Source organism: Cygnus atratus, chromosome 2 (genome assembly GCF_013377495.2).
Source record: "Cygnus atratus isolate AKBS03 ecotype Queensland, Australia chromosome 2, CAtr_DNAZoo_HiC_assembly, whole genome shotgun sequence".
Taxonomy (NCBI): Eukaryota; Metazoa; Chordata; class Aves; order Anseriformes; family Anatidae; genus Cygnus; species Cygnus atratus.
In genome coordinates this window covers 31963865-32480000 of record NC_066363.1, presented here as the reverse complement: position 1 = coordinate 32480000, position 516136 = coordinate 31963865, and the positions used below count along the sequence as shown (strand labels likewise).

The window sequence follows — 516136 nt, the reverse complement described above, 5'->3', positions numbered from 1 at the left end:
TCTTCTGGACCACAAAAGTTTGAAAGAAAAGGATGTTGAAAATATTTAATACACCTATGCTCTCATGTATGCAGAAATAATAATAATCATCAAATCATAGAGTCATAAATTATAAGATTAGGCACTGGGGTACTGTTAGAATGGCATGTAATGAATCCATGGAAGTTAATGGAGGGCAGTCAGAGACAAACGTAAATATTGCCCTTGTTTTTTCTCACCAGCTGAGTGCCACTGTCAGTCAACAGAAGGTACCTGACCAAGTGTTCCAAGTATTGCATTTAGGCATGTCCCTAACTTTCTAGCAGGACTGATGATTATTTTTCAAAAGAAGTTTAAAAAAATCAATGCCATTTCCCACCTGAGATATTTTCAGCTTCATGAGGGATTTTTTATTGACTACAACTTAACCTGACTTCTGGAGTGTTCTGGAACAGGAAGCTGTGGAAACAAACAGCATCGCTAGGTTCAAAGAAGGATTAAACAAATCATGGACAATATATCAATAAACAGAAATCTAGGGAGTGGCATACCTCTCAGATCTCTAATTCAACAGCTGTGGGTGCTGAAGAAATACAAGGCATTTGCCAGATGGATGCCAGACTCACAGTCCCGTTGTCTTTGACATACAGTGTGAGCCGGATGGACCTCTACTCTTACCTAACAGGGTTTTACTTATGCTGTTATTATTTAACACTCCAAAATGATGACAAATTATGAATTTCATACTTAACTCTTATTTATTCCTCTAATTTCCTTTGTGAAAGGCATTTCTTTTTGATAGGCCAAACGTTAAGCAAACCTATTGAGTTAGAATTGTCGACCACTGCTCTGTCTGAGGACCTATGACAGGAGGAAAAGATCAAATTTTCTGTGCTTCTCTTATTCAGCTGAAGAAATACTTCCTTACACAATCTACTTTGCATTTAGATCTAGGTACAACACACTCCTGGCCTGCTACACACTTCAGTTTTTCTTCTTCTTTATCAGCAAACAGATAAGGGGAAGAGGAGGAGAAAGACAGAGTGAAACTGTAGCTTTGCCTCTTCTCTTTCTTTGCCAGTCAGCCAGAGGAAAACTGAACTATTTTGGGAACCATAATCTGGACCCATCATGGTACCTAGGACAGGTGTCTCTGAAAAGCAGCTTGTTTGGACTTGAAAATAAGACAGTGTTGTTCATATTCCTATTTTTTTTTCCCAAATTAAAACCACTGTTTCGCTGCATGGTTCTGATCATTTGAAGATGAAGTGATGGTTCTGGGAATCTTGAGAAAGTACCAAACTGGTGCCGCCCTTCCCATTCTGTGCTGCTGAGAGTAAAGTCCCAGCAATATAAAAAGCTGCTCCTAAGAAACACTGATATAGGGAAGGAAATATCAATGTGTAACCAACTGAGACTCGTTAACTTCTTTTTTAGTATCAATGAAAGCTGTATGTATCTATTTAGGACTGCAACCAGTTAAGTCAGGGGAAAATGTTATGCTGTGAACACAGCCTAATCCTGTGAGACATTATAATGCTAATAAACTATCCATGGACTAATTTGCTGTGAAGGATGATTTTATTAATCGAGTGAGAATTGCTGGAGAATTAGTAGAGATCTAACCAAAATACCAGTATTTTACAGCATTTGTCTTCTCTAGTTTATTTGTCATTATCCTTCACCAGCTCATCTGTGACAATCAAGTTGCATGCCACTTTCTCACCGTAACAGTGTAAATTTACCAGATGTTTGACTATAGTCCTTAGGCTTGTGCTTGCAGACAGCAGGTCTTCATGGAAGTCACCAGGGCTGAGAAGATTTAATTGCTGAGATGAGATTGGTGTATGGAATTTAGCCAGACTAGAAACATTTATAACACCTTATGCTATCAACGACACTACCTCTCTACCTCTGTGCTCTCTTAGACTAGGAGTCTGCTCACTATTAGGTATTTACATTGTTAATGTGAGACTTATATCTTTTGCCATACACCAATAATGGAGAGTATGGTCATACCAGTGCTTTAACTTGTCCTCTTGGCATTATTCTCTGCTTCTATTTTATTTTTTTTAAGGCTTTCAAAGGGCAATAATCCTAAATACCTCGCATGGAAATGATAAACTGCTTGTTGTGACTTTTCTTTGAACAAGTTCTCCTGCAGAGTATCATATTTAAGTAAATTGCCATCAAGTACAGCAAGCAACACAATCGTTCACATTCAAACAGAACCTTTTGATCATATTCTACAATGCAATCAAGAATCACATGAGAATTCAAGTACGCACCGACCTCATTCAATGCTAACAAGGTGAGAGAGAAAGGAGGATTAATTGTGGATGTCAACTAATTGGCTGATGCCTTAGAATGTAGAAACAAACACTAGTTATACGTGATACTGTATATAATTGTAAAAGGCTCAAGTTCATAGTGTTCTGCAAATGTATGGTTACTCACAACTGAAAGATTATTAACATCATGTCATGTGTCGTGTCATCTGTCTGTCCCACCCCCGACACTCCCACTCCCATTTTTCTCAAATCAGAGAAATATTTGGAGCTTTTTATCCGCAAGGCACATTAAGGTCACCAATTGGGAATAGCTAACTGATAGGTTACTTGGAGAAACTTATAGACTCTGCTGAACCTCAGCCAATAATTTAGCTGATGGATTTAAAGAGGGCAACAGATGTGGAGGTGGATCCTCTCAAAGAATGCATAGCGATGACAGAGCACTATCTCTGGCTTATTTAAATTACAAGTGGAACAAATATAACACGGAGGTGAGAATTAATGTTGCCTGAAAATATCCCTTGGCTAAAAAGAAAAAAAAAATTAGAGACAATATTCATCCAGAATTCATGCAAAAACACACCCTGCAGCTGTAACCTTGACCACTGTTAGTGCCACTCATACACAAATAGCTTTGTACACTCCTCCATGAAGTCCCATCTTCTTCAGGTACTTTCTTTGAACTTTCTTGTCAGGTAATTCTCTACCCTTTTCCAAGCTCAATCTCCAATTTGCCTTTTTCAAGGCTGGTTGCTGAAAAATAACTGAATAATGTTGTTTTTCTTAAAGCATATGTGTTAATAACAGTTGCATGTAATAGACAAGGTAAACACTTTTTGACTACATGGTTTGATTTTCCCTACTTTGTACTTACCATCTCCAGTTGAGCAGGCTATAGATGAGATCCTGCACTAACAGGAGTCACTAGTAGGACTCCCATTGACTCCAAGAGCTGGCAGACTTTTACTCTGAATTTGGGCAGCATGAAGCTTTGACTAATATTTTAGTGTGAGGAAGTATTACTGATGTGCTCTATTTTCCCTTATTTTCCTTACTCTTGGATATTTTTTGTGCCAGTTTGGGAACACTGTGCTTTGAGCTTCATCCTTCAGGGGATAGGAAGATAGTTTCTACCATCCTGAATCCTAAATGAAAATGAAGAGAACAGAAGGATATATTTCATAAAGTATGTTTCCTTTCAATGGGTATTGAAATACAATTGTAAAGGAAAGTGCCCATCTAAGAATCCTGAGCTGAAATACCTCATCCCCTTAAACCTGCTGGAATATCCACTTGCTATGATCCAAAGAGTTTACTGAAAGAGAAATCCACCACTTCTTTCCTCACTAGTTCTTTGCTTGTTAGTGTACTTGCTCTGTTTAAGATTCCTCACAATGGAATATGCCTGGAGGGATAAGTAATCACCGCCTGAAAACACCACAAACTTCATTTGCCACTTCCTTCTCTTTTTGAGAGAAGGAGGAACTGAGGTGGAGTGACCCTCCCCCTGCTAGCCTGGCTCTTGTTTTCCATCCCTAAATGAGATTGGCCACACTGAGTCTGGGCATAAAGGGGACAACTTCACAAAAGTGGTTCCAGGACTCCCTTCTAGCAATGCATAATTAGCTCTAGCTGTGAGGATAACAATGTCTCTGCTTTTGCAGAACCCGTATATAATCATTTTTTAGGATGACTATACGTACATTCTTTTAACCATTTAGGAGTGAGAAGCATGGTGTGGAAAGGTTTTCCAGTTTTGCAGTACTTTGAACCACTCTGACTGTGACTGTGGATCTCTAGCTCATTTGGGATTCATCTCAGCTTTACTTTATTATGTTTGATATGGGCACTTTTGGGCAGGGGAGGAATGCAGTATTCAGGCTGCAGTCAGAGAGGCGGTCCTGGCTGTGGCTGAGCGAGGCCACAGATTACCTCTTTCTGTTCATCTTTGTCTACTTCTCCCAGTCCTTACTATATTCCCATTTGCTTCTCCATCTTCTCTCACTATACTTGGAGGAGATCTAGTAGGACTGGTATTAAAAAAAAAATAACAGAGCAAAAGTATCCAAGCGACACAATAGTTTATTTAAAGCTACATCAGTGAGGCTATATACATAGTTGAGCTGGTGTACTTCAGGGAGCAATAACCTCTGGGGAAGGTGAGGAAGAACAGCTGGGCATAGGTTCAGGAACAGCTGTAGTAGAACACTTGACTACAGCTTCATTTCCAGTCTCCAGTTCAATAGGCTATAGAAGGCATATTGCACCTACACACTGGTACTGGGTTTGTTCCTGATTACATCAGGGGAGCAGGAGCCAATCTGTGAATGATGCTGGCTTCATGTTGAACCCTGTTCTCAAAAGCTAGGGAAATCAAACTGCTTTCTTGGAAATCAACACAAATAAGACTTTAACTGAGTTTTAAAAGAGATTTTTCATAAATAAAAATTTGTGAACCAAAAGAATGACATGTTTCACATCATATATAAATACATATATATATGTGACAGTTGAAGGAAAAGAGAACATAATTGTTGTGCATCTTATTGGGTGGCAAAGAAGGAGAAAAAGATTTTGATAATTCTTTTACCTAACAGAATTTTAAATGTTGTTGTCCCTGATATATGCTTGACTCCCACCTCTTTACATTTACATTAGATTTTGAGATTGGATACATTTAAAATTTTATCCATATTTCCTTCATTGTGCCTAGAAATTTTTACCAATTTTTATTTAGATATTTTGTTCCTTCTCTCCAACTGCAAGATCATTTTCTTATTATCTACAACAACTTTTTAGAACTTGCATAAGTAAGATCTTTATCCCTACCTTTCTGTTTTGATGGAAAAGTTTATTTATTTCTTCTGAACTGAATATCAGATCAGTTATGAGTAGTCTAACAGTCCTGCTCCTGCTGCTGGATAACGTCTCAAATCATTTGTGTTTTTGCTGCCAGCTTTTCCTTATGAGGAAATTGAATCAGAAAAGCAATTAGGTATCAAAAGATGTAGAAATACTTAGGAATATTTATAATACACCTGAACTAAGTATGTGCCTAGTACATTTAGAGTACTTTAAATTGTAAAAAGCATTCATCTGCAGGTAAGAACTTTAAAGATTTAATCTGGCTTTAAAGAGTTAGCCATGAGATATCTACATAAAGGCAATAAAAAATATGTGGAGGAGTAAAAAGCCGAACAAAGCTGAATGAAAACCTTGAGACACACCCTCTGTAGAGCCAAGATGGTGTAACTTTGACCCCACTATGCAAAAGTGTGTTGAATGCAAACTCTTGCATGCAGATTCTCTTTAGATGCCGAACTAGCATCCTTTGTATTGGTGTAACACTGGCATTGGTGTGTTTTCACTGCCTATAGAGGACAAAAAATAAAAATAATAAATATATATATACGTGTATATATATATAGGTATGCTAGGGCCAGGGTGCATTTTAAGACAGTAAAGGAGACTGCTGAAAAGACTAGAAAAGTCTGGTACCTCTCTTTCTCCAGCTTGCCTGGGAAAGGGTTCAGCAACCCAGCATGCCAAATATTAGACTTCCGTCTTACTTACTTTTTCAAGCATTCTAGGTTCACTGATGTTTCCCCGAAGAGTAGGACTAGCTAGGGTAAAGCCTTGGATTCTCTGCAGAGCCAGTGTTTTGTTTTTTGGACCTATAAAAAAAGAACTTCAAGAAATTAATGAGGTTTCTTGATTTTTCTTGCTTTCCTTTGGCTTGGTTTCACTTAGTTTTGGGAATGTTTTTCCTGAAGAGTTGTATTTGCATTACTGTGGCTTAAATGCTGCCACATTTTGATTATTTACCCTATTCTGAACCTCTGTGAGCATCTCAGATATCAAAGAAACCTGCCCAAATATACTTAATTTAGAACATATAGAAGAATCACTCGTTTAATAAAATAAAAGATGGCTTAAGCGTGAAAGAGTCTATTCATTCTACTGGGTGTTTGAATTCCTTGGCCCTAACACTAATAATTTAGGGTGTCTACCATGCACTGAAGATGCTTTTCCTCCACTCCTCACATGGAAGGAATATATAATAGCTTAGCTGTGGTGAGTGGATAAAGACCACAAATGCTTTCTCTCTGCAGTCCCTTTCTCCCTGAATCCTCTGTCCCAGCCTCAGAGAAAGGTAAAGGCATAGAAAGAGTGACCAAAACCCTCTTCAGATCTAAGAGATGGCATCAGACAAAAGAAATCAGTAACACTTTGCTGAGCAGAGCTCCAGAACTCATATGAGATGGAGTACATAGAGCGACAAGGAACAGAGGTCTTTACTTCCCTGCGCTGCAAAAAGAGGAGAGGAATAAAGATGTTTGCCTCAACAATAAGTAGTGGAGCATGAACCTTTCATAACATAAACAGATGGAGCAGAAAGTGAGAGAGATCAAAACCTCCTCTGAGTAAGGCAGTGCCCATAGGATGGAAAGAATGTCGGGCTGACAGCTATCAGACCTCATAAATTCCCTGTTCATTAGCTATTGAACCTTGGCATCCTCTCACACACCCTTTAGCCTTAATCCTCCCTGCCCTACCCTGGGTTGCTGCAAGTCCTCTTCATGTCCCATTTATCCTGCTCCCTCTTTTATATTTGCTGCAAGCCCTCCTTTAAACTCTTGACTTGCTGAGGAGCAGTTACATGCATCATTTATTTTCCTTTCATCCTCCAAATTTTTGCTGTGTTTAGATGATTTTACCATTGTAACCAATGCCTTCTTTTGTTCAGACTTCTCCCAGTCTTCAAATAGATTCAAACAGACCCTGAATAGGTAGCAACTGTAAGCAGCTTGTACTAACTATCCCTCTGAGATGCACAGGACCCATGGATGCCAAAGACAACAGCTTGTTACCTCGTCACTTTGCACAGGGGCAAGGCATAACCTCCTAACTCAATCCATACTGAGACCTAGTTTTCCTGGAATACCATTTTTTATTTCCCTCAGGAAACTGCAGGACCAAAGAACTACATGAGATAAATTGTGAATGGCCTCAATCATTTTCAGGGCAGTCAGTGTGACTTTCTCCTCTAGAGAGAGAAATTGACTTCTAGAGAAGAAATGGACTCTATCTCAAAACTCTTTGGGTTCACACTAGATTTCACAGTGATTAGAGATGGATGAAAATCTCTAAGAAAAACAGAAATAATTTCACAAATCTGAAGCACTGCTATAATATCCGTAGTCAATGTTCTGCATTGTTTTCTTCGTGGTATAGGAAATTTCTTGGAGAGAGAGGAAAAAGCCAAGCAGGCACTGAAAATTTCACTTGAAATATTTATCTTCTAAATCTGGGGTATCACTGGTTGTCAGCTGTGATATTATACATAAATCCACTGCAGATGAAACTGAGAAAAGTCTTTTCAATATCATTTTCAGCTAAAGGGGTGACAGAAAACATTATGAATGCAATAAACAGAAAGAGAGGGAAATGCAAGCTTATACAGCAAGGCAGATTTACATTTTCCCCAGGTCTTTGCCAGCTAACAAAAGTACATCTCTGACTCTAGGGTCCACTTTTATTGGAGGTTGCTGCAGCAACCTCGCTCGTGCATCCGGCTAAATTTGGAGGTTGCAATAACCTTTTCCCCCTTGATATTAGAGATGCTAGAAACATTCTGGAGACTCTCTTTAAGCAAAGGAATCCCTCAAATGAAACAGGTGTTGAAGATGAATCATTTTACTTGACAGTTTATATCCCTAAAGCCCTGACTGGAAAATTTGGATCCAAGTGATGAGTAATAAACTTTTGTATTATTTTTATCATATTATTTTATTGATCAGTCTGTAGTATTTTTAGTTTGTAAATCTTAATGTTTTCCTACCAAATGAGTATGCTAAGAGGAAACCTCTCATGTTTATTTATTTATTTTAATGGGAATATTGATTAAAACTCTGTTCCTTTTTCTCTGTAAAGTTCTTATCTCTTCACTCTATCTCTGCCCCTTCTCAAGTGCCCTTCTACTCCTCTCACTACTGTAAATACATACCCAGAGTAGAATGTTGCAATTTCCTTTAATGTTAAAGTCACACTCCTACTATTTATCAAAAGTTTATCATTTTCAAAGCAGGCCAGGTATGGAAGGATCATGGTCTCAGCCTGTACAGGATCCATTAGTGGAAAGCAACCACACTTCTGAACAACTAAATGTCCAGTATGTGAGGAGTCCAGGTACTGAGCTGGGAATACAGGCACAGCCAAGTTGAATGCTGATGATGAAGTCAAATAGGAGCATCATCACTACTGCTGATCACCCCCCATCCCAGCATCACATAACTGCTGTGAGGGAGTATAGCCTGAAGCACACATGCATGGCCCAGCAGCTGAGCTCTAGCTGTGTTCCATCACAGGCAGCCGTGTGATGAAGCAGCTGCCAGGATCTGACACCTAAATGTGAGCTAGGCATACGTGCGTTTAAGAGGGTCAAAAACTTCTCACAGGATTTCTTTCCACAGTCCTGCTGAAGAAGCCAACGCTTTTCTAGCTAGCCAAGGGGTGTGACCTTCTATGAGATCCCACCCAAAACTGCTTTCATTTGGCCTGTGTCATGAGTCTGGCGACTCTGTTGTGCAGCAGAGCAGCAAAGGCTTTGATCCACTGCTTGCATGGGAAAGAATTTGAATGCATTGAACTCTTTGTAGAAATGAAGTTTTCTTGGACCAGCCTGAAGGTTTGCTGGGCATAGCTTCTTCCCATGGGGTTTTCTCTGATGTGAACCAGAACCATCCCAGCCCCAGCTCTAATAACCTAGTATATTTCACTTCCTTCTGCACTTTGACTTTTAACACAATCACCTTCTTAGGCCCTAAAGCTGCATCTGTATTCCTGCTCACTAACCCATGGAACAGTTTCACTACATGAAGTAACCTTGAGGAAGAGCAGATCATATTCTTGCCCCCTGAGGTATTTCTAATCTGAAAAAAAAACTTTCAATACCAGTTTTGAAGCTCTTCTACCGATGTGGCTTTGTAGGGTGCTAAGACCATCTCACAGACACCTTAAATACTGCTATAAGAATTCATGGCATGCTACTGTTGCATTGCTAGCTACAGTGTGTCCCAGCAAAAAACACTGCTTTTCATATGAGAAAACACAGAAGAAATATGTAAAACAGATTTGTGTAATTGGGAGAGATATAGAATGGAAACTACAAACTTCAACAGAAACACTTCTATGTGTTTCTAGGTGTCTTATATAACAAATAAAACACATGAAATGGGCTCAAGACATTGTGGCTGACTTTGAAACTTCAATTTTTTAATTTAGCTTTAATCTTTTTAAGAAAAACTCTGCGTACTTTCAGTTAGTTCTTTCTTTCCTTTGAAGGGGTTCAGGGAACCTCCAGGGATTCTTCTAAAAGTACAGAAAGCATCAGAATGGCTAAATTAAGGCAACTTCTACTACAGAGAAGTGAAAGCACTAGGAAGAAAGATTATTTCAGCTTCTGCAATAAGTAAGGGTCTTTCTGGTGAGATATGAGATAAAGTTTTTCTAAAGCTCTTTAACTTGTATTTGGAACTAAATTTTGATTGGAGAAGAAATCTAAGAATTAATTAACTTTTTTTTTTTTCTTGTACAAAAAAGAGTCCAAAAATTTGAGACGTCTGTGTCAAAGTTTAACTTCACAATAACAATATTTCAGTATTTTTAGAGGGGCTGGGGAAGGTTGGAGGCAGATGGGGAAAGAAGTGGTTTTGGCTCTTAGGTTTTCATGTGATTCAGATGAAAAAGAACCTGGACCACTTCACCGTATAATATAAAACCTAGTTCTTCCTTTTACCACGTGGCACACATCCCAAGCTGCTTAGAAGGTGAGTGAAGGGAGTACAGATAGTGTAGGGAGGTCAGGAAAGGCATCTAAGGGGATGGAACTTGTCAAATGAACAAATTGTGTGTATTTTCCTTTATGCAGTACGTGCATAGGCTAAAAAAAATAAAATAATAAAAAAAAATCTTCCAGCATGCTTTGTTTCTCATATTTGGCTTCAAAGCCAGATTCAATTGTTGGCCAAAGAAAGTACATAAATTCTGGGGCCTGTTCAATGGGAGTTAGTGATCCTTTTCAAATTCATAACTCCAATAGAAAACCTTCACTCATGGAATGCTCTCCATTTGGTGAAAAACATTCTTTCCAGCTTTACTGCAGAAAAAAAAAATAAAAAAAATCAAAGCAAAATCAAAGAGAGACAGCTAAGCCATGTTGTACTAGCATATGTAGATAAAACCATAGCAGAAGTGGAACTAACAGCAGCTCCATAGCTAAGGGGTAACACACTAACTAAGGTTATCTTGATTTGAGTCATTGCTTGGCTAGCAGGTCCTCATGGATTTGCATAAGTAAATTTAAAATATTCTGTTATATTTATTTTGGAAAGTCATGTTGAAGAGAATGAATTTCTCTAAAAGAAGTGCATTTTGGGAACTATTGTTTTCATCAGATAAGGTTTTTCTTGGCTAAACCAATGTAACACAATAAGCATAGCCACAATGACTACCACTGCCTAACCTGGTTAACACCATTGCCGCTGTATTTATTTAATTATTATTCTTACTTCAAGGAATTTTAATTAATGTTAGCAGTGAGAAAAATCACTACCCATTGCCAGGGTCAACAGTCATTTATGAGGACTTGGTCAGCTTCTGTGAGTTAGTGTTTGGCACACATTTAAGAGTGTTTTCCCCCTGTAGTTATCATCACATTTTGACATTTCTATAGAAATTTTCTTCTAAAAAATCCCATTCTCTTTGGATATCATTTACATCAGAAAGAACTCAAACTGAAAGCTTTAAAGAGGTGTGGGAAATGAAGGCTAGTCAACTATGTCATGAAGATGGACCAAAAGTTAGCTATAGGAAACAGTATGAAGAATTCACAAGTCTCTCCAGCCAGCTCACACATGTTCAAGGAACATAAATCCCTTTGTGATTTTGGAATGTTTCACTTCATAGAATAAATGGATTACAGACTGGATTAAGAAATGAAATGCTGAAGTGTGAAGTCACGGCCTCTGTGCTGATGCTTGTTTGCTGAAAAGTTCACAGGGGCTATAAGCTTGCCATTCTTCACACCTGCCTGCCTCTGAACAGCATCACGTATAGTTGGTGGCATGCTAGCCCATCAGGAGAATTTGAGTGAAGAAATGTCTTCATCTTCTAGTTGCACCACATCCACCCACCAGCTGAGGACTGCTGTGTCTAGCTGCACATCTCAAGAGTGTGGTTGGACTCTCCCAAGGCTGATGCATGCAGTTACTGAAGACTGACTTCAAGAAGGCCAGGATTTGCCCTGGAGGAAAATCATCATCAGGCTTTAAGTTCAGTGAAGCTAAAATACAGCTAAGAATCAGCACCCCTATTGTTTCTATTCCATGATGGTACATATGTTCATAGCTGTGGTATGTGCAGAGCTGGGGATAGACATATATGGAGCATTATAGCGCCCTAGGCTTCTGTAATTTGACATTTGGATGGGTAGCTAACCTAAATACAGACATGGCAGTTAGGCAGATATCCATCTAAGCTATCTTAAAATACAATTGTGCTTTGTTAAATGACTTCATAAAAGTGGCATCTTCTGACTCAACAAACTCATTCTCTGTGGGTACTTGGTGGCTTAGCTGCTTGCTTTAAGTACTGAAGTTCATTTTTGTCAATCACGCTCTTGACTGTCCTGTACTCAGAAAGAAATGATTCTGTAGAAGTAGCATTCTGGGAAGATCTCTGCAGTTCAGTAATCCCCAGGTTAATTCATAAATGATCAGAATCTTATCCACATATTCCATTACCTCAGAGGGTTGATTATTTGTGTGAAAACCAAACTGTTATTTCTTCCATATGGATCATATGTAGGAGAAAAAACAATCAAGAACAAAACATATTGTAATAAATTTCTCACACAAGTAAATTACTCATGCTCTTGCCCTCTTCAATGATATTTTTCCTTTAGGAAAAAATGATAACAACCTAGTCTTTGGATAAAACACTTCTAGAGCTGTATTCTCCTCTGCTCTGAGCACCATTGTCATTTTAAACAATGCTCAAAGGAGCAGACAATACTGCTCCATAATTCATAGGTGTGTTTGCCACAAGCAACAGTGGTAAATATCTTCTGAGTAAAGCTGTGCAATGAGCAATCACTGAGACTCTGCATAACAGCATAAGCTGTTTCAATAATCAGAAAGGACAAATACAATAATATATCTTCTTTTTAAAGCAGAGAACATTTTCCAGAACATCTCTGTGAGTTACCGCTCTAATATCCCCGAACTCTCCTCTGACCTCATGGTACGCTTTGCATTCCCATTTTTATTTTACATTTGCAAAACAATTGCAAAGTGATCTGAGTTGAGAAGTAACATTTGACCAAATGGAAAATGGCTAAAGTCTGCTCTTCAGATTTGCTGCAATAAATTGTTGAAGCCGTTCGAAATACATTTTGGAGCAAAATGATGCACAGAAATATAAGCAAGAAACAAACAAACAACAACAACAACAATAAAAAACCACACACAAATCTGGCTTATATCGGAATATTTTATCATGGAGGGCACACTCTCCATTAGATCAGATGAAGAAAGCAGACAAATAACTCAGCCAATAATGATGCTAATAGTGTAACTGCATATATAATGCAAGCAATAGGATGACAGAAATGGAGCAAGAGTTCACTGTTCAGTCAAGTCTGTTAATTTCTCAAGGAGACACCCTTCACATGCTACCAACGCCTCTCCTACATGCATTAAAAACCCTTGTTTATTACAGACAGAGATATAACAGCAGATCAAACACCTTTGGAAATAAATCAGGCACATTAATATGTCAGTGATAGCTGTGTCAAGTACTGGGATTTTGCTGCAGTAATAAAACCCTATGGGACAGAGAGGCATCCTCAAAGAAAGGACATTCAAACTCTGAATCCTCTGGAGGTCTTAGCCACAGCTGACTGTAATAACTAGAGAATTATTTCTATTTCAGTAGGTTTTGGTCAGGCTGCTGATGTACTGCATACATGAACATTAATTCTAACTAAAACATGGTTCCTTTAAAACTTATTTTCAAGCAAGTTATCCTATGGAAAGTAAAAGGTCTGATTGGGTAGGAACCTCCTAAACTGCATCCAGGAGCTAAGGGTGTTGTGTTGTTCATGGTGAAAGCACTCCAGAACTGCACGAATGCAGAGATGATGGGTTGTTGTGCTGTACCAGCACTGCAAAAGGCAGCAGTGTCTGACTGTACTCCTTTTTCAGATGCTTTCATTTTGCTCTGTTTGCTTGGCTGCCCTTATGTGTGTGTTGCCACACACCATTCTGAAGATCAGTTTGCATAGTTGTTTTCTTCCTGTTGCCTGTTATTGATCATGTTGTTGTTATTATTATTATTATTATTATTATTATTATTATTATTATTGAGGCAGGATTCTTTCTTTCTTAACATTAATGGAGTAAACAGAGCTCTTTAAAAGTCTATCTCTCTATCCAAACTTGGAACAAACTGTGAGTTGAGAGAGAATAATTAGTATCTTCTGCGACTATAGAAATGGTAGCAATGGACAAAGCTGCCCTGATAGAAACAGAGATTTTGTAGTCAGGCTATATTTATATATATTTATATACATATATATATATTTCACTGTCTAAGCAAATGTTTGATTATCTCTTCTTTTCTGGTGCATATTGAAGTAGAATAAAAGTAAGGAAAAATAACTTCTGCTCCTGGGCTGTTTAAGTTGATAGATAATTTTTCCACCAGCAGATAATTTGTAGGTAAAATATGAACAGATCTCTTCAACTTACATCCACATAGTCTGCTTATTGATTTAAGCCCTACCTTTCATTAGCTGTTGGTGCCAGGGTTCTGGAGAAAAAAATGTAACTTTCCCTTCATGGTTCTTCTAGAGGCAGGATGATGGATTAGTAACAAACCATTCCACCTCTACTCCTATAGATATTCTGGGTTGTTGGAGGAATAACTTTGGAGCAGCTAATGCAGTCATCCACAGTGGAAAAAGAAACATAGTCATAAACCCCCAAAACCAGAGCCAATCTTCTAGTCTCAATGGGTGGTAGCAGGAGGTGGCTGTAAAAGGAAGTCAAATGCTTTAGTTTATTGCAAGAAGTCCTTTTAACTTCATGCTGAACTGGGATGGAGACATATACCCAACTGAAATTGCAGGGCTCTACATTTAGGACAATGTCTTATGAAAAGAAACCAAATCCCAAACCTGTTGAAGTTAATGGCAACATTTCTTCTGACTTCAATGGAAACAGGAGGTAGCCCATGATCATTACAGAGTTGCTAAGAAGCTAAATTTATTTAAACCCAGATATGACAATCTCCTGTTTGTGATAGCTTCTCATAGAAGAGATTCTGGTAAAAATATGAGCTGACTTTGGTATTTCCATTCTAGAAAATGTATTAGACAGTTAGTCTACATAGCTCAAAATGTGCTTAAGTCATTAAAAAAACAGGATACCACAACCAGTTTATGAAGCACAGACTCTTAATGAAGCCACTCTTGAAGGAACTCAGACTGATTTTTCTACAAAGAGTACTGGTTGCTAGAAAGCCAAGACGTGAATCTAGAGAGGTTTTTGTTGCAAAATGTATAATATTTAAGAAAATGAATGCAATAGTTTGCTATTTTCACACAACTACATTGCTGCTAGCTTTGAAAGATGCATGTAAACAATGGGAAAATATTCACAACTTTAATTTAGGGATTTTTGTTAAGATTAAAAGCTGCAAAAATTCAACACTCAGTATTGCTGAAAGGATGGACAACCTAGTCTCTCTTTCTGGACAGGCAGTAGAGACATAGCATGTGAGGTAGCTTGCCCTAGAGCTCTCATTTCAAATTTGACACATAAGGATCCTAGTGGCAAATGACCCTAAGTGGTGACATGATAAAGAGTCCTTAAAAGGGGATCTAGATAGATTGGAGCACTGGGCAATCAGCAATGGCATGAAGTTCAACATAGAAAAATGCCAAGTTCTGCACCTGGAATGGAGTAATGCCAGACACAGGCTGGGAGAGGAGTGGTTGGAGAGCAGCTCAGCAGAGGGGCCTGGGAGTGCTGGGGAAGCAGGCTTGGCATGAGCCAGCCGCGTGCCCTGGCAGCCAAGAGGGCAAACCGCATTGTGTGGTACATTAAGCACAGCATAGCCAGCTGGTCCAAAGAGGTGATTCTCCCACTATATTTAGTGTTGCTGTGGCCTCACCTTGAATGTTGTGTGGATTTTTGGGCTTCATTATATCAAAAGGATGTTAAGGTACTTGAAAGCGTCCAGAGGAGGACAACAAAACCAGTAAAAGGGCTGGAAGGCCTGTCCCATGAGGAGAGGCTGAGGACACTTTCGTTGTCTAGTCTGGAGGAAGGAAGGCTGAGAGGCATCATCGTTGCTCTCCACAACTTCCTGAGGAGGGGAGGCAGAGACAGAGGTGCCAGTCTCTTCTCCATGGAACACAATGATAGAACACAAGGGAACCGCACAAAGTTGCACCAGGGGAGCTCCAGACTGGACAACAGGAAAAATTTCTTTACCGTGAGGGTAAAGTGGCTCTTGTGCTACTTCTTCCTGAAAGGATGTCACTAGGACTTCTGTGCAACCCATAGAAGCAGCTCATTTCTGGGTTTCAGGTTTTTTTTTTTTTTGGTAAGCTTTAAAATTTCTCATACACTTCCCCAGCCAAAGTATAGATTAAAGTAATTTCAGTACTGCAATTTGAGGGATGCCATAACATTAAATTACACCCACTTAAATAATTACATCTCTTTAGCTACAAATGATAAAATAAACGTATCATGTTTAGTGTGTGTACTTTGCATGCAGTCATATAGCAGTTTACATGCAGAGCTTTTCCCAAAGCAACAGAGGGGAAAAAAAAAAAAAGAAAGAAAAAAAAAAACCTTCTGGAAATCTTTACCATTACACTAACATATTTGATTGTGGGAAACAATAATTCAAATGAGGCAAAGGTTATGGTAGAAAAATAAATGGAATCAAATGGGAATAAAAGCTATAGCTAGAAGGACAAGTTTCAATCAGTGTTACTTTATTCTCATTCTTAACCTCAGTTAATTGTTAAGAGGAACATGACTTAAATTATATCTTCTGTTGGCTTTACAAACTTCTCTTTTCATACTTGCCCTCCCAGGGCACATGCAACTAGTGCAACTTTATTTTTAGTATCTTGATTCAAATGGGCTATAACACACAGAAAATGTGTGAGATAAGAGGGAAGATGATGCAGCAGGGCAGAAGTAACAGAATAATTCTGCAGATAAAAGAGGCTAATGCAACAACAGGCAGTGAAGACTTTTCCTCACATTTTATTATTTAGCCCAGGGAAAGCAGAGAATATCTCTAGGCTTTTAAGATCTAGCCAAAATGTCAATGGGAATCCCAACTGTTATTATTTTAATCCACGGCACAGGACTGTTCCTGTCTCTCTTACCTCAGAAGCCAGGGCTCATCTGTCCAGCCTGCTGTAGTTCATGTTTTGTGAGTTCAAGCCTGCCCTGTAGGTGGTTATGCACATCTTCATAAATAACTCTCCTGCTCCTCTCTGGCTTCTCTGAACTTGGCTGCCTTATGAAATGTATTGAAAAATATTTTTGAAAAGAAAATAGACCACTGGAAGAGTGGTAATCATTAGGTCCTTGGGGTCCTTGCATATAGCAATGTTAGAAATGCAATACAGTTGAAACGCAACTCTGAATTTGGATCTGAATTCCAATCAGACAAAAATCTAGTGGGTTACATACATATTAATGTGCGGTTCTTATTAGTGGTAAACCTTGGTGCTGAAACTTAGAAGGAAAACTTGAGTCTGTTTCCTTAAAACTGCCTTTGGGCCTTCCAGTCCAGAGTGACACACTGTTTCAGGACCCACAGCCCCAGGCCACTGATCCAAATCCACATTCTCCACTGGGCCCAACCTGTCAGATTTTCTCCTAGCATGCCTCCGGGATCAGACCACGTCCAAAAACAGCTGGAGAGATGTGCTTCTGCTTTTTCTCCTATGTTTATAACCATCAGGCTTTGGGAAAGACAGGCTTTTGGTCCTTAGCTGGAGTGGGATGATAACTCAGAGCAGCCAGGAGGGATCTGAAAGTGAGGGCACTGTGAGGGCACCACCTTATATGTTAGCTAAATATATGCTTCTTAAATATTCATTGGGAGAGAGAGTAGGCATGTATAGCTCGGTGGTCAGACACTGCCTTGGGAGATTGGGGTGCAGTCTCACAGCACGAAGAGCATGGCTATGAACAGCAGCTGTGAAGCTGACAGCACCATTAGACATAGTCAGCAGCTGACAGGGTACTGGGGGATATATTTCATCCTGGGAATAACCACACAGCCATGTTTCCAAAACTAAGCGAAACAATAACAACAACAAAAAAAGGTTGAATATTTCCCTTTGTCCCCCTTCCCTAAAGTTTTCCTCTCATGGGATTGAAAAAGAAAATATAAAGCAATTTGCCCTGAAGAAAAATGAAAGCAGGATTTGAAAAACTGGCATTTCCCATCTCCTGAATTCTGCCCAGCTCTGCTCCATGTCCCAGTGATTAGGGCTGTCAGTGGGAATGGGAGCGACCAGGCAGGGGAAGAACAGACATATCTCCCAAATCAGACAAGACTAGGGATGAGAATGTCTAAAATTGCCAGATGCACATCTACCCAGAAAAATGTTAGAATGCTCAAACCATGGGCATACAAGGGAAAGTGCATTTCACAGAGGCCTTCTCTGTTTCATGGAATACCTAGAAATGAGGTAATTATTAATCTTTTATGACTGGTGAACTAAGGAGCAGGGGAGCGTTCATCACAAAATTTATGAAGCTCAGCACCAGGAGATACTGATCCCTAATTTTAACAATGGCCTGACTCTGATTCTGCAGGTAGCATTCCTCAATAATCATACTGGTTACATTTTTAGGATTGTGACTTCAGCCAGTCTAATGCCATAATGACTATCGTAGAAAAGTATTTTGGATTTGTGTGGTTCTGTAGGCATAAACAGACTTCACACTTGTTTGTTCCTGGTATAATACAGAAAAAGATATAGTAGGTTGAGATACTACAGGCATGAACACAACTAAAAGAAGAAGCCCAAGAAATAAACAACAATACCAAGTAAGAAAACATAATACACTTGTCTCAAATCTCATAGCAAGTTTCTAGGGCTGTCAGTCTAGCATCCTTCATATGCACATTAAATTTTGTCTAAAAGCCTGCAAAGCAAACAGATGTGCTATTGGAGCACGCCTGCCAGCATCCCAGCCACCTCATCTCACTAACCTGCTGGATTGTGTGACTTCCACGTGCAGTAACTCACAGCCTGCTGCCAGGGAGCTTGGCAATAGCACACCACTATGTATATGATTACTACTGAATGGAGAAGAAATGGCAGATCTAATGTGATCAATGTTTCTGTTCCTGTCTGTCACTTTTGTTTGACTTAGTGCACCTCCGTGCACCTCCTTTAGTAAACATTGTGCCATTTGTGAATTAGATCATGGAATTACGTAGAATATGGTGTAGTCTCTCTCTGGAGTATATTTTCATGTCAGAGTTTAGACATAGCTCCTACAGTCCTTAAAATTCCTTTCCTAGGAATATGTGCATAACACAAGGAGGTGATGGGTGTTACACAGAATAATTCTTCCTATATTGTGACCTTGCGTCTTCATTCTTTTTGAACTAAAGACAGGAGCTCAGCAGACACTGTCTGCTGTGATCTCACTTTTAAACTTCCATCCAAGTTGCTCAGATACCACTTGGTGTTGATATCATGGTTCACGATCCATTTTCAGGTGCAACTGAAGTTTTCTCATCCTTCCCAATGACCCTGATATTCACAGCATTTGACCACAGGCTTAGACCTTCTATAGACTCTCACGGGGTTGTCGGCAACAGCTTCTGATTCTGCAAGGGGATGAAGGATATCCCAGACCTTTTGAATCATGTCCTGGTGCTCTTTGCTGTGAAGGCCCCACTCAGCCAGCTGGTGCTCACACAGTTCTCACTCCTTATGCATGATACACACACATACTTGTTTCCAGCCTTTTGGTTGCCTCTAATCAGGAGCATGTATTTTGAGCATAGCACCTCAGACTTTCTAAAAGAGTCTTACAGGAAGACATAAAGTTACAGCCTAGCAAGGGTAATCCCATGACCAGTGTCACACTGCTTCTTACATGCATTAAAAGATGGTTAGATAACTGCACGTAGGAGGCTCAAGCAAAATACATCTTAAAAAGTCCCTAATGCTACTCAAAGGAAGTCTAAGTAGACAGAAAATAGAAGCAGTTTTGAGAAATCACCTGTTTAGCAAGAAGCATGTTTTTCCAAAATTCCCAACTCTACTTGCAGTGAGTTAGGGCTTTGCTTTTCATTCATTTAGGAAGGTTTGGTGTGCATGCAGCCTGTGCCTATTCTGGTTATCCATCTATTGAACCTCTAAGGTTACTGTGGGGCATAAGGTCTGTGGCAACATGTCTTTGTTTGGTAATAAGAACCACGATCTTATGTTTATAGACAGTGATAGGCTTGAGATAACTTCCTTTCAAATCCCCTGAAGCCTGATTTGAAGTTGTTCGGTTGTTATTCCTTGCACAAGTGTGGTATTTACTGATATTTTTGTGTTCCTTGCCATCTGCCTTACAACAGCCAACACATCTAGCAGGATAAAAGAAAGGTCTAGTTCTTGTGCCTGGATTTTTACACAACCCAAACAATTCTCTCTGTTTTGTAAAGGTCATTGAATAACAAAGAGCAAGTAAGAAAAAAAAATACCAAAAAACAAGGAAACTACAGGATATGATTCATAAAAATCCCACATCTCCTCTATATGCTCATACTGTCTTCTGTGAAAAAATAAATAAATGTTTTTGTTCTTTAGCAATGTTCCAGTAAGTAATACACATGCCAGAGAACAAGCAAGCTCAAACAATGAGCTAAAATTAGAAGAGGCAGATTCAGCATCTAAAGTCACAAGCACACACACACTTACTTTATGGTGTGAAGGCATCTGGAAGAAATATAGTCACATGGACTGCCTGGGTGCTGGCATTAGGACTGTAGCTCAGGAGGCTCTTCTATCAGCTACATTTTTTTTTTTCGTAGATGCTCAAAAAACTCTTTTAATCCTATCTATGAAAAGAGGCAAAAACTTGCTTGCTTTTGTGGCTGTTGTGAAGATGAAACTCTAAGTGTTTATAAGGGTCTTGGGTTTTCATGATGAGTACCACTGCAATAGAAAGACCTCTATAATTCACTCAGTTTTACAAGGTACTAAAAAAAAAAAAAAAAAAAAAGTAATACAGTAGTTCAGGATATTCTGCTGTTCAGAATAAGTCTAATTCCTGTTGAAAAGGAAGAGAAGGAGACCTGGTGTGTAGTAGTACTGACCATTCCTCAGCACTTCAATACTAATCTCAATAATTTTTTCTTTTCCTGCATAATTTTCTCCTAACTGGAAAAATAAAAAGGCCCATGCAGAAAAATACTTGTTAGCCACCATCAATCCTCTCTAGATCCTCTCAGCTCAATCAATAAAACACTTTCCAATGAGAGACATGATCAGTCACACCAAGAAGCAGAAAGATCTGCATGAGAGCCCAAGGAAACATGGCTTGTGGCTAGTACCACTGCTTCCATGTTGGGCCATCAATTAGCAATCAGAGACAGTGTTATATGGACCTACACTGGAGGAAAGGAGAGCAACCATGAGTACGTGATTGTCCAGGTGTGGTTATCATTACAAAGAGGGCTCAGGAGGAGCTGACACCACTCCAGATTTACATCCATATTGCAGATACTGACTTTAATGAAAGCAACATTGTAAGTCAATGAAGATGGAGTGGTTTTTCAGGATCTGATATTCCTGGAAATTCCAAAGATTTCATGGCAAAGCAACACTACACTCTGATGTTATTACTCGTGAAATATTGTGCTGGACATTTTAAAGGATAATTGGAGTCCACATAATTTAACGATTTCTGTTTTTTTTTTCTCTCTTTTTTTTTTCCTTTTTTTTTTCCTGTTTATAAATGGTGTCACAGCTGTTCTTAGGCTACATACTCAACTTTCAGTACAAACCCAAACACCCACTGCAGGCAGTAGCTCAGAGGGAGATGGAACCAGTTCCTACTGGCTGAGGCTTTAGACACAGATTTGTTCCATGTCAGTTCTAGTGACAGCCAATATACTTTAGCATTTTGTTTAACATCATACATATTTATGCAAAATGGTTATGAAGGAAGGATGAGCGATAGCTAAGACTGAGACAAATCCATTACAGAATACATTTGAGTTTTGTTTCCTAAGAATCAGTTGTGATGTTTCCTGCCACACCTGGTAGCTAGAACAGGGAATCATCTAATTTAGCTCTGCTCATAGACTAAATTAACTATAACAAGACTAGATTAACTCTAGATGTTCCAGAAAGATGCTCAAAACTATATTAACTGTAACACTGAGAAAAATGATAGATTTTTGCTGGTTGTGTTACCCTACACATACGTTGGAGAGTTAGATTGGGTCTCTTTGTATTCATCAAAGCTAAGATCAGGTACTGTGAATATGGAAAGTGAACCTGTAGTGAGTTGAAGGAACATAAATTTGTAATGTATATTTTAATCTTGATTGATTTATTGGTGGATTTGTGTTTTCGTAACTTTAGCACAGGCTAGTATTTAATTAGAAGACAGTCAAAAGCCAACATATTCAAATGATATAATGACATTAATGATGTAATATGATGTTGACTATAATTTAAACATATCACAAACGAGGAAATTTGGGATCTTACCAGCAGTGCTCTATTTAGCTATTACTAACCTATGAAAATGTTAATGTGGCAGTCATAATGGGCATTTTTCAGTGATACGTGGATAGAGAAGCCCAGCTTGAAGCAGCATACAAGCTAAGAGCTGTAAATAAGCTAAAGTTTGCACAAAATCTTGGATCCATACCTTTACTTAATTTCTGTTAAAGTACAGAACTTCACTTTGGGTTTTCACTGGACCTGCTCCCATTTATAGGCAAACCTAGGGAAGGAAATAACAGAAATCCCCAAACTCTTTCATTTCCAAGAGCCCAGGAGAGGTGTATGAATTAAGTGTTGTACGCGGTGCACTGTGGTAGCAAAAAGAAAAATAAGAGCCTTCTCTGATTAAAAATAATAATAATAAAATTATCTCAATAGCATTCTGAATCCACAGTTTTGACATCATCTTCCTCTCATTTGGATGGGAAAAGGCAGAAATAAAGAAGAAAAGCAATGGCTCAACACATATCCATCCAGCTTTTATAGATACTATTTAGCCTTTCTGACAAGGAGCCATCCAACTCATGCTACTCCTTTCAGAGCTGCCAGTGGAAAGAAAGATTTTTCCCAGGGAGGAGGATCTCCAGGGGAAGCAGTGAAAAAGCACGGGAGAAGGAATGTGGAAGAATTCACTCCCACCCACCTACAAGAGATTCCTAGAAGTATCGTTAGTCTGAAGGTTTCCAAAAACCCACTACACTTCTCAAAGGCAGGGTCATATCTGTGGCAGGTTGATTTTAAAGCAGAAATAGTGTCTATCTGAAACCTCTCACAAGGTTGGAATGTTAGAAGTAGTCCCGGGAGAGGTGGTTTAATGTACAAAATGCAGGTGAGGCAGCCAGAAAGACATGATGAATGCAATTTATCACAGGGCTCTGCAATTTATCACAATGGTATCGCAGGAAGCAAGCAAAGCAGAGAAGCAGATAGATAGACTGGACAGATTAAGCTCCTTTGGGCATGGAACTTCTTTGAAATATGCCAAGGAAATTGCATGCTACAAGTCCCAATTTTCAAACAGTATTTTATTGATTGGAATAGAGAGATGGCTTTCTGGGACTGGAGTCCTTTTCCCCAGAAAGGAAAAAGATGCATTATTCTGAAGAACGAACATAAGCTAAAATCACAGGATTGTGCTTTGCTTCATTTTGGCTTTAATCCACCTCTGAATATGTGAATATCCACTCTGGATATGTGCCAGGAGGTAGGGATTTGCATGTGCAAATCCAGTGCCTGTACTTCCAGCTACCCTTCTGCCTGCTCGATTTTCAAATTTAAGTGCATGAAGCTCCACGTACAGGAGCAATTTCAGAGGCCTAAACCAGTGAGCTACTTTTGATGTTGTGCATGTGATCAAAGCATGCTCACAGCAGGCACAGCCCTTCCTTACTCCCTGCTTTCGTGGAGTACCTTTCTAAAACCAGTTCTGTTGTATCCATATAACTCCAAGTTTTACAGCAGTGGAGCTGGCGCGATACCATGGTCCAGAGCATTGCTGCAGCATGCTGCGTATTCCCCACCTCCCACAAAGTAGGGGCCTTATGGCTTTCAAAACAGCGCATGTACTATTTAAATTGCTGAACTGGGAGGAGAATTATGTGTTCTGCAACGCCTCAGGACAATGAGCCAAAAGAACTACAGAATATGAGCTTGGTGTTAAAGCCATAGCTCTGCAACGCTCTGTTTTGTGTGGGTTTTAGCCTGCTATGTAACATTATTTTTATATTAACATTTGTGGTTCCTTTTTTATGCACTCCAGCTTCACTATGCTCCGCCCTTTATATTTTAACAGTCAGATTCCTATGATCCAACCAGGGTGGCATGTTCAAAGCTCCACTTCTTTTCAGAGCTGATTAAAAAAAAAAAAAAAAAAGGCTCAGAGTGTCAAACAAGCTTACTTCAAATAGCTTTTATTCACACTAGGACAAGACTATAGCCAAAGAATTTTACAAAACACAAAACAAAAGAAATTTTTACAACTTAGTTGAAGACTATTTCACGCCAATCCAATGCTCATATATCTATAACCAATGAAGTTTTGGAGCACAATATTACTTAACGTTACTCATTGGATACTTTCAGATACAAAAACGTATCAGAAATAATAATAATAATCCACAGGTTCCTCTTACTTTTACAGAAATATTACTATTGACCTTTAAAAATTTTGCCCTTTGGACTGGTCCCACTGGTACTTTATCTCTTAGAGTCTGATCTGCCTGGAAAGACAAATTACAGATAAACTTCTAGTGCTCTGAGCAAAAGGACTGTTTTTTATCATAGAAATAGATAGCAACATCAATTTTCAAAGAAAAAAAATAGACATTTCAGCTGTGCATCCCTAGATGGAAAAGTCAGTGTTGTAAAAACCCACAGCAGTAATTTTGCTTTGAAAGCTTTAGTTAGGAGTTCACCAGGTATTGCTTTATGCTTTCCTACTGCATCTTAACTTAGAATATTAAGCCAATCACAAAATATAAAATAGCAGTAAATTAAGCAGCAAGAGACATGAGTATGAACTTGTTCCCATAACACATGACGCATACACCCTTCTGAAGCCTGCAGAACTCAATAGATAAATATCCACTGGTGCCAACGCTCTTTCAGACAGACTTTTCTAGAGGCAGAACTGGCACTTCATATCAGAAATAGGGATGTGTAGCAGAGTTCAGATTTGTATCTGAACTTTTTTTGCAGTTTGGGTGTGGACTTAGTGCAAAGTGAAGGCTTCTTCACTAACTACCTCCCAGACCTTATCCACAGCCTGTTACAGAAGGGTTTGCAGTGGTCTTTGAATAAGGGCATCCTATGGCTCTGCTGTTGCAAATGTGCCTCTAGCCATTCAGGCATACCGTCAGGAAGGGGATGATGTGTAGAGATTTTAACACAGAATCACTCTCACTGTGCAGTACCAATGCCATTAGTTTCATACCTCACTTGCCTCTAGACCATCCACACAGGAGCATGTATTCCTTATAAACTGCAGCCCAAATCACAGTGAACTAATTAACATCTGAACAGGAGTATCTTTGATTATGCAGAATAATCTATACTTTGCGATAAACTCTCCTAATATACTGAAGCACAGAGCACAGCACTAGAGCAGGATGAAGGATTGTGTATGAGAGTTATAATTAATAGCTGCTGGAATGTCCTCCTTGGTCTTTGCTCTCTGTGGTGTGTTATTTGCTAGAGACTAAAACCGAGCTAGTAACAAGATGTCATGGGACAAAAAACCTTTTGGATCAAGTGAAAATATTACATTGTTAAAATCAAAATGGGTCCCTTTTGAGGTTAGAGAGGAATGCAAGTTTCACAATTTCTTTTTTTTTAACAATCAGCAGACAGCCAGCTAAATCGTACTCATAAAATACCACTCCAGTTTGGATCTGTCACAAAAATGAAACATTTAATTGCTGCTAGAAGTGACAAAGATAAGCTATTCTCATTCCCACACCAAGGGCAGGGGCATCTGTCAGAAAAGGCAGCTTCTTTTTTCTGGCTTTCTATGTGCTACAAGGGCAAATTCAATTACAGGCAAAAAACGAAGCAAGTGACATGACAAAATAGAAGCTTAAATCATAATTAAAAATCCAAACTGCTCAAAATTCAGGACAAAAAATAGGTAGCAGAAGCGCGACTTTAGAGAAATGACTTCCCAGCAGGTTCCCTTCCCCCCACACAAACAACCCGCACCCCCACACCCTGCCCTGCCACATGCATATTCTGTTTTACTTCCATATGGAGTCTGTAAAAAAAAAAAAAAAAAAAAAAAGCATAATGGTTCAGAAAGCTCCACTGTGACCCTTCAAAATACAACAACCATGCACTGTTACACTCCTGGAAAGGCTGCTATAGAAAAAAGCCCTCCCCTCTATCATTCCTGCCATGAAGTGTCTGCGAGGGGCTGAATGCTTCTTGGGCAAATACGTGGCACAGACTTCAAGGCAGCACTCCTGGCTGTTGCTGTTTAGGACAAAATCTGTGTAATGAGGTTCATGTCTGTAAACATATGGGCATGTCTGTGAGACGGGGCATTTCCCAAAGAGCAAGTGCTTGCTGGGCACCTCCTGTCCCTGCAAGTTAATAGAAGTTAGTTGCCTCACAGCCACCAGCGCCTTTGGAAAAGTTCCCTCTAATTCTTTGTCCCAGACACATTGCCCCAGAAGTGTCCTGCTGTCTGTCTACACAAATTAGTCAGTCTCTACATTCTTGTTCTCTACAGCGTTGGCTGCAGCATAACCCTTCTAATATTTCATCTCTGGTTATGACTCTCAGCTTTTTAGGGAGGCTGCACTTAGATAAGACATTAAATCAAACATCACATACTCGAGAGAGGGATTCATTTTGCCACCTTCTTTCAGCTGGCAGTTTGTTGTTGACTTTTTTGCAAAGTAAAGAAACAGTCAACTTTGTTTACATGACAGCTGTTTTTATTTTCTTTTTATTTTATGGTGTTTATTTAAGATAGCTTAATGATTTTATTTTCCTTGAATTCACTTGCCTCAAATTAGTTACTTAATTTTCACTGAATGTAAAATTAAGGAGGTACGTAACTTAAAAAGGGACTCATTCTGTCATCTTTACACTGGCAAAATTCCCATGAACTTTGTTTGGTTGCTAGACATTTTGCCTGAAGAAGGATAATATAATCAAGCATTTCATTGCTGCAGATTGTATTAAAGCCAAACTAGTACATACAGAACTCCTACACAGAGAGTCCAGAAATGAAGTGCAAGACAGGATTTAGCAGTTTCAAGATTTGCTGTTCCTATCATTGTTCCCTCTCCAGTCCAGGTAAAAGCGTTAAGCTAAATAAGATTTATTTTTTTCTTGATATCCTGGGCCATATAATTTTTTAGTTTTCAAGCTCTACTATGAACTTAACGACCTAAGAATGCACAAAAAGACCAATATGCCATTGAGCTCAATATGCAGCCTCTAACGCTAGGGAAGAATATTGACTGGAGCAAGCATGTCAGGGGTACTTCCCACTGTGGCATCTCCTATTCAGCTGATCACTGGCTTAGGGAAATCTTGATCCAGAAGTGGAGTGCAATCCCTGCAAGGCAAGGGTTTGCTGCTAACAGCCTGGCATGGTGGTGCTGTGGGACCTGCAGGCCCCATGCCACCAGCACCAGCCAGAGGGCCACCCTGGCTCTGAAGGCTCCCTGCCACCTCCTCAGCTTCACTGTCTCTGTGAACACAGGCATCATCATTTACTCCCATATTATTTACCCATTTCAGATCATTTTTTAGAAGTAATCTAAGCTCAGATGTTGATATTTTGGCAGCTGGCTAGAAATATCTGGAACTTAATTTTCAGAAGTGTCAATCTCCTTCACCTAAGCAGAGGTCCATAGGAGACATGAGTCTATGACGTTTCTTCAAAAAGAGCTCCTAAGCCTCTGGATTTGAACATTAGAAGCAGAAAAACATGCAGTTCATGCACCTTTCTGAAATTCTTGGAATCTGTTGTTGGATCCAGCTAAAACCGGGCATTTTTAAGAGTGTCCATGTGAATGTTTCCCTGGAAGTGTGACTGAAATTGCTGGGAGATATTTTAACTGCAATCCATAGGGAGCTATTGATGGTAATAAAAAATCCTGTGAGAAGAAAACAGCAGCAAGTGAAACTGCCCTCTCGGAAAGCCCAGGTCTGCTTGGAAGGAAGTGTTGATATTCACCATAAGCCTCAATCATTTCCCAGAGGGCTGTACGGTGCCTTGTAATGACATAATCAAAAAGTAATGGTGTTCTGGACTTAAAAAAAAAAAAAGAAAGCACACACACACACAAAAAAAAAACAACAGGTCCTGATCCATCTCCCACCGAAATCAAAGAGGATTTTGCAATTGGCTTCAGTGAGAGCAGAGTTCTGGACACAATCTGTGTGTAGTTTATTTGCACATTTGCTTATCCAAATGATCCTGACTTTAACCAATAGCATGTCTAGTTGTCTGTCTGGGAGTATGCCTGTATAAATGCATAAGTGTGAGTTTATAATGTGGTTTAATTCAAATTATTCTGGAATTTTAAAAGCATTTCCAGCTACAAAGGACAGCTTTAGCTGATTTCCACCCCAGAATATAGATTTTAATTGGCAAAGTTTGTAAATCACTTTTCAAGCTGCAATTCATATTCCATTTCATGCAAGCTAAGGACACAGATTTTACATTTGTGGGATTAATTCTAAAATGATCTTACTGTGCACTCAATTAAAATTTTGCAGCTATTATTTCAAAATGTGAAAAGCTTTACAAATTACCCAACTGATCAGCTATGGTCCTTGGTTTCCTTGAAGGGATACTTCTTTGAAGACCACAAGTAAATTGCAGTAAATGGCAAGTAAGATTGCCATCACAAGTCTGCTAAAAATAAAGGGTGAACTTCTGATTGCTTTAGTCATGTGAACAGTCCCTTCAGAACAGCTCAAAGTCAGGCAAGGTGGCTTGCACCAGGAGTTAATTTAGCCGGCTGGGACCCTTTGCATTACTAAAATGAGCATGGTTTTGGCTTGTAAATGGCAGGTAGAATTTTATTTTACTTTCTGAGGGGCATGCGTCCATTTTAGAGTAAACCTTTTGGAATAAAAGTTTACTTTGCATTATAGGAAATGACATTCCTTTTTTAGATTTCCCTTTTCAAAGCATGCCTCAGATTTCTAACTTGTAGCAGAGAGCTTTTGTGTAAGTAATAAAAGTCTTTAAAATTAAAATGCTAATCGTAAACAAACCCAAATGCATGAAAGATATAGTCTGACTGCATAACAAAAGAGAATTATATAATTCTATTTGAGTGAAATCTTTCATCTTTGATTTACAGGTTTGAGTCTGCCTATAACTGAAACCATATTGTTCCCTATCTTTCATATCATGGCCTTCACCAAAATCTTGTTTTAATTAAGGTTTCTTTCAGATTTCAGAATAAAAAGCATGACAGTCTTCACTTATGGCTTTAATACATACTTTCAGTTTGGAAAATGTATAAAAATGAACATCATTTGATTTTAAAAGCCAACCGAGCTACCAAATACTGGCTGCAGGCAGAATACTTCAAGGTATCTCCCAGGGTTCATTAGGTGAGAAAGTTGTAAACAAAATAAAAGTTGCTGTAGCACAATTTTGTTCATTTGAAGTCATCTTACATACATGCCCTATCTCTTTCTCTGATGGTAAGGCAACACGTGTAATAGTTTAAGCGTTCATTATCAGCTAAAGGCACAGTTCTATGTCACGTTCACCAACACAGAATCAAACAGCTAATGTCACATTGCAGGGAAAGCTTGCTGCATTTGGGGGATCTAAAATAAAGCCTAAACCCTTGGAAACTTCTCAAGCAACATCAGCTCTCTCGGTGCAGGACTACATAAAAGAATCAGTCTGTATTCACACGACAACCTGTAAAAACGTTCCCCACGCAACCTCCACGGAAACACCTGAGCTCCAAATGAGCTGCACGCAGCCGCTGCCGATTGCTGCTCTCAGAGTCAGGACACAGAAACATTTTGGAACAAACTAAAAACACATTTGGAAAGCCATCCATTTTTCAGAGACTACTTGATCTCTGCTGCACATCTGGTGAGAGCTACTGTCAACTACGGCGGGTACAGCACTTTTTTAAAGACAGAAGGTCGCTCATTTTAGGGAATCGTGAATGTGATTTTATGATAGAAAAGGTTACATAAAATGGGGAGATATGTCCGGGAAAAGGGAAAAGAAAAAAAAAGCACCACCAAGCACAGTACTTTGGGGGATTTATAGTACAATAAGAAGTACTTTCCCTTTAGCTAAAATCCCTCATCTTAGTTTACACACCTTTTACTCGTTCTGCAAGAACTCATTACAAGGGGTTAAAAACAGCACGTAAAATAAAAGGTTTTTTTTCTTCATTACACAAAGCAAAGAAAACAAATTCTATTAACAGTTTAACACAGTATGAAAAAAATTACCCAGTAAAAAGTGTCAGAAAGTGATTCATGGAGTTTACCAAGTATTTTGCTGGCTGTTGCAACTCTTGTATCTATAATCTATCATGTAGAATTTTGTAATACTCTATTTCACAATTCATGTTGGTGAGTGGGTCAAACAGCATATAAAAAGCATGCTCTAGGCTCTTTCTCCCAAGCCTGTTTTACTGTAACTCTAGAATTGTAGCGGTTACATTTAAGGAATCTTTAGGGCCCTTTCAAGTTCATCCAAAGAACAAGTGAAGCTGCTATTCAGAGTTTTGTGCCCAGTGTTTATGTTCCATCTGATCCGTGCCACCCAAGCAGCAGACAAGACATGTCTGAGGGTGCTTTGGGGGGATACACAATGATGTCACCCACAGGAAATATCAGGGAGGACTTGGCACTTCACAAGGCTGGCTCTTCTTCCATGGGCTCGCCAGCAGCTCTGTAAAAATAAACAGGCAATCAGAACACGGCACAAGAGTACACAATGACATTGTAGATTTTCATGCATAATCAAAGCTGATTTTTCAGCTCTCTCTGATGTTTATTTGTGTTATTCAGTTATCCATAAATAGAGTTTCTTTCCTAGGAAGTATAAACAAATGTCAAGTGGAAAAACATTTTAGATCCAAGCAATCACTTAAAATGTTCCTGTTTATATTAAAATATGTCAGAATATTTTATAACTTTTTGTCCAGAAATGTACATGCTTTGTGTCAACAGAATCAAATAATTTTGTGAAAAAAATAGCTGTGATACTTTTATTTTGCAAGCATCTGCAACTAAAAATACACGCATTTGTTTTTCTAAGTGGGCCCATACCATTAAAACAAAATGGTTCACTAGTAGCCAAGTAGTTAGCAACATTTCTTGTGGAGTTCCTCAGTCCTCTGACTTTTGATTCTGTGCTTTAATAAATTCCTTGCCTGGCTGCCTGCCTGCCTGCCTGCCACTTCTGAGACCAAATCCTAAACCTTATTAACAGATCGCTGTCATAGACAGATATCCATTAATAATATCTCATCAAATCATAAGTGTTTCTTTTATTTGAAAGCCTCTGGGAAACATTCAGCTTAGGCAAGATGAGCTCTAAAACATCCAGTAAGTATCAAATGGGGACATACACCAAGCCGTTGGGAAGTGATATAATTCCTAGTACGTAACAAGCTACTGCAACCGAGGATTATGCTGGTAATTATAAAATGGGGAGCTTTTGAGACCACGGTGAGACCTCACCATTGAAGGGTGTAAGAATTTTGACATACACCATTTGTCACCTCAATCTGGCAGGATACAGTATAGAAATGAGTCTAAGACCTCCTTAAAACTAATCACTTCAAGCAATTCTGAAATGAGGGGAGGGCGAAAAGTAAACACAAATTAATAAATAAAACAGGCATTTAACAGTTAAATCTGATAAGCCGGTATAATGATTAGCTTCAGTAAAAAATACTTCAGAAAGTACAAGCTCATGAGATCCCATGGGGGGGAGTGGAGAGGGAAGTAATTAATGGGGGCTTGCATGGGCTTTGGTAGTTTATTTAGCAAGGAAGCCAGAGAATTTTAAATTAGTCTGGACTTTATTAAAAGTCTTTCCCAATGAAAAAATCAGAAGTGTCTCTTTAAATGGTTTTATACAGGTTATTCCTTTATGATTTGGAATGATTACAGCTAGTATATTGAAAAATAAGTTGGATGAATGCTACGTGAAAAAGATGTTTTTCAGACTAATCACTTTCCAAAGGGTTAGTAACCAGAAAAGATTGTTAATCTATAAATCTCTAGTCTTTTGTTCCTCTCTATACAGCGGAGACATTTTCATGTGTACAATAACCACTGCAGCTCCCTTGTTTCTGAGTGGGGATGTGAAGCAGGATTTCAAGGAAGGCTGCAGCAGGGGCCACTTTGGACAGAGCAAAGCTGGGTGGAAGCACTGTCCTGCCTATGCACAGATGCAGCAGGGCATCACTTCTCCTCAACAGGCAGTAGAAGCCCAGAGAGCTTACCAAAATATGTTTATTGAGACATCTTTAAAAAAAAATCATTGCTGTCTTTTTATTTTTCCTTGCATTGTTCTGGCTTGTGGCAGAGGCGGCACACTGGCAACAGAGGTGGGATGGAGCTCAGCCTGCTGCTCAGGTCCTCAGGTATAGTAAAGGAACATACTCCATGTACAGACCATGCTTGTTGTATATCGCTCCTGTGCTGACTATATGTTCCTACTTTCTACAGCCACTCTTGGAGGACCTGCTTCTCTGGCATAAAGTAAAAGTGCAGTAGGCCCTCTTAAACACTCGGGGACTTATGGGGCTGTCTGAGAAGAGAGCAGTTTGAAAGCAGGTAACAGTTAAGCTTTTAGGCTGTGCTGTGAATAAATGACTGGGAAGAAGTAGTTTTCAATAGATTTCAATTGGAGATTGGCAGAGTAGGAAGGAATGGAGCTCTGGAAAACTTCTGGAAGTGGAAATGGGAGTTTGGGTTATTTATAAAGAGATAGGGAAGAAGTACATGCAAGTCTGCTCACATGTATTTGGCCTATAGGACTGACATTCTCATGAACGTAGCACAACTCGGAGATGATCGCGTTCGTGGTTTGAGTCCTGGGCAATTTCTCCCTGATGAGGGCACTTTTGAGCACCAGGACTAACCTTGAGTGCTGTGTCCTAGTATATTCTAACACACTCCAACAACATCCCAATATTCTGCAACAGCCAGAGCCTAGGCACCAGTAGAAATTTGTATATGCGAGCACAAGATGCTAAGCCCTTTTTGGAAATGGAGAGGAGGTTCAGGTGCCTTGGCAAATCCAACTGCTGTCTCTCAGTGTGAGTATTTTCAGCCTTCTCCAGTCTGCTTTGAAGATTCGTGCATGTGCTTTAACTTCAAATTATTTGTGCAAGAGAAGTCACTGGATCTATCCAACAGCTTATCATTAAAAACATGCATCTTTATGGGATAACAGCTTAGGCCAGAGCTTTTTGAGAGAGCAAGTAAAGTATTAGAGCCCTTTGCACAGAACAAAAAACACTGTAATCATATAACTCTGAGAGGTGAATCAATATATACCCATTCAGCTGAAATCAAAAGTTTTCCAAAAAATAAAATAAAAAATCAAGGGGGCAGAGTCTGACAGGCCAAATTTATGTTACCTCAATTATGTCATTGTTAGTTATATCAGTTCAGTCTGTCTTCCTGTAGCTGACAAGAAGTTGGCATAAAAACACAAAACAGGCAAAAAATCAACCCATATTGTATGCTCTGACTAATTCCTCAGAAATGTAACTGTGAGCTTGGGTCTGATCTGGGCTGATCTGTGGGATTGGCAGATCCCAAATGGCACAGATTGGGACTGTAATGAATGTAGAATCACAACTGTGATTTTTCATAAAGCTTCATGGTGGCTCACTGAAATTGCAAGTGCCTAGGAGCAGAGCCCTCTTGCATTCGGTCTAATTACTTGGGTATGCCATAAAGGGTGCTCACCTATGCCCCTCTCTATATGCAGTTCACACTCTTGTAGAGTGAAATAGTCTCTTCGTAGTTACTGCTAAAACAAATGATTATATTAAAACAATTGGAGGAGATGAGAGAATCCTGCCATATGGATAAAGTCTGGCTAAACTTGTGACATTTTACGTACTGCTCTGTGGCAGTTGTAAGTAAATGGCAACCATATTATTTAATGTGAATGCTATTTAAAATAGCTCGTATCTGCACTTTTTTTTTTAAGTCAATATTTAAAAACAGATAAATCCTGTAAACCATCCAAAAAAAGCAAACATTTATCTTACCTTATTTTATAAATTAGAATTACAGGGATTCCTCATAGCTACATCATCACACACATAAAAATAAAAATTCAAGGTATGCTTCCAAGTCGCAAAAATCGCTGAACAGAAGATAGATTTTCTGGTGGGGTATGGCTGTTTTATGCCGTAATCTGTTCCTAATTTAACTCAGCTGTCTCAAGGAAGAGCATTGTAATTGAAAAGTGATCCTCTGGTAGCAAAGAGCTGGGGAAAAAGAGGTACATTTCTAAACCATGAAGATGATTTGGAGAGTGCCTAAAGACATCATATTAGAGATCCTGGGTAAGTGTATATCCTAGTAAAAATTGACTCTGTATGAATCAAAGAAAAGGAACTAAAAGAAAAAAAACTTCACAGTTTAAGAGCACAATAAGGTAAATACACATAAGCTCTCAAAAGAGGAAGTCATGACTAAATAAGGCAAACAAAGTAGAAACACTGGCAAGTTCAATATAAACCCACAATGAGGCCAAAAGGAGAATCTGAAGAGCAACATGTTAAAGGCATAAAAACTAATAATAAAAGGATCTTTCAAAATACATCAGAAGAAATGATCAAAGCATAAAACGAGCATCAAGGAAGGTAAACCACAAGAGCAAAATGAACTATTTATATCTCTGTTCACTAGAGAAGCATCAGGCAGATCTTATTATTTGCAGATGAACTGTCTTAAACTGAATCAGCACTAGAACAAGCTGATATATTAAACATTGCCAAATTGCTAAGAGCAAACGGTATTTGTCCACTGAGTTCTAAGGGAATGTAATCATGATGTTTCTATATAAATAATTATTGAGCATATTCCACTGCTTAATTCAGCATCCATGCCGGAGGTAGAGAGGGTAAGAAATGCAATCCCCATTTTGGAAACTACAGGACATACAGTAAGTTTGTATTGGGGAAATTGATAGCACCTATAATAAATTACAGAATTAATAGGCATTTAGATAATAGTAATTTGGCTATGAGTTAAGACTTAACTCTTGCAGAGAAGTCAAGCCTCCCGAATTTATTAGAAGTTTCTGAAGGAACTGAAGGAAGAGGGATCAAGTGATACCTCTGCAAAGAAAGTCTTCCAAAAATTTTATCCAAGTGCTTTGAGGAACTTAGGTTATGAGAGATGGTCCTGCCATGGATTAACAATCCATCAAACATAGGAAATGGATAATAATACTGGTGAATGTTCATCATGGAAGGATATTCCACAGCATCTCAAGAAGACGTGGCAGAGTACCAGTACATTTAGGTGATAACATTTGTTGATGATGCAAAATTACAGATACTAGACAGACCTCAAGCCCATAGCACCATTTCTGAGTGGAAAAGAAGGTAAACAGATACAAAGTAATACACAAAGCGGGGGGGGGGGGGGGGGGGGACAGATTTAATTTTTTATATACTATGATGGCAATTAGAGAGCTTGGAGTTAACGAGAGTAGAAAAGAACAACAAACAACAAAAATGCCCATCATTAATCTTCCTTATAAATATATAGTATGCCCAACACCTGGTGTCCCGGATGCAGTCCTTACTCCATCAAAAAATAAAAGTTGAAATAGAAAAGACATAGATAGGGGCAAGAAGAATGATTAGAAGAAATTATTTTCATACCAGAAGGAATAAAATGTCCTGAGACAGCTAAGTGTGGACGAGAAAGTAAGGAAAAAAATCTTTGATTTCTCATAACTACAGAATGTTCAGTGAATTTACCAGTTAATAAGTTTAGAGCAAAGAAAAAGAAGTGCAATGCCTGATGAAGCTGTGGGATTCACTACCTGAACACCAAAACTGCAAGATGGTTGAAAAACACCTTTGAAAAATTTATATCTGGAAGGTATCCTGGGTAGGTATCCTGGAAGCTTTTACACAGGATGGGTCAGATACAGCCATCAAGACCTACAGACTAAGCAGAGCAAGGCTGTCTTTCAACATCTCTGTTCCCAGTTCTCTTCCTTAGGCACCCTCCATCGGGGGATGAGAGGAAGGTGGGCAAGATAAGGCTGCAGATCCTCTGGCCCCTGAGCCTGGCTGTGATTTCAGATCCTGTGGGGTATGGCCAGGTAGATGTAGGTTCTTCAGCCCAGCTGAAGTGGATACCCAAACAGCAATACGCTAAGCAAAGCTCTGTGAGCTGATGCACAAACACAGAATGTGGCCCTAGGTGGCAGCTAGCTGTACCCCACAATTCAACCAGTCTCACTGCTATAAAATATATTGCAGCATGACTCAAAATGCAACTGATAGCTCAGTAACACTGAGAGAAATATCTAAAAATGACACTGTTTTCATTTCCATTTGAGTAAAACCTATACTTGGCTGAATGAGGGCCATAAAGTCAAATCCTGATAAATGTCATTCTCAAGATTTACTGTTTGCTGTAAAAGTAGTAAGTGCCAGAGATCTCCCTCCACACCCTTTTATTTTTCCATTTTAAGAAGAAATGTACAGAAGCTCCAGTGTATCATGGACAGCATTGTATTGAATATTTTCATAGCAAGATTTCTGAAACAGATGTCTGGCCAAAGCAAAATTCTAATCAGTTAAATCTGTATCTCACTTAGGGAATAAGCAGTTATCAACACACAAAAGTTATGGTAGTTAGAAATGCTTTCTAGGGCATGCTGGTTCCTTTAATTGCATCAGCATTTAAATCTTTGTTAGCATCATGCATGTTTTCTTTCCTATCCACAAAGGCTTTTTTCTATATCTGTTCTCTTCTGAAGTCTGTAATCAAGTTTCAATTGAATCTTAAAATGCAGAGTTGTGCTTTGGTAAAATTAAACACAAAAAGCGTAGCAGCTTTCACGGTTTTCTTCATTTAGCCTGTCAGAGAAAATCAAATAAAAAAAAATAATCTGCACTGTCACTTGAAGAAAAGAAAGAAAGAGAGACGAAAGAAAGGGAAAAACTTAAGAGGGGCCTTAGCCAGGAGCATTTTATCGTTTATTCATCAGTGGTAAATGAGTCAGATATGACTTGGCCAGGAAAAGAGCTGCTTTACCCAAAATCTGAGTTTAAAATGAGTCATCTCACTTCAAACACCAATATATCCTCCAACATAACTGGCAAGAGTTTCCCACAAAGAGTTTTGCTGCCACTCTTCATCTGCAGGCCCAACCATCCAAAACTGAAGTCAACAGGATGTCTGTCATTGATTCAATGAAACAGGACCAGAATTAGCATCCTGGCTAGCCATGGTGGCTATTAAGAGAAAGTTAATTGGCTCCTGGCATAATGAAGGAACCTTTCAGGCTGCCCTGTTAGCCATGGCACTTTCTGCTCTGAACTTGCCCTGCCAGCCACAACTAACTTTTCCCCAAAAATACTCAATGCAAAGGCTTTCGATAGATCTTCAGAAGGTGACTGCCACCTACAATAGGGAAGAGGGGTCCACTTAAGAGCCCCAAGGACTCCTCATGTCCCTGCAGACCTGCCAGTTGTCATAGAAGGAGGCTGGAGAAGGAGCATCATATACTTGGTCCTTAATTATAACAAATGGAACAAATGTGAAAAAGTAAAGTTGTGACATCACTACGTTACTCCAGCTTGTGTTGGTATGCATCTATGAACTGAACAGTATGCTTTTGTTAAATGAATGAAGTTATTCTGGCATGGAACTGTAGTGTGCAATGTCAAATCAATCCCTGGATTTATAATCCTGTGCTAGAGTTTCATTCATGCTCAAAGTGCAGCCAGGTCCCCTCAGGTCTCCCTGAGGCTCTGTGGCCTGCGCCTTTGAAATCAGACTGTCAGGGTGACCCTTTTTGATCCCATATTCCTCTTTACATTCAGCAGGAAGAAAGCCAAGAGAGTGATATCCTGAAGCCTCACAAAACCTAGGTGTCACTTTTGGCTCAGTGAGATAATGCTTATGTTGTGCTGTTGCTCTCTGGCTTTGGGTGACTTTGGGTAACTTAGAGTTACAAATGTGGAAACAGAATCAGGGATACATGCATGTAAGATTTATTTGTGCCGCTGAAAAACTTCTGCAGCACCAAAGACATTTCAAACGAAGCCATTTTTTCCACAGAACAATTCATCACGATGGGCTTCACCCCCATAAGAGCCCAGGACTGATGAAGTGTAATGAATCTGGCAGCCACATGAATTCCACTTGTGTACATTTCAGCACATCCGTTTTTTTTCCATTTCTCTCAGCTCTGCTCTGAAATGCTGTTTTCAGAGTGGGTGGAAACTGTCACAGGTTATCAGTGGGTAGGTAATAAATACAATAATTAAGTACAGCATTAGTCAAAGGGTTATTTTGTTCAAGTCATGTAAGATCAGTGGTTGCTCTTGATGGCTGTAGTTTTAAGTGACTAGAGGCTCATAACAAATACAGTTCTTGGTTATTCTGAGCAATATAAAAATATACAAAATTAACCAGACCCTTTTTCACACAATTTAAAACTTTACTTTGTTTGACTGTTTTTGTTCCAACACTTTAATTAAAATTCCATGTCTTTCAGAGCTGTGCATACATACATGAATAGGATCCCCAGTTTTCTGTCCCTGGCTAACAGAAGTGTCTCGTGACTGTCACAAATCTATATGAAAAACTTTGCATTATTCCTTAGCCTAGCACTGATTAATACACTCACAGATCTAAAATATGTCTCGCATTCATCACTGGATCCTTCCCTAAGATTTATGGATTTTTTTGTAATAATATTAGACCAAAAATAGCCATAGCATACGAAAATGTAATTAAAATCAGAAAGGTAATTATGTAAACACTGCAAACTTTACTAGCTAGCTCTGCCCCGTGTGTCCCTTTGAGCCCCATATGCTAACTTATTGACAGATGAATGCTCTCATGGTTGAGAGAGACGTTCACTTCCAAATGCAGCCATAGCTTTTAGCTGTCTCCACACTATCCCCCTGGATGCTTTCAGCTGCCTATCGGACCAGTTTTGAATAAAAGAGCCCGTGAAGGAGTCAAGAATCAAATCAAACAAATCACTGTCACGGCGTAGGACCATGGATCCTTTTGGCCCCACTCCCACCACCCTTCTGCCTACCCACAGCTCCCTCCTTTCTCTCCTGCTGTTATGCAGCTCCAATCCACAGCATGAAGGGAGCTGATGAGTCTCCTTATAAGGGATTTTTCTCCTTTCCTCCTCCCTTCCTTGTTTTCTCGTGATGGAAACTGAACACTTCCCCGCACTTTGGGTCTTCCTCTGTTGGAGAAGGACAGAAGTTTGTCCTTCAGATGAGTAAATAGGAAACTTCGAGAACTTCTGCAGTGGCTCTTCTGATTCTTCTGATTCCTGGTGTCACTTTGAACAAGTACTGTTTTGTAGACCACATAGTCTTCAGTGGCCTTTTTTTTTTTTTTTTCATCTTTAATTGGCAGAAAACCAACAGCAGTTACTGTATCATTTTCTCAGGCTGTGAAAATGAAAGCAATGTTCATTAACCTAAAAAAGCAGCTGACAAGCTGGAAAAAACATCATTCTCCTTCTTAGCTGGTACCTTCAGCACAGTAGGCAGAAGATGTTGGCCCTGATCCTGGTCAGGATTGCTTTAAGTTTTATACTGGCCCTGTTCCATCGCTTCCAGGGAAGTAACGTTTAATGCCTATCTAATATCATTTAATAATGATTCAAGTCCACCCTTATTAAATTTATCTGACCATGTGTTAGATGCTTTCCTAGAAAGTTAAAGCTAAAACAGTTTTGAATTGCTTCCAATAAAAAGAATACAGTTGATTACACTTGAATATGTCTATTATCTTCATACAGGTAATGCCAATTGTGCACTTTTTCTATAGTAGAGAGCTTTAGACACAAGGAGAAAATCAGGTTGTTTTACTACTCATGAACCTTAGTAAAGAATTACACACATCAAAAATATGTTAGCATAGAATACCTCTGTTTCCAGCAGCCAAGTAGGGAGAACTTAAATTCAGGGATGACAAATTCCAGGTAGCTCAATTAGCAGACAATTTTGAAACAAGTCTTAGTCTATCTGTCTTCTGCATCTCGTGTGACTGGAAAGTAAAGGCCTTGCTCTCTGCAATAACTGCATATGCTTACCTGCTGCCTTCCTGAGGAAAGCACTGTTCAACATCCACTGAAAGGGAGGCCATAGCAGATACTGTTTCTGTCTCCTCCCTCTCTCGTTTCTGAGACTCAGCCAGAGCACAATCCACTGGCACAGAATATGGCTCCACTGACTTCCAGTACTTGCCTAAGGAAAACATAACATCGTAATTTATGGGAATTTTAGCTAGCACGGTGGTACAAGCATAGTAATCACTTAGTTCAACACCGGGTGATTATAATTTAAAATCACTGCAGTGTAAGCAGCACAATTGAAATTTCAAACTGCAGCAAAGTATATTTCTGAACCTACAAATGCCAAGTTGGAAAGCGCTTTCATTCCAAGGGCTGTGTCACACCCTTCCCCAGAAGGTAATAAACTGGTGGAGTAACATGCAGCCTAATGAACTCATACTGTCAGACAGGCTATTGGCTTTATCTTCACAAGGTAAAGGGAGTTCAGGGCAGGGTTAATACCTAGAAGCTCTGGTGTTGCAGACAGCTGATGCATACACAATAAATAGGACTAGAAAAATGAACATTGTTTTACAACATGCTCACACAGCACTGTCTCAAAATGGAAAAAAGTCAGAAATGCCAGCTTGGACTGAAGGGATGTTGCCAGAACAATCAGGTTTGTTAGTCCTGGATGTTCTTTCTCCTCCAACCTCAGGGCGTATACTAGAACAATAATTTCTTTAAAACTTTCATATATGAACTGGCCGTTGCTGGAAAGCTGCCAGGTATCATAAGGAATAGAGCTTTCTAGTTTGCAGTGTAAAAACACAGCAGTGGGTTTAAAACACGAGCATCCTCATCTTTCAGCCTGCTACAGAAGAGACAGTAAGGAGCTTCTTGAGTCACACCAAGAACAGTGGCAGGTGACTTATGGGCAACATAAAAAATGTCCCACTACTGCAGAGCTGTTAAGAAAAGGAGGATGATTAGTGGTGACCCAGTGAAAAGTAAGAATTTACATATGTATTTCTTACAACCCAGTAATCCACCAAGCACTCACTAATTGCCAGGTGGATGACACCTGGAAATGAGGAGCTTTGGGAAGGCTGGGAGCTCTGGACCAGTGCTTATGCAGTGTTTAGCAAGAGGCTTCCAGCAGCTGCTGCAGAGGTTGGGTCAGGGTACTTATCTGGGAATTAGACGGAGGGTTTCAACAGCTGTGAAAGAGAGGGGATCAAGTAGGGGACTTTTCCAAGGGCTAAAAGGAGAATTTTGGCAGCTGGGCAGCAGGCTGAGGAGAGGTGCTTATCCGGAGGGTAGCTGGAGGCTTTGACAGCTGGGAGGCCAGGCCAGTGGTGGTGCTGTCTGTGCTGCACAAAGGCTGCTGAAAACTCCCTCACTGGTAACATGGCTCTCAGCACTGTTTCAGACTTTTTCAAAGATGAACTTTTCCCTCCAGTGAGAAAGCAGCTGTCAATAAAGCCTGAAAATGTCTTTATTCAAAAATATCATTGCAAGATGAAAGCCCAAGTCAATCTGCAAGAACAACCAGTGAGCATGGCCAGAGTGTTTCTTTGAACTCTAATAGTGTGCACGTTTGAGTAGTTAGCAGAATTTTTAAATAACAGGGACCTTCTGGGGATAAAATGTAAAGTGTATTAAGTATCCTACAAAGTTGAGATTAAGTGTTAGAAGGTTGGCTTTGCTCCAAAAGCATGAAAGACACAGCTAAAAAGTTATGTACATAGCAGTAGGCTCAGTGATTGGAGCCTGGCAAATTTTATAAAAACAAGACAAAAATATTCTCTATTATTACTGTGCTCAGAGACCATATTCTCTATTCATTAAAAAATACACTAAAAACAAACAAAAATTTATACGGGCATTCCACAGTGTTCTCACAGATCATATGTGCAAAAGTCAGTCTTTGCAATATACACCCAATTCAAACCCTATAATTTATGAGCTAAATGTTCACAGAGTGGGTGGGGTTTTTGTTGCAGAAACAGATGTGCAAGAAAATCAAATCTGTTGGCATGGGAATAATACCCCCTCTTGCCTATAAAAGAAATGAACCCATGTTCACTGCTGGAGTTTTCAAGGGCTCTTATTCATAAAATAAAATATTAGTACCCAGCTACCACTGTGCTGCTCTCCTGCAGCAACAATAAAACAGCATCAGTGAGTATTGCTACATCACATTCGTTCATTCACACACAGGCTCACACACCAGCTGCCCCCTGAATCCGGGCTTTCTTGTAACGCTAAAACTCAGGGCCAATTCAAGCATATTAGCAGGCTCTCTGTGCCCATTTAACTGCCCTTCGCTCCCAAGCGATCAGTGATTTTTCTTGTTTCCCTGCACTATGAATTGTGTTACAGAAGCATTTCAGCGATAGCGAGGGGTAGCAAAGTCTGGTGAGGAAGCAGGTGGCAGCACCTATGCTGCAGTGGAGGATTTTGGAGAAGGGGAGTACATGGCAGGCTGTTTGTGGTTTGTGGGAGGAAATTTTAAAGCAGTTCCAATTAGGAATAGCATCCAGGTAGTAGCAGGTACCTTGTGCAGGGCTTTCTGATGCTGGTGAAAAAGCACTGGTAGATTTTTCTTTAAAATCAGAAAGCTTATGCACACCTGTGGTAAGCAGAACAGATTTGCAAGTTTTCCTTAACAAAGAACAACAAATATATAGTGTGCATAAAGAACACAGTGCTTGAATATGTTTTCAACCGAAAGATTTGCAGGCAAAGTCTCGTGGAATGGAGAGGCAATCGCAGCTGCAAAGGAGCTTTGTTAGGAACCCTAGATATGCTGTGGATTGACAATTAGATGAGCTTAAAGGAGACACATCTACCTCAAACTGCTTACATCTTTGAAAATGCTGTTTCCACTGTGCTATGCTGGGATGTGGATTTCTACCAGTCCTGTTACATTCATTGATAACATTGTGAAGTACAGGGAAAAGAAGGGAGCATGCTGCTGTTTTCATTCATACAAAACTTGAACAGCAGTCACTGTTTGAAAGAAGTAACAGTCAAACCAAATCAGTCTTCTAGATATGCTTTGGCTTTCAGCATGAATATGTGCTTAAGTCCCCCTCAAAGATTTGTGGGAGCACTGTTTATAACCAGGAAATAATAAAAGTGAATGATTCTGTCCTGGTTACAGGCATTTGTAATTGCCTTTCACCAATAGCTTTGGACATGCTGTACCACGGCTTGCTTGAAAAAAATTGTTTTGGGGGTTGTATTAAAGCTAATGAACAGGATTGTTTAGAAATACCATATTACATGGGTGTGGAAACTACTACTTCCAAATGTATTACATTTCCAAAAGAGCTTTAGATCACTGTCACAAACAAAACATTTATACAAATTCCATCCCACTTACAAAAAAAAATTGTTTCCTCTCATTGTCTAGGTATTGTATCTTCAAAATTTTTTTTTGAAACAAACACAAAGGAGGGACTTTTTTTTGGTCTAAAATATTGCTAATATTCTTTATCAAAATTGGATCACAGAAATAGGCCCAAGACACATGCAATCATCTAGAAAAAGCAGGCTTTCTCAACACCTTTGTAGGTGCTCCTCCACCTCCACCACTTTCAGCCTGCATAACTCTGTAACATTCAACATGTACTTGCTTCTCTGAATTCCATCTAATTATGTGTCCTGCATAAAACCTACTAAACTTCCTCAGTATTCCTTTCCGTCATCCACACACATTCCTTTCTAATACTTGGCCTCTCTCCAGACAAAATGATGCACACATAACTTTTTAGGTAATAGCTGGGAAACAAACAAACAACAACATCAAAATGACCAAAAATCAAACAGACAAAAATATTATGTACAAATAACTCCAAATCCTGAGCAGCCTGGTATAGGTTACAGAAGTTCATTGGACTGCCATGGCTGTACTGGGTCTGCTCAAACAAAAGTTTGCTCTGAACAAGCAAAATTAAGCCACTCTGCAGAGCTCTGGACTGTGTTTTGAGACACACAACATATCCTTGTTCCTAAGTCTCTTCCTTCTCTCTAAATGGCCATCACTGATGCATAAGCATTGCCGGTAAAACACTATGCCTTTCTAGATCCAGTATTATTTATTTTTTCATCTCCACTTTTTGTCTGTTTCAGATTCATTTTTCATTAAGTACCTGCATTACATTTAAACATGTATTGCATTTAACACATACATTAAATTCCAAACAGATTTAGATGTTCTTTCCTGCTGTCTTTAAGATCTCTGGTGCCCTGTGTGTAGCTTTCAGTCCTTATCATCATTTGTAAATCAATACTATCTTGCACAGGATTTAAATTTCCTTACATTGCTGACTCCTACCGGCTAATTAACAGAGAACTTTAAGAAAGATTCTACCTCACAAGCTACCCTAGGACATACCACTCAGCAAAACTAACATACTGAAATTTATCATACACAGCTAATTTACTTAGAGCATGTACATATTTGGGTAACTACTGGATATGAAGGATAAATTATACACCTACAATAAATTTTCATCATCTCTTTACTAACGTCAGATTTAAAAGTACTGCATTATCAGTGGATAATGCATGATGGAAAAGCTGCTTTTATTTTACAGAGATGACTCCCAATTATTTGTGATTAACCTAACATAGTAAAAACATTTGTTATCCATTTGTTTTTGTTAAGGAGCCAGCAAACAGTAGAAGTCAGGAAGCTCCTGCTGCCTTGGTAAAATGGCACAGAGCAGAAGATTAGAGAAATGAAGGAAGGTCTGCTTAGATGTATTAAGGCAACTGATGGCAAAATGAAAAATTTTCTGTGAGGGCAGAGCAAAAGCCCCAAAGCATCTGGTTAATAAAGGATTGGAAGCAAGGCGCACAAATGAAGCAAAGTATTGCTTGCACTAGAAATAGGATAAAATCACAACATACTTGTCACCATTGTTCCAGGGATCAGTGCCCAGTTTGAGCTTTTACATTTTATTTCAAATTCTTCTACACCTTAAAGTGAGTATCTTGTAAAGGACTACACAGACTGAAAAAAATATTTTTTAGAATTCTGATTTACTTGTGTGTTCCTGTCCCTCACTGACAAACACCTATTTCATTTAACTAATCTGGAATGGAGAGATTTGGGAATATTCAAGCATCAGAATGCTCTAAATAATTAAAGTGGCTTAATTCTTCAGAGATAAATACATAGCACAAACAAAGAGATGACAAAGAAACAAAAGTGTGTGTATATATATATATACATATGTATATACACATACTGACACAGCATGTGGATTTATACATAAAAAGCTTGCCTGCTGCTTTCTGTGACACGCAGTTTAATTTCTATGACATTAATTAATAATAAACAAATACCCCAAACCCAACAACCCAAACTGAGAAACATACTTTGAATTTCAGTGGTCTTTTTTAAAGAAGCTATTGCATTCTTATTGGGAATTTGGTGCACAATATCTTCTGGGAGAGGCTCCAGCTGCAAGAATAGAATAGAATAATATAAATTTTCAATAAGACACAGGGAAGTAAAACAAACTGAAACAATCTAATCCTCAGGAAAAGCTCAGCCCAGGAACTGCTAACATTTTGCTGGTTAGAGTTCTAAAAGTATAGCCATGATTTTGTTTTCTGTTTTTCAGCCATGTAATTGAATTCCAAGGGGCTTTTCTATTGGCTGCAAGACTAATCTATCGAGTCTCTGAAGCAGGTGCATGTCTGTGTATTATTCATTAAAAAAATGCTAGTTATTTGTGTAATTTTTGTTAGGTTCCTCACAAACCAAATTCCACTGTGTCTGTATATGCAGCTGGGTACTCCAAATAAAACCTTACTGAAGCCACACTGGAACTGAAGTGTACACTCTATTATCTTCATTTTTCTAGTGTTACTGAATCTAACCATCTTACACATTTTAAGATTTATAGAAGAAAAACATAAAACAGCTGTTTTTACTAGCTTTGCATTAATTTCAAATAAAGTAGTATATAAAAATGGTTAAACAGACCAGCAGTAAGAGTTCTCTAAGTAAGTTTTTTTTAGAACCAACTGCATTTTAATTAGCCAGTTTTAATTGTGTATTCTTTGCGTGGGGCTGCATCATAATAAAGTAGCAGAAGGATGTGTTGAGATACTACACATAATTATTTATTCCCTGCAATGAATATGAGCCATCCTTCACCACTTCCCATGGAGGAAAATTAGGTACCTAAATATTTTAAAAAGTGTGTTGTGGTTTAGCCTGGCTGGCAGCTAAACACCACACAGCCCTTCGCTCACCCTCCCCCCTCCCTCTCTGGGATGGGGGAGAGAAACGGGAAAGTGAAGCCCGTGAGCTGAGATAAAGACAGTTTATTAAGACAGGAAAATAATAATAACAATAATAATAATAATAGTGATAATAGTATTAATAATAATAATGTGTATGAAACAAGTGATGCACAATGCAATTGCTCACCACCTGCTGACCGATGCCCAGCCTATCCCCGAGCAGCCGGCCCCCCCACCCTGGCTAGCCACCCCTATATATTGTTTAGCATGACGTCAGATGGTATGGAATACCCCTTTGGCCAGTTTGGGTCAGCTGTCCTGGGTCTGTCCCCTCCCAGCTCTTGCTGCACCCCCCAGCCTGCCCGCTGGCAGGACAGAGCGAGAAGCTGAAAAGTCCTTGTCTTAGCGTAAGCACTGCTCTGCAACAATTAAAACATCAGCATGTTATCAGCGCTCTTCTCATCCTAATCCAAAACACAGCACCCTACCAGCTACTAGGAGGAAAATTAACTCTGTCCTACCTGAAACCAGGACAAAGTGTCCCTAGACACTTTTGTTATATCCACCTTTTTAACACTAATTTTCCGTAACAATTGCTCACTCATTTTAAATCCCCATTTATGATCTGGAGATAACAGTATTTTTCCATTTTACTCTGATACTTCAGTACATGGCGACATACTGTACTTTTCTTCTGTTCATAGGACGTGGATTAGTCCTAATTTGGATTTCAGATTTGCAAAAGATAAACATATGATAGTATTTACTATTATTATCATAATAAATTACTATTATTATCATCAGAAATTACTATACCCTATCAATTCATGAGGATGACAACCAACTGAAAAACAACTGTATTTTGAAATTCATCTACTTGTGTTTTTTGTCCATATATTTTTTCCTAGAAAAAGGGTAAAGCATAGTTTGGGCTAAATGCCCCATCTTGTACTAAATCTTCAAACAACTAAGTTTTCCTTGAACTGTGCTTAGAGACCAGCCAACTTTACCACTTCTCCACACAGGCTGCTGGTGGTGGAGGTGTGCTTTCTGCAGAGTCAGTAGTGCCAACCATGTCAAGGTGAACAAGAGTAATATCAACATCAGTCTCTCTTCTCAAAAGCTAAGGAAGTTCAACCATCATTGATAGGAGACATCTGTACTGCAGACAAAACTCCTTTATTAAGCATGCCTGGGCCTACTTTAAACTAGGTCAAGTGAAGCCCACCCAAGCAGCTTCCCCTGTGAAGTAAATACTTCAGTAGCCATCACAGATTGTCCTCGGGGTTGCTACCACTGCATTGCTACCCACCAACTAGATAAAAACAGCTTTGATCCAAGCACACAAAGTAAGAAGCAACTGCAGTGTAGATATCCCCTTAGTGGTGCTATTTTAAGCAAGCTCAGCTACAAATCCCAGAACTTCTTGGATCCTACCAGTATGATCAGCAGTGGATGCCTGTCAGTGATAAAGACATAGCAAATATCACCAGACTTCTGGTGTCTCAGTACTAAAATGAATAGGCCTGTTCACGTCATTATTTCCTTAGAATACCATATGGGATTGCAGCTGGAAGATTTACTTGTGGCTAGAAACAATAGCACTATGTTTTGTTTTCAAATAGCATAAATCACTCCATTCTGCACAGTGAGCAAGTATGCAGAGAAGTGCTGGTAGAACCTGACTTGGTCCCAGCTCTACTCAGTTACTGAGAAGGCCAGACTGCAAAGGAAGATTGTTGCTATCTAATAGGTATCATGGATTAGAACCAAGAGAGCAATTACAATGAAAATCAGATTTACAGAAACATTTACACTTCACGATCTCCATAGATTACTCTATTTGATTACTTGCAGGTTCCTGAGGTAAAACTGTGCATTTATGAAAATGGCCACCAACAGCTCAAGCTTCACAGATCTTAGAATAAAGACTGTTTTCTTAATAATTCATACCTTGAGTTATGTAGGTAAGTAGCACTTGCTTTTATCACTTGCTAGCTTCTTTTTAAAGCAATCTATCATTTGGCCCAGAAAAGGAAAAAGTCCTGAAGTTCTGTTTGGTTGTACTGGGTGTAGGAACACAGAAGAGGAATTAGAGAGTAGCTTAAGGTTCTATTTTGACAATTTCCTAATTCCTAAGGTCTTGATGATCAATTCACTCCCTAGAAAGGAAATAATAGTTCCAGGCTGTAAAAGTATAAACAATGCTGGAGTACAAGGTACGAAATGGCCAAAATGAAAGATTTCAAAGCTGTATCTTGCTTTTCTCTTTGAGCACCTTGAGATTCTTTCTGCAGATCTCTTGTACTAAATAGCAAGCTAGGCGCAAACAATGTAGACATAGCTAGAAGATATTTCCTATTAAAAGGAAATTTTTTTTTGCCTTCTTCTCAGATTCTTTCAGGATCCAAAAAAATTGTCTTGATTTTTCTTAATATATAAATTACACCTCTTTTCATCAGTACAGAAGTAAATTGTTTAACATGTAGAACGCATTCGAATATCTAGACATATCAGACCAATATTTAGAAATGGCAAATCTGTCTTCAGAAATCAGAATACACTGATCAATCACTAAAGAGAAGATGAAAAAGGGTCAAATGTTCAACAATTATTATTCCAATCATTATCCTATCTATTAGCTCTACTAACAGATCTGTAGGTGATGTGAGTATAATAGTTTTGTTTGATCATTTGCTTAACTCCTTTTTCCACAACACTTTCATGTCATATTCAAAACTCAACTTCTGCTTCACAGCTATTCTGCCTCCTAACCTTAAGGATAACCAGACACGACTTGGATCCTCTTCCATATCAGGGAAACATCAGGTTCCAGAAGTAAGTTTATTATATCATATATCCTGTTCAGTCCAAATGCAGTACTGTTACAAAAACACTGTAGAAATAAAGCCAGTGGCTAATGGCAGCTATTTCTATACACTTTGAAATGAGACTGTCTGCATTTGAAAGTCCAATTTCTGTTGGCAGCTATTCACTGGTTGGATAGAACTGTACAGACATAGCAGTGACCCTGGAAAATATCAACAGTTAGACCCAACAGTGAACAAAAGCAATTACTCTACACCTGGCATATATGGCACCATTGCCTTCCCTCCTACACTTATTGGCATTCAGATCATGAAGTCTATTAAACCTGGAGGCTAGCAGAATGGAAGCTGAAAAGAGCACTGGAAATACATTGCTAGGAAAGAAATCTTTCACAGAAGAACAGCTCAAGTCAGTGCAGAAATAACCAAACCACTGGAGAGACAGTTTGGACCAGAAACAAAGAGTCATATTTTCAAAGCTTTTACATGGCTGAATCGGGCTTTTGTGCCCAAAGCAGCAGATGAAAGCAGAAACTGTATTTGCTAATCATTTTCAAAGTAGGAAAAACAATGTAAATGGGCAAAAATCACTTGGGTCATCAAAGGCTGCCAGAGTCATATCAACAGATATCTGAAGATGGAAATAAAGATCGAAATTGCATTCACCCAGGAGGTGATCTGAAATGATCTTTGGGAATGTGGGGAGAATCTGAAACTACAGCAGTCTGTACTGAGTGGGAATATCTAGCTGTATCTGCATAGTCTTAGCCCTGTCATGTTTTAAAGCACCAAGATTAGCTTCAGGGAAGATTGTTGCAGTGTGGTGAGGAGCATGGAGAGTCCTGACAGGCATGGAGGAAGAGGAGAAGGCAGGTGAGATTCACAGGGATGCTTAGGCTGCGGAGGGAAGTGCTACAACCTCCCTCTCCCAGGTTTACTGTGTGAGAAGCATACCAGCACAAAGATTGGGCTTTGTTGTTCTGAGTCTTGCCATGATTACAGAGGACTAAGCTCAAAGATCTCACAGGCCCTCTGGTCCTCTATGTTCTTATATTAGCGATCTTCTCAAAGTTTCTGCACTTTCTGATTTTATATATAAACACTTTAGGCAGGTATTTTTGTGATCCACAGTTACAGTGTTGTACGTAAATGACAGTTTTCCCTAGGAAATAGGTTCAAAAGCCTGAAGGGTTATTAGCAACTACCTGTTCCTGAAAACCAGTGCATGCCTTGCCTTGGAAATATGTAAATTTGAACTAGGAATATTTTGCTCCCTCGGCCAAACAGCTTCCTGAGTAGTACTGCTCTTTTTGTGGACTTTGATGCCACCATACTGACCTCTGGCATGTACCTCGCTCCACTTTCCTTTCCCATCTAATTTTCTATTTTTGGGCCAATTTCTGGGCTCCATGCTTATGCAAGCAGCAGTTGACAGGTGGCTTAGACTCAGTGTTAATTATTTTCTAGTATTAGAATCAGATTAAGAACAAGGATGTGACCAAGTTTACCATGCAATTTTAAACTGATCTCAGGCCATATTCACTTACATGAATATTTCCATTTTGGAGAGAGAAATGCTTACCTGTTCTGGCAAATAACCCCTTTTTAACGCAGTCCAGGCCCTCTTGGCAATGCTTGTTGCCTAGCTGGCAAGCAGCCCCAGATTCACACTGAATTCCACAAAGGGGAAAATGCCAACTTTTCATCATCAGCGGGAAAGCTGTAGAGTACAAGCTTTCCACTTCAATTACCATCCCCTCCTAAATGCCAGCTCAACAGATTGCAAGAAAGAAGCACATACTTCACACTCTGCAAGAAAATTGTCCAGTATAAGATTTTAAGCATGCTTGGGAGCCCACCAATCACAATGTTTTTGTCAATTCTGCTTCAGACTGAAATTCAAGCCAGAAGAATATTTACTAGAAGATGTTAAATTTAGTCACCTAAAAATGTTGTTGCACTTGGGGCCAAATTCAGCCTTGGCCGCCGCAGTCAATGAGAGCAGACATGCATCCCCTGCGTGCCTTTGTTGCAGGGTCCCGCTGGGCAGAGCACACTGTGGACTGCACTTTACCATTTCCTCTGTGCAAAGGAGAACATGACCCCATCTGTGACCAATTATCACTTGTTATAGACAACAGAAAAAACTGCTGTACCCTGTAGAGCTTAAGAGACTCTGACCAAACCTGTAGACAGATCAGAGGGCCCAGGATGTTAGACTGACTTCTGTGTCCCACGGAAATGCCCCGCCTGGCTTCTTGACATGGGATGGGATGAAGGAAGAACTAAATCCTTAGGTTTTGATCTGAAGAGTTTTGTGCTTGGCGGAATCCTTCCTTATTCTCTCTGGCTGCCAAAGAACCCCCAAAATTAATGTAGTTATGTTGGAAATAAGCTGCAGGATTCAGGATACTGAACTCAAGGAGAGCTTATCCTGGAGGGCTTTTCAAATCCCAGTAGTGCCTCTTCAAAAGTAATGTAGAGGAAAGAAAACATAACCTATCTCTGCACGTTTACAGCAGCCTTACCTCCTGTCATGAAAAGGGATAGATCTGGGGGAAAATCTGAATATTGAACCCCATTTTCACACATTTCTTGGAATAAAATACAAATAAATGTAATTGATTTCTTACTTGATATGTATTTATATATGCTTTAAAGATAAGTACTTGAAATTATATAACCTATCTGTGAAAAACTGCAGAACTGTTTAAAGATTGTCTTAATAAGTGAGAGAACTGAATTTTAAGCACAAGACCATAACTCAGAATAAGTTTAGGCTTAAAAGAAATGTCTCTTTTCTAAATATCTGAATCTAGCATTTCCTTTGTTTTGACAGATGCTCATTTAATGGAGAAGTTTTAAAATCATGTTCAGAAATCTCAGGAACATTTTAAAGCAACTTATGCTTACCCTGCCTTTTACCTTCCAGAAGGATTTCCATGTTTTTATTCTGGATTTCAAGGGAATCCAGCTGCTTAATCTCTTCCCACCTCTTGGGAAGATTTCCTTCCAAGAAGATAACCTACATTGCTCCTAATTAGCTCTGCAAATGGTCAAATAGATTTTTCTCAATGCGACATGGCAATTTTCTGCTTGTACACAGATATAAGGACAACAAACCTGAGATCTCCAAATCTTTATTTAAAAAAAATATATAAAATTTCTAATTAATAAATTTGTCTTTATAAAATTTATCTTTGCATTTATCTCTATATTTTCTATTTTATTTTTCTCATTATTTAAGGGGGTAATGAGCTGCCCAAACACAACCAAACCAAATGGACCCATTTCAGACATTATGGGGTGTTCTGCCTGATCTCATGTGGCCACACAGAACAAGTGTGGGTCTCCTCTACATTCTATGTTACTTCTACCAGTCCTGTGCAAATGTCCTAGGTACCCCTACAGCATCTAAAAAGGGACTGGGTGCCTATGTTTAGGGAACAGTATTGGGGTTTAGTAATAAACAATTACCAATATAAGTACTTCCAATCAGTAAAAAAGACAATTATAATCCTACATGGCTTTCTGTTCAATTTTGAAATTGCTGTTCAAAAGTACTTCTGCAAAGAAGTTCAGAAGTATTCCCCACACATAGATGGGGCTGATAGCTCATTTAAATTCTGAGCTCTTCCAAGAAAAAGAGACCTTTTAATAGTTTTTTGGTTAGTCTTCAAAATCAACAACTGCATGCAGGAATTTCCTGTGCCATGCTCAAATTATTTAAAGAAGATTAACTTGATAGTGTATTCTTTTCCTAGTGACTCCACTTGCATTTGTTAAGAGATGAGTAAAAAGTTATCTTGCTAAACAGATCTCTGTCCTACAGGCTACATACAACTAAGAGCAAAGTATGTCTATTTTGGGTGTCAAACTGTTTTCCTTCTTAATACAAATTAAGAAAAGAAGGCTTTCCTTTAAGTTTGATGTTACCTCTACATATCAGACCAGCTCTCATGAAAGCTAGAAGTTGCTGCTAGTTTAACAATTCTTTTTTTTTTCCTTTTGGTATGTTATTCTGCTGGTAATAGAACATATGAAGCCATGGATTCTTGTATTGACAAGTCCTGGCCAAAAACAACAAAAGCAAAAAAAAAAAAGTTTTCAAAAACTCTGCAAAATGTTTATGAATTCTAATCCTCAGCACATGAATAAATACATTTGACAAACTGCAGAGTACCTTCCAAAGGCCTTTCCCAACCTTTTTAATTTGAGTTCAATTATATATGTAGTGTTTAAAAACTGAAGTTCATCTTGCCAACATTTTAAAACTAGAATACACCATTATTTGTAAAAGTGAAGGGCAGATAATAAGTTATAATTATCCTATTAATCACCTGTAAAGAATTGCATTCAAGAAAGAATGCATCCTCAAATTACAATAACTGATTATTAGAAGAAAACCATTTTTTTTTCCTGCCCTCGGCAGGAATACGCTTGTAGTTTGCTATGCAAGTTCATGAATACTATGCTGAAATCAAGCAGTGTATATACTATAGGCCATGTGGTGTAGATTGCCATAAATCTATAGACGTCAACAGACGTGCTGACTTCTAACTGCTAACTCGGTATCAGACTTCCTCATTAGTGTCTGCTCCTCGGCAACACCTTTACTTATTCTTTTAAGCAAACATCAGTTTCTTATGGTAGTACTGGTAATGACATCGTCTCTGGAGTATTTTTGTCTTCTTAGCAGCCACAGCGTATTTTCTCTTTGAAATTCTACTGCACCAGACCATTTAATGCATGCCCCTAAGGATACAGCTGTGAGTAAGAGCACATGAGAATAATGCTTATTGCATGAGATGTTTCAAGTTATTAATGATCATGTTCTTTTATAAGTGGATTATAAATGGCTGTGTGGTTACGTTTGTCTTCAATCTGTTACTACATTTTTGTCTCTCTTGAAATTTGCTTTGCTAAATTTTGCAAACAGATAGATTCATAACTTATCTAATTTCACAGTCCCTGTTTATTCTAAAAGAAAACGGAAGAAAGTTTTTATTCCAATCCACTTATCCCATTCCTTTTTCTCACAGTCAGTATTAGATAATGGCTGGTCAGTAACAGCAGAAATGGTAGTTGGGTGTGATATAGTGTTAAAACAAAACAAGGCATTTTTCATAAATGGGTAGCACCACCAAATGGTCATAACTGGATAGAGGGACCCAGGCATCTGCACAGAGGAAGATACATCATATCATCAGCATTGTATTATTAGCATTAGTCCCATAAAGGTGCAAATTTCAGAGAGTGGGATTAGAAGAGCTATGAAAAGCCACTGACACCATAAGATACTACCACAGGGAAAGTCATGACAGAGAATATGAATGAGTGCCCTGGAAGTTACTCATTGGGAAGGCAACACTGCATTCACTAAGACTGCCAAATGCTTCAAGCTAGGTTTTCAGATTTCAGCACCTAAATAAAAGGACTAGCACTGAGCTGAGCATCCGTTTCAATAGTACACGTCACAAGACTGGAAAATGCTTCTTATGGGTCTTGTCAAGGGTAACAGTAGATAAAGCCCAGATGAAAGATTATTTTTTTTTGTGTGGACATGTCTACTTCTGTATATTTCTGAGAATACTGTTGAGAAAGCTATCACTAGATACATTATATGTATAATGTAAAAAACAATAAGCATATTTTTTTTCTTGGTGGGTCATAAAGATAAAAAGCAAAGGTTAAAAAGAACATTTAGAAAAGCCTTCTATCCAATTTCCATCAGAAGATACATTACTTCACATTATTCTCACAGATATGAAGACTTAACTGGAAGGGAATGAGCAGACTAGCTTGCAATTTAGCACTAATACACTTGATTGGTGAAATTATTTAGCTATTACCATTTCCCCTGGGGAGAAATGGTAACACACTGAACTTAATAACAAGATCTCACAAAATTCACAGTTTATGGTAAAAACTTCAGTCCTTTCATAAATGACTTTGTCTGCACCTTCAGCAAGCTTATCTTCCTTCTCACTGTATTTCTAGGAGAAAAGATATTTTCCATACAACAGAACCAATTTTTACAAAGATGAGTGATTATCTTGTGCTTGTTTACATAAATAGTATGTACTCATGTCTAGTTAGTCTGTCAGTCCACTCTCAAAACTTTTTTCATAATATATACAGTGTTTGATACAGACAAATTGGACATTCCATTTAAACTGCATACAGACCAACATGAATCTTCATTTCTAACTTGAATTTTTTTTTAAAGTCTTGGACACTTTTTATTAATGTTTTTCAATTTCAAGAACCTCTGATTTATTTTTTTTTCTTCTACTCACCAGTAGAAGCAGTGTCAGAATACTGAAAAAAAAAAAAAAAGTCTTTGCAATATCCAATCGTTAAGATTATCAGATGCCTTGCAAAAGCCTTTTTTTTTTTTTTCCATGATAATTGGCTGGAAGGTCTGATCCTGATAAATGATATGCTCATCAATGACTACCAGTTAGTCAAGCCTGTTATTTAGTACATCACCAAATGCAAATTTTGAAGTATTAAATCTCGCTCAGAACTGGGAATAATTTAGGAAAACACTAAAGGATTTATATAATAATATTGTTTAGAGATATTTATCCAAACCAAAGCATGCTTTTAGCTCATCTGAGATGTGTTCAACTTGCATGGTTTTTAATACCCAAAGAAAAAAGGTCTGCTGCCTTTGTTACTAAAAGAAAATCAAAGATAGGAGTTTCAGCAAACTTGGATCATTCTCTCCACCTATTATGATTTATGTTTTACCTCATTTCCTAAAAGGGCGTTTATGCAGGCTTCAGATGCATCACAGATGGCAGTAAGGTCATGTCCTCCCTCCAGTGCCAGCACAACACGGCCATCCGCTAGCTTCAGCAATTGCTTGGTTAGGTGACCAAAACCTATTATTCAAATACAGTAATGCAAATAATTAAAGCAGAACAGATATTACTGGCATATTTCACATCTGTTGTGTAGGAATGTAGAAAGCTCAAAGATATTGCACAGGGTGCATGGGATATATTTAGTCCAGTATCCTGTTTCTGACTATGGCTCACACCAGATGCTTTGGAGTTAGGTATATGGAATTTTGTATGAGGCAGATGTGAGATAATGTCCTTCATGCTGATCCTTAATAGCTGGAGATTAGTTGAAACATGAGGTTGTCTCTCCCTTTGTAACATCATTAACCACTGTCACTCCGGATTCTCGTCTCATTTGCACATCAATGTAACAAATAACCATTTTATTTAGATATAGATAACGCGACCCTGGTCAGTCATGGCATTGATATGACAAATAACGTTTGTAGTTAAGCTATTATATATAGTTAAAAATAATTGTATTTTTCAAATGAGATAATGAAATTTTTGTTTACAGCTTGCTTCTTTGTATTTGGTCTTTGAGTCTAATATACAGCCGTGGAGTGAAAAATAGTGGAAACATGTCACGTCTTAGCTCCATTTTGTAAGTGTTTTTAGAAACAACACTAAGAACTGGATCGCTTTTTTGATTCAAAGTTTTGGTATAAGATGAAACTGTCCAGCATTTCAGTATGTCTCTACCAGTGTTGCTCACTACTGCCCCACAACATTCTAAGCAATTCTGCATCACAGTCAGAAATGATGGTACTCCATTTTCAATGGTGATCTATAACTACAAAAATATTGCCACAGAGTTTTCATCTGTGATTCAAGTAAAAATAATTTATTTGACTTTTAATGACAAAACAAATTACATGAACAAAGGTTAATTTGGAGAGAAGAGAAATTTCAAGTTTTGTGTTGGTTTCCCAGAACAGCTGTTGTTTGTTTTTGTTACTCACTCCTTTAAGTGAGAAATGATAAGTAAAGCCTTGAAACTACTGAAGTTAAATACCCATCACATGTTCTTAACTGTTCTACTTGGCCTGGTTTAGTTGCTCTACTGATGGCCATCACTACTAATTCCAGTGCATTTCATAGTCTTAAATAAAGCACTTTGAAAATACCTGCTAAAGTCTGTGGTTCTTTAAAGACAGGAAAATCACCACCCTTTTTTTCATGTTCTAGTGAAGAAGGTCACCAAATATTCAAAAAAACAAAAATTACAAGCATATTTTCCAAAGAAATTTTCCAGGACAAACTTAAGGCTTGATCTGGCAAAAAAGTAAATGCACAATTAGTTCAATTTACATCTTAGGACTCTGTTAAGCCTGAAGACAACTGTTTTTAGAACAGGAACTTTAATGATACCAGATTTAGTTTAGTTATTCTGTCAAAAAGAGAAAGAGAAGGAAAAAGAAAAAAAAAGAAAAAGAAGAAAAAGAAAAAGAAAAAGAAAAAGAAAAAGAAAAAGAAAAAGAAAAAGAAAAAGAAAAAGAAAAAGAAAAAGAAAAAGAAAAAGAAAAAGAAAAAGAAAAAGAAGAAAAAGAAGAAGAAGAAGAAAAAGAAAAAGAAGAAAAAGAAGAAGAAGAAGAAAAAAAGAAGAAAAAAAGAAAAAGAAGAAAGAAAAAGAAAAAAAGGAAAAAGAAAAATAAGAAAAAGAAAAAGAAAAAGAAAAAGAAAAAGAAAAAGAAAAAGAAAAAGAAAAAGAAAAAGAAAAAGAAAAAGAAAAAGAAAAAGAAAAAGAAAAAGAAAAAGAAAAAGAAAAAGAAAAAGAAAAAAGAAAAAGAAAAAGGAAAAGAAAAAGAAGAAGACAAAGACAAAGACAAAGACAAAGAAAAAGAAAAAGAAAAAGAAAAAGAAAAAGAAAAAGAAAAAGAAAAAAAAAAGAAAAAGAAAAAGAAAAAGAAAAAGAAAAAGAAAAAGAAAAAGAAAAAGAAGAAAAAGAAAAAGAGAAAGAAAAAGAAAAAGAAAAAGAGAAAGAGAAAGAAAAAGAGAAAGAAAAAGAAAAAAAAGAAAAAGAAGAAGAAAAAGAGAAAGAAAAAGAAAAAGAAAAACACAAAAACAAACAAAAAAGGAAAGAGAAGAATAAAAAGAAAAAGAGAAAGATCTACTTGTCACTTAATCTATAGACGATCACAGAACACTTAGGGTGAAATATTGTTTCCTTAAACCACTCCACAATCTTCTGTACCGTCTAAGAACTGCGGTTTTGATTCTACCAAAGTAACTACACCATGGTTCAAATTACATACAGGGTTGAAAAACAAATAAAATCTTAAACTCTCATTTAAGCTCAACCTTTCTTCATGAAAAAAAACAAAGCCTCTCTACAAAAGACTGAATTTAGACAGGATAATAAAAGTGAAGGAAGGAGTGGAATGAGGATAACCTTTGATCTTTAGCCAATTTCTACTTTCTTTTACCTACAGGATTTATTTCTGTCTGCATGTTACACATGTGATCTTCAGATTCATAACAAGAGAGTGCCAGCAGCATAAAGTGAGTCGTACATATAGCATTTAAAGGAAATGAAGAATGAACAGGCACAGACTCCCCACATCTACAAACTCTACAACCCACTCCTGGGCTCTGTGAGAAATCCAACAGCACTTTTAAGCACTGTCATCCTGACATCACAGAGCTTCTGTGAAAAAGGGAAGGATCTTCCCTATTTTCCCTGCACATTTTGAAAATATTATGTGACTAAATGCTGCTGCAGCCACACCATAATTTTTTGGATTATGTGTGGCAATAAATGTAAAGACCGTCTCAGTGGCTTTTTCTTCTTTTAAACAACCATACAAAATATATCTCATAGCCATTGTAATGTTAATTTGTCTGCTTGCTTTCCTAATAATTCTCCTAATATCAATGTTATAATAACCATTACTGGCTGAGTGGGGATATATGCAATGAGCCACACAGAAAGTATCTTTCCCAACACAAATCACAGTAACAAAACAAAACAAAACCAACCAAACAAAAGAATGTTGCCAAACCAAATCAACATGATGGGGTCTTTTCTTCAGTATAAATACCCAAGACAGTAAAGGTGTCTTGCTAGGAAGGGAGGAAATAACTTTAGCCAACAGTACCAATGTTGCCTGAGACTGAATGAGTTATGGAAATTCTTAACAAAGAAACTTGGATTCTGTGTCACTGCAGCAACCTAGGAAAGATATTAGCTTCCTCAAGGAAATCCCCTGGAGCACAGAAGTAACAAAATGGAAAGAAAGGAATCCCAGTCAAGTAATGGTTTTAAGATGGACTATAGTTCATGCCAAATAATTAAGGAAAACAAGAAGAAAATAGTAACAAGCACCATGAAAAGAAGTAGTCATCTCCCCTGATAAAAGGAGATTAAGCACATATTTGATGCCCCACTGAACAACTCTAAGGCAAAAAAGCAGTCAGATAAACATGCAGCATCCCGGATCTCCCAATTCACATGGATTTCTAGTAATCAGCGGAAATTCTTGGCCCTTCTACTCTGCCTGCTGACAAAGATGCCAGCTGTAATGCGGGCTTTAAAAGATCATTTCAGTTTGGATTTGCCATATTCTAAAACTGTATGGGTTTGCTCTGGTGCATAAGAATTACAGATTAGTGGCATTTTATAAAAACTTAAGAAGGTTCAGATATAAAGTAGAAAGTCATGTTAAAACACCAGCGCTTGATTTTCAGACCAGCCTGAAATGGGCATCCCTTCTTTGAGGATTCAATTTGTCCACACGGCTGCCTTTGGGCCATTTACAATCTGAGTACTGGCTCAATGACAGACACGTACCACTCAAGGTTTGAAATAGCCTTAGGAGCATCTACAATTATTTGTGTCCATGAGCATGGGTACAAATGTCACATTATTTAAAGAATATATATAGTATTTCCGATCATTTCAGTCAATAAGTGAGAAAATATTATACGTACGGGGTATTTTTCAAATCTTCTTGTAAATGTGCTCAGTGATACTGTACTTCAGAGAAGTAGCACTTTTTTTTTTTTACAGTTATGCTCTTGCGGTGCACCAGGAAATTGTGAGCATGGTTTTGTGCCAACATTTATTTTCAGGTATGTTTTTTATAATTTAAATATTAAAAGTGCCTGTTTCCTTTGCATATATTTATTCATCCAGGGCAGAATTTGCAAAAGCACTTAATATTGACTTGCTATGATCCTTGTAAATACAGTGAAAAACCTCTGATTTACACAAGAAACAGCAATAAAACACTATTCTGTTCTATATGTTCTATAATGTTCTATAATGTTCTATATGAACTATTTCTGAAAATCTCACTCACCAGTTGGTTTGCTTTTTGCTGACAAAAAAGTAGCATGTATGAACAACTGTACACCTAAGCAAAAAATGAAGAGCAGATTAAAACTGAGATCATTATAAGACACTATCTAAATATGAAGAGGAGAAGATGCTGCAAGATCCTCTTGGAACAATGCAGTTGTGTGTATTATATACAGAAGTCAGAAAAAAGTCAGAAAAAATATTTTAAAATATCTGGATACTTTACAGTACTAACAAATTTACTAATGTGCCAAATTTACGATAACCTTTGAGAAATAATGCTATTAATGTTTTTCTTTCTGAGTTCTTATTTACCAACTTGATACAATTTTCCAAGAGCCAGATTTGCTTCTATGCCCCCTGAATCCATGTAATTGTGGCAGCAGCCAACACTCTAATCATGGTTACAAACTGCATCAATCATCTAAGTACCATATTGCATTCAAATAATGCATTAACAGACATATACTCATAAACTTTGAGTGGCATAACTAAATTATTTTACTGCAGATTGCAAATCATGAATTTTACTTTCTAGTGGACAACTTGAACGTCTGTTATTGGGCATTGTTATGCATTAGAGAATTACACAGTATATGAGCTGTTATCTACTGACCTTTGAAGTGAAAATATAAACTTTTAAAACAAAAACATAACAAGTATTCTTCAATTATGCCCTTTCCCCTCCTCCAATGTTATTATTGGAGGAAATACAATACTCAGACTCATGTTAGAACATGTTCTATTGTGGGAAGGCAGAAAGGGAGAAAATTAATTCTGTATTATGCTAATGAAGAAGCTGCCAGGTTGTTATTGGAGGACACAGTGTGCTGCTCACTTGAATTACCATTTAATCAAGTAAGTCAGCTTTTAGTGGACTGATGTCCCAGTTTAGCACTGAGTTCTGTTTTTTTTTTTTTGGTTGCATTTTTACTTATTTATTTATTTCCTTTTGTAACTGACAGCCTCCCCACGTGCTCCCTCTAGTTTTGCCAAACAGCAAGGAATGTTTGGTGACACTTCTGCTTCATTTGACCAAAGTGGCTGGGGCACCTATATTCTACCTGGACTTACTGAAAACCAAGAAAATATGCTAAAACCTATAAAAAGAGAACCAGGAAGTATTTTAATTTTCTTTTTTTTGCTTTTGGGTTATGCTTACCCTGACAACCTGAAACAGAAAGTGGTAAAGAGCAGGTAAAACACTTTTGACCCAGGCCAGTCCCCTTCAATCGCAAAACCTTAGTGTGTAGTACAGCTAGATGAGGTAAAGCTAACAAAACAGAGTTTGTACATACAGCCTCATATTCTAGAAGAAACATTTGAGAAGCAAGACAACTTGTGGATGTGATCCTTTCCCCGTCCATTTCTTAGTAGACAGGGAGGGGCCCATATAGGAGGGGTCCGGCCCAGGTGACATTGCAGCACTCCTCATTTGCAGAAACAATCATATATGCAATTCAGTTTGCCCACCACTGAATGTGCAAACACCTACCTAATGGGGTCTAAACCTGCCTCGGAAGAAGACAGACCCCTTCCCTCTCCCTCGCTGCACGTAAGGAGAGCAGATGTCTCCCGCACGGTCGTTCTGGGTGACAGCAGCCTGAGCTGAGCAGAGCCGTAGCACTGGCCCTTGCTCAGGGGAGGCAGCTCCTGCAAAAACGAGGACACGTCAACAACCAAAAGGCTGGCAAGGCTCTGGGGTTATGGAGAAAGCCTCAGCAAGTCTCCTGCTGCAGCAGGGCCCCAACAGCTCTTTCAGCTTCAGCGTCTTAAAAGCTACAATCTGACCCCAAATTACAGGCAGAGTTCTGGTGAGCTCCTTTGGCTATTCAGAGCAGCCTTGAGAGGAATACACCCAAAATACAAAAACTCCACAGTCTCTATCCTGGACCTCCAAGCATGTATTTAACTGTTATTTACCATTTAATCATGTCATTACTCTCTAATTTACTTGAGAATGTGTTTTCCTCTCATTAAAACTATTGCGATGATTGCTGCCAAAAGTCTACCCACCAGTGTTCTGCACTCCATCCCTGTGGTTCCTTCGTGACTATTTGATTAATTTTCATTGATATTCTTCCAACAATAGCATCTAAAATTAACTGGATCAGTTTTTACATAACTTCCTGAGTCATCAGGCTACGTGTCCTAAATAAATACATCCATACAGGAGTCAAATGATAATTTACCCTTCCAGCACTGGCAGGAGCTAGAACATTTTGCAAAACTTGTCTTCTGTGATAAGAAAAGACATTTTATTCTCAGGTCTTAATTCTGCACCTTTTATTCAATCAAAACTTCATTTGGATTAAGTCAGAGGCTTGATTCAGTTGGCAGGATGTGGCCCTGAGCGAGGGGAAAAGGGAGATTTTAAAGCCAAATATATTCTTATGAAAAACATTTTCCAAATGGCTGAAATTATGAATGTTAGTGCTAAGATACCTGAATTTAAATGGTAAAGACCTGGCCTCCAGGCATTAGCTGCTGATTTCTTGCTTTTAATTCCAGAGAAGGAAGCTCAGTAACACTTTAAATTACATGTCTTAAGAAGGCATTTAATTTAGATTAAATTAGACAGTAATTGTACGTTAAATAAATACCAATGGTCCCAGAAACACATTTTTTATGGATTAACAATTTATGTAATAGATGTTTTTATTGCATGCCTGTTAGTTCTACAGTAATATGTTTTTCATAATTAGCTGTTCTTGAGCTGCTACACTGAACATAACTTATTAAATCTCTATTATATACTTACTCAAGGATGCATAGAATGTCTCTTCAAAAGCCAAATAATGCAAATTTGTCCCATTACAGGGTAGGGCTATCTTGCCAATGCTGAGTACGATGGTCTGGGCATGCAGGTATCCAAGTGGGTCACATAGTCCATTGCATTTGTTCAGTCATCCAGGAAGAAGGCATTTGTATACCTCCACCGTACATACAACAGCAGCACTACCCATCTGACAAAATGTTCTTCAGAGAAAACACATGGAGGAAGAAGCTTCCCCTGAACTCTTCTCCCAGCTTATTTATACCAAAAAAAAAAAAAAAAGACAGGATTTCTTTTGTGTTTTGTATTATCAAATAACAGGGATTCAGAATCCTCCAGGAAAGGTCACAGTAGTGTACAAAATAATGACTATGTTTTTAAAGCTATTGTAGTGCTGTCATGTGGATTCAGAGGGAAAAAATTCAACCACAAATTTCAACTGCCAGAGTTGAAAGCAGGAGATTTTGGATATTCCCATAACTGGTTGGATGTTTTTAGGCCTGTTCTTACTAGGTATTTGCTCCATGACTTCCTTTCTTCTTGGTTTCCTCATATTCTCTTCATCTCTGTCCTGTCTCACACCTGGCCCAAGTAATAACTTCTCCCCTCTCCTGCCATCCTCCCCCTTTTTCATTTTGCTTCCCACATAGCAAATCCCCTACTCAGTAAAGCTGGACAGGAAGCAAGATTATCCATCCCACTGAGTTTTTCAGTGTTTTTTTCCCGGAACACGTAGCTGTTCTGCATAAGAAAGCTGAAGCCAAGAGGGAAAATGCAGAACTGTAGACAACAAGGTAGCGTGTCAGAAACTCAGATTCACATCTCTGAATCAGGCTGTTGCTGCATCTGAAGGGTGGAGGTTCCCTTCTTTGTGGGCTTTGGGGGTTTTTATTTTACTTTATTTTTTCTGAAAAGACCTTAAAAATCTCTCAAAAGGGATTCTGTGTGTATAGTCTAATCAGACTGATAATTATCATCTTAAAATCTGGCCCACATACTGTCAAATCTGCCAAGCCGATTGTAAGTGGTAGCATTGATGCCATTATAGCTTCCTCCAAATCTGGTCAAGTTGCTTGACTTAAACTGATATACAATATATGCATCTGATGTTACAACTTACAGATGATTATATCTCCAAATCTGAGTTCAGACTCAGCAAGAAGTTGGCTCAAAAAAAAGACATCTGATAAAAATAAATAAATAATTACAAGTATGAGAAATCTGTTTCATTCACAATGGAATGAAAATCAGATACTACTATTGACTGCTATTAAATCAGTAAGCTTGATTAAGTTTGGAGAAGGTTATTATAATGCTACTGACTATAACTTGAAATATTTTTAAAATACATAGGGCAAAGCTTCTTCTCTTACAAATTAGTATAGCTGAAATATGGGCACAGAGTTATGGCCAAAAACAATCTGATGGGAAGATCTAGATTTATATTTTTTTAACTGGTGAAAAGTCAAGTCAGTTAATTTTGAATTGACCCAAGAGACTAACACAAAGGATCTGATTTAAAGCTCATCACTCAGAAGCTGAGAACTGACTGCCATTTTCTGAAGATGGTCTACAAAATTCTGCCAAGAAAAGCAGCATGGATTAAACGGTCTTTCCAACATACACAGTTTCTCTGAGTCTAAAAATTAAGGCTCTCACTTTATTTGCAGTCGTTTACTGACCCTGCCACATCAGCACAGCACATTAAATTAAGGCTAAGTTGCTTAGCCAGTGTTAATCAGCATATGCCATAATCTAAGGACTTGGCCTCCAGATGTGGATCATTCATCATTGCAAGATGAGGGACATAGATACAATAAGCGTATCAGGGATGGGTTCTTGTACATGGAAAGACTTGAGGTAAATACTAGACTTCCTGACCAATTTGGCATCACGTCTCCTGGTGAACTCAATATTACTATCAGAGGTCTAACGCCCCTCAGGATTTGGATCACATTGTTTAATAAACATCATTTTATAATATCAGGAGGAAATAAGGCAGTGCATTTCTAAGGGATTATTGTACATCTCGAGTAGTTACTTTCCCTCTGGCCTTGTGCCTGTTAACCCCACCTGACACATGCTATAATCACTAAGAAATGCACTGCCTGTCACCACTTATTGAAAAGGTAATGTGTAAAACTCACTAAAGGAAATGGTATTAAAACTAGGTTTGTGGTCTGACTCCTTACAGTCTTCTGATTAATTGCAATTTCCAAATAAAATACATTGAGCAACTTTCTATTGTGCTGTTCTATTACAAAAACATGTAAGAATAAAGGATGTGATTTCAACCCATACAACAGCCCCTTTGTCTGTTTTCACGCTAATAAAAGGACACAAAGATGCCTTGAAATGGCAGGTAAAACCCCACAGACTAAAAGAAAATGTAGCTAACATCGGAATGACATAGGTGGCTCCACACAGCCTCCTTTCCGAATGGAGAAGTCATGTCAGAGCCTTGTCACACATGTTATTAGACAGCAGACTTCGCAAGAGCCATAAGCCATAAACTGCTGGGAAAAAAAAAAAAAAAAGGTGGCACAGAATTATACGGGCCTCAAGTGGAGGCAGAACTGATGTCACTCTATTCTGATGCACAGGAGGTGAAAATATGCAGAAAATATTTGTATTTGCTGTTTCCCAGAATGAAATATGTGATTCATCCTCATCACAGATATGTAAAATTTTTAAAGTATTAGAGCAAAGATGTTCCTTTTTTTTTTTTATTTTTTTCCCCATTTTGTAAGCATTAGGGCCAGATTCAGTTGCTGGATGAACAAGAGGGATTCGTGTACAATTAAAACTGTGTTCTGGTACAATGTTGATTGGAATAGGATTGGCCTCAGTTTCCTCAGAACATGTTCCCACTGCATACACATGCGAGACTAAAACCTTTCTTTAGAATATCCCATCAATGTCCTTCCAGTCTTCTGAAATATGCTTCTCAGAAAAAGCCCTTCTGTGAGCTTCTGCAGCCAAACACTAAACTACAGATTACTGCTTGAGAACCAACCAGAAACTCTCATGGACTTCTTCACACAATGGTTTTCTACCTTTTCTTCAGTAAACTTCAAGCACGGGGTGAAAACTACTTTCAGGCAGCTGAGCAGTCAGGGAATACTACTTTCTGGGTTTGTGCAGAGTGAAGAGCAGAGTCACTAAGGAATTACCTGATTCTGTAGGATCTGTAGATAAGCAAATGGCCACTATTTCTCCTGTTACCATAGCATGACAGCAGTATCAAGGGAAGCTGGCAGACATAATCTTCATTGAATAACAGACACATCAAGACAAACAATGACATTTCTGTGCTATATTCTGACATAAACCCAGCCAGCTAATGTCAAGGTAATTTGAGGACTCCAGATGTTGTTGCAGCTGCATTACTAAAGTCATCTTAGTCATTCTTCTTAAAAGAGGGAAGTTCAAAACAGGGCAAAAATCATTCACTCAGTGTTAAGAGACTTTCTTGAGCAACATCGGCAATTTCTTCTTCAAGAGAAAACAGTATACTGGCTTTTCTAAATGGAGATGCTGAAAATCTGCAAGAATAGCTACTGTTTCTCCTTGCAGAGTTTTAACTACTACAAGTAAAATAACCTGCTGTCAGAGCCCCAAACTCCCTAGCGGCACCCGAAACTTAGCAAACAACATATACCAAACATCAGGATTGCATTTATTCTTCCTTCTGACAAAGTTGAAGAATCACAGCAGCTGAAAGCTTGGGAAAAATTATACAAACATCATAGCAAAGCCACTTACAAACCTCTGACAACAAAGGTGTTTAATTGCCTCTCTACAGATAAATAAAGAAGCTCTACAAGGAAAAATATCAAATTGAGAAGTGCTCCACTCACCAGAGTGTGCAGTCATCACTCCAGCAGAAAAGGATGCACTTTTTAGTAATTCTCAGCTTTGGCCAAACTGCTGATTCCATTTCATAAAAGAATTGGTAATGAATCAAATTTCAATCATCTTCCCACTGTTACCTAATTTTTATAGCTGGATACTACGTTAGATTGAATTAGTTAATTCGTAGTAATTATATAATAGAAAGAAAGATGAAAGAAAACAAAATATGAGACATGGGAGAGTTGGGAAAATAATAATATTGTTAGTTGGGTCAATGAAAATGACTGTTATCAAATAAGATAAGTACATTTTTGTGACTAAAAGAAAATATAGGCATAGAAAGGAAATTACTGGTTGTCTGAATGGATGAACAAGAACAAAAATTAATATGAATATGCAATTGAACAGTGTCAAGGAATTAGATTTTCTAATAACCATCAGTAATGGTCAGAAATTAAACAGAACAAAGAAAGTTTATGCCCTTATTTCTGCAGATAACACACAGCATTTCTGAATTCTTCTCCAGGGATATACTTTCACACCTTTGTACACAGAGGAAGATGAGACAGTCCTACAGTTATATTAACATGGAAATGATTCAGATTTTGTCTGCAGTGAACTCTGGATTGCTCAGTGACCAGCTGCCAACTTAGCCAAGGTCTAAACTGAATTGAAAATAAATTGTATTCCATGTGACAGCTTTATATGTGTAGGCAAAAGTGGTACTGATAACACCCTGAGCAAATAAGCTGAAGACATTTAAATCAGCAGGTATTTGATAACAAGATAGTCTGCCTGGGAATTATCACATCATTTGCCCTTTATTGAGACATACTGTCACATGGTCTCAGAGAAAAAAAAAAACTGAAGTAATCTCATGGCTACAATGAATTTATACTTCTTGAATTGTGAGCAAAATTTGACCAAGGGTAAAATTTCTCTTCTTCTAATCACAGTAAAATAAGTTTAGAAATTGTGAATAAAATCCACATTAAAGTTCAAACATATACTTGGAGATCCACATTTTATCAGTCAGAACAGATTTCATTATGAATACACAAGCATTTGGTATCACCTGGACTCAAAGAGTCAATAGCAGTTGTTTTTTCTTATCTTTAAACTACTTTCATGTCTTTCCAGACTATGTCTTATTCCAGTGGGTCATCATAAGTAAACTACCTTTTTATACATACAAATTTTTAGAGGCAGGGGAAAGGGGAAAGCTTTTGCCCCCTTCTATACGATGTTTGACTGTCTCAAGATGATAAGTGCCAGCATACACCTAGCCCAGCTTGGAACAGCTCAAAGACAGCCTGGAAGGCTTTTTAATGATTATCACAAACAAAAAGCTTTTGTTTCCTTTCCCACATACCCATTGTGAACATCCAATGTGAAAGTTACATATTTATTATAACACTTACTAGGACTTGTTCTCAGCTCCAAATAGAAAACCTGGCTGGGGACAAGTACTTGCCAGTAGGCAAAGGAAGAACACATTTCCAAATTGAAGATGACTTCTACTGGTGGTAGCTACTAAGAAAACACACTTCTTTAGTACTAAAATCTACACAATTCCACATTCCTGGATGTTGCCTCCTTATTCAGGAGGTATGAAGCCCATAGTTCCTGAATGTGCAACTAGAAGGGCTCATACAGGTGTAAGTGGTGGCAGGCAGAGGAGGATGTAAAAAAAACAAAACAAAACTACAACAACAACAACAACAACAAAGAACAGAGTTTTTTGTTGTTGGTTTTTTTTTTTTTTTTCATTCTATCCTGTTTTGGTTGTCCAAGAAGCAGGCAGGAACAGTCCTTGTGACCCCTTAACACCAGGATATTTTTACTTCTTGTACATGCTACAGTGGACCTTCCTGTATCCTTACTGTGTCTAGAAATGCTCTGGAGAAATTTGTTTCAAGGTGACTATTATCTGTTCTATGGCACCCTATACAGTGCATATAATTTAATATTTGGATCCAAGCTCTGTCTGAATTTCTGTCTGTGGCTTTTTGCAGGCAGTTGCATTGTGTAAATGGTAAATAATTATCTTTGACTTGATAGCCGATTTTACATATTGGATTATCAGAAAAATAAACATTTTAAAAGATTAACTTTTTTAAAAGATTCAGATTACATTTTATTTAATCTGAAATAAAGACAAAAGAATCAAGAAATCTAAAGCTCCCCAGTGCCATTTTTGCATCAACTACTTTTAAGAATAGTGCTCATGTTCTTTAAAGTTGTTTTTCATTATAGAAAAGAGGCTAACGGAAAAAAAAATCATATACACAAAAAAAGTAGAGGAACATTTATTTCCTCTGCTTTTTAGATTTAGGCAGAAACTTTGAAATTAGTTAGCATTTGTTGCTGTGTTATGGTTACTTTCTGAATCTGTCACCCTCTATACTGATAAAAGCAAAGGTCCAGAATAGTAGATGTTCACTTAATTAATAACTCTATCTTAAAGCATATGCAAAAGGAGTCTATTGTGCAAGCAATCATAAATCTCACTTGGCCTAACTTAGACCAATTGACCTTATAACCCAAATAATGTTCCTTTGTGCATGGTTTTTATATGCAATTTCTAGATTTACTGTTTCAAAGAAAAAGTGTGTAAACATTTTCAGCTGAGCCTAAATTGAGCAACTTATTCATCCTACAGCTGGCTGAAAGTTTGAGCCAAACTGGTAAACTTATTCTGGAAAGAGCCTCTATTGATGCTTCCTTCAGTGGATCCAGATTCAAATTTTTCATCTGTGCATTTTCACATGCCACTGATATCTTAATTAGGAATGAAATGAGGAAAAGAGAAAAGACATATATTAGCAGTTCATTGGACAGGAGAGAACATAATAGGAAAAGGTAATGACACTTTGACAGCCTGAGAGTATTCCATAGCTAGTCATCAGAGGACTGTTGCAAATAAAAAATTCTGAGAACTTCTTGAAGAAAAAGGCACAAGAAAAAAACATAGGCAACATAAATGTAGCTTCTATTTTCTCCTTCTGTAATTATCCAAACTCTTGATATTTCCTTTTTCTATAAACAAAATTTCAGGTCATATTCTAATAAGTTCAATGCACAGAGCACACTTATTGCTTCTATAACTATGTTCTTGGTGACATCTATACCAAAACAGTGAAAAAGCTTTTTGCTTGATTAAAAATTGTAAAGCCTTTATTGTAGAATTTACCAAAAATGAAAATGTTATCTATATTATCAACAGTGCACATTAAAAATATCAAAGTAGCTGGCTCCAAAATGAATTCTGGCAACTTCTGAAGCGCATATGTGGGAGTTACAACGTTAGCACATAGTAAATATCCAAAGATCTGCAATTAACTCGAAGATACTCTTCAAATCTCTCTTAGGCTGGGAGACTTTTTTGGCCACCCACTTTTGAAGAGCACTGGTACTCTGAGTCAGCTTCCAGAGGCTCCACTGGCTGTCTAAGGAATCTGTGCTTTTAATTAAGACAGCAAGGTTAGGTGCTAAAGTTAGGACAGTACACTAAGACCTTTCAAAAGGACCCAGAATGTCTCAAACTCACTGGAAGTGGGTTTGAGTCCCTGTCCTTGTATGATATAAAAGTATGGCCAGTCTTTTATGCATTATAAGAACTGAAGTATTCATAGTTCTGAAGTATTCATTACATAAGAAACTATAATAATAAATAAATTGATCAAATAGTACAGCCCTGCTTCATCTTCATAAAACTGTTTGGACATATATATTAGCATTTGCCAAATGTTACGTTTAGTTTAGAGGCTGTCTGCACACTGCTTACTTTGACTTCCTACCCATAATTATGCATTTCTTATGGATAATTCTCAAAAAATTTATCCTAGAGTGTCTGCTATCTTAATGTGAAATTGAACCTTTATATACAACAGAATGATATTTTTTGAACCTTTATATATAACAGTTAAGATAAAGTGACAAGTAGTAAATAACCAGTTCTCTTGATCACATAAATATCCAGGAATCTTTGCGAAGAAATGCCACTATTCAGACTTCAATGAGAACATAAATCAGAGCCTGTGACTATTTCTAAATTGGAAATAAAAAGGAACAGGAGCAGGGATGGAATGAATGAGTTTTAAAAGAAAAATAAATGTTTACTAAAAAGAACAGCATTTGCATTCCTATTTACCTGGGCCACTTGCTTCTTTTGCAACCTGATAAAACAAATGAGTCAATCAAAACAACTTAGTAGAAGAACAGCAAATGGCCATTGTAAAAGTAAATGCCAGAGGAAAAGGGACGCCACAAAGGCCCCAGTCTGGCAATTTTTTTGCAGGCAGATTTAACTGGTGTACTCTGGCCAGACACTTTTGGAGTCAGACATGCCATTTCACTTAAGGACAGAAAACAGCAAAATCAGGTCCAATGGCAGTAAAATAAAATGGAATTATAACTTGACCTTTTAGAAAGTTCATAATTTGAACAGAGAAAATTTTTGCACATTTTTTTCATGAGAATCTGCCCGCTCTTCAACCATCTTTATGAGCTAAACCAAGAATATTCTTTCCTGCACAGACATACTGCTTTGTTTTCATTGATTTATTCTGACTGTTGCAAAGCCTTCCAGAAAACAGTGGATAAGCTGAGAATTTATGCAGTCCATATTCACTATCAGACAAATCATTGTAAAGCTTCATTTTCCCCTTGCATCTGACAAAACTGCAGGACAGCCAAATACAGGTGTTCAGATATATTCAGACAAAACTCTTTTTTCTTTCTCTCTTTTTAATATAATATTTTGTCATTTACTCTGTTGAAAACATTACGGTTGGTAAAGTAAGATCAAGCAATAATTCTAATTTTTTAAAGGCTTTAAAGCAATTTTTTGAGAAATATGGGAGTTTAGACAGCACATTTATTTAGTTTTAATTTTTGTGCTGTCATACATCAGGACTGAAGTCCTGATTTAGAACACATGCAGCTTGCCTTTGAAGTTTTGGCTGTATTTTTAACAATGGTGAAAAAGATATAAAGAAATTAAACAGCACCAAAAAAAATCATAAAACCAGGCTTTTGTGCTCTTGATTTATATATTGTTTTTTATGTTTGTTTTAAAAAAGCTTTATCTGCAATAATCTTTCATATGAAGCTTTGCTCTCACATACCTTTATTCATCCAACCTTTTTCTTCTACATTGACCTTTCTTTTCTCCTTCCTATCCTCCTAACTCTCTGAAGAATGTTTTCTAATTTTGATCCCTTTCACTAGAAAAATGAGTTTATTGGAATTTTTCTGAAAACTGAAGGGGTAGAAAATACACAGTGATACACTAAGCTGAGATTTTTGAATGAAAGCAATAAATATTCCAAACAAACATGGCTCCCCCATGAAGCAGTTTTATTCTTCTAGTGCTTGCTGGTCTCCCCCTTCTGTGTTGAGAATGTGCAGTGGTATACATGGTTCTTTTGGTCAAGTTACACAACACTGGCATTTTCCAAGGCAATTCATGAAAGCTGATAGTTGTCGTTGTTCATTCGTTGTCCGATGTGTTGTAATGAATACAACTCAATGCCATATTTATTTGTCCTGTGGCCAGCTTTTTGCTGTTATTTTCTGCCTTTCAACTCAAAGACTAAATTTCTGAAGAAACAGCAAAAACACCACAATGGACTTTATACATTTTCTCCTCAGGTTCTTCCACTCACTGGAACATTTTAGTACGCATTAGTGTCATCTAAAGGTACTGGCATCATGTGCTGCTGAGACCAATTTTAATTGCACGCTACCTTTGAAACATATTGAAAGTAATTTCTAGACAGGCCAAGGCCTGAAAGTGTCCAGATGTTTGAAGCAGAACGTAAAAAGCATAATTCTTAATTGTCAGCCAAATACATACATGTGCACAATACCAGTGTGTGTGTGTGTAGGATATGTGCAGGGTGTTTATGATAGCTGGGGGGGCTGGAGAGGCAGGGGCTGACAAGGGAGCTGGACTTTGTCTGACATATTGCAGGAAGGTTAACAGCTGCATATCCAAGATTTATTGGAGACCTCCTCATGGAGGTGCCATGGTATCTCTTCCTTTACCTTCACCATCCCATACCCACATGCTTCGTATCTACAACCCTTCTAAAATACTACTTATTAAGAGTGAAACAATGATTGAGTTGCATGTGAGAAGTCTGTTTTATATAAGATCTTGTTCATGGACTCATGCAAAATCACAGAATCATTAGGATGTCCTACAAGCAGAACTGACACCCTGGATTTATGTCAAAATAGTTTTTTTCCAGTGAAGTGTACTGGTAAACTTATGGTAAAGACATGTCTGAATGTCTTAGTTCCACAATACCTCTCTTAAAACACACTATTAAAAGTGTAAAATTTTGCCTGAAAATAGAGGGCTCTGCTGTTTATCTTATTTTAATTGAATTTCACTATCAATTTTAGTAACTCAGTTTGTGTTAATAGAATGCTTGATTATGAATTCATTTAATTTAATTTTTAATCCATGACCTTCATAGATTTTGAAGAACATACTGCTGGTAAAGACCTTTGACTTCAACATTCACCAGGATCCTTGTCTCCTGCCTTTAGCCAAGGAAAAATTAGCTGTCTTGCCTCTGCTAGTCTACTAGGCTAACTACTGCTCAGTGGGGAGAGGGGAATCTTCCCAGGAAGATCTGTTGCACCAGCTTTTAGAAAGGTTGAATAGCGTTTCAGAATTAAATACTTCTCTGTATTGACAGTCATAGACAAACCTAGACTTAGTAAGATGTATAGTATTCAGAAAGCTAAACTTAGTTTTCATTTATGGTTCTGAAAGACTCATTACATCAAGGCAAGTAAAACTTATTTTCATGTACGAAAGGTATTGTGAACAGTGTGCTGAATGAGAAGCTCCTCAGATAAATATGAAGTTAGAAACAAATGCTTTTAAATTAAGTAGACAATTCCTCTGTTAATACCTAATTAAAAATTACTCGTACAGGAGATTTTGTAGAATCATAAAATCATAGAATATCCCAAGTTGGAAGGGACCCACAAGGATCATAGAGTCCAACTCCTGGGTCCCCAAAGGACCACCCAAAAACCAGACCATGTGTCTGAGAGTGTTGTCCAAATGCTTCTTGAACTCCACCAGGCTCAGTGCCATAGTCACTTCCCTGGGGAGCCTGCTCCAGCGCCCAACCACCTTCTCAGTGAAGAACCTCTTCCTGATATCCAGCCTGAACCGACCCTGTCACAGCTTCAAACTGTTTATGGCTTCAACCTTACATTGTAGTTTACAAAATTCTGCATTCAAAGATAAATTTCTTTAATTTGAATAAGTTATAATATTAACATAGTAAAGCATTATTAGTGTATTATGTAATCACTAGAAAATTATTTAATAAAATATGCTATACATAATAGTGCATTATAAACATATTTATAATAATCATTCATGGTTCATGAGTATTTTTATACAGAAATTATGGAAATGATGTAGAAATTCTGGTTGTTCTACTTGTAACATGGAAGAAGTCACATTAGCATGTCATAGTAATAATCATTTTAGTTTGCAAGGCTATTCTTCTATGAATACCTTTTAGAATACTTCCAGATTCATAAACTTTGAAAATGATTACATGCAGACAGAGGACTTCTATTCCAAATGTGTTCCATTATTCCCAGTAATAATTCCTCAGACTACAGTTCTCCTTCTGACTCAAAGTATTTGTTATCCTATCAACCCACTTTGCACCTTGCTTTCTTTGGCTAAGACACACATCATCAGCTCTTTTAAATTCTGCTCTGTACTTACCTCCCTCTCTCCTAATGTGTTTTTATTCCACTGTCCTTTTCTCCTTTTCCCTTGAGTATACTGGCACTTCTCTGCTAAGAACATGATAAAAACTTGGTAAATGGTATGTGTTTGCCAGGGTGGCTTTTAGATATCCCAGAAAAAAAAAAAAAAAAAAAAGAGGAATTTGGCCATTTGTCCAAGTCATTTAGAAGTAACACCACCTGGTCAAAAGAATGGCTCCAGCTAGGAAGTCTGACAGCCAGCCTTGCCATCCTCACATCTGGAATTTCCCAGGCTGAAACACAGGAAAATGTCCTCCTCATATCATCATGAATGAATTTGCTGCTCTCAAGACTTTTCTTTCAGATTCAGGATTGATTTATCTTTAAACAGTGCCACCATAAATAGCTATAGTGCTTCGAAAAGGAGACATTTGAAAAAGAGGAATGCTTTAGAGGCAGAAATTGAAGTAAATGAAAATTAAAATTCTACAGATATGCTCCAGAATGAAATCTGCACATATCAGCCTCACAAAGGTAGCAAGCGGTACAATTCATTGATCTGAAACTAACATGGAAGGTGCAGTTCAGTAACATAATGACAAAATAGTAATAAAATGAAGATTGCAGAATATTCCTTAGTAGTTAAGCAGGCCTTTCCTATGAAGCTTTTTGACTGTAAAAGACAAAGGGACAGTATTAGCCAATGGACTAAATTAGGTAGTTGCATCAAGATGACAAGAGGGATGGCCAGATTTGGAACGAAAAAAAAAACAACAGCTTACTCAAGATGTAATTTTTGATATCTATTGTACAGTCTCAATAAACTCTAGTAGTCAGTAGTCAGCCAAACAAAGAGCCTGCTGTTAAAAATATTGGTCTTAGGTGTGAGAAGTTCTGATGCTCTGTGTACATCACGCTGTATGGCTGCATGGGTAAAGCAATCATACTATAGGTGTCCTTGGTATAAGATACTTAGTTTCATTGAAATCAGTTATAAAATTTTCATGGACTATAATGAAAGAAACTTATAATTTTATACCAAAATTGAAAATTAGTGATATTTTCTTACTTTTCCTTTCTTTCTTTTTTTTTTTTTTTTTTTAATCATAAAAGATAGTTTGCAATCAGGAAACTCTCTATTAAATATTTACTCTGAATAGAAAATATTCATTTTATGTTCTAAAATTTCTCTCATGTTTCCCTTCCCTTCCCTTTTCCTTCCCTTCCCTTCCCTTCCCTTCCCTTTTCCTTCCCTTCCCTTCCTTTTTCCTTCCCTTCCCTTCCCTTCCCTTCCCTTCCCTTTCCTTCCCTTCCCTTCCCTTCCCTTCCCTTCCCTTCCCTTCCCTTCCCTTCCCTTCCCTTCCCTTCCCTTCCCTTCCCTTCCCTTCCCTTCCCTTCCCTTCCCTTCCCTTCCCTTCCCTTCCCTTCCCTTCCCTTCCCTTCCCTTCCCTTCCCTTCCCTTCCCTTCCCTTCCCTTCCCTTCCCTTCCCTTCCCTTCCCTTCCCTTCCCTTCCCTTCCCTTCCCTTCCCTTCCCTTCCCTTCCCTTCCCTTCCCTTCCCTTCCCTTCCCTCTCCCTCTCCCTCTCCCTCTCCCTCTCCCTCTCCCTCTCCCTCTCCCTCTCCTTTTTTTTTTTTTCCCCTCCATTTCCCAACTTTACTATGTCTGTGATAAAATACTGAATTTGATCAGGCAGATCTAATTTCCCGTTCTTTTTTAAAAGCACTGCATAAAAACTTATCTTCATTAAGTGCCACTGGGAGTCCAGCACCACATAACTAATCAGAGAATTCAGTAGCTTCATGTCCATGTGTTGCCTCAAGTTCAAAGGGGACAAAGACATCCTGTTTGGCATTTTGTTTCGCTCAAGTAATTAAAATGACACAGACCTCCTTAAGCGTTTTTTTAAAGTAATCTTCTATATACACCATCAATAACCTAAGCCATTATAAAAAAAGTAGTGCCAATACTGATAATTTTCAAATTTGTAATATTATTTGGAAAAAAAAAAAAAACAAAAAAAACAGTGATGCTCAGTGAAGTTGAAGGACTGGAACTCATGGTGGATGAAACCATTTTAGATCTAATACTTTTTTCCATATCCCTTCAAGATCTTGGCTTAGCAATTTTGTTCAACTTTTGTGACCTCTATGTTTTCCCTGAAAAGGTATGCTGGGAAATTCCCAGAAGTGAGCACTGTGTGTGGGAATGTATACACCCAAAAAGGGTCAAACGAAAAAATTATACAGGTCAGTACATATGTACTGTCTTCTTTTATTCTCTACAAAGCTACAGCTGATGCAGTTGACACCACTAGAAAAATAAAGTTTTTTTCACAAGGTCATATAAACATCACAATTTCTTGGATAACTCCTTTGATGTAGCATATCTGCTAATTAAATTACAAGTTTTGGAATAACATCTTATCACTTGATCAATAGATTTTATTTACTCTTTTTCCCAGGGCTTGATGAAGGATTAAGAAGGTTATTTATTTGAGTGTTTGTTTGAATGAAAATTACTTATAACTTGTTCATGTTAGCTTCTGAAGTTTCAATAATACTACATTTGGCTTTATCAGTTCTACTTTTGTGCTAAGATGCCTTGAAAGAGTAGGGATAGAGATGCTACTGTTCTAAAGCTGTTTACAGCTGATTCCTGCTAAATTTATTTAGTATACAGAGCAGTCATGTTTAAACACGATTTCAAGGCAAAGCTGTTCCTCCAGTCTAGAAAGTATAAAAGTGATTCCTTACTTGGAGTGAACCATAAGTTTCAACTGAAAACAAAGGAGACTACATTCTACTATTCAGAAATAAAATAGATAAAAATAATAATTGGATTTTATTTGCTAAAAGTCAGTATCTTTTCTTTTGGAAAAAAAATCTGCAAGAAACAGAAGATACTAATGCTCATTTTTTCCAAGGTTTTTGTACAAAAGATCCAATTTTTGACAAAAAAAAATAGCTATGCTTTTGGGTTTCATTAAAAAAAAAAAAAAAAAAAAAAAAAACAGAAAGGAATTAATATGAGAATTTTCTATTTAAAATTTATTCATAAAATATTATTTATTTTTTCTTTTTTTTAAATTGAGCATTTATTTTGGCAGCATAAAAATATTCTGGGAAAAAAAAATGTATTCTTCACAAACCTTGAGCATTGCTTAATAAGAAGAAAAAGATGCAGAAGAACATACACAATATGCTTAAACTACAATGACAAATTAAAACTTAAATTATGAGGCAATACATGCAAGTGCTCACCTTTTCTTACAGCCCAGTAACTGAATTAATCTCTGATATACGTAATCACATAAGGAAAATAAGTTTGAACTTAGGACTTTTAAAATGCAGGAATTTTACTGAAGGATACATTCATTACTATGGGCCACAGTTTGGGTGGTTTTGTTGTTGTGTTTCTTTTTGTTTTGTGTTGTTTTTGAGAGATTGTTAATCCATTTTAAGTAGGTAAAAAGCAGATTTAGAGACTAGCTCTCACAACCAAATTACACCTAAATGGATGCATTGTCAGATACTGAAAAAAACAAACAAACAAAAAAAAAAAACCTGTGGTCACAATATAATTAGAGAACCAGTCTTTTTTTTTACAAAACAGAATCTAAAGAAGAGGTAAAAAGGCTGTGGATCAAACGAAACAGAAATATTTAATTCATGCTAACAATTACTACCATAAACAGAAAACAGGAAGTAACTGATTTTTGGTTAAATAACAATATTTGTTGTTCTGGATACATACGTATTTTTAGTTTCCCCTTACAAACTTACAAAAGTGGGCCAGAGATCTGTCCCTTGATCCAATTTACTGTGTGTGAATCATAATCAATGATAGGGAAAAAAAGGATTCTGAAGTAAATAAATTACTACTAAATATATTTGAAATGGACTTATAGCAGAAATATTTCTTTTTCGTTCCAAGTTAATTCTACAAAACTTCAGGAAGTACCTAAATGATTTAAATAACAGATTTGTCATTTGCATATGCATTTGAAGATTTTTTAACTTGTACTTTTGTACCCTATTAATACTTACAATGCAAGGTCTGTAAACATTAACTATTTTAGTAACTCTTAATCAGGTTGGTGGAGTGGTCGAAATTAGCGCTTTTTTTAATGTACCAATGTTGGCAACTAGCAGCATTTTGTTATAGATTTCATTGTACTAAGTGTTTGCATTAAAGCCATTAGAATCAGGAGATTGCAATGGAATCTCAGTGTTCACTTGATAAAGAAACCGCTGACAGGAAAAGCTTAAAAATATGAAGGAACTGTATCCTAAGAGGTCCACAACAAAACTAACTCTGAATTGTATTTTAACAATTTGCATCACTGGTATTCTACTTGTTAGGATACAAGCATCCTCTGAGGTGCTGCATAATAAATAACTTTATGAAACTACTGCCATGAACTGATATTTCAAGTTTAATCACATGGTCAAGCATTCATATCCCTTTATCCACAACTAATTATCTTTTTATTATTATTTTTTTATATATGATTTCTTTTCTTCAAGCCTTTTCTTCAAGTACTTTGACATTCATTTTTTATATTTCATTTTATGGGTTTGCTTGATTAAAAACAACAACACAACAGCAACTAAGACAATTGCCTGTAATCAAAGCTTAAATACCAAGAAAATATTTTCAGATCAGTGAAGAATTGCTGGTGCTGATATCAGTCAGGCCCGAGTGTACTTGATACTGTGATACTGTGAAAAAGATGAGTTTGCAGACCAAAAAAACAGATGGCCCCTTATCACCCCATGGGGCTAAACACACAAGAGCAAACTTCAGAGACGCCTTACCTTTACCCTGTCCATCCCTATCAGGAGAGACTGTTATATTAAGGGTTATTGCCTCTCTAGCCCTCCCTGTGATTAGCTTTTGAAGTCCATGGCCAAGAGGCCAGTGTGAGAATATCACCCTAGATAAGAGGTGTTTGCTCTGTGAAATATTCAGGACAGGAATCCATGGACCTCATGATAGTTCAGCAGGGAACCACAAACTCAAGCTAATATCTTTTAATCCCCTGTTGGTTTGAGAACTACCCACCATAAAAAGCATAACTGGCTGTTTATTTGTGCAGGCAAGAGATAACATCTTAAAGTTACAGTCTGCCTTAAGTAGTAGGGATGTGAAGCCCAAAGAAGTGAACCATCCAAGCTCATAATCAAAATTGTGTGTGCTCCCTTCTTCTCTGCCTAATGAGATGTAAACATTTTGGCTGGTGTCTCTTTTGAAAGATATTAATCAAATATATTGGTTAGAAATCACAAAGGATAGTCCGGTCTGCAAATTACATGTCTTCTTTTATGGCATTCTGAAGCTGTGAACAATATGTTAAAAATTTTCCCATGGCGCAACCAAGTAAATACTTGTGGTGCATTTCTATTTATTACAGAGAATAGTTAAATTCTAAGACATAAATCATGCTCTCCTACTAAAGCTTTACAAATTCCCAAAGACAAGCCTAATTCCCAATGCAACGATGCTATAAAAGATCAGACACTTTGTTATGGAGAAATCCACAATTGGAGATGTCTTTCAACAATTTTCTCTCAGGACCCAATCCTGTGAAAAGCACATGCAAGTTGCTGAACACTGTGTCAAGCTCCATTAGTTTCAAAATGGCCCTAAAATCTTATATTTAATTTGCTGTATTTAAATTGTAACTTAACAAGTTTAATACAACCTAAGCAAAATAAATAAATAAATAAATAAAAATAATAACAACAACAACAACAATTCATTTTTCCTTTTCTTTCTTCTATTAAATTACAACCTTTCCTTTTTAATAAGGAAAAAGATTTCATAAGTTTAAATTTCAAAACTGAGAAAAGGTGACACCAATTTTACCTGTTTAAACCTCCTCATATCAGTGATTGCCACTAGCCAGTGTCACTACTGTAACATGAAAGAAAAAAATAGCAATAGGTAGGTGAAGAGATAAGGGAAGATGACTGAAAGGGAAAAATAATTCCTAATGGTTGTGTAGATGCTCTTTTTTTCCATTGTAATCTATCCTCCACCCTGTCCCCAGTAACTGCCCTGAATCAAGGAACTGGCACCTGATGCATTCTGCAGATGGATCGGCACTGTATATCTGGAATATTGTATACAGGTGTTTTTACACTTGCGCTAGTTAGTTAACTAGCCAGCAGACACATATTCTATTTGTGGGGCAGGAGTGGGAAAGGAAAATGGAAATCTCTCCTGGCTGATTTACAGAAAGAAAGGCTAAGTGAAAGAGCAGGGCAAATCAGCACTTATTAATATTTCTAATTCCTCTCAGTTCCTGCTTAGGCAGTCCCTTCTGGAAGGCACACTAGTTAACAGACAATGACTGAAAACACTGAGCAATAATAAAATAAGTGCTTAAACTTGTGAATCCTACAGATTGCTTTGAATACCTGTTCAGTTAGAGATGAGTGCCCCAAAGTCTGAAGATGATTTCTCTGGCTGCAGCAAATGAGGTCACATGTTCACTGATCCAATTTTGTTTCTTTTGGTTGAAATTCACACTCCAGTGTGTTTACTTGATGGCATGTGAGGACAGATTCCTCAATCCAATGTTAAAATTGTCCATTCAGCATTTTCATATTTTTTTCTGCATTTTTTCAAGCATTAATACCTTCATCAAATGGAAATCTACCAAGTAAAAAGCCTTACCCTCTTATGTCTTCACCTTTCCCTTTATTATTGTATGTCCCAGAGAGAAGACTAATTTTATACAGTGAATTCTCATCTCTGCTCAATTTCTACGGAACCTATTTTTTTTCCTCCTCACAGAGCAGGATTCCTGGAATTTTCTAAATTTCGTATTTATCAATGTAAATGTAGTATAAACTTCAATAACGTACCTAATCCTGGAGTTACCAGCAAAGTATTCAGTGAAATTGGAAGTGCAAGGTTAAACTTTTTTTTTTTTTTTAAACAAACGAAAGAGTAAATGCAACATAAACTGACTCATGATCATGAGTCTGACTGACTCATGATGCTGGGCAACATAGTGGCCATGCCCAAGCCATATGAAAATGCTATGCCAAAAAATGTTATGGGGTAGGAGGAAAAAAAAGTCAAAATGATATGCTTCTCCCCTAAAAATCCAATGAAAATACTCATGACAGGGTATGTCACCAATGAACTTGCCATATATTTTGATGCCATTGTATTGTAGCAAGTAATCATTCAATTAGCATTCAAGAAAACACCCTAGAAAAAAAATCCATATTTGCTTTCCAAAGTGAGCAACTGGAAAGCTAGCTTGATGCTATGTCTTCCTGCTGTCAGTCACTGGGTATCCTGTAGTTTCCAAGAGGCAAAAGAAGCAAAAGAAAAATTTCTTATAGGAATTAAGAGAATCTACCATGAAAAACTTTATGAATGATCATTGCTCTACCTCCACCTCCAAAGCTTTTAGCTAAAAGAGTCAACAACTCAAAATCTATCTTGCTGGATAACTCTTATCATCTCCAGCACTGCAAATTATGTTAACCAAAATCAAATCTCCAAACCCAGAAAAATTCAGATGAGAAGACAGCTGTGGCAACTGAGTTAATTTAACATCTTTCTGCCACCAAAAGGTATCTTACTGTATCTCTCCCTTCCTCAACTGTCTCTGTCTCCCTTCCACAGTGGCACACACTGGTCCTTCCATAAGATGATTAAACTTGATAGCCTGACAGAAATCCATTCACTTGTTTGGTTTATTAAGTTTTCTGATGGATTGATGAGTTAATTTTTCATGTATTTACAGAGAGATATGACAAGAACCAGAGCCTATACAAGGCAAGTAATAGACAATGTCTACTGGATCTGCACTCTGAAGTAGTTAGTGACAGACTTTCCAAAACCATAGATTCTTATGGTGATGGTTGAGTCAAAAAGACTTCTCTTGTGAAGAGAAGAAATTGGACATGGCAGCATGAAAACCTGCAATGCTATTTTTAGAGACCTGAACTGTGTTTAAACAGCTACCAAATCAAAACTACTATTCTGTTTAGTCAGCTGTCAATTTGCATGGACTATTTTTTTTTCTCCCAACCTTCCTTTAACAACACATATATTATATTAGCCTAGTTATACCAGTCAGGATTCTTTTTCAGAGAATCAAGTGTCAGGAAAGCCTTTCATAGTAGAGGTTTGAAAATCAGAAGAGTGTGCAGTCCCTCCCCAAAGACTTTACAGTTACCCTATCCTAAACAACTCATGGTCAATTCAAGGTACTGTGCAGTAGACAGTTATAAAATTATTTGGGGATGGATTTAGAAATTAAATGCTCCCAAGATATATATATATATATATATATATATATATATATATACCCTGCAGTACTTGAAATACTCTGATTAGCCACATAGAATATTTTAGAAATAGTGAGTCTGACCCACAGGAAAACTTTGTTCTGAAACATAGCTGAAGTACTAACCTTAGACCCAGATCATTTCTACACTTGAATTCAGTGATATGCAGTTCTAGCATTTTCCTTTGGTTTGTTTCTAACGTATACACTATACATCAAATGTAGCAGGAAACTGAAAAGATTCCACATTCCAATGTACAGTGCAATTGTGAAGACTCAAGAAAACATTGGTCATTGAAGATAAATTTCATGAAGTGACTTTTATTCATGCTTAAGGGCAAAGCAGAAACCAACAGGATAGACACCCGTATTTAATCTGGTTGCTCTTACTTATACTCTGAGAAGCACCAGTTCATGCCATGAGAAGAAATTCCTCGAAATAAGACTTGTAGTCTGCATGTAAGTCAGCAACCCTTTTTACACATTAATTTCTACTACTTAAGGTGACATATTTCCTTTTGATGTTTAGAGCATTAATTATTTCCTCTGCTGTCATTAATTGGACAGATTGTGTTATGTTAACAGTGAAGTCCTCTAAGCCCTACCTGCCGAGGGCTCACAAGGAGTTAAATCATTCATAGCTTTAGCACTGTTTTCATTGGTCCCACTTGAACAGAGTGTATCACAGCATACTATGGCTTTTGATAAATTAAAGGAGTTATTGCAATTTGCTTAAATAAAATATTTTAAAAAAGTTGCAAATCAGCTTAGTTAATTATATTCTGGACACTGGATCAACTTTGCATCGTGAATTTGGCGTAATAGTAGACAGGTATGATTTACTTTTTAAATGCCTGCAGTGGTATCTTTTCCTACTGCTAATTGCTGATCTTATTTTACACTGTGGTGTCAAATAGCATCTTTGGAATAAGAGAGTAAAACAACAGGAAAACTCCAGTAAATCATTACAGCCCTTAACAAATGTAGAGCTTCAGGAAGATAAGTACCCTGAAAAAATCTTAAGTATTGGCTGACATTTCTCTGCTTAGTTTATTTTCTTATGGAATGGTTGCCATTTATTGAGCAATTGTGTACAGTATTTACTTGAACAGCAAAATTTTATCAGCGACTTTAATGCAGGCGTTATTCTAAGGGTTGCTCTATAAAACAAAGAGAAAGTACTTCACCTCAGGATAATGTTACAGGGAGAACCTCTACAGTCAGCAGGGCTAAATTTAAAAGCAGTGCTCTTTCAGGATCTAACAACTTCCAAATTTATGATCAGACACAGCAGCTCTTTTTCAGTCCAGTACACTTCACAGAATTCAAATGGCATGTTAATACAGTACATTTTAGCAGAGGCTGTAAAAATTAACTATAAAATAAAACGCATAATATATCAGATGTTCCACCTAAGCATCAGAAGGACAAGATGGAAGAGTAGATTCTTTAAGCAATTCCTTACTATTCTAAATATAAAATCTCTTTATTACCTTTATTTCTTTGCCCATTATTTTTCTTATATTTTATTGTCAATACAATTTTTACTGCACCAGAACATAAAGTGGATTTTATGCAGCTACATTTTTACAATATGTAATATATTGTGTTGATATTTTATCTGTTACTTTATTAAAAAATAATACTATTCTAATAATAAAAAGGAAATATTAGGTTAGTTAGGAACTAAGGCTTGTTTTCCTCTTAGCTGATCATAATCTACAGTAAAATTAAAGCACCTTTATAGTCCTGGATCTAAACAAAGGGATTCCAAAGACATCAATAGTTACTCTGGATACGAGAGCTGTGGATGAGAGAGCTCCTGCTGCTGCACCTTCACTGCACTGCTTGGGGAATCAGTGTAACCACGCAACATGGAGGCAGCTGTGGTGCCAAAGGTGGACATGACAATAACAAACTTTTTTCCCCTATGATTTCGGTTAAGAGTCCTAAGTCAGGGTAACAAAGTAAAATCTGACATAAGCTGCTTGAATATCCCTGATGATGTGAGCCAGGCCCTATCAGAAGTAAGAGAAGTTCCTGAGCAGGAATTATCACTCTGCTTTGACACCTATTACTGTGCAAGACCTTGGGCCAGGAGGACCAGCCATGTGCCTTGCTTTCTTTGCTTTGCTTGTGCAGTCATAATAGCCCTAAGGACATGGGCAAGGTGGAGTTCGTTAGTGGAGATAATATCTTTATCAGGAAAAAAAAAAAAAGTATATTTGGAAAAAGAAACTTGTTTTCAGACAGTCTACCTTGGGGGGAAGATCTTCAGGACAAAGGGGTTTTTCATTCAGAAATATTCATACTGTTTCCATCTGTGCTAGGTAGTCTAATAAAAGGTATTGTCTATAATGCTTGCCTTTTCTTACTGAGGTATTAGGACGATAGCTGGCACTACAGGCCCAAGAGCTTCCTGGCAGCAGAAAGTTCCCACATTATGCCACCAGTCATCTCAAATCTTTGAAGTCCATTTTGTTCTTAACACATTATAAAGTCCATTACTACATTTATGCACATAGACTGAGTATATGTTTCAAGTTGTGTATGTATAAATATGTACATATTATGTACAAATAGGTACAAAAGGTGTACAAGCACCTTTTGAAATGACAGTGTTTTGTTGAGCAAAATTATTGGAATAAAGGATAAAAAGAGACAATCTAATGTGCCTGCAAGATCCTCAAAGATGGGGTTGAAACAGAGGTTTTATCTTATTCTCAGTTCTGCCTTGCACCAAAATCTTGTCTGGGTAAAAGTTGATTAAATATTCATTTGTTTAGTGAATACCTTTTTCCTCAAAAAATCAACAAACAAGAAGGAATTAAAAAGGCAGCTGGAGAAAAAGATTTACTTGGGAAAAGTGATTTGAAAAGCATGGAAAGAGAAGAAAGATTCAACTCTCCCCCCCGCCCCTTCCAATCTTTTTTAAACACTTTTTTTTTTTCCCCAGTGGAAAAAGACCTTTAGTGATTTAGTTGCTTAATGGGACTGGAGATAAATTAGGCAAGTGAGATATATTCTAGCTCTGCTATTATCATTTATCTCAGTTGGCTTTTTTCCATACTACTCTCTACTAGACAAGCTAAGGGTCATATCACTGCAAGAAATCTTGACTTGCACATCAGACCCATTCATTAAAATCATCTGTAAAAATATGTAGGACTATTTTTTTGCTGATGTTTTTATTTAGTAGTCAGAAATGGCAACAGCTTAGTAAATCAGATTGTACATCGATACAGGGAAAAATTAAAATAGTGGTTGAAAACTTTTTATAATTTACACATCTCAAAATGAATAGATTTAGTAGATCAGTTTTTTTCTTTTTTCAGTTGCCTGCTATATTGTTATTCCAAGGCTTCAGTTGGTCTAATCTGTTATCTTCATCCAATGGCTTTTACTTTGTTACTTGGAAATGCTGATTGGTTAATACTTTTTTTTTTTTTTTTTTTTAAATCTGTTACTGTACTCTGAAGGGAAATATAACTTCTTATCAATAACATTGTGTCTCTCTAACTATCTTTAATAGTGTAAGGGTATTAACTAAGGAACTAACTTCTCTCCTTTGATATCAATCTCTTCCTAATTTGTATCTGTAAAGTTTATGTTGGGTCATCACAAGTCAGAAAATCCAATGTATTAATTGTACAAATAAAAACTAGTTTAAGGCTAAAGATTTTATAAAGAAAGAATATTTACAGATGAAACTTTACATCTACTTCTTTTGGCATAATTTATAATTCTTACAAAACAATTATTCTAAAAATCATGAATATCTATTTGTAGACTTTAATATGAGTGTTTCTCTTTGGACTTTAAATGATTTATTTTTTATAGACTGTTCATTTTTCAACATACCACATATAGTATGTTATGTTCTAAAAAGGTATGGTGGAATGTGGAGAATTTTGTTTGGGGGAAATAATAAATTCCTTTGGCTCTATACAAAAGGCTTTATTCATCCCTCAGGTGCATGATTATTATCTAGGTCTATCTTGGCGTTTCCCTTAATTTAAACAAGAGCCACCTACTGTAAATCATTTCTTTTTCTCACACACGTGTAACTTATGGATGTGCAGCCTCTTATATTAAAAAATGTAGTATGATTTCAGTGTCTAAAAGCTGTGAAGAGTTCATTAATTCATTCATGAATGAAAATTAGCTTTGATTCCAATATCAAACATTTTTTCTTTGTTGTTGGGTGAAATTCAGTTTATTCTGAGAGGAAAATGTGAATCTTATTGCAATTGATATGAAAGTTGTTGAAGCTGCTATGCCAGAATATCCTGTGTGCAGACCTGTGTGCTGGAGTATCATGCTGGAGCATCATGGATGCTTAAGAGACATTTAGCATATATTTTCAGCAGTTATATCCAGATAATTATCCATGCTTCTCTAAAAAATAACTCCTTTGTATCACTTGGAAGCTTATCTGCTTACCACTTGTGGTCATGAAATGGTGCCTCTGACCAGAAACCATACTTCAGAAAAATAAATAAATAAATGATGAGTAAACCTTTTTCAAAGAGCTTTTTCACACACATTTTACTAAAACTTATAACGCACTGATAAGTCATACTCAAACATGCATACAGGCCACTACAACCCTTTCTTCTCTAATGCAGGCACTGCATTAAGCTTAAAAACTGCAAAATCTCAATACATCTTACGTGCAGTCACAGGGATGTTCCCTTTCCAACCCAGTTGTAAGCTAACACCTGTGTGAGTATGTACAGGAGGCCCTTGCACTGCCTTCTGCATACTCAATTTCCACAGCATGCCACTATAAAGAGTCAGTCTAGCTCTTCACCTATTCTTTTGTGTTTGATATTCAGGAGAACCTGTACATTGTTTAGTTTAAATGAAAAAAAAAAGTGTCTCTTCCTTGCTCCTCCTAAGGTAAATACCAACTCCAGTGAACTCACCTGTAACAAAAGGCAGAGGGACTGATGGACAAATTCCCTCTGAGCTGAGGTCCATTTGTGCAGCATGTTAAATGCCTTTAAACCTCATTGACTTCTCCAGGCTTTTCCCAAAGAATTTGTGATTAGCAAGGGGGATCAATATTTAATAACTAATCAAATGTTAATATGGTATTTCTTGAGATATACTGAAAAAAATGTACATACTGAAGAAAATTATTCACAGCACTGAATTAGGAAACCATTTTGCATTGCCTCATGGAAGCTGATTTATATATAGCAACGTTACACTGCACATTACCGTACAGAGCATTATTACATTACTCACCCATGCTTAATGTCTCAGGTTTGGGATCATTTTGGCAACAGTATTCAGTAAGAACTAGTGACTTTGGAGTGCTAGATATGAGACATGTCAGATAGACCTGTCTTTCAGAAAGTACTAAAACCCTGCCTTGAACACACTTTTTGGAGGACTGAAATGGACATCCAAACATTGAGACCCAACAGAGTAGTCTTTTAGAAAATGTTGGCCTTCGTGAACACTGATGTAATTCAGGATTAATGCCATCAAGCTGAAAAGATTACAATAACAAAACAGCAATATGAGATTGGATTTAGGCCGCCAATGCTTAAAATCTCCAATATATATTTAAAGAGAAATAACTTACTCCATCATTTGGAAAATGGGGCCTATTGAAAAGCATGAAACCTCTAAAATGTTATTTGAATGCCAGAAAAGTAATACTTTAAAAAGCGGAGACAAAAATGCCAAAAGGAACAGAAAGGAGTGAGCCAGAAATGCAAACGTTCATTTCCACTCAGTCCCTGCCCTCCATTACACATCTGTAATCTCACAAAATAGAACTATGGACGTAACATGGACTTTGGATAAGGTTCCCAAACAGAAGAAGTACTGATACAGAAATGTGCACCTTGTGACTGTACCTACATTTTGCTGTGACTTTATACCCGCCCAGTGGAGAGTCGTGGCCTTCCACGGCATCAAATCCCGCTGATACCAAGACAATCTCTGGATCAAACTCATTGGCAGCTGGCATGATCACAGTCCTGTAAAGTGAAAAAGAAAAAAACAAACAAACAATTGGTTAAAAATTAAAAGAACTACAAATTGCCACAGTCTCAAAAATCCACAACACAACAAGGGTTTTGTACATCAAAAACATATTTTCTTTTAATTAAGCCAATCTTCATCGTGGCAATCCAAAACCAAATGAAGTCTGAAGCAAAAATATAAAAATATTATTTTTTTCTTTAGTCATTCTTTTTTCCTTTTCTATGATTGGGGGGGGGGGGGGGGGGGGCGGGGTAAGGCAGGTACATGTGAAAGCCGCTAACATTACACACACATCTGTGCCTGTTTTATACTGCTGCCTATAAAAAGCTGCCTCTTCCAGGGAAGTGACTAATGGTTTACAGAGAGCACTCAAAGCCTGAGTGGAAACCCGGACTGCTCCAGTTAGTGCGAACTTGGTGTAAATTTGAACTATAAATTTCTTTTGGGAAAATGTTTGCTTTCCAAACTTTTTTTTTCTTTCTTAACATTTTTAAATGTTTGTCGAGGTGGGGGGTGACTCTAGCAAAGGAAAAACATGAAATTCCCTTAATCAAATCCAGACTATGTTGTCAAGCCTTTCCAAGGTCAAGCATAACAGGAATGTGACAACCACAAACCAGTGACAGCAACCCCTGCTGGTGTCAGGAAGATAATTCAGCCCCTCACAGTCACAAAGATTCCACTTTTTTAACCCCTTCTTTGACAAACTTCAGTAGGGATTCACTTTGGTTTAGTCGAAGGAGAGGATAAAACCTTATGTTCTGTATTCACGGATGCCCTCTTTCAGGCTGACTATCTGAAGGGAAGGCATAAGGACAGCTTTTGCACAGTGTGAGATGCTGAGCCTGTAATGTCTGTGTTAATTCAGGGGGATATCACTAGCATTAAAAGAAAAATATACTAATAAATTCTCTAATTGAAATGCATTAAACCAAGGAAAACACAATCAGTCTACACAGCTCAAAATCTGCAGGTCAATTTTGCATATGCATCGTACTATGTGTTTATTTAGCATAATATTTATTTCTTTAATCAATTTAGGCCAAAAGTATCAAGTTTTTGTTGAAAAGTAAGGTTTTCTGTGAAAAAAGCATGTTGATAACAAATTATTAGCAATTTTTTGTTTTTGTTTTCAGTGTTTCTTTGGTCTATATTTTAAGAACTTTATTTTGTCCTGATTTCCTCAAAGTTATTTTTAATATTAGGAAGGTGGTTGTTTTACTCGTTAGAGAAAAGAAGAATTCAGATTAAGTGAAAATTTCTTACAGGTCATACATCATTTCAATGTATATCATTTTATGTTGGAAAATAAATGATAGACACAATTTCATATTTTTGATAATTTAAGTGAGATTGGACCAAGAATGTCTACAGACAAAATAGCATAATTTGTAACATATTCCCTTTTTAACATGTCATCAGTAGGCCTGTACTGAAGTGTGGATTCCAATAGCAAGCATTGTGCTTCGGGAAGGATCTAACCCAATCTGAGAGAACAACAGGAAAGAAAAAAAAATTAAAAATGTGACCTAAGTGGAATAATAATACAATTATTTGACTCACAGAACAGAGAGTAACTGTGATAAAAGTCCACAAATATGTAAGTGACTGTTGCAAGAGGAAAGAACCTGCTCTGCATTTATAGCATGGATCGGACATGAAGTAATTGCAGCAGGAAAGCTGTATTTCAAGCACTGGAAAAAGCTTTTCAACGGTAAAAATAGATAATTGTTTAAATAAACTGTTCAAGAAAATTGAAAAGTCTTGATCTCTTTAAAGTTTTTAATAACAGGTAAAATAAATATCCATCATGCTTGCTGCAGGCTCAGGCTGATATGGCCTTGAGGCAGGAGGTCAGATTACATCTCTTCTAGGTCTTTTTTTCTATATTTCTATGATGTATAACTATATAACACACACAGTACACAGATGAATAATTACATTAGACACTACACTGACTGAACATTTCTGCAGGTTAACCTCCCCATAGTTAGGGAACAATATCAGGAAAAAGATCTCCTATGCAATCACGTCTTATCTTTCTTATGTACATACCTTCTGATACTCTAATTATACGTTCATTGTCTGAAGCAACACATACTTCCCAAACTCCCCCAAGTCTGCAACACATGTGGCAAGAATCCTGATTACTGATGAGGACTGTGGCTGATATGCAATCTTGATCTGTCCCCATAGCACCATGTATCTTATGCACTGAAAGAAGGAGGGATCCTGTGAAGAACCCTCCCTATCTGCAGCCACTTGAGCTTTTGCCCTCCTCCTCTCCATTCAAATTTCCTCAAATTTAAGTCAGGCTCTGTTTTTTTCTTCTTAATGTCAAAAAATGTGGCAGCACCATAAGTGCAGCATAGACAATGCTCAGGGGTGTCAGAGAATGAAGCGTGTTCAGAACTAACAGCATCTTTAGAAACTTAAGTTGCACTAGGAAAGCTTACCAAGCTCAAGCAGAATGAGATTTCTGAGAGATGATTAATTTGGAATATTGGGAAAATCTACAACATATCTACCACATTTTAAGGCTTTGCTCCAAAGCACAAATATGTCAGCACATTTTTTAATAACTTGGGCAAAACAAAGCATTTGACCCTTGATCTCATTTTTAGAAGCAGCAAAAATACTTTAGCCACAGCTTCTTCATTTTTTTTTTCAAATACATATATCTGACAAGGAAATGGTCAGCCACACTGCTAATATTAGCAAAATTATTAAATACTGAAAGCCAGGTCTTTCACACAATGCATCAGGTGCAATGATATCTTTAACAGTAGCAAACAGTAAATAGTAGCATATGTATAAATCCATACAGAAGGGCTATACAGGGATCTCAACTAAAGGGAGGAGAAGGTTGTAAGGCTAACAACAAGAGGTGGCATTCAGAATTCATTGTTCTATTACTGTTTACCTTAACTTATGCAACTACAATAAGACCTAAGAGGATTTTTTCTTCTGAAAAAAAGGAAAGAAAATCTTTTAAAAATGTACACAGAAGTGTCTGCTAAATTTCACCAGAAAAATGACACCCTACTTTTGATATAATACTATCTCACAAATTATGACAAAAATTTACAGCTGCTATTTTGCATATAACATACTAAAAGAGCTAATCTCTGTGCCCACAAGACCCATGTCCTTGCTTGTCTCTCTTTTATCCTCCAAATAGTGAGGGACATGGAATGTCAAAGCCCATCCAGCTTATACTGCTCTTCCTGATTTAATTAAAAAAAAAAAAAAAGATACTCTAAGCACTTTCTTTAAAAATACAATATGGAAAAAATGGTTACTAGAGTAGCAGGCTTGACTCTTCAACTAAAACATCTCAGGATATTTGTGGTCCTTCACACAGCTACCAAGCCTGCTATTTGGCCTTTGAAAAAGCAGCTCTAAGTCTCTCAATTGCAGAGAGGACCATATAAACATCTAGTCTTTAAATCTCTACTGCAGTCTTCCTCTACATAAGCAAACAGGCATTTAAGATTGCTCATCTTTTATCTACTATGAGATCTCTGCCTAGAGAAGAGCAGCTTAATGTCTCTGGAAAACATCACAACATTTTGTTTTGTACTTCATGTAGACCTCTCTAACCTTTGTCAAGGACTCCTTTGTGGCACAAAACACACATGTAAATTCATTCACAAATGCAACAGATCTTTTTCTATCTTACAAAGTGCTATGAGAAATCAGTAGTACAGATAAATCTTTAAATATGGGCTAAATGTCACCAGGACAGAAATAAAAGCCTTTGGCATTTGCCACCTTTCAAGCTTCAGCCTCGTCATTACTCCTGAATATCTGTCCATAGAAAACAATTCTGAGGTAGGCAGCTGTAAAGAAAGCCTACTCAAAGCACTAGACTCATCCCTTTTCTTCACCTAAAAGCAACACAAGGCTCATGTCTCCCTCATACATAGGCTTCTCCTACTTCAGGAGATTAAGAATGGTTACTAACTCCTAACACTTCTATGCCTCCTGGGAGCAGAGTAGCATCAGACCCTGTACCTTGCTCCTTTTCCATCTCATCTACACTCGAGGGTTTTGCAAGGTGTGCAAAAGAGATATCATCCATCAACTGCCTCCTCAGGAGCTCAATAACCACAGAACTTCCCTTCGGAATTGCTTAAGAACAGAATCCTCTGAATCAGATCATAACAGAAAATATGTTTAAAAAGAATAATAAAATCTGGCATACAACTAGCATTGGTCATACACTAATAGATATTCATGCTAACCTTCCCAAATTCCTCAGACCAACCCTATGCTCAGAAGTCAGACTGCAGCTGGCGGGATTTGTTACGGTGTGAAGGGTCAAAACTCTGCTCATCAGAAATTGTTTGCAAGGGTAGATAGCCAGCCTGCACTCAGACCTAGGTAAGAACAGTTATTATCTTACCCACAGCAGGGGTAAGAAATATGATTTGGCTTCTGGCCATAGGTCACCAGACAGGTACAGACTGGGGACTGGCAGGCTGTCAGCTTCCTGCTTGAAACCAATTAGGCTGCAGGCGTTATCAGCAAGCAGAAGCTAAAGCTAGGATCCTTCTCCAGTGAGGTGAGAGTAGCTTTTGTCAGAAAATAAGTGAATTTTATTCTTCCACTACGACTCACCCTCTCCTCTACTCCTTTCTCCAAAGGAAATAAAGCACATAAAAGGGATATTTATTTTCTGTGATCCTGACTCATATAGAAGCATAAATATTTCGTATACCATATTCACCTAATGATGACAGCAGAGTTACAGGGGCACCTTGCCTAGCTGACTGTTTCTTTATTTTCTGTCACATTTTCATTAATAAACATGTCAGATCCTGAAAGCTTGAGCAGCTGGATCACAGGAGTTATTTATCTATGCTAAACTTTGCAGTTACAATGCAACTGTGTGCTCCAGCCCAAGGTATTACAGGTCCTCCTTTAAGCCTGATGCTCTTGGGAACAGAGCATGTATCTGGGAAGCTGAAAAGATTCCTTTCTATCCCACTAAGGAGATTTCCCCGGAGAATTAATATGTTCCATTTGGGTATACTGCTGTCTGCAGAGAAGCCAAGGGATGGCTTCCAGTTGGGTGTAGTCCTAGAGAAAACATCAAGCATGTGATCCTCCCCTCCCCACCATTCTGAACATCAGATGCAAGACATTAAAGAGATTCTACCAAGGGACTTTGTTTACTTGATCTTGTTCCTTTTATTCTTCCATTCTATTTTTGTACATTTACAGCACATGGTTAAGATGCTCCCAAACATTTGTTCTCCCAGAAGAGACTGTGGAGAAGTACCCAACCCAAAAATGACTTTGCAAGTACCATCATACAGAGCTGGAAATCTCCAAAGAAAATTAAGCTAATGCAAATAGCTACAATTCTTTTGCTGTGTTGGTAATTTAAAAAGGAAATGAGCAGGAAAACCAGCCCAGGACAGTAATTTATGTAACTGAGAAAGAAAATCCACAGTGGTCTAAAACTGCAGATTGGAATAGCTTAGTAACATAAATTATTTGCTCTTCCCCTAAAATCCTCCACTGTTTTCATCCAGTGATCTCAAAGTACTTTCTGAACATTAATAAATAGAAAGGCCCAAATATTCAGCTGGTATAAATCAGTATAGCTGTTTCTGATTGTGCAGTGCTCTAACACAAGCATTTCTTGTACCCACTTTACAGATGAATCAGCTAAAACTAAGAGCTGGTAGAAGAAGAATAAATTACTTAGCAGACCTTGGAAAAACCTAGAAAGAAAATGCAAAACACTCTAAGTTAACTACTTTAACTACTAGAAAACACTATAGAAGCACTCTTGTTTATCCAGTTATAACAGACCTATACTTTGCAAGAAATATATATCTATATTTATATCTCTATATATAGATATATACAATGCAATATTACTATTAGAGTGGGCGTTTTGCCACCAAATAGATACCCAGTCTTATCTGAAATAAATAAATAAATAAATAGGTTTAGTGGAGTTTCTCAGTTTTGTGTCCTGCAAATAAACTATTGCTCCAATCACTGTGTTGTCCTACCTTAAAACTGTACAAGTATGCTGTTGAATGCACCTTGATATGACTAGGTCAGAAAGAATTTAAAAGATTACCCTGATAGGTATGTGAAACTTATGGTATCTACTATTTTTATGTGTTGTTTGCACATATGTTTTAATGTAGCACAATATCAAGTAATGTCTATACTCACAGAAATCTACACAGTATTTCTGTACAACTACTGGAGATTGTTTTTCTTCATCTGTAATATTAATTGAGTTTGTACTCCTGTGTCTCCCTAAAATTTTGGCTTACCTTCTTAACATTTCTTTATACCAGTCCTAATGTCAGCCCAAGTTCACCAAGACCAAACCTGAGAACTTGCCCCAAAAATTCCTTTCTGACTGTCATCTGATAATTAGTTTTGTCCTAGACTCCAGGGTATGCCTAACTCCTGCAGACTTTATCTGTATTAGTTCCTAAGCTATATCTTTTATATGTTTTTTATCTTTATAGGCTTTCTTTTTACATCTCTTCTTTTACCCTTATAGGCTTTTTTTTTATACATCTTTTTTAATATTTTATTTCTTCTCTACTTTTTATAAGCACCGTCAATATACTCATCGTAACTATTATTTTAGTTACCTTATTTGATCTCTGGAGATGTAAAATATCTTTATTTCTTAATTCTTTAATTCAGTATTAACTTTTTATTAAGAGTAGGTTTATTCTTCAAGGGGCAAAAGGTAATCACGTCTTGACTACTATAAGTCATGATCATTTCAGGGGGATTTATCCATGATGCTAAATTAAGCACATGCCAAAGTGTTTAAAAGGTTTAGGTCTTGAGGCAATGCCCCATGTTAGTAATTTCAAGTGATACAATTGTAGGAGTATCTAAGTGACACTGTATGAAAAATCTATTCAGTATTCAGTACAGAAAAATTTTTGAAGCACCATGAACTTTATTTTTGGCTATTGAAGACATTTTCGGAGTCTAAGACTCCTATTTGTTGGTTCTTTTTAAAAAAAAAATATTTTGGCATCCCGCATGCAAGTCTTCTAAATTCTATCACAACTGGAATTGCAAAATTTTAAACACTCAAAAAGCATAAGAAATAGTCTACAATATTTACTGATACTTCCATTTTTTTATTATTACTTAGAAAGGTGGTTTCAATTTAATTATAAGGACTCTTCTACATTTAATCTCCAGTACACCTCAGTCAAAGTCTTTGAACTAATACAAATAGAACACAAATAAGGAAAAGTCAACAAACATGAAAAGCATGAGAAACATTACTTTATGGCTTGGGAAATTCACTTAAAAATTAATAGCATTATCAAATAAAATTATCTAACTTCTAGAGACACGGGCAAATGCAGATACATACAAACATTGCACAATTACGTCCACATTCAGAACTGAATAAAATCCAAACTTTAATGGTATTATGTGAAAGGAGTGGCTAAAAATAGAGGTAAGTTTACTCAAAGGCTGTGGGTCTAAGTCCCCCTCAAATTGTTAAATATTTAAAGGAAGAGGCTTCCTTGGAAGGATCAAATTCTTCCAGCTGTCTAGTATGCAAATATAAAATATTATATGGACATATAGGCTAAAACAGCACATGCAGGATATCTCCTAAGTGTGACTAAGTGACTGAGAAGTCAGTGACTAACTGACTAAGAAAATCTGCATTTTCTATTAAATGTTCCTCTGTCTATTTAGCATCTTATTTGTGGAAGCTTTTGCAGTGTGAAAGAAAAACTTGCTATCTTTTCGCTTTTTATTTCTTTTCCAGATCTCAAACAAACCTAGTTGGTACCATGCCATCTTGTGCAACATAAATGAAACTTATGTACCAAGTTCCAGCTGGTGGCTAAAGGACTGATGTGGCTTCCGGGAGCTATACAACAAGATGACATATGAGAAGGAGGAAATAGAAGTTTATTTCAAAAAGATGAAGCTTCAAATTATAGCACAGAATGACTTAAAATAGTATCACCAATACTGAGAAAGAAAAATGCAGTAAGTATTGGATCCCACCATTTTAATTCAATCTTTTTCCTGTCAAAGCCATTCTAACAGGTAAGGGAAATGATGATAACACATGTATATCCACTACCAAATTTTACCCTCAAGCAATATTTAAGAGTGTTTAGCGTTCATGACATAACATGTTCCTATCAGAAAAATCAATTTGGTGTCCTTTAGTTGTTATTAGTTTATTCTATGGGGAAAAAAAAAATCTTCGGAAGTTTTTCTGCCATAAAGATATTAGTCACATTTGAGGGTATTTTAAGATTTCTGTTTTAAAATTCAGATGGCTGGATGGCTGCAATGCATAGCCTAGAAACATTTCTATCAAGTCTGAGTACAGTACAGTACAGTACATGCCCTTTGCTATAAAAAAATAATTTTGCCCTTCTGCTAAGTCATTTCTTTCAACAGTATCTTATTACATAAGTCATTGGACTTACTTAAAACTTTAACATAATAATACTAGAACAGTTCACTGTTCCCAGTACATCTGATTACATAGCAAAATGATTGTTACTAAGAAGACAAAAATCTTAAAATAACTGAAATAGCTAAATACAGATGTAAAATTCTGCCACAATGCGTAGGATTGATAGAGTTAACAAAATGATTGATAACATGATGTCCTCTCTGAAGAATTAAGTATGCCTACAAAAAGGAAATTACTTTGAGCATATCTTTTAGAGTAGTTGACACCTTTAAAATTCCTTAGCCACTAAGAACAGTATAAGAGAAAGGATAGTGTAGGACCTATTTTGCCTACACTCCAGAAGAATGGTGAAATTGGGGAAAAGGGAAAGGATGGTGTTCTGAATAAATTAAAAAGAGAAGTGAGCCTTTGTGCATCTGAGAAGAGGGCTCTGGAGTATTCAGTTTGTCTCTAGGTCTAAAATCTACCCTCCTCATTTAACAAAAACATTCAGAAAAGCTTCCCAGTTTGGGCATATGGTATATGGTCTGGCAATCAGCACAAATAAAGAAATTCTACCGAAAATTTACTATACTACTGATCATACTAATGCTCAGTTTGCAGTGTTAACAATGCACTTATGCTATTACTGCAGTGATTGGTAGAGACATTTAAAAGACTTCAATTCCTGGAAAAGTGGGGAGATGTGGGGAGGAACAGAGGGTAAATCTTATACAAAATGCCTGGGGAGATGTAATGGAGGGGTGATATTTTTTTCATGGGAGCAATAGGCTGAGTGGATAGAAGATACAGAAATCCCTTGGAAAAAATACTTTTACCACAAAATTTTCTAAATTTCTGGGAACTGCAGTTTGCCCAGAAAGGGATTTTTTTTTCTTTCTTTTTTAAATGAAAAGAAAATGAGCATTTTCTAGAAATCATATTATTCATCAAGGTCACAGCCATTTGCAAAAGCATATTTTTTGCATGCTGGATTCATCAACATGGTTGTGAATACAAAGCACATGAAGGGTTTTTTTTTTTTTTTCTCAGAGGTCTCTACATATTCTCTCTTGCAAATGCTTTCTCTCCTTGTCTTGTATTTCTTTCCATATAGTCACTACTACTTTTAAAGGTATTTTCTGTGTGTGTGGTTTTCTGTCGTATCATTAAATAGAAATTTTACATTTCTGGATAGTCACTATTCTTTTATTATATATTATATTGTCACTATTGAATTAATGATATTCAGAAAATACCTCATATGGTTAATCTGTTTTTTTAGCTCTTCAGAGGTATTCTTTCAGACATATACAGACATATGTCACTTCCTCTTGGTTTTTCCTGATGAAAAACAGACACTCGTAGAAAAGAAACATATGGACATTTTCTTACACCCAAACCAAATTAGGAAGCATCTCTGGTCTAAAGCAGAAAGATAGTGATGTTACAGGCAGCAACAGCATCAAACACTTCTGTATTGGTAAATACATGCCTATTTGTCTCATGCTTGCAAGAACTTTGTCATTGGAACTGAGACCATGTTAGTCCATCCCCTTATTCTAGTCTGCATTTAAACAGACCAGCTGGACTTCATTCTGACAGCCAAAAACACAGCATCCCTTATACACCAAGATTTTATATAATACAGAATCAAGTCTTCTCACTTTACCTAAGATGAAGGCCAGTTAATGGAACCCATACTGATACAATTTTAACAGGGGAAATATTTACAGGTAATATGAGGTAACCCAGAAGAGCACTTTTCTATCCCTCCCCCTCCCCCCCCCCCCCCAACTCCCTCCCCCCCCAACGCACACTGCAAAATTCTCAGAGAAGAAGAAAGAAGGTATTTGTGGGAGTAGGGATGTGCTCCCACTAAAGCAGTAATCTCTGTGTACCACACAGTGTTAGAAACTATAACTTTTTCTTATGCAGTTTCAGCTACTGTTTGGTTAGAAATGTGATCTGCAGTTGGCTTTGGGTAGTTGGGAGGGATACTGACCCTCTTACATTACCCTATCCCTCTCTTCTCATAGTAACTTTTGCTCAACAAAATAATGGAAATGTGACAGACTCCAAAGACAGAGAAAATTAGATGTCAGTGCTTACATATTAACTGAATTGTATGTGATTAGAAAGACTCAACTGACAAAGAAAAGTACCAGTCCATGTTCACGGAGTAACATCAGATGGGATGATATTATAAAACATAAAATACTCTCCTGCATGAAAATTACACCAGCAATGTGAAGTGGAGAGTGAAGTCAAAGAAAGGAGGTAACTAAGGCTTAGGGAAATATAAAGCCCAATACGACATTTTGAGAATAGGAATTTTGTTTCTGATTTCAGTAGAATGATAAAAAAATAGTTATTTATACTGAAAATAAAAAGGAAGGTTTTTGACATGGGAAAGAACTTTAAATATTAAGGAATCAATGACATAAACAGGAAGTTTAATAAAATATGAAAGTAGCAAAGGAAAGTAGCAAATTTCTGAAACAGAAATTGAGATAGTCAAGCAATACAGTGCCAGATTCAGAGAAACTTACAAAAAAAAAAAAAAGACCAATAAATTTTGAGCAAAATAAAAAGTTTTTCTGAAGCATACCTGGAAGGGGGAAAAATAAATAAATAAACAAAGGCACTGAAAAATGAACGTTGAAGAACACCACAGAATTCAGGAATACCTCAGGAATACCCTAACTCCTGTGTAAATGTTTCACAGCTTTCTTTTTTTTTTTTTTTTTTTTTTTTTGAGCAAGGAAGGAATAGTGAATAGCAAAGCACTTGAAATCTCAACTCGAGAAACAAAACATGGAAGTACTGATATACTACAATGTGATTTAATATTTTACTTCAGCTTCCATTGACTGCTAGGAGCCAACACTTCTCCTATTAGATTTTATCTGATGTCTGCAAAAGAAATGTAGTAGGCCTTGTGGTCCTAGATCAATCATACCTCTTTCAGTGGTGCACATGGAAGAAGCCTTTTATTTGTGCAAGGCAATTTACAGCAGAACGGCAATTCAACTCATCCTGAGAGTCATATTGCTACAATGCTAATCCATTTGCCAATACAATCACTTACACCAACCCTTCATGTTGCCAGGACCCCTGAGGAAGGTCAGAGGAAAAATCAAGATGAAGTTTGGGATTTGGGAAGAGCATCTAAAAATTATATTTTGATGTATCTGAATTTGCTTTTCCCCCATGAACTTATGTCTCTGGATTTCTGCTACAAAACTGAACTGCTCACACCTCTTTTAATCGTTTTTGGATCCTATTTGCAGTGATAAATTGGATAGTCTCCTCAACAGCATGAAACAAAAAAGACTTTTTATACCATATGTTACAGTACTAAAACAGAAAGCTGTTTCCCATTACTGGCTGGTCCATCCTCATGTAGTCAGTTGCCTCGGAAACTGAGATTGATTGTAATTTCAAGAAAATGTAAGAATGAACTGAATCACATAGTTCCCTTTTTCAATGTCTGTCTCAATTTACAATGTTGAAACTAGCAACAAAAACATCCCTAAGCATGGTTTCCACTTCTAGAGTTATTTTTGTTGCACTTATCTCTCAGAGTGACAGTCAAAATAATATAACTGAGATTGGATACATCACAAAATAACAGTGAAGTTTCAGAAAATATCGTAACAAATGTAAGTCAAAAGTACATTCAAATATACTTCATTAAAAAATGATAAAAAGAAGAAGAAGAAGAAGAAGAAGAAGAAGAAGGAGAAGAAGAAAAAAGAGTACTTCTTCCAGATTTAATATCTGGATCACACAGTATCTAGCTATCATATAATTTAAATTTTACATTGTGTCCAAAAACTTGAACTTTTCTCAAAGCCAAAATATATTTGATAAAACACTCATTTTCCAAGTATTCCACAGCCCCCTTAGAAGTTCATAATCCTTTATCTCTGAAGAATTGAACTTTAATTAGCTTTAATGTGCTTACTGCAAAAAAGAAGGGAGTTACCACTCACTTATGAAATCCTTTTGTCATTTTAAATTCCTTATATAAAATTACCAAAAGAGCTTGTAAACTGTGCAAATGACTAGTTCAAAAGCAGCATTTTTCCTGCTGTTATCTTTGGATTACCAACAGTCCCAAAAACTCTGCAAAGACCTTTTTTCTGCTTGAGTTCTTCACTTGCAGTTGCCAACCTTTATTTAAAAACAAGGAATTTTACACCAGCTGAGAAATTTGGCACTCACTTCCCATCTACTCTTTGTTAAAATTACTCTTCCAACATAAAATTGCCAAACCTGTCACAGGGAGTTGTGCAATTACAGTGAATAGGAGGAAGTTTTTATCATTGCTAATACATGGGAGGTGATCCAACAGATTTTTAAGTTGTGGCCCCTTCAAGAAAGGTTAGAAGACTCCTGGCACATAAACAAAAAGAAATTGTCAGCCCTTCAGCATGAACTGCTAAGGAAAAAATTACTTATTAAAATTTGTAATCTTTGTATAGTCTTTCTGTAAGATAGCTCAGTCTTTGGAAGAAAAGAGAAGAAAAAAAGGAAAAGGAAAAGGAAAAGGAAAAGGAAAAGGAAAAGGAAAAGGAAAAGGAAAAGGAAAAGGAAAAGGAAAAGGAAAAGGAAAAGGAAAAGGAAAAGGAAAAGGAAAAGGAAAAGGAAAGGAAAGGAAAGGAAAGGAAAGGAAAGGAAAGGAAAGGAAAGGAAAGGAAAGGAAAGGAAAGGAAAGGAAAGGAAAGGAAAAGGAAAGGAAAAGGAAAGGAAAAGGAAAGGAAAAGGAAAGGAAAAGGAAAGGAAAAGGAAAGGAAAAGGAAAGGAAAGGAAAGGAAAGGAAAGGAAAGGAAAGGAAAGGAAAGGAAAGGAAAGGAAAGGAAAGGAAAGGAAAGGAAAGGAAAGGAAAGGAAAGGAAAGGAAAGGAAAGGAAAGGAAAGGAAAGGAAAGGAAAGGAAAGGAAAGGGAAGGAAAGGGAAGGAAAGGGAAGGAAAGGGAAGGAAAGGGAAGGAAAGGGAAGGAAAGGGAAGGAAAGGGAAGGAAAGGGAAGGAAAGGGAAGGAAAGGGAAGGAAAGGGAAGGAAAGGGAAGGAAAGGGAAGGAAAGGGAAGGAAAGGGAAGGAAAGGGAAGGAAAGGAAAGGAAAGGAAAGGAAAGGAAAGGAAAGGAAAGGAAAGGAAAGGAAAGGAAAGGAAAGGAAAGGAAAGGAAAGGAAAGGAAAGGAAAGGAAAGGAAAGGAAAGGAAAGGAAAGGGAAGGGAAGGGAAGGGAAGGGAAGGGAAGGGAAGGAAAGAAGGGAAGGGAAGGGAAGGGAAGGGAAGGGAAGGGAAGGGAAGGGAAGGGAAGGGAAGGGAAGGGAAGGGAAGGGAAGGGAAGGGAAGGGAAGGGAAGGGAAGGGAAGGGAAGGGAAGGGAAGGGAAGGGAAGGGAAGGGAAGGGAAGGGAAGGGAAGGGAAGGGAAGGGAAGGGAAGGGAAGGGAAGGGAAGGGAAGGGAAGGGAAGGGAAGGGAAGGGAAGGGAAGGGAAGGGAAGGGAAGGGAAGGGAAGGGAAGGGAAGGGAAGGAAAGGAAAGGAAAGGAAAGGAAAGGAAAGGAAAGGAAAGGAAAGGAAGGAAAGGAAAGGAAAGGAAAGGAAGGGAAGGGAAGGGAAGGGAAGGGAAGGGAAGGGAAGGGAAGGGAAGGGAAGGGAAGGGAAGGGAAGGGAAGGGAAGGGAAGGGAAGGGAAGGGAAGGGAAGGGAAGGGAAGGGAAGGGAAGGGAAGGGAAGGGAAGGGAAGGGAAGGGAAGGGAAGGGAAGGGAAGGGAAGGGAAGGGAAGGGAAGGGAAGGGAAGGGAAGGGAAGGGAAGGGAAGGGAAGGGAAGGGAAGGGAAGGGAAGGGAAGGGAAGGAAAGGAAAGGAAAGGAAAGGAAAGGAAAGGAAAGGAAAGGAAAGGAAAGGAAAGGAAAGGAAAGGAAAGGAAAGGAAAGGAAAGGAAAGGAAAGGAAAGGAAAGGAAAGGAAAGGAAAGGAAAGGAAAGGAAAGGAAAGGAAAGGAAAGGAAAGGAAAGGAAAGGAAAGGAAAGGAAAGGAAAGGAAAGGAAAGGAAAGGACCCTAAGTTACTGTAATATTGAGTATAGCTAGAAAAATTCTGTGTATGTAGTCATCTAAGTTGACTTTGATTTTGCAGTCTTAATTTCAACACTTTGTCTTTTGTGAACGCATAACAATTTAATCAAATATCTAGAATTTGATGTTTTTCTTCTCATTTATTGGGCAATTGACTTCTTTCTTATTGTTAATCCAGCTCTATAAACTTGGCAGATTTTGCCAGTGATTTGCAATGAATTTTCTTATCTAGTGCTAAATAAATCATGTTTTTGATATTACTTACACAGTGTTGCTTTAAAAAGACATCATAGCACAATAGCACAAATATTTTAAATTTGATGCCATAGCCTTAAAAAAGATAATATTTTTAATTTTATTTTTTCTACTAAAAATCTTGAAATTTAAATTGTAAATCTTGAAATTTAACTCCATTCTCAAGCAGCAGTTGGTGCCCTGAAACCAAGAATTCTGGCAAACTGTCTATCCAAGTGGAAACACAGAGTCAGGAAGGAAATAGTTATCTCTGAAGAGACTTGACTGTGGAATGAGGACTGGTAAAGTCTTACTTGCTATGACAAAAAGAAAGCCAGCTTTCCCACCACCTCATTGCACTGCTTTCTTCACCAAGAAAGCAATGATAGAAATGAGGAGTATCAAAGAGCAAAGAGTACTGAAAAATAAGCTGATCCTGCCAAGGCTGATATTTTCATATTCCCTCTGGCTCTACTCCATTCTCTTTAAATTCCACTGAATCACCAAAGGAGAACTTTGACCTGATCATGGGAAAAAAAATAAAAAATAAATTAAATTAAGAAAAAACAGTGACTAAAACAACAAATGAGAAGTACTCTGCAGCTTACAATCTAAGAAGCATTCCTTTTAGCAAGATTGCTAACTACTGGTAAATAGAGCTCATGTACGTTTTGAAGATATTAGGAAACTACTGCAGTTCTAGAATACTAAGTATTTCTAGAATTCATGCATGAACCATACAGACAAAAAAACATTTAAATTTGAAAAGGGTATATGTTGTTTCATCAGCTACACGGTATACATGCATCTTCCAGTTTGGCTCCATTTCTAATTGCAAGTGAAGCCAAATCCTGATATGCAGTTGCTAGAGAGTTGTGCTCTCTCTAACAGTTCCAAAATTCTCCTTCAATAAGTTGAAACAGTCCATTAGAATTTATTTTAAGTTTTCATGTAAATGTAAATAATGATTTATTGTTAAGGGAACAAAGAATAGTTATCAGACCAGAGTAATAGGAGAAAAAATGGTATTCTTGGACAAATGTATAAAAATATAATGTCCGTTTATGTTGTTACCTATGCATTCTATTTTAGGCTCTGTACAGCACTTAAAGGAAGTATATACTAACAAAGTTTAGACCTCAGGGTGGGAGGGGGTGAGAGTTGAAGTTTGGCTTGTATAAACATGTAAATGTTCTGATGTTTATTTCAATCTTATCTATGCAGGTCACCAATACTATCAGAATATCCTATTATAGAATCTCTGTTTCTAATTCTAAAGTTTTGCCTGAACATTTTTTTAAATCCAGTTGAAGATTTGGTTTATTCTGAAGTTAGACTGAGGGTATAAGTTTCTTCTTTTATTTTATCCAGACTAGTTCCACCATGTCTTGTGTAAATCATTATAGTCTTGTCTCTCTCACTTCATTGGGTTTTTGGCTTCCATCTGTTTTCTCTCATCTTTTCCTCTTCTCTTTCTCATCTACATTCTCTTTCTACTCTGTTTTCTCTCATCTGCTTGCTCATTACTATTAGACGAGCCCTCTGTTTTCCCCTTTACTTCCCAATTATCTCACAGAGATGGAGAATGAATGAGACCTGAGAGCTTCATTCTCAGAGATACTGAACAATTTCATCAAACTAAAACTTCTTTTATTTATTTATTTTTAAAGAAAGTCTTGGATGTCTTCACTAACCTCAGCAAATTACTTTTCTGAATGTTGTGTTTTTATTCCTGGAAGCATTAATTTTAATTAACTAATGGAGACAGTTCATAGAAATGTGCTTTTCTTAGAAATGTGTAATTCCCTAGGGTCCTATCTGTACACAGGTAAGCACAATATCACAGTATGTACTTTACGCTGAAGGGAGGCTGTAAATTTTGTTTCACATTGTTATATCTGTTGAAGAACATTCATGAATGTATTCATTTTAATGTTAATATAATTTAATAATGCTGCTGTGGTACAAACAAAAATATGATTATTTAAAAAAAAATAAAAAGACATTCATTTAAAATGTTTTAGAGTCATGGCCCAAATATCTATATTATTCTATTCCTGAAAATGGCTTTACATGGCAGGTTTAATGCTCTGCACATTTACGCCACCGTGGATGTCATAACTCCCTGTTGTGAAGCCATAATCCAGCCACTGATGATTAGGGGTAATCATTAATCCATAAACTGGATTCAGTCACAAACTTCCTGCGCGAGTCACTTGAAACTACCTTTCTTTCTTAATAAAGAACAGTTCTTCACAAATGTTCAAAAATTTTACAATAAAGTACTGAACTTGCAGAACTGTGGGTATAGACACACTCATTCTTAGGGCCTTCACAAGATTCTCATGTTTGTGCACTTTGCCTTGTCATCTCTTCAGTGCTTCCTCTGTGATAGACATCCAGAGCTGCAATGCCAAAGGGACTTAGACAAGATCATCACCTCAGCATCTGGTCCATCATTTAAATGTGCACAGGTGCGTAATTAACAGAACTACCTATACATTTCTATGTCTCAGGCTTGGGAACACTGGTTGGACACTTAACTGAACTATCAACTTCGGTGAAGTCCAGCTGTGTTGTGTCCCTTTTCCTTGGGACAGTTCCCATTTGCAGGAAAAGGCACTTCCTCTAGATAAACACTCCTGAAGTAGAAAAGCCCTACTTATCTTGTGAGATTTACCATTTATACAGCAAAGAGTTGAATCAGTTGAGGCTTTCTTTCCTAACTCTGTCCTTCTGCTTGTGCTGTCCAAGGGGATATTTTCAAGATTTGGAGAACTGGAGGGCCAAATAGTAGGTCCTTGCTCTTCCCAGTGTCAGTGAAGGTGGAAAATCATTGCAAACTCGTGCCCTTTTTTCGTGGAGAAAACTGGAAATTCCAGAGACTTCTACAAATTTGCAGAGGATACAAACCGGATTAAGAGAGGCATTGATTACAAAGTCCCTACCTCTTCTCTCTGATTGTGAAAACTATCCAAGTTTTGAAACAGTCTGGAGAAAGGATCATCCTTCTGCTTACAACAGTGCATTCTCCACTTCATGGTGAAAGGGCAAGTGACAGACGAAATTGGCTGACTTGGATTTTAACAAATAAAATTAGCAGTGTTGTTCCATGTCATTCCACACTCCATGACATATTGTACTCTAATTTTTAAAGCTCAGGTGCTAATGTGCAGCACTGTCAGAGTAAGGGTTGCTACCGAAAGTGGTAATCAGTCCTTTTTGCTTTCAGAGAGGCTCTATTCTGAAGGCTGGCATCTATGCCACAGCCAAGACAGTAATTACAATAGAATGCTGGAGTCATGAACCTGAGTGATTTGCAGTTGCTCTACTTATAAATAGATATTCAGGACAGCATTTTTGGAAGGCAGCCACCAGAGTGTACTCTATTACAGAATAAATCTCACTGAAAAGATGCTCCCTGTCAAACTGGAGATACTTTTAGAAAAGATCAATTACAGAAACCATCACATTTATGTGACTATTTTTACCTCTATCAGTGACACAAACTTATTTCATACACACTGTAATATCCCAGATGAGTTCCCCTAAGAGTTCACACAGATCACAATACCATTGGCTCTTAAATCTAGTGGAGAGGTCTCATTTTTTATAGTACAACAAAGTACAATTAAGGCATGATCTTCCTCCGACAGGTCTCAAATGATCACTTTCAGCTCTATAGGGAATGTATTGAAATTTAGCTATTTAAAAGATCTCTAGCCAATGCTTCAGCTGCTCCGAACTCTCATAAATATTATCAGCTCTAAATTTCTGGAAAGGGTCACTGCTGAGAGGTAGTCCCTTCAGGAGTATATGGTACAACTTGACTAAAGTACAACCTCATCCCAGATTATTATTCTCATGTTTTTAGTCTAAATGCAGCCAACAGTGTTGGCTGTGGAAGGTGCAGTACAAGGATATAACAAAATATGTGCAACCAAAGTGGCAAACCTCCCACTTACTTCATCAATAAACTGAAGCGGATACCTTACCTAGGGATGTGACTACGCTGCACACTGCAGCATGAAGCAAAGATGTCTGTGTTAACTTTAAAATGAGTCAGCTGGCATACAGAAAAGCTTTTGCCACAGAGGCACTCAGTTTTGTACAGACTACTTTATATTGCTAAGAAAAGGTAATTTATCTGAGCACAGTGTGTTAGTCCATTTAAAACTTCTCGCAGTCTGAAGGATCAGCTTGGAGATAAACTACTTACAATGTGTTTGTTTACACTTTGACATAGTGCTGTATAAACAAAACCAATTAGCACTGGTATTTCATGATAATTATATCTTCAGGCATTTCACAGGTAGCTTGAAACTGGATGGAGTACATCTACAATTTCTTTGCAGGTACAGAAGAATAGGCATACTCCAAAAGACTGTTTTAGGACAATATCTCTAATCAGATTGGAACAAAATCCAATTAATTGATTTTTTTTCCAGAAGAATGTGAATAATCATTACCTAGAATAGAGATGAGTTTATCCAGAAATGGAATACAAATGCAAATGCAGACTTACACTGTAGGATTCTAAATGTGCACTAAGAATCTAAACACTCATTATATTTCATGGAAACAGAGGATTCAGTTCAATTACCTATGCAAAGCTATCCAGCAGCTTTTGGGATTCAGGGGGATCCCGCTTGGGCACGTGCTGGCATGGTGAAAAGGCACAGATCTTACAGAGGTCCTGTGCCATTGTTGTCAGCCACACCAGTAAACATCAGCTCCTCCAGCAGTTCTCACATGGCACTGGACACATTTGTTCTGAGAACCGAATCAGAGTCCTAGTGGGTGCAGGCATTGAAGACTAGGAAGTCGTTCAAATAACCAGTGTATATCCCTGTTTAAGGGTGATTGACACAGATCTCTCAAGTCAGTTGACTGTATCACCTGGAGCACCACAACAAGAACCTGAACCCCTTACTCACGTGGAGACCCCTACACTGCAGGCACATGGCTGGATGTCTGAACTTGGCCCTGAATTCCTCTCTGTTTATATACTTGCTTTGAATCATAACCTAATGTGAAGTAAGAAGCCAAAAATCACAACTGCATCAATATTATTGAGTACATCAAGCTAAAAACTCCAGCAGAGAAACCATTCTAAGAAACCTTCCACTGATGCTATTCTCCAGCCAGTCTTAAGGAACTGGCCAGAAAAGGTCTCCTGGGTAGACAGCAGAGGAACTCAACCTTCTTTTTCCAAATATAAGGTCATCTCTTGTCATGTTCAAAGTAGAAAGGACACATGGAAGTGAATCACATCTGTATAATCAAAGTTTTCAACTAAGATCTCAAAACGTAAGACTGCTTCCCACATTTTCCTTTAGGGTACCAGTACAAATTGTTTCTACACAGCAGGCAGAACCTTCTGTTTCCTCTCAATAGCTTGTATGCTGCTGATTTTTCAGTGCAAAAATCATAGTCTAATTTGGGCAGCTAATAATGTTATAATAAATTATAACAAAATTATCTGAATTTTAGAAAGAATAATAGCATTCATAAGCAGCATGGGCAAGACAGGATTTAGCACTTTGTTAATCCACAATCTTTGCATAACCTAACGTACCACAAATAGTATGGAACTCTAGTTACACAATAGCTTCCATTAAATATAAATTAGTTGTTTTTTTAACTGTAAACAAAGTGAATTATTAGTCACTTTTTAAAGATGACTAAGATACCATTAACTGCAAATTCAATGTAATGCTTCATGTTAGACTTACAATAGAATTTCACTCCTATTAAAAATGCTTTAAGCACAATAATAAATAGAATGAAATGGGAATTGTTTTAAATTTTTAAAGAAACATTGAATTTTTGTGCATTTTCCTGTGTTTTATTACAACACTATCAATCAGTGCAGTTATTTTGGAATATTGTACATATGAATTAAATTAAAGCACCAGAGCTATTAAGAGAAAAAATGCAACTAAAAGCACCTTTTTTTTTTTTTTTTTTTTTTTTTTTTTTTGTAATCCTACATCTGACCTTGCTAACAAGCAGGTGCAAGACTTCACACTACAACCAAGAACAATAAAGAAGTATGATATCCTCATTTTTCTTCTAATTGTTACTTTCTCTAAATCATGTTAACTCCCATTTTTTTTACGTGATATTCACAATGATTCCCTTTTATTCTTTTCAAGTTTATTGTGGCCACAGAAATAAAAGTGCAATCCTTTGATCTCCCACATCACACACAACTAATCTATGAGAATATAGCAGATGCCATGATATGAGAAATGTATCCCAGCTGAATTCCTCAGTCAAAAGAATTATGTACCTATGGCATCCTCTATGAATGTTCTCTGCAGTGAATTATTCTTACTGTTGTTACTGAGTACAGCAATGAAATGTCGCAGCCAAAAAGCCACATGTATTTACCATAGTTAATATTCTTATTAAAATTTCCATTGTTCTTTACCAGTATAGCAGACTGCCTGCCTGAAAGTAATCTATAATTACATATATAGGTAAAGCATCAATTAAATCTTCTTAGTGGCATTTATCTTCCAGTTGCTTTCTTGTTATCAGGTAGTGAAAAAAACATGCAGCGTTCAACAAAACACAGCACTATCAAAATGTCTGTCATGGTCACTGCATTTAAAAGTGACTTATTGAACAAAAGTGGTTCAGTTTACCTCTTCCTTACACTTTCTAAAATGATGTACAGAAAGAATAATGAAAAGTAGGATTAAAATCTAGCTTCAAAAATTTTAACAGACAGATTCACAAAAGGATGATAGCTAATGAAATCATTTATTTATTTATTTATTTATTTTGAATGATTCATTTTAAAGATGCAAGAATTACGAATTTCACAGAATTATCAAAAGCACTGAGGCCCAGCATTTAGTCTTGGCTCAGGCATTGATTTGCTGTGTGGTCTCTACAGTGACTTGAAAATACACAGCACAACACCATTACATCAGATAATGGCCACTTTATGAATTTTGTGTTAGGCTTTCCTTTTTAAAATTGCAGATTTACAAGCAATTGTAACTAAGCTCTAAGGTGGAAATTATGAAACTCTATAGCCCTCATCTCCCACATAAAAAAGACACTTTTAATAATAATTGTTGTACCAACTTAAAAACATTGTTGGAAACCTTGGAAATAAGTGACTTAAGCATCCAGGGAATTTTTTCTTGCAATAAAATGCTTCCTCAGTCACTATCCCCTGCTTGACTTACACCACCCACCTAAGCTTAAACAACGTTTGTAGACAGATGTGCAAAGGTCAGATTAAATCACCAGTAGATTTTATAATCCTGTTACTTCTGTTGAAGACATCATTAGGCATATGTGCAAGGTATGAATTAAATCACTAATAGATTATATAATCCCACTTTTCCTAATTTCCACAAAATGTGGTGAATGTAGCTGAAGGTACAGTCAGACACAGGTCATGGACACTTACACCCTCCCCTGCCTTCTCACTGTCACATCATTGCAGCTCACGGTTATGCTACTTCTGTTCAGAAAAATAACCTTTTTGTTTTTTAATTTATCAAAACATCAAATGTTCTGTACAGTTTTGTTAGGAGATTCTGACTGTATCTTACCTAAGGAAATCTTTCTTCAGAGTACAGTGTTTACTGCAATAAGAAGTAAAAGTTTCATTCACAGCAGTAGTAGTTCAAACCACCTCTTAAGAACCATGGTATCAAAAGGGAAGATTTTGTCATTATATAAAGTTATAAAAAAAAAAAAGAGAGCAAACAAAATCTACTGTTTAATAAAGAACAGAACATCTGCAAATCTGGAAATACTGCTTATAGAAGCTCTCACACTCTCATGCAGTGACACCTACACTATTATTTTCTCACAAAACAACCTTTTGTATTAGAAGGGAAATCATTGTTTTCTGATAATTGTAATGAATTATGATTATTTCCAAAGATATTTTCTCCTGGCTTTGTGCTAATAAAATATGCAAGATATAACTATCTCCCTGTGATGCTGGCCATGAGTTTAACAGGTTAAAATTTCACAAAATGTTGATAAAAGTATTAAAACCTGCTGCTTTTCTTTAAAGCGTATAACCAATTTGCCATTCTACTAACATAAAACATGTTAAAATGACAGGGTATATGAAAGGGAAGAAAAACAAGAAGCCTTCAGGCTTCTTAAATAGGAGTCCTTTGTGTTAAAAAATCTTCAGCTATACAGACATAAAATTTGCATTATAGCATATATATTATTTATAAAATAATACAAGGTGGAACTATATCAAATTATAGAAGCCTTCTTTGTGAAACTGTTGCCTTAAGGAAAGAGCTCAATATTCTGCAGAATGTATCTTTGTGACATTTCTAATTTTTGTGAAGGAATCCAAGACATTTTCAAGCTATTAAGAAAAGCAGAAATATTAGCTCCATAAAAACAACAACAACAAAGGAAATAACAAATAAATAAATAAATAAATAAATGTAATGCTCACATAGTAGATAGCAACAGAATTGATTTTTCAGTCTTTTCTAAACTTCCTCCCAAGTTCATGGAAATAAAGTTTGTGTATCTTGATCTGAACTTCACAGTTTGAGCCTCACCAGCAAGTAATATTCATCAATATTTCTTTTATTATGTGCTAGTGTTGGTAATATGGAATCTGGCCCAAATTGGCCTATGTTATACACTTTCATTAGTCTCAGGAGGCCCAATCCTGCAAACATTAATGCACATGTGTAACTTTACTGAGGTTAGTAGCCTGACTGACTTAGGAACGTAGAGTTAACGTAAACATATTCAGCCACGCATCTAAGCATTTGCAGCAACTGTCCCAGGTTTTCCAACAGCAGTCTTCCCAGGGACTTCAGTGGCCTCAGATACTGACTCCTGAAACCTGATAGATGTCCCTCCCACTATAGAGTGTCCAGATCTGAAAACTCATTCATGCACATGAGTTCGTTCAGCTTCTTTTTTTTCCAGCAGCACCACCAGCTGGAGCAGCTAAAGAGATTAGGACCAAACTCTGAAAGTAATTATCCTGAAGAGAATAACTCGCAACTAACATTGCTAAAATACCTCAACTGTTGCTTGCTGTTACAGTATTTCACAGGAGCCCTTCTGTTTTTGCAGAGCACATTACAAGTTACTCTCAAGATATCAGGCTGGCTGCAAGGAGTCAGTTCTGTAGGGTGTCAGGTCTGCAAACACACCATAGGGGTTTCCTCACTTATTCCCACTTCAAAGAAGAATTAAGAACAATTTCTCTTTATTACAGACTTTAACTAGATTTCTTTCCCCTGTGATGATTAATTAGGCGTTTGTTACAATTTGCCTTCTTTCCACCTCTAAGAATAAATGTCCCCTTCTGCTAATCAGACACAAACAAAATGTTTTGAAAAGTAATCGCTTGCTAAAAAAAAATGGAAATTGGGCTTCTGTGTTGTGAGGAATGTACACACATAGCACAGTGAAATTTAACACGGGTAAATGATCTGACTACCTCAAAGTGAAGTTTTTGCCTTCCTACAGTGGCCTTTCACCCTGCCCTTTCCTCCAATCTGAGGAGAGCTGATGTTGATGGAACATATAATGGCTCCTTTCCTGTGTAGTAAAGTCAGCAATAAAGCTCAGTAATTAAGGTGACCGGGGAGGCCCAGCCCAGCAGGCTAGTGGTGTGGCGAACACTTTCAGAACTTCAAACAATATCAAAGTCACTGAAAAACGGGCCTAGTTCAGGACTGGTTTGAATTAAGCCTCACTTCCACACGCACTTTTCAAATCCAAGCTCAAACAAGAAAGCCAAGGCCTTCTGGATTTCATTAGAGCCAATTATCTTATCTGTTTCATCTCAGGCCTGACCCTAAGGCTGGCAAACAGCTATTCAGTGCGTTTGTGTGGTTGTTTGAGAAAGCCTCTAGCCAGCCAATGGCCTGAGGAACTGCTAATTAAAACACAGTTGCCCCCTGCCTCTAGTGATTAAATATTTTCAAGCTTTTGTAAATAATTTTTCCATTCTTTGCCCCAAGCCTCAGAGGTCCAATAGATGCAGTAATTTACTTAGTTTGTCAAAGAATGCTGCTGGAAATAAAACTATAATAGAAACTTAGGAAACTCTTATATCTTGCTTAACTCCTGCAAGTGACATTCTACAAGCTTGCAAAACATGTATACTGTTTCTTATGTAATTAAGCTTTAATAACCTTATTGTGTTTGAAGTGATGCAGTGTACAGCAGGCCCTACATTTTGTTGATAAGCATCATGTTTCCTCAGATGTCAACAAGATATGCATGCTCATGGGCTTAATGAGATCACGGACACTGCAGAAGTGATACTGAGCAGTATGTGTGTTCCTGAGATGGATGAACAGGAGTGGATCATACTTTCCAGAGCCTGTTTCGAGAAGAACTGAATCCTACCAGTAGCATATCCGTATGTTTCAGTGGAACAAGAACAGTTCCAGAATACAGGTCTATATTACAGTTTCCCAAATAAAATCAGGACATTCATATAACAGACAAAGAAAGGCATGTCTTCCATCTGGGCTAGAGGTCTTGATCCCTCCATCTCCCCCCTTTCTAGACCTGCAAAGACACTCCTTCTCTGCATCACATCTGGGGACCTGGAGGGAGGCCTACTTCCAGCCTTGGTCCCAGTAACTCCACTCCCTTGTATGATCGCATCTGTCACATGCAGCCACTGCCACCAGTACTGGGGGTGTGTACTTCTCATGCAACATGATGGGGAGAGAAACACCCTATCTCCTCCCCCCATTCTAGTAGCTAGAGTGGGCATTACATACAAAAAACACCCCAAATTAACCTTTTAACTGTTTAAATCTTACAATTATCCTTAATAATAATAAATATATTTGTATTAGTACATTACATTGAAGCCACTGTTATGAACAACAACCCCATTGTATTAGACTGCAAAGAAAAAGCAAAAAGATGACTCCTGTCTATACATTTTGGGGAACTATAGGCAAAAGCTAGAAAAAGTGGACAGATTTTCTTAGAAGTCATCTTAGCAGTAGAGGAATTCAATTACTGTCTAGTTTTGTGGGAGGCAATATAGCAAAATAGAACACTAATAAAAGATTTCAAGGAGGCTTCATAATTGTTTATGAGTACCCTACAAGCATTATCACCAAAAAAGCAGAAAACCTGTACATTGTATAACAATCTGAAATATGAACCTCATAGCATTCTGAGAAGGACATTAAATAAGAAAAAAAAATGGCATCAGCTTAAAAATCACTAGCTGCTGAGAATGGTAGCATATTCTTTATTTCACACACATGCTACAGAAAGAATTTGCAAAATTTAGACATTGCTGGGTTGCGACTTCCAACAGAGAAGGTCAAAGTTAACAAGAATTTATCTGGGTGACAGTCAGAAAGATGGTTTTACCTGTAGAGAGTGGCAGTATTGCTACTCCTGACTTGGGAGTAAAACTTTGGCAAGTTTGAGCTTGAACTAAAGACAGACTTCCTCAATTAATTTATCATGGTTACTTTAAATTTTCAAGATGCATATAAGAGACATACTCAATACAGGGACAAAGACCTGAAGTAACTGGCTGACAAAGAATAACTGAATTTGCATATTGGACGTACTCTCCTCTAGACAGACGCAAAGAAGTAGGAGAAGGCACCAAGACCAAAAGCATAATAGCAGGGAACAAATGAAGAAAGCTGAAGGAAGGAAATGTTTACTCCTCAAAAGCACATGTTGAAAAAGTGACTCAAAATGTTGGGTAAAGGCCAGGGTCTACCAAGCATGGGAGCCAGAGAAGGATGAATTTTCAAGACAAAGATCACCAAGGTTAATAAAAGTGGATAATACTCGGGCTAGGGAAGATAAGGATGAAATATAGACTTTGAGCTTCGGGCTAGGAGGAGTTTATGCCAAGAATGGTTTCAGAGGAAAGGAAGGCTGAGATTGTGTTCTGAAGAAGGTCTAGAACTGAACTGTATGACAGGCTGTGATCTGGACACTCAGCAGTCTTGAGGACAGAGAAGGAGAAAGGAGAGAGGGTGATAGAGAGTTTAACAGTGGTTTTTCTTTTAGTGAAATATGATTGTATCACTTGCGACAATAGCCTACTATGAGGGGAATGAGAGGTTAAATAGATGAATAAGGGAAGATAAGTTTTTGTCTGAGGTAGATCAGAAGATGAAAAAGAATGAGGCCCCTGGTGCCAAGTAAAAGAGTTAGAGAAGAAAAGATGAGTAGCAACTTTGTGATCAGAGGCAGAGGACAGAGCTATGGGAGGGGAAGGGGAGTTGTGGCTGCTGTGAAGAATTTGATGAGTGGTTGAATGAATGACTCCAAGAAAGAAATGTGAAAGAAAAAGGGTGGGAGGAATTTTTAAAGAATGTACTATTAATATATGTCTAATCACTAAAACACTATTGCTTGAATAGTCTGGTAAGATAAATGTTTACTGAATCAGTCCTTACTTCAGGGAAGCAAAACAGAAGAGAACTTATTTCTAATGCATTGAAGTCATTAAACTTGCTTTGCAGAAGCATAAAAGGCAATATTAATTTTTTTTTTCTCAGTGATTTTTTTCACAGGGGCCAATGACTGAACTTGACACAGAGCAAGTCAAAATTAACTAGAACACTGATCCACTGCATGTTTTTACTTTTGGGGCAGCTTCTTAGCAGTGGTCTACTTGATGGTACAGTGTGTGCAAATTAAATCACTCCCTTCTTGATCAGAAGGAAATCACAGAGACTTTGAGCTGTTACAAAGTTGACATTTCTCTTTTTTTTTTTTTGACTTTGTTTGTTACAGTTTCTTACAAGAATTGTATTGAAAAATACAGGAAACCTGTTTAAACAATTTTTCTTTGTAGAAGAAACTGAGGTAAATGAACAGATAGAAAATTGTCATTTTTGGATCCAAGGGAAACGTGTTCCATAGAGAGTTCATCATATATTGAATGAAGTAGATGTTAATAAAGCATGGGGATTGAGAAATCCCTGTCACACAGGAATTGAAGCACTTGCAGAGATTTAACAATAGTTTCTTAATCTGTAAACTTCTTGATTGGTAATAGGGAGGCAATTAGTCTCCACTCTCCTGTCAGCCTAATAATTCATGATTGGAAGTGTAACTTTTCATGAAATGTACCCTTTTACTACAACAGAATATTTTTGTAGGTGTAAATCCCTGATATTTTCAGAGGGAGACCTTTTTTAGAGTAAGGATAAAAATAAATTCCAAATAGCCTGACAGCAAAGGCATTAACTTCAGATGCAAGTCCCTGATTTGTAAGAACGAGGAAAGAAAAATTTTTTTCTATCATTCAGAGATGAGATTTTTCACCAAAGTTTTTTTTTGTTGTTGTTGTCATTTTTGTTTGTTTGTTTCTTTCTAGAGTAATGTCCTCACCATGAGGCTAGAGATTAACATTGTCACGAAAGGGTTTGAAACACACTTAGTTGTTTTCTTGGAAGCTTTCAAATAGTTTTGGTTTTGTTTCAGTGTAGAAGAAAATCACATGTCAAAACCACGGACAGTTGCTACTTACTGGAACTGCTGTCTTTAGTCAGCTCTACTTAGTAATGCACACCCAGCACAAGAGGGAAAAAGCAGCAAAGACCAGTGAATTTACTGATGGGGAGAAAAGAAACAAACAAGCTGCATCTTTCCTTCAGCACTCCACCTTATATAATCTGACATGCATGTACACTGTAACATGACATAGGAGAAATGCTAAGCAGCTTACCAACAGTCCAGGCGTAGCTATTTTCAGTCTGTTTATAATGTGCTGTAAATTGCTTGGTTTCATTTTTCATTAATTTTTGGTACACTTGCAATTTTGGTAACTATTTTGACACCTGATATCAATATGTGTCTAGAAAGATTGTGGTAGGCAAACATATGAATCAGGTAATGAAATACTTTAAAAGCTTGGTTTGTTTCAAGCCATGGCAATTAATGACAGTGCTTGTATATAATCGGAAAGGTTTGGTTGCTTAATTACGTTAAATGTAGTCAAAGTATCTAGGATCATATCTTGCCACGTTTACTCCATGAACAGCCTTTGCTTTTTTAATGGTGACTCTTGCAAGAAGTTACTATTGAGTATAAGTAACAACATTACATTTTAGCCGTGAATTATGCTGATGTGCAGAACTGAGAGGTGCATTAACTAATGCAGTTAATGATTGATTCAATTTTAAATTCTGACCCTAGTAGAAGTAAAATTGAGTATATGTGATCACAGAACATAGACTTCCCTTTTCATGAAAAAATACACAAATATGCCAAACATGGTAAATTACTCTATGACTGAGCTGTTTTCTTATATTGCCTGTAAGAAACAATTCATATCTAGGAGCCTGAAGTTTGATAGATTCCCTCACACTGAGTAACAATCCATTCTTCAAGAAGCTGCATTGATTTAATGGGATTACTGGTGGCCCAAGCAGTACTGCTAACACCACATAATCATGAGTCATAGACCTCCCTGAACTTTTTCATTAGATATCTTTTTTTTTGAGACATACATGTTTTCTTAGTTTCAAACATTTCTTATGCAAGACTAAGAGCTGACTTTAAAAAGTAATAAAATACTCAGAGTTGGGGCTCCAACAACATCCAGTAACATGAAACCTCATAAGATCTTGCAGCACTGAGCAGAGTGCTACTCAGCATAATTCAGGATTTCAAAATCTGGGTCTTGCCAGATTTTTCTATTTTTCTTTGGAATTACTGGAGCTTTATTTACTAGAATATGTTTTCTATGAAAAAGAGTTGTTCCTTTTATTCAATTACTTTCCAGCAAAGTGTAGCACAGGTACAAAAATCATTAAAATGACAAACAAACAAACAAAAAAAACACCTCCAAGGAGTTATTGATGCAAAAACATGAGAACATCTATAAGCACAGACGTGCCCCAGAGGTATCCACACAAACTTATACAGAGACACAGGTGCGTGAGCACACACACAACCTCACAATACCTCTTTGCAATCCGGCTTATGTTTGAAAGGAGGAAAATAAAATCTTCAGTTTCTTTTTCGTCTTGAAGTATTAAAAGAAGAATAGTGGAGGTCTCATTAGCTAAGCTGGCTAAAGAAGGCATGAATAAGAACTGTGTAGCTGAAAGGCCTCTGTTTCTGCTGTTCTTGAAACAACACTCCTGTCTGATTCTGGATAATGGGCTTTTAATAAAAATATCCACCAAAGGAAAACAATTAAACAATACATAAAGCACCAGGGTGCAATCTAGTGGTTCTGTTACAGTCTGGAGCTGTTCCAGCAGAGAACATGTGGATATTTTTTACAGGCTACAGTGTAGTTCTCAAAAGTTATTATAAAGCAACAAAATTTAAATTGGGGCTGGACATCTACACAATTGCTCAGTGTTGCTGTAGGACTTTTAATTTAGACCTGAAATTTATCTCCATTTAAATACCACAGATATTTTGACTGTTAACACAAAAATATCTTCTGTAATCGTGCTGCTTTTTAATTTCTTCCAGGATGTTTCTGGTGGTATTTCTCACCTTTCCATCAAAGTATTTGACAATGTGGCAATTCTTTATCCATACACTTCTGTTCTTTCATCTTTCTGGCTTGAAAAAAAATTGAAAAATATTTCTACTGGAGAAGAGCTCAGGTACTTTTCGGTACTTTTAAACTACAGGCCATGTACAGCTTGGGGTTTTAATCAAATGGTTTTTAACCTGAACCACATAAACCTGACACATGCCATATTTTATTATCCTTTCTCCTCCACCCCCTACTCTGCCATGTCAATAAAAGAAACTCTGCATCTGTAGAAAAGTAAGCCGACACTAATTAATTTCTGTAATGAAAGGTTTCATTTCTGTAGTTCCAGTGAATGAAAGGAGCATCATACGTAGTTTTAAACATCCTGGTACAGTAAAGGTGAAAATTTAGGGTAGTTTGGTGAGAAGAAGTTAGATTTTCCAAATAAAAATAAACGAGTAGAAAGAACAAGAGGTTGCAGGATATAAACAGTGTTGCCAGGTCTAGTTTTATGGTGAACTCTGAAGTATAACAAAATGTTGAAAAGCTGTTTATGCCAGTGTTTCAAATGCTTTTAACTCTGCTTCTCAGTTTCCCAAGGACTCTCTCCTTATCCCCACAATACTCATCTGAATGCTGAGAATATTTGTCAAGAAACAAGGCAAAAGCATGATAACTTACTATTATTACAAAAATAAATATATATATATATATCACACAAAGCCACAAATTCTCAGGACTATTAAGCATTTACATACGAATATTATACTCCAGGCAGATTTAAAAAAAATAATATTCCAAGCAAACTTCTACCTTCTTCAAACTTCTTCAAAAGGAACTGCTCAGGCACTTTTAAGTCATCTCTTTTTTTTGGCTGTTTGGTGTACCTTTCTTTGAATACTGCTGAGACATTTTCTATGGCAGAAGGGAAAAGAAAGATCTCTTGTTGAAATGCTCATCTTATAACAATGCTCAGAAGCAGTGGACAAAATCAGAAATGAGCAACTGATTGCAACTCTGACTTACAACTCTGCAGAATGCTGTGGATGACTGCAAACTATACGCATATGTACAGAAACCATCACATAGATTTTCTAGAGCTTCCATAACTGTGTTCTGTTTAGTTATATTTTTCTGCATTATGCTCACGACCATGCAGAAGGATTGTGGGTAATTAGCACTCTTCAAAATGTCCATCTGCATTTGGGTAAATCATTACTGGACTCTTGTACATATGACTCAGAGATTCTGACTTCCTCTTTATGAAGTGAAGTGCTGAACGCATTGCTGTCAGCAAATAGACAAGAAATAACAATCACTGGGGCAATCCAGTGATTACAAATTAATTACCAGTTATTAAAAAGTTAAATATTGGGAAATATATATATTTTTTCCATTAGTAAAGATAAACATGGAATTTTGCTAGTCTCAGGCCATTAACAATGGAGTTCAACGTAACAATGGATAACAGAATAGATTAAGGTTCTGAAGATCTTAGTTCTTTCTGTCTGCTTTTATTGACTCATGAAGCAGAGCAGCTAATTTGGCTTTTTCATTTCTCCTCCCATATTTTTGCCCTTTTATCTCATTGCACTGCAAGTTCTTGAATGAGAATCTGACCTTAATGCAGTTTTTAGACCTAGCCTACTATAATATAAACTCAGCAGCAGCCTCTGGACATTGTAGTCATAAAAATAATAGCATTAAGCTATGAATATCTAGAATTACTGTTTAGTAGAACTTTCTTCTCAAAAACTATTTTTTGTGGAAATCATTTAACATTATAACAATATAGCACTGTTCTGTGACTCACTGTAAATAAAGCTAGGTACAGCTAAGAAAACTTGATTTTTGTCTCCTACATTCTTTTGTTCTGTTTATCAGTAACCAGGGTTTCTATTCAGTCAAAGAGAGATACTGTATTGCAGAAGAGTGATGTCAAATAAAGCCATAATAGTATTCAAAATAGTATAAATTGGTGGTTCGCCCTCATGTGGTGCATTAAGCTCTTTTCTAGAAGAGTTTCAGAGATGAGCAATTAAAATCATTAGGCAATTAGATGATTTTCTAAATAAAGAGAGATTGAAAAGACCAGAAATACTGACTTTTAAGAGAAGAAAAATAACAAGGGATATGACACAGGGAATGCAAATGCATTTAAAATAATAAATATGCACAAGCAAGAGTGTGCACTTCATCTACAAATGTAGCACACAAACATATGGACTTCTAATGAAATTGGAATATTAGAGATCTGAGCTAAAAAACTGAATTTTTGTTTTTCAGGCACACATACATAAGACCAGGAAGCTCAATACCAACAGATTAAATGAATACAGAATCTTAACAGATACACAAAACTGATTAAGGTAGTTGTTGCCAATGCTTTAGCAAACAAAAAATTATGAAAGTAAATTTAAGGTAAAATTAAAGCAATGCATACAAATGGATACTATCTATGTGTAACTACATGAAACAGCATAGGTAAAGCATATCAATATTTTCTTTAAGTTTTCTCTTTAGGATATATGTGTGAATTTGTAACTTAAAAACTCAAAACAAACCAACCAAATAAACAAAGACAGTACCTACACCAAAATAGAGCTAGCAAGGAGAATATATTTGAAAAAGAACAAAATTGTACTTTAAAAATTTTTCATTTGAAATGTCAAAATGGAATGTCATCAGATCAGGAAATATAAAACTAAGACCAAAAAAGAGTCAGTATACATCAATGCAATCTCTCAAAAAACTTAATTATGCACTGTAAGACGATAAGACTACAATGAATATTTCTAAATGTTTTTGATAAGAGATTGGACTAAGTGAGTTTTAAACATTTATTTTCTTCCAAAACAAACACTGTAAAAGATTGAAGATTATCTGTATATCTTTATTTTCTTTCATTTTTACACTTTTACATTTTTTCATACCTGTTTTCAAGTATGACTTTAATTTTGAATTCTCTTTTTTTTAAATGATTCTTTTGAGGTAATTATAAATTTTGTGCTGTATTTAAAATTAAATCATAGATATAGAAGTTAATCCCTAACTCGGCCTTAATGTCACCCATGTCTTTTGAATTTGCTCACCTTATTAAATTAAAATCATACACATGGCTGCTAAAAATCAAACTCAAAGATAATATTATCATGAGCTACTTCTAATGATTCCAAGAAACACACATACACACATTTCATTTTATGTATGCTTTTATGGCCAGGTTCACTGACATGCTGTGGGTGTTTTATGCTACTCTGGAGTAGAGAGCAAAGCAGCCAGAGCATACTGGCTGGTTAAGCTAAATTTACAGCTCCTTTGTTGAACAAAAGCAGTGCAAAGCAGTCGGAAGGCACACCCCAGTTTCCTTCTGTCTCTTGCTTCTCCCTCACTCTTCTTAACCCTCACATTTGTTTCCATTTCCTCCTGCGTCTGCTATATTTTGCTCTACAGAAACACATCTCTCATGTCCTCTGTAAGCTAAGTACATATATGTACATGTGCACATGTACAACACAGACCTGCTACCTCCTTTACTGAGCACATCTGGTATAATGCATAGCTTATGAAAGTAATTATTTGAACATTAGTAGTTGACCATCGCTCTTGTTTTTTCTATAGCTGTTGGCAGAAGACAGTGGATCACATTCTCATAAACTTGAGTGTAGAATCATCTTCTTAGAAAATAGCCACCATCTTCTATTGTTTTCAAAGAGATTAAATCAATTTTTAAATAGGTGGAAGTAAATGATGAAATATAGCTCGCTAGAGATGAAGGCCTTAAGAATAATGGAAAAGAGCTGTGGGGTTTTTTTTTGATATCAGGGGAAAAGAAGTTGTGGCTGCCTTCAGGAAAAGGGCATTCTTTCAAGGAATTTTGTAGATAAAACAGTTTCTTAACTATGACAAAAACAAGCAAAACTTTTCTGGCAAAATTAAGGGGTATATTGATTTGATTTTTGCACCTCTTTTTCATTCTGCAGAAACTTCTAACTCCTACATTTTCTACTACCTCCTTGTAGTTAACATGATCAAATATATTTTCCTACTAGAAATAGAAAATAAATGGCAGGAAAAAGATTTTTTTTATACACAAGAGTTGTCTTCATCTTCAAACTGGTTCCAGCCATTTAAATTCGATTTGGCACTACAAGGAGTTAGTTTAAAAAATACAGTAAAGACTCTTCATGTAGCACAGAAAGCAAAATGGCAGACACAAACAAGCACCATAATTTCTTTAGCTTCCCACTAGCATCCCACTGGAACCACTCACTCAGCATGATGTTGAAGTGATTACTCTGTGTTATGCATCTAACTCATCTACAACTGTTCTGCATTTTTACACAGGGAAGTTGCTTTTTCCAGAAAAGATAGAAATATTTTCTAGGACAATTTGGAGGAAGAGAGTGAGGTGAAATCTCATTCAGTCACAACTGGATTTGCTTAAAATAGATCTATGCAGCTGAAAATCACAAATATTCAGATAGCTGCATCTATATATAGATGTGTGTATGTGTATGTAAATGCTCATACAGTTCTACATATATTCTGCCCTAGGAACTATATAAATGATATCAACTACATCATCATATATAATACCTGATTATATGCAAAACTCTAGAAGCAAACAAAAGGACTTGGTCTCTATTTCTGTGGACATTATCATTCAGAAGGATCTCTGCTGTGAAATTTGACAGTCAATCAAGCAGTAATGAGTTACCTAGTGTCAGGGTTGCTGACACTTCAAATATGTGCTTAGTGCAATTCTAGGAAGAAACTAGGGCTCCGCCAGTGAGAAAATAAAGGTTATGCGTACCCCCTTGGAGACTGTTAGATGATTTTAATGCAAATTTCTCAGCTCCTAAGGACTCAGAGAATTAGGCTGTCGAAGCTGCCAAAAGCAGGAAGCCTCAGCTGTTCTCCAACTCAGTTCCATCTGTCTGCAAACTTACTGACACCTTGGTTATGTTGGAGAGGAATTTCACCAACACGCGCTCTTGCCTTCGCTAGGGACTGAATCCTACATGTCCTCTCTCCCTGCTAGGGAGTAGGTATGAAGAGCAAATCTCTCCATTTTGTCCCTTCATATTTTTCTTCTCAAAACTGAGGATATCCAACATTTTCCCTGTCACTTGTTTAGGAACAGTTTCATAACTCTGTCTCTAAAATCAGTTTGAGAAAATATCAAGCTCGTTTTCCTATCTACAAAACTCACTGTATATTTTCATAAAAACTGACCTGTTGCAGGTCACAACTCCTAAGCAACAGCCGACTTGATGACTTTTTAACCAAGTCTTCTATTAATTTTCTTCAAGTTTCTACCTTCCTTTCTACCTATGGCAAAAGGACTGAACCGTGGATCTCTCGTTCCTGGCCAGTGTCTCACAATTCTGTCCTGGCCAAACTGAGAATGCAGGTTACATCATCTATGACATTTTGGATCATAGCAGGGTTAGATTCTGGTTTGAAGATTAAGCGCCTCATCATTAGGAGTGGTAAACCTATCTACCATTCAGACCAGATCCACAAAAAATGGTTTATCCTACACAATTTATAGATCTTTGTGTCCACCCTTCAGAGTTCCATGCACTTTGCTTCACTGAGGCCCACGCAAAACTTCCCTAACAGGCATACTACACAACAGTAAGCATTAAATTTGGCACAAAGACTGTGCCTGGGCAAAAAGGAGCTTACGATGTAGGGAAACATTTTCTGGTTTTCCAGCTCTTTTGGAGAAAAGGAAAACAACAGTATCTATTGTAATGAGTCAACAGCATTCTATTTCTAAAAAACAAAGAAACAAAAAAAAGTAGCAGTTGACTATTTAAGATAATGACCCTTGCCCACATTAATCGCAACATGAACTGGATGCATTTAAAATTATTTAAATTTAAAATTATTTAAAATTATTAACATTTAAAATGCATTAAGTTTTGAACCATCAGCAATTCTTTTAAGAGAGAGCCTAATCATTACCTTGAATTTATCTGCTTTAAAGAAAAAGCATAATTAAGCACTTATTTTAGTGGTATATCTGCAAATGATTAGTCGTCGTGTAGTAGCTTACATGAATTTTATTTTCCTGAATAGTGCACATGCAAAACAGCAGACTGAAATTCCCTTTAACTCTGAGGCAAAGTAATATGTACAACAGTGGTATTAGTTGCTCCAAAATGTTTATGAATGTGCTTTAACTACAATGGCAAAGAACATTTTTGAAAAGGTATTCTTAAGCCCAGGTACTTGCTGTCAGGATAGAAGGGGTGCCAATTGTGGTTGTAGTCTCACTTATTTGAGTCTTCTGTTCAACGAGTTGAGAGCACCATTCTCCACAGTACTAAGATGTCCACATTACCTATATCATTATTGGGATAGGTCAGATACAAACCAGGAGTTTTGGGCTGATCATACCAAACATTAGTATCAGATACCAATACCGGTGATTTGAACCATCCAGTTCATAAAATCTCAACAAAGAATACGACAGATCTTGGTAAGAGCCCAAGGGAATACTGAAGTATAGAAGATTTGAAGCATGTCACTGATTATTTGTTTAGACTCTTTTTACGTACAGACAAATGTTGTAAATAAAATTCAACCCTTTTTCACAATAACAGTGTAACACTGTGAATGTGTTGGGCCACTCTGTGTGCAGGTCCAGGGCTTGGACTTTCAATTCAGGTGTGTTATTTATCAGATCCTTGGCATATTATTTAATTGACTAAACAGGAGTGCTTCAGAAAAAAAGCAAAAATGAGTTTATACTTTTTGTGATGTATTTTGAATAGAATATAGGTCAAAAGCTATAGAAGGCAAATGCACTGCTTCTTGGAGGTGATCAAATAGATGTGCTGTCTCATTGCCTTTCCTTCACATCATCTTTCACTAAATGAAACCTCATTTCAGACGTAGTATTTGCCCACTCTTGAGAGGCCAGTGTTCACTAAACCCTTCCACTGGACTGCTCAACAATGAGGTGAAACAATGCATGTAAGACGGGACTACTGGAAGACTAAAAGTATGTTTCAAACTGGCTCTATCTCCTCTGGTTCCATGAAAATAAGACTAAAGATTATGATGCATCACCTATGAAAGAATAAAACTTAATTAAAATGAGCTATTGAAAATGAAGAGAAATACAGCATGCAGCATTTCCTGTCATTCTTACTGAGAAATTTCAGAATTGTTTACTTTTTAGTAACTAGCATTTTACTGAAATTCACAGAAAATTGCAATTGGTCAAATCTGTGAGAACCACCATGGTAAGAATTTCAAGCTAATGAGGAGTGCTGGGATTGGACCATACTTAATATTACTTTGTATGTGCTATACTTACATGTAACTGCAATTGATGTGAACAGTATTTCTCTTGTGCCAGATATCAATGATTACATTTAAATTTTGTATGTAGAGGAGTTAGCAAGCTGAAAGTCATTTTACTGTCATGATACGATAATGATAAAATGAGCGACTGATTAAATCATTAGATATTTTTTTCTATTCTGAGTGGGTGACCACAAAAATTGAATTACCCATTTATTAAGCCTACTAAGCTTTCAAATACCAGGATACCAGTATTAAATTAGTTTCACCATGGGTCATTTCTCCTGTCTTTCAAAATTACATTAGTTTTTATTTATGTGTTTGTATTCTACCACTGGTTTTCATAACTTTAAAAGAAAAAGATACCAACCTGAATGCTGTGAGATATTCAACATCACCCATAGGAGGATCCAAGCCACCTGTCCAAGCAATATTTATATTATAACCTTCACCTGGGCCACTTCCAACCTGAAAAATAGGAAGAAAATGGGAAGAAATAAAAAGGAGGAAAAGAGAGAAGGAAAAGAGAGAGGGAAAGGGGGAAAACATCTGAAGTGTTCTTTAGAAACAAACATCAAACAACGTGTCAGATCAGCACAGCCTTGTTTGACAAGGACTGCTCTGGGTTATGCACTTGTTTTCCACTGGTCCCCTGCTCCCAGTGGACAATTTGGTAATCTGGTGTAATTTAAAGAACCAGAGAAGGACAAGAAAATTAGGGGTAATCATGCAACGCAATTACCTGAAAGATACAAATAAAAATGGGGCTCTAAAGAAATAAACCTAACCTCATTTGGGGCTCCACTGCCAGGGAAGAAGTTGCCTTCATCATAGCGATGGAGGGAAACATACAGGATGCTGGGGTCAGCATAAAAAGCCTGCTGTGTACCGTTGCCATGGTGAACATCCTAAAGGAGAAAGAAAACAGATGACAAATGTAATAATGTCCAACTCAGTGTAGAGAGCTCAGTTCTGCTCTCTTTTACCCCCTCTCTCTCTCTGTTTCTCTCCCTCTCCATTGCCCTCCTTTTGTCTTTCCCTTTCCCCCTCCCTTCACCACCCCATACTTCCTGAACTTTCAGGCAAATTACTCTTTAATGCACTCATTTTTTAAACTGGCTTCTAAAAATCAGGAAACCATAGCGAGCGTGCCCTGGAGACTCCAGATGAGCAGTCATTGAGAAATCCCAGTCCTTTTGTACAATTAGATATTTATACACCAGCTCTTTGTACTCCTTGCCTCAGTGATGGAATCTAGCATCCTGTTTTATGGAGGAATTTTATGACTTATTAACTGCCAACAGTTCATAACCCCTCAGGCTTAATTAACTAGCCTCATTGGCCTCTGAAGAAAGACTAATGTTTAAACTACAAACTAGTATTTTGCAGAAGGATCTATGGTTTACAGAGCTTTTTCACAATTCTTGACAGAACACTAAACATAAGTGTATTCATTGATTTGCCAAGTTCCACTATTGAGGTCAAAGGCTCTGTGACCAGCTGAGTAAATTGGCTTTCTTGAAACATTCAGTTCAGTTAGCAGTCCCTCAGCAGTTAGATCCACATCAAAAGAGATGCCAGATGCGGAAAGGACTTCATACTTCATTTTTGCAAAATCATGACGGCAACAGTTGAAGACAGAGGAATATGATCTCATTAGCTATTAAATCATCTGGCAGATAGGATGGTGCCTTCCACAATCAAGGAGTGACCTTGGCCAGTCTCCATATTTCAAACATTATATAACACCAGTGAAAAGAAATTCTGTCATTAAATAAAATATTGGAAAAGAAATGCTGGCAGTATATCTGTATAATAAAGGCTGATAATATGGGCTTTTCATATTTTTTAATTTCGTTTTCACAGTTCTACTATTGTAATATGTAGTTAGGCACACATGAAATTTTACAAGTAAAAATGGAAAATCCACTTGCCTTTTTGTAAAGGAAAATTGAGCCTTTATTGTAAGTTTTTCCACTGGGATTTGTAAGAAGCTGAAAAGTTATAGATATTGTTGATTCTCCTCAATTAGCTGACCCCTTTAAAATTTCTGACTTAAAGACAGAATTCAAAAGGACAAAGTACACTAAATGGTGACATTATCACCCAGACTATTTATTTTACAAACACTATGAGGTTTGAACTGAATTTAGTATCAGAGAAAACAATGGTCACATTTTCTTCAAAATGCCTATACTCCAGGAAGATTCAAGTTAGGTCTGTGCTGCCAACAGCACAGCAAGTACAGCCCACTGCACGTGTTCTTTGCCAGCTGATGTAGCCCATGATTCTCTCTGCTATTTTTCACAACTCTCTGTATTGACCAAGTCTCATTTGTACTGCATTGTGCTTGACTTGGACCCCTCTGGGACTTATACGGGGTAATATTATAACAGTTACTTTTTTTTTTTTTTCCTCAGTTGGAAGTCCTTGAAGCAACACAAGGATTAAGTCACAGCCAAACTGTGTAATGGCAAGGTTAAATGTAACACGTTGGGGGTGCAAGGTAGCACACACTGGTGTGAGGGTGTTGGAGGTTTGAAGGCAGCCAGCATAGTATTATTAGGTTTTGACTGGCAAATGAAGTCAAAGCTGGCATGCAGCCTAATCCCAGAACAACATCCAGTTTTCTTCTGGGACAGAATTAATTGATTTACTTCAAAACAGACCCAGATCTTGCTAGCATATTTGCAGGTATGGATAACCTTGGAACCAGGAACGCAACAAGAATCTGAGGAACAATGTTGGCCATATAGATACATCTGTAAGCACCATGCTTAAAAAATGTAAGAGTACTTCACTTTGTGATTTTAAATAGTCTTTATTTTCCTAGCATATTTGGGGTTACAGATATATTCTTGCTATAACAGTTTTCAAACGACAAGAAAACAAATTAGTTTAGTGGAGGACTTGTTGGTGTTAGGTCAGAGGTTGGACTAGGTGATTTTGGAGGTCTCTTCCAAACTAAATGATTCTGTGATTCCATGAAATGACAAGAGAACTCTTTTTTTTTCTTAATTATTTGCATCTCAAAGCTAGTTTTCTTGTCTACACTTTAATTCCACCAAAGATTACTCTGTTTTGAAGAGCATTAACTTCTCTGTTTAGACAAAGGAATGTGCTGTTTAAGACTGTGGATGTTACCATGTGGGAAATGTGTTTAGATTCTGCCCTTAATACATCAAATGTATTCAGGATACATAAGTCCATTCAAAAACTGAGATTTATTCAAAGGTAGAATGAGGAAAGAAAAGCTGACAGAGAGATCTTTTATTTTTGTGTAGAAAAAAAAGAAGGAAAGATTAAAAATTAAAAAGTTAAGAATTTATATGAACACATAACAGCTACAAAGACTACACTTCATTTGTAATTAGAATACAGTTTAATGTGTGGGATTGAACATTACATTTAACATTAACATAGTAGTAACATGTATAGCTGCCAACCAGCATGGGGTCCTGCTGTGCTAGTAACTATCAAAATATAATCTCAAAGGTTAATTCGAAGTCTAACATCTATAATTCCATTATTTATTTCAGACGCTCAAAAATCTGTTGGTGGACATAGAGACATAAATACTAATTTATTCATTCATTTAGTCTGGATTGAGAATTATCCATAGTTTGCCTATATATAAGAAATTTTCCATATGACTTTTTGTGCATCATTGCACTGACCACGGAGCAGGCTAGGGACTGGACTGCAATTGCTCCAGGAATGAAGTAATCTTTATCAGCCATATACTTCTCTCTTTTCACCAGTGGAGTTATTCTGGCCAACGGAACAGAATCAGAAAGAGGCTGAGCATTCCCTATCTACTTTCCTGGGTAAGCATAGGCAGTCTCACAGGTTATCATTTCCACAGGTAATGATTTGCACATTTAACCTTGCCTTGCAAAATCAGTGTTGAATTCCTGAGTACTTATTGGTTGTATAGGTGAAATGGAAGTGATTTCTATTCTTGACTAGGTGAATGTAACACTTGTAGTAAAAAAGACTTAGAAACATTCACAAAAAACTGAATATTTTTTTCTTATTCAAAAACAAGAATAAACATAGAGTTCACTTTTGGCTAGCATTTACAGCAGTAAAACTCAATGAAGTGTAAGATTCAAGTCAGCAAATGGCTACAAAAACAGTGGAAGTGATTTTTTTTTCACAAGTACTGGTTTCTTGCAGTTTTTAATTATGACCCTAAGTGATAGTAGAACACTGAGAAATGTTTGTAAAAAACAACCTAAGAATATCTGTCCTGCCCATATACTTATTCTACCACTCATTTTTCCCCTGCCATTCCTTCTCCCACACTCGCCCTTTCTCTGCTTCTCTTCAACAACCAGTACGCATGTTTAACTGAACAAAAGTGCTAGATGGTAAGGCCATGACTTCACAATAAGATTTAATTATGAGTGCAGATATGAACAAGATTTAGACTATTAAGCTCTGCACTTCAAAAACCCTTTAACATATTTTGTCTTTAAATCTTTTATCACCTGCAAAAATTAATTAAGTGCAGATGTAACGGGTTAGGTTTTGATGCCAGGGTTCATTTCCTGTCTATGCTTTGTCAGACACCCTATTACACCTCCTCATGAACTGTAAGAAAACAAAAATGGTGCTCATAAATCAGCATTCAACTTTCCTTGGGCTGTACATTGGGCTGATCCTTTAAGTGCAAGGCAGAGCTCCAATTCATTATTCATGAAAATAATATAGACAACATGCCAAATGTCATCTGCATTTAAATAATCCATTTGTTAAAACTATTAAGCATTGTGTAAGAATGCCTTCTATTAGAATACAAGACTAGTCCAATGAAGTGGATTTTTAATCATGTAGCTTTCCTTCAGGGAACCATCAAAAGCTGGCATACATGAATTGAAAACTTCTTAGAGGGAATGACCTGTTGATTTGTTTAATAATATTGAAGTTACACAACAAGTCGAATCACTGCTAGCTGGGGGAAGTGGCCAATTTGGTTACCAAAGCAACAACATTCTTTAAAGCACATCTGACTATTTAAAGTTTGTATTCTGTAGGGAAAGGTAAACTTGGGTTCTGTAGGGTTATTTTAACGGTGGAAGTATCAATTCATTTAAGGACCATAAAAGTTGCCCTGATCTGTGCCTTCTTCTCATTAAATTGCAGTTAACACCATTAAAGTGAAACATAGATGTTTATGGCTTCAGTACTGCCATCCTGGCTTTAATGAGTTCCCAAAATCAGAGGAAATGCACACCTTTATTACTTGTAGGTATTAAAAGCAGGAAGGTCTGACATATAAATACAAATTCATTATCTTTTATCTAGATGCACTGAAAGTGTGATGCTTGCCAAGAATACATACCAGATCTACAATCAGTATCTTCCCTATATTCAGCTTGTCTCTCAAGTATTTGGCAGTAATTGCAATCGAATTAAAAAAGCAGAATCCCCTGTGGAATAGGGAAGAACAGAAATAAGAAAGCAAATCAGTCAGGAAAACAGCTATAAATAATGTTCAGAGCATTTAAAAAAAATGCTATATGATCTCTGAGGCCATAAATCTGCTTCTGGGAGTACCTAGAAAGCCTTTTCAGTCATCTGCTAACAATTACAGTTCTTCAGAGACATGCACAACACAGGTGATTGCCAGTAACCTTAGTGCTCCAAGATGGGCAATATTCCCTGGTACTTACATGGCTGTTGATTCTTCAGCATGATGGCCTGGGGGCCTTACAACAGCAAAACCATTCTGTAAGAACAAGATAGGTTTTCAATTATCAGCTTAAAAAAATACTTGACTCAGTGCAAAACAGAGCAGCAGGCAGAGTGGATTGAAATATATTTGAGACTCTTAAGCACTTTTTCTGTCCAATCACCCTTTCATAGTATTGCCAGAAATAATATATTTGAGAACAGTGGTATATAAGCTTATATAAATATGCACATGCACATACATACACACGCACACACACAACACAACCTAAACAGGAGGAAAAGACAGGATGAGAAAGCTGTTGTTGTCAACTCTGAAGTCAAGAATTCAGATTTAAACGGGAGCAGAGAGGACCAACCCATTCTTGATCTAAGTTCATGTAACCTTACATTGTTTGAGATTGAGAAAATTCAAACTAAAAGCAGCTTGAGGTATAAATTTTAAACAATTACTCAGTGTTGACCCTACTTTCTGTATGAACTAAATGATAAATTCAGACACACACACATACAAATCCTAACAGTAGAAAAAGAATGGCAATGAATATCCCATATTTCTGCAGACTATGAATTAAGCTTGGGAACCTGCCAGTCTCACAAGCTTAATACATTCCCTAAAGTCAATTTCTAACACACGTTCTGAAATTGTATAGAAATGTTTATAAAAGACAGCATAAGGATCAGTGATGATCAAGGAATTTTTTGCCACTGGAGATAAAAAAAAAAATGAAGTCTTCCCACTTCATGGTGGGGTAAGGTAAGGGGCAAATGTAGAAATACATTTTCTGTTCAGAAAGTTAGATTATATATTCAGGAAGCAGTGCATCATAAGGTGTGTATTATCAAATTTCTCTTTAAAAAGCCAGATTCAGAAGTAACAACATTACTTCATCAAATTTACTCTTTATTTCAACTACTCAAGACTGTTAATCTCTTCTATTCAGCTAATTCTTCTATTCATGTCAAGTTCATGACAAATACCACATACATCAAAATAAGAAGTTATAATCTGTGCTGATTTTATCAGCCAAACTTCTATTTTGAAGCAATCTCACACAAATGCCATGTGTATGTGCAGGGCTACTAGACTGAGCACCATATTTTCAGAGGGGAAGAAACAGAAACAAGGATGGAATATCTCTATGTTTCAATAATTAATAATTACAATAGACCAGTTAGATATACTTAAGCTAGTTAAATGTCAATGTTTCAGTCTTTACTCATATGAAATGAACATGATAATGGCTAATCTTTTATTCACACAGGTGTTACTGTGTGCACTTGCACAATTATCTGCCTATGTTGTTTCACTGGCATTACTTTATAAACAATTACTACTAGGCTATCTTATAACATCTGATGCTGAACATAATCCAAGCAGCCAGTTGCAAATTTTTGTGCAGCCTGTCAAAACTTCTATCAGGCTACAGTAAACTTAAACTACAATGCAAATGGAGTACGTCTCTAAAGAGTGGTTTCTCTGGCCACCACTGAAAGAATGTTGAAGGGCATGGACATCATGACTTATTTTGTATTAAATGTCCACACTTCAGGAAAATAAAAGCCAAAGAAACTAAAGAAAGAACAAAAATATATGTTAAAATTTAGGCAAGCATTCCTTAAGGTGAAATATAAATTGTTTATAGATCAAACACAGCATCAGTAAAAAAGGCATTGTGGCTTGCACTAGTCTTCAGAATCAAACCAGCTTTACACTCAGTTAAAACGCTGATCCTTCTGAGTTGCTTTTTACATAAAATATGACTTAGAGAAGAATTCTGTAAAGAATTCTCTTCTAGCATTTATGAAAAATAAAGTATGTGTATGCTGAGGAATGTACAGATGAGTAAGTGAAAGAACACTGAAAGTGAAAGAAGAGGGCATTACTGGAAAGAGCTCTATGCTACCTGTACTTTGTTCTCTCTATATTTGTAAGAATTTGGAAAAAAAATACAAGCAAGGAGTACAGCTGCCCCTCAGCTCACAGATCATTATTGTCTAACTTTATCAGCAATCCCAAAAGATCAATATAATTAAGATTGTTATACCTGGGAGAATTTCATGGGGGAAAATACAGACACACAAAAAAATTGACACTGCTCTTTTTGACATGACATTTACACTTTAGGCTTCTCTCTTCTATTTCCTTATTTTGACAACACTGTTTGGAAGTATTGTTTAATTATAGCTGGCTTATTTTCTGCTATCAGAGCTTAAGTAAGCTATTCTGGTTCTCCATGAACATGCATTTACTTACATGCACAATATTTACTTTAGTGTTGTGACCATTTATTATGTTTTTGTTGTTGTTTTTGTTGTTGTTGTTTTAATATTGCAATAAGTTCAGTATTCACATGAGAATTTTTTTTTTAGATACATTATATTGATAAAGCATATAATGTAATCAAATTCTACCAAACACTGAAAACTAGTTACCATACAGTATTAACAGCAACTTTCATGCAATTGATAAAACACTTTGTTTCTTCTGCTTTCAAGATTTGCACGAACACACCATGTATTCGCACAAGAGAACATGAATTCATTTAGTAAGGCAATATTTAAATACCAGACAGTGAGCTCAGAACAGTAGACAGAAAGGCAAAAATCTGCTTTAAAGATAGAAAGACTAACACAGAGGAATATGTTGAAAATGAAGCCAACACACATAAATTCAAAGCATTTTTGTACAGAACCTTATTTATACTAGGATACAGACACCTTTATATGTAGACAGAACATTAAACTGACTGACAGACATGAACATTATTAAAAGGATTCATGTCTGTGTCATTATATGCTTACTTCTAGTAAAATTTGAGGATAAAGAGTAAAGCCTGAATAGTCATATTCTAAAATCTGTACATATTTGAACAACGAACAAAGGGAAACCTGCCGAAACTCAGTTTACAAATTGTAAAAATAAATAAATAAATAAACAAATAATTACAATTATACATACATTTGATCTTAAATAAAAACTAAGAAAAAATGTTAGACTTTTTCCACAGTCTTTCCTGATTCCAGAGAGATAGACTCTTGGCTTCCAACAAGGAAAGGTGTACATCCCCATACTGTGGCCTCATTTTATTTAGTGATACAATTGATTATTTCTGTAGCATGCTGGGTCAGAACATTGGGCCGCATCATGCTTGGGCACCTACTATACCTCTGTGTGAACCTTTCCAAGACAAGCATTCAAAACAACACAATAACACAGTTGGTTGCTCTAGGGTTTGGGACTGACCATCTACAGCAGAGTTCCTCTGGTGTTTCTGTGACAAAAGGAGATAAAACTAAAGCTAGGAACTTTTTCCCTAGAGCAACACGTGGTGACTATGGCAAGGTGTCAATCACTCTTCCCCTCTTCCCCTGTCTGGACAATGGGAGCTTGCTCTGCCCAGATCCCAAGTGGACCAAAAGCAACCCAGCCAATCAGGCATTCCAGGCATGCTGAGAGCTGGGCTGAAACTACTCTAGACCAGATGATCTCCACAGGTCCTTTCGAACTTCAACCACTCTGTGATTCTGTGATTCTACTTAGAAGTTCATAACTACATACCTTTGAAAAGAAACTGTCCGGAAAATAGGTGGGTGTAATCCCTAGTGATGAGCAAAGTTCCTGGCAGGACACTGTCCCTTGCGCTAGCTGATTGCAGCTACACATGTTGCCAAGGACAGCTTTCTCAGGAACCTCTGTTTATTTCATATGGAGACCAGGTACCAAAGTCAGAACCACACTAGAAGCTCTACATCATCCAAAATCAGATGTTTAAGTCTCTTACTTTCTACATGTCTAAATCCCTTAACAAATACAGCCCATAGGTCTTAAAATCAGCTGTGCTCCTACGTGGCATTCATAGACACTCATTTTTAATGGAAGGTTTTATTTTTGCTTCACCATGCACAAGCATTAGAATCAGGAGTGAATGAAACTAATACTTCATTTCTTTGTTGAATCTGCTTTAGTTATTATACAGAAATGTATCCATTCCTCCTGTCAGAATTGATATTCTTCTTTATGTTTATATATATATATATATATATATGAAATGGTGTCATTATAAAGTTAAATAGAATAGTATTTCTTTAAATTTAAAAGGTACTCCATAGAGTATACCTGACAGGATGCAAACCCTGAAGTGGCCTTAGTGCCATCTTTAACCTTCTTACTACCTCTGACTCAGTTAACTCCTACAATAACAAACATCAGGGCTGCTTTCAACCCCAGCTGCCTAAAAAAATCCCTTGAAATGGTACCCTGAAGAAGATAACCATATTCTTACCAGGTCACTTCTGCTGTAACATGATCCCAACCTATGCCATCCAGCAGGGAGGGTAAGAATAAGAATGGTGTAAGAGCAAGGCAATCCTCAGGTACCGGTTTGGGACAATTTTACAAGCTATTCATACTGCCAGAGCAGGAGCCAGTATCTGGCCCTGGGGGTCTACGAATGCAGTGAACAAGAACCCATGATTTAGCAGAGCAGTGTTAGCAGCATGTAGATTTGCCAAGAAAACAGTAATGGACATGAGGGAATACCATTTTGTCTTGCAGAGGAAGCTAGTAGAGGCCAAGAACACAAAAATGGACGTTAAATGTTTAACTCCGTGATGGAAACAAAAAGTTCCCTGTCTGCTTTCCTGCAGGTCTAAAAGGATTGCACTGGAGAATATATATATGAAAAGTTGGTGCTTGTAGTCTAACATATATACAACTGTGACAGCCTCTTTAGCCACAACTAGTGTGAACTATATTGGGAAAAAAACGCAGGCAAACAGTTTTAACAACAGAGTGGTCATGGAGATAGGTTGTATACCACACATATAATTAAAGTTGTACTACTATATGAAATAATAATAGTCATTCAGATATAAATATAACCATAATTGCTGGGATAAAGTATCTAAGAGATGGTTCCATATAAAATTTTGTAATTTGGTAACTTTGTAAAAGCAAAGAATATAAAGTACTATCTAAAAAACTGTATTGGTAACTTTGATGGTTGTTATCAATCATATCTCTAACACTAGTAAAATAAACATTCATTTATGACTGTTCTTCCACGCTACACATTGTTAAAAATGAGTAGCAGAAAAAAAAAAAAAAAAGCTTCCCTTTTGTAGCTGCTACACATTGCTTAGATTTTTTTGTAAGGCAGAGGGAGAGTGTTATAGGGCAGAAGGTGAGACAAGGAGGTAGAAATTTGACCCGACGATCTCTTGAGGTCCCTTCCAACCCCTACAGTTCTGTGAGTCTGTGATTCTGTGAAATGAAGGTACGGCAGAATGTGCATGAGAGCTGTCTAGGAGCCACCTGAGCACAGGGCAACTCCCAGGAAAGGAGATTTTCCTACATAAACAGAAGAGTTATGTGGTGTTTGCTATTGTTCCAGCATGAATGGAAATTTGCTGGCCTGAAGTATTACTGGAGAAAGGACACTGTAGGGCCAGGAGGACACTTCTCAGCCCTTTTCATTTGTTATGTCTTTAGAAAGACAGTTCGTTGTAATTTTTGATCTAATAAAAGTGGTAGAGCTGGAAAAAAGGAACGAGTGAATTTTACATGGAATACTTTTAAGACTAGAAAATTTAAAGTTGGGGGGTATTAATTAAGCTAATCCTGTTTATTCACTACACTAGTACAATTTACCTTATGATTCTTCCATAGCCTTGTGCGACAAAGACCTTGAAATCAGTAATAACCAATCACATTTGGAATGAGAATTTCAGGTTCAAGTTATTCAGGAATCACAAAGACAGCAGAGTAACAATGACCAAATGCAGGAGATTTATTTTGGTATTGATTCAACCTGACATATCAGAAAGAACCATTCCAGGAATGTATCAGATTCTGGTTCGGAGGAAACTCATTTCAACTGCTTTTATTCTGTTAAATGACCCCTGACTACCAACAGGGCAACTCTACACATGTGTGTGCTTGTACTTGCCCACATACACACACATGATAAGGAGGAGAAAAAACTTGTGCTTCTCTTGATTCAGCTGAAGTAGATGCAAGATCTCTCTTAATTTATGTCTTTTTTCTTGAGTGCTTTTTTGCAAAATTGCTTCTTAATTCATTCAAACTTTTTTAAAAATAAGAAATAACCATATGAAATCTACCAGCTCTTGACAGTTTACTATGTAGGTCTTTTCTGTTTCAAATTTGTCAAATTAAAATTATATGGCACTTAATGTGTTTCTATCACAGAAAAGAGTGTTGCCATCACCAATGTTGACATATTTAAAGGATATTCAAAGTAAACTACAGAATAATCCTTATTATGGGTACCGTATTTAAAATAATTAATTCCAGCTTGTAACAGTACTGAACAGGAACATCTGAAACTGGAGAAAAAAATTTCAGAAATGTTCCTTTTGGATTTTCACTAGTACCACAGTCTGCTCTGGGACTGAGTTGCCCATTCTGATGGAAATTCATTTCCCAGTGCATGGGGTGGTTCTTATTAGATGTACACTTTTTACATTACATTTTTCACCGATATCTTTTCTTTTCTGCTGGTCAACTGTAAGATATAAAGGGACAGCCAGAGAAATGTAAATTTTGTTACCAAAAAAGAAGACGCGTTTAATATTCACAGAACAGCCCACAATAAAACAACCATTATAAGAACAAATAATAATTTGAACGACATTAGACAGCAAAGTACAATTATTACAAAATTATCATACTAATATAATCAGCTATTTCACTTCCAATTTCTTAGAACTAGTATTAGAAGCACCTGCTGCACAGGATAGGGGAGAGTTTCTTTGTGCACAGACGCTTATGAGTGAAGTAGCACACTGGGAGGGAGGTGAGGTGAGGTGAGGTGAGGTGAGGTGAGGTGAGGTGAGGTGAGGTGAGGTGAGGTGAGGTGAGCATCAGAGCTGATGTACGGGAAGCAGTAGGGCCAGGGGGCCTGAAAAAAAAAAGGGAGGGCAGGGAAGGATGGCATCTCCCAGTGCCACCAAACCATTAGACTACATGGTCCTCAAATCTGCTTCGTTATTGTAGAGCAGTGACTGGGACACTGTGAAGTACAGCACTGCCTTCAGGTCCTACAGAAGGTTTGTACAGCCTGAGCCTCCATATGCACCATTTCCTTCTACTTTTCTAGCACATCTCTGTTTTCTTGTGACCATGCAAGAGAGAAAGGAGATCCTTTTATTTAAGGGAATAAATGCTCTCTCTGCAGATGGAGATTTTTAGAACCCTCTTTATGAAGTAATTGTCCTTAGTTAGAGACTAGAGACAAATATTTTTAAAGTTCAGAAGCCATACCATGTGCAAGAAATCATATGCAGGGCACTACCTGCATTACTTCCCAAATCCCAAGAAATATATCATAAGACTTCTCTTATGTGTTGAAATTATTTATTAGGTATACCTAATGTCTACATTGGAACTACGGTCACATAGTTCCACATACTCCACTCCACTAAAGGTGGTAGCCAGCATAATAGCAAAAATCATCTACACAAATCTGTTGGGGAAATGGGAAAGAAGCAAAGGTAGATAAAGCAAAAACAGCTAGATGGGAGAGCTTTGACAGTGATTACATAAAACATAAATACTTCACCAGCCATCACCAGGTTTCCTCACTTATAAAAAGCTTGAAAAAGGGCAACATTCATGCAAAGCTCATCTCATCATATGGTAATATTGTCAATATGGCATTCATCACACATGCAAATAAACTCATGAAAAAAGAAAAAGCATAGCATGTGGCTCAGTAAAACATCACTTTTATCATACTACATATTTCTCTGGTGTGATTCTTTATTCTCTATTAAAATTATCTCAAAGGAGTATCAAATTGATCTCGGTGAGTGCTCATTACATTATTAAACAAACCCAAAAAATCCTTCATTTTAATGGGTGATTTTACCTACCTGATATAATCAAATTAAAAACATCCAGAATTAAGTCTCCCCAGAGAAGGGTATTGTCTTAATTTAAAATAAATAAATAAATAAAAATAAACAAAACCAACCAGCCTCCTCCCCTAACCAATTTACTTTTACAGCAGCAGCAGAATTTCAGTAAACCCTATTGTTTTACGTCCTTAGCACTGTCATATTGATGCTTTTGCCATTAGTCAGGGAGATCAAAGAAACCTAATGTCTCACAAGGGGTTTGAACTACGGTGAAGAGAACTCTAACTCTGGGTAAGTTTTTGAACACTGTCCAAATCAGATGAACAAAATGTTGCTGTTCTGAGAAGAAACCTATGTGAAATGGGACTGGCAGACTCAGGAAATTCAGAATTAAGTAGAGAACCTTTTGCCTTGTGTACTACTTTGACTCATGTCCGACTGTGCAGTGAATCCCTCAATTGTTCTGTAGACTCACAATTGATTTTGTAGCCTTACCTCTCTTCTTAGTAGCACATACTTATAGCAAAGAGCTACTACTATCACTTAATGCAAGCAATGTCAGCAGAGACTGGAGTAAGCGTGGAAATTGAAAAGTTGTTTCCTTCCTAAAATGGACTTAAATGTCAGATGCCAGTCAATATGGGACAGTCTATGTTACTTTCTGTACTCCAGGCAGTGAGGACATTTGTCTCCAGTACTGTAAATCCTGTGGTGGTTTGTTTGTTTGTTTTTCTAAATTGAACGCATACATACCCATAAAATAAAATATTATATTCATTTTTATTTTAGGAAAACCTTGTTAGACTTTACAAAAATATATGCATTGATTCATCAAGCTGTAAGAAATGTTTGAGCAGCTTACACCCAACTACACTGACAAATTTGATAATTCTCACGCCTAAACAGCACTTAAATAAATTGCTTCAATGTCTCATTCCTGAGGCTTCTTGTCTCGGACATTGTCTATGCTAGAAAGTTTTACTCTAAGGTTACCCTAATGTCTCCAGAACTGTTTCAGAGGAAGGCACCTATGCTGGGCCTCTTTCTCCATTGCACTGGGTAGATAATCCACTGCCTCCTCTGCTGCAGTCTGAAGCACTGCCCTGTGGGAATTCCCTGCTTTGTACTTTAAGTCTGCCACTGTGAACTGCAGGATATGCAGCTCTTCTCAGGCAACTGTGGGATTTCAGAACAAACCTGTGTGACCTGTCTCATAATTTAATATTTTTCTTAAGATGACATCAAACTGACAGCACACCATCTGATAACAATCCATATCTATAAACTGCCAGGGAAAAATTACAGCATGTTTCCCTACTTGCTCTCATCTTGCTGTTTACATGCTGCAGAGCTGTTATAGCTTATGCACAATTCTGGAAGGCCTTTTTTGTCATCCAAAGATTCTGAAACTGTGGCAGACCTTTCCAGATTCCCATCACAGCTTAATCCTCCCACTCAGGGCTCACAGTACAGGCCCCAGATGGTTACTTCACATGCATATTTGCTCAATGAATGCACATGGAAGTGGTCAGCTTCACTTCCTCTCAGATCTTCACAAGTATGCTACAGAATTGGCATTTTCCCTGTACTAGAAACAGCTGATCAGTGCAACATGTATGTTTCTAGAGGAAGAATGGCAGCAAGATGGAAAAGCAGTATGTAAAGTCATCATAAATGTACACTGACACATACAGATCTATAGGGCTAAAATCTCACAGCTACCTAAATTCTCATGTGAACACCATGTAGAATGCCTCAGAATACACTGCAAAAAATCCCCTGGTACAATTTACTACATGAGAGCACTGAGCAAAACCCAGGTTTGTATGCAGTGACAAAGTAAACATACGAGGATTCTGCCAAAAATATCAGGATCAGTTTATTTCCATAACTTCTGCTAGCATGTTTTTCTTCTGTCAGCCAGGCCTTAATAACTTTTCCATGGGTTTCTTTCATTTTAAATTATAAATACCACATGCAGATTGTTAGTTCATACAGTCAGCATAGTGGCACGTAAGCCACTGGACTTCATGCTGGAAGTACAGGAGCAGGTTAAACACGTATTGGGAATGGCATGAGTATTCCTGATTCGCTTTCACAGCAAATGTTTTCCATTCCTACTTTCCCCATGATTTGGGGTAAACCAGTGACTTGGCACGTTTTGAACAATTACCTATGTCTCAGCTGGAGGAGGAATGAGATTGTTCCAGTCCTCTCCACTGCAGACGAAGATTCTATTTAGGATCAACAATAATTTTACAGTAAGCTACAAATTAGTATTAAATTTAAAGTATTTATTTACAGTTCGTTGCAACTCCAGCAGCAACCAAGGTCTCACAGCGGATGATGTTTGATTCTTTCCATCTGTCCATCACACAGATAAATAATCAAGCGCAATCACACCACGGAAAGACACCACAAAAGCACAAAGATAAGCAGTACAGATTCTGCAGTAGATGCTGCTCAGGCCAACTGCGCACAGGGCATATCTCATTATTCTTATCAAAATTTGCTTGCATGTCGTCTTAAAGACTGACATATGTCCTACAGTCACCAAAGGCAAAAAAAATGAGTAAAAAAACCTACTTCCCTTTCATTAGTCTCGTTAGGTGGGAATAATGTTCAGTGAGTTGTGTATTGAATCCTACTGAGCCCTGAAAGCTGAAGTGCCCATTGGAAAAGTTGCGCAAGATCCCATATGGACATGCCCTGTCCCTGATTTGAGATTTCAAAAATTGTAGCAGCTTGGTGTAGCACCTGGCTAATGATTTCAGTATCTCAACATGAAAGTTTAGTAATCGCATTTGACTGGGTCAGAGATATAATACTGTATTTTAACTGAATGCTCCTTTACATACCTATATATCCTATACCTCTCTCTCTATATATATGTACACATAAACATATGTACCCCTCACCTAATATGTAGCTAATATATTTTGACTGAAACAAGACAGATATAGAGGAAGAAAATTCCCAAGTTCCATTACATTTTGGAATTTTGAAAAAAAATCATTGTATAATGCTAATTCTAAAATATTTATTCCTATCTTGATTTTGCAAACAGGACTGAATCCGTTAGTGTTTGGACTGGAAAGAGTATAAACAGTTTCATTAAGGAGACGTGTTAGCTCCAACAATGTTTATTGGGGCAAGACTGCATTCAGGCTGCATATGGTGTACCTTTAAATAGGGCTGTTAAAATACCAAATAAAATGTCAAAGTCCGTCAGGTCTGGAACTTTTATAAATTGTTTAGACTGGGGATAATTTGGGTTTTGTACATCGTTCTTTGCGGATCGTGCAGAAAGGAGATAGGGAAGAGAAGCCGTCCAGGAAGAACAATGAGGGACAGTCAGCGTGGAGCTGCCGACAGGAAGGCGTATTCTGGATCATTACTCCCCTGATCAACAGCGTCCCTCTTCCCTGACAAACTGTTTGCCCACCGATTGCCTCCCCTCCCTCTGGGTGGTATCATGAGGTCATGCACGTGACTAAATCATATTAAAAAGAAAAAAAAAAAAACTTCAAAAGGCAGTTCCACAGCAACTTGCCAGCTACATGCACACAACAAGTAACTTCACCTCAGGCTGTAGCACTCTGAAGAAAACAACACTACTTCAGAGTATCGATGGCAAACCTGTCTCCTGCGAGGCTCACCGGCAACCCTAAAGGAGCCACTGGGGCTGCCACACCTTGGTGGCCATCCTCTTTCTTCCCCTCCCACCGCCCAGCAGCGTGGAGCGGGCGAACAAGGCCTGCCTTCAGCCCCCCCGGACCTCCCTGCCTCCCACCCACCGCGTGGCCCGGACCTCACCTTCAGCTCCCGGGAGGCCACGCGGGCCGCCAGCTCGATGACACAGCCCACCGCCATGCGTGCTGCCCCGGCCGAGTGCAACTCATTCCAAACGGTGTCACTGTCCACCTGAGCAAACAGCCGGCCCCAAGAGAAGGGCAGGGGAGAGAGGGAGAGGGAGAGGGAGAGGGAGAGCATGAGAGAAAACAAACCCGTGAGGGAGGGCTGGCAGCGTGACAGCCCATGTACAATAACATCAGTCTTCCGTTCGGGCCAGCTGAAAGGCCTTGTGGACATGGCTTTGCTTATGCTTTTTCCCTGTACGGGCTTCTCCAATGGAAACACATTCCTGTCATGCCTCGCTGCCATTCCCTGTTTAGATTACTCATTACAAACAGCATTACACCGGCCAGGCTGGGCCTGCTCACCGGCCAGTGGACGCCCTGCACCGGGTCCTCACATTGGTGGGGATGGGGGCTTGCCAGTGAGAGACATGAGATCCCACAGGAGCAGCTACTGCTGTCCCAAAAAAGCATGCCGACAGAAACTGACCAGCAGCCCAGATCATGATGTGTTTTAAAATTAGCAGTAAAAGCTTCTCTTTCTTACCCAGGCAGGTATCATTTTTAAATGATTGAAATCACAGTGATTCACTGTTTAGCTTAATTTCACTGGTTACCATTGCCATAGACAAAAATATAAAATGAAATAAATTGAAGTACTGCCTTTGTTGTATTTCCAGTTTTGATGGACTGCTAAGTTTTGACTGAAAGGCTTTAGATCACTCTTTATAACAGAGGAAAGTGGTTGCTTAAAGCAGAGAAAATTCTCATTTTTGCATGCTATACAAGTGAGTGTCACACATTAAACATTACATGAATATTTAAAAGTAAAGATAAAATAAAGATATTTTAATTGCAAAATATAAATAAAAGATTATAAAGACAGCCAAGCAGCACTGTTCTACAGCGTCAATCAGTAACCCAACATTTTACTTTTTAAATATATTTTTAGTAACTATTCATTTGCAGAAACAAACAACATAGTGTAGATGAAATGTTGCATATCCCTTATATGCTATTATGCCAAGCAGACACAATGGTGTGAAACAGTCTGAAAAAATCATCTAAAGAGACAGCCAGACTTCCTTGATGCTCCATGGGAAGTGCATTTAGTAGTATCATACTGCACAAATTTATCATGAAAAGAGAAACGTTTAGGGATAGACAAAATACTGTGGCAGATGCTATTTGGATAAATTCCAAGTACACTGAGACATGTTTTAAGTTTGAACCAGAAGCTTCTGTTCCTAATTTCTTTAAAAAGAAAAAAAAAAAAGAAGAAAAAAAAAAAGAAAATAAAAGAAAAAAAAAGAAAGAAATCAAATAATTGAAAATGGATGCAAATGCTGCTCAACTGTGGAGGTTCTGAGGAATTCTCTGATTAGTCATTTGAAACAGAAAGAAGCTTGATCTTCTCTCTACACCTGTCAAATGTCTTCACCATTACTGTTACAATAATATTATATTTCAAGCTACTAAAATGATCATATTTTTCAGTTTGCTGGGCCTGAGTTTTCTATCATTTTGATCAGTTTTGTGTTCATGCAGTAGAACTAATGAAAATAATTCCTATTCACAATAGACCTGAATAAAAAGCATGGACTGTGCTTGCAAACTTCAGAATAACAATAATAACAACACATTGTGTTTTCATCTGAGAATCTCAAAAAGTTGTCTAAACACAATTAAGCATCATCAGCTTAATACAGGATGATTTATTATATTTGTTTTGCAGATTGGTAGCCTGAGACACAAATCAGTAGGTAACTCAAGAAATTACAGCAAGAAACCAGAAAGAAACCAAGTAGTAAAAATATCATGACATATTTAACATTAGGCAGAACTTCAGGTTCTCTCTCTGCTGCTTTAAAGCAACTGTGAATCAATTTTATTTTTAAAACAAATAAGGAAATAAATAAGTAGAGGTCATTGGTTAAATCAATTTAATCAAACCATAATAAAGTTTGAAAAATACACTGCAGTACTTTAAATAAAGAAATATCAACAAGAGGGCTGGGAGGGAGTACTTTCTTGCCATTTTTATGGCTAGCAAATTAAGGATAACATGAAGGAGTGGCTGATGAAAATGATTCAGTGGCAGCTGCTCAGTACACCAGGGCACAAGCAGGAGTCTGCATCCTCAAAGGGACTATGATTCATTTCCAGGAAGGCCGATTAAGTTAAAATTGTAACCACAGCTTGAGAGTACCCACCCTTCAAGACAGTTGTCTGCTCTGACACATGAGACGGCAGTTTCTTCAACTGCTGAACACCGAGTATTGGCCAGGATACGGCATTTATCATTTTCCGCTTTCAGCTGAGTGTGAGGAGACTGAACTAAGACAATAAGACCAAATATCTTCCACTGCAAAACTTCCTTCATTACAGAATTGTACCTGGACTGGATGTAAATGGGCTATCAGGAAACAAAATAGCATTTCTCAAAGAATTTTCAGAAATGACCACCTAAAAGTACACAGGAAATTCAGGATATTTTAGCTGATCTCTTGGGGAATATTGTAGCTGATCTCTTGGGCATAGTATGTACAACAAACTGCAAATTCTCAAAGCCAGAGTTAGCCAATTGAAGCTGCATATCTTAGTACATAGTTGTTACAAGAAAACTAACATACTGATATGAATATAATTACCCTGAAAAGGTAAAGTATTATAAACTTGGATGTTAAAATCTGTTTCATAGTCGTGCAAAATTCAGACTGAATTTTTGAGGAATATCTCATGAAGAACAACCTAGAAAAACTTTCATCCTACAGCCAAAATGTTAGCTGTCACAACTAGAAAATACCATGCCACTCCATTTTACCTCTCTATTAATGTGATGTATTGCCTTAAATATTTCAGGTGCTTAAACAGAGATTTTGTTTTAGTGTTATTCAATGTTTACTTTGCAACTTGCTGTTGTAATACAGTGATGTAAGTGGCAAACACGTTAAAATTACAGCTACTATCTGGCCTAGTTGTCATGCTGTATATGAAATACAGCTATGTAAAATCCTACCAGATATGCTTTTTATTCCTGTGAGATGAAATGATTGGATCTTATATGAGTAAAGAGTATAGGATTATGATTTCTGGTTCTCCTTCAGGTATAGATCGAATTTATCTGACAGTCATCTAGGTGCTAAGTATGCATAACCTTGTGACAAATGTAATACCTTCTAAATCACAGTCTATGATAAAGTCAGATGGAATTTAATAAACTTTTTTTACTTTTCATTTTTTTTACTTTTGTTCTGTAAGTGCTTTGGAGTAGCCTAAGAATTTAATAAAAACTCCTTTTTTTTTTTTTTAGAAGATGTTAAAAAATTACAGAAAATACAGATTTCTAGTTTGTTCCTAACAGAGAAATTCTGCTTAGTTACATGCATTATTTTAATTCAAGAATCCTTTTAAAAATTGTCAGGGTAGGAAAGTATTTGGAATATCTAACCAAAATGAAAAAGAATGGTTTTTCAAAGCCTCAAAACGTCAGAGGTAAACTATGAGCATACCACACATTTCGTTATCAAAAAAGCCTATCACGACTGCAGCTCTTCAAAGAAGAAGTATTGTGCATGATAACAGCAAGAGCCAGAAAACACAAGCCCTATCTGAATACTAAACTTTTAAACACACATATGGATTTACTTCACTCTGAGTTTCCTGAATGAGCAGTGTAGGCTGTAGACTTTTTCAAGCACATCTAGTATAGCTCAATCATTGGCATGTGTAGCAAAGCTAATACTCTGTAAAGCTACAGATGATAGAAATTAAGCTACCTGTCCCTGAAGTGGATGTGGAGGCATTAAAGAGGAAAGGAATGACTTAAGTGAAAAGAAATGTAGGTAACTTTTCCTGACTGAATGCTACTAATGTTTCAAGTGCTGTGTGCAGAAATTCCCTGCTTTACACTATAAGAAAGAGAGAGAGACAGAGAGAGAAAGAAAGAGAGAAAGAGAGAAAGAGAGAGAGAAAGAGAGAAAGAGAGAGAGAGAGAGAAAAAGAAAGAAAGAAAGATAGAAAGAAAGAAAAGAATAATATGAATGTTTCCTGCAAGAAGTACCAATGTGGTAACTTGAGTTTCACAATGAAGACTTTAAGCATGCTGAAAACAAGCTAAGAAACAGCAGAGATGTTGTAGCAGATAGAAACCTTGTATTGTACCACTTTCAGGGCTAGAATATTTCATGTTAAGATAGACTGACTATAAAGTTTGAAAGTTACCAACTCCTTATGCCTTCATCAGGTAGTGGTATGTGTGTGTGTGAAGATGGAGAGGAAAGACATGGAAATACTTCTGAGAGGGAGATTGTTTACATAAGGGCCTTTCTGAAATCCCCATATTTGCTAAAACTGGAAAAGCTACGTGTCCTGCTACTAATATCTATCTAGAACCTCAGAGAGGCAAAAAGTGGCATAATAATAATTTATCAGCATTCTTATATTTATAACTGTCTTTTGTTTTACTTGTCCTTTCCCCTGCACTCCTCATCCTCAGTCGTCCTTCCTCCAGAAATGTCACAGGATTTGCCTAATTGTCACTGGATCACAGTTCTGCTGACCAGCTATGTTGCTGGCAGTCTGACAAACCCTGCCATTTTTCACACTCTGTGTGGTTTATTCATTTGTATGAGTTATTTCTCTTCCTTGAATAATTAACTGTGAGCTCTGAAGTTGTCTTAAATACACATTCACTGATAATTAGGTGGCAATATAAAAGAGAGCCAAAGCTACTGCTCTGCGATACATTCTGACAATGCATCCTAGAGTTTGACTTCTCTCTCTATCACACACACACATACACACACACACACTTTGTTACTCGACATAAATGGAGCTTCCACAATGGAATTCTGATTTCATTCCTAAAAGGAATTGAAAATATACTAAATCTCACATCCTGTTCTGAATTCTCTGCACAGTTGTTGCCATCATAAAAATCAAAAACAGTCCTCCAAGAGTTACCACTTGTCCCTGTCAGAGATATTCTCCTTATTCTCTGAGAATAGTTCAAAAACACAATCTGTCATTTACCTGCTCATGGAAATTTTAGCCAGTGATAGCAGTGCTATGTGTACACTAACCTGCACAACAAGCTAAAAAGAAGCAGTTCTTCATAGCAGTTTAAAATTATTGTTTCACCTCTCTTTAAAGAGCAGAGGTAGGGCTCAACTATTCTTAGATGGAAGTTAATTCAGTATGCATTTCTGTTGCAATATTTCAACATGAATCTGGAAAAACTAATACATAAAAAAATGCCGTCCTTAGATATAAATGCTTATAAAACTGTGAAGTAAATGAAATCTAGTTAGCTAACAACACTGTAGCTATTTGCAGTAAACAAACTGATTAAGCCCTCTGTGAGGAATAATATGGGAGAATACAGAGCTCTTTAGTGATACCACAATTGAATAAAACTTGTGTATTGCAGAGCACAAAATTCCTTTGTTTTAGTTTTAAAAGCGTTCAGTCTCACACTCTTCCACTCATGCCAGAGCAAACATGTTTCCATCATTGAGTTTTTTTATTTCCCTCGCATGAAAATAGAAATGAAATGTTTTCCTGAAGTGTTGCAACCTCTAAACCTTGTGTGTGGCATTTTGCTCTTACTTCCAGCAACAAGTCTGCCGTTCTTGGAGAGAGTTGGTGCCAGCGAATGCCAGTACATAAGTCTGGAATACATTGCTCGTGACCATGAGCAGTGCAGTTTCCCAGGTGCCACACTCATAGCTCTCACTTCCCACTCCTACAGATGTACTCGTGGTCATTCATCACCTCTGTGATTTCCACTAAGAAGCAAAAGGTCCTCGGCGTGCTTCTCAGCTGCTGTTTCATCTCACCATGACTAAAGAAGTGAAGGTGTGCACATCATCTCTAAGGAACAACCTCTAATGGCCTGTCAGCCACATCACTCAGTAAGGAACAAAGGAGAAAAGGCTGACATCTCTTCCATAAATCCTCCACACAGGAAGTTTGTGAAAGTGGGTTACTTTAGGAAAAATACGTACTAAGAGCTTCCTTTATTTTTACTGTTACTTTACAGCTGTATCAGAGACTTGTTTTGTCAAAGGCCTTTCCAACTGCTTTAATCTAAAATGCCTGCCATAGAGAGTACCTAGAATATCATTTTTTCATACTTCCAGTGTGATTTACAAACAAATTGCGAAAGGGATGTGATCTTTAGACTCCACTGGGATGAATAGTTCAAAGGATCTTCACAAATCATTGCTTGAACAAAAAAGGTGGAATTCACTTGGTTTGCATTGGTTTCTCTGCTGTGTTTGAGTAATTCCAGTGCAAGCATTTACCAGCTATAATAATCATGGAAATGGACTTTTAAAAAGAATTTTAGCAGCTATTAATTCTGACCTCAAAAGCCTCTTTCAGTGCAACAAGGAATGTTGACAGTACCTGTACCTACTACATGTAGGATATATAACATTTTCAAGTGTTACCTGCCAATAATGATCTAACTTGTACAGCTATTATAAAGCAAAATCAATTTTAAGAAAATACTAACAAAACATTTCTAAGCAGAAAATAAAAATTGAATGTCTACCATAGTTATTGATGGTGGTGGTCCACCTCAGATAAATAAATGCAGCACCCCTATTTCCCTACAAAGGGAGTTCGCATGGAGGTTTGTAAAAAATCAAGTAAATATGTGATGTCTGTATTTAAAAATAAATCTATTTGTATTCAAAATGAGAATGAGAATAGAATCAGGCTAAGTCAAGCCAAAAGCTGAAAACAACAATATCTTCTGAAGTAGTTTTATTCATTGACTCTCCTAAACTTCCTTTTATGACAAGCATTTAGAATCTCTGGGTCTTAGAAAGCATGCATTAAACATCCAAAAGGATCTCAAAACCTTAATGAAACAGCAATGTGTGGATCATTGGTAGGGGGAATGGAGGGAGGATAGCATGGATTAGATGTGGATTAGAACTTGTTTTTAGACAAAACTCATAAATAAAACACTTAGGCCCAGATTCAAGTCTCAGATATGTGGCATATATCACCAGATGCTTGTAAAAATGTTACTGCACTTACAGACCTAGCCCTGAGTACTCTATTAATTTAACTTGACATTTGTTTTAGGTTTTAATGGATTAGTGTGCGAAAATGCTTGTGCAACTGCCTTCTTATGTTTGATCATGCAGTTTCCAAGGGTTCACGAGCAAACAGATAAAACAAAGTGTAGCTGGTTGTAATGCACACAATTACAGGAAAAAAAAACTTTTATATGACTTATTTTTTAAAAAATTGGCAACTTGTTGCTGAAAAAAAAATTAGCAATACATAGCACTTCAGCTTTCTTCTTGGCTGTAGATGATCTTTCTGTCATAGGACACTATGGAGCTCTGCTAGAACCTGGCGTTTATTCAGACAAGGAGCATATCAACATTTCCTCTTCAGAGGTTTTTTTCTGTCCATCTTGGAGGCTAAATTCTGTCAATAAAGATGTGATGTGCTTTTAAAGAGCAAATGTGAATTCTACTTTCTTTACTGAATTCTCATCAAATTTAATTGCATATATGGAGTGAATTTGTATACAATACTATTGTATGTAACACTATTCCACTATTTACATTTAACATAAATATATATGTTTAATATACATATATGTTTAATATCCTAGGAAATAAGTGGGCTTCTTTGCATATTGCTGGCCTTAGGTAACACAGTAATTTTTAAAAATCATGCAAAATGAAGTAAGGTTTTTAAAGGATTGATTTTATGATAGCTCATTAGCTTCAAAATAATTTTCTTTCTTCTATGCTATGTATCTTTGTTTACAATTTGAATCTGGTCTACTACCAAGCAAAAATGCTCCTCTGTTAAAAATTGGAAAAAAATAAATTAAAAAAAAATTAAAACCACAAATTTTCTAAGGGACCAAATTCTGTGCTTGACAGGATTACCTTTAGCACTCAAGTTAGCAGATTACCACTCTTGAGCTCTCTATCTTCACCTGCTACAAGTTAAAGCAGACTGAGACATTTCTAAAACAGACCTGCCTGCAGTGATGTCAGGGAACAATGTCTCTTAGTTGAACAGTTTTGCCTCTCATTAAGCATCAAGCCCTGTGGTATATGACACAGGACCACCTCTGTGCCATGAGTGGACAAGAATAGGACAAAGTATCTGCCTTGTAGTCTGAAGAAATTGTTTCCTTTTGTTGTGGGCACCATATTGATATGCTAAATAGAGCATCCACACTCTACCAGAGGTGAGATACCATTGTATGTTCCGGATCTGCAGATGAAGTCTCTGCACCTTGCTAATGGAGGAATATCTACTTATTTCTTCTTCTGATCATCCAGATTCACATTATCAAACTTAACTTTTTTTTTTTTTTTTTCCTAAAATTAATGTGTCTAAAATTAGGAACTTAGTTGCTTAAAGTCCCTATCAATGGGGGGAATCAAGTACCTCCAGACAGTTCTTCAGATCTTAGATGGACTGAGTCCTGCTCTAATGGTGCACATGGCTCTTTAATGGCTACATAGGTAAGCACGGATAGCCAGGCTCTTGCTTTGGGTGTTTCAGTAGTACGTCTAAGAATGCCTATGAAAGACAGCCTCAGTAAAGTGAGAAATGGTTCATTCCTCCAAAACATAGTCCAGTCAGTTCCAAGCTGACCTGAACTGTCACAAATGACAGGGGTAAGACACCTAAAAGAGTGCTTGCCAGAGCAACTGGGAGTACATTATACCCTCATTCCCCCATCCTGTAGATAGCCTAAATAGGTTTGTCTGGAACTGCATTGAGTGTCCCAACACGCAGACCCCTGCGTGCTCCAGGCTGACAAACCTCCAGTCCCATGCCTACTGGCCTTGCATCACACCGTGGGGTGGCATCAGGATGACTGTTTTCACCACATATTTTGATTACCTCTGCAGAAAACATCACAGAGTCAGAGCTGTGTAACCTTGAGTCCTGAATAGTCATGCAAAATACCTTAATTAAAGTACAATGCTATAGTGAATTTGTGTTGATTAAACCTTGGAATTTTTTAGGGATGGTGTAGCCAGGGAGGCTTAGGAGATAAGTCTTTTATTCACAAAAATCTCCTGCAATCTTCTCCAAAATGTTACAACTGAAAAATTTCAGGAGGTTAATAAGGCCACTCAGACAAGCAGATTGAATTGATAGGTGAACATATCCACACATGCTATATTGATGATTTTCAGAGTGGGAAATTTCACACTGGGTAGCTGAGCTTCTAGGAATAACAGGTTACTTTCACCAAACAAGGAAACAGACTTATTTTTGGTTGATGTTGTGACAGGATTATGCCTGTTTTGGTACAGCCTGGGACAGAGTGGAAGGACACAATTTAATTGTAACACCTATGTGGAGGTGATGTTTAGTTTGAGTGCACAAACCATACTGAGTCTGATTTCATTACAGCCAGATTTAGATGTGGATATCAGGAGAGACCTGCAAAACATCTGGGATCCTAAAATCTGCAACAAAGACACAGTGTTATCACCAATACCTTCTTAATTTTTACACCATGGTACCAGGTTGATACCATTAATTCTTATAAGAGGAGCACTAATTTGTAAAAAGTAAAGGCTGAAAATTCTTCCTGCACACAGACTGGGGAGATCAGGAGAAGAATGAGAAGCAGCAGAAAACAATTTGTTTCCTGATTGACTTACTAAAGTTGTGCACTAGTGAGATGTTGCCTTTCTTCTTGCATTCTTCCTGTGTGGTCAGGATAAAAAGTAGTACTGTCCAGCTACCACAGCATGGAACGCTAGGGAGAAACTCCACATTCAGAAAATTTAGAGAGATGCTACAAATATTTTGTAGGATTTGGAAAAACATAGAGAGATTTTATAGCTTCATATTTCTTTTTTGATTGTTTCAGGCCAAATTCTTTTCTGGTATAAAAGATCTAAGTTATATTCCAGTTAATGAAACAAGACCAGGTTATCCCAGAAGAAAAACTCATTCCTGTTCTGCCACAACAGCAAAATTAGAGAAAATGCAATGGACTTTCCCAGTATGTAGAAGCCATTCTTAACTACTCAGATGGCTCAGCATTTAATGCATGAACCAGTCTGTTCAGCTTTCTAAAGATTTATTCTGCAAAAGTCTAATTTCTTGAAGGGTGGTGTTCTCCCACAGCTCCTCCTCTTGCAGTTTAAAGTTCTGACTTTACACATTACAGGTTTGGAGTAGTGTCTTTGAGGGGGGAAGAGCAGGGGGGATTGGATAACTGCCCAATTTTATATGATAAAAGTGAAATTCTCTTCTGTCGGCAGGGCAATCCCCAGGGAACAACGTATGAAACCCAAACTTAAATAAAATCATATCCTGTTTGCAAACATCATATTCCCTTTGCTTCTCAGTAATCTGGACCCATAAACCCCAGCACAGCTTGAGAGCCCATTCCTCATCTAAACAAATGCCATAAGCCCCTTTATACTTTTACAACCATGTCAGAAAATAATATTGACTGCCAATAGTGATGTGATTGGAGTTGCCTCCTCTGAGCCATAAAAGAAGCAGTCTGTTATCAATTTCTCTAAATGCATCAAGGGAATTATGGGTCGGTTCAGTTCCAAGTTATAAATGACAATTCAAAAGCCACAGAAGTGTTTGAAGCTGGGAGCCGATGATGACATTATCATAAAAGCCTGCTCTTCTTTGCTTTTGTGGTTGGTTTTTTTTTTGCCCATCAACTAGGCAAAAAAATATGGCTGAGAAATGACTTCAAGATTTCTTCACACAGCAGCAGGTCAAACAGGCAGAAAAATAATCACTATTTTTAGTGACAGACTGAGGCAAGGAGATGAAACTTGCTCACATTAAAAGTAGATTTCTGCTTTTTTTTTTATCATTTTCACAGCAGAACAGAAGGGGAGGAATTGCAATAGATGGATGCAGTGATTAAATGATCAGTTATATCTCCAGTGGCTATTCACAGAAGAAAAATTGTGGAATTGTCTGATAATTTGCAGGACCAAAAAATAATTTGTGATTATTCTCCCCATTTGGCCATTTCACCTGCAATCTACTCACCTCCTGGAAAACTTTTCACATTCCAAACCTCTGACCAGCTGCAAGAAACCATCTCTTAGTATTAAAACCACTGGACATAGAGCTGCTAGTCTCTCTCCAGCACAAGGAATTACATCCCTCCAGTATTTGAACTTTTTAACCTTAGTTGGTCCAGGTACAGTATTCAACTTGAAAAAAGAATAAAAACTACTATTGAAAGAGGGAGGTCCCATACTTCAGTAGATGCAATGTTACTGAATCTGGGTAGTCCACTGATTAAAAAAAAAATACATATATATATATATATAATTTATGCAAGAAAACCTGTTATGGACAAATTTAGGTTAGATATAGCCTTTTTTTTTCCTCCCTCTGTGAAACCTGGTCAGTTTGGTTGTCAGTATGAGTCACCTGAGGGCTGTTAGATAGGGAGATATTTATTAGTTGTGTAGTTTCTTATTCTTTATTTTTCTTCTGAAAGCCTGGCATATACCTATCCAAATTCAACAACAACCCTGACTTAAGCAGTCACTATCACTGCTTGAAAGCAAATTAAAATGTTTACAAAATCGGTAAACAGTAGCTTTACATGTATTTTGCATTGAAGCAGAAGATTCAGAGCTGTGATGAAAAAGGATCAGAGAATATTGTAACTTTGATAGGGACACTTCCTCTAGTTTACTTTGCAAAATACTTGAAAGAGCTTTATTTTACTACAGTCACTGTAAGTGATATTGAAAGAAGAGGATCCCTCATCTTGACTGCAGTTTATTGGTGCTGTTGGAACAGAGATAACAACAAAATCAATAATATAAGCAGAATTCAGGGTTACAGAGGTCGGTTGGATCTTTAAGTCCTCTGGGAACAATGCAAGCTATCCCAAACTCATGCCGATAATCTTAACAACCCATCAGCTCATCATGTCTGCAATGCCTATGAAGTCTGCATTTCAGTCCTTACTCCAAGAGTAGTTTACATTTTGTCCAGTGATTCTTTCATGTGAAATATATAAGCTTTGTGGAACAGAGGCTTGGAGCTAGGACTTCACATTATTTACAAATGTGTGATAGGTAGATTGTACATTTAGATATACCACCCTTACTCCTTGCTCTGTCTTACTGGCCCAGTGCTCTTTCCAACTGTGGTACAGCTTCAGTGTGTGGCATGAGGGTCCCAAACCAGAACCAGACTATGATCTCCATATTGGTAACAGCATCACTTAAGAAATGGGAACTCTGATATTAAATCCAGCCTGGCAGTGAAGAAGAATAAGCCTAGGTGTGACCATTGCCTGTGTGAGTAGTTTAACTGCTAATGTATTTAATAATAGAAGGGCTGCATAATAACAGCCAGCGAGGTCCGCATATGGTTAGAAGACAATAGAATCAAAGAGCTCGGAAAACTATCATTAAAGAGAGAGCCATAAAGTCTTTAAAGTCTTCTGCAAGAACTGATGTCTTTTTTTTTTTTTTAATATCCTTTCTCCCTGGATTCTTTAGTGAACAAGTAGCCAATTAAGCAAGCAAGAAAATAAATAAAAGATAAGAAAAAATAAATTTAAATTCTTCTTCTCACAGTCTTTTCATGAACTATGTCCTGATCTTACTGCTTTACATTGATTACTGCTTCATACTGAGTAATGCTATTCAATTAATTTAAAAACTACTAAGTAGCAATGCTTCTTTCTTTCTACCATCTTTTTTGAAAGTCAATGTAGGAATTGCTTTCCAGACAGTTTGAAATAGCTCCTTTTCCCAGAGCTCATCCTAACCAATAGACAGCCAAATATCACTGAAAGAGAGTTCCTAATCTGATTATTTACCTTGAAAAAGGTCACGACCCATTCCCTTAGAAGAGCCCCACAGCAAGCCTGACAATAATATGTAGAAAGGGAAACCAACTCGAAAAAAATAAATAAAGTATCGATTTCTACAACATGTTCTTTAATCCAATTTCCATGATTCTAAATCAGAAATAAAGCAAATAGACCCAAGAAAGTACAGATAAATTTAAGCATTTAAAAAGCTAAGTTATACTGAGCATTGCTGACTTATGTTAGCTTTAGAATGGACAGCATACTTTTATTACTGAAAGTATTTAAAAGGATTTCAAAGTCTATCTCTATTCATGATTTTTAACACTAACTTATTAATGCCTGAGTAACGTGTTTCATAGAAAAATCTTTTATAGTTTAATTTTCAAAGCCCACCATGGTCATATTTACTTTCCAAAGCTCACAGAAAGAATTGTCAAGGAATTTTGCATCACCTCCTCTTCGCTCAGAAGTCTGAACAACATTCTTTCACAACTTCATTCATCTCTTGTTAACTCTCTGTAAACTTCTTGATAAACTTCAATAACTGTGAAAAACTACCTTAATAACAATTGATTTCACCTTTTTTTTATAGAAAAGTGTGTATGCATATGCATGTGTGAATATGTGCACACAGGTGTGCATAGAGGTGCATTTGCAAGTGTATGTCTACATGTCTATGTGTAACGTTAGCCGGTCCATATACAGAAATGATCCCCAAGTTTCAAATACAGCAAGTTGCTAATCACCAAGTTCCAAATTTTAGGCAGAATCCTCAGCAAGTGTAAATCCATAGTAGGGTAGCTTGAATGGTTACCACTTCTCGATACTTTGTCTTTAACTCATAGTTCATAAATCCTCCAAAATTACTAAATTCTGAAAGTTAAAATGAAATTATTAGCTTTCTGTGTTAAGTTCCTACAACACATATTTTGTTTTTCAGGGATACAATAATAATAATAATAGTAGTAGTAGTAGTAGTAGTAATAATAATAATAATAAAAAAAAAACCAAACAACTGTAAAGAAGACTACTGTGGCATAGAACTTATCCTTTGTGGAGTATAAAAGTAAATAAAACATTAGAAGTCTGCATTGGAAGTCGACCTATAGTTCTAATTGCAATCCAGAGATTGTGGCTTTATTTCTGTATACTCATAAGGGAACAAGGGAACTTAAGCATATGTGCATCATCTAGGCAGCCCATCCATATCTAGTAATATTAGCATTTTGATATTGCTAACATTAGTAAATAATGGGTGCAGCTGGTCCAGATATGTAGAATACTGCTGTGTAGGGAAAAAAAAAAAAAAAAAAAACTATGCATGATGCCAGAATCAGTAGATATTCTCCATTCTAAATGTTTTTCAATAGTGTAGATGAATTCATTACCTAGTATTGCAATGCATTTTTATCTACAGATTTTTTCCACTGAGTTCTAATACTCACTTGGAAGACCGTATTTCAGAATGAATCTGTTTCAAAACGGGCCATAAAAATGCTCAATTAATTTATTAGTTTAACAGAACCCAAGGAATTTTCTAGCAACTAGTGAGCTGTTCTCATAATGCTAAATGTTAGTGTCGATAATTTTTTTCTCCTCTCTGAATAATGCAAAGCTATATTTATTTTCGCTTCTTCAAAGCTCGTTCTGCTAGAAGAAATTGCACCCATGTTACTTTTCTCAAAAATACATCACATGCAAAAAAGAAAGAAAGAAAGAAAGAAAGAAGGACAACTAAGAAATGTACACGTTTTCACAAAATATGTTCCTGTCTAACTGCTCTATATGCTTATTGCAATGTACTTTTTTCTGTCTTTGAGTATGGTATGATAATGTCTTAGATTTCATCTCGAGATTCATCATCAACTTCTCATGACTTTGAACTGATGCAACAACAGTGCTACGGAGCTCATGAATGAGTATATGTGTTGTGTGCTTTCCTTCTTGCAAAATAAATAAATAAATAAAAATCTACTTACCCCAAGTCCCCCACAAGGCAACAAGGAAAAGAGTTTTTGAGACACGTTTCCTATATATTAAAAAAAAAAAGAAACAATAAGCATCAGTTATCAAAAATTCATTTAAATACCGGAACAGTAATCCCTCTACTATAATTCTGATTTCTGAATTTTGGTATCGCACAGCGAAAATATCATGTATTCAAACAAATAATATCAATAACACTTAGAAAGCAAATCAGCCATGGTGCATTGAAATTACTCTTTTTCAACAGTGACAAATCTTAAGATTGGTAAACAATAGTTTCAAAGGAGTGTATAAGTAATGCTCCAAACTCCACAGATAGTCATTCTGTACTACAGCTAGTAGTCAACCCGTTATGTTTAGTTGCTGCAAAGATAAGCAGCTTGTCTAAGTTAGTCATCTCAGCTTCTTCTACAGCCAGTGGAGTGAGATAGGTACCTCCGCCCAGCCTAGATAACTGATGGGATGAATTATACTTGAGAAGTGCCTGCTTCTTTTCACTGACAACAGAGGGAACCTCATTAAGGTCTACGTGCAACTGATGACTAATTTTTAAACTTCAGCTCTCCAAAAAGTTTCTGCTTTGAAAATTGCAGTCTTCATCTTCCTACTTTGGCAAGAATAGTTCTGACCATTTACATTCCGTCAATGAACAAGTTAATATTTTAAAACATAAAACAAAATACTAGTTGTTTCTGTATTACTCAGTAAATGTATTATACTAATGGGAACAAATACTTAATAGATTTTAGAATCTATTTTCTAGCTTAGGGTTTATTTCAATATTTATAATTGCTTTTTATTAGTTCATGGGGTTTTGTTTGTTTGCTTTTTTTTTTTGGTGGTGGTGTTTGTGTTTTGTTTTGTTTTGTTTTTGTACCACTAAACTAGTTGTTTGTCTTGATAAGGACAATACTGAAACCGTGTAGGGATCTCAGGATTTGATGCAGTTCCTATTCAAGTATGTAAACTGATCCTAAGGCAGCTGTGGAAGAGAACATACGCTTTTCACCCACAGTATCACAGAACTGGCTTTGTGACTTTGCCATATGGAGGAAGCGTTAGATAGTGAATCACTCAGGTTACCTAGAGGAGCCACCCATTGTTATGGAAGGGGCAACCACTGCAGTTACTCATATTTAGCAGGTGCCAATGAAATGTACAAAGACAATTATAAGCCATCATCTTTGAAGTATGAGAGATCAGACTGCAAGATCTGAGACAAAGAAAGTGCTTTACACTTTGAGTAAAATCCAAGATGCATTTTTAACCGACCAGAGGCCTTTGATCATCTTGCACAGTGTGCGAGAGAAGCCAAACAAAACCTCCTGTGGAGCTACCAGGGGAAATGCAGGTGCAGCAGCTATGCAGAGCATTCTCATACTGTGAGTCCTAATGGCCCCAGACATGCAAGGAAATGTTCATTGACGAAGACCGTCAGAGCAGAGGTATGGGAGGAGTTTCCAGATCCCTTGCTAAGCAGATCCAGGGACCAATGTGAACAGCAATTTTTCACTTTTTACTGTGGGGAAGATCAAAAAGTCTTGAGCAGCTAACTAAAAAATTAATGCTGTTAAAGTGTCAGGAGACATTAATGGAAACATAAGCTGAAATCTGAGATAAAAGAAGGCATTTTTAGAATATTGAATGACTAGACCTTTTTTCTTAAATTCCATTGCATAAGAGAGAACAGATGAATTCTCATTTATCTCCGTGCAACAAGGCACATTGTACATGGTAAACACTATTAAAAACAACAAACACAAAGTGAAAACAGAAAAGCAGATGGTGAGGAAGGACACTAAAATCAATCAACAGATAGTACTAAAGCAGCGAAAAAAACAAGCACAAAGCCTTTTCAGTGTATCAAGCAACTTGCCACAATATTCACTTTTTATTGCACAAGAGTTGAAAAAGAAGAAGAAGACAGACCTTGCAGAAGAAGAAAAACATCAAGATTTCATGAAAGCATTGGGAAAGATTCCACTAAGAGAGTGAGACCAACATTTAGCTACCATCACAGAAAGTAAAGAGTTCATAACACTCCTCCATAAATGAAAATCAGTAGGAAAAAGAGCAAACCCTGAAAATGAATCATGAGAATTTCCCGTGATGTTTAGAGATGATGCCTCAGCAGAATTTGTTAAATAGCAGATATTTCCCAGTAACGTCCTTCCTTTTCCAGAGGATTTTCCAGAATAAAATAATAAAAGAAAATATATATTGGAATACTTCAACTAAGATGAAAGACAAATGGCTTTGCATCAGGACAGAGTTTGCAATCATCAGCAAATTGCTTGAGAAAAAAGGTCTTTTAGAGAAGATTCACCCCAAAAATTTACAGATAAAGTTATAAAAATTATCTAAGATTTGTACTCTGAAATATAAAGCTACAAAGGCAGTAGGAGTTGTTAGTTAAATCGGGTGGTGAGGCACCCACCACTGAAGTCAGGAGGCCCCTATGGAAGTCAAGGAAGCTGCTTAAGAGATTGGCAACTGGGGGCTGAGACTCTGATGAGCAAGAAAAGTGTTGGGCAAAAAGCTGTCTTGAGAAAAAAAAAAAAAAAAGTGTTCACTTGTGAAAAGGCACCATTCAGTAAAAAGCAACATCAGTTTGAGAAACATAATTGTTTCCAGTATCACCCCTTGAGAATGAAGCCATTTCTTCTAAGTAGTCATTTTTTGACTGACTTGAAATTGCAATTGCACAGACACTCTGTAAATGCATCCTTTAGTTGTACTTTAAATGCTACCTCACTGTCAGGGATGTGTTGACAGTATATTTCTCACTTTTAAAAACTTGTAATCATTGGAAACTTGCTTTTTAGAAACACTTTCTTAATTATTGTTGTAGAGGTAAAAAGCAAACAAATTTGTAAGAGCTGCTTGATAACTGTTCTGCCCTTGAGCTTATTCAGAGAGATTTGAAAGGTTGTATTCTGTCACATGAAACCATAATGTGATGTGACACACAGTCTCCATATTAGTTTCCTTCATGTCAAGAAAATGTAATGCAACATAACATGTTGCTTAACACACCACAGTGAAATACGATCAGTCAAAAGCTTAGCTGCACAATAGTGTAAAAATTGAAGTGATCATTTGCAATAGCTGTATTTGTAAGACCTGTTTTGGAAAAAATCAAACCAAGAGTTCAAGCTAGTTTATACTCTGAAAGCATTAAGAATATTCACATTATCTGTGTTCATAATTCTCACTGATTTCAGTAGTTTACAGCCATTTTGCTTTGCAGCCTTCCAGAACAAAGGAGGTTACCTGAACAGGGAAATAAACATTTATTGACAGATAGTACATTTCTAGCTTTAGTCGTACTTAATTTCATTCCTTCAAGTGTTTCTTTTCTCTTTGAAAGATACAGAAACTGCTTGTTAGCAAGAAAGGACCTTCAGACAATGCAGATGTAGTCTTCTGAACAGCAAAAAGGGAACAAACACTTTTCTGAGGCTTAAGAGTGGAGAACAAAGTATGCCTCTGTCTTTTTGGGTGGGTAGAGGAGTAAGGGAAGGAATGAAACCCTTTTCATTAAGATGCAAAGCCATAATCTGATGAAACAACTTCTGCAGGAAAAAAAAAATAAAAAAAAAATAAAGCACTTTCACTGAAGTAGGACTGTTTTATGAGATGATGTTATTGATGACAATTTTTATGAGAAACATTTCCTTTAGATTTTTCTCCTTTGCTACACATCATTTTGAATTTTTATGCTATACCAAGATGTTAATTTTAATGTCAGCATTGGTTAGGTTCAACCTCACAGAACTGGGGACAACGAAGGGTGGAACAGTCACACTGCATTTTGGAAAAATGTAAAAGATAATTAAGTTCTTTTATACAAGAGTATGAAAGCTCAAATGATCAGAGCTTCCAGCCAAAGGGAGAAAAAAAAAAAAAGGCACATGCAAAAGCATGTGGGAAGAGTGTTTCGTTGACTGTTGTCTTGGTAAAAGGCCATGTGAGAGGCAGCAAGAAAACATCCTACAGAGACAGACGAGGGCATTAAGCCAAGGATACACTCAGAATATATGCTAGGAGTGTGATCTTGATATAAACTCAGAGAGTAAATGTTTTGGACTGAGTGCCAAATGAAAAAGGCAAGGAGTGCTGAGTAAAGAACAGTGGGCAAAGAAATGGTTTTCTAAGACTAGGCAAACAAAGTCTTCTGTATTCTTTATACATAGGCAGAAACACAGCAAGAATATCTGGGTCCATTACTTTTTTCACCCCATTACTGAGACTACACACTGCATCCCATATGCTAGTCAACCACTGAGATCCAAAATGGGAACAAGATTTCATATAAATGTATGTTATATTAAATAATGTAAAAATTAAAATGAAATGAATAAAAACCAACAAAATCTAAATGAAATGCTTGACTTTATCAAAATGGAACATTTTGACAATGTTGATAAACCCAAATCAAAATGTTTCCAGTTTTTAATGTTGCAGGAATTTAGTGTTTTTTCTTTAAAAAAAATAAAGATGAGGATTTCCTACTTTGAAAACTCCATCTTCTGAGAATCTAACATATTGTAATTATTTCAGCTTGAAGAAGGTATATAAACTTAGATAATACTGTGATCAAGACGTTTTTCCTACCTACTTTTATGACTCACTGAAGCAACAATCTGCATTATAGAAGGAACTCTTTCTAAAGCGAGATAATTGCTATGTATTACTAGAACTGTGACAGCAATTTCTTTTGATGGCTAGTATTGTTTTTGTTTGGGTTGGGTTTTATCACATTTAGGAAAATCTCTACATCTTAAAGTGTTATAAAAATAGTTGAGAATGTGTGTTCCATCTAGTGTGCTGGGATTTAGGGGCAGGATTTCACTCACACATTATTTCTAAAATGCACTGTTTGTGTTTCCTTTCAAATCCTCTGTAGCAGGTGTGACAAGATGCTCTGCTTCACGCTCCAGTCATGACAGAGCTCAATTTAACCCTACTTTTCTACTATGAAAGCGAATGTTGAGCATTGGCTGTGTATGAAGATACTTGATATGAAAATCTTGTCAGTTTTATGCCATTCATGGGTCCATTTAATATTTTAATATGTCTTTTCCTGGTTATTCAGAAAGATATTGTATTCTGCATAATAGGAAAGCATTAAAATAAAGTTCACTTAGTAGCAAGACTCAGGCATGGTATCCGCAATCAGCAAGGCTGAAATCATTGAAATAAAGCAAATGAGAACAGCAAACAAGCAATTCTGACAAGCAAGTGTATCTTAAACTCCCATTTTCAAAGCAAAGAACACAAGGAGATCAAAGACCACCATGTTCAAAATTGCCATCAACTTCTGATGGAGAGCAAATTACAATAATGGGTTAACACTTTGACGGTTTCAGAGCAAATGAGGAGAAACTTCTATTGCTGCTTTCCAGTCTGTGCATTTTGCTAATCTATGTTTGGCTTCCATTGTAACATTCTCCTTCCACACAGCAATGCATTTGGAAAAAGTGAATTTTTGTCACACTGCTTGCCAAGTATTTTAAACTGACACCAGCTATGACTAATGACAGTGCTGGAATGTGCTGTTCTCAGTAGAATAGAGGCCTGTACAGACCTAGGAGTTTCCTGGGGTCCAGCTTCTGTCTGTTCAGGGGGCTGGTGCCATACAGCAGTGAATGATGTTCAGAGTGAACCAGCTGTATTTCCTCCAGACTGGCTTTTCGACCTCGAATTCGCTGAAAGAAAACAGCAGAGGCCTACAATATTCCACTGACAATATTTAGGGGAAAGAGAAAAAAAAAAAAAAAAAAAGGAAAAAAAAGAAAGTAAAGGTCCAAAATAACATTTAGTATGATTAATAATGGGTTGAAATTGCATCATGCAGGAATGTGACACTGATTTGTTTATTAAAGTAATGCTATATGAAAAACAAATGTGTGTGTGGTTTATCACAAATGCTTCACTTAAGTCTTAGCAGAGTTAACTTAATACAGGGTTTCACATACAAGGGAAAGAAAAGATTCTGACTATCTACATTATTTTACGAAATGCAAACCAAAAGTGAGATATTTTTAAGTCAGAGAGTTGGCTAGAAAACTTCTAGTTTGAAAAACAAAACTTTATTCACACTTGTAATCTGCAGATGTGTTTTGAGTATGCATTGATGTTTTTTGTGTTATTTTCATACCTGCAATTTATGCTGTTGGGAGAGCATGATTACAGTGAGGAGAGCCAGAGAGAGGAAGAAAATTAACGTGTAAGCTCTTCAATAAAATATTTTGATATATTTTTTTTTTTAATGTATGTTTGATCTCCCAGGATCATTTTTTCTGTTGCAGATACTGACTCACTTGCTTTGTTATGTTTTTGCAAGTGAAGTTTGTCTTTTTAACTGTTTCACCAGCTTGTACTCTCCCCACTTAAATCAGTGTTAAAAAAGGGACTATTTCTATAAATCAATTCTATGAATTTAATCAGTTTAGAAAAAAAAAAAAGGCAGATAGGAAAGAAGGAAGAAAAGATAAAACTAACATTTTCTTATTCACCAGGTCAGTTCCTTGTATGTATTAGGAGTTACAGAGTGTCATAGAAATATTTACTTCTCTGCCTGTGTTAGTGCTTTTGCAAACACAGCAACATGAAGCAGATTTTGTTCAGGTTTGGGCATAATAAACAGCACTGTCAACAAAGTTCGGGTCCCAAGATCATCTTTCCTGTTCATAACACAAAGAGAACATGGACTGTTTTTAATGTCCTAGACTCTGTTTGCAGAGCTGGTCATTATGAACATCTGTGGCAAAACCTCTCACAAGTTTGACTGTGGATCCGTCTGACTGTCAAGGTCTACAAATAAACAGGTACAGGAGTTATCTAAATAGACCGACCTAGTTTTACTAGACTGATTAACCTGTCACAGAAATATTTTTCACATCTATTTTTTTAGAGTTTAAGTTGTCATTCTTATTATATCCATCACCTACTCATGCACATCCAGAAGCACCAACCTTTTCACTAGGAGAAAGTGATATCAGAAATATTAAAGAGAATGTGAGGACAAAAGGAGCTGCTGGGTGGTGGGTACGGGGATGTTAGGAGAGAACCAAGCACAATTTATACTGAGTTAGGCAGTAGCAATTTTTTCTAACTAATCAGGCAAAATGTCCTAAGAGTTAGATCTAGATGACTGTGAACGAGCTCCCCTCCAGGGAAATGGTGGAAGCCCTATTTTTTGTAATGTTTAAAACTGGACTGAACACAGCAGTGGAAAAAACATTTAAAGGAATGATCCAAGAACTAAATGACTTAATAAACCCTTTTTTCATCGCTACTTTCTTCAGGCCTCTCCCAGTCTCACATGAGAATTTGTAGCAGTGCACTCACATCCTTTTAACACACAGTTGCACAATCAAAATCAGCACATTATGTTACTTCATGGAGTCAGTACACTCTATAATAGTTCTTCTGGGTCAGATGAAGTGTTTTTCTTCACAAGCGAGGTGACTGGTAACATTTATTCATTCATCTATTCTCATTAATGTCTATGTTTCTGATCAGCTGCTTAAAATCTTTATATCCAGTTCCTCACAGCAAAACAGGGAAGGAGGGTTAGTTTCTAGGACAGCTAAAACAAATATGTAAGAAAAGTATAGGGGTAATTTATGAAGGTGACATCAAAGAACCTTGAGTAAAATACTCTGGTCATATATTTTCTACAAGTTACACAAAAGCTCTATAGGACTTGCTTAAGACAGTTAACTGTCTGTCTCTTTTTAAGTGCTGTTAAATGCTGTACCACTTTAACTACAAGAAGACCCACAGTCAGACGTTATTCTTATAACGGGGAGCTCTGTGGCATCCTATAGCTCTACACTAACTGGGTAGGGTCTCTAATTGGCCTCCCCAGAATGAACCAGAGTGGAAAGTATTTTGCTGAGGAGCTACCTATTACCCAAAATTGCTAGCCAGGTTCTCTAGGAAGAAACAGGTTGTGGAGAAATAGGCTTGTTGAAGAAACCAAATAGCATCTAGCAGCCTACTTCAGGCTACTCCTGACAGTAAGGTCCTCAAGATGCAGCCAACAGCCAAGCTGCCCGTTCTCCAAGGCTTCTCTAGCTACAACACTGAACATTAGCAAGCACATTTCCTTTACACAGTAAATGGCAGGAGGAAAGGGAAATGTAAAGAGTGCATGTCTGCACTGTTTCTGCGTTCACAACTCCTCATTTATAGTTCCTTTCATCCCACCTTTTCTGTATCTCTGCAGGTCAATCCATTTTGAATAACATTAAAATTATAACTACCTAAGTTTCCACACACACACACACACACAAAAAAAAGTGATACTAAAAATGACCTGTAATAATAAGAACAATTCTTCTTACACAATGATGTCAGGATTTAGCAGATTTATAAAAGCACATGCCGTAAGTGTATTACCAGAGTCTGGAATCATATAACTTTAGTTATGTAAAGCAAGTTTCTGTCTCTTGCTGGCATGAACTATTAGACAACATAACATATGCATCTGTATAACTTTAGACGTACATTTTTATCCACATCTTTTTTATTTTAATATGTCCTTTTTCATTTTCTTTGCCCTTGGTAACATCAAAAGCCTAAAGTGTACTAGAAAGCAGAAAAATGACATAAAGCTGATGAAAAAGGTGAAATAGCATAGGAGAACTTTTGGACCATATTTGTTTCATTTGGGGAACTTGAAAGGGCGTTTGGTCATACATCCATAGTAGAAAGGCAAGTCATTCTTTTCTAATGTGTGTAGCAATTTGTGTGTTGGTTCCCTCCTCTGCCATATGCAGGTCCCCTCATCAGCAGACACATTTGCACATCCCAGGAGAGCAAAATGCACCTAAGCACTTCAAAAAAACAGTCCAGAACCAGAAAGTTATTCTCCCCACAACAGGAAAATGCTTTCACCTTCCATAGAATTTAAGGTCAAAGAGGACCGTCTCGTCTGGTCTCCTGCTTAAAATAGATCATTAAAGTTTCACATAGATAACCTCTGTTAACCTAGAGATTTTGGTTAGACTTTCAGCAGACTAAACTCTTGCATAGTCAGAGATTCAAAAAGACAAAGGTGACACCGCCTGTTTCTCTCTGCTAAACTAACAGGAATTGTTGACATAGCTTAAGCAATATTTCTCACTCAGGTCTGTCAATATAAGATGACCATTGCCTTTACTGCAGCTATTTGTATGGAGACAGTGTCTCAGATTCTCTCAGGTTATTCAGTTTGTAAACAAGGTCTTCAGAGTGTTTCTTACTTTTCTGAGATTTCTCATAATTGTTAAATTCTCTCTTATTTTGAAAAAATACACAGAGATAACATGGATATTTTGCCAGTCAGTACACCCACATCACTCTCTCTCTTCTTTATGAGGAAATTACAGGTATATCATTCATACACACACAGAAAGATGCAGTTATTATCTTCACGTGTTTGGGGCTTCCAGTGCCTAACCTGAGTATGTTCAGTACTGCAAAGATTTTTGCTCTTAAAGTGTCTTTATAGACTTGCCTGTGTTATTTCTTCTTTAGTGGTAAACTGAGGCTCAGAGGATGGAATTTTTTGATATATTTTGGTCCATGTGATCTGGCAGACTCAAAGGTTTGTAAAACTTTTAATTCTTTCATTCTGTCCCCTTTGGTCCATGAGATGTGGACAGCAGGAGGTGTAAAATGTCTTCATTCCAGAAAATTACCCATATTCATGTCAAATTCCAGGCTGAAAAGGAGAATGTTGCTGGAACACAGTCCCTATAGGAAGTAGAGGTGAGAGCATGAAGTGGAACCTTGTCTACTTTCTTCTTTTCTTTTCTAAAACTGTGTTGATCAGTATAGCCTAATGCCAGTCATGTGTGCGTAAATTATGGCCCCACAGGAGCTAGGTAAATACTTCCTCTCCATAGAACAAGTGGAAAGCAGACACCACTACCAAAACAAAACTCAGTCTTTCTTTTGTCCCAAAGGTAAGGCAGCTATGCATTGTTCTTTACAAAGAGAAAATTCCAAAATCAAAAAAAAAAAATAATTACAAAAAAAAGGTAATGGCTGTTCTTATGCCAGTCTTTTAGCTGCCCTGTTCTGGGGCTGCATTTCACAGCTGTCTGTTCTGCATTGGTCAACTTTTACCAAACACAGAACAGATATTTCAGAAATATACACAACACTGCTAACCTAATGAAAAAATATTATAACCAAATTGTACTTTCCCAATACATTTCTTAAATACCAGGACCATAAAAAAGTCCAGTACAGGGGGTAATGATTGCACCTTCTTGTCCTGGGCTCAGTCAGGGACTGGTGTCTCAGGTCCCACTCTCCAGGGCTGGCCGTGATCTGAATGTTTTTCTCTTTCAACTTGGGAAAAACAATGGGGGAAGTAATCTATCCATTTGGAAAAACGATAGGATTTAAAACAAACAACCAAAAAAAAATATTCCAAAAGCTAGAACTAGATTCTTGATTTAGCAAGAATCCTATTAACCTTGTTTGAATAATTCTAGAGCTCAAAGATCTATGTCTAGAAAGACAAAATACAGTCTGGAGAAACAAGTCCTTTTGGCTATATATGCAGCAATAAATTAAGCAGTGCCAGGAAACATTCCCAGGCAGAGGAACACAATCATCTGTACTATTAAATTGCTAAAGTGGTCTTTCACACCGTTTTGGCTGAGCAGCAACTAACACTCTCCCAAAAACCTCCCAGACATGGCTGGGGCACTGGCATGGGCCAGGGAGCATTCCTGATAGTATGAAAAATGGGCTTTTCCACACCAGTTGGCCACAGTGGTGAAGAACAGTCCCAGGCATATTTTATTTTGTAGTGAAGATACAGTTTTGAGTAACCTAGTCAAATGTTGTTATGATTTTACCAAGCTATATTTTAAATTTGCTATATATGAGGACAATGTGAGCAATATATACAGTTAGCGGGTTAAGCCTATATTAACCTATCTAGATTAATCTATTAACTGCAATGAGTCCGGTGTCATCCCAGTATGTATGACTTCCATTATCCCATGCCCAGCTGGCAATGCCTGGCTTCTCTGTGCTCTTCATCTCTCCAGGGCCAGAGATATGAGGTGCATGAGAGGGGTTAATCCTCGCTACACGGTTTAGAGACCATGTTTTGTTCCCTGATGGAGATAAAAAAGATCATATAGAAATAGATTTTTCATTTACATAAAGGTTTCTTGCTAGAAAAAGAAAATAGGGAGGGCCCCCTGGCACACTCCTGTGATTAAGGATGCACACGTTGCAAGGTAAGAGATCTGTGCTACACCTGACTGAGCTGGATTTGATCCTGGAACTTCTCATCAAGCAAAAGTGGAACTGCAGTCCATTTGTGGGATTATTTTTTTAATTAAAAAAAAAAAAAGTTTACAGTTGCTGCAGAGAGTTTGCTAACTGGCTGTTGCAGGTTGCTGTTCCTAAGCTGTCCTTCAGACTTGATGCATGAGACACTGCATGTGGTAAAACCTCCCCCTATCTCCCCACTCCTTCTGACAGAAACTCTGGGAAACTATATTGAGAAATTATATTAAGAAATACTAATGTCCATGAGGGAGCATTCAGAAGTCAGTAAAAGAGACAGTGCAGTGCAAGTGATGCTTTGGCTCTGCAACCTCAACGTGGTATATTCCAGAACACATTTAATGGTATTAACTCACTATTTCTTGAATAATGCAATAACCACTCCTTTAGTGACATGAGTCATATATTCAGCTGAATAACTTTTCTAAAGAATCCAAGTACCATTGAAGCAAATCACTTCAACCCTTCTATATTTTTAAAAGTGAGCATATTTAAGGATGTGCTTGATATCAAGCAAATGCTAGAGAATTCAGTGAAGCAAAGGATGGATTACATCATCAGATATAATCCTGCCTTTCACTACATAACAGGATCAAGATAAACACCAGTTCTGTGCATGAACTTCACGCAGAAGTTCCTCAAGATTTTATCACAGTTTACATTTTGACAGCTCATTTCACATTCCAGCTTCATTTCAAAGCACACAATGGGAGTCAAAATTAACTGAATGCCATTCAACATGAAATTATTTATTTCTTTTCTGCCCTTTCTTTGGATTTTGTAAGACCTAATGGGCTATAATTCAATTTTTGAAATTGCAGAATTGTAAGAGAAAGCCATAAGTCTTCCAAGAAACTGGCCTGCACCTCAGAACTAATCTATACTACTTTACCAATTTACCTTTTCCAGACCTATACAATTTATTGTTCAGCAATATCTGTTTATTGCTAAAGAAAGTAATACATAGTAGCACATTGCATTTTACTTGTTTGCCCTCTTTTGTCTTTTCTGTATAATATGGGTCCTGAGTCAGTAAGGTATCTAAGCCTTCATTTAGTAAAGCACTCAACTGGGTGTTTAACTTACTCCTTAATTATGTGATCCCATCAATGAAACCACTTGTGTGATATGTGGCCTTAAGGACCTTGCTGAAAGAATGTCTTCTTGAAGATTGAAAAAATTATCAAAGCTAAAAAACAACAGTAGCCTGTTAGAGTGCTGCCATCTAGTTAAATGATTGTATACAACAAATCCTTTTCTAGTCCTTGCAATATCTCACTGCCCAGTATACTAGGCAGAATACTCTTTGTGTACAGCCAGTAATAACTAAAAACACAAAAAAAAAAGAAAAAAAGGGGGAGGGGGGCTATTGTACCTGTTCCTTTGGGTTTGTAAAAACCTAAGTATTTAAAGAAAAGTAACTCAAAAAAACTCAAAATAAATAAATAAATAAATAGATAAATAAATAAATATCAAAAACAAAAAGAGAGTATATGAATCCTAACAATTTGGAAATCCTGAAAACATAAGCAGACTTCTGCTGAACTTTGTTGACTTGTGCTGCAGTGCAGTAAGCACCCTCGTTTGCCACAGGCTTCTGCAGAAGTTGACAGTGCTGCACAACTGGCAGGAAGCACAGTGAGTGGTAGGAAAAGTTGTTTTTCAGTAACCCAAGACATATGCGAACCTGAGAGCCCATGTTTGCTTTATGCATGATATTTTAATACATGATTTTTTGAGGGAAATCAAAATAGAAGAAAGCTTCGCTTTTGCTTTGATGTTATCTAGAAGATTGCACTTTGAATGCCTTGTTTTTTTGACTTGGCACACATTGTACTCCAGAAAAATTAAAATGCTTCTGAAAACAATTTGTAGCCTGAAATAAAAGAAGATTCAGTGTGCTTATGGAGTGATAGAAACTACATGTAAACAAGCAGTGCTCTTTACTACTACAGAAGTAAAATTGTTAGCTGCTTCAAGAAATTGAGAACTGTTCTATTGAAAGTTCTGCAGTTGCCATTTGATTCTGTCATTCTAAATTCCTATATCAAGGCGAAGAGCAGAGTTATGCCTGAATTTTAGGTTCTTATGCATATGGATATGATGTCTATGGTGCAAATTATTTGTTTTCTGCTTGGAAAGTGTGCTTTCCTAAAATGTGCTATTTTAATATCACCAGATAAATCCAAATAATTTGATGTTGATTCACTCTATTCTTACAGAATTAAGACAGATTTAGGACTTAATAATTTTTCCATTTACTTTAAAAAGTCAAGTATCTGGTCTTTATCTTTTATTACCTCACACTTGTTTAGCAACCCAGTTTCTTGCAGCCTCGACCAGATGCTTTGGATCCTTCCAGCATGCTCAGGGTGATTAGCGTAGTTGCCACACATACACTGGTGCTTCAGCATCAGACTGTCATATACAACACCTTCAGTACAAAGACAACACAATAAGAAACAGTGAGTAAAACAAATGCAAGTTATATAGTCTCAGGTCACGCATACTATAGCACAACTAGATTTTATTTGTCAGTTGGAAAAAGATGAAAATTCTGGATCTTAAATGCTATTTTCTTTGAGAGACTGTGAATTTTGACTTAAAAGTTCTATCTTGTCATACTGAGAAAGTAAAAAATAATGTTCAAGAAACTGTACTAAAACCACAACTGTCAAGAAGAAAGGAAAATGGGTGGTGCCTTGTTAAATCTTTTATGGCTAGAAAAAAATGAGTCATGTTACTGAATCAGTTATTTTCTCTATATCTAGTGGATAAAGCCAGTTAAGGTTGTTAATCAACATCTATACAACAAGAAAATGTTATTTATTCATAGCAGTCTAAACCACTCAGAAAAACAACTTTTAAAATAATTTTTACAATGACAATGCTACTCTGTATTTGTACTGATTAACTGATACTATATTAAGTCAAAAGCATATCAGGTGGAAACTTCAGAGAGATACAGCAGTAGCAGCCAGAGTCATTTTTCATTAAAAAGAAAACTTCCACTCACTACACAATTAGGACCAAATCCTGTTGTTAGACTGCAATGCAAGGTTCCTTTGGAATTTTATATGCTCATTTAGCCAAGGACAGAACAACTTTATACCACAGAGGTATCGATATCACATTGCTCTGTAGCTGTGTGTTAAAAGCAAGAGAGAAATTCTAGAGAGTAGGCTTGAAAACTAATCTTCAGTTTTCAAGGCTCTTAAACCAAGTCTAGGACACTGAAAAATAATGCTATTTATTTACTTATTGTTTGCATGTCCCTCAGAAATGTCTGGAACAAAAAATACCCCTGTGAACCATTTTCATTTGGGAAACATTTGGATTTTTCTTCCCCTTACAATTGAAAGGGACTCAAATTAACAACTTCTTCAAGCTGCAAAACTTGGCATTCAAAACTTCTTTCTTATGTGCCATCACTGCTGGGATGCCAACACAGTTCTGGGAAAATTGTGTTAGCCTGCTACTGAAAAGTCAGCCAGTGAAGAAAATATAAAATTAAAGTCCAGATTCAACAACATGCTCAATACCGCCCTTATTCAGCAAAGTTCTTGAATGGATATTGAACTTTATTAAAGTGTTTAAAAATTTTGCTGAATAGGAGTCTGTATACATTGTGGGTAATGCAAAGTTAAGGTTCTGAGAAAATTCAGTTAGAAGCCAGAATTTTTAAATTATGCTGCTCTAGAAATATTTATGCTGTCATATTACTTAGCTCATGCACTTTAGAACTGATCCTTTGGGATCTTGCTATTTAAGTCAAAATGATAATATGACAATCATGTTTAGCATAAGGAGAACACAAAAATAATACCTACATGTAGCATGACTGGTTTTACGCTAAACAGTTATCCAACAAACAAAATAGTGCATTGGCAATAAATTCTTGTACTTATTTTTTTGGTTTGTTTTCTTTCAAAGAATAAAAAAGAACCAGTGAAAATCTGGAACTAATAAACTAATGCAGCCTAAAATCTCTGCTGGCATTGCCAAAGCACTTAATAATTTCCTTTCTTTGCAGTTATTTGCGCTGTACAGTTTATAAGCTTTGCTGCTCTATCATCAGGTCTTATAAGTTATTTGAAACACCAAGTGTGCATGCAAATAGATGCATGCTTACGTATCTAGCTTTCCTTTTCTTAGCACCCAAAGCTTTAACTTCTACTGTCTATTGCATACCCAGATTGTACAATTGGCAGTGGTCATTATAATATTAACTAAGAAAACCTTCCCTCCCATCCCTTTGACCAACAGGGGAGGTGTTTAAATGCTAAATGGACATGCATCAGGATTTCCAGAAGCACTTAGGCAAGGCAGGCACTTATATCCAATGGACTTCGATGGAAACATATGTTGTTAAATGTTGACAAGAGTAGTTCAAAGTTGAAAGTATCTCTTGTCTGCCACTCTTTCAGCCATCATATTATTCCAACTATGAGTGTTCCCTATAGTCTTAGATTTGCATAGTCCAAACTGCAGTTAATAGAAATAAAAAAAATGTATGTTTTATTATGTTAGTAATATACAAAATGAAGAAATTATGTAATAATGACACTTTTTGAATACTGTATCAGGGGTGAAACTAAACACAGGTTTTGAAGTGAAATGCAGAATGTCTAAGATGATATCGATATAGGTAGATATATATAATATAGGTATAGATATAGGTATAGAGATAGATTAGATATAGATGATATAGATATAGATAGATATAGATATAGATAGAGATAGATGATATAGATATAGATATAATATAGATACAGATTATATAGATATTGGTATAGATATAGATATAATATAGATATAGATGATATAGATATAGATATAGGTAGACATAGATAGATATAGACAGATATAGGCATCCCTTTCTTAATGCGTTAATAATTTTTCCCAAATAGAAAATAAATAAAAATGTAATTTTGTCATATGTGAATTACTTTGTCCAAATCAAAAATCAGTTTAACTGGTCAGGTCAGTATTGCATGGTAGAAGCTTCTATTCCAAACTTTTAAATAGCAAGATATTCACACCAGAAAGTGCAAGAAATTATTTCTAAACAGGATTATTTAACTTAAGAAAAGACTGAGATATATGTTTCCATTTATTGCAAGCATCTAAATTGATTTAGGATGTGCAAGTAATTCTGATGTATGGCTGCTGGTCATACAGCACATGTGCTGGGTACGATACCACAATGCAGTAGTAGAGCTTACTGCTAAAAATAGCCTGTAGGATTTCCCTAACAGGATTCAGCCAATAGTCTCCCCACCCCCACAAAAGAAAGAGAGAGAGAGGGAGAGACAACTGTTTTCAATTGCAGACTGCTGTGAAATATTAATAAAAGATGGTTATTCTGTCTCTCTAGAAGAAATGCCTACAGCCAGATTCTGCTCTCAGATTCCTTGTGTAAATCTGAGCAGCTCCACTGAGACTGATGGATTTATTCTGGATTTACACCAATATTATTGAGGTCAGAATGTGGCCCTGATGACAGACTGGAATGGTTGCACCACTGAACCATATAATGATAGAGGACACAGGACAAAAGAAATTGAATTTGCACTAAGTCAGAAAAATCAAGATCTCCCTAGTGGGGACTCCCGAACACTCATCCTTCACCAAAATTCTTTGTTTGGGTCAACTTCTTTTAATAATATTTTGAACAAAGGGGAGATCAGGAGAGCTGAAAATGTGTTGGCTAACAGAATGCTTTGAAGAAAGTAAAATGTCCTGGAGAACAGTAGTACCAATCAGAAAATCCAAGGGAAGAGCATCTAATTAAATATTCAGAAGAATAACCTGAACTAAGTAATACCAAATATTGTTTAAACCATCTAGGTGAGCATCAAGAAGAGTTTATATTTTTTCCACCTTTAACTTACTATTTGTGCACATACTGCATATATATTGTACACATCTCTCACAACCATCACCTTTCCGATTCTCTTCAGATATTTGGCCAAGAGCATTTTCTCTCATGACTAATAATAATACAGGCTTATTTTGATGCTGGTGTAATGTTTTGCAACAGCAGTTTTCCTTTTACCTTTTTTACTCTTCTAAGCATATTTGTCCTTAAATAGGAAAAGATGCAATATGAAATAATTCAAATCATGGAGGTGTTTTTATTTTAATTTCTAAGACAAGAATTTGACCTCACTTTGTGCTGTATGAGAATTTTCACCCTTTCTACCCACTCAGTCCTTCTTTGCACAGTTTTAAAAAGGGTAGTGTAGCAATTGCTGTGGGTAATGGCTGGTTTCATTTCGTGCTCTCTTAAGGGAGCAAATCATAGAACCATGGGATAGCTCAGGCTGGAAGAGGTCCCTAGTCCAACCCTGTGCTCAGAGCAGGTCAGCACTGTGACCAGGCCAGGTTGGTTGCTCAGGGCTTTCATCCTAAAGCAATTAGGAAAGGCTGTAAAATAATAGATAAAAACTCTGTCTCATTTTCTTTTTTTCCACTGAGTAAAGAATATATGCTAGGATACCATCCACACTCAGGAGAAATGATTCACAAATGAAGCCATTCTATAAACTATCTTACCAAATCATACCATACTACATCATGTGTTAATACTTTATATATATAACTATTCACAGAAACTGTATTGGTGTTGCAAGGCCTCTGTGCAATGTCAATCCAAAAATGATAATCTTATAGTACAAAATTATCTTCAACATACTCAGAAACTGCATTGATAAAGGTTATATATGTTTGTAAGCCTGAAGCCTTTCTAACACGAGAAAGGGATTTTCTTCCAATAGAAAGGAAATGCTTCATTGTGAATGCAGCACTTGTAGGCACTGTTGGATTACCAGACTGGTCATTCAGCCAGGAGGTATAGGCTGGCCAGTTAGCATAGGCACAGCTTGGAAGCAGCTATTGCACTGAACTATGTCTTCTTCAGCCAGTACATGGGGGATATAAACACGAAGTGAAAGTACAGACATCAATCAGAGAAGCATAATTATTATAAAAGGAATGAAGTCATAGGGAATGTGGGAATGGGAGGATTTTCTCTTTAATAAGAGGTGACTATCTTGAAAAAGAGTTGGAAGGAAAAAAGAGTTTTAACAAAAGAAAAAAACAAGGATTCAATAAAAAATTGTTTCCTATTTAGAGAAAGGAGCTCAATGAAGTATTGAGAATCTCAGGTGGAATAAGCAACATTGGTTCTCTCTTTTTCTTTCCAGTGCTGTGGTTCATATAGCAATGCTTTACTAAAAGAACAAGGTTAAATTGCCTGCCTGATTTTAATATGCCTTGACTCTGCATATGCACTATCTGTATTTCCATTGCAGAACCCCATCAGGCTCCCTTTTGCTGAATAATGAGCCATTTGTGCCTGGTATGTTGCACTTCCCAACACCATCTGCACTGAGTGTCTGTCCTACATCATTTTATTCCCTCTATTACTCTCCATCTGATATTCACATTTTCTCATTTAAACAGTTCCACTGTTGATGTCACAAATCCCAGGATATATGTTACCCACCTGGCCCTGGTCCCCTATCTGGGGATTTGTAACAGGAGGTGTCAGTAAACTTTAGCAATCAGACTCAAACAGCAGCCTTTAAATTTGCAACCCTATTCAACTTTTCCAGTGAAACTGCAGATTTTTGAACGGGACTTTGAAGACTATACACAGTGAGCTTGCTTTTGCTGTCTTCTGTGAGTCTTTCAGAATGAGTTTACAATGTCTTGGGGACTCTACGAACCACAACAAGAAAAACAGTGGCCTGGCCTAATAATACTGTCTCTACACAGCTGGTCTTTTTGCAGAAACTCATGGAAAGTGAAATAGCAGGTTTCTATCTGTACAGTCCAAATGTTTCTTACCCAACAAGTGAAATTCCTAAATTGACAGTATATGTACAAAAGAAATTCTCTCTCATTTTTGAATGTCACCTTGCACCCATTCACCAATGCTTTTAGGACATCTCTTTTTCTTTTTTGTTTGTTTGTTTGTTTGTTTTGTTTTTCTTTAAGATAATAATCTTTTGCTTTCCAGGTTCACATTCTAATTTGAGAGGCAGGAAAGCACACTGTCTCACACAGCCACATACAGTGCCCATTGAGGACCCCATCCTATATCAGTACATGGTCACGTCCTCAAGAACTGTTAGCTTTTAGAGCATGGCAAATTCTGCCAACCAATGCAAAGGAACAATTACTTCCAACAATAAAAACCTGAATAAACAGTATCTCCGAGTACTATTTTCCCCTTTCTTGTGCACAGAGTAAGTGAAACTTTACTTCTAACCATATTGTAACGTTGTGCTGATATTCAGACTCTTAAAAAGATGGAATGTCTTGCAAGGTTAGGTTACCTATAAAAATGACTTTTTTTGTCATCATTTTTCTTCCTTTCACTGAAGGTCCTAATCCCTCTGCTTCAGACAGTCTAGGCCAGACTGATAGGAGATGCTCCCTAAGTGATTGGATTACGTTGGGCCAGCCCAGAAAACCTTCCTCTGTAGAGACTCCACACAAGTGCTGAAAGACACCAAAGCTGTAGTTGACATCACTTTCCAGTCAGTGCTACAGTTTTTCTTTTTCTGTAGGGAAACCATACTTGCAGTGTAGACTGACTTGTCAAATGAAGACATTGAGAATTATACTGCAGCTTTCCCACTTACTGGTGGTCTTTCTTCAACTTATTGGTGGTCTCTTTACAAAACAGAACATGAAGAAAAGAGCCAGAGGATAGGGAAATGAAAGAAAAAGCTGTAAATGACCTAAAGGCACAAAAAATGCACCTGTTGCTATATTACCAGAGCCAGTCAATGATAATAATTTATGACTGTGTGAATATTAACCCTGTGATTTATCAGCTGCACTGGTTGACTTGATGCCAGTACGGCATCATAAAACCAAGGAACAGTAGGTCTAAAACTGAATGCAATGCTGCAGGAGTTATTCGAGGCATTTAAATCTGTTGATCCCACATGAACAAACGCATTTGCCCTGCCTATTAAAAACAGTCTTTAGGGAATCCTACCAGTTGTGTAGACATGCTGGCTGGGCTGGTCCATGGCTGGGTGAGGTAATGCGGAGTCAGTGGGGGAAGGTGGGGTCCTGGACACCGGCCGATGTTTATCTAATCCCGCCATGCCAACTGTAGCCATCTGAGCCTGGTAGATTTGCAACTGGTGGACACGCCGATGCGCCAGGAACTCCTGTTGCCAAGAAAACAGCACAGTAGAAAGAAATGTGAGACGGGATCAAGTAAGACACTGAGGGAAACATGTCAACAAATTAAGTTCATTAGGTCAGGGCTGTAATAAACAGTGTGGAGAAAAAAAAAAAAAAGCACACCTAAGACCTAGTCAATAAATCCATTCAACAGATGTTTTCACACTGACATTGTGGGCTCCTGTCTTTGCTGGAGAGGAGGTGATGGCAGGCAACCTGTCAGTTCTCCCTGACAGAGGAAAAGACAGCTTCACATGCAGAGTTATAAAAGACCAATCTTTTTCTAACATCTTGAATATATAACATGGTGTTAGACTATGCACTTTATGATCCTATACAAACAAATTAAAATCAAATTTTCCTAGAGCACTGAAAGCGAAGAGCAGTGTCCCTATTAACCAGTACCAAATTTGCTGAGGAACCGTGAGGCAAGTTTTGACAGAGGGCTCGGTTCCCAGAACTGCCTGGAAAACAGGAACATTTTGAACATCGGCATTCACAAATCATTTAGAAATCCGAGGATTGTTGAGTAAGATCCCACTTCAGGATTATTTTTTATTTTTTTTTGGCCATAACTGCTTCTGTCAGCAGGCAGTACCAAACACTTCAGTGAAAGGTAGGAAGGAGTAAAAAGACTGAGACAGAGCAGAAAGGCAGATGTCAACCTTCATCTTGTTTGTCAATAGATGACAACTTCTTCTGACATGACAAAGGTTGAAACCCTGGCCCTGCTGAAGTCAGTAGGAACCTCGGCATTCAATCACTCCACAGAGCAGGATTGCTTCCCAAGCCCCCCCGCCCCCCTTTTTTTTTCCCCAATTTTTATTTTTTTGTGCATATGGTCCTAGAACCTCAACAGAAAGCAAAAGCAAGAAAGAGATTTCCAAGCCAGTTTGCAATATCACAGAATCACAGAATCATCTAGGCTGGAAGAGACCTCCAAGATCATCTAGTCCAACCTCTGACCTAACACTAACAAGGCCTTCACTAAACCATATCACTAAGGGCTACATCTAAACGTCTTTTAAAGACCTCCAGGGATGGCGACTCAACCACTTCCCTGGGCAGTCCATTCCAATGCCTAACAACCCTTTCAGTAAAGAAGTTCTTCCTAATATCCAAACTAAACCTCCCCTGGAGCAACTTTAGCCCATTCCCCCTCGTCCTGTCACCAAGCACGTGGGAGAATAGACCAACCCAATATAAATCCAGTTGAAGTTCACACTTCCATCTTAGATTTACAGACACTATTTATCCTCACCCAGGCCTAGTACATATATAAACACAGGAATATATACATGGTATATATGGCTTTTTATTATTATTATTATTTTAAACCCAGTAACAATTAGTGGTGCCAAACGCTGCCATTCTGGGGCAGATCAGGATGCTATTGCTGGAAACTGGGAGAGGTGAAGCAGAGGCTGTGCAGAAAGGCAGGCGGGAGCGCCCCAGGCCTACCCCAGCCCACCACCAGCTGCAGACTGAATCCCCAGCTTGTGGGGAGCAAGAATGCCTGCCCTGCATGCAAGAAAAGAGGCCTTTAGGAAAATGAGTGCTCATCGGTAACAGCTGAAATCAGGACAAATGCTTTAAAATGCAGCCTCAAAACCCACATTAATACTGAGGGTCACCACTTCAGTGGAAAGACAAGGTCATGGGAAGGGTAAATCACCTGAGGCCTTGTCAAAAGTGACTGAATGAAGAAAGAAAATATGAGTAAGCAGAAGAGGTTTTACAAGAAGTGTCTTGGTCTGGGGTCATGAACCATTTCCCTTTCTTTAAATACAGTCCCCAACTATTTTTTATTTTTCAATGTATGATGACAGGATGGTGTTATATATTCCAGAAAATATCTGGAGGTATCTGAACAAGTCTGTGTATTCCCTTTCCTTAAGAACATAACAGAACATTCAGGAATTCTTTCTTGAAATACCTAAGTGCCTTATTTTCTTTACTTTGCTACACTAATGATTTTCAGAGGGGACTTTTTTGATCTCTGAGGTACACACATCTTTTGTGAAGCTTGTTATGGGTGCATGCAATTGGAAAGGAGAAGCGAAGAACACATGGATGCTATTGTGTTGAATATTTTCACTGTGGAGAATAGAAGTAGATAAATTCCTTTGTGAGGATTTATCATTCACTTTCCTCAATGCTGTCTGAGTGCTCAGCAGTGAAGGCACAAGAAGCCCTTTGCTTTCTGTGGCACGATTGCTTCCTGCACCTCAGGGTAAAGTGGTGACAGCAGCATTGTCCCTGATGCAACTGTATCCACCAGCTCTTGCCTACTTTTCCAAAGCGTGAGAGCTAGCCAAGCAGTTTGCAAGAAGACATGCTCCTACCGAACTGCAGAAGCCCCTCTTCACACACAGTTTTACTACCATATGTGAAATCAGCAAAGTGTTTGTTATTTCTGGTGCTCTCCTTGACCTCATAGGTTAAATTCACTACATTTATTAAATAGATGGTATCTGGTAGTTCTCCAGTCTAAGGGATTTTTGAAGCTATCTTTCAGTGTTTACACTAACTAATGACAATTCATTAATTAAGCCCACTGTTCTGATAATTACTACAGTGTAGAAGGCATTAGTAATTTTTCCTTATTGAAATGTTCTTTAAGCTAGTAAGGGTGCATCTGTGCATTCTGGCAGTTTGCATTAAGTGGTGTTATTTAAATATACTTCTGAAGGAAATCTTCTTGGAAATTCAGCTATCAGTGGGGGTTCATATTGAGCACAGCAATTTCTGTTTAGACCTTCCTTTGTGCTGATAGACTTGGAGCTCCAAGCCTTGTCTGCGTTCCGTTTACTTTCAGAACTGAACTTCACTTGTACATTGCCTGCAAAATTATATCCAGTGAAGCTGTAAGTTAGCTATTCAATCAATGTCTAAAATCTAATCTAGGTGGCTGACCTTAAGAAGCTGAAATAAGTGGGTTTATTTTATTATTATTATTATTATTATTATTATTATTAATTTATTTATTTGGCATCCTGAAGAAGGGGAAACCAACGTTTTGGAATACCAAATGTAAATAAGTCATGAAAATGTTGCTTCTTTCGCTTAGAAAAAGATCAGGTGTTTGTTTCTATATAAGCAATGTAAATAACACTATTTTTCAGGGATACGAACAAATGAGGGTACTTTTTTTTAAATACTAATCAAACTTTGTGAAAAATACCTAAGAGCCAGCCAGCTATACATTTTAGCAGTTTGTCAAAGACCAAAAGGAGAGCCTGTTCCTGTTCTCTTGCATTTTTCTGATGAACTGTGTTTTGCTTATATCATTCTACCCTCCTCAAATGAAAGCAGACACATACCTAAAATTTGACACATGTTTACCAGCATAATCAGCCCAGGGAAGGACAAGAAATTTGTGGATGGTTGGATAGAAGGCTGCATGACACCTGCTTTAATTTCTGAGGTCACAGAAAATGGTTTGCCTGTGAAAAACTTTTAAAAATTGTTAAAAGCGCAGTAGTTTATCTCACAAGGCTTACCATGGGGTTTGCTTACATCCTCAGGTGACTTCCACATTCTTTAACTGTAATTTTAAAAACTCTAGACATCATCAGAGTTTAGACTTGTTTAGGTTTTAGCCAAAGTTTTAGGCTAACTTCCTGATTTGGTTTTGCAAATAACATTTTGCAGATAACAGGCATTCACATACATATTTTCCAGCCATCTATATATTTACGTTGTGAATGTTTGTGATGCTCTGTGTCACAAGTGGATTAATGCAAAGAGTAACGTGGATAATCAACATGCTTATCTGGCTCCCCAAATGCCCACCTGGCCTCTGGAAGGGATTAGTGCAACACAATGAATTCATCTTTGGGTTTTATGTGCTACAGCACCGCAAACACATGTCCATCTCTCCAGCAATATGACAAAAGCAGTATTTGCACATCTGCAGGGTTAGTGATTTGTGTGAATATGTTTGGAGCATTTCTTAGGTAACCCGAGCCTTGCCAGCCCGGCATGGAGCCTGCTAGTTCCAGGTGTCTGAGATTAGTTCATTAGTAGAGGCAAGCAATTAGGGCCTCGGCTGGAGCAAATGGGGGTCTTTCTTCATCTTCTCAAGGAACTAGCTCAGGCCCTCAGTAATTATTTTGAGGAGGATATTTAGAATCAGTATCTAAAGAGAGGATGACCTTTTCAGTGGTATAGGAGGTAAATATTTGTTATTCTCTTTGTTTTGCTATTTGTTGTCTAGGAGGACCTGGAAGTCATTAGGGTTGGTGTGAATGCTCCTTATGCATAGACACATGATTTCTATGTTTTAGTGCTTAATGATGTGTGTGTTTGGAGGATTTTAATAAAAGTTACTTTCTTGTTTTACTGGCTCTGAGAACTGGTGATCTGCAAGTGCATTTGGTTGGATTGTTAGATGGTCTATGTTGGGTATTAAAGTACGGCTGAATTGTCTATGATCTGGTGCCCTTTTGAAATATTATGTCTTGTACAGAAAAAAAAAAAAAAGGATTCACTCCTATTTTTTTTTTTTAACTTAATTCAGTTTGATACATTTATATGTAGCTTAACTGCTGTTAATTGTCAAAGGATTATGGTATAGGCATAAAAAATCCTAAGTATGTATGGATATCTACATGTTTCTCTTCAGGGCTTATGCTTTTGCATTTTTTTCATTACAATAGAAAACTTCCCTCAATAAGTTCAAAATATGTAATTCCTAATAGCAAGCTTAATGCTTAGAGAGTCTCATATATTTGTGGCCAGGTTTATAGCTCTCTATTGTTGCGCCTCTAATGGCGCTCTGCTAGGTATGAAATGTGTACTGATGTCTAGAAACTGTTAAAAATCATTCACACACTATCTGTCCTCTCCACTCCCCCAAAAACCTTCAATATTACTAAACTTATGATGCTTTTTCCTCTGAGAATGTTTCTTTGAATCTGTTCTTTAGGGTTATTTTCCCCTATAATTTCCATGTTGTCTCCTGAAAATTACCCAAAGGACCAGTTATTACTGAAGGGGAAAAATGCATTTGTGCTGCAGGAAGTTTTGCCCTAAGTGAGGATGAAAATAAAACTTCCTTAGCAGGAAGATCTGTTGCCTTCCAAGCACTTCTTCTTCCAGATCCTTCTTCTGAAGGGTATTTCTGGCATCTGATCTTCTACTTTGTCTCATCCAGTAGCTCCTGTTGGAGGCCCTCTTCCTTAGCCTCTTCCAGACCCCTGTAGCACCATGGGATCAGAGTAGCTTCAGATCCTGCCCCCTCAATGCTGCCTGCCTTCCTTCCCAATGTTGTTGTAGCTGAATGCATCCAAGGGGTTCGCAGGCTGGCCAGTGGCCACATCCAGCCAGGCAGCCTCTACTTGCAGCAAACAGAGCTCAGCCCACTTTAAGATGCCTACGATGACAGCTTGAGACCCAAACCAGCACATCATCATCCAAAGTCTGATTCAGTCAGAAATTGTGAGCACCTAAGAACTTCTCATGCAGTTCAGAGGTAGGTAGTTGACAGTGCTTCAAAAAGTATGGACTTCATGGAAAATATTAATAGGGCTAACCTTGGTGGAGGAAAAAATGAAGAGAGTGATGAATTATTAAGCAAGGAGTATCAGGACAAAAGGAGTTCTATGTCAGCAGAGGCTGCAGTTCTTTTGACCCAGTAGTTCTGTGAATTACTGTTCTGCCTGCTCTCCTCAAAAAAAAAAAAAAAAAAAAAAAAAAAAATTGCCCTCAAAAAATGAGGAAAAAAATAGGCCATGAGATCATTTGAAAATATTTGTGTGTACAAATGTGAAAGTGCAGGAATGACTTATCTTTGTCAAACTAGACAACCTAAATATGAATAGGTGGAGGTCTTCCTTTAAATTGCTCTATCACTTAAAGAAAACACATGACCAAGAAAGCCTACCCATACTATTTTTGACAAAACCACATGTAAAGCCACAAACTTTCATAGTCACCACTTTCAATAAAACTGCAAAAAAAAATAAAAATATTGCCATCTGAAATATAGTCAGCCACAAATTCAGAATCGGCATATTTATGAAAAATAAATAGCAAGTACAGACACAGATTGGATAGGTAGAAACTGATCTAGAACAAGCAGAAGAATAGACAGGAAGAAATAGGGCAGCTAACCTTGAGATGTGGGTATACTGGCTCACAAGTGGTCAGGATTTTTACAGCAACAGAAAACCCAACTCTATAAACTAAGAACACAGTGTTGACTACAAAACGGTTAATCAGAGATGAAGTCCTATCAAATGAGTCTTGGGTGCAGATACAAAACAGTCGAATGAAATCCCATACCTAGAGTCCTAGGCAGAGAAGATTAGCCTTGGCATAAGGTTGCTGCATAGAATAAAACAGCCCCACTGGCTTCTGCCTCTCCTTGCGTTCCTGAGAACCGGGGAAAGGCTTAGTCCAGCTGTTGCCAGGGCAGGGCTTAGTAAAAGGGGCAGCCCTACTGCAGTGGCTGCTCAGGGTGCGGTGATCACTCACTACCAGCTTTGTTTTCCCTGCTGTTTCTGGGGCAGCAAAGCTGCTGCTGCAGAGTTCCCTGCCCCTTCCCTGCCATCCTTCCCTTCTAGGGCAGGAGCACCTCTGGGTTGGCAAAACGCATCATTAAAATGTCAACGCTTTTTTGTTGTGGGACAAGGAGGAGGAGAAGAGCAAATACAACTAATGGAGTGACAAGAGTGTGCTCCTGCATTAAGTCATGTGGGAGAGGACACATCCCTGCCTCAGGTTATGTGACAAAATGCATGTTTCAGGGCTGGTGTCACACCACTTGCCTTTGTTTTTAGGACATAACAGCAGGGTCAGGAGCCTATCCCTTGCTCTTACTGTCGCACTGGGAGATAGGTGGGTTGCTGACCTATGGCCTCAAAGAGAGGGACAATAAAGGTTACTTTCCCTAGATAGGGAGTTTCCAAAAATCCGAGCATTTATCTAAGTGAGAAATTGATGTGGCTATGTGGACTGAGGAGTTATCCTTGTGAAGAAATGCAAGCCAGGAAGTTGAAGCATGGCATGATTAAGAGGAAGGGAGTGATGGGAAATGGTATCTGGGAGTGACAATGAGGTGGATCATGAAAGCTGAACACTTTCTGCTGGTGGGAAATTCCAAAGGTCCAGCTGAGCTTCTGTTTTTTCTCCCGGTTCCTGCTCCTGTGAGACCTGCCTTCACTCCTGACATTGGCAGGTACTTGACTTCTGTCACTTCTGCTAAGTGACTCTGCTGTGTGTGCAGCACATATCCAAAGTAAATGCAGCATCTCCTCAAAAACTCATGCTTCTGGGTGAATCTTGTCTTACCTCTCTGACTCTCACAGAGATGTAAAATTAATACATAAATGATTGGGGGAGAAAGGGATAATCTGAATATCTTGTGCACTTTTTTTTTTTTTTTCAAATCTCTTTAGAGAATTCTTGTTACTTTATTACTTTTACTATAAATACCACAAGGTTTTCCTGAAGTCATTTGGTACTTTCTATAAAGGAATACAAAGAAGTGCAGAAATGAATAGCAATGAGAAAATACAGTTGTCCACGTCTTGCTCTAACTTTCATTATTAACAAGTGTGTTTTTCTTTTACACTGAGGTGAAGAATAAATAGCCTTCATATTCTTAGCAATTAACTGTTACTGCCACCTAATTTTAGTGGCTTTCCAACAGTCATTCAATTAAACTGCTAGTTGGCCAAAACTAATTAATGAAAAAAACACCTGTCCAACCTGTTTCATTGTTCCAGGAAATGTAGACCAACTCTCATCAACAGTATCAGCAGGTCAGCTTGGTGTTCCTTTATGCAGATCATTTCAACTATTTTTCTGTTGTTTATGGGAACCATGTTTCTTAGCAGACTGTATGTTTTCTTTTTAAGTGAAGTATTATTAGTATGGTCTGCATGCAGAGAAATAGTAGCTTCCAGGCTAAACTGAGCAGCAGCCCTGCTGAAGATCTGTGTTTTCTACATACTTCAGCAGATTTTGCTTTGGTCTAACAGGCAACTCTGCTGACTTCAGGTTTTATTATAGAATAAATTGAAGTTATTTGGGTCTAATATAAAGAAAAAAGCATGGAAACCCTTGTCATTCAATATACAACACATACACACCAATGCATAGATGTCTAAGCATATCACAAGGACACATAGAAGCCCTCTGCAGATATCTTTTCACTTTTATGGATGTACATGAAGTCAGAAAGGGAAGCATCAACTGACCTTGTGGCCAGCAGAAGAGGAGTAGCAGAGGTGTTTTACCAACTGTTCTCTCTCCATAGATCACCTTCATAGATGTTGCATCCTAATGTTGCCCGCAACACAAGCTCTTCTGTACAATCCATCCATTTTTGCTGCCACCCGTGTGACATCAGGGTTGTAACCTAGTGAATACCAGGTTCCAGTCTCTTGCTGGAGGACTTCTACATCTCTGAAGATTTCCGAGGGAAAGATTGCCAAATATCACACCTTACTACAGTGTGGTAAAAACATCAGCATACTTCCATTCTCCAACATGTTAGTAGTAAGAATCACACAGTTTCTTGAAAATATACACACATTTGAAAATATCCCACGCTATTTCAAAAATACCTTTTACTCTGCAATGCTTATCTCATCACTTCATTGATTTTGGCATGCAGAAATTTTGGTATATAGTGAAATGGTGATATAAATTAAAACTTTACAAAATATAGGAATTGAATATAGGAAGGATACTACAGATAAAAATGAGAAACTATATATTTTTCAGATCTGTGTACTTAGAGTAATATATATTTATTCCATAAATATAAAGGATGTTCTGTAAATATGTACATTTCTGCAGTCAACAGGTACAGTCTGCTCTATTTTTTAATATAGAACAAGACCAAATTACAAATAATTAGAAGAAAAACATAATAAGCACCTAGAGATTACTTTTAAACATTTCTTGAAACTATGGACTTTCCAAGTAAATCCTTCTCAGCATAGGTTTTGCTTTTTTTTAACAAGGGTTAGAACTGCCAGATGGGCAATTTGAAAATGGGGGAGAAACTCTTATGTTTGCTGATTTAGGAACAACCAGAAAAAAAAAAGAAACGTGGAATATAATATGTGCTAACACAGCACTAATTCTATAATGCAGACTGCAAAATAAATTCTCCAATTTTTCATTCCTTAAGAAAATTTTGGCCCTCAAAATGCAAAGTACAATTCAAAAAGATCATAATGCTTATTATATTTCATGGGAAAAATGAATGAATTGATTTGAACTATGAACTTGCTTCATCACAATGTACTTCAAAGATGTCCCATCTGAAAAGAACTTAGGGGCTAGACTGCTGTCACAAGGGGTGTGTGAAGGTCTTGGTGCACTTAAAAAGAAGAGAGGGGTAGCAGTATTAGAGAATCCAAAGGACTGAACATCATAAGCTGTGATCTCTTCTGTTCTCTCCTTACCCTGTCATCTTTGTGATAACACTCTATATTTTTTTCTGGTTTTTAAAATTTGAAAGCCATTTTGCTTGTATGGTCAACTATCTTCCATGTTCCGTTTTGCCTTTATTCATTTTCCAACAGAAGTGGAGTCTTTCATGAGTTCATGTAATCAGAATCCTTGTCCATCATAAGATATTATAAAAACTGCAAGAGCAAAAATCACAAAACTACAAAAAAAAATCTAACTGGAGAAGAGAAATGGGGAGAAATAATATTTGTCCCAGTACAACCCTTCTGGGTCTTGGTTCACTGATTTGATCATGCTATATAAGGATCTTACCACTGCATTAGCTAACATGGTATTTTTCTCTATCAAGAAGAGATCTCTATTCAAAGCATACAGGATTCACCTGCAGGAAAATAAGTTTGCATGTTTAAGAGATCAGAGGACAAAAATTAGAGACCAGGGGTGTATATTCCTCATCTGGGCCTTGTTACTCCTTACTATGATTTTCATCCTTTCTGAGACAAGAGAAAACACAGAAGTCTAGGTATATTGATTAAAATGTTCAGGACTGCCTAAATATGAAACAAAAATCATTCTATATTAAGAAAAAAAACACATTAATTTTTCAGGGGATGTCTGCTAAGTATTCAGAAGCACAATCTTTTTTTTAAAGGCCAGCTAAAATAGTGGTATCTCAATTTGTATATATAGGAAGATCAGCTCCATTGCTGGTGCAGTCCCTAAAGCACATCCCTAAGCATAGCTCCACAGCACCCCTAGAAGGGCATCCACATGCCAGAGATGCTCTTGGAGTCAGTGGATGAGCAGGAAGAGCACAAGCAGTCAGGAAGGGGCGGATGAGCCAGCTGGGAAGCCCAAATCCAGCATCCTGACTGTGTGGGTGCAGTCAAAGAGCAGAGGTCTTCCAGTAATTCTCAAAAGAAAGGACCTGACAGTCGGTGGAGAAGGTCATCTCTTTCACTAGAAGGTCATAATTATATGACTACATGCATTGTAGCTCCATTTTTTGTGGCCAGACTGGATTATTTACACAGGTCTAAGTCTACGTAGACTAAAGGAGAACCAAAAAACTTATTCTGTGTTTTCACTGGGATATCTGAGAGGAGGGTTTGGTACTTCAATAGCTGCTTCTTAAAGCAATGCCCACAAAGAAGAGAGAGTCTTCTTGCAGCTACACAATCCTGGGGAAAAAATAAATGTACTGGAAAATATTGCAGAAAATCAATAACCACAGCTTTAACTACATTGAATGAAACATTGGAGGAGGGAGAGGAGTAATCCAGGGAACCAGTCAAAGCAGAATGTTAATTCTAATTGTTGTATTTAGTTGGCCTTGTCTTGTGACAAGTTTGTTATTATGCAGATTTCCTACCTGCCACCTTCCATGGGAGGATTTTGCAAAGTGAAGTTATGCAGGCAATTCCCCTTGCTTCTTACCTCTTTATTCCTAATTATGTTGGCCCTGTGTTCACTCAAGATAACATTATAGCTGTCCCCAAATACCTCTAGATCTGGGGCCTGTGACAAATGAAATCATTTTGTGCTTGGAAATATTTGTTTCTGTGTTGCAGGACTGTAGCTGTGCTTCCTTATTTGCCAGTGGTTTATTAGCTTTTAAATCTTTTTTTCAAGCATAATTTCTTAGGATTGTGTTGTTGTTGTTGTTGTTTTTATATTTGTTTGTTTTTTGTCTTCAGATAGATATATAATGTCACATAAGATGCAGGGGTTTTTTTGCTGCTGTTTTTTTTTTTTTTCTTTTCTTTTGGGATACATATACTGTTATACTTCCTGCCTTTTTCCTTCTTTCTTCCTCTATAATAACTTTTGTGTATATGCACACAAATGTATTGCTTACTTGACTCAAACCTATAAAAGGCTAACCTATGAAAATAAATTGTAATTCATCTACTACATAGAGAATATTTTATGTGTCAGGAAACCAAGGTGTAGAAAGACTATGAATTATGAATCCAAAATGAACTGTGATTACATATCCTGATTTCTAAATCCTTCCTTTAACCATTACGTCTGTAATAATTGCATTACATCAAGAACAGTCTCTATTTCTGGTTGTTTTAACTTGGAAATAATGTAGCACTGTGGTTTTCAAGGTTTCTTATTGTAACAGATAGTAGTAGAGGTACAGTCAGAAGTTGTTTTGTTTGTGATGGATTTGGGAAAGGGTAGGAGAAAAGTCAGAGCAAAGGAAACTATAAAAATATTATAGCTGTTAGGCACTGAACTGTGACAAATTAGTGCATCCCTGCTCCATAGCTTTAAGTGGATGCAAAAGGACTCTGAACAGCTTGGGTGAATAGAGGAAGGCTGATGGTCTCTTTGACCTACATAGTGCCATTGTGGCACAGGGGCCCCAGAAAATTCTCAGCTGTTGTGTCTTTGGGGTCTTTGCTGTCCCCAGTCTTATTGGGTATATCCAGTCTGTTTTCTTTCCAGCCTCTGGAAGGATTAAACACCTTCAGGAGAGAAGGCCAGCTCCTTCTTTCTCTCCTTCTCAAAATCCTCCTCTATAGAAGCCCCCTGACTATGGGTCTTGGTGTTTCTCTTTGCTGCTCTCCATAGGAAAACCTATTAAGCAATTAAACACTTAATAATAACATTTACAAAGGGAAAAAATATGTTAGGTTGTGGCTGAGCTTCTGACTTCCAATGACAGTTTTAGAAATATCCCTGGTTTTCATCAAAGGTCAGATTCACATATCCAAATAGCTCCTTGGACATTGAAATGTGCTATACACGTGGATATAATTTAATTCAGAAGAATCTGACTGCTGCTACCTGGCCTTTTTTGCTTATTTTTAGTCAGTCTGTGGAGAATTTAGAAGCCATTTACTTTATAGTTGGAAATACGAGACAGGGTTGTTTTTTGTTTTTCCTCATGTATGTGATGGGGCATCCGTCTGAGCTATGATCCAGCTCTATTATTTTTCCCTCCTTAGCCTGGTTTTAAGCCTTGATGATTGCTGCTGTCATACAGCAATACTCCTCACTATAGTAATACACTACATTCTATACATTACACCCTGAACAGTTTGGGGGGGGGGGCGGGGGTCTTCATTTTTTAGGGAGAGGGCATTAGAAGTCACAAGACTTCTGATGAATTTTTATAAGCATGTTAATTAGCTGGAGAAGGCTTCTGAATGGAGCGACCATTGCACACACTTGATGCCTAAACCTGAGATGTGAGCTGCGTCACCTAATGTTTGTATTTTAATGAGAACAAAGAGAGTGAGAAGTCCTGAGCAGGGCATGATGGCTGGCTCCCTCTGGCTTTGAAAAGTTTGTGTCCCTGGTGGCTGCCCTTCCCCTAAGGGAGAAAGTGGCCAGAATAGCTTCTCCTTTTCATTTAGTAAAGGGTTACAGAGCCATGCTGCTGAAAGAGTTGCACCAGAGTCTGAAAGCTCTGAATAAATTTTGGGTCAAGTTAGGTTGCTTTGGGAGGATTTGGATCTCTGAAGATGTTTTGTTTTCATTCCTTGAATTAAAATTTAATTTAAGTAATTCAAATACATAATCCATCTCTGAAGAATGTTGTCTTAATCTTGTCTCTTAAAAGAAAAAGCAGGATTTTCAAATTTTATGTGTTACTGATCAGCTGTATGAGCTTACACCAGTCTTCTAACATCTCTAAGCTTTTGTGTCACCTTATCTCTTCCTGGCTTTATCTAGCCCAGCTACTGAATTTTCAAGTAGTTTATCCTTTGCAGCATGAGGGTTCAGTGCTCAGCACTAAGGGTGCATAACTGCAGTTGTGGATCTAAGGCCAGAATACACTTAAAAAATAAAGGGGGAGGGGGGAGGGAGTAAATTAAAATCCATTCCTTCCCCCCAAAAGCTATGAGTTTCATTTAGTTTATTCTAGCATTTTAACTACCAGTGTAGGTCCAACTGCATTTCATATTTATTTAAAAAATAAAAAGGAGTGGAGATACAAGAAACCAGAGCAAAAAATTAAATGGGATGGGGGTCTGGGTGGTGTGGCTATACAGAGAGAACAAGAATCCAGCTTTAACAGAGACAAATCACACGGGCTAAGTAACAGAATTTGGATCCAGCCACTGACTGTCATGGCCTAGAAATGGTCAGAGCAGCACAACTGTGACTTTTTAGACATTTATACAGAGTTAGTTTCTGTTGAGTGATTCCCTAGGTCTCCCTGCAATGAGAGGGAGGGACCTTTTACTTGTTTAAAAGCTTCTAAACTTTGGACTTCACTTTTGTTGAAATATTAAGGCTTCTGAACCTGTGCTTATTTTGGAGGGTTTCTGTTTACTGATGTATTTGCTATAAAACAGTATATGCCCTCTTTATTTGTTGCCTTTCAAAAAACACGGTAATTAGTTGCTGCAGAGTAACGATGCTTGCGGTAGCCCGATGGCCGGGCAGAATCAGCTGAGAAAGCAGGGCTGACTGTGCACCGGCAGCAGCACCCGCCCACCGCTGACCACGGTCACCTTTTGGGGAAAAGTCACTTCCATCAGGCAGGCCACTACAGGGCACTGGCCGCGAGGCAGCAAAACACTGCTTGGAATAATTCTTTGCAGATGCCAGGAACCGGAAGTTTCAGGGAGAAAAATGAAAGCCATTCACTCTTCCAATGACACGAGCCTTTGATACCACAAAGTCATTTGGACAGAGAGCTCCAAGGTCAGGAAGGCACGTAAAGATTGGTGATTAGAGAAATACTATATCAGCAAAGTGTGGCAAGCTATTAAAAGAAACTGTAGCTTTTATGATTGTGTTGCTGGAGCTTCCCCAGGGCTATTTGTATTAGATATTGAGTTAAGCATAACTTATTTAGTCCCAGCATTCCAGAAAACATTTTGATGTCAGCTACTGAAGGAAAGTAAACACAAGGAGGAAGAAATAGTTCTGATCCCAAACAGATAAAAAATATTGTAATTTAATTTTGTGAACCCATGCATGTTAGAGCATTAAGAAAGAGGAATTTTTAAAAGGTTGATTTAACTTAAAAGGCCTGGTTGATAGAGGTATTTAGTCGCTGTGCAGCTGGGGGATGGAGAGAGGAGAAAAAGATGATTTATCACCTTGAGTATATGCTAAACCTTGACAAAGCATGAATGCAGTTTTCTTTAGACATTTTATTCTAGAGCACATTTTATGCACATGTGTGATTCTCATCTAACGCTGTCGGCTCGTGTGTATGTTAGACCAAACTGTTTGCTTAGCTGGGCTGTTTGCCCAGTGGATGTTCTGATGGCTGGTGACAGGGATTTGCCTGCCCTGTACAGAGCAATTAGGAGTTTTGGGGACTGTAATTAAGGAATGGCAATATGGCTCTGGATTTTTGATTACCAAATGAAGACTTCATAATCTGATCTAGAGGCTGACTGTCAGCACAGAGCTGATCTCATAGCTCAGCTGCTCCGGTGTAGGAGTCGCGTTTGTTTATTTCTGTGAGAAGGCGGCAATAAATCCATCAAGGAATTCTGCTAAAGGGTCTCTATTCTGTCAGGATAACATTGCAGACCTAAAGAAATCACAGGTATAAATGTAAGGTCAGGTGTGGTTTTCTTTGATTTGCCAGAAACTACTGTTTATTTAAGAGAGGGAAAGTGTGAGAACCTAAACCTCAAAGTCAAGTACAGCTAAACTCCCCTAACCCACAGGGGAGACACCTCAAGAACAGCTCCTTGGATAGATTTTTTTTTCCATGTCATTGTGGTTGTGCTTCAGTTATTAGATATGTTGGGTGGGTTTTTTTAGGCCGTTTTTAGGTGGGGGGTTTCGCACATGTAAGCTTGTTTGTTTAAGTGGTGCAGAAAAAAGGACAAGGAACATAGCAGAACTAGCATAATGTTACAGATACCACTCTGTAGATATTATCTGTCCAGAGTTATTGTCCAGGAAACAATCTGTACTGCCTACTACCTTGTTCTGACCAGGCATATCAATGTCACTTCATTCTGGGGACTTCTTTTGATTAGCAGTGCTCCCATATTGCTGCTAAAATAAAACTTTTTTTCCTGAAATGATGAAATTCTGTGTTTCTATGTTCAGAATAGGAAAGCTCTTCAGTGTGAGATGAAGAGTAAGAAAACTTTATCTCCTTGCTATGTATATTTTTTCTAATCTTTTCAATACAAAGAAATTTTTCAGTGCCACAGGAATATCCCAGCTCTGCAGGTTACATACTAATGCCCACCTCTCCCAGACAGAGGATCATATTCAATTTAGAAGTACAAATGTTATGACTGCTAGTTACCAAACATGCCATGTAGGACTTAGCAACTAAGAATTTATTCATGTGTCCTCCCACATAAACATAAGAGTTAATACAAAGATTTGCCACAGATTTTTCATTTTACTTTGATTACTCAGTTTTACATACTTGTCCTAATTTTTGACATATTAAATAAGATGATTCCAGACTCTAAATTCTCTACCTTGCAATTTGTAAATTAGCACTTTTAATCCATTGCTAAGAGAGCCAAAAATTCTCAGGAATATAGCTACTGCATTTTGCATGTAGTGTAGACAGATTTTAAACTTTTTGGAAGACATAGCTAAGAAAGAAAAGGACTTGTTTTGTTGACAGCTTGTCTTCAGGAGACTAATTCATGGCTTACGAAAAAGAAAGCAGAAATGAGCTTTACCCTGAAGCTAGACAGAAAAATATACATAAATTTGATAGAAGAATCTAAGTTTGGCTATGACTGAAGCACTAGATACAGCCAAATCAGATTTTTAGATCAGACCAGCCCATTGAGCTGAATACTGTCTCAGACCATGGCAACAGGAGATGCTATTTAATGCAAGTGTATGAGCTTGGCTCTGCAATTCATTCCCCTCATACTCTCCTAGCATCCCAAATTTTTGTTCTGTAGATGTCAGAGACACATCCCTGCCTCTTCCCTTTACTATCTATGATCCCATTGTCCATGTATTTGTCTTCTACTGTTTTGAACTGCTGGCACCTCCGCAATCTCCTGTGGCAACAAATTCCACAAGTTCACTACTCATGGTGCAAAGAAACACTCTTGTCTGCTTTAAACTGCTCTCCTTGTAATTTCAGCAAAAGCCCCCCAAATCTAATATTGCAGGACTTGCAGAATAACCATTCTTCCTCTGCTTTGTCTGATGTTCTTATGACTTTGTAGGCATCTCTCTTAGGGAAGATGATCTGTAGCAGAATTAGGGATGCTTACACAGGTGAGTTTGTGCATATTTTCAACCTTCCACAAACTACCTGTCTGCTCAGCATTTTCAAAAATGCTGCTTTAATTGATGTTCATACTGCACCTGGCCTGGTGGCTCACCTGTGGAGCAGGGTGAGGACACTGCTGGCTCCCTCCCAGTCCCAGCATGCCCCACATCTGCCCCATGCTCTCAGGGCCAAGGAGAGCCTGGCAGCCAGCCGGGGAAATCTTATTGTGTAGGTGGTATTCATTAGGGGATCATTTGTGAGGTTCGTTTTAGATTTATTTGAATGTTCTGGTTTATACTGCCATGGACTTGTATGTATGAAAGTCCCACATTTAATAGTAACGTGTGAACTTTTCAAATGTTTTCTCTACACTTCTACTCTCTAAACTCTTAATTTTCTCTTTTCACTTTTTTTTTTTTCATTGTATTTTCTGATCATATCCATTGGGAGAGTGTGATGTCTCCTTACACAAGACGTTAGGGTGTCTGCACTACTACTTTCAAGCAGTATGCAGTACAACTTGCAACTATAATGCAAAGTAGTCAAAAAAAAAAAAAAGAAAAAAAAACAAAGGTAGAGGCTGGCACTAAAGCTAGGGGGTCAATATTATATATTATGCAATATTAAATATTGCATTTTTTTCTTTCTAATTTTTTCAAGTAGGAAATAAGTCTCCTTTCTGTTGAAAGATAGTTCTGCCTTTGAAGACAGAATAACGTTTACATAAATGGTAAGGTCTTCTTTAATGTAGCTTTCATTATCTCCTACGTTCCCCCTTTCTCTGAAAGTCCAAGTGACTGATGTCAAGATCAAGGGAGTCAATCAATGTAGATACACTCCAGGACCCAGATAGGACATAAATCACTCTTAGTCCTAACCACAGTAGACACCTAACTGAAGGACAGGAGTTTACATATTTGCTGCCCTTGTGGGGGAGGCTAAATTTCCCAGCCACTTACCTCACGGAACCCCTCATTCATTAACCAATTGGGGTGCTTAGTATCACTTATCAAATAGGCTAATCAAAGTTTGAGAGAAACCAGCTCTTGACCACTTCTTGCCCTCTGAGCGCTCCAGGGCCACCTCCCACCCCTGAACTTTTATCTAATTAAAGTTAAAGAGGGGAAAATTAATCCATGGAAGAAAATGAGATAACAGCTACCATAGCAGACCATCCCAGAGTCTGGTTTGCCTTTCATCTATTGCTACCTGACAATTAACTCTTCAGCAACACAGGAACCCCATTTTATGGGAGCAGAATCTGTCCCTTCACGCAGTGATGGGCATTATTCTTCTTATTATTTTCATGTTCAGTATTCACTGCTCCATGTTGGAGCTCCTCTACTTGTACTGGGTGCGGGTGGATTAGAAAGGTCATCCTTTACTCTCCTTCTCTCAGGCTTGACTTAGTGCTGTTTTCACTTGCAGAATACAAAAGTGAAAACTGTAATTTATTACAGTACTAGCAATTCAAGATGTTTTGCTTGGATCCTGTCTTTGCAATTGGTTACCAACATTCCAGCCTTTCTTGCTTTTGTTGGCTACTAGTTTATAACCCTCAATTTCATTCTCTAAATCTGTGTTTAAAAAGACATTTCACAACACAGGGTATTTTGTTTTATTTTGCTTTTTTTTCTTTTCTTTTTCTTGGAAAAAGTGTGGAGTGTCCCCTTTGCAAATTCACTGTGATGTTTTGGACAACTTTTTTCCTGTTTGGTGCTCTTTTGTTTTAAAATCTTTGCTACTTTTCTTAAACCTCCTGATTGTAAAATTTCTGAAGCCAAAAGGATCTTCCTTTATGATCACTCAAATTTTTCAGCAGCTGAAGCTTTGGCACTGTGAATCTCAGAAATGAGTTGACTCCAGTAAGGCAGCAGCAGTTGGCTACACTGCTGATGGAGAGACTTGCACTTTATGGGGTACTTGTGAGTCCCAGATGGGGACCATGCATGATGACATGGGAGGTGACAGCAAGCCCCAGCAGCACCTGCCGGGCACTAAGTTGTTGTGTGCAGGGCAGCACCACCACATCACCCTCCTCTGGCATTGCAGGCTTGGTGCACTGAGGGAGCAAACAGCACTCAGCGTTCTTTCTAAAAAAACTCCGATTTCAAGGCTGCATTTGTATTTCCAGCATCTTTAGCAGGAAACATTGGATTTTAAAGGCTGTGGGACAGTCACATGCGGCCAAAAGTAGGAGTGGTGAGGAAATCCCACTTAGAATCCACACTGTCTGTATTGTAACTTGCACCTTCAGGCACTCAAAGGCGGGTGAGTTAAAGTAGACCCACTTGGGCTCCTGTCTAGAGATTTAGAAATGGTTTAAGTTATGACATGTTTATATTATTTTGAAACGGGCCACTGCTACTAGCTTATTTCGGGGTGTCATTAAATACCTTACACGAGTAACATTAATATTGTCAGTATGCAGTTCCTAGCACTTAATAACAGGGATCCTGCAACATAGTTAATTACTTGCAAATGGAAGTTGTAAAAGATAATAGGGTTCAAACCTTTTCATTTAAATCAAAAAGAAGCCCCAAGCAAGCCTTTCTGTACTGATCTCTTCCAAACTTTGGGAAAATTTTAGTCCATATCAATGTCTGAACTAATATCTGGCCTTTCCTTTAGCTACCTGAACTAATCCATCAGACCTACAATTTAGAACTATGACCTGCAGCTGTTTGCTTATGGAAGGGACCCTGGTAGGACTTTTAAAGGGGGATAAGTGAGGCAATGAAAATGAGATTCAGTAATCCCCCTGTATTATAAGGTATTTTGCACAGGGTGGGAAGAAGCTGGGACTTTGGCCTGCTCCCCGACCCCAGGCAGCTCAGTGCCGCCTGCAGATGCAGGCAGCAGCAGTGAGGTGCCTGCAGATCCCTCCTAGCTCTCCAGTGCCAGGGCAGGGAGTCCACGAGGACCCAGTTAAATGTGGATAGCAATTAATACCAGCTGCTTTGCCTTGCAATGTGGACAGGACCTACTAGGAACTGGTAATAGCCATAATCAGGAAATGCGCTAGAGAGAATGATTCTGCCCTGGGAGGGGGACAGGCTGTGAGCTGTAACAGGTCTTTTCAATCTCTAATTTCTACATATTTCATTTATATAGGGCACTGAAAACTTAAATTGTAGCTAGCTTTGGGCATTATTCACAAGAGACAGATTTGATCCAGTGACCCAAAGGCGAAAGGTTCTGTATTTGATTAGCAGCCCCCTACCAGTGCAGTCCCTCACTGGGGTTTTTATATCAATAACTAAATACCACTAACCTTTACAAGCTACATGGTAATGTTTCAGTCTCCTAATTCTGAATCATTTCACAAGCAAAGGGAAGTGCAGGTTTGTGTTAAAAATGGAACTTCTTTGACAGCTTGTTGTTAGATATTTAGGAGCAGAATTATTTTTGAAAGAGAGGGAGAAGGAAATCAGTGGATTATGACTCAGTGGGTTTAGGAGTGTCTAAAAGGCACTGCCCTCAGAGAATACATCAGGCACTGCTCCTACACTGCTTTTCCCACCCTCTCCTGTGACTGATTACTGCAGAAAATTCTTCTCTCCCCCTTACTGGCAATTTTACATCTTCTACTATATTACCCGGTGGAATGTCCCCTGGAATTCCACCCGGGATCCAGAAGTTAAGAGAGTCTTGATCTTGATACTAGTGAAACTTGTAAGTAAGATAAAAAGCATTTCTGCACGTATTTTTTGAGCATGCACAAAAATGTGTAGAGGCTAAGAAGATAAAATGCTATTTCCAGCTTCTATTAACAGCAAAAATGTGGAAATAACCAAAAATAAGTTACATAAAATAGCAGTTGGAGGTCAGTATTCCTGTTGGAGGAGGTCTTGATATATTGTTCTTTTTTTCCTTTACCTACAAGCCAAACACCACTAAGCCAGAAACCACCAACCAGTACAGTCTCACAGTAACAAGATATTAATAGCCCATGGAAAAATCAACATGTAATTTTATATTATGGTACTTACTACAGTCCCTGTATTTATTTATTTATTATTTTTTTAGTTCTGACCTAGCTGTAACACGAGAAAAGGTGGTGGAGTGACATACATAAGTGTGTGTTCCTTTTAATTTGTAATATATTCAAAATATGGTTGGAAATTTCCTATATGGTTTGTTTTAAGGAACATTCACTTCAATCTTTTATTACAGCAAGCTAGGAATTTCACATACAAATTTTGTTGTTGCTTTCCGTTTGAACAAGACTGTCATCCTTTAATATAGAAAAAAAGCATGTAATAATCCTGAACTGACACATCTCACCCCTCGTGAGGGGGCTGTCTGTGGGCCTGCTTTTTCCATCTTTAGTTATATGGACTCCTCTCATACATGAGCTCCTCTTTATTGTTATTGTTTGTGCTTACGTAAGTAAACACACAACAGTTTTCATTAGATATCAGAGAACACACTTGCATTTTACTTGTATTAATCTTTAAGGAAGACACCCACATACCTACAGGTAAGTAGGCACTGTCAGAATAGATGCCTAAGCACATCAGTGCTTTTACTTTAAGGTTAAAATGACAGTAGAGATGTTTATATAGATAGTAGTGGCCAATGACCTGAACTGGGTTGAAGCATACCTAATGACTGGTCCTTCTTCATTTCTATGCATGCTCTACTGTTTCTACTGATCTTACTTGTTGTCCCTTCTTGTGCAAGTTCCTTTTGACATCAGTGACTTGGAACCGCCTATTGCCACATTTCCTAACGCATTTGATATTTCTTTACTCTCACACACAGGTCACAGAATACTTTTAAATGGCATTTATCAATCTCTTGATGTCAAAATGCCAAATCCAGGAACTTGCTGGTTAACAATTTAATGAGAGCCTAATCTGGATTCCACTAGGCCCATCTCCTTCTTGTAGCAGTATGCAAGCAGATTAGCAAACTTTCAGTGTCTCTCAGCCATTCCCTCTGAAGCTGGTTCAGAAGTGCAAAGCTTTTCCCTGATTTCAGGAGTGTTAAAATAGCAGAAAAATCATCAAGCACAAGAGAAGGAATGCAGACACAGCTCCTCCAAAACTTGCCTTCTAGCAATAAAAAGCAAGCTTGAAAGGAAGAGTTCATCAAGCAAGTGGGGTTTTTAGGGTAAGGTGCTACACATATAACACCATTCTCGCAGGCAAGCTGAGAGCTGTGCTCAGTGTGCAAAGGAAAAGCTTTCAGTCAGAGCAGGACTTTCAAAGAATTCTGGAAATTCGAAGTGATGCCGAGGAGCCTGAGGAAACACAAAGGCTGGCGGGGCTGAATTGCAGGCTTGCTCTGAGGACTCCTTGGATCTTAAGGATGCTTTGCTCATGTTTGTATTCTGATCCCAAGGCGAGATTAGACACTTGGGAAAACACTGTGTTAATCTACTCCACAGTGATTCACGCTGGTCACTAGATTGGAGTGAAGTCCTGCTGAAAAGTTTTAAAGCTAAGCAACAATATGGGAAGCAGAGCCAAACCAGCAGTGTTATTTCTAAGGCTCTGTTCCAAAACTACTGTCTCGTCTTCTCATGCAGCTTAGTCTTCAAAAGAGGTCAATTTAATACTGAAAATTACAAGATGTGGGGTCAATAAATCTTTTTTAAAGTGATAAACCACAAAGTGCCCCATGAATTGATCTACTTCATGTTGCCATGGACTTTGTAATCTTCCTTTTTTTTTCCATATACCCAAGTACTTCATTCTGTTCTCTCCTTGAAACTTGGAGGATTTGGGTTTCTCCCTCTCCCAAGATAGTTATCATTGGCCAGTGCATCAAACAACTTCTTCTAGTGAACTCCAGCCACAGAACAAATACACCACCTACCAAACCAAAGGCGCCCTATTCAAATCACAGGCCCATTTGGCAGCCAGCTCCTCTCATACCATTATATCCAGAGCAAACCATAAATCTTTTGCCTTGGACACTACTTGCTACCTCAGGCGTGTAAAACTAGCTATTACAACAATTTTAGTAAAATGATCAGCTGCTAGAAAGGCATTGTGCTGTATGTAGGTGCAAAACATTTCACTAGGTTAGTTTCATATAGGTCTATCTTTCATTTTTCACAGTTCAAGTCCTTCCTTCTAGCAAGCTTGAAGCCTTTTATTTTTTGTATCTGCTGGTCGTGTTTCCTGTTTGTTTGGCTTTAAGTTTTTCGTTAGACTCTTCTTTTTGTTTTGTTTTGTTTGTCTTTTAGTGTGTTTTCCTTTTGCCTGTGTGGTCTCTTGCATTCCTTGTGAGCTCAGAAACATGTCTTACAGGACATTTGCAGGAACTATCACCACACGTGATTCAATGTCAGGAAGAAACTCCCCATTACTGCCTTAGCTAAAATGTAGGTTTGAAAACGCAAGACCAAAATTGTATCTATCAAAATCTGATTGAATTGTCATAGGACTTTAAACCCAACTGGTTTTGTCTTCAGATTAGTCTAAAAGGAATTCCTGACGCTGCAGAAGGTGTGCGGAAGTAATAACTCCTCCTAACAACTCCTCAGTGGAAACTGTTGGAAGAGCTAGGCACAGGAGGGTACTTTTTTTTTCTTTGTTGAAAATAAGGAGAAATGCTTTGAACTGCACTGCTCCATACTATGCATTGGAATTTAGCATAGTCTGTAACATGGTAGATTATTCTAATACATATTCTGGTTTAGCACACAAGCAGAAGTTTTAGGAAGGCACTTAAAATGATAATCCAAACGGAGTGATTTTGGAGTATATGCAGAGAGCTTTCATGGCAACTGTCAAAAGGCACATGTGTGTACCAGGCAGACCTGAAGCCTGGGTGCTGGCTGGTTGGTTGGTTGTTCCCTCAGTCACCTTTTGTACCACTCCTAAATTCTTACTAATGCTGCCTCAGTAATGCATGGGAGTAAGAGAGGAAGGAAGAGTTTGAAGTATTTGTTTATAAATGGTTTACATCCAGGGCTGTACAAAACTTCATACGTTACTTTCCACCTTCTGAACTCAGTTCAGATCCATTTGATTGCTCAGGTGCTTTGTCCTTTGAGGTAGTTTTGCTGCCTTTCAAGTTTCTTGGGGAAAGATTTTTTATTTTTTTTTTCTCCTGCTGCCATCTCTGATCCAGCTAACTAGGAATGCTACAGAGCGAGTGTGAAATGCCATTAGGTCATAATTTCTCGTCCATAAGTGTAACAGGTTTGACCAAGCTCCTTTCCTCCTAAGGTTCACAGCCCAGAGAAGAGGCTAGCTCTGAAGGATGGCTTTTCCTGCGTCATATAACATTAAAGTCCTTATGTCAGAGGAGAACAAAAATGATTTTAAATCCCCCCCCCACCCCCTTCCATTCAAAAGCAATGTATAACCTCACACTGTGTGCTTCTACAATGAGACTGAGCAGGGAATTTGCCCTGCACAGGTAGTTTATGAATCAACAGGATATTTTTAGCACAGTGTGTCATGGACTCAGGTCTGAAGATATGCTGCTTGTCTTGCAAGATATTTCTTGTCTTGCCTGATTTTGAATACTCCAGCTAACCTTCCTGGAGCTCATGCTTAGCCACAAATAGAAGAGAGCTTGTTCCTTTCCTAAACAGTCTTCGGAGGGAGGGTCAAGGGTGTTTACTGACAAATTTAAGAAACTGCAGGAAATCAGTGAAAAAGAAGCAATTTGCATAAATGTCCCATCTAAAATGAAATATAAGAGCACAAAATTTGTAGAGGAAATCCAAGTCTGAAAAGTAATTGCACTTGTTTAGATTAAATACAAGACAGCATTTTAATAAGGAAGCAAAACCTCTGGCTAAAGTGTTATTTTCCAGCCTTTCTCTTATTTTATGTTTAAAATTAGGTGGATTCTCCTCAGATCCATAATCCCCAATAAATTAACCTGTCTAAATAACACATGCATAGGATAAAACTATACCTTTGATTTGATTGCATTGCTTATGGTTGCAATTTAGGTAGTCTTGATTCTAAACATTTTTGTTCCTGGGACTTGGACACCCTTAAAGTGCTGAGAAAATCTCAGTTCTTACATGGATCTAGTGAAGTTGTTGGTTGCAAATAGATAAGCATGTCTCTTTTTGCTGATAAATGACTTAGAAGCATAATTTTTCAAATATGGTTCTATGTCTATGGAGTATCACTGTTCTTTTATAGGGACTATGGACTTGCACTCTTGTAACCTAGAATTTAGTTTTGAATGGGACAGATTTTATCAGTGAATATAATTCCTAAATATCCAACAGAACTACAGTAAGTGTTAACTGAACTGTGACATAGGTACAAATAACTGACATAATTAAGGAAATACAATTTCTTGAAGTCTTACAAATCGGCAATTGAGTTTGTATCTCATGGCCAACTTGATATAACAAAACTAGTTTATTAGCAGAAGTACCTTGCTTCCTGCTCTAGAGCTATGTTAGCACTGTGTTGACTTCACATTACATGACTTTACCACACCTTAGTAGCAGCACTTGGCATTAAAACAGAAGAAATTGTGCTAAAATAAAAGGTTGCAATAGGATGTGACATTTAAATAGAGCAGAGCATCCTGTCGGGCAAGGAGGTTTACCCTCCTTGCTTGCAGGTTCCCTTCAACATGAATATGGAAGTACTTGGCTAATGTGAAAGAGGATGAGGATTTACCCATCCAATAGTGCCACTGAGGATCTGGTTTTAAACAAGTGCTTAATGACAAAAGGTGGTTTTTTTGTTTGTTTGGTTGGTTTTTGTTTGTTTGGTTTTCCCAATATAGATTAGTAAACTGAAAGATAATTCCTAGTTTGCTTTGAGTATGGGTAGTACCTTATTACACTACTAGAGGACAGGCAAATTTTAAAGACTTTTTACTATGGCCGTATAAAATACTCCTTAAATGAAGTATATCACAGGTTGTATGTATTACAGTTAGAGCACACGTACAGCAAATGTATTATATGTTAATCAGAAAGCGCTATCACTCCACCTGCATATCCTCAAGTCTTTCTGCATTATGTTACATTTAGCAGCATAATTCCCACCTCAACCATTCTGTGATTCTGTGATTTGGAGGAACAGTTTTGCAAGTAGTCTGGAGCTTTTGGATTTCTGAAAATCAGGCTTTTAGAAATGCGGGACTCTTTCCATGCACCCTTCTGGAATGTTTATTGTCCCTAATGTAAAAACTGCAGCAGCCTTGTGGATAAGCATGACAGTGCTTCTGTGTCTATTTCTCTTCACAGTTTGTCATTTTTGGACTTGAGTAGTACAGCTTGCTCATTCCTGACTCCTCTGTCTATTTTTTTCTCTATGCCCATCTTTAGAGATGTCCTGTACTATCTTAGCACTGTTTTCTTTTCAGGACACTGGGGGTGGCAGGCAGGGAGGGGAGGAAGGGGGAATGTTCTTCATAAAATTCTAGCCTATTAAGTTCTTCAATTTCTACTTTTTTTTTCTTTCTTTTTTTTTTTTTTTTTAAGTGGAGCTATCATCAACTGGCTAAGTTACAACACCCTAAAGGTGGCTTGTATAATCCATGTTTTCTATAGATCATGCAAAGACATGTGTACACACTGCTAAATATCTATATATACATATACAAAATACAAGATCCATCAAAATATATAGTGGCAAAGGCAATGCCTGTACAATGTTTTTTTTTTTTTTTTTTTTTTTTATATATATATATTTTCTTTGGGTGAGAAACAAGAAAATATGTATGAACTGTTATATGGGAAGATTGGAGCATATGCTCACACCTGTTCAGTAAGTGGGAAGTAGTGTCATCTAGTGGTTAGCTCAAAGCTAAATGGGACAGGAGCTGTAATTCTGTATATAGTAACAAAAATTTAATTCGTGCATTGCTATATTGTGTAACTTAAAGGAAACTATTTCTATGTCTCAATGATTCAGCCAGGAAACAGGAAAACAGTGAAGTCAATTGGAAAATCATACACTGAAATATCAGAAATATATAAATTCTGTCTCATTCTGCTCAGATGGACACTTTCATTTTTTTGCATCTCATCCCATCCCATACAATGTTTTCCTCTGATGGTGCAGACCTCTTGAGACAATTTGATCAACCTTCTGTCTACCCTCTTCCATGCAATATAGGTTGAGAGCTACTCTGGCAGGGCACCAGTACATTACCATATATAGAGATAAGTACGTTTACATTGAAACTTACAGTAACTGAAGTTAGTTCAGTCTTCAGAAATGTAAGAATAAACAAGTCTATTTACGCATAGTAATGTTTTATAAGATGGAACTAGCTTCATTTCAAAGCTGCTTCTAATTGTTTCTTCTTACAACAACACGATTGTTAGAAATCATGTAGACTACAGTACTCCTTAGTATCATTTCTGGGTGCAGGAAAACATGGACTTGAGCACGTGCTTACAGCTAACAGAAATGGTACTGTTAAGCACATACTTAAAGCTAAGTGTGTGATTAATTTCTCTCTTCTCTCCAGATTCGGGGTTTCTAATATGAACAAAGTACTGTCTGCTTTTAATTTTTAATGTCAAAGGACTTAAAGCTTTAATTTACAGCTACTTCTTATATGAAAATCACTGTAGGGTGTTAACATAAAAGCTAACTTGGACCTGGATGCAATGTTATTAGCATGATTACTTGCTATGGAATCTTAACAAGAGTTTCATCCATTACAGTTTCATCTATTAAAATTAAAGAAAATAAAATCTACTGAAACAGTTGAATGAAGGACTAAACACATTAGAATGGAGCAATTATAAACAGGACTTTTCCAGCTGCCCTTGCTAACAGGCAACTCTAAAATAACAGCAACGCATGTCTTAAGTTTCTGCTAACAAAGATGATTTCTGACCAGAAGGCTAGAGTATTCTTTTTCATCCGTTAAGGCCTGAAAGTGACAGTTCTTCGTCATATCCCTAATATTTCCTTTTCAGTTCACCAAGGCCAAAATGTCATCTTTTCTTGTAAAACAAAAAATCAAAGCCAAATGGTTAAAATGCAAAGTTTTGGTTAAACAAACAGTCAGTATTTCAGTGGTTTTATCTGCAGCCTGCAGAGCAACTAAACAAAGCCAAGATATTGTCCATCTCTCTGACAGACAAAGAGCCTCAGAGGTCCAGAATGACATGCCCGGGGCTGGCACGTGATTAGAGTAATTAAATTAAATAGCAGGAAACATGTTTTCCATATGCCATTGCCTGGCCACACACAAACTGTAACAGTAAATCTTTTATATTACATTGGTTCAGGGTAATGTATAACTATCTTAAAAATGCGTGATGCCCACAAAAATAAAGTTAAAGGGAATATAGTAGCACACTCAACTGGCTCCCTGGCTTTGGTCATTGGCTTGAAATGTCGAACAAGTTCATTCCTTATTTATTTATTTTTAAAGGCACAGCTCAAAATGCCCTGAGCATGTGAACATCCAGGAAGCATTACTGGGTTTACACTGGCAGGTAGTGCTGGTGCTCTGATTCAAAGGAAAAAGAAAAAATCTCCAAGTAAAGTTAAAAGAAGCATCTTCAGTACCTTACAATGTGAGGTTCTAACACATTTCTCTCAGGCTTTTGCATTAATCAGGCCCTCCAAATGTGTATTCAAAAAGATTTTTTTTAAGTTGTTTTCCACAGCAACATGATCTCAAATTACTTTGTTTTCATGGGCAGTTGTTAGGAAAGACAGCATGTTTATCCATGCCATAATACAGTCAGAGTTGCCAGTCAGTGGCATCATGTGTCATCACTGAATTTACTTGTAGTTGACCTGTTAAGATCACCTAGAACACTTACTAATCTCTTTTTGATTCATCTTTCAGTGGTTGATGGTGCCAAATTAAATCACTGTTATTTTTATTATTTTGCAATAAGAACGAGATTGCAAATCAGTTTAGAAGGAACTTTTAAACAGTGATGTCACTGATTAAATGTCCAGTCCTTGAGATTTTTGGGAGGTGACACACAGGAACGTTTACTATAAATGATAAATTCTGTAGGCTGCATAATACTCTTGACATGAAGAGAATTAAAGATTTGGGGAATACCATTTCAGCACACAAAAAAGCTGTCCTTTAAATTAAATTTTAAAGGAAAAAAAGTGCTTTCTACTCCAGTATGTATTGGATAATTTCATAATAATTTTAGATATTCCATCTACACTTTATGCATTTCCTTAACCAAGAATGCTCAGATAAGCATTCAGTTTCTGATATCAGGTTCAGCACTGAATTGGAGTATTAAGTTTAATAATTGATAATAATTCAATGAAATTAAAATACAGACTTTCATTTGGAAAAATAAATGTAAACTTATGTTTAAAAGGTAGGATAACAATGATGATAGAAAACTGATGCTCAACTCAATCTTTACTTACTACAGTATTTCTCAAGTTATTGAAAGTTATTGATTCAAGATGTAATAGGTATGGACAATTAGGAATTGGAACTTTTGTTCTTATACACCTTTGAATGCTTTCTTTACTAACTAATCTCCATTATTTGATCTGCAAAAGATCTGGCCAGGAAGAGATGGACCTGTTCTCTGAGATGAGGAGGGCTCTTAAGCCTAACTACGAGAGCTGCTGTAGGATGTTTTATGGCCTCTTCTCCCTCTCCTCATCCTCTCCCCACCATTGCTTCCCACAGAAGTGCCAAAACAAGGAAGATGCCTTATCATCTGCCTGCTTTCCTGCTCCATGGCTGGACTTGGCCTCCTGCCACTGTCCCTTCCCTGCCACAGAAGCCAGGTCCCTCCACAAGAGGCTCCAGCACATCTGTGAAGAAGCGGTTACTGAAGGTAATTGTGGCCTTTCTGGAGATGATCTCATTTTTGCTAGACACCTATGACCTTCAGAAGGCAAATTCAAAGAGGTCTGCAAAGGGTCTGATGCACCTGAGGATGCCTGCAGGTCTGCCCTTGGGCCATGGGTGGGAGAAGGGGCTGGGGAAGGCCGTGGTGAGGAGTAATTTGCTGAAGGGGAGTAACAGAGGGGTAGCTTTGTTTGCACCTGTTCTTCTTGTCCTGCAAAATGCATTCTTGGAAAGCAGCTCTGATTTTCAGGCTCTGGTGCTTCCTCAACACTACCTGGTTAGCCAAGCGCTGGGAGGAGCCACTTTCCCTATGGCTCTCCACAACAGTTTCAGTGGCACAGAGAGAACTTAATCCACGGAGTGAAGTTAGTAGCATTTCTTTGTCCTCATAATGCCGTTGTGTACTTAGACCTATGAAGCCAAGTGAAAATGTGGTCCAGCAGCTCCTGCCAGCATTAACAAAACTGACTTAGTTTTGCCCTCGGTGAATTGTTCAGACCAAAGAATTTGGACAGCTGTGTGTTTTTTTGTTGTTGTTTTTCCTCTGCCCTGGTCTCTCAAATTATCCACCCTACTCCTCGTTCCTGAGACCTGCTATAAACCCCAAGGACCTCCTCTAGCATAGCTTCCCACATGCTACAGGCAGGGACCAAGCACAGCGGCTGTTTTCCGTGGCAGCAACTGGACAGGTAGTGTCTCACCAGTGATGGTGCAGCCCTGTAACAGTGACCTGCAGAGGAGGTTCTCAGTTTTGGTAGGAGTATCTAGCTGCAAGACTGTATTTTTCAGTTTATTTTGCATGGAGTATCTCAGCCCTGCAGTCAGCTGCAGGCCTTGAATCTCCTGGTTTGGTTGGGCCCAAGCACTTAGTACAGTGAATCAGCTTTGTGTAACATGGAGGAGTGAAGTACATATCATATATATTGGTCCTTCCTGACATAAATTACTGTTGCACTTACACAATTCTGCAGGTTGAATGCAACCAACTTCAGCAGGACTGCATCTCCATTTTCTAATTTACCTTAAGTGGTGGTACAAATCCTCCTCCATTTCTAAGCACCTCACCTGACCACATGATTATTTTTCCCTCTTCAATACTTAGCATCTATATTAAAGGAGGGGGGGGGGAGGAGGTGGGAGAACCAGCAGTACATCAATAGCAGCTTGCTGTGTGTCAAACTTTAAGCATTCTTTCTTGTGACTTTCTTAATTCTGAGCTGAAGCTATCAATCATGCTGACAAAGAGCACATAAAGACAGTAGAGCCGACCCTGGTAAGATGTAAAAAGCTTCAAAAATTTTTCCTTCTCTGTTAATGTACCTACCAATTTTTGAGTATCTGTCTATAAGTTAATATTCAGCCTCTGGCAATGACACTAAATGGCCATGACAGCAAGGAGAACCAAACACTGATTCCTTTCTATAATCGACCGGTTTAGTTCACAGTATCTTTTCACAAAGGTTAATGCTGCATGTATTTTGACCGAAGTCTGCAGAATCCATGACAAGGCCTACTTTCTGTAGAAGCAGCCAAAGCAGAGCTATTCAAGTGAGATATCCCTGGGCTGAACCTGTGGTGATGGCACCTGTATTCAGTGCTGCAATTTGTTTTTCTGTCAGAAACACTACCAGAGACTGATTTGAAGTCCTCTGCATAAAATCAGTAGCTTAAGAAAACTAAAACTTACACAGAAGCTAATGGGAAACTATGATAAAAGACCTGCACAAGTGCAGGTAAATGGAGAACAAAAACATTCTATAAAGAAAAGAAAGGAAGATGTCAAGGGAAGTGCTGTTGGCACCTGTGATGCCCTAAGGTGAGGTGTCAAAATGGATCAGAACAGGTGAGAACTGAGGGAACCCTGATGACCACCTGTTCCCATGTGCAGTCAGGTGGCTCAGCGACTGAGCTCTCTAGTGTGTGGTGACTCTTAAGCTTGTATTTTCAGTAGAGGAAGATCTAGGAAAGCAAGCTTAGGAACAGCTGTTCTCTATAGCTATTCTTCTGTTCACGGGGAAGAGCATTTTCCAACGTTTCTGCCCAGTGCTACTTCTGGCTCCGCTCAGTAATAGAAATCAGCTTTAAAATCTGCAAACTGCCACCTAAAAATATCCCAGTGCCCTTCTCGATGGGTGCAAAAGGAAAAGATTAAAGAAAGCATTGGAGACCAATACTTCACCAAATGCTTTAGGTGAGCAGTACCTTGCTAAACCCTCACCATTGCTGCACTCTTGTAGCTGTAATTTTCACAAGCTTCTTTGCTGAGGAAATGCAGGCAGTCTGAGCAGAAAGACCTCCTCGGCCTCCTGGGGTTCCAAAGGTCACAGGCCAGGCCATGAGAGGAGACAGATTATGAACTGCTTTCTGCATTAGAGCACCTATGTCTCCAAGGCATTCAGGCTGAGCTGCTCTTCCAGGGTGTTAACCAACGGAGCTTTATTAAGACTTAGTCAGCAGTGTGCTGGGGAGTGCATGTATTCACTGTCATATTTTAAGGGAAGGAAAAAATGAAAACTTGTGTGTGTGCTTGCGCCTGTCTGTCAGGGAGAGAGAAAAACATTTGGAGGTCAGAACAGAGCTCTTCCAAACACAAAGCATTTAAAGAAGTAGCTTTCCAAGAACACATAATCCTCTTAAATGAGAATAATAATAATAATAAAAAAAACATGCTGTCTGATACAGGAAATGATAAATTGCCCATTGGTATGAAAGTAATATCATCTGACTGTCAAAATGTGAAGTGATAATTATTGGGATCTGGACTTACAGGCTTTTGATTCATGCTAGTTATGTACCCCTGCTTAAGTAATTTTGCCTGGTGTTGCCCCAGCAGCTTTCACTGACAGAAGTGCGCAGTACCAAAGTAGTATATTGTAAGTATCTGAAGGAGGAAAAGAAGCATCAATAATTTGGGATCAAAAAATATACGCACTATCAACATTATTCTGTGCTGCTATCAGTGAAATGGAAAACTTTGTTATTTTGTAATGTACTGATAAAACATTTGCCATATAGTTGTTCAGACATCTCAGTTCTCAATTTAGTTATGCGATAAAATAAGTCTTATTGCCTTCTACATGCGCAGTGTACAATAGCAGAGACAAACAAAATAGCAATCAACTCCTTGGCTAATGCCAAGTAGATTTGATACTTTCTGAAAAAAAATGATCATTTTCACATCCAACTGGGAGAGGCAAATTACTTGTAGAAATTCTCATTATTATGCCTTTTCACGTAGAATTGGCATTAAAAAATTGAATTATACTTCCCATAGTATTGGATAATGAACAGTCAAAAACTTTATGGACAGACCCTTAAGAGCAAAGAAGACACAAAGCTGGCTAAATATTTAGAGACTTATGTAAATGAATGAAAAAATTTCACAAAACAAATCCAGCACCACAGTTCTGTCCCTCCAACCTCCCCACTCCTTCCCTAGGATAGTCTAAGGCTCAGGTATGAATAAAGAAATCCTAATGCTAGCCTGTGTTATTTGGGGGTTGTACTGGGCCTGTGCACTCACAGAACTGAAGAAGGACATTACAGTACAAGGTTAGTGTCTCTCTTACTGGCTGCACAGTTACAGGAGATGACTAAGGTAGCCTAAGGAAAAGAAAAAAAGTGAATTGAGCTAGTACAGATCAGAAAGACTTGTGGTTACAACATCATTTAGGGAGGGTAGAAGGGAGTAGAGAAGGTGGAAGGTTTCTTTAGAAGTCTGACATTCAAAAGTTACGTTTCCATTTCTCATTTCCCTTCTGGGTCTTCATAGCACTTATCAAGGTCAAAAATGCTGCAGCTCGCCATCAACATGGAAGAACCAAGTGTGCAGCCAACTTCCCTTACGATTCAGGGCTATGTACTGTTAGAATCAACAGAGATACTTCATGGTAACTATGGAAAAGTAAAACCAAAGCCACAAAGGTGCCGAGCCAGATTCAAACCATCTCATTTAATCAGCTAATTAAGACACTGAATTGGTTACAAGTAAGAATCTGGACTGTCAAAGCAACTCTAGTTATTAAGGTCCCCATGTAGTCATCCCAGAGAACTAGGCACTGCTGAAGTATGATTTCAAGTGAGTGAGCTAGTACCCTTTAACTTTCAGCTGCTGTTGAAGCAACCCTTGGGGTCTCTAATAGCTGTGTGTGCCTACATGTAGCCATTCACTACCAGCATTAAAGGCCAAAGTCAGCCTGTATGGGCTATATGAGGTATGGGGCCAGCTAAGCAACGGGAGCACACCTGAGTCCAGGGGACCAGAAAGCAGGACACACGTAGCAGATACCCCTTGCACAGCAGAATGAGTGAGCATGGCTGGGAAGCCCAGAGCATCCCCCATTCTGCCTTGCAACTGGCTATGTGTTTTGGGCTTGTCGTTGTTCTTTTGTTTTGTTTTTGTTTTTCCTTTTATTCTAATTCTAAAGTAGGCTGAGTTATAAGAGGAAAAAAAAACACGCAAAGCGCACAATCTACTAAATGCAAAGCACAGTCTATCACTTGCAATGATAAAATGCCACAAAAAATAGGATTCCACTAGAGCAATGAAGAAGATAAAATTATGATGCTTGTCTTCTGTTTGCCTGAAGAGTAATTTAGCATTTAATGTTCTACACTATATTCTTCTATTGAGAAACCAGGTACAGAAGCACTGCTACCACCCAAATGATGGGAACTGCATAAGGAAATCAGAAACTAAACAAATAAATGAAAAGCAAACAAATATCTCTTAAGTGGGATAAGTAGGACATGCTGCTAGTGGGACAGAATACAATAAGGAAATTAACTTGCCTTAGCTAATTTTGGCTTCAAATTGTGAAGTGTTCATAAGGGGGAGAAATAAGTAAACATTTTTAGATTGGTGCTTGGGAGTAATGTTTATAGATTATACCTCAGAATGCCAGTGAAGACAAAAACAGGGTATAGTTAGCTTAAATAACATACAGAAGTCTTAGTGATCTTGATGATAACGAAGATGGAATGAAGATGGTGCATGAATGAATTGCTGAATAGAGAGGAGGAGTAGTGGCAGTGTCTGGAGTCCTCCTGTTTTGCTGAGGCATTCAACTTTTAATCCTAGTTTGTTAACATCAGAAGATGAAAAAGGCTAGCATCCAGTAACCTGTGTTTTTATTGAGTTTATAAATATTATGAAGCATTTTCCCTTGTTTGGTAGTAATTACTTCTAAACTGGCATCTACACTGGCTTTATTTTTGTGGACAACAGGACAGACTAACCAGCTACTGTTCAAGAAAAAAAAAAAAAAGAGAGGCACATTAATCAGGAGATACACATTAATCCCAGAAAAAATAAGGCCTATGGATTGTATTACATTTTGATTTTTTTTTTTTACATTATGGGTGCTTTGGTGTGTGGTAAACAAATAATTTAGAAAAAAATGTAGGTGTAGCCTCCAAACCAGGAATGCTGTCAACTGAAAGCATTTAAGACTGCTCTTCTAATTTTGACATGAGTATTTAAACAAATGGCATCTCGGTAAAATCACTGTCAAAAGCAAGATCTACTTGCAGGCACAAGATTCAAAATACATAATAATTGACAGGGCAAGCAGTATATCGTTATTCTGTTAATGCTACTTAAGCTTTCCTAAGCTGAAACTTGATTTTCTTACCTATTTTTTAATGTATTACTGATAAAACATTACTTTGCTGTTGGATCACTTAAATAATTACATTTGAATTATGAAAATATTCATTCTCACATCCTTAGGTTCCTGAAAGCATTTTATTTTACTTAAAATTCTACCAGAATCAAAGCAGCTAAAAGCTTTTCCTGTTTAAACGAACGGTTTGAAGGCAATGATTTTCCATACTCTTTTGACAGTAATATTCATGTACTTTAGCAACAGAGTTACGTAGTACAAAGTGTTTTTCTCGGCAGATCTGAAGCAAAGTTCAGGAAACGTCACCAACCAGTAAAGCATTTAATGTCTTTAAGGAAGTGCTTAGCTGTTTCTCTGCTGTAGGACTTCACTTTCTCCCACAATTGCTTGAAAGTCATCAAGTTTGTGGATTCCCTTTTTCCCACTCTATTTACAGATGGATTCTAGTTTTGCGATGGTCTTGAGGAGTATCAAAAAGTATAAACTCAGTTTCAACATTTTTATGGTTCTAGGAGGATTTTAGAAGTGTCATAGAAATTATTTCAGTTCATCCAGATTTTGGATAATTTTGGATAATTAGGGGTGAAGAAACTGGACTTTCCCTTTCCAATATGATACTACATATGATCACATGTTCAAGACAAATGCCATGACGGGAAAATGAGCATGCATCAATACTATTTCCACATTCACTAGAACTTATAATGGCTGATGTAGGATAAAACAAGAGACTAAAAGGAAGACTTTGTGTAATCATTGTAAGAATAGTGTAATAAAAACCTTGCTCCTGAAAGCTTCAATTGTTTCAACAATGTGTAGCAAACATATTTGGCTATACAAAGCAAAAGCACAACTAAGTTATCAACTTTACACAAAGTCAGATATCTGAAAGGTGATCTTTTAAAAAAAAACTTTATTTGAGAAAGGAAGAGACTTATATCAGAAGGCAAAAAAAGGGAACATACAAACAGAATATATTTACAACACAAAACAAGAGATCACCTCTAAGGGTGTAAATTATAATAAATACAGTAGATTTAAAATGTAAGAGACAATTATCAATTAGAAATCTGTGTTTTTTTAAACCCAGTTTTCCTTTTCACTGGTTCCAGGTAGTTTCTCTATTTTAATTTTATCCAAATTTGAAAGATTCTGAAATTAAAGCCCACTAATGTATTGGGGTTTCTCACCTGAATGACATTATAAAAATATCTTCTGTCTTTTGTGAATACATGTTTTTGAAATGATATTGTACAAAAATCTTTTCATTGCAAATTTCTCCCCAAATAAAATGTATTTTAAAAGATGCACTATCCCTTTTGATGAAGCCGAAGTTAGGTTTCGAAGAAAATTAAAATTATACGGAATGGGAAAAACATAAAATTTCATTTTTATATGCTTCACTTTTTGAATGTGAATGTGATTTTTTCATCCAAGACGGCAAAAGATTTCTGTTCAAATATAAAGCACAAATAAAAATAACCTATATTTTGTCAATTAATATATCGTTCCTATCTAAGATGATCTTTATGGTTCAGGAGGCCTTTCATTATATAGCAACTATTTAGTCATTTGTTTGGAGATCTTCTAGAAAAAAGGATAATGTATCTTTATAAGTTGCAACATTTTATAAGAGATTTAATAGTATTTCAGAGCATAATGTAAACAACACATGCTAATAACATTTCAGAACAATTTCTACATTTGGCAAAACAGCTATCTCTTTTGAAACAGGATACTGCACCTTAAAATACCTTAGCTTTAGAAATATAAATATTTTTAATAGAAAAAAAAAACTGACAAGGATTCCAGGTCAGTTTGGGATTATCCATATTAAAGGGGATCTTAATACAATGAATCTTTAACTAGCTTAACAAAAGTAAACCTATAAAACAAGGTAAACATATCAAAAGGGAATATGAAGGAAATGTTTCACTGGAAAGCTTCCTTAACAATTTCCCTACTCGCTTTGTTATTTTCTTTGACAATAAATCAATTCATAGAGTGCCTTTAAAAACAGAGAGAACACTACCCCGTTCCCCCTGCCTTACATTCCTCAGCACATGAATCACTTGGGCTTCCTGTTTCCATAAGGCATTTCCTGCTCCCCCTCTCAGAATCACTTTTCTGCAGGAGAACAGCAGGGACCTGACAAAGTCTTGACTTAAATAAACAGTGCCTGCCATTGCATCCAGCACTGCTCCGTCTGATTTTGGAGCAACAAAAGGGACACCAGCTCTCTGAAAGCACAGACTTCACAAATGTGCTTTGCTCTTCAGTGTTTGTAAAATACTGTCAGACAATTTGAAGTTTCCTCTTGCTGAGTTGGCATTTTTACACTGACCTTATTTTAGGATTTGTCCGTAAGACCTAGTGATAAAGGTTATGCAATATTGTATGATTAGTCATTATTTAAAAAAAATAACAAGTGATTGGTTATCAGACAATAATGATAACAGTTCTGTGCTTTTCCTCCAATATCGTAGTATCTGATTGGAACCTAATGCTGTGTTTTCTTTCTTGCCAGTATTTGCATCTGCTTCATTTAAGGATGTCTCCGCGGACAGTATCATCAAATACAAGAAATGAAAAATTAGGCAGTGCAAAAACTGAAAACAATGCAATATTTAAACAGTGCCTTGTCTGGCATCTTTACATCCATCTTGTGCACTTCTCTAACTTACACTTTGTACTCCAGCCTGGGACCGCTGATATAGCAGTCAGTACCTGACTACTGGGGGAAAAATACCCTATATTTAACAGTGTTCAAGACTACATTATGATACATTATATACAGATAGCTGAAAGCAAAAGTCAGAGGATTCAAAATCAGAGAAGAATGTTTCATCAATCAGGTCTGGAAACTAAGTCCAGCAGTAGCTGATCTCAACAAGCTAGGTGATAACGAGTTCTCTTGCACTAAGAGTAAGCGATGTAATGTAATCCTGGGCTAATACAAATTCTATCATCTATTACGCAAAGAGTTATGTAGAGCAATTGACTGCAACAGGTATTTTCTCCATTAGTGGCCATAAAGATGAGCTCCACTACATTTTTAAGTGTGCATACAACACCTCTTCCTTTGTTAAATTCTTTGAATGGTAAATCAGGATTTGCTAGATCAATAAATCAAAACACAATCGCTTATCAAAGGCTAAGAAAATGCACGTGATGTTCAGATAATAACCTTAATTACAAATCCTGGAGCTAAATCTTTGCCTATTACCTGTTGCATAAAAGCAGCTTGCTCCCCAGATTCCATTTGCTGGGTTTGAATATCCTCATCACTGTCCGGTGGCTCCTCTTTGACCTTCACAGCCCCAACCTGCTGTCCTATTCTGTCATCCACACCAGCACTGCTGCTCTCAGCCCTAATGCTGGCACCGCTAGCAGCAGCTTGCTCCTCCTGCATCGAGTGGTCTCCATGAAGCTCTTCTTCAGCTTCCTCCAGGTGACTGCCAGGCTGCTTTAGCTGCTCAATGGACTTAGAGAGCATCTGGAAAGAGAAGGAGGGGGAACGGTTACCGACTCTTTTCACCAGTGACAAAAACTGTGAAGCATCAGACTTGCACCAACAAAATTACAGCTTCTGCAGCAAAACCAGGTAGCGATGCATCACCAAAACATTAATTTACAGGGAAAAAAAAAAAAAGAACCAACATTCCTAAGCAAAAGGTCACTTGTTATTCTGCAGTTGAAAATAATCATGTATGTAACGAGTGCTATACGGTAATGCTAACTAAAAATAAGGTGGACTAATGAAAACGTTACTACACATCTGTTGCATTGTTGCAACTGGTAATCAAGAGCAATTAGTCTCCCTTCATACTCTTTTTGAAACAAAAATGGGTAAATTTATATAAATAAATATTACAGTTTATTTTTATCAACATAAAATTATAAAGGAACTCTTAAGAGAAAAATAGTATCTTGGTTAATATTTTGCTACAAGCAAATTAGGGAATGCTCACAAAGGCTTCTCTATCAATTACTGCACGAAGATCCACAGAGGAGCAGTGACAAAGAGACAGTGTCAGTCACCTCTCCTGTGGCACAGGGAGACAACAAGGATGCCTGTAGCTGACTGGAAGGACTGCAGCTTTTGTCACGTATGGTACAGGTGTCCTTGTTTCGGCAGTGACAATATAACACAGCTACCCAGGCGATACTGTTTTTACACCACTAACTGGTATTGTAAAGCTTTACTGAAGTGTCAGATGCCTGAGTGTCACAACCAAATATAGTTTATGCTTTATGCTTTCTTGTTTAAGATGTCACAAATATATTAAAAAAAAAAAAAAGTCCAAAGGTAATCCAAAAGACAAACTGGGAAAAAAAAAAAAAAAAAAGGCCTTGTTGAAAGAGGCATAAATCAGACAGATAAGTAAGCATCTGCTGGACTGAGTAATTATCATTTATTCAACTGGCTCACTTGATTTTAAGCAAATACTGATTTGTATCACCAAGGCCAAACATACTTAGAAGAAAAAACACTTTACCTTCCTCCCTTCTTCCATCTGTCCACCCCTTCCACAGATATCAAGTCTTTCAAACTGAGTTTTTGCTGGGTTTATATGCTGAGTTACTGTATGGCTTCAGTACAGATATTTTGTCACAAACCATGGCTGGTGTAGTTCTTTCATTCTACTCACTAATGCATAGAAAAATGCCACCCCAGGGAAGGGCAGCATTGTCATGTAAACTATGATCAAGAAGCTACATCTGAACTCAGAAACACACAAAGTCAGCAACGATAACTGAACGATTTGATTGTGCAGTCCCAGTGATGTTGGGACACACACATCACATCAGTGGAGAAATAAATTCCACAGTGGAAGTCTACAGGCTGTAGTCACAGCAAACCTTCTTTTTTTTTTTTTTTTTTTTTTTTTTTGGGGGGGGGGTCGAGTGGGGGTAATGGGAACATAATGGTTTGCTAAAAAGAAACAAACAAAAATCCCTTTTCATTGCTCTGGAAACTGCAAAATCACAACACATGTATCCCTCATGCTGCAGGTGGCATGCTCTGAACTGAGTTTTCATTACTGCAACTAACACAAAGTGTCTCCTTTTATTAAGAAGAATCTTGACAATTTCTCAGATGAAACCCATAAACCTTTTCCAGTTGTTTGCTGGGGGATGACACCAACCAGGAAGGCACTGAAGCTCACTACATATATTCAGATTGGGTATACTACTCTGTTGCTTGCTTAAACATCTGCATGTGATCCCTCTCTATTCCTCAAGCAAAAAGCAAAATGAAAGGCTGGCCGGCCAGTAAGCAAGTACAAGCTGAAACATCTGTGCGACAGATAATCACATACAGCCATGAGAGTCACTAGTGCTGCTCCATCTGTAAAGCATCCCATGTGCCAGTTACTTGACATCAGGTGGGTTATTCTGGATGGAAAGCCAACAGAAAAGGACTGCATGTCCACAGCAAAGTTAAGACATATTTAGCTCATTACTGCTCTCCTTTTATACTTTTTTCATTTTAATGTCAGGCTCTTTCTTCTTCATGCTGCTGTATGGCACAGATCTTCAGTGCTGCTGAGCTTTCTGATGCAACACATGATGTCCTGCAGTATATAATCTACATGTGGAACACTGCAAATGCTTTTTGCATGCAATCAGCAGGGAGATACAAGCATACACAAGAACTGTGGAGACTGATGTGGTATTTGAGTGCATTTCAATTTACAGTGTGCCTGTCTTGGCACCCGCTCCCACACCACGGAAGTCAGGAGGAGATTTGCTCCTGACTTTGGTGACAGAAGGAACTAAACAAATTAAATCTTCTAAAACTCTGTGAAATTGAAGTGTGTTTTTTTCTCTTTTTTTTTTTCTACAATAAAATTTACAAAGTACATAAATATTGTCATCAACTACGTAAATATTGTCATCTTTCATGCAAAGTCTTATTAAAAACATCCTTTACATTGTGACTTGATGGCAGCATTGAGAATGAAACTAAGCCCAAGGCTAGGAAGCACTAGAGTCATGTCCTCTCATGTGACTGAGCCTGACAAAATGGGTGGACCACGTGGGGTCAAAACCTGAAGAAACACTTCTGCTGCTCAGTCTGCTAAGCCATATCACCACCATGCTTTCATATTTGTTAATGTGGTTTTTAAAGGCAGACCCATCTTATTCCAGTAATTACATTAGTATAATTATCAGGAGACTGTTCAATTCTCCTGTCAGAAAAATCTTCTTTTATACTATATAATCCTATGTATACTCCTGGCACTACTGCAGAAAATTACAGATCTGGAGACATGAAAAAATAACAGTTTAGGGTCAATATTTCTATCGTGTCTCTCTACCTAAAGCTGGATTACACAGCAGAAAGTAAACCCTGAATGAAACACTGCTCAAGTCCTTTTACAATGCAGCTGGATCCTTCTGCTTACACTTAACATTTAAATATTTCACTTTAAATCTCCACTCTTTTTTTTTTTTTTTATTTCTGAATTTATCTGTAGATACATGAAGAACTTTTTCCTGGTTTTAACGTACATTTTTCATTTTGAGAATGTGATTGCTTAAGCTGAGCTTTAGTAAGACTACGTTTAAAAATAATTTTAAAAAGAGTGGTTTATACTTAATGAATAAATTAGTTGTACATATTGTTCTTCTTGAACCAATACACATTCTTGTAATTGGTATTCCAAGTAAAGGAGTTACTCAAAAAACTCTAATGTAACCTATATTTTTTTCCCCTTTTATTTTCAGGAAATTAAACTGTAAGGGATATTCATGAGCCAAAGTAAATAGTGGCAGCAGGAGAGGAAGCATTTACAGACATCAGCTCCATTGTATAACTGCAAGAGTCAAAAAAAAGACATCAAAAACAATCAAACTTTCTTGGCTGTACCAAAAAATGGAAGACAAAGCACAAATAATCTGGACAGTGCAACAACCACTTTATAGGGCCTTTAGTTGCAGCCACTGTCTTTGTCTCCTTTGTAATAACAAGCCCTTGTAAAATGGAATATTTTAAATAAAATGTGTTTACAAAGAGACAAAGCACAAAATCCTGATGCAGCCACCACATACATTTCTTTCCTTGATTAATTGTTCTTTTCAAATACATGGCTGTCATTTCTAGGAACTCATTTACATACTTATGGAAAACACTTTTTCTCCTTCTGTTCTGTAGCTATAAGATTACATTGACCAGCTATGTAGGTTGTTAGCCATACTAAAATGACTTGGCACCTGCTTACTGTTTTCTGTTACCCATGCAGTACGTTTCTAAGGGATGCATTTAAACCTTCAAGATCATTTTTCTGAATTATTAACATTAGTTCTCAAGAAAGGAAAAAAAATCTCTGGGCATTTTTAATTGTTGCTGCAGTCTTGTCCACATAATCCCCCACTATGAGCAATATTTGAAAGAAGAGGCATGCTACCTCTCTCACTTTCAGAAGACGCTAGTCAGAAAGGTAAGCTGGAAAGCCAAAATCTTAGTCATAATCTATTTAATGAAACTAGGTTCATTTATTCAAGCTGAACCTGTTCAAAACAGTCTTTCTTATTTCACTAAATATCAGATGAGTGAATAATGAATCTGTGGTTAACTGACTCTTTTCAATATTCCTATTGATGACAAATAATCTTAGTTTCTTCTGTTAACTGATCAATTGAAACATCCATATTTGAAACTATTTTTACCATTTAAACCATTTAAAACTATCAATGCCCTGGAATGAAAACTGAAATTCAGGGACTCCTTATTTAACCTTTAACGTTGTCCATACTGCTTCTGTACTTTAGTGCACACTGCAAACTGGCCCACTATTTTAATCTTCATTACTCCAATATAGAAGAGGACTCTATCATTGACAAATAATTGTGTGTAGTCAAAATGCTATCAACACATTTTTTAAAGAACACTTGTGGACTTCATTTGAAGTGGATGAAGTTCGTCCACTGATCAAATGAAATCTTGGTCCCAGTGACGACAGTGTAGTTTAGCTTTAGCAGAGGTAGGACTTTATACACGTGGGAAAAATAAATAAATAAATAAATAAATCCCACCTTTTAAAGGTAGAGGGCTTTGTTCACATGCTGATTACATTATAATCTCTGAAATTTTCTAGAACTCAGACTTATGCTATCAGTTTTGCACTTGTATTAGTTATCTCAAAATCCTTTTTTTTTTTTTTTCCCTGCAAGTGGCAGCATAAAACCTTTTTAGATACAGATATGCACAAATGAAAACAAGATTTTAGGATTTTTACTGTAGTACTAGTTTTTCGGTACTCAACTGCAATAATTTTAGTGGGAGGTTTCAGACTTTGGACTCCCTTTATTGAGCAGAATGAAGTTCTACAATGGTGATCAAAGGGCCTTATGAGGAAATAAGCTGTCAGTTGGACTGAAGTATATTAAAGCTGGCAACAGCAAAGTCGAGCTTCCCAAAGACAAGTGGAGTTCAGGTTACTGCACATTCGCTATCATTTTTTCTCCAGAAAGCTGGGACAAGGGTTTCTACCTACTTTTGGATGCAATGTCGACTGTTGCAGCATGTTTTTAGAAGGTCAGCATACTAGATCCCGCAGGTATAAATGTCAGGCTTCAGTGCAGATGTATACCATATCCCACATCAAAAGCCTGGCATATGACAGCTGACCAGAAATAATCCATAGGGGATCTTCTCTTTGTTATTAAGGACAGAGGCACACCTTTTGGCAATGATTTGTTTCTTTTCAGAATGGAAATGATCCAGGGGAATTCTTTACCTCTGACCTATGTCAGATTTTGCTTGTTATCACCCTCACAACAGCACTGGCTTGAAGCACTGGCTTGCTGCTGAAGTATATTCTTTTATCAAAGAAAAGAAATCACTTTTTAACACAAGATAAATAAAAGATCTATGGAGTGGGGAGAAACTATTGCTCTCTTCCTCTTTTTGCTGTTACAGCAAGGTTTGCCTATTTGTCCACCAAGAAGATCTGACCAAAATCACTTTTCAGGGATTGCTGACACATGCCATATCATCACATTTCAAGGCAAAAATTCAAATACCTGATTCAGTTGAAATATATGACAGCCTTAAGTACTTACACAGTCCTAAGCATAAGGAGAAAAGGAAAAAGAAATGGAAATTAAATAGAATGTATTAACTTGTTCTAAACTCTTGATCAATTGGGATTTCATAGTCTTGTCAGCTTAAAATGGTTCTCATCTTTCTAACCAAATTTTTTAAGAGAATGTTTGAGTACTCCTCATTAAAACATTTTTTCAAGACTGAAAAGGAGGGAATTACATATCTGTGCAGATATGTGTTTCATTATATGGCCTACGTTCAGAACAGTGAGGAAAAAGGAGTGGAAAATTAATACATGTATTCACTTGATACATGCTCAGACTTGTCCTAAGAAATGCAAAGATGTCGGTTTGCTTTGCTACATGGCGTAGGACATCTCATTCTACGGTTCAGATAAGCCTCCTTTGCAGAGTTCAAGTTTGATTGTAAGAGCCACACAAAGTTGTTAGCTTAAATAACGAACAAAAAACTTCAACTGCAAATAAAGGTAAGGTTTAAGAATGAACAAAGTATATCCCATCCTGCTGGTGGAGTTAAAAAACTTTATGCCGGCACAGATGTTCAATCTGAGCCTTTAAATTTAAAGGGTTTAAAAATATAATTTTAAATTCAGTACTTATCAGCCACTTGCTGATTTGATCATTTCTCACTCCCTTCTATAATGGCTACCATTAAATGCCAGTTTTTAAAAATAACATTTCTTCTGTTAATTACATAAGAAAGCACCTGGCTTTCCGTATACCTGCAGAGCACAGATGTATGATTGGAGCATGGTCATTTTCAGTGGTATTCATCAGAATGGTTCTTCTGGGAATGGTATGGTAGAAAAACCTCTGCTACAGACAGTAAAAAAAGTCTGATAAACCACCCACATCCTCAAATAATCCACTGCTTCTGTGGATGCAGCATGATCCTATCCCTCCTTAGGTGTTTGCTGCTCTGATGAGTTACTGTGCTCCTGATGAAAGCTAGCTGCTCTGGGAGTAGAGATAAAGGAGACTGAGCTATCTGGGCAAAGGAAGTAAGCTAAAGACCCTGGGATAAAGATAAATTTCTACTACCTACATATGCATATGGCCTATACTGTAGAGAATAAAAGCTAGGTTCATTAGGTTTTAAGAGAAGCAATTGTTTTGTCTTTTTATTACAAATACCCATGTAAGAATGAATGTGTATTTCAAATATGTTTTGAGAGGGACTTGTTCTCAATGGTTTGTTTCATAAAAGTTTAACACTGAAACAAGCACCATCACAGGCCAACCTCACTCTTTTTAGTTCTTTTCCAGCCTGAATCTTGTGAGGTGCAATGTATCCTAGTCAAATGTGTCTCAAGTTTAATTTTGACATTCAGGAAAAATGTTCCTCTAAGTCACAGTGCATACCCCCAAGTGCTATGGTAGAATGTATGCAAATAAGCATGACCTAACACAAACATGTCAATGTGGTTCTTTGCTTTGTGAAGAATGCATGAACAGTAACTGATCAGTTTGCAGTGGATACCCACAAACAGCATAAAGACTCAGTACTTTACTGGTAAAGATCCTTTTCAAACAGTTGAGGGCAGGTGAAATGTTTTCAAAACCTGAGGCTACAAGATATGCCATCTTGATTAAACATATGGAATGCATACTCGAAGAAAAGCCAACTGGAGTCCTAGTTGAGTAATCAAAACACCCAAGCTGAGAGGGGTTAACATGCAAGGATCAGCTCTGAACTTTGAAGTTTTCTGGTCTTCATTTTTCCTAATTAAGACAAGATTTAATAACCAAACCACTGTACAAACTATGTACTTAAACTCTAGGTTTGTTTCTAATTTTGTTGGGAATTCTTAGTAGATTCCAAAGAATCAGTACCCCCTGGGAAGTTCACCCTTGTAAGGTGGATTGACTTTTTTTTCTTTTCACATAGGTACAAAGACCGAATACCCTGCTTTTCATCTTTTCTTCTTTGCCATTAGCTCTTCTATATAGTTATCAAATAACTCAAACAAAACGAGAAGTAAAGATGTATGATCAATCTATATTTGAATTATTCAAGGAGCTCCAGCAAACAACTTTTGGAAGGTTATGCAGTAAGTGAATAAAAATGTTCTTCAGATAAAAGCATTTAATTACTTGAATATTTTCATTTTAGAGCAGGGAACAGCATCACATTTGTTGTAGAATCATTAGCCCCTGATAAATCTACCTAGATATTGCTGTACTTTGTTTATTAGTGAATGGTCCCTTTTCTTCTTTCTTTTTCCTCAGAAAAATGTGTTACTATACAGGGAAACAGGGGCCCAGTTCAACTTGTATCTGATATTAGCAATAGCAAATTCTTCTCTTTCTCCTTCACTGGCATTTTTATATCACCATATAGCTAACAAACTTCTATGTTATCCATGAACTTACATTGAAGAAGCTGATTTGATAAAAGATGACTAAAAATTTATTCAGATTATCAATATATTTCTAACACAAAAAAGATCAATTTCATCAGCTGATTGACTTCAAATTAGTTATATATTTATTCCACATACTATTCCACAACAAATGAACTTAAAATATGATTCAAAGGCAGGTGAACTGAATGATTTCTGAAACTGGAAATGACAAATAAAAAAAAGCTGGATAGACAGCCAGTAATCTTTAAGGCATAATTTACCATTTGGCAGGAAAGCATATGTAAATAAACCTGAAAGATGCTTTGATACCTATTTCATTGAACTGTATTCTTATTGGTGTCAACAAGCATATAGTAATGTTGTATCAAAAGCTGAAATTTAAGATCTATATAAAAGTACACTAACTATGCATAAGCAAGGTAATCGTGCAAGAACCTGTCTATTCTCATCTACCACGTGGCACTGACATTATTTCCTTATTAGTTTTCAACACTTATGTTCATTAGAAATTCCTTACTTTCGGAACTCACCTTATTCATGTGGATCTGTTGCTGGTACTGTTTCTGCTTCTCCAAAAACTGTTGATGTTGCTGCTGGATGACCAGCTGGGCCAAAGTACTCTGAGGAAGAGGAGCTGACTGGGTTCGATTCAGTGGCCTGTGACGAGGCAGTTTGTGGGCAGCTCTTATGCCAGGTGAGACTCTTTCCTTCGCTGCTAAAGGAGACTGTGGATGAAGAGGAACCGCTCCTGCAAAAGAGTGACATTTCACTCCAGTGTGAAGAAAAAACAAACTACTCGTTCTAATAGAACAGAAATCTCTCAATAAGAAGAGTGGTGTATGTTGCAGAACTTTGCATCAGTGCTGATGCAGAGGGACGTGTACCACATGCCTAGCCATGCTGGGAAGTTCAGCAGCTGCAAAAGAATGCGATGAAGTAATCGTTTTCTCTTTTCTGTAATCACAGAATTCTTTCAGGCTAATGAACTCAAGCAGAATCACTAACATGGGAAAACAAAATGCTATGCTTTTCTCTCCCACCCTTCCACTTTTCACAACAGTCAGAATACAAATGTCATTAAAAATATCAAAAATGATTGTTGTGTTGAAGCTTTGATCATTACCAGTCACAAGAAGTTTTTGCTGTCTCATTTGTTCTTTCAGTAACAGATGTTGCAAGAGAGCCTGGTGGCTGCTATTTGGCTTTCCCTCCAAAGCAACATGAGGATGAGTTGAAGATGGAGGAATGCTCCCCCCATACTGTCCAGCCAAGGCCACTCCTTGTCTGAGTGTCTGGGTCTCTCCCTTCTGCTTTTCTTTGAATGATGATGAAGCCTGTCAAAAAAACAATGACACTGGTAACTGTTTTTCATTGACCTGGCCATTTATATCTCCAGTTGTCTGATTGTATGGTCTTACAGTATGTTTTCTAAATGCAGAAAAAATAGTTAAAATCCCTCTCTTACACTTTGATTCTGAGATGAAAAGGGAGGGGGAACAAGCCTGTTAAATGTAGCACTGCAAGAAACTAAATAACGAAAGCACTTGGAAAAATTCAGTAATAAAAGCCAAAGCACAAGGAACTACTAGTCAGAACATTATTAATGAAAAGACAGGACCTATCCTTAAAATTCCTAAAGACCTTTCCCAGCCTCCTGCACAGGAAAATAGGGGATCAGAGGAAATAGTTTCCATTGAGCTTGGAATAGGCAAGGCTTAGTTTTCACATAACTTTCCATCAGACGGCAAGCCAATCAGCAAAACAAAATAATTACCTGTAGTAGTGGTAAGCTATTACTTTTCCTGGAGCATTCCCTGACTCCCTGAAGGACAGCTCAAAACTTTCACCGTTTGCAAAGTAAATTTGTACAGTTAAACTCTGGTCTACTGAATTACCAAGAACTGGTGTGTGTGTGTGGCATTTTAAAGTGCCCTTATAAATTGCACAGTTATTAATTTCAAGCTTTTGGTAAGCTTTGGCCCTTCAGGATTGCATATCTGCTTTAGATTTCTTTGTTCCTAATAAAAACCTAGTTTTAACAAAATGTATTTCTTAGAAGGGTAGTTAAGCTTGAGTAGTAATTTTTACAGTTAACAGAAATAAGTGTGTTGAGGTTTGCTGAAAACCACTTATGGTATGTCATGGTAAAAAAACATCTCTCTGATAATCTGAATTTCGCATATTGTAACGAGGCAAACCAAAGTTTACACAAATTTTTGGGGGGTGTATGCTTACTTTACCCTCTGTCGTTATCATTCCCTGAAAAACAAACACCTAAGTAAACTTAACATTCAATTTGCAACTACTTATTCTGGTAACAGAAGTAAACAATACATGCATAAATCAACCCCTTTATTTTTTCAAATGCCAAAAGTAATATTTGGTGCAAGCCGGTAACATCAAAAGCTCTCATCATTTGAGTGAGAAAATTAAAGATGTTTTCAGTTCCTTTTTCAATGTTATAAAATTTCTTTGAAGCTAGTTATATTTTTGTGAAATAGCTAGGAAATTTTTGATGATATAGACTGGAAAAGTAAGCACTACTTTTCATGTTCAGGTCAAGTTTTCCATCCCTTAAAAACAATAACTTGCTTATAAATATTTCATGAAAGACTTCAAGAGAAGTGATTTAAAGCTTGCACAATTTTACACGCAAAGTTCTATCTAATGTTAAAATGTTGGACTGCAATAATATGCTATTGGTGAGAACATTAAATGTACTGAAAAAGCCATAACGTGGCATGAAACTTTAACCTGCAACTAAGTTTAGCACTGGAATTAAGTAGTACTTCTAACAAACCATAGTAGACTGTATATATATATGCTTTTTATATTCTGGAAATCTAGAATTTTTATATTTTACCAATTCATGTTCTGTCAAATATGAATTGCTAGAATTTCTTCAGAATTTATACAGTGTTGTATAGAACCATCATATAATTATATTAGTATTTTTACATTTTTGCAGGAAATCAGGAAGGAAAAGTTTTGACCGGTAGCAAAGTTTTCAGTTATTTTACTGAACCTCAGATTTCACTTCCAGATTACTGTAACTTTGGCTAGATCTAAAGATCTTTATCCATCAACATGGATTTCCATACATAGTGTATCTGTTTTCTTATACATTTTACATACTAATTTAACATTGAGCTCTAAATAAAGTTGATTGCTACAGACTGAACAAAGGACATATGAATATAACTAGTCATTAAATGTTGTTTATATATCCACAGATTTAATTTATATGATTGATATTACACCCCTTATAAAACAAACCCAGTTGCAGAAATACAGGGTTCTTCCACTACCACACTTCAGCCCAGCTTATGTTCCTGTTGGCATCTCATTATAAAAAGTTACAGGTGCTGTACTTTACCAGGTAGGAGTGATCATATAATTTGAACATTTATACTAAATTGTCTCCTCATGTTCTTCTCACCATGTCTGAAATCTGTTATCAGATTTGCAGATATAAATGCAATACATATGGCCCATATTTAGATAAGCTCCACACTGGCACTTATTTGTGATCAAGAATGATTACTGCTTTCAAGTTGTGCCCTTAAATTTTCAGAAGTTGCCCAATGCAAAGAAAGGTCTGGCTCCTACTCTCAATTGCTTATGTTCCAAAATGCTAAAAAAGAGAATAGGCAGAAAGTAGTCTTTCTGGGAGCAAAAGTAGACAGGAAGGCTTTGGACTGGTCACTTACAGTGATTTGAGTTTGTACTGCTGGAAGTCCCAAGGTAATGTTGGGCAGAGAAGGGGATGTGTACAGACTCAACAAGTTCACCGATTCATCCTGAATCAAAAGGCGTTGCTGTGAAACCAGATGCTGGAATAAAGAGGAAAAACAAAGTATGTATAATCTCCAGGCTTTTTATCTTGGCTACTTTATTCTGGTTGTGCATTGACAGCCAGTTATGTATCATGCATTGGTTTGCATCCCAATAGGGTTCCAGATAAGTACTGTCCCTGTAAAAAAGCTATTGATATTTCCTTCCTTAGGAAAACAACTGGAATACATCTGGGATTATGCCTTGGTTAGTAAATCAAATTCCTACTCCATCCCAGAATCTTGACGATTCTTAGACCTTCTCTTCTCTCATCAACTGCACTTTCACTATTAGAAATTCAGTGAAAATTTAGCCAATGAATTAAGGACTTTATCTAGCCAAACCAAAGGTGTCATGATTATGGATGTATTAGTTCTGTACATTGCTATGGTTATTAAAGTTTTGTGGTAAGGTATGAAACGTATCCTACCTGGTTTATGTGTTAATTTACCCATATCGTGATATGAGGATGTTTCAGACACATTATTTACTTCTATTAACATGGGAATCTTGGGTAGAAAGTGAGCCACATTGTCACATCTGATGTTTAAAAAAATATACTCTCTCTCTGCATATACACAAGAACAGCGTCCCATCATTCTCTGATGATGATGGTGAACCCTCTCACAGCCTAACTCCTTTAAAGTTAAAATCTTTAATGCTTGTTTTGAATCCTTGTGATATAATTTTCAAGGATGTGGAATTGCTGATATATTTTTAATTACTGTCAAGTAAAAACAGACATTCTACAAAGATCACCCTCTGTCTTTCCATTTTAGATTCATTGGGAAGAAACATAAAAAGTTACATTACCACAACAGGAATCTTTTTGATGCCTTTGACTTTCTACTTTAACAGCCATGTTTTTCAACATGTGGTCTAGTATAGTTGCTTGAATTACATTTTCTGTTTAACTCTTGCTTCCCTCCCAGAACTTTAACACAATAAGACCTACAAAGGTCTTATTAGACTTAGGAACTCTGGCATGATATGGTCCCCAAGGGAACAACATCCTTGAAAAAGAATACCCCGTGTAACAGTATGACACAGTGACTGCTTTCTTCCCAAACAAAAAGCATATGGGACTCCAATAATAGACCACCTCCAAGAGGGATACTGCACACTCGGGCTTTGACTAAAGTAAATATAATAACTTGTCAAGCATGTTGTGGGGAGCTGTAGATTTTCCCCTGGACAAACCTGGAATATCAATTAACTCTGTAAAATACTTTGTGCTAATACAATGCAACTTCAGACCATCAATGAAAAGTGGTTAGGCACAAAAACACAGGATGTTATTGCAAAACATAACCTTCCTCATACAGTTTGTTTGGAGATATGACCTATCACTGAGACAATAACAGTAGAAGTCTATCTCTGTAATTTTCTTTTGGTGCCTAGGGAATCTCAACAGATAGCATACGAAACAAAGAAGCTTCACTTGTATATTACATTTATTCTTGGCTAACAGTGTCTTGCCTTGATAACATCCAACTTTGACCATGATTAAAACCAAATATGTCAAGACTGTGGAGATATGATTGAGGAAGACTATAAAGATTTAACTGGAAAAGGACACTGCAGCACCTCTGATGTGCTTTTTAGAACGTCATCAAAATTGTACCCACTGCAGTATGTACACAGAGCCACTTCAAAATGCATGTTTCCTTTTTGGTTTTCAGTATGCCACTATTACCTTCTATGATTTGAATTAACAAACATGACTGTGACAGTGTTTATGACAGTAAAACATATTCCCACATTAAGATCAGGCATGACTGTTACACAAGGCAGAATCAATCATGTTATATACCATGGGAAGTTAATGTTGAAAACAGGAACTTATTAGTGAGACTACTTCTATCAAATTTTTAATACCTCTAATAATCAGTCATTTTCATTTTGGTAACTTTTTTTTTTTTAATAGTTTCAATAAAAATTAGCCTAAATGCCAGTAAAACCTCATCTCCCAACATAAGTTTAGCAGCCCACCTGCATGGATTAGGGTCCAGTACATGCTGCAATACAACTACATGACCCCAGCTGCAAATTCTCTTTTTATACAGTTGACAATACCCTGAGATGGTGGCACAAACTGGAGTTGCCAGCAGTGTCACTTGGCAGCACAACGGCTAAGTCATGGTCCTCCTTCTCCATGCAGACTTGATGGTTTGGACTGGCACCTAAATTATCCCAAAAAACAACTGCCTTACTTGCTCCTCCATATACATACTCTCTGGGCCCATGGATCCTGCTCCCTGATGCTTAAAATAGGCTGTCAGCATACTTACTCTCTTTCTTAAAATAGAGGTATGATAATGAAACGTAACAGTGCAGGATGATCAACAAGTACCCATATTTAGTTATTGTACTTCTATTTTGCTGCCAGGGCCTGCAGAGAAGCAGGAACACCAGCTTCGTGTGCACATGTTTATATGCACATCTAGACATTAGATGGGGAAGAGGAAATGGTTTGGCTTTAATACTTGCAAATTGTGAAGCTAGACTAAGTTTTTCTTAGCTTTGAATATTCACTATTACATTCCTATTTCTTATGTTGCTAATTAGACTCTCTTCGCCTACACTTGAAACAAACCTCACTAGCTGGTCAGAAACTCAGACAATTTGCCGCTAGCCACTTGCAAAGTGTGCCATATTGAGCTGAGAATTACAAACGTAGGGCTGTGGGCTTGCACAAATCAAATATACATTTATCTGCCATGTATGCTGCCATACATGTATCTGCTGTATCATACATTTATCTATCATACATGTATCTGTCATTTATGTCTCCTGTATAAAGTGATATTCTAGGAAATGCTGCTCTCCAATAAGCAAATGAAAGAGAAAGAAGATTACCTGAAGCCCACTGATACCACGTGAAAAATTGTCATTGCCTTCAATGGCTTTTGATCAGGCTGCGTATGCCCAAAATTAATCATTTCTCATGACTACGGCAGGTTGTCCCTCCGAACACAAGGGACGTGCTGTGCAGGGGATCAATCCTGCTTGCATTTCTTATGCAAGTTCGATTTAGCCCCAGCACAGCAGGTGACCTGAAAATGTATGGCACGCTACATGAGACAAATAGCTACTGCGGTGAACCTTGATGCTGCTGGAGAGAAGTGGGCCTAATAAAAACAGCATTTTATTTATAAGGCGCAATTAAAATCTCGAGTTTAACTTTCAAGTTTCATATAATGAGACCAGTGTTTTAACAAATGGTACTGAAAGTACCATTAGGGGAACTGTGATAGTAAAAGATTATCTGCAAAAATGTACCGTTTGCAGAGCACCTTTATGCATTCAAAAAAATGTAAACGTCTGCTCACCAGACTGTCTGCTCCAGAGGGTAAACCATTTAGAGGTCTAGCTATTCAAATGGATATGTCAAAAAGACTTTAAAAATCTGTTTCATTACTGATAATGCTCTAATTCTGTCTATGCACTGGAGTGTAATCATTTACGGTATTGACTCATGTTTTACTGGTAAATGGCTCTGTCATAGCAACCTGTTTTTCCCCAGCAAAAAGTGTTTTATTTGCTGCCATGAAAACCACGGCTATCCACCCACTCAGATATGAGCACAACACTTACTGCAAATGTCACAACAACGATTATGAAACAACAGCAATGTGAGTCATGCAGGATTACAGCAAAACAAGTGATACTTCGGGTGATTTTGGAACACTTATCCTATTATTAGAAACTTCTGTACTTTGTGTAACTGATGAAAAATTAATTAGATATACAGCGTTGGAGAGCTGGCAGCTAATGCTAAGCTAGCAAAGCGATATGTAGCAGTTTGGTTGCTGTTAAACTACCAAGGAAAATCCCACTGAAAACAAAATGCACTGAAATTGAGATTTATGGAAAAATGTTAGAGCCCACAGGACCACAACATTAACAGTCCAGTAACCAGAGAGGTAAAGAAATCCCTGACTGGATCCAGAAATGGAAGTCAGTAGTTTCAGTTTTTTAGCTCACTTCCAGCCAGCTAAGTGACTGACTCCAGCACGTGGAAATTAACTTTAAAAGGAACTTTTTAGGCTCATTTGAAATTCTGGATTGTGTCGAACTAAACCTACAGATGTCTGGCACAGTAATGGCGACTGATGTGCAACGCAGTTTTCTATTAATAAACAGAGTATAACTTTGTTGGTTCTTGGTATAGCCTTTCCAAATCTCCCCAGATTGCCAGTCTGACCAGGTTGTATGCTTGTCTTTATAGTGGTTCAACACTGTGGGCAAACGTCCAGAAACTAAAATGTGCAAAGTAACAAGCACTGTAAACCAGTCTGAGTCATTATTCCCCTTACATTTTGTAGTATCCTCAAGTCAACACAAAATCCAATTGGATATGTTTTCCTGTTTAATACAGCATTAACATCCATATATGCCAAACTTCTAACTACAACATTCCCAATATTAAAATATACCATTTAATTCCACAGAACTAGGATCTGATCTTATCTGAATGATGGATCTTGCTCTGCATCATTTACATTTTTTTGCAATCACATACAGAGGGGCTATGAGGCAAGACCACATGTTAGCCATCAATGCCATTTTTTTTCTTTTTGGTTACGGGCCAGAGAGAGGCTACTAATCAGTGTGCAGAGGTCACCCACCTGCCCCCTGGATCATAGTTCACACACACAATTAATTCATTATGGGGAAAAGTCACTGCTGGAGGTTGAACTGCCCATTCCACTTTTTTTTTTTTTTGAGGTGAATGTCCTGCCACTGACCTGAAGAAATAGCTCCATTAGCTAAAGCTCTGTTAAATCACGTTTTCTTATGCAATTTTTTCTAACACAAAGAATATAAACCAACGATTAATAGAAAATTTTACCACCAAAGCAAGAATTGCTATTTGTAAGGACAATGGACACGGAATGTTTCTGAATTTCATTCTCTCTTAGTTGCATTAATTTATTGTCCCTTTACAATGTTGCCATGGAAAGCATGACTTAGGCCTGATGTCTATGGTAAATGAGGTTTATCACAACTGATTTACCATCTGCATTCCTGTTGTTATAGGCACGTATGTATGAAACATAATAATGAGTAGTTAAGATTCCTTCCATGTACAATCTAGCTTCACAAAACAAGTATCAAAGACTCTTAGCAAATCAGTTACGTTGGTAAGCACTGAACAGATAAGGAAACTGAGGTACAGCAAAATAAAAGGCAGATGTGAAAAAAGACTTAGTCACCTAACACTGATACTGTACCTAAACAAATCTACTTCAACAGCATCTGAACCTGGGATTGCCTTATCTCCTAAGTGTTAGAGTCAGCAATGATGAAGTCACTCTTTCACATGTGAAAGTTCTTCATTAGCATTCATCATCATGCACTTCTTCAAATTATCCCAGAAGGTAAGCCAGATTTCCTCCCACCCACAGCAATACGAGATCCTGAAAACAGGTAAAGCATTGCTATTCTACCTCATCCAGGAAGAGGGCTGCAGTGACATTGCAAACATTGCAGTGATTGTTCATCTCACATTCAACTGTTGCCTCATTAGTTCTTTGTGCCCTTGCTCCCCAATATCTTCCCTAATATTCTACAAAACAGATGCTTCCTAGTTCCTTCCATAGCCTTCTTCAGCTTCTTTGGTAGCATCACTGCTGCTTTTGTTTAGATTTTTGTTACCAAAGAGTCTCTTTATTTGCTGGCCTCCTTTCTGAACACATATCTCATATATAACATACTCTGCTGTCAGCCTGCAGTGTCCTGGTATCCTTGATGATTATAATTTCTTCAATTATTTTGCTTGTATGTATCATCAAACTAAAGTTTCAAATCTCTTCAATCTTGCAGTCTGAGCAGCTATCCACCCAATAAAGAGAAAGAGTCTTACCTCAGCTTGAATGCTAGATGGCAAAACTGAGGTTTCGCTTTCTGTTATACTGCTGGTCGGACCATTGCTTGGGGAACTGGGACCTGATCCAGGGGAGCTGCTGCTGACTGAGGATTCTGGAAAACAGATGAAGCATACATGAATTCATGGTTCACACCAAAAAAACACAAGACTTAATTAACTGGATACACTTAATGGCACAGGGTGTTTTCTTTTGCTGTTGAAAGGTATCTACCAATTATGAATGGGCTATTTATTTACATTAAAGTTTTTTAACTCACTCTCCTTTTCCTTTGTTTTTCCTTTTACAGTGCTAACAAGGAAAGATACTCTTGGTCTTTCTCTTTCTGACCTGTCTGCTTCACAAAGGGTGAATTTAATTATTTAATCATTTTCATGAAGATGGTATGATACTCGGTATCGGGCAGAGATAGACACATAGAACTTGTAAAGAGTGAAAAGGAAAGAAAGAATTTTCTTTTTAATTGCATAGAGTCCTGCCTCTGTAAGAGATCAAAATGACAGAGATAGTAGGCTTGCAAAGGTCATGATAACATACCATCAATTCATGGGGCCTACTGCCATCCCCTTAGTCTTTAAAAAGGGTGCTGGACCTGCCTGTAGTAGACAAATTTTTACATATGCAAGTAATAATGACAGAATATACACCACTTTCACTGCATCTTTAGTACAAATACGAAGGAATATTGAACAAATACAAAAATCTTAAAATAGCATTTTAAAGGCTATATGTTATCTTGATTTAATATTTCCCAAGTTCTGTTTAAGATAAAGGGGAAGAGGATGGTATAATTGTGTGTTGCTGTATTCAGTCATTCTAATCCTATACTGATATAAATGAAAGTTCTGCACATGGGAGCAACTAACAAGGATAAAGATGAAAGAATGTGGCATTAGTAGAGATAAGGCTATTTCAGGTGATAACTTTCAAACGCAAATCTTCAGGAAGTTAAAATAATGAATAACTAAGTGTGGCAGTAAATATTCTATGGCCAATTCTTTGCTTCTTCACTCTTTCTCAGTTCACTTGCAAAAATATGTCCTCAGTTTGACCAAAAATAACAGGAGATTTCCTGGTAGTTTCTTGGATCTGTTGCTGTTTCCTGCTAAAGCTGATTTCAATTTACTGAAGTGAACCAGTACCCAGCTATAGTAGCTGGTCAGGTAAAGTTCTTGCGCTATTTTCTGACTACTTTTCATAGAGCAGTAGAAACTTCTTTTTTTTCCTCAGTTTTTGAATAGTTATAACAGTACTTTTATATAAATAAAGGGCTATTTTTAGTTAAAAGAATTTTAAAAAGGAGAAAAAAGCTTCAGCCAAATGCTTGATCAGGGAAGCTTTGTTTATGAAAGGTGAAAAGCGTCATATAACAGATATTGATAATTATAATTGCAATCTGTAATGCTTAGAATTATCGTCAGATACAGGAAGAGAACACAATATTTTTTCTTTTTCAGGTTTCTGCTCTGTCGATGGCTGTAGAAAAGAATATTCTGGGACAAGTAGTTCACTTTATACCTTTCTTGCAAGTGTACAAAATATAAAGAAATCAGCTAAAACTAAGGAAGTGGAAATCAAGAAGCTCATAACAGCATCAACAAATGGAAATAATACATTAGTTGTAAAAATTCTGATCTGGAAATAATTTATAGGGAATATATATTTATATATTTACACCTGATATACCGTGAAAAGTTGTCATGAGAATTGCATTTATGAGGACACTGAAGTGGATTCATTCATTATGTCTTATACTTCCTTCTTGTTGTGACATAATTCTGATATACCAAATGAATTAAGACACGTTTGACAGTTCAGAAACAGTTCATTGTATAAGCATACAGCCTGATTGTAGTAACACTTGAACAAGCCATGAAAGTACCAAATACTAATGTGAAGTCAAAGCAAGAAACCTCGAATGTTCTTCTCTTTCAAATCAACAAATAAGGTCTTGACTCATTCTAGTCCTGAGCACCAAAGTGAGAGAATTTTAGACTGTTTAGTAGCTGGGGTGCAATTCTGCAAAATAATATATGTGACAAAGTTATGACTCTATAACGTCAAACAGGTAAAAGAAAGCCTTGGCATCCACTGTTCATCCAGCCTGTTACTTTTTTAGTTCAAGGGTAGGGAAAATATTGAAAGAAATACTACTTGATGACAAATTTTTATTTTGCATTTTTTCCCTCTAATCCTTTTATATTCAGAATCCTATATCTTTACATGCTAAAAGTTCCCTTTCAATTACCAAGAATACTATCAACTGTGGCCAAAAATATGTCACTCAGTATTTAAACATTTCAACTTTTGCTACTGAAAAAATAGCTTAGTGAGCCCTTACATCAAAATGAACTGATTTTTGAACTGACATTTTCAAGCAAGAGAAACCAGCAGGATAGGACCAAACACAAGATTCCAAAATGGTCTGCGATTAACCTAAGTAACATCAGATAGGTGTGTTTGTGCCTGCTAGTAGCATCTACATTTTCCACAGGAGACAAGAAGTGGGACATGCAAAATCCCAAATGCTCTCCATGTACAGAAGACACAAATTAGGGGAAGACACTATTGTTTTCTTGTTTAATATCCCCTACCATCAACAGTTTACCATTTATTTGTTCTACCTGTTTTCCAAGCACTGTTTTCCACACTGGCTGGAAAGGATGGCTTTCAAATGGACAATGTCTTTTTAGTAAGTGGTAGAAAGCTGAAGATTACAAGTTATTCATACATAGCAATTTCTTTAATATGCTTTTCTTTCCAGCAGCAGGAAAGATTTTAAAAAAAAAAAAAGAAAAAAGACAATGCATACTTTTGTTTAGTAAACAATTTAAATTCCAATATACCACTTTTAGGAGTATTTTATACATGCCTGCAAGCAGTCACAGTTAAGACATAATTTCTCCATTCTTAATTACCTGTCACCTCAAAGAGTCGCTTCTTGAATGAACTGACAACATTTCCGTCCTTTCTCCTGAGTAAAGGACTGCTTCTCCTTTCCGTCACCTTTTGTTTTAACCTTGAACGTACCTTCAAATTGGGCTCTGAGGCTGCAGGTGAAGACAAGAAAATGAATGATTATAAAACAAATTATTACTTTACCCAGACACCATTGGCATTCCCTATAGGACCTCATCTGATCCAAGGAGAGCTCAGAGGCAGAGATTTTACTGCCCATTGTCTCCAGTCATTCTGCTGCTCCTCATACAACTCCATCTCAGACTGAAGGCTTGGAAAGAGAGGAAGGAGGCCAAAAAGCTTTGAATCCCAGTATTGTTACCACTTTCAACTTCACCTCCATTTTGCCTTCCCCTAATCCTCTCTTCCAAAACAAGTTCAAAATAAACGTGTATTGATGAGAATGCCTCTATTTCTCACCTGCCTTAACTCTATCAGACAACAGCAGAGAAGAGAGGAGGGAATTGTATTTTTATCTTATTTCCTTAACATTAAAGCAAAATAACAATAAAAAAGCCTGTATTTAACATGTAGTTTATGCAGTAATTTCTGGTTTAAATTCTTCTTTTCTCTGCCTCTAAACATTTTTGATTCCTCATATATTCTTGAATTCAAGGCGCAGACACTAAGCTATTAGAGCAAAATATTTCAGTGGATATGCTGAAAAGGCAGAAAAGAATTTTAATTATAACACATTGAATTAACTTCTTTTCCTCCCTAAAGAACTAGCCATTACTTTCTTTTCTCATCTCATTTCAACTCTAAAGTTACCCATTAATTATCATTAATATCATTAGTATTAATTAGAGATGACTGAAACTTGTATTCTACACCATTTTAATCTCTCTTGAAGGTGAAAACTTGGATGGAAATACACCTTGGAACTTGGAACATTATAATTGGATTATGGCCTGATGACAGAAATAGAAAGAAGCCTCTACTGCTGCCTTTTGATTTCGGTCAGAAATATAAATTATGACAAGACTTGCTGGCAGAACATTTCTTGGTCAGCAATTTTAGGCCCAGATCTTCAATGTTTTCTCAGTAACACACCAAACAACTAGATTTATTACAGTGTCCTAGGAACATTTACACAGAAAATCATACAGTCTGAAAACAAAGAAGTAGGATTGATTCCCAGAAAACCTAGGATTACATTTAATGTACCTTGGGCAGGTTCCACCTTTGTTTCCCAAATGGACACAGTCTTTTCATGTTAAGACCAGAGATGAAGCTCTGCTGTGCTTCTTATTTTGTGATATTTTTAGCATGATGTTTCATGTACTCGTTTATCTCTTCTTATAAGTAAACCCTCTATCAAACAGACTGCTAAGATCTAGTGAAAGATAATTGTGGAATAGACTTTGTTTGTGTTTCCCCTTCTGGAACTGAGGCTTGGCTAAGCAGTATCTCAAAACAAAGAGAGCTGAAACTGGAATCAGTTCTCTCTCCTATGCACCAACATAAATTCATCCCCAAAGAAGGAGCAGGAGTTAGCAGAAAAACTAAATAAATGAAATCTTCACTCAATTCAATATTTTACCACTTGTCAGTCTGGGACAGGAACTCAAACCTATGCTTCTAATTCCAATCCTTGCCCAGCATGTAAGATCACGAATTTGCTTCCTGCTGTCCCACTCATTCCCTCAGTGATGAGGACATTAGAAATGTTTATGTGGGAGCAAAGGAACTGCACCTCTGCCAGAGTGCTGCTCTGACCTGCTGCTCCCACAGCCACTTGCTCCCTTCACCAGATACTCTATCACTCTTGGCCAGCTCTCCCTTTAAGTATCTTATGACTTGAGCACATTTCAGACAGATACATAGGCTAGCAAAATAGTGGAAGTCTTTGATAATAAAAATATTAACAAGAAATCTTGATTTTATCTGTTACTACCATAATTAAGACCAATGGTTCTTGTACCAGAGAGTTGTTTGCTAAGACACCATTTGGTATGAAACTGAAAATATAACAGTGGGCAAAGATTACACCACATGCTTTCATCACAGGTCTCATCCTAGTATGATGACATTTTGAAGAAAAGGTGCTGACCCCACTTGCACTTATGGTTATTTCCATTTGTACTATTCCATAGTCTTAATATCCAGAAAATATTTCTATATCCATGCCAGAGTAATGTGATACAAATCCTCTGCAACATTCACTGGGGAGATAATCCACTTGCACATGAATGTTTCATGCTCACAGTGATTGCCTTTGTGTTTTTACCACACTCCCATCGTAATTCTGCATCCCAATCAATAATATAAACAGAGGAAGCAGACTTTGTTTTCAGTGTCTGAATTTATGAGGCAGCTGAGAAGACAGACCTTGTATGAAAGATGACATATTATTTTTAAGTGGAAATAACCAATCTTAAAGTGAAAAGGCATGAAGAGTGACTTTTAAATTATAAAATAAACCTTCCAAGACAAAGACAAGGGTTGAGGACTGTGTGCTTCAAATGGGAGCCAGTCTCCTGTGAGGAACTGCCAGCTGCTAAGATGGTACCAGCTGGGACTCGAGGGCTGGCAATAAGTATTCAGATTTCAGTGTGCTAAGTAAATTTAACCAATTTGAGAATGTCTGGACAAAGCGCAGAACTGGAAAGTGGGTTCTTGATACCTGTCAGTGGCTGGGCCATTGGCTTGGTGTATGCCTGTAGAGGCGACTGTACCATCGTGCCCCACTGAAGCTGAAGCAAGCTATTGCTGGCTGCAACGGGTACCGATCACTACAGCAATCCTACGTGCTTCAGTGCATTCCTACATGCAGACAGTAGTAACACATCTATAATTGTCAACTCTCTTTGGATTGTTAAAAAGGCAAAATTAAGTATTTTAAGCTTCAAGGATATAGCTATGGATAAAAAATATAAAGATACACATATGTATATATACATATACTGGACCAAAGCTTATACATGAGGTTATTTCTAAATAACTTTACTCCTTTTAAATCTGAAATGCAAATGAGTGAGCAAAGTAAAAAAAATAAATATCTTTTAAACTTTTTTTTTTTAATTTAATTGTTCCCCTAATATTTGCAAGGCACTCGGAAAGACTTAGCTGTGAATGCTGAAGAATAATAATTAATCTGCCTTATGTTTTAAATGACTATTTGGTTTAATACTTGAACTCATAGTTCTTAGAACTGGTCTTCAGAGAGAACTGTTTAAAATAACTGTTTTGCATTAGCCGCCCCATGTGTATTTCTACTGCACATTATTAGCACCTTTGCTCAGTTTAATTAATCCACTGTCAAAGTTGACTATGTTCATCATCCAAAGGCATTCTCAGTGTAGAACAGGAGTGTCACAAGCGGAGCCAGCATCAAATAACTTCTGAGGCTTAAATTTTACTCACCAGCTTGCCACAGAACAGCTTCCTCAGGCAGATACAAGCCCTTAAGCCCTAAAGAATTAAATTTTTTTTCCTCTACATTAATACCACAAAATCATTGAAAAGCCCTTCATGAAGTCTATGACTTTATGTGGTAATAGGACCTCTCTGAAGCGCTGGAGGTGCTGAATGCATTGGGGTTTGTTGGGTTAGATTTCTGCCACTACAGTGGTAGAAAACCAAGAAGACGGAATGCCAGAGATGAGAGAAAAATGGGAGCACACAGCTGGGAGCAGGGCAGGTCGGGAAAACAGGCTGCACCTTCTATGGCCATAGGCTGATAGGTTGGGCTACTCATCTAAAGTCCTGCTAAAAGCCAGTATACATGTGATGTAGGTCTAATTGGTCATTATTAGCCTAACCTCTTCAGTCTGCAAATCTTTGCACTTCTACTACATTTAGCACTTTGGGACTACTAATAATTTGTTCCCACTTTGGGAAAGGAAAAATATATGAATTGAGAGTGTTTTGTAGGAAAGCAAACAAAACAATACCGTGATTTTCTCTGAAGGTCACCAAAGCCCATGTCATTGATCTTGATGGGAATCAGCTGATATCCATTTGAGTGATTCACTCAAGTGGATTTCAAGAAAGACAAGCCTGAGAATGACTTTGTTTATGCAACTCTGTAGCATAATTTGGAATAATAATATGTGACAGTAATATGGCTTGCTCAGAGTCTCTTCACTATTACATGGCTTAATATCTCTTTTTAGTGCTAGTAATAATGAATTGATATTTCTCTTTAAATGACTTTAAGTGGACAACAGCTATGAAAGATACAGAAAGAATCAAACAGTAACAGAAGATATAGGCAACACAAGGATCAATTATCTAACTCTCTGTCATGCATGACTTGTAGTTATCTCTACGGAACTGATAATTTTGGTAATTCTTCCTAGGTGAAGATGAAAGATAGCATCTTCATGATTTTTGTCGTCTTTTATGGTGGCTTGAAATAGCAGAAAAGAAGTAACTAACTGTTTTGTTAAAATGGAAAATATACAGGCTCCTATATGGCCACATGCTAATTTCATTACAACAACCATCATTGCTCAGGTGAAAGAAAACTAATTTCTCCTGAGTAATATGATATTGAAACACAAGCACGAGAGATATCAAAATGATTCAGTGTAGTCATTGTGTCATATACTGCACTTTGCTTAATATTAGCAATTTGCAGATACTAGCATTAAAGAATACAGCCTGGGGCTAGGGTGCTCCCAGCCAAGCTGAGGTTTTCTTTTTTAACAGGGCTTTGCTTCACCATTGTATTTTTTGTTGTTGTTTTTTTGTTTGTTTGCTTAATTAAACACACACATATTTAAGAACAAGTGATAAAAATCCTTTCTGTGCTTGGGGAGAGTACATATATATATATGAAGGGAATGTGACAGATAATAACGTCCTATTTTCTGATGGTTCCAGGAACACAGTACTACTTTTGTATCAGAAAAGCGTGTGCCAACTTCAAATCAGCATTTAATGAACCCAGGCAGGAAATGGGGGATGGGAGAGGGTGTATACTGAGCAGGTCCTCATCTCCAGTTGAAAGCCATATATAGGAAACCTGAAGAACAGAAAGTGAGCTTTTGTCCAGGCTTCCAAAGGCTCTAAAGTGAAAGCATTTCCTTTTCTTAGCTGGTAGGCTGGCTTGAAAAAGCTGTGGGGCAGTCGAGGTAAATGATACTAAATTTGGCTACAAAGAGTTCAACCACAGCACATGCAGCAGCGGCAAAATTACCATTTTACTTGAGAAAGATGAATTGTTCCCTATTGCCCAGGCTCCAACTGTTATCACTAAGATCATTTGGAAACAATAACATGGACTTATCTAAAGTATTTAAGTCAACAGAAACAACTATGAAACAAATACTTCATGATTTTGAGGTAATTCTAGCTCTTCACTGGTATTCTCTGTATCTTTAGTTATCGTTTTTTTAAGGTGTGAAGGCTCATATATTAAATTGATTCGAATATATTCTATGCTGTACTCCATGCAGGAGTTGTCCCTTGTTTTTTCCTGCCTTATACCTACCAAGTGCCAATAAAGGAATACAGTCAAGAAATCTTTTCTTTTCTTTCCCCTTTCCTTTCCTTTCCTTTCCTTTCCTTTCCTTTCCTTTCCTTTCCTTTCCTTTCCTTTCCTTTCCTTTCCTTTCCTTTCCTTTCCTTTCCTTTCCTTTCCTTTCCTTTCCTTTCCCTTTCCTTTCTTTATGCTATTCTATTAGAGACCCATGCACAGATAAACATTATGTGCTTTACAACACACAACCATGACAAGTCTGTGCCTGAGAAAACTTAAAGTGTAAATTACAAAAAAATGGATTGTGTATGGGTATAGATCTTTGGAGGTACAAGAGAAAATAATGAGATGATACTTGTTAGCATGATGGTGGCATTGCCAGCATACCAGTGGCTTAACCTTTGTCAAGATTCTTTCTAGCACTGAGACAAATGAGAATTTTCTAGAAGATGCTGATTGTGAATAATGAAATAAATTTGAGGTCTCTGTGGTGATTTCCTTTTAAGCAGGAGGAGCAGAATGGGAGAAAACATACTGTAAAGGTATCTTTATTTTGTGGGTTCACTGCATAACAGAATGGGTTCCTTGTCCATGCTATGGGCTCCCCTTCACCATACACACCATACACACCAATACAATTACCATACACACCAATAACAAAGCAGCCTGCCTTTCTGTGTCGTGCCAGGACCTGGAGATCAAGGAAGAAGTCAAATCCCCCTCACTACTGCAGCAAGGAGAACAGCCAAAAGAGGCATACATAAGTTCCTAAGATCTTAGTCTGAGAGTACTGGGTTAGGGAGAAATTTCTCAGTTTCCCCATCAGTGATGTAGGCACTGTGAAAGGCACAAGAAACTTTTCATGACATCAGAAAGGCTAAATGAGGAGACAGTCTGGGCTTCCTCACCAAAACTATGAATGCAAGCAATTTCAGACAGAAAGCTGGAAAGGGAGAGAACACAGGTGAGGGACCAAAATTGCTTCCATCTTCCCTAGCTGCTCTGTGGAGAGCTGTGAATAAGTTTGTCCTTCTGAGGGCCCTGACGGTCTCCCAGCCTTTCCCCTGCACCACGCGGTTCTAGCAGACATGTAAATGTTCTCTGTTCTGCATGGAGTTTCAGACTTGTGCTCTGGCTTCCTGTAGGCAGCCACAGACTGTTTCAACCACCTCCACATAGCTGAATATATTAGACATAGGCAAGATGAGCAGTGACTTTTTGTTTTCTACATGACTAACTGACTTTTGCTGTAGGAAGCCACATTCCAGGACAAAACAATACCAGACAATAAACACATAGGACATTCTTCTCCACTAGCTGACAGATTGTGAGATACCAGTCTGTAGTATAGCTCTCTAGACTCAATGGCTTTTAAATTCTGGTCATTTAAAAACACATTTCTGAAAGAGCTTTAAATTAGATTCATGAGACAAAAAGCCATTTACATAACCTCTCTAAAGCTCTTCCAAGAACTACATGGACCTGACCACTGGGTGGTCCCAACCAGGGGGTGCACCAGATACAGAGGTATAGGATGGAGACACTTTGTTTTTCTGGCTTGCATCACCTAATGTGTTTTCAGCCTATACAGAAACTGTTTCCTGTACAACCATTTGCTTTAAGGGGAATGTTGGTCATATGTGAAACCCTTTAGTCCTTTGCTTTATTTAACTTTTGTAAAAGGTAGAACACTTTATTTATTCAGACTAAGGTAAATATCCATTCCCCAAATAAAAAAACAGGTTCAGTGAAACACATGGTAAAACAGCTAATTAGATTAGAGGGGATCTCTTGGCTTTTCAGCTCTCTTCAGGCTAAGGAAGCCAATTTAACAAGATTAGCAATTTTTCATTGATTTCCTAAAGAAGGTTCAAAAATGCAATACACCCTGAAGCCATTCTGAATATCTAACTTTTCCTTCTTATTCACTGTAGTATGTATGGAAACATAAAATTGCTGTTTTATTATCCATACAAACAAGAATGATCTTTCTAGTAATGCTTTATTGAGTTAGATGTAGGAATTACTTAGCGCTACATGCATTTAGCCAGAATTAGAGAGATTTATATTTTTCATGAAAGGCTGATCAGTATGATATATTTCCTATTGATATCTGTTCTGCATGTAATCTGTGAGGCAAAAGAACTGAACACTTGACAGAATTCTTAATAATTTATGTTAATTGGCACATGAACAGCATCTCCTTGCATTTGCACCAATGTGGGCTATATAACTGTTTCAATGACTCCATAGGTTTCATTGTCTCTCCTAAGTCCACATTACATGTTAAAACTGCTGAAACCATGGTTTATTGCTGTGTCAGGTCCTTCTTAATCTTCTTCGTATGAAATAATATTCCTTTTTCAACAATAAATAGGGGATTAAAAAGTAAATAATACTATAGTGCCTTGGTATATAGACTAAAGAACAAGGATAATTTAAAATCAATTCTCATCTTTGCTGTCCATCTTCAAATTCTGTAATTTGTTTGCACTTTAATAACAATTATGGGAGCCTAACTGAATCTTAGTTCTCAGGAATTGTAGAGGAGAAAGAAGAAGGTGAAGCACGTCACTTCATAGAGGGCATCCCTCATTTGAATATCCAGATTTAGTTATGTATGACCAGCAGTCCTGCTGGTTGGGTCTTGATTATTGGGATTATCAAATCCAGTCGATTGTTCTTGCCCCCACTTCTGACCATATACACCTGCAAATACTGCAAATTCCACTCTTCATCCTAAATCCTCCTCTGACATCCATCAAACCACTAATTTTTCCAAAGTAAAAATTACTTTCTCCAGTGAAGAAGTGTCAGAGACAATCCCCTAAGTGTAACAGTCCAGACTTTTACAGGACCACAGTTTGACCCCTAGATACTAGATGCATGATTTATTTCTTATAGAATAATTATGTTCACTACTAAGTTGTTCCCCAGGCCCCATTAAAAAAAAAAAAAAAAAGGAAAAAAAAAAAAGGAAGAATTAGTTAATAGGGTGATTAAATCCCACAGATTTAAACCTATGAAAATATCCAGCCGTGATAGCTCATTGATGGCAGGTAGAGAGTGTAACATAATATATTGTCAGCCTTCAGAAATTAAACCCCATCACCTTCTCCCCCATTTTGAGAGGGTACCAATTTCATCCATAGATAAGAGTGAGACAGGACTAGATTGCTGAAGCATACTGTTAAGGGTTGTTCAAAGGCAAAGCAGAGTATCTGCAGAGGGACTCTGCTACAACAGTACTGGATGCCAAGAAAATGAGAGCACCAAAAGGCAGTGCATCTTGTTTTCCTAACAGATGAAAACTCTGGCCACATTCAGCTCAAAGGGACGAAGGCACAACTACACTGAAGGCAAATGGAGCTAAATTTGGCCCAAAAGTTGTCTGGAGTTTAAAAGCATGTTTGTCTAACTTCTGCAGGCAAGGCTGACTTTGTGAAAGCATGTCTCCAAAAAACACCCCACCTGTTTAAAATCTTAATTAGACTTTGATATTGCACCTTAACAACGAAACTGAATTAAATCAAGTTTACTTTTAGATAGGTTCTTTATGCTCTGGGATATAATTCGAGTCCTCTACAACTTAATTAGCTAAATATACAATGTAACCTTCCATCTGGTAGAGTAATTTAACAGGAATAATTGTGCACCACCATAACTCAACGAGACACTGAGGAAAACCATTGAAATGCTATTTCCTTTCCTTTGGAAGAGAATTATGTACAATTTCAGCATGCTTTGCATTTCTAACAGTTAAAGCCAACAGGGAGGTATCACTCTCATTTATATTACTTTCCCATGAGAAAATCAAAAGCAAAGTACAAAGCTTATGCCGTTGTTCATGAATGGCTCTGTAATACTTACTTGGCTTTAGCCAGAACATGTTATTTGGCAGCTAAAACCTTTAATTAGAATTGTGGGTTTGAACAGATTTTTCAGTGAAACTATGTTTTGCAGGAGTTTGGAGAAGTGCAATCTTTACTAACCAACGTATTCTATTTTGGATGATATGATACCATGTGATTTCCACTTTTCGCTTCTCTCTCTGTTTCTCTTTTTGCCATCTTTTAGATGTTCTTGTTTATTTTTCTGAAAGTTTTCAACTGTCCCTGCCCTAGACACAGTAGAAGAAAAAACTTTGTTCCACACAAATCAAACAGGACTGTTTGCTACTGACTTCAAAGTGCTTCAAATTTTATATATAATATACTGTAACTTATTTATTCAGAAGGAAGAGTCTTTCAAATACCATTAAAATCATTCCACTTCATTTTCAATGGACACTGTGCTCTTAAAATCCTTCAGATTTTAGGACTGCTTTTTAATTTAAGCTATGTTTCCATTAGGTTCAAAAGTAAAAAAGGGGTCTAGTATTGGATTACCTACTTACCAAAAAAAATTATGCAAGCTACTTGTTAATGCTGATTTATAAAGTGTTTCTGAAAACATACATAGTTTGTGTAAGAAAATCTTTAGGTAAACACATGAAGCAGAACTTTGCAATTCAATTTTGGCTACACATCGAGCAGCAGCAGAAGAATTAGGATAGCATTTAGAGCAGGACTGTATAATTAGATAAGCCACCAAGAAAATTCAGTATTTAGCACAACAGAGCAATTAGTAGCAAGGGAGAAGGCGACATGTATACAAGTAGTGGGATTTGTGCTAAAACAAAAACACAATGAAAAATCTTTATCCAGGCCATCTTGAAATTGAGTAAGAATAATCACCAATGTGCAACACCTTGTTTTCCTGCAATTAAAACTAAGTGTTAAATGAAGTATCCTAGAGGAACCAACTTGTGCTAACGGAACGACGGTGATGGTCTTTATGGGAATCATCGTAGAGACGGCTCCTGTTGAATCCTGGTGCAGGCCTTGGCAGGCATACCAAAGCACACCAATGCAAGCTCTTTATTCTCTGACAGTGTCATTCAACCTACCCTACCATTCATCTGTATTTGGTTTTAAGCTATCTCAGAATATTTTCCCTCTCATTCAAGCCAAAGTGACACAACATTGCTTCTCACCCCCACTGTACAAAGCTACAGAACTTTGAGGGACCTAGAACAATGGCTGCAGCAGAGCACAGTGGCTACAACAGTATTACATTTCTTTAGAGCTGTTAGCTTCCAAGGGCTGAACTCAACTTTGGCCCACCCACTATACGAATCCAGAAGAAGCTGCTAGCAACAGTTTACTTCAAATTCACTCTTCAACTACAAGTGAAAGTTGCTTTGCTTACTACTGATTATGCCCTCTCAACTTATTGATAGTGAATTTAGTGAATTATATGGGAACAGAAGTCAAAAAAAGAAGGGCTGACAATCAGGACACCTCTTTTTTGTTTTCTTACACTGTGGTAAGTGCTGGTGATTTTCTTCAGTCAAATCACCTAGACCAAATTTGTCAAGAATGCTCATTAACTAAGGAAACCAAGGACTGCAGGAAACAGGAATGCTTAGCATCTCTGAAAAGCAGAATAAAATGAGGAAAATTATATCATGTTTGCCTTCTTTCCCTGCTTCAATAAAGAAAGTGCCTCTCCCATTTGTTGTGCTTGCTCATAAACTCAGAGAAAAATAATGACTCTCTCTACTGAGCTTGACTTCTTCATTTTGGCAGACATGATAATTGAGGGTTTGTGATCCTCTAAGCCTATTTTTTTATATTGGAGACCAAAAGAAATCCAGCTTTTTCATACGATCTTACTTCACAGGAGAGTGTTTTCCTAGAAAATGCAAACAGAAATGAAATTTGGTGGCATGAAAGGGAAGAGGAGAAAAACTTTCACACATGAAACGTTTTTCTTCTCAGTTTCAACTGCTCCAGTAAATTACTGAGTCACTAAGTGCAGAAAGAATGATGGTAGGGAAATATTCGAATTAATTTCTTCTTTGAAACAAAACAAAACTAAACTAAACAAAACAAAAACCTACATGTACCGAGTTCCCATTCAAGAATCTTTCACTCTTATTACACAGCTATGCTGTTATTCTGCTGCCTAATCAGGTTAACCTAATGTGGTTTTTACAAAGTGATCTTCATGACTGTGCAGCATAGCCTTCTTCCTCCCTTTCATCACAATGTTAAGCAATCCTTCACCTCCTCTTCTTTCCTGTATGAAATTACTTAATTTTCCCCCTCCAAGCTAGAACTTTGTACTATTTGCTATTTAAAAAAAAAAATAAAAAAGTTCTACATTTCCATTGAGCATGCTTCCAATTTTTGGAAAGTGAGCCACAAACATCTTCTCAAATAGTGCTATTGTGAGTGTTCCTCAGATCCCTGAGCAAAATGCAAGATGTAAGCTTACAAGGTCCATGAGCAAAGAAAGATTCAACTGGCATAAAACCAAAACAAATAGAAATAGTGATTCCCATTCCCATTCATGATTGTACTAAACTCATGAAAGAAAAAAAAAACAAAACAGTTCATACTTTATATGTTGATGTCCCTGGAAATTTATTGCAACAAGAGACAAAATATGAGGCAAAATACAGAAATTCTACCACTAGCAACATTTTAGAAAAGCATGCATCTTTGGTTAGGGAACTAACCTTTATTGGAATTTACTGGCCTTTCCTGGTTTGCATCAACACTTGCACACAGAAAATGAAATGTTACAGATTGAAGAAAATGCAAACGTTATGGCCACTTGCCAGGATTTCTGCATTTATTTCAACTAAGCTAAAAAAAAATAATAAATAAAAAATAAAAGTTTTGCTAGCTTTACAGTAACCTCTTCAAGTAGATAATATTTTCCCAGATAGATACACTATTGAATGATGGAGATCAGCAACCAAAAGTTCCCTATATTAAATGATCAGGTTTTCAAAAGTGCACAGCTCCCATTAGAGCTCTTATAGCAGTCAGTATGAATTTCAAAAGTGTTCAGTAGCTGGGAGGAATTTTCAAACCTCTCTGGGTAATTTAGACACATTAGTCTCATTGAAAGTTAATGAGCCATGTGCTGTTCAGGCTTTTGGGTGCTTTGCAGAAAACTCACATGTTGCAACAGGAATCCATGGTGAAGTCCTGGGCATTTTAAAACTTTGCTCTTACACTACTTGAGCCAAATTCTGCTCTCAGTAATAGATAGGTAGCTTCTCCTTATAGTGTATTTATCTGTTCAATGAAGCAATAGCTCCCCTTGCTCTGCTGTTTTTGAAAGTCTGTCAGCACAGAGCATCTGACTGCAGCTGTGCAAAGCTGCATATCCTGGCATCGAGCCCCTAGGACAGCCCCAGGTCTCCATGCAGCGAAGCTCTGTGAAGCCTGCTGCTGACAAGTTCTGCTGCATCTTGTAAGGAAAGGAATAATACACATGGCTGAGAGGTACGGGGAAACCACAGCCACTGCACTAGGATGGTAACTCTGGTACCTCACTGTAAACATAGACAGCAAGATTGTTAAGCACTTCCCTTGTTACCTACGTGTCCTATTAATCTAGATGCTAGAAGAATAAACACTGGACAGAACATTTTCCTCTTAACCATGGTCTATCTGCATCTATTTCAAAAAGATTAATAAGGAGCTGCCACTTCAGGACTAGTTAAGCCAAGGTTAAATAGATTACTGAGTAATTAAGCAAGAAAGTCTGAGGATTTGCAATGCCTGTGTGAGGCTCAGTGTTCCCCTGGTAGTGAATAACACATCAGGATGTCAGGATAGAATCATTCAGCTTTGCTTCTCATTAATCTGATCTTAGAGCAATCAATCCAATCAGAATTATCTTCCAAGGGCATTACATCAAAGTTGGAGAAGAGAAACCTCTATTTTCTATATTATGCTTATGGAAAATAAAATTGAGAAGTAAACCAAGCCTGTGATGAAAGCCTAAAATGTGTATTCCTTTCCAAAGAGTGAAAAGAATGTAAGGTTTACTTTCACATGAATCACTGACTTCATGCAGGTTCAGCACCACAGAGGGTTTACCAGGAGCCAGTGGCAATAAGCGTTCATAGCCCAAAGGAAAGGAAAAGAGGTTCACCCCTCGTGGCAAAGGTCAGATTTCTGCAGGCTTATAGCCTGTCCATATACATGAGTGTCCGTGGGACATCTTTGTCTGATAAGGTCCCATGAGGATGACACAGGCTCCAGAATGTCCCCTCTGCCTGGAGGATGGCCCTATAACCACTCAGATAAGATTAGGGTCATTTGATTTGTGTCAATCTGGTTCCTGTTGCTTTTACTCTCAACCTGATGAACAATCATTGGAACGTTTGTGGGGATGTTGCTGAAGGCTGGAATTACAACTCCAGGATAGAGAGAGACTGAACTTGTAAACAGGATATTTAACAGTTGCTACTTTCATGGATGCAGAGAGCTATCAAATACCTACCCTCGCTAACATACAATATGCTGGACACTACATTTCTATTTACTTATCAAATTTACTATGTAAATGTCATAAAAATGGCTAATGATTATATTAGTATTTGTCTATTTATTCTGTAGATATCTTTTCAGAGAGTCATCAAGTCCTTTGTCCAATTTTGTAACTGATGCATTGCATGCCCAAATATTTGGAATAACATATAGAAAACATCTGGATTTAATTATATTATAATCCTCTTACGCAGACAATGGGAATTGAATTAAGGAATATTTTGAAACCCCCACAGAGATATAAAAGTATTAGCAGCTGCACGAGAACTTTACTATTACAATGTTTGAAAATGTTTTGTTTTACAGATCAACAGTCTGACACATCATAAATATCAATCATAACATTTAAGATATATAAACATGGAAAAAAAAATAAAACGCATTTCAAAAACATGTAGATAAATTCACAGCATTTAAAAGATGTAGAGTGTATTGTTTTGTTTAAAAAATGAAAATGTATTGCCTATTGGCACAGAACATATATGTTGTACAGTAGTATTAAGCAGAGAGACATATAAGGGCTCATTGTGACCAAATTGCCTGAATCAGATTTTTATAGAATGTTGTTATATTACCACATATTGTAAAAAGATCACATTAAATAATTCATCCAGAATAAATTAGCATTTTGCTTTTCATTCTCTCATTCTTTTGAAAATATTTGGGGGTATAACATGAGCTTAGAGAGTCTGCCCCAAAGTATTAGATGCAGACTGGGTTTTCTTTCTGAATGCATACTGCTTCCAAATGCCGCTTCTTTTCAAGTCAATACCAGTTTTGCAGTGAGTTTTCAATCTCCCAGTGGCTAAATCACATTCAAAGGCTTAGCACAGTAGGGGGTCAGACTTTCCCTCCGAATGTAACTATATCACTCAACAGCAGACTCATGCAATAAGAGATCTAATGTTTTCTTTTCTTTCTCTTTTTTCCCCTCTTAGTGTCTCCCTGCATTCCTGGATACCGGTCACTGCACCAAGGACCTGAGGCAACAGCCACATGGACTCCACCATCATCCTTCTAGCTTTATGATGCAGAAAAAGACAAGTCTACAGTTCACCTGCTGTCAAGAAAAACGGTTCATTTGCTAAATCCTTTGAAACATTCTGAAATGTTCAAATGAACATTCTATTGTAAATTATTATACATTCCTATGTGTAAAAAACACATAAAAATGTGTGCATGTATATGTGTGTGTATGTAGATACGTGTATAAACTTTGGCAATCAAGGTCACAAAATATCATAATATTCCAATTCCACATCTTTCTGTGAATTCCCCTCACAATGTCCTGAAAAACTTTGTCTAAAGGCAGCATACCGTCTGAAGACAGATACTCTATCTACCATGCAAAAGAGAGACAGAGTTATTAAACCCAGAAGTTATATTGAGAAAAAGAAAATAATACCATAAAGATCCTTGAAATGATGGTTTGATTAGAAACTAAGCTTATCAGGACTGAAGCTTGCACTAGCTGTTAGCGTCGGGAAATACTGACTCTTGATACCGTGTGGTCAATCCAACCTTGTAAAGATACAGCCAGGACCTTTGAACTTACCCTTAGTATCATCCTGAACAGTTTTGTGGATTATGATATATGCCTTGCTGATGGATAGCCTGGTTAAAATAGAAGGTGGGAGAATTACTGGGTAAGAGGATCGAATAAACTACTCTAACTCACCCGTTTTACGGAGTGGAAAATCATCCTTGGCATCCTGTGCTCCTGGTAAAGTGTATTTGTACGGTGGCGAGGCCCCACTCAGGGGTGGAGAGCTTTGATCCAGTGAGGTATGGTGGGCAGCCCTGCAGCAGACACAGAGAGGTCACAAATTAGCAGTCGCTGAGGTGACCAGCAGTAACTATCTACACATGTTGTACACATGTCTCAGCTGTGTTTATGTTCTTGTTCCTCTAAGTGTGCACAAACCACAGGCTCATGTAACCAATTTCACTTTTACAGTAAGTTATGGAACTCCTCGGGATTCCCAAGAATGTGCTTTTTGCACTCATTATAAAAGTCACATAGGATAAGAGTCATGTTGACCTACAGACAGGATCTGTCACCAGTTTGGGGAATTGACCATTTTAGATAGTTGTATTTTAATATGAACCATCTGAAGCGCAGCACAAGCCATTTAAGTCTTGTTTATTACATACAAATAGATGTGTATTGACCCAGCCTTTTCTAACAAAACGTGGGTGAATTTTCAGGGTGGGGTGTGTGTGTGTGTGTGTGAGGGTGGGAGGTGCTGTTGGTATATAAGACTGAAAAAAATATTGTTACTACTATCTGTTGAAAAAAAATGCAAACTATTTAGACAAGAGGAGACAGGGAAGCTAAATCCTTGCATTTAATTTCATTTTGGAAGTTTTCTGAGTACACCACTGCAGCACATAGCACTCACATCAGCAGAGAAGCTCCAAACTGAAGAACACTTGCTGACAACTGCTGAATGAAGGAAATAGTGTGGGCAGATCTTTCTGAATGTGGAAACAGCAAATTGCAAAGAAATTGCATCATTTGGCCTAGAGACAGGTTTTTATTTTTGGTTGATATTTTCATTTAGAGGGAGAGAGGGGGAAAGGAGGAAAACTTTCATACTTTGTATTTATCTAAACATCATTTTACTTGGCCTCTTACAGAGCCTCTGCCTTTGTTTTCAATGTAATGTGGCTAATCCAGTAATACTATGTCTCTGACAAAGAGAGGCACTAATGAAATGAGGCACTACTTTCCCTAGTGTAGCAGAAGACATCCCTCTGTAGAGCTTCTAGTTCTCACCCATCTGAAGACTCAGAACTAAGCTCAGACTATTAGTCCGGAAATCTTACTCAAGAGAATTTTCACATTACTTGGAAGAAATTATTTATTCTATCTCTACCAGAAACAATGTAACTGTGTATTAAATCATGTTACTACAATGTTCTGATTAGCTCCAAATGGGAATTCCAAGGGCAGGCCTTCAGTAATTCTTTTTAAAAAGAACAAGCACAAGATAAAATTCTAATGTACTATATGCATTTCTGTTTGTCCTACCGAAGGCCAGTTTGGGGATAATGTAGAAATCTTTTGGAAATGCAGTCAGATATTTTTTATTATTATTTTATTTAATGACTTCTAAGAATGTGTCTGTTGTAATGAGGAAGTTAGAAAGCAATTAATTAGTTAAAAATAAAGAAAAAAAAACCTCTTAGAATAGTAGTATATGCATTACAGGACCCAACAAAATCACTTGTTTCAGTTGCCTAAGCAGATTCTTATCAATGTTAAGCCATTGTCAGAATATGTAGTTTTGGACACTGAAATCCATCAGAGTTAGAAAAGTTAAAAAAAAACCACTATCCTTCTCAAAACCCTTGTGACTTACTTACATCATACAAATAACTTCACTGGGAAACCATCTCTTCACGAAGAAACAAGTTTTGTCATTGATTCAAAATCCAAGTAGATCAAATACAAATTGTTCTAAGTGCAAAAATTGAAGAGGCTTGGGAAAATATCAAGTGTAATTGGAAAATCTGTGATGGCATCAAGAGATGAAGCAGTTGAAATAAAAGGTTTATACAAATTTCTGACACCATTGTGTTCTGTATAGCTCTCATATTATCACTGCCCACCGAGTACTCTTCAGTTCAACAAGATATATCAAACTTTTTGCTAATTTCTTGGCTGAATTTTCATCTTGTTCTGGAGTTAAACTCTCAGCATGCCTGCTGGAGGATCTTTCTGACTAGTTAAAGTAGATACCTCAACATGGGAAGGAACCAGCCTAACACTGAACATACGTGTACCAGAGCTTGGGGTGGCGGCTCATGGAATGATTCTTCCCATTTGCTGGAGAGTCTTTTGTTGCCGATTTACTCAACAGGAACTCTTGAAGTTTCTGCTTCACTTCTGTACTGGCCACTGCCCCTATGACACACAATTAAACATATCTTGTTTTTACTTTAAAAATTACATTTTTAAAGAAAACAAAAACTATATCACAAAAAAAAAAAAAAAAAAAAAAAACAGTCCATATCCTTGCTGCTGAAACTGTTAAAAAATTTAAAAAATATTGGTGGAAATCAGTCAAAATGAGATAACATTTGGATTAATGTTTATCTACAGAAGACTGAAGTTGGTCGTAACCCAAAAATCCAGTGAAGTCATAAAAGAATCTTTCATCGGTAGATGAGGCCATTTATCCAAGACCAGATATATCTAAAGAATTTAGAGCATTTCCTAATATTTTCCAAATCCAAAAACAATGACAGAACTAAAAAGATAGGGACAAAAGGACATTTTGAGTTAGCAGTGAAGACTGTTTTTTCTTTCTGTAAAATGATAGTAATAGCGCAGCAAATCTGCCCTTTGAACAGTTTGATTATGAGCAGAATTCTGTAAAAAGAGCCAGCAATGAGCCTTTTTATTCATGCCACTCAAGAGCCTCTACCTGTGATGTCTGAAAGATGGACCACAGAAACATGTTGCAGTTGATAACTCTACTCTTATGACACAAAAATGACAGAAAGACCAACACAACAGAAAGACATACTGCATTTTGACCTCTCTCAGTCACTAGCTCAACAGAGCAAAATCAGCAGGGCACGTCAGTGTCAGGTTAAACTACTGATTCCTACTTCCAGCATGGGGCAGGCTTCTTTACTCAGTCATAATATTCTTTGTAAAAAGGACATAAAAAAGGAAACAAAAATTATTTGAGTTTTCCCCAAACAGTGATAAAAAAGGGAAGAAAAAAAATGCTTCTTTGAAAGTAGCAGCACTAGGGAATACTGATACTCTAAGTATTTGGTTACCCAACAGCACAGCTAGCTGGTGAGCATGTCCCCCTGTGACCTCGTTCCCATAAAATATCTCTACCACCCCTCAGTTTCAGATCCTAACTTCACTTTTTGTAGTTTCTTCCCTCCTTTACTCATTAAGCAGATCAGCAGCAGAATATGCTGGGGCTGGGCCTGGGGGTCACAAGTGCTGCAAGAAATCAAACTGTAAAGGGAACCATGGAGTTCACACTACTGCCCATCGTCTGGCATGAGCGTAAATAAAGTCCAACTGTATGGATGCTGATTTTCACACTACCTATAGGATCCTTGGGGCTTCTTCCACCCTTGCCTTTCTGGGTCATTAGGCTGGTGGTTTGAAAATTATTAATGTTGCAGAGAGCAAGGAACCCGACTAGACCAGACTGAAGAGGATAAACGAACAACTTCAGATTGCTAATGCTATACCAAGAAAGCTTTCTTCAGACAGAGGAACAGATGTACCCCTCGCTTTCCCCCAAAGAATGTGAAAATAACACCACCACTGCAACCTAAACAAGAATTCTTTGAAAGCTCTGTTTGACAGCAATATAATGCTTTCAGGGATTCATTGTTTACCAAAGTAATGGAAGCCCATGGACACCTTAATTTCTAGTCTACATTATGGTATACCCACAGCTGCTGAACTAATACAGTTTTCCACCCAAGAAAAAAAAAGGCAAGAGTATATGATCCCTCTGAGCATTATGTACAACACTTTTCTCGTATTGTCTCTGTTAGTTAATATCTTTTGCTCAACTAGGAGGCCAAATAACAATATCTCCTTGTGGCAGCTTCATTTTAAATACCTTCACAATCTATTTTTGCAACCTGATTTCTAAGCTGACCTGACAAAAGAGAATTATTTGTATCTGTCTCCCTCTAGTGAACACCAAATTCCAACAGCCTCCTTTATATCTGTCATTTACCTTACAGATATGCATGAGCTAGAAATAACTCTTTGTTGGGTTTCATGAAATGGTATCAAAACCAAACACAAGGCAGTTTGAACACATATTGGTCTTATAACTCAGGCAGAATTATTCAGAAGTCTCAGCTGAAGATATTCTTAAACACTTTGTTATATTTTCATACTTGAAACAATGCTCAAATTACTTAAACAGTTATATGGCGTGATGTTTGGTAGCGATTACTGTATTGCGAAATAAGCTCTTCAGAGAGAAATTCTCAAGTGAAGCTTTAGGCTTTCAAATTCCTTCTTATTTCATAAAAAGAGCTATCTACTTGAGAGGCATATATACAGGTCTGCCAAGAAGGTGCTTTCCTGCAGTTCTGCAAGTCTGCACACAAAAGAGCAGTGTGTTTTTGTGGGTGCAACAGGTGGCTCTGCCTTTCTGCAAGCACAGCTTTGACTACTCTATTGTTGCATATTTCACACAATAATAGAATTGCTTCAGATCCCTGTTCATTGTCCACTACAGCTGCAAGAAGGCATAAGGAAATATATTAATTTCATATTAGGGTTCATGGTACACTGGTGCTTACTTTCTCGACCTCTTTCTTTGCCTCTGAGGGGAGGAAGCTGCTGTTCCCTGCGATGCCTCTCCAGTTCCTGCTCTTGTCTCTGCTGCTCCAGTTTCTGCTCTTTTTCGAGAAGTTCTTGCTGTTGTTTAATGGCTAGGAGTTCCTGTTGTAACTTGCACAGAACAAAAAGACATGAGAAAGTGTAGTTTGCAGTGTTTTCTAGGTCAATCCTGGCCAAAATAAACCCCTTAAATAACTGAGTATTAGTGCTTTTCTGTGTGCTTACACTTCTTTTTACCTCCTAACTGCCTTTCCTGTCTTTTTAGCAGCATAGTGCATTACCAGCTGTCACTAAAATGAACTCTACTATCAGGTAGCAGCTGGCTGCTGTGGTTTCTCATCTTTCTCTTTTGGCAAAAATGCATGGAAACTGCATAACACTCTTTGCCAGTGTGTCACCAAACCCTGGCTGCTGTGCTCAGCTGCATTTGTCACGTTTGTCCAGCAGAAACGTAGCACAGTAATATAATGGCAAGTAGATCAGAAGAAAAAATATAAATAAAAAGAAAGGCAAGATCATAAATTCACAGCCAAAATACATTATAGCAGTCCTACCATTGCACATGCAATTCCATAAATCTTTTTTTTGTTTTGTTTTGTTATGTGAGGCAGCTCAGAGAAGAGTGAAAACACAAAGTTTGCTTGGCCTACCTCTGTTTTACAAATGCAAATGTTATGTACTTGTCTATTGATTTGATTTGTGGGCACAAATTCAGACAGCAGCTGAAAAAAGCAGTCTTTTAATATACTCAAAATTGTTCACACTGAAAAGACAGCCATATTGAAGTCTGGCTGAAAATTTAACATTGTGAAATCGGTAGTCTGATTTTCTGTGGGTTTACTGACTTCGTGAGTTTGGGGAGTCTTATAACACTACTTTGATCTGCTGGGAACAACTTGCTGGCAGTTATTTTGCTTGAACATGCTTCTATCACCCAAATAGAGAGGAATAAGCACTCACACTCCATCTCACAGACACAGGAACACTCCCTTTAGCTGAGTCTGTCTCAGCATATTCAGTTTGCAAATATACTGAGGGAAAAATTGAAAATGTTGCTACCTTTATGTGCTCCTGCAGCTGGGCCTGATGCTGGCGGGTCAGGTTTTCATGCTGTTTCTGAAACTCTGCAATCAGCAGTTGTTTCTGAATTTGCTGCTGCTGCTGGATCAGAAGTAGCTCCTGCTGTAGCTGCTTTTCACGCATAATTGGGTCCACCATGGGAACCATCATCCTGAGATCGGTTCGCAAGTCTAATGGTGAGATAGGCTCTAATCCCACGGGAACCTCCGACTTCACATCCACTGAGGGAGGAAAACAACAAAACATATGCATGTTAAATATAACTGGAGAAGCAGAATAGAGATGATTCCTACTGGGTAAAAGAAAAATTTCACTCAAAGACTCCTTCAATGTACAGAGCCAACATTTATGAAAACTATACAGTATGCAAACTTCTAATATTTCTACTAGCAACCAGAGATTTTCCAAACCATTTTATCATTTTCCAGAAAATGTCTGGAAACAATATTCCTGGATTAATATTCTGCTAAATAGATTAACAAGCAATTCACTTCTAAAACCATGTCTCAGCCTTCAGAAGCACTATTTAGTGAGAACCTCCCAGACTCTATGAATGCTTAACAACAAAGTGCTCTGGGCACTTCTTCAGCTTGATGTGAAGGCCTGTAGTTCTTTCTGGGTTGAAAGAGATTTTCTAAAAAGAGAAAGCTAGCATGTAGATTATCCAAAGATGGTATTACAGACAGATAGCTATTGCTTATAATATACCTGGCTTTGTAGCAAACCCACAGGAGTAACACACATGAAATTAGAGGAAAATATTGGACACACAACATGAGAAGGATTAATACAGCTTTTTGGAAAATCACCACTGTGCTTGGAGTAGATTAGGCACCGTACTCTATGTACGTCTTTCAAGAAAATGAAAACACGTTAGATTATTTCAATTTGCTGCCATAATGGTATATATTATTAATCCAGCATTAAAATGAAGAACGAAGAAGACTGTGGGCTTCCATCTCCTGATTTAAACAGAAGGGACTAAAAATCAGAAGAAGAGAGAGAGATTTGATGATTTTCACTATAATACTTTTAAAGATCATGTTTTCATATTAAGACATGAGACAGAGCATAACTTTACCTGTTAAAAAAAGAACAAAAAACTAGCAAGTATCATTTTTACAAGAGGAAAACAGCACAGGTCTGTGATAGTGCTTAGCAGTTCTGATTCCATCCACTAGAGGACAGTGGAATACAAACACATTAACTGCAATTCCTGCTACTCAATCAGAAAAATAAGATTGTTAACTGGAAACAAACATGATGTCAGGAAATGACCAGGGAATAAGACTGTATATAATTTTTCTCATTTTATTCTGTTATACCTGTATTTGTTTTCTGCGAGAAAACCAAAAGGAAGCAGTGAAAAAATCTAGCAAACAGGAGCAGTAAAGCTGCAGAAGTCGAAACTGTAGCAAACAGTCAGAACTGAACTCTAACTGCACAATAACACCTACTGGCATAAAATATACACATTTACAACAGATTTTTACAAAAAGAAGATGTGAGGCACCAGATTTCTTTTACTGACCATATTCTCTCATTGTCAATATTCTGGAAACATTTGCTAGGTGTTTTTTTGTTGTTGTTGTTTTGTGTTTTTTTTCTTTTTTAATACTAGCAACTGTGATTGTAAACCTCAGAACATAATTTGTCTTCTTAACCTGTTATCCCAACAGAATGATTGTGTCTAAGTGCTTACTTTTGTTCTGAGACTAATCGCTAAATTATAAAAAATCACCTTTAACTTACAAAAACTACTCTTGATTATAAATAATTGCCCCAGACCAAGAGAAAAAGACAGGCAAAGCCCCAGCCTTTCATCCCATTTATTCAGCAGCAATCCACATTCCATTTGTCTAGACTAAATATAGCTGCGTTTATACAAGAAATCAATAGTGCTTGCAGAGAGCAGAGCAAAGACATGAATATTTCATCAAACTCCGAGAGAAATGGCAATCAGCGAACTGACAGTGCTGTGCAGGCTCACTGCCCCTCCAGATAAGTCTCCAGCACTTGGACAATGGCTTGCTGCCTGCAAATCACAATCTTATCATAGGCGCTCTGCTATTTTTAACATTAATTGCAATGTAGGTGACAAAGGCTTATCATGTTTAAAGTGGAGAGACGGACTTTCTTACAGCTGTGACAGGATAATAAGCCTTACTAGGAGCAATAATAGTAACCAGAGCTGTGCGAACCCTGCAGGGTTTGGTTTGCAATAGTGTTTGCAAACTGAACCCTGCAGTTGATTTTGCAGATACTGGCTACAAATCAACCCCTACAAGTCCTCATGGCAAGTCAGTCTGATTACATCGCCTACTCCTGCTGAGCATCCCACCTCTTCGTTCTAAGAGCTCTTCTCTGTAACTGTGAGGGGAAGACTCGAGACTTTTCTAACAATGGAAATTTCCTTCCACAATTTGTAAAATGGAGAACTGAAATCAAGCTCAGTTTGATAAGATACAGATTTTCAAGAATTTTTACACACTCAAATAATAAATCTAATACCGGAACACCTAATTCATCAGATTCAACTTTAACTCATACATTAATGCAGGAGAAAATAAACATTAAAGTATCCCTAGAGGCTTGAATACATAGAAATCAATATAAAATCTTTCATGTCATTTAAAAGCCAATGTTTACTGACAAATAAAGACAAGCAGTATTTCCTGTCATAAATATTGCTAACAGTAAGTTTACCTCCAATTCTACTAATAACTGTTGACACAGTAGCTATTGGCTTTTGGTGGTAATTGCTGTCTTAAAACTCTAACAGTTAATAGCGAAGTTGATAATAGTTAACCTCCTCAGCCAGATGATTCTCAACAAGTAACCATAAAGCCACCAAACAATACTGTGTTACTGCCTGCTGATGCCACAGGCCATTTACATTCTTCTTACTTGTTATCAACTGACAAGGAAGAGACAAAGAAGCCCTGTGGAGTTACATCAGTGTGAAAAAACGTGTAATGGAGCAGAGAATCAGAACCAGTGTCTTTAAAAGCTTTGACTTTTAGCTGAAGCATCTTCTCCCCACCACCCCAACACAATTTTAACACTAGAAAGACCAAAGGTGATGCAAGATGTTTATTCTCAACAGGACTGTGTGTATGTGTATTTCACCCCATCCACACTGGGATATATGTATTTTTGGGGTAGAAAAAGGAATGTCCTAACCACCACGCTCAACTTTCAATAACTATTCACAACAAGCAGTGGGATGTAGAACTTCCAACAACTGATGCATCAAGATATTAGCCAAAGAAGGAAAAAGATGGGTAAGAAAAGAAATATGTGTAATAGTTTCATAAAGACTACCTCCACTTGAAGGAGCCCTATTATGCAGGATTCCTGGTGTCACCAGCGGAGCGAGGTCCTAGCGGGTACAATTCAGGGTGGGACACTGCCCTGCTCTCTCTCTGCTGTGGTCTGGAGCAGATCCTTCCCAACGTCTCTGCTGACTATAGGACAAGACCAGGGAGTCCCCTCTACAGATAACTAAGGTCAGACTCTCTGAGGTCAAGTTAGCTGTGGTGAATATGACAGTAGGCTGCAGAATATAAACTAAAAATGTTAGTGTCAGCAATTCCAGGAAAAATGTCAAAATTTTAGCAGAAAACTACTTAATTTTCAGCTATAAGTAACTGCAAAAGGCTTTTTTTTTTTCTTTTTGTATAAAAACTCAACAGCCTTTATCTTGAAATGTAACAACAAAAATAGTCTCGGAAAAACTTCCATATCAATTATATTCCATAGTGGCACTTCCTGCAGTGCTTTTGACATTCTGTGTAAAGAAAATAAGATACTTGGAAAACATCATGTTTGTTGAGTATATTTAAAGACTTGTAGCATATTTAAAAAGAGATAGAAGAGCTTGTTTTAACCCTGGTGCCTTGCTTTTTGAAACAATTTCTTAAAATTGGGAATCACTGAAAAACAGTAAGTCTTTCACTAAGAGATGGCATTTCAAGCTTGTTTCTAGTGACTAGTTTCAATTTCTGCACACTGGTAAATTAAAATACATGAGTCTTCCGAATCCCAAGTGCTAAAAGAAAATACCAGGAAATAAAGCAGCCCCTTTCTTCCTTTTCGTTGGTAATTACCTCTCTTGGCAGATATTTATGCCATCTTTAAAAACAGGAACCTAAAGAAGGGCTGCTGCAATCAGTTGAACTGTTGCCATTCTTTGAGATGTAATGAAGAATTCTAGTAGACTTGCTTACCAGAACACGTCGAGTGCATTTTTGATTCTTACATTAGGAGAACTGTGTTAATTTGCAGGGAGTGCAGGGACTCAAGTTAACCCTTTCACAGTGGAATTTCTCACACAGCTGACTGTGCTGTTGGGCTAGGAGAGGGAGGCAGATGGCAGAGAAGAACAGGGAATGAAGCTGGTTAGACTCTTGCTCCTGCTTGTTCATCCAAGGCAGCATTTTACTTGAGAAGCAGTTAAGGTTTATGAAGTGAGCAAGGAGGCCTACAAAAGTTGGAATGCTAAACTAAAATTACATGTGACAAGAGACAGAAGACAAGCTCCTCCAACTAGCAGTTTCAGTATTAGGCAATAAAAGTGTATTCCTGAAAACAGACAAGAACAAGTAAAGTTTTGAAGAGTAATCCTGCCAAGAAATGAGCACACCTCATCCCAAACATCAACTCAGTGAAGTATTACAAAGAAAAGAGAATGGGAGAACTGTTTATACTAGTGCTACTCCTTTGAACTCTCTTCTACAAAACAGAACCCACCTGAAGTGCTTATTAAGTTGCATAGTACTTTGCATAGTTTTCATATGCTTTTCATAAAATGAAAACAAACCAGAACAGTTTTGCACATTTTAGTGTAAAAGAGACTGCCTCCATTTGACCTCTTCATTCAGAGAAAGTGAAAACCCCTCCTGTTTCAGGATTAGCCACCAGTAAATCATGACATAATCAGAGGACTAAAGAATTTACAGAAAATAGGTCTAAATAGTGGAAAGATGGAAGATCCACTGAAAATGAAGACAATGCATTATATTTACGTTCCAGCTTAAACACAGAATTCTCTGGATTTATGTACCACATCATTCAGGACTTGAAAAGCACTGATATCTGGAAAGCCATAAGACACCGGTAATGAAGCAGAGGTGGGGCACAAAGAAAGGAGTTAAAATTTCTGAGCAAATTGGGGCAGAGCTTTCCCTGTTGAGAAGCAGTGTTACAGGAACATTGCTCACTCTGTAATCTAAGAGCAGTCCTGGCATAATGATAAGGCACTGCTTGCCCTCACAGCCAGTGTAAATAAAGAGCTAATAGAGCAATGTGTCAACTGTGGGCATGCTGGGAAACTAAGTGAGCAACTTGGTTTTGAACAGCCATGACTAAAGAGGATGGAGTCTGGCATGAAAACCACTATAGCAATTGCTTAACATACTAATTTGCAGAAATTTTTCCTAATTTGGAGCCTACTTCCCACAAGTCACAACTTTCTGATGGAAGCTGTGCCACTACAAGACCTGCACTACAGAATGCAGGAGCTAGAAGTTGAAATTTTAAGAATAACCAGTACAAAATCAGAAGTCAGATGTTCAATAAACTGTGAAAGGTTAGGTTACTCCCATGGGATGCTTTTATCATTCCAGCTTTGGTGACTAAAATCTTGTACATCAATTCTCAGTTGATATAATCTGTCATCCCTGTGTTGACTTCAATATAGGCAAAGCTTCTTTATGCCACCCAAGAAGCTTGATCCAGAATCTCTCTCACGAGTATAGGGGTGAAGGAAGATGGCCTTGAGAGCATCTCATTTTAATATCCTTAATGTGACAAAAGCATCTGGATTTTGGACGGTAGTTGGATTTTGTAATAAAACTTTTTTTTTTCAATATTTAAAATCAACAGATTTTTTTCTGCATTCTCAAAATTAAGCTAAGGGGTCCACCCAAACAAAAAATAGTGTCATTTATATTTCACTTAATGCTATTAAATATTTTTGATTAATTATACTTCTTTAATCATAGTCTGGATTTCGGTTGTCACAGGCAAGGGAAACAGAAAGGAGACAGTAAATATAAATGGAAGACTTTTTTTCAAAGGCAGCACAATGACTTTTTATGGCAGTTAAGTACCCAACTGCAATCTGTACTTTTAAAACTTCCTCACTTGGAAAGGAAAAACACAAGAAATTAACACATATTGCAGATCAGAGAAAATATTTTATGGTTATTTTCTTGGATTATACTTAAGGAGTCAGTAATCATTTTAGCAGCACTATCACAGAATTAGAAGTATAAATGAACTGTCAAATCTGATGAGGCACTCAACTGACTTTATGGTATTAAGGAGAAGTGTAATAAATTAGACTAGAAATGCATTCCCTTTTGTTCTATAAAAGGGATCTTATCATGATTATACCTTTTCCCCATTTCTTTTAAGTGTTTGCATACATGTCATAATGAGAAGTAAAATAAATGCAAACAGTGATCTGGGCTTTGATTTACCATTCTCTTATTTCCCCAGGGCCTGGAAAGGAAGCTCAAACAACCACAAACTTCTAAAATATCAGTGAGAGGCCTTGAAATACCAACACTGAAGTTACAGCTAGCTGGCTTTTGTAAAAAATCAAAGGCTTTATTATATTGATTTACTAAAATCAGATTCCTTCTCTGCAAATACGCTTTTGAGTCAAACAGTCATAACAAACACAAACATAAATGCCATCTAATTTGTTATAGCCAAGAAGTTGTTTTTTTTTTTAATGTTAGTGTTTGCTGTTTCTTCTACAGTGAATACATGAGTGAAAGTTCCATTTATGAGCCTGCCAGAGTTCATGCAAATATCAGGCCTACCACTTCTGTCAGAGGAGTAAAAGCAAATGTGCCCAGTAAATCACATCAGAATGTGAAACGCTTTTAAACTCAAACCTGGGATGATCTGTTATCAAGAAATCCAAGCTGAGCTATATTTGGGTTTCTGAGTTACTTTATATTTCATCTGAAGAACTGTTACACATGCATTCTCTGCACTCATCAGCACAAAGGCCCATGTTCACTTTCCAGAGAACGCCCTTTGAATATCCTGAACTCTGGATACTTCTGCTGCAGGGAACATAAAAACAGGACAAAGACAAATGCATGTGTAGTTAAAAATGTAGAACTTCTACACAGCTTTCTTTTCAGTTCCAAAGTTTATGGCATACTAGTAGTATTATTAACACCACAATACATTGGTGTTAATGATCCTGTTAGTACGTGGTATCAAGTTAGTCTATTTGACCGTAATGTGCCCACACCTGTGACAAGGGTATACAAGAAAAGACAGGGAAGATTACAAAATAGCATTGCTTTAGCTGTGTATCTTCTGCACATGGATCAGTACCACTCTCAACCAGATCATACTGAGGATGACAAATAAGGTTTGATTTGGCGGTAACACTGCTTAGCAATTGCAGAACATAGTAGGTACAATCTGTGTCCAAATCAACATGTGCCAGCTTATCTGCTGGTCACTTCATGAAATCCCGACAATTAATTAATGAATTAATTGATTAAAATGCAAGCATGTGTGATATGAAGCTGTGGGCATGCACTTGCATACATACACAATTCTTGCATCATATCCTGAAATGCTCAGAAAAAGCAAGGAGCAGACATGACACAAAAGATACCTCTCACCTCCTTTTTCAAAACAGATGCCACATACACAAGAAAAAGGTGATATGCTTTTAGTTGTATCAGTATTACTATACATTAAAAGATGGAGTACAAAGCCCTCCAGGATGCTAAAGATGACTGAAAGAGCACCATCAGATTTTCTAGAGACCTGCTACCATCTTTTCCTGATGTCATATTCAGAGACAATATAAGGCTGCTGAAGGTGGTACCAAATACATCCAGAACATAGATTTCCACTTACTCTGCTTTCATCTCACCTAGACCTGTGAATGATACAGGCATTCTGCTCCCCTTCATACCACTTTGCCTTGGACTGCAGCATAGTCAGAGGAGTCTCTCCTCCTCTGCTAATATAAAACACCCAGTATGTTTGCACAAATAAAATGAATAAACAATATTAGACCACTGACTTGCCATTTTTCATAAGTGCAGCTGTTGGAATACTGATATCTAGGAGCAGAGATTACAGAATGCACAGAGGAAAAAAAAAACTACAGGGAAAGCAGGGAAAATGAAAGGCAAAGAAGAAAATCATAATGGTGATGTAAAGCAAACCAGGTAGAGTTTATTAGACTGCAGAATTGAATTAGGAGTGGCAGAAGATGAAAAAGGACATACAAACAATGGCAGTACAGCTGATGGGAATATTATGCAGCTGTTGAGAAACAAAGTTGGATGGATTAAGATGTCAATAGACAGCAAAGATGGGCTGCTCTAAAGAATGTAAGGGAGAATTCCAGAGGAATATTCATCTTAGCTTGATGAAAGGGTTGTGAAGGTTTTAAAGGTCTTGATTTAATCTACTTTTTGCTGCAGACGGAGCATATCTTTCAGAGAACAACCTTGACTACCATGCAGATGGCCTCATTTCCATTACTAAGACATTACATAAGGCAGGCACTCCAGTAAAAGAGATTACATAAAATATACAAAAAGCATTATGAACTCATAATCAAGGAAATGCCAGTCTTCCAGGATGCTTACTTATGTTTTTGGCTTATTAATGTGAAGACAGTTTTGATTTTATAGTGTATAGATTCTAACCATAACTATTTGCAGAAAATAGTAACAAAAAAGAAGTGTTTCTCACATTCTGTCAATTGGGATTTGGAGAAATTACTCGAAAAAAGGAGTCAGACATCTCACGTTCACAGCTGTAATCTAAATATTATAAAATTCTTCCATTTTATAACAAAACAGTATCCTGGCCAAATGATGATGATGATGAAGATGATGATGATAATAATAATAAATTAGCTTATTACTTCTAAGATCAAATAATTTTCATGAGCTGAAGAAAATCCCAAACTAGAGATATAATATCTAGTTCTTGTACTTTTGTGACACACTTACTATCACCAATATTACTCTGCTTATCTCAATTCCTCCTTTCCTATTTTGACTCTTCTCACCACAGTAAATGATTCCAATCCTACTGTGCCCAAAGTGTTAGTTCACTTTGACAATATACTTGGGTTCCTTGGAACCATGTGACCTAAATATCCGCCAGGACTTCCAAAGTTTTCAGATGGCAAAAGTACCACCAACGCTGCACTCTGTATGACAGAAAGAAAAGATATTGCTATTTTCTATAATAATGTAACACTAAACATAAAATAGTATTCATGGGCTGTACTGTCCAGACTGAACAGATCTCTGGAAAACATTCTCCGGGATGTAAAGGCCTGATTTCAGCCACCAGAGGGAGTCAATCTTGTTTTCAAAGTCAATCAGAACATTACAATGAACTGAAAAAGCACTGTGAACGGTAGAAATTAATAATAACAAAGTTTATATCCATGTATACCTGGATACCAAACATTATGAAAGTAAAGCTTAACTGGGATTTAGTTTATTGATATAATAAAATCACTCTTTTTCTTTAAATGTTCATTAACAAAATTCCTATTAGTACATGACTTTGGACTAATGACTTTGGACTAATGAGATTTTAAGGATTCAAGTAGTAATACTTGACATCATTAGAATGATACATCATACTTCCATCAAACTTACTATTCTTTCTTTATTTGACTTCAAGTCACTACCATGCTTTTAAGTTGGTTTCAGACATATGCTGTCTCAACCCTAAAGTGCAAATACAGCAGGATGTCTTCAATTTCTTTACAGTTAAGTCATCTTAACCAGCAAGTAGAATTATGGACTTATGATGGCGAGTATAGGAAAGAAAATGACATTTCTATTCACTCTTACAAACAATTGTCTTTGTAATTTTTGAGCACTGGAAAACCAACCTATAGGGATCATTAGGATAGTACTGTTATTTTGGCTGGATACATTTTCCACGATTATTATTCTAAACAAGTACTGAATAATGGTTTTGCATTCTGTAATATTCCAGAAATTAATGCAACAAGACACTGCTAAGAAATACATCTCTGTTCTGTCAAAAGAAACAACAGTAACAGAAAAATTCTACACAATTTTGATGCAACTTAGTAAGTACGCAGTTAAGAAAAATGGAAATACAAAAGTTATTACCCATTCTTCTTTTCCCGCATATCAGTAGGTCCATTTCTTACTAGTGGGTTGGTTGTTTCTTTCTTCATCTCAACTCATCTGAGAAGCAGGCCAGTCAAGCCAATGGGTATTTCTTCATTCTCAAATGAAAGATTCTTTCCTAAGCAAGTTTTCCCAGAAATTAAATTTCATACTAAGAAGTCTAAAAAAAAAATCAGAGGGAACTCTACTCAAATTTTAGAAATTTGCAGATCAGGCGTGGAACATGCATACTAGAATGACTGCTTAAATGGAGTCAAGCATTCAAAATTACTCTTCAAGAAACACTTTGGGTCCTTTGAGAATCTCAGCCTAAATCATTTAAATAAAACCTAGTCATATTGAAACCTCCTCCTCCCAACTTAACACATTAATCATTCAGAATAGAAGTTCCCTCTCATCAGAATTAAGACCAAAAAAAATCTTAGCTCATTGCAGTTTAGTTCTGTTGACTGAGCCTTTGAACCTGGCTTTAAATGTCATCACAAACTGAGATTCTGCAATACAACAGGCAACATGGAAGTAGATGCTCTGTTTCTGCACTTTAAGCAGAATGTTTTGCAATCAGTGAGACAGAATTAACAATATGTCATTACTGCGTCAGGGCATTGCATATTAGGATTGGGAGAAAGCAGCACAACTCATTTAAGTTTTGGCATGGAAAAAAACTGTCATGCTGATTGCAAATCACTGAGAGAGCTTTGTACCATATAGAAATCAAACATGTTCACTTTAATAAGAGAAAAACTGGAATAGTCTGAGACTTCATCAGTGCACTGCAGAAGGCTGGATCCTTAAATTTTCAACAGCGCATCTTAGTTGCAGCAGCAGTGTTCCTTACTAGGCTCTTCTGTTCAATATCATTTATTTTCTTTCTCAGAAATGTGCATATGGCCTTTCAATCTCTGTTTCATTTCCATAAGGAATCACATCTGATACATTTGGGAAATGTGTATTTTGTTTGTTTGTTTGTTTGTTTGTTTCTCTTTATGCATTTGACAAATTAGGTGTTTAAAGGATTAAAAGCTTCTGTTCCAAGGGAACTATTTTCTTTTGTGAATATTATACTCCACAAAGCAATTTTTAAAATAACAAAATTGAGCAAGAATACAAGTAAATAACAGAAGTCAAGAAATGTTACTGTGAAGCACTTCCAACACTCTTAGCCAAACAAAGAGCTTGACTTAATCCTACCCATATTTTAAAAATTCTTCCTGACTGCAGTAATCAGCCTGGTTTTGAGTTTTCTTCTCTCTTACTCAAAGTGTTTCAAAAGTTACCAGGAGGTTATTTTCAATAGTTTTAGTACATAGAAAATATTATAGAGTATATTAAAAGAAGTAGAAATAAAATGCAAATAACTTCTGATATGTCCAGAAAGTACAGCTTCACTTTCTCTGGCTTTTATATTTATGTCCTGCACATTTATATTTCTCAGAATTACAATGCTAAGAAATGGGAAATTATTTTGGCTAATAAGGTTATTTACACTAATTTTTAGATATGGTCGTGTTTGGTATTCTTCCCTGAATTAGTATCTGATGGTAAACACGTGAACTGAAATTTCTACTGTTATGGATTTCCCTGTAGCCAACCTTAGCCCAGAACTCTCTCTGTTAACAATAAAGTTTAATTGAGTGAATGAATGCTGAGACCATGGTAGTACATCCATAAACCACGTTTAATGAAATGTCATAGGAACTGAAGCTGAAGAATATACTGCATGAAGCAGACTTCCCCCTATTCACCAACATAAAACACCATTTCCTACAACTACCATAAAAGCTACATCACCACCAGCTCCTCCTTGTTGCAGACAGAAGCACCTCTTCAGAAAGCACAGGTCTAGACATGGCATAAATATTTAGAGAATTACCAATAGTCAGCCTACATGAAGAAAAGGAGGGTCTGGTGGTGTCACTGATTTCACTTACTCCAAGTATGTGAATGCTACTCTGACAATTCAGAGCTACGCACCTGATGAAACACCACAAAGCAAAGCCGATACCCAATACTATTACTTTTCACTTTCTCCACAACTCAAGAGTCTCAAAGTGACAAACTGATTAGATCTTGGTTCAGAAAGAGCTCACTTATACATCCATAAAATTCCATTTAATTTCCAATAATAACTACATCTTCCAGAGAAAAAACAAAATTAAATTGATAGTCAATATACACAGAACAGGGTTTTTCAAGGATTTACCTTAAATGCTTTTTGAATACAGGTAAAATGAATGGCTTACCTTCCATGACAAAGACTATAAAAAACTAGCAGATGATCTTTTTTAAAAAAATGGGAAATGACCAAATGTCACTGTCTACCTACCTCTTAATTCACCCATCTCCAGAACTTGCACCTTCTTTTATGCGCTTTTGTTAGCTTGCTTCACCTCACCTTAGAGGTCACTCTGGTAAAGAGGCTAATTTCAGACTGGGATGAAGTTGCTGAAATCCCACTACTAATTACAAGAAGGTTGACTTCAGACGGTGTCACACGATAGTTATCAGCTACCTCTACAAAGGCATGGAAATGAAATGCCATAATGCTGCATGACTCCTGGTCACAAGGCTGAACAACTGTAGATCCTGAACTCCTTGGAACAAGAGGATCAAGGACTTTGTCAACAGTGACATATATGACCTAATATATATGACAACATTTTGTGCAAATACGTTTATACTGACAGTGTATTATTGTGGTATAAGGTGAACAGACCACCAACACTACTAGGTGGGATCACCCCTTCCATTGACATTGGCAAACTGTTAAAGTGAACAGTTTACAAGAAAATCATTAGGAATCATTTGACGTCCTTTTGTTGAATCATCTTACATTATTTTTTGCTGCCAACCATTTAAATTAAGCTTATTGAAAAGTTTAAATTTTGACTGGAAATTATGATCCACAACAGCATATTCAGCTTTTGAAGCCCAAACACAAGCCAAAGGACCCAATGATATAACCATATACACAGTTTAATTAATCACAATAAATGTGGTACAAAAATCAGTATTTAAAGTCCCTTCTGCCATTAAAACCTTCAATTAAACTCACTGAAACAGAGCCTCTTGACTATCATCAAATAATTACCTTTCAGAATCATCTGAAAACACACACAAAACCTTGCCAGTCACTCTGAAATCTGGCTGATTTCACTCCAGAACTGAGTGAAAATATTCAATATTAATCTGGAATAGTCCAAATATCCTCAGAAAGGACCTGTGCGTAAACTACATGAAAGATTCTTCAGAATTTAGTCCTGAAAAATGGCTGTCCACATTGAACTACTCCAGAGCACTGCACAGCAGATAGAAACTGGTGCTCACTTCGATTATTTCTGCATGAGATCTCCAAGCGATATTCGTCTTCTTCAAACCGATCTTGTACCTTTCCATTTTGGACCAGCTGTTCACTTTTCAAACAAAAGAGAGAGACTAGATGGAAGTTTACCCACTACACCTTCCAGCCCCTTAAATAAAGCCCTCTGATGAAAATTTACAGTGCATCTTTTCCTCTTGTGTGTGTTTGGTTCCATGTGTTTCTCAGTTCAAAACATTTCTACAACACTGAGATTATCCTGATAATGTCAAGCAGGCTCACATGACACAAACTTCAATGCAGCGTCCACCCAAGCTTAAAACTCTGCTGGCTCTTCCAATTTTGATATCAAGCTAGTGGGTACATTAAATAGCTATCAAAGAGACTTCTACAACCTCCCATATGCAGAAACTGCTATAGCAAATTTCCCCATTATCACTATTACAAAGAGAAAAAATAACTTACTTGTAAAGCAAAAGCCATTCTGATCTGAGAAGTATGTCTTTTTCTGAAATAAACGTTACTCGGTTCTAAGAATTCGCACAATTCATTTCCTTTGCTCTTCCTTGACAATAGCTATTTAGAAGAGATCTATTTATTCCCCAGCATATTTCACAGTTCCTGTTTCTAAATGAGAATCATATTAACAAAGAGTCGAAAGACATAAACATGTCTCAAAAAAGCAAGACTGATTTCTATAATGCTCACTGTTGTCTCCACAGGAAAAAAAAAAAAAAAAAAAAAAAAAAGCAGCACCTTCAAAGACAAACATTAATGCAGTTAACCTTTCAAGAGCTACTGATCTTGCCATGAACTTGCCAAACCAGAGAGAAGAAAGTAAAAAGGAGTTTAAGATGAAATGAATAATTAGAAATAATTATTTACTGTATTATACTATATTTACTGTGTATCTACTATGTATTTACTGTGTATCTACTATATACTATATTTACTGTGTATCTACTATGTGTTATTTACTGTATTATACTATAAACAACTTCTAATTTACCATCCATAAGGAAATGTCAAACTGACCTTCCAAGAAACAGATTTGCAACTATCACATGATAGATGATTGCACCTTTCCTTCACCTATTATCGTTATATTAGATTAAAAGTGCTCCTTCCTTCTTGTAATACAGCGGACTCCATGGTAAAATATTTTCAAAACGCTATATTGTACTTTCAAAAAAAAAAAAAAAAGCAGCAGAGTGAAGGGAATCCACTTCCCAGAAATCCACTCAGTGCACAGTTATTACTCTTGTCTCATTATGAAAGTTCACTATTTTCTGCTTCAGCTAAACCTCTTATGTTCTATTTCATACTTCAATATTTACAGAAAAAAATATTTAAAAAAGAAGTTCAAATAAATAAAGATAAAACTTCTGAAACAATAAAGAGGACCACAACACAACCAGCAAAAAGAGCAGGAAAAATAAATGAATAAATAAATAGGTGGATCATGAAATTCAGTGCATTTTTGGTGCGTTTTAAACAGGTACTATATAACATATTTTGCTCCCTTCCCACGGTCTTCATAAGCTCTTTGCCACCACCTCCAGGCACTACTTTTGACTATGTAACCTTCACTGGCACCTCCCATGGCGGAACTTTACTGGTCATGGCCATTGAATCGGTGGTGTATGTTGGCATGCACATGCAGAACTGTTTTCATCCCTTCCCTGTGGTTTCCTTTTCCACAGTAGGCTCCCCAATATTCCAAGGCACAGTCTGAACCAGTATAAACTTCCTGCTAAATGACTGTGGTTCAAGTTCTCAGCCCAACCTTGGGCACCAGGGACTGAACCACAGTCTCCTGAGTACAGAAGTATCAACATGCTACTGGAGTTGCTGAGTATAGTGGTTAGTGCATTGAAATACCTGTATTTTCTAGCACGGTACATTCTTAATGGTTTTCTTAGGCTTTTTGAATCTGTAGCTTGCACTATCATAAAAGAATAAAATAAAAACACAAACCCACTGAAGGTTTCTTCTCAAAACATGGTTTAGCCACAGTATAAACTCTATCGCATCTTTGTATGCCATTAAAATAAGTAATTTGCTTGAAAGTAAAACCATTTGAAATATATCCCTAAAAGTGAAATTCTTGATTTTTAATTTATATTTTATGAATATGCATATAATTTTATATTCATGTTATTTCTAATATCATCTATTTTACCATTAAAATATGCCACACACACACACAAAACTCAGTCAAAAGCTACAAAAACATGGGCATCAGTGCTATCCCAAAACAATCAACAAAAGGAAGAGCAACTGAAGACAATGGTAACATCAGATTGCTCATTTCTGCTTACTGAAAACTTTTAGCCACAAAATCCATATACATGCACAACTGATATACTCAACTTTATTTGATATTTACCTTTGAACTTTATATCTATATATAGATATACACAAAGCTGGATTAAGAATTGGACACCACAAGGCGATGCCAAAAGCTGCAAAACAAAGAATCAGTTATCATACAAGAATAGAGGCTCTTCTTGCACAATGTTCCAGTTAATGGTTAGTATGGAGAGCTGAAGAAAAATGGCTCAAATATAATCATTATTCCTAAATCTGAGAAGAGCTTAAAATTACTCCTTGGGGAGTTAAGCTACTCCATACTGCATGCAAGATCCCCAGCAGTCCTCGCCAGCCCTCCCAAGCGTGGTTAAACAATACCAGATCTGCTGTCGTAATTTTCTCTGCAAAGAAAATGAGGAGCTCGCTGTCTTGTTTTATGAAAGGAGGCAAGAGGCTTGCTAAAGTCGTTCTGTGTGGGGTGTGTCACAATGACAGCCACATGTGGTATGTCCAGTGATGGCCCAGGTTGTCTTGATAAACCAATCTGCTTTATTAGAGCCTGCAACCGAGCGTGAGCACTGTCAACCAGGAGATGTGTAAGCAGGCAGTGCATGGAGCTATTTCTTCAGCGATGAGGATGACTCCTACATCACTCACTTCGCTAGTAAAACATAATTTTGTATTTAATGCAATCAAGCCAATTAACACCATATGAGCACTATTTTAAAACACGTCAAGTTGGGTAGCCTCGGGAACAACCTTCATTCAGCAGTGATAAAACCACTCATACATTGGACAGAACTCTTACAGCACAGTAGCACCACTTGAGATCAAAAAATAGCCAGTGATAACTGATGTTGACAACCTCTAGTAGCATCCTCCCAGCCACTTCAGTGACCGTTTCTGCAGCCTGTGAAAGACAGAGCCACCAACACGAAGCTAGTTTCAATCTAAGTAAAGAAAACCATCTGGCAAGAACTCTCCGTCATCCCACCACCAGGCTGTTAAACGGCTGCACTGAGGCCGGCAGCCCCTGGGGTTGCATACCGGGGGTGGTGGGGTGAGGAGAGGGCTGCACACACACATCCCTTACCACTTCCCTCGCCTCACTGCCAGACAAACTTCTGTTCCCCCTCTGAAATCCTGAGTTCCCTTTGTACCCTCTTTTCTGCCTTTCCCTGCTGGATTAGTTGGCATGGCACAGAGCAGGCACGTTCGGGTAAGGACAGAGCAATGGCAGTCGTGTTGATAGCTCTCGATCTTTCTAAGATTCTGTTTGGGGTCCCCTACAAACATTTTCTTGCTTAGCTGGCCTTATGGCAGCAACACACCTGGTAAGGCAGAAGAATAACCACAATGTCTTCCTTTGTGATCCATAAGGGGCACAGAAGTGAGTTGAAGAAGGGACAGAGCGTGAGAAATGGTGAGGATTTACTGTGACAGAGCAATGAAAAAGGACTCCAAACTGCTGGTGTAAAGCCCATGACTCTAATGGACTCCCACGGTGAGGTATACTTTAAAGTTTGGGTAAACTGGATTGAAATGATCCACATCTACCCAATGCTTATCTACACTGATGTGCCAGTGTGCTTTTTCTGATGTGATAGATACATATTTAAGGGACAATGATTTTTAAGCCTCTCTTCAGCCTGAAGATGTAAATGAGGAAGACAAGTAAATATGTATTGCTTTCACTTGAAATTCCTGCAGATGTTGCTCGCAGCCGGCCATTAAACCTTACCAGAGTACACACCTGTACAACACGTCTCCTATTAGACCAATGGCTCTCTCGCACTATTTTGCTGATCTACGATTCTACTAGGAGAGGCATATTTTCATATGGCAGATAATTTCTTCTGAGAGAAAAGCTTCAATGGGTGAAAAAGCACCGAGGGAAGTCATGCGTTTAACCCCATCTCAAGCAAAAACGGGTTGGGCCTTCAGTCAAACAGATGCACAAAGATCTAAAAAATTTTATAGCATTTATGGAGAAAAAAAGGCATATGAAAGAAAATCTGTGCCTTGCATGTTAATTCCTAACCTTTCTCCTGCTCCCTTTGACCCATGCCTTCAGCAAAGAGTTCTGCTTAGAGTCAGTCTGCCAATGCTTTCCAGCCCATGGCAGGCCCCTGAAAGCAATGCTACCCTGCGTGTTCAGAAAAGGCAGACTGGTGTACAGCACATGGCCAAGCTGCTGCCGTTTTTCTGCTCCCCCTCTCTCTGCAGAGACAGAACAGGGGAACAATGGCAGTGACAAATCTACTGGCAGATGCCACATTTATTCACACTGAGAGTGCAATTTCGCTCATATGGGCATTTTGCAATCTTATATGGGCAGATATATTTGTACATACGCAAACTAAAGCCTGATTGATCACAATGGAAATTTCCCTGCTACTGTATCTTAATACTTGGATTGATAAACAATAATTTGTGGTCTCTGGAAATGATCTTATGAAATGCCTGTCTAGGTTTTAAACTGCAACTTTCAATTACCAGTTTAATCTTATACCAGTTTAATGTGATACTTCAGCAGTTTTTGCGACTATTCTTTAGTCAGAAATGCTATCACGGAATGTTACATATATGCAAGTCTGCTCTAATGCCAGTTTCCCTTCTGAAAACCACCATGTGATTTGCTTTTCAGATCATATTAATTAATCCTTCATTGGATTAAACTGCTGGGGTTTGTTATTTGTTATGCTGTTAGAAAACAGCTGGGTTTTACTAACTTCAGTGTAGTTTGCATGCAACTTAATATCACATCCATTACAAAACCCTTTTAAAGCTTAAAAAATGGTCTGTAATCTGAACGTCCTGTTGCATGGCATATTTAATTTATAAGCACTTTCATCTGTAGACAGTATTTTCCCACCACGTTTTTGTTTGTAGTTTTGATGGCAAACTACAGATAACAGAGCAGTCAGCTCTACTGTGAAAGCAAAGATACAGAGGAGATATCACTTGCTCAGGCAGGTATGCAAAAGACGGCAGAAGCTACAAACAGTTCTGAGCACAACAGCTCTTTGTGGATAAATGATAAAAGACATGATTTCTTCCGGTGAGTAGTAACTGTGCATGACAAATAGCTGCACCATTATTTTAAGAAAATACCACAAAATAAGGAGCGATACACAGCTGTTGTCCACACTTCTCTTTGTGACCATTTCAGTGGTGTTTCTATAAATACTGCACATAAGCAGCTATAAAGAGAAAGACTTTAAAAATAGGTCATAGGCATTAGGAGCAGATTATACAGCACAGGTGGGAAACAACGATTTCTGGCACAAGTACAAATTGTGTCTGTGTGCAACATGTGGGAAGCCTCCATCAACACAAATCAGCTGCCACCAGCACTGAATGAACTCATGTAATTTCAGAGCACAGCATGCATCTTTGACACAGTTCTGTTGTCTTCAATAAGATATTTCTATATCTCAAGGGAGTAAAAAATCAGAAAAGAAAAAACGTTTTTAATGTGGGTTGTGTGAATAGTCCTGTGAGGTGTGCCCGTAATGAGACTGCACATTCATCACTGCTGGAGGTACTGGCTAAGAGAATAAAGAGAATTCCACTGAAAAGAGACTTACCATTCCTAGAAAACACAGTCAGAGCTAGGACAGGTCATGTAAACAGTGCCTCTAAGGCTAATTTCCTCAGGGAAACCTAGCTTGTGAACAGTGAATAGTACAACTGGTACAATTGGATGTTCATGAGAACCTCAGCTGCACAGCTCTTGCTCATCCATCCAGAGTGGGATGTACACCAGATAAATGATGGCCACCTCACTTTACAGCAGAGAATCCTAAATGCTTTCTTAAAAGGCATAAAATAAGAACTGTCCTGTCTGTCTGCCTCCTCCCAAGATGCATCTTTTGGACACATCGTTCTTCTGTCCTTGTTCTCTTGTTTAGCCTGTTCTCTTTAAAGGAAGCATAAGAAAGCAGAGCATGGCCCCAAATCAACATGAAAGAAGCCAAATATTGCCACTCTTCTTATGGGTGACAGTACTGTCTCACGAGCATGTTGGAAATACTTTAGTAAAATTTACCATTTATAAAGTTCAATACATTTAGTATCAAGAAAAATATGACATATATCAAACCCTCAGTCATATAGTTTTGAATTAGCAGCTTTTCCTTTACAGCTAGCAACTTATTTCTCATTCCTTCTGCTTTTGCTTTCCACCCTGCCCATAAGGCAGAAGAGAGAAAAGTCAACAATGTGTAAAAAGAGCACTTGCCACCATTCTAATACGTCCAGTGTGAGTATCCACAGACAGATTTACAGAGGAGAAGCTGAAACTTAAATTAAGACTCAAAGAATAACATAACTTAATTCCCCATTCCCCTCTGGTCATTTTATTTGTTTGTTTGTTTTGTGTGTGTGGTTTTGTTGTTGTTTTTGTTGTTGTTGTTGTTTTTAAGGAAGAATATACCGGGAGATTATGCAGAACACCAAAAACGAGTCTTTTGTGGAAAACCAAATCTCACACAGACTTGTATACAGCCAAAATTGTTAACAAACAGTTGAAATCAGTTTGAGATTGATCACCATGCCTAAAGACACATATGCAACAGTCCCCTTAAGACACGCCTCTTAAAGGAGTAGAAAGATTCCTCATTGTGTTTAGTCACTGACCAGGATGCCATGGCCACGGTCTTTGGCAGGAAACCATGTAGTGGAATGCAGAAACCACAAATATTAGCAGATCAATTGCCAGTTGAAAACTGTTGCAGAGACAATCTATTCCTTAAAAAATGTTTGTTCATTCATACAGAATACAACTGATGTGCTTTAAAAGCTTCTTCCTGAATAGATCTCTTAGACATCTATAAAAATTCTATTTAATGCAATATATTGGCTATTTTGGCTGTTGCTACAAGTACTCAGCTATGCTAACTGTGTTAATATTTTGTTCCGTAAGAAGACAACTGATCTAAGAACTTAAGAGAAAACGTTGATCAACTGCATTGAATAGGAAAAAGTAGTTTTACGGCTGTTAGTCTACATCAGATATTGAATCACAAATGGTTGCTTTCTATAGGGCTTTTTCTTCTCATCTGTTCCTCAGCTCCCAGCCACATTCCCTGCACTCAGCCAGCTTCTAATTCTCAATTTCTAACATTCAACACTACCTTGGTGTTCCAGTTTATACTGTCAGGTTTGTGTCTTTCCTACCCAAGAAAAGCAGGAAAAAAAAACTGAGCATAGGAATGACAGATGTCCCATTGGTACTTGGATCCAGGTCCAGATTCAGCCCACAGCAGCCAAGAATCAAACTGTTGAGCTCTGAAATGGAGCTCATTCAGTACAGATGAAATCTACAATTATCTACACAGCTCTACTACTTTCATCACACAGAAACTGTGATTTTACCAAGGGTACTGTATCAGCCAGATATTTACAAAAATAAATAAAATGCATTTCTCTAATATGCCACTACTTTTCCCTATCATGTCAAATACCATAAACTTTTGCTCTTAAATACGTACAAGTACATACTGCTAAAGATCAGCAGATTTTTCAATGTGAGCACCACATGTGAGCCTAGCAGAAAAGTACTTGCTGGGCATACCTCCTTGCCAGGTTGACATACCTGTAGTTGAGCAGCTATAAAAGTCATTCAGCTTCAGGAACCAAATATCTGTGAGACTGCATATGAAACCCCACTGAGTGCCAGTGACCACATAGGCCTGACACTTGACTTTCTGTATTTTTATTTTTTTTAAAGCTACTCTCCCTCAAAAACTTCAGCTGGAACCAAAAATTTGCTAGGCTGTACCATCACTAGTTTTGTACATTATAGTCAAAGAAGCACATGTCACACACCCATGAACTCTGAATTTAGAAACTCTGGGGAAAATTCTGACTGCACTGAAGCGAATATAAAATCTCACATTTACTTCAGCAAGGATGAATTTAACACATGCTCAGAATAACTGGAGAATATAGTTCAGATGTCACAGAGATTTCAATTTGGCAAGGATGGAGTTTACAAAACAAATTTCATCAAGTTTGGTGAAATCCCTTCACTAGGGGAAATGAATTATGCAGTAGGGCAAGATACGAAAACCTGAAAAGCATACTAGATTTTTTTTTCAAAATTTGGTAATTGTTACATGGAGGTAGATGTGTTTAATTCAGATGAAAATCTGATTTGCATGATTCCTGAAAGTTTCATGAAATATACTTTGATTTATTCTTTGGGCAAATCTTTGACATTAGTTGAAAAAACAAACAAACAAAACCTTATTTCTGTGTGATTTAGAGAAACACGATACAATATGTTTGAAATCTCAATGTATATATTCTCCATTAACAAATCATTTATTTTGGAACTAATTAAGAAGGCAATTAAATCATTCAAAAATCTTCAGCTAAAAAAAAAAAAAAAAGTTTTTTTTTTTCCTCTAAAAGCATTAACACTAAAAAAATTACAGAGGATTTTATTGGTAACACAATTCAAGCAATGCTGCAGTTAGAAACATTTATAGGCTGCAGATATAACAGTTGATACAAGGCACTTTAAGTTATGAAATCTTCTCACACAGTCTTGTTTCTAAGAATGAAATGCTTGGCAGTGTAAGATGCCAAAGTTCTCATTTTTCTACTGAGAATTTAGCTGGCGTGTATCTTTGGAATTGGCCTATATCGGCTGAAAGTTAGCTGCACTAGTACTTTTCATTGCAAGACATTCACAGTGGAAGAGATTGTTCTTCAGCAGGTTATCAGTAAACCCTTCCTGCTCCCAGTGAAAGTCCTGCATTTTTGCAAAACAGAGACCTAGTGAAAAACAGAGTTTTGGGAGAAACCCTTTACTTTTCAATCCAGTAAAATGCACTGGAGAATACTTAGTTGGAATGAGTAACCATCTACTATTGACAAAATGTTTTTTTGGGAAGTCTCCCTACCAAGGAGAGATTCTATGGTGGTTTCCCTTTGTGCTACTGTGCTTGGAATACACTCCCAAATTTTTCCTAAGTAAAATTACTTTAAATGTAGTCATATTAACCTACCTTAACAGAAATTCTAAATTTTTTACCTTTTCTGAAAAGAGTTAGTTTGATCTTGGCCCGTTCTTCCCTGGAGTGAAAGCCCCCTTACTCAGTTACTGAATACACAGAAAATGTATGGCATATTTACCATTTGTCTGAACTAATGACATCAGTGAATATCTAGTTGCCTAGAGCCAGGTGACAGATTAGCTCCACTGACTGAAATGGAAACGTTGCCCATCTGTGCCACCTTTAACATTTCAGTAGATAAAATAAACCAGAATTCACAATCCCTGTCCTTCCTGGCACTGTTCAAGGGCCCGTGAAAGCTCTGGTGCTGCCATGTGATTCCTTAACAATACGAAGTGAATTCAAAGCTTGAGCACTACAGTCCTCTTTTGTCCTTAGACTATATGTCAGCCTTTCTTCTGCTTTCTGAAGGAGGAGTACTTTTTATTCTCTGGACCTTCTGGAATGTAGTGACCAAGGAAAACACCTCTATTTCCTTGTCTTTCACATCTTCATTGAACATCAGCAAATGCCATTAAATCATGAAAAATTGCATCTGTTATGTTCTTAAGAAAGCTAGATGACATCATAAAACTGAGTATACTTCGTGTACTGAGTATTAATAACATTTGAAGCCCAGGAACCTTGTTCTGTTATCACTCTGGATACAAAAAGGGACAGAGTCCTCCAAAGTCTTACATCTGGAGATGCTTTCAAGGGGATTTTGGATAGTCACTGAAAGTCCAATCCATTCCTCTCTTCTGTAATCACAGTGGATAAGGTGGTTCCACTGGTTCTCTGTGCAGACAGACATAGAATCATAGGCTCACTCAGGTCGGAAAAGACCTCTAAGATCAACTAGTCCAACCTTTAACCTAGGACTGACAAGTCCACCACTAAACCATGCTACTAAGTTCTGCATCTACATGTTTCTTGAAGGCCTCCAGGGATGGTGACTCAACCACCTCTATTGGCATCCTGTTCCAATGCCTCACAACCCTTTCAGTAAGGAAATTTCTCCTAATATCCAACCTAAACCTCCCCTGGTGCAACTTAAGGCCATTTCCCCTCATCTTATCTAGGTGTTTGGGAGAAGAGCCCGATCCCCACCTTGCTATAGCCTCCTTTAAGGTAATTGTAAAGTACAATGAGGTCTCCCCTGAGCCTTCTTTTCTCCAAGCTAAACAACCCCAGCTCCCTCAGCCACTCCTCATAAGCCTTGTTCTCTAGACCCACCACCAGCTTTGTTGCCCTTCTTTGGACATGCTCCAGCACCTCGATGTCCTTCTTGTACTGAGGGGCCCAAAACTATGCTTTCTGAATAGACTACACGTAGTCTCCTCATGTCTACTGTGTATGGGGTCTGAATAACTGTGCATGTAAAAGACATGCACAATTATTTAGTTGGGAAAAAAAATTATTAGTTGGGAAAACTAACAGCAGTCAGCAGACTGACTGCTGAAATGAAGACTGTGTAAACAATGTGGCTGGGATAGTGATTCCACCCTTTCAGTCTCAGGGATGCACATCCCTGCCATTTCATTCTTTAGCAATTTGGCCTTCAACAATAATGCATCCTAAGGTGATCAGATCCAGACACAGAGAAATGTAGAGGTTTCATATTTCTTGATGGTTCTAGATATTCTAATGATGACAAAATACACCAAATATTCTTTTCATTAATTTCCCCTTTTCTTTTATTGAAAGCCTAATATTTACTTCAGTCCACTGTCACATTACAGCTTGATATGCTAATTGAGAGAAGCAAGGAACGTGATATTCCCCATGCTCTCTGCTAGCTTCCCTGAAAAGAAGTCTGAGTGAGTCTACAGAAGGTACATCACCGTGCCCATTCAATTCTTTATTTTTTCATGTGCCAGCTGCAGGTTCAGGATGTTTTTCCAAAGACACTGGAAGGTCATTTCACAGAGATCAATAACAAGGACAATGTATTTTGATTGGCATCAACAACCTGGTTAAATTCAAACTGGTGCTCTAGAGATGAAGATCTCAAGATTATTACCAATCCCCTGAGCTAACCATGCATTCCTCTAAAATGAACTTGTTAATTTTGCCTTAAACTCATTTGCATTGCTCACTTCCCTCACTGCTTTCAGCAGTGCTTTACATTCTAAGCAACCTCTCCTACAGAAATTCTTCCTTGATGTCTTATTGACAAGACAGCACACCTGTATAAACTCAGTCCAAGTCTTGGCATTAGTTATGATTTTAAACTGCTGACTGGCAGAGATCCCATTGCTTTCCTTTGAGACTGCTATATGCAGGGTACGTCTTTAAGTTCTGTTTAACCTCCTTTCTTTTAAGCTATGTAGGCCGTTCATATCCTTTGTACTACAAATAGAACTGATACAGTTAATTGAAGGCATCCCTGCTGCTGAATTTAGCCTGCTAGCCTGGTAGTCTGAAACTTCAGAGGAAGTTCCTCTAACACAGAATGAAAGGCTACTTTAATTTCCTCTGACCCTGTTATGGGCCAAAACTTTTTGATAGAAAGGATTTTTTTGATTCAGTAAGAAGAAGCAGTTTTACCCTTCCAGCAATATTTTATACTTCTAGCGTTCACATCGAGCAGAAGGTGCATACCTTACTAGCATACAAACACCAGCATACATGTATCCGATCAGAATGCAGAAAACGTATGCCTGTACATCTAGAGGAGAGATTCCTATAATCTTCTGCTTCCACGGGGACTGTTAAAAGGTGGCATAGTTACGATTCTTCTGTGAGTGCTCAGATTACACTGGAAACGTGCAGCATGACACTCATTCCAAAACTGGAAAAATGTCAGCAGTTTCTTTCCTTCTTCATTTATGTGTCGTCAACATTTACCAGACCAAACTATACTATCAAATATGGTTATTCTTTCCTAAGGAAACAGGAGGTAGTGCTAGTGAACGTGCTCACACACATAACGGATAAAATAACCTAAAAGCTGAATTAAAAGATGCAATTTACTTTACAACACTTGAAACTACTCTTCCTGAAAAGCATACTTTAATACTGCTTTTAAGTACTTCAATACTTTTTTAAGTAGGAGGGCATTCAGAAGCCTGTGATTCTGATAACACTGTTTCCATTTTAAACTCTATTCAGAATTTCTAGGGCTGTGATATTTTGCTCCAAAATAACACTGAGTTTGGAGGTCTTGACCCCATCTTCTCAATTCCTTTTGCTAATTTAACAGAAAAGGTTTTGAGGTTAGAACTGTAAATACCTAACTGTTTTATGATCCTGGATTATTTTCTTTTGCTCCTATCATTTAATATGGCTGTGTTTCTGGAAATATTTTTTTCAAGGTCATTAAACTGTAAAATGCAGTGGTAGCTTTCAGTAATTGGGGGTGAGGGGGTGTAATTATACATGACCAAGTTGTTTGATTTATAAATACACTTTCTCTGAATTTCCATTAATTACTTCCCATTGAAATTTCCTAAGAATTACAATATATACAGCATCTGTATGGGGGAGTCTGAGCAAAGTTGATGAATGTGAGCCATTTTATGTAAACAGGCCTCAAAAAGGATTTATGCTAACCACTAAGTCTTTTTCAATGCAAGCCTTCCTCTGCAGGGGTGAGTTGTGGAAATTTTTGAGAGAAGAGGGAAAATCCAACTACCTACAGCACACTGCAAATGAATGACAGCAGAGCACTCTCCATACAATATGCTCTTTTCCTGTTGGCACCATATAAAGTTGGGTCCCAATTTGAGGACTTAAAAAAAAAATAAATCACAAAACAAAAGCCCAACAGCCCTCTAGTAGGTAATCTTACTCCATCCAGCAACGTGCAGAGGAGAGGTGCTTTAAAGCAAATACCTTAATTTCAGATGAAATACATATATATTTATGTGAGTTGTTCTTTCTTTCTGGATAACCAGGTACAAGCAGCTGCATAACACCTTGAACACCTTGAAGCAGGAGGGGTTTGTTGCCTGTCACCCTTCAACACCACTGTGTCAGCCTTGGATGTCTTGGGCTGAGGAAAGCATACCCCAAAAAAGACAGAGCAAAAAGCACCAAGACACTCCTGAATATTTCCACTGGGCCATGACACCAGAGTAGGGGGGTGGGTATGTTTTGTTTTAATGAGGGCTGAATATGAGTCACATTTTTGCGTGTTGCTTAACACTGTGGATAATGTTGATAAACAGGATGATTACTGCACTAAAAGGACATTTATAGAAAAATTAGCACAGATGGGGTGAAATTATAAATATGTTGTCTGGACATCTGTGTCATTTATACAGAAAAAAAAACCTGAAGTGACTGGTAATTACCCACATTTAGTGGAGCAAATAAGGAAAGCTTATTCACTATGAAAATAATATAGTACGCCTTTGGCCCCCATCCAGCAAAACTATATAGGCAACAAACCTTTAGGCTCAGACTGGATACTGTCTGATTCTTGCACAGGCACAAACTAGCACTGGCTTTCTCCCATGGTGAATCTACAAGCCAAGGAGTATCAACTAAGCAGCTCATTGACTAGCTTCTCTATATTACATATACTCATCCATAAGCTCAATAGGCTAAAAGACAAACCTTTAGAAATCACTAATAACTGAAAAAGTTTTACCAAAATTATACCATGTGAAAAGAAACCAGAGAAGAGATGAAGGACCTTTAGATAACACTAGCTTCCTAAATTCTAAGTTATACATCTTTTTTCAGTTCACTACTGCTGCTCCCAAAACTGCTTTTTTTTATGAGGGTGGCCATGATTTTTCTGGTGTTATTTACTTTCTTGAAGAATTTTTTGCCACTGTAAAGTTCCACAGTACTCAGAAGATGATAGAAAGACTTCTCTAGGACTTTTAAATGGCTGTCATGGATTGGTTTTGGACGTACTTTCAGTCACAAACATTTTATTTATTGTTTAGGGTGATGTGTCCTTTGAGCATAACTGTTTATTTCAGAAATAGCAATAAGAAAAATGAGAGGTGGAGTCCATTTCAAACATAGCTCTCTCCCTCTGAGACATCAGTTTTCCAAGGGATGCTGTGTAGCATCCATTATATTTAAAATGGCTTCTTCTCCTCTAATTGGATTCCAGATGATTATTTTTGCCAAAAAACAAAGGTTTTCTATGTTCTTAAAATAATTAGGCCTGATTGCAAATCAAATTATCCAATTTCAAAGGCTTGTTTCCCTCTCTGAAATGCCTGTTACAGACAGACTACAGATGACTAAGCCTTGTGTCATCTTGTGGCTTTATTAGGAGAATGTTCTAAGTCCTTCACTTTCTCTGTAATCAGAACTATAATTTCTTCAGGTTATTTTAAGACCAAGTTATAGCTGAAGCAGGAAACTCAATTTTATTCTGAGCTCCAGACATGTCGACACAGCAAAGCAAGGCTCCAGTTTTATAGGCTATCTCCTTACATAAAGCCTAACACTGGTATTAAATTTGAGTTCTCTACAAGATGCACCATGCTGACTACTATCAGATAGCTCTCTATTCGTGGAATGAAGAGTGGCACAAATGTTTGTTTTGATAATCTGTTTATAAGCTGCCCTTGTAGAAACAGTATAGGCTCAGTATGGTCACTTCCTTCTCTCTCGCTCATTTTTAAACAAATAAGGAAAAACAACCCTGTACCCAAATGAAAGAAAAGAGATAACAAAACAGTAAATATATGCCCTCAAACTACCTAAAGACAAGCTCAGAACATGTGTTTCCATTTAGCTCCTCAGCTTTGTTAGTGGCATTTGTTTCAGTAAAATCCCAGTAATTTATAGAATTCTTTCTACTGAGGCAGGCTATGTGCTCCTAATTCTGCTAAGATACTTAATCATGATGTAAGCTATTATATGTAAGCTGTTATATAGTATAAAGAAGGGACAATTACCCTTCAAGGCTATCTATCTTTAAAATGTAAAAGCATCTAACAAAAGCTTTAAGAAAACATACAATGAGCTTTAGAAATCAAATGTGTGATGAAATGTAAAAGCAAATTAGCAGCGACACTGCAGCCATGAGGTTTTCTTGGGGCTGTGGAAAAAATAGAACATGGTTAGTAGTCCACTACTTTTCAACAGCCTAAAGTGGGCCTCACAGCTAAAATGTCATCTCGCATTTGATTTTCTATTGCCAGGCTACAATTTAATTAACTCTTTGCTGCCAGTATGCTATTTGCAACTCAATAAAATATCATTCCTCCTTCTGATGACTTCTCACCACCACCAGAAGAGCTTGAAGTTGGTCATAATATTAACAAGTTACTTCCGTCTACACCCATTACTTTCTGCAATTTTCTTCTCTCTGCTTCCCCTTTTTCATTATTCCCCTGTCCCTTTCCCCCATGTAGTAAAATCTGTCTCCAAATTCTTGTTTTATATGCTTATCTTTGATGTCTTTCATAATCTCTTTCTGTTCTGCACTGTGTATTAAAAGTACACAAAAAGAAACTTATGCTAACGAAAGAACTGCTTACTGCTCCAGGAATAAAATGCTGTTCTGGAACAAGACTTCCCAGTGGGAATCCAAATATGCTTTTTTCCTTTCTATCTAGCTTTCACATCTATGGCTTATTACAACTGGGTGAAGGAACATAGTTGAAATTTATTATTTATTACTATTACTGTTGTTGCAGTTATTATTATTGTTGTTATTACTGTTAATACAATGTCGCCCATTCATAAAGCTTTAGACTAAGAACTAGAATATTTCCCTAGTGGGGGCTACCTAAACATGAAAGAGAGGGAAACCAGAAAAATGGAGCTCCTTGCTCTCTGTATCCCTTCCCCTTCCTTTGGAGCTCAGAAGCTGTAGGCACTATAAGGAATCATGACTGTAGTTCACATTATGAATTCAAATCAGCGTTCTCAGTTCCAATACTTTCTTTAAAACTACATAAATCAGGAACTTACAAAATGAAAAATATTAAATCTAATGAGCCCAGGTATAAAGATATGAACAAATCCCACAAATCTTGAATGATTCCAACTCCAGCTTACAAAAAGGGATCTAAATCAGTATGAAAACTTTGCTTTAGAAGCGTAGCATGCTCCATAAATGAAGCCGACCTACATAAGGCTATGAGATATTCTTCAAAAGGTAGTCCAAGTGTCAGGAGGACACTTCAGTACATGGACTGCAAAATTGCTTATCTGTGTGTCTAATTTGGATATATGATTACATATAATATAGGTTCCAGGCTTGTTATCTGGAATAGCCATTCTTATCCCACTCTTATTATAGGAATCCCTATGTCAATGCAAATGTTTCAGGGATGATCAAGTACAGAGTCAAAGCTCATTCACATATCAGCAAATGATATATTTGGTTAACCAGAGGCCTTATTTCACTTAATTTGGTTAATGCTTTTAGTAGTTGAGCACAGAATTGAGAGGGGTGAATTTAATCCAGGAACTTCACTGCATGGCTCATTTTAATTCAGAAAGTGAAGCAGCTCTGAACAGTGACCACAACAGAGAAAGTGCTGCTACAAAGCAAATGGAATCGGCAGTCCCTGACATGAGCATTACCAATAGCAAACACTTCATTGAGTTTCCACTGACTCAAGCTCATTCAAATGGGTACATTCCTGCCTCCAGGTAAGCCGTGTATAAGCCCAAAGCTTCAATGTTCTGCATGAGAAGATAATTACTGAAGGTAATGAAAAAAATGGTAATTCTGCTTCCTAAACAGAAAGCAAGGAGACAGAACAGAAGTAGTTCAAAAGAAACAGCCAAGCAAAATGAGGATGTGTCTGTCTTTACCCTTACCTCTCCTTAATACAGTAACACTTACACATGCAAGACTAAACGTACCCAGCATTCTGGCTGCCTGAAAGCCTAACCTCACCACGTAGCTCAGTGAAAGATGAGCAGCGAGATGTCAGCTCAGCATGTTTTACAGGAGCACTGAAGCATTCAGAGTTCCTCCACCCTCCCTTGCTAGAAACTAACACTATAAAAATGACTGCACAGTATAAGAGGAAGATCTCAAGAGGGTCCAATTTCCATTAATTAGGCATTCCAAATAAGATGTGCAAACAGTAACTACATTTTCTCTTTAGAATGCAGGCAGCTGCTAATTAATTTACTAAAGAACACAAAAATTCTTCTGCCTGTCAGTACCAATAGTGAACCACTGTTCCTTTGTTTTGCTGACTATTAGCAACATGAACCTGGTATGGTTTAGGACACAATCAAGTCTGCATCCAAAACCATGCTGATTAACTGGAGAGAGGCTGACAGTAAATCATTTTCTCATGACTGTTTGGAAGTTTTCATCAACAGACTTCCAGGAGAACATTTCAGCTTCCTCTTCCTCCTTTCCTCCCTTCCTCATCCATCCCACATAAGAATAATCTGTTCATTACAGATCTCTTCAGGTTATTGGAGTCAGCTGGAGAGATATTATACTTAAGCTGCCACTTTCCTAAGCTGCTGCCCTAATTTAAGAAGGCACCATGAAGTGCTATTAAGAGACTGGAACTCTGGTAGTTTCAGGGTTCTTGTAGGAAGACTCAGAGATACCATGGTCACCCCAAAAACACTAGAAAGGATAGGATCCTGTTATCCTGAGGTAGCAGGTTTGGAACAAGCCTGTGGTCGTTACATACCTTCGAAGAAATTGTAATGAAAGTGGAAAGTGTTCCCCAAATGGTAAATCATAATAAATGCTTTCTTTACTTTAAATAACCTCGAGGTGTTCCCTAGAACAAATATATGATTTATAACCACCTGAACAAGTGGCTTAATTCTGCCATACCCTTAGTTCTCAATTCTGCAATCTTTATAACCTGGAAAAACACTTTTTGGGTGCTTTTACTGCTATTGCCAGCTAATTATGGAGCCAAAGGAAAAATATCCATAAATGTTTTAATAATATATCAAAAATTAATCCAAAACAATGGAAAACATGGTAATGATTAAAGAGGGATAATATTTGTTTCCAGGATTTTTCTGAAATTTTTAAAAGTGAACCAATAAAATAATGGCTTGCATGTTGTAGAAAAGCTACTGGAAACAAAGACAGTCCAACAAGAACTGATAGCATTTCTTAGAAATATTATCCTATGCACTTGTTTTGTATCAGTCACTCTCAACAATTCTTACCTAAACAGGCTCTAGCAAAATTCAAAGCAATGATACATTGGAAGAAAATGTTACAACTCCCAGAAACCATATATAACATTTTGATGAAGCAGAGCAGAAGGCTCAGCTAATTATTCCTTGCCTGTAGTAAAGCTCACTTCACCCTGTATAAAGATAAATCATATTTTGCCTCACAAAAATGTTTGTTTTTTTAAAGATGAAGTCAACATTTTTCGTATTAACTGACTATGGTAATAGAATTCTACTCACACTGCAATGTTAAGACCTCATGTTCTGCATTAAATAATAGTACTATACAATGTAAGCATGCTAAAGCCTCAAGCCCTTACCTGTTTAAAGAGGGCACCAAGAATTCATGGACACTTGGTATTTTGTACACTCTGGTTCCCATCCACAGCACAGTAAGAGCAACCCCCACACAAGGTGCCATGTGAGTATATGAATATTTAAGGAGAATAATAAATAAATGTGGAAAATGATCTAATAAATGTTAGCAGCACATCACACTAGTCTGAAAATCTCAAAGGCTGTTTACAAATAAACCATCATTTTGACCATGGCTACAATAACTATTATATTCTAATCAACAAAAATGTGGCTTTCATTCACAAAGAAAAACAATACACTGATAAACTCAGCTGTAAGAATGAAATTGATGCTGAAAGGAAAGACTTATCAGTTCTTTCCTGTTAACAGATGGCTAAAAATAAAGCATAACAGATGTAATTTGTGGCGTGTGGTAATCTTGCCACCTTGCTGTCCTAAAATGCTTTTTCCCTTGGCTGTTGAAAAGTTCAGGCAATATGATTCCAGGATGAACTGACAGTTCATCCATCCAATTTAAGGCCTCATATAAACTTGTATCCTAAGCAATTAAATTCATTCACCTACAAGTTCTTTGTATCCATGAAACTAGAAATTAATTTCTTCTCCATACAGAGGTACTTCCTCCAAATATATGCTTCTGGTTAAAGGAATGTTATTTCTACAAAGCCCTTTCAAAGATCACAACCAGTTTAAGATGACAATGAACATCCAACCAAGTCAGCAATGCCACTAAGAAAATTCCTTTGAAAAAGGAAAAGATTACGAATAAATTTATATTATTTTGAATTTTACACATGTTATTACTCCTACAGGTTACAAACAGATTTCTACACAATTTGTAAGTGTTAATATAGTATCTAAAACAACATACACCAAATTGCTGAAAGTTGCTGTTGAACTGATGGCACGTATAGCAGATCTTACAAAAGCTGTTCCATTTTGAGTTGCAACTGAGATCAAGGCACATTTAAGGAAGAAGTTCTCAGTACTTGGGACTTCTGTTTTCTCTTCAAGCAAAGATCTGGTGACATTTTCAATGAGAGCAGAAAGTATGTGACTTCATCATTTTATTATAGTATTATAATCATTCTTAGAATGTAATCATTACAAACTCTTTATACAGTCTTTTAATTTAACCTGATTATTTAAAGGCACCTTTTCTTGACCAGACATTTTCAGAATCAGTCAACCAAAGGTTTTCTATACAATAGCCTTGTGGAGTGAGTTCATGTATAATACATACCATTTCAGATTGATGAAGAATTTATGGGTCTCTAAACATGCAGTACTAACTAGGCATAACTATTTTATTCATAACTTTATTTATCAAGAATTTATTTACAGACTCAAAAAAATGAATAAACTATGGCTCTTACCCCACAATGAGCCTGGGGTTCTTCCCAATGGCATGACCGCAGCGTAGTAATAAAACAGGGACAAACCTTTCATTTACTTTGCTGCTTACCTGTGGCAAGGTAACTTCAGCAGCAGGGAGCTCAGCTTAGCCTAACTGCCTATCTAATTTCCTTACTTCTCAAGCAGAAATAGCTGCAGTGTAGACATAGGTGCCAAAAGAAATGTGTAAGAATATGGCGCACAGGCTCCAGGCTCAACCATGCATGCCAGCCCTGAGGTCTCAGTTCTACAGATAAAATATTTTCTGAAAGACTGAAAAAAACATCCCCATGTGATTTTGTTCTTTCTAGAATAAGAATAATATTAAATTTTATACTTTCCTTTTCAAGTTAGTAGAAGTACATAAACCTTCACACATGCACGTTTGCTTTTGGCCTATGTTCAAGCAAATGAAATTTCAAATCAGAGGGTAACTTTTTTCCTGAATATTTTTCTGTACATAAAGACAGGCAATTGAAAAAAGATGGCAATTTAATCCCAGGCTTGACCAACAGCCAGCGGCCATAACCTAAGAGCATTAATTTCGGAAAAGCAATCATTTTTTTAGATTTTTTGACCAGCTGGTATCTATTCATATCCCTGTGAATAACTGATCAACATCCTTCATTATTTAGAGACAGTCACAAAATGAAGTGGGCTGGAACTCATCCCCAACTACTGGACAGATAGCCTTTCTGTATATCATATCAAGCAAGCAAACATATATTAAAGGAGTCTGCTAGAAAGCTGAAAGTGACTGTTATCAGTATAACTGGGAGCTGTTTTTATTTTGTGACAGCAAATCATCCAGTATGAATGAATTCTACAAACTATGTAGATAAACAAAATGCAAGTAGGACTTTTGTTTATTTGTTTGTTTGGTTGGTTTGCTTTCCAAATTACACATGCTTTTCTAAACTCTTTGGATTTTCTTAGCTAGTAATTTCCCCCCTACAAGGACAGGTTTCATTGCACCAAGGCAGTGTCCAAGCTTCACAAAGGTGTTACGACGAACTCTATAGCTTTGCATGAATAGAAAAATAATATGAGAAAAATACCAATAGAAATAAAAATTAAGAAAAAATTTGACTTGCTCTTCTTTAACTTTGGGAAAGGTCAATATGAAAAAAGGATACTGTCAGTCAAGAAGGTGAAATGAATAAACAAAGTGATAAGGACTTTTGAGGGAGATGTCTCTTGGCAGAAGAACACATGAAAATATTTATGGACAGCTCATTCAAAATAAAACAAACATTAAGCACTGAGATGTGCCACTATGCATGCCAACTTCCCATCTTAGTCCATTTTCACTTATTGAAAATTTGATGGGCTGCAGATTTTTTTTTTTATTCTTTGATCTGAAAAGTCATGGTAAACATGCAAGTACCATATTAATATCCTTGGGAAATTAACAGTTACTTTTCTAAATTAAATTTAGCCAATTTGAATTTCCAGCATGCCCCAAGGTTTTATTTTTTCTTTTAATGCATATGCACCTCATACCTAACAGAAATAAATTTTACACACGTATGACACCCTCCAAGCCAAAGAATCCCAAGCTAGATTATAAACATTTTCATTTTATTTCCTCAGTGATGGCAGGAGTACATTTGTGTGTACATGGACCACTGTATAGCCACTAGGATGTTCAACATCCTCAGCCTTTTCTGCCAATGTAAAGTTGCACAATTCAGGGAATCTCAAGAACAGCCATCAGTAAACTTTGGTATATGCTATATGGGTCATCCCCAAAAGAAACATGAGAAAGCCCTTCTATAGCACATGAGACACAACCTTCCCAGCTTAGAGGAAAACAGATGAAGAGGTGTCAGAGGAAAAGACTGTGGTGAGCCCCGTGAAGAAAGAGAGAATACGAAATGCTGTGCTTTATATAGGATGCAAGCATACAGCTCTATACATGAAGTTTACATAAATTAAACCAGAACTCGCATTTCCTAGCAGTCAAATCTCCTAAAGGCTGGAGCTTTCCCAAACTGCATTTGTTTCATCTGAGTGAAATTAGCAGTACCCAGAAAACTGTCAATATTTTGACACCGAGATGTAAGATTTGAAGACAGTGGAGTGAAATGAGGCAAATTACTCCAGGAGGTAGCCACGGATGATAGGCAGTTACTGCTGATTTTCAAAGCTACAACCAGCACTCTTCTAAGAGCTTATCTCAAATCCAGGGGGGGCAGAGGTATCCAGTCTATCTAACAGCACATCACCAGGCCTGCCCGCCATGTGGGGCACTCCTTTTCCAAAGGGTGGCCACTGGTGGAAAAAGATATTCTTCCAGCGTTGCCATCTGATAGAAGAGGAAATGTGGTTTTGAGAGTGCAGCCAAGAAGGGATGAAAAAAGAGGTGGCAAGCATGAAATCAAATTTCTACCCGTTGCCTTCCACCATACAGTATTTTATTTTATTTTTTTCTCTATTACCCACATGATATAATATTATCAACTATTTCATTAAGACAGAGATTTTTAAAAGCTGAGAAAACTTACAGCTAGGGCCCATAGAAAAAAGAGTAGGCAAAAGAACTTAGTATTAACTAAACATGGTGAAAATGGCTGAGAGATTAAGGGCCTATGCTCTGAGCTATTAAACAGTGGATCCAATCCACTACTAGTTAGAAATCTCAGGCTCAGGTGTGTCCAAAAGCCTCTAATTCAAGGGTAGATCCTGCCTGACTTAACAGCAGCGGAGAGTTGTGATGAGGCTAACAGCTTGAGTGTGTAAAGCTACTGAGCATGAAATCTTGGGCAGAAATGAACATTAATTATGTTCCTTTCCCTATATAAATAGACATACACTCCTTGAAGCAACACAACACAAACAGTTCTACATGATCTGGTCAACGGTAACTGAACATATTTATTATGGATATAGATTACTACAACTGAAGCCAAAAGAAAGTCCCTCAAAACTGCCACTGAGCAATGAATTACACATTAGACAAGGCAAGACAACACAGTTGTATTGCTTCCATGCCGCAACATTCGCATTTGCATAATGCAACATTTTGTCATACTACTTTCATGACCCCTAAGAAGCACAAGAACACGTAAAAAGTCATTCATCTACTGAATGATCAAGTAAGTGGTATGTTGTTTGTAAACGTCCAAACATCTCTGTACAGTTTTCCACCTTTTCTCAGGTGATTCCTCACTCTGTCTCAACACTCAAATGATGTATCATACACCACTTCTTTAAAGAACCCTGTGGTCTTCCAGACTCTCTCTGTGGATCGGATGGAGTGGTGCAATTTTAAATTGCAAAGTGAAGTTTCCAGAATTAGGAAGCTCCATGGACACTGAGTTAAAAAAAAGAACAACGTAAAGCACGTACTGTAACGACCTGAACTGGAACTGCTATTGTCCAGAGAGGTCTACAGCTGGGGTGGTTGCCACACCGATGAAGAGCTGACCTGCATCAGTTCTGTCTCCTTTTCGTTCTGTCATGGCCATATGTACTAGGGTTCAATTTAAAGCAGCATTCCACCTACGTAAGTCTTTTCATTCTAGTGAAATCAGCAGTGCCCAGCAGACTGCCAGTTTTCTGATATCAACATGTAAGATGCAAAAGCTACCACCACATCTGGGGACTGAATAGAGAAGGACTTCTTTCTTCTTACTAGAACAAATAATAGCAAATGACCACAATTTGGATTAAAACAACATCATTTTCTAATCCCACTATGAAATGAGGTTATGACTGATCAGCTGTATTTGACTAATAGCGCTATTTTTTACCCTTTATCTGGTTAAAGCTGCACAATAATCTTGGAAGGAATGTTGTATACATGCTGTCTTCATGGGAAATTAATATGGTTCATGAAATGTGGGTGTTATAAAACATAACAGGTAAGAAAAAAAGATGTTTGCATCACTAAGTATAACCCTGTGAATTTTGTGACATGACTCCATCACGACTCCATCTACAAGCAATTTTAATCTGTAGCCAAATAGCTGTAGTTGGTGCTTTAGGTACTGCTTCAGCCTCCTACCTTAGTTATTTATGTCTCTGCTCTCAACAGCTCTTACTGCTAGAAAAAAGTTCTAACATCTAACCTAAACTTTTCTATTCTTCGCTTCAGGCTATTATTCCATGTTTTACCATCTTTTGAGAACAAATAATTCCCTTCCTTCATTTATATTGTTACCTTGAAGTTATTTATAGCCTGTGCCCATGTCCCTCAAGCTCTCTCTGTTATAGACTATAAATATAGCTCCCTTAATCCCTCCTCATATATTTTATCCTCCGGTATTTGTATGAGATTTGTAATCTTTATATTTTTTCTTCACTTTAAACTTTTTGGACCACAACTACACACAGTATTGCAAATAAGTGGTGAAACAAATGCACTGTGCTCATTGTAAATATGATCTCCTTATACCACTATAATTGTGAACACGTTAGCCAAGGTTGAAATGCATATGCTATTGTAATTGCTTTCATCTCTTGATATTTTTAAAACAAGTTGTTTTGAATTTAAAATTTCTAATGTTTTGTCTGAGCTTACTGATTAATCTCACAAAAGATCTAGCAAAAATTATTTTAGCCAAACAAGAGTAATGTATATAATTTAAAAAGAAGAAAGGGAAAGGGATATTCTTTCCCCAGATGTTCTCTCAGAAACTATATCCTCTGTTAACAGCAACAGCTGAGCCAATTTTTGTTTAAATTTTAATCTCACAGACATTTAGGGAACAAATCAAGACTGATGCAAACTGACTTTGTAGGATGCAGTTATGAGCTTTGAATTTTAATTGCATGCATATTTTGAGACAAGAAAGCAAAACTAATTCTTTCAAAGGGTTAACAAAATGGGGACTAAAAAAGGGCCTGCACTTCAGCGGGGCTGTGACACTTTGTACCAGGCAAGAATCTGTTCCACAGACTGAACTGGACTTTCAGGATGTTCTTCACAAGGTGCCTCACAGGAGTTTGTGCTGGGCCTTGCACGAAGTTACAAGAATTCGATCACTGATCAGAACCAGTTTTAAAGATAAAAATCAGAGGGGAAAAAATATTCTTTTCGAATTAGGAGAAGGTTGATAGTGCAGTGAGGTAACAGTAATTGCTCTTTTAATAGAGGTCTGGAAAGAAGAATAATGGAAATAAGATTGATTGGGTTAAAACTACAGATGAAACAAATCTCTTTAGGGTATTTCATGGAAGGCCCTGAGGAATGCCAGAGGTCCTCATAAACCTTTGTGATTGGGAAGCAAAATAAAAGAGTTCCTTCATTTTTTTTGGATGTGCACAGCAATTTCTTTTGGGAGGAATGAGTGGAATATACCTTAGAACTGCTTTATTAACCTTAATATAAACTTTAAAACAGATGGTTGTCATTGTAGACAGCTGAGTGACAACATGCAGTCAATGTAAATCAACACTCAAAACTGAAAACAGGAATCACAGAAAGTAGGATAAAAGTAAGTTTTCATATTCTTCAGTTAGGCTTTGTCATCAGGAATATTCCAGTTTGGCTATCCTGTCTCAAAGGCAGCCATGTCAGAAACAGGAAAAGGCTAATTGGATTTAAGATGATTAAGAGCTTGGAAAGACTTCCCTAAGAAGAAAGAGTCTGATTTGCACTTCTATGCTTTTTTTTTTTTGCATGGAACACATACTATTTATATCCACTTTAGCATCCATCCATCTGTATTGAAACAGGAAAACCATATTATAAATGAGAATATTTGCATAACTATGGGCCTTCTGGGGAGTGCAAGTAAGGGTTATATAATGCCAAAGTAGACTTAGTGAAGAAACGTAAAATTAATCTCTACAGCCTTTTTCTTTTGCAAAAAGCAGCTACTGTCTTCTGGGTAGACTTTATAATTGCATTCATAATCATGAAGTTCAAACATCTGAAAACGTGATCTATAAGGAAAGCTGAATTTTCTTCTCTCTACTGGTATTTTGGACAATCAATTCTAATGCCAAGTTCTGTCAGCTGGACACAGCACATTATCTCCTACATAAATGTTACTAAGCAATATTTCTGGGTTAAAATTCTGTCCCGCCTGCAACACAATCTGTGGCTGTCCCCAGTTCAGGGGCACAGACCTTCACAGCGACAGCAATGAGAACCCCTCCGCTTTCAGATCGTGTGCTTTGCGTGTGACTGTGAAGATCACAACCATTTTGAAGAGTTCTGATCCAAAAGATGCATGCACACAGTGCAGCTGGGCTACAAACAGCCCAGTGCCAGGCCTGAGAACCCAACTGTGCATCAAACGCGAAATTATACTCAGTAAGAAATGAACAGTAAGAACCGCAACAATTATAAGGTTCTTTTGTACTAAGTTTGCTAGAACGTCACCATCAATTAGAGATATCGTATGGTTTTGGTTTACAGAGATCCTGGTATCAAATGCCAAGTATGCAGCAACCAGGGAACAGCATCAAAAGGCAATTTTTCCTCCCATAGCTTGAATTCTACTGATTTCCAGGTTGTCTTGGAAGGATAAGTGCATACAGGAGCATTCTTGGGTTACAAAAATAAGGGAGGATAGGGAGGATTACAGTTGGAGAATGTCTGGCAAAACATTTTCTCCTCAGAGGGAGGATTAAAAAAAGAATGAAGCAGAACTTGCATGCAAGAGCCATGTAGGCTTTCCTGGAGGAAGCTGTTTACATGGCACCGCAGCCGAGCTGATGCAGTTTGGGGGTGCAGATGGCCTCCATAATACTCCATCTTGGTGCAGGTTGCTCAAGTCAGCACAGATGTCATTTTCTACTTAATTCTTAGCAATGCAGGGCATTTTCCTTTCATGCTAAGATATGAAATGTGCCCCACAGATGAGGAGAGGTAATTACGGGCTGCTTTACAGGGACAGTATTAACATACATTCCACTCAATGACAAAGTGCTATGTAGTTAACCAGAGTTTAACAAGGTGTTAATTGGGCGTGAAATGTTAGCCCCTGTCCTTTAAATGCTGAGATGACCGAGGGGCTTATTTTCCGGGCACTGAAGACTTCTCAGGCAGCAGTTTCACATGGAAGTACAGCTGAAGTCCAGAGAAACAGTTCTTGCCTTCCTTCCTCCCCTGATGGCCTCTCCAGCCCCAAGGATGGCCCTCTCCTTCCCCACAGCCAAGCAGACCCCCTAGCTCCTAGCCACTGCCAGAACAAAACCACCAGCAGTAATTCCTCGAGGGAATAACAAAAATGGGACCTTCAGAAGGAGCTCCTGACGTCTTTGGGACTACATGGTGCTGCTGCAGACCTCTGGACACCTGCAGCTGGAGAATGGCAGACGGCTTACGAGGTCTGTGGGGTGCGAGTCCCCCTCCTGTGGGCTGCTGGGTGTGCAGCGTGAGGCAAAGCACTGCCTGAGGCACTCATTTGAGCTCACATGAAATGACCTGTGGAACTCAAGAGTTCCTAAAATTTTTGTCAAATTTTAATGTAGCCATATGTCTAAAATGTTCCCAGTGATGGAGGAGGGAGTAAGACTGGTGGTAAGCCTATGTACATCTTATGTAATTGTATATGCATATCAGTGACAGGAGAGAGGCATTCTCTCTTACACAAGCTTTCAGAAGTATAGCCTAAGGGTAATTTTTTTTCAAATAATATTCCCATTTCTAACCATTTATTTTCTGAACAAAATAGTTGTGTCAGTATTAGCATCCTTATTTATTCACAGCATCAATGTTACTTAAGTCAGCTACATTAGTATTCCTTGCTTATTTCTTTGCCTATAGCCCTTTGATGTGGTCATTTGTAATTTCCCTTCTTTCCCCAGTAAGTTCTCCAGCTGCCCCATTATCACTCTGCGTGCATTGGCATGAGAGGGTAAAATAAAATAAAAAAAATAGCACAAAACTCAGAAATCTGCCTACAATGGTGATTTATTGCAAAGCTCTGGTGAGATCGCTCTGCACGTTCTCTAGGAAAGCTGAGGTATATTCAGGGGGTGGGAGCTAGGATGATGAGATGGAGCAGAATTTGTAGCATGTGCATAAACAGTGTCCCACACCTCTCCCTCTCCCGAACAATTTACTTATTCTCAGACCAAAAAAACAGAAGAATAGTCTTTATGATGGTTTGGAAAATCCCTGAATACCAGCCTACTGTGTGCCTACATACAAGAGTAAAGCACTCTTAAGTTGTTTTTAACAACTGGAAAAACAGTTTTATGGAAATGTCTCTCATTTCTATTAAAGTTCATTGTTTTTTTAACTGTTCTTAACTTTTTTTTCTACTGGTTTCATTGATAGTGCCAGTGCTTCAGTGCTTCATTCTCCCCTCATTTCCTCATTTCTTCCTCCTACATAGCTCCCTTACATCTCCATTCTTTCTCCAGCCTCCCTCACAACAGCATTTTAATATAGGAAGTGCTTGTATAGCTAATGTCTGCACTGCTGCTCTATTTATAACATTCTTTAAAATTTCCTTCAAATCACTTTCCTTTCTGCCAATCCTTCCCTCATGCAACTTGAAGAAACATAGGCAATCAAGAGGAACTCCTTCTATGATAACTGATAATAGTATCAACTCTTCAAAGAAACAATGGAACAAAACTTTGCTCTTCTTCTGAAACAGATCCTGCAGGAAAATCAGTGACAGCAAATAAAAGGATGCCAACTTTCTGACGTGTGCGTGGGAACAAGCAGATCTGTCTTCTGAGCCCAGAACGCTGTTGAGCACATGCACAACACGGGCTGGCGAGCATCTACTGGACTTCCAAGGTGAAGTGCTCTCCTGAATTTAGGTTCCCACCAGATTTCAGCAGCTGCTGCGCAAGGATTTTTAGGATGAGAATTTTAAAGCATCTATGGAATTTCTATACAGTCCTTTAACAAGATATATCTACATGTAAAAGCAGGTATGTTCATATAAACACAAATAATTTTACAATGTTTTGTACCTCAAAATACTAACTTTGCCACTATTTATTTCAGCAATAAATCCCCCCAAAGTAGGGATTTTATTTCATGTTTCTTGGTGAGATTGCCAGATGCGCATTCTTTTATGCATTTTATAACTTCAATGTCAGATTCAAAGCAGAATATCAAAAAGTTGAAAGTCCAGGAGTTACATCTTTTGTATCCATAAGGGAAAAAAAAAAAAAAAAAGAGAAGGCTTGGGAAAAATACACATTCTTCAATAAAGATGTTGGTTTAGAGATCAAGCAAGTTGATGAAGAGAACTAAGAATTTATGTTCTCCACGAGGAAGGGAGTTGTGAGCAGGTAAATAAAAAGCCATCACTAATACATTTTACCACAGTCACACAGGAGCAAACACCAGAAAGAGTCTCCCTAGAAGATGAAGCACTAACAGCCTGTGTTCCCTGCTTCCCCTCACATTGTTACTCTGCAACGCCAACAGGGTGGTGGCCTTGGGCACCAAGGCAGAAAAAGGAAATTTGGATTAAGAACAGAACAATGGGAGGAAATTATTAAATTAACATTAAGCTTTCTCTTTATTCCATTCCAGACTTCATAGAAATTGAATAGCTGTTATTCCTCCCTCTGGCACACGTACCTTCAACCACAGGGATCACGAAAGAGGACAATACTCTCTGATTGTAAAAACGTGATTTATAAAATTGGCATTTTAAAAGAATTCATTCCACCCTTTCTCTCATCTCTCTTTGATGACACTCAGTGTCATTACTAGAAGGAACGTGTTACCATTAGCACAGAGCATCCTGCATTTCAAGCACATTCATCAACAAAGGGCTTGAATTCTTGGAGCTCTTGTCATGTTAGTACACTCCAGAAGCACAAAGGAGCTTACAAGCAGGAGACACAAAACTTACAAAACAGATGTGTTGGCTGTGCTGATTACACTAAATGCCAAAGTACCTTTATAGTAACATATGGAACTGCAAGTCTGAAAAAAAAATAAAAGAGTAGCTTATTATGTAATGGGAGAGCTAAACTAGCACCACACTATTCAACCACATAAAGGCTCATACTGCCTTTGCAAACCTTCTGACACCAGTGAGATTTTGAAACGGGACGGATTAACTGCCCTCTGATTACACCCAGAACACGCACAGAGGTAGAAACACACTGCTCATTTAGAGCAGAAAGGTGCAGAAGAAAAGACGAAGTTCATCAGTTTATTGTAATCCATTAACATTTCGCTGTTTAACTGCCAGCTTCCTGAGCGACAACTGCACTCGGAGGCTGCACCAACACCCAGCTGAAGATCTGCCACTTTATTATTTTTGTTGCTTTTTATCAACCTGTCACCAAAAGCTCGCTCCTAGTTAAACGTACACAGACACAAAAATCCCAGTGAACGTCCTGAGGGGAGAATGTGCCCTACTACGCTTTTGAATGACAGCCCCGCTTTAGGATTAAGGTTTTCCAGTAAGCAGATATGTTTGTGAAGCAGCCATGAAGAAGGGTTTGCTAAAAATGTGTCAATTTGCTGAAGCTTCCTGTTAGTTCTGTGAAATGCGTTTAGGAGGCTAATTAAACAGCAGGCATTGCTTTTATGTAACAAAACGAGAAGGGTCCATTTTGGAGGAGCTGTATGCCTATGTGACATGTTCGCGCTGAACATGGAGCTTTGCAGCGCCAGTCCCTAAAAATAGATCCTGGATATCCTTGTTCTCATCGCCGACCACAAGCCCGTCCCCTCGGCGGCTGGGTGCGTGGAGCTGGCACCCCACTCCCTCCTCCAGCAGAGACGGGAGTGCTACCCCGAGGTGCCTCTTTTTTAGCCGAAGTGGAGGAGATAAAAAGGATGTTGCATCTGCTGCACGCACACGTTTGAAACAATATCCTTGCCCCTTAGCAGGCAGTTATCGTGTTGTTTTGGCAGCAGGAAGGAATCTGTGGTTTTTCTTGAATGTTGCTCTTCTTTATTTAAACTACCAGAAATAAAGCAAAAATGACAGAATGCTCTGGCTATAAATAATCATTCCGGTGTACAGTTATATTAGGAGGTAACTCAGATGGCATGATAACGCCTAACAGGCTAATCTTAGACCTGTAATGCCATAAGATGAAAATAACTAGGCTAAGAATAACTGACCCAGAGGAGTCAGGCTGTTGAAAGAGATCCACTGAACAGGGCACTTTAGATTTTCATGCATTTAACAATAATATCTGCCAGCTAGTTTCCCTAGAATATTTTGGATTGTAGCCACCGTATAACAACAAAACAGTACTTGGGAAAGGTTAAAATGCAATCGCACCTGAAACCTTGCCCACCTTCTACGCCAAACCCTGAAATTACCCTGCATATACACATATGTGCAAATACACACAGGAGGAGTGAATGTTTGCAGACTAGCTAGCTCAGTGTTCTGCTTTCTCACAGCTCTTGCTTTCTCTGCAAAGACTGTGCAGAAAAAAGGGGCTGGGCAGTTGATATAGAAATAGAAGTCTGATGAAAGCTCTGGTAGTAGGAGCAGTTACAAGTGTTCCTCATATCCCAAACTAATCTTAATGAACTAAATGGCTTCTATATACAGTTTTACACAAGGAAAGACTCGATGAAACCACGTCCCTTTGAGCACAGTGTAAACCACTACATGTAAGAAAGCTGAACAGCTAAAAAAATAAACAGCTAACGTAAAAAACTCTTTCACAAGTAAATGATTAAGCTCAACAGACCAAGAGAGGGGAGCTGCTGTTCCAGTGCCAGTGCTAGTGAACCTTTGTATCACATGCAAAGTTTAATGATATCAGGAAAGAAGGTCAAAGAGGTTTTAAAAACAATTGTAGAACAATTTTATTTACTTTCCAGAATTCGTAGCTTGCTATTTTTGTAATACTTGTACTTTGAAATTCTTGTTTCAGTCCTTTTCCACAACCTATAAATATATCTGCTAATGCAAAGTAAGATTGTCAGGTAATCATCACTTGATTCTAGAAGCTGGGACTTAAGGGAAAGGGGAGGGGGGGGAAGCAACACTACAGTATTAGAAAACACGCAAAGTTGGCAACATTGGTCTGCATTCAACATTTTTCCAAGTAATGTAAAGCAGAAAAAGCAGCTTCATTGCATTTTACCTCACTTTTCTTCAAGTGAATTGATAATTAAAGTCTTGTCCAGCACCTCGTGGAGCGAAGCCTACACCCCACGTCAGTACGACTGTCACTACACAAGGACTGCGGGTTGGCATTGCTCTTCTCGTTGTATTAATTAAGGCTAAGCCATGCTCTTCTATAATGATGAATTCAAATATTCAAGCTTCTATGAAGAACTAGCTCCTTTTCTGCCTCGCATATTTGAGAGGCACTGAAAACAGTCTCTCCTGACTGCTGCTGCCTAGAACTTCCCTGAACCGAGCTGTTTCACACGCTGTTTTTCATTACCCTGAAGAGAATCATAAAGTAAAAGATCTGCATATCCTCTGCTATTCTCACTCATTCTGAAGAGTTATTGCCTGAAATAACACACGCATAAGATTTTTTATTTTTTTTAATCCATAAAAGTTCTCATTACCTGATTCAAATATGCAAATATTCCAAGTTTTTCATGTCTGTCAGAGCAAGCCTTTATAGGAATTTGCTTTTTGCAATCTCTCCACAGGAACAGTTGAATAGATGAAAGTTTTGTTTGGACAGAAAAAAAAAAGGGACAACAATTACCAAAGAATATTCCCTGAAAGCAATATAAATGCACACATACAAAGGTGTATGCATGGTCTTGCAGCCACACCACAGATACCACATATGAGATAAATTTTGTACATTTTACTGTGGGAAGACATCTAAAAAGGACCCGTCAGCCCACATATGACATGATGCATGTAGCACCAATTCTGTCACTTGTATTCAAGAGTCACAGCTGGAATTTCCTGATCAGTGCAGAGAATAAAATACTCTAACTACGTTCACTTACTACATTTGCGAAATCGCAGGTAATTTGTAAGCCTGTAGGTACACTAAGTCAATCAAATTAATCATTGCAAATCACTATATTCCCTTTAGAACAGTTTTGCTCTATATATCCCTGAGCCCGACAGGTATGATTTTCCTTACTTCACAGAAGGGGAAGCTGACGTAAGCAGGATTACGTAACTTGCTCAGGTCACCTGTCAATTCGGTGACAAGCCAAGGCTTTAAGCTCCAGATCTCCTTGAACTCTTGATTTTTCAACACTGCTGCTTTGGGCAGGAAGCAGAGCATGCCTTATCCAACAAAAGCTGAGGTGGAATTTAGGAAGGCCAATGCAAGGGTATATGTCAAAATATGGCTAGCAAAGCAAATGTAGCAACCTTACCCTTTGGAAAAACAGCACAGTATACTTAACCACCAGAGGTTAATAATCTTGGCATTGCTTCTTAAAGTCACACAACTACAGATGCCATGGCTGGGTAGGTTGTTTCCTCTTCTTCATAAAACTGAAGTCTACCTGATTGATGCAGTCCTGCGTTAGTTATTTATTTGCCACACATGAATGATTCTTATTGCCATGGACTATGTTGCACCAAAGGCTTTTTTTTCAAGGGGTTATAGTTTGTTATTCATGTTGTGGTAGGATAAGAGGCCAGCTGAATGCTAGAGACCATTGTAGTATTTCACACACATGGAGGCTGAGACTTTTTGTGCAAAATAAAAGCAGTAACATAGTTAAATGGTACCACCTAAATAAGAAACTTAAGACTCCAAATCTTTTTATTTTTTAATCTTGAAACTAAAATAATTGCAGTGTCAAATAAGAATGTATCAGCATCATTTTCTTAAATAACAATGAACCGTACTTACTGCTGCATTTTAGAGCAACAGTACCATATGGGAGAATCTAGTTCAGTCTTCTCAAGATAGCTGAAACTGCTCTCTGCAGTAAGGTGTAGGTGTCTGCAAATTACACAGCTTCTTGAGTCAGTGCCGATCTAGATTGCTCCATTCATAATTAGACTTTTGATTGGTACCTATCCAGATCATCTCACTCACATAGTATGATTTACAAGCAGGGATGGAGACAGACAGGCAAAGCAGTAATTGAGGGAATACCAGAAGAACTGCTTTCACATGACAGAAGTATTTCCTACACCTGCTATTGTCAGAAATTCCTTAGACAGTTTGCTTTGCAAATATGTATCCACTGCCCATTGAATCTGTCCTCTTTGGGGATGACTCCAGTTCACTTAAAATTAGAGTTGAATAATACATGCCCGTTGCATCTGGAAACTAGCAAAGCTAAAGATCCATTGCGAGCTTAAGTTGTGCTTGTTCCAGGACTTCAAGAACATTAAGGGTGCATGCTGTAACTGTTCAGGGATCTGCTCTTTTCTTAAATATGTGCAACTTTTTAATATGAGCAATGCATGTAAGCGAAGATAACTTTAAAGTAAGTTGACAAAATTAAGATGACTGATTTTAGCTACTCCAATCACTAGAGCATGTTGTTATAGCCTGCATAATCCTTTCTCTCCTATATGCAGCATAGACACAATACATAAAATGTTAACAGGCCTCATCCTGCAAGACCCTGAACTCAAAGGAACTGAAGGTAACTGACAGCAGCACCAGACTTTGTGGTTTCATGTGACATGAATTAAACTGCAGACTATGTACATAATATCAACTACTTGTGGTCTAGCTGTGTATCTCAAAAGCCAATAGAAACACTGTAGAATATCTTGTTTTACAGAGTATGTATTTAAACATCTTTTACCTTGATAACGTTCTTGACTACATTAAAAAAAAAAAAAAAAAGCCCTATTCTACAGAGGAAAATGTATACGTTATATGGACCTAAAGTAATATCAGATGAGAATCAAATGTTACATGATATTCTTGTCTCCAGTGTAGAAAAGCAGAAAAACTTACAGTAAATTACCTCCTTTTCTTGTGTTTCAAATGAGAAACTTTCTATTACTCAAGAAACATTAGTAGGTGGTTACAAGGTACCATAGTGAGCTTAAAAAAAAAAAAAAAAAAAAAAAAGAACAGGTTTTCATTTGTACACACAGATAACTTTAACTTGACATAGTATATGCAGTATTTAAAAAACAGAAGGGAGGGGGAAGTGGTCAGTCTAATCTCTGTGATCAATACAAGAGCACTGGACACCTGCTGAGCTGTTCAGGAAAAGCAATAATTCTTGAAGAATACATCAACACTGAAGTTTGCAGAACTATAACACTTTCAGAGAACATTCTGCTTTTATTCATTGTCTTTGCTAGAGTTTTCTTGATCATATTTGTAAACAATTCTTTCACCTGATTTCTGTCCTTGACAAAGAAACTGCAATCGGTGTTCCAAATCTATTCTAAGAAGTTAAAGAAATAGCAAATTCTCTGAGAGATCCAAAAAGAAACAAACCAACCCAGCTGCTTTATAAATGAAGAGAAAAACCACCAATCTTAAACATTACCATTTGGAAGTCTCCATTCCCCTTAGGTACTCTCATTATTTTAACATGCACTTAATGCCTCTTCAATGTCTCATTTGCTCCTTCAGCCTGTCATTATTATGAGCTTTTATGACTTTCTGAATTGAAAAACACAAATCATAAGGTTAAGACACATTTAAATCTTTCCTAACAAGAAAGATATTGCCATCTGACACAATCTCTCACAATTTATTTTAATATCTGAAACCATAAGTCTGCTCTTCAGTTGTATGTAAGAAAGAAACACAAGTAAAAGTTTAAGTTCTTCTGTAAAGCAGGAAAAGAAACTGTTTTCAAAAACAAACAAACATGGACTCAACAGGTGTACCAAAACAGGGAATACCTGAAGAGATCTGTGGTATACACTCGTATTTGTGCTTAAAAGTGGGAAGCACTGACAAGTTCTGTTAAAAAAAAAAAAAAAAGAGAGAGAGAGGGAGAGGGGGGGAGAGAGAGAGAGAGAGAGAAAGTGTGGATACACTAAGACTAAAGTACCTGTAAACAATTCACACTACGGTTTACTTACAGGTTCTCTATAAAGACAACTTTATGAATAACAAAGTGGGAAACCTATGACTGAAAAGATATAAAGCAACTAATATTGTACCTCAGCCCAATGAAAACAGAACTGTAACTCACAGAGTTAAAGAGAGAAGTTGCAAAAGTAACCTGAAATTTTTACTTTTTTAGACTAAAATGATGTTTCATCTGAACGGCTACAATTCTTCTGGATTAATCCATTTACAAGACACCACTTGCAGATCTCAAACACAGCTAACAAAAACTAGAAAATCAAGGGAGAGCTTCAAATACATGAAGAAATGTCCAATTTTCCATCAGAGCAGCTTTGAAATACCTTCATTAAAAATACATCCAATTTACATTTCAGTGAGTCATTGCCTCTGACTACCATTGTCAGGTTCCAAAATATTTTTAAAGTAACAAAATAAGCCATGCATATGGAAGAGACTGACTTGCTTTAGCATTCTTTTTAAAGTAACCCTGTAATGAAAGCAGAATAGGATTGATATAAAAACCTCTTTGTGTGTAAACTTGAGAAAATGAAACTCACAAAAAGACGAAATTCTGTTTACAAAATCACATATGAAGAGAATTGCCTGTGACGAGCTCTAACTGCAGCCTCCTGATACGGTCTGTCTGATGAAAACTCTCTCTGTGAATAAGCCCATACCACAAGCCCCATTTTGCAGTCACACAACAAAACAAATGGAACAAAAAAGGAAATCCCAACTATATTTCAGTTGTTAGCATTTTGTTCTTGCTGGAAAGCAGCACACTGAAGGAGACAAACTCCCACAAAAGCAGCAGCAGCTGGTATCTAACATACTGTGGTAGAGATAATTATTTAACAACAACTTACATAAAGCCCACAAAAATAAAGTCAGCTCTTTACAGGAGGGGTGTTTTCTTGTTGTGACGGGCTGTATTTTCTCGGCAAGCCACGGTGCGGGCAGGGGAGGCTGAGGTACTGAGCTGTCTCTTACCTGAGCTGATCATACTGTGCATTCTTTGCTGAGCCAAGAGCTGTTCGCGTCCAGAAACCCCATCTGAGGAAAAACACGATTCACTCTCGTAAATTGTCTGCAGCATATTCCAACCAGTCTGCACTTCAGCTACACGAGAGAGTCATCACTGCACTTGTATAGGGGCGTCAGGCACGACCCTCTGCCGTCCTACCTCCTCCAGCCAGGCTCGTCAGACAGCACACTTCGGTAATTAGCAATGTGTAAGCATTTGTACAAGTATCTACTAAGACAGAAAAGACAAAATCCACTTTACACAGCTGCGAGAGGGCAGGAAGCACACGCCGGACTGTGCACCCCTGAGTTTGAGCACTTGTGCTCTGGAAGCCAACAGCAGGTGGAAGAAGAAATGCAGAAGAAATATCTCGGTGCTTCAGGCTTTCTCGTGTGCGTGTGTACGTGTGTGTGTGTGGGGGGGAAGGCCGCCTCTGGCAAAGCACACCCAACGAGCACGTTTCCAGGGCCGCCGGCCCCACTGGGTTCAGCTCCAGTCACCCCACCGCCACGAGCGCCGCGGTCCCTCGGCCGCCCCTCGGCCCGGCTGGCGGAGTTGGCCGGGGCAGTGACAACTCATTTGCATTCAAATCAACAACAGCGTGGCCCAGCGGCGGCAGAAATAGAACAATGGCTGGCCTGAGCCAAAAATAGGTCAAGCGCGGCCGGGTGATTGGAGCCTGCATTAATGCGTTTAAAAATACCACAGCAAACACAGCTGTCCAGTCTCTGTCTTTCAAACTGCAATCCTCCCTCGTCCTCAAGCGTAATTAACCCTTTCCCGCTGCCAAGCCTATTCCTGTGACAAAAAGCCAGGGCGGGTGGGAGAGCGCCCAGGCAGCAGCACTCCTCACCCCCCGCCCTCTCCTCGCCCAGCAGCGCTGGGTGAGAAGCAAGCAAGCAAAAAAAAAAAAAAAAAAAGAGAAAAGGCCTCTGCATCGCTTCCAAAACAACACCGGGAGCTCTTGCTCGCAGCGTGGTTTCTGCCGCGCCCACGCACAGCAATCCCGCGGTGCTATTTTTGCTGCCCGCTTCCCGGGCTCCACGGCCCGCGGGCGGCCGGCGGGTTGGGCAGGCCGGAGGCACAGGCCCGTGGTAATGGGGCAGCTGGGCCACTGCTCACGGCTATAAGCAGCCCTTCCATATTTAGCACGCCTGGTACAGCGCTTATAGTCCGGCACCAGTTGTGGCACAGCATATTCGACATGCCTGCCTACTGTGCGGCGCTCTGTCAGCGTACTGAAATGTGGCTCTCGTTTATCTTCAGCGGCGTTAGGCAATTTGTACTGCGTCTCTCTCAGTTTGACGAGGCGATGTGGTTTCAGAACGGCAGCGTCTGACTGCAGATCAGAGCAAAGCACCATGCTGCTCTGTGTCCTGGCAGGCTTCATGCATGCTCTATTAAGTTCATTTTTCATAAAGACATTTCAAAAGTTGCATAGCTTATTTGCTGATTAATATACACTCATGCAGGTATGGAAGGTTTCAGTTCACTGTTACCAGTAATACTTTACCTCCCTGGCATCCTGCTCTGTGATATGCTGTTTGCTACACAGGTGACCAAAGCCTGTCACTACCTACCCATACAACTCCTGCACCCTGGCCACACACGTGCCAAAATTCTGAGTGCCTTTCCCTGTTCTGGCCCTGGGGAACTGACAGTGGCAACAGGAATGAGACTACTCACTGGGATCAGGAAGCCATTGCAAAGGTTGTCTCAGAGACTTCCAGAGATCCACCAAATCCTGAACTACCCCAAGCACCTGTGCTAGAAGATGCAGGGATACTGCATAACACTTGAAGCTCAGTTCTGTCTTTTGGCCAAGAATTGGCTGTCTGCTGCTCAACTAACACAATAGATTGCAGTCAAGGGCAATATATATATATTTTTAACTTGTCACAATTCTGCTATCAAAGATTCTCAATAGTAAGGTACTGTGACATCACTATATGATATTTGGAGATGTATAGCATCTGGGAGGTGTGTAGCTCAAGTCTTCTCCCTTCATCCCAAACCTTTTCTTTCTCCATGTGCCAAACAATCTAGACCTGCTGAGGGCTGGGATCTGTTCCTTGGACAGATGGAGACTGCAACAGCTGACAATGGGATTTTCCCTGTGGGATCCTTGAGTTGGTACCTAGCACTGCTCAACACCCCCCTCTCCTCATCTTTCCTCTTCACCCAGCTTACTACATACACAAGTGAACTTTCCTTTCCTTTACCACACCGTAAAGAGGAAAAGCACTGCCATACAAAAGGCAAAGAGGAGAGGAGTACTGTGGAAGCAGGAAAGCTCTGCAGACAGCATAAACCCGGCTCTGCAAAGGGGCACTGACACAGGTAGGATGCTACAGTGCAAGCCAGAGGATGAGCAGCACACGTATCAGGTCATATTTATAGCTGGCAACTTGGTATCACGAACACTTAAAGTAATACTCGTAGCACTCTCAGGGCCAGCGCTAGGGAATATCTGGGATTCAGACTACTCAGTAACTGATGATTCCAGCTGGTCCCCAGAAGGGCTGGGTCTCTCTGCTTCATCCATGGTGCCCCAGGGGTTCCAGGTCCTGGTGCTGCTCCCACAGAGCTCCAAGAGACCTGCTTAGACCCTGCAACCCCATTTATGCTGGAGCCATTTCAGCCTCTAACAATGTTAGGAAGTGGAAAGTCTGAACTGAGAAGGCTGAAAAAGCAAATGTTTTTTTATATCTTGAGAAAAAAAAATATCAAAATGTTTTCTGGGAAATACAAGACACTTGCATGGTGCAGGGCAGAAGATGTCTAACAAGGGTGCAGGGGGAATCACCAGCAGAAACAGCAATCTTCCCTAACACAGAAGAAGCTTTTTATAGACAGAAGTAAATAAAAAAAAAACGGAATTGCTTATGCCCTTGAGCCAACAAGAACATGACCCTGTTTAGTGATTCAATGCCTCAGAATAATTGAGTCTCGTATTACAGGGAAACACTGCAGGAATAAGTTAAAAACAGGTCATAACACAGAAAATTCTGGAGTGTGGGATCCTGGTATTAGGTACCCATATGTGTTTTTAAGTCCTTGTATATGTGTCTGCATTTTTTAAGACAGCATTCACAGCTCTGAATGATTTCAAATATTTCAGTGACTAAAAAAAAAAAAAAGCAAACTTTTCAAGAGTAGAAAATGTACATTCAGATGCTTATCTGCAAGCATTCTTAATTTTGGCATATGTATTTTAAAATAACAGAAAAATTATGCTGTTAGCTAATTCACAGACCATAATGACTACTGCATCATGTTTTATATTTGAGATTACATATAGAAATATATATATATAAATATTTTGCTTATGACATCAGTCGCCCCAAAGGTAGGGCATTTACAGTTCTTCCAACTTGGGATCTTATGGGCCTTCTTCAGAAAATCACTTTGGTACATGCTTAGCTTTAAAAGACTTGCATAAATCCATGCCTTTTCAACATAATATTTAAGCACATGCTTAAATTCTATGGATTGCAATAGAATTTAAACATGTAGTTAAATGCTTTGCTGAGTCAGCCCAGTCCCTAACTGTATGATCGTATGGTTTTAAATAGCTCCTTTAGAGTCCCACAGGGGAAGGAGAAAGGGTTCATGCCTGGAAAAAACCTGGTTTTTATTTTTTGAAGCTATGCATGTTATAAGGTGGCATTTTCATACAGGAACATGAGTTTTTTTGTTCCTTATTTTTTCAAACACATTTCCTAAACTTGGAGAACTTTAATGACACTAGAGGTAAGAGTAAACTGTTGAAATGATTTAGCACTGCTGAGGTGACTCTAAATGCAATCAGCAACTTTATGGAAAATGTAAGGCATGTTAGTAGCACTAAGATCTCATTACAGGGGGTTCACAATGTGTTTCTCTTGTTTTCCTTCTGAGTTGCTAAAAACAAATAAATATAAGGAAATTAAACTGGGAAACAGCATTACTGAAACATTAAGACTGAGAAATTAAGTGCCCAAATTAGAAAGAGCTAAGATTTCTACTGCATTATTAACTCAGTACCATAATAAAGTAGCACTTTTCTGTTCCTACTTTCCTTGTTCAGTGCAAACAATATATTACTGTTTGTTTTTAGCATATCCCATTTATCACTCATGTTCTTCTGAAGCTCAGCCTTCATTAATATTAATACTGTACTTTCAACTTTGGCAGTTTTCTTACCTGTAAATGAATTCTTACATAGACTCTTCTGCCAGATTGCTTCATTGTATCATATAAATATTACATACAAATTAAATAAAAAGATGCTATTGAGTTTTTAGTTAAATGCTTAAGTTAGGATACTGCACATCTTACAGGTGTCCCATACAACCTTCTTCCAGTCACTTTTTCATCAGGCCAGCATTCTGCGAAAAAGCATCAAGTAATACCATGCACCAATTTTAAACTAGTGCATAAACTACTGGGAGCTAAATTAAGTTTGTGTAGGTAATATTAAATCTGGACTACTAGAGTACCGAAGTTTTGAGTTCTAATCTCTGCAACCAAAACAGCTCCTAACTATGTTTTGTACATCTAATTACCAGGATAAAAATAAAAATAAAAAATGACCTATTGTAAAGAACAGATGTTTCTGCAGCCACAGTTCATTAGGTATCATAAGTACCATGTGAAACCCAAGCATCCAGCATAAATTACTACAGTTTATGCTAGAGGATTAACTAGGTTAACGAACAGCAGAAGACTATTACCACAGAGCAGCAGACGGTTTGGGAGCAGAAAGAAACCAGTGGAGATGCTCAAGCACTCTGGGTTTGCTCCCTCCTGGAGCACATTCCAGACCCTGAGGGAGTAAAGATAGATGGCTCAATCCATGTGCTCTGGGTGGAAAGATGTAGTAGTGCAGGGACATCTCTGCTTAGTTTTGTGTGCAGCAGCTTTTTGGCACTGCCTGTGCAGGGACACGTGCTGCTTTTTCTTCGCAGTACCCTGAACCCATGTGATGGGCATTTTTCAACTGAGGAGAAAACTCTGGTTCTAAACACGTTTAAGCTCAATTGAAGCTTCAAAGGAATTTCCTGGGACAAAGAAAAGCATATCAATAGCTTCAGGGGATTTTGTGACAAACAATGGGAGGATAAAACTTCACAAAGTTTTGAGGATAAGGAGTGCTGCACTAGGTAAATGAATGGGTCTCTATCATCGCTTTATATGACAATACAGAGAGCTGCTCAGCTTTCTCATGTAAATAAGCTAAGGGCTTTTGGAACTAGCTCTCCTGGCTGCTGATTACTTACCACTTCGTTCTCCTCTGAAAATATGCCTTTCCGTTCACATAAATAAGTCTCCTGAAAATTAAGTCCTAGATTCAGGACAAGACCTCAGCAACACGTGCCTGATTATAAGCACAAGGCTAAAGTTAGGCAGATGCTTAAGTGCTTCATAAATTCAAGGGTACTTTCCTGCATCAAAAAGCTCAAATAATTTAACATAGACAGAGATCAAGTAAACAAATAACATTTAGGATAGGAAATGCAGACACTATTCAATTATTCTACTGACACAGTTATTTAACAAGTTGGAACTAAAATCTACATCTTTTGCAACAAGGCTGAGGTATATTGCATATAAGCAATACAAGCCCCATAGCCAAAAGCAATGTCAGGTATTGACAAATAAATGCCTCAGACCAACAAAGCACTTTGCCTCTTCTATGCCATAAATGAAGCAAGCAGAGCCACGAGCAATACGAGATTTACCAAGTCTTCCATGTTTACATCCAGCTTTCTTAGACAGACCTGTGTGCGTACATGCACTGAGGCTGGCACGTCTAGCTGCTCTCGACACACCTGGATGGACACACATAAAGCAGCCCTGGAGCACACAGCCTATGAGAGCCTGCAATACATTCAGCCTACCTCAGGCATTTCTAGCTTGTTGCACACACACTCAGCAAATAATCTGTGCCTCCACTGAGCATTTTGCACAGGTCAGCTCAACAAACCTGGACGCTGAGGATAACTCCTGGACAACAGGCTGAAGTTCTCATGGCTGGAGAACCAAGATGAACAACATCTCCAGCTCATAATATATGCATGGATGTAAGTGCTTTTTTGGTTTCAAGCCAAGAAATGTACTTACTGCCCGGAGAACTGTACTGTGAAAACCAATGGCTATGCAAAGGATTTAGGATCACAGAAGAGGACAGCCAACTGAATATGACCTCCTAGCATTACACCATGACCAAAAAGGCTAATAAAATCCATGGATATACAAAGTAGGCCATATTGAGTAACAGCATTGAGGTGATAAGCATATACCAACGAGAGTATTTTTGGGATACTGTAACTTGTCCCAGTACAGGTACAGAAAAAAGACTGCTGAAAATTTGAGGATGGATAGATACACTACAAGAATAAGATAGATTTATAAAACCATTGGAAATCAGAAACTCTAAGATACTAAGTCCAGTGGTGGAGTAAAATGTTCTTTATTTTACGAAACAAGGGTTTTATGAAAATCTACCAATTAGAAAAATTCAAGCCAGGAGTGGACACACATTTTAAACATATGTTTTACCACTGCAGCAGCTTTCACATGAGCTTTGTATCAATAGTGGCCACAGCTCTGGAAAGAAAGCCTTAACACCTCTGTAAAGGAAAGTTTAGGCAGGTTTTGCTGTAGAATTCCAACTTATATAGATCAGAACTGGTGATCATGGGCGTACCTACCAAGAGTAAGTATGAATTATTGCTTAAGTGATAGGAATAACAAGAACTACATAGAATATTTTTTACCTACATCAGGATGTTTTCTTCTTTTAAATCTCACTCTCTTGAAAAGCAGAGGCATGTTCTTAAAAAAAAAAAAAACCAAATACTTCTCTTCCTATAAAATTTGATGATTTTTACAAGAGTAGCACAGTGGAGCCCATTGTAAACATCTTGAAACAAAAATGTGTCTGAAGAATAAAAAAGCATTTGCTTTGTTTTGGTATTCACAGCTGCCTTTTAAATTGTATAATGAAATCTCAAAACAAGGGTCTTCCACATCCAGGCTAGGATTCACTGAGGGTCAAGGTGGCTTTTACATAACGTGCTACAACCATACCATGAAGCTACCTATGTAGCTGGGACAACAATTTCTCTGTTAAATTTTGAAGCAAGTCAGAGTGAGTTTTTGTTAAATATCAAACAATTTATGTAGTTAGAGAACTGAAACTGCAAATCACTGGAAGCTTAGCCTAGAAAAAAATATTTTACATAAAACACCAAAAAGGCCCTTTGCTGTGGAGCAGGTCTGAGATACCAGGCTGGGCTGCTCAGATCTCGTTCCCCTCCCAGCTCATCCACCCTTCACTTGGGAGCACTGAAGCACATGGAGATGCAGTGTTACAGGCACAAACATGCCTCTGAGAGCTGTAACAAACTGACTGCTTCTGTGCTATGAAAAGGTCACATCACATACCGGTCAATAACATTGTTATGAAACCACATGCGACCCTTCTGGGTAGCTGGACCAGGGCAGAAGCTAAGCCCAGTTCTGGATCCAGTTTTCACATAACCTCCTTCCTCATCATGAATTCTGATTAGGAACAGACCTGCAGTGTATACTTTACCAAAATGTTATTGATATGCCTGCTTAGGAGTTGTTCTTACTGTCCCAGTGAATTTAGGGGAATGCAAAAAGGATGAAACTGTGACTTCAGTGGGTGAACTGCAGTTGTTTTGCCTCACTTCAACAGAACCAATATTGTTCCCGAGGAGCAATATGATCTTAATTTTCCTCGTGAAATCAAGAGATGTATGGGACACAAAACAGAAAATAAATCAAAATATAATTGAAAGCAAGATTTCATCATTTTTAAAGGAAAAATACCCCACATTTCAACTAAATATAACCTCTTCCTCCAACTACGCAAAGCCCTTTGAAAATCTTAATGCAGCTACTTACAATAACTGAAGATACCTTCATAATATCCCATGGTACTGCCAAAGCATGTCACAAGCCTGATTATCTTTCTGATTTTTGTAAATACACATAATCCAACTGGTTGTTGCTAAGGCCAAAATCAGCCCCAAGAAGGCTTTTATACATACTTTGAGTTCATTTATCCAAACAACACAATCTAAAATCTGCCAGGCAGCCTGTCCCAGAGAGGGGCCAACACAAGGCCCTCATCTGCCCCTCTCTGGCCCCAGGCTGGGAGCAAGAAGCAAGTGCTTATGCTCTCTAGGACAAAGGGACGAGGCTGGTTCCAAGTCCCAATTTCCTTGAAAAGAGAACTGTTCACAAAAACTGCCGAATTGATCGGAGCCTCAGAGCACTATGCAATGGCTAAAAAAAGCACTGGGCAGAATTAATTATTTCCAGTGAAGGCATGGGGTATCTGGAATAACATATATTGAATCCACGTTCAGACAACACTCTCACTCTAATCAACTCTGATCAGGTGTACTTGCAAGAGCCTGGGGAGGTGCAGCTCCTATATTTCACTTCAATCCACACAGCTTCTGGGAAAGGGCAGTCCAAAAATGAATGAATTAATAAAAAATAGCTTGCAAAAGCTGAAAGCTGAATGCCACAAGCAGCGATTGCAGACTATTCGAGAGGAGCTTAAGCTTCTGAGTGGTCAAAATGTAGAATCAAAGTTGGACTCGTGGCCTTTCTAAAAATAGCACAGTTTTATGAAAGTTATCTACGCAGCACTTCATTTTCTGTCGGTTGGTACTCAAGAGAACAGGACAGCAGGACATTTGATAATGGCAGGAAAAAAAACACAACACTTTTCAATCAACTAATCAGAGATTTTAAACTCTCACACAAGTCAGGGCTCATGTAAGAGATCAGTCATAGGTGAGCTGGCCTGTCCGTGCTATGACTGCAGTTCGTTTCTAGCCCCTTGTTAATGCAGCTGAAGGAAGTAAACTGCTAAGGACATTTCCCTGAGATGTGTACTACGTTTTTTTCATTTTTAATCTAGAGTTAATGCAATTAAAGTGTTGTCATTAGCCTATGAAAAATGGAGTATGTTTTCAGCAGCCTTCAAAAGGCTGTTGTAAACAGGGTGACAGTTCTGGCTATAAGTAACCAGAGACAAAAGCTAGACTTTTCAAGGTAGTATGCATCACTTGTGGACTATGCCCAGAGGAAAAACAAAACAAAATGAAAACAATACCTAGCTTTCCCAGTGTATCTTTAGCCTTAATAGTGTTCTGCAGCTCCTCTCCTTACCTCTGGCAGAATTCCAGTGAAAAACAAAAGCTAGGAAAATGGAGGACAAAAACTTGGACATCTAAAAGTGCACACACAGTTTGCAAATATTTTATTTGCCATAAGGAATATTTCTATGTCTCGGAAGATAAAAGAAAACAACTAAAGACATTAGCCTGGTTTTATGTAATCTGATAAATGACTGCAGCAAATTTGGGCACTACCTTAACCAAAAATAGATATACTGTAATAATAAGGCTGGGGAAAAAAAAAAAAAAAAAAAGTAAGTAAATTGCAAGTGTGATGAAACTGGCTTAAGTTTGGTCAAACTTTATTTTTCCTTTTTTAATTGCCAGTAAGAATGCTTCTAAAAATATCATACTTTTGCTTTACAATATTAATTTGCTTGCTATTCTGAACAAATGCCTTTCTATACTTTTGGGCTATACATTAATCTTACATTTAAGAAATAATTTATGTGAAGTGATACAGAAGAGACAGTTTTATTTTGACAGCCTCAGAGAAAATGCTACTGTAAGCTATGTAATCACAGCATTTTCTTTCAATCAGCATTTACAGGTGTACAAAGTATATTTTTCTCAGCAGGCCTTCAATGTATAAATCTTGTGTGTGGGTATAAAAATATAAACAGATAAAGAATACACTTTAAGCCACTGGTATCACACACTGCAGATCAAATACTAAAGTGAACATACACTGACACAAACAGAAGATTAAAGCTGAAAGGTATATAAGCAAATGTCAAGCTTAAAACATGTGATGATAAAGTATTTTATCAACTTGGGACCTAAGTCATTACATTCACTTTTGCTCATTTAGTGTCCTCTCAGCTGCAGCAGAAAGCCTCCAGCAATTCAGACAGGCAGTATGTTATTCTGAGACCCATCAGAAAATGAATGAGCTGGGGAGTTGAGCAACTAACTATATTTGCAAAGGGAAATCTCCAAGGCATACCTACCAACAAGAACTACTCTAGGATGGTTGCCAACAGAAATATTTCATCCGTCAGTCTTTTACAGTACTGTGGCTTCCATCTAGTTTTTTTTTTTTTTTTTTTTTTGCCAAGTTATGTAGCCCTGCAGACAGCAGCAACCAACAAGTTTGGTAACTGCCTTCATTTCTCATGCTCTTTTTGTGGCACTCAGCTGTTTTGTGATACTCCGTCTTCTGATCCAAAGATCTTGAGCTTGGTACAGGATGCTAAGGGGTTTTTACATGTCTTGTTGTGGTGGGAGGAGTGAAAGAAGGTATAGTACAGAGGTGGTCAGTAGACCCTTGGTAGCTACTAATACCCCCTGCACAGTGACCTGCAGCTGTGGAGGGCTGGACTGAATGATCATGGTGCAGTGCAGGAATCAGAAGGGTTGCCATTTCTCCAGCACACATGCTCTTATTTAGGACATGTGTGGCATTAAATCCATCAAGGGAAAGACTAAACCAAACCCGCTCCTGCAGTCTCAGTACACTGCTGATCATTCGAAGGATGATGTTTGCCTGGATGGGACAGGGGTTTCACTGGCGACACCATGTTAAGGACTTCCCTACATGCTCCTGCTCCGCTCCTCTCCTTGTCCGGCATGGCAAGGTTTCACGTTGATTTACTCGCTCATTCTAAAAGAAACCAGATCAGTTTTCCAATGCAGCCTCAAACCCACAAGCAATAAAAGCAAGATCCCAAAGGTACTAGCAAGAAAAGCAAGATCTCTTTATCGTCACCAGTTCATCCATCTCATCAAGCCACAAGTACAGTAACAGTAGTTCAAAGTATTTCCGACAGGGCTACACTGTCCCAGAGCTCTATTCACAAGTGGCATGACAGGCATTTAAGAGGATTTGCATCTTAAAGAGAGAGATAACTCACAGACCATCTATGCTTCCAAGCAAATATATATGATCAACATAATTGACTACCCAAACTCACCATCATTTAAAGACAGGCACAAAGTCAACAGAAGATGTATTTTGAACACTATGGAAAAAAAAGCCATAAAGGTTTAAAAAAATTGCAAGTTTCTAACAAATTTTATTTATGATGGTAAAGATCTATATTACATTATTTTGTAAATAAAGGTCTCCTTTGTCTTGTAATAAAGGTCTCCTTTGAAAAGAACAAGGTTCTTCAATTAATTTCTACATAGTACAAACTTTCCACTTTCTGGTCATGTAGAATATGGTTCAGTAACACAAACAACTTCTGCGTTTGCTCATGCCTTTACTTTTCCTAAGTTTTCAGTCTAAATTTAGGCTAACTTAAGGCTCAGTCTTGACTCCCCAGTCCAGCCAACAGACTGTTTCCTCCACATCTTTCAATGTGCACATGCAAATCTCCCCCGCCAGTTTGTAATTTTCCTGTCCTAGAGAAGGCAGCAATCAGAGCGTACCATTGTGATCGAGAGGACAAAGAGATATTCCAGACTGTGCTGGCGTCATCAGAAAGGCTGATAAACAATCCATATCACTTGGCCACCCTGTTTGCTAACTATCTTTATCATCTGTGCAAGAGAAAGATGATGAACAATAATGCTTATTATATGTTATTCTGCTTGACACACAGCCTTGAAGTGAACTGATTTTGCCCATCTTCACATTTAATAAATCTGTTCTCAGATATTAATTTTGGATACAAGATATGATATTCTATCAAATCAGAAAGAAGACTGAACCCTTGTTCTGTTTGAAAGCATGGTATCATTGCATGGTTTCACACAAAATAAAACAAACCAGCCTGAACACATCTCGTGCTGTTTATCATCACATGGAGCAAATAATCTATTTCTGACTAGCGTGGACCATATTTGTTTCCATATTTGACAAGTTAACATTAGTTTCTTTACCTGAAGCAATGTAATTCTTCACTGGCAGAAAGTGAGATCTGCATCAGTCTTCATATGGCAGTACTGAGAAGGAAATTTGCATTTAATTTGCATACAGAAAGGAAACACTCACTAAATACATACCATACCCTAGTGATTTTTTTCATTTGATTTGAGATTCTAGACACTCTTGGTGTTCCTGGTCCCCATCTGTCAACCGGGAACAAAGAGCAGTACATTTCGCAATACTACCTGGAGGACAAGCATCTTAAGGGTGCTCAAACATTGCAGAAGCAGAGAACATACCCATTCTTTAGGCCAAAGTATTTCTGCCAAAATCCTTCTATAGCACCCTGTCAGTTAGGAACTGGAAAACTGCATTTTTCCACAGGGAACTGGCAAGGCTCTGTTTACGTCCTATGACTGACAATGCTTTTTAAAGCCTGTGTTTTTTCAGATAGCTGATTATTACCATAATAAAAATGCATGTGATTTCCCAAAACCACAAGAGGAGCTGTTTTTTCCTGAAAAGTTAGAGACAAACAGGCTCATGCTTTCTTTCATACTAAAAAAGCTTTTTGTTTTTATCTATTTTGTTAACCTGCCCTTCTCTTCAGAAGATTTAAAGTGGTTCTGTAAACAGAACACTTCAACTTGCAAAAATTCATGGCTAAAGAAAGAAGTTTCTGCTGCCCCTCTAGGTTCTCAGGTTTACAACCTGGAGATATTTCCATTCACAAAGAGAAACAAGACAGCTTAGCAGGTTGTGGCAAGCCATCTCACTGATGTACATAACAAATGCCTGATGTGAAAGATAAAATGTTTAATTTAGCTCAAAATAAGAGCTTTAAAAACAAACAAAAACATTTGGACAAACATTTCTGTCTTTGAATCTGTTGTACATAGATAAATTACTGAGATCATCTGAAGGACTTTTTTCTCCATTCAGCTGAAGCTGTGCTCACACACACCTGCCCTGTTTGCTTCGTCTCCAGCACAGAGCTGGCACAGTCAGTTCGCTTGCGTCCTATTTTTGGCACTAGGATATTTGAACAATGATTGACCAGGATAAGCTGCCTCTGCTCTACTAACCATTAAACTAGCCAGTCCTCTTTGTACCCTTCCCATGGTTTTGAAAACCTAGGAGTAAATATTTCTGTTGGAATTGCCTTTTTAAATGGATATGAAAAACTGTTTTGTTGCTGGCCCATCTTTATAAATGTAATCCGTTCCTTCTGTGTTTACTACTCCCACCACAAAAAGATGGTGTTTTCCAAGAGAAAATTAGTAACTGATGACCTTTTTTCCTACATCTTTCTTGTCATTATTCTTTCTTTAATTAGTGCAGATGCATGACTGTCCCGCACTCCTCTTTTAATCCCATCTTTCATTCAGTACTGAAATACTGACTCCCTCCATGCTTCATTTACTAAAACCTCAGACAAAACACACCATTGAGGTTTCCCCATGCTATTCATATCAGATTGATCATATTCCAATCAAAAGATCAGAAAATCACTGACACAACAAGGCAATGCTGTTCTTTTCTTCCACATCTGAATGTGTACAGAAATTACACAGACATACATAGTACTTCCACCCAGGCTGAGAAAATGATTTGGAAGAGCCTTCTTTGCTGTGCTGATTTACATCTAGTTCCCCCCTCCACCAGAAAAACGAAGAGGCTAGGGCTCTTTGCTGTAATTGTTTTGCCACTGCGACTGCTACCACCTCCGTGCTACTTTCCTCTCCTAGAGTCCCTGAGGCAGACTCCCTGCCTGCCTGCTCCTGCAACAAAAGCTCTTCCAGTGACCTGCTACCAGTTAAGAAAACACCCCGCAATCATTAGAAGTCATATTTATTCCAAACCCATTAATTCAGACTTCATTTCACAGGGTTTTAACTGCCATAATCGCGGCGTGCTGAACTCAAAAAGCAAATGCAAAGCACTCCTCAAAGAACAGCTAACGTCAACTGTTTATCAGGTCTCCCATTCTTTCCGAGCATAAATAAATGTCTCTCTTTTATTGTTTTCTGTCTTGTATTTGCTTTCTATACTTTTTATAAAGAGCTCTCCACAATCTCTCCTCCCAGAAGCTTCTGATCACTAATTCTCTGTTTTAATCTTCTTCTGTCTATATTTATCACTATATTTCACAACTTAGTCTGTTACTCTTTGATCCTGTAATACACATCATACCCTGCAATTTCTTTATTCCTCTTATTCACAGCCTGAACATTCTCCATCAAATACAATTCAAAACGTGTTCTTTACCACTTATTTTCTTATTGTACTTGCAGACTTTCATCTTTCCTTAGTCCAAAGGGATGCTTCAGAATTGTTTTCTCAGCTACTAAAATTCTTCCTTTCAGTTCCAATATTCAAAGAGAACTTCAATCACAGCCACTTTTGCCAAGTCTCATTCCATTTTTTGGAGAGGACAATGGTGGTTACAAGCATTCTTAAATCATCTCAACAACATCATGCTTTAAATTTTGTTGCTGCTAACATCGTGTCTCTTACCTCCAAAAGTTTTCAGCTTTTTATATGCTAATGAAAGGGGAAAGACCTTTCCTGTTTTGCCAGCTATTCAAACGACAGAGACAACTCTTGCTTCAACCTTTTTATTTTATAAATTGATGCAATACCAGTGAATAGGCAACAGAAAGAGGAAGCATCCAAAAAGCATCGTTTTCCGATGATTATGAAGACTCAGCATTTCAACACTGATAAAAAGGCACTGACAACATACTGTGAGCCTTGTATACTTAAAATTCATCATTTGCAATCATCTCTCCAGAGCCAGTTTTATCCTTTGTTGTACAGAAAGCAGAGAGGTACGAAGCCCTATTTTTGGCCAACATGAAACAAAGATATGTTTTTTATTTCATGAGAGAAAACACTGTTTTCCCACAGTGCAACATAAAGGGAGTTGCATCCTGAATAGAAAAGGAGGAGGAGTGGGGAGGTGGTGGCAGAAGACGGATAGTAACTATGGAACTTGGAAGCCTGCTAGAAAAACAAACACAGAAAAATGGCAGTTTGGGAAAAACCACATTGTTTATCAGTCTGAGACTGACCAAGATACAATGACTTAAAAGCATATGATCAACCTCACCAAACAGGATGAGCTTGCAAAGCATACAGCAAAGCTTTGTGAATACATCTAGGATCTATTAAAAAAAATAATGATACAGAGAGATGGCCAAATTTCCAGTATTTCTTCAGCTTTCTATGGATACTTTTCTACCTTTAAACATGATCAAGGCAACCAAGGCAGTAACACTGCTCATGGAGCCAATTCAGCACGTCTCTGGGCTATCGCCAGGCCAGTGTCAGCAAATTCAACACCACCCTTCCACTATTTCTCCTTTGCCCCTCAGCCTGCACACCATACTGTACAGACCCCATGCACTTCAGTCATGTTCTTCCTGCTTTGACACTCTTACATGCTAAAAGTGGTCTACTAAATCCTCACATTTTCATTTCCAATGTCTGTTCACTTGGGGAATGTGTCATATTCCCCATTTTAAGGAACAATGAACATGGATGGTGCTACAGAAACAAGGAAACCATTCTGAAGCATCTAACAGACTTGCTTGGGCTTACGTTCACATAGGATTGAACCGATCTCACAAAATTCATCATCTAAGTGTCTGCAAGAATGGCACCTGTCCTCCTTTATTAGCTGAACATTGATAACCATCAAGCATTATGCCAAACAGTAGAAAGCTAAGCTACTCAAAAGGAAGATATAACAGCAGCACAGAAATTTTTTAAAAAGCTCACGTCAGTGACTCAGTTTGTTTTCATGATGGAACAAACTTTCTAGAAGCAACAATAACACAAGTGAGGTCTGTCATTCTACCAAGACATTCTACCCCCAGTGTTTACAGGTGCTTTATACCAATTAAGCAAAAAATAGAAAAGAAATTACTATGTTACATTAAAAGAAAAGCTTAAAATAACCACTGTAAGCTAATGTTAGAGGCATGCAATGAACTAGGTTAGGTCACACCTACAACATATTATTGCCTTCGGCTCTGACATGTCCTTTATGAGTTCTACAAATACAGTGGTAGAGCTATGGAGAAGAGCATCAGCAGTAAATCTTGCATCAAGTCAGCCATTTCTTTTCTCCCTCTTTGTTTTCCATATTTGATAAACGTTAAAAAAATACTATATCAATTTTCTACTCCATCCTTATTTAAAGAAAATTTTGACACTACAGTTGCAGAAGTTCTTGGATTGATATTTTCTTACTTATGTGAATAAGTCAGGATTCCAGCAAAGTCATCCCATCACCTCTGTTGCTTTTATATTAAACACATGACTAAAGATACAACTGCTGTCCTAACCCCTTCCTCACAAACATGGTCACATCATGTCATAAAAGATGGTGTCACACCTAAAATTAGAAGCAAATCTCAGCTGTGATGATTTTAACACTGAGCCTAACCTTGAGAAATGCTGAGTGCCTTCCAAGAGGTACAGGAAAATGGATTCAAGGGTTCTCAGCAGCATACAGATTTTGATCGCTGAATAGCAAATCAAAAGACAACAGTAAAATGAGAAAAAAGAGAGAGAAATAGAGAGGGATTTAGAATAGGTACTTCAGGAAAACAGAGTGCTACGATTGCTGATATCCATTTATATATAATACTTGGGGATTGTTTTTGTGAAGACTAACATGCTCTTTAATTTTTAAGGTTCAGTTCAAAATCTAAGCTAGTGGCTGACAGGACCAAACCTGCTCAAATTATAGTAAGCCCTGCAGGTCTGTGGGCCATTTGACCAACAGAAAAAATAATGACATTGCATATTACAGATAAGTCTTAAATGACCCTACTTTAGTGTATCATCTGACAGGCTCAATGGAATCACTAGCTATTTCTGAATTACACCAGAGCACAAAAGTGTGGAAAAAAATGACATTAGAACATGCAAAACTAACAAAGCCAAAACTATGAAGCTAACAAGATGCCTACCAATTCCTACTACTTTGCAATTCACCAAATGACACTTCACATTCTTTTCTTTGTCGTCTTGTCTCTTTGTTGTCTTTCCACTTCAAGTGCAAACTTTCTGCACAACTCAGTAACTAAATCCATCTGTAAATTACTCAGTACGGTCAGTATAGCAGATTAAAAATTATTATAATCATTTATAGCAATGATGTCATGAATCGAGGAAGATTGGTATAACATTCTAAATTTAATCATTGATGGTATCCATTTTTATGCAAATCATCTCATCTACAGCTACTTGGAATACAATTTGATTTATTTCTCTTGAAGTTGGGAAACAAGTGGCAAAGATATATGGTGGCATGAGATATGAAATTTGTTTTGAAAGCATATCAGATCAATAGAGCAATCAAGAAAGACAATATTACTACTATATAGGATGTACAATATATGGTTTGCCACCTCTTTTTTTAAAAGCCTCTTTTCTTCAGATTACACTGTGTCAAAGCCTTTCAAATTTAATTCTTAGAGACTTTCTGAGAAGATGCTGAACCTTAGGTGTCTAAAACTTATAGTGTCTGACTTCCAAGGAGTGTGAAAGCTGCAGATTTATATTATACTTCACAATATAAAATTGAACTGTCGTTCCTGGTGGAGCCAATGGGATTTTCTGTCACGGCTCTGGATTCTACCCCTGTACTCTGTCCAAAAGAACTGGTAGAAAATACAGCTAAATGAGGCATTTATGTCCATCTCACAGCCCAGCATATAATGAAAAGATTTTATTTTATTTTACTTTAGTAATCCATTTAGGATAAACATTATCATAGCACATAGAGACAAGTGCCTGAAAGTCTGTGCAGTGACCATACAGACTAAGCATAAGAACTTGAAAAATTCTTGAAATCTACTTATGAGAACATGTATCTCAAACATGTATGTTAAATATCATATACTCCCTGAAGACTCTGGCTCTCAACTGTGTCAAGATTGGACTTTCATTCAAACTATTACAACGCTGGTACTATGGTTAGGAAACGTGCATTGCTATGGAAAAAGAACCTGCAGAAGAGAAATTTCTGTTCTGCTTCAGAAGTGACACAGACAAAAGTGAGTGAAGAACTGAGCTTCATATATCATAGGGAAGAGATGCAAATTCTTCAAAGTATTTGCATTCCTTCACCTGCAATCTCACTTGAGTGATAAAGACTTGACTTATTGTCTGTCTAATCCATAGGAAATTGCCTACTGCCACTTACAAGTGATAAGCTCCAAAAATAGAGTAAAATTGATCTCACAAGGAAAAAATGACTGATTAGGAGAGGGGAAAAAAATATTAAACAGGAATGAAAAAAAATTATTTCCTTTGAAAGGTTACAAATTAAAATCTACATATCGCTTAGCAATGAAATATGTGTTCAATACAAATGTTTTTGTTTTCCCACCTAGAGGTAACAGTTGACAGAGCAATGGTTAGCAGAATTACTGCTACAATAAAAACCTGCCACCATAAATAATTCAGTTATATATATGTATACATATATATATATATATATATAAAGGTTCATTGTCTGCTATTGTTTTAAAAGCTGATCAAACCACTGAAGACCAGTTTCACTGTACTAAATTCAGCACAGTGGCTTGGTAACTTATTATCATAGCTAATTGGAAAGCATATGTGAGCCTGGTTTTACCATGCTATGACATGTCAAATTCCCACAAAAGATTCCATAGGGAAAGTATGCATCCGGGTAGAAACAGCTGCTTGTGTCAGGTATAATCGTTTGCTTACTATAAGAGCACAAATGTGAGCCACAATGCTCCCCTGTTGTATGAAACAAGTCTTTTTGCAAATATGTATTATTTTCTTAAAATAATAGTCATAATTTTCTGCATTATTGCCTCAAGTCATAGAGAAATATCAACATCTACATCAGTACATTGGAGAATGCTTTTCATTATTTGGCATGGAATTAGTACTGAACTTAGAATTTTAACCTTTGTATCCCAGCTATAACCAGTTATTTATGCAATCTAAAATTAACCTAATGAGTATATTTTAGTATTCTCACCTAACAGATTTTTATTTATTTACTTTTAGTATAAAATGTCTTAATGTTGGTTTGTAATTGAAACCACACTGCTTTACAAGCATTAAGCCACTTCACTTTGTATTTTTTCTTAGCTCTAAGAACAATGCAATAAGAGTCTGATTTTTCTTTAATGGAGAAAACATATGAAGGTGTCATGTCCCTTAAGCACTCATGATCCAGCTTTTCCTTTGCCTGTGTAATAGTGTTACCAAGCAAGGAGTGCTAGCCTGGCCTTTGTAAGGAGAGCACAAAGCTCAATTATCAAGCAGCCAAAATGACTGCAAGTAGCCTTATCCTACTGGGAACTGTGGTACCCACTTAAGTGAAAAGCCCTGCAGCCTTGAATTGAAGGCTAGCTACAGCTGGACAATTGTATTTGTAGGTGTATGAGCAACGTGAGATGGTAGCCAAGAAGTCACCCATAGCCAGTAACCAATCCTCAGGGTCAAGTGTTCAGTATCAGGTGGAGGCAAAGACCTAGAGCTCCAGTCAAACTGCAGAATTAGACTTTCTTTCTATTATTGCAATGCAGTCCCTAGTTCCATAAAAAAACTTTTAGCCAACCACACACAAGGACCCCTAAAACCAAGCAGTACATGCACTGATTGCTCACTATTTGGCACATCCATTTCATTGTCTATGGCATGTTTTTTATTGGCACAGTCAATAAAGATATCTTAGTCATTTGACCTCGCTATTTTCTGGTTTTGTATCTTCCAAAAATAAGCAACTTGATTGTTTGCTAAATTAAAATAAATGAATGCTTTACTTGCTGTAAACTGTTGAATTTCAGGCCTTCCTCTATCCCTAACAACACTATGAATCAAATATTCTATTTCTAGCATTTCTTATTGTTTATTTTCTCAGTCTTGTGTAGCAAGCACCATCGCCACGCATGTCAGGTAGGAGCTGGTGTTGCACTGTTTTAACTGCTGATGGAAAAAAGCCATCTTTCATTGGAGTCATCTAAAATTTTACCTCCCATAAAAATGCCCCACTGCAGCTTACACATACCAACTGTTTCACTGCAGGGAAGTCCCTTGTTGAACACCATGCAAGGATATTATGAACTCTTATATATAAAAAGTTGTGGCTTTTACAAACACAGAAGCAGAAACTGTGAAAAACCGGAACCCCACAAAAGAGATGCAACTACAAACAGCAATTGCCTGACCTGAACTGTCAGGTCCTGACTGGACCTGGTCCAGTGACACTACTGCCAACAGCAACAAGGCAGATTTCTGTTTTTTCTCTCTGTTTACTTTTAACATTGTGTTTAAGTTAAGGGATGAGAACTAAATAGCGCTACATCATCAGAAAAAAACATAGAGATTGTGTGGAAAAACGCCAGGCTGAAAACACAGTACTAATGAATCTGACCTAGTTAGGAAAGCTTGAGAACAAGACAATATCCTTCAAAATACTGACATTGTACCCAAAAGAAATTTATAGAAAGGATCGTAAACCCTAGTCAATTAAATACGGGAACACAATAAAGCCTAATCCCACCCTAAAAGCATAAAGAACAGCTAGCATAAAGACCAGTAATTATGACCACAAACACACAAGGTGCAAAATGACTGTCAGTGAGCCTCTGTAGTCCTAGTTAACATTCAGGATATGACAACAGCATCCAAAGATACAGCCATTGCAGCAAGGTGAAATGAAATCTTTGCATGCACAGTGAACATGGGCTCACTTACAAACAGGGATAAGTAGAGAAATGGTAAAGACTGCTGATGCTAGCAAGCAATTCGGGATAGTAAAGACAAGAGCTAAAAGACAGGACTGCAAAAGAGAAACTGAATGGGCAATAAAATGCCAAATGAACTCAAAGTATGTAAAGGGAAAGTGATGCGCACAAGAAAAGCAAACCGAGCTTCACATATAAAATGACATTTTACAACCACAACCACTCAGGAGTGAAATCTTTGATTTGCAAATCCTTCCACACGATAACATCTGCTGAGTGCTCAGCAGAGTCAGAAAATGAACATTGAAATATCTAAAGTGGTACTAGAAAAGGAACAGGAAATAAAATTGTCAACATCACAGCACCAAACAAATCCACAGCATACCTTGACACCTTGTACAGTTTGGGTCCCCTCATCTTGGAAAGGATATAGGTGGAATGGGAATTGTTCACAGATGGGCAGCAAGGATATAAAATAATGTCTGGATGAGGAACTACTAATAGAGAATTCTCCAGGCTTGGTAAAAAGGGTGATTTAGGAAGGATATGATAAAGGTCTGCAAAATCTTGGGTAGCACAGAGATAGCAGACAGGAACCAATTGTTCATTGTCTTTATTTAAAAGCACTATGTGTCATCAAAAGAAACTCATAGAAAATGGGTTAAAATGAAGAAAAATGATGCAGTTTTTTCCCAGACTAGATCCAGACCCAGGGAACTCCTTGAAAAATGATGTTATGAATGCCAAAACAAGTCCTCTGAGGTGAAAACAGCTGGAAGCTGTGAGATTACTGAAGAGTAATGTTCATACCTGCCATCTATTAACAGCTAGTCCTGGAGACAGGACACTCAGGTCTTCGTGGTAGTGTATCACAACAGCATAGTAAAGAACCTGTCTACAACACTGCAGCAGGACACTTTCCAGCACCATTTTCAAGAGTGTAATCATGAAGACAGCATTCTGACTGAGCTTGATGGGTGCCATCACTCAGATAAGGGAATTACACATTCAAAGGCCTTCCGCCAAAGCCACCTTAAGGTTGAAAGAACCTTGCTGAAAGAGATGTGGAGTTTATTGTTCTTGTATTTAGTCAAAAATAAGCAGAATTCTTACCTTCCTCACAAGTCCTATTTTTGCATGTCTGCTTCAGTGTTTGAGAGTGACCAGTGAAAGCCAAGACACAGACACATCACAGCCTAAGGCAGGTGTGCTCAGCCTCCATCCTTCCAAGAGATGTTCACAGCACCTCACAACACAAAACCGCTCTGTCAGAAACTCTCCGCTCCCACCTGCCATTTTCCTGCACTGTTCCCAGGCAGGCTTTGGGTTCTGGACAGGCCTAAATGCAGTAAAGGCTGCTGGAACCAAGCAAACCTGATGGCACATAAGCATTATAGCTGAGATCAATGGCTGCAGAAACCAGCACACCTAATGCATAGAACACGACTGCACAAACACTCTCGGTCCAGACATATGGTTGTAAAGAAGAGTCTTCTGCTTCTGCAAAAAAGCATCTGGACTGCTAAGATAGAATATCTGTGTATCACTTCTGTGTGACAGAGCATGGAATAAATCAACAGAGAATGGCTAAAAAATTGTGCTGACTTCTTGGGAAGAGGCACTGAGTAAGTGTCCATGAACAGCTATAGCAATTAGGTTTCAGGTACAGTTTTATCATAGTGAAAATGACCTCATGTTTACAGTGTGATAAAATATATATTGTACACTGAGGAAAAAAAAATACTTTTTTTTTTTTGAAATTCAACTACATTTGATATTATTCAACCTATTTATAAATGTTCGTAAATCCCCAAGAGATCCTAAACCTCACGAATACAATAAATACAGTGCAATCTGGATCAAATGCCTGCAGTGTCATCTTTCAGACAAGCTGCACCTTAAGACACACTAAGGTAATAGTTAACACACAAGTTTTGCTAAGCTAGCCATCCTCATTCATTTAATAGCATCTCCAGCCATTTATGGCGACAGAAATATGTCCCCATAACTCCACACTAATAATTAACTGTGATGCCATTAAAGTCCTATGCTTAGGGCTCCAGAGGGACGATGAATCATGTATTCACTTTTTAGCCAGGAAAATAGTTGCCTGGTTGCAAGGATGCTCATACCTACTGCAAAATAATTGTAGGGAAAGCATTAAAAAACAGAGAAAACCAAAAAAACTTCATACACCCATAACGTAATTAAGGAACTTGTTGTATTTCTACAGGACTACAGTTAAGAATTACTACAATTCTTTGTTGCAAAGTATTAGCATGCCTACTAATATGCTGAGGATATGATTGCAGATTATAATATTATAAGAACATATGAGTACACATCATCACAGAGAAACCATTTCTTTTCATTCTGCTTACTAGTTGTACTAGAGAGTTTTTTGAAATTAAACTATGCTTCTATGCAACGTTAAATAATCAAAAATAAGAAATATGCAAGTAAACAAAACTCTTCTCTGTGACTGAAGTTCACAAAATTGCACTGCATTATTGAAACTACAGTAGAGACAGATAATTTCCACAGAAAGCCCCATCAAAAATAATCTCTAAGCAAAATACTTTCATCTATGTCTTTCAGCCTAGGGATATGGAATTGTACCCATCATGCAGTATGCAACTCATCATAGAAGCACAGATCCTGTGTGCATTACTACTGTTTTTCTCTATCTGAATTCAACAGTTAAAATTTTAATTAAGAATTTAACTTTTCATATACACATACGCATGTGTATAAATACAAATGGAAATGAAATGCTTATAAAACTTATGTTATATGTATATATATGTAAGTATTTTTATCCCACAAGGTTCAAATGAAAGCTTGAGGACATGACAAACATTCAGACTGAAAAAATTAGAAAAAAAAAAAAAAAGGAAGGGAAACATAAGACTTTTCTAAAGATACTTAAACAATATATAATTATTCAGTTACTAGCTTCTGAGCTGTCTGATTTTTGAGGACTGACTCATGGTTTTTATTCTGGGTGGGCAGCAAAGCCGTGCTGTCTCTCACACATTTCCTTAACCGGACTATGAAGTCAGAGCTGAGCAACGTAAGATACTCTCATACTTTTCCAGGAATGAAGAGTGAGGGCTGGCAAAAGAGGCACAATTTCCTGCCATGTAGTGCAGACTTTCACCAACGGGTAAGGCTAAATGAAATAATACGCTTTTTTCCCCCCCCCCTTTTTATATAATCAACAAGAATAATAGCACAGAGACTGTTTTATGCTCAACAGAGTATGTAGATTATTTTGACTAGATCATATACGTTGAAATAGCAAGTCCTTGTCCTCTAAGCAGAATTTTGGTAAAACCACATCGGTCTGCTTAATTACCTAGCAGCTGATTAAAAGGGACAGCCTAGTATCAGGCCACAAGAGTTCATGCCACACACTGGCTCAGCTACAGAGCCCACAAAGAAAATAAAGTAGCACACATGACACACCGCTGTCCATCTAGCTGGTTTTGCTTATGAGAAGATCTGTGCTACATACAAATTCGTTTGCCATGGTCCATCCAGAACTAGCACTACCCAGTTTATGTACACACAAAACAAAAACTTCCCCTTGCCTCAGACTTCTCCACTCAGGGACTATCTGTAGCTGGACTAGATGATTTCCAGAAGTATCCTCCTACCTCAAAGATTTTGTGAATCTGTGATTATTTCCAAACATTGAAAAAAAATTCTTTGCAGAAATCAGAACTTACAGAGACCAAGTCCAGCAACATACCATGCATGAACAGCCCTTTGTTCTCACAGAGAGAGCCTCCATCTTCTGTGGTGCACCACATGAGTGGGGAGACCACCTGAACACCTCTCAATGCAGGACTTACACCTTAGATCTGTACTTAAAAGTTCATGGGTATTATACCCCATTTATTTATTTTGTAAGTAATTTATGATGGTGGGCCAAGCATGGACAGGTTTATTTCAGTTTTAAAGCAGCCTATTTTAGTTAATTTAAACATATAGCCTATAAATTCAAGCAATGAATAGACCGCCTGCTCCAGACCTAGCTGTGCTGTTTCAAAATGCTAGCACTCCCATTGCAATCCAGCAGCTGGAGGCCATCACCTGCAAAACTCTGCTAGCAGAAGATATTTTATATTTCCTTTTTTTTCACTCAAGGAGAACACCAGTCAGATGACCCCTCAGGATGTTTCAGATGATTTTGCCTTCAGTGGAGAAGTCACACAAGCCTTTTTTTCTGGCAAAGTTCTGGAAATCACAAGCCCTAGATGGACAGCAACCAGCATCTGGCAAGGACAACAAGGCCTTCAACCAGCACCACCTCTTATAGAGCAGACACAGCCATCAGCTGAACCAAAACAAGCTCAATTTAAACCAAACAATCTGTCAGAGGCTTAAATTCAGACTTAGTTCTTGTTTAAGTACAGGCTTAACTCTGTTGATTTAAAAACAGTTCAGTGCAAAAATTTTCACACAGATAATCACTTTCCTTGATCTGGGTGGAAGAATGATGTTATAAACCATCTGTGGGGCAACCCTATTACAATTAACAACAATTAGAGCTTCCAGTCTTTCTCAATCAATGCACAACTGCATAAAAACTAGAGAAAAAATGCCTGGTGTTTTTCTGAACTGATGCAAGGTACCTACTTTCACAATTTATAAGCAATACAGACCCTTACTTATTGAAGTGATGACACCAACAGTTTTCAAATGTAACGTGGAACTTGCTTTTAGGGAGAAAAACATCAATGAAATATTTGGAAAAATTTTTAAATTTGTTTTGAATCTTCTGTATATATTTCCATCTTGGGAAGAGAAAATTAGCTTCTTTTTTTTTTAAAGTCTGTATTTCTTTCTAAATTTTATACAGCAAATATTTACTATAGTTATGCTAAAAACCTAAAAATTACTTTGATTTATTTACTTTACAGCATTACATCACCTAGGGATAAATTATGCCCATGCTGCCAGGACTACAAATCAATGCAAATTGGTTAAGCGGAGATGGACGAGATGAAAGCTGGGAGGAGACTGAAAGCACCACTTCTGCGGTCATGCCCCTCAGCCCCCCACACCCCTTCAGTGTCAGAGCTGGCCACTCTCACCGCGTCAGAGCAGAGTTATGCAAGGCCCTGGCTCCGCTACGCACAGGGATCTTGACTTTGCTCCAGAGCCAGCAGAGCCCGAGGGCCTGGAGCTGCTCTCCATCCCTAGCATAGCGCTGGCAGCGGATGCATCTATTCAGATTCCACTCGTTGGGATTAGAGTCTTGGGATTCCACTTGGAGGCCAACGCGCACGCTGCAGCACCAAAGATAGCAAAGCTGCCTTCATCACTGCTGCGGACTGCCAGAGACTGGCAGGGAGAGCACATCCCATAGCCTAAACCCAGGCCTTTGTGCAGCTTCGTGAACGCCACGCTATGGCCTTCTTGCCGCACCATGGTGGCTCCTCCAGGCCGGAGCACGCCGCACGTCCTGCAGGCGGTGTGCCTGGTGGACAACAGCGGCCGTACTGGCAAGCCTGTTGGTGCTGCTTCATCTGCTCCCCGTTAAAGAGCTAAGACATTAACTGATGAGTTCAAGTTCAAACGCATGACCTCACCACATGAATGAACTCATAAGACAGCATGTGTATTTTTAGGACAGAATTTTTGGAAGCATTCAGCACGGGTCTAATTCTGTTCCCACTGATTCCAATTCTACTCTTCCAGACACTCTACTGCCAGGACATTGCTTACAACAGGAACCTGGCAGAAGTCTACGTACACTCAGGCTGTGTCATCTTGATTTATTTTTTTTTCAATATTTTTAAACATTTTTTTTAACATTTTTAAAATTAAATTATTTCATATTTTAATAAAACCTACATTTGAGAATAAATTACTTTCCTCCCTTGTCTTTTAAACCTCTTCTGCTACAAGTGCAGATGTGAGTATTACTGAATTCGGAAGGTCATGGAGTCATGACAGTTTACACAAATTGGAAACCTGCTTCAAAATACATCATATGATTAATCATGATAACAGACTTCACTTTAATGACAGTCATGAACTTTTCATCAGCAAAATCAGCATTTGAATTAGTATATGAACACTTCACTTCAATCATACAAATAGGTAAGCTGAAGAAAAAGATAACTCATCAACAATTGAATATAAATATCCTCCAGTTCACCAAAACCTTTGTGGACAACACTGAAGTATTAAGTGGAAAGTAAAGCAACTTATGGTAATTAGATTTAGACTGCTACTTAAAGAAAGTTGTGACTCAACACCAATAACTAATTTTACCTTCCGTGATTAGTGAAAGCTGATTAGTATTAAGTATGTTATCTGCTGGCTCTGACATGATTATTGTCTTTACAAAAAAAATGCCTTATTAATTTTGCTGCAGCTACATACTTCTCTTCTACAAATATGCTCATCAACGCAGTAAGTATTACATAACCCTTATGTTATTAAGCTCTCTTTTAACCTGCAAAACTCATGGGTGATCCTGTGTAGAATTCAGGATCTAAAAAAGAACATATAAAACAATCATATATATATTCACTTCCTTCTTCAAATTTTTAAACCTAAGAGTTAACAACTTATTTATGGAGACCCTAGCAGCAGTATAAAATCATATAATTCTTTTCAGTTCTCGGTGCAAGCGGGTGTAATTCCTTTTTCTTCAATGGAGTTTCCTCTTTAACACTGGTTGCTTGGGGTCCCTAGAAGAATTAGGAAGGTGGAGTTGCTCTAGTATCTCTTCTTACAGGAGCATAGAATTTCTCAAGGACAAACATTTAAACTTTGCTTTGGAATTAAGGCATAAAGAAATTTCCCTGGGCAGGGAGTGTCCACCAGTGAAACGCTGCTTTAGACACTGATGTTGCTTTGCAAAGGGCGATCCTTAGCATCCAGGGAGCTCAACGAGAAAGAGGAGACTCATCAAGGCTGTAAATTCCCCCCCACACCCAACAAATGTTCATGTCCCTTCTAGAAAATTTGATGTAAGTAATTGTTGCAATATTATGGTACTTCTCCCTCTTTGTGTCTTCTCTTTCACGACTCTTCAGGTTAAGTTTTGGTGAATATAACCCCCACTTCACTACCAGCACGCTCACACCTATGCCTATACTGTTCTTCGCACAGCTGAGAGAGTTGTAGTTCTCACTCAGATGAGCACGGACTATAATGCAAAACCATTCTGGAAGAGGAAAAATCCAGCTGTTGCAGCGTGCTTCTCTATGGTTTACCTAGGGCTGCACATGGCTTATTGTTTTATGTAACATTTTCTTACTTATCTAGAGATTTCTACAGTTGCTTTATTGAGTGTTCTTTCGGATTACACAAGTGATCTCCATCCAAACTGAGTCTCTTGATAACGTGCATGGACTATGTCAGTTTTACTATTTCGGGTTTACAATGATGTAAATGAGAACACAGGCAGGCCTTGGCTCCTACCTACAAACATAAGAAACCTTAACATTTATGCCTCTTTTATGATGTATTTTAGAGTTAGAGAACAGGACTGTCCCCATAGGTTGCTTTCCCCTCAGGCACCAATTCTAAAATCAATGACTGAATTTACAGAGAGGGAAAAAAGCAAAAGAAAAGCAAAAAAAATATATAAATAAATAAAAAACCTTTGTAATCTTTTCAGATCCCCAATGGGCAACCTCTATTAGAGCATGTTTTATTTTCACAGACTAAGGTCCAACAACCATGACGGGCATGTGAGCCCCCATAAACTGTACACACTGGTTCCACTTCAGTGAAACCGAGTGAAGTGAAACTGGCAGGTTTTCTGAAGCTCAAATAAAACTTATTTTCTTGTACTAATTTAACTGAGTACGTGAAAACTTGACCTATTCAAAGCCTGTCTCCTCTGCCATCTGCTGGAGCCCTACAATATAAACTCTGACATACCCTACTATAACATATGAAATCTGCCACAAGGAAACCATTATTGTGATGTAAGAGAAATTGAGTGAATGATCTGATTATCAAGAATACTATACAAAATATAAGCAAACTTTCATCTTGGAAACAGCAGTTAGGTGAGCATCCCAAATCAAATAAACAGTATCGTTCCAGGCACTTCAAATAAATGAGTATTAAAGAAAAAGCCATGGGTCCAACCTCTAGTCTTTTTCACTATATATAGCCTATTACTCTACTGTAGTTCATAAAGTTACCTGAGATGTACCCATCTGTAATTGAGTCCAGACTGTTACCTTATTTTCTGCTGTGTTTATAAACCAAGTGTCAAAACCAAGTTTCAGAGTATAAGCTGCATATTACCCATATGCCTTGCAGACCCCTGTAAAAGAGCCTGTATGCACTGGTGTCATGTGGAAAATGCATTCCGAGCCATAAATTTCAGAATCATTTTCACAGGCATGACACAGATTGTGCTAAATCAAAACAAACCTCTCCTTTAACAAACGTGCCAACGTGTCATTCCTGGTGCCCAGCCAGACTCACTGCTGAATTGTCACTGGCAGCACTAGAAAAGGCAAAAATGGACAGGACTTCTGCATAGGCAACTTGACCTCCTCAACCCCAGCACGCCAGACCTCCCAGAGCAAAGCTACATTGAGGAAGCAAAGCTGAAGGGAGGTGATTCTTGGTCCTGAGCTGAGCCTACAATGTCCCTGGCATCACAGGAGAACCTCCCTACTGCTGTTGGTCCTGTTTGAGAAACAGGGTGCCTTTTTTTTTTTTTTTCCCCTAAAACAGTTCAGAAATGATCCCGTATCAACAAAGAGAAGCTTCAGTGCCTTCAGCTCCCAATGGCTTTAACAGAGCTTTAATCTCCGATTAAACCATGGTTTTCCACATTTCAGAATAGGGACTGAGAATGTAAAGAAGCCACAGTTCAGGTTGCCCAACGGGTTCATTATATTATCCTGTATTTGGCTCCTTAGAGTTGTAAAAGAACTTAACCATTTCCCTATGCAGCTGTTTCCTCCAGTCATTTTCAAGGTGTAGCAGAGCAAAGTTGCAGCTAAAACAGCTAAAACAGCTGTTTTGGTGAATAAATCTGTGTGGAGGGAAAAATTGTTTTGCCCATGCAAAGTTCTTGCCACTAACACTTCCAGCATTTTAAAATCCACACTTCCACAGTCATAGAAATAGATATCAAAATTTGCCAGAGAAGATATCACTCATCCAGAGAGGTCTGTTACTGTTCCCACCTAATAATTTTTTTCTTGTATTACAGGTCTGAAAAGCACTGTTCAAACACTGTGCAAGAAAAAAGGCTTTCTGGAGACCAATAAGAATTTTTTTTTGTTGATCACATAAGTAAGGTAGACCCAATTTAAGCAGGGTATTAAACCAGATGACCTCTAGAGGTCTCTTCCAACTTATATTTTTCATTGTTTCTGTGATCTGAAAAAGAGCAATCCATCTGAGACTGGGTTTACTATTTGGCAGTGCCAGAAACTTATGCCAGAAACGTGAACCAGACCATGAGAATGTCTGCTGGCTACTGGCTGTCAACTGGAGGAGCTGGTAAATTGATGTCGTTGAGGGGTTTGACCCTGCCAGGGTCTAGGCAGTCTAAAGCAAGAGCATTGTGCCAGACAGGATTTTTCTTTTCCCAGTTCAACATTAGGCATGCTCAGCCTGAAGACTGTTTCTCCACCAAAGTACTAGTGAGTACACTACAATGTGGCCTTTGCCCAGGGCTGCAGTTCCCGCCTGCCCCAGGATGCCCTATGGGGCTTCTAAACCCCTTCCCCATGGCATACCATCTGTACCCTGCCTATACACCAGCTCTGATATGCCAAACACAGCCTGCCTATGGGCAGTGGTTATGCCAGACCCAAGCCAGAAATGGGAAGGTAATCATACTGTAATTTAGAAACCTGAGTGTCCTAAGTAACAGCAAGGATTGTGAGTGGAGTAAGAGCCACATGGGGCTCTTACAGACTGGAGGCATGGTATGTAGAAAGGGCATGACAGGAAGGGATGATGGGAGAGCGGCAGGTTTAAAATGAATGAGAAGATAGAAGTGTGGCCATAAGGGGTAGGGCTAAAGTATTTAGCCACAACTCAAGATACTGTAGCAGAATGTTTTCATTCAGGAATTAGAGACAACTGCGAATCTCTTGGAAGAGATCAGTCTTGCTGGCATCCAATCCTTGACTTGTAAATAGGACATAACATAAAACCAGTTTCTAAGAAATACAGTAATTTCCATACTCATCCTAACGGTCACAATCATGGTGTTTACTGTTGGATGGGTACCTACACCATGACAGATGTCTTTTTTTCCAAATGTACTCCTAGAAAACGTAGGGAATTACAGAAAAAAATGCAAAGAAAGTTAAATACCCCAGTGCTACAATATGAAGCAACCTTTAATCACAAGGTGATGAACTTGTTTTTTTTTTTTCACGTGAAACATTTTCCCTTCCTGTGAAAGCCTAATGGCATGTTCAAACTACATGTCTGGCCCATGGTTGTGAGCCACCTCTGTGCTGCTTCAGTGCAGCCTTTTGGCTGACAGAGTAGGCTGGGAGAAATTTCCTGTCCAGAGCGCACAGGCAAGCAAAAAAGCCTCCAGTTCCCTTTACAGGGGAATGACACCGCGTGGAGCAAAACACTAATGCAATGGGCAGCAGCCTCTAGCTAAGAGGCAGACTTCTGCTGTCTCTCAGGTGATGGCACCACCAGCACCTCTTCTCCATCCCAAAATGGAGCAGGAGCTTACCCTCCCCTCCCTTAGAAGAAATTCTAGGTGGTTTTAGCTAGCTGTTTGCACAGCCATTAACACACAGCAAGAAGGGAGCAGCCAGCAGCACTGCCTCTGAGCTGTTAATTGTCATGGTTTCTGTTTGGTTTATTATCCACACTGCTTGCAGGAAAGGAGCTCGTGTTTCCCAGAAAGCTGCTGCTCCACGATGTAGAGGCACATACCTCTCTCTTCCAGTGGCCACGCTGTGAAAGAACAACGGCCTCTTCTCAGTCCCATGACAGGCAGAGCCTAGCCAACTATCTTCGTGCTCTGGATGCCCAGTGGGTGCAGGCAGGCTCTGAAGCCCTTGAGTAAGGTCTTATTGCAGCAGAGAGGAACAGGACTTTGCAAATCTGCCCTAAGGATCTCTTACCGGGTGGCTGGGAGCAGCTCTTCGCAGAGCTTTCTGCTCTGCAGGGACTGTTCTGGGACTACCACATCTCCCCGAGGCAACAGACAGCTTGTGCGCCCTGCATCCTACCACAGGAGCCCAGGAGTTGGTGCAGTAAGTAGCTTCAGCTGCACAGGACCTTTCTGGGATATGGCATTTAATCTAAATTTATCCCTAGTGGCTCTTGCGTCTTCACTGGTTTATAACTGAATAAGCTGGAAGGGTTGGCCTGGGGTTCCATGCTGGTTTTCTGCTAGGAGAGTATAACTGGAACTGACATCAAATGGATCTTATCCGATACAAACAGCTATAATACTGTTAAGTGCTCTGGGAAACAGATACTTTAAAGTTGCATAGTTATATTGCTATTTTAGCTGGCCTCTGAGGCTATGTCTAAACAGCACAATGCTGTGCGATTCAGAGATACCCCGTCTTAATATAGCACAACCACAGTGCTTCGCTCAGGCTAATTTGGGAAGCACAATGCAGAACATCTTATTGTACAGCTTCTGGTAGACTATTTAGCTCAACCAGAACTTGCTGAAGTAATGCAGCACAGTTTGAGTTTCCTAGTTATAAAAACAACACCATCTTATCTTTTAGGGACATTATGAGAACAAATTCATCTGTGAAACGCTTGGATAAAATGGGCAATATGCACCATCAACAAATCCTACATGTCACCCAATTCTGTACCCAGTGCAGAGCTGGAGGGTAGGTGATAAATAAAGTTAGAGCTTTACAGAACAGAGAAAGGATAAAAGATATTTGCAAAAACAATCTATGCAGCTAGACCATCTATCAAGAATTCCCAAACAAGCCAGATTCTGTAGGAAAAAAAAAAGTCACAATAATGAAAGTTAAATGTCTATGTCTAAGACAAAAGGAGGAAAATGAAGGGTATCTGGACAATCAAATTGCTGTATAACTCTTCTGTTTTAGCATTCCACTTTTATTTCTCTCCCACTTTTTTTTCCCAGTTTCACGTGGCTATCTCACACACACACAAATACAGATAATCTATGTATTATATTTTCTAATTAAGTATACCCCTTCAACATGACCAGAAAACAGAAGAAGGCTGTCGTTCTTCAAATTTCATAGTGCACTCTTTTTTAAATCTACGTTGATACACAAGGTTTCTGAAATTAAACTGAATAAAATCTCTTTTTCCTCTTTGGGGATATTACAGTCTTATTTATAAGTACTAATGTTTTATTCTTCTACATTACGTCTGGCTCTGAAACAGTTACACGAGATAGTTATCTATAGATCAGGGAAGCACAAACTTTCCTCCCACCTCCCCCAGTATAAGGGTCACAGAGTCCTCACCTGGCACTGGATTTAACATGACAGGTGATAACATAGAAGTAAAAATAACTTGTCAGTATTCCCTTCACAGACAGACAATTACTAGTTTAAACACAGGGGTGATCTGTTCTTAATTACAGAAGATTTAAATGCAAGAGAATACAAACACATGCGTAAGTACACTCCATCAGATACATGTATATATACAAATGCATGTACGCACACACACACACATTACTTAGAAAAGATTATTTTGGTCAGAAATCCACGTTGAAGTTGGGGCTAACATCAGCTTTAATTAAAATCAGCTCAGTAAACCTGATACTGGATTTCCAGTACTAAATGGAGGTTTACAGGGCTTTAATTAGGATATAAAGGCTCTGTTCCCAGTGGAACAGATCCTCAGTAAACCCCTCTGCTGTTGCATTATCCCCAGCCCAGCATGCGTCATTAGGTGCCTCTGTCTATTTTAGCCTTATTAATGTGTTTAGGCCTATACATCAGTGCATTAGCACAAACTGCTCCAAGGCTTCAAGACAAGGGAGTCAGTCATTTCCATCGCATCAGCTTTACCTCTCACCTTGCAGAAAAATAAATACTGCAAACCAACCCTGCTAGTTTCCTATAATAACCTACTGCATTTCAGCAAGTTTATAAAGCAAACAGGAATATTCTTTTAGATGGCATCCACAGACCAAAATCAACCGCTTAGGCTGTGATTTACAAGACAGACCTGCTCTCGAGACCGAGTATACTCCACCCTTGCAAACAAAGAAGTTCAAGAAAATACTTTTCAAGCATCCTGTACTCTTGCTCCTATAATTCTAAAGGGAAAATAAAAAGATAAATCTAGATAGAGGAATCCTTTAAAGAACTATTGCTATTTAACCATTTTCCTTGTTCAGTGTTCTTCTAAAATGGGCATTATTAAGTTTTATTACTGCTGACAGATACTTTTCACCCAGAGTGCCCTGTTTTGACAATATCCTAAATCAGAAAATGTTATGTCACCAAAAATCACTGTGTTCTATAAAATGCCAGGTGGCATTCAAACTTCACGAAATATTTCAAAACCACTTGGAATTCATAACAGGACAAAACTTACTTTGGCTTCACTCCAAACATTTATTTTCAAATGGGCAGAATACAAGGAGGTAATAAATATAAGGTAAATATCAATCATCCAGTCTGAACATGTTACTTTTGATATGGCTTGTCACAATAATACTTTGGGGGAATTATATACAACTCAGTCGTAGTACATAGACAACATGTTGATTGAGAAATTCCTTAAATCTGTTTGTAGCCATAGAAAATCAAGACCTTACAAAGGCAATAGGAAGAGAAAACAGTGATAGCTCAAGCTCATTACTTGTGCACTGCTGTTCTGTAAGCCTCCAGAGGTTTTGGGGTCACTGATCTGGGGCATCCATACCTGGTAGTCTCTGCTGTAACCACTGCACGATACAACACTAACATCACCAATTTAGGGACTGATCAAAAGCCAGTTCTTAATCTATCCAGAAAATGGTTGATTAGTCACTGAGCTAATTAGCCTGAGTTGGGTCCTACACCGTTACGTACAGTCCACTGCTTCAAACCTAAATTGGTTACTTACGTGAGTACTTCAAACAGGTCATATAAGTTGTTTTTTAGCACACTTAACAAAGACTGTTTTGAGAGACTTTAAGACTCAAACACGCATTAGATTCTCCATCACTTCCCCTTTGTAGATGATGGAGAGCTACGCCCTGACATTTTATTAGCACCTTTCCCTTGTTGCGAAGTAGAAAAGTGGCTGCTCTCTTCCACTGTTCAAACTTGTAGTAAATCACTGCCTTTCATTAGTCCACATCTTCTTGTTCCATTTTGGACCTCTGTTACATGCAATAGCATAGAGTGATCCTCTTCACTTGCCAAAATGAAAGTCATCAGTATGGCTAGGGGTGCTGGTGCATCCCATAGCTAGGATATGTATAGAAGATGCTCAGTGAGGCCTTTTTTTTGTCTTCTTTTGTACTTCCATTGTCATAAAAAAACAACCATGCAGAAATCTGCCAGTATGTAACCTCTTTTTATTTATTTAATCTAGGAGAAAGGAGCTTATACTGATGTTAATACACCTGCCTTGAATGTGTTACTGTCACCTAATCAAGTAAGATTTGATCAAATAGAATATATGGGATATTACTCAGTTTTGATTAATCTTGGATAGCTTTTTAATAGAAATTGTATACATATAAATATATATCTGCAACATCTACGATAATCATTGGGTGAGATTTGTAGAACACAGGGAAGCACAGCTTATCAGAGTGCCAGTTAACTCAAAATTAAAACCATCTGCAGAGGTTATTCTAGTGAGGCCTGCTGATCCTGGAAACAAGACAAGGTTGTAGGGTTAGGATGCTGTGAGCACCTACTGTCACAAAGGTATTTGTTTGCTTTTCTACTTATGACACAAGTTGTAGTTCATGGCATAAGCTCTAGTACCTTATTCTGAATGATGTTATGTGATGTCACACATTTGGCAGATAGAAACCCTTCTGGTTCATAAGTAATTACTTCTATTTTAGCCTCATGACCATGTTTTACACTACTCAATTAAAAGATAGTAATAGAAATCAAGATCATTCAAACTCTTTAACATATCCTGGAATATGCAGCTGTATAAAAAAAAAATCTGCGTATTGACTGTAGCCTGACTGCTGTTGCCTCTGCCACTAAAACTTAATGCTTTTGGGCTAAATGATACACATTTCACTAATAAAAGTTCAGAGCCTAAATCTAAAAAGAAAAGAAAGACAAAGGGTAAGAGACGTACTTAAAGCACACAATCACTTTTCCAAGGCCACTTAGTGAAGACGAGGAAATGCAAAGGAAATCAGGTGATTCTGATTTAGTCTCCTGTTCTAATGATTGGATAATAGGCTCTTCCCCAACTGCTTTTCCACAGAAAAGTTGTCCATATAGTATATCCTATGCATAATTAGCTGAAATACCAGCTAGAATCTTAAAGGATCATTAAGAAATGACCTCATAAAGGCAGCAAATAACAAAAAAAGAAAATGAGCAATATTATTTTAATATACGGCTCAATCATATTAGCAACGTTTTAATTTCATTAGTACTTGATAAGAACTCCATTACTAATATCTTCTTAAATATCCATCAGGAAGCTATGGAGCTTTCTGCCAATTGAGCTTTGCAAGTTTATAAATTCATAAAGGAACACTCAAAGTATTCAGACAGGAAAAAAGAACAATAACTAAAACACTCTAGCTACAGTTAACGCTTGGAAGCATGGTTTGAGCATTTGATGTATCAAAATACTGGAAATATTCTATTTACTAGTGTGAAGTAGTCATGAAAAATGCTGTGAACATCTAATTGCTACCAAGAATCTAGAGAATCTAAGACATTAATTTAAAATATTCAATTACCCATTGAACAAAAATCTATTAGGATGCTGTCATGAGTGTAGCGGCTGCTTGTTAACTCTCCGGCATGGCAATAAAACTTGGGCAATGAATGTAATTGTACCAGGGATCAAAGAACTGAGCTCCTACTGAGAAGCAAGTGTATACACTGCCAATATTTCATCATTCAGAGTCACTTTCGTTCCTCTACCTAATATGAAAGCTATAAAAACAAAACAAAAAAACCCTCAAACTGTTATTGTTAAAGCCAAAAACTAATTAGTCATTGCTTTCCAAAGTGTTATGTGAAAAGTCTCTAAAAATAATGGGCTGCATTCTCAAATTTTATAGGTTTACCAAGTCTAGTGTTCTCTGGTATTTCCTGTTTCCCTTGCTAGGGAAGATTGAGTCAAGTTTACAAGTCATCTTGAATAACACACAAGCCTTTCAATAAAGGAAATAATTTGTAGATTCATAAAGTATATGCTTGAAATAAAGACAAGGGTGGTAAACAAAGGGAATAGCAAGACTTTTTGCTATTGCTTTCAGAACTAAAATTCCCACTATCTTAAACCTTCTAACACCATACAATTTTCGATTTCTGTAGGGTTAGGTGATGCACTCTTATTTTTCCAGTGAAAATATCTGAGCTTGACAGCAGTAACATATGAGATTCCAATGGAAATATATATATATATATATAAATCCACTTAAGTCTAAAATACAATTTATATATGTTAATGGACATATTAATGCACACATATAGCATTTATAGGTTACTAATAATATGGAGAACTATAAACAGCTTTCTACCTCCTTTGTGAGACATTTCAACCAAAGATCTCAAAGCATGATGACACATAGAAAGACTTCAATACAATCCATGAAACACCTACATAAGGTACCTTTACCTTCTTTCTTGGCAGCTATCTGCAATGGAAACAGGATTAAATGTCATGACTTCATCAAAGCCCTGAGCTGCTGATTCAGACCCCTGACCTCACACACGGTTAACGGGATTCAACTTTAATTGACTTTATGTCAGGATTTCAACTTTTCAGATCATTTGACTGTCCCAGTTGTTGATCACCTTGTTTCCATTTTACAACATAGCTGAAAGCACCTCCAGAAGAACTGCAGCCAGAACACTGTTATCGAACACTACTTTAGTGATGACTCAGAGAGAAAAATACCATCTTTGATAAAAACAGTTCCTAAATCAGTACCTGAGTTGGTGCACAATCACAAGCCAAATTCACTAATGAGATCTAGCAGCATCACAGCCAAAGTGTACAGCTGTCGTCAACTGCATTTCACTTCACCTTACCTATAGTTTACATAGTAATTATGAAAATGAACTGATTAAGAAAATGCTCTTTGAACACGAGATATGTTAAAGCTCTGTCTATATCCATGTACAAGTTCATCTGCCAGCTTGCCAGTATTTTCTGTTCTTCATTATGTTAGCAAAAAGCCACAAATTCTCCAAGGACTGCATTCAAGGAGAAAATGCTTTTAATTTCACTTGATAAATAGGTGCATCTGTATTCACTTGCATAACTAGAATATATACAGCAAAGATGATGATGATAATAATAATAAGCATAAATTATAACATAACTTTTTCCCCCTTAAAATTGTATATTCAACTCACACAGGCCTAAGCCTGAACCCAGCTCCACTGCAGTCTAATACACCCTACTGCTTCTTATGCCAACATGATAGAAGTAGCAAGATTGGTTCCAAAGAAAAAAAATATGTAGGTGAAAAGAAGAGACAGAAAGCAGGGCAGTTGGGCTGATCAAAACTCAAAAGATATTGGTTAGCGATCCAAAAATTTAGGCTCATGTTTTCTATTTCTAATAGATGCTTTTGTATTTGCAGGCTACTAAACTGCACAGGAAGTACCCAGAAGCATATCAAATTTGTAATACTTTGGATAAAATCAAGTTTTTCTGCAGAAAACCTCTGCATCACAAAGACGTCTTCATCCTCTAATGTAAGCTCCAATATCATTTTAACCAAACTAATATTGTTCTTAGGACACCATTAGAACCCACTTCGTTTTACCGTGTCATACATCTTGTGTTTTACATACCTGACTCTCTTCAGTGAATTCATAAAAGCAATAGCTCTAAATTTATCTCTGGCTGATGTACATTCAGAAATGTTCACATCTGCATGCAAAGGAGGGGCATCACTTGAGCTCCTCACACCTTGTACATAGCTCTGCAAAGACCAGCTCCCACAGACATAGAAGCACTTGGTCCATGAGCTCCTCATCAAACTGCCTCCACTTGGTGATCTGGCACAATACGGGCAGTCTTACAATATGTGACAAAAAGTGAGAAAGCCATAAAATGTCTATGTTTTGTTTTTAGCACACAGTGCCTCTGGGTTTTAAATGTTCATAAAAAATATCAAAATATTTTTAGAAATGAAATCCAAGATACCTGTTTTGAATAAACTGCTGTGTTCTGAGGTAACTGGATTGTAAAAACAAATATAAGTATTAATAAAAATGTTCCAGCAGCTTAAATCTGTTGTAATTTAGTAAATTACAGTACACCCACCCAGTAGTTTTGTGCTATAAAGTTATTCTGGATTTTATACCAATGTATTTCTAGCAGCAAATCTCCACTGCAGACCATTTATTTGACCTCTTTCTAGCACAGATCATGTTATAATACTGAAATTCTTTATGCTCCTAAAAATAGCAGTGCACAGATTCTGAAATGATTAATGACAGTTAAGACTGTTGTAGAAAAATAAAATAGTGTATACATCCATCCATCTACTGAAACCTGCAAGATTATTTTTCCTGTTCTTGGGTGAGGATATTAAATTTCATAAGAACTCTGCCCTTCCAAGATTGTCAGAATGTCAATAGCTTTATACAACCTTTGTTCTAACATTTAATATAATACATAACTGCCTAGAGGTACCAAAATACAGGCAGTGCTTTAAGAGCGGTTTTGTAAAGGTATAAAGAGGAATGTCAGACATGAGTTTATTGTGAAAGTCTTGAACTCAGAAGATTCAGGACTGAGATTTCTGTCTTTTTCACAGTTCAATCTGCTTGAAAAAAATCCTAAGGATCTAGCACTGCTAGGCTGGATGCTTAGAATTTCTTCACTCTTTTTTTCATATAAGTGCCAATGCCTGGCACAGAATTAAAACACTGATCTCTAGAGTTGGTATCCAGAGATCTCTTATGCAGGTAACAAAGAACCACATATTGTCAGAAAATTAGGAAAGATAAAAGCATATCATAGGACAATTGCTATGCTATAAGAGCACAGAGAAAGTACAGTGATATTACCAGAGAATTACACAGAAATACTGTATACTAAAAGGAAGAACTTAAAGTTGACCTTATGCCTCCACCTGAATTTGCAGAAAGGCAGCGAAGGTGGGAACTCACTGACTACCAGATTCAACTGATTAGTGAAGAAAAACATAATGCACTACCCTGGAGTAGATGCCTAATTCTGAGGCAGACAAAGTGATGCGATGCAAAGTGCGCTCCATGCATCTTAACACCACTTCTTCCTTTAACTCACTCTTCTGATTCAGGAAATGAACATTATCACTGCTCAGGCATATTCTGCTTCCTAACCATGTTAAAAAACAAAACTGGCCCGATGAGAAGTCAAGATGCCTAAAAGGAGAAATACATGTTCAGCTCGCTAACACCGAGCCTACCTCAGTGACATGAGCTGGATGTCAGCTGTGATTTAAGTGACCACCTATTCCAGTTTCTCTCAAAGAAAATAAGAATTGTGGCCCTCCATTTTCCAGACACAGACCACAGCCCTCCACTTCTTGTCTACAATGAAATGTGCTCTAAAGAGGCAGAGGGCAGGGAAGGATGCATGCAGCTATCCCATGGCTTTATAGATCCATTAGCATAAACCCAAGACCAGCCTTTTTATTTAACAGCTATTTTGCTACCTTCTAATGGACAACTACACCTCAGAAGAGTGGAATAGTGGGGAGCATGGAAGTAATATGGCCCTAGACCAAACCATGCACATTTGGTGTATGGACCAGCAGATAGATGTAGAAGAGATGCACAACAGGGAAAATCCTCACTCACTGCAAGACATAACCGAGTAGACAGAAAACGCCAATGACCGTCGTTATTTTTCCTCTGGTTCCCTTGTATTGTAGTCCACTGTTCAGAAATTCTGTGATTCTCTGAAATGTTATTGTTCATTGAGAACAGGATGGAATAACGCAACCTAAATGCACAGCGTTGAGATGTGAAACAACAGCAGTCCTTTCTGTATGGCTAGAAGGAAACAGAGTGTTAAGAACTTGATGCTGAAAAGTTAAACAGCAAAACAAAGCAGGGAAACAAGCCAGGATCATTGATGTGTGGTAGCACATGAAGTTCTCCTTCATTACAAATTTGCTTGCTGTTCATTGTGGTAATGTGCAGATGACATTACACTTGCCTAAGAGCTTTTTTGTAATGAAGGCCTTATTTTACATAGTATTAAAATTATAATGTTGCTGCAGGGAATCTGAAAGACAACAAGCTGAAAGCTATTAATGGAAGAACAAGTTCTGAATTCATTCACTCTTCATATCCCACACAGCCATTTAGCATTCGAGGAGCAAATTTTACTGCTCAAATAATAGAATTTATACGGATCCTAGATTTTTTACTTCCATTTCAACACCAGCCATATCTGAAAGCCTCAGAATTTCTTTTGCAGGCGTTATGGTTTCAACTCAAATTAACTGAAAGTGAGCATACATTGAACACGTTTCTTTTAGTAGATCCTGGATTTTATAAGAAATAACTAGTTTTAAAGGAGAAGAAAATGAAGTCTTATATTAAACCTGGTGAAACTCTTGCAAATAACAAAGATAATACGCAATAATTAGTAATTATTTAAATATCAATGTAATGTTAATGTAAAATCTGATTTATAACAATGAAATTGCATCAATAATTATTTAATCAAGCTAGGCAGGCTTTAGGTGCATTTACATGGCTTTTATTACAGCAATTTAAAACTGATTTAATTAAACTCTTGCAACTTTCCAAATATAGAAATAGCACATACAATTCTTCTTGGAAACACTGTTGCCTATAAGCACCTTTAATGCATATAAGCAGTGCCTCTGAGTGCTATTCATGGAAGTGTTTTCTGGAATGAGGCCCTACGGAATAAATGTAAAAGTAGTACTCTATTTTCTAGTATTAAATATAACTGAGAAGCGTGCAGTTTCTGAATAGACATTTTATTCCTTCTGTGTCTGAAAGCCAGTGCTTTGTTGGTGGCACACTTTGAAATTTCTGGAATCCATTCATGTAATATTGGGAGTTGTTCTCATTTCCATGCCATGAAAAGTATAAAGTTTCCTATTGAAGGAAAACGAATATGCTCAGTGAAGAAATATATATCTTTGGGGGCCATCCTTGCAATCTACCTTTTTGTTTCAAGATGATAATTCTGAGTATTTTTTTCTATCTTCACAGTTGTTTAGAAGCATATTATTCTGTATTGAGGTGTTGGTTTTCTACCTTAAATCTTTGTATTTTTTTTAACCATATTCCATGCAGATGCTTTTCAGAAGTTCTATGGAGATCACAAAATAAGAAATAATATGAAGTTATGTTTTATATAAACTCAGGATAACACCTGAGAACTTATATTTTCTTCCAGGATGGTGATAGCATACAAATACACTTTACACAATCTTTAGCTTTTTGTTTCATAGCCACTGAATTTAAAATGACTAAGCAACGTTAAAATGATGAATGCGAGATGTTAATCCTGTATTTGAATTGTATTAGAGAAAGCTATACTTTAATAAATAGCTTTAGCAATTTATAAATGTAAATTTTCTTTTGTTTGTCTGTTTACAAAGTGCAAGTGGAGACATACAGTTTAAGTTCTTGCCATATTTGTAATAATAAAAGTAAAAAGCAGGGAAAAATCAAATTTTTTCCAATAACCAAAATATATTGCTATCTAACTGGTCAACTAAAAAAACAAACAAAACAAAAACCACACCTTTTTCAGCAAATCTCATATACCAAGGTAATGAGAAGGGACTATGTCATAACAGGCTTTCTATGATTTTGTATAAAAAGGACTTAAATACTTCTAGCACACTTATACCACCGAACATTTCTGTTTAGGTTCTAGCAGTAATAGACTTGCTGCCAACTTGTGCATTGATCCTCACTGGAATACAACCTATGTTATAAAAAACGTGCACTGTAAATTTAAGGAAGGCTTAGGAAGACAGGTTTGTTTGTTTGTTTTTAATCTGTACAGGCCACTGTTTTACTGCATGCATGGTAGTTTGGGCTCTATGTACCTTGAAACCTCCCTAAGTGCTACTGTAACAAAATTACAAATAAAACTAATAAAACACGTGTTAAAGTGTACAGTTTGACATAATTCAATTCTTTTCAGACCCAGAAGCGTGTCAAGAAATCATTCTCGGAGAAAAAGTAAATCTAATATTATCACTGAAGTAGATATTTTACTCAATATTCAAACTTTGTGATCATTGGGTTGTTCTGCAGTTCAGCAGAAGCCAATATGTTTTTCAGAGACTGCAGCCATAAGAACAGAAGATTGGTGAAAAATTTTGCACTCATCTAGAGCTCCAATTCTGATGATGAACTAACATATGTCTTACACATACCTTTTGTCCTTATGTAATCTACAGATTTCCACAAGCATGAATTACGCAGGTGGACTTACTGAAGTTCTGGTAACTCTCAATACCATTATTTTTCATTAAAGTTATGAGGGGGAGTTATATTGGGCCAGTGACCAAATATAAAACTGGCGCGCAGCCTACCCTTATGACAGTAGCTAAATTCAAAAATAATTTGGCTGTAGTCACTGGTATTACAGTGACTGGTGTTACATAGACTAAGAAGAAAATTGGGTCCTATGTGTCCAGAATCTATAATAAAGTGAAATTAATTATGTTAAATGGAAAAGGAAAAAAAAAAAAAGAGAGAGAGGGGATTAAATATACTAATGGACTCTTGTAATTATAGAGAAACAAACTCTGTAAACTGGAGAGTTCAAAGACAAGCCAATAAGGAATTCAAAAGTACTAAAGAACTGCAAAGCGGTGTTTTCACATAGCCTTTGTTGTGCCCAGCATGGGTAGCCCAAAAGAGCTGCAGAATCTGAGGCAGGCAAGAAGTACAAACATGATCATTCCCTTATTTTCTATTAAATGTTTTTATTAAATTTCTAAGTATTTTTTTTTCTCATTCTTGAATTGCCATGCTTCACACTCCAGGTTCCCTCCTAGCTGTTCCAAATCAATAATCAGCATTAGAGTTTGAGCACAGACAAGAAGGAACAGATCAGATTTCACAGCTGCCCAGGGAGGTGAAAAATCTTCCCAGTAAGAAACTTCAAGTAACGCTGTCTCTCGAGCGAGCAGAAAAGTGAATTCATTTACAGAAGCACACAAGCAGAAACATCCTGCACTCTGCACAAGAGGCTGTGAAGTCCCAGTACTAACACAACAGAGTAAGAAAGTGCTAAAATTCAACCATAAACCTCTTTAGCCTCTGCCTTGAACCACCCACCTTTCCTCTGAAATCTAGCTAATTAGAAAGGCACTTGTGGCCTTTGTAAACCATTCCAAACAATTCTCTGCATGGTTTGCTGCTGGTTTTGATCCAAGTATCAAAATTATTATTAGGAAAAAATAAAATCAAGTCTCTCATAAAAATAAAAAAATAATAATAAATAATTAAAATTGGGGGATATTTCTCACTAAGTATGTATGATACATAATAGAGGATATATCTCTAAGGATGTTTACCTTACATGAGAATGAAATCTACCACTCATACTAGGTAAGATGGAAGTGCAAGTGGAAAAAATATTTACATTAAGTACTTGAAGGCCTTTGTTTTATCTTAATGAGTCATTACATCTGACAATGTCACTATTTTGAACTGACAAATACACACTAAATGAATTAAACATAGCGCAACGGACACAACACTATCTCTAAATGGGAAAGCACCCTTATTAGAAAGTATTAACAAGCAACATTTTATTTGGAAGAGGCTCTAGTTATTTCAAATGCTGTTCAATATTTTTATCCTTCATTTAACACTGTAAACAACGTAAAATCTGAATGACAAAGATGAATGAAGTGTTAAGATCTCATCCATTTCAAACAGAATAAAATGGATTTTAAAATCATCGGTTGAAGAAGTAGATGAGGCCTTCTTCAAACACCTAAAGAAGTCTCAAACTCACACATCCTGATACTCAAGCAGGAGGACCTAAACCACCCGCTGTCTGCTGGAGGGACAGCACAGCAGGGCACAAGCAAGCCAGGAGGTGTCTGGAGTGCAGTGGTGGTTACTTCCTGACACAGGCAATGGAGGAGCAAACAAAGGCAGGTGCTCTGCTGGACCTCATACTGACAAACAAGGAGCAACTGGTCGGGGATATGAAGGCCGTGGGCAGCCTTGGCTGCAGTGACCAGGACATTGTGGACTTCAGAATCCTGAGAGGAGGGAACAAAACAAATAAGCAGAACTGCTATCCTGGACTTCAAGAGAAGAGACTTTGGACTGGTCAAGGTGTTGCCTGGAAGAGTCCCATGGGACATGGTCCCAGAGAGGAGTTCAAGAGAGCTGGCTGATTTTTAAGGATCACTTCCCTCCAAGCTCAGGAACAGTCCAGCTGAGGAGCAAGAGGTCAAGTAAAGGCAGTAGAAGACCTACATCAATGAACAGGGAGCGCCTGACAAAACTCAAACATTAGAAGGAAGCATAACAGAGGTAGAAGCTAGAATGGGAAACCCTGGAGGAATACAGTGACACTATCCAAGGACAAACAGATGGGGTGAAGAAAGTCAAAGCCCATCTGGAGTTGAATCTTGCAAGGTGCATGGAGGGCAACAAGGTCTTCTACAGAGATATAAGCCACAAAAGAAAGATTTGGGGAAATGTGGGCCACGTACTAAACAGAACCGGCCTGATGACACAGGACATAGAAGAGGTCCAGGTACTCAATGCCTTTTTCACAACTCTGTCTTTACTGCTAAGATTTCTCCACAGGAATCCCAGGCCCCCAAGAGAACTGGGAAAGTCTGGAGCAATGCTGCCTGACTACCTGTATAAGAGGATCAGGTTAGGGAACATTTAAGCAAATTAGACATACAAAAGGTCTGATGGAATGCAACCAGCAGTGCTGAGGCAGCTGGACAGAGCTGAGGGAGGTGATTGTTCCCCTCTGCTCTGCAGTTGTGAGACACGTCTGTGTCCAGTGCTGGGGATAAATCTCTCAGTATAGGAGAGGTACGGCCATAGTGGAGCAAGTCCAGCAAAGGGACACAACAATAACGAAGGGACAGGAGCATCTTTCATATGAGAGGCTGAGATAGGTGGGAGTGTGAGAGAAGGGACAGCTCAGGGGAGTCTTACCAATGTGTACAAATACGTGACTGTGGGTGGGCTGTAAAGAAGATGGAGCCAGACTCTTCTCAGTAGCACTGGTGAAAGGACAAGAGGCAATAGGCACAAACCGAAGTACAGGAAGTTCCATTTAAACATAAGAAAAGACATTTTTCACTGTGAGGGTGGTCAAACACTGTTACAGGCTGCCCACTGAGGCTGTGGAGTCTCCGTCTCTGGAGATACTAAAAACCTGACTGAAGTTGGCCCAGACCAACCTGCTGTAGCTAAACCAACCTGCTTTGAACCAGGGGATGAGGCTATATGATCTCCAGAGGTCCTTTCTAAACTCAACGACTTTGCAATTCTGTGACTCCCAAATTCACTGTAGCATTTTATTGCAGTTGGAGCAGGCAACAGCCCTACCCTTTCACTTCCTATGCTTGATCATGCCAGGATTTAGAAAAATGGCCAAATCATCGGCAGAATTTTGTGCAAAAGGACAAACTTAAGCTCAGAACGAATAAGCACATTTAATACCACACTGCTTTTGTTAAACCAAAGGAGGCACCACAGAGGCTAATTATTTTTGCCATTCTTATCCATAAGCATTACATTTTTCAGTGTTCACAGAGAAAGTCTTTAATGAGATCCATAAAGATTCTTTAATCAGCTTATATTGTGAAAAAGTATTAAGGTCTCCACTTTCACAACAGGCACATGAAATATATAGTTTTATGATATATTACTAGCACAGGAACTCACCTCCCCCTTTTCCCTGAACCACCTGCAATTTTTAATAGTCATGTATTGCCAGGGTACCAGAAACCCATAAAAGTTTAACCTGCCAATTAACAACTAGGTAAAGTTCCAGCCTTGTACACAATATTTTGATTGCTTCCAAGAGCTTTTCACAAAATACAGAAGATATTGCTACAAAATTGCTAGCCAGATTTTTGATCTATTAAAAAAAAAAAAAAAAAGTGGGTAGGAAGAGAAAAATATAAATGAATTATGTATTAAAAAAAGAATTTTTTATTTTATTTTTTTATACAGTGGTATAAAAAACAGTGGTGGGTAAACCCACCGAAACAAACTCTAGATAAAAAGTACTTAGAAAGGCTTTTATTCTAACATTTCCTCTCAAATGCAACATAGAAAGCAAGGGAAGAGTTTAGGTATTTGATGTAAGTTAATCGAGATATTAGGTATGCTGCTAGAGTTTTCATGTTATTTCATGATACTTCATTAAAGAAATAATGAAATCAAATAACATCTTAGTTGTCAGTAGTTCTTTAAAAATTAATCAAGAACATATAAGCTTTCAACTATTTTTATGGAAATAGATTTAATTAAATATATATATATATATATATTAGTTAAAACTGGGATATATGTCCTTGCTCTGGTGCAAGCTTTAATAGACCTATTTTGTGGTAGGGGTGTCATTAGAGAGATGGAAAAATATTATGAGAGGCCCACAGAATAATACATTCAAACAATACTCAACTATTTAAAACTTATTTAACATTATAGCAGTTCTCCCAGCAAAGGCAGCCTAGGACACAGAGTGATAGTATAATCAGACTGTGTTCCAAGATGCACCAAAGTGTAAATTGTTTTGGTATTACCATTGGTAATCATGGGTCTTAAGTACTGACCAACACTCAGGTTAAGACTGGGACAAACAGGGAGCAATAAAAATATATCCACCTCTGAAAGCTAAGATTTAACTGTAAAGCAAGAAATTCTAATGTATTCTAATGTAAGTAAGTTATTTGGAAGATGTGCAAGGGTGAGAACACATGAGAATAAGGAAGATAAGAGCAAGAGAAGTGATAAATTGCTTAGGGCATAACTGGAAGGCCTTGAAGAAAAAATGGAGCTTTGCAGCAATGGAATGAAACTGGATGATGGGTGGAAAAGAATTTGGGTTTATGTGACATATTTCTGCCACAGAGACACAGATTCATAACCAAATCCATGGAACTACAGGGTTACAACTGAACACATGCCTGCATTGACAGGGGACCTCCAAAGCACAGCGCAGTTTGACTGCTGCAGTTACCCGTTGCCTTTAGGTCAAAAATTATTTGAATCTGGGCTGTCAAAAACACCAATATTATGGAAAATGAGTGTACACAATTTACAGAAGCTAAATGAATAGCCCTGGACAAGTCCTGGAAACACTCTGAATGCAGGTGCAGGTCCTTTCTAATGCTCCACTTGATGAAGAGAAGGGTGCACTGCACTCAGAGACAAGAATTTTTATTTTATATCAACATTATTGATTATAAAAACAAACAAACAAAAAAAACACACCAAAAAAAAAAGTAATATTTTTGTGATAAAACAAGAGCAATTCTTTCTATCAAGAAATCCAGTGACAGGAGAAGGGTAAGCATCTTTCAGAGAGTTTAACTGATTCTACTATACAGGAATCTCAGCATGGTTTTCTTCCCCTCTTCATATCCCTTTTTCCCATCTTTCTGTCTTTGCAACAAGTAATGAAGAGCTTTAAAACTTGAAGAGTGATAGGCAATGATGAACTACCTAGCAATTTTAAAGAATCAGTATTAGCACTTTTCAAACTGCTGTGATTTTTGTCAGACCACGTCATAATTTAGGTTTACTGTGCAATATCTTTTAAAAGATCACTTGTCAGAAGACAGCCATCCATTACCACTGGACACCTTGTGGAAATAAATATCAACTGAAATAATGCCCAGCAACTAATTTGGGTTCCCTTCCCTGATGGCAAACCGACTGAAGAAACAGCTCTGGAATCTATGACGTACTCAAAGTTTCTTCCAGCACATTAAAACAAAAAATCTAGATTCTGTTTCTTCAATAAATTTTCTTAGTAAATGCTTGGTGTCTCTTTTTATGTGAATTACCATGAAATCAATATTTGTAGGAGTCAAACAAGAAAGGATGCAGTTATCATACTGAAAAAAGAAACAAACCAAACAAAATGAAATCTCATAGGCCAAAGGTTTTTAGACATAGTCTATAAACCCTAACCGGAAATATTCAGACTTCATGTTATTTTTATCTACTCTCATTTTCATTATTATAAAAAAAGGGGGTAAAAATAATTTACAAGTACAGACTAAAACAATATTTTATAACAGAAAAGCAAAGATGTGACATTCTGATAATATCTAATTACCATTCACTTGGTTCTAGATTTAATATGAGGTACATACGCTATTACTAGTCATCAATCCCATTCACAATCCAATTTAAAAAATATATATATACCAGTTTGTGTTTACATTTTGGAGAAATAGCATTTCAAGAATAATCTCTTAGAGAAACTCCTAGCGTCTCAGGAAAGGGTTATCAGAAGAATGGTGAAGAGGAACAAGAAATACCATTTGCTTCTGCTTGTCTAGATGTTCAATAACAGTTTTAATTCATAACTACTGTGATTGTTCAAGCCTTTTTAGATAACTTTTGCCAAGTTTTAAGGACTTGGCATACTTTATTATGTTTCATCTATAAGCACTGTAACTTTACATACAAAAAACTATTTTAATTATTATTATTACTGTTATTATTACCAGTATACAGTGCCAGTATATAACATATGCTTGATTCAAGTCCTCCCAAGTTTAATCTAAAAAATCCCAATGGTTCCTAAATAATAATTTGTCAAATACATTTTTTTCTGAATTATAACTTAGATAAGACCAACATCATATATGAAACACAACAGTGAACAAAAGAAACAAAGCTCACAACTTAATATCCTTATTTCATCGGGCAAGTATCATGAAGGTTAGATTGATTACTGGGCAAGGAAACTGTCTACGTGAATTCTGCTTTGATTTGTGGAAGCTCCTGATGTCATTTTAATTGAGGCACAATGATGACAAGAAACACAGCTCTCATCACGCCACTGCAAACTAAGAAAGCAAGACCAATCTATCCTTGGTATGGGGCACTCTGGGTGAACAATTTGCACAAAAGGTAGCACAGTCTACATTTACGTGTTTCTTCTGTTTTGTAGAAGATGGGAATTCTCCTGTTTTGATATACGTATCTTAGATAATTTATTTCATTTCATGTTCATGAAGGAAAATGGATTATTCAGCTTAATCATAGCATTCTTCTCACTGCCAGCTGAAGAACTGCAGAAATTAGCTGTGCCACACACCAGTGACCTGCCTAGTCATTTTTCAGCATCATAAACAAGTCAAAGGGAAAGGAAATCTATTTTTTATTAACCAGCTTCTAAAACTAAGCCATTTATGCTTCACTCTGCTGAGACCCCTAGTCAAAGGAAAAGAAAGCCAACTGCAATAAGTGTACCAGTAGGTTGCTTTATTAAAATCTATAAGGTGAAATTTTTCAACACAATCAAATCATCATAAAATATGTTACGTATTTATGATAAATTAAACTGTTATTACACCCCTTTTCACTATAACACCACCCTTGGGAGCAAGGGATATTGTAGGTTCCAAATATGTGTTATTGTAAGGTGCTGTTCTACTTAAGGTTAAGTTGCATTTTCCATTATAAAGCCCCATTTCCAGGGGTTTATTACTCAGCCGTAAAAATATGCTTGGGGCTGAAATATGGTATGTAAAGACTCAGCTCAGAAGCAATTTTTTTCAATGAACTTTTAAGAAAAAGGAAAAAAAAAAAAAACAAACACTCAGTTTAGCCATTTTTGAAGTTCAGAAGTGCCAGAAATTCAAAGAAAACCCATACCTGCAAAGATTTGAGTCTAGACCTGAAGTACTGAGCCCCAAAAGCCAAAAATCATCTCTTAATTGAGATCACAATTCAGCTGCTCTGCCTAACCAAGCCCAGTATCCCCCATAGCAAAGCAGAGCCAGTAATACCTGCGGCACTATGTACAAAGGATGCTTTGTCTGCCCTCTTCCATGAATATTTGAATTCTCAAATCTTCTTCCTTTCACATTCATCTTTTTCAAAAATGCAATAAAACTTAAACAATTTTCTCATTTGAATTTTGAAGAAGAAATGCAAGATGCTCCGCTTAGGCAAGCATAAATAATTATTTTGTCAGGGCATTTTTTTAAGGTATAAGTAGTGCTGGCATTAAGACTTCAAAAACATTGCAATGAATTTGCCTTTATTTACTTTGCATTATTAAGGTGACAAAGGAATGGATGTCCTGGGTCCCACTACAGGTTCATATAGCCCTGTATCCAGTCTTACGCAGCAACTCATGAGTAGATATCTAGGAAAGAGTAAGAACAGAACAAATGCACTACTTTTCCAAACTCCGACTGTTCTCCACTCAACAGCATCTTGAGCCAGATGTGCCCTCTGATGTATTTAAAACATTGCAAGAAAAAAAAATTCATGGTGTCAGTGTACATAAAGATTCTGCATATTTCTCTGGAGATCCTGAGTCTGGGAGTATTCTTTATTTTTAGTACATAAAACACTAATGATTTATAGCAATTCAATATGCAATATACAGTCAGATACACCTGCGCACCAGTGTGTGACCACACGTTTGCAGCAACTCAAATGAACTTAAACAGGTCTGATTAAAAAGGCAGGAAATACCAGAGTAATCTTGATGGCACAAATCTCATTTTAATGCCCTTGCACATGGGTGCTGTAACCACATCTTTAGCCATACCTTTGCATACTGTTTTTTTCCCACAGAACTTATGACACATTTGCTCACAGTAATTGCTGCTCTGTTACATATTTAACTCCTTCCTCTTTGATCTCCATATAGTCTTTATTCACACCTTACTCTTCAGATTAAGATGTAAAGTTTCTCTTTACAAGCTCGTTACATTTCCTTACAGGTTGCTGTTTTGTCATTCACACTGCAGCTACACACAAGATCTGGAGTTTTGCAGTGCTTGGTGAGATGTGTGGAAGATCACAGATTGAACAAAGCAAAAAGGAGCCACTCCTTGGGGTCACCAGTCTGCAACACCCATGATGTTACCTCTGCCCTGAAGTAGCAAGGAGCATTTATACAGCACTTACAGCTCCAAGCACAGCTGCTGCACCCTTCAACTGCAACTGTGACTCTTCACCATTTCTCCAGGTAACGCAGGCAGCTTGGGATGGGCGTCAGAAGACACTGCAGCCACCACAGTGGTTTCTGTAACGCTGCCTGGGCGCCTGCTGTGACAGCAGCAGGGACAGGGCCTGACTGACTTCTCTGCCTGCATCACTCACCAGCATCATTCTGAAACCCCCCGCATGGGTGGGCTAGCACAGGCACCACAGCTACTTGAACTAATGAAGTAAGGGCAGCAGAAGCAGATGAGGCTTGCCTAGGAGGATGAGCTGGCCACCTCTTGCCTGTTGCTTCCTCTGATATTTGCTGACAGCAAACGTGGCAGCACACGGCTCGTCTGGTTTCTGGTCCTGGCTGTGAAGCAGATTTCTGCCTGTTTTACTCTACTTGCAGCTCCCCGTTTCTGTACTTTGAGCTGTCTTTGTTCCAGTTTTCTCAGACAGGGTTATCTCCTGTCCAAGTCTACTCATCTAGCCAGCCCCAAGTGTTCATCCTACAGCTCCTAATTGCAGTGTCAGTGTCCCTGCCCAGGCAACCACAGGTACACTTACACCACGTGTGTCCCCTCCTTTAGACACCTTGCCACTTCCAGCTGTCTGAGTTTCTCCTTGTTCACAGAGAGGCCTGTTGATCTTCCCTGCTCCAGGCTCTTTTCCCAAATGGTCCCAGTATGCTCCAAAACCACTCCATAAACACAAGTTTTTCTCTTTTTTTTCTACCTGCAAACCTCCAGCATCAGTTCTGATCCCTGTCTCGATGTATTTTTCTTCTCCCTCCTGAGCCTTGTCCCTCAGGGGATGGAAAAGCCTTCAGCCAGCAAAGCAAAACGAAGGTGTAATGCACAGAGGTCACATACGGCTTTTATACACCAAGGTTTAAGATGCCTTTACTAAAGTAAACTTTTTAATATAGACAAATTGTAAAGGGACAGCTTATACCACTTAAAACTGTATTTACACTTGTCAGTGCATCTGCTACAGGTTTCAAATTAACCAAGTGTCACTGCAGACAAAACTTCTCTCTCACCATTTTTAAGCGTACATGTTGCCCACAGTGACACATAGCCCGTGTTGGTTTAACCGGAGCTGCATTTCAGTGAGCAAGTCTTTCCCACCCTGCAACACACAAACACATACCTGTCACTCTGAGCCAAAATGCGATGGCAATTTAAGTTCTTAAAGATTACAAGGCCCCTTGTGAATGGTTAAGTGGAGATTATTTAAAAGACTTAAATACACAGAAACCTGACACAGTCTTTTTAATGGGCAGGCAGACTGTTGTTTATTTAGGTTTTGAAATCTAGTCTAAATTAGACCTTGAGAAAGAAAAAAGTAGCCTAAATTTCAATTAACAGATTGTCTTCCACTATTCAAGGGATAATTTGAGCTTTAGAGAAACACATGCATAAAGTAAAACCTAAAGTATAAGCACTTCCTCATACTGTATGTATTGTTTTGCATCTTGTGGTTCATCACCGGTATTAGAAATTTACTTGTCTAATTCCGTTTTAAGTATATCAACATAAAGATATGACCTTACTATAGTATCGGACATCAACTCTTTCAGCACTGTCCAGCTTATCAACAATTAGAAAAACCCTCAAACAATGAGGCATAGGAAACAAGGAAGCCTCCACAAGGAAATAATGCAGCACAAGAAGTATGCCAGTTGCTAGCAATAAAAGAGAGAGTGACACCACTGAGTAATATCAGTACTGAATTTGGAAATGTTTTGGCTGCAATTATGCAAATCTGTGACTGGGACAGTCTCTTTAGATGTATTGGGATATATTTGTGACAAAAATGTTGTGTGGAATGCCCATTTTCTTAAAAAATAAATGAATTGGTTTATAATAACAAACCAAGAAGATTTCAAGAAGATCTTTGTTTCAAAATTTTCATTCAGAATGACATTAAAATTAACTTCTCACAGACTGAGGTACTGCACTGCATCGGCAAAAATATCTAAATAATGCTAGTCAAGAAGAGAAACAACGCCATATTATGGATAAGAATGAGGAGTATTTAAAACTGAATTAAAAACTAGACATACAATAGTGATTTGATATTCAAATAGACTAAAGCCTAGTCAGAAGAAATTAAGTATTTTTTCCTCTTTAATGATTAGCATGAAAGAGCATCTGCACACCAACCTTAATAGCAGAAAGTAGCAGGAGAGAATCTGCACAGGCACAAAAAATTAATTCAGGTTTTTAACTAATACGAATGTCTGAGTTTGCTGTGTACCTCAGAGACAACAGAGGGCAAGATGTCTCTCTACCGAAGACTTGAGAAAGCAAACCAACTGAATTAATACTGTCTTCATAAATACGACTCCTTACAATATTTCTTTTATCTTTTAAAATATACATATTCCCAACACCGTATGCAGAGCAAAACACAGGTTCCTACTTACAGGAAAAATATATATTCATAAATATATAAAATCCATATATATGTATATAATTTCAAATTTGTTTCTATTCTAGTTGAACCAAACAACACATACTACTTTGATTTGTGTGTATCTATGTATCTCAGGAATGCAGGCCAAAAGTCCAGAATTTAAAACCGTAGTTTGGTTGTCACACAAATCTTGACATTTAAGGATTACAGGTTTTTAAGCTTTGTGGCACATTTCTGCTACCATTTGGGAAAACAGATTTTGTTTTTTTAAATAAGTTTCATATACAGTGCATGTTCAACTTACTATTTTTCTTCACTTTTAGGTTACACTTCATTAAACACTTCACTACTTCAATGCTCTAAGCTGTCTTACATCCATTTTAAAGCTCCATTGCTCTTGTGAAATTGTATTATTCTATCTGAAAAGGAAAGCAAAGAGCTATGGACGATACGGTACCTCAGTTAATTTAGTAGAAGTTTAACTGATGCCAGTGGAAACCAGAATTCTTCGACCCTACAGCTTGCAAGTGCACACCATTGTGCGGGGTTAAGCAACAAATCAAAAGGGAGTTAGATTTGATTGGTGAATTAAGTCTGGAAAAAAGATGGTTAAATTAAAATATATTTATTTTGCTAGTCTTTCATTTATTTACTGATAATAAAAATATATATTGATAATAAAACATACACAAAACATATACTGATAATAAAAACAAGGTCGTCATTATGATGCCATGCCATTTTTCACCACATCTTTCAAAAGTCTGCACTATTAAATATGATTTTCACTGGTAAAAATGAAACCTGCAATTATCAGTATGCTCTGAAATGACTAAGTACCCAGCAAGTAGAAGAAGCAAATTTAAAAAAAAAAAAGTCGACGTGCAGAATTACTTCAATAAAACTGTCCACCTCATCATGCTGAAAATCTGCTTCTGTAGGAAGGAAGTGTAATTCTGCTCCCCAGCTCTGTCTTAAGGGGAAATAAGCTGGTACTGATGGGAGGGTCTCCTAAGGGGAGAGCAGGAAAAGAAAGTCTTCGGGACACGTTCGGAGTGCCGGTAACACTGCTCTTTTGGACCAGCAGCTGCAAAGAACACGCAAGGTCCCACCCAAGCTCAGGTCTAGCAGTTCCAGGCCGGTACCGACCACGAGTCCCGTGACGTGGATGGGGAAGGCTGTGCCTTCCTAACCCAGGCAAGGACAGAGCCCAACTGTCTGCCTTACATCACTCATCCCATTTGTTGGGCCCCCCGCAGAAAGCACTGCTCATGGGTAGAATTTGTTACTTGACGGATTGCTCTGTACAGTTCAACCAAAACCCTACATATTTTTAACGTGCTGCCTTGCACCTTCTATTCAAAGCTTGCTGGAAATTCCCCAGCGTGTTCTTGAGCGTGCGAGCTGCCCTGGGCAGCTGCCATCATTACACAGCTGACAGCGGGGGCCTTTGGGGATCATTGAGACAGACTCAAGCCCTGTCTGCGAGTGGCCAGCGGTGGTAGCCTGCCCTGCTTGTGTCCCTTGGCTTGGCACAGCAGTCCCCATACCGTATCAGTTATTGTTCCATCACTCGGTGTTTGTCAAAAACACCAAAACAGCTGGCCACCCAACAACTCATATCGTCCACACAGTCAAAGACTGAATACTGAAAACAGAAACTGCATGGACAGTAAAAAAAATAAAAATACGAAATAATAATAATGATAATAAAAGTTGAATATACTATCTTTTCATATTTACTCTAGAAGCTCTGTTTTTAAAGAAAAGGAGACTTTGCAAAACATGCATTGCAATGCTACAGAATTCAATGAATTCACAGCAGAAAGGATTCAGACTACATGAGGCTTATAGTTATTGCCATAACTTTTGATTAAATGTTTATGAGTCAGTTGAAATATTAGAGATGGGATCTTTTTGCACTACAGGGTGCACAGATACAGTATAAAATGCTCTAGAAATAATGGAGATTGTGTGTTTAAAACATGATTATTTGTTGTTACATCGATTTATTATGGCAATGGTTAGGCGCCCAACTGAGATGGGAACACCATCAAGTGAGGCTCTAACAAAACAGAGGGGGAATAAAAAAACACCAACTTAAGGCACTGTTGGGTGGAGACAAAACTGATGTGAAAGTCAAAGAAGGGGAAAATCAGCATATTAGGTCTGTGATATATATATTATAAAAAAAGAAAAAAAGAAAAAGAAAAAAAGAACTGAAACACTGAGATGAGATGACTTGTCTAAAGTAATACTAAGTGTCTGTGGTGGGCAGAGTGGCACTTACAACGAGGGCCAGCCCAAGTCTTAAATTACTGTCAATGAAAGGAAACCTCGAACCTGAAGCAGACTAGATTATGCTCCTGTTTTAATTGGAATATTGCACTCAGTAACCTTCACTTTCCAATCCCCTTTAATCAAACATCATATTACGGTGTCACAGACAGCAAGATGCTGTTTAAGAAAAATGACTTTTACAGCTATTTAAAAACTTCCCTTGTGGTAAAGTTTGCTGATTGTCAGGGTAAATGAAGGGAAGTCCAAATTCCAAATGCAAGCTACTATGAAAGCAAGAGTTGCAGTGACTTTAGGATTTTATTTTTTACAGTCTCCATTGCTGCTGACTGCATGCTTTTTGAATCTGAACATCTTACAAGCATGGGGTTGGTCTGATGAACTCATGGCTGGTTCATCTAACTACCCTATAAAACCCAGCCTGCTGAAACCAGCTTCCAGAGGGATGTTCCTCTCTCCTGTAATTCTCAATTGTGCACATACCATAAAGTGGTTAAATTAAATGCATGTTTAATAAGTTTGCTCTGTAATTATTTGCTTGTGCAGGAACAGCTTGCACACTCTGGGAAGTGTAGGTTGTTAGTTATGAGTCCATTTCTAGATATTTATATAAGTGAAATTACCAGGATTTCCAAACATCTGTAACAGTTCTGTACGTTCCTCTGCGCTCTGAACAGAACCGGGCTTCTCTGGAAATCTTAGTGGGTGGTTATGCATTTAAAGACCAATCTAATAAACATATATGGGGTTCTGCAAGCTACTGAAAACATGCATATCCCCAGTTTGCATGTATGACTTCACAATGCATACATCACAATTTTAAAGCAGAAAAATGAAGTGTGTAAGAAATAATAGGAAAATAAATTTACATTTACAGAAATAATAGGAAAAATGAATGTCGTCTTGTGTAGCCATGCTAGCCCCACCCCATCAAACAGCACTACAGCTGTACAAAGAACCATTACTGAGCCCTTCAGCACAGCAAGGCACCAAGCTGCACCGCCAAGCAGCAGCACTGCTCCTGAACCCAAAACTGGGCCAAAACAGAAACCTCTTACGTGGCAGGGCTGGGAGGATGCACCACTGCTATGCCACGCTGGATTTGAAGGCACAATTAGCAGGAAGCCTATTATGGCTTTCTGTTCACATCCAGAAATCAGTAGAGTTCATTCCCCCAGAGCTCCTCTACAAGGAGAGGCAGACCTCTGACGTACTCAGGTGCTGAGGTTAGTCACAGAGGTGGGGTGTTGACTGCCCTTCCGTTCCCTCGAGCATTTCTACTGCTCTGAGCTCCCTGACTTTTCCTACATTGCTTTCCTACTGCTCTTTCTGCTACTGCTCAAGCAGTTTGGGCTTCAGCTCCTGGAAAGCTCGTATGCAATTATTATTTAATCAATCACCCAAAGTTTTCCCCAGACTTACAGCTGGCAAAAAACAAGTGGCAATTTTTAATACTGTATAGTTCCAATAAGGCTAATGAAAAAACAAGAAGAATCTTTGCAGCTGGCACAGTTTAAAGCATCTTATAAACAAGGGAAATATACAAGCTTCTCAAAGTAAAAACCTAACAATGGAACTGTACATAATGGGAAAAACTGGGAAAGCTAACAGAGGTAGCAACCAGCTGACTCTAGAATTGCAGATATAAAAACTTGTGTATCTAAGTAAGTATGCACGCAGAAATGTGTTACCATGCTTAGATAGTTTTTAAAAAAAAATCTACCTGATGGTAAATTGAAAATAAACAGTCCCTGGAGAAAATATGTAAATAAATAAATCCCTTATTAGCTAAGTGTCAGCAACAGTGTCTGTGAAATCCTTGCAAGTGACCCAAATGCATTTCAAATTCCTCCCCCCCCCGTTTTTTTTTAAGCAGTGGGGGAAAAAAGAAATAATTTAGCAAATAGTACCTGGATCCCATGAGCTCTTTCATACTATCATGTCTGTATTAAAAATATTTTTGGAAATCCTTGAGTACATTTCCAGTATATCAGAAGTAAAGAACACTGTCAGATACTCTTATTAGTCAGTTGGAAAAGCCAAAGCAGCCCAGCAGGAGGGAGAAATGTTATACTGATATGATTATGAGTCATTGCAGTTTTGGTTGAATCAGGGCCATTTATTTGAAAATCTGCTGCCCCAAAATGTTTCCTAATTTGCAACCTCTCCCCCCTCCCCGTTTTTTTTTAAACTGGATATCTTATATATAAATTTGTTTCCATCACTTTATGCTCAGGAATTTTCTGTTGGCCCTTGTCTAGTATGATGCCTATAACATCCAAAACAGAGGGCTCCAGGATGTCTGCCATAAGAAAATATACTGGCTTGCTTTATTTTTAAACATTAATACAGTTGGCAACCATGAGGACATGAATGACATGATTTACAAGTTTGTGGGCCAGACAAAGAAGGATCAAAAGATTATCTGCAAGCAAAGAGTCAACATTTCAAACTGAGGAAATAGGAACAGAAAAGGCTCATCTGTACGCGGACCAAATCTTTTCAACAGCCCAAGGTAGGGGAGAAGAGAGAGCGGGAACTCTTCTACGCCAGCTCCCTCTGCAGGGGTTGGGCTGCAATCCCGGCGAGCGTATTTCACCATCAGAGCTTATTTCATGTAATTTCTGTGTCTGGTTGGGAAACAAATGCACGACTGGGCAGATGACTTCTAATGGCTGGAAAAGAAATCTAAGAGAAATATCTTGATTTTTTTAATGTAGGTAAAAATACATGAACTCGAGTGTCTACAGATTGAGTGTCTGTGGCTGTTGCTCAGACCCTTGCCATCAAGAAGGCGTAGTACATTGAGATGTATTGGTACTCTGAAACAAAGGTCACTGGTCTGACTATGGCATGAGCAGTTTTTGACTGAATAAATTAAGCTACCTGCAGCAGTACCCCTGAAAAGCAGTTAGCCCCTCTTTACTTGGTGGCATGAACCTGGTGAGGTTCATGCATTTAGAAGCATTCCTTAGTTATTCCTCCGGGGCTTCTTCCAGACCTGCCTTCAAACCATAGGAGACACTAGAAGCACAGCACTAGAGAAGGAGCTGAACAAGAGTTTTATATTATATGTTCTGAACATTGATGTCACTTGGTCTTTTTTCCTGGTTTCCAGGTCTTCATAAAAGACATCAGGCTCTTCTTTGCGGTGAAGATCCTACAAACTCACAGATATTGCCAGGAACAAGCAGATGGGGACAAAACCACATAACGTATCTACTGGTAAGCTACAGACCACAGTCTGGAGAACTCAAAAAGCATCAATTACTCTGACTTTGAAAGACTCTTTGAAAGACATTTCTGACTCCTTCCCATACTGGCCCCGAGGGAAGAAACAATTCTGTCATTCTACTCTTAGCCCAGCACGGGAAGTGAGGGACTGCTTCGCTTACACCATCCAGCAGGGAAAAGGAAAAGAGAAAAAGCACAACCTGAACCAGGATGGGAGCCGAGAAGGATACTGCAGCCAAATCAAACACTTCCCAAATGCTGGAACAGAGCACAAGCCTAAATACAAATGAACCCTGCTGATTTTATGATTTGCACAATGAAGATTATCAAGGTATCAGTTCAAGGCTACATACCACTTATAAATACAGCACTCAAGCCTTTACAAAGCCCTGGCAATTCTAGATAAATGTATGTTATTAAATTACTTCTTCCCAAGGATTAAGTTGTTGCTCTTTGCAGCTGATCATCAGAGATTCTTGTTTGTGCTTCCCAGTTTCTCCTTTTCTGTACCCAAATGAGTATTCTCTGACACAGGAATTGGAAAAATTGGTCTTTTCACTCAAGCATTTAAACAGTCAGTTCTCTAGGGAAAAATAATAAAGGAAAACAATATTAACCGGATGGACTGAACTCCAACCAACAGCTCCCCCTGTCAGCAAATTCAAAGATGATCAAGAAAAGCAAAAAGTGCAATTGTTTTGGATCCAAAGGCACTGTGAACTAAAAGATGAATTTTCCAGTGGTAGCAGAAAAAAAATAATACGAGTGCAGAGACATGAGCTTTGAGTTTATGATGACAAAAGGAATCTTATAACACATAAAATGTCTCAACAGAATGCATCTTCTCCACTTCCAGGTCATTGAAAAAATACCATACTCAATTGTAATGCAATGATCACACCTACAAGATAAAGGGGGTTGTATTTTGTTTTATGAAATGAGAGGTAAATTTAACTATGGCTGCATCTGAAGGACAGTCATCATCATCTTCTGCAGTATGTAATGGCACACATTTGAAAGCAGAGTTTGACTAATTTTACTACTAGAATCACAAACTTACAGAAACACTCAGGTTCATAGGGACATCTCTAGTCCAACCTCCTGCTCTGCAGGGTCAACTCCACATTTTGATTACATTGCTTAGGGCTTGATCCCACTTGGCACTGAAAACATCCAAGGGTGGAGGCTCCACAACCTCTCCAAGTTTGCTTAATTATCCTTGGAGATATTTACGTTCCTTATATCCAGTTGGAACTTCCCCTCTGTCAGTTTATGACAACTGTTTCTTGTTCTCTTGCTGAGCATCTCAGTAAAAAGCTTAGCTCTATCTTCATGGTAACCTCCTCTTAGATGCATCAGAAAGCTGCTATTCCCACTTTCATCCATACCTTCGTGAAAACCATTTAATCAACAGTAAATCTCAGGAGCAACTTACAGTGTTTGTTTTTTTTTTTTTTGACATATAACACTTACATTGTTTGCATTCAGCTACACACAGAGAATGAACTCATTTGTCATGAGGCTATGTGATTCATCACACAGACATCTCCAAACATCCGAGTTGGCTCGTGCATGTTACATACTACATAGACCAATCTACCTACCTCGTGCACATGATCTAGACAGCATACCGATTGGGCACCTTGCATTTTGAAAGCTATTCACCTGAGATCCGTGCACTGATATTCAGTTCTGAAGCAGTTTTCAACATTTTGGGATAAGGAGCAGCTTCAAATAGCCATTTGCTTTCTTTCTTTTCCTTTTCTTTTTTTAAACAAACAAACAATATACCAACAACACAAATGTTTAATCAAAATGTTTTCCTCTGCTTTCAACCGTTTCCTTTATTCACCCACATATGGCTATATCTCTCGACTCCAAAGGATAACATTAGTAATATAGTGTAACAGCAGCAGGCCTAGAGAATGATTTTCTCATTTTAAAATGTGAGATTCCCAAACTTACCAGTGAAACACACATACACATTTTTAACACTTTGGAAGATCCACTATGTTGATCCGAAAAGTTGTGATATGATTCAGAAATCTATTTTGGTTCATTTAGGATTATGTTTATGACACTCTCTAAACTCTACCTTTGAACTAAGGTACTTATACCTTATATAAGCACAAAAAATAATACCTCTAATACTATTTAAAGCCCTCTAAAATGTTTATTGGTTTCCCTAATACTTGGTGAGTATATAAAATACTCAATTGTGAAATTGAATGATTTAAGGCTTTTAATAGCTCTCCAGAAGGGAAAAAAAAAAAAAAAAAAAAAAAAAAAACCTTGTATAATTTGTCTGTTGCATTTCCTCTTGTAAAAAAACATACCTATCCTGTTTTCATGCAGATGTACCCTGTGCTCTGAAACAACTCCTGTATACACTGTGTGTAGATTCTGGATTCACATTTACGGCTGCATATTCTCACACATGCCATTTTTACACAGCCTGTACTAACACATAATCAGAATCCTAAAGAAACCAATTTACAGGTTCCATGTATGTGCAGGGCACCACCACCTTCACAAGTACATCTCTTCACAGGAACAGCACAAAGTTCAACTCTGTGCTCTCAGAGAGAATGAACAGCCAAATAGATCCCATTTTTACTGTTTATTTTTCTTTCTTGAAGAACAACATATTGCAGCATGCTCATGAAGCTGCATGTTAGAAACTTTCCCTAAGTGTAACTTACATTTCTTATTCAACCCGCACAATACTTTTGATTGCTGTGTGGCCAAAACCACACAATCTGAAAATCTCCAATTTTAAGCGTAGTTAAAAAGAACCTTTTCCTCATTGACATAAGTGAATCACTGATAAATGTCCCAGCTCAGCTCTTCCAGGTACGAAAGACACTCTACCACAACCTATTGCACTTTGACTTATGTGCCTAAAGTGTCCAAATGCAGTACTTCAAACCAACAGCTCTGATTACTGTGATAATCTTCATCAATTCATGAATGTTATCAACCATATTAGGAAAGTATTATATACACCTGCAAATATTTATTTGGCCACGTATCTGCAGATAGATGCAATTTACTGTTTCTTTTAGCAAACTCCATTTTGGGGAAAAAACATCAACAAAATTTTCCTATTCTGATTAGATACCCCTTTATTCTCCTTGGTCCTAAAATCTTTAAACAAAAAGAAAAGTTCTCCATCGTTTTTGTTATGTTGTATTTTTCCTTTATGAAACCCATGCAGAATTAAACAGAAGTAACATTTTTGCATACACACATATTACTGCATGTGTGCTATTATTTACACAAGAAAGTCACGTGCTTATTCAGGCATCTCAGGAATGCTGTACGAAACCCTGTGCACGGTCTCAAGCACCCAGTCTACAAGAGAGGAAACCTGTGTTTGCTTTCATAATAGTAAATCAACTTGTGAGGGACACGCCAAAATTCTTTCTTACTGGTCACCTGCTAGCTACTTCTATACATTAAGCATACAGAATATATATTGTTTTTAAGAGTACCATTATATTTTTAACCCTTCCAAACACTAAATATGAACCAGCCGCAGCACAAACACTCAAAACCCTACAGACAGCGGCAATGCTGCCGGCCCAGGTAACAAAATGGTGGCAGATTCATTCTGCAGCCTGGTCATGCAAGGCCCTTGCTACAAAACCGTGAGCGTCCAGGAGCTCAGTGCTAGCCGCCATGACCTCAGAGCTCCCCAAAGAAGAGGCCGGGTGGTGCTGGAACTCCAGCCTGAAGCTTCCCAGGGTCAGCACCCACTGGGAATGGGGCGTTAGGGCAGCGCGGATTGCACGCGTAATGGCCGACAGCCCACTGACAGGCAATGAGCTCCTTTTATGCCCTTTTCCCTCCGTCTTCCTGTGCTTCCTCCTCCCTGATCCACGTTCATCCCTCCCCAGGGATCATCCCTAGGGATTAGTCTGTTTTGGCAAGGGGGTGGCTTTTTAATTAGCAGGATTACAAATAGCAAAGACTGGTGGATATTCAACATAAACACGCTCCCAAACGCACAGGAACCCCATACCCCAGCGAGACACCAGCAGGGGCATAGCAAAGCCGTGTCAAAGACACATTAGAAACAATGGCAAGTTTATTAATAATTTAGATTTTGACACAACTGTTTTCATACATGAGAGCTATTTTAATAAGCAAGCATCATGGACTTAACACTTGTCATATGCTCCTCATGACAGAGGCTTGGCACTTGTCACCAGCTTATTTACTACGATTGTGTCACAAGCAGACTAAAATAGAAGGCAAAAAAAATAATAAATCTAAAATCCATTCAAAATACAGGCCGTTATTTTAATGAAATTAGGACTTCGGATTAAATACTTAATTGCCTAGGGGAAAATCTAGTCTAATAAGCACTGAACTCAGTGGCATGTTGAGGATCTAATTTGGTATGCAACAGCAGCTGAGAGCAGGCTTTTAGTGATAAGAGCTGCAACACCGAGACAGAACAGAGAACTCTGCAGCATCAAGTCTGCCAAAACCTTTCATTTTGTTAACTGAAAGGTTTGGGTTTTATATCAGATTTTAACTATTCAGCACGATTTTCATTCTAAGGATAAGAAAGGATCCCATACAAATAAAGTGTCATAAATTCCAGGATGTTTTTTTTTTTTTTTTTTTTAAGAAAAATAAATTCCCTCCCAAAACATACCCCAGTAGATCTCAGCAGAAAACAGTAACAGTAACCAAGGGTATAAATATGTGAACAGTTTAAAAGTTTGCTTGCAAGCTCCATAGTCTTAAAACAGAAACAATATATTTCTTAACTTCCTCACCATAGATAAGTAGAATTGCAAGGAACAACTGAGGAATGTTAATGATCAATAAAAGAGATTTACTTGAACAGTTCAAAGTTTGGGAGGGGTACTGAGTACATACATCCCCTTCAGAACTAATTTTACGTAAGCGACTTAGATTATTGAAATGTCATTTATAGAACGCCAGTTCTCTCTCACATCTCACTTGTGAGAGGACTAGTGTGACACAAAACTGACATTTCAAATACTGCGGCAACAGTTTATTTCCTAAGCAATCATATAAGGCACTGATCTACTTAAAGAAGTAACAAACAAATAAGTCTCACAACACAAGGCAAAGAAATGCAAATTTTGGTGCCAAATTCAGTCGTCATGAAATTTCTCAACAAATACTGGAAACTTAACATCATATAAATCATCTGTTCCTGTCCTTCTCTATTCCTAAAGCTGAAGTCATCTATCAGCAATTGTATACTGTGAAACTCCCAGGCTGGTACACCATTATCCTTCCGAAGTAAGTCTAGATATTGGCAATGCTGCTATTGGTTATTATATTAACTAATCCCATTTACAGACAACCATTCTGGTTCCTTCTTCCTTAATCCTGTTCCTTTGAGAAAGAGGCAGACAATTAGTTGTGTCTTTCACTACCATTCAAGCAGTTTAGCTATACAGAAAGGGGAAGTTGATCTAACACAGTTGGTTCCATTCCACACCTTGAATAAATACAAGTTATAATAAATATAATACATTTCAAGATTGGAAAAGAACGTGAACATTTCAAAGCCTACAGATCTCTTATTCAATTGTTTTGGTTTATACTTACTTGTAACAAGGATTTCCAAGACCTTGACATCACTTTTAGAGTAAGCACAGTACCCACACACACTCTGCTCAGTTTAATACTGGATCCTAAAGAAAACCAATTCCGAGTTCAAATACAGTCTCAAAATTGTACTGAGATTAATGGGATTGCAAGAATTTTATCCGAATGTAAAATGTCACCATCTAGATTTTACTTGAATTTAAACCGGAATTATTGTTTTTACTACAGAACTGCATTTCACCATGTCTAGCTGCATTATTGAGTACTACCTGCATTTCCAAATTCACATTAGTGTTGGTGTCAGCCACAGAGAAATCCTTAATCCACTGGAAAAATAACATGTGCTATTTCTGTAATTTAAAAAAAAAAAAAAAAAAAGTGGCGGTGGGGAGTAGAGGATTGCTAATTGAATTACACAACGTATTTTAGGCATCAGTAAGAATTGTGCATAGATATAGTTTCAGTTTAGGGTACAAGTAATCCTACCGATTCATCCACAACTATTCATATTAACATTTAGGGCATGCCTCGATGAATTGTTGAATATTGAACAACAGACATCTGAAGCAGCATTCTCACTTCTAAGAAAGCAAAATAGTCAGATGTGTTTAATAAGCCTGTTCTATTTGTTTCTGCACATGAATTCAGGGAAAACAAACCTTCAGAAGTGCAGTAGCTTCCTGAATGGATTCAGTTCCTTACAAATGTATTTAGCTTGTTTATTTATTCCCTCTAACAAATTTTCCAGGCATCTTAATACTATACATATATATATATATACATATACACACACATACATATAGACAGAGAACTATGGCTAACACTGATTAAAAAATACAGACAATTCAAAAATGCAAAGTATCACATAAGAATAGGCAAAACTGGCTACAGAAAGAGATTTGGAATATTTTACATAAGTTGAAGAAAGCCAACAGAGACCACCTCTTACTGAAGGGTAAGGAAAAGATTGTAGCTTAACTTAAAGATAGCCATTGGAAAAAGACAAGCCAAGAGGCTGAAGTGAAATCATCTCATTCCACAGCAGTGAGCTGCTTGTGCCTCAGAAGCTTTCTGCAGCTCCTTGTGTAATCCTTTTTGTGCCTCAAGCTCCTGAGGGTCCCTGAGCCTTAATATTGCACTCTGTGCTTCTTCACGTGTATGGTCCACAAGTGTTTGCACAGCAACACAATACTAGCATTAGCCCAATACAAAAACACCCAAGTAGAAAAGTGTTTAAGTCTGGAGCTGTATTAAGTTAAAATGTAATACAAGTAAACGTCTCAGTGAATAAAAGGTCTCTGTAATAACTGTTAATCATCACGCATTAGATTTACATTTATCATAATAATATTCATTACAATGAATAAGTTGATTTGTTAATAATGCGGATGTCACATGCACTTCAACAGGTTTCCTTTATTCACTAATAACACGGCCGTTATTTTAAAGTGCTTCCAAAAACATTAATGCACTACGTTAATCTGAAATCCATACCTCAGTTATTTTCACCAAGCAACTGGCAAGGTTTGTTTAGGAAATTTCATGCCAAGCTTCAGAAGTGTGCACTCTAACCTTCTTCAGCACATAACTCAAGACAAACACTTTCTTCATGACAGACGCTTCAAGAGATCAAGGAATGGAACAAAGGCAGGGAGTGACATGAAGCACAAGTTCTGGACCATTAAGATGAATGGACAGATTAGCTGGAAAATTCATAATGACACGTTGGGCTAGCTGAAGGGGCTCTGTTTATGTAATTACAGCTTTGGTGCTTAAATGACAGGAAGCTCTGAACAAGCACTTTGCATTAGCACCCCTGCAGGAGCGCTTCGGCAGGGTTTCTGCGTGCCTGTCCATCAGTGCCCACCAGTGCGATTCACCTGACATCTCATTAAGGGCTTGAAAGTGTCACCTACCAGAGGACAAATGGCTCATTAGGCACACCGATCTGGGCCAAATGAAATCTTTATGCAAAACATTCCAAGCAACATCCAGGTATATCGCCAGCAAGGGCTAAATAAAAGTCAAACAAAGCAACTCCAAGGGAATGCGCTCTAACGCAGCGCAGGCAGCCGCTCGGTCCACGTGTATGATTTACGACAGATTGCAAGACAAAATGTTCTGCCTGCTTTAAAGGGGTGCTCTATCCAGTGTATCTGAGACATAAAAACAGAGTGCAAGTTCTTTGCTCTGGAAAGAAAAATCAAAGCTACTTTTCATGCAAGGAAGCCCCCTGCACTGAAGCCTACCTTCTCAATTAATGTTCACAGCAACATTAAAGAACACAGTGCCAGGAATTAAAACCTGCCCGAGATTTCTCATTTAGTAATGTCACGTCACGTTCTAACTGGCATGACACACACTGACTCACTGAGTTACTACAAGAGGAAAATTATCTATGTGAGTTTGGCAAAACTAGCTCCCTCAGAACACCAGGATCAAGGAAAAGAAAAATCTCTTGAATTTGTGCACAGGTGCACTGCATTGCTCATTAGGAAACCTACTGAAGCTTGCTCAGATAAACTAAAATATATTTCTAAGGTTAAGAATACCCTAGTCCAAGATTTGCTGAGTACAGACTGCTGCAGGACTGCTGTGTAAGATGGAGCTACTCAGAGATTTTCCATGTTCTTCATCTTCTAAAATCGTGAATAATGTACTGACAGAGATCATACAATGAAACAGAACACCTGTCCACACCCTACTGATTACCTCTGTTTCTGTTTCACAGTCACAATTTCCGTACAGCAAAACCAGCATTAGCTCATGATGAAAGGTAACATGTGCACAATATGTGCAGAAAATGATAGGAATGTTGGAGAAAATGCCTTAGAGCAACATTTATCGACTCTCATATTCCTGCAGTAACATCTGATGATCGGTTTGCCCCTGCTAGTCTTAAATTCCATGAAGCTACAAAAAATGAGGAACTGAACAAAAATATCCTAAATATTAGCATTAATCGAAGCTGCAGTAATTATAATGCACATTCTCAACTTGGTAGCTGCAGTTCCTGTAGATGATGCCTTTGTAAGGGACATTACATCATGGAGAGACTGTGAGCACCGCCACTCACACCCACATTGATACACCAGCTACTTATGAGTTAAGAGACTATACTTCAGGATGTATTTGCACGAGTAATTTTCCTGCACAACACACTGAACCCAATACTCCGTCATATTGCAGATCAGATCTAAATAAGAATACAGATAGCTGATTTTTTTTCAAGCTCTAAAGCCCTACAAAAGTTTTTCAGAACTCCCACACAGCTTAAGAAGCCCCGAAACTCACCCAGCACTTTGCTTCAGCTCTGAGGATGCTGTAGGTGCCCAAAGGTGTCTCTCCACAAAAAACACATCTCCCCTGGCCCAAGCTGTGCTGTGCTTCCATTGAGCCTGATTCCTGACTGGCCCCAAAGCTAGGCAGAACAGCACCCAAATCACCCTAACAGTTAGACATGCTCTGTACATAACCAGCAGACAACAAAATTAAGCTCCACTCAAAAACACAGTCATAATGGCTTTCTTTTAAAAGTACAGCTGTCACAGAAATATAGTTTTGCTTCCAGATTCCAGCCAACTTTCACATGAACGTCCAGTTCAAGCAGAAGTGGGAGACCCACATTCAGTTCGCTCCTCCTGGCTTTAGCTGAGCGGTGAGGGAAGATCTAGGTTCTGATGTCTACCCACATAATTATTTTCAGTTTTACTACTTCAGATGAAGTTCAAAACCAGACAGAGTTGCAGCCCTGCTGCAGTTTTTTTTTTTTTTAATAAATTACAACACACATTTAAAGTCTTCAGTTGTATCATACCTCTTTTGAGCATGTGTTAGGATTCCGGGCACCGAAACTTTGGTTGCTATAAAATCTTAACACTCAAAGAAGCTGATAAATATAGCTTGCAATGTGATTATACTGAAACAGTTTGTTCCAGTCAAATGGGACTCTTGACTTGACATTCCAATTAAAAAAAGAAAGTGACAGAAGAAACATTTCAGTGCCACACTTTGGTATTAAGCCAAGGATGAGCAGAATTTTCTCTTTTTAAGACGAAGTAATTAGAAGAACCAACATTTTATCTACGGCTGTTTCTTGTGTTTTCTATAATTTCCTTTTATTTCTAGATTAAATTAGACAAAAGCTTCCCAAATAGATGAAAATAAACTCTTTGTCATTTCAATGACTACACAGCTCCAGCATCAAGTTCACAGTATTTTCTGTTGGTGTTTTTAAAAAGAAGAAAAAAGTATCTTGAAATAGAAAAAGACCAGCACTTCTCACAAAACAATAATAATGCTTGAAGAGAGATTGATAAAGCTCAGGTTAATGCACAGCAATATCGAGTTACTTCTCATAACAAACTTTTCCATAACCCTCACAATTTTTTCCTGACAGGAACGATCATTCCTCTTTGTTGGTCAGGGTCTTGAGAAACAGGCATTTGGCCTGGTGCACACTGCTCGCAAAGTTGGGCAGTCCAGATCATCTGGACAGCTTAACAAAGCAGGCTGCTTTCTCACCATCAAAGTGCATCAGACTGAAGGAGCTATGGATCCTCTGGGACTTGCCTGGAGCGCTGGTTGCACTCCCCGGGTCGGATCCCGTAAAGGCAAAACGCATTCCAGCGAGCAGGAGTCCGCCAGTGCTGAGCTAGCATTTGCACTTGGAGCAAAGCAGCCGGGGAAGGGAATTGGTGTTTCAGGAAAAAGAGAAGTTGGCTAGGAGCTCTCCTGGTGAAGGACTGGCACGCACACACACACAACTTCTCTCTCTGCATAGCAGAGGAAATGGCACATTAAAATCCCTATGTGAAACACAGGTAATTAAAAGTCCTGGAGGCAGTATATCTTCTAGTATCTTGAGCAAATTCTAGTGCCCTAATAACAAACAAAACCCAGCCATAAAGCAAAAAGAACTTAACTTATTATGAACATGGAGCTCTCTGACCTCGCCTCAGTCGCTGCCAGGCAGACTAGGCCAGAAACAACACGCGGTTTCCTCTTCCCAGTTCGAAGGAATCTGAATTAAGAGCTTGCAAAAGGTACAGGAGGAAGGGTCTCCTGCTTGCACGTCTTGAACTTAGGGATGCAGGTTAACTTTGCTGCCGTTAAACACAAAAAAGGAGACGTGAGGCATCGATTCAACACCCGAGGACTCTGGCTAAACACTCAGCAGTGCCAGGCCCTCCCAGGACAGGCTGCCAGTGCCCAGGCCTCCTGCGCGGCAGGCAGAGGACGAGGACGGCTTGTGAAACTTCCCATTAGCTGACGAACAATCTGCTCTCCACCGCTTGGGCTCTCTGAGTGATGCCATCAATTCAGTTCCCTATGCATTTATTTGTTTTAAATTAGGGATTCTTTAGTGTATAGCACTGCAACAAGAGCTTACTGAAAAGAAAGCAGTAACAGGACTAATTCCCCTTAATTTGTCATCTGCTCCATTTGAAAGTGAATGTAAGAGACAGCCATCCACTTTGCTATCATTTTGTACTAATGCAAATGCATGCAGATGGTTCAGGTTAATGAAGAACTGGCTTTTAAAGATGCTACAAATATTTGTCTGAAAGCATATGATGATGAACATGTAATTCCACCGCCCTCCGCTCCAAACCATTACTCCTATTCAAGAAGATGCAAACCAATACAAACTGTTCAACAAATTATTCTCATCGTATCTGGCTCATCCCACGAGCAAGTGTGCCCACAGGAATGCCTACGTTCAGTTCTGCTCCCAAGAGGCAGTGCCCATCAGCTGCTGAATTCAGTTACCAAAAAACTTCACATCCATACCACTTAATATCACTGCACTACATTGGGTAGCTCTTTTGTCTGATCTTTCACTGTTGCTCCCATAAAGACCGAGTTGTGAGACTGCTACTAAGGAGAAGACGTGGCTTAACCATCTGCAGTAGCTACCGATGACCTCTTTACCTCTTCTGTGTTACAGTACCACCAAATGGCTGAAAAATCAATCAGAAGAGTGCCAGCAGGTAGACAATGCCATCAAACACCTGTTTATACCATACTGTGGAAAACAGCTCCATGTAAATTATCCTTCAGACGTGTTCAAAATTTACTTTTTAGAGAAACTTTTTTCTATGTGTCTGGATGGGGCCCTCAAAAATGCCTTAAAAATCTAATAAGGAGCCAGGAATTCTTGTGGTTTCATTTCAATTCTGCTACTGACTAGTTGTGTGGTCTTGGAAAAGGCACTTATCCTTTCCCTGGGTTTTATTTCTCACATATGGTGATATTAATATGCAGTAGAAACTAAGAGCGTATCGTATGTGAAGCTGAGAAAACAAGTTAACATACACAGGGAAAAAAAAAACTGCAATATATTCATCAACATAAATTCCATTTTAGCACTATCTGAGTTTACTGTTTGTTGGCAGATGAAAACATTACTGTGAATAACACAGGGCACAGGAGTGAAACCCAACAGCTACCCTGTCCTGCTCACCTGCACACGCACTCCGACCCACCTGTGGCTTGATGTGCACCTTCTTGCTTTTGCCACCCGGGCAAGGTGCCCGCCAGCAGCAGTCACCATGGAGGAGGCGATGCGTTGCGAGATGATTTATGCTACAGTGCTCTCAGCCCATGGTGCCTTTTGCATACCCCATTCATAACTGCAGCTCCCACTGCCCAGCCCTTCCTCGAGGAGGTAGCAGCACCATGAAGAAGGAAGAGCAGGCTGTGTTTCACTACCCTGGCTGTGTTTCACTACCCTTACGGTCAGCAAACTGCGTTACCCCAGGGACCAGCAAAGACTTTCTGACTTTGCAGGCCAGAACACAAGGCTGCGGCATTCCCGTGGAAAGCATGTGCGCATCTCTAATTTCTCATCTTTGCATTTTACTGTAGATAGTACTAATATAAAATATCAGTTGAACACACACGTTGATTTTTTATCTCAGTAAAACTTAGTACAACGTGCTGATATCATGTCTAAGTTTCCCACTCTTGATTCTGAAAAAAATAAAAAATAAAAAATTTGTGGAGAGCTAGAACAGTAAGTGACCTAAAGACTGAGAGAGAAGCAACATCATCTACATGCAGCATACTATTAATTTCTGAGACTGAGCCTAAGTGACATACTACAGGTCTGAGGCTCGGCAGAACAGCTTCTCATCCTTACCGAATCCTACCAGATGCTGCTGAGGAAAGGGCTCTGGGATCCTCCCTGAAAGGCGGTTCCTTTCCAAACAAAAAGACACTTGCAGACCTTTTCTTGGGGAAAATGATGGTTTTGCCATAGTGCAATACTGGACTTCGGCAAAGCTCCCACTCTGTCCAGGGATGAAAATGCTGCATTTGAGATTCAGCCTCAAGCTGCCACGCAGCTGCACGGCTGGACATCCAGGTGTGAGCAGGGCTGTGGCTGCCTCACAGAAAGATTTGCTACCGAATATTCCAGGAGGTGTCAGTTCTCTTCTGGAACACATAAACCTTTCTAACCAAAGCTTTGTTTTAAGCTGGTGAAGTTAATTTCACAGTAAAAAAGTTTCTTTCCTGGACCCACTGAGAGCAGCTTCTGAAGCCCTGGAGGAACGTCTCCTCTTAGATCTTTCAAAGGAGAGAGCGGACAGAAAGTTGTGAAAACCACGCTGGGAATCACCACAGCATTTAGATACATACTGAGTAATAAGAAAATTATTTTCTAGGTACTCCACTACAGCAAAATTCATGCACAGGGCTTGATTTAAAGCACGCCTGTTTCCCTGTGAGGATTCTCTTTAACCTGCAAAGGTCAGGGACGGTCTCTAAGCTCATTAGGCTACACTGGAATATGAGCCTGAGGGAAAAAGCTTTCCTTTCTTCCCATTGTAAATTCTTTCACGCATAGATAACTAGCTATTTTTACAGAAATTGTGAAAAACAATCATATCTGAGATGTCATAATTTACCTTAAGGTCCATGAAGCCTAGAACAGCAGTGTAACAAATTTTTAAGGTAGCAAGGAGGACAAATCATATTTCACGGCAGCAATTCTAAAGAGATCAATTTTATTCTGCCTAAAATATCCCTGTAGTTGCAGGAAAGCCAGCTGTGCAAAAAGACTCATTTTATTATAATTTCCAAAAGAAGAATAGCATTCTCACCTCATTTTAGAGAAAATGTAAAATGACAGGGTTTCATTATTTCCTACAGGATTTTGCAGCCATTAGAAACCTCTCCATTAAAGCATAAATAGGAAAGAAAATGTTTTCTGATGCTGTTAGGAAAGTCTGTCGCCAAAGATGTATATTATGCTGAAGAGAGTTCATAGCATGTATAATGAACAGTTCTCAGGGGAAAATATGCTATTTAGCACTACATTTTCACATAAAATTCATATTCATTATCTCTGTGTTGTGAAAAAGCCTTCAAAGAACATTTTATCATTAGCTAATATTTTAATGATGATAAAGTTGCAGTTATAATATAAAGGAAATATGTCCGTGCATCTAAAGACTCTGACTTAAATGTTTTGAATTTGGAGTATTTGCATTTGGCCTGCTTCTTCTGCAGCTAAAATATCTGTTTGGGACAGACACATCAACCTAGCACCTGCTGCTCAAAGCAATTCCCTAGACTCTCAAAGGTGTTCCCAGTCACCGCTGCAGAGACAGCATGGCACAAGAGATAATACATTTATTTCACCTGAAAGGAACAGACTGTAACGTTTTGGTCCTGTTTATAAAAGTACTCTGCAAATATCAGCATCTTTCCTAAACACATCTACGTGTTTATATCTGTAAGTAGATATAAATATCACGGTGCACCTGATGCAGACACTGTGTGACTTATTCCAAGGTCTTAGAGCATGAAAAACGGTAGGAAAAGTGAAGCTGCACCTCTGGCAGTCCTCTCATGAAAAAGCAGATGGTTGTGGCCAGTGCAAACAGTAAAAGAGGTTCCAAAGGATGCTTCATTTACTTACAAAATTAGTGACCTGCACGTGTGCCATGAACTGCATGCACTGCCTTGAGATTCCATGTCAATAAAAACTATGAATAATAAAAAATCAAAAACATTTTTGTAAAACAACGTATGAATGTCTAGGTGCCTCTGTTTTCAAAATGTCATTATGCACTGTGACTTACTGTCTGTTACATCATTCAGTGGAATAGAAAAACAATTCAAAAGATTTGGTTCTTCTTTTTAACCAGACAGATGAGCTTTTTGTGTACAGAAGGATGAGAACTGGAAATAGTGGTTTAATTTATACGGAATATCTGTGATCAGTGTGCCTAGACTGTCATCTGAACAGTATTTCTGACATTTTATATATGTCTTGCTTCAGAAAAAGAGCTGTAACATACAGCAGAAGCTATACAGTCACCTTACTGCACCGGGAATGTATCGTGACCAGAGGGTTAAAGCGTGATGCCACCACGCAGGCTGTAACACACAATCAAAAGTAATAAAACCAAGCCTAGTCTATGCCAAGGCCACTGCATTTTGAGCAAGTGTTTAAATGACAAAGGTTCATTTCACTCTGCTTTTAAATTTATATTGCAGCTGAGCTTTCTCAGCATTAAATCTTGTGCTGGAGACGTTTGCTGGGTGAACTCGGCTCATTCAGAAGCGCCACCAGGAGCCGACCCAACACGACGCACCAGCCGCCTCCAGCACCAGCCCCAGCTTTGCTCTTAGGCTCCTGCCCGCTCCCGGTGCTCCTTTCCCCCTGCTTGCCACTAGCATGAAGGAAAGTTTCATAAACAGTGATGTGTGTTAATTCAAACTAAATACAGGACAGCAGTTCTTTCTAGGCAGTAAAGTCCCGTCTGCATATTTTCGCTGTTGCATAATTGTTACCTTTAGCTCATAAACTTCAAGGTCAACGCAAGGCCAAGATTAGGTGTTTAGCACATGGAGCTAAGAAACGCTGCTGTAAGTAGCAGACTTTATGAATCACAGCATTTTGTTCTCGTTTGGGCTTTTTGTTCTGCCTTGGCTTTATTCTTACTATCTGGTAGTTTTTAATCCAGCTTCACAAGACGTACATTTATACGGCACTGTCAAGCTAAAAGTACAGTTTATATACTTGGAATGCAAGGCTAACATATTTCTGTCCTCCAAATTCTACTATTTCCCTTCTAACATCCACATTAAACCTTAAAGTTTGTTTGCTGAAGAGCAGAAATCCATCCACCAAAAGAAGGCAGTATTTATTCAGAGCTAGTATCAAACATTGCAGAAATTTATGCAGAGTGAGAACTTTAGTTACAGAGATTATGCCAAATTGTTCCTTCATACTGAAAGCCACAATAAAGTTTGCGATACAATTCCAACAAAATACACTTTAATTCACATTGCTCTGTCTCACTTCTAACTGTTAACTGCATCACAGCACTAGAAGTAAATTGCTAGAGGAACTTTTTATTTTGCTCACATCAGGAATATTTTACTTTGCACAGGACAGAAGTACACTGAGTAACGTTAGGAAAGACATACTAAGGTAATCAGAAGAATACTAGGAAACTACAAGGGAGTTCACAAACTAAACAACTCCTTAAATCTTTTCTGAATCTCCACACAAAGGTAGTTTAGAGTGGTGAGTGGTACTCCACTGCCTCCTGCGTGCATGTTCTTGATACCCAAGATGCAGCAAATAATGTCATTGATTTCCTTCAATTACCTTCCAAAGGATTAATTTGCACTCAGGGAATAAAAGGTTGTGACAGCAGCTTTTGGATCACTCAACAACAGAGTCCAGCACTTACAGCCAGACTCAGAAGCTCACGGCAGAAGGGAAAAAATTCATTTGCTTAGCGTTCTTTAATTCTTTGTGCTCTAATGAGAGACCATCGTGATTTATGGCTAAGTAGCACATATATTTTGCTCAGGAGAAAAGCCTTTCATAACCTGCTCAGTTCTGTGGCACTCAGGCGCTATGAGATCTAAGTCTGCTCATAAACCTGGTGTCCCGCTGAAAGCGATTTGCTAGCCTTTCAATTAAAAGTAGTTCTGTGTGCTGCTGTGCTTTCAAACTACAGTGCAAAGCGCTAAAATAATGCATTAAATGCAGATTTAAAAAAAAAAAACACACAATAATGATGGTGCACAAAAGTAGTTACTAAGTAGTTATTAGTTGCTTTTTAAAATGGGGTCATTTACAGTTAATTAAGCATTCTTTTCCTGATTTGATTACATAAAGAGTTGGTCTGCAATACTATAGCAAATGAAGGTCAGTGTGGCTACAGCAGAAACCCTATATGCTGTGACAAATCCAATAACTATCAGGGTATTTGGTTCATAGAAATAAAGCATTTCTTAAAATATTTTGCTGATTCGCTAAGGTATGGGGAGACATTTTGCTGACTGCGAAGCCTGACATTCCCAGAAGGAGATCTATTATATAGTGAGGTTCTCACCAAATTTGCTTATGGGATGGGAGGCTGGAGCTTAGGAAGCGAAGGGTGCACGGACAGGATACAGGGATCACGGTTCTAAGAAGTGAAGAGGAATGGTGGAGAGAAGCAGAAGGATGAAACTTCTTTCCATTCTCTGCTTCCACTTGTTGAACAACAACAAAAAAAAAATGAATAGTAGGATTTTTCCTTATGGCTAGATAAGCAGCAAATATAAAATATACCTTCAGAAATTGTAATTATCGGTGGAAAAGAGACTGTTGTCTGTAGTGTGTTTAAACCTCAAGGTAATAAAATAGGAAAAAAAAACATATCAGAAGCAAAAAGTTAAATTTACTCTAGGAAATAGTTCAAACTCTATGTAAGTTTATCATTGCAGCTGTAAAGAAAGACTTCGAGCTCCCTCTAGGGGTTTCTACCTGCTCCTTTACAAATACGTTTTGGTATTTTTTTAAACATATCCTATATCTATTAACACATTTTTACAACTGGGGGAGATGCTTTTTTTTGGTTTGTTTTTCTTTTCCTGTGTGAAAAAGGTAGTAGGTATAATAAGCCTTCCTTTTCTTTACCCTGAGAGCAAAAATTTGCTCTTATGCATTTGATCTTAAATCACAACCACCTCCTAATTATTTGTGAGAAAATTTACCAAACCAAAGCAATTATGTCTGTCTTTATAATTAATAATCTCACAGCTGAATATTGATGTGAACCATCGCTAATTAATTTTTCTTCAAGCAATATCACCTGTCATATAATGCACTTCTAGTGCTTTTTTCCGTACAATTACTCCAAACAGTGCTAAAACACCATTATTTTTTGATTTAAAATTACTGGCTTTATTTGTGGTTGAATCCTATCAAACAGTACCAAGGAAGGGAATGAAGGACTTGGCTATTCTAAAGATTGCTATCTAGTTACATATCTAATACAGATGACAGCACACTGATAGTACACCAGGAGTAAGTTCATAGCCCTAAAATAAGGCAAACAGTAACTAACCGTAATGTGTTATAAAATATTTCTGCTCTCTACACTTGTGCAAAACATGGTAACAAGGCCTGAAATTCAGCGTGCCTCTTTCCATTGCCTCTCACAGGCTGCAGAGCAAGCAGGCCATCCATGTTTTGCCTCTTACGGAGTGCAGGTAGGACAAGGTAGCAATGCCTCACCAAAGATGCTCTGAAGATGCATTATCAAACCCTCTTAAATGACTGCAGGCAGGTCTCAGAAATGTCAGCGCAGGCTCATTTCTCTGAAGTGTGTGTGTGGATCCAGCCTGGATCATTTGTACGGATCCGTGAAATCGATCACGTTAATTTTGGGCACAGCACCAGCTGCAGGGTAAGAGGTTAGGAAGTACTTCCAGTACAAGTTTAAAAGTGAACTGAGCAAAACCAAGCAAGCTAACAAGTGCAGTAAGAATTAAAGAATAACAGCAATATCAGCAATCCCATCCCACCGTAATGCCAAACGTCCATAGCTTACTGAACTCAGATCCAAGGAGAAGTGCTAAAGGCCGTGCAGGGAAAGGCAGTGCAGGCTCTCAGAGCCGAGCAGCAGCAGCACGGCAACAACAAAGCCATTGCATGCATGCCCGCTTCACTTCGGGGGATTAGTGGGGGGTCAGGCTCCCAGGGCCGCACCTGCAAAGCTCAACACTATGACATTAGCTAATATCCTGCATAAATCATATTCCTTCTGTTTTAAAAGCAAATAAATAGCTGTGCGCGTGTCCTTTGACCTCCATTGCTGGGAAACCCATGCAGTTTATCTTTATGGCAACAGAGCGCATTCAGCGAGCCGCTGCTGGCAGGGCAGCAGAAATGAAATTCAAAGCAGTTGTACCCATAAAGATATACATATTTAATCCTTAAGAAGTGTCAGGGCCTTTAAGAAGTGTGAAATAAGGAAATTTAAAAATATATAGTGGACCATATACGTGGACTACACAGTGAGAAATACAATAACAAAACTCCTCGTAAGACGTTCATGGTATATCAAAAAGAAGTCCAAACCATAGATCCAGGAGGTATATAAGACTTCGATCTTCTTTCTTAACGTGAAGTCAAAGATGAATGAATTTCTCCCTGCCACAGCTTCTATAGTCTATGTAACCATAACATTTCATTTAAATTCAGGCTCGGTTCCCAATTAAAGGTTCAGTCTATATGCAAAACACTATAAAAACAGTTATTTGTCTTTTAACAGAAACCTGCAAATACAAGTAGGAATTTTGCAGGTATATTTGTATTTTGTATTTTTTATATTTGTATAATTGTATTTTTGCTGTATGGAATAATATTTAACAGAACTAAAAACAAAACCAGAGACAAAAACAAAAGTTGGCCGTATGCACGCAAAATAACTACTCGCTGTTATTTTTAGTGTAGTGATACAGTTTAATACCCTAGCTCATTTTAGAACCCTTTTATAAGAGCTTTTAAACTTCTCAGATAGCAAAGTATTTCTCCTCTGGCTTGTAAGTATACGCAAAGACTCAGAAATCAGTCAGAAAATAGGACAGAACATGAGCTGCAATTTTAGGAAAGCTCTAGAAGTAATTGTACAAAAAAAAACTAAAAGCAGAGCACAAATTAAGAAACCAAAATTAAGAAAGAAATGTCATTCATATACCTTTCTTTCACATTCAAACTAAATGCCTAACCTGCTTAGGTACACTGGAAAAGCACGATGGGGACCTACATATGCACCCACACATGCTGAGAGATTCTGGTAATCAGTCAGGTAGGGAAAGAAAAAAATCCAGTAATTGTAGTAATTAATTCTATTGATGTGTAATAAGTGCATAATATGTTTTGATGAAAGTGTGCATCTCATATTGCCAGAGTATTTATGGCAATATAATTTATATAACAGAAAGTAATATGTTATTTTAAGTAACAAAGTGATATATTAGGTAGTAGAATCCAATTATTTCAGAATTAGAAACAAAGTCTGCTTCAGAAGTTTAATTCTCATTTCTTTTCCAACTCACAAAAATCTCTGCTAAGTAAACAAGAACTATCATTTATTTTTTCAATATAAAGGATTAGCCATTGAATAAGCTATATAATTACATAAATAAAAGTGCGTAAGATGCACAAAGTAACACCAAGGTTAGTGTAGCATTACCGTAATTAATTTCAAAGTCAATGCATTTGACCAGCCGTGCTGACCAACGAGAACCCAGCCTGCTTATGAAAACACAGCCGTGAAACAAGATTAGAATAAAATATATCCAGGTTTCTTTGTATATGGGATTCAATTCCACTTTGAAGTTAAATAATCCGCGCTGTACTCGAAGACTACCAAAGCTCCTTTGCACAGTGCCTTGGTTCAGAGCAGCAGCAGGCAGCGCAGGGCTTACAGGAAGAGAGCAGATCCTCTCTGCAGACAGAGCGAAAGAGGGGAGCAAAGTCCTGAGCGTGATGCAGAAGGCCAGGAGTTCAGGCATGAAGGGATTGAACGATTTGTCTAAGATCCCACCGGACAGCAGCATTCTTGGGAACGTAAATGCGATTTGGGGATTTAAACACCAGGGCATGGTTTTTCTCTCTATTTTATTAGATAAATCAACAGCATACGTAAAATACGACCTCCCGTTACATTACTACAACTTACTTTGCTCAATCAAAATCAATTTAATGTCATCAGCTTCTTTCTTTCTACTTTTCTTCTTCCTCTCTCCATAATTTCCTTTAAATTAGATTGAAAGCAAAGACTTGATACAACAATCTGGTTTAGCACAATGAAAAGCACAATGATATCTGATAACCTGAAAATCTCAAGCTAGCTTCAGGCATGAGTGGGCTTTAATCAGAATTTGGCAACTGAAACGAATTTGCAGCAGTCTATATGAATCAGCTCAGATGGTGGGTTCAGTGATAAAAACAGAAATAGCAATAGACACGCAAAAGGTTCTCTGAGGCGAAAGCAGTGGGACTGAGTACTGGATTTTTTTCTGAAGATAAATCAGATGGAATTCCCTCACCCTAATTAGTTAGAAAGACATATATATATATATATATATATATATATATATATATATTCTGGAAAATATTTCTTGTTTAGAACTTAGTTTGCTGACTCAAGCACATTCCCAAACTAAATTTAGATAACTAATAAATGAAACTAGAAGATAGGCAGAAAATCTGAGATGACTTCTTGTCCCTTAAATACAAATCAATTTGAATTCAGTACTGCTTAGGGACAGAGCTTACATGAGCTCATTTGGTTCAAGACTATGGATTTGATGGATAAGGCCTTCTGCTTGTTCAGCTGTAGAACAGAGGAATGCAATCCAGGTCGATGGTGAAAAAGAGTAAAGAAAACTCCATAAACTGAAGCTTGAGGAATTTATGACACCCTCTGCAGAGATAAACTTGGGAAAAAAAAGAAAAATGAGAAGCATTACGACTCCTGAACTGCAATACAAGTCAATAAATCAATTAAATGATCATCAATATAAAAACAAAAAGAAAGAAAAAAAAAAGCACAACAAAAATACCACAGAAACCTACCAGAAACACTACAGATTGCATACTGTGTTTTTTCATCTTCAGAACTGAATTTAGAGAGTCCCAACCATCTCTGCCACAAACGGGCTGTGCATTCACATACGCATATATTTAGCAAACACAATAATCTTATGCTATAGTAAACAATAATACAAAAGTATTTCACTTTTTTTTTTTTTTTCTCCCTCCTAAATGGCAGAGAAACTGATTTGGAGTGCTTTGAGGAAGCTGCACCTTCCGTCAGGCCCAAGAGCCAGCGTGTCAGCAGGGCCGCCCGTCTCTCTGTAGGCACCTCCATCCCCTCGCCAGCCCACACACTCGGGCTCTGCTGCTGCTGCCTCTCTCTGGAGAAGCTCCACACAGCTGTAACAAAGGCAGGGCCAGGGTGCAGGCTGCCTTTGGTCTCGCTCATCTGCAGTAACACACAGACCAGCAGTAACTTTGTTTGAAAACACTCAGTCCAGGAATAAGACCAGCAGAGGGACCTGTACGGCTGCTCAGTGCTGCAGTCCCATGCAGTGCCTGGACAGAGAGCAGGCCGGGGACGGTTCCAGGCTGAGCACAGCCTGGGATCTTTCTGTGCCCTTTCTGTCCGGTGCTGTCCTGTCAGAGGAGGCTCTCTCCTTCTCCCCTCGATGCCGGCAGCCTCAGCTGCCTCACCATGAAGCAGCCTGCTCCCCGAATGATCGGCAGCACCTTAGGAAACGAGAAGGCATGGAAAACAGCCAAAGACTTACCGTGCCTGTCAAGCCGAAGCAGCAACTAATCAGATCAAGCTATTAAGGCATCCTGGTAAGCATTAGAAAGATGTATCTCAATGCTTCCTTACTCTATTATAACGAAAAGCAATAATCCACGCTTCCAGCTGCACTGTTAGGCCTGTCACAGCACCACCACAAATTCAGCCCAAGGCTTTAGGTAACATTTTTGCTTCTGTTCTCAGTTTGGACCACTGAGAAGTTATCACATGCCTTAATCTCACAGCCTGTACCACTATACTTCCTCCAAATCAGGATCAACATTGCCCCCTTTATTTGCAACACGAATCAAACAAACATACAGCTCTCACCTGGCAATCATAGCCACAGCGCCGCAGGCCAGAAAAAGAGTGCTTCGTAATATGTCGATCCCCAGAATTATCAGGGAAGTATGGAAACCATCTCATCACTAAAATAAACACTTGAATCCTGTTACAGTCGATAAACAGAGTAATTCACCTGAACACATGGAGTTACCCTTACAGCCATGCACGAAGTGCTTCAGATGGGCCCTCCGAACAGCAGGGCACCTGGCAGCACCCCGGCAGCGAGTCAATGGGATTTTGCATTACTACAGAAAATTGACCTTTTGTGCAAATGAAGGATACATGACAAAGAGAGGGCAGCAATGATGGCTACTACGTGATTTTGACCTGTTGAAACTGACTTGTAACTTGCTCTTACTGTTCTTACTGTCATTAGCATTACTGGAGTTTAATACTAAGTATGCCCTGGTACAATCCTGCTTAATAAGTATCTTAATCTCTTTTTAAAGCACCACAGACAATTTGGAGATGAGTTCATATATATTTTTTTTTCATAACGACTAGCTGGTTGCCTTAAATCACCTGATCCCCGTCAGAAATGTCTGTTTAGATTCTCCCCCAGTAATACCACTACAAGTTCTAGCAACTAACCACTTCTGACCAGATCCTTGCTCAGCATACGTTGGATAAAGCAAATTTAGATAAGATACAATCCATGTGTCTTTGACATAAAACTAAAGAAAGTTCCAGACATCTGCCTCAACAGGATTTTGTTCAAAAAAGCACTCCTACGTACCAGTTATAAATATACAGAAGGTTATATATATTTATGCTAGAAACATGTATTCGATAAAGATGACCTTCTCTGCAGACTGAAATTGGAAAAGGCTGGTGTGGGAATGTGAACTGTGGAAATGAGAAGGGGCGCAGGCAGCATTTTGTCAGATCAGGGCTTCTGTTCAATGCAAGGACTACACCAGTGCAAACCAACTGGAAGGATCTGGCTTCTTTCTCCTTTGTACATTTAATAAAGCACGGAACCGTGCCACTTGTAGCTTAACTACCCGTGGCAGTGCTTATGCCCCAGCCATCAGCTGCCCACTACGCACACTCTGAGGACAGACACCCCATGGCCCCAGCCCCGCGGGTCCCTCCCGCTGTGGTCTTCCCCGCATAGAACCAGGCAAGGCACCAGCCGTATACCAGGTCCCGTGCCAGCCAGGAAGCGGCACCAATGGTGCTTTATCCGCCCTCATGGTCCAAAGTTCGACACCAACAGAAATACAAAAATACTAAAGAAAATAAAAATACAGAAAAAAAACACTAAAAATAAATAAAAATAAAAATAAATAAAATTAAGAATAAATAAAAAAGTAAATAAAAAATAAAAGAGCATTTTCCAACCTCCCAGTATTTACAGTTACACCAAAGTATTACATTTGTGGTTACCAAAATGCACTACAGGAAAACTACTGTAATTAATTCAGCTGTACGAATGGGAATTAAACTTAAAAAGATTTGCTACTCTTATGGCAATCTATGACAGGTAACTAAGAATGGCTGCAGTTTTACCTGTTGCCTTCCTAGCATCTAGTGCACAAGCAAGGAAATTTTTATTATTTTTATTACATTTATTATTTTTATTATTATATTATGTTATTATATTGTGGTGGTTTTCTTTAAAAAAAAGAAAAAAAGAAAAAGAAAAAGAACATTGTTTCCTCCCTTTTCTCTTTTTTTTTCTTTTGAATGTATAAGTTCCTCTGAACACAACCCTTCAGACTGGCCAAACAGGGCTGGGAATCCTCCTGGGGCTGTGGCATCCTTTCTCTGGAACGAGCACTGCAAAAGGTTCAGCCGGCAGTGCCATCACCCAGCTGTGCCTTGGCCCTGCTGCCAGGGAGGCGGCGGAGGGGTCAGGTCTGTATCTAAAATGCTCTCTTGAAGAGAATCGTCACTGATAAGCATTTCCATTCAGTATTACTTAGGGCATTTTCTCAGACCTGTGGCTGCATCTAACCCATATTCTTTTGGAGGAAACCCATACACAATTATCAAACAAATAATATGTTTAGGGACTAGCCAAAGAAAGTTTGAAAAAATAAGGGGAGGAAAAAAGCAAAAATATTGCACATATTAGAATGAGTTCCAAAAGAGTTCTGACACCATCAAAGACAAAGCACAGCAAAGGACTAAGCAAATGGAAGGCTTCTGGCACTATTATGAGACCTGCCTTAGAAGAAGCTATGGTATGGTTGGAGCCTGCATCAGAAGAGGTCTTGGAGACACTAGGGGGGGGAAAAACACACACTGTGGTATCTGCCATAGATCTAGTTAAACAAACAACAAGTGAAGGAAGATGAGAAATAGGACGGCACTTGACCATTGGAATAACAGAAATCCTTTGAGGGGGGCAGTATTTTCTTTTGCTTGGTTTTACTTAATACACAGAAATCTTGAGTGATGCATGTCAATACATGGCTGAAAAAAAGAGGAAAAGGAAGCTGAGGAAAGGGAGGCACTTCAGGCTGGGCTACAAAGAGGGGATGAAGTTTAGGCCACAGGGGAGCAGCTGGAAATCAGTTTAGAGAAGATCTTCCAAATTGCCTGGAAAGAAAAGACACGTGGAAAGAAAAACATAACAGGTATAAATGAAGACTGGATCTCATCTGCCTTTAAAGATACTGAGACCTTGGCAGAGGATAAAAACTAAACAACGGAAATAAAAACAGGGAATAAACAGTCAGCTGCAAGGCCTGGCGAGCTGTCCTCCTGCAAATATTCTCCAAAATTAGCAGCAAGAAATCATATGCTCTGCTCCCATCACATCTTTGCTTTTCCTCTTGAAATGGTGCCTACCACTTCGGCATCATCCCACTGCAGGTCAAGCAGCCAGAGCCCCACAGGCAAACCCAGCATGGGTACTCTGGAGGCTTCAGTGCGAAATGTTGGAAACAGCACAAGGCCTGACACTAACCCTCTGTCCTACAAGCCAAGGAGAGGAAAACAGTGGATAAATGCACAGATAATACCTTTGTATTGGTAGCATTGGGTTTCTGGGAGCTGATCTTAAGAAAAGCTAGGGAACTCATCTTCCTTTCAACATTTTAATGCAGCAAACATTTTTCAGATGTAAATATGCTGATACATACAGTTTCATTAACAGGCATTTTCCTAATTTATTATTGCCACTTTAGGACTTAACTTGCAAAGGGATTTAAAAGTTGCTAAAAGAGTCTTCACAAAAACTCAGACTTTTTTTCTTTCTTCCTTTTCTTTTTCATCCAGTAAGGCTTTTTAAACAAAGCATGATAGGATACTCTAAGACCTGATACCACAGTAGTCACTTTGGAGGGAACCTAGATTTCAATAGGATATGAAAAGCTCCTTAGAAAGAGAAAAGTGTCTGTTAATTTTCTCAGGAGAGGAGAAAATAAGACAGTTGTTTAGTTTACCATATCAAAAAGAAACCGTATCTTTGGTTATGGTTCACTGTGGGCTTAAAGCTAAGCAGGAGGGATCCTAGTTAGTAAACATCACCTCGCTCACTCTTAAGATGCTTAAGAAATGCCATCACCAAAATACTTGAGTAAGTCTATCAGAATAAGTGAGATAACGTGTGCATGCTAAACTCATGCTATAAGAAGGACTAATCAGAAAACTGTTTTTAAACATTTAAAATCAAAAAAAGTCCTTCTGCGATGGACATTTGCTAAGTCTCGCCTTTAGACCATCTGTGTAGATACTGTTACACAGGAAAAAAAGGAAAATCTCTTTTTGCAATTTTGCAGATTTTAGGTGATAATGATGAGCCTAGAAAATAATCTCAGTGCTCCAGATTTTTTCAGTGTCATATCAATACAACTTAAAGTACCATCTGTAGGTTTCTCTCTCTTATTTGATGATTTTGCTGAAGGCTGGAGAAGAATCATTTCCCAATCAGTCCTCTACACATCTATTTTATGGTGGTTTTACCCTGCTGGGCAGCTGAACTCCACCATAGCCGCTCTCCCCCTCCCCTTCCTCAAAGGGAAAAGGGGAGAAAATACAATGGCAAAGGGCTCAAGGGTTGAGATAAGGACAGGGAGAGCACTCAAGAATTATTGTCATGGACAAAACAGACTCAGCATAGGGAGATAAATATAATTTATTGCCTATCACTAGTGGACTAGAACAGTGAGAAACTAAAAGCAAACTAAAAACACCTTCCCCCCATCCACCCTCCACCCTCTTCTCCCTCTCCCCCCAAGTGGCACAGAGGAACAGGGCATGGGGCTTGCAGTCAGTCCCCAACACTTCATCTCCACCGCTCCCTCACGGTCACTCTGCCCCTGCTCCACGCGGGGTCCCTCCCACGGGATGCCGGCCTTCCCCAACTGAGCCTGCGGGGGCTGCCCACAGGCAGCAGCTCCTCAAGAACTGTTCCCACACGGCTCCGTACCATGGGGTCCATCCCCCAGGAGCAAACTGCTCCAGCACGGGTCCCCCACGGGCAGCAGCTCCCCCCAGCCCCCCTGCTCCTGCGTGGGCTCCTCTCCACGGGCTGCAGCTCCGCCCTGGGGCCTGCGGGGGCTCTCCATGGGCCGCAGCCTCCTCCAGGCCACATCCACCTGCTCCACCGGGGGCTCCTCCACCGGGGGGGGCTGCAGCGTGGAGATCTGCTCCCTGTGGGACCCATGGGCTGCAGGGGGACAGCCTGCTCCACCAGGGGCCTCTCTACAGGCTGCAGGGGAACTGCTGCTGCGTGCCTGGAGCACCTCTTGCCCTCCTGCTGCACTGACCTTGGGGGCTGCAGGGCTGCTTCTCACCCAGCTCCCTCCCAGCTGCTGTAGCACAGCAGTTTTTTTTGTTTTTTTTTTTTTCCCCCCTTCCTTAACTCTGCTCTCCCAGAGGCCCACCCAATGTCGCTCCCTGGCTCAGCTCTGGCCATCAGCAGGTCCCTTTTGTGAGCTGGCTGGAGCTGGCCCTGACCTGACATGGGGCAGCTGCTCGGCTCTGCTCACAGAGGCCGCCCCTTCAGTCCCCCTGCTATCAAGCCTTTGCCACGTAAACCCAGTACATATGAACAACATTATGTAGTATTTTATTCACAGTCAATCATTAGAGATTGGGGATAAAGTGCTAATTTCTCAGATCAAACTTAACTTACGTACCTACATACTCCAAACAAGAATCAAGAGGCAGAGCTTCTTTGATATCCCAGCAAGTTCAATGGGACCTTGACATGCCATTGAAAACAAAAATGAAAGAAAATATGTTTGGGAAAGAGAAAGATGGGCAAACAACACGATGGGTGTAGAAATGATTAGTTTGCCCTGAGAAACTGTTACAGTCAAAAGGAATAGTCTGTTCTCATGGTCAGAGCTCTTAGGCAGGATAAGAAAGGCTAAGCCACTTTTATGTAACTAAAATTCATAGAACACCTTTGGGAGGAACCAATATAACAAATCATAACCAATGCAATAAACAATCTAAAGAACCAGTATAACAAAGCACTTTCTCTCACATAAACCACTTGCTCTCAGATAATGCAGTTACTGAGACTGGGGTAGCTTCACAGTACACCGAAATACTGAATTAGATAATACCTATTCTTCTGTGTACTTTTTTTTTTTTTTTTAAATAAATATGCCTTTACAACGAAGTAATGCATTCAGCTAAATCTGGAAAGAATTGTCACAAAAAGAGAAAGACTTAAGCACAGTTAGAAAGCAGAAAAAAATGGCCCTGAGGTGGGTCTGGTCATTTCCAGTAGAATCCACCAGCAAAGGAACGAGTGAAAAACAATTTTATGAATACCTTGCAGAAGTGTGAGAAAAGGACACTTGAAATGTTGGCTGTGTTAATAGCTCATCTTCAAAATTTGCACAGTGTCATCTGGAAAAAATCTGAAGATGTGTAAGTTTTTTTCAGGGCCACAGTTCAAGACTCAAAAATATATATATTATATTCCTCAAGTTCCACTTTTATGTTAATGCTGTGCACCTTGAAATTACATTTGATTCAAAAGACCAAGGGGACTTTTCTATTTGAAAAACCACTTCATTGCAATGGCTACTCTGTTAAACAGCTTGGAAGCATCCAAGGGGACTGCTTTCAGCAGGCAGCCCAGCTTCACACTGTCCCACAGAACTGCAGCTGGCACCCACACTGGGCTTAGGCTGTAGCCCTCCACCAGTACGTCTCCATTGCAGAGCCCCATTTCCAAGTGGGCCATGGTACAGGCAGATCCACCCCTGCAGTGCAGTGTTTGGCACGTCTTTTCACCTACACATCTCTACATATGTACAAAATGCAAGCAGGAATTTTTAACCTCACTACAAGTGAGGCTCACTTTGATGTGCTGTCGATAAGCAAAGGTTCAACAGTGCTTGTATATATGCGATCCATACACACAAGTACCTTTTGCTAATATTCCCTAAAAGACTTTTCAGTTTGCCAAAACACTGGTGTCTATGCAGGGGGCCTTTGGAAACTTAAAAAAAAAAAAAAAAAGTGTGGTCGGGACAAAAGCTTCTAAGTACTTTCAGGTCAAGACACGACAATTGACTAACTTGCATTTCTGAAAGCTGGACTGTTTCATTCAAAGCAGCTAGATAATTAAGTGAAGATTTTCAAAAATCTTGCTCTGAACTAGCCAAATACCCTTTTAAACTCATAAGTGCATTCTTCATGGAAAACAATAACCCATCTGCAAGTGTAAATGGCAGTCTGCACAAAATACTTGGCTTCCATGTACACCACATATATACAGTCCATTCGGGTGCTACATGCCATTTTTTTCAAAACCTGGCCCGTAACATTTCTCTGGGCATAATTGTTTGTTTCACTTTTATGCGGAAGCATCACTTTTATTCTTGATGAACGAAACAAGTGCACTGCATGTTGTAATTAGTCTGTACTCAGCAGGTTTCATTGTTAGAAAATAGATCACAGGAAAGACGCAGCTCTGTTTATTTTGAGCTGTGGAATTTAAGCTATAATTGCCTAATTAGATTTCAAAGCCCGCTGACAAGCATGATCAAACAGCATTTGAATATTTAATACAGGCATGGAAATGACCCCTATATCAGATGCCCACATCTTTAGTGATGAACAATTAAGAAATACAAAACTTGAAAAGTTTTAATAAACACAGCGAACATTATGCTCACTACAACAGCTGTCGTGTTTTTAGGATTTACAACAGTACATTTCCTACTTGTCGACAAGTAACTCCTACAATACAGACCAGATTTTCTAAATTGGGGGAAAAAAAGAGGGGGGCACAAAAATGTAGGCCTTGCCTTCCTTTTTTGAACAAAATCTTAAAAATCAAAAGCCTTCGATCTCTGATATTTAATGTAGCATCCTCTCTCTGATTTTACTTCACACGTGCATTTCAGAAGACACGGGTAAATTCAGGGACTGACTCAAAAAAAGGGAGTTAATGGTGTAACAGCTAACTTGTGTGTGGTAAGCAGACTCGAATGCAAAATACAGTGATAAATACTGCTCTCATTACAGGGCATGGAAAAATTAGTCACCTCTGAGGACAAACCACGAAACCACCATAGAGTCAGAAACAGCGTGAAGCTAAGAGGCACCTAAGATGGACAGACACTGCCTGGGTCACTTTGTCCAGTCCTCCTCAACTAAAAAGATCAGCTTAACATCAGTTTAATTCCAGTAGGTGCACACCAAAACTCCCTACCAATCTGCCAGAGCATCGCAAGCCAGGAAAGTATTTGCAATGAATGTCAGACTACACGCAACAGATCGTGAGCCTCAAAAGCAGCAGTGTGGTACAGAAGACAGAAAAAAAAAAAAAAAAAAAAAAGAAAAAAAAGAGAGTGGGAGAGAGAGAGAGAGAAAGAGAGGAAGAAAAAAGAAGAAGCAGAGATGCTGCCAGTGTCCTTGTAGAAAACTTATTACGTGAAACATGCCCGATGATCCTTGTGAATGAACAATGCTCTATGCTGTAAAGGAAGGAAAACGAACCACATTCGCTCCTGCCAATATGACTCAGAGGAAAATTCCTTCCTATCCTAAAAATCAAACCACGAGGCTGACCTGAACGCACGCACACAACATGCCCCTCAGCCAAGCCTCTGCCGAACTCAGCCTTTGCTCTGCCTGCCTGCTTCAGCGAAGCACATCAGCAGAATGGCCTCTGAGCCTCACACCACAGCCAGGTTTCAGGTGATTTACAGCACCCTGCAGCCCGGCACAAAGCCCACACAGTAACCTCCACATGCCAGCTGCGAGTCCTCACGGCGACACAGGACGTGTGACGGCCGAGGTCAGAGCACAGAAGGGGCAACAGAGCAAAAAAATTGCAAAATTTTTTTTAGGGTGGTAATTTTGCAATTACATTGGCCTGAAGAGAGAAACTTTATTCCCTTCTTTATGTTCCTACTTTAAAAACACAACACAACTCACTGTATTCATTCTGAACACAGGAAGGTGCTTTGCTGTCTGTCTGCTCTTCACCCTGAGGTGCTCCCGTGGAAATCAACACAACAACAGAACTGGGTGCGACCCCACACAAAATCCCCCACTGACCTCACTGCTCCATATGAAAGGATACCACCGCTGTCCTTTCAACAACATGGCTTCCTAAATTTTTCTATGAAATACCTGCTGAAAAGGGAGAAAGCAATATTGTAAAAGCAACTGCCATTTACTACTAGCATCTTCCACCACTGCCGCTTTGGTTTACCCGAGGAACCAGAAGAGTGCCTTCTGTCCTCTGCTGTGGCTTTCAGCAGTGCTGTATTATTCTTCAGAAACTAAGAGAAGCTGATGAAACACAGAAAAGGAAAAGCTCAACACCCTATAAAATGGCAAACAATGCTGGGGACAAGAATTAGTTCCAACTACACACACAGGGCATGAATTACTAGAATGTTACTCTTTTACTTTTTAATCTTGTTCCTCCTAAGAGCCTTTACAGACTATTTATAGTTACAATTAAATGTGTGTGGTGTCTCAATGTCCTCTAGAATAATTCTACTAACAATTTAATTACTAAAAATTCTTTTTGTCGTTATGCTGTTAACATCTGAGATTGATAACAAAAGCATGGGATAATTAGATGGGGATATTTAAACCAAATGGAATTCATGCATTTATTACACACTCGGATGCCTGTCTAAAATTAGGTAACTAATCTGAATATGAATGATGGGAAATAACAATGATGAAAAACAATTAAAAAACAATACAGAGATAAACGCAATGAGTTTTTCCTTTTTAGTCATAAGTGCCATTTCTATTCCTGATTATAAAAGCAGCCTAATCTGATTTCCTATTTGGTTTATGACGACAGGCTGGCAGCAAAGCACATCGTTAATCGATCAGAAGAAAATATTTCATTTCTTCTAGTTTATGTTTAGGCTTTGATCTTAATTTCTCTTGAGATTTCTGCCAGGATTGTTTGTCATACTTTAGCAAAATCCATGAGCCACATAGGAGATGCTAAGCTTATATCTAGGCATTTGCTTATGAATAATCTTCCTATAGTCTAATTTACATAATTTTATTGTTTAGTGGCTTCTTCCCATGCAGATATATTACTGCCAGTGCAACTGTACTTAAACTGGTGTCAGCAGAGTCTGCTTCTGAGAGTTATGGTTTGCATGTAAAAACCTACCCTGAGCTAAAATACGGCATGTATCACAAAGCAATGCCTCAGAGGTAATTCATTTCACAGAATGTCAGGGGGAAAATCGGTTTGGCTATATTAACCTGCAGGAATGTGAAACAAAAAAATAGAAGCCGGAGATTCCTAGAGCATTTCTTATATCTTCAGAACCTGTTGTTTTGTTTATTTTTAGGGTGGTAATGCATGCAAAATTCTGCCTTTGTGTTTGGGATACTTAACAATTGAAATTAACAATTAATATTGTGTTAGCTGTCAGTGTCAAACTGAATATACTGGGAGAAGACATCACCATGATATTTTTAAATAACTGAGCGATTTTGTAGGGTTTTGTCCATCCTAAAAACTTACTGTTTTTCAGAGCTGTTGATGCGAACATCACCTGTTAATGAGAATATAAAATATCTATGTCACGGGAATGCTTTCTGAACTCATTGCCCAATAATGCCTAGAAAAGAAAGTACCTGTAAATTCTGCTTATCTATTATTATCTGCTACCCTCTTTCAGAATTATATGCCTCAGTCTTTAAAAATGTTTCTTGAACACCAAACACCAGGGAAACTGAGACCCCATAAAACACCAAACCCCTTTTGTTGGCCTGGATTAAGTGACCAATTCTTGATCAATCTCCAAATGCCTTCTTCAATCTGAGAAATTGGTCTAGGCTGATCCCAGGGCAGTGCTGCCACTGAAAGGAATAGGCTTGAATAAAGAGGAAAGGTACACAAAGGCTCCTTGAGAACTAACCAACCTCACCTTCCTCCCACATCTTAACAACACGTCCAGATTCATTCACACTCCTCAAGACTGGGCAATGGCATTATCAAAACTGGCACTGAGACGAGGCAGCCAAGCACCAGGAGAGGGCATTGTGCTTAGGGCCCTGAAATTTTCTGTCACTTAGACTAAATGAAATACTTACTGTCCCTCGCCCTTGAGGATGAAAAGTTAAATTTTGCTTGTTTTCGTAGGCTTTGAACTAGCTCTTCATCTAAAGCAAAACAGAAAATAAACGTGCTTTAATTACTGATTGTGTTGAAGGAAAAAAAGTGGGAAAGCTGAAAGAAAGAAGCTATGTAATTCAGATGATTTCAATTCACACATTTAGAACATAGAAGCAAAATCTTATGAAGATACAACTGTCTTAGGGTACACCCACATGGCATACTATGGACAAGCCTCTGTCTTGCAATGGTTTTGAACTGCTTAGTGTGATGTCAACCCTGAGTTATTAACTGTGGCTTTTCAACACAGCACGTTACTTCAAATTTGGCAAGCAAATTTGCCAACTTGGAGATTTTAATTGCAGTTCCCAAATCCTTTGCAAAGAGCCTTCGCACCAGCAACAACTTTGTAAAGATGTTGTTTTAAACTTAACTTAAAGGTGTGAGAAACATAGTACAAAGTTATTTAACAGCAAAAGTTGAGCGTATTGAGCATAATAAATGAAGCACTGTAAAGAAAGAAATTCGTCATCTCACCCCACTGAGACCAGCTAGTGGAAGTTATCTGATTCTTTGAGGAACAGGTAATTTGTATGTACTTTGGCAGCACAATACAGTAGGAAAAAGCTTTAGATACTAAATACATTTTCTGGCTATTCATAGTTGAAGCTAAACTTTTAAATCAGTATTGCACCACTCTCTTCCTTTGGATTTCCTACTGCACACGTTTTTTAATGTTTGCTTCCATGCTTTGGTGTATTTCAGTTTTATTGACAAGTTTTTTCTCACAAAGGACTCTTTCTTCCTTTTGTTTGTACAAGTGAACCACTTGGTAGGATTTCCACCTCGATGGAGATTCTCTGTTTTGAAGACAGAATTTTAATTCTTCATGCCAAATAAAAGCTCTGTTGGAAACAAACAAACAAAAGTGACAAAACAGTACTGTATAACACCCACCTGGCTCTCAAGAGATACCTCTCTGTGTAATGAGAACATTAGTAGCTTCATACAACACAACCATATGTCTCCTCAGTTAATCTAATGTTACAACAGGTATTCAGACAAGTGAAAGCTAAATTTTATGCTTTCACATTCTCATACACGCTTTATTTAAATTATCAAATGAACCCATGCAAACAGACAGAGAAAAAAAAGTGAGTATTCACAGATAAACCATATAATACTCTTGATATTAGAGCAAAATATTCCTGCCTGACATGGAGTACAAAACATCCTCAGCCTAAATGTTTACATGCAAACTCAGGTACAGACCCAACAGTATTCCTAGCATTGTGCTTAAGCCAAGGAGGCAAACGAAAAGGTCTTACTGGCATTTTTTTTTCCCTTCTTCATTTTTCTCCATCCTGCCTCCCTGGAAATCTAACAAGACATGGGAACGCCTCAGGCCAGAAAGATTAAGATGAAACATCCAAGGGAAAATTCTCCAGTTCTGAATGGCACAAAGGAGTTGCCATTTCCTGGGTAGTCAGATATAAGTGCACACCACAGCAGGTTAAGCTAGGCTGCACATTTACAGATTTCTGAAGATACTGCTTAGCCAATGTTACTTTGATAACAAGAACAGAAAGGTTCCCCAGAGCCTTTCAAAAACAGAGGACTTAGGTCTTCTCACAGACAAGTGAATGCCTTTATCTACCCACTTGTAAAATTGCATCTATAAAACAAAATCCTGCTAAAAAAAATTGAACTGACAAAGTCTAGAAGTTTTGAATATTATTAAAAAGTTCAGGGAGACATGATACAGGCTACTTTGCAAGAGTGAACTCAACTGAAGTCTTAGGGAAAAAAAATAAATAAATAAAAACTAAAATGCAAACAAAGCATAACCTCCCTAAGTATGGCAGTACACCTTGGCACCATTTTTATAAACAAGACGAAGTGACAAAAAACAAGCAACTGTGACTCTCCTGAATTTGCTTTTGTGCAAGAGTTACACTGACATCAGACACAAGGATCCATTAAAACCCTACAATGCAAGAAATTAGCTAGGTCTTAAGGCAACACTAATGTTTAGGTCCAGTTTCCCAGTACAGCCTCAGGAAGAGAATTACAGTTCTGGAGGATTTTTGGAAGCAATCTGGTACACTGACTCTAATTTTAAAATGCATGAAGACAGAGCATAACATCTGAGCATTACTAATACTATATAACATATTGTACAATTTATTTTTCCCTCCTTTTAGTATTTAAAATGCTCATGCTAATTTATGAAACTCTCTATTATTCCTATCGGTATTCCTAGTATTAGAAATATCTTTAAAACAAAGTTTGAAAATGTTTCCTTTTACTAATTAACTTGCTTTTTTTTCTGTATTTTAAAGTGTGTCAGAGCTTTATAAATATGTTTTTCTTATGGACCCAAATGATGCACAATATTTTATGATCTTTTAAATGTTTATTATATTTTTTGCCTAGGCCTTAATCCTCATTTCAAAAAAAATAAAAAAAGAAAAATTCCAAGTAGGTAAAATTATCCTAATATTGATGAACTAGTAAATTACAGAAACTGCTTTTAGGTTTCTGATTCCATGTGAGCACACAGAATCTTTATCCTACAAGCAATGTAATTTGACAGAATAATAATGCAAAAAAAAAGTTAAACGGGTTTCCAGCATAAAGCTGTAACAACTTCAAGATGATTAATTTTGCTGAGTTAATTTAAACTGAATGAAAAAGCCTGACTTTCAGAAAAGATAAATAATCTCTTGGTGAAAGTTGGAAGTACAGGTTGACAGCGTTCTGAGGTTAGTGAACAATTGTAAGCTATGTGGCAATTTGTTTCTGCATAATGCAGAAATGAACATGGAAACTTGACATAGCTTCATCACATTTTACTGTAGGGCATTTACATGTTAAATTGTACCCTCTGATAAAAATACAGAAAATACCGCTGAAGGAAATTAGAGATTAAATATAATCCTGTCTAAAACTTCCTATCAAAAAAAATAAAAAAAGAGAAAGCACATCAAGATGATCTTTCCAGTCTTCATTTCCTAAACTGAATTTCATTTTCTATTCTAATATCCTACTTTCCCAGTTAACAGATCACCCTATCAACTCCTTATCTCCCTCCTAAAACTCCTAATATACTTTTTTCTATTACCATGAAGACTCCCATGACTACCACATTATTTCTACAGTACCCATTAGAGGCAGCGACACATGCAGTAGTATTCTTTCTTCCGAGAACACGCCTGCCTTTTGACAGCACTGAGTGCTTATGAATTATGACTACTAAATCAACCAAATACATTTAAGAAAATTCTAGTCATCTTTCAGCTAAAAAAGCATTCAAAACAGATCTGGAATAAAAATGTGATTTTTTTGAAACACTTCTTTAATATAGTACAACACAAATGGAGTCTGACACATTACAAGTCCCAAGGCACTTCACAATTTTCAGCAAAAGCTGACAAAACTATCTAGTGAGATATGACATAGAAAACAGATTTTTTAACTATTATCTCATTTCTTAACATAGTAGCTGAAACTCAAAACAAAGAATAAAGCAAGTTAAAGAATACAGCAGCTATTGGTACTGACATTCAGAGGACTCTTGAATTCAGGGTTAGAAGTTGGCAAAAATCTCCCTTCAGGGCAAAAGCAATTTACTCAAAGACAATATTCCAAACTATCTTTTGTTACATGAACTGATTTCTTACAGAACATTGTTAAAATCCACGTACTACATAAATAGGCAGCTCTAATAATAGAAGCTGTGTACCAAATACATGCAGAAACTAATCTGATTTCCATAGGGACAACTGTGTGAGTAGCAAGGGCACATTTTTTCTATCTGGTCTATACATGTGTCCTCAAGAATGTGAAATATTTCTTTTACACCTACAATCTATATTTCTTCAGAGACATCCTTTTGTTTCAATATTCCTTGTAGGATAAGAACAACAACAAAAAAAAAGCTGAAATTTAATAATAGCATCTTCATTTATATACATATATATATATGTATATAAAATTTTTGCAAATATTTGGGACATGAAGGTAAATAGTGAAAAAGCCACCACCACCAAAGAAGTTATAACAAGAAACAGTTTCTAGTCCCAGATATTCCCATGTCTGTCTGTCTCTTCCTCTGCTACACAGAGCAAGTCAATATAAAGCTGGGACCTGGATGGGTAAAAATTTATTTCACCTTTATTACTCCGAATATTTTACTAGTTGATACGCAGAGGAGTTTTTTCATGTAATAACAAAATACTTCTTCCTCTGAAAAAGTAGCACTGGACAAACCAGTATAGAAGTGAACGTGTCTGTGTATCTGAAAAGTCATTGTTAATTGCTGATTGTCTGACACTTAAATATGGCACCAAAAACAATGCATGTTTTGAGTAACATTCAAGTTAGACATTGAGATATTTGAGTGTTACACAGTGTATCCACTGTTAACATCCCCAAAACAGGCTTTTCTTGTGTTTGTTCTGCAAGTTAGCTCAAGAGCAAATTGGTTTGTTACATCTTAGTTATCCCACCTTCATAACTAGAGACTCAAATTTCAAACGGAAGACCAAGAGTATAAAATTGTCTTTGAATGTCATCTAATACCTACTGAATTATTCACTTGCTGGGGGATATTCATTTGGGCTGGTGTACATCACACACGAACATCTGTTACTATTCCCAGACCTTCTAGGCCATGGAAAAATGAGTGCTGTAAGCTCCAAGACTTTCATACCATATTCATTAAGAAATAACAAATACAGTAGCCCTGCTCTTGCTTGAAGGTAGTGATAAAAAGGGATACAAAGCATTGGGATTTCTCACTGGTTTTTTCATTTCAGAGGTGTGCAGAGCAAACCTCCCATACAGAGCAGGACTCTTCCTTCTCTTTTCTCTAAGGAAAAATCCAGCACTGCTGAGCCCTGCTGCTTCTAGCATAATTCCAGCCCACACCCTGAAACGTACTTGTGTAGAGGGACAACAAGAAACTTTGGTTCATTCCAGCTATTTTTCCACACATAAATGAGAAGCATACATACATAATGGAAAGTATGGATTGTTTTCACTTCAGTGTTTGATCATGTGTCTAGCATGAAAGGGAAAGCCGCAGATATACCAACTGTTTACACAGCAAATATGTGCAAGAAACACATCAAATACTTTTATCGAAGAGCAGCAGTGCATTTATACGACCTTCAGATTCCTTACACCGCACTGTAGCAAATGTTAGTAGCCAGAAAAGGTGACAACATGGCAGTTCCATTCATTACAAACCTGTGTGGCTGAGGTGGTTACAAAGCTCGCTTCATTTCTGCGTTCACTCAACGCCATGCATAATAATATCCTGGCTTGTGACTGAAACCCTTAGGTACAACTGGAATACAGCTAACAACCACCACCTGCATGCTTGTTTAATTATAATGAACTGCCTATAATTAGGCAGAAAAGTGGCTGAAGAATTACCACTGAGCCAGCTCTTTAAGACGCTTAGTCCGGGGTTTGGTTTTTGTTTGTCTGTTTTGTTTTTTAATTTTCTTGCTACAAGGAAAGCATCTCTTTGTTTAATGAGAGTTGATCATTTTGGTAATTAAAACCAAGTAGGTGCCTTGCAATTCTTAAACACGCTCCACAAGTTAGACGCTGTTTTCAAACAAAAACTTAAAATAGAAATTGTAGCCTCTGAGAAAGTGCACAAACACACATACACAATCTTACAAGCTGCGAATGTTGAATTCCTCCTTAAAAACTAGGCTAATACCCCTTGGAAACAGAAGTGTTTACATACATACCCTACTTTTTGATGATTCCTACATAAAAGGAGATTCAAAACTGAAAAAAAATACATCAGCATTTTTCTTTTTACTAATAAACTTTCAATCTAAAACGGGGTGGGAGGGGAGTTAAATCTTAGGTCAAGGGGTTTTGCAGACAGATTCCTTTACTTGTCTTCATGCTTCTAAAATCACAAGAGGTAGTTTAACAAAGCTTATTTTTATTCATCCCTTAAAACCAGCCTTGTACAACCCCTCTTTGCCCAGCACAGGACCCCTTCCTGTGAGGACACGGGTGCCAGGAACAGGGGGAGGAGGCCTGTGCCTCACAGCTAGGCCCGCATACGTCTGTTGACGTACGTGTGTCATGTCTTTGCCAGCACTTGTAATATGGCCCGTTTGCTGGCCGGTCACCATATGGCAGTATCGCTAATTGACAGAGAGAGAGAACATTTCACCACAAGCTCGTGCATTTGCAAGGATCCATCCAGCTTAAGTCATGTGAAGTTTTGGAAGTTTCCTAATATGACAAAATACTGATAGCTCCACATTTGGGGTGGGGGGAGGAAGAAGAAATGTATACAATGAATACAAAACCAATTACTGCATAGGATAATCCAATGCATGCATCAGAAATAGATGCAAAATAAACTGTGGGAAGAGTCCAAAAATAAGCATTTTTACAAAATCCATTTCCTCAGAATTTGTCTTTCATTCAGTTGTTACTATTATTCTACATGTTTAGTATGTTCTCACAACTAAATGTCATTTCCACCATTTTATTGTAGAAGGAACTAGAGTTTATCCATTCTGAAGTTGGATGCAGAATGGGTGAAAAACAATCTAAACCAGAAGTGTCCTGGACAACCCTACCTCAGACACCCTCTCATGATCCCAAATGAAGACGTTACAAAAAAGCTTCTGAAGAAGAGTTGCTGGAGAACAGTAGGACAGGTTAAGTAGCTGGTGGCAGGCTTAGTTTAGGCTTGGCTGGCTCCTGAAAAGTTTCAGAGCAGGTCTCAATCATCATTAAATTAAGAAGTACCTGATCCTGTCTAAGGACACAGAATGTGGTCAAACAGGGAGGAAGAGGGGGGGAAAAATTGCTTAAAATGGAAAGCAATCTGTTTAATGTGTATGACTTCTTTATTATTTTTTGGTGTAAGACAGTCTTTTCATTCAGGAAAGAGTACAGCATATGAAGCAGATCTTACAAAGATGTTCATTACTGAAAATGCCTGAATAGGTTTTCATTTGAGGAAGTGGTAATCTGAGAACCTGAACAACTCAACAGTCTCTTACAATATCACACTTAGATCTGCACCCCGAACTCAGGCTGAATGTCTTCTGGAAAGCTGATAGTCTCACTTCAGTTCTTCCATTGTTCATCACAGTAAGTGAAAAGTCTTCTCGTAACTCTAATCCACATTGATTCAGAATCAGAATCAGTGCATTTTCAAATTAAATTAAGAAATATTTACTCTTTAAAAAGCTGAGAGTGCATTTTGCTACCTTCTGCACCAACACTACTTAAGCTTCCAGGCCAGCCAGCTCCCAGGTGGAACCAGCCATTTTACAAGGCTTATTTTAGCACCTTGCAGCACGAAAAGCTGTGAAGTGATAAGTAGGCAACAATGTGGCCCTCTGATAAAGAGAAGTATTTATTCAGCAGTCTTGTACCATCTACCTTTCACAAGCAGGAAGCCCGTTCTGTCTGCAACAGCATGTTCCACAAATAGACACAAGCTTCGTGCCTCTTTTGACGTTGTTTTCAGTATGTGGTTGAATACAGCTGCCACCTGAGAAAAGATAACTAGCTTACAGACACTAGTAAAATGCCACACACACAGAGGGCTTTGCTTCAAGCAATGCTAAAGCAAATCGAAGTTTATGCACCCTGTAGCATTTCTTCCTAAATTTGTCACTGCACAAATTTTTTAGTATCAGACCAAAAAAATAAAAATAAAAAATCAGAAGCTTTATTAATCTATGGAGTCTGAACATCATCTTTTCAGATTCTTTTATAGGAACTGAAGATCAAATTTTTGGACACATCTGACAACAGCACCGGCTACAAGTTTTGGATTCTAAGCCACTGCACCAAGAGCTTCCTCCTTCACATGACACAACTACCCTTTGAGTCATTTTGCTCGAGAAAAATAAACCCATTTAAGGATTCATAAAGTGGTGTTTACTGAGGTTTTTCAGCATAGCCTGCCCTTTTGCCTTGTGCTGGCTCTGGTACTCACCAGATCCATCCAGCTAATACAGTCTGGTGAACTGACAAAAAAATAATTCCATTCTTTGGCTCAATTAGTTTTCTGCCAGTGTTGCAGAATGGGGTGCTGAACAGAGAGAGTGCAGAGAGTAAGTGGAAAAAGGGTGGCAGGACTGGGACTCCCTGCCCAGCAGGACAGAGCTGTGCTGCTCCATCTGGCAAAGGGCAAAGTGCTCGATCATAAGAGCTGGTCCATACTGAAACTCTCACCTTCCATTTTATCCAGTTAAATCACTACTTAAAGGTCTCTCTCCAAACTCCTCAGGGAGTGCCGCCAGTCATTCCAAAGCCCAGACAGAACCAGACACCACTGCCCAAGCCTGACAAAGACCTCAGCAGAGAGAATTAAACAAAAAAAGATAAAATGACATCATTTGTTATTAAGAGAAGTCTCCCAGGGCTTGAGGATTCCATGACATTAGGCTCCTGTCAATGTTACACCGCACAATCATGATGAATTATCCCTAGAGCAGAGCTTTTTTGTTGAGGGAAAGTTTAGCAGGTTCCGATTGGAATGAAAGAAAGCAGCAGGATTCCTCCAACAGCCAAGGAAGCAGAGAAGTGATCTGACTGGGACATGGGCCTGTCTCCTCCAGAAAGTGCAAGCAGGTCAGGCCATCTGCAACTCTAGCAAGAAGTTAAAACTGCCTCCTATAGCTGAAAGCCAGAAGACAAGTAGCAAGGGTGAAAACAATTCCTGCCCAAGTTATTATTATTCTCAGCATGAAAAAGTATTGAGGAGCAGATCTAGACTATTGTCCCCCAGCACTAAAACTCAGATATCCAGATCATACAGTCTGGGTATTCCTCGAGACAAGTTTCTCCATGCATGGTCACTTTTTGGTTTAGTTTCCTTTATCAAACCATTTCTTCTGATGTTTGCTGAATGCCTTTCATCCTTAAAGAACTAACTCTAGCCTCCTGCCTGCCCTTCTCCATTATTTTCTCTAAAAACAATTGTCATACATGTTTTAGGCTTTGAAGCATGTATACACACTTCAGGTTTTAAGGCACGTATTTCTGACTGATTTCACTCACAGTAAAAGGCAGGGCCACCATTTTCCTCAGGTATGGTTTGCACCTGGGGAAGGAAACCCTGCCCAGCAAAGACTCCTCAAAATACTGCATATGAATAGAGAAAACTTCCAAGTTAAAGGCCAAAACCTGCTTTAGGTTTGCTCAGCTGAGTTCTCCTGTTTGTCCAGTAACCAGGAAAAGGCAGCCTGGTTAAAAGGCTGTCACTGAAGTGGCACAGGTACAAATTGCCCAGAGCTAGGAGGCAGGAAGGCCTTACATCTTCCTGGACTACTTAAATTATAAATCATAAATTGTCGATATCATCCTGAACCATATGATCAGTTGGCACAACTCTACATCTGTTATAAGCCAACAGAAACCCTGTAACTAATAGCTATACAACTAACTTCATGTTGGCACCACTTAACCACAAAATCTGTTCATGTATTAAGACGAACTGATAAGAGAATATTCCTAAAATATTGGAACTAGCACAAAGAACAAACTTGCAAATTGAAATACAGGCCACCATAGAATGAAAGTTTCTTCAGAGATGAAAAAAAAAAAAAGAGAAAAAGGGGAAAAGTGTGTCAAAAGGAGCACAGAAACTGGCTGTTCAAGCAGTAGGAAACACAACCGAGGTCAGGCAATCGCACCTGGGCACCTGCCTGTGCGGAGCCCAGCGCTGGGATCTATATTACTTCCCCCTCTGGGAGGAAAGCAGGCAGATCTCCTGCACGTGTTCACAGCCCAGCTGGGGTCCACTGACACTGCTGCCAAGCCTACTGCTGTCATACAGTTCTCCTACTTACTACAGGGGATGATACCAAAACTAAATTTAAGAGTTCCCAGTTGCACATGAATGAAAGTAGAAAATGAGTTCTCTCTGTAACAATACCCCCAGCCATTTCAAAATTGCAGATGGTGAACATCAATTCCTTTTACCCAAATGGGCACCTTAGATAAAGTGCATCATAAATTCATCCACAAAGCACTCAAAAGAATTAAATCAAGAATGGTTGCATTGACAACTGGGTTAACATAAAACAAACAGACTGTAACAGATCACAGGTAAGTATAAAACATACCGGAGCATGATATTTAGAATTATGGAACTATTGTAAGATAGCTATTATTAGCTAATGAAAAGACAGCACAGTTATTTTGAACCTAATAAGCAGGCTTCTTAACAATTAAAGCATACCCATTGTGTACCTTTTACATAGTTGTTTCAATCTCTGATTACGCTTAAAATTCAGAAGACTGAACTCAGACTAAGAACAATCTTCTGTAATTCAAGATGATGCACTTTTATCTTTATCAGGAGTCCTTTTGATACATATACTGAGAATATTGCTCAAATTAATAACTCAGAAAACACACAAAGCTTACACCATTATACTCCAGGAAGAAAATAGTATTCATTAAAAAATACATTCAGATTTATCCAAAAACATACTGCCACTTGCACTTATGCCATTTAAATTCTTAAAAGATTTATCATCATTGTTTACTGTTCAGGTTTTTGTTTGTTTGTTTGTTTGTTTTTTTCCACGTGTAGATGTAGAGAAGCCCATATGGTACATGTCCTCTTCCCACACATTCATACTAAAGAACTGCATTCCACATGGAGTCGACTTGTGGAACAAATTATGGCACTGATGGGAAAACCTGAAGGAAGGTTAGAGGATAGTAAGCTTCTGCTTACATACACTTAGCATAAATAATTGTCTTCTGATGGATAAAACCAGACACAACTACATGAAAGATAAAAGCAGGAATATTTAGTTCACTCTTCCCAGCTTTCAGGTGAGAATTCATCTTTAAGAAGAACTTGTTTCCACATTCAATATTCACTTAAACATAATTTTCTCTGTACTTTTCAAGACTAGAACTAACACCATCTTTCGAAGTCAATTCATCCTTTAAAGAAATGTAGAATCGTAGATAGAAATGTCTATTAAAATCATTTGATTTGATTCAGACAATCAAGCCATAAAAACTGTCATAGCAAGAGTTTCACCACCTTGCAGCACACTGGCTAGCATAGGCACTGCTTAGTGTTTGGAAGACAAATTGCAGAAAGACACTTGCACTTGAAGAAATATTGTTGCTACATTATGTGGGCATACACACATGTACAGAGACGCAAGGAGGAGTCAATCTTATTTCCATGTCAGCCTTCCAGTGACAAGATCCATCTTGCCTATCGTATCATCTAGGCTTTGAAATACAATGTTTAAAAGAGCTGTATTTCTTCATGTTCAAAAACCTGTCTCATTAAGAAAGGTTCAAAAATTAAAAGCTTTGATTCTACTGCATGTTCCTTTTGCAAGATCAACCTGTCCATATAAAATCAATAAATCTCTGCCTATTATAGTTCCAATTAAACTAATATGTTGCAGTTAAGATCAATTTGATTCCATTCTTTCTGTGGGTAAACTGGTGTGTTTTGTAGGTAAACTGTACATCTTTTGAAGCTTTAAATATATTTTCCATCAATGAAATAACTGATCAGCACACAACAAAACGTCATGAACATTAAAAATCAGAACACATTCCTCATCTCTGTGCAGGCTACTCCTTCCAATTTCTCAGAAGCCTTTGTAAGGGACCTTAGATACAATCATAATTCTGAAAACAAAACTAACAAAAAATGGTCTGTGGAAGTTGCTTTAGACATCCTTAAAGACATTTCATGCACAAATTCAGTATGGTTTTCAATGGTGGTGCATTACAACAATATACTACTGTCAAGCAGTTACCACTACTGGATCAAATATTTGGCAGCTGTAAAAGAGTGGGCACTACAGTGTGCACAGACTTCACAACAGCATCACTGACCTGTGCTATGCGATTTGTTAGGACAGAAAATTCTGGAGCCCAGCTCCAAAATTCAAACTCCCAATGTATTTACAGAGACATTTTTTTTTCAGTACTTTGGGGTGAGGAAAGTAGAGGAGGGAGAGTTTTGGAGAAGAGCAAGATTTTTCTGTAAAGCCATGCTGCATCCACCTATCTGCACATTACATCAGGAATGCACCTACAGTTAGGACACTTTAATAAAAAAAAAAAAAAAAAGAAAAAATGTGTCATCTATAACTAATATGCACATTAGAATGGGACTTCTAGGGTAATACTTTGCTACCTACCTCAATTAACATAAAAGCAAATACAAAGGCATTACATAGAACAATGAGTATCCTGGATTTTATAAATCCTGAAGTTGTTCACATAGATCTATTTTTTTTTCAAAATATTTTTCATTCTCCCTTTTTAAATTATCCTGAATAAATGAAGTATGCCTATAACACAATGAGCGTATCAAGTCCTAGCTCCAGTTCATTCCAGTATTAAAGAAGTCTGAATGTGATATTTTTGAAGATAATGTTATCTTTAAGTCTTTAAAATTTTCTATTACTTTGAAATACTTTTCTGAGATTGAAACAGTTTCTCCCATCTGTCAAAATATTGCCAGCAGAATAAAGCTGGTAGTAATTTGTCAAAATATTTAATTACAGAAACTATCTTAAAATCAAAAACTATCTTAAAAAAGCCCAACTCCTTGAGCTACTCAGAATAAACTGTCAAAGACACAAAATGTTTTCAGAAGAGTTTGAAGGATTTTGCTATATTCGTGATAAAAGTGTTTAAGCAAAAGACTAATACAAGTAGTAAAATATATAGACAGTGAAAATTGAGTTTCCATTACTTTCCTACAGTTACAGTTTACCATATATAGCTTACATAATGAAACTCAGAAGAACAGGTGCTCCAGTGAAATATATATACCACTACGCAGACTTCTCTCCTCTTTTATCCCTCCTTAGAAAAAACAAAACCCAAACAAACAAAACACTTCTCCACGAAGACTTTCAACAGCAAACCACCAGGAAAAAGCAAACATCAGAAACGCTCTGTTTCACAATTCCACTACCAAGCCTTTGACATGCGTATTTTACAAACAAAAAGCACTTAAAGAATATTAAGGCTATAAGATTAAGCATTCCGAAATTACAAAATTTTGGATTAGGATTATCTTCAACATCTTAATTTGGCTGTTGTATTTATATTTCTTACTGTAAAAAATAAATAAGTAAATAAATAAAAATTCATCAAGTGTTCACATGCTACTTCGGATCCTTGTATCAGGGATGAACATTACTCATTTTGCAAACACCTTTTACGAATCTTGTTTCCTATTCAGTGATTAAGGTTCCAAACAGAGGTTATGAACACTACCTACAGCCTCCTTTGAAACCAAAATTATTCAGACCACTCTGAAACACATTGTGTGTTTGCATCATCCCTACAGCATGAGAGAAACCTCTACACTGCAGGCACTGAATGGAGTCACCAGCTTCCTTTTCGGCCCAGTTTTGTCTCAGTCTGGCCATCTGCAGCAAGTCCCCCTCACACCCACACCCCCAGTTTCACCATTTTGCTCCCCGTCCCAATCTCCTCACCCAGCCAGCAGGAATACCAGCCCAACTCTCAGACCTAACATCCCTAATTATGTGTCTGGCATTGCTTCAGTTCCTAGTGGGTGCTTTTCCCAGAGTCTACTTGTCTCCTGGACCCTCAACGAGTACTTGCTTCCTCTACCTTTATGTGAAGCACAGTTCTGTTTTCCAAGCCACCTCTCACACTCAGTACGCCTTTTAGACTTCAACAAATGTGTTTCCTCAAAAGCATCGGCACTTGGCACGCTTTGCAAGAGAGGGAGGCTTTTCCTGAAATTGCAGCTTGATTTTTCCAGGCTGCACAAAGGTGCCTGACTTGAAATCAGAGTCAAAGGCTTTTACAAGTTTGAGAAAATATTTCAAAATAAGCAGTAGAAAGTACTTTAGCTCTGCTGTAGGCAACAGCCAAAGCATTTGGCTTCAAACACATATGAGGAGAATCTGCAGCAAAAAGTTAGCACGGAAATTTCATCCCACACAGGTAAAGTGTAGCAAGCACATAAGCAACTGAAAAAAGAATTTCAAAATTTGAAGTGCTAGAAAATCCTATAACTACCAGTATTGCCAATTGGTCCATCGTGGAGATGGTATGTGTGTAATTATGAGAAAGAAATGAATCCATGCAATGGCCAAAACGGAAACTGAGACAAAACCATGCACCCACAAATTTTATTTCAGCTCTTCTCTACACAACATTTGCCCATTGCCATAATTTTTTTCTGGAGTATTAGTGCAGGAAACCACTACTGTCACGGGCAACCAGCTTTCTTGGGATTTCAGAGTCGGTTCATATACCTGATTCTCTTTAGACTACTTGAAACATTTTATAGAATAAAATTTACAGAAATGCAAATTCATTTTTGTGAGCTTTGGCACAGACAAAACCTCTGTATCTCACAGCACCTGTGATAAACACAAACACCCTGCTCTCCTTGCAAGGGGTGAGGGGGTTCTCACTTGCAGGAAATGGCATCAGCCCTCTGTGACTTACTTTATTATTTTTCATTCAGCCTAGACTATTGCTTCTCCAAATACCAACTCATTTCTGAGATGGGAAACACCATCCACTAGACCAAGAAAGAACAAAAGCCCAAAAACTGGGACACGCCTGACTGCCGGGATGCCTTATGATCTGTTCTCCTGGTTGGACCTGGCCCCTGCCTCCGAGTCTGGCTGCTCATCCCATGCAGTGCTGTGGGTTTGGGCTCTGGCTGATGACACCCCTGCCTGCTGACCACTGGGTCCCCCCAGCTCTTGCTCATCCTCCCTCCAGGAGCACCTGCTCCTGCTGCTCCAGCACCCACAGCTCCACAAAAGGGTGGCCCAAACCTGTTCAAAGTCACATTGGCACTTTTCCAGTTCTGCACAGCACTGCAGTCTTTGAAGGTAATCCATGCAATATAACAGCATCTCAAGAGCCTTTCCAAGCAATATTAACCTCCTTAGGTTGTTTCACATTTTAGGATTACACAAAAGTCCTTTATCAGATCCTCTCTGAAACACTTTTCAGCTGTATGCCTCATTTCAGTTTACCTCAGAACTAAACCGAAGCTTGAAAAAGTCCTTGAAGAATTGCTTTTTGCTTTGTAAAAGACAAAGAAATCCTCAGCCTGAGAAAGTCTTGGCTTTCCAAAAGTGTCTACCTTGTGTCTGAGAGGCAGAGTAGATGTAAATGCCATCCATTGAACCTTCACATGGAGGGCTGCCAACTATTTCATACAATAGGAGATATCCCTTACAATCTTTTTTTTTTTTTTTTTTTTTTTTTAAAGCATAGATTTTATAACTTTGCCCATATTTTCTGTGATGGTTACATACTCAGGACTTTCTGGCAAGCTCTTTTGAAAGCACTTGAAGGGTAAAGAAATATCTACGAACAAAAGAAGTAGGCTTAGCGTTAAGAAACACTAGTGAGAAGCAATTCTCTATTTAATGGCACTATAAAAAAAGGTCCTGGGATGACATAACTTAAGCACTACCCTACTTCAGAAGGGCATCTAATGGTGTGTGACTCCACATCTCCACATGCACTGTTAAAATCGATACCTTTTTATTTTCTTTTCAAAAAGATTTATTGGAGGATGGGGTGTTTGAAAGCCAAAACAAGGTTTAGGTTATTCACATGAAACAGTTACTCTGAGAGCCCCAAAGTGACAGCAGCACGTGCCCCAAAGTGTTGCCACTTTCAAGGAATAACTGCAAAAGCCAGAATCTGCAGTACGCAGCATTAGGCCCACGGAAGCAGGATTTGACTTTTGAACCCATTTTGGGGGGCGGCCTTATCCCAATACATCACTATAACAGACACTTCCAGAAATTATACCAGTTTTGCCACTTAGCTATAACATGTATATTATAGCATGTTTTGGAAGATAAAATTAGCTAAAGCTAATCAATTTTTGCAGCTTACCACAAATACCATTTTTCTTTTAAACCCATTCATTCTTTCACATTACTTTCTAAGAATCATTGTTGAGAGATGAAGATAAAGGTGATGATGATAAAGATGATAAATGTGATAAAGATGAAGGTATAACTGATTGAAGCAGTTTCCCTGAGAGCAGTCAGATTTTTAAGCTCTTGCAAAAGCTACTTTTAACTATGTATTTTTTTTTTTTTTTTTTAAAAAAAAGGTGGGGGGACTAAAACAACATACAGGCCAGGACATTTGCATCTCAGCTATATTTTCAAAGATTCTGTTTATGTAGATATTTACATGTCTTTCAAAAATCTGTATGCTGAAATTTCTGAAGACAGAGCCACATATCTAAACAGAGAACTGCCTAATGCAACCTAAGACGCTGTTACACCTCCTTGCTGCAAGGAGCATTGCTGGCTCCTGTTTGATGTCCTGTCCACCAGGAGCCCCAGGTCCTTCTCTGCAAAGCTGCAGTTGGCCCCCAACTTGTATTGGTGCACAGTTATGCCTCCCCATGTTGAGGTTCAACAAAGACAAAAGCAAAGTCCTGCATGATACTGCTGGTGGCCCACTGCCAATGTGCTTAGTGAAGCTGTTAAGCAGTACTAGCAACAGTTATTGACCCCTGGGGCACTCTACTGACTGGCCTACAGCTGGACCTTTGGGCAGCAGGACACAACCCTTTAAGCCTGTGAGTTTAGCCAGTTTTCAGACCACTTATCTGTATTTCTCCATTTATCTGCATAGATGTCATGGGAGACAGTGCTCAAAGCCTTGCTAAAGTCAAGAGAAACAACATCCACTGCTTTACCCTCAACCATTTTTCTAAGCATTGCATTGTAGAAGGCTATATCAGGTTGGTCAAGCATGACTTCTCCTTCATAAATGCATGCTGACGACTCCCAATTACCTTCTCATCCATCATATGTTTGGAAGTGTCTTCCAGGATTATTGGCTCCACCACTTTCCCAGGGATCAAGGTGACGCTAACCAGACCACAGTTCTCCGTGCTTTCCTCCTAGACTTTCATGAAGGAATGACATTTACTTTCCTATAGTACTCAGGAACTTCTCCTAAATACCACCACCTTTCAAAGATAAGCAAGAGTGGCCTAGCAATGACATCAGTCAGCTCCCCCATCACTCATGGGGGCATCCCATCAGCTCCCATGGACTTGTGTGTGTCCAGTTTAAGTGTTCCTTGATCCTCCTCTACCAAGTGCCAGCCTTCAGTGCTCCAGACTTTCCCACTGGTCCCAGATTGGGACCTGGGATTCCTGAAGGTCAGTCTTATCAGTAAATACAGAGGGGCAGAAGGCATTGAGTATCTTGGCCTTTTCCATGTTCCCTGCCACCAGGATCCCCCGTGTCATTCAGTAGTGAGCACACATTTTCCTTGTTTTGCCTTTTGCTGCTGATACACCTGCAGAAGCCCTTCTCCCTCTTGTTGCTCTTATTCTAACGTCTCTTGACAGATTCGATTCCACATGAGTTCTGGCTCTCCTAACCCAGTAGCTCTGTATTCCTTCAGCCATCTGTCCCTGCCTTGACTTCTTGCATGCTCGAGTGCTGAATGTCCGAATTTTGTTAGTTTTTCTGCACATCAGGATTGATTGTTCCTGAGCTTGGAAGAAGAGATCCTTGAAAAAGCAAGTTCTTTCTCCCCAGGACCATATCTGCTATGTCTACTATGTCTAATTCCCAGGGTGGTCCAGGAACTCCCCAGGTACTTATCTACAGAGATGAGATAAAGTACTTATTTGCAACTTGAGTTGCAAATACTTAAGTATTTGACTAATTGCTAAAGGAACTTGCCATGTGGGAATTTGCGATGGTTCTAATGATTCCCCTGGGTAGGTCCTGCTGTGCCTTGACAAACTCATCTGCTTCAAGTGTAGATTAACATCTTGAGCAGAGTCTCTGCCCATTCCAGAGAGACATTCAGGCAGTTTCTGCAGCAGAATTAACTAAATTGTATGTAGATAAGACACTTGAAAATAACGAACTGTTTCTGCAGAGGTAGAAACAGCCACATACAACAGCCTTTGTAGTTAAGATTATTTAGGAGATTGTTTGTCCATAACTTAAGAAACTCCACAGCAATGGATCATGCATGTATTACATAGGACCATGAGTCAGCTGAGCTACAAGTATTCAGTCAACCCATGGTTGGGGAGAGTCACCAATCCAGCTGAAGACACCATTCCAAGGAGCCACCATCCAGACCAGCAACTGAGTGCTCTGTTCAACAGATCTGATTGTTGTGGGAGTCTGTGTAACACCTACTTTGGGGCACTCCAATACCATTTTTGTTTCTTTTCACCATGCAAGCCCATGACTCAAAAAGCCATCATCAGCCACAGGCACTTCATAATTTATACTATCTGGTTACTTACCAGTATCACTACTTTGTAGGCACCTGAAATGTCAACACAGCAAACAAAATGCAGCCCCTTGATATAGGAACATTTATTGTTGCTGTATGCTACAGGTGTAGCCAGTAAGCCAGACCAAAGAATTAATGTGATCAAAGTTTGCATATACAATGAATAAATTGCATTCCGGCTCCAGAAGTAGTATTGCCCTCTGCATTATATGTTTATACTACTATGCTATAATGGTGATCTGAAAAACAAATATGACAAGATATGCATACAAAGTACTTGAAGCATACACTTAAGAGGCATACACTTGCAAACAAACCTCATTTTCCAATGAAGGAACATAAGCAGATCAGTGTCCTTACAAAAAAACATTACAGCTAGCCACCTACTTGGCATCTGTGTTGAGATAGGAATAATAACTTGATACGTGACTAAACAAAGAAAACAGAAAACTAGAGGAACACTGCTATCATTACACAAGTATGTATATAAAATGTACACAGTTCTGCAAACAATGCCTTTTATCTTATCACTGTATCTATTCAACCTTTTCCTTTCTCTACACTTAACAATACTGACCAAAAAAAAAAAAAAGGACAAAAACTATATAACAAATAATTTTCTAAACATTCCACAGGTATTTTTAAAAATAGCAGAGCACACAGACAGATTTCAACATCAGTTGCCATGGGTGGTCATTTAGACTTTCCCAGTCCATTCATTTCACTTTTAATAAGTTCTAAGTTCCTGAAAAACCTTACATACAAAGTTTAGTTCTCCATTTCCTACCAAGAAATATCTGAGTAATAAATTAGTTTACAAAAGAATCAAGGATAGTGTTATCAGAATAATATATTTTTGATAATTTTACTAAGTTCACTGCAGTGATTGGACATCAATTTCACATTCTTTTACAAACCTGAACTCAAAGAAATAATAGAAAGGAAAAACAATTTTAAAAAGTAAGAATAGATACATTGTGGAAAACCACAGAGAACAAAAATGGCTTCACACACACTGAACTCAGAGATAAATTCCAACATCTTTATCTGCTTCCACCACAATCTCAATCTTGTACTACACAACTACAGAGTAAATTAAAAATAAGTGGTTTTGACAGCACTGAAATTGTTCTTACCATATTTCAACTTTACTTCAGTCGTGTAACTCGCATTATGAAATTGCGACTGAATATTGAAATAGCATTATAAGAAGTAATTATGGAATTTTAACATTTTTTCTTTTTAAAAAAAATTCAATACATTCAATGCATGGATACACAATTGAAAAAATCTCTACCTACAGCTTGAAACTATTTTTTTGCTCTGCTAAAGCCTGTTACTTAGACATTTATTACTGAAGATGATTTTACAAAGTAACCATCTCAGTTAAATCCAGGAAATAGTCCAATTGTTCAGAATATTTCCATAACATAAAAATGATGTAATATTATTTTCAATGCTTAGGCATTCTGTCCATTTACTTCTCCAACCGTATAATTTTTTTTTGCTCCCTGACAAGTTTATGAACTATAAATTCCTATTAAAGGCAATTAGACTGGGGAGAAAAACCTAACTAGTTATGCCCAAAATGGCATTTTTAAATACAGTAAAAATTAAAATGAATTGAAATCATGCACAAGAAGTCTATTTGAAAAAGAGCGTCTCATTTGTTCTCATTACCAAAAGCACTGAACTTGGACTGCAGTGTGAATAATTGAATTTATAACACTGGGCTGTGATTTCAGAGTCAAAATAAAATGCAGTGCAGACAAGTATTTGTCAAACAAATGTCACATATTAAACATACAAATAACTGTAATCCAGTACTGCATTCCTTATCTATAATAATACATGAAGATGAATGAGGGAGAAAAAGAAACTAATAAAAAAAGAAATCCTTCTCCACAGGCTTATAGTCATCCTGTGTGATTAGACAGCTCTCCTAAGGACTGACAGTATGCACCCCAAATGTGTTTTGACTCAGTTCACTGTAGTACGAGGAGCAACTTTGAGGAAAAAATGCAAAATGTATCTAGGAATGATCACCAAACATTCCTCCCCACCCGCCCCCCAAAAAAAAAAAAAAAAAGAAATTCAGAAAGTGGGGTGGGAATCTCTAAAGCCAAACAATCGCATTTAATTGCAAAAGGCAAATTCAATAATTTATTACATAAATCTTTATGAGTCTTTACATAATCTACCCCCAAACTGGGAGTTATCCATCCTCATCTTAGGCAAATTACAGTGATGACAGACAGGTCCTTACCACCAATGCTATAAGGTCTAGGCTATAAGGCCACTATAAGGTCTAGGTGAAGCAATGCAGAAGACTTTTATAAGATGTTCTTCCTCATCAGCCCTAAATGTGCCAACTCTTACTCCTCAATATATCTTAGGGAAGGACTGTCTTTTCCAGAACCATCTGCAGCTATTAAGTGTTTTGAAAGAGAATTAATTAGGAACTCTCTCAACAATTCCCAGGTAATGCATATTATCCCATTCTGTCCATCCCATTAACAAATGCTCATCATGGGAAGGCAGATAAATTAAGAAATGGGAACTGTGGAGTCCTTTCCAAACCATCCTGGTCCCTCTGCAGTCCAGCTGGCAGGCATTGTGCTCTGTGTTCATCTGCATTCCGCTTGCCTCCAGGTTTTTCCTAACTAGAAGTCACCTTTGCCTTTTGGGGACACGGCTGTTTGTGCCCTGCTTGCTATGTAGTTCTTTACAGGACTCTAAAAATGTGAAATAATCAAAAGCTTAATTTCATAACAAACAACTTGTTATGCTCTATTTGTGCCATCTGACTTCAAAGGGAGGGATTCTTTTTAATCAACAGAGGAAGAAAAGAATTTGTATGCAAACAGAATTAAGCTATTGGTAAAGCATGCCAGTTGAATGTGGATTCATTAAACAGAGAGCTGCATCTGAGGACTAAATTAGGCACAGAGAATAGAAAGGAAAAAAAATCTATATCTTAAAATGTGATAGGGTCCATTTACGCTCCTAGATGAGATTACTTTTCTCCACAATACATTACCCAAAGACACTTCCAAACTGAGGGAGTATATTACATGGTCCTAATCAGAACTTTTTTTCTAAGTAGGTCACCAATGTTGAAAGAAAATCTGGAAATCGTATGCACTGTTAGAAAAAAAAAAAAAAAAAGACTCCTGAAAGCAGTATAGCCAAGGTGCTAATCACTTTCTAAAATATAAAAAAACCTTCTGCATAAACATTAAATGTACCACTTTGGAATGTGCAGTCATACACCTGAGGCTGTTCTTTCACCGTCATTTTAATTCCGTTTTTAATAACCAACTGAATTTTAATTAGAGGAGTGACTTTATTTGCATATATAGTTGTTTAACTTCACAAAGACAGACCTGTTTAACATTCAATTTTTTTTCTGACATCAAAACATCCCAACTTCCAACTGGTAAGGCATATTTAGACTTCAGGAATACATTTTGTTTAGAAGAAAATAAGGAAACCAGGATAGTTCTTTTCCTGTTTTTATTTACAATAGGCACATTATATCTTTGTATGGCTTTGACTGAGAATGAGACACAACAGGGAAAGACTGTGATGGTACCAGCACAACTGAAATAAATGGCTTTCCTACCAAACTTCATAAGAGATCATTTTGACTTCAGGTTTTTACGTGGCAAGGGCTTGGTAGCAGGGGGGGCTGCAGGGGCAGCCTCAGTGAGCAGAGCCCAGCAGCTGCCCCATGTCAGGTCAGGGCCAGCTCCAGCCAGCTCACAAAAGGGACCTGCTGATGGCCAGAGCTGAGCCAGGGAGCGACATTGGGTGGGCCTCTGGGAGAGCAGAGTTAAGGAAGGGGGAAAAAAAAAAAAAAACAAAAAAACTGCTGTGCAAGAGCAGCTGGGAGGGAGCTGGGTGAGAAGCAGCCCTGCAGCCCCCAAGGTCAGTGCAGCAGGAGGGCAAGAGGTGCTCCAGGCACGCAGCAGCAGTTCCCCTGCAGCCTGTGGAGAGGCCCCTGGTGGAGCAGGCTGTCCCCCTGCAGCCCATGGGTCCCACACGGAGCAGATCTCCACGCTGCAGCCCGTGGAGGAGCCCCCGGTGGAGCAGGTGGATGTGGCCTGGAGGAGGCTGCGGCCCATGGAGAGCTCCCGCAGGAGCAGGCCCCGGGCTGGAGCTGCAGCCTGTGGAGAGGAGCCCATGCAGGAGCAGGGGTCTGGGGGGAGCTGCCGCCTGTGGGGGACCCGTGCTGGAGCAGTTTGCTCCTGGGAGATAGACCCCGTGGTACAGAGCCATGTGGGAACAGTTCTTGAGGAGCTGCTGCCTGTGGGCAGCCCCCACAGGCTCAGTTCGGGAAGGCCGGCATCCCATGGGAGGGACCCCATATGGAGCAGGGGCAGAGTGACCGTGAGGGAGCAGTGGAGATGAAGTGTTAGGGACTGACCGCAGCCCCCATTCCCTGTTCCCATGCACCGCTCAGGGGGAGGTCAGAGAAGGGGAGAAAAGTGGTTTTAGTTTCTCACTGTTCTAGTCCACTAGTGATAGGCAATAAATTATATTAATCTCCCTATGCTGAGTCTGTTTTGTCCATGACCATAATCGTTGAGTGCTCTCCCTGTCCTTATCTGAACCCTTGAGCCCTTTCCATCTTATTTTCTCCCCCTTTCCCCTTGAGAAGGGGGAGTGAGAGAGTGGTTGTGGTGGAGTTCACCTGCCCAGCAGGGTAAAACCACCACAAGGTTCCAAGCAAACACCAGTTACATACTGTCCTACATGTAGAGTTCTGCACTGCACATAATTGAAAAATCCTTCAAAAAATAAAACTATCTTTACTACAGTATGTCTTCTAGTCATTATTCTAGAACCTAATTGAAGATTATCTATTATCATCTTCATGCCTTCTTTCAAACTATGGAGTCAAAGTGTATATGTGTTCACGGACAGGCACAGAAGGGAAGAGTTGCCATGGATTTAAATGGAAATACTATTAACATCTTTGCCATGGATTTAAATGGAAATACTATTAACATCTTTGCAGGAATATGCAATAAAGCTCTGACTGCCTCCTAGGCTAATTGAAAACTGTTTAACTTCAATCAGGACAGCACTGAACACTAGCTGCTAAGAAGTACTAGTTTGGGCATAGAACCAGCACAGTTCACTGTAAGCTTGGGATGCAGACAGGATGATCTTCCAGCTGTCTGCAGCATGGAAACAGCAAACTCACATCTGGCTAAGAAGGATGTGCTGACCTACTGATGTTACAGCTATGGAATCAAGATTATGAATTTTGCTGAAGTAAAACCAATGAGGGAATGGTGACAGAAAGCAGCTGAATCAATTCTGAAACAGATTTAGTATTTGAAACATGACTAATTTTCATAAAAATGGGTTAGAAAGAAGATAACTTTCGGGGAGAGCATAGTGCTGTACTTTGGACTTGAAAATAGAGCCAAAATAGCTCCCTGAACTAGGTGAGATTTAGAAAGGCCCAAGGGAAAGTTGCAGCTTTACCACCCAAGAAAGCAGCTTAGTCATGCATTGCATATAAATAAACTGCTGAAAACTGTGATTTGCAAAAATGAAAGATATTTCTTGGTTTTTTAATTGTTTGGAGGTTTTGTCTCATTAAAAAATAAAGAAAAATTTGGATAAGAAATAGCGTGTCGAGGTAATTTACTGCATCTCACAGAAAATGTAATAAAATACTATACTTACATGCATATAGTCTGCATCCCTGTTATGGTAATTCTTTGCAAATAGGACAGTAGATAGCCAAGATCCTCATATAATCCCATAAAACCAAAGCGAGTCTAGAATGCTGTCATGCAGATGGAACAGATTATCACAGTGAAGAGCACTGGAAGCAAGAGAAAATGAGTGGATCCTACCTACATACACAACACAACATCGCCGTCCAAGTACAGGCTTGGTTTATTTTCCTCAAATACATAACCTGCAGGCTATACATGACTTTCGGTTATGGGTTTAAGAACCAAGCATTAATAACAGAAAATGTCATTTTTAAGCCTGAATCAGGTTCTAGAACAATTCTGTATCTCCTCCATGTAATTAACTTATTGTGAATCAATTCAAAGCACTAGAGATGCTTTTGTGAAATAGTATATTTCCACACATTTGTTCTGGTCTACAAATATGTGTTCAAGCATGATAAATACCCTATGTTAATTAGCAAATAATTAATTTAAGGTATAACACTCCTCAGCTGACATACTCCAAGTTTTGCCATGCCTTCATGGAAAATAAAACAGTTCTCCTAATTCTATCTCCACACTAGGTATGCAAGAAAGATGTGCATGACATAAGAGAGAAAATGGTTTGGTTATAAACAACAAATATTCACTACGGAAATATTGCATGGCATTTTCAGACAAACATGCCTGAGAAAAAAAATCATATTCTTCAGAATTTTTGCCGAATTATTATTAAACAAGGTTCAACTGCATGTTGAATTCAGAGTACAAAAAAGGATAAACCTGGTTCTCACAGTCAAGTCTTCTCCACATTCTGGTAAAACACAGAGGGGGAAAAATACAAGAAAAAACTTCATCTGTCAGTCAAAAATTCAACTGGCATAACTTTACTCCCACTTTGCTACATATTTTCATATAAAAGTTCATCCTTCCAAGTTATCATGTTAGTAATCTTGCTAGAATATTGGCAAACAGAAATCTGTAAGTTAAAAAATAAACTAATAATAAAGTCACGATCTCTAAAACATGCTTATGACCTCACATCTTAAAATTCAGAAGATTTCTTAAATGATGGGGTCACCTGCCTAAAATAATCTGTTTCTTTTCTTCACCTTCTCCCTGTGAAGGCATCCACAAAAGGAGGTGGAATCATAATACCAAAGATGAAACGAATAATGCTGATCACTGTTACTCAACGAACTGTACTATTTATCTTCTCAGTTATTATTTTCTACTGTATTAAAACAATGTGTTAAGTCCTGCAATCTTTGCCTTGATAGTACAAAATGCATAGAATTTTCAAATAGATCCTGTAAGAAACAAAAGAAACCTCGTGAATCATACAATTTCTTAAATAAACAGCAGCAGTACAATTTCTTACATGACAAAGACTTGACAGACTCTAAAAAGTTAAAGAAAATCTACAATTACCAGGATTACAAACTATAGAATCATCAGCAGCAGGATTGTTTTCATTAATGAAGCCAAAATTAATCATAAAAGAAATAGGAGAGCTCTAGTAACAGCCTTGGTTAAGAGTATCAAATTAATAAGAATAATTTTTAAAAAAGTAACAGCACTAAGGAGAGGTCAGAGTGATGGCAATTATCAGCATCTGTTATTTCATATTTGCTATATCAAATCCAACTGTAAATATGGAGCTTTTTAGCTTTCTCACCGAGTTGTATACTCTCCTGCTTCCTCTACTTTCAAACAGATTGCAATTACGCCTCCTACCAGAATATTTGACAAAAGTTATGATTAAGAATAAAAATGACTTAACATTTATGACACAAGAGACATCATTCTAAACAGAAGCTCAATTAGTACAAATGTTTTCCAGCCTCCATTAAAATGTTCTCAAGTGGTTACTTGAGGATTTTAACTCTGTTCCTGCATAACTTGTTGATACACAATTACAGCTATTGCTGTTTCACTTCGTCTTCCACCAACACTTGGTAGATAACTGAATCAACAAAATCCTCTGATCAATCATACTATTCAGTGAACTGTATTATTTAAAATTATCTATTAACTCTTAAAACTTGTACTGCCAGACCTGTACTGACATTATCTGAGTTCTAAAGGAAGCAGCTTGGAGAAGCAGAGAAGTTTTAAAATGCTGCTACCTCCTACAAGCTACAGGCCCTCCAAATCTGACTAGTTTGGGCTTCATAACCACAATCTTCCTTTTGGAGTTAAAAAAAAATGTAATTAGAAATATCAAAGCCCACTTTTACTCTAAACATGACTGAAATTACCTTTCTTATCAGCACAGCAGCACTAGTAGTGAAGATTGGAATGCACCATGGAAATGATATAAAATCCTAATCATGGCCCCAGTGCTTCCTGCTCTCCACAGTAACTGCAGATCACAAATACAGTATGGACCTTCTAAATATCTGCGATGGGGAGTGAGACTACAGACACATGAAACAAAGGAATGTGTATTTGCCACAGAGACGTTCAGATGGGTCTCCTACATACCTCATCCTATAAACCGTGAAATTCTGAACAGCTTCATTTCTTTCATATGCTATCAGAAACAACTGCACAAATTGAGCTGCATTAAAGACCCCACCACCACCATTCCTCCCCACCTACAGAATTATTATGCCATTGGATTTTAGAACCATTATTTAAAGTACCCCAGGTGCCATCCGACTCTAAGGAGTGATAATATACAGCATGCCATCATAGAACCACTGAATAGCCCAAGTTGGAAGGAACCCACAAGGATCATCAAGTCCAGCTCCTGGCTCCACACAGGAGCACACAAAAATCAAACCATACGTCTGAGAGCATTGTCCAAACCTATTTTGTACTACATTTATTGTTTGAAAAACTAACTGCAAAAGAAGAGGAACTAGAGGAAGAAAATCCTTTACCACCAAGCTGTACCTGGAAACAGGTTTCAAAAAGTGGCTTTCTTGGCTTGAAGGAATTTTCTCCCCTTACCATCCTCAAATATTCAGAGCCCAATGAAGTTCATTCATTTCAGTGGCAGTTCAAAGAATTAATATGAACAATAAGACAAGCACACTTGTTAAGACCATTAATACCACAAATATTGGGATGAATAATATTAGAATTGCTTTCTAGGAAATTTCTGAGATGAAGTGCTGGATCGGCAACACTGGTCTTACACACAGTACAGCTTCAGGGTCCCAGAGGTTACGCTCTGGTAACACAGACAGTAAAATATTCAGACTTCTAAGCCACAAAGCCTGTTTCTAAGACCAAAAAGAGAGCCTCGGGAACAGCTGTAAGCATGTCTGAATGCCAGAGAGAAGAGGAAAAAATGTTGACAACTCAGTACCTTAAAAAATAAGCAACAGGTCCTCCACACCATTTGGCTAAAATGTTCTGTTTTTAAAAACAATTACTTTTTGCTTCCCATTTCTTAAGAAACTTGGTACTAACAGTATAAAATTTTCCTCTACATACAGAAGAGCTAGGAACTTATTTTTAGCCTGGTTTCCTACGGAAATGAAACTTATCCGTTAAGCCCTCATCACAATAACTTCTGAATTCACAGAATGATTTCTGCCAAGCCTGACACGGTCCAAAACATTAGGTTCCCAAAAATGGCAGCTGGGAGAGGAAAGATTTTATTAGTGATCCTTCTGTGGGGTTTACATCAAGGGAGAACAGGCACTTCCCTCGACACGCAGGAAACCAGCCTGCTTCAGCTCTGTCACTTGGGAGTCTAGGTGAAGGGGGAGAGGATCAGGCTGTTTGCTTCATTGGCTTTTGGCTCTAACGAAAGCTGGGATGACCACACATCTCCATAATTCTGGCACGGTGACAAATGGAAGCAGCATTGACCAAGTCCCTCGCTTTGTGTATCTTGTCATAGGTGCACCAAAACTCTAAAGGACAGTGCAGATTTGCTGAGGGTCTGGCATCGAACACTGCAACACAGCAAACTCTTAGGTGCCAAAAATTTGTTAAGGATGTGAATGAAGGAAAGTTGAAGAATTGCAGGAGGACCCCACGTTGTGGGCAACTGGGAATTAATAATATTAACTTCAGTGTTAAGGCAGAGGGCAATATTTAGGGTTAAGATCTCTGCAAAGCGAGCTTATTTTGTTTGTCACTTCAATAAGAAGGAATTGTTTGCTAGCTGTACTCATTTTGCTCAGATGACCAATATGGGTGGCTTCAAAAATTGACACATGCTGCAGCCATTACTACCCCGTAACTTGTATGCTGTTTAGACTTTTTTTCTCTCCTTACAAGAGTTACTGGATGTTTTGCTTATGGCTCTCCAAAAACATTGATATTAACAATAGGTTAGGTGAAAGCCTTTTTATTACAGTAAAGCCATATTCTAGGTCAAGTGTGGCTGGCTAACTCAAGGTTTGCTCCTAGCTGAATCTTCAGGAAATGGTCCATCCTTTCCTCCTGTGCCAGATTCAAAGGGAATCACTTCTACTGCTCTACAGCAAGAGAATAGAAATTGAGGTGTAGTCATTTCAAAAATTTATAAACCTCACAAAATTCCCAAAATATTTGGCTTAATCTTTTTGTCTTTCAGAGCAAATATCCAAATGTGATCGGAAAACATAGAAGCTATTTTGAAAGTAACTGTTGCAGAAATTGTAGAGCATTAATGGGAACAGAGAGCTTGCAATAAAGTAATTATTCGTTCAGGTTTTGAATGAAGAACGTAAAAAAATACTGCACCTTTTAAAACAATGCTTTCCCTAGAAAAAACACCAGTTTTTGTTGTTGGTGGTTGGTTGGTTTATGTTGTTCCGGTTATTTTTGTGGGGTTGTTTGTTTTTTTGTTTTGTTTTTTGATTTATGAGGACAGGTATATCATTAGAAAGCTGACAATACATTTCACATAAATCTATTGAGTAAATAAATATACTGACAACACAAGCTAGTGCATCCCACTAAATGAACAATGTTATAAAATAGAGTATGAACTATTATGTCCTTCCCTAGTTTTGGGGTATATTTAGCCACTTCACAGACACATTACAGATAAGACAAAAAAGAAATAACTGTTACAGCTGAAACTCCAGTTACAGCTTTTTGCTCAGTACTGAGAATCCAACCAAATTCCCATTCAGACCAGTAAAAACAGCCTTAACTGTAATGCTCTTGAGACACCAGGCTTTTACTTCTTACAGTCTGTATCATCGATTGACAATCCTGTGAGCATGGCAAGAGTATAAACAAAATTTATTTCAGCCTTACATATCACATCAGGTTATTGAATATATTTAGAAATAAGACTACCAAACAGCATTTGTTTATTTTAATGTATTTTATATATATATATATATGAAATATATATAAATATGCCTAACAGGCACAGTCCAAAAAGAAATATTAGACTACAGCACAGGTGTAGATATTAAGATTTTTAACTATGATAATTATTACTAATAGGACCTGCAACAGAAACCATGAAATAGGAATTCTCCAGCTAACCAAATAGTAATAGCAACCAGCATACATGACTGCAGCTCACGAAAGGACAGCACAGAACAGCATATAGTACTTGAGAGAGACATGGAAGCTCATTTTACAGCTCATTCAAAAAAGTCATTTAAATCACCTTTCTGACCTTACAGGCTTGCATTGTTTTTTTTCAACTGTTATTACTTCAGTAGTAAGTTTGTAATTTATCATTATGCATATGCAAAATGCACATGATACACCCTTCTGACCCTGCATGAAGAAAATCTGCTGTTAAGGCAGGAATGTAACTGCCTAGATTTGTTTACTATGAACAACACCACACTGTACCATATTTTTTATGATTACGGAAAACATATAGCAATACATCTTAATTCAGATTTAAATCACTAGGGATCAATTCCAGTTCTAGTTTCAGTTTAGATCTTAAAGGAAAGGAACTTACCAGCAAGAGCATACATTGTTTCATTTTTGTAACTCATGGTGGTTTAGAAAGCTAGCAAGGCTGTTCTAATATTAAAAGCAACAATGAAGGGAAGTGGTTAGTCAACTAACTGGTTCTGTTATTCCCTCCCACTTCTTATAGCAGTACCTAACTATGTGGGCTCATAATTCAGCTTACCATCCCAGTTCCTCTTTTTTTTTTTTTTTAAACAAATAAAAGAAGTCATACCAGTTTTGTAGGATTAGTGCTGTGTTTCAAACCAGATGTAAAGATGTTTAATACTCAGAGCCACAATAAAACACTAGATACAATATCCAAACTTACTTGGGAAAAAAAAAAGTAGAAAAAAATCTCATGTACTTTTTTCTCATTGCTGCTTTGAAATGAAGCTAATAAAACACAGACCATTCTGCATTAGTGGGGATGGAAGAATAAATTAGCTGTATTTATCATTAGTCAAGTTACCCAACAGAATTGATCCAGCTGACTTTGGAGTCTATGGACAGCAATTTTTAATCTAAACTACAAGCCAGAATGTATTACACAACACAGAGTATCATGGCACATTAAGGGAAAAACAAAACAAAACAAAAAACCACCCAGCTCTTGGCACTGTTCCCAAACTCAAAATTAAACGAGAGGGTTCAGATTCAGTTCTGCAAACCTCTTCCTTAGCCAGGCAGGTCAGTGTTCTGCAATAAGACTGACTCTCCCTCAACCTGCAGTTAACACCACTGCATTTACCTTGGGCTCAGCTGCCAGAAGTCATCCAGTGCTCTACATGAGTTCCTGCTGACTCCCACAGCTCTCCTCCCCTTTGGGAATCACTTGCCGATTACTCTGATAGCACATCACTGACTGAATTGTACTAGTTAAATCTCAGGTTAGAAAGCACAGACCCATCAACTTCTCAAAAGCAATGCTTCCCCAGAGGAGAAGAGGGTGAGATCCTCCCAGTCTTGTGTTTCAACCACTGCACAGGTGTTTATACACCTGTACATGAAAATCAGATGCTATCTAACAAAATCGTGGAATTTTATAATCACTTCTTACAGGTAAAAGTGACCAAGGGTAACAAGAGACAGAAAACAACTAAAAAGGACACCATTACTTTTGAATTAATAAGATGATTTTTGTCTTAAAGCTCCACCTTATATGTATTTTCATGCCTGCACTGTATGCTTCTTCATCCCAGGCAACAATCTGGTTCTTTGGAGTTTACTTCCAATTCCAATTTCATTGCTGAGCCGTGATTTTTTCTAAAATACAAAGCTTAACACCACCTGCAAAAGGAGCTCTGAAAGAATTAACACAACCTCTGTGTCCTGATTTAGTAAGCTCCTTTAAACACTGTGAAAGAATTTCTACTTTTAGCAACAGTATTTGAAAAAAACAAGACATCTTCCTTTGTTTTTGTGCATTACAATAATGTAAAACAGCTAAACACAAGCTGGTTAAGCTAAGCCACAGAAATAGCCCTAGTTTATTTTTATATTTTGTGGTCTAGTGTTTTACTCAATGCCTTCCTTCGGCATTTCTAAAGCACATCAAAGATTCAGTGCCGAAACAATCCAGTTTTTCAGGGTTTTGAGTACTTGAGATAAATCACAAGCTAGATCAATGCTCCACCTTTCTCCCCACCACACAACATACCAAAAACCAACACTTGAGCGAAGCCACAAGGACTGCACCCTCTGTGCCTCCCTCCTCCAGCATCAAAGACACTACCCCAGCCAGCAGCCCACAGAAGCTCTCTGGCTTTTCTAGAGAGAACAACCTCACAAACACCCAGCACAGGCTCCGTCATACTTCCCCTGCCTCTCATGTTTCCCTTCTCCCACCCATAGCTAGGGATTGCTCAGCTAGCACACTGGAGAAGCTGCATTTCAAAATGCAAAAATTTTCAGCGTGCCCAACAGAAGCGTGTTCTGCACACATCGTTACTCTCTTTCACGGCAGGACACTCACCATAGCGTTTTGGTTTCATCTTGCCAGCAACAGCATTTAGCTGGGTATTGCCAAGCACCATTTCCTGTAGCTTGACAGTCCAAACGATCTTACAATATCTAAGAAATTAACAGAGCTATTTACTTACTAACCAACCTCTGCAGAACCATTTTCCCTCTCCTGAGAGGAGAAAGAAGCAGGGTCCAGAGAGACTGAGACTCTCCACAACCTGGAGAAAATGCAACTTGTAGAGGTTATGGGACAGCACTTTGCTCAGGAGGAGTAAGAATGTGGACAGGTGATGCTACCTGTTCCTGACACAGTTTCCTGGTATAGTAAGCAAGTATTTCACATTCATAACTGCTAGGGGTCTCCCCTTCTCCCTATTAAAAAACTGTCCCAGAGTTCCATCTTGATGGTAAAAACCATGTATGGCATGTATTTATTCCAACATGGATTCACTCACAGCTGGGCTGTTACCATTGTTAACACTAAAGATGTCCTTTGGCTTAAGCACAACTTCTCTCTCCCTTCTAATGGCTGCACTGATGCAAAGAAATCTGAGCCTGATAGATTCAGAGCAGTTTTGCGGGCTTTCCACCACATTCATTCAGGGAAATTGAGGGTGGGTTGCTGTGCCTTTAGCCACATGCCAAGAAAACGTCTTCTCTTAAGGCTTTTTAAATATTCCTTTTCACTTCTGAAATAATTACTACCCTGGCTCATCCAAAATCAAAGTTATTTACATATTTTTAGCATCTACTGCAATATCCATGTGTCGTACATGTTCTGCAAAATGATCATTAACACGCAATCAATTTTCTCCTTTACTCCCTCAGATATACATTTTTTTTGCCTGTCCACTGAAGAGGAGAATTAACCTCTCTTCACTTTACAGGATTTCTGTCAAGCTACTTCTTTAAAATATACAAATACGTATATTTGAATTTCTTAAGTTACTGAATGCAAGTAACTCCTAATACAGGAGATTTTCACATCAACATTTAAAAGTACACTAAATACGAACGACACATTATTTATGTTATTCCAATAGATAATTATTTTTTCCTTTTATCTCCTCTACCCAGGATGCATTGCCTTATTTTCCAAGTGTTTGTCATGCCTACTGCACAGACACTTGTCTTCAAGTCAAATACTCTACCAGTGGTGCTTCATTTACCTCAAAGGCTTAAAACAACAACAAAAATAAATAAATAAACAAACCACACATTGTGGAAGGTGACAGCTGCACAACATGATATATAAAATATAGTTTAAAAAAAAAAAGGAACATTACTGAGTGGTGGACAGCTATGCTAACAGCACAGCCCCAAGGATTCTATACTTGGATTTTCTGCTACTGGTTAACTCATGGTACAATGCTACTACTAACATTATAATATGAAAAGGGGTTATTGACTTCAAATAGTGCCAGATCATCTAGGCATCTTTACGTTTTTCCCTGGATTTCTACCTGTACATGATCCAGAAATTTTAATTGTAATGAGTGATAAAGTAGTCTGTAGTAAAATCTAGAACAGAATTCAGATTACCCAGAGGATAAAACCCCTAGCTGGAGCATATATGTACTCCTTTGCTGACTTCAATCAAACTGTGCTCATTCAGCCTTATCAATGAGGGAAAGGGAAGATGACTGCATATAGGTCTTTCATCTACTCCATAGTCAGTGTAATATTTGGTAGCTTTCAGAATATTAATACACCTCATTTAAATCAAAATAGTATAGGTGGAGTAGAATAGAATAGAACAGTCCCATTGGAAGGGACCTTCAGAGATCATCTAGTCCAACTGCCTGACCACTTCAGGGCTAACCACAAGTTAAAGCACATTATTGAAGGCATTGTCCAAATGCCTCTTAAACACTGACTGGCATGGGACATCAACCACCTCTCTAGAAAGCCTGTTCCGCTGTTTGGCCACCCTCACGGTAAAGTTTTTTTTCCTAAACTGTCCACTACTTCTGAATTTACATTTTTTCCATCTAAGCTTTTGCATAAAGCCCCCCCCTCATCTCCCATGGCAGGCAGCTTGGACTAGAGGTTTAAAGGTCCCTTCCAATCCAAACCATTCTGTGATTCAGTGATGATTGCCTACCTACCTTATCACTACCTGCACACTTTGAATAGACTTGTTTGAAAGCATCTCTTAAAACAGTCAACATTCCTGTAAACACAAAAGGGCAACTGTGCTTTATGTATGCTAACTATACCCCAAAACAACAAAACTACCTTTAAATTGCCCCCCAAAAGTAGCTATCAGATTCTCTCTGTAGTTACTAAATCAATAGATTGTCTTTCAAATCTCCATGAAAAGCTTTCAGCACTTTTCCTGAAGATACACAAATCTGGGGTCTTTGGAACTCATAAGAGAAGCAAAGCTGGCAATCCTATTAGTATGCCCTGCACACAACTCCTCTCTGTATCTGCTTCTGCCTTTCTACAGATTATGAGAATCACAGCACAAGATAAAGCAGTTGCTTAAATCACAAGAACAGAGCTAAATTACTAATGCTATGTATGGATTGCATCACGTGAAGTGGATACTCTCTTCTCTAGAAAAATCAATAGAAAAATCCTTTCACTATCTGCTGAAATCTCAGTATTCACTTGCAAACTAGCTTATTGAGTAAGCTTTAAAGTAGATAGAAATTATTCTACTGGAGGTAGCACAGTAGCATACAGCTTCCTTCATTAGTTGCTATATATATATATAGCTAATATATATGCCACATGGTAAACATGCCATACATACATAGGGCACATTACACATTTTGGTGTAGTTAACTATGGTGTCTACTACTACATCCATTCCACTTCTAAATGTGCAAACACTGCTGTGCTTGCTCACGTTTCTACTACATTAACACCACCGCAATACAAAAAATAGCTATTTTTTTCATTTTGAAAAACACATTATAAAATAGGAAAAGTTGTTTTACATATTTAATATCTATTTGTCTTCCAGTGTAACTGTTAACTATGTAAATATCAAGCCATTTCCTAAAAAATCATCCTTGCTCTCTTAAGAAATCATTACAGTTCTCCTTCCCATTTAAATTAAAACAAATAAAGATATCTAAACTGTTCCAATCCCCATTTAGACCAACTGTTATACATTGCTGAAATTCCTTGAGGAAGTGCAACTTTTACAAATTTGGACAGCTTGTTTCATTTCCCTAAGCTGTTTCTTTATAATATGTTTGCTGAAAGGGTGGGGAGAAAAGAGAGTAGGAAAAATAAAAGCAGATTCTACAAAAAGGTGTCCATGGGGACAAAACAGAAACGTTGTTATTTTTAAAAGTGACCTTTTACTACTAAACAAAGTTACAGTCAATTCAACAGACTGGAAAAGGGTCCTAATTCAGTTTCACAATGTCACTGTTGCACATCACAATGTGTGTGATGTGTGCTATGATGTAGCGCTCAGACAGTCACAGAACTTTGTATTCTAGGAAAGTTCTGGGGGGTTAAAAACAAACAAACAACAAAAAAACCCACTAGTCTTCCTATTCCCAAGGTCCAGGCAGCACTGCATGCAGTAGCTCTTCTTAAAGTTGAGAACTCCTTCAGAGGAAACCTCCAGAATTATTGATGTTACAGCTGAATCAACCCCAGCTGCACTTTTCAGGACTACCTTGAGGCTTCTCTAACATCCAAATAATCCTAGGCTTTCTCCTACAAGGAGACTAAGTAAGCACTAGATTAGATGAAAACCTTCTTTGTTCTGTTTCACATTACTCAAGTAGAAAATTTAGTTTAGAAAAATAACAGTGTATTTTTGGAGTGTAGAAGACAAACCTAACTTGTGTCTTGATCATGTAAGGATGGGCCCCTCAAGCTGTTCCAGGATGGAGTTGCTCCAAGATGGTTGATTGCTGCCCCCTCAATGAGTGATAGTCACAAACAAGTGTCTCTCTACCTTCTTATGTTGTTTATGTTCCACTGCCAGAAGAAGAGACATATTTTGTAGGTATTTGTTCTTATATCACACATTCTTACTACGTGATAAGACTCCAAGGATGCCAGAACTTCTAAATCTATTTTAGAACAAGTTAATTTTCTGAGATATTGTGTTCTCTTATGATCCAACTCCCCGTTACCTTTGATAATACAATCAGGGCCATTCTCCACAGTAGGTCTTAAAAAGAATAATAGGAGATGACCAAAGCAACATATGTCAAGCTATTACAAAGAATTACATGTTTGAGGGAAAACTTTTGAAGGGAGGTAACTACTCGTTTTAAAACATACCATTTTCAGAAACTCAGGTTCTTACCTATCAAAACACATAGAATTAAGCACCTTATGCACAAGGCCAAATCACTGATAACAAAAGCATAACGGTTTTCTATTTAATATGCAGTGATGTTTCATTTGCCAAATGCTTATGCAATGCAAAATCATCCATTTTACATCTGTGCAGAGTTATTTGAGTGTGAAATGGTAATACCACCCTTTGTAACATTTCTATTAAGAGCTCTGATCTACTAGATGCTTGCACGCACTCAACTTCGTAATACATTCTAGACGCTTCCTTTATTCTCAGTGTGAAAGAAGACAAATCAAGCATTAAAGGCTGTTTATGATCCCATAGCTAAAAATGACCGTCACAGGATGCTAAGAGTGAAACAACTTTAAGTAAGATTAGATCAGACAGGATGAGATCTTTTGCCCTCTTCTTCTGCACATTTCAGAGTATGCAGCAAATCTGGAAATAAGCCAAAATACTAGAATGTACAAGTTAAATGGGATATAATTTCTCAGTTGAGACTACACCATTTAAGCTGTGTCAAAAATATTCAAATTGGCTTCTGGGACCTTTTAAAAGTTTCCTTTAATTTCTAGATGACAAACTGAAAATATGAAAAATGGCATAAAACATGTTACAGAGCTGGTATACAACATAGCTGCAGCAGTACTTCAAAAAACTCAAAGTGATTTTTTGTATTCACCTTTAGTTGCTGTTAAGGTTTCAGTTTTTGGTATACTTATTCCAGATACACCACTCCAGTGCTTTTAAGAACCTAAAAATAGGTCCTCAAAATGTGAGTCACAAAACCAAGAAAAATAAAATAAAATAAAAATCCCTGGTCAGTTTGCAGAGCATTGACCTGGTACATCTGGAAAATCGACATTCACAGGAGGAAAAAGCGGTACTGAGGATAACAGACTCCAAGTCTGTTATTTCAGTGTGGGTGGGGAGGGAGATAAAGGACAAGTGTTGCTGCACAGATTCTACAACTACTCTTCCCCATGTTTTTAACATATGGCACGGATGCACAAAGCTCCAAATGAGGAGCGTTTTGGATGGAGCTTTTCTTAAATCACAAGAATAAACAAGTAAAATAGAGTACTAGCAATATCTCTATAGAGGAAACACCATGGAAAACACTTTGCTTCCCCCCCCATCAAAGAAAAGGATTTTCCACCTTCTCTCCAAATGGTCAGAGAGCATACTCCTATGGCTCATTTTAGCCAAGCGTTCAATAGGACAACTCCATAACTGTCCAGATTTCTCAGCTGGCTGGGGCAGATAGTGATATTTTTGTGTTCTCCTGCCTTTTTGCCAATAATTTGCTTATTTTTAAGTTCCCAGACTGCATCTGAACTCTGTATTAGGCTGAGGTCCAGACATCCATCAGCTATTCCTCTGCACACTGATTTTCACAGGAAATAAAACTGAGTATGCAGCCCAGCCAGGAACTGTAGCACGTACCAAAAGCACCTACGGAACAGATCCTGGATATAAAGAAAAATCGCTAAGTTTTTATTCATTTACCTACTTATTTTACTTAATCTTTTACAATTTGAAGACAACTCCAGCAACCAAACAGATACTTCTGCATTAGAGTGTTAACAGCATAAAGACCACCTTACCTCCCATGCTTCCCTTTTTTGGCTCTACTTTAGCTGCAGAGATCACTACGGGCTCCTAGGAAACTGGCCTCTCTTTTTCAGGGAATTGTAAATGCAAGAGCTAAAGTTACTATATTTACTCGTCTCTCATACTTTCAGCATTACAGAGAAAACATCTGAAAAAACAGAAGAGGAAAATCCCTTACAGATTCTTTTCCTCTTCTTTTCTCCCAGTTTCTCTGTAATTTTCTGTGTCACAGTTGGAATTTTCCTTTACTCCTTGTTTCTCCTCAGCAACACAGGTAGTTTATACAGATACTAATCAGATCAGGCTGATTACTAAGAGAGAGAGAGAGAGAGGATAAGTTTGAAAACAAATTTTAAGCTATTCAGAGATATGCCTAATGCCAGCTGAATTCTTTAACCTGTCCTTGGCTTTTTCTCCTAAATCCTGTACTGTTCTGTGCATTTCTTCCTCTTCTGAAAGAGAAGTACTGCACGAATCCATCTTGCTTATGGATGGCAAATGACAGCAAGTTGGCATGTAAAATTTTTGAAGCGTAAGTGGATCAGAAAAGAAGAAAAAAATTTAGTGACAAATCAACGAGAACTGATTTTTGATTTGCAGAGACTTTCATAAGGTCTAATACTTTCAAACTTACCTCCTGCAAAGTAAAATTTTAACAATAAAGATTATATTGTACATAATCACCCTCCAGCTTTCAAAAGAGCTTTACACTGACCACACAGAACTTGATGAACAGAGTGGCTCTATACAGATTTTATTTGGCAGTGCTTTAGGTTCTAGTTTTCCAAATCTAATTGCAACTTAATCTAATCTCTTGTCCTGCTCATCAGTAGGATTTTTATGTATGCCAATCTCTAATCATTTAAGGAGAAACTAGGAAAAATAAAAAACATTCAAAAGGAGCAATTTTGACTGTCAACTTGCACTGTGTTCATTTTTTTTTTTTTTTGTAGAGAAACTAATCTCTTCCATGAAATAAGGTGACTTCTATGGAGGAAAATTTTAATCCTCAGAGCAGTACCTCAAAGCTTGTTTTTTTTTCCCCGTCTTAAAAAAAAAAAAAAAAGAATCTATTCTGCAATTATCTGCGGAAGCATGGAGAATTTTGCACTATATTTTACAAGCTGAAGTTGTTTTCCTGTGTCTAAGCACATATATATAAATGCCTTCTCAAGTAACCTGCGAGTCTGATCCAATGTTTTTTTCGTTTGGGATTCTAACAGGAGATAGCTCCATTTGGCTGTCAGTGTCTTTAAACAGTAAGCAAATAGTATGGTTCTACAATGTACCTTTCCTGTAAGTAAAAAAAAAACAAAAAAAACATGCAATTATTGCTGTACGGTACCCTGTATATCAGTGTGCAGTCTAATATAAGAAGTGCCTATTATCTGTACTGTTACAGACTACAAAATGTGCACCTTTAAGGCAGTGCAGCAATTTATCAATGATGATGCTTCTTTAAATAACTATGATAGAAGAACGAGCATTAAACAACTTCTAATGGCTGTATCTACAGAAGACTGTGTGACACTAAGCCACAGATCTTTCTCATCTGAAATTTATATTTAGATCCATAATTTCTTTTATCTGTATACCAATTTCTCATTGTTATAGAGCATATGCTCTTCCTCAAAATAACTTGCTATTTTTGTACTATTACTCAGCCGCATACTTCCACAAAGCTGCAAGTGTTACTTCAGATAAACTTAGAGGTTTTTTGGCCAGTTTCCATGTTACTTTAGTGACAGAAGAAGAGTACCTAATGAAGCATGCTCCTGTACCCCACCACCAGACTTCAGTTTACTTTGAGTGAGGGCACCAAAACCAGCTTTTTAATCAGTCCCCAGTCAAATGTGGGGGGACAGGTGGGAGGAAAAAGGACAAAGTTTTACACATTTTCCCTCTGGTCAATGTCTGTCAAGCAGGAATGGTATCATATCCTATCTCCTAGTAACTCTAATTACTTTTTCTGCTACTGTAAATGTTTCTGAATGGAAAACAGTAGTGTCCCAAATTGTAAGATTACCTCATTAAAGGGTGGATGAAAAAGAATGCTAAACATCCACAAGATCTAAAAAACATTCACAAATCTGGTAAGCATTTTTCTAAATCTTTGATCCCATCATACTCAGTGACAGCAAGTTAAACTTCTCATGTCTGAGGCAAATTCAAAGACTGCATAACATCTGAACAGCAATTAGTGAGGCAATGGTAATTTGAAATCCCTACTACCTACTTACTCTTTTTTCCTACAGGATTTGAAAAATAACTTGACAGTCTCCCTCTGCATTTTTAATCATTGCAATAATTTTGAATTTGTACAGATACGAAAAAATAAGAATTTCACATGACACAGCTAGCTAAAGTATAATACTGTTTTCCATTCTAGATATGCACACATTGCTTACCAACTAAGTGCTTTCTTGTCTATTTAGAGAACATTGTGTGGAACTTAATCATATGAAGCAAAAAGTATCACTCGTTCAACCACATAGTTTGTACATGTTCTACCCAATACTAATAAAGTCTATAGAACAAGAAATTTATTATACAGACATGTAAATATCTTCTAATCTAAAGTGTGTGTATATATATATGAGAAAACTAATTGTGACAAAGTAATTTATTTACTCCAGATTTTATAAGGTTCAGTCTAAAAAGGGCTCACTAAACTGAATAACTGGGCCATTAACCTTCCTCTGAAACTCCTCTCCGAGCAAGCTTTGTCTTGATAGAGCTTCTACATGTTTTACTGGCCTTCAAAAACCCAGGAATTTTTCATTTGTTTGGGGATGTTCTGAGAGGACACATGCTACTTTTAAGAATTCCTCAAAGCTTCAGCAAAAGAGATTTTGGATGCAAGAACTCTGAAAATCGGTTGCAAATGATGTTGCTTCTTCACACGGTGATTGCCTCAAATGCCAGTTGCACAACTCCAGTCCAGCAGAGCCCTTGTTCTCAGGGCAATTTCTGGACATCAAACACGAACAAATAACTTACAAAGCTTTGTGCACTTACCTTTCCTTAAGCATGTCTTCACATCTTTTAATTTCAATGTTTTTAATCTATTTTCCCCCAGTCCTCAGAGCCAATAATCATTACCCAAGGAAAAGTTATTTACTTAACAAGAATGGAACTATTCTTTCATAGATATATTTCTACTAGCATTGCCCTCTCAATACCACCTACCCCGTACACTGCTCTCATAGGGTTTTCTGTATTTGCTTAATGACTCCTGCTAAGGACTAGTCCACTCTATGCAACCCACCAGGATGTGAAACACTCCAACAGGGGACATTGGCTCTGCTCGTCCAGTGGCACAGAGGGAGCCCCCAGCCACACACTGACCTGTGGTGGTTTCCACTCCTCCACGTTCTCCTCCATTGACGTCACTGTCAAGTAAATTTCTCTGCTTACATAAACTAGCAAAACAAAAGCAAAACATGTAATTGCCATGCTATTTTAGTCATCAGAAACACTCCCCCTTACCACCAATAAACTCTACATTTATCCCCATAGTTTATCTGCCTGCGAATCAGATTACTGCCTCACCTCACAACCCAGCTGGATCATTAGCATTTAATAATTGTCATTAACCCACCTGCAGCCACACAGACCCAGCTAGTCTGCAGCATTCTTTACTGCTCCATACCTCACTACTTCACACTGGAAGCTACCATGTTCTGTTTCCACAGAAGAGTAATAAAGTCACAAACTGAAAACTAAAGCCAGCACTACATGAGGTATTTTTTCTGCTTTAGTACTGTTGGCTACCAGAATGGCTTTTCAATATTAGATGCTAATGGATAGTTATGAAAAATAACTTAACAGCATAGAGTCTTTGCAGGGCATATTCCGGTGAACAACTCTTTTACTAAGCAAAAGGGAACTCCAACAAAAACACAACTAGCACCAAGACAGAAGACCTTTGTCTACATACACCTGAAGCATCTCGTAGTCCTACTGTGAATTACTAATATTATATATATATATAAACGTAGATATATATATAAACAATTTTAGCATATAACTATATATATGAACAGCGTAAAGGGCTAATATTCAGTTATTTTAACTATTCATTACTCAAAAGTAATAATGCTAGACATCTAAAAGAGTCTTCAAACTATTTGGTACTGTTTTCACAGTTTCTTCCATTAAGTGATGAAGAGATGGGCTTGTGTTCTAATTTTTTCTTTTTAAACAGGAATGATCTATAAAAATCTTAGTTTAAAAACTGGGAAAACAACAAAGATAACATGCAACAGCAACAATTGTTTGTTAGATGATGTATAAGACCAATATCTTGTCTTTATCAATATTCATAAGCAAATGTCTAGGGAAAAGTAAGAATGAGATGTGTATGATACTCCCCTGGATGCTCTTCCAGACTCCAAATACCTTCTGCTTAAGGAACTTTCTGAGGCTAATATGATCACTGAATATTGAGTAACCATGCATTTCTCACCATGTACTTGTCCAGACTTCACTTCAACACAGATAAATAATTTTAGCTCCAACAATATCCTCAGCAAGGCTTTCCACCACTGTTGCCTATGAAGAATAAATCTGTTTATTTTAAACCTGCCTTCTATCCATTTGATGAAAAGACAGAGAAAACTAACCCATATCAACCTTCTCCCATGCTATCTATGACTTTGACAGCTTATACCAAGTACTACTAAATTCCCTCTTATACAGAAAGCTCTTCCATAACAGATCATTGTCTTTTCGTACTTAAATTCTTTCTACCAAATTCTTTTTGAGATGAAAGAAACAAAGCTGCACACTGTACCATGGCCTAGGAAAACCTTAAATTTATATACTGGTATAATAATGTATTCAGGTTTGTATTTTTTATTTCTTTCCTAATAATTCTAAGTACTTAACTCACTTTACTGAATACTACTCATTAGATATTTTCATAGGAATATTAAAATCTCAAGACCTTACTCCTTAGTGATTGCACTATTTTTGGAGCCCAACACATCATACACAATATTACAATAACTGTTCCTCATGTGCATTGACTCCCATCTACCCATGCTGAATTTTATTTGCTACTTTATTGCTCAAATCCAAAATGTTTTTCTCCAATTCTTTACAACTGTCTCTCATCTTTAATTACTTCACATTACCAGCATAATTTCCTGCTTTAGAGCTCAGCCCCTTCTGGGGTTAATTATAAACTGCTGAACAGCATAGGTCCCAGCTGATATCCCTCCATAACACCCTTTGTAACCTTTATTTCTGCCCACATCCTACCTTTATCCACTTTCTCACCCTATCCACCTCAGTAGCAAAGAATTTTCCCTCATATACCAGTTCAGGTTGTGTTTCCTTAAAAACCTTTCCTTAAAAACGTCTCTCACAAAAAACTCTTGAAAATCCAAAGAGACCATACTGCCCCAACCCCCCTCACCTACATGACTGTTAAACCCTTCAAAAGGATTTAAGCCTTTATTACAGTGAAGCTCTTTTTCTGCTGTTGTTGTTCCTATGTGCATCTTTTATATTCCACTCTTCCTTACAGTCCCTGCTGTCTCGTCCAGGACAGAGAAGACTTTTCTACTGAGTTTTGTAGGATCCATTTCTTCAGTGACCTGAAGATGGACTGGTCTTAGCAAACCATGCTGCTGTGCATATTTGTGCTAACTGAAAACCTGAAATCTGCCATCTGAAATGTGTTTGGTCAGTACCAAGCTGAAAAGTACCTCAGGAGCTAACTCATACCATGCATTTAAATTATCAGAAAGGACTTCTACATGTATATTTGAATCACTCCATGTTAAACGCCTGAAAACGCCAATGCGTCTCTTATATCTTAAAAAAATAATAATAATAAATAAATAAAAACCACCAAAAACATATTACATTGCTTCCATATATTTTAAAAGAACATATAATTTAAAAGTACTTCAGGAAATTAATATTGCTTATTAAGGAAACCATCTTTCTCACAGTTGTATATTCACAATAAAATAACAGAACTTCTCAACTACAAACAGTTCAGTAGATACTGGAAAGATACTGATTTGAAATGCAAATAAGTATTAGGAGTTTAAATAACACACTTATTGGTAAAATGTGAATATTTTAAGTGAATATTTTTACATCACAAACTAGATACTGTTTTCCACTTACAAGAAAGCTATTTTTTTTCTAAATTCATACTCAGCCTGCTGCTGAATAATCCTGATCACTGTTGTTAGCTTCTGCAAGTCCTGCATTTTTTGTAATTATACCTTCTATCAACAAAGTATGATAGAGAGACAAAATCCACAATTTTGAGTTGTCATTAGGAATATTATCAAAGAATTTAATAAGTAGTTTTATCTCTTCAAGCACCCAGGAGCTGTGCTGAAGGCATGTATAAGAAGTATTTGCATTTCTTTTACCTTTCATTTGTTAACTTTTCCAGTAGATTAGAATACAAGTATACAGGAACTGAAAAATGGAAAACTCAAGACCTATGAAGCCATTTTCAACAAAGTTATTTTAATTTACTCACGACAGAAATGTAAATAAATCTTTTGAACAAATACTGAGCACAGAAGATTGGGATGAGACAACTAAAATTATGACTTGGGGGTGGGGGTGAGAGAGGTATCAGTGTGGCAACTTAGGAAAGAGACATCCTAAGGATACAGGGATCAGATAAGCACTGACAAGGGTCAAACTGCCTTTAAGTAGCATCAATAGTTTTCAAACTAATATTAGAAACTCCTGTAAAATGATATGACTCTTTCATCCAAAAGGCCAATATGCAAAAACATAGCATAGTTTTAAAAAATGTAAGAAAGATGAGAACTGCTAGTATGTGTTACTGTTACAAGGCTGAGATGGCCTTGGATCATCACAATTAATGAAATTACCTAGATACCCACCAAAATAAAAATACTGAAAAATTAACTCTAGTATATATAAGAAAAGACCAGGAAAGAGATAATATTCTCCTCTTCCATTTCTGTTACCATCATAAATCCTAAATCCTCAGAGATAAAGAAATAACATGCACTCATTTCTCTTGACATTCTATTATTTAAAAGATTTAACACTAAAAAAAATACAGATAAAATGTTTTTTACATAACTTAACATGTATATTTGAAGAACAGTCACAAAAAAAAAAAATCTCAAAATTAGTTTAAAATACAGCTAACCAAAAAAAAAAAAAAACAAAATATATTTAAACTGATGGGACAAGTTCCAACAGGGGAAGACTTCTGGACCCTCTTCTACCACATCTGCTAACGAAAGGAACAGTAATGTGGAACACCTACAATAGCTACAGCTTTCTAGGCATGCATAGCATAAACAACTCAAGTAACTGTAAAGCTGACATTCTAGAAGAGGGTTCTTATGTGAATTCTTAAATCTTATACGGATTTTCCAAATCAACTTTAATACAGATTATGAAATTGATCTGTGTTTAGATATCAGGTGGGAGAAAAACAAGAGGGTCCAACCCTGAAACGGTTCACAAACGTCATGGTTCCAGCCTACCTCTCAAGGACACTCTTCCAAGGAAAGTGCAAATCACTCTAAAGAAACTGGAAAATTACGTTCAGTAAAATCACGTAGGGGATGACCGCGCAATTCAAACGAGGCCCTCTTTCGGTAACGGAAATGAAGTAGCCAGATCTCACATAGTCCCAATGAAACAAGCACCTCAGGCAAGCCCAAATATTCCCAGGGCTGTGCTAGGTCTATTAAGACAGTGAAGAATGCTTTTTTTCTGAGCAGTTCGGTTTGACTTCCTCTCAACAAAACATGGAAAAACTCAGCAGCTTTTAATTGTACTTACAGACTGTTCTGTAATTTATTCAGATTGTGAACTACAAATAACCCACTGAAGTGGCTTGAGCCAATTCTGTAGTCATAGTATGACACAGAGTAATTTTTCTGGTTTCAGTGTGACGTTACTGTGGATTTCCTGAGGCAGTAAGAACCAAACACGGGTGAGTAAATGGTTATGCTTATTGTAACATTGTAAGTTTAAAACAGGAAAAAAAAAAAAAAAAACATATACAATAGCAATTCTTTGAAATTTCATCTTAAATGAAGAAGACTTTCTGAGGAACATGAAAATGCATTAAAACAATCCAGATTTCCTTTTAAAGAAGAGTGGTTAGACCAACTAAACTCTATTATGGATACTCTTTCAGGATTAAATTAATTCCATGTAGCTTAGTTCACATCCAAAATAAATTAAGATAAATTAAATTATGGAACTGTAATTTTAAATGCATGCTGAACAAGGCTTTAATACAATTTAACTATCCACTTCGATTTATAATTCTAGTTACTGTAGATTATTTTTTTTTGAGTGTCCTTGTGTAAACAAGCCCAAAGATCTCAGAAACGGTATGCCGAAAAGCCTGGGTAGTTTTAAGAGCATACACTACAGTTATGTAAGACCCCTTATAAAAAGCATTAGCCTTTACAGCTTTCTCATTTTTTTCTATTTTAAAAAGAGGCATTTGCATTTAAATTATTAGGTTTGCAATAAAGAATTTCTCCTTTCTGGTGGTGGTGTTAAAAGAAGGACAAAGCTGTATTTTTAGACTAACACTAAAAGTAATCTCAGAGGGAGATTTCCAGCTAAATCTGGAAACAATCATAATAACCATATAAATTTATTTTTATATAGGAAATTAATTTAGCATTTTCCAAAACAACATTTTTTTTTTTTCCCTTAAAATCTGAAATGAAGTAATGCAAAAGTACACACAGTGGAATCTGTGGTCACTTTGCTATTTTCATTGTTTAACCACCTTCTTCTTATCTATATACAGGCATAAACCCATCCTAAACATAAGAAAGCAATATGTGAGATTTGGTTTCATGTACAAACTCAGGTAAGTAAAATAGTCTAAAATTACCCATTGCTTACAGGAAATGCCAAGCCTATGTCGCTTATAATAATTCTCAGGCCGTGCACTGCAACTAGGAAGGAAGAAAGGAATTCTGACCTAAAATGGAGGTCAATGGATATAACCTGGCTGCCGAGGATGCAGCCCAGCCCTTGCAGCCTTCCCTTACTCTGCTGAGGCCACGTCTGAAAAACACTAAGGTGAGTGAGGCAGTGTCATGCTGAAAAAAGGAAGAAGCCTGAACAGGTAACTCAACACCTGAAGATATTCAGTATGGATTTCCTTACTGAGAAATAATTTCTTAAATTTGGAAATGAGCTCGTTTAATTCAATTAACAAGAAATCTTGCAAAACCACTAATAAACTAATATTTAAACTATTGGTGTAAGCTGATTGCTGTAACAACCTAGGGTGCATGCCGCTATGCTCAGGGATACAGAAAAACAAGAAAAACACAGCACAGAAAAACAAGCCCTGAACTGAAGACTAGTAAGAGAAAGCAACCTCTCCTACTGCACGGCTTCCTGCTGAAGGCCCCTCAGTCCACATCTTAGCATGGTCAGTGGTAGACCTGGATTTAAACAAAAAACTAAACACGTTTCAAACAATTGAGAATCAGTTCAACCAAAAGTTATTTCCAGACTTTAATGAATTCCAGTTGTTTCAGAAAAAAAAAAAAAAGTATGCTAAAAAGATGAGAATGAGTAAATTTTGCATTGCAATGCCTTTTATATGTGGCGTTTGAGAAGAAGGTTAAATGAGTTAACTGAGTTTTTAAAAGTTAGAGTAAAATCAGCAGATCAGAAGTCAATGATTTGCTCTAAATTGGATCAAAGGTTTCCTCTTTCGCTCTTCCCACCGCTAAAAGCAACCAACTCCTACAGAACAGTTTACTGCAAAGTAAGTCTACTGGGACAGCATGCTTCTTTGCTTGTACCCAGTCAGATCTGCTGAACAGCATAGTCAGTGGAAAGCTAATTCTATGTCTAACCTTAACCTTTCCATCAGATAAGTGGGAAAGGGAGTACTAGATATGCAATGCGTTATTTCTCTCCTCTAACAGATTCTTAATAAAGGAAATGCTGAAATCTCAACCTAAGAGCTCAAGGGAACTCATTTCCCCTTCCTCTCTTGCTCTTCTGCTTAGGAGTGGGTCATATTTATCCTATGGTAAATAAGACTGGGAACCATTTCTAGGTCACTGACAAAACACTGAAGTGAGAAAGCCTGGAGCAATCAAATCATCACAGAGCTTTTCCTACAGCTGGGATGATCTAAATCCAGACATTCATCAGTTTAAGATTGCATGTCATGTATACTGCTACTTAAAAATTCATCTGCACAGCTTTATCACTTCTCCTGTCAAAAACTAGTAAATTCCTATAATTTGATTTCAACCTAAAACATCTTAGAACCTGACTGTAAGTGTTACTATTTTAAGATCCACTTGTAAATTGAATTTGCAATCATGTTCAGGCAAGGACAGATTTGCAAGTTCTTAAATCACTATTTGTTTCAGCCAATGATCAAACAGACCAAACAAGTGCAATTAAAAAAAAATGTAAATTAACCTATTTTCAAAGCACTTTTGAAAGTTATTTTCATACTGAAATGTTTCCAAAAAGCTTGTAACCTAAAATTCTGCCTGACATCAATTAGAATAAAAAAATTACAGGCCACACAAAAAATGATTAATCTATTTACCACGGTTCAAAAAAATGACCCATGAGCATGACAGGTGCAAAAGAATTAAATGGCAAGAGTGCCACACTACCAATTTCAGATAGCTTTGCATTGTAGATACATTTAATTATAAATATTTGGGGGGGTTATCTTGCCCAACCATCACTGAGCTAGTTCGAGTTGTTAGTGCTGCCTTCCAAGACAAGCTGGAATTTTTGTGTGGTTTCTCATAGAAGGCTTAAGTTTATGAAATTATGATGATTTGTATGGTAGACACTGAAGTTGAGGGATTCCAGGAGATCAGATGAAGCAGGGAAAGAGAAGTTCTTCTTGAATATAAAGAAAAAATTCTGGAGGAAAAAGCATTTTGTTTGGAAAATGTAAATATTTCAAAAAGCATTAAAAAACAAGCTAAAACATCAATAGAGCATCCAGATCTTAAGAAAATCCAGTTATCATGGAAAACATAAAAAATTGATGTGAGAAGAATAGGTGGATATTTAATCATTAAATATGACTGCTTCAAGCTAGCTGTAGGTAATTTGTGTCAACTGCCTGAGAAATAGGCATCTTAATCAATCCTGGTTTTCAGAGGCCTTACTTATACCTCAACTCATTTCTGGATCTCTGCACTTTGGGATCTTCTGTCCTCATCTGCTAAAAAATCCTGATCACTACTTTCTAGCTTTGTACAGCCTGGCTTTTGTTACGACAACTCCCAAAAGAGGCTGCTTCTTGAAATGCATTCTATTTCCTTTGCCCAGGTTTTCATATAAACATAATGTAAGCCTAGTCTGATAAATCCCATGCTGAACAGCAATTTATATGTAGGCTATGCTTCTTCCACATTGCGCTCCCCAGCTGCAGATTAGTAGACCTTGTACACAGAGTTAGGATGCTACAGCAAGGCAAGATATTCACATTCAAGCCCCTCATGCAAAGCAGAATTCCCTCCCCTAGATTGTTCCATGTCAAATAACGCAGTCTTGAGCTTTGGTTTCTCATTTCCTAGACAAGTAACTTGTCCCCCAGAGCAGGCCAGCAAACTGTGGAAACTGGCAAGCCTTGGAATAGGTTTTGATTTATTTATTTTTTTCCATCAGTTAAGCAAAAATGCTAAAATGAACCCTGCCTGAAATAACAGGGGCTGTTCCTTTGATGTACACTTGCCAGGTATCACTATGACACACTTACATTTTGTATAATACTTTACTCCTACAAACTTACACCACGCAAGTCCCACTAATCGTTAGGCCATTGATTTGATTTCAGCCATTCTCCCATTGGTTTCAGTGGGATTGTTCCCAGAGTAAAAGTGCTGTTGTACAAAGATGCACAGTCATAATCTGGTCCCTACCAAATACAGCTGTGAGCAGCTATTGTGCATGCCTTTGAATTTAGCATTATGTAACCTTCCTTTGGCTTACCCATGTGGAGAAATATTAAAATAAATTAACATTTTGCTGGTTCTCTAATTGGAAGCGTCTGTTTGAAACAAATATGTTTATCAAACAGTTTGACTGGGAAAATACATTACTGTAGCTGTAGTTACCCAAATTACATGCTGTCTAAAGCAAAAAGGGCAAAAGCCATCTGGCTCATATAACTTACATTTTCTAGACAGCTTGCAGCTGGTTCTGATTAAGCAGCATCTCAGTACTCCCAGCGATCTATTTTTAACTCTGCTAGTTTATTTTTAGGGCTCACACATCCAAGGCACATGGTGTTTACATTAATAAATGAACAACCGCCTACAGTTAAGAAAAGCTTTGTGCAATTCTTGTGGCATAGTCACTGTGCGACATGGGTGGATGATTGAATAAAACATTATGTGCACTAATTAAAGAGACCTTGCTCACCTCTGGGCTCTTTGCAGGACTGCAGAAAGCATCTCTAGAGAGCCTGAATGGCAGGAAGGAGAAGAAGGTGCTAGACAACAGGCTGATTTAATACAGAAGTAACAAGCTCCTAGCATGTCCTAGCAGTAGAGTACATGCATCCTGGTCCAAATGCTCCACAAAAAAAAAACTTCTTTTCCAATTCAATTCTATAGATTACCTGGACAGCTCAACTCAGTACGTTATGCAGTCACGTGCATTAGGTAGCATACTGTCCCTACCATCTAAGAAAATTAATACTGGACAGGAAAACAATGCATAATTGTTCCTACTAAAGCCCTGAAACTGTCAGAACAGAGGATGTTGCAAGTCCAAGAAGCACTGGCAGACCTATTTGCAGATTTACATGTATAAACACACATACATACATACACACTTATACATACATACACAGACAAATATATACACAGTTTCTACAGGATTTTTGACTGTAAAATACCAGGTCCTTCCTGTGCTGTCAAACCCTGCCTGTCACTAGGATATTAAATATACACACCAGAAAGGTTCAAGGTAGGACATGGGGAGTTTTGTTTTGTTTTGTTTTGTTTTTAATTCTGTTCTTAACTCCATGGTATAACTACACTACAACATCATAGTTGGGGGGGAAGGGGGGGGAGATCACTATCTATGTAAAGAAATTAAACATAACTAAAACTAAAGCTAATCCACATTGTAATTTTTTAACACTGATTCTGTTTTGCATGCACTTGCAACCTATTTTATTGCCCAGAATACCATGCATAGTACCTGCAGCCTCCTCCACCTCTGATCCCTAACTGTGGGAACATAGGCGGGCAGCTCAAGGTAGCAATGGAAGCTCAGACGGAGTGCTCCCAGAGGTGGGCTCTAGACAGAGTTATTCAGAAAGCACTCTCAGTCCAGAAAGTTTAAGGTTTCTGCTGTTTTCAGAAATACTTCCCAGAGGTATGAAAATAAAAAGATAAAGAAAGTAATCCAGGTATCCCTTCAGCAAGCAATTAAAGGAATTTGCTCTTCCAGCCTACATCCACTGAGCTACCTCGGCAATATAATGGACTTAGAAACTAATGCTAGCTAAATACCTTCAAATCCCATCAGTGGGAATGGTTTCAGCACCATAAAGTACTGACTAGCTGTAAAGTGCTAGCCAACTTTTAAATGAACCTCCATTTCAGCAGCACAGGCATGCTCAACACCAGAGAATTGTCCAAGTTCCCTCACAACACCCAGGACCGATTGCAAACGGAAGTGAGGCTATTTCCCAGGGAAGTTCTTTAAAAAAAACAACAACAACAACAAAAAATACTCCTTACTCACACTTTAGACACACCTATTCTCATGCATTCTCATGCTTCTGCGTGTTTTCTCTCTGTACCCTTTTTCTTATGACCTTTTCCCTATTCTTTTAGCCAAACCCAGTGTTCACCTCTCCTCTATGACATCTTTTAGGGTTTCCAGCCTTAACTTTTTTTTCCCTTCCCTGTGCTGCTTTCTTCTTTAACCCCTTTGTCAATGTCTTTCTTCCTAATCCTTCTCTACATGCAAATTCTGATTTTGGTTCATTATTCAGTTGATTGGCTTGGGCTTTCTTACTATTGCTGAAAGAAGTGTACTGCTAACTTCCCTTGTATAGACAGATCTGCACCCCAAAGACAGCTACTGCAGCCATCTGTTAGTGTCTCTCTGCCAGAGAATGAATGATGCCTCTACAAGGCTATAGGTACTCGTAGTCAGTCCATTGAAATCGAAACATTATTGTTCATTTGTCATAGCTTCCTTGGATGCTAATGGATTAAGGAGTTCTGTCAGGAGTAAGCTTTCTTGCATTTTTGGAGAGGGGGAGCAAGTAGACCCCTCAAGTGCAACCAAGAACACCGTGCAAAAGGCATATTCGAATGTACCAGTCTGAAAAGGTGATGAAGTCACGGAAATAACACAGGAGAAAGGTGATGTAGTAATTTCATATAGGTACACTATGTTTTGAATTCCTCTCTCTGCTTCTAGCCTTTGTGAGAAAGCTGAATAGAAGAGACAAAGCACTCAGTGGCTATTTCAGGATTATCCTGTCTTCGTTTACACTTACTTTTGTGGAATATGTCCACAAAACCTTGTCTAGGGCAACAGCTGAATGTTTTGACACAAGAAAAGGAGATTTACCAGGACCTGAGACAGCTTTTGAGCAATACCAGAGTGCTGTCTGCACCCACAGCAACTACTGAAATCTGAGTTGGGGATATCTAAATGAGCTGTATCCACTTGACCTCACTAAAGATATACTTCAAGGCTTGAGGAACAACACAAGCACTAGGGGAAGCTGTGAAAAATATCTCATGTCTGTTTTCTTCATGTAGCTTGAAGTGTGTGTGTTGTGCACTGGCCTTTATTGCAGGGTATTGCCTCAAAATACTACTGTCTCAAAACACAGACTAGCTGCAATTTTTATTTATTTATTTATTTTATTTTAAAGCAGGGGTTCTGCTCAGCTTTTATTAAATAGCTTCTGTAGAAATACACTCCTGGCATCATTATTCAGATTCAGCTCCCTCTATTCTTAACAAGGAGACCCTGGTGGGCCGTATGTTCTAGCAAGACAAAGGATTGCCAGTGCTTTTCCAGAGTCAGCGAGCTGTTTGTTGACACGGTTAACAGCTTTTTTTGCCCCTCTGATTAGGGAGTGATATGATTCACAGGACACTGAGAATAACTAACAGCTCTGCGTTCACAGAAAACACCTTTTTCATCTACCATGCCCCAGCTCAGTAAACTTTCATGAATTTTCCACTCAGATCATTCTCCGTTACCAAGCGCAGAAATAAATACAGACAACATGAAATATCTATACACAGATGATACGGACATTCAGTTTTGAAAAGCCTTTAAATTCATTTCTGCAGAGAACAGATGTAGCCTTAAATAGCCGTATGTGAGGGAAGCCAGATGTGAGCAGCTGCCACCTGCATCACTCATGCCACAGCAATGTCCTAATTATATAATTCTAATTCTAATTATCTTAATAAACTGAGGGGACTCACAGAATAAATAAGATGAAATGCAAAGGCAAGTATAAAGGAATACATTTTGGGTAGAAGTAAAAATAAAAACCCATGAACAAAAATAAAATCCATCAAATAAATCCCAGAAAATAAACCAATAAATACAACAGTGGGTTATAGTAACCCTGATTCCCCCTTCTGCTGTAAAGTGCTCTAAAAGTTAAATGACTCAGCAGTGGAAACTATTCAAAGAACAGGCAACTCTCCAAAATACCAGTAAAAATGGAAGAAGGTACAGGAGATGCAAGGTAAATATTTCTGGTACTTTGGTATCACCACCTGGAAAAAGGTAACATGCTTTTAGGTGGCAAACGAATCTAAGAATCAAAGAGAGAAAACTGAAAAAGAGTACAAGACTTAGAAGTATGGTCTATGAGAAATGGTTAAAGAAAACGATTTGTACAATTTAGTAAAGAGGAAATTAAAATAAATACTACCAAACCTCATCTTAGGAAAAGAATACTGAATAAATGAGGAAGGAAAAGGAAGGCAGTGATCACTAGTTCTCACGTCTGCAGATCAACTAGCAGTTAATGAAAATTTGTAACAAAGGGCACTTTGGGTGGGAGCTGAGAAATACTAAAATGACTCAGTGCTTTGTTTTGCCAGAAACTGGCAATGTGTCGAGCCAAAAACTCATAACATCCTATATTCATTGACGGGACTTTTGCCAAATCATGTCAGGTTGCCTTCCTTTCTGCCCGAACTCCCAGCCAGAGGCCGTCACCTCCAGCACGACCAGCACGCACCACAGGCCTCACCGAAACCAGGCATTCCCCTGGGACTCCGGGTGGCTGCTGAGCTAAAGCATTCCTATCAGGCTCTGGCAGCCCCTCCAATACTCTCGCACACTCACACACACCCTCTGGCACACTCTCTCTCACGCACTCTCTCACACGCTCTCTCCCTCCCCCTCAATCTCTCACTCCCTCTCACACTCACACTCATACTCACTCTCATTCTTACACTCACACTCCAACTCACACACTCTCACTCATTCTCACACACGCTCACATTCATATTGCACTTACACTCCATTCCATTCACACTCACTACCACACTCCTCTCAGTCACCCACTCCACTCACATTCCAGTCACACTCACACTCCAATCACACTCCAGTCAGACTCCTCTCATACTCCCACCCCTTTCATACTCACACGCACATACTCCACTCATATTCCAGTCACACTCTCGCTTCACTCACCTTCATACTCCACTCCCAAACTCACACCACTCACATTCATACTCATACTTCTATTCCACTCACACTCGCACTCCACTCATACTCCCACCAGGCACTATTGAGGGATTACATGACTGCAAAATCCTCTCCTCCAAATTTAAGCAGCAGTCCAAAATAAGATTTTTGTGTGTGTTAATGTACTTCACACCACAATAAACTTTCAAAAAATTTCTCAGGGTTTACAAAGCTTGCATGTCTAAACTGCAATGTTAAATAGCTGTAACTAGTAAAAATGTAAAGAATCTTATGTTTGTAAGTATAACTGCACATAGAAACAGGTCATAAAGGGGGACTCTGGAATCCATGCTACTGACAATTTTTAAGACAGGTGTTTGCCCAGCATCCCCAGAGAGGATCAAGGGTTTTTAAAATATGCCTTGAGACAGGTTCAAACCACGAAGTCTATCGTTTCAGCAGAACTTAGATCCAACACACAAAATGCACAGCACAAAACAGTCTTTCAATATTTTCAAAACACAAAAAAGTAAAGTTTGGTTCCTCAAAACTAAATCATAACTCATGGTCCCATTTGACACTCAGTTTCTACATGCTACAAAACAGTATTTAATTTCTTGATTAAGATATTCCCTACACTATAACATTTCAGAGTTTCTAATGAAGTTTTGAAATTGTCACCAGCTTCAAAATTAAGATGGTACAAAATAGTCCTGCTTTTTATGAGTTACCAGATCTGCAAACTACCTGTTATAAGCATTACAATTATCACTGCAGAAACACTTATTCTGCAGAAACACATCTGGGCTGCTGGAGACAAAATTAGGAGGTGGTGTGTGGGTGGGAAAAAATTTAAAGTTGGCAAACACCTTTTTAGGGTGCTCAACATAATCAACATCTATGCAGCTAATCTAATGAATGAAGAAACTAAAAGGAAGTTTGAAGGCTTAACATCTTGGGACTTTATGTTATCTGTTGTGTCTTATTTACCTTTCTGTACAATACAAAATTTTGTATTTTAGAAACAGATTGTTACAAAAACGTTATAAATTCATGCAGGAGAATATTACCTGCATAATTTTTCACAGAATCACAGAATGGGTTGGGTTGGAAGGGACCCTAAAGATCACCCAGGTCCAATCCCTGTGCCATGTGCAGGGACACCTCCCACTAGACCAGATTGCCCAACGCCCCATCCAGCCTGGCCTTGAACACTTCCAGGGATGGGGCATTTCAACAAAACAAGTTTCACATACTTCTAACTGCTTGTGTTGCATAAGTTCTAATGAATATTAAATGCCTGATGGTCAGATACTGAAATATCACTTTAAAAGTGGTACATTGTATGACTGACCATGTGAACTTGTTGGTCATTTGAGCTGAAGGATGAAAGGGTCCAATGAGCCTCCAAATTCTGCATGGACAGAACTGGCATCTTTTAACATCTGGAAACCAGAATGACCAGTAAAGTGAGGATGTGTTAAGAAGTTACTTGTACTGCTCTCAAGCTTTACCTAGGCCTAAGTCATTTTACAGTTCTGGAGGCTGACCATGCTTCTTTTTCCTGCTCAAAAATCACAAAAATCATTTCTTTCAAAGGTAGTACACAAGCTGCCTTCCTTCTTCCTTCCTCACCTTGCCAACAGCATTGTTTCTGTGGCTATGTAGTGAGCCACAATGAGGAATCAATCCAGGCTGAAAAACACCTTTTTTGTCTGTCCTTGTGAGCTGAGCTGAGCCTGGATCAGTTCCCAAATCTGGTTCACTGTGGCTGCATGAATAAATACACCTGGCATGACTGAATAGTCAATGAGAAGAGTGAGGACAACTGGCTGGCAGTCACTAGAGCTGCCTGTTCTAGCACTACCATTGAGAAAGTCCTTTCTTAAAACGTAACCTCCCCTTGGTGGCTTCCTGAATCACAGTTTCCTTGCTCAAAGTCTCCTGACTGCAGGTCTCTCCTGCACTAGAGGGGAATGAGTGCTGTTTTCTCCCTCCATCTCCTTCCCCCCACACTAAGACAGACACACAATGGCTCTTGACACCAAATCATTTAGTACTTACTGAAGTGAATCAGCAACCTGATGAGTGAAATCACCCAGGAGTAAAATAAGTTTGGGGCTGTGCAGGGAACCATGAGCATCTCCCACGCTACTCATGTTCTCAAACAGAAGAGCTTTAAGAGCATTCCAAGCTAAGAATGACATCAAAAAAGGATTTTGTTGTTTACCTAGATACTGTAAAAGCAGTTCCCCAAATCTACACCTTACAGCTCTGAGGGCATTTTCTGATCCTCCTGCATATCTCAGACTTAGCAGTTCATGGACAGCAGAGCAGGCTCCTGTGATGGACCCTCATGGCTCCCAGCCCAGAAGTAGCCATGAGTCCAACCCCAGCGGGCTGGCTGCCAGAGCTGCAGCCCCACCAGTCCCTTGGCCACCACAGCCAGGCAGTGCCCGATACAACATTCAGACCTGAGGAGAAGGCCAGAGTACAAGGCTTTCACAGGAGCTTCTGTGCTCCACGCTTCTCCTGGCCCAGCTTGCATTTAAAGGCAACTACCACAAGCACCTTGACACCTGAAGTACCCTGGTCAAGCCCAGGCATTTGGCAAGCCTGTAAGAACACTGCTGTTCCTTCAAAGGCTGTGAACGTGCTGTATAGCAAAAAGCTGTTGACTGCACTGAGTTCCCTTCCAAGAACACGAGATAGAGAATTGGTCCCACAAACCCTGGTATTAGGATTTCCCATGATTGACACAGCCCAAAGAATACTTTTTCTGTATGACTGTCCACATGAATAAGTTAGGAAGTTCAAAGATGGTAGTAACAAAAAAGAAAATCTAGGCCTTCAGCCTTCTGGAATTGGATTACAGCATAATACATGACACCTGACAAAATTAAGTGTGGCACAGTCATTTTCTTTAGCTGAATGTTCTCACATCCTGACACTACTTCCACCCCACCCCTCAGAGCAAATTCATATGCTTAGGGAAGGCCTTACAGTTTAAGTTAAAGAAGTTGCATCAAGAGAAGCCAAGTTCTTCTAAAGCAAAGCAAGATGCTCTCATTGTACAAGTTTCCTGCTACCACAAAACAGTTTAAGGGAGGTTACAGGCAGTGAAGAAGTAGAAGAGGTGGTTAAGTATCTCCTCGCTTTCCAAATTCGTTTAGAGTGATGGCAGAGTTCTCTTCAGCAAAAACACATGTATATTTTGTCATATATTTACTGATAATTGAAGCAACTTCTAGGTGGCTGTTGGGATTTCAAGACTGTAAGGACGGGCCACATAAGGAATTAGAACCCCATCATTATCCAGCATATTCCAATGTTAAATTACCAAGACTGCTGAAAAGAAGTGGAACAACTTCTAATCTGAATTTGTCTAGCTTCAACTTCTAGCCACGAGATCTCATTAAACCTTCCTCTGTAAGATTAAACATCTTATGTACCAGAAATCTTTTGCACATAAGTACTTCTATATATATTTTTTATATCGCAGTCTCTCAACATTCAGAAAAGACAGACTGAATTCCTGTGGCTTCTTTCAATAACGTATGTTTTCCAGACCCTGTATTATTTTGAAAAATCTTTTTGAAAGCCCTTTTTGAAGTGTTCCTATCAGAATTAGAACCAGTACTCTAAGAATAGCTTTGTGCACTTAGTCTAAAGGGAGGCTGAAGGAAAAGTTTAGCTTGACCTTAACCATCTCTCTTCTTTGTGTTGAAAAGACAACTAAGACATATTCACTGCTGTTTAATCTAAAGCTTCTCTCCACTCCCTCCCCAACACCAGACGCAAAAGCATTAGTCTTCACATTCAGCTCCCATGTCATAACAAAGTCCACATGCGTCACCAGCTACCAGCGTAGGAGCTTCATGTTTTGTGATTTGGAGTGTTTATCATGAATAACAAGTCATAATAAAGCATCTGTCTGTACAGATAGACAGTGAAACATTGATAGTAGAGGGCTATCAAGTCAGGGACCTATGAGGAGAAGCTGAGGAAGCAGACCTTGTTTAGTTTGGTGAGAAGATGAGGAAGAGCAGCCTGCAACTACGTGAGGGGAGACAAAGATCACAGAGGCACGGTTTTCTCACTAGTGTTAGATGACAGTAAAAGGCTCTATGGCCACAAATTCTAACCTGGAGGCTCAGGCTTCTTCACAGGAAGACAGCATGGTACTGGAGCAAAACGCCTAGGGAAGCTCTGCACATCTCCAGCCCTCGAGGTTTTCATCACTCACCTAGCCAACACTGTGACTAACCTGATCTAGAGTTGGCAAAAGTCTCACAAGACCTCTACAGGCCCCTTCTAATGAATATTCAATGATTCTGCTCTTAAGCGCTATATTCTTTGTTTCTTTCATTTGATGATAATCTATATTTTCTGAAAAGAATCAACTTTATCAAATGGGGTTATAGAAGGTTATATAAGCAAGTTTATTGCAGTATAACTTTAGCTTTACCAGAATTAATGTTTTTTCTCTAGATAATTGATAAAAATATTAAATAATGTTAAAGTAATAATAAATTCCTACAGACATCTCCTAGGAAAACCTCCAGGGGATGACAATTTTCCCCATGCACAATGCTTTCTGAAATCTGTTAGCCAGTCTTTATTTCATTTAATGCTGTAATGATTTTGGATAGTGTTATTTTAAACAGATTGTCACTTACCAGAGAAGTCTAATTATATTCCTCAACAATTATCTTATATCAAGCAAGCTTTCTACCACCAAAAACATTAACCCTTTGTTTGATTTCTTTTTCCTCAGAACCATGTTAGCTGACATTAGTTACAATACCATATTTTCATTCTCTATAGAATGCAATCTTCTGATTTGCCTTTCCTAAGGTCACTCAAAATAAAAATATATTTAATTACCTTTAAGTATATGTATGTGTATTTAAAACAAAATATGTTCCTAGATTTATTTTATAGTATTCTGAAATCTGTTTTAAAACATTTAAAAACCTGTTTAGACAATTGTAATAGTATTATTGTAAGTTACCTATTTCTGTCTGTTTAGAATTAACATCTGATTTTCAATATTTGAGTATTGAAGTACAATTTTTTTTCATTACTTTGAGATGAGAAAAAAAATGTAACCTCCCCAGCTGACAGAGAAGTATTTATTGCCTCTTCCACACTTTAAACACCTTTACGCAGTGAACATCACCACAACAGGCCACATCTATTGAAAAGACACCACTAGGAATAAATAATATTTCACTTAGAGTAATTCTTTCACTCTGGAACTGTCCCATTGTACAGTTTGTGCCCTGCCCACATGGGACCAGATCCTTACCCATAACCAGCTATACCCCAGGTACTTAGCAAAACCCTGCACAGTCTCAGTTTACATGCACTGAAGATACATCCATTGACAAGGAGAAAAAACTGAGAAATGGAGAATGTTTTACAGGATATTTCAGTGGAAAATAAATTTGAACACTATTTCTAGAGGTGTGTATATTGTGTCTAAGTGAGCACTAAGAATAAATTATATACTTAAAAAGGAGAAGTTCAAATGTGTAATTAAAAAAAATATGAAGTCTTTACAAGCTTTAGAAACCATATAAAAATTAAAAATTAAAAACTAATAAAAAAACTTCCAAGTTTTATTCCCAGAGAGATTATTTAGCTGTTAAAGTGCTACTGCTCAAAAAGTAAGGCCTGTGCTTTGGCTGCACAGAGAAAAAACATTTATTTTGAAAGACAAAATCCCAGAGAAAAACACCTGGTGGCCTATATTAACAACTGATTCCTGAAAAGAAAAGGCAATACAATTTTAATTTTCAAGCACATTATCCATTTGAAGAGACTGGAATTTATCATGTATGCATACGTTAACATTTGTGCACATATATCATATTAATGGTATATTATATCATAAACAATGATATATACATGACGAAGTTATAAAAAAACTCTCCAGATGTGTAGCTAAACTTAATTTGCAGAAAGCAGCAAATAATCCTACAATATAGTGTCTACAAAACTTATGTTGTTGTCATTTACTTAAAACTTGAATAGTTAGCACACAAAACCTAGACCTCTATTAACATGCACAGGTGTAAATGCAAAAATGAAAGCAGAACCATGTGACTTTAATTATTAATTTTAATAGTACATGTCATAAATTACTTCTAAGAGGGAAACAAGGAAGTAGCACAATTTATTTACAAACTTTAGAAACCAGAAAGTAAACAAGACTTTTTTAATCTAACACATACACAGAACATTTTATTCATTTGGTTGTCTTCTACATAGATTCCCAACTACAGAACACATTTTGGATCCAAATTTTGCATGTAAGTTTGAGTTATTCAGATTTTATCTGGAAGCATCTGGATAAGGACATCAGGCTGAAACTAATATGGAAAAAAGTATAGAAAGACATAGCAATTCTATAAAAAACAACTTCTTTTGGATTTCATAAGGGGACAAGTAAGATTTTATATCAGCCTGAGGCTGTTTTGAAACTGTAAGGAGATTCAAGAGGTCAAAGCATCTGAGCTGCACATCTGGGTTGTGCTTTCCATTGAAAGGTTAAAAAAAAAACAGGGAATGCAGTACTGTAAGAATCCTTCTTTTACGCTTTTCAGAAAGGCTGAGCTTATATTCTTTTTTGATATATTAAAAAGCTGCAGTACTCTGTCACTCATTTTTTGTGGCATAACTTCATAACAGTGTAGGTAACATATCAATTAAAAGATAACGTATCTATTAATCCTGAAAGTTATTGGACTATATTCAGTGAATTCTGCTGAATTCACCTAAAATACATTTAACTCAGCCTTTATATACGTGGTTGGTTGTTTTTTTTTTGTAAACAAAGGAAAAGTCATCACAAGGAATATATGCGTTTGATTCCTTATGTCTGTAGTCAGAGCCCAGAAAAACATTTATGCACTCAGCTTCAATGGAATTTAAACACTTATACCCTTTTCTGTATGAAGAAGAGTTTTTTTTAGTCTTGTTATTTCATTTACTTTTTTTTTTTGACTCAAAGGTCTCTTAAATCTTTTTGTAAAAAGACTGAAAAAATATATTTTACAGTAACTACATACACATCTACTCATCAAAATATTCTTCACCTGTTCAATGGCATCCACTGCTGGTTCAGGGATGGTTAGTGGACATCAGTGTAAATTCTCACTGTGTTTCAATATTTATGTAGTAGTGGAAATACCAATATGGAGCATTTTTTGTATTTAGTCTTCAGGAATATAAAATCACAGAATCACAGAGTATTCTTTGTTGGAAGGGACCCACGAGGATCACTGAGTCCAACTCTTGGTGCCACACAAGAGCATGCAGAAATCAAACCATATTTCTGACTTTTGTCCAGACCCTTCTTGAACTCCAGCAGCTCGGTGCTGTGACCACTGTCCTGGGGAGCCTGTCCCAGTGCCCGACCACCCCCTGGGTGCAGAACTTTTCCCTAACACCCAGCCTGACCCTCCCCTGTCCCAGATCCATGCCGTTCCCTCGGGTCCTGTCGCTGTCCCCAGAGAGCAGAGCTCAGCACCTGCCCCTCCGCTCCCCTTGTGAGGGAGCTGCAGGCCGCCTTGAGGCCTCCTCTCAGCCTCCTCTGCTCTGGGCTGAACAAACCAAGGGACCTCAGCCACTCCTCATACATCTTGTGTTCCAGACCCTTCACCATCTTTGTCACCCTCCTTTGGGCACTCTGTAATGGTTTTATGTCCTTCTTATATTGTGGCACCCAAAACTGCACACAGCACTTGAGGTGAGGTCGCACCAGTGCAGGGCAGAGTGGGACAATCCCTTCCCTCAACCGGAGGGCAGTGCTGTGCCTGATGCACCCCAGGATATGCTTGGCTCTCCTGGATGCCAGGGCACACCGCTGGCTCATGTTCAGCTTGCTGTTGACCATAACCCCTAGATCCCTTTCTGTGGGGCTGCTCTTCAGCATCTCATCCCCCAGTCTGTGCGCCTATCCAAAGTTGCCCTGTCCCAGATGCAGAATCCAGCATCTGGTCTTGTTGAATTTCATATTGTTGGGTGATTGCCCAGCTCTTTAACTTTTCATGATCTCTCTGCAAGGCCTCTGTACCCTTGAGGGATTTAACAACTCCTCCCAATTTAATGTTGTCTGCAGACTAAGTATACCTTTAAGTCCTGTGTCCAAGTCATTTATGAAAGTATTGAAGAGAACTGGCCCTAAAATGGAACCCTGAAGAACCCCACTAGTGACTGGCTGCCAGCCCTACATAACCCCAGTTATTATAACCCTTTGAGCCCAACTCAAACAGCCAAGTGTTCACCCATCATACAACATCTATATAACTGTATGCTGGACATTTTGTCCAGAAGGATACTGTGAGAAACAATATTGAAAGCCTTGCTGAAACTCAAAAAGATTACATCAACTGGCTTTCCTTGGTCAAATAGGTGGATGATCTTGTCATAAAAGGAAACTAAGTTCATTAAACAGGACTTTCCCTCGTGAACCCATGTTGGCCATGGCCAATGACAGTACTGTCTTTCAGGTGTTTTTCAACCACTCCCAGAATAATCTTCTTCATAATTTTACCTGGTACTGAAGTGAAACTGATAGGCCTATAATTACCAGGGTCTTCTTCCTTGCCCTTCTTGAAAACCGGAACAATGTTTGCCAGCTTCCAGTCAACTGGGACCTCCCCAGATTCCCAATACCATAGAAAAATAATTGAGAGAGGTCTTGCAATGACATCAGCCAGCTCTTTGAATACCCTGGTATGAATCCCATTGGGCCCCATAGATGTATATGCAGCCAGGTGGAGCAGCAAATCCTGCACAAGTTCACAGTTATATGCAGTCAGGTGGAGCAGCAAATCCCACAGAATATGAGGAAAAAGACTTATGAAAAAGCAGAGCAAAGCAGAAGAAAATAGGGGGAGTCAATTCTGCAGAGGAAGAAACAAACACCTATTAAAGAAACTTAGAATTAAAATGTCAAAAAAGTTATGCAAAAGCAGGAACTGGCAGAATTCAGTACACAGCTCCTCTCTGTTCTTCCCCTCCTTCCCCCGCTCAGTTTATTAAGAAAAGTAAAATAATTTCAGATTGACTACAGCAACAAGCAGGTCTTACAAAACACTAAAGACCTGGAAAAATAAGTAACGTTGTTGAAGAGCAGAAAGAAGTGTGAACAGTAATTTCCAATATATTAAACATCAATAGTATGTCAGACTTCAATTTTAACTCCATTATTACAGATATAGTAAAGAGGTAATTTCATCTTAGTTGCAAATAAGTCAGTTTTACACATTTTGAACATGTTATCTTTAGCAGCAAGCCCACATTGATATGCTTTTGAAAACCAGCAAGATCCCAGGGACACTGAAAAACTCTCTCGTTCAAACTAATGGCTAGCTTTCCACAACATCACACATCCTATTTAGCAATAGTTTGCAGTAACTAGAAAACTGATGGACAGTTCAGAGTTCTAGGTCTTTTCTTCATCATTTATTAATATTATTCTTCATCACCTCTATTAATATTACTTACCTCTCTTTCCCAACAGAAATGATTCTATGCCGAGTAATTCCATGAACAACTGTAGGGTTTCTGGTTTTGTTGTTAATGGAACTGATTTCATTTAAATATTCCAATATTGCTTTTAATTTCACAGTGAAAAGCAAAGCACTAAATCTGAAATCCCTGGACTTATTCCCTTTCTCAGGAAAAAAAAAAAAAAAAAAAAAAAAGTAGGATTTTCATATCCCCATGATCTTTATCTTTACACAAATATTTATAGTCCACCATTCCTAATAGGTGCAGTTATTCTTTTTAAAAAATCTGGGTAAGAAGTACTATATTAAGTCAACTTTAAATGATCCATTCAGAAATGAAGCAACCTTTGCAAGGGTTAGACTCCTTAGAAACTGAGCTGGTATTTACATAACAGAAACAATCCCCAGCCACACAACCATGTTAATGGAAGATATTTCAAAGCATTAGACAGAAGCAAATAACTGCAAAATACATCCATGAGTATTAATTCACCACTCAGGTATTATTTAGTATTAAAGAAAAATAAGTCTCAAAACAGCAGGTTAGCTATTCCCTTTAAAAGCAAATAAATATTTTCTTTTTCTGTCTAATGCTTTTTATACACACAGATCGGTTCAGAACATGCAATGGCAACAGGATGTAAACATTTCCTTAATGATCTTACAATTTATAACAAGCAAAGCAAACAACCAAGCATCAGTACCTTTCCCTGTTGGGATTCAGCATTTACTTTATAGCTCTACAGATTAGCAAGAGCCTGGTCCCTTAAGGTTCAAAGAGTTTAGATCAATTTAATAGGTTACAGTGCTGTTGCAAGTCAATGTTGCTATACAGGAGACCTATTCATTGCATCATCATACAACCTAAGGAAATACTTACGTGCACTGGTACTGCAAACAAATCCTATCTAAAGGGGTTTGTCAGATAGTATTTGAATAAAACATGTAATGCTTGCTTGTGCCACATCAGGTCTTTCAATGGTCTTTCTGACAATTTAAGTATCAAGGGAAAACAATTCTCAATAAGTATTTCCTCTGCTTACTGCACGACAGCACAGAGCTTCTAGTAATAGAAATGCCTCAAGGACTTACAGATCATGTTGTAAAAATACAGAGAAATTTAGTATAATACACAGTACTTGAAGCTTCCTATAGCATTTCAGACTTTTTCACTTCCTGAACAGGTCATCTGTGAAGCGGACTAGCCTACAACATTCAGTCACAGTAGCACTGCTTTACCATTTTGCCTCTCCCTTTTTTTTTAAAAAAAAAGGTATACTTACCTTCCATGTAAACAATATTTATATGAACATACATAAGCTATCTATATGCAGGCTAGATAAACTGTAGATTAAAAAGTAGAACTACCATTCTGTTGTAATCTACTATGACTTAAAATATTGATGTTTACAATATGTTACAAATGATTTAACTGGCCTTATACAGAAGGCACACAGACTGGTATTTAAATGTAGTATATACCGCACAATAGAAAAAGTGTTTTTAAATACCGTCTATAATATGTTGATATACTGTTCTTCAGAAGGACCTGTAACGTTCAATATACAGAGTACTTGGTACTCCCTTAATGAAACCTACTTAATATTCTTACGTTCAGTACACTGCCCATTCTCTTATTTGCGCACTACTATTTGGAGCAGACTTTGGGATGGAAGTCTTAATTTCCCCATGAACTATTGTATCCTGCTCACAGCTCTGCTATCACAGGACTCTAACATGCTTATGGACTTCCCTTCCTGGACTGCAGTGAGAAGTCAGAAGTTATTTTGCAGTGGGAAGATGAGCTAAGGAGTAATTAGGATTTTTAAAATAAAATAATAATTGGATGCCCAGTTTGAGACTCTAGTGGTTTTGCATTATAAGGGAACTTCTGCACCATGTCATGCTTGAGGTCTAGCCATCTAATGTGAAAATTCATTACTTAATAGCTTGTGTACAGCCCCTTAATAATTTAAAGTGCAGATTTGTTCCCGTAGGAGCTGTGTGTAGTCTGTCATGTTCATATGCCATTCTACCTTTTAAAAACTGTAGAATAGCTGAGATGTATAAGAGAGGTTTGCTACATAGCTAATAACTGTCAGAAAAGGACAAAATATCAACTTATAAAAATGATTTAGAATGGATGTATACAATTCATGTACGTTTCACATACACAGACAAGTAAAAATAAGAAAGCATAAAGACTATACTTGTAGTAAAAGGTAAAAGCAACACAAATTCACTCCAATTACTTCCAGTGCAAGCTTACCAACATGTTCTTTTTAAAATCTGATGTACCTGAAAGGGCTAACTTAGCATGTAATAATTTTTTATTCAAAATTAGCAACTCACTATGTTGCTCATGCTGTTGATCAGTGTTTCAGCTTTTTCTTAACCTACCATGTTCCATCAGCAGGAGAGAGAAAATCATGATCACTAATTCTGAAATTATTCCAAAATATTTCTATTCTGCAGGAGAATGCTCTAAGTATGGCCAATGGAACATAAGTGGTAGACTCATTAAGAAATCTGTAAAGCTATAAAATTTAGGAAAATCTTATCCTCTGGTGTGTGTCACAAGATTAGCATGCTTTGGTTTGTTTTTTTTCCCCCTTTCAGGTCAATCACTGGCTTAATTTTCCACAGATCCTTTTGTGTGTCAAAAATAGTTAACCTGTTTTCACATTTAGTTAATTAAAACAAATAAGACTCAATATGATGCACACTAAAGCAATGTCAAAATTGCTGATGGAACTCAGGGATGTTGGATACTGAAAGTCTAGGAAGAGAGACCCCTAAGGGATAGATTTAAAGATATTTAGGCATCTAATCTCTACTAAAAGTAACATTTATGAGCTGTCTAAATACAAGTAACCTGGTTATATTGAATGTTTCTCCTTTATTCAATTTAAAATGACAGCAGACAGGAATACATATTTGCAATACGTTTCTTCATAGCAATGAGAATATTGGAAAATTTACTTCCTTTTTGTGAAAGCTAATTTCACTTCTGGCTATTGGTTTCCACGGACCATCTACTGCAAGAAAAGAATCGTTAAAAAGATGCTAAATTGACTGGAGTATCTTGGAATTTGGGAAATCTAGGACAGTTCAAGATTATTTCCTATTAGCCACCACCAGGATACAGAAAAAATAAAGACGTGCCTTTCTACTGAATGCCCCATGCTGCTTTCTATGGATAATTCACTGCCTGGACCACATTGCACTATGAGAAAAAGACGCCTAGTATGAAACCCAGCTGTTCACTCAACGTAAGAGCGATTACTGCCAATTTTCAACTCTACAATCAACAATTCTCCAAGAAACCTCAACAAATTACATTTCTATGCGATAGGGCATGTAGCGGATAAATACAGCTTACTATTACAGTGTTTTCCCCGATGCATTTATAAGCTGTTTGAACAAAACCAAAGCAATCATAAAATAAGCCACCTGTAAAGGGTTATTTTACCAACTGTACTAGAAATAGATACTAGAAGTGTGGGTGAATGAAGTGCGAACCATATGCAACGTTGCACAGATTTGAGCTGGGGACTCTCACTCCTCAAAAGGACTGAAGTCAAAGGATGCAACATTCAAAGGATATGCAACATTCTTCTTTGGAAGTTTGAGCACTGGCTACAGATAATAATGGTTCACTTTCTACTGCAGGTTCACCTGCAGTAACTCACTTTTCAATCATGAGATACAGCTCATTCAGAAACCATTGTTAATTATGCATCCATAAATGAGGAAGCTCTGCAGAGAATGCCCAATGTGTGCAAATACAGCTTTAGCGCTAAAAACGAAAACAACAGAATACCATCTGCACTCTTTCTTTAAAGAAGGCAATTGTGCAAATAATCATTTAATGACTAAACACAAGTATTAAGAATTAAAAATGTTAAGATGCTTATTCATGTCCAGAGGTGATTTTTCAGTTTATTAATAAACTTTACAAAAATATTTAGAGAGCACTGTAGAATTATACCAGCTTTAAAATTCATCTGAGATAAGGTACCCCCCAAAATAGCCTTTTCTACATGCACAGCCTTCATTTTGTTTTATAAGACAGTGATATCTTATGAAGTGCAGCTGGCATATCAGTCACTTGCCAAATCCATTCCATCAACACAAAGTTCTGCACATCCTAATGCAGGACAGTGTTCTGCAGGAGTGAGATATAAAAATAAAGAAGCAAACTGACCTGGTTGTGTTGTGGAGCTCATTGCTCTTGATGGAATGATAACTTGTTAATGGTGTACAGCCAAACTGTGGCAGAAGTTGTTCAGATTTTGAGGTTTTGCCTGAACTGGGGTGAATCTGTATAAAATAAAGAAAAAAACATCTTTGACCTATATGTTAACAACATGCTATTTTAAGGGATAATAATTATGTCAGCCACACTTAAACAGAACATCTGAAATCTTTTTTCAAAACTACATGTTCTTTCATATACATTTTTGCTCTAAATTCAAAAGCAAAGGACCACTGAAAATAAGACTAAAGCTAGTATTTTTCAAGCTTCGGGGTAATCTACATACAAATTTCTATTATAGTTCATCTGCAGTCACACAAAAATGTAAGAAAGTAAAGGTTGAATTGGTCGTTTATTTTTTCAGTAAGATCAGGGAATTTTAAGACCTGTAAAGTTTGAAAGATTGAGGAAGAAGAGGGATCACATCTTTGCAGCTAAGCAGCAGCCAATTCATAGTTTTACTGCAGACATTTGCAGTCAGCCTTGAAATGTGAATGTGCAGAAGCAGATCAGTATTCAAAAGCCTTTCTGGAAAATGTACTACTTCCTTTATCTCCAATGTTTATATAGTTTAGAATAGAACTTGTTGAAGTAATTAGCATAGTTGAATGGATCTCCCACGTACCAGCTAATGACATCTCTTGACACCACCAAGATAGTTGCTAATAGTGTGGGCTGCTCGAGAGTAGGGCAAGGAATTTTTTGCAGTTTCTCTGAATCTTTTCACAGTCCTGCTGCATTCTCAGTTCAATGCAGAAGCAGAGGCAATAATGTTCCTCTAATATTTCCATCTGCTGAAAGTTTAAAGCTGCAAAGAGGAGGCTTTCAGGAAACTAAAATATATTTTCATTCAAGCATGATATACGCAGCACAATGGGAGAGAGGAGAATGGTGTAGTGCATTACGATGACTGCGACTACCCTATTCAGCCACTGCTCCTGAAGCATCGAAGCAGTCAAAGATATTCTTAGTGCTGAATATCTTAGCAGCTTTTGTCACTTTTTTAAACCACCAACTGCACATTTAGTTTCAAGCTGAGCTCAGCCAAATTTTTAGATTGTATATTGTATTTTATAATATAATTATAACCAATTTTAATCATTTAAGTATAGCATCACTATCATTTGAGAAAGGGAAAAAATCACACATTTAGATACATAACTTCTGCTTTCGTGTCCACTAAAGTAGCCTGTTCAAACAGTCATGTTATTTGGACACATCCAATGTTCCAGCAGACAGCATCTGGAAAACTTACGATTCATGATACTTCATGGAAATGCTGAGTCCTTTTCTTTGCTTACCTTGTGTATCAAGTTTCATGAAACATCAGATGCAACCACTATTAAACTGAACAGACTCCACTGTTAATCTAATCCAAAACCTCTATTTGTGCATATCTTTACGCTGACTGAGGGAGGCAAGTTACTTCCCCATCTAGCTCCAGGAAATGTCACTGAGTACAAGTGCATAATTCAGGCCAGCAGAGTTCCAACATGATTATTTAATTTCATAGAGCTCATTATTAACTTAGCAGCTACACAGATAATCAAGAACATTGTCCATGAACCCAACAGCCATTTATTCAGTATCCAGCCTCAGTTGTTGACTATGTGGTACCTCACAGAAAGGGTATATTGATGTTTAACTATGGCCTTTACTAGAATGAGTTTTCAGTAGATTTAAACTAAACATAATAGAGAAGTTTGAACATTACGTTTTGACAACATTCTAATGAAAACGCCTCTATGATCACCCTAAAACTATTCTAACTTCAATTCACGTAGACCCTCACAGATATTCAGATAATATCAGATATTTTGAGCTAGTACGACCAGAGAATAAGCAGTCAGTTTAAACTGCATTCTCAAGCAGCTAAATTTTCACTTCACCTTAACAAATCTTCACTTTTTCCCCCCATTAAAAATAACTGCACGTAATTTGCAATACCTGTACAAGACAGCAAGAGATCAGTAGACATGCCTGGCATGCTCCTGTCAGTGCAAATACTGACAGTCCACACTCCCTCAATACAACAGTACCACCCATCCTGAACTCTGAGTTAGGGATACCAGTTTTGCTAAATGATAAAAAAAAAAAAAAAAAAAGCTGCTTCAAAGATCTCCCATACTTTTCTGGGGCAAGAGCACTTATTTCTGGTGGAGAAAGATGATGTTAGGGAAGACTTAAACAAGGCAGACATACACAAATACATGCGAGCTGATGAGATGGATGCTCCCATGCGTGCTGAGGGAGGTGGCTAATGTCACTGCAAGCCCGCTCTCAGATTACCTTGAAAAGTCACTGCCATCAAGAAAGGTTCATGAAGACTATTAGAAAGCAAGTGTTACTCCTGTCTTCAGGAAGGGCAATGAGGAGAATATGGAGAACTACAGACCAGTCAGCCTCACTTCAATTCCTGGGAAGGTGATGGAGCAAATCATCATAGAAACTATTTCCAAATACCTGAAGGAGAAGACAGCGGTGGGAAGTAGTCAACATGTATTTGTGAAAGAGAATCATGTTTGGCCAGCCTTATAATGATCTGGATTAGGTGAGAGCAGTGTCTGTGGTTTATTTTGAATTCAGCAAGGCTTTCAGCTCTGTCTCCCATACCATCCTCACAGAAAAATTGGTGAAATACAGATAGATAAGTGGACAGTGAGGTGGGGTGAAAAGTGGCTGAGCTGCCAGGTTGTGACCTACAGCCCAAAGTCCAGCTAGACAGCACTCTAGTGAGTACCTCACTGACGGACACCGGTGCCAGCAGTTTTTCACCAATGACCTGCCTGATGGTGCAAATCATATACTCCGCAAGACTACAGGTTATTCAAAACCAGGTGTTTGACAGAGCAGATGCTTGTGCAGCCATTCAGAAGGACTTCGACGAGCTTCAAAGGGGTGAGGGGGTGTCCTGCTTTTAGCTAGGATAGAGTTAATTTCCCTCCTAGTAGCTGGCAGGGTGTTATGTTTTGGATTAGGATGAGAAGAGCGCTGATAACATGCTGATGTTTTAATTGTTGCAGAGCAGTGCTTACACCAAGCCAAGGACTTTTCAGCTTCTCGCTCTGTCCTGCCAGCGAGCAGGCTAGGGATGCAGCAGGAGCTGGGAGGGGACAGACCCAGGACAGCTGACCCAAACTGGCCAAAGGGGTATTCCATACCATCTGACGTCATGCTGAACAATATATAGGGGTGGCTAGCCGGGGTGGAGGGGGGGCCGGCTGCTCGGGGATAGGCTGGGCATCGGTCAGCAGGTGGTGAGCAATTGCATTGTGCATCACTTGTTTCATACACATTATTATTATTAATACTATTATCACTATTATTATTATTATTGTTATTATTATTTTCCTGTCTTAATAAACTGTCTTTATCTCAACCCACAGGCCTCAGTTTTCTCGTTTCTCTCCCCCATCCCAGAGAGGGAGGGGGGAGGATGAGCGAACGGCTGTGTGGTGTTTAGCTGCGGGCCGAGTTAAAACCACAACAGGGGGCAAGCTACTTGGGTGGTGTCTGTGGGAGAAGGTAAAGAGCTGCCATGTGCTGCTCACAACTACTCCAGCCAGACCTGCATCAGCCCCACTGCAGGCCAAAGCCAAGCTTCTCACTGAAGTTTGTGGAGCCTCTGTTTAATCACACTTAAGGGTAGAAAGTGCCATCCAAAGAGAGAAGGGGTGGGAGGCAGCAATACAGTGAGACACAGCAGGAGCAGCAAGGCCATTAGAGTAGGAGGTGCTCCGTGGCAGAGCGGATGATCCCTGCAGCCCATGGAGGACTCACGGAGAAACAAACAGACATTGCTGAAGGAACTGCAGCTCATGGAGAACCCATGCCAGAACAGAGTGAGAGGAAAGGAACAGAGAGAAGCTGTGGCACCCTGAGCACAGCCACCCCCTCCTCACTGCCTCCCTGCAGGGACAGAGAGCAACTTGTGGTGATAACAAGGGTGGGTAAAGAGGCACAGAGAGTGATGTTAAGCCTGGGAAAGGGGGAAGAAAGGTGTTTTCCCTAAGCATGCAAACGTTTGGGGGTTTTAGTGTTTGTTTCTCAATACTCAGTCAGTACTCAAATATATGTATTAATTGGCAATAAATTTGTCCAAATTAAGTCTGTTTTGCCCACAATGATAGTTGAAGAGTGATCTCCCTGTCTTTATCTTGACCTACAAGCTCTCTTGTCCCTGTTCTTCCTATCCTCTCCCCCATCCTGCTTGGGGGGAGGGGGACCAGGCGAGCAGCTGGGTGGGAGTATGGCTACCAGCTGGGGGCAACCCACCACAACAGGCCAACAGGAATGTCAGGAGGCTCAACAGAAAGTACAAAGTCCTGCAACCCAGGGAGGAATAACCCCATGCACTGCTACACACTGGGGGCCAACCAGCTCAGGGACCCTGGGGAGAAGTTAAACAGGGCCCAGTAACATGCTCTTGCTGCAAAGCCCAGCCACAGCCTGAGCTGCACTATGCGGTGTCACCAGCAGGCCAAGGGAGGTGATCCTTCCCCTCCAGTTAGCTCTGCCGAAATGGTTTCTGGAGAGCTATGTCCAGCTCTGGGCTCCCCAGGATCAGAGTCACACGGAAATACTGGAGTGACGAAACACTGATTATACTGAAGGCACTGGACATCTCTCTCATGAGGAGAGGCTGGGACTGTTTAGAGAGGAGGAGAGAAGGCTCAGGGAGAGCTTATTAATGGGTATAAATGCCCAGTGGGGTGAGAAAAGAAGAGTCAGGTTCTTCTCAGGGACATGCAGTGACAGAAGAAGAGACAACGTGTAGAACCTGAAGTATGGGAAATTCCATCTAAACATCAGGAAACATGTTTTCCACTATCAGCGAGGACAAACTCTTCAGTAACAGGCTACCCAAATTGTTTGTGGAGTTTCCATCCTTAGAGATCTTCGAGCCTGACTGTACACCATCTGGAGCAGCTTGCTGTAGTTGAACTAGTCTTGCGGATGGTGTTGGACTAGGTATCTCCAGAGGTCCCTTCCAACCTCAGCTACTCTGCCATTCCGTGATGTGGAAATTCAGAAATTTTCCCTTCCAAGACCACCACAGACAGCACCACCACATACATATTCACTGAGGTTAAACCTGCTGAGAATAACTCCACATCATAAAGCGCTGGGATCCCCATAAAAAGATTTCTGCTAACGAATTTTGTGAATTCAACTGCATTGGTAGTCTTATATTTTATGAAGTGATGTTGGCACCCTGCCCAATGCTCTTTTCATATAGTTCCTGTAAATGCAAAGTTTTCATTAAGCCAAGTGCTGTTGTTCAGGTTCAGTTTTAAAAACTCTTTGCAACTATGATACAAGGCTCATGTTGTCAAAGGTCACATTTAGAACCATAAAAAATTCCTCGTCATCACGTGCAGAATTATACCACAACAGACACTCTTATTCAAATGCACTTCTGCTGATAAGCTGACATGCTTCGTTTCTTTCCTTTTACTGAAGGAATGTCATACTGTAAATGAGACAGCATGAACTGCAGTGCCACATACTTTTTAATGTTAGCACTGAACCAAAGGAAAAAAAGGCTAGTGCTGGCCACAGTAGATTAAAATTCTATGTGGGGTACTACAGCCCATGGGAGATGCATTTATACTTTGCTTCTACCCACAAAAAAAACAGCATACAGCTCCCAATCTGTCAAATCATGTAGATAAGCAAGTGGTTCCAGGATTCAGTATAGATTATCTGCACTCCCTAAAGCAATCCACTTTAACTAGATGATAATTCATCTCTCACTTTTTTAGCCCAATTATCATAGAATCGTCTAGGTTGGAAAAGACCTTCAAGATCAAGTCCAACTACCGACTTAACCTACTGAGTCCCATCATTAAATTATGTCCCTTAGTGCCACAATTTGGCCATAGCCCAATACACATCAAATTAACTTCTACTGCCATATGTGTCACTGGAGGTGATGTGCATGTGACTCGGGTTCGTTCACCTAGGAACAATGATCCTGCTCCTATTGCTTCAAAAGGAATTAACTTAGTAGTTCGTGTACTCCAAGGACTGATGCAGCTTTGAAATTGCTACAGAAGTATGCTATGATACAGAATTTAGATCTTCATGCCCAGTGGCCACCGTAAAGCTTATGTTTCCTATGACTATTATTAGATGCAATGTTTTCAAACAGAAATAAGCATATCAAGTTAACACCATTCGTTTAAACTGTCATCTTTCACTGTGCTATCCCAAGACTATATTCACTGACTACCTTTCTTCTATCTTGTGCCTATACTTCAAAATTCTTTTGGGAACTGGGTTTCTGAAACAGGATACACTGAAAACAAAATAACAGAATTCAGACAAAATAGGTATTTCTACTTCCCTCTTTCCCAAGATTAATTTTTCACATACACTTCTGAAATAGTTTCATAGGCGCATAGTTTTCAAGACTACCTCCCAATGACATCTTCCAGATCTTTCTCTTCCAGCAGGATTCTCTATCCCACTTAAAAACATGTCTATTTGTAAAGAGGGTTAGAAAATCATTGTGCAAAACCTTGCAGATAAAAATATAGAATGCTACATTTCATTAGGTTTTGAACATGACAGGTTCCCTAGTAATCCAATTGATTCTCTGCTGGATATACTGTTTTAAATTAGCTTTCAGTTAATTATTGCCAAAATTGTTGTCTCATATTTGAGATCAAAATGCTGTAGGTCATTCACCTCAAGGATCACAAGAAAAGCACAGTAGTCACTTCTTCTCACAACAGCTTGTATGTTAAAAAACTAAGCATCTACAACAGCTGTGAGAATTAATACAAATCCTGTTGTCCATTGAGCAGTTTAGCAAAACACATGATTAAAAAAAATCTGAAAAAAAAAAAAAAAGCCAACAACTGATCTCTACAGGGCATGAATAACGTAATGGTTAAAAAAAGAACACTTCTTCCAAGTGACTGTTTTGTTTTATTTTGCACAAAAAGAATCTTGAATAATATTCCTGCTATACATAGTGAAAATCAGAAATTAAAAATAATCAACCTATAGACCTTATAAAAAGTACTGCATAACAATATAAAGACTGGAAGACAAATTACAGTAAACTAGCACTAAATTCACCCACATAAACCAAATGCAGAGTACCAAAATCCAACCCTTCTAACTTCATATGAACCTTCAAAGTTCGATTGGAAAGTGAGCTGGTGTGTGGAAAAAGAGAAAGTTAGGATCAACCTTGTTTATAATTCACACCACTATTTCTTAACACAAAGCCCTTAAAAGCATCACATCAAAAAAGGAATTTGTTACTGATGGCTGTATCTTCTGTTATTGCATATTTACATTTGGTTTACAAATATAACGTAAGAATAAGGTAGATTAAAACCACGACAATATGCAGCATAACACGATTGGGTAGTGACCTTTACGTCCAAGTATAGTACGGATTTCGTAGCAGCATTATCAAAGTCTAGTCCAAGAGATACTGGGGTATATAAGCGCTTTCAGTGGGAATTTAAGGCTTCTATAGAACAAAGCTTTCAGTATCCAGAGCTCAGTACAGGATTAAATATTTTACAATAAGGTATTCAGGTACCTTACTCTTAATCAGGTGTCTGCTTAAAAACTTTTTGAAGTCAATAGCAACTACATATGTTGACAGGTTTGGTATTAAAGAACTATTCCAGCAGCAAGTTCTGGACTGTCAGACTTTTATTTCCCCATTAAAGTCATGTTTGATATGTAATGAATGCCTTGCACAAGTTTATTGGTTTTTTTTGTTTGTTTGTTTTGTTTTAAACAGACCCTGTACAGCTAGACTAACATATAATTAATACAATACATATAATTACAATACATATAATATACATATAATACATATAAATACAATACATATAATACAATTCACAGCTAGACTAACATATATCTAGTTGTAAATCACAAACATGTAAGTATATTGGGTGGCAGGGGATGCACCATGTGGCGCAGAAGGGAGATTAGGACCATATAGTCCCTTCATCTCCCACCAAGAACATGCAGAACATGCAGATGGTGATGAACAAGAATGATGGTGATGTGTCTCAGTGCACATCAGCTGCATGCCCGCAAAGCCACCAACCTCTCCTCCTACCCATTGGAAATGGGCTGAAATGTGACATCACTGTACTTTTCCAGTTACGCATGTACAGTATCACACCTCACATGTTGTGAGCATACTGCTTGTGTGATTTTCAGTGGGAAGCCTCAGACTTCCAGGAAGACAAATTCTGCTTTCTGAAGCCCTCTCAAGCTAGCAAGGGAGCCACACAAGCCATTTGGTCAAGCTTTTTTTACGTTCACCATTCACAGATGAAGCAAGAAAGATTCCTGAACAGCAAGATGTGATGCTGCCTTCCACCAGAAATGAGCCTTAGGCCTCCATCATCAGGATCAAATAGCATGCAACTAAGCAGCTGCCTCGACGCTACAACATATTGGTACCAGCATCTGCTCGGTTTCCCAGTGAAGCCAGTTGGCAATAGGATCTGTCTGTCTGAAAGCAACCATTTTTTTCAGAGACTTGCACAAGCAGTGTGAGGTCTGTGCTATTTACCTACACTGATGCTTTAGTCACAAGATATTTGAGGGAGGCAGGACTTCAATAATCAATGATTTATTATCAATTATGATCAACAATTTATTCATCCACTGATAACTCCCCCCCCCCCAAAAAAAAAATCTAAAAATGCATGAGAATAAATGTAATCATAAAACATTAGAATTATTAATATCTGGTTATATTAGAATACAGAAAGGAAAGAAGGAAAGGTCATGGCCTGTTTATTCTAGGTACGCATACACACAGAATAAACCATGGAATTTCCCTTCTAGATAACTCAGATAAACCTAACACATAATAAAGTAGATGTTACTCTGCCCTTTACTTGCAAAGACAGAGTAAATAAAGAATAGGGGAAAATGTCTTTACCTGAAGGTCCTCATCTACGGTTATCTGAGAGGCACAGCACCTGAATATGAGACATATCAGAGCACCAGCACTTCATACAGAAATGCACATTTGCATTTCTGCAACATATTTATTTAGAATAACAGGCTAAAACTCATGAAACAAAATTATTCGCATACGAGTCTGTCTGTCTCGGACAAACTCTACAGGGAGAAACCGGTTATTTAGTAGAGGAAGCCTCCAAAGGGAGTCTCAGACAATCGCCCTCTATAAGAATCACTCTCACTCAGATCTTTTCAAAAAATATTTTCTTAAAGTGATAAATTCAGACTAACAAGAGAATCAACACAGGAGAGGGGCTATAAGCACATAAGAGATGTTAGCGAGCTCAGTAAGAAATAGAGGCAACTTGTACGTGTTTTTATTTTTAATAACTGTGATGCATTACAAGAGACATCCAATGTTATTTCATATGTTAAAAGCAGCCAAGTCAAAATTTTCCATTTAAATCTACTATAGAGAAGTAAATTTATCTGCTTAGAAGCAGGAAGATGATTGTCGGTTTTAAGTTATGAAGAATCCTCTGGTTTTTGTTGCTTAATAGCCAAGGATTTTTCGGTTCATTGAAAGCAAATTTCAGTCAAATTTTCCTCAGGTAAAGCATATGGATAACCAGACACTCTATAAGTTTTTAATATATAAACCTCTGATAAAATTTTATATTTGCTGTCAATGAATTTTATCAAAGTGTGGAACAATTTTTATACTAGTTTCTACATATATTAGGCTTCAATTTTGACTTCCTGATGTCTAAACATTTCACTAATGCTATGCTTTTAAGAACTTGTCCTTTAGTGGTAGATTTCTTTACAGTAGAGCTTTGCTCTTCTTCATAAGATAAATTTACAACTAAAACTGATGTAACAGTATGGTTCAGCAGGGACTAAGCGACACGTGGAAGTTTGATCAATACTTTGGCATTTCCAGCAGTGGAATACAAGCCAAGAAAACAGACTTTCTCCATCGGGTAGTTAAACCAGATCTCAAGCAGAAAAAGTTATTTTTATGCAGAATTAGTTTTCTATGATTTCACCAATGTCACTGAAAAAAAAAATCAAACATTATATTTGCTTGTTTATAATTTGATAACATGACATAATTTCCACACAGGAACTTAACAGCCACAATACAAGAGAATTATTGTTGCACCCAGCTGATGAACTGAACTCATAAAGCAGAGCTTAGGAGAAAATCCTGACCTCTGCTGCAAGCCCACACTGCTAAAAACATTTATATGTGTCATAGAAAGTAAGTCTTCTTCAGAAGGGTTATAAAAAAAATATTCTGACCAAGTTCTTGTCAACTCTCTCTCACTGTCTGAAGTTTGAAGAGAAACAAAAAAGAAAAAGAAAAAAAATGGCCCAAAACTTGCCAAATCAACTGCCCCCGGCCTTTCCCCTTCGATACCATGGGTGTACAGTGTTGCAGATGTTTTAATGCAAATATTTATGTGCATGCAGTTAATCACACACAAGCTTACAAATTCATGTATCTCAGGTATGTTTATCAGTTCCAAGAAAAATGTTTTAAAAACACATATCTAATGATAAGCTACAGGCAAATCTCACACAGGAAAACAAATTCTCTATCCATTTACTTTTGCACATAGTTACATACATAAAAAGAATTAATTTTCTTCTTATCAAGTGACTCAGTTTCCCTTCTTTTTGCAGTTATAACTATAGCAAGTATTTTAGTTTGAAAGACTTCACACGCGCAGTCATTTCAGTTTCAACCACGTGGACTTGTTCTTTCAGTGCTAGAACTTGATTTTGAATTGCATATTTAATATACTCGAAACCTCAAGAAATATCACAGCTGAAACCACCAGGTCTCACAAAGACTTAATAAAAAAAAAATTGAACAGAAAAACATCATGCTGCACAACAACTACAACAAAAGAGTATGTAAATGCAATAAAACCTCACTCAATTCAGGTGAGAAGAAAAACACAAGCACATCTGAGGCTCGAAAAGCTCAGCACTTGTTCTCACTCACACAAGAGCAATCGCGACTGCATGAAAACACTGTGAATTAAAATCAAGTTTTGGCAAATACAGCAGGAGGTGCTCTGCAAAACACTGCATCTGTCATTAAGAGAGAGAGAGAGAGAGAGAGAGAGAGAGAGAATACACATAAAGATGTTGTTTAAACTCATCAAAATTTTAGTTTTTTTCTTCCTATTCTGTCATGAAGAGCAACAACCCAAATACCCATGGAACAGACCACATCTTCAAACAGATATGCTAAATTCAGTTGTTGGCCCCCAGGTTTTGTTAATTTTGTTAATTCAGAGCTCTTAGATGTGAAAGGAGGAGTTTGGTGTTTATTTTTTATTCTTTAGAAACGAACAGGCAGGAGATACCAACCAGTTAACCAATCACCAAATTCATTTTATGCTTCAATGAGACTGTATCCTCCTTGCTTTTGTCTCTAATTAAGATAAAACAAACAGCAAAAGGAATGACTATCTCCTTATTAAAAATAATAATGAGTGTTCAGCCCTGTCTTAACTGGTAGGTTACAGAGCACAGCATGTGACTTATCCAAATCTATCACAGGCAGGTTTTCAGTTGTTCCCCCCACCGTTAATCACAGGCATTAGATAATATAATGATTCTAATTACTGCTGCATAGCCCTAAGAGGCCAGTAGCATCTGAAACTGATGGGAAATACGTCAACTTAAAAAAAAAAAAAAAACAAGATTTTCAGGTTGTAGAAGCCAAATCAAACAATCACCTGTCAAAGTAATGTAAACAAAGCTAATGTCAAACAAAATAGGACATTTCTTAAGCCTTTGGGATTCAAACAAAAGTGCACATACAGATTAGCAGAGGCACAGAGGCAGGAAGGGGACACAATAGATGGTGGAGGTGGAAACACAGCGTGGTTTCCAGCATACTTTTTTTTTTCGGGGGACAAAACACGGCAAACAACTTTTCTCGTGTAGCTTTCAGAGAGATGGATGTTCCATCCATCCAAAGAAATCCAAAACTGCAGTCACAATCTGTAATTCCTAGCACACATATTGCTCCATTCTGAAAGAACTGGAATTAAGAGAAAAACACAGATGTAAGGTTTGTGAATATGCCAGAGAGGAAGAGGTTTTTAGTGGTTTACAAGATACTCAATACAGAATTTAACAGTCCAGTTTTCAGAAAGCTCAGGTTTCTAACTGATAGAAATAAAATTTCTACCTACCCTCCCCCCCACCCCCCCTCCTTATATAAAAAAATTACCTGGGTATCCAAATGAACCATCGCCTGCCCTTCAAGCATAAATCACTTTGGTAACTGCATTTCTATAGAAAAGGAGAACTTAATGGAAGTGGTCAGGGATTTTTTTTTCCACAACAGGCAGGAAGCATAAGAAAAAATAATTAAAATTATAGCATTATATTTGGATTTACTGCCAAACCCATGTAGCAAGTAAATCCAGATGCACAAACAGGAATAGATTTTATGTCCTTCTGCTGGCAGAGCTCCAACAACCTGTCCGCAGCCCCTGACAGCTCGTACAGCTGCAGATTTCCTGCCTCAGCCTCTTGAAGGCAGGCACTTCACTCCAGTTTTTGTTAGCACACCTACCAGACAGCAAATTCAACTAGAAATGAGCCTCACCAGAAGCTTCATCATAATGTTCAAGGACATTATGCATGCCATACGGCGGACTTAAAGAGCAAATAAATATCCCATTAAGTATTTTCCAGTATATCCAGACTTTTTCAACTTAAGGTTGTTTTTTTTTTAATTTTATTTTTAAATAACACAGTAATTAAATTCCTCCTGAGCTATGGACAACTTCACATTCAGATTTGCCTAAACAAAGTTACTTTAAACTAAAACCTAGCAGAAAATATGAAAGCAAGAACAGAAAAAAAAGATACCTAAAGGAAAATGCCTAACCTAATTCATCACTAAATAATGAAAATTATTTAATAAAGACATTTGCTTAAATAAAGGCACAGACATTCACACTGAAAAAGTCCTTTATTTGACTTCAGCTATGCTTTATTGGTAATACAGAGTTTGAGCATAAAACTAGTAATTACAGAACAACTACACAGTCCCACAACTAGAAGAAGCTGCTTTCCTTATGAATGTAAACATCCCTAACCATAGACCTGTGGCTAAAAGATCCTGCGTAAAACCGGATGAGGTCTCCTGAGAAATGACTTCAGTGACGCCATCTCCTTTCAAAACCCACTCAAATTCCAAGTGAGCCAAATCTCAGGTCATTTCAGGCTCACAAAACAAGAACCAGGCTCATGTGGCATAAGCCTTCTTTTAACTCAGGATTGAGTTCAACCACGATGCGCCATGCAGGATTTGTGACTAAAGATGTTTCTGATTAATAAATTAACTGTAAAAATTAAGAAAATATATGACCTAGTTAAGTGACTAAAATAAAATAAAATAAAATAAAATAAAATAGTAACCTTCTATTTGCTCGCAGAAAGACATTTATTTGAGTATTCAGCTATTTCAGTGCAAGTCACCAAGCTGGCTTCCCGGTAAAATGAAGAACTGTTTTCATGGAATTGACACTATCTTGGACAAGTACGTTCAGTTCACATTTAGTATGTTTCTAATTTGAGTAGTCTAAAAGAAAGATCAGTTGATGCTTCTGCTAAAAAATTAAAGTTTATAGATGCTGTGAGGTTTAACACTGATGAAGCAGCTACTAGTGTGAAATCAAGAGAAGCCTCGGTGATTTACAGTACTCCTAGCACTATCACAAAAAAAATCCATAAAAAAATAAAAGAGTAAGCACAGAATTGACCCTATGCTGACAGAAGTCAACTGCACACAGGCTTTTCAGGACTAAGCAGGCCTGCTGATGCTGCAGCTACAAGTGCATTTTATTAGCACATTAACACTGTTCCAACAGTTTGATCGCCTAACAAAGTTGTGTCTGTTGGGCTTTTCTCCTCCTCTTTCCTGCTTCTCCTCAAATCCCCAGAAGATAGAAGAGGTCACTGACAAAACCTTCTAAGGCTGGCAAACTCCATCATCAACATCACTTCTTTCTCCCTTCTCCCCGTCTGTCTCTCTTCTCTCTGTCTCTCTCCCCATTCTTCTCTATGTGTCTTCGTCTCCCTCCGCCTCTCTCCCCCTCCCTCCCCTCCCTCTTCTTCTTCTTTTTGGTATAAGTAGGAAGAAACCTTATTTCTCAAAGGCAGGTAGAAAGACCTGCAGACACCCAAGAATAAAAAACAATCCCAAAGCTGAGAAATCAGCAGGAAACAGAAGAAGACATGCAAGAGGTTATAAGAATTTGCTGGGCTGCCTGAAGACAATGTTTGATCTTGAATGGCAGTTCTGAGTTTTATCCCAAAATTCGCCTTCAGCTAAAGCAGTCGATTATGATAAAAGGACAAGGAAAAGAGGCTGTAAGTGAAAGTATAATGGTGTTCAAAAAATGCAGAATTTTCATTCAGCAATAAATGGAAGTATGACAGCATCTGCTGAGGGGAAAACAAGGGAAAGAAAAGAGGTGCGAGGCAACTCGTGCGGTAGGCAAGTCAAAGAAGCCCCAGTTTCACATAGCTTTTCGATGGTTAAGTAGAGAAAGACAGCAAACATCTCCATTTCAGCTGGGGGAAAGCATTTTCAGGGGAAGTGGAAAATATATATTAATGCAATAATAAAAATCTGATCCTTCTGAAGTCTATAGCAATGATGCAATGTGCTACTCATTTAATTTTGCAACAAATATTTATTGGCATAGTTCCAGTTTGGGACAATAAAGAAGACACTTTACCGGTGTCTACTGCCTCTCTCAAGGTTTCATGCTTTTTTTCTCCTTACTTTGACAAAAATAAAAGATCTTCACATGCAGGCCAAAAAGCCAACGTGCCAAGACTCAGGAAGAAGAACATTGGCTTTGCTCTTTTTCTAGTCTTGTGACTAACTGTGGCAGGGAAAAGTAACATGCTGATAACTCACCAAAAATGCTTGTTCATGATACACTCCATATAGCAAGAGAATTAAGTAAGAGGGTCAGAAACAAAATTATAGGCTTTCCTCCCATGGTACAGTAACTTTTCCAAGTCAGAAATATCTGCTACTACTATGAGTGAGAAAGACACCTCTTCCTCAGGAAGGAGGGACTTCAGTGACCTATGTTTAGGCATGGAAGTCATAACTAACGGTGGGCACTTGCCAAAGAAAATGCATTACAAACTACAGCGGCTGTTCTGATGAAAAATATGCACTATTACTGTTTCCCTGCCACAGCCAAACCTCAGTTAGAGAGAGAGGCATTGAAAGCTGAAACTCTGCTCTTTCAAAATGAGATGTCAGTCCCATAATAAACACAACATAGAATCGTAGATCTTATTTCACTGATGGAAATGTTATTTCCACTATTAATGTTTAGGATATTAGAGTAAGAAATAAACCCTTTCATTTTGATTCTATTGTAATATATGCTTTTGAAATAATTTGGCTGTTGTCATTATCTCTGGACAGCTCCCTCTGTCAAGGAACCGCACTGTTCAGAACGTGTTTCACATCTTATCTTACTTCAAGCTATCGGCCTTGAATACATCCCCTCTGTATTCTGAAGAGAGAAAAGTAACACACTTTTTCAGGTAGATCTTTACAAAGATTCTCATCATGTTCTCCATCCTCAAACATTTTGTATGCAAGGTGCTTCTCATCCTCACCCCAACAGTTGTGTTTAATGGGCATTAACAGATGCACAGCTGCCTGCATCCTACTGTAGATTTCCAGAGTGCAAGGCTTGGACCCTAGCAATATACACTGATACAAACTAAGCAGCACAAAAGGCTTGTTACTTTTAATCACTTTGATGGAAAAAGCATTAGAAATGTCCATTCACCTCCTGGTAAAAGAAAAATCAGAAAAAGCTATCTTTCAACAGCACAGACCGTCTCCTTCCTTTCCTTGTCTCCTCCCTACCACTTACCAGGACAAGAGCCTACTTTTGGTGCATATACAAAAGCAGAAGGAGCTATGATAGCAATTCTACGCAGCAGTTATGCACTCTCCAATGAGCGTTTGCACTGGTCTGCATCTTTCATATTGTCATTTTTCTTCACTGTTTTCACACAGTCAGAGTGCGCAGGTATCAGCAATGAAATCAAAAAGCTGCGTCTATACACACTTTTAGGTGCATTTCACAAAATAGCAAGAATAATAATTGTTTTAAGGGCTTGGCTTGCAAAATAAGAATATGCAATTCCAGAGAACTCATTGCTGGGAGTGGACAGTTTCCCCTGCCTTGGAAATCCAGTCCACACACTACATCAGAACTGATCTGCAATCTCTATCTATTATTATTATTATCTATTATTGATTGTACAAGGAAAAAAAATACTATGTAGCATTTAAGAGAGAAGCAATTAAGATATAAAAAATAACCAGCAAACAGATCTTAGTATTTCACAGATTAAAGTATACCACCCTTATTTTTGGTCTTACTTGAAATTAATGAGCACCATACCTTATTCATATCTAGACAAGGTTTCACGGAGACTATTTGAGACCACTGTTAAAAATGTTGGGAGCAGAAGAAAAGAACAGAAAAACAACTCTTCTAGTATTTTTTTTAAGAAGTCTGATCATGCCCATAAGCAGAATCCTCCAGCTATGAAAGAAAACAGAACAGTAGAGTTTGCTGGCAGGCAACAGAGACCTTGCGAGCTAGCTGCGTGCCCCCTCCAAATCACTCGCATCTCATAGCGAAGTTCCTCCGGGTGGGACCCAGAGGAAGCAATGTTGCCTGCTGCCTGCCCCCCACTCCCAGAATACCTAGGCCTCATGCTTGTTAGATGCATCGGTATTTCGGTGCCCAGCCCATATCGTGACGGGGGCTGGCCACCTCACTTCCACCTCCTCTGCAGTCAGGTGAAAGAACCATGTCTGTGTAGGTAGGCCGAGAAATAGAGGCATGCACAGATAAGTGACACAAAGGAAACCAACCTTCAGCACACGTGTCTGAGAGACATCTATCTTCCATCTAGAGAAACATGTTGAGAGCCACCAAAAAGAGAATTTATTCTCCTTCTGGTTTGCACACAATTCCGGGATAATCTGGTCCAAGAAAAGCAGCATTTATGTTTTTGCTTCCCAGGTTAAGCTAGATGCTGTGTGGACCCATTCCCCTACCTGTGCTTTCAGGCCGCTCCCTTCCTCCATCCCTCTAAATACAGTAAGCACTGAACAAGTCACATTTACACCAATACAGCTACCTCCTGTTCAGAGGCTTTTACCATGAAAAATTCCTTCCATACACTGAATGAGTTAAATTTTACTCTCAGTTGTATTTTGAAAGTGCCTTGTGGTTTGGGCCAACTATCTGAAACACTACATTTCTTTGCCTATCACTACATCAAGTCAATACCTAACTAACTTGGGGAGTGGAAAAGGGACTCAAGACTTGGAAAAAAAGAAAGCTACATACAGGTTTTCTTAGTAACTTTACTAAAGTGTAGTTACTTTAACTAAAGGTTACAGTGAATAGCAGCCTTTAGTCACCAGTAACACATTGCCCTCACGTCACTGTCAAGTATTGAGCAGCTATTTGTTTTTCAAAAAAAACAAACAAAAAATACCCTTCTAATGCCTTTTCACATTTTCTATGTGAAAGCTCTCTTGAGATTAAGACACAATGGAACGCTGGCTATATCTAAGTTCACATTTAGGGAGTTTTCCTTAACCATCTCTTCTTCCACAGCATTGTCTCCTCTTCCCTTCACCCACCATAAAAGCATTGCAGATTTTTGATCTCCAATCCTCTTCATTTATCCTTTATCTCCTAGTCTCATCATTTACATGACAACACCCTGCAGTCACAGCCCTCTTCCAACATCCAATTGTTCTTAAAAAGTCACTTAGAAGATCCTGATTTTTATTTAAGCAACTGAATGTCAGCCCTAATCTTCTCCTTAACACTATTTATAAATACTTAACCTCAATTTTCAGCAGCAAGAGCAGAACCAGGCTGACATGATTTACATTCCTCTCAACTTGGTGATGAAAATTAAACACAAACCCCAAGTACTTTTGAAAATACTACCAAAAACATTTCATAGATAAGGAAAGGTCAGATAGGACAGGTCATAAAGGTCAGAACTATTAAGGACTGTAAGCTCTGATGACCAAGGCTCCCTGCTTTTCACTATCTGAAGGAGTCTTCCACTCAAGCTTAGGAATGACTCACAGGAAGCTGATTTAAATCTCATATTGACTTAGTTTTTGGTATTTTACACATTGACTTCATGGTACTGATCATTATACATTAGAGACAGGACTGAGATATTTCAATGTTAATTATTATTACCATAATTATTAATATTTCAATGTTAATTATTACTTTTTATTTACAGTACTTTTGCCTCATGAATTTAAAGAAGAGTTTGCTAATACTTTTATTACTGTCTTGCCCTTAAGAATTCATGTCTGGCCCTTTATATGAAAATTATATACATCTTTTAATTGAGTTAAAGTAGTTTTAATTGGAAACAGTAATAAAGATTCTTCTCTTTCTTTATAACTTGCCTACATTCGTACATTATTTTCCACCTCCGAGGCAAAGCTCAAAGTTAACAAATTGACACGGCTCACTTACTGGAATTATTGATCCTGAACAATAGAGGTAGTTTTTATAACCATACATTTGAAGACTGCAATATGCCATCAGGAATATTCAGTGAAGTATCTGCACAACTATGACTAAAGAATAGCTTATAGACATCTTTGAGGTCCTTTTGCTGGCCACAACAGGTGCTCCAGAAGTCAGAGCTATCAGAAAGGCTCCAAGAGCTGGCACCTCAGTGACTGTTACCAACAATTCCAAGGCCTTTTTCAACACCACTTCTTCCAGCGATCAAATTCGCTCTGCCCAGGGCTGTCATATCATTCACTTGAACCCTGGATTTCCCATACAGGTTGCTTTGATTGTGGCAGAACAGTAGACAGTCTAACATCGTATCAGAAGCACAGTGCAGCACCTCCAAACAAAATAACGTGTACTCTGGTTCTCATGTTCAGACACACTGTATCCATTTTTCAAACATTTCTGGTTAATTGTATTATTTACAAGCTCCCATCATTTGGAGCAAAGTGAGTTAAGCTCTCCCTATTTTTATATTCCGTGTTCCTGTCTCTCACATCTTCCGTACTATGCACACTGCTTGATGTGTTGACTTACTATAGTCCTTTAAAGGAGTTTGCCTAATATTAATTCAAACTTGACTGATTTTTGGAACGGGTCAATGTACTCATTACAGGTTGTTCGATTCACAATGCTGTGGTCTTTATCTGCCCCTTGGGACTCGCTACCTGCATTTATGCAACTGTGAACACATTTACAATGTGCATTCTTTATGAGACTTAAAGCCCTGATCAAACAAGGACAAACTTTGTTCCAAGTCATCCAAATAACAATCAATGAAACTAAATATGAGCATGACGTTAGGTGTATACCTAACTCTCCTCCTCTTCCCCCCAAAGAGTACAGCATAATCCCAAAACAGAAAAAAAAGCTTTTATTCAATTACAGAACAATATTTGAGCCCCGTTTTGCCCTTAACTGCCTCTAAGAAAGAAAAGAAATGCAATTGCTGGCATAACTGTGTTATATAATAAAAGGAACAGCAAGTTTATTACCTGAAAGGGACTGGCTAACTATACCAACAAAGGAATTGATTTATTCTCTAAAGGGATAACATACTTAAATGCAATTACATCTTGCTGGTGCTTAGAACAATAGTAAAAATCAGAGAAAATTTATTCAACCTCCTTACATCTGAAAAAAAAAAAAAAAGGAGGGGCAACTGTTCACAGAATAGTACCATAATCAAGTTGAGTTGAAAATATCACAAATAACAAAGCATCTCTACAGTACTACTTCTACAGCACACTGAAGCCTAGTATCTGTCATAGACACTTTGAAAAGTGTCAGTTCTTGGTTTCGCTTGAAGTACTTGAGCGTATAATGTTCTGCGGGACCAACTTCTAAATTATGAAATCTGAATTTGAAAGGAACAAACTTCAAAGTAAAAGACCAGATTTAACAAACACATGTATTTCTGAAAACATCAAATCACAGTATGGATTTACACATGAAGTTTGGTTGCAGACTACAATTTGTTCACTGCATTTTATATTCCATTTGCAGTATGTGACATCTTCCCTTTATCTTAGTTAGCATTTACATTACGTGTGAAAATAAACAAAAAATAAATTGGACAGACAAGAAATCAAGCTCTACAACAATGCAATGAGGTTGCACCATCAGTGGTATACAATCCTGATAAGTTGTTTTTTAAAATTGATACAAATATTGGATGATACCTGACCATCCTTAGCAAGAGTTATTTTCTCTACAGAGAATGTCTACAAACTAAAGACCATAGAAAAAATAAAAAGAATTTAATTCAGAGCAATCTACCTTATAAAAAGAAAATAATATTGTATGTATGTACAAATATATCATATTTAATAATATTTCATGTATGTATAGTAACAATGTATTGAGGTCTTTTCACAAAATTGTTGCACCAGATGCTTTAATAAATAGCTGCTTCAAATTTTCATTTAGCAAATGTGCATTTGCTGAAACCTGTTGTAGATATATTTCACTACTTTAATATACTTTCAACTGCATTAATTTTGTTTTAGAAATATATGAAATTTTAAAAAGAAAGAAATTCAGCTTAAAGCCCTGCAAAATAAAGCAAATGGAAAAAGCTGAAATATTTTAAATTGCAGGTATTTAAATATTTTTACAAAAAATGTTGCGTTAATGAGTTCTAAGACAAAAATTTTTCAAAACTCATAGAAGCGCTTGGGAGAGAAAAGTAAAATCTCTATAAGAATTTAAGCCACAAACACTGATTCACCAGAGGCTATGACTGGGACACAGAGACAAAACACAGTATGAACTGCTCCAGGGAGAAGTGACCCCCGGATGAATGCTTTTACAGTCCATTCAGGAAATGGAGAAGGAGAAACTATGTGGGAGAAAGAGGAGATTTACAAAACAGGTAGCTTGAAAGATGAATTTGAAAGACAAAGTTGTATTTTTTGAAAAAGCATTAATCCAGAAAAAGTAAAAGCTCACTTGGAAGAAAGGAGTAAAGAGCCATTTATTTTTTCATTTGGTTGCTTGCTTACTAGGATTTTTCATAGCAACTGTAGGTGAGTATGTGAAACCAGTTAATACAAACCATTGATTATAGGTGCTTTTTTAAAGAGTAATAAATAATTTAAAAGCCTAAACCTGACTCAAGCTTGGGTTCTCACATACCGATCAATTTAGAAAACTAAATCAAGGTGTTTTTTCACATTATAGCCTGTCTTCATGTCTACATTTCAGGATGTAGATCTAAAATGGGATCTGACAGAAGAATCCATCAATGCCACAGAAGAAACAACAAATTGTTACAGTCCCTCTAAACAGAGAAAATAAGCGATCTGTTCCAAGGGATAACACTATACAATAAAAGGTTTGCTGCCACGTTGCCCAGCCATCATATCTTACCTTCCCCTCAGCAAGCCTCTACTAAATGTTATGTATGAAAATCTGAAGCAGCCACTTCATTTCTAAAGGAAATACCTTGGCTCAAGTCAGGAAGACACAGAATTTATAACAATAACGAAATCTGGGAACCATGTTTGGAAGCTACTGGTAAAATTTCATGTTCATACACCAGGACCGTGAACAATGTCAGGCAATCCAGAAGAAGGGACCATTCTAAATTGCAATTTTAAAAAGTTCAACATCTTTAATAGCCAGAAATTTTGACCACCTCGTGTGTTTCACACCACATCTGCTCCTTCCATGAAGCCCTATATGAAACGTTCAGAGGCTGCCAGCAGTGTGTCCTACAGCATCATCAGGTATCTTCATAATCTCCAGACATAATCTCCTCCTGCTCCAGGGCATTCTCCCAGACCCACACCAGAGGCCCAGCCTACAAACAAGCTCTAGGTCCTCAGGCCTCTCAGACAAGTCCCCTGGATCTCACTGACTTCCCATGAGGTACTGAGGAAGAACTAGATTAAGTTTGTGTCTCTAGCTCCTAATTTTGTCAGCTGGGCAGAAAGGAAGTTCAGGGATAAAGCTCAATCGGTTCTGCCTAAAGCTCAGGGGCTGTTTTAGGTATTTGCCAGACAAGGTGCCCAAGCAGCTATGCCATGGAAGCTGAGACCCCAAGAAGTCAGAGCTGGTCCTTCCCTGCCACCACCATCCCGAGTCCCACTGTGAGGCCTGGAGGGCAGCTCTAGAAAGGCCAGTTCTCCCGGCACTCTGCTGCAACTGCCTGTCTGCAGCTCAGCAGGCACCAAACTGCTTCAGAAATGCAAAACAGTAAAACTTCTTATACAGCAAGGCCTCCAGGCTTGATTTCAGACCAAACACAGCTGTCACACTTGAGGCACTGCTATGTCAGCTCCCTCCTGCCTGGGTCTGGCTGGGACAGATCATCAAACGAAGCAGCTTTGCCATAAATAGAGAGAGTAACTACTGGGAGTTTCAAGTGTCCACTCCAGTCTGAAGGAGGGAGACTTGAATCAAGAGTGTCTGGGCCCACTTAGCATTCAACTCAGTCTAGAAAGGCGTGAAACAAAGATGCAGCCTTACAGCACTGCTTCAAACCTGCTGTTCCTCTCCCATCTCTAAGTTTCTATCCAGGATGTATTTTACAGTCTGCAAAGTTGAAGACCACAACTGGCCCTGGACACCTGTGTCCCCCGTGTGTGAAATACACCAGCCGTCATTTAAACCTACTCTCATGGCCACGAGAAAGGAAACAATCAGAATCACGTGGGAAGTTACAGACCTGCAGAACAGAGACACAGAGAGCAGATTGTAAAGCAAAACTGCTTTTGAATGTGTTACACGAGTGGGATGTGGTCAAATCTGGGTAACGTGCTTCCCTGCCTCATGGATCACTGGGCAATATTGTCAGCACCTTGCATGCCTGACAATGCTTGGGTATCTCGAGGAGCCTACAGAGCTGCAGTAGCTTATAATGCAGGCCTGAGCATCCAGAGGACAAAGCTGTATATACAGGGAAATTAGTCCTATAATCAAGAGCAACTTCATCACAACTAAATTCAGACTCAGAGTTTTGGAGTGGCATCAAACTTTTCTCTGGGCAGGAAGATGAACCCCAGCCTTCGTGAGCAGTCACAGATGAAACTCTACGTGCTTAGGCACAGTCACAACATCCTGCTTATCTAAATAGTATTTGTGCCTACTGCACAAAGTAATTAGAGGGTTATTGAAATTTGAATAAAATTATAAAGAAACAAACATTCTTTTTGCCTGAATCACACAGAAAATGTCCTCCTCCACTACTGCAACAGCAGATTCAGATTAACTGCATTTAACTGTATTGTAGAGAGGAAAGTAGAGCTTAGCACTTTTTCTTAGAGGTAAGGCCACAGTTTCTTCACACCTAAAAAAGTATCGAAAGTGTCCTTCAGCTTCTTTACTTCAGTTATGTAGCTGACTTCAAATTGTCTCCAGTGCTTATGCATTCAAAACCGTAATTGCCTTCTGGGTTAATATGAGAAAAGGGAAAATACGTCCCATTCTATAACAAAATGGCAGATTTCACAGCCTTACACAGAATGGAGGGCTCTTCTGTTGATCCCTTTTTTGTTTCAGGGATTATGCATTGAATATTAAATAAATTCTATTATATTACGAAATTGAGTTTATTTCCATTGGGACATGAATGATGACTCTTTCCAATTAAAAGCTCAGGACCAAAACGGAGTGGGCCTTCAGAAATTCCAGGAACAATCAGGCTTTGCTATTATTTGATGCCATTACCTATCCAGGTATAAGGTACTCAATTCTGTACATCTTATGTATTTCCAGCATATGATGTGAATATGGTTATTTTACCAATGACAAAAATGCAGTGACTTTTTTTTCCTTTGAGACCCAATTCAATGTTTAGCTGATTTGCTACATATTTATGAAAGGTTCTTTTTCCACCTGCAGTACATAAGGTGTTGGTATGACTCTTGATATAACTCTTGACCAAGTGAGAAATTAAAAAAAAAAAAAGAAACTCGGGAACAGACCCAAAATACCGTGCAGTGAAGAACAGTTCTGTACAGACCTCTTCTTGCAGTTTCTAGAGTGAGGTTGGAGGCAGGATGGAGATGAGTTCTTTGATTGCATATTCACTTCCTATTCTTCCTAGGTGATACCTCCCTGGCAGTAATGTTCGTTGGCTCCGAGTATTTTCTAGTCATCATCAACCACTGTGATCTAGATTAATCTAGTCGCTTGTTACAGCCTTTATATCCAATTCCAAAGCCTCCGTTTTCTTCCAGGAAATATTCACTTCTATTCAAATAGTTAAGATTTTACTGTTTTTATTCTTACATACAAATCTTAGAACAAAACTTATTTTCTCCCTTTACTACAGACCTGCAGTAAAATCAGTAAAACTTCTATTAATTTTGGGATGCATTGCAAAAGAAAAAAAAAAAAAAATCAATCAATGTTAAGTGAAATGACAGCTTTCCAATCTATTACCATCAGGAAATGGGAACCACAGCACTAAACAAAGTTGCAGTTACTAAAACAAAGAGCTTCCTCATCCATTCCAGAGGATAAAAATAAAATATTTTTCATTCTCTAAAACTTCCCTTTATTTCTTCTAGCATCATTACTCTTCGTTTGTAAGCAATACATTTTGTAAAGCTGGATGCAGAATGAAACATATCTGGTTTCAAGTATGATTTGTTATGTAGCATTAATGCTTACTGCCTTAAATTTTATCTATGTTTATAATTCTAGTGATGGTACAGCCAACACTACGCTATCCTACAGTAAACCTACAGAATTCAGATGTAGATCATACTTCACAACAGAAACACTATGATTAGTACTTTTCATAACAAAAGGTGAAGCTTCTGTACTCCTATATTATATAATAAAGTTTTGTAATACATAATAAAACCGGTGAAAAACCTATAGTTACACACTGATTATTCACATTAATCAATTAACCACGTCTTTATTATTAGTTTCTGACAAAAGCTCTCTGATGAAAAAGGGAAATTTTATTTAAACAGTGCTTATTTTCCAGAAACATAAATTTTACAGGAAAATTTCCACCAAATTTACATTATGCTTCAGATTTTTACAATTACCCAAAGTATGAGAATCCAATTACTGTTAGAATTCTGAGGTCTGGATGACTACAAGGAGTTGGATTGAATTTAGTATAATTAGCCTGAATCTCTAGCTAACACATTTTCAACCTGATACAAGTCAAATTCTGACTTTTATTTACCTTGATGTGTGTCAGTAATATCAACTCCATTAATATCAGTATAGTTAATTATTCCTTTGCTCACCTGAAACAACAATATTAGTGGAAAAAGTCTGCAGACATGAGAATAATTGCTTGCATAAGAAAATCTGTTTTCAAGATGAAAAGTCAGTGCCTTTGCTTTGATTTGTATGGGCATAGCGCATCGTTCAGATCACTTCCTGATGTAAAACTTTAACAAAAGGAAAAAAAAGCAAGTATGAACGAAATAAATTAAATAGATTAGACTTCAGTTCTGGCCTTGGCAATCTGTATATGCAGTTCCCCTACACTTTAGAATATGACTATACTCCATAAATGACAAATTTTGGTCCTTTTATTATCTTGATTTTAACACATCTAGAGCAGGAAGCTATGTAGTGCTCTCTTTCACAAAGAAGAACAATATAAAATCACAGTATACATACGACAGCAACAGGGACCCAAAGTGAAATACTTTAGCTTACAAGTCACATAGCTAACCAATTTCATGCAGGAAAATCATCCTCCATCAGAGTAAGCAAGGAGAATTTAAAGTATTTTTTAATCTAGCTTCCTTCTCTTTTGATTATATTTCTGTAGCCTTAAAATATGAAAAATAAGCCTTACCATCTTCTCTCCTGAAGTATTTACACTGAAAACACTACAAAGGATACTTTTTTTTCTTAATATGACAATAAATTGATTACATTGCTTCATTATCTATACATAAATGTATTTTGATCTTTCTGACATTTCTATGCACAAATCTTAAGTTATGGTCCAAACGTCACCTGAAAAAGGAAGAGGCTCAGTTGTGTCTCCTGTCCCCTCTCCAAGCACAGACAGCGATACAAACATTCCACAACAACGAAAGGAGCGATGAGAAATGATGCGCGCAGATTTCACAGGGAAAAAAAATCCCAGCAACTCTCTCCAGAAGTACAGAAGGCCGTTCTGAGGATACGTAAGTGGAGAGGATCCATTGCAAATGACAAGGGTCAGAAGTGAAACCCGATTTTTCACTACAAAGTCAATCAGCGCTTTCACGTTTCTCATACGCAACGTAAACAGACTGCATAAAAACTGCAGTGAATTCTGGAAGCAGTTGTTTTGCTACTTTACATCCTGGAAAAAAAAGGATTTAATTTGTCAGGTGCCCAAGAAAGTCTCCCATGTATACCACCAGCACACCCCATTTGCATGTAATCCGAACACACTGGAGAAGCTACAAGCTTGTGTTTAGGCAACAATAAGGAAAAGTAGTGATGGAACAGACAGAATCATGCACACGTTGATGTAGGGAAAATGGTCTTAAGAGTGCATACAAAAATCCTTCACCATTATTTGAAGGTAGTAATTGACAAAAGATAGGAAAGACCAATCATCATGAATTATTTTTATATGTTTTTGTAGCTCACGGGATCGCAGAATGGCTGAGGTTGGAAGGGGCCTCTGAAGACCATCTAGTACAACCCCCAAGCCCACTGCTTTGGTGGTCTGTCTAAATTAAATCATTTCAACATTAAATCATTTAGCTAACGACTATATCAGCACTAATTGTCTCTTAACTGCTACTAGTTTCAATCCCAGCTTTTGTGCTCCTGCCATTTCTGCTGGCGGCTGGGAAAGAGACGACCGTACTACAGCCTTCCACAGCACATCTTAAGTCAGTCTGAACCACAAACAGAGCTTTCAGCAAGCTCTCTGTGTTATCTTACCTATTTCTCCCCATACAAATATCTCTAGGAAAGATGAAAATTTCATGTGCAAAGGTGACATCCTGACCTCATTATAGTCAATGGCAAAACCCCTCATCCTTGCCCTTTACAATCAAAGTCCTAAGGCTGCTGTGTCCTGCTTAGCAAATCGTTTAGAAGACACCCCTTCCTACAGTCCTCTTTTGTAATGTGCATTTACCTAGTGATGTGAATTAGTATCAATGACATACATTAGCATATGGGGAAAAAAAAGACTGGCTTATCAGCTCTAAGAAGTGCTAAAAGAAATCTCATCACAGTAAAAGGCTGGTACTGCTCCAGCCACAAGCACCTCACTGACATACAGTAAAAACCTAGGCTTACACACCAATTCATCACTTTAACCCTTCAGCTTTTTCAGTAGTTTCTGATGAAAGCTTCTTGACCAAAAAAGCAAATACTGACCTCATTTTCTAATCAAAGGGAAGCTCTGCAGTCTCATTCCAAACGATTAAAAGGTAACAAAACAGCATTTTTGTACCAGGCCTCTAACTTCTTTCTTTCATGGAAAAAAAAAAAAAAAAAAAGTATAGCCAGAGTGGGAGACAAGGCATATATGATAGCACACAATAAATACAGACTCTTTATGTTCTTCCAAGCGACTTTGTGTAAGAAACCTGGATTTACTGAGAGCAGTTGAATATTCCCTTTGATGTTTACGTCACTCACAGATCTTATTAAGAAACTACTATGTCTGAAATAGGAGAACTAACACCTCTAAAGGGTTTTACTCAGCTTTTCTTCATCGCATTACGTTCAACAGTGCTCTGTATTATGTGCAAATCGTCCACCTTTCAGCAACAAACGAGCACATGTGAGAGGAACAGACTGTCATTCTGCTACTGCAGGCTGTATCCGTTTACAAATGAAAATACCTTCCTCTGCCTTGGACCTTTGTTTGGACTCCTCTGACTGTCAGCTCTCCGGCCCAAAGGTTCAGGGTCCCAACTCGACATCTTCACTCTGTTCCTGTTGATGAGATTGAACTCCAGGTGCCCTCGGCTCCCTACCTACTCAGATTTTTATGCTAAGAAAAAACAGATACACAAAGGCCAAATCTAGCTGGCAACCTCCAGCTAGACCCCTGGTGAGGATGACGGAGGTCAGCTGAACAGACCTAAACCACATTAGAGGACTTTCTAAAATGGAACTACCATTCCTCACAAAGGTCCTGTAAAGATTATTTTGTGATATTCAGATACTTGCTGTAAAGAGTAAGGAATTATTTTATTATCTCAGATAGGTTGCTGAATTATTTAATGCTCGTGTTTTTGCTGTTTAGAGTTTGCAGTGATACACTTATTCCCAGATGGTATGTTCTGTCTTAAAACAATTTACAGGGGACTTGGGAAGATTACACCAGCTGAACTTTGAAAAATCAAGAAATTCTTTCCTGCCCATTCTATTATTTTCTGCTGAATATGATAAAACTCACTATTCTAATACCAGTTCCTACTCCTTAAGAGACCAAAACCCTAGATTCCATGTGTCCGAACACTGGGAAGCAAGCTGCAGCTCCTGGCGTGGACACTTGTCTTCCCCTGATCACGACTGCAGCAGCTTTCCTATCTTGTCTTCAGTTATGTTTGCAACCATCAGTACGTGTAAAAACTAAACAACTTAAACATACATGCAGTTTTAGCTGTTGAATATCATTTCATCTCATCTTGCTGAACTTCCCATTTATAATACATTTTCATGAGATTATAGACAGTACGTATTTATATCCTAAATAAAACAGCTTAGGTTATTAAAGCTTATTAATCAATAGGTTATTAATCAATATTGATTATACTGTCTATCAAAAGAGGAAACATGAAAGGTTAAAGTTGTACCTGTACCTATTGTATATTGTCAGCAGTATGTATCCTCTATTTTTAAGCTATGAACAACTAAATAGCTATAAATCAGGCAAAATGCCAGTAAGTTGTACACTTTAAACAAAAAATATAGTTATTATGTGCATGCTGCTTAATTTCCATTTGGAATTTAGTGTTTCAAAGTTTTGCCTTAGAAAACTTACTTTCATGCCAGCAGTTCACCCACCTCTTGTTAAAGCAAGGTTTCAGCTCAATATTTAGGCACACTAGAGACTTAATGATAAAGGTCAAAAACTCAAGTAATTAGAGTTTTGTATAATTGAAACCCTAGATATAGGCTGTTGATGTCATTTTCTTCATATGTGGCTATAAAAAAAATATTTTAATACATGCAAGGTATGTTAGAGTAAAATTCCAATGTCACATTACTAAAATAACATGATTCAGGAACTTTTCTGACAAGAACTGTCAAATAAACTGTGTTTCTACTATGTAAGGTGTAATAATTTCTTCAAAGCATGTAATAGCTTGTATTAATTGTATGGTCTCAAGACAGCAGAGTTCTGCTCGGTGCCTTATTTGTACATTTTCAAGACCTTGTGCTATTTAGCAATTGGTACATTTACCACCATGGAGTTTTAGGAGTCCCCTTTACTCAAGCACTACACCTCATCTGGAATACTGCCCCCAGTTTTGGTGCTCCCAGTAAAAGACAGATGCTTGAGTCCAGCAAAAGCCACCACAACAGTCAGGGGCTGGATAAGCTACCCTGTGAGGAGCTGCTGAGGGAACTGGGTTTGTTCAGCCTGGGGAAGAGATGGCTTTGGGATGACCTACAAGCAGCCTGCCAGTGCCTGCGAGGTTACCGAGAACATGGAGCCACGCTCTTCACAGGCATTCATGACAGAAGAACATGAGACAACAATCATAAGTCTTCAGAATATTTGCAGGTTAGGGACACTGTGATCCAGAACTGGTATTGCTATGCTTTCTAACCCCTGCTGTTTTTCTTCTATGAATTTTTCTAAATAGCTTTTGAACTCATGTTAACTGCATAGATTTCCTCATGATCTTTTCAATTTCCCATGAAACTATACAAATTTCCTCCTGATCTGTTCAAATTCCCTACTGCCTGTACCCACACATAATGCTGTTAGCACTGATTGGAGCAGTCTTTGATCATGGCCTCATCATAGCAACCTACCTGGCTGTTAAGCTTTGCATATATTACTGTGTAACACTTACCAGACACTCAGGTGACTTTCTCCTAATGTAAACTAAAAGCTGGAAAACAAGGTGCAAGAAAGCGATGGTGAAAAGGGGTTGGTCTCACACCAGCAGGAGTCACTTTCAGGGGAAAGCTGACAACAGTAGCGTCAGGGTCTGCAGGTGCAAGGCCATGAGAACGGCAGTGTAAGAACAGCACAAAAAGAATGGGGAAAACCACTGCTGCAGCAGCTTCTGCGAAAACTTAGAGAGCTCCAAATGACAGGCAGAGTGCAGAGCTGCAAATGGAAGACCCTTATCAAACGGTTAAGGCACCTCAGACACTGTGCAGCACACCACCTACTTCATGAATAAGTTACAGCTCAAGTTTTCTCATACCTTGGATGCTCACAAGACTCTGACTTAGTCTTCAGGATTGCCAGTTTCTCTGATGGATCTGCGCAGCCTTTTCAAGACACTCTTGATAAGGCTTTCCAGGTTAAAACAGCACAGAAACAAAAGCTGGACTCATGCAGCGTGACTACAGAGGCTCATGATTGCTCAGCCTGAGCTAGACAGGGGACTCAATTCTGAGCAAAGCCCCCAAGTCATCCATTCTAGAGGAAGAGCGCTCCATATCTTGAACAGAAACAAACTTAAAACAAAGACCAAGTGCTTCAGAGAAGAAATCAAACGGTGACATACAGAATCCAGCATCTTCCACTCAAAGACTGAAGAACTGGGGGCACACAGAAAAAGTACTATAAACAGTCATCTTCGTATAGGCACTTCTGAGTTACCTTTGCTGAAGACTCTCATTTCCTTGAACAAAAATAGTTTACAGCTATGCAATAACTGTGAAACTGAACTATTTTTATAGTTATTACACATTATAAAGAAACTTCAACAATGCATCACGATTTGCAGGAGATAAACATTAATATTTATATTGCAAAACACCACCACAAAGAAATTACTGGAAAATAAGAATAAATATTTGCTTCCTACTATCTGCCCGGTTCACAAACTACGTAACACATTGAATTAATGCCACAGACAAGTAAACTTCTGAGCTTGAAGGCTGTGTAACAAAACTTTTCAGTTTCTTTTCCTCATAAAGAGATTTCTGAGTCACATAATTTCATCTTGTCAATCTTGACTGTGTAAGAATGCATGAACAGTAAAACCGAGCTCATCAAGCCACAGATCTGTTCAGCCCCATGCCTTGTCCCCAGATGCCCAACAGCAGATGAGCGAGGAAGCAGTGGTACCTTCCTGGAATACACTGAAGTCTTCACAATATCTGCAGGTTAGGGACATTCTGGTCCAGAACCGTTACTGCTATGCTTTCTAACCCCTGCTATGTTTTTCTTCTATGATTTTTTCTAAATAGTTTCTGAACTCACATGGACATTTTGCATTGACAAACTTCTCCGGCAAAAAGTTACGTAACTATGTTATATAAAAATGGAAAAGTTTGGATATGTGCTCCCAGGGAAGTTAGATCATACCTTAGAGTGGAAAGGATTTTAAGATGGACTCAAGGTATTAAAATAGTATTTTTGTACAGAAGTTAAGCACTACCTCATTTCAACTTTTAAGTTGTTTGAAGAGGAAGATACAGAGTAACATGTATTTACTTCATAATATTATAAATGTTGCTATAATAAAGTCAACACTATAACAGTCCTAGCCAGCATGGGCCAAAGTTCACAATATAATGCATTCATTCCAGGTAAGTTACCACAATCAAGAGACAAATTTTTCCATCACATATGATTATACTAATCCACAAACTCAAAACCAAATGGAATAAATGAAAGGTGATTTCATCAATAGATGTTAGCTCTAAAAATGCCTTACTTACATATCAATTCCAGTAAACAGTCTAACCTTAAGTGATTCAGTAATGCAACCTTCTCCGAGAAAATGCTTACTCCTTCAGAAATCATTACTGAAACTTCAAAGCATGACAATATATTTTATCATGGAATAGTCCAATGTTCTGTCTCTAAGTGTGAGTTATCTTTTTTATTTTTAATATAACTCATTGAATGTAACACGCGCCTTCCTACTAAAATGCAGCAACAGACAGAATATTTTCTTGTACAGACTTGGAGAGACTGGAAAACTCTGATACATACCGATTCTTTTAACTTGAATTTCTATTGAAATTCACGTACACCGTATGCATATAGGGAATAGCATATAATTCTCAGCAAATCCGGCCCAAACCTCTTCTCTAAAAGGGAAAAAACCCTCACTCCTGAGAAACAGTAAGCTCACTCAGCTTCATGATTCAGCCATGACTGTAAACCAGACGTACTTTGTATTGCAGCCTGCATACGCATACCCAAGATACCTTCAAATTAGCTAGTTTGAATGTTGAGGAATATAAAACAATGGTAGTCTGCTAGGCTGTCTGGTCAATACGTGCTTAACTTACCGTTTTGGAGATCACTCGGCCACATCCCAACTTTTTTGTCATTTCTCATCAGTTGTAATAGTTCACATACAACAAGATTTGCTTATTTTCAAAACTATGTCTCTCCTACTAAGCTTTAGGCAAATATGAAGAAACTACATTTAGTCACTCTCAATATTCATGGTAATTCATACCAGGATTCATATCATTTTCATGATGGAAAAATCTGAATTTGATCAATATTTTCAGTGTCCACATTATATTTTAACAGCAACTTCCATGGGAATATCTAGGGTAGTGAGACAAACAACTGAAAATTACTTTCTGCTTTAAATATCTTCTAGAAAGTAGATAGGTTTTATAACATAATCTCTTTTTAATGTTAGATTTTTTCATAATAGAAAATATACCATTCTATTATAGTATTATTATTTTCTTGTTTTGTTTGTTTGTTTTTTCGAAGAAGAATGGCTGCACAAAATTAAGCATGTATTGGGACTTTCGTAGTCAGGACACTATTTCACTTTTGTATTTGAACTGCTCTCAACACAGGAAGAGAGCGCCAAGCAGAAGACACACAACAGCTTACAAACTACTACTCCAGTTTCAGCACACAGACTGTTCTTCATTTGTGGAAAAAAAAGGTTAATGGAAAACCAAACAGCACTGCTTTGAAAAGTGGCATTTTTATGTCAGGTTGAAAATATTTGTGTGTATTAAACACAGACTTTGATACCAAAATGAAAAGCAACCTGACACTGAGAGCGGTGTTTTGGGTAGGCTTAACTAACTATGGTGCTGCATTTGCATGAACTTGGTCACCATGAAGTATAATGGCATGGTTTCCTCTTTTAGGAATTCCCAGCTGACAATGCCAATTTCATACAAAGCAGAGCTATTGCAATATTTATATGAAGAAGCTGGCACCAGCACTAGGTAAATATGACTGACTAGCTTTCCTCTGGGGCCATGACATGTTTTTTTCCTAACATTTTGGGTCAGATCTCTGCCAGCATAATGAAAAAGAGGTGTCAAAATAGTGCATAATTGTATCATTGACTGTGGAAAGCTATATATAGTTGAGACTTATATATGTTATACATATAATGATGCAACTGGAGTAGTATGAGGGGATAGAACTGCCTTCCAAGGGCGCTCTGGTCCTATGACAGAGAACAAGCCCGCATTTCTCTCTGAACAAAGTGGGCGTTCTGGGTACAAAACAAACGTGGGCTGAGGCCACCGATCCAGGAATGCATTGGACACAAGAGAAGAATTTAGAAACAATAAATAAAAAAATAACTTTGAGTATCGAAAGATCTAGGGAAGCTGTTGGGGAACGGTGAGGGGGGAAGAGGGAGATGAGGGAGGGGAGACGGCAGAGGGAATCAGGAGAGGGCGTCTGAAAAACCTTAATGTTGAAATACCTTCCTTTTTTGTTCATGGAGTTCTCGGCAAAGCGCACAGGCCTTTGTACGCCTGCAAATTATACCCTGAATAACTGTCACAAAACTATTCTTCTGTCACAGAGATGAAATGTCACGGAACTAGAGCTGACAATGTGGAAAGACAAATATGCTTTAAATTCCCTGTTTTCTATGCCCGTGCTTATTCCATGCTGTTTATGACAAAGATTCTCAACAGCTTTGGGGTTAGAAAAGCACATTCATGCATTTTCACGTGTCAAAAGGTCTCCACGATTCGCCTCAGCACTTCATGCTCCGCATCAGGCTTGTCTTAAACACTTCTTCCCTATTTCACCCCCGTGCAGCTTAAGGATGTTCTTAGACCTCTTCAGAGCACTTCGAACTGCAAACTGCAGCGGGCTCGGGGTGAGTCTCTCAAAGCCGAACACGTTCTGTGTGGTACAAGTAGCGTATTTTCTATTTCCCTACAGTGCCGATAAGCACAAGCGATTAACTGACGCTGTGTTCCACCGCTGACTAAACCCAGCCACCTCAGGCGAGCCACGGACCCCCCGACCGCCCCCCGACCACCCACCCCCGGCAGCTCCGGGGGGCACCGAGGGGCTGAGGGGAGCCGGGGCCGCCCCGCTCCCCGCCCGGCTCCGGCCCCTCACGGCCGGGGCTGCCCGAGGAGACCGGCCCCGGCCCCGGCCGCGGCCCCGCCGGAGGAAGGCAGCCCGGGCACGGGGAAGCTCGCAACTTCCCCAAAGCTGCCCGAAGCGCCGCGGGCAAAGCCGGGGGGCGCCGGCCGGGGGATCCCGGTGCCACTCACCTTCCCGCGCCGCCTCCTTCCTTATCTCTTCGCTCGCGGGCTGCAACTTCCAGTGCTTCCCCCTGCTGCCATCTTCCAGTGGGGAAGGGGCGGCGAGGAAAAGTTGGCGGTGGCGGCGGGGTCAGGGGGACATCGCCGTGCCGTGCCGGGGCAGGCAAGCAGGCAGGCAGGCAGGCAGGCAGGCGGGGCGGCGGCGGCGGCGGCAGCTGGCGAGGGGCTGCGCGCTGCGATGGCAGCCCGTGGCGACACGGGGAGGATCGGCTAAAAATAGCCGCCCGGCAGCCGGAGGGGGGAGCCCGCCGGGATGCGCCGCGATCCCCAGCGCCGCCGCTGGGGGGGCAGGCGGGCCGGGCTGGGCTAACGCCGCGGGGAGCCGGCGGTGGGGGCAGCGCCTCGGCTCCGGGGGCACCGGGAGGCGCCCGGGCACCAAGCCGGGGGAGGCGCGCTGTGGGGCGGCTGCACGGGGCGGGCGGGGTCCGGCCCCGCTGCGGCGGAGGAGGAGGAGGAGGAGGCGGCCGGGCTCCTCCTGGGCCCTGCTCCCCCCTGCACCCCGGGGCTCCTGTGTCCTCCCCATGAGGCAGTGACCGGCTCTGGAGAGGTCTCTCGGTATCTCATGCCTCTCGGCAGCCTGCCCTTCCTGCCCGAAACTGCACCTGCGCCTCGCCCTGTGGTCTCGACCCTCCTGTCAGGCACGGCAGAGGTGTGCAGGGAAGGGGGATGAGGCGTGGTGGCGTGGCTCTGGGCTGGCATCGTCCGCGGGCTCCACGGCGACATTTGCCATGTGGAGAAAGTTGGCACCTGCGGGCCTGGCGTGGTGGGTTTCGGCCCCTCGGGCGGTCAGAAACTGACAGTGTTGCACATTTCTGCAGTGCGGCTCGGCTGTGTTGTGTTTGACCTCTTGCTTTTAGGTCTTTTTACCGGTCTTGATGTTTCTTGATGTCTTCTGCTCATGATGAGGATCCTCATCTTTCTGAGCCCACATTAGATCTCTTTGGTAATGACTGACAATCTCCAGAATTCCCTTTTTCTAATACCATTTCATATGGCATTTGAAGCGCTTTAGTCTATTGTGTATTACCTACATTTATTTGTAATCTACATTTACGGATGGATGTATCTTGGTGAGAGATAGGAGCGTCTCCATTTATTTGTCCCCCTCCAGGAAAAAGTTAGCTTCAACACAGTTTAGTTCTTGGAAACCTAAGCAAACCAAAAATTTGTTAGCTATCTTCTGCCTAGAGGCTTTGGAATTTGTATATGTATTTATATATTTCCACTTGCTACAATAGAAATTTCACAGTGTTTTACATAATGTTTTCAATTTTTTAAGACTGACTACATATTCTTTCCAATATAGTGCAATGTTAGGTACAATGTCAGATGTTAGGTTTTCTGAAACAAATGCTTTAAACTGTTGTTTCCAAGAGTGGTGAAGAACTAGCTAAGACTAAAAGGTAAAGCTGGTGGCTAAAGAAGGGGATTTGGAATTTGGGCCTGAATGTCATCAATCGCTCAAGGGACACAACAGGTGAAAACTCCAATGTGGACCACAGTGTCTTTTGTGACCCTAAAAATAAGTCTCAGTTCTCAAAATTAGAAATAAATCTGTGACTGTGTGTGTTTCAGCTTGGAGAAGAATCTCGCTATTTTGCTTTGATTTGCATTTTAGCTTGGGGATCAGTTTTAAAGTTATTGCTAGATATTGAGTCATGGAGCACCACATGACAGGTCTGGGTCCAAACTGGCTGATGAAATCACACCACACTGTCTCTCTGACAAATGGATGCTCTTCAACCTGATACATACGTTTGTTTCATTATGTACTCGTCCTCTCTCTACTCAAAGGAAGCATAGGCATTATAATTATATTCTAGAGGAGTAGTCACTATTTTAATGCTTCATTGGAAACTCATGAACATGAACTCAGGCTGGAAATGACAGGCTTCTCTGAGACAACTTCAAGTTTTGGTGACTGATGTGCTTGCCCTACTCAGTTCCACTCAATACTAAGTAATATAATGAAGTGTTGCATGGTAATATTCAGGCAGCCTTTATTTTGCTTTTGCTAGATCCAGTATTCCTATGCCATTCCTCCATTATCAACTCTTAATCCTACTGACCAAAAATGATTTATGGGTTTGACTGATTTGCTGGAGTGGATATGTGTAACTGTTTTTTCATATGTAGTGTTCCCCATTTTATCACTGTCTTTCTGAGTTACTGCAAACATTTACTGGAAGTCAAGGGGGTGAGAAAAGGATGTGGCAAGCCTGCATTATAATTTGTAAGTTTAATTTATAAAACCCAAGGTGAGGTACTGAATTCCTTAAAACATTTTCATCCCTAAAATGAGACTTACATCATTCTTGTAGCTTCATCCCTGCTGGATTGTGAACTGGTGTCTGCCGACCATTAGAGCCTTGATGACCATCACGTACACCTTAATTTACAGTAACTGGGATTTGGGATAGTAAAAGCTTGTATATTTTTCACACAGAAGATGAGTAAGGTCATTTTTGAGAGAGCCACAAAGGTTTTGGAAACCACACAGAAAGAGAAAATTGTCTTCCTCATGGTTCTTCATGAGATCAGAATACTTTTATATGAGACAGTGAAAGAAAATCCATAATAAAAACGTCACGCTTCATTTTACATTCAATTTTATGTTCCATCCAACTACTTCCTCACCTGAAAAGTTTGAAAGGCCTATGAGGAGAAAAAACATAAACATTTTTTTCAGTCAATTAGAAACATTGAAAATATTGAAAACAACGGAAAAGCTAATGTATACAAAATTCTGTAACATTCAGTAAACCATTTCTCGCATTGATTTTTTAGTGTCGTTAGTACTATGGAAAAAATAGCTTTCTGAAGTTCCATGACTACACTGGAAACTACCTTAGGTATTAAAAAGCCACTGAGGTACAACACTCATGAAGCAGTACTTAAAACCAGGAGAGAGATGACAAGCTAGTCTGACTCATTTATCTGATGTTGTATGCCAGCTCTTTGCCGAAATAATTAGTCCTTTTTCATGTATTTCTGTTACTCAACTGTCAGACAGCAGATCATTTTCGTTATCTCTGGCAGTCAACAATTTTCAGTTGTTTTTCCCCTGGTGCAGTCTTGCAACACACCTATGTTGCTAGTCTCATCCAGAGCAGACAGTCAAGACGTACTTTAGAGAGATGACTTAAATTCATTTTCAAGTTCAAAGAAGCAACCACCTGCTTTCTGAGTAAGAGGAGTAAGTACCTCAGACTTAGCTGATGTTCAGGCTTTAAGTTCCTTTCCAGTTTTAAATGGAACTCATGGCTCTCTGCTTTTTGTCTTCTGAGTCCTGAGAAGTTCAAGTCATACTGCTCTCCTCTGTAGAAATCAATAGCACAGCTGCCTCTCATCTGGCCTGTTTTCAGCTGTATCAGTCAGATGCTTTGGGTCCTTTTTTTTTTTTTTTTTCCAAAGGGATTTCGGTTCCTAAAAAAAAGAAATCAACTGATGCCTCACATTTCGTAAAGAACATCCATGCACCATGTGCCTAAAGTATGTGGTCCCTTCTAACCATCACTGTGCAATTCTCTCTATATGCTTTATATATATATATATATACACTAATGCTTACAAGAGTATCTACTTTTGCAATTATTTGTATTTTACTAGAAAAGTTTACATTAATTTTCTAAAATGTCAAGATTTTCTTTCTTCTCTAATAAAAATATTGCAATTTTGCTGGGGTCTAACTTATTTGTGGTATCTGTTAGTCTGTCTGAGAATTAGTTAAATGTCTTCTTTTGGGTAAGACTGCTTGCCTTTTAGTAAGTATCTTGCTCAGTGGCTCATAAAGATGAAAATCTTAGGTGTTTCAGATTGGATATACTTGTCGATTTCGTTTACAGAAAGTGTTTGCTTTTTTCCCGAAAAAAGAACATTGGTTTGGCTGATCAGACACTTTTATGCAGATTGTAAATAACCACTCAACTGCTACAGAAGTAGGCAATGTAAAGAAATCAACACAGAGACCAACATTCTAAATATAATAGAGATACTTGTACTATTATTAAAAATAATAGTTTTATATATACTTAGATATCTTTAAAAATATATTTCTTGCGCACTGGAGATAATTTAATGTGTGATTAGCTCTTCCAGTGCCTGGGCTTTCAGGAATGTATACACATACCTACATTCGATAGGACTATTCAGGTGGTTAAAATTAAACATGTTATTACTCTTTTTTTAGTGCCAGTGGTTAGCCAGTATTTGGAAATTTGTGGGTTGTTTCTTAGAAACACGATAGAGTCATGTATTTTTTGATCCAAACCTATTTGTATGCAGAGAATATAAACAAATCTTGTCTCCTTGGATGTATTAAGTATGAAATGAATGACAGGACCCAGATACTTGCTCAGAATGCCAAGCCTTTACACTGCCTTTGCAGAGCAGCACTGTGCCCCCAAACTACTTCTTTCACTCCCATTAAGTAAAGGTTTTTAAGTGCCCCCTAATGGTGTGGGGAACTGGATAAAAAGAGGATCCAAGTCAAAGGCTTGGATGTCTGTTCAAAGATTTCCCGGTAGCTTTAGACTAACCAGAGCTGAGCCCTTTCCTTGCTTTTCTAGGCTGTCCTTCATTCTTGATCCCGAATCCTCTATGCCCTATCTGCATAATCCTGTATTTTCTTGTTGTTCTAATTATTCTTCTAATTGTCTACTTAATTTTCTGATGTTCGTGCTTCCTCCTAGCAAACAATGTACAGTTCCACCAAAGGAGTGCATCTGTATTCACATCTCATTTTACAAATCTTAGTTGACAGGTCTGAGCACCTATTTCAGCCTTGCCATGACTATCCACAATTTGGAAGGTAGTTTCTATTCCTTCTGCCATTACTAAGCTAGCAGGCATTAAAATAGTCCTTCGCTTACCCTGAATAGAAAATGGATTTTATCCGAACAGGGATAGACTGTAACTATATCAAGAACTGCCCACAGCTCATAAATATATCTAGCTTAAAAAAATCCAGTATTCATCAGTCTTTCTAAAAATGCTAAATAAGTAAAAAAATAAAAATGCTTGGCCTTTGCACTTGGTATGTCTTATTTGTTGCTTCACAGTCATTGTTAGAAGACAAAGAATGTTGTAAGTGAATATCTTTAGTTCCTAACTGAACTACTTTTTTTTAAAAAATAAGCTGCATTTAATTTGAGAAGAGGAACTCTCTGAGGAACACATTAAAACTGACCTGACCGTGCTGGTTGGGGTGGACAATTACGTCTGGTTTTGTCATGCACTTATTACAATTAACTGCGTTAGCAGATATAATGGGTTGGAGGAATGAATGAGCCTGAGATTACACAGACCTTTCTTACTGTAATGATTCATCAGGTAGGATTTGTTTCAGCTTTCTGCTGTATCATTATTTTTTTATTATCCCACGCTCTATAGTGCTGACAGCGTTGTGATGGAGAACAGGTGGAAGCTACTACTGGGAGCCTGTGTCAATAAGCTTTGTGCATGATGGTGATTCACCGATGTTCAAGCACATCAAACAGCTGCACGTGAATATCTGAGCAAGTCTTGCACCATTCTGGTTGAGGGGAACAAAACAATTCAGTGACATTATTATTTCTTTCTGTGGTTTCTTACCTCTTGTTCTGAAATGCCAATACCCAGTAGTTTTTCTTTCCTGAGATCCCATAGCTCAGCCATGAGGGCATTATGAACCAGGATGTCCATGGAAAGAGAGCTTTTCCTGCACAGTTCTCAGCCATGAAGAAAGATTATTGTTGACATGGTCTTGGCTTTTCCAGCTGGGGTAGGTGAACTGTGCTGTAGATGTTTCTGTTGTCTTGATTGACTGAAATGTTGTGGCCACCCTGTAGGATTTAGCTCCATTGTTAAATAGTTCTTCATAGATAATTATACAAACATTGGACAGTTTCATAATAACATTTGATATTAACATTAAAGTATGTATTTCATATTATTGGTTGACTTCCATGGCTATGGAAGACTGTTAATGGAATAAAAATTGCCCTGTAACTCCTAGGCAGGTGGTGATGAAAGAGAGGGGCTTAGTTATCTGTTATGAACTTTTGCAAATGCAGTATATGCTCCCCTCCCAGGTATTGCTGTCAGGCTCTGCAGCTCCCCTTTCAATTTAAGGTAGGGATGCAGGCAGCCTGCTGTTATCAGTTTCTACCTGGCGATAACCTTGTCAGCTCCCTTTTGGTATTCACATATTATCAACCAAATAACACTGGTTTCTGAAAATGACCAGTTCCACTTACATTTCATAATGTGTTGAAAGGAAAAACGTTTGTGACTGAGTAAGAGAAGGAAGGAGCTGTCAACCCTGTTTTGTGATTACTGCCCACAAATGTTCTCACATTTTACTTCAAAAAAGTGTTCTGACAAAAATATTAGCACTAATAGTACAGTATGCATATGCTCTCAGCATATAAATAGTGCAGCTTCATCTGATGAGATAGCTGAGGGCTCTATCCAATGACTTAAATGAGATGTGAGGTTGCTCAGCGCCGCACGGCAGGCACTCGGCACGCGTGAGGAAGGCAACATGCTACACTTGCAATCACATGAGGTACGGAGCACCATCAGTTCTTGTCAAAACCAACCAGTCACAGAGCCTCAGTGCCTGCAGCACTGAGTCTTCTCTTCTCCAACGGACGTCAAGAAATGTTTCTTTATCACACTGTCTCAGCATCCTCCAACAGACACATCCTACAAACAGCAATCTGGATCAGCATCTTGCTTTCACACAAGAACTGGAACTCATTTGCCCTCACTTGGATGACTGCATTACCCAAGGCTCCCTGTTCAGGCAGCAGAGAGAGATACCTCAGCAGAGCAACGCTTCATTCAGTGGTAGGTGCCCAAAATGAGGTGAGGTGGATCCCACCTGAGGTGTCTGCTGCTTTTTATTCATTCCTTACAAAGTTTGGTTTTATTACATGAAGGGTTACAGGGGAATTTTTATCAGCCAGGTTGACAGGAAATAGCCCTTCTCATTCATAGGCTGTCAAGGAGAGACATCTCTACTCTGATTCTGGATTACTAAAGTTAATATCCAATTAAACATGCATATGCCATCAAGGCAATGCATTGTGTTCGAAACTTTCAAATGGATACTCTTTCTATAATTGCATCATTTTGCAATTTTAACACTACAATATGGACGCTGACAATACTAATGCATTTGGTTTTGTAACATTGACAGTCTCCTGATGAATCTAAATGGCCTAAGTTATTTCAGTGAAAAGACAAGGGGTGTCTTTTACATGCAAAACAACTCCCATTAGTGATTAGCCTATTTTAAATATCCCAGTCTAATTTTTTTGTGTTCACTACTGTGTATCATTCTTTTATTTTCGGTTGTTTGCCACAATTACTATTTCTCAGCTAAAGAAATCCAAGAAGTGGTGCTGACAAGAGGCCCACATTTGACTTTTATCAGCCTACCATTTCTTTCGCACATAGCCGAATAACTTTGTAGAGGTCACACGTACTTGCTGTACTGCATGAATGCCCAGTTTCTGAAAGATTTCACACAATGTACTGTACCCTGAAGAGAAAAATGTACTTGCTCCCTGAATACCACCTATTCTGTAGAGGTAAAACATTCAGGGGTTTGGAGGTTTAGTTACTCCTTCGTGCTAATGATTATTAAAGAGAATATTTATGAATTGTGCAGTGTAGCATCTTACAAGATCTGTGTCATGTTTATACACAAATATATATCATATCCATATGATCTGCATCATAGAGGTATATTGTGTATATGTTTGTATGTATCATATTTATACGTAAGTATATATAACATGCACATACATATTCCAGGTTACAGCTGAGACCTGGAGTGCGTGCATGTCTCTGTATGAAATGAGAAATTTTATCTCGACCTACTGCGGCCTTTTTCCTGGAAAAAGGAATTTAGTAGTATAATAAAACTCACCTGTACATAACCTCTGTAACTCCTCCTATTCCACTGAGGTACAGTACTAGAATTACAGAAGCAGAAGAAAAATAGAGAAAGCCTGTTCTTTCTGTATTTGTCTTTTGTACGTAAGGCAAAGGAACTATGATCTCTGCACTAAACCTTTTCTGCATGCAGTGTAGCTACTAGAGAATATTCAGGTCTGTTTGGAAATAAGGCCAATAAAATAGCAATAGCATTATTTGTTACAGAACTCATTTTACACATACATCTATTTGTGTAAGCTTGTTCGAATGTAAGAATGTTTTGTTCGTGAGGAATACAACTGTGCCATTTAAGTAGTCACTCCAACTAAAACTCCAGAAAATCTTAAGCTCACCTGTAAAGTTTCATATTAAGCAGTGATTTCTTGATTGGCAAGTTTCTATTCATTTACTGTTATTTGTAAAAAATAAAAATAAAATAAAATAAAATAAAATAAAATAAAATAAAATAAAATAAAATAAAATGAAATAAAATGAAATGAAATGAAATGAAATAAAATAAATAAAATAATAAAATAAATTAAATTAAAATAAAATAAAATAAATACAAATAAAAATATTTGTCTAGGTGAAAAAGAGAAACTGATCAATAATAGTCCCTGTAAAAATATGCAGAATATGCCGGGTCTGCTTGTGGTTCCTCAGACACTGACTGAAAATAACAGGGATCACTTTGACAATCATGAGGTCCGATTAGTTTGTGGGATTTTGGTGTTTTTTGTTTTCTTTTTTTCCCCTGCTGTTCTGTCTAAAACCAAACTTCACAAATACATTTTTCCTGCATTTTCTCTATTGCTCTTTATTGCACTGAGATCACCAAGCATCTTGATAAGTTTAAGATGTCATCCTGTCCCAGCAAACTGCAAAGATAAGCAATGGCTATTATATTTTCATCCAGAGCCTATAGACTAACAAGCAACTCTTCAGGATTTAATTGCATACCGGGCATGAATATCCTCCAACCATGCTGCACGTTTTGGGGCCCACACTGTGGGTAGCAGCGCAGAAGAAGATAGTATTTACCAGCAATTGCAGATAGTTTTCAATGGTAGGCTGAGAAGCTGAAATACAAAGCAACCTCCAAATCCAGCTGTGGGCAGCTGGAGGGTGAAGAGTTTCACAGTCATTTCTTCAGTGTAGAGTGCTGCTTTGGTTTACACCAAATCCTTTCAAATACAGGTTCACAGAATTAAGTATCCAAGTCTACAGTAACGTGTTTTTCCTTCTGATTTCAATGAAATACAGCAGGTTTCAATCAGATCTTTTTTTTTTTGCTCTTGGTTTCACAATGCAAACTTTGTAGGGCTTGCTGAGGAGCAGATGCGAATGCTGGAGATGTGATACCTCATGCTGCTAATTCCATTCAGATTTCTTCACCGAATGGATGGCAAAATCCAACCAAGAGGGCTGGAATGGGGTTCTGGGCAGGGTGGGGGAACCAGGGGAGGGAGGCAGGGGCAGTAGAGCCTGGCAGTGCCCCCAGGGTCCTGACAATGCAAAAGGGCTTCCAGACATCTGTGCCTTCACCTACTTTAGCACTGACATCAAGGAACGAACTAGAGGGGTTAAATTTCTCCTTCTCATTGAATGCCTTTTTGACCCAGGTGGCCTCTGCCACCACCCTGGCACTAGGAGCAGAAATAGTGATGGAATGGCATTGTAGCCTTTCCTTTCCCCAGCATCAAAGGCAGTGCCATCAGCTAGGACTTGTAAGTCTTTTTAATATGAGAATTTGGCAGTCAAGATTTTGAACAGGTTGGGTATAGAAATACTGATATCCCCGGGCTTTAAAAAGATCTATCTGCCCCGAAGGACAGACATTTATTGAAAGAAGGCTTAAAGTGCACCCATCTAAAGATGAATGTTTTGCTATTGCATTTTAGCTTTTGTCAAGTTCAGTTAATGGATCCATTACAAATATTATCCAAGAATACGCTGCTTATCTTTATGGAGGATATCTTTCTTCTTTATTTTTTTTCTGTAATTAGAAATACATGAGTACAAATAGGAGAACAAGTCTGACAAAGCCTCAAACAATTATAATCCTAAAAATTAGTTTCCTGACACTAACAGGGGCTGAA

At 38.1% G+C, this 516136-nt stretch overlaps 1 protein-coding gene and 2 long non-coding RNA genes across 19 annotated transcripts; 1 reads left to right on the top strand and 2 right to left on the bottom strand.

The window, feature by feature from the left end:
* Positions 1-28885: 28885 nt before the first annotated feature.
* HDAC9 (histone deacetylase 9) lies at positions 28886-506316 on the bottom strand. 17 transcript variants are annotated; one of them, XM_035562425.2, is made up of 27 exons: positions 506061-506316; positions 471295-471410; positions 310010-310072; positions 259524-259765; positions 258425-258575; positions 255902-256028; positions 253797-253918; positions 238255-238386; positions 235315-235430; positions 229322-229444; positions 226735-226945; positions 226142-226359; positions 217397-217666; positions 178979-179156; positions 172263-172396; positions 164243-164363; positions 158646-158695; positions 143791-143898; positions 132072-132127; positions 131741-131828; positions 127182-127301; positions 126764-126861; positions 88711-88829; positions 55738-55871; positions 45278-45362; positions 39923-40076; positions 28886-30517 (listed from the first exon to the last, which is right to left on the bottom strand). In XM_035562425.2, the coding sequence occupies exons 2-27, from the start codon at positions 471314-471316 to the stop codon at positions 30478-30480; spliced, it is 3282 nt and encodes a 1093-aa protein (XP_035418318.2). In that variant the 5' UTR covers positions 471317-471410; positions 506061-506316; the 3' UTR covers positions 28886-30477. The 17 variants fall into 17 exon arrangements, with proteins under 17 accessions (XP_035418318.2, XP_035418305.1, XP_035418319.2 ...); XM_035562412.2 differs by lacking the exons at positions 28886-30517; positions 39923-40076; positions 45278-45362; ... (9 more) ...; positions 172263-172396; positions 178979-179156 and having other exon boundaries at positions 215067-217666; positions 255908-256028; XM_035562426.2 differs by lacking the exons at positions 28886-30517; positions 39923-40076; positions 45278-45362; ... (9 more) ...; positions 172263-172396; positions 178979-179156 and having other exon boundaries at positions 215067-217666; positions 258425-258566.
* LOC126913165 (uncharacterized) lies at positions 48019-51990 on the top strand. Its single transcript, XR_007707782.1, has 3 exons — positions 48019-48120; positions 48912-48991; positions 51821-51990. It is a non-coding gene; the product is annotated as an uncharacterized LOC126913165 (long non-coding RNA).
* LOC118255865 (uncharacterized) lies at positions 56977-62179 on the bottom strand. Its single transcript, XR_004781055.1, has 3 exons — positions 61628-62179; positions 60134-60187; positions 56977-57106 (listed from the first exon to the last, which is right to left on the bottom strand). It is a non-coding gene; the product is annotated as an uncharacterized LOC118255865 (long non-coding RNA).
* Positions 506317-516136: the final 9820 nt, after the last annotated feature.

Bases quoted from the DNA above. Each gene is read 5' to 3' on its own strand.
- HDAC9 (XM_035562425.2), bottom strand. From the start codon at position 471,316: ATGAGCTCCACAACACAACCAG. The intron at 229,445-235,314 runs GTAAGACTCTTT...TCTTTATTCCAG, and splicing joins CATCTAGCATTCAAGCTGAG to CATCTGGTTTCACAGCAACG. The intron at 179,157-217,396 runs GTAATAGGCAAA...TCTTGGCAACAG, and splicing joins AAGCTGCTTTTATGCAACAG to GAGTTCCTGGCGCATCGGCG.